Source organism: Drosophila takahashii, chromosome 2R, assembly GCF_030179915.1.
Source record: "Drosophila takahashii strain IR98-3 E-12201 chromosome 2R, DtakHiC1v2, whole genome shotgun sequence".
In the NCBI taxonomy this organism is placed as follows: Eukaryota; Metazoa; Arthropoda; class Insecta; order Diptera; family Drosophilidae; genus Drosophila; species Drosophila takahashii.
In genome coordinates, this window is record NC_091679.1 from 44,046,628 (window position 1) to 44,606,198 (window position 559,571).

Consider the following 559,571-nt stretch of genomic DNA (forward strand, 5'->3'; position numbering starts at 1 on the left):
TGCCTGCAAAAGTGCATTGTCACTGGGAATGGAGAGGAGATCCCGGCACAGGTCCACGTACTCCTCGAAGCGCTCCGAGTTGGGGAACAGGAAGACCTGCCGGTGCGAGAAGCGCGACTTGACCCGCTTCTCCAGCAGCTCGATCACGTCCAGGCGGCAGGTGACTCCGAGTACACAGATGGGCGCCTGGGCGGACTGGGAGACGTCGAAGAGGTTGTAGAGCAGCGTCTGGTTGTGGTGGGCGCAGAACAGGTCGAACTCCTCGAGGATGAAGACCACGCTCTTCGACTGCTTGCCGCCCGCCTTGAGGCACTGCAGCAGGAAGGCCAGGTTCTCGGCGAAGGAGCCGAACACGCGCCCATCGGCGGCGTTCTCCAGCCGCATCTGCACGGTGATGGACTTGAGGGCCAGGCGGTCGTCCGTGTGGAGATTTCCATCCAGATGCACGATCAGTGTGTTCTCCACAAACGCCTTGTTGGCCAGCAGATCCGCCAGCACGGCGTTGATGAGCTGGGGAATGGATAATGCTTGATTAGCCTGTGGATTTCACTTCGTCCTGACTACCTACCGTCGTCTTGCCGGATCCTCGTGGTCCAATGAGCAGCAAGGAGTTGGATTCACCCATTTCCGCCGTGCGCTTCAGCAGCTGTCGCACATTGGAGCGCTCCTCCGCGTAGCCCCGCAAGGTGATGTAGTCCCGCTGCAGGCGCTCCTTCAGGAAGCGCCTTATCTCGGCCAGCTCCGCATTTCCCTCCGGCATTTCTGGCTCTGCAACTCCCTGATTTCTGGAGTTTAAAAGAAGGACGCACAAAACAATGCGCGCCAAAAAAACGTAAACATTGGATTAGAGATGGTAGACGAATCGGTGCTTGTTCGATAGTATCGGAAAGCTAAAACAGGGAGGTTTAGAGCTCGGATAAAAAGTAGCCTTTGCTCAACCCGGTTTGAGACTTTGCTACGAAGGCATCCCTGCCACAAACCAATTAGATTGGTGCTACCAGACCATGATAAATTAATGGCGCCCTAATTCAAAAAATGACATTTTTAGCTATAATATAGCCAAATAATAATAAATATGGAATAAGATAGTTTTTGAATATTTTACAATTTTTAAATATTAAGAATCCTCAAAGTAATGTCGAAGTTTCTTTTTTTTCCAAAAAGCAGTAATAAATAAATAATGGGAAAACCAGAAGATTTGGTCAAACAGAATTTATAGAAAAGTTTATAATTACCGACAAATCTTACAGGTCTTCCATAGGAACTATCCTTAAGCTAACATAAAGAGAAGTGTATTTGGCAAATACAGTTACAATTTTCATTTCGAAAATTTATTAAACATTAAAAGCACCTCAGTGATTGATTGAAATCGACCGGCGGTTTTAAACTGGCAATGGACCGAGTAATTACAGTAATTATCTTTTAAAATATTTCATTTTTAGAAAACTTTTTATTAATGTTGTTGCGAAATAGTCGTTATACAGAATGAACGCTTTGCGGATTTTCCTGCTGGTTTTAATGGCACCGATCGCAGTAAGAACTAAACATTTATAGTTTATTCAACGAATCCCCATATAATTTCAATTCAATTTTTCTCGAAGCTCCGTGGACACATGGAATTCAACAACGTGATCTGTCTTGTACGGGACAAAAAGTTTATGGACTTTGAATATTGCTACCTAAAGTCTTTCAATCGCACCTACAAGTACCTTTCGCTAAAAACGAAATTGTACCATCTACCCATCGTGAGCTGCGTGGTAAGATGCTGAAGCTCCGGCAGAATTCCCACTATCTCGGTATTCCGACCATGTTTTTTAGACCAAGGTTCAGTTGAGGATGCGCGAGAACCGGAGAATCCTGTACAACATCGATTTCAAGGTGGATGCCTGCAAGTTCCTCCGGGACCCCGACAAGCACTTGCTCGCCAACTGGGTTTACCAGACCTTCGCGCCCTACTCGAACATGAACCACACCTGTCCCTACGAGGTGGGTGAGTCCTGTCACGTCCTGAAACTTCCACATTGACGCTCCTTTGCCCCGCAGCAAGACATCGTGGTGGACAAGTTGCCTGTGCATCACGTGAACACCATAGTCCAGACGATCATTCCCGATGGGAGATATTTCATGAACACCACCTGGATGACTTCGGGCATTGCGCGCGCCGAAGTCCTTATCTACTTAACCAAAAGTTGAACTTTATGGTAAACAACATTGAATTCGAATGATATCCATTTATTGTGTTACAATGTGTTCATACAAAATCCCAAAATATTATCATAATTATCCCTAGCACATAGTACCAACTTAAAACTTGATAACTATGAATCGGGGTCACCAAACCTACTTAACTTCGTTAATTGCAATTGTATCATCAAATATCATCCAAGCTTGTAATTAAATTAAAGTCTGAATCCAGATTAACAGAGAGGAATGGCTCTTCGAATTAAAAAGATCCGATTTAGGTCTCATAAACAGACTACGGGGTCACCAAAGCTTCAAAACTTCGTTAAATGGAATTGAATCCTAATGCCATTTTATGACCAAAGTTTGCAATTAAATTAAAATTAAAAGATTTAATCCAGATTAATAGAAATGAGGTCACATTATATTAAAAAGCTTAAAAATAGATTTATATAACATTTCGTATGTGTGACTTGCGTCAGTTTTCAGATAATTATTGTTTGATGTTTCAAAAGAATTCATTTTTTGCACAGCTGGTTCATCGAGTGACCTGGATGGCACCTGCACCTGTCGCCCGTCAAGTGGCTGCTAATGCGATTAGGAGGGATCAGGGCTACGAACTCAGCTGCCAATCAGGTGGGCCAGCCAGAAACTTCACACATTTCGAGACATGTCCACTCCATAACCACACCGATTAAAAACCATACATGCCATAACCTTTAGGAATACTCTTGGTAAAATAAACAAAGCCCCAAGATGCCGGCGGACATAGTGACCACGGAGCAGCTGCGCTACCAGCTGGCCTTCATCCACGCGATGGACCGGACTGGGCGGCACTGGGAGGAGACCTTCTCGTGGTATCCGCGGATGCAGTGCTGCCACTACCAGCGCATCGACCAGATCTACCTGGAGAGCCGCCAGCGGCACGGGGACGGTCACTTCCTGAAGTACGCCAACCGGAGGCGCCTGCTCAAGAAGTTCCTGGTGACCGCGCAGGATGTGCAGGAGGGCTTGGAGGAGCGCAGGACTCTGGAGGGCGATGGCATCCTGGGCATCAAGGTGGCGGCCACCGAGAACGGGGAGTACGGTCGCCTGAAGCCAGGCAGGTTGTACTTCTGCTAGGCTGGAGGCTATCCCCTCGATCCTCGCCAGAACCGCGCTCACAATTAAACTATCATCGTCCGCTGACAATGCAACTCTCAATGGCCGTCACTCATTACGCGATTTTTGCATGACCGTGCGCATAATTAACAAGGTGAAAATGTCAGTCAGGCCGGGAGTCCCCACTGTACGGGGCACCCTGCCTACTTTTGACGCGGCTGAAAAGTTCGCACAGGTAATTAAGTGATCGCGTCTGTCCACTCGATGAGATGACTCGCCTCGTTTGTTCGGAACTTGCAAACTGTGTTTTATGGCGCCCATAAAAATGGGAAATATTCCGCGAGTGCATGTTATGGCACACTGTTTACTATTTACACTTGCATTTCATTATCGATACGATGCGGATCTTGCTTTGATTTGATAAATTCCCAAGCACTTGAATAAAATTTGATACGATGCGTGGAAAACTTTGATATACTTTGTAAGGAATTTCGGATAGGCTCCTAAATTGATAATTCGATATTTGTTATTTCTGCTTTTTTATTCATACGTTGCACCTTAATAAAAAATAATAAGGCGTGGCATCTAAATTACATTGAATACAATTTAAGGAATTTCGGTCATCCCCTTAAATGGTATATAGGTATTTTTGATAACCTGATAAATGTGTCCATCGGCACAGCTGCTCCTCCCGCGACTGCAGACGTAAGCCCAGGTGTCGTGGGCGAACTTCGGGCGGTATGATTTAAAAGTTCCATATGCAAATTACCCACAAAGTTTGCTGGCTGGCCCATCCGTCCGTCGGAGTGCGTGGAAATGCGGAAAACGGGGAAATGGGAGAAGGAAAATAGGAAATGCAAAATGCCCATGCAAGTGTGCAAATTACACAAAGAGAACGCGAACTTCGGGCCAAGTTGCCAACTGGGCCAGCAGCGGCGACTCATTAGACACATGACAGCATTCACAGAGCACCCGAAAGGCGGAGGGGGTGGATTTCCGAGTGGGTGGTGGTGGAGAGGGCATTCCAGGTGGGCGGCGGCGAATGCGAATGCGTGTGAAAAATCAGCCAGCAGCGGCCCACAAAATCCGAGCCAAGCGCACAATTAAACGGTAGCAGATAATTGCTATCGAAAGCCATAATGATGGCCGGATCAGTACTTGTATATGCCGGGCTCCTATATAGCACCATATCTTGATTCGACTCTCGAGGGCTGAGTGCCGAGAGCTTTTTGTGCGCCTTTCTCGGTTCTCATTGTCTGCCCGATTTTCCCATCGATCGATCGATGCGAACTTTTCGAGACCATCATTTCGATTTTCTGTTGACTCATACTCATCCGATTGGATTTTGGTCAGCCGAAAAAGCAGGCCAGAACCGAAAAGTTGCTGCTTCAAAATAAATAAACACCGAGACACCTACTTTGCAGTGGGTGTACTTGTGCAGAGAGGTCAGGGGTCAACCCCTTTTCGGCCAGGGTAAACAACATTTGCGGATTTCACGCCAGGGCTCAGACAGCATTGCTGATCCTATTAGTGCTCGTCAGGGGCCTCGACTCGATTGACTGACTGGCGCCATGTCTCAGGCCAGGATTCACCTCCCTTCGTGGGCATTACAAGAAGGACCAAGAGCTGGTCCAGTGGATTAGGGCGTAAAAGGGACTTAATCCAGTTTTGCATCGATCTTCCCTTCTTAGTTGCCCAGGTAGACGAGAGGAACAGGTTGGCAACTGCATGTAGCACAGGAAAAGCCAAATAAAATAATAAAGAGCCAAATGCCAGAGCCGAAACATTAAATAAATAAAAGTCAACGGCAGTCGGCAGTCAGTCAGGCAGCTCATAAACGCTCGGCAGCTGACGCCGGCCTGGTCCCAACTTCAAATTAAAACGCCATTGGCGCTTTGGCACGCATAGATAGGACTGCGACTTGGACTTGGATTGGGACTCGAGACTGGAACTCCGACTCCGACTTGGGTCGTCCATCAACTCGCTTTGCTTTGCCGACGCGACTGCCCATAAGCCAATTTGCCAATTTCATAAACTCGGTTTGATTTGCCGCCAAAAGCACAGAAGACCAAATAAAACAAAGCACAACAAAACGAGCCGAACCGCAAAAGTCTGAAAAATAAAACCCCAAAAACGCCCCCAGGCCGGGCAGACAAATTCCGACTTCCATTTGGGATCCAATCCGTGGTTGTGCTTTTGTAGAAAAGCAGTAACAAATCGTAAGGTGGCCTAGACCTAGGAAGGTATCCATCAAAGCGTCTCTATCAAAAGCCAGCTTAGAGCCAAGGAGGTAGAAAAGAGGGATCTTCAGAAAAATTGAACTATTGTAATATCCTTAAGATAAGGTACTTAGTATTAATATTGAAATGAAATAAATAAATGTGGCAATATCTTAAATTAATTAATAATAATATCCGGAGATTATTTGTCATGTATGATTGTACCACATTTTATTTGCCATGGAATAACCCTAAGCAGATTTTGTTTTAATCAATAGTAGCTTTTAACCCTGGCTTCTTAACCCCTCTTAACTTTCCATTCCCTTCCTAAACGTCACAACTTCTTCTGGGCTACGCCACTGGGCAAATTACACTTATGGCCATAATTCAATCAGCGCATTATCAATCACGGCGGCTACTTGTCTTGGCCAGTGAGTCAAGTCAATCAGCCATCGCATCGGCCGTCTCCCTTGCTCTCTCCCGATCGCCCTCTGTGCGTCCCGCTCGCACTTGAGTGTGAAACACGTTTGAAAGTCATTAACTTAAATGATTCACTTTCTGAGCCATAAATTTCGCCACTAACTGGCGAGGAACTGGCCAGCCTGTATGCGCAAAAACGTCGACAGAAATGTCTTAAAAAATTGCTAAATAATCGCCTTAAATGAGTCTATAAAAATGAACACCCCGAGCGGCGACTCTCTAGCTCAATCGTCGATCGCGCGGACCCAGAAGCCACAAGATAAAAGACTCCGGACAGAAGTAGCTCAAAAGTGTTTTCGAAAACAACAAAGTGAATTTTCATTGCCAGCGGAAGTCGTAAATCAATTTTTTCCTCTACCAAAAAATGGGGGAAAATGCTCGAGAGGAGCGCTCTCCCAGCCAAAATATGTTTAGGCCTAGAAATCAGAGATCGCTGGTGGAGGATGGGATGGCGAGGGAAAAGAGGCGCCCATTCTGGAAGAGCATCCGCAGCGAGAAATCTTTGTTGCTGCCCCGACCAATTTCGGCTAAGACGACAGCCATAATGATAGGGGCCACTTTTGCCGCCGCCGCCGCCACGCACGCTATATGGCCAAGATCTCAGGGGCGGCGGATGGAAGGGGAGGGGGAGGGGCAGGGCCGACCGAACGGAAAGGGGCAACTTGTCAGACATTGTATTTGTGTTCCATCTACGTTTCCGTTTCAATGTTTTCAAGACGCCATCATGACATTGTCAGAGGCAGAAGCAGAAACAGCAAAATACGAAGACGACATCTCACGCAGCCTTAGAATTCCCAAAGTGCTGAGTTGGGTGTATGTCATCAGCCAGTTTGGCCGTTAGAAAAGGTTTTTATGGGTACAGTTTAGCTCAAAGTTTTCAATTTCCGTAAGAAAAACAGAATCTTATTTAATATCACTGGAAGATAATATAAAATATTATCTACTTTTGACATTAATTCCCCATACAAACACACAAACATTAAAATGCCAAAAACAAATCATAAATGTGATATATCTCCTTAGGACTTAAGGCTGTTGAAAAGGTCTTAAAATGCCTTTAAATGAACCCGTGGAGAGGGGAGCGCTTGAAGCTGGGAGCCAACGCCTCCATCTGTTGCAGACTAGACAAAGGATACCCGGAGTCCCGAGTCCCAAATCCCATTCCTATGCCAATGGGATTATCTATGAGCTGTGAAATCCTTTTAGGCGGAAACTATGGAACCCACACACAGCCGCACAAAGCGAGGACAATGCAACAAGTGTTGCGGCAGATTGAGCAACAAAAGGCTCGTAATTATGGAACCACACAATGCGACACATTCGAGAGTGAGGACAGAGAACTGTGGCTCTATGGAATATGGTTGGTAGTAAGGTACTATATACCAGGCTAATGAGTGGTGGCAAACAAACCATAAACTTGTCGAATTTCGTGCGGTCCAGCCTTGGCGGCAACTTCTTTCAATACCACTTGACACTTGGCCAGGACTCGGGATTTAGAATCCCCCTTCTTTTTCCCGAATTTATGTTCTACAATATTTGGGAAATTAAATCATTGCCGAAGACAGTTTTATAGTTTTGGGCGTGACGATGGGTCGGGGGATCTAGAGATCCAGAGTTTTACAGATCGAGGAAACGCGAGGGTTCGTGCTGTGGCAAACTAAACTATCTAACAATGACCCCCCTTCCACCCACCCACTGCAAATTGGAAAAATGTCAATTATGCGCAATTTTGCTTAAGCAATTGACATTTGTTGCTGCTTTGTTGTGATTGCACGCATACTTGGGCAAATAAATTGACAAATAGGATTTGCGTTTCTCTCTGATTTTTTGTTTCTCCACTGGCCATTTTGAATTAATAAATTGCCGCCAATTTGCCGCTAGCCTTGCCAGCGTGGAAAAGTCGACGAAAATCGAAAAGCTGAAAATCTGGAAAAAATCCGAAAGCCATTCTATTGCGTTGTTGATATATTCTTTTGGTTTCTGACTTATGGCTCATATCCCTGAATATTCTCGCCTCGAAGCGGAGTTTTTTTTTCCATGTTATCATTTGATTGTTTTGCCAGTAATTAGTTTAATTGCCTTTGTTTCGCAGAGAGAACTGCCGATTGCATAAACCCCATGCCAACTGATTGATTTCGCTTTGATCTTTGCTTTCCTGCTGAATGAAATCCACAACTGATGGATTGAGATCGGAACTTGTTCCCCTAGGAGTTGTTAGTTTCGAGATTCATATTAGTGGAAGTCTCCCAGTTGAGTCATGGAAAACAGGCGACCTAGGGCATTTATTTTTGTTAAGTTTAAATATTTATTTTAGGAAAAAGTAGGTAATATATTTACGATATTTAGAATGTTAATTAATATATATTACTAAAGTTTTAAATAGAATATTCTAGCCCCCAAATTTATTAAACCCATATTAATATTAAATTTCCTCTTATTTTTTACCCTTTTTTTGGCTACCACTCGACTGCAACAGATTAAAGATCAAACGGATCCACTTCACCACTCACTCCCCAGCCATCCGTGCAAGCCATTCATGAGTGACCTCGACGAGATCAGACCAAATCGGACCAAAAACAAAACCAAAGCCCAAAACCTTTATCGCAAACGCACAATCGCAACGGAAGTTACGTTCAATTTATGGGTGAAATTATCCGCTGGCCGGGAGAATCGGCCATCGACCATCGAGCATCGGCTCGTGAAGATTTGCTGAGCTGTGGAAATAAATGGAGATCGGAGATTGGGAGTTGGAAGTTGGAGATACCTGGCCCGATCGTCATTGGTTGGCATCAGTGCGCCGGGCGACTGGGACAATTGAATTAGAAGCAGGACTCATGAATGGAAACTCACCGGTGGAAACTGAAGAGAAGTCAAGACTTCGGGGGCATGAGATCAGCATGTTCGAGGGGCAACCACTGAACCCATTTTCTCACCTGTTAAGGTTGTAAAGACTCGAAAACAACAATTTATCGCTGTCGAGATCGTCGCCTGCCGCTCCTCGAGAGGTGAAGCCTCTTCGATTGACTTGGGCCTATGGGTGAGCAGGCAACAGGGCACAGGGAACTCCATCTCCAGACTTCGATTGCATTTGGGCTTGAGTTTGAGTGTGAGTTTGGGCAGCGTCATACGATTTAATTGCTTCGATTGTGTCAGCAGTTTTATGTGGCCAGGCCAACGGCGGACACATCTTGTAGTATCCATGTAGTACATGTCTTCATTTCGCTGCGGAAGGGGGCGTTTTGTGCCAGGCAGCTCTGCTCATGGGCGCTCAATAATTTGATGATCATAATCAATGCCCCTTGACTGACATTCGGTGCCGCTGCTTCGTTTTCAGCTTTGCTTTCTTTTCGGCACTTCCAAACCCTGCTAACAAAAGGCGCACAAACTTGTTGAAAGCCGTTTGATCATTTTGACGAAGAGGCTCCATTGATCCTCCGCGCAGATGATTTGGCCAAAAGTCGAGTGTTTGTGCAGCAGCTTGAAAGGAAGCCGCCAATTTTGTTATCCTGGCTTTCGATGATCAGGATAACAAGGCGGCGTGGGAGAATGGGAGAACCCACTACAGAACCTCACCTCAAATCACTCGATTTCGATGAGTAAGGAAGTCTGTTTTGCCTTGCTTTTACTTCCATTTCTATTTCGTTGAGGTTCTGTTTTTGTGGCTGCTGCTTCTCCAACTTTTAATGCTCGAATCGCATGCGTAGGTTTTCTATGACGATTAAAACCCTCATATGTCAACTCGGCCCATTCATCATCATCTGAGTCTGCCAGATCTGGGGACTTGGAAGGTAGCAAACAGTCGCCAGACACTCGGCTGATGAGCTCAAATCTCATCAAGAAGTGTCTGGCTGGCGGTTCGCAAGCATATATCTCTGTCTTTTTGGATTTTGTGTGTTTGGGATTTGGGGAACCTACAGCACCTACTTCAGCCTAGCGTGATGACTTAATTTTCATCTCAGTGGGCACTTGAAGAAACCGGGGAGACTGCGTAGCATGGCTTACACACTAGTAACCTTTGCGGGGAAGCACCTTTTCTCGCAGTGCACCCAGGGGCACCTTTAACCCAACCTGATCAGGTGCCTCTGCCTTTGGGACTCTGACTCTGGTTCGTTGGTTCGCTGGCTCGCTGGTTGAGGATGGAGCCGGAGTCGACTACTTGAGCGTCACCGCAGTGACACACGCAAGTGCTTGGCCTGTCCCCCGGATCCTCCACCTCCTCCACTCTCTCCTCCTCCTCCCTTTCGGAAACCCAGGAACCCTCGTCATGATGCAGCGCTTTTCGGTAGAGAGCTAGCCAGCAGCTAGTGAAGTTGTTGCCCAGTTAGGAGCTGCCTCCGTCGACTACGAGTATTTGCTGTAATCATTATGGTAGCGCCTGTGCATCGGATGATAAATCTATCTTTTATTAGCATTTCAAACACTCGAATGAGCTGCACGTGTTGCTGCCCTGAGTGAGTTGTTTTGGCCTGGCCTAATCCCAATTAAAACCACATTTTTCATCGATCCAAGGCAGATCCGAGATTCAAGTGAAATCGTTAATGAGCGCATAAAGTTTTGCTCTTAGGCCGGATTTGTAGAGCACGAGGTTCCGAGTTCGAGTTGGAGTTAGAGTTCGAGGAGGAGGGACTGGAGGACTGGCGGTGCCCGTTTCCTGGGTGTCGTATATAAATCGCGTGCTGCACTGGAGGTCTTCAAAACGCTTACGAGTTGGAGCCCCCGGGCTGAAGACCAACCCAAGACCCAGTCGAGGTCCAAGTCAGAGCCTCATCATCAGCATCGCATCCGACTGCGACGACTGGCCATTCATTTGGCCTGGGTGTTGACCAGTCTCGAACTGCGCCCGGGGTCATCTGGCAGCTCCTGTCCTTCCTTCCACATTTCCAGAATCCAGAGTCCGAAAGCCAGAGAGACCGAGAGAGAATGAGACCTGGGCTAATGATGGCCAGTGCCTTTTCAGCTGGCCAAGTTGCGAGTGCGAGTGCCGAGTATTTGGCCAAAACAAGATTGATTTCCTGAAATCGAAACCTTGAGACGAGCTGCGAAGCCACCAGAGACACGCAAGGGGCCCAGATCGCAGTGATAATGATGTCGAGAGCCAGTTTTTTTTGGTTTCTGTTTTTTTTTTATATTTTATATTGGGGTGGTAGCCGTATCATGGTTCCAAAGGGGTTCCAAGTCCGCGTCCCCTTCAGCGAAATGCAAAAACAAATTGTTTGTGGGTCAGCCAGGCAGGCGAGAGGGAAGGAGGGGCCTAACAAGAGCAGGAGGATCGAGGATTGGCGGCCAACGGGGCGTTCCGTTGTTTCAAGGAATTCAAGGGAAACAGAAACAGAAAAAGGATGAGAGGCTGAGGATGAGGAGCCTGCCCGGAGGCGGGGAACGACCTCGTCTGGGGCTCTGTCTCTTTCTCTCTGTCGGTGGACTCCAACTCCATCTCCATCTTCTTCCAGGAGACAAGACAGCACACGGAAGCCTAATGCTGGCCATGCCATGTGATTTGTGCGATTTGTGCTTTTGGGCCTTGATCTGTTTGGCTGCGGTTTCCTTGGAAAACGCCATGGTCATTCCTTTTCTAAGTTCTGGCAATGACAAAGCGCTGACCGCTGACTGGAGCAGCAAAAGCAGCAGCAGCAGCAGCAACTGCGATGCACAGCAGCAACATCAGCAGCAGCATGCTAATTTATGAAGTAGCAACTTGCAGCGACATGGATGCAGTAATTATAGCTTGCTAGCAACTTGTTGCCAGCCAGGCCCAACTGCATGAATGGAAAGAAAGCCAGGCCAGCTCGCTGTTTTCCATGCTAAACAGAAGCTGTTCTACTGCAGCAGCAGCGGCATCAGGTGAACGTGGATGTGGATGTGGATGTTGGACGTGAACGCGCCCACTCGCTTAGTCCACCGGGCAGCAATAAGAGCACCAAACAGCTAAGACAAAAAAACAGGAGGAACAATTTAGAGAGCCGGAGTTCTGAGCACTCTTTAAAAGATGGAAAAACACGAGTTTGGCTATAGTGAAAGTTCAGCACAAGATGTTTAGTTGCAAACTTTTTGAATACCACACTTGATACTCCTTGTTTTTGAAAGAAAATATAAGAATATTTCGAAACAAATTGTCAAGTCGCGTTGAGTTTTTTTACACCCTATTTCCATTTACTTATCTTGCGCAGAATAAAAATATAGTTAATATTTAAATTTTACATTTGTTAAATATTTTTCTTAAGGTCTAAATGGTATGTTTAAATATATTGATATATATAGATTTCTTTAATTTCTTTCAAAAGGTAAGCACTCCCTTTTAGGGTATCAAAATAACTGGCTCAAAAAAGCTAAGAAAAAGGTCCTACCCCGTGGCGTTTTGGCTGTTGATGGGTTGGCTCTGCTGACTGCTCGGCAGCGGCAACAGCAACATGCGGCATGCAGCAACAGCAACTGCGACAGCAGCAACAACATGGGGCAGCGGCAACATAGTTTACACACCTTCCGAACGTCGGGGGCTGGGCTCCGTCTGCCGAACCCTCTGGCCAGCAACATGCACTTAACTGGTAGCCACAATGCACTTTATAATACCCGGGAACATGGCTCTGGCTCTGGCTCGGAATCTGAATCTGGCTGGCATCTCTGGCCCGGAATGGGATGGGATGGGTATGGGTATATCTGCCCCTCCTCGCAGCTTGATAGATGCTGCTGCCTTGGACTTCCCGGAGCGATCTACCAGGGGGCGTTGCTGCTGTGCTGTTGCTGTTGCTGCAGTGCAACATTTGGTGGATAGAAGAAGTAAGAAGTAGCAGCAGCCACCGTTAGTTGGCTTGGGCCTCATTTGCATCGGGCCATAAACACAAACTCGGTGGCCCAGTTCTCGACGCGCTAACCTAAAACCGAGTGCGAATGCGAATGCGAATCCAATTGAGGCGAACTTTAAACCGGCGCTAAGCGACGACCTTGGATTAGCCAAATCCGTTCCGTTCTGACCCTTCCTTGCTTAATCCTTCCTTCCTGCAGGACAGCTCATTAGCCGCACCACCACCCACCCAGGTAAAAGTAAGGGTTCTTTCCGCTCGGGGAAAGGTGTTTTCGCCGTGTACCAAAATATAATTAGCGAACCCGGGCAAATCTCTTTTTAATGCCGGCCAGCCAGCGGGGGTGTTTCAATGCTCCGATTGAAATTGGAGCGTAGCCGAAGGAAGTGTGAAAAGTCGATGCAGAATTTCCGAAAACTGAGCAAGGGGAAGCGAAAGCAAAGCCGAGGGTTAGGCCAAGTTGGGAATTAAAAGCGCAGCCGCCTCTCATCATCATCAGCATCATCCTTAGCATCCTCCACGAAACACTCACGCACACAGGGAATTAAGTTGAGTTGAGTTCGGAGTTCTCAGTTTCTCAGTTCTGCGTTCTGAGTTCCCGGTTCCGAGACATTAAAGATGCCGACCGATGCTGAGGATTCTCGATGTGGCGCCGGCCAGGGAGACAATATAAATCATATCACTCACACACAAAAGGGGAAAAGGGGAAGGGGAAAGATGGCACATCCCCTCCCGCGATCGCAGCCTTTGTTAATTAATTGTGCAGCACCGGGATGGACACCTTTTCTTGCCTCGAATTTTCTTCCCTTCAACTCCGAAAGTCAAAGCAAACTTTGCATTTTTTGGAGGAGGTACAATAAATTCTATAACATTTTTTAGACATTTCAAAGATCATTCTGGATTACCAGGGATCGCTGTGGTTTTTGCTTATCCTTCTGAGCCTGCCAATGGGAAAAAATGAAGGCGGGCAGTGCTCAACAGGACTACTTTTGGGAATCCATCAGTGCTACCTCCACGAGGAGATCTTCCACCGACGTCCCTCCCATCATCCAATCCCCCTGCAAAGTGTCACCGCCAAGAGGCTGCAACTGCCCTGGTGGTGCGCCCTCTTGGAGAGCCTCTTCCTGCTGCTGCTGATGAAGCTGCTCCAGTTGTAGAGGAGCCAACACCTTTCGGTAATTGCCGCAAACGGTGATGTAAGCCAAGTGGAGGCGACAAATGTCACACATACTGCTCGTAAATCGTAAATCACATCGGAAACGGTTTTTTCCCCCCAGCTCTTGCCACACATGATAATTTGTCGAGCAGTGGCTTTTGTGGAGGTCTGGCTTAGGTGCTTCTAATTAAATTGTTCAAAATGTTTTCCAGCGCGCTTTTGGGCCTGGCGCTGGAAAATCGCTGACAAATGTTTCCGTCAAAACATGGAAAAAGTTTTCATTTTGTTTTGTCAAAGTCCAGGCCAAATACCAGAGCATCCACAGGTGGAAGGGCACAGTGGTATGGGGTGTAGGGAAAATGTAATGAGAAAAAATGCGTTTAAAGATTTAAAATATAATGTTTCGTTTTGAAGAATAAATTAATTCAGACAATAAACCGTATTTAAATATTTTCATAAATATTTGAAATGCAAATGTAATTTATTTCTTTGTTAAACTCTTTGAGTAAATATATTTTTTGTCTTATAAAAGCAGCATTGTCCAACTACTCGAACGGGTCATAGAATCAACACCCTCGCCATTCCATGGTAAATTAAACCTTGCCTTTGAGGAGCCAACTACCTTTTCCATTCGACTAAAACCGAAGCCAAACTACGGCTACGAGATAATTTAAAACGAATTAAAAGCGCAACCGTTTGAAACCTCCCGAACCCAAATAAAAAACCGAACCGAAGGCATCCAATTGAAAATAGCAACAAGTTAATTTGAGCGACGACCCCTCCCCCACTCGCTCCTTTTGGAAAGTCATTAGAAAAAATGTCGAGTCGAGCAATTTGAATATTTCGATGGCAATGTACGCGACTCCGACTCCGCCGGTTAATTTAAGGTGATAATTGCTTTTTAATGTGACACAACTAAATTTTTCCCATTTACATACTGCGCCTGCTGTTGTTGTTGTGCCGGAAGTTTTTCGGGCCTGCGCATGTGCAGCCAAGAGGTCAAAGGGGAAGGGGAGGGAGGGAGGAAAAGGAGGGGCGGTGTCGGGAGTAGACACTTGTTACGTCGCTGGGACAACAACAACTACCGCCGCCACCGCCACTACAATAATAAAGTGTCAACAATTATTTTCAAATTTCCAAACATTTCGTTTCATTTTTATTCGGTGTTAAGTTTTTGATGTTTTTTTGGGGTTTTGGTTGATGCTTTGTGACTGTTCCTTTCGAGTGACGCTGCTTAAAAGGTTCCCAAAGTGTGAAATTGCCGAGTTTCATCGGGGGGGTTGGGGGGATTTACACGAAGAAGCAACTTCAATCAAATGGTTTTGTAAGTTAAAGTTATCTAACATGGGTGTTGTGATAAGAAAAATTGTAATATTTACGTAGTCTTTAAGGATAATCTATTTTATTTTATTAAATTATTTAAACGATTTTTCTAAAAAAAAAAATATTGGTGTAGAGATAAGAAAAAATTCCGGGCTTTACTAATAACCGGCTTCAACAAATTGTAATATTTACCTAGTCTTTAAGGGTAATAAATTTAGCAATTCTAATTAATTAAATTAAAAAGTGCTAAAGTCATTAATAACGATCATTGCCAGAGTCATATGCAAATAAATAGCAATAGCATTATTCTTTATTAGCCAGTTAGGCGGTTAGTGTAAATAGGATAAAAGCTGCTAAGATAAATAATAGCGCATTTAATTAATTGAACCATTCGATCGGCTCAGGATCAAGTTTTTTGCTTAAGTCTTTTGTTTTGGGAGGGTCTATTTGCTTTATTTATTTTGGTTCGAATTTAATTTAATTCAATTTAAACGATGGAGAAAAACATTACATTGATTTAAATGTGTTAACAGAATTAAGTAATGTTATTAAAGAAATCTCAGAGCAATGAAGCCATAACCACTTCAATTGGAATTCTTCTGGCCAACCAGTTTCCACTGCAGCCACTTTCCGGCCATTGTGTTTCGGTGGCTAATTGGCGCAGTTGGAATTTGTGTCCCAGTCTCCAAGTCACGCGTGGTCCTCGGCTCCTCGATCCACAAATCCTAGGATTCAATGAATACATCAACACGGTTCGGGGCGAAGCCGTTGGCCTGGAAATTTATTGGCCCCGCCAGTGTCGGTCGGTCGCTCGGTGCTGCCAATTAACGCCAGGATGAGAGGATGAGGAGCTAAGAGCCAACTGTCGAGCGTGGAGCCGTAGCCACCAGCGTTGATCTTTGAAGGCAGCCGCCTGGAAGTGGAAGTGGCTAAGGCCCAAGGAGGGCGATGAAGTCGTTGGCTCGGCTGGAGTCGTAAACTCTGATTTATTTCGAATTGAATGTCAATACACAGAGCAGACTGGGCTCCATGTGGGTCCGAAAAGCGGAGCTCTGAGGCTCTGGCGAACCGCAGGCGGTCCTGACCCAATTTGGCGCCTGCTGGGGCGCTTTCATTAGCCTCCTCGTACATCATAAACAGATTCATAAACTGGCCCCCTCCCCCCTTCCACTCCGCGTTGCACTTCGCGGGGCTCCACTGTTTATGGCGTTGAAAGGCGCATCGAATGGTCTGCCTTCTGCGGTCTGAGCTCCTTCTATTTTGCCCCGTTTCCGAGGTGAGGTCAGCCTGCAGTTTGATTTTCGCTAGCCGAGCATACAAAACCCCCCTCTCCACGAACGGGGACTCATTAAAATGTAATTTGAGCGCCTTGCCTCGCATTTCATTTGGGCTATTTGGCCGGAGCGGCCGAGCGACCATCAGATGTGGCTCGAAGTCAGTTTCCATTTCATTGAGCTGGCCAACTGCTCGACAGCAACCCCCAGAAGCTAGCTAACTGCCATCTCTTTCTGGCCTGGACTCGAATTGATTTATGCTCTTTCCCTCGCACAAGGGTTCACATTCACATTCACGTTCACGTCCACTCGTCCCGTCATTTGTGGCACATTATTATTTAAATGATAAATTGTATTTGGCCGGCAACTTTGGTCGCAGCCGCAGAGTTTCGTGGGTGTTTCCTTGCGCTTTCCCCTTGGATTCCTTTCGACTAGTGGGCGTTCTGCCCGCTCGTTTCCAGTTTTCCGTTGATTTTCTTTGAACGGCTCTTCTTCTTGGGTTCTGCTAGGCCCCGAAAATTAATCGTCTCATTTGTCCAAATGCCCGCTCTTGGCTTTAATTTGGGAATTAATGTTGTTTGGTAATAAAATCGATTTGGCTTCCGTATTTGCTCGCTTCTGGTAGTGATTTCTTGGCCAAGTGAGATATCAGAATGGGAAAAGCTTAGAGGTTTTCGGTTCTTCCTGTTTGCTTACGTTTTTCCATTTAATAAAGTGCCCTTATGGTAATCTCTTAAATAATGAGAAAAGCTAATGGGTGAGGAAGGTCAAAGGGACTAGGTCAATAGAACTTTGGCGAGGTAATTGTTCATTAGCTAAATCTATTTGTACGACATTTACAAGAAATATTAATTTGGGGAAAAGATGTTTACTTATAAAAACTGAAATTCATTCAATAAATCAATAATTTGTAATGTAATCACGATTTTCTAAAGAAGCATTCCCAAATATTTTATTCCAAGTATAGAATTTCTCAGTAATACGTTTCCAAGTTAACTTATGCATAATCCATATTATCGATGCCCCGATGCCCTATATCTGCTGATTTATCGATGTCGCGGGTTCATCTGCGACAGTTGATAGATTAATTCGCCCGGCTGATTGACTTGCAAACGTGTTTGCTTGACATATTTGCACGTGTCTCGTGTGGCGGTAATTTGATTTTGATTTATGGCCAATTAATCGGGGCCCAAGAGGGGCAGCCATTACCCTGGACAAACATACACACACACTATCCAAGCGCCTTAGTGGGAAAAGGAACAGTAGCTGCAGTAGCTGAGCTCGGTCTAATCATAATTTGCATTTAATAAATATTTCATTAAGTAATTGCAACAATTACGTGCATTTGAACTGTTCCCTTTAAATTAGTGCAGTGCAGCCGACCAGGTCAGAACGAAACGAACGAACGGAACGAACGGAGAGTTAAAGCAGACCAATCCGATCGGATCCAGGGGATTAACATTTGCAGTCGGATCAGAATCAGAATTAGAATCAGATCAGCCGCACAATTATCGCTGGAAGCTCGATCTCGATTTATATTTATATTTATAAATAAACTTAATTCGGTTTTTTGTGGCACTCTGGTTCTGGTTAATTGCGCCGCTCCGACTCATGAATATGCATTTTTTCCACTTTTAGCGGAAATCCTTCTCAGGTGACAACTGCCTCGTTTGGGGCAGCAAAAAGAGAGGGGAAGTGGGGGCTAAAGGCCGCTTTGCCGCCGCTTCAACTCCCAGTTGGGCTCGATTCAAAAAGGTGGAAATTCCGCTGTTCTCTCCGGTCGGCGACTTTGTCTTGTGAATGAAAAACTCCGCTCGAATAAGCCGCTTGTCTGTCGCTTGGCCCAAAGCCACAAAGCGACATTGTGTTGCTGAAAGGACGCCATTTTGAATCGGACCTGCGCGCGCTCTCCGCTCTCTCTTGTCACGCTCAACGGGGGCGTGGCGAGAGAGAGTTTCCGCTCTCAGCAGGGGGCGTGATGTGAGTGTGTGCGAGGGTGTGTGTGTTTGCTTGACAGGTGAGCAGGTTGGCCCGTTAGACTGGTTTGCCGCTGCCACAGGCGGCCACCAGGTGGCGCCACTAGGGCTTCAAGGAGGCTTTAAGACCGAAGGATTGAAAAGTTAAAGACAATCCTTCGATGAAATGTTGGAAAACTTGCAGTACCCATGCACTTGGCTAAGTAATTCATGAACTTATCCTTCTTCCTCTTCTCAAGAAGCCCCCACTGTTTGTAAAACGTAAACAAATCATTAACTTAATTCGTCTGTTGTCCGCAACTGTTGATTACCCATCGCAATGCGTGTGCCACAGTTTCGATTGAGCCAAAAATAAAACCCGAAACGAGCAGCCGAGTTAAAGAAGAAGACAAATTACAGGTTCAACAATCAATTTAATAATTGAGACCTTTGCATTTAATCAACATTATTTAAAACGTCAAAATATTTGCACTTTCCATGGGCAGTTCCCCGTTTGGTATTTGCATATAAATGCTGTAAGTCCCCCGAAAATCCAAAGGGGGGTGGGGGCGAGCGACAGGCCACGCCTCAATCTCGATGCGGGCCCTAGACCTAGACAAAGTTGACGAGAGGTAACGAAAAAAAAAACAGACAGGGACCCAACACTTCCCCTCTTACCACCCGGCTGGGAAATTTATGGTATTGGTGCGGTTTCAGCACCACCACACAGAGACACCACCGAGAAAACCGGTTGCAAACCACCCGATTGGCGATGCCTTGCGAGAGTCGCTGCAAAAGGTTCGGTAAACAGCAGCCGTCCTGCTTTCGCTAATGGCGAGTAAGGGGCGGTCGCACTGCTCACACACCTCGGCTACAGAGCGGCAAACCAACAAAGGCCGCAAAGCGACAGCGCAGCGAGTCGTGCAAGTCTCGCGCAACCGCGAGCGAAAACCTCACCTAGTCGTATACGCACTTTGCTCGTGATCAGTCGCCACTCGTGCCGCTGAATTGCCGTCGCTGTTCCGTCGTTGCGTTCTTGCGTTTTGCGTTCTTGCGTCTCTGCGCTTCTGCGTTTCTGCGTCGAGCCGAATGATCCGTCGCGGGCTCGATAGTGATTCGATTTGATTTCAACTGAATTGATTTGATTCATCGCCGCTAAAAGGGTGTTCAAGAATCGTGTTCCGAAAAATATGCACAGCCAGAAATCCAAGTGATAAAAGTTAGCTGAGATAGCGGGCTGCGGAGAAAGCAATTCCGACAGAGTGCTAACAAGTTGAGTGCTAACCAGAAAAGTGCTGAGAAAAGTGCCTCCTCGCCAGCTGTAAAAGGATTTACGCGCTCTAACCGAACTGAACTAAAGTTGAGACTTTGTTTACGTGCAATCACCAATCATACCAGCCGACCATAGCTGATCATTGCCATCGGATCGCTGCGAACTTCCTTCCCGCGCGCATCCCCCCCAAAAAGCCGTCAACATTCTTGATAAAGTGGCCTCAATAGGCGCCAACACGCTTAATTTCACGGACCTAGGGAGCCCCTACGAGGGGCCTCCCAGCACCCCCCAGTCCGGCATGGACGCCCCCGACGCGCCCCACACGCCCAAGTACATGGACGGCGGGAATACGGCGGCCAGCGTCACGCCCGGCATCAATATTCCCGGAAAGTCGGCCTTCGTGGAGCTGCAGCAGCACGCCGCCGCCGGGTGAGTGTCGCCGAGATGTGGATGTGGAGCTACCAGGAGAATATCGAACAAACAGACTCTAGCCTTTCCTCACCAAATTTATCCGATCCCAATCTAATTTGCGGATTATTCGCCACACCCGAAAGGGAAACAAAGGAGTTGGTGGCCAGGGCGTTCCCCAAACTATAATTTGAATCTTTTTAATAAATCTAAAACGCGATATTCAAATCAGGATTTAAAAGCTATGAGGAAACCTTTAAACCTTTAAATTGGAATTCCACCGTATTAACAATTCAATGTTTAATATATTTATGTATTCAATATATTTAATATTTAGTTCCATTTATTTCTTTTCCAACAATACGGTATTTAATATCAAGCATTTAATAAAAAAGCCTGTAAAACGAAGTCATGTTGAGCTGAAGTTGCACTTGGTCTATAAATCTAACTTGTTTTTTCTCAATCATAAAAATATTTTGAAAGAGCCATAAAAATATTCACTCAGTTAGTCAAAGTTTGCAAACAAATGGCAACACTTAATAATATATTTATGTTCTTCCTAAAAAATATATCTAAAGTTCAAAGTAAAATCCCCATTTAATTCCAAGTTTCATAACATTATTAAGCTTGGCGATATTTTGTTCCGGTTCGATCCTATGTTGGGGTCTCGCGTTATTAGTTTTGATTAAGAAAATCACTTCAGCTGCATTTTCCGGCTTTCAGTTCATGCTGGTGCTGGTGGCCCGCGGTCACCGGCAAACGGAAGCCAAAAATAAATTCAATTAAGTATAGTTTACTCCCGGTCCGTGTGCTAAATAAAGCGTCTGATACGGAGGGTTCTGTTTCTGTTTTCTGTTTCTGGTTCCGCTGTACCGTCATAATTCATTTTATAGACGATATAGGGGTAGAAGTCGGTGGAAGCTCAGCAATCTTACTTATTTACTGTTACCGCTCACTCGGCGAACTGTTTGCTGCCGCAAATTGTTTTCCCAACGCACGATTCGATTTTTCATTATACATATTTTATTGCATTCTCGGCTTTTTGCCTTTGCCTTTGCGGTTTTCCCTCCGCGTTCAGCTGCCCTGTCATTTGTGCGTGTTGGGATTGGGTTTGGAATGCTTGGTTGCACCAGCCCAGCCCTTCAGGAGTTGTCCCTATCTTTTCTCCGTTCCTGGAGTAACTGCCATGTTTTCCGTTGTCCGCTGTCCGTTGTCCGCTGTCCGTTTGCGGTTACTGCTGCTCTCGGCTCGCTTCCGTTTCCGTGTTTCCATCAGGGGCCAGGCCAAGACCAGAGAGCATTGAATATTTCATGCAATTCACCAGGACCGAAGCCGAACATAATGCATGGGAACTTGCTCAACTGTTTCGCCCGCAAAGTGTTAACAAAATATTTACCGCAAGCGAGCGGGACTACAAACGGAACTAAAACTAAAACATAGCGACTCTGACATTTGTATTGATTTTTCTTTGATATATTAAGCCGCATCAAGTTCGGGCTCTGGTTTGGTTTTGGTTTTAGTTTTGGTTTTGGGTTCTGGTTTGTGTAAATGAAGTCATGGCAAAAGTTTCCGGCTGCCTCTCCGTCAGCCGTAATTTTTTGTTGTGAGAGAAAAAGTTTTCGTTTCGACGCTTTTTGCATTAAACATGAAACATTTTGGGCTCACTTTTGTGATATTCTCCTGGCGGCGACGTTTGAATTTAATAGTGAATAGTGAAAAGTGTAGACAAAACACGCAAGGAGGAAAAGTTGTTTCTGCTTCTGTTTCTGTCCCCCGGCACGATTCATTCACAGCCTGTGTACTATGTACTCCATTTCCACCCGTATTGATTTTTTTCCGTGCATTTGCCGCATTCCAATTCCAGGTACGGCGGCATTCGGAGCACCTATCAGCATTTCGGACCGCAGGGCGGCCAGGACTCCGGCTTCCCGAGTCCGCGCAGTGCCCTTGGCTACCCGTTCCCGCCCATGCACCAGAACTCCTACTCCGGCTACCACCTGGGCAGCTACGCCCCGCCCTGCGCCAGTCCACCCAAGGATGGTAAGTAGTCTATAATCCTATTCGTTTACCATTCTCCCAGAGATCCGGGTCTTTTGTTGGACCCTCGAAGAGATCGCCGGTCGGCCGCTTCCTTGTCTATTTTTTGGCGACACTTGAACTCGAGAGCTCAACGCCGTCGAGTGCCATTGTTGTCGTTCGTCTTTCGCGGGTTTTGTTTGCTCGTTGACTTCAAGTTTGACTTGTCTCAATTAGGTTGGCTTCAGTGTTTTTCACTTTTATCGCATTTCAATTTCAATCGGTTGCAGAATTACCCAACAATCAGTTATAGCATTTTATTGACTTCAGATTATTAAGTTGAGACCCACTATCCAGTGTTTATGTATCCATTTTAGTTTCATCTCCTGCAATCTGATTTTTTTTTAAACACCCTTTCATTACATTTTACTTAAAAAGTTATTTCTCTTTATTTCTCCTCTTATAAGTTATACTTTTTTTCTTTCTTAATGTACATTAAATTAATGTTATTTGAACTACCTTAGTTTTTTTTAGTTTTATGATTTCACTTAAAAATATTTATTTAAACGATTTTAAATTATTCCAAGTAATATTAAAAAAAAATTATATTTCATTTTTGTAAATAAACTAAAAAATGTTGCATCTTTTTCCACATTTATATTACTTTTTCTTCCCATAAAACGTATTCTATTGAAGCTGTGGGAGCTCTGAAAAGTCTCTTTGTTGCTCATCCACGTACGTGCAATTTTCCCATTTTATTTGTATTTTTATTTTACATCTCTCCTTTTTGTGTGTTCTTTATGTTTTTCGGTACATTTTTTCCCAGTCTCTGGCATAATTGCGCGCTTGACTGTGACAATTCGTTGTTGCTGCTAATGCGGCTGCCTCTCGTATTTTGTTGGACAATTTTGTTATTTTTGCTATTCCGATGCGTTTTGGTTGAGCAGTTTCGCTTTTCGGTGAGTGAAAAGCAATTCATTTTTGTCCATTGTCAGTGGAAATACCTGAAACAACGGTTACAGGCAACGCCAACGCTTCAGTCAGCCTCGATTTGCTGTCTTTGACTTTCGTCACTCATACGCAACGTGGGCCAATTAACCTTGGTGCACTTGCTCTTGAAACCCTCGGCCCAGAGATCTGCAAAGCAGCTGACCGTTAGAAGGAGTCCCCAGACAGGTGTTTGTAATTATAATAGCAGTAATTAGGCTTTCGTTTGGCGTAATTAATTGCACCATTCTTTGGTGGCCGAGTGAAATGGCCAAATGGCGACTGTCCAGGAGTTGGCCACTCACCCATACCACACACTACACCACATATGCGATGACTAATGGGCCGCTGGGTGGCCGAGGCGACAGCGAATGCCGCCATCTCTGTCGCACTGAGTCTTGCCATTTTGTCATTAAGAGTGTGCAGCACGTGCTGCCCGCTGTTGGGCGCCAAAAATATATAATACTCAGTATACGGCGACACCAACACTCGGATGGCGGATACAGATACAGATACGGATACGGCTATAGATACAGATATACAGATACACACCTGTGGCCATATTTGGCATTTAATAATAGTTGGCTTGGTTTGGTGGCTCCGTGTGTTATTTTCGAACAATTAGCAACGTCAACAGTTGCAGTCGCCGCTCATTGAACTTGAGTGGTGGCCGATCATCATCGTCGTCATCATCGTTGTAGTTTCAACTCCGCTGTGGAGTGCTTTGAACTTTCGTTTCAGCAATTAACGCTAATTCGTTGACATTTACAAGTTACTTAACGAATCGATATATTAGCCTGGCTGGCCGATTTCTAAGCGATGCGGCTGCAATTAATTCAGGTCCATAAATGTAACAGTTTCATGCATTCCAGCTGCCGCCGGAATTCGCTCATAAATATGCATTTGGTGCACAAAACACAGGCACAAAAAAGGGCCATTCTGGCCATAATTCCATAGTCTGATTATAAATTCATCATTGCCCAGTTTCCAGCCTGCCATTTACAGACAGCTCCTTTCATCGCATTGTTTTTTGTATTTCGTTCTCCCCCCGCAGACTTTTCCATCTCGGACAAATGCGAGGACTCCGGACTGCGCGTCAACGGCAAGGGCAAGAAGATGCGCAAGCCCCGCACCATCTACAGCTCGCTGCAGCTCCAGCAGCTCAACCGCCGCTTCCAGCGCACCCAATACCTGGCCCTGCCCGAGCGGGCGGAGCTGGCGGCGAGTCTGGGCCTCACGCAAACGCAGGTGAGTTCAAGCGAAGGGGTAGGGATAGGGATCCCACATTTGGTCTAAAAGTACTCGAAATAGTTCAGGTTTTAGTGCGTTATACGTAAGTGAAAAATAACTAAAATTAGAAATGTTTCGGTTAAGTTAAAGAGACATTGAGAAACCCGGGCTTTTGCGTAGATTCAACTTACGAAAGTCTAATACCTCTTTCTCTATTTTTAAAATTAAAGACTCTCAAAATAGGTGCCCAAAACCTTAAAAAACATTATTTTAATTTTTAAATAATTACTGTGTTTTTATTATATATACTATTGATTTCAACAACATTTTTCTAGCTACTGATTAATGTTTATAGTTCTACGAAATAATTAAACTAAATCGAACCAAATGAAATGCGAAAATTAAGTGAATTATATACATATTTTAAGTCTAAGGGTTCCCCTTCATATATACCCTACAATAAATATTGCAAAATGAAGATCTCTACTAAGAAATTTACGTTGAACAAGGGACACTCAACCCTTTTAGGTCCTGGCCAGGACCCTTTGGGCCATTTCATTGGCTGCTCCCGCGGTTATGTAGTTAGCATATTCCCAATTGAATTGCTGACATGTCTCTAATGTTGACTGACAAACGAGCCAAGACAACAGTAACAATGGCAACCTCCCACGCCTGTGACCCTCTTCCCCTCTCGGTTGACAACACGCCACTCGGGCGTATGTGCAATATTGTAATGTTCTTTTTTGTGCTCCTCCACGTGTGTCAATGTCAATTTTGTGAAAAGTTTTTTTGCTAGTTTTCCGGTTGCGGGGGAGGGGGAGGTGGCGAGGGCATGGCATTGTCACAGGCAACACCCACCCAAGTACTCGCATTTGTACTCACATTCGTACTCGATGCCCAGCGCGTCTCGTCTCGTCTAGTTGCCACTGCTCTATTTAATGGCTTTCCAGATGAGCCACAAACGGCAAAGCAGCAAAACAGAGCCGTGAATGAGTCTCGTGTTTTGAGAAATTTATTGATAGTGGGCGTGGGCTTCCTAATTGAATTAGTGTGCCACGAAAGTTCATGTGCTCATGACTATGAGACTGCGAAACGCGAGGGAGAGCCGCAATAATGTTGTAAGGAAAAACTTGTAAAACAAGTTGAAGACCCTGTGTGTTTGTGGCTGACTTTGTATTGGTGGCGTGGGTGTTGCTCCGCCGCAAGTTGTTTATCAAGATACATATTTGAATATTCGCAGGAGGGCAGGGGCGCCGCAGAAGGGGATCGGGTCTAGAACGGGCGTGCCACACGGCGGCTGTGTAATAAATTCTCCTTGGCCCGAACCGAGCAAGCCAGACCCATTGTTAGTCACCCCAGCCGAATCGGAGGATAGACCCTGATTTCCCAAAGTCGCCAAGACTGTGGCAGCTGTCAATCGAGGCAACTAAGCAAATAGCCACGCCCCTGCGCCCCCAGCGACACAATCAATTCGGTCTATCTCTGTGTTCTCCGTCGCCCAGGGCCTTTAAGGGGTTAAGCAGTTAGGCAGTTCGGGCCAAGAGCCCGAATTTATGGCTGCACTTTCGGGGTGCAAGTCTTGGCCGCTTTCGCTTTCGAGGGAGCAACTTCTGCGGCCGCCGCGTGTTAATTAAAACCGCCCTCGTCGTTTGAGCAACGGAAGTTTTTTATTGATTTGGCCACCAGGTTGAGGACCTGGACACAGGCTAGTCCCCCAGTACACGCCAATGTTTGGGACGTGCAAACAAACCATTGTGCTTGGCCCAAAGATTTATGCGTTGCACAAACACCCAGCCAGCTTAATGGTCTTCAGGAGGGTCAGTCTTATTTTTCCTATTTTTTGGGGCGTGTTATACAATTCGGTTCTTGTGTCTTAAAGTCCAAACTTGGCTCAGCTGACAGCAACTTGTCCGTTCTAACACCTGCTGACCGAAAACCAGCAGCCACTTGATTCCTCTCCCCTCGCGAAAAGCTAAAAGAATATTACCGCTAAAAAACTGTGGCATACTGCTGGTTGTTTTACAGCTTTTTTATAATTATGGTAATTTTATTATGATTTTTTAGCCGCTGCCACTGCTGCTGGGTCTTCAAAAACAAAAACAGCAGCAGCAAAAACTCGTTTGCCCGTTGCATCTTTCACTCGGCCACTTGCTGTTCGCTTGATTTGAAAGTGCATCCGGTGACTGTTAATGAGCTTCAGACTAGACACACACAGCAGATATATAAACGAAAACATTCGGAGAATAATTAAGTTTCAATTAGAGCAAAATCTCGGCTACTGTTTCTCCCGATCTCGCTCGCTTTTTGCACCCCGCCTAATTGAATAATTACATAGAACGCGAGAAGTGGTTTAGGCGAAAGTTTTCAATGCCCGAAAAGCCAAAAGAATCCAGCTGACAGCGCCAGACAAAAGTGTATGTACAGTCCGAACCCCTTTCAACACAGTCCTCTTCGCTGCTCTGATCTTTATTCCCGAAATCCCAAAAAACGAACGAATAAAAAGCCCAAACCCGCCAAGCCGAAAATGAAATAAAATAATAAAAAATACTTTTAAACTGCGTGTTTATGAGCTCATATCGGCGCATTTTGATCTGGTTTCTCCGACGAGGCCGAGGCTCTTAGGAAGGGCGCAACAAAAGCCACGAAATTTTTGTAGGAGGCCACGCTGGCTGAAAACAAAGGATTTGGCAGACGAACTGCCAAAACGGCGCTTGTGGGAGCAAAAGACCGAACAAAAAGGCGAATAAGGCCGGGGAGAAATATTGGTAGTACTGTGAGTTGCATAACCAACTCAAGTACCTGGATGAAAAATATTTATTATACTTTTTTCTTTAAAGGTACTCTTTAAATAATAGGATAGAAAGTTGGCTTACAACGTGCTTAGGGAAGAAGAACATTAATCAAATCAATCATATTCTAAACTTTCGATTCCAAACGAAAAATTGTTCTCAAAAATTAAAAAATTAGATTAAAGTATAAAAAATGTAGATTTTTGATTAATAATTTTTTTAAACTAAGCTTGTTTGAATTTAAAATCTAAAATGATCTAGAAATTTCATTTAAGTGAAGTTCTCCTTGTTCTTCCACTAATATTTTGCAGAGGGTCTTTGGTTCTGCCCGGGCCTGTCTTCAAAAATCAACAACGCCTGCTTTATGAGTCCGCCCGCGTGACTGTGTGTGTGTTGTAGAGTGTGTGGTGTGTAGTGTTCCTGAGTGTGTTTTGTTTTGGGCTGCTGCTGCTATAGCTGTTTCTCTTGCTGTTGCTGTTGTAGATCGGGGCAGACTTGCTCTGATGACGACGCAGGCGCAGACGCAGATGCAGACGCATCGCCCACGGTGCACACCTTCGCTCGGCTGGGGCTTCTCGGCGGGCTTCTCGGAGTGGAGAGCTCCGGGCTTCGAACTTGGAGCTCCGATAAGTCTGCTGCTCCACCCCTAACAACGTGAGACGTGGCCAATGCTCTGGTATTGCGCCAAAGGTCATGGACTCTCCTCTCCTCGCCGCCGAGGAGAAACCCAAAATGATACTTCGCTGGAATTCCAGGCCAAACAAAATACTTGTAACGAAATTAAATTAATTTCCACATCAAATAATACACACAGCAGACGGCTGTGCGCGCGCGTTTTTATTGTATTAAGAAAAAAACTAGCACAACTTGATTTAAATAATACAAGTGTCTAGTTAGTATCAACGGCTAAGCGAGAAAAAATGAAAAACTGGCTGACCGCATTTAAATGCTCAGCTCACGTTCGTTTATGCTGCGGTCAGCGTCGCAGCAGCAGCAACAGCAACACGGGCAGCAGCAGCAACACATCGTATATCAGTACAGTGATTGCCTGATTTACTGATTTACGCGAGCAATGTCAATTAAATTATGGCACATAATACGATGTAACTAAGCAGCCGCCGCGCTCGCGTCTTAATCGCACGCATATTGCTGCAACATCGGCAGCACCAACAACAGCAACACGTTGCTGCCCTGCCTCCCTATGTCGAAATTTTTGCACCGCAGCTCGCGTAACAGGAACTTTGAATTAAGTTTGATCAATGCTGATGCTGGTACTACTACACCACAGCATCAGCAACATCAGCAACAGCAACACCACGACATACGACATTCGACAACAAACAAGTTGCCATTAACAATGATGCATGGCCTGCCCGAGCGAGAGACAGAGACGGGCTCGTTTCTCAATTTCTCACCAGCGATTCTCCCTCTCTGCCCCTTTCTCCGTCTTTCTCCGCTGACCGCATTTGCATTTTGAAGAGAGCTCAATCTAACGCCAGTCAAGAGCTAAGCTGGATAGCTGGACAGACTCAGACTCAGATTCAGATACAGATTCAGATCCACATGGATATATAGCAGATGGCTGTGATGAGTGCTTACGTGCGGCTTGTGCAATCTCGATTGCAGTTGACATAATTCGCCATGGCAGGTAGAGATCCAAAACTCACAAATTGACCCACAAAGCGTGCCAAAAAGATGAGCCAAGCTTACGTTAGTTTCATGAAGAGTGAAAAATTGAACAGAATGGATTATACGATTTATTTTACATTTTTATATCCTTGACTAACGTTTACGGCATCCTCGTGTCGCTACAAGAAAAACCTAGAGGATAGTGGATAGGATAACGATAACCCCTAATAGTTACCCGGCCAACTTTTACAGCTTCCTCTTGCCATTAGCCTCGTGGCTCATCAGCATCAGCCCCATCTACATACATTCGCCTTTCCACCCAGCTTGAGGTCCCTGTGCTGAAAGCAAGTTTCGCGTTTCATTCACAATATTGGCAGCTTTCAAAATGCTCAAACTGGCTGGCCAACTGACTTTGGCTCTGGCTCCAGTTGCTGCCCCATCCGTCAGCGTTTCGATCAAAATCGTACGCAACGCTCAGGAAATTACAAAATGCCCCAACGGGGGCGCCAAAGACGGGAGGGGAGGGCAGTTATTGGCCTGGTCAAGTGAGAGTATTCAAATAAATAAAGTTTTACGACTATTGCGCATAGCTGGAGTGCCGGGCATTCAAGTAGTATGGGTATCTTGGCTATCGGGCTATTGGCCAACAGTACGAGTGAGGCAGGCAGGGTTAATTACGGTCTCATTTGTTGACACACGGCGGAAAGGTAAACAAGACTTGGATACTGAGCCAAGGATGCCCCTGGTTGGCAGATTTCTCCGATGCGATAATAATAATAATTATTATTTTATTGCCGAGACTCGGAGGCTGCGGCCCAACTGGTTTTTTGGGAGGAGAGTGAAGCCGAAGGAGAATGGAAATGAGAATGAGATGTGGCTGAGCAGATAGCCCGCTCCGGTGGGTGGTGGCTCTTATGCAGAAAGCTGGTTTCATATTTTAATTGGTTCTCAAATTTGCAGATATCGAACTAAGCCGAGCCAACCCTTCTGCACTTGTTTGGCCTTGTAAACGCGATGCCAATTAGCCCCACTCGAATGTCCTGACTCATGGCTCCTGACTATCAAATCCACCCAGCCTTGTACTCTGACACCAATTAAAGCGGGCTTTTCCTACAGATACACAGATTCCGAACGGGGTGGGCGAATGGTGGGAGATCGGAAATCAACTTGGCTTAAATTTTCCTTGGAGGTTTTCGCCCGAAACGACAACAATAGCGAATAGCGAGACAACAAACTTTTAACGCTTGGTTAACTCTCGGCTCTTTTTTCCACTCTTTTGTTGTTGCCCCGGCACTATCATGATCTCGCTGTGAAAATAAAAATGCATAGGAAAACTGTGTGTAAGCGACAAATAATAGTCAGTTGACCATGATTTCATTTTGCCCACTGCGACTGCGAGTCAACGAAAAAAGAGAGAAATAACGAATAATATTTAAATTACGAGCCCCGCAAACGAACAAAAACAAAAAGCCAGTGAAAAGAATGCGCTTATATAAATTGCACAATTAGCCGCCACACTTTTTTGTTAACGTTTTTCCCCCTAGTTTTGTTTGTCATTATCTGGCCGATGGATCTGACCACAAAAATGATTTCCAGCCCCCCTCGAGGAGGGGTCACCATGACTGTCTGACTATCTGGTCCCCGCATTTAATTTCGCTCCGAATCTGGTCAGCCGTGCGGAAAATGCCTTCCTTCGAATGCACTTTGATGGGATGGCCATGGCTGCTTGGACAATGCTTATAATTGGGCCATCTAATTGAGGTTGATGGTTGGGTTTAAGTGAGGAACTGAGGAAGTTTCCTTTCCCAAGCTCCAACGGGACTCCCCCACTTCTGGATATTCTACGTGTGTCTATTGTTAGGGTCCAGTTCGAAGTTTATTTCCATTTCAGAAGAATCGCATTAATATTAAACAAGTTTCGGGGTTTCCCCCACTTGCAGCTGCACGGAAATCAGAGGTCTCCACCAAAAAAGTTAGTCAGTTCTACTAGCGCCTAAGAACTCCCCTTCCATCTTGAAGAGCTAATGACTTTGGCTAAACATAGACCCAAATTATATCCACTGTCACTTGCTACAAGTAAAAAAAACACAAAAAACTAAATTAGACGTGACTAACATTTTGCAGTGACTGTAAAAACGCTTTAGACTGGCAGAAAGTCGACTGAGTAAGCGAGTCTTGCTCAAAAAAGCGCTATACTATATGGAAACTATATGGCTTGGTATGTTCGAGTATAAACTTATTTTCGAACACGCCCCTCTTTCCGCCCCCTTGGGCAGCAACAACTACTTGGAACTGCACTTGTTGTTGTGCTGTTGTTCGAGTATTGTTTTTGTATCTGCTTAGAATCTCACCTTGACAATTGCTGATCAAATGCTGCCGCCGATTTATTGTTGAACAATTTTTGTATTTTCGTACGTCAGCTGCGATTGAAACGCTGCTCACTTTTTTCTCTTTTCTGTTTCTGTTTTTTTTCATCATAATTTTGCGCTGCTGCCGCGGCTGATGGATTACAAAAGCCGAACTGAGTCAGTGTTTCAGGCGGCGAATTAGAATTACAAAATTTCAAGGCTTTGCAGGTGAATCAAAAAAGCAAAGTTCTCATTCGCATTGCATGCCAGTCGTCAGTCAGTCAGTCAGTTGGAATCGCTTTGAACGTAGCTTTGGGGCGTTTTTTAGTTTTTCAGTTTGTCAGCGATCAGCAGTTGTTTTTCTGTTCTTTTTTCGCTTTTTGCTTTCATGGGAACAGTTTCCGGATTTGACAACAGCACTTTGTTGCACAATGCGAGGCGGTCGCGTCAAGAAGTCTGATTCGCGAATCTATTCTATTGACAATCGCTTTGGGGCCGGATGAGCGTCATCCCATTCCACTTGATCCCACCCTATATGTAGTACAGCCCAGCTGATTCCCAGTCTCTCCGATCGGTAATCGATTCTCTGAATTCTGAATGCCGGGTCTCGAAATGGCAACCCAGGCATTGCACACTGCTCTCTTCGGCCAGCTAAGCACTAATTGAGTTAGTATAATGCTCGATTTGTCCTTGGCTTCTGCTAACTTTGGCGGTTGGCATGCGGCTGCACTTGTCGCTCGATTTAGCCATTTAGCCAGAAACTCAGCAGCTCCGTTACCAAAGAGGCTCAACAACATAATTAATATGATTTTGAGCGGAGTTCAGGTCGAAAGCTGGTGAAATGCTGCGTCCGGCGATTGAGCAATCATGGCTATATAGAAATTAGATCAATATCTTTATTTATATATATCTATATGTATGCGGCCGAGTCGAGCTGTCTATAAAAATTGTTCCACTCGTCGCTGCGGCGTTTCTCATTAGCGGCAGCCGCAGCGATCGCATCGCCGATGGCTTCGTTCCAGTGCAAGGCAGGTATCCAACCAGCCAAGTAGCCAAGTATCCAAGTCCGAGTTAATTGCTATTAGAGTGGCTATAGAACGGACGACGGGGACGTCTTATATAAACAGCTCTCCGGCTCTTGTCTGGCCTTGCTTAATTGCATATTTATTGTTTATTAAGCAGAGTCGTCTCTTGCACCGCCGGCGGAGCTCATAACTGGCCAGGAGCCCCTTCTGGTTTCGCACTCTCATCTCATTCACTTTTTACGCACCGCACTGTCTTCTATATATGCATAAATTAATGAATCTAGCCGGGATCGCCGAGAGCTTCATTCATGGCACTGGCGACGGCCATCAGCTCCTTCTCCGGCTCCATTGATAAAGATCAATGGCATAGCTGGGACAACAAGCGCTGCGCGGCCCCCGAGGGAGATGCTCGACTGGACGGCGGTGACCCAAAAATGGTCAGTCGACCGCATACTTTGCATCCCAATGTCCAGTGGGCTCCACTGGGGCTCAGTGAACTTTGAAATGCAGGGGGAACTAGCAACGATCGGAAAATTAATAGGAAATTAATTTGTCTGCAGTGTACAGTGGGGCCACAGTAGCTGCAACGGCGGGCAAAGAAGCTGCCACAAGTTCACAACTCTTGCCACGGGGTCAAAAGTAGCCGCGGCATCCACGTGTTTCAACTTTGAACGTGGCATCGATTTGCTTTCAATTTGCTCGGCCGCCTGGACCGGATCGGCCGGTGTTAACTTGCGTTCATTTGCTGGCGATCTGGCAGCCGGAGCTCCATGGTCCGATCTCCCGAGTCGCTGCTTGGATTCAAGGCGTTGTTGCGTTGTTGGCCTTGAAGCCTTGGAGCGCTTTTTGTTGAAACTCTGTAGCTGCCGCTTTCCTTTCTACTGTTTTCGTTTTTTTCTCGGTTTTTTCCCCGTTTTTTTCGGGAAGGCGTTGCCCAAAACAGCCCGCAACGATTTTATTTGGAAATCACTTTGGTTGCACGTCTTCGCAACGGCGAAGGTTTCTGTTTGCTCTGCCCCGGCCACCAGCCACATCGTGCCGTCTCCTTCGCACAGGGGTCGCTCTCCTTGCTAACAAGAACGAAAGACTTAGGCAGCGAACTTGAACTGACTTTAGCATGCGGCGTTGGCTTTAATGAGCTGAAAGCTGAGGCTGCTGCGATGCTCCGTCCATGGAGTTTGAAACTCGGAGCATGGAGCACTTGGAGTGTGCGTGACACTTGACTCTAGGGCAGGTCCGACACACGGGAAACACAACGAAAAAAAAACAGAAAACAGAAACCTATTCAAAAGAAAACTTTTTGTAGCGTTTTTATTTTTCCATTTTTTGCCACGACATGGCATTGTTGTATATGTTTCGAAGTCATTGCCTGCCTAGCGGCGGTTTCTGTTGTTGTTGCTACTGCTGCTGCTGCTGCTCGCTGCATTCAAAATTATAAACAAATTTTTTTGTTGCTGTTGCTGCTGCTGCCGCGGAGCGTATAACAACAAACAATCGCATGCAATGTACAAATTTTCCAGCGCACAATGAAAAACGCCACCGACAATGCGGAGAGTTTATAATAACAATAATAAAATGAAAATGCTACGGCCGGCAAGTTGCGTAATCCGTCAACCATGGCAGTCAAAAGAGCATGCCGATGAAGGGGGAGGGGGTTTGGGCCAAGAAGAAGCGGTGGAAGAAATATGCTGATGTCTGGGAGGATGGGGCAGTCAGTATCTTCTGCCGCTGCCTTCGGGGGTGGGCCCAACTTCCAGCAACCACAAAGTTTAGCACACGCAATAGTTGCTGTTGCTGTTGTCGCTGCAGCAGCAACAGCAGCAACAATCGCTCCCAATCGCGCATTTGCAATCGTTTCGGGCACTGAGAAATAATATATTAAATGCGTCTTTTTTGTTGGCTTTTACTTTTTCGCTTTTTAACTGTTCAGAGATAAAAATCAGGCCTGAACATGGGCTTACCAACGGCAACAAAATCAAAAGTGCCACGCGGCCGCTGCTTTTATGAATGACTGACTGACTGAATGACTGACCGACCGTCGCTGAGTGAGTTATACTGGCCGAAAGCACTTGTTGCGCCAACAAACTTGTACAGCAGCTTCAACCAACAACAACAACAGCTACTTGCCGTCGCCGGCTGTTGACGAACAACTTCAGCGACAAGATCATAAATCAAAATTTTATTTCGCGCAGCAGCTCAGATTTTTACCTGTCCCTCTCTCCCATCCTCTCTCTCTCTCCCGCCTCTCTCTATCGCCTATTTAAATTTATATGGTTTCTGTGCTTTTTTTACGATTTTTCTCTTGTGCATAAATTAAAAATTGCCGCGCGCGCGGCTTGCACGCGTTTTGCTGGCGATTGCAGCGCGATTAAAACCGTTTGGTCAGCTGGCGCGTGCTGCCAAAGCGGCCCAAAGGTAAGTTGTTGGCCATAAAAGTGGCCAGTCGAATAACGAAAGTGATTCGGCGGATCTCGACCACCGGGCGTATGCGTAATGGACCCTCGTTTAGGCCATCAAATTAGAAGCAAATCTCGAGGCGCCTGCAAACGCCGATCGGAAATCGATAATCGGCACCAGGCCTGCAGCCATTAATCAGCGGCTAAGACAATGGCCAGAAGTCCGGGGTAATTCAAAGCCACCGCGGAAAGAAAGAGAAGCCGCCGCCGCCGAAAAGTGTTTTTCATGTTAACCGCTTTGGCCAGCAAATTGAAATTTCTCGCACCAAAAATGTGCTGCAAAAATGCTAAAATCTTGTTGCATGGAATTTATGAATGAAAAGCAAAGCGGTAGCAGGAGCAGCAGCAACAGCAGCAACATCAGCGAACATAACAAGCAACAAGCTGAGAACAATGAGGGGAAAACTCTGACTCCGTTTGGTAGCCATAAATTTGTGGCAACAAAACTGAGACCATTTCATGCCTCGCCATTTGTTGTTGTTGTTGTTGCTGTTGCTCCCGCCGATTGTTGTTAATGTTGCTGTTGTTGCTGGTGGCAGGGAAAAGCCATAAAAATTTTTGTTGCTTTTTAGTCAGACATCGCAGGCGGGTCGAGGTGGAAATGCATTTGCCAAAGCCACGCCGACAAAGGAAGAAGCTCAGATACCCTATTCTAAATTGGAGTTTGACGATTCAAAACAGCTTACAATGTATTAAATACCCTTTGACCAGAATTTAAATAATAATAATTAAGCATCGGATTAAATGCGAAAACGTATTTTAGCAATCCTTGATTACAGATCAATTTTAAATATTTTTTTATAACTTTGCTTGAATTCAAAGGAATGAAACTGTAAGTACACAAGCTATCTGTCCAAGATGATTTAATTTCCAGGGTGCTACGTTCCACCTCCCACTAGAAACCCTCGTAGAGTCCGATACCATGGCCCGTTTTTGGGGCGGTGTCGGTGTCATTAGGCCGAGGCCTCCGTGTCCGAGAGCCGTCTCTCTATTTGCTTAGCACATCCCATCTCACAGCTCGGCTCGGCTAATAAAGCCGTAAGTTTTTTGGGTGTAGGGTCAGCAGGCGGCAGAGGAGGTTTATGACTTGGCAAGGGGCGGTCAGCTAGTTGCGCCATGATTTATCAGGGAAAATACGATGACAAGCGAAGTGTTTCCGCGGAAAGTGGAAAACCTTACGGCCCAGAGATCCCACACAAATCAATCGATGGCTATAGTATGCTATTCGGATTGGCTTATCTTTTCCCACGTTTTAAATGCTCAACTGTCAAATGAATTAGAGCCTGCTGTCTGGGGCCTGGGACACATTTGGCAATGCCCCACGGAACCAGTTACCAGTTGTTCAGTTGGTGGGGCACGCAGGTGTCTCTGTCTGCCTCTCTTTTTGTCTTTGGCTGGCTTTTATCGCTCGAACGGCAAGTGCTCGCAATTAGAAAGCCAGTTCCATCTGGGGATCTGCGAAGATCTAGCTGCGGCTGCAGGAGAAGCCCGTTGCCGACGTCATAAAACCCATCTGTAATCTGCCTTGGAAGCCAGTACAGACTCAAAACTCAAAACCCAGACTAAGACCCAGACTCTCTTGGCTAGCCATCAATTCTGCGTTTGACTGCATAAATTATATGCCAAGTGACATATTGCGGAAGTGATCAAGCAAGTGTTGCTGCCGCAGGCCAACTGACCATCTGACCAGCCGACGAAGTGGGTTAAAAGGATAATGCTGGGTAGACAGCTCCGCTTCGATCTGTTGTGGTTGAAGTTGCTTGCGGAGTTGACACAGTGACATGCTAATTTCTTGTCGTTTTTGCCATATTTGTTCATGCGAAAGTGGTACGAAAACAGCATAAGGCTGATTGACATTTGACAGTCTGTCCATCCGTCCATCCGTCGATTCGGAAACCGAAAGACACTTTTACTCTCATGCAAACTCAAACAAGGGGAACTTGTTGAGTTGATATTTCGCTTATCTTGTTGGGCCATTTATTTTCGGTTCGTAAATAAAATTATATAAATACATTTGCGAAGCTCTAAAGCTGACAATTGAGAGGCTGCTGACCATTAGTTTTGACACTTGCTTAGCTTTGTGATTTGCCAAATGACACAGAAAAAGTGTTTGATTAAATGTTTCTAAAATACTACGACTATTTATTTGAGACCTCGACTGTGTTTTAACATTGAGCGCAGATTTCTCGCTTGGCCTGCCTTGCGTAACACCTAAATGTTTATACAGATCTTTATATATATACGAGAAAAGTATGTATTTCCTAGGACAGTTCCTTTCTCAATCTCTTCGCTGGCTAAACTGAATTTTCAGTAGCCAAAAGTATCTCCAAGTGAGCTGACATAACGATTCGCGCTTGATTGAGCACTAAAATAAAATGGAAATGGAAATCAGCTCGTGGATTTCGGCTACCGTAGTTCGGGGCTGCCAATGTCAATGATCCGACAATGGATTGGGGATTGGGATTGGGGTGCGATTAGCAGACAGACAGTCAATTCTGGTAGCTATCGGCTAATTGAAATCGATGGGTGGAATGCACATAAAAGCCGAGTCTCCTCCAACTGTTTTTATGGGCAAAAAATGAGAAAAAACCGAAAACCGAAAACGCAAAGTCAGTGAAATTCGCCAAACACAAAAAGCGAGCTCGAGCGGCGCTACAAAAATCCAGCCAACCGCGAAGAACGACCTTGAGCAAGTCTGGCCGGGCAAGTTTATATAGCCACCGCTATATAGTATCTATAATGCCGAGTACATGTGCATAAAACACACAATGTTGGCTCAACGTGGACGCGATGGCAGAGTCAACGTGCAAGATTGCAGGCGCAGATACTCGCAGTCAGATACTCATAAGCAGCATTAGATACGCGCTGTTACTGCTTGTATCTATATTTATTTTCATACTGGCTCTGAGTCAGACTCAGATTCGGATTCGGATTCAGCGGAGCTTCAGCTGCGGGGCTTTCAAAAGTGAAGTGCTCCGCCAGCTCACAACTCACTACTCACAACTCACTACTCACAGCTCAGCGCACAATTAGTTCTACCAGCAGCTGGAGCTGAAAAATAAAAACCGAAAGTATCTTTCGGATACTTCAAGAGCCCCCAAAGATACGGGTTTCGCAACTGATGAAACACATCTCGAAGCGGCGAGCGATTAAGACACGAATATGTGTCGCACGCTGCCAAAATCCAAAGTTTATAGAGCCATTTTCCTGCCAGCCGCTTTTCACGAGCACTCACTCTTAATTTCAACTGAAAGGCCGTTTGAAAAGCGGCCAGCGTTAGTATCAGTATCTCTAGCTGTAGCTGTTAGCGGGGTTCTGCCCCGCTTAAGGATGCTGTCGAATCGAATTAGACGATTTTAAATATACCAATAAAAAACCAATACCATTCTCACGCTACAATCTTTGCTTGCAGGTGAAAATCTGGTTCCAGAACCGGCGGTCCAAGTACAAAAAGATGATGAAGGCGGCCCAGGGACCGGGCACCAACAGCGGGATGCCCTTGGGCGGCGGAGGACCCAATCCCGGCCAGCATAGTCCCAACCAGATGCACAGTGGTGAGTTGGAGAAAACACATAATATATTTTATCAGAAACTAATGGTTCACTTGCTATAAACAGGCGGTAATAACGGCGGTGGCTCGAACAGCGGCTCACCCTCACATTATCTACCTCCCGGACACAGTCCAACGCCATCGAGTACACCCGTGTCCGAGCTTTCACCTGGTGAGTTTCAACAGCACCGGCTGGCACTTGGCCAAGAAACCACTTCATCCGACGCCTTCTTTGTGCCCACAGAATTCCCACCAACGGGCCTCAGTCCGCCGACGCAAGCGCCGTGGGACCAGAAACCGCACTGGATCGACCACAAGCCGCCGCCCCAAATGACGCCGCAACCACCTCATCCAGCGGCAGCGCTACATCCGCAGACGCACCACCACAACCCGCCGCCCCAGATGGGTGGCTATGTGCCCCAGTATTGGTATCAGCCCGAGACGAATCCATCACTAGTGACGTGAGTATCCCGGATAGAGCTCTACTTATAAGTAGACTTCGGATTGAATGCAAATAATATCGACATTTAAATATTTTCTAAACATCTATATCGGAAACATATTTGTCGGAAAATTTTTAAACTTTTTATAAAAAACGTAATTATACATTTTTTTTAATTTTCCTATTTTTCTTCAAAAATATAAATTGTATCGAAAACATTTTGTGAACATATCGATATTTTTCTAGCTGTAATTAAAGACATTCGATTCCAGTTCAGTGGAATTCGAAGGCTAAGAATACTGTTTTGCATATAGTCCGAAGTCTAGTAACCCCTTATTTAACCCCTACTATAACTTTCCACCCCCTCCATCTTTTTTAATCCTCAGTGTTTGGCCGGCGGTCTAACAGCATCCGAACCAGCTGCCCTCGGCTGCCTGGACGCAGCACCAGCTGAACCTGGAGCAGCAGCACCAGTCCCTTCACCAGCAGCACTCCTGCCCCGCCCAGCTGGGCCACCAGGCCATCCACCAGATCCCGGAGACCCAGTCCCAGTACCTCCTCCAGCGGCAGGACCTCGGGGGCATGGGCGTGGGCGTGGGCGTGGGCGGGGGCGTGGCCGTGCAGCACACAATATCTTAGCCAATAAACCATGATAGCAACCTGTAAAATATCCATGAAAATGTTGAGAAAGAGAAAGAAAGCAAGAACACTGGCAAGTTAAGCGTAACGTCAAGTTTTGTACATTTTAAACGTAATATATAAATATATTTACCAACGTGAATAAAGTCGTTCTAAAATGTAGTCTAGCTAAGAACAAAAACACAAATACAAAAACGAAAACATAAAAACATAAAAATACTTAAACAAAAACATTCCTCAATCACAGAAGCAAGGAGAGAGCAAGAAACGTGTCCTTTAATTTTGTTTAATTTAGCAAATTAACTATGTATAAATCTATCTATATGAACGTAAACTAAATGTAGTGAGCAAACACAACAAACAACAAAGTATAAAAGCGTAAAAGAGTAATTCATAAATAAAAATGAAATCAAACAAAAATGAAAATCAGCTGTTGATCTTAAGAGTTTCTTTCGAGCGTTTTTGTTCTTGAAGTAGGAAAGTCGAAAAGCAAAAAGAACGAGCAACAGAAATCAGTAAAATCAGATCTCAAATGCTAAGGGAATAATCCTCTTAATTCTTTTAATATTTTCTTTTCCATTTTTTTTTTGTGTATTTTTCTTCTTTTTGCACCTAGAAGAGGAGCCCAGTTTCGTTCTTTTATTGTGCAATATAATCTTATTTACCAACTTGTTGGCCTCAATTGCAAGGGAGTTAATTAATTAATTGCTTGAAGAGTGTAAATTTTGTATAGACCGCATTTTAGCCTAGAGTCCCCAAGAAGGCAGAAGGTGCATCAAATGTCAGGGGAGGAAGACGAAGACCCATTTTAAAAATCGAAAACCAGGCGAATCAGACTCGAAATTCGATATTCGACTCGCTGCTGAGCTTGCTTTAGCTGTAATTACGGATTAACATAATCTAGTTTAAGCGGTAATTAGTGCGTGTGTTTCACTCTAGTTTAATTTAACCACAGCAAGAGCTAAAGGAAATAATTGATAGTTTAACGACTAAAGTGCGGGTGAGTGCGTGAATGAGTGAATGAATGAATGAAAGAGTGTCTGAGTGCGGGATTGTAAGCCAATACAATAAATTAAAAACACAAAATCAAATTTACGAAAAATGCATAAACAAAACATTATGTGCTAGCATTTAATTAATTAGTTTTAATCTAGAAAATGGCAACACAAAATCACAGAAGAAGCCTAGCGACTCCCCCCTCCCCCTCCTAATCCCCGTTCCGAATTCATTTAATTTTTAGTAATTAATGTAATTTTAAATCAAATCAAGCAAAAGAGAAAAAACGCGAGAAAATCCAATAAAAAATAAAGAAAATTTAAATATAAAAACGCACTTTATATTGTGAAGTAGTGGGGCCACTTTTCCAGGGACATTGGCTGTCCTTTTGAGAGGAGGATAAAGAGGGGGAAAGAAGGATGCCGGCGACACATTAATGCATTACACTTGAAAAAGTTAAGTGGCAACTGTGTGTCTCTGTATCTGTGCATCTGTGTGTGTGGAGGGCGGAAGGAAGCTGGAAAATCTGTTCCATTAATCATGAAAGAACGCAACAGGATATGCTTGAGTCGGGCGGGCTTTTACTGGCTCAATGAATGGTTCCATTATGTCCTCGACGCGACATCGTTTTCGAGGGATGGAGATGCGGCATGTGTGTGCGTTCGTCATTTGCCTGCAAAGTGTGGAAAACACTGATTTACACACGTCGTTTTCAACTGTTCAAGTGTTTCATTTGCTGCCAATTAATTAGCCGGAAAAATGGGACTCTTCAGCCGAGCATAAAAACTGTCGAAAGTATCCCAGAATATCCCAAGCCATGTCAATCACCGCTGGATTTTGGTTTTAAGACGGAAGACTGAAGATTCACTCAGCACTCGGCGCATTCGAAACATCGGACAGGTCTCAAGAACCTCAGGTTTCAGGGTTCTGTATTCTTGCTGGCCTTTGCCTGCCTGGTCCTCATTAAATCAACACCTTTCCGACTCTCAGTCCAAGCCAAAAGCAACCTGGCCAACAAAAGACAATGGCCAGCCAAAGGAATGCCAGCTCGCGGAGAATTTTGCATTTGTGAGCGCTTTTTGCGATTTCAATTTAAAATTTCAGCCGGAATTCGCGAGGTCCGCGTGCTCAATGGGTTCTAATTGAGGGGGGAAATGGAAAGGGGCAGTGGCAGTGAAGTGCAGCTAGGACTGTACTTAGCGTGTTTACATAAATTAGCAGCAGGACCGGACTCACTTCTCCGGACCAGATCCAGAGATCCAGCGATCCAGAGAGTCGGATTCAGAGTCAGAGTCAGAAAGTCAGAGGAATTTCCTTGTAAAAATGACGCATACCAAACTTAGACACAACGGGGACATCCAACATCCAACGTTGTTGCTGTCATTCGCTGGCCTGCGTTCCGAAACTCAACAAGGTTTTGTGTCAACGCTGCAGGCTGCAGCTCCAGGCTGAGCTCCAAAATGGGTACACTCGGAGAAAAATTACCCCTTTTGTAGTACAAGTATTTCTAAAAAGTAAAACTAAGTTACTAAGTAAAAAACAATTTTTATTTCTTGAAGGTAAGTTAGATTAATCACATTTTTGCGTTTCTGTATTTTTCAATAAAATTCAAGGTTTTCTGCAAACTAAAACTACTTCAAAATATAAAAGTTTTGAAAAACACTAGTGACTACACTTTCTAGAGATTTTTACCTTCATAGCCATTTTTTATTGCAGGGTGTCGAATGCACTCCTGGCGCGCTTCGTCTGTCGTCTACAATGATTTCACCTAGAGAAAAAACGATTTATTTATTAAAAAAAATATTTTATTTCCCAAAATATAACCCACATTTCTCCAGAGTGTAGCGGTGCGTCCGTGTCTCCAGGCCAAATACTCGTACAATAAATAACGCAGGCAGCAGCAGCTAAATAAAAAACAGAAGAGCTGCAGTGCAGCAGCAGTTGAAGTTATTTGTGAAATTCATCCGTCAAAGTCGCGGCCCTGGCCCTGGGATCCCATCCTCGTTCGCTCCCAGCTCCCTAGCTCCCATCCCAACCCATCCCATCCCATCCCATCCCATCCCAGCTTCATCTTCAGCTGCAGCTCAAGTCCAAAACCAAGTCGAAGTCGAAGCCCAAACCCCAGACATTGGGTCTTTGGCGTAAAACTTGAAAAGCGTTCCTTTCATGGCTTTGGCCCATTGTCTTGAACTCGGCTACTGGTCATGCATAGCTCCTCCTCCTCGTCCTCCACCAGCCCATGCCCCTTTCCATTCCCTTCCTTCGGAGCTGCCTGCTGCATTCCTGCGCACCGTCCGCTTGGAATGATGAACGATGTGTCGCTGATGACGTGATCAAAGTGGAGCATCTGCACGCATATCGATTGCAGAGCACAGTGGTCACTGGGATGGCCAGTCCAGTTCATCGGGGACCTCGTCGCAGGATGCTCGCTGGGCTTGGGCTTCGACTCGGGCTGTTCTGTTGCAATGTTTAGGGACATGACATTTTTTGTCGTACCGTTTGCTAAAATAACTTTGTTAAGATTTTTGCAACTCGCTTTGGGCCCGGCTCTTCTCACAAACAAACAAAACAGACTGAGCAATGGGCCGAAAAAAAGCAGAAGCGGAGTCCAGAGAAAAAGGGACAAATTTGATATGGCAGGCAGGCAAGGGCAGGCCCTTCTGGAATTGCATTTCCAATGAGCCACATAAATCTTGGCTGACCAATCGACCAGGTAAGCGAGTAGTAGTCTCGCTCCCGCTGTCGCTGACCGATTTTATGACAAATGTATTTTATGAACTGTCAAAATAGGTGTTGAAAATGAATTAATTTGCTCTCTCGCACTCTCGACTCGCCGACATTTGGCGGCGAACATCAGACATCCGACATTCGACATCCGTAATGCGTAAGGTCGGCTGACATTTGTAACGGAGTTGAGTTGGCTTGTGTAACGAGACACGGCGGTATCACGGCTAAAAAAGAGAGGAGGTGGTGGAGGGGTAAGTCGGCCTTTCAGCTGCGCCTGCGCGGAGCTCCGAAAACTGAAAACCGAAATACGAAACTGGCAATTACGCTCAGCTCAGCTCGCTTTTTACCTCTGCCGTGCCTAGATATGAATGTCTGTCGATTGTCGCCGAAGCACATAAATCCGCTAATTTAATCAGCCGGGGGGCGGAGGGGGCGTGGCACGTGAGGCACGTGACAAGCGGCGTTTGATCTGGCCCACTCAGCGGAAGGGAAAACGGAGTCGCAGCTGCCCAGCGGAATCGGAATCAGAAAGGAGGTGGCGGAAGCAACTCCCCCTAATGAAGATCTAATCGGTCGAATTTCTTTCATCCATCAAATTTTCAATTTGTCTTACCTAGAATGGTTTCCTTTTTCTTAGTTTCCAAATCACAAAAACACGAATAAAAATCCAGATTTTTAATTTCTAAAATAAATGTGGAACATTATAATAATTATAAATATCAATTTTTTACTGAGTTCTTAATTGCTTAAAGAAAGTATTTTTCCGTATCAATGCGAAAAATGCTTCAAAGGTGGATTGTTATACCTCGTTGAACTCGTAATAAAATTGCCAATCGATTTGCATTCAAGCCTAGAAAATTTTCTCTTTGACCATTTTATGTAAAAATTTGTGATGTAACCCCTTATAAAAATTCGAAAATTTACCAAAATATGAATTTACCAAAATGACCCAGAAAGTGATGCAGATCGTCAGTTGATGTTGTTAGCTGTACAAATCAGTCATTCCTTTAGCTTTACGACGATTTTCAACCAAGTTACGACGAAAACAACGAATCTTTGAGTAAAGTTTTTATGAAAAATTCAAAAATTTATCAAAATAAAATTTTTTCTAAAATTAGCCAGAAAGTGGTGTACAGCTTTACAAATCAGTTAGTATTTCAATTTTTTGACCCCTTTCAACCAAGTTACGACGAAAATACACATAGAAAATGGTTTGCAATAAGACCGGAATCTGATTCAAAGATACGGAATCTGATTCAAATACGAACAGAATGTTCCTAAGAAAAAACTGCACAGTTTACATAATCAAAGACCAATTTATCTAACCAAAGTTCTTCTATTCTTCCTGCTTCGACTTTCCATCGCCGCATCCGCCGATTCCCCCAATATCTGGTGCAATAATTCAGAATTTTATTGCGACACATTTTAAATCCGAGCAACTGGCAAAATGTTTATTCCACAAAAGCTAATCTTTTATTTATGGTGCTGACATTAGGGGGTGAATGTGAGGGGTGCGGCGAGGCTGGCCAGGCCAGCATATGATTACCGCTGTGATCCGAGTGATCGCATGACGTTTTCATAAATACATAAATAAATGTTAAGGAGCAGTAGCCCCAAGTGCAACCAGTCGCCGGCTTTCCCAAGCTTCTTGTCCAGGCGTGAAACGCGTTTTGTGTCCCCGGCCCAGAGCCTCATGTTTAATGCGAAAGTTGCGAGCTGCGCGGATCAAGAGCAGGCCAGATCGAATGTGTTGGCCGCGACACCTAACACAAGTCCACGGATCCAGCCACCGATTCAGCTCCATCTCCCGACCATCTCCCATCCCAGGTTTATGCAAGACTCTGGGGATCTGGGGACACTGTGGCATACGCAATAAACACATTAACGTGTTATTTAGTTGTCAACATGGTCAGGAAGCTGGCTTCGCTTGGCTTTGATTCGAACCGCTGGCCATCTAGCAGGGGCCACTCATCGCTCCTCCGGGTCTGGGGATCTGCTATGCTAAATTAACTAAATCCCTGAACCAACCCGCATGAAACATTTGAAATTCTCGCCAATTGTGGGTGACCACCGCCCCCGCAAACTGTCCACCAACTGGAGACAAAGAAGCTACACGCGAAACAATGCTGCTCAGTGCAAAATCGGAATGGAACCGCCAGTTCCCAGGTTCCCAGCTCGAAAAGTGCCGCATCATCCGCCCGGCTTGAGATCCGTCTGGAACGAGCTGAGCTGAGCTGGGGATATGTCATAAATTGATTGACCCAAGTGCTGGAGCTCTGGAACTGTCCCCTTTCTCCGCCGAGGCTCACAAAACTGATTTATGATTATTTCGCAGACAATTAAGACAAATAAAACGCAGCAACAAGCCAAATTCAATTAAATCCATTAACAGGGAAGAAGCTCAGTCGTCCATCTCTTTGTATAGTTGGGTGCTGCTGTGGATCCCACACTAAAGACTGGGGATCGGATAAAAGAAAGAAAGAAAGCAAGCATTTCATGGGGGTTCTTCGCTCTCTCACTCGCTCTCTTTCTCCCTGGCGAACAACAAAAGGGAACAGCTTGACCTCTGGAGGTCAATTAAATTGACTCGATTTGCGGACAACTGCCGAGCGGCGCTGAAACAATTCGATTACCACAAGGGGTAGGCAGCCACATACATACATATTTACATTCGTTCCGAGAGTGTTTGGGCTAATCAAGATGTGGCTCATGCAAACAACTTGAACCTAAGGTCACTCGCACACTCCGAGCCACTCGGTAATTCAGTGGCCCCAAAACAGTTGACAAATCAAAGTGTTGGGATATCGTCGCGCTTTAGGGGTTGACATCTCCGGCAATCAATGGACTTTAACCACTTTATTAGACGCTAAAGGTCCAAGAAAAAAAGGAATTTAATTGGAATTAGAGATGGTCTAATTAAAGGAAGTCTTTTGGGTGATCTATTCATCCTAACGCACCTATAACCTTAAAGTTGGAAACATTTTATGATATGATATATTTTTCTTACAGTAACCATTCGTTGGCACGTATTACACCTCTTTATCCGTATGCTAAGCTAACAGGGCTATAAATTCTAACTTGTTTTACACTTGTTAATCATGAATTGAACGGTTTCTCAACCATCAGGCTCGTAAAAGCTATTGCTAATCCGCATTAAAGTTGCCTCTGGTTAGCCATCAGCTTTGATATGCCCATTAAATTCCATTACCTAACCGCACTCTCGCTATCGATGGCACTTCCTATCCGCAAATGACCCCCGACCCCGAAAATGACAAATGGGTTGACCGCAAAAGTTTGTGCAAACAATAATGAGCAAATCCATTTAACGCACAGGAAGGAAGCAGCGTTTGCCATGTGATGTGTTTGAAATGAAAACTTTTTGCATTTCGCAGCCAGAAAAAAGGAAAAAGTGAGCAGTGAACGGTGAACAGCGAGCAGCGTAAATTAAACTACGTGATATCATTAAAAATGCAGTACAAACAAACAACAACGGCAAACGGCAGTAAATAAAGAGGTGTCGCCAACTGTCAATCAAACGAGAGAGGAAAGGGGATTACCGGGCTGTGTGTCGCCCCCTGCCGGGCGGACTCTAAACACACAGATCGGAGTGCATCTGGATTTGGAGTGCAGCGACCACGCCCACTTACTTGCGTCTTTTGTTCGCGCCATGTGCACTTTTGCAGCGGATTATCGATGTCGCACTTTGAGGCTCGTAATAGATCAATTTTCAATCAATATGCATTGGCGCAGCGGGCAGTCGGGGCGGCTCTCCAGCTCTCTCGAGGGTTAGGTTCCGAACCACAGATGAGATCCGCAAGCTGCAATCTCCCACAGAGAGACCATAGAGAACCCATCTAATTGCACTCGGTTGGGAAAGATTGAAAGAGACTGCGGCAAGGGGCCCAGAAATCGATTAAGAAACAGAGACTCAGCTGGATAAAGAGAGTGCTGGAGCAGAACCTGTCCAGGCTCACATCTAGATACCCGTGGTCAAGCCCATTCAGCCGTTGTTGCTGCCGTTGTTTTATTATTATTACTACTATCTATTGATGGCGATCGAGCGATCGGGTGATCGTCAACCTGTTGCTGCGATCGCATTTTGTAATTTAATGCTCGGCTTCTGGTTAATTGCCACTTTCATTGTTCAGCGGACGTTTCAGGCTTGGGTTGAGTTTGCGATTGAGTTTGCTTTTGCTTTTGAGCCGCACACACAGCAAGCATTTCATTGATTCGGCGCAGATTAACCCATGAGTGGCCCCCGGCAGATGTGTGAATGGATTCGAGCTTTGGCCCGGCTTAGTTTTGATTAATTTCACCTGAACTCGACCCGCTGTGAGGGCCGCACATCTCTCACCTTTTGTTGGCTTGGGGAAGCTTCTGATGGGGGTTTGTGGTCTCTTTTGCTTCTCTGATTTTGTGGAACGATCCCAAATCGAGAGTGCTTCTGTGACAGACGCTCTAATCGAATTCTCCATGCTCGCCTAACTTCCAGGAAATATTAATAGGTTTTTTCGATTTCACTCAAGCTTTTGAGGGGCGAAAAAGAAGAATAGTTCTATCATAGAAATAAAATGAAATGGTTATAGAATTATGTTTTTTTTTATGTTTCTCTTCAGCGAGGTCAGCTTTCAAATCAAAACATTATGAAAATACAATATGAGAAACTTTAAATATTCCATATTTTTATTACTTTAGATGATTAACTTATTATAAGAAACAAGTTACACCTTAACCGCCCTAGTACCATTCACCCCATTGATATAACCATTTGGGAAGTGCTCTTGAAATCTAACAGTCTGTATCCTGCAGCTGCTCAACTCCGTTAGGTCCTCGGCCAGATGCAGGAGTTCCGATTCCAACTGTAAACCAATTGTAATTGTAAGCGGCACGGGCACCCAGGGAGTGAGTTGACAATCCGAGCAGTTGATCGAGTTGGGGCGGGCAGGAACACAAGAACCGAGGGAGGACGAGGAGAATGCTGGCCCGGCAAGGGGTAACCAGTGAGCAGTAAGCACCCTTGAAAGGCCGCTCTCGAAAGGGCGCAACAAATGTGGCAGTGGCAAGTTCAAGGCTTTGTTTCCAGCGGCTTCCGGGAGTCGCAGTCCGTTTGAATCTGAATTGACAATTCAGATTGGATTCTCAAGACGGCGGCACAGGAATCGCGCACCACGGCGCTGGGCGGAACTCGCCACTCGGCTGCCTGCCTTCCAGTCTACTTCATCTCCATCTACAGGCTACTCCTCTGCAGAGCCGGGCACAAAAACAAGTAAAATCCGCTCACCTTTCGCTCGCTGCTGCCGCTGCCTGCATTGTGTAATCCAAAACGCGCCGGAAATCAGCTCGGCAGCGGCGCAAAAAACAAAAAATATATAAAACTCGAGAAGAAAGCAGCGGCCGTATTTTCGGTTCACGCCCATTCGAATGTTTTAAACAAAAAAGCCGGGCGGGAAAAAAGCAAGAGAGAGAGGAGCCGAGGAGCGAACAATTGCATAAAAGTAAAAAACTGGTGAGTGGTGGCGAAGGTGCAGCGGCTCATGAGAGCAAAATGTGTATCCGCGTATCTGCAAGATACAAACATGCGCAGCAGTTGCCCAACTGCGTAACTCTAGAAGGGACCCTTTGTCCCGGCCCTATCCTTGTCCCCCGCTTCCCGCAGGATTTCCATCTTCTGGCTCGGATTGTCGCCGTTCTAAGCTGGAATGGTGCACAGAGAAAAACAAAGCAAGTATATGATTTTTTATGGCATTAAAAATAAAAAGGAAATATATATGGAGGTGGATTATTTAGATGGTCTTCAGCACAAATAACTGCGTTCAAATTATGTTTTTATAACTTCTAAGTAATATGCAATTTATAATTATTTCTTTATTAAATACACTACGTGAATTTCTATCTGATTTAACAAAGTTTTTTGAAATAGAACAACATTTTTAAGAAGAATAAATTATATATTGTGAATAAATGAGTTAAGCTGAACTCAAAATGGGCTTAGATGGCTTTTAAAAACGAATATTCTCAGTATAAGTACAATATGCTTTAATATATCTCTCTGTATACGAATTAAATATAAATATACTATTAGTTTTATGTACCAATCAAATATAAATGCAAGATTAGGTTCCAAACGGACAATCATCAATCGCTTTGGTTTTTCTTTCTGTGTACCGGTGTATTTCCCTGTGTTTTTGCATCCAAATATGCAGTTGAGTGTCTGTCAATTGTTTGCTTTTTGTTCGCCGCTGTGTCGGATCAGTCAATTACGCAATTAGAGCGGGCACTCTGGTCGCCGAGTAACTAATTTCTGGGCATCAACTCCTGGCACCTTCCCCGATTGAAGACTCCTCCTGATTCCACTCCGATTCCCTCCCTATATTCCCCCTCCACGATATTCCCCGACTTTCAGCGATCTACCCCCTACTCTTCCACATAGACTGGAGCATTTCACTTTCAAGGTCACCAGACAGTCTATAATTTACTTTTTTTCGGCTCGCCTTTGCGTGTGTGTGTGTCCCGTTCACCCATTTGGCAAACATTAAATTATCGTGTTTCTGTGGCTGGCTTTGTTGTTTTTATTTTCGGGCCAATTTGCAATTATGTTGTTTTTGCACAGCATATATTATTATTATTACTTTCAGCAGACTGGCGATGGAGATGGAGAGTCTGGTCTTGTTGTCAGAGTCGCAAGCTGGGTCGCAATCGAGTCGAAGACCCAGAGATCGAACGTCCAACGACTGGGATCACCGAAGAGCCCGCCAAGTGATTGACTTCTGATTGACTTGTTGAAATGCGGAACAGGTTAACCGGGGCCACTTGTCCCTGGGACTCACACCCACATCCACATCCATATCCACGCACTCGTCGAGAACCGGAGACCTTAACCTCGTAATTAGCCCAACACTTGTCGGCCAATTTCTATTGCAATTAGTCCGCACATTGGGGCAACTTTACAACTGGTAAAGTGTATATAATTTGGTAGAGTTGCCAAGACATGTATAACCAAAATTAGGGTCAGTTGTTTGGGATAGAAGAGAAGAGTTTATCGGGTAATGGGTGGGATATTATGAACATAAATCTGTTATCAATCGGTTTATAAAGTCAAGGATTAAAAAGGATTAATTAAATACCTATTAAGATTTTATGATGGTGTAGAACTTCACTTTCAGTTGATTCGTAGTAATATAATACCAATAATCAGAATGAAAATAGCCTATTGGCTAATCTTTTAGAAAATATAGAACATTTTCAGGCAATAGTCTCAATCAACCAAGAATGTTTTGTCATTATTTTAGAAGAATGTGAACATCTTAGATAAATAAAATATTTAAAAACATTTCCTTACGAGATAAATCCTTTTAAAAGCCTTTTTAAAATTCAAGTTCTTGTTTAAGAGAAAAACTTAAGAAAACCAAGAATCAGTTCAATCCAAGGTACAGCGTGAGTTGAGTTGTTGGTATAATTTCAACTTTAGAAATATATTTTCCCGAGGATTCTTGTCGCCAAACCCTATTTGCTACGCACCGACATTGGCTGGCATCTGTCGGGAACTCTTAAATTCTTAAATGTGGAAAAGCTGTTTGCATCTCCGGCTGACTGGCTGAATGGCGAACTGGCGCCCAAATTGAAATCAAGTCACGTATTTGATTAAACATGGCGACCGGCCATGTTAGACGCTGCAAATTTGCCGGTCGGCTAACGAGGCGAGGCGACAGTTGCAGGAGCGTTGGGATCCGACACGACTCCACTTCACTCCAGGCTCGGAGGCACTCCATTCCACACTCATAAAAATAATTTTCTACATTTTAGAAAATCACCCTAAAAAATTTTTCGCCTTTAAACTGAGAAAAATTTTCTATTTTTACGACAAATTTGCCATAAATTTAAGGCAGGTGACCATAAAAAAATATTTTTAGGGTTAATTTTTCTATTTTTCTAATATTTAGGGCGATTTTTTTCGATTTGCTTCGTTTTGACCTTTTCTAAATCCAACGGCGAATTGCCCTAATTTTTTTTCTAAAATTTTTGTAAATACAAGGGCGATTCGCCTTAAAAATCACTCTAAAAGTGTGAAATTCGGTAGCCCAGCGGTCTAATCACTTGCGCTTTCAACTTTGCTATATGAGGACTAAGGTCGTGGGGTTGTGGGTTCGAACCCTGTGTGATTCAACTTGATTTTTATTTATTTTTTTTTTTTGTAAACATTATAATACTGAGGACATTTTTTCGTCCGAATTTTAAATTATAGTAGTCTTTAAACCTTAAAAACGTATGAGAGTTCTGAGTTAAAAGCATACTTTGTGTTTGCGGGCAAGAAAATAAGATGTGTGCAGAGTTTGTTCGTCGTCTTGCGCGAGGGGTCTGTGGTGCAGCGGTAGAACGTTAGACTCTAAACCGAGAGGTCGTGGGTTCGATTCTCGCAATGACCAAAAAAAGTAAGTTGTTTTTTCTCCTCATATTTATTTCCCTAATTCATTTACAGACATGATTTTTCAGTTCTAACGGCTGTGCTGTATAGATCGGGCCCCCCTCTTAACGCGGCTCCCATATAAGCTACACACCAATACAATAATATGAAACTGTGTCCTCCGCCGGTGTTGTTTAATTAAAGCAGTCCCAGTTCCCAGAATATAGACGATTAAAAAAACAAACATGCTTCCAAAATTCAGTTAAGCATGCTCAAACACGATTTTTTTTTAATTTGTCTAATTTTTTAGGGCATTCGCCTATAAAAACAGAAAATTCGCCCTTAATTTTAGAAAAATACACCTTAAAATTAGGGCAAATCACCCTAAAAACAGGAAAATATTTCTTATTTCAAGAAAAATCACCCTAAATTAAACCAAATTTGCATCGGGATTTTTTAGAAAATTTTTCTAAATACACGGGCGAATCGCCAGCGGATACGATTTATGGGCGATTTTCTAAATCCACGGGCGAAAAGTCAGTTTTTTAGGGCGATTTAGGGTAAAAATTTCTATGAGTGCAAGCTCCAATCTCCCAGCTCCAACTCACCTCCACATCCACATCCGCTCTGGAGCTGGAGAGTGGAGCTGTGGAGCTGACGAGACCATCAATGGCCTAATTGCACTTATTATGGACTCACGGGGGCTAAGAAGTCATTACGAAATTTCTCATCACACTTTCAGTGGCGGCCGTTACTCGCGGCTTCGCTCAGCAGCTCAACAGCTACAGCTCAACAGCTTAACAGCAGCAGTTGTTCAATTTATAAATTGAAATTTGAAAATTAATTGAAAATTTCATGCCAGCTAATTTGAAATAGTTCAAAAGCCTGAGAGCCTCGAAATTAGCTTTATTAATCACAATCTTTCTGGGGCTTTTGCCTTTGTTTTTGCGTAGGCCTCGGCAGCTCAGCTCAACTCAGCACCTCGGTGCAGCAGCTTAGCCAGTGTATAATTTGTGGGACTTTGTTGCACCCAGATCTCCGCCCCCCGAGGTGTTTCTTTCCAGCCAAAGACTTCTCTTCTCCGCTTTTCACAGCGGCTGCGGCTGCATTTTTACCGCAAAGGCAGCCGAGTAAGTTGTATGCGGTCGTGCCCCTCCCCCTCCTTCGCATTTCTGCACAGAGAGAAAAAGATATTTAATATATTCATAAGGTGATCGATTTCAGCATTTTCCAATTCATGTTTTGGCTGCTACCACCAGTTTAAAGTTTATTGCATAATACATTTATTGAGATTTAAGTTCTAAACTTAGTGGAATACTTTTCCTTAAATAAGTATTTAAATTGCACTTGAACCATTAAAGTGAGAAATGGAGAATGCCTCATAAAACTGTAGAGTTCATCTCCACTTAATATAACACCAAAGATATAAGAAGATCTCTTTCAACAGCTATTGATGAACTTTTCTCCGAGTGTCTGATTTCGGGCCTTTGCTTGGGTGGCAGGCACGCAAAGCAGCAGCGCAGCAACGTGAGCACCCGTGGAAATGGAAATGGAAATGGCAGTGGAAGTGGAAGGCAAAGCCAAAGCCAAGTTAAGAGCCACATGGCCACATATCTATGAAGCCAGAGCCATGTAGCCACAAGCGTTCGCGTCGGCCATAATGCGAAATCCGAATGCGTTACGTGCCTACATATGTAACTGGGTGCATGTGTACATACATACTATACATATGTACGTGCATGCGAACTTGTACATATGTTTTTCTGCACGCGTACTACACGCAACATGGCGTCGCCACTGCACACACACACGCACACACACTGGCCAAAAGAGAGAGAGCGAGCGGGAGAGCAGGACGGAAGATGCAGCAACGCTTTCATCGGAATTTCGTTGCTGCATTTTTTGGTTTTTTATTTCTGCTTTTCGTTGCGGCATCTTGCTCTTCTTCTTCCTCCTCCTCCTGCGGCTTAACGTTTTGTAAGCTTTCAGCATTGTTTTCTTTTTTTCCGATTTCTTTACCTTTTTTACGGGGCATTTAGCTGCCTGCATATTTGATGCAAATTTCGTCTAAAGAAGAAATCGTTAGAGGGTTCCTGAATATTAAGTATACGCAAAGCCCCCGAAAGCACATCAAGTATACGCCCCCAAAGTCAAGTGCAAATTTGGGGAATGCATAAAATGATTCTAACATTAGTTTGAATTAAATTCGAGCATTATTGACTTGCTATTTTTTATTGAGATATTTTAATAAACTTTATAGTCAGTTCTAAATCCCCTTTATCTTCAGTCAAAAATTGTTTTTCTGTGTTTTTTCATCGAAAAAGCAGCATTTCGGGTTTCAATGCAAGTACTTTTTATTTCGATGGTTTTTTTGTCGCAAACCCAAAAAAACGTATATTAATATTTATTTGTCTAGCTAAATACACCAACTAACTCTCAACTTCCATGGCTAATTTCAATCACTCAAAGCTGTAAGGAATTGAGTTATTTCTTTCCGCCCCAAACAATATTTCCATTACCCAATGAAGCATCCAAACCATCGATGTCATTTTCAGCTGACAGATTATAAGCATTTTTTGTATCTATTGATCTGCCCGTATAATCAAGCCGTTCTCTTATCTAACCTCCCCTGCTATTTTCAACGCCCGAGTCCACACTTGACTCCATACATGACCCAACTATTAAGCCAATCGCATGGTGGCCATCAACTCGTCCCTCCCACTCCCACTTCCACTTCGAATTCCACCTCCATTTCCATTGCCAAAGCAAAGCCCATCCCGGCTGTTCCCATTCGTAGTGCCAACTGTGGCAAGTTTGCGACGATGAGCGTATTGATGGTGCGGCTGTCTGCAGCGGATTCGGATTCGGATTCAGATTCAGATTCTGTTGCTGATTTTGATTCCGATGTGGATGTCGATGGCTCGTCCGTTTGCTGACGGAATGCCATGTTAGATGGCAGCAAACATGCCGCTCGATGGCAAGAGTCGGGCCAGGCCGACTTAATTGCATATTTGCATAGGCGCAGAGCAGAAAAACACACGAAATGCACACACACCAGTGCAGCTACGAGTAAGTAGAACACGAGTGAAAAAATCAAAAAAGAAACAGCGACGTTGGGGCGCCTGCCTCTTCGGAGAATGGGAGATTTCGAGGGTGTGGCCCCCAACGGAGGTGGATACTTGCGGGGGGACAGCAGGGGGATACGGATGCCGATGCCCATTTGCATGCAGCACTGGCGGGAGAAACTGCAGCGAAACTGCAGCTAGAAAAGAAAAATATGCCACCTATTCCTGCACTCGTTTTCCCCCTTTTTTACCCATTTTCCCATCTTTTTGCGGCCGGTCGTCTTGTTGGAAAACCAATACCAATCCAATTTATCCAACCAGCCACATATCCATCAATCCGGGGCAAGGCATTCACCAATCCATTCATTTCCATAGAAATGTGCGAAGATTATATGTTTCGTCAAACGCGAAATTGCGCACGAATATGCCAGAGACCCTCCGCCTCCATCTCTCTTTTGGCCAACTCCGAAACTCTGAATCCAACTGCAACTCCCCCGACTCCTTGGTGTCATGGTTGTTGGTCGGTGCCCGAGTTTGTACCTCTCTTTTTTCTCTTCTGTTTTTATTTTGGCCCGGCTCAGTGGAAGCGGTTTTGAGGCTGCACCATGCACACATGCCCGCTCGTTTGGCTGCCATTGTGGTTGCTGCAGCTAAAACGGGGCGTATGAGTGTTTTTCAGCCATCTTCCCCGCCAACAAAAAAAGCAAAACAAAACAAACCCACTGAGGTCCCAAAGGTTTTTTGGGCTTGGTTGGCTTTCATCTGGGGTTTAAGTACAAGTTGTTAAGGCTCCTGGTGATAAGATATGCATTTGCACTCCAAAAGTTGGGGATTTGAATAATATATCACGACATACCCATGTAGCTCTTATACCGTTTAATTTATTTTAATTTTTTTGTTTCACATTCACTTATCACAGAAATTTTCCAAAGCTTTACATAAAAATTACATTAATGTTGTAAGTAGAATTATAATTAGTTATAGAAAAATCCCAACTTAACAATGCGGTTGAAAGATATTTAGTATATTTAAACTGGAGTTTATTTTTAGGAGTTTGATTTTGATATGATTTGATAAATTTTATTTTTTTGGATTAAAATTATTTAACACAAACATTTAAAAAATTTAAATTAACAATGTATCTAACAGATATTTAGTATTTAAACGACCATTTATTTTCAGGATGCCTGCAATTACAGCTAAATATAAAATCGATTACGCCCAGAAAAAGTATGAATTTGTCTGCTCGAATCGAAGGAAAAGAATGGCCAAGGAGTAGTCGTGTCACAGGGGCTTTGTTAATATTTTATGCCAATTTACTTTTCAAATTGCAGACACACACTGTGCAAAATTCTCATGTTACTTTCCTCCTTCTCTGGGGAGTGTGGGTACTTTGCATGCCATTGTTGGGTTCCTCTTCCGACTCTTCCGAACTGCAATGTGCGATGATTGCTCCCTTTGGATGTTACGACCTCTCTCGTCACTTTGTTTTAAAGTGTTTCCCCGTCCAAGCAGTCGGATTTTCCTCCGGATTCCCTGGCCACCCATTGTGCCCCTTGGTTTCTCTAGTTTTTCTCTATTTCTACTACTTACTCCTCTCCGTTTTAGTTATGGGTTTCACTGCTGTTTTTTGTAGAGTAACAATTATTCCTTAACTGCACTTTAGCAGCACAAAATGTCAGGCCCACTGAATGTTCATTATAAAATTCCATCGGCAGTTTCTTCAGCATTCGCTTTTCCGATTTCGCAGGGGAAAAGGGGGGAAAATCGTTCAATACACAGAACGTATGCAAAGAATAGAAAAATGTATGACTGTGGCGAGGGCATTACGTGTCTGTCAAACATTTCCGCCAGCGGTTCCCTGCTCCATGATGTTCGCCATCACGGAATACGAGCCAAATACAACGTTACAAACGTTACAAACGAAAAAAAAGCACACCACAAAATGTACAAAAACGTTCTTATCTCGGGCGGTGTGCGCGCACAAGAAAAAGGAGTGCAAAACCAGGGCCAAAACCCAAAACGTGGCCAAAAGAGGTGAAAGGGGGGAGGGGGGGATGACGTTAACCCACCATGGCCGCCATCATAGCCCCGCACGAAGCATTCGCGACTCACGTCCAATGCGCACCGCGTTCTGATTCGTTTCGCTTTTTGCATGACTTGAGATCGTAAAAAATTCATATTTTTTCTCTCGTTTTTTTCGTTGTGTTTTTTACTTTACTTATTTTGTTTGCCTGCGTATGGTGCAGGAGGAAGCCAGCTTTTGCGGGCGTTTTCAGAGCCGGTCATAATATTTAACTCACCGCTCCCTCCCGGGGTTGCTTTTGCTTTTCATTAGGTTTTTGCGGCGAACGGACCGCCATATTGCCTGCGCCGCAAGGAGCAAGGAGCAGGATGGAGGGTGAAGGGTGGAGGGATAGGGACATCCACCATCTTGCCTCGCCTCATTTGGTTCGTTATTGCTCATTTCTTTTCCCGGCCTGCCAGATTAATGGGTGCGATAAGGTCGCCGGCCGCCAGTAGGTGTAGCCCAAGACCCCAGTATCCGATACCCATTTCCCCTACCCTTACCCACATCCAAACCCAAGTCCGGACGCCAGGAGGCTTTGGATTCGGCCATCCTCCAACCCAATATGGTAGCCTTCGCACATCCACGAGGCCCGCATGCCAAGTTTGGGTTTTCCCTTCCGCGCCTTGGAATGCGCTGTTTTTGGCCAAAACGAAGCCAAAGGGCACTGCCATTCCAGCCTGCCTGCTCTGTTTTCCTTCTTGCTCTTCTTCTTTCACTGACTTTGACTCTGACTCTGGGTAAAAAACAAATTCTTATCTACCAGCAGGGATCTCCAGCCAATCCCGCCCCGTTTTATGAGTCACAACAAGGAGAAGTTGGATCGAATTCGGATTATTTTGGCTGGCTTTGGAGGTGCTGATGGCAGATAAAAAGCTCTGAAAGGCTGGATTGAATTTAAGAAGAATGGCGATTTAAAATATGATTTTAGGTAACAACATTTTCCTCTGGAAGTCACCCAGAAACTTAGTTTTAGTTCTAGACTTTATTATAAGTATTTATTTTGAGGCAATTTCTTCTTGCTTACTTTTTGAATTTCACATTTTTTTTCCCGAAATAATCTTCAAAATCACTATTTTCTGGTTAATCTCCTAAATAGTGCCATGTACTTTTATCTAGTGTTTTTTATTGCCAGCTCTCAACTAATGTACACAAACTCACCCCGAATTGGATGTTTTTGTGAACCCCACAAGGTCATCATCCACATGTCTCCGCGAATTTGACCCAGTCCCAGTCTTGGTTTTCTTCCACAGCCTGCGTCATGTGTCTAGTGACCGTGAAAGCTGATTCTGAATCTGAATCCGCATAGTTTGTTTGCACAGCTGAAACTTCAGGTTCTGATAAAAGCAGCAGGAACAAACGCTGGCCAACTTAGTTGCCTCTACCATGTGGCGTCTGTTGCTGCTCCTCCAGCTACTGTGCATTGGCCTGGTTAATGCCCAAATCCAGCCGAGAATCGTGGGCGGCACCACCACCACCCTGTCGGCGGTGGGTGGCTTCATGGTGAACCTGCGCTACGATGGCAAATTCTACTGCGGTGGCTCCCTGGTGAGCAGCAGGCACGTGGTCACGGCGGCCCACTGCCTCAACGGCTACAAGGCGGGCAGGATAACCGTCCAGGGAGGCGTGAGCCAGCTGAGCCAGACGGGCGTCGTGAGGAGGGTGGCCAAGTACTTCATCCCCAACAGCTTCAGCAGCTCCAGTCTCAACTGGGACGTGGGCGTCGTCCGGCTGCAGTCATCCTTAACGGGCAGTGGGATCACCACGATACCCCTGTGCTCGGTTCAGTGGAATGTCGGCGACTACATGCGCGTCTCCGGCTGGGGAGTCACTCGCTACGGCAACTCCAGTCCCTCCAATCAGCTGCGCACCGCCCGCATCCAGCTGATCCGCAAGAAGACTTGCCAGGCGGCCTATGCGAACAAGGACTCCCTCACCGCCTCCACCTTCTGTGCCCGCTCCGGGGGCAAGGACAGCTGCTCCGGCGACTCGGGAGGAGGAGCGATCTTCAATAACCAACTCTGCGGCATCGTCTCCTGGGGACTGGGATGCGCCAATGCCCAGTATCCTGGCGTCTACACCAGCGTCAATCGGGTGCGCAGCTTCATCGTCGGCGCCATGAAGAAGTAGTGAGAGGTGCGGATGCCCGGATGCCGCAGCTATTAATAGTTAGTTAAAATATTAATTAAAAATCGTTACGACCAAGTGCTGGGCATCTCCTCCTGTCGTTAGTCGTCAGGAAGCCCTTGGTTCGGCCCAAACCGGATGGGCGATGGGTTGATAGAGACGATGGGCGATGAAGATATCTGCTATCGGCTTTGTGGCCTCGCCGCATGTAAATTGGCAGGTAATGCACAGTGCTTGGAAACTAGGGGAAAATGAGGGAGCTACTTGATAAGATTGTTTGTATTTTGGTATAAAAATAAAATACTAAATGAAAATTAGATTAAAAATGTTTGTGTGACATCAAAAAACAAAATTCTACATGAAAAAACCTTAAATTATGAATGAGAAAGTCGTTCGATGGATAGAAAAGCAAATGATCTTCCTAGTAAACTCAACCTTTAGCCACTGTGCTCTTCCAAGGAACGGCAAAGGGCCTGCTATCGATGAGTGGCCACTTCCGACTGTTGACTTTGTTGTCGCGCGCTAATTTCCAGCGATTGTTGCCTTGATTTGCATTGATTGGGATTGTGGAAGGAAGGTTCCTGTACCGCCTGTACCTCCAGTACCTCCAGTTCCTCCAGCGGAAGGAAGCTGGGCGCTAAGCACTGACCACCGCGGTGGCACGGGTCAGTTGCCCAGGTACAAGTAAGCTTTCATATCCCGTCCACCGCTGATTGCCTCTAATTTCAGATAAATTAAGTGCAGTTAAAGCGCCACTTAACACGTGCTGAGGTGCCCGCTGGTCAGTGATCTGGTGACAACCAACGGATCCAGCGGATCGAGCTCATTTGCGTAATTGATCGAGGTGACCCGTTCGCTGGAATGGATGCGTTTAAGATAAAACTGCAGTTAATATGCTCTACAATTGCGATTTCCCTAACGGTGGAGCACCGCAAGCGAGCCTAATCAATCGATGATTGTCGCAATTTCTAATGCATTTCTTGGGTTTAATGAGCTCCCGTTTGATTGAGCTCTTAATGGGTTCGAAATTAATACTGCCTTTCACAGGAAGCCGGAAAACTCGGGAAGGTGGGGAGGTCAAAAATTGTGTGTGTCATTCGATTCAATTTGTGCTAAGTAGTTTCCCTTACCCAATCAAGCTCCGAAAATAAAGTGCTAATTGCAGCCGAAAGGTTTCCCATCCAAGTCCACAATCCACATTCACATCCACATCCACATCCATCGACAGATTGACAGCCACAAATACACGAATTAGCCAAGGCCCGAATGGCTGTGAATGGGCCTGAATAGGTGGAAACGAGCCAAGTTCCACGGCTAATCAGCTAACCAAATTATTATTATTAAACTCGTTCGCTCATGCCGGCCAATTAGCATTCTGACGGTTTCTGTGCCGCCACTACTGCTGACTGCTGGCCAGAACCAATAAAAGATTGAACGAAAACTTTTGCCGTGGCATATCGACAATTGAATTGCAATTAAGTTGCAGCCAGGTGGGGCAACAAGGGGCAAAGCCACCGCGGCTGCTTATTAGTTTATTACATCAACAACAAATCTCAACAAACGCTAATTAAGACACAAATAATCGAACGTGCCAACACTGAAAGCCAATAATAAGCCATATTGTATGCCCAGGGGTGGTTCCCTCCCCCGCTTGAAGTTCGAGGGCTTCGATTTGGATATGGTGAAGTTGCCACCCGAAGGGTGGGTTATACATATGTCGGTAGCGGTTGCTAATGGCCGGTAGGGCGGCGTCGGCGGCCGAATAAAGTTGTCCCGGCCAAAAGGACACTCGTGCAACTCAACAAAGGACTATGCAAACGTCTGGAGTTTAATCGGAGCTGGCCACTTGGCTTTAAGCGAGCCTTTTCTTGCCACTATAAGTTAAGTTAAGGGCGAGTATTCAACCTACCAAAAAACCGTGTTAAAGAAAAAAAGCCAAAACTTGGGCAAATATCCGGATCATTATTTTCATAGCAAAATAATCAGTATTTTGCTGGAAGCAATGGAAATGTTGGTCCAAATATTATTATTAAAATCGTAATTAAATTCCCAATCGATTGACATTCAAACCAAAACACTTTGATTTTTGTCCATTTTTTGTAAAAAAATACGATGTAACCCCTTATAAAAATGTAAAAACTGGTTAAAATATTAAAATTATTAAATCGGTCGGAAAATAATAGAATTCAATATATTGGGGACTAGCTGAACAAAACACTGTGTATTTCAGATTTGGGATTCTTTTTGGACAAGTTACGGCAAAAAAACTTATTTTTAGCGAAAATTCAGTTTTTATAAAAATATACAAAACCATTTTTACCGAACCTAATGAAGGACATTCAAATATTTGAAGGAAAATATTCCCTCTTCACCACTATTTCCCATAGTCAAAAATAGTATAACTGTTTTTGGTTTCAGCCCCGTAATACACCTATCGACCCTGTTTCGGCCAGCACTGCTGTCGTCTCCCCTGAGTTTTGGGATCTCTTGCACACAAAAAAATTTGCTTGGTAACATTGACCAACAAAGATAGTTACGTAACTATTAAAATAGTTACGTGTATTTTGTTTTTGCTTTGGGTTTGTGTCTTTGCTAATTGTGTGTATTTTGTTGTTGTGAAATGACAATTTACTTAGTAGAATTGACAATTTTGCTGGTTGGGGCCTGTTTGACAATTATTACAGTTGATTTTACCAAGTTTTTTCTTTGTGTGTGGGCTTGCGTGAGTAGTCGGCAGTCGGGACTCGGAATGGAGTTGGCCACCCACGGGCTGCGGTATTTGAACGACACGCCCAAATTGTCCAACTTGCATTGGCAAAAGGCAAACTAAAACATGGAAAGCCGAAAGCGCGGTACGGGGGGTGTTCACTGTACAGGGTAACCCTTGGAGGGAAAGCGAACGAAAACCAACCACCGCGCAGCGAGCGACCGCAGCCGCAACCTGTAAAAAGTAAACAGTGACCGGGGTGGGGTGGTGGGCGGGGGTCAGGGGTCACGAGGGGTGTTGTAATGCCTGGTGCGCCGGTGTGCGTGTGTATCTGTGTGGCAATGGCGCGCAATGGCTTGAAAACGTAACCGCAAATGTGGCGGCGTTGGGAAGCAGGAGCGGTTTTCCGGGGCTTTCCGGGAGCGGGCCTGCGTCTGTGTAGGTGTCCTGACAAAAAGGACCTTTCGAGGGGGGTTCCACTGGGAGGGGGCCACAGAGTGCTGAATCTTTTGCCGTTCTTTGGGGACCTCCGCCGGAACGGAAGTGAATGGCACATTATGTTGCCGCAGCTTGACGTGGCCAACAGTTGTGTTGTTGGCCTGCTGTCGTCATCCGGACCGGGTTCAAACAGCCACGTTGCGGGGTGGTAATTGGATGGGCTGTGGGCTGTGGGCCGTGCTCTGTGTACTCGCTATTATGTACTTGTACGCATTAGAGCGACATAATGCGGCCCTCCTCCACTGTCGGCCGGCCATTCAAACTGTTTAAGAGCAAGTTGAGGCACTCCAGCTTCCAGTTCGAGTTTCATTTGCCATTTGCAGTGCGGTTAAAGTTTCTCCAAGGAGCCCGAATCCTTTTTCGATCCAACATTTCGACAGAAAACTGAAAATGGAGTTGGGCAGAGGCAGAGGGTAGTAGAGACAACATTGTCATCATCAAAATCCCATTAGCAACGTATTCAAATGCGTTCGAGTGTAAAACAAGCCGCATTCAATGCACGCACACAGCACTCACACATGGACTGGAGTTTCGACTCATTCATTTACAGTGGCGACATTACGCATCCGTTTGTCCGATTCCCCCTCCATCGCAGTCCACCCATCCAATTTGCATGGATTCGGGTGCAGCGAGAGATCCTTTAAAATCAATGGCAATGCTAGCCTACTTATAGGCCTGGTCCTATCCACACACCCACTCGCACTCCCAGCCACCCGATGCCAGGAACCCTTTTCGGGGTTCGGACTCCATCATCCAATCACCCGTCAGTTGATTCCAATTACAAATCCAAATTTGGGGATGCCCCCAACCTCACCCACCCTCCTCGGGAAATGTGGAGCACTCAAATTAGCATTTGGCTTTTGAAGGAGGTGGAACCCCGGTATCTTGTGTGCATGTGTGTGTGTCCCATACCATATGCCCAATATTTTTACCATTTCCATGTTTGATTTGTAGTGGCCTGCCCGCTGGACTCTCTAATTTGTAAATTTGCTTATTATGGTATGCCCGGACAAATGCGATGATTAGCGATCGAGTTTCCAGAGGAGCATGCAGTTGCACTCAAAAAAAAAATTTAGAAAATCGCCTATGGATTTGCTTTACTGGCGATTTTTTTCTATATTTCTGGAATATTTCTTGAATTTAATGAATTTTGATTAATTGGAAGAAAATTTTCTTTACCAGTAGAAAATTTTTTTATTTTAAAGAAAAAAATCGCCAGTGAAGCAAATCCATAGGCGATTTTCTAAAATTCAGGGCGATTCATTTTCTGAGTGTGGTTGGAACAGAAAGTTAGATAGCGGACTATTGGAAGTTGGAACCCTTTGAGGCACTACATTTAGATATCGACCATTTCGAAACGTAAGCCTTTGTCATAGGAATTTCATTAGTTATGTATTTCCATGACTATCTATAATTAAACTTTTTAAAATATGTGTGTTAGATTTGAAGAGCTATATTTAAGTCACATTTATACCTAGCCTTTAAATTATAGTTTCTTTCGTAAGATATTATTATCAACATTTGAAACACTTTGAAAATGGCTTTTTTTCTTTACTTAATTTTTACTGTAACATGTTTAAAATGAGTCCCAAATCTAAAAGTCAATGTGCTTTAAACAGCTAATAACCCAACCAATTGAATCATATTACTTTCCGACTGGATTTTTCCTAAAAATTGATTTTCTCTTTAGTGTGTAGGTATTCAATATTATTTTTGACCGAAACTAATTATTTTATGTCGAGCCGTAACTATGTTATATAAGCAGATATTAAAAGCTTCATGAAATACTGTTAAAGTTGTCAAAATCCAACAAAATCATTTAAAAAAACTATTGGCTTTTGATGAAATCTTCAAATGGATCGAAATAATAATAAGAAAACAGCCTACACTCAAAATAAATTTAACCCTAAATTTTAGAAAATCGCCATTAAAATTTCTTTTTTCTAAATACAAGAAAGTTATTTCTAAATCTAAGGAAATTTTTCTTAAGTCAAGAAAATTTTCCTTAAATCCAGGAAGTTTTTCTGAAATGTAGAAAATGGTTACCATGAACTAAAATCACCCTAAAATCTAGAAAAAATGCCCTTAAAATTAGAAATTATTTTCTGAAAAATAGAAAGGCAAACGAAAATAATGAAATATTTTGGCAACACCTTTTCTAAAAATTAGTGCCCTAACCCTAAAATTAAGCTAACCCTAAATAATAGAAACATTTTCTAAAAAGTAGAATGTTTTTCTAAAAAATAGAAATAGTTGTTTTCACATGGTGTGGCACACCAAAATGTTCAATGCCAGAACTTGTCAGCTGCCGGGCGGCTGTACTCGTAGCGCAGACGGTTAAAGCACTTGGTTAGAAATCGAATCGACCCTGGTTCGAGTCCCAGAGCAAACTATTTTTTACCTTATTTTTAGTTTTTTTTTTATTTTTTTATTGTTTTTTTTTTAAATTTTTTTTTTTAATCTTTTTTTTATTCCTTTTTTATTAGTGGCAAGCGGTAAACCGAAAATAATTTGGTTTATATTCAGCTATTTACTATATACTACACATAATATAAATTGCGATAGCATAAATATATACATATGTATATACGTATGTAAATAAGTAAAACGCGAATGGTCAAAATTATGCAACTAGTATTCAAATGTGTTGTCCGCTTCACCCTTTACATACAATGCTCGGTTTGCCACAGCAAGTTTAAGTGCTAAAATGGCCCAGTATGTAGGCCATTCGCTCCTCGCGCGGGAGACCCGGGTTCGATTCTCACCGACGGACAAGTAAAAATGTAAGTTTTTTTCATGAAGATAAAATATTAAATAATCATAATTTCTACATTCCCAATTTTCCGCAGTCCACACTTACAACCACATTTGAAGATAAAATATTAAATAATCATAATTTCTACATTCCCAATTTTCCGCAGTCCACACTTACAACCACATTTGGCTTTGGTTAGATAAGAAATCCAAGCGCAAATACATAATAATAAATACATAACCTTTAACATTCACAATATACAAGACACACAACGCCTGCCTATGTATATAGGGAGGAGTACATAATATAAACGTATATACAAAAAAAAATCATGATTGAACATGTTTTTTTGTTTTGTTTTTAATTTCTATTTTTTTAGGAAAATTTTCTACTTTTTAGAAATTTTTGCCCTTAAATTTAGTAAAATTACCCTAAAATTTAGAAATATGATGTCAAAAAAAATCAAAAATATAGAAAAATTTGACCCTAAAATTTTAGGGCGAGCTTGTCTTGAAGACAAAAGTAGGGCGATTTCCTTGACTTTAGGGTTAATTTTATTTTGAGTGTAAGCTCCATTTAATCCATCCTCTACCAAGTGATTTAACGATTATGACTCTAATAACAATGATATTACTTCTGAGCGGAGAAACATAATATGTGTATCTGAAATCCATCTGCCTTGAACAATATAATCATTATTGTGAAAACATAGCCGGGCATAAAGTGCGAGTGAGCGAATCAATTGAATGGATTACTTAACGATGTCATTGACGATGCTGTGTGTGTGTCGACAAAGACATCCAGCCAGCGACCCTGAAAAGCTTTAAAGCGAATTAGCAGACCACACGCGTCCGCCCACCTCCCCCAGCCGCCCACTCCCAACCCACCACCCACCTCGTTTCCACTGACGAGCAATTGTTGATTGCAGGGACACAAGAGCAGCGTCATCGAGCAGCATCATCGCCCCGCAAAAAGAGGAATCAGCAGGAGCATATGCCGAAGGTCCTTGCGACGACGCCTGCCATCCCGCTTGCTCCTGTGGCCTTCGTCCTGCTCCCGGGGTGGCCCGCCTATCGCCGCTCTCCTCGCTCCCGCGGCGAATGGCATATGCGTGCGATTTTGATTTTTATTTGATTTGATTGCGGCGTCAACTTAATTAAGCGACCAACTACCAACAATGGGCAACAAATTGAAACAGCAGTCGGGCATTTGAAGTCGAGTTTCAGTTCCTGGGCGTTCGAAGGACGAGGGAGGGGGGGATGAAAGGCAGGGGGCAAGACATTTGTAATTCCTTTTATTCCGCTGCCGCCAAAAGTCATTGAAACGTGTAATCTGCAGCACGTGCGCAGCGAGGAAGGATGAGTCCCAGTTGATTTTCAAGTTAGTCCGTTCCGCCGGTGCGACTTTAAAGGATGCCCGCATAACTCACGGTATCCTGTGGAGGCGATGGTGGAGGTGGAGGTGCAATTAGTTGGCGGCACAGGTTGCCTCCTACCGGATGAGCGGACAAGGATGCGAGGATGCCCGCCAGGATGAGCAGGAATTCGGCTGCCACCGACGTCGCCGCCGCCGCTGCCGCCTCCGTGTAATTAGTGTCAGTTGCGAAGTCACATTTGGCTGCCCCTTTGTAGTTGTAGTTGCTCAGATGTGGCGGGTGCTGCTCTCGGCCACGCCCCCGAAGGCCGGCTGGACGAGGGCCCGGGACCAAGATGGACGCAGGTCCTGCCCCCGCCCCTTCCTCTTCCCTGCTCATTCATGCATCCGTCCAGATAATTATTATAATTACCTGCGTGAGTGTAGGTTTCCATAGACCAAAAAATAAAAAGAAAAACAAAATGCACCAAAACAGAAGAACTCCCGCAGCAGCAGCAGGTCACAGTGACACCCGGTCGTGGGAAAGGAAGAACTTCTTTTAAAAGATAATATTCTTTAGCCAAAAATTAGCGATATAGGATTACACCTATATCTCACAAAAACACCTATTAAATCCATAAAAAAGGGGATATATCAGGGGAAGTAAGTCGCATTTTATTGTAGCTTAAAAAAAAAACAAATAAAAGTAAGATCCACAACTATTAAAAAAAAATCTTATATTAAATTATCATTATCTTTTAGGTTCACATCCATTAAAATGTATATGGTTTAAAGTAAAAGAAAATGTACTAAATTAATACCCTTTAATACATTCTTTTTAACATAATTTAATAAAGGTTTTCTCATTTAAATGGCCACAATATTTTGTATTTGTTTTAGTTTTACGACTTTTAAAATAAAGATTTCAAACACCTTCCATGTAAATGATAAAACAAAATGTGTGTTGCAGAATCCTCCTCCCTCTTGTTCAATCAAGCGATCGTTCACTCGAACAATTTGCTAAATGCAATCCGCTGCAATCTTAAGTAGGCATCTCCCCCGACCTCTCGAAACTCTTCCCGCTCTAAATAGATTTTATCTGATCTCTGACCACTGTGCCTGGGCGGCAAGTACACAAAGGTGCAGTCCCAAGGAGCGACCCATTTCTGTGTCATTGTCTCTGGTCCTGTGCCTCCTCCTCCCTCCACCTCTCTCATCCACTTCGTTTCGCATCGCCTGACCCACTGTGAGTGTGCACACTGTGTGTGTGCCTCAGAGTGCGTGTCTATAATTATCTGCCGCTAATAATATTCAAATAGCTCCTAAGTATATCCGCTGCGATAGGAAAGCGGGCTTACTGGCTAAGCGCAGCCATTGTGTCTAATTGCGGAGGCTCGAAAAAAGATAAATCGAATAAAATTCGGAACTCGGTCAGAACGCACGGCCCAAAACCCAGATGCAGTTGCCCGATAGGCAGTGGACCCTAGAGACTAGGCCCCGCAATCTGATGGCCCTATCGATACAGATACAGCAAGAGACACTGAGGCAGTGCTGGTCGCCAAAAAGGTTAATAAACCTGACCCACGAGGATCCAGAGGAAAACCTCTGGCAGCCTGGAAGCAGCAACCAGCAGTTCGTCAGGCCGAATAACTGGCCAGGAACTGAAAACTGGCCGACTGAGGAACCGCTAAGAAACCGCCAAGGCACGAGAAATTCTTATCGTGCCGCGGCACTGAGAAACGCCAGCGGGAATCGTCCGCGTTCGCATTCGCATTCGCATTTCGAGGCTTTGAAGTGCTGCCGCCAGTCGGTGAGTCGCAGAGTCGCAGAGATGAGATGTCAACGTGGCTAGTGGCCCGAAATTATTTTATTTCCTCCCCTTCCTCTCCCGCTTTCCCTCGCTGCAACTGAAAGTTTGCATTCCACTTGTTTGTTGTTAACAAAACGCCGTCCGCCAGGCCGCAAAGGAAATTCTCACCATTCCCCTCGGCAGCGACGTTTGATTGGGATTTGAAGTTGAGCCGAGAAGCAGAGAAGCCGAGAGGCAGCTGGAGCTGGAGAAGATGATGCGAACTGGTTACTGAATGACTTGGGCTCTGGAGGATCCAGCTGGAGGCCGGAGCTTTGAATGAATGCTGGCCAAATAGCTTTCGACAGGCGTGAGTACATGCGGCGGAGCCGCCAGAACACGAACGATCATCCCATGGACGCGGATTGGCTTTCAGCCATTCAGGCATTGTGACACCATTGACTACCGACGGCCCAGTGCCGAATTGCTGCGGATGGTAGTGGACATCACTCATAAAAAAGTAGGCACTTCAACTGGGAAGGGCATTATACTTTTATCTAGTTTATTCATCTAGTTTAAAGCACATTATTGCAATAACGAATTTTACAATGCTTTTAGAATGTTTTGATTTTGCTGGTCCTATTAAAATCGTATACCATATTTATAGACTTTAATAAGTAAACTTCATCACACATCTAAGAGCTCATTACAATTAACCAAAAACCCCAATATTTATTTTTTGAAAACTTTTAAATTTTTAATTTAATTTTTAAGTAGAAGACACATTTTAAATTAGTCATTTATTTACCTTTGCTAGATTTGGGTAAGTGAAATATTTTGTTCTTGATGACTCATACCTAGCTTTAAAGGAATGCTCATATGATGGGACATTTCTCAGTTTTTTTCGAGTGTAGTTGCAACTTTGATTGGCGGTGCAATTGACTCCAACGCTGACGCGTCGGCATTGCGGCACGTTTCTTGTGGGGAGAAATCGAAGGGTAAAGGGGGAAACGCACAAGGCCAGTTGTAACCGTACTCTCGCTTTGTTCCTCCGGCGGCAGCATTTGAAAAATGTCACATAGTTCGGCGGCTGAAAGAACTGGGATTGCATGCCGGCGGAGAAGGAGCCTGGGAAGGAGCGGGAGGAGCAGCCCCATCCCGGCTAATGACTCTGTTTTTGCGCCAACACCTGACTAAGCTCAAGTGACTTCTTCTCCTTCGCTCCTCCAGGTGGCCGACTTACTGGCCGGCTAATTTGTTCGCACGCCAAAACCCAGAGCAGCGCTTCTTCTTCCACAGCCGACGGACATCAATTAAGGCGCATAATTAATTTATTAGCCACTGAAAGTGTCGCAAGTTGGCAAACTGGCAGAGGCTCGAACTCGAATTAAAGTTTCAGGTACTGTCTGTCAATCAAGCTGATGGAAGCGTAGCCTTATTAATTAATTTTATATTTAGAACTAGTTTTTGGATAAAATTATTATAAAATAATTGTACAGCTATTATTAAATGAATAAAAAAAATTAAGTAACTTATATAAAATATAAAAAATTCAATCAGAATATTTTCCTAAATTATATTTTTACTAGATTTTTATTTATTTTTTAATTTCTTTTTATTTTCATTTTTATAATGGTTTTAACGTTCATTTTTAAAATTTGCCGCTATTTTCTTCCTGTTTAAAGCAGTTGAACCGAAAATTACCACTATTTTTCTCCTTTTCAAGCAGTTCAAACTGCTTGCAAGCAGTGAATACATTGGCGCCAAATTCAAATTTGAAGACAGCTACAAAACCAGTTTATCCCTTAGAATATATCGTTCAGAAAAAAATACTTAGACAATGATTTATAAATAGTAACAATTTTTTAAGCCTCTTTTAATTTTACATTAACTTTTAATGGAAAGTAATGACAACTTCTCTGTCATTTTCAAAGCCCAGACTTTCGTAATCAACTTATGGCTTCTTCTAATTTTTTCACCGATTTTGGCCATTACATTTTACGGCCAAAACCTTTCAAGCTAATAATATCAGCGGAAGCTCAAAACGGAATTGAATATCAAACGAAGGCACTTTCCTAGAAACAAAGCTGAAGGCAATACCTGGTATTTCCCAGAAACGGCGGGGAATCGATGCACGTTGCACATGACTTTTATTATGAAAATTATCCATAAGCAATGCGGGACTGGACAATGCAAATTGCCATAATTGGGCGTCAATATTTGAACAAGTTTATGACTTCCCCGTATTATGAAATCCTTCAAGGGTCTGCCTTGCTTTCCTAGGCTTTCCGGGGATGATGAGAAGTTGGCACACACACAATTGTTTTAATAATTTAAGCAAATTGAATTCGAATCCGAATGGACTACGCACTGTCGCCAGACGGGAAATGCGGCACCAGGTATTCGCAGATCCCTGTCACTGTTACATTTGTCCAGGGGTCTGAATTATTCAAAGTGCCAATACGGGGGACACCTGTCCATGTCCGAAACCGATTCCGATTCCGAATCCAAGTATGGCCAGAGTAATTATAGTCACTCGAACCCATATGCATATGCATAAAGCCGGCAATCCGAACCAAGTCAAGGCAATTTACTAAATCGTCGTCAGCGAAATTTTGTTGACATTCTAATGAGTCGAAAGAAGCGATTGGGAATGGATTCGATTCGCTGATGGCTTCGCTGTGACAGTTTCTACCGCAATAATTTCAGCAATTTCATGGCTCGACTTTGGTCTCTGGGTCTTGTGGATGCGTATGCCGAAGTATGGCAGAGTTAACCATGAAATGATTGCGCCAAATCGACACAGACCAGAAACCCGAAGACCGTAAAGCGATCTTCCAGATCAGCCACTCCGACGACCACGACCACAGCCCACTTTGCGGAGCGAGAAAAAACCAAAAAGCCAGAATCCAAATCACATTGGCCACTCCACTTAAGTGTAATCAGAGTCGCAGGTTCGAAGTCGAATCCCGAGGAGTGTGGCACACTCCAAAGCGCAGCAATTGCAGCTCATTACGATCGTCATCGTCCTCAGAGCATTATCATTATATCTTATTCGATCTTAAGCGGTTCGGAGGAGGAGGAGGAGCTCCAAACCGGACGCACGACAGGAACGAGTCCTCAATTTCGGCCAGAGCCGAAAATCTGTAACACCAATAGAGCGTGGCTGCCAAAGGGGGGAAAGACATTTAAATTGCTCTTGGCGAACCACTTGGCGCCAAATTTGATTCGGATTTCACTTTCCTCCCAATTGCCGTCAATTTTTTTAGGCTTTTTTTCAATTTCGGTGAATCAGGGGAATCTCCGAAGAAGAGAGTGGGTACTTTTGCGTGGGCTTGGATTGCATACTCTTTCTTTCATTCGAACAGACCTAATTGAGTCATTAGCTCGCGGTGACCTCTTCACATTCCATTTGCTACGCCCACACCATCCGCATCCAATCCCCGATCCCCTAGCCCAATTCCAATTCCAATCACCACCTGCAGCTCGCAAATCAACACCTCATGGAGATCAGGCGAGGCGCATCCAAATGATTCCGCACATCAATTTCTCACGCACTAAGTGAGCCACTTAGCGCACATCAAAAATCAATAATCGATTAAATAATTAGAAAATTGTGAAAATTACTGTAATTTTGAAATCAATTCGTTGCATGCGACCACAGCGATCGTCGGGGTGTCAAACATCAGTCTTGGATCTGGGATCGCCTCGCCTCGTATCGTCCTCGGCCGCATAATAACACATTATAATAAAATAATGCAATGCCCTCGAAGGAAGAGGCATACCATCGCCCGACTCTCCCGATTCTCCAGATTTCAATTTAAATGGAAAACACTTTCCTATACTCCACATACCGCTCCAATTAATATTCGCAGCGTGCCGCGATCACCGCGAGCTGATAAAGTGCGGCTCATATATTTTGTCATAAATTTCAAACGCGCTCGACAGCTGCTCGACTCATCAATCAGCCCCAGTCCAGATCCAAAGCCAATCCAGATGCAGGCGACGTCCAGGAGAAGCGTGCGGACTTTGGCAAACACTCGATTAAAATCAACTTCAATTTGTAATAAATCAAAAGTCCTATCAAAAGCGTATCCGAAAGGGCCGAAGAGGAGGTTCTCCTCCGCGGACTCCCAGACCAATGAAGAAATTTGCAGCGCTCGGCCATCCTGATCCCGGCCAGGCCCAAATGATGAATGGTTATTGATTCGAAGGAATCGCGGACCGCCCTCCCATCGGTCCGTGCGCCAATAAAACTCCCATCGGAGTAAGTAGATCGACAGTTTTTGTGCCGGCATGCAGGCGGTTGTAGGTGGGCCCCGTCCAAAAAGTCGTTCAACAAGACATGCTGCGCTTTTTAAATATTACATGGACTGGCCTGAAGTTGTGATCTTTCTGCTGAGTAAAAATAAAACGTGAACGCGACTTAATGCTAAAAGAAAAATAAGCGGTATTGTCAAGAAATAAAATAATATATATTTATTTATTTATATTTATCAACTTATCTTGTGTTAATGTTAATAATATTACAGGAAACCATATATTTTAAGTGCATTACTTAATTCTTACATTTTTATATTTTTTAACTTCTTAATGTAATGACATTTTTTTCGTTCATAAAGTATATTGTAACGCTTAGCACCTCAAGGTGTTATTTATTATCGTCTCCCTAAACAGTTGTTAATTAATATTTTCCCACTACATTTATATTATTAAGGTAGTGAGTAATTGCGCTATAAGTGCTACACTACCTAGTACAACATATTTAAAATAATAAAACAATTGAACAATAAGTGAATATCCCTGATTATGACATGTGTAATGAGCTAAAGACGCCCCGGGTTCGGGTTCTGTCATTCCATATAAACCGTATACTAAGTGCTGGCTTATGATTATGCCAACACGCTTTGCTGGGGGCTCTAGGAATTAAGTCTAGAATCGAAACTGAAAACTGCAAGCTGAAACCGAAACCTGTCGTGGCGAACAACTCATCAAACAGACACTCAATAAAAATGTCAGAAGCGGTTATTGTTATTGTTATTATTTGTTGCCTTTTGGAAGTGCACTATGGCTCTATGGATATATCCCACAGATACAGATACAGATACAGATATACACCAGGCATACGATGGCTTTTATCGCCCGAGTGTCGGCGTTGATTTGCGGACTGACTTGGTCGTGTTTCGTGGCGGGACTTTGCCTTCACATGACTCATGAGCTGCGGCTTGTCGAGATGTCGTGAGTTATTTTTTGCATTTTGCATTTTGCATTTTTCACATTGGCCAAAGGAGCTCCATGAGCCCCATGTGCGATGTGTGTTGTGTGCTATGTGGCAGTTGGTTATCTTGGCACGAAACGTGGCTGCGACTCTGGGCTGTCGAATGCCAATTGCAATGTGAAATGTTGCCTTACAAAATGCCGCGCGTCAATATGCAAAATACATGCCACGAGAATCAACGGCAAATGGCGACGGAGAAGGCGACGGCAACTTCCACAAAGGCAAATTGAATTGCAACCTCGGGCAGTAGTGGCTATGGATGTGGCTATGGATGTGGATGTGGCCAGTTCGGTGGATAGAAGGAAACGAGACCGCCAAACGGCCAAACGCCAACCGACCAACCGGGCCAAAGAATTCTGGCCTCAGTTAGCTAACCGAAAGTGAAAAATAAAGTAGGGGGAGTTCCTCGGAAAAGCGGGTGGACTGACTGGGGGGAGGGGGCGGCGGAAAACCTGGCACGATTCCGTGTGATTTCTTTCCTTGAGCGATTGCGGCAATCGAAGACGCCAACGTCATCTCTGCAGCTCTTAACCCTAGAAAACAGGCAAACCACTATCCTATAAGTTCGTAATAATCTTCCTGCTAGAGGTGGAGAAACATCGATGTTTTCGATGTTTTAATAGGCAAACATCGATGTAACATCGAAAAACATCGATGTTTTTCCACCTCTACTTCCTGCATTTACAGTACAATAAATAAAAAATCCCATTTCTTTGTTAGCATGTTACTAAATCTCTTCATCATATTATGCAGAAGACCTCGCGTTTTAATGTAGGACCCTTTCTTTATGTCTATAATTATTATTATAAGGTAAGGAAATTAAATTATAATATTATTTATAATACTTGTAACATCATATAATAAATGTCTGCCCCCGAGTTATTTTTTCAGCGGGTTAAGGTTTCTCTCTGGCGATTTTCATTGCATTTTCCAACACCCCGTGAGTCATGATTCGCCGCTTAACGCCAAATCGCCGAAAATATCGGCAACACAAATCAGACTCCGTAATTAGCCCATGCAAAGCGGCTTCGATTGCCTCGATTGGAAAATGCAAAATGGAAATGGAACTGCTGCAGATCGTACCGCATTGGATCCGATTGGATCGGTGGGGCTGGGGCTTTGTCGTGATGTGATTTACTTCGTGTCCGAACCCAAAACAAAAACCAAAACCAAATCCAGACCCTAGGACTGTGCACGCAGGATGGCGGATTGGATTGGAGTGGATTGGATTGGCCTGGGCCATGCCCAAATTAAAGTGTCTGCAGACCGCAAAACGTCCATCAAAGGCAGGAACGGCAACAGGGCCACAGAAATAAGCCAATAAAATTGTCATGCATTGACAAATAACATGGCCAGCTTAGAAAACTAGAGTCAGAGATGGAGGTTCTCTGGTTCTCGGCTCTCCGCTTTTCTGGCCAAGACCAAACGAAGTCAAGGGGAAAAATGGCGTTTGCCGCAGACAAAGGCAGAGACTTTAAAACGTTTTCCTCTTCGGGTTCGGTTTTGGGTTCCTCTTTTTTTCGCCCCCCTGGTTTTGTCTCGTCTCGCATCGCATCGTTTCGGGCCTGAAGAGTCTGGGTCTTGGCCCGAACCCCGGCTGCATTGCGGCTCCCACGCCTTCAAAATACTATATGTTAACAAACACGCTGCCAAGTGGCTGACAGCTAGCCGGAGGTGGGGGATACCAGATACCCCCGTACGATACGATACCATTGTCGAGGAGGGGAGTGGGGGAGTGGGTACGAGATTTCTCGTGAAACACACCAACTGCAGTGGAGACGAGCCAAGATGGAGGAGAAGCCCCACAGCTTTTTCGGTCTTCAAGGGCTGCCCCCCGCAACAAAAAGCCAGAGCCAAAGCCAAAGACAGCCAAACCAACCAAGGCGCGCATAATAACCCGGCCAAAACGTGCGCAGATTTCCAGCAGACGATAAAGCACAACGAGAGGCAGGCACTGCCGCAAAATGAGAAAATAAGATGAAAAATAAGCAGGACAGGACCAGGCCAGATCGCATTCGCATCCATGGCTGCCTGGAGTTGGTCCATGGCTTTGGCAGCCATTTTATCCGTTTTTTCCGTCTGTGGCCCTCAACCGAGTCTCTCGAGCCTCTGCATCTCTGGCTTTCTGCAGCTGCAGCGACTTTAGAGCCTTCAAACTCGCATGCAAAGCCACAGCAAAAGCAACAGCAGCCCGGCCAATTTGGAGTTTTTCAAGAACACACAGACAGATAGATAGACAGACAGAGTATCTGTAGTATCTGTCAGATGGATGTGCCGCATCTGCATTCCCCACTCTCCATTCTGCACTCTGCAATCCCCATCCGACTTCTTGCCTCGCATCGATCAATGTTTGTCTTGAATCTCCCTGGCCATCTCCACTCCACTCCCCATCCCCATGCTCATCCTCCTCCTCGTTTGACATTGAGAGACACCGACACCTTTCGACTTTTCTGCTTGAACTTTGACTGGCCGAATGTCAGTTGCGGGAAGGGGCCCACCGGATGGGTCTTTCCTAGTGGTACCTCACAATACAAGGCTTACAAAGATAAAAAAAAAGAATAAACTTGAATAAATAAGCAAATGTGTGTGAAAAATCCTAAGAAAATCAGCCGGGGTTAAAGCTTAGTGCTGTTCCTAAAACTATCAATCCGTCTTAATATTAAATTAAATTACATTTTATGAGAATCGGGAGATAGCCCCCAATGATCGTAAAACTTATAGAAAAGTAATTAAAATTATCGCCTTTTCTTGTGGTTATTTCATCATAACTTTGCCGAAAATGTTCGCAAAACCAAAAGACTGATTTATTTGTTATTCTGAAAACACAAACTAACAGTCTACATCACTTTTTGGCTATTTTTGGAAAATGCATATTTTGATCAATTTTTCCATTTTTTATAAGGGGTTACATCACAATTTTTTATAAAAAATGGTAAAAGTTAAACATTTTTAGGTTTAAATGCAAATCGATTGGCAATTTAATGACGAGCTCAATCAAATATAACAATCTATTTTTAAAGCATTTTTCGCATTGTTACGGAAAAAATACTTTTATTCTTAGGCGGAAAATCAGCATTACAGACTTCAGTACTCGATTTTTTTTCTAATTTCTGCATAGGTGTGATTCTATAAATTCTATCCAAAGAGACTTTAGTGTCACCCCCAAAAGTCATATAATAGGTCACCAAGTTAAAACAGTCTTAAAGGAGTAATCAGTTCCATGCATATTGCACAAAGCACACGTGCTACAATTCAATCTGTGATTCTCAATCACTGCAATCGACGGCACTCGCTGTTGGCCAAAGTATCTCGAAGATGTGAATGGAGAGCGGGCAAATGACAAGCCTCCTAATGGTAATGTCATCCGAGCAGTTTACAGTTGCTGCTTGGCAGCCTTTGAAGTTCGAGCTGCTGCCTTGGGGAACTGCAACTGCAACTGCAACTTCAGCTATTAGCAGGGGTCCGCAACTATTACTTAATGGGCGAGGAGCACGTATCCTGAACGCAGGGATGGGCCGTGGGCCGTGGCTTCTGGCCATGGGCCGCTCCTTTTGGCCACATGCGAAATGCGTGTAATTAGCCGAAGCCGAAGCATTTCAAATTGCAAACTGCAAACTGCAACGCGGGCAACTTCAGCAACTGCGGCGGCAACCAGATTGCATTCGCTCGTATAATTTCCGCTGCACACCAGACTAGTGGTGCACTTTAGCTCAAGTCTCGGCTTTTTGCATCTAATGATCGGTCTCTCGCATATACGATATCGTATCGGTGTCTCTAATGCACACAGTCTGGAAACTAGTTGGCCGATACATCAATTAAATTTGCATTTTAATTTGACGTTTCGTTTTGTTTGGCTCGGCGGGGCTTATGATTTATATGGGAGCGGGACTGGAGCAAAAAGCGGTTGATCTTGTCGCGGGGTTACGATCGTCGATCGCCGATCGCCGATCCCCAATATCTCTAGTATCTGACCGACCAGCCTGTCTAACGAGAAACTCTGTTTGATTTTGCTGTTTGATTCAATGGGGCAGCTGCAATGCCATGAGCTGTCAGCATTTCCGCTCGCCGTTGGAGTGCGAAATTCGAAATTCGGGGCGGAATGGCGCCCGCCATCTAACATTTGGGTTTGGGCTTTGGTTGCGCCTGGTTTGGGGTCACAGACGCATGCAATTTGAGCCACAGCGGCATAAATTGTTGCATGTTAAAAGGAAGTTAGCCCACAGCCCATAAACATTTGCTCGGGCACAACAAAAAAATACAAAAAATAAACCTCCAAGCCGAAACCACAAAATGAAGGCGCGCAAAGACGTTTACATAACGGGTTAGCTGGGCACCACCCCCCCCATCGAAAGCCAAAAACTTCCCAAAAACCCCCTTTGCAATAGCTGTCGGCCATCCAGCCAACGGGGCTCACAGTCAGTCAACCGCAGACAGGTCCCGAAAACACCAAACACCGCCTACAACCCACCAGAGATGAGCCTTATACTTGTGACTACAAATTGGTATTATTCATTATAAAATATTCGGAAAAACAGAACAAAAAAACAATAAAAACCCCTATAAATGAGTCAATACAAATAAATTTTGATTCGGTATTTTAGTGATCCAATAAAAACCTTTGCTCAAAAACAATCAAGCCCTTAAAACAAATAGTGGCTCCGAGAATTAAACCTTGGTGTAAACTGGATGGTCTGCTTTAGAAAGTAGTTATATCTAGATTTATAAAGACCTTTCCTTACTTTCTTCTAGCAACTTTCGTACAGTTTTACTTCCCTTACTTCCGCTGCTCATCTCTGGCGGGCCGCAACTTTAACCTCGACGCCTCGATCGCAAGGGGCATGCATCTCTGTCAAAATGCAAGGCGCGAATTGTAAATTTGCAAATGCCGGAAACGCAAATTTTCCAAACTTGTTACCCAGAGCTCAGAGCTCCGCCATGGCGGCAGTCGGCCCACAACAACAGGGCCATGTAACTTTTGGCCAAATATCAAGCCGCAGAAAAGAAGTTAAATTAGAAATTGGCCCAGGGCGAGAGCTGCGTTGGCGTTGCAAGTCGGCATGGAGAACTTTGCATTACAATTGGCTGGCAATTTCAGTGATGGGCTCCTGGCACGCAACGCCTGGTATTTGGATGTCCTGCCGAGGAGCCCACCCAATCCTGTCCTGCTATCTACTGTCTGCTGTTCGCTGGGAACGGATCCCCCAGACGGATGCATAAATTTCGACCCCCGAAATAAGCTTCTCGCGTCTCGGCAACAATTAAAATGCTAAATCTAAGCTGACGCTTTCCAGTGCCCAGCTGACCTATCATTATGGCTTCAGCCGGCTTACGGATGATGCACTACATCCGCCGCGGAGTTCAACCATAACTCTTAACCCCGCGATCGGCGGCAAACCGATCATTAGGCCTACGCACGAAGACGACCCCTGATCTCGGGATCCGCAATCCCGGCAGACGCATATATCACCTGTGACGGGCTGTGGGGAGAATTATGAGCGGGCAGCGAGAATTCCAGCACGTATCAATCTGGGAATGGTGAAAAATGTGCCCGCCGAACTGCAACCTTTGCATACTCGCGTCTGTATCTGTATCTCGCAGTGTTTCTGGATCTGCAAGATCAGGCCAAAGGATCCCGATCCCCATTCCGATCCCGAACTGAGGCCATAAATCAGTTATCCTAGGCCCGCGGGCTCTGGCTGCTCTTGATGTGCATATTCATGAGTTTGATTGAACTTATAAATCAGGGGCGAACCCAATGGAGCTTGGGAAGTACCCGCGACTTGTAGATAGAAGGCAGCAGATGCCCCCATCCAATCATCTGCTCCGTTGACCCCTCGGAACGGTTGTGCCAGAAAACTTAATTAATTTGACATATATCAAGAGTGGTAGACCCGCTGTGTCTGTTCTTTTTTGCCACCAAGGAAGAAATGCGCTAATGAAGCAAAAGCAAGCTGGGAAATATGTTTTGACTGCGTCTGTCGAGAGACCGCCAAAAAGTCGCCAAGGCATAATTAATCATGCAACAACATTCTTTGTGGCTCAGAGTTCCGCTGTGTGTTACCTCTTTTTCTACTTCTGCCCGGGTTAACTGAACTAAAACGCAGTTAGCCAGAGCGCAAAAACAAAAGCAGAATGGCCATAGCTGCGAGTGATATTAACATATCATTATGATAGCCATTAGCACTTTTAATTGATGAGTTTTTGCTGCCGTTCCATTCCGCACTCTGCCCCTCGCAGCTCTCGTTGCCAATCATTTGTCAATGGTCTTAGTTTTTTGGCTCAAAGACCAAAGGCCCGACGGAGAGGAGAGTCGAGAACGAAAAGAGTCGAAAATGGCCGCAGGTCGAATTGAGTCTGCGGACTTTGTGGTCTTCGAGTGCGTAAAGTCCGCTTGGCTGAAACAGTGAATGGGGTGAATGTGATGGAGTTATCCAAGAGCTATCTTCCAATACTATTAGTTTCGACGAAGCAAACAAATAGGTGTCAAATATCTTTTATAAGAAAAAGCGGATCTTATTTCAATTGAAAAACATTGTTATCAGAACTTAAAATAAAGGATCATGGAAGAACTATCAATTGTTTTAAGATACTTTTATTTATTTCTTACACACCCGTTCTCATTTGGGTTAACAAATTGAACTACTTTTAAAAAATGTTTTCTTTATTTAGGAACAATGTTCTTGGATTTTTTACTTTACATTTATTTACTATACATTTATGCATTCTATCATATGAATATGGATATATTACCTGTTCACTAATTATAAACACTTTATAGGGCCGCAAATCCATTATATTACATGCATTTATAAGAATAGTGTAAATACCCCTGTAAGCTTAATGGGAGTATAAAAGCAGCATTTTGAAATTCATTGATGAATTTTGACTCAATTTAAGTTAATGGATCTCAGTTTGAAGTCATTATGATGGTGGCCATCAATTAGTGAATGAGGGTGAAAATTGTTTTGGCAATTTAACAGATATTTACACCTTTCGCCTAATGGAGTGATAGAGTTGGTAGTTGGTTATTGTGTTTATTTGCTGCCACTATGATTCACATTTTGCGTGGCATGTTGCATGTTTTTTGGGATTTCCGAAATTCCCCTGAAGTTGCCATGAAACAGGCAATTAAACAAATGCCTAAGAAGGGATACCGTTAGTCGTAGTCTCCAAAAGGTTTCAAAAGGCCCCCGGGTGATATTCTTGGGCCCTCTTTATTTGCGGCTTTTTAAGGCAAACACGCCTTTGAGTTCTAAGCTCTCCTTTCTTTCTGGGGCCCAAATGTGCCTGGCACATGTTGGACACAAGCCCTTGGAGCCGCCGGTCCGCCTCCAGACGCCAATTATGCAGCCCGGTCAAAGGATGCGCCTCCTGGACACAAACTGGGCAGGATGTTAGAAGCCGTCGGCAGTCGAGGTCCAAGGAAAAGTGCAAAGGAGACTGCGCGCAAAAGCGAAAGTTGGGCCCCAAACTTTTTGGCCAGCGGCCTTAACGGAAATGGAAATGATCAGGGGGTTTTGGGGGGATCTGAAGCTGGGGATCTGGTGATCCTAAGATCTTAAGATCTCGCAACGGGCTGGGCAATTAGGCAGCGCCTCTCGGACGTGAGCATTAAATTTCCAACTGAAAGTGGCAGATCCATCAAAAGTGAACGCAATCCATCATCTGGCGAATCACGGCGTGATGAGAGCAGCGCCGACAAGGCCCCCAACTCGCGATCCCCATCCTTATGGCTTATGATGATGGCCAAGAGAATGGCGCGTTCGCAGCACGAGCTAAAAGGCTCCAGCTCCACCGTTAGATAATCGATGCTTGGATGGTTGGTTGGTTGAGAGCGCTGCTCCAAGGTCACATTTAATTGCAGCCAGTTCAAGACACAGCCACCGATTCCGATTCCGATTCTTTCTAATGCCGCCTGGTCTACTTTCGCAGCTCCGAAGCGACCTGCCAGCGGCAATTAAAACAATTACAGGGACTCTGGGTCTGAATCTGTATCTGTATCCGAGTTTGAGTCTGGGCTGCCCAGAAACCTCGGAGCCCGAAGAGGCTTTTCGCTGGAACAGCACGCCCATTAGCGACAATCAATCTCGGCCACGCTGCAGCGCAAACCAAACTTCGAGGCCCAAGACTTTTCGGTTTTATATTTTGCCGCGAATCGTAGTTTTTTCCCTCTTAGTTTTTATTATTTACGAATGCCACTTGCCAGATAACCCATAATTATGAAATTATTATTGGAGCGCCAAGCGGCGACGGCAGCGAAATGTATCTTTGTATCTCCGGAGCGACGGCGATTCTGTGTGTGCCGTCGGAAAAGCAGAAATCATTTCGAGCCGCGGCGGCACAGGAAGTTTACTCGGTGCCCCGGGCCGTGGAAGTTGTACAATATATAAAAAATATACTTTGTGTGCCGAAACAGCCAAAACGTTCAGTGTCCACCTTTCGACTTTTTAACTCGATGAAGAAATTGAGATACCAGCGAAAATAAATAAGACTACCTCGCCAAGGAGCCCAAATGAGGCAGCCGAAAACTTTTAATAAATTATATGCAAAACTGCCGCTGGGGAAATGGCGAACAAACAAAGTGTCCAAAATGCAGCGGGAAAAGTGAAGTTTCAGCAGGAGAAAACAAATGTTGGGCGTTCTAGGAACTGCAACTCCGTTTTTTGAATATTTATAACCAGACTGGGGGATCCTCAGAGCCGAAGACCAACAGGATCCTGAGTCCTGCACATGCCGTTATGAGGGACTGCGGTCCTTGACTCCTCGTTTACTAATGTCCTGGGGCAGCTAAGCTGCTCGACAAGTTGGTCAATTTGAAAAAACGAATTTGTTTATCAATTGAAAGACTTGGCTAAAATTAAATAGAAAACAAGAGAGAACGCTATAGTCGGGTGCCCCGACTATCAGATACCCGTTACTCAGCTAAAGGGAGTGCGAAGGACATGAAAATAAAAACTTTGATCCGCTGTAACTTTTTAACGAATGGTCCGATTTAAAAAATTTCTTCTACATTTCGATAGGTATTCATAAACACAATAAAACTGCATTTTTACTTTTCCGAAATATTGAAATTCTAAAAATCGTATATAAGCGATTGTGGGCGTTAGAGGGGGCGTGGCACCCTTTTGAAACAAACTTGCGCTGCGTAGGAACTCCTAGAATCTGCATGCAAAATGTTAATCTTCTAGCTTTTATAGTTTCCGAGATCTCAGCGTTCATACAGACAGACAGACGGACAGACAGACGGACAGACGGACAGACGGACATGGCTAGATCGACTCGGCTAGTGATCCTGATCAAGAATATATATAGTTTATAGGGTCGGAAACGCTTCCTTCTACCTGTTACATACTTTTGCACGAATCTAATATACCCTTTTACTCTACAAGTAACGGGTATAATGATTTTGAAGGGAAGTACATAAATGTTCAAAATGAATAGTCAAAATTTAATCGTCAAAGTTGTAGAACACTAAAATGCAGAATTCTATGTAATTTTTTTAAAAGCTTCAAAATATTAAATTAAGGACATTTGTAGATGGAAATGTATACCCTTGAGCTTAGCTTGTTTAATAAATGTGATGATAACCTATATAAAACTCGCTTAACAAAATTAAAGAAATCTAATGTATACATTTAATTAACCACTAATTTGTAGAAGTATTCATTAATTTTACTAGAAATGAAAGTGTTTTGCTTAGATCTGACGATCTCATCTGAGTTAAAGATGTTATTAAAAATATAAAAACACGTTTTTAGTTGGAAATGTATTCATTTATACTTTATCAAAAAGTTGTGGAAAAAACTCTAAATAACTTTTAACTTAATCTGACATTAAGAACATTAAACTCAAAATAAAAACATTTGTGCTTCAAGAACAAATTATCTCAATCGAAGAACAATGTGCTTGGACTCTCTTTCTGTGATAGAGATAGATATGATATTAATAATCCTGAGCCTGGGTCGTGTTTAGTTTCAATTCGTATCTCGTATTTGATTGCTAAGAACTTTTGCTTAGGTTTATATTGAAGTATTAAAAACCTACTAAAATCTGGAACCCATTTTGGACACTTCGAGCCACTTGATCCTAACCACAAAATACCGACGGACAATAAAAAAATGGCGATGGTGCAGTGCGATGATGGAAAGGAGATGGCGGTGGGGCAAGGAAAAAGGAGCTCAGGGGTGGGGATGATACTTTGAATGCGAGCAAGAGAGAGATGTTCATCGGAACGCATGTTCTTTGAAAATTGCCCATAATTATGCGAACGAACTTCAAACTGATTGTTTCTACCGGCAGCAGCGCAGTCCCAGAACCGAGAACCGAGAACCGAGAGTCGAGAACCCAGAATAAGAATCGGAGCCCAGACTCTGGGCCTGGCTGGAACCCAACTCCATGGACCACGCTGTCCGAAAAACGCGCGTCCGTTGCATGCAACGTGGCTGGGATGGGATGGGATCGAGATCGGGACCATGGACATTGGCGAGGGTATGGGTATGGGCATGGGCTATGTGGAATAGCCCGCTTGGCTGCAGTGAAAGAGAATGACTGTAATTACGCATCACTTTTTCTTAATTTTTATGCTGTGCATCTTGCGGCCCGGCCCTTCCTCCGCGGGATTGCGAATGGGAGTAGGAATGGAGGACGGACGGATGGAGGGGTCCTCCATCTTGTCGCTTGGGAACAATTTGGACACTGAACTTGACCCACAAGACGGGTTTGCGGCTTTTTGTGGGGCTGAGTTTTAGAAAATTGCTCGTTTCGTTGCGTGCATGTTTCCCAAAATGCGAGCGACTCGAAAACATTTTGCGTGTTGTCTGTTTTCTGTTTTCTGCTGTTTCCTTCAATGAGAAATCTAATTTAAAAGATACAAATTTTAAATTATGGGGTTTTCTTGGCTGCCAAAAATGTTTTCGATGTTTTTTTGTACGTCTTTTCTCCCTCTTCACATATGATTGCTTCTACGTGCTGCGAAAGACTCGCAAGCATATTGCGATTTCTTGGCGGAAGTGCTGAATGTCAGGAGTGGTTGTCTAGAGAGTGATTGCATAACAACAATGACGGCAAAAAAAGCGATAAGAACAAAGGGTGCTCACCCACCAAGGAGTATCACTCAGTCGAAACATTTATTCCAAATGAAATATTTGTTGATTTTTAATTTTCGCGGTCTTTCTGAACCCTGCAGTGGTATCGATAAGTTGGGTATCTCCTCGATCACATCACTATGCGCTCAACCAAAAAGAAAATATAAAACAAATACTTTTTAACAAATTTAATAATGCTATTAATATATAGTAAGAAGGTCTTGCGTTGAGAAGAAATTGATTGGGAATTTAATTAGTAGTTAATTTAGTAGTAGTTATTTTGCCCTGAAAATAAGGATCTGAATATTTCCTAAAAATTTAATTTTTCTAAGGTGCTTTAACTTGCTCAAAAAAGATACAAGCAAAACTTACAAATGTTTAAAATTACACAGGTGCTTTATGAACAGCTATATTTGAATTTTAGGGTATGGCAGTTAGTATGACTTTTTTTGGGCGATTAGGTAACTCTCTTAATAGAAAGCTGCCACCTAGTTGGAAAACAGTAGATTACACAGAAAGAAAAACGAGCTAAAATAAATTTAATAATTGTAATGTAATGTAATAAATACGTGAAAAACGATGAATCATACGACACGTACGCCACTTTGAATTTAGTCATCACAAATCGTTTTTTATTTGCAACCTTATTAAATTTGCTTGAATAATTGATTAAATAAGGGAGATCACAAATTTTTAAAAAACCTTCGCCACCTACAAATAATAAAGTTTTTTCAAAAGCCAACAGTACGTATGAGCGATAAACTATTTCAAGCGACATGTGTGTGAGGGCTATAATATCGGTATCGAAAACCATATGTTATTGTTTTCAATTGGTTGCCAGCAAGTGTTTTTGTTTTAAAAAGCAATGTTTTTGATGTAACCGCTGGCATGGACACCCCAGAAGCCATGGAGGAGCTCGCCAGCGTGTCCTTCGGCGACTTTGAACCAAAGTCCGCCGAGGGGGACGTGTCCTGCTACCAGAACTTCCGGTCGCAGGCCAAACATGACATCTCGCTGGACCTTTCGCTCGGCCAGAAGGCGGAGAACCTGTTCGCCGCCGACCAGACGCCCACGCCCACGCGCCTGATCAAGAACTGCGACGAGGTGGGCCTCTTCGACGACCTGCAGCACGTGAATCCCTTCGACATCGGCTTCCAGCGAGCGGCGGAGCAGAATGTCAGCGGCACTCCCAGTCGCCCAGAGGCGCCTCCCCTTGACGGGGAGTCCCTGCACACGCCACAGGTGTACCCGCTGGAGGCCCCGGCTCCACCTGGTAACCCGGTCACCCGGAGCGACAGCTGCAGCAATGTGGATGTGGAGCAGCTGCTGGCCAGCACAGGGGACACTCCACCCGAGGTGGACACCCCAGAGGGTCCACCGCCGCTGCAGTTGATCCAGCCGCAGCTCATCACCTGGGTGCTGCCTGCCCAGTCAGTTGCAGTTCCCCTCGCCGCAACGGAATCCCACAGGAGAATTCGCCCCTACATCCTGCCCAAGCCCACGGCGAACGAGGGGCCACCCAGGACCAGTAGGAGACCCGAGCCCATACTGGTCAGCCAGCCTGCCCACGAGCCCAGTAGCGCCAGCCTGACGCCCACTTCACAGCTGCCCATCAAGGAGCGACTAAAGGCCATCCTGCACAGCAGCAACAACAACAGACGCAACTTCGCCACTCCGTGCAAGGCGGCGAAGGCGAAGGATCGCAGTCGGGACGAGGACTGCATGGAGCGGCGGAGGGCAGCCGCCTCCCGCTACCGCAACAAGATGCGGAACGAGCACAAGGATCTGCGCAAGCAGAACGCCCAGCTGCAGCAGGAGAACCGGGAGCTGCACGAAAGGATCGCCAGGCTGGAAAAGGAGCTGCAGCAGCACAAGAGTCACAGCGGTAGGCCTAGCACATCCCCTCCTGAATCGAGCTAATCTATCCTATCTTTTCCAGTGGCCAACCAGCTGCAGATACCTCCATCCAGCATTCACCTGCTCATCAATGTGCCCAATATGTTGGTGCCCAGTGCGGATAAAAAGTAATCGACGTGCCTTGTTTATCTATCTATGTTCCAGTGCCATGTAAATAATCCTAGCTTAGACAATTATCTGTACAGAAAGGCCTCAATAAGCTAATAGTTAAGAAAGATTGCCCCTAGCCGTCGTCTCTGTGGTTATGATTTCCGTAAACTCGCGCTGGATTTCCAGAATGGAGTTCTCGATGTCCACCAGCTGGGGATTGAACTGCAGCGATGAAGTTGCGGCGGGAGTGCGCAGCTGTTCCATGGTCATCTAGAAAGGAGAAAGGCGAGCTTAGGGATAACAGAACCTAATCTATCATACATCACGCAAGTTCCTCTGCAGCTGATCGCGCTGACTGCAAAGCTTCTGGATGTTGTCGTAGTACTTCTGGGCCAGCGGAGCACCCTGCGCCTCCGAGTAGTAGCGCTGCGCCAGGAGCTCCATCTCCTGGTTGCGTATCTCGTCCTCGGCCAGCTGCATTTGCTGGTTGTGGCGCCGCCGCTCCCGCTCGATGCTGTGCATCAGCAGATCAATCTCCTTTTCCATCTCCAGGACCTTGCGCCGCTGCTCGGACTCCTGCAGCTTGGTGATGACCTCGCTCTTGCGCCGACGCACCTCCATCTGGTAGGTGAGCAGCATCTTGCGCTGGCAGGTGATGCGCTCCTCCTCGCGGTGGATGGTGTCCTGGTACAGCTTCTCCATCTCCTTGAGGCGGCGGGCGTGCTCCTCCTGCTTGAGTCCGTTCTCGAGGCGCTCCATGATCTGCACCTCCTCCAGCTCTAAATGCCGGATGCGGGCATCGATCTCCTGGTTGTGCTTCATCAGCGACACCGCCTGCTCCTCCTGCTGGTCGATCCACTCGCTGGGATACTTCAGGAACTTGGGATACACGCCCTTCGGAATGGCGCTAAAGCGCTGCATGAAGCGTTGTGGGTGCAGGGCGAGATCGCACTTGGCCATCAGCCTGCGCGCCTTGGAAAGAAGCTTGCCGATGTCCACTGGATTCTGGTCGTGGAAGAAGGAGAGGATAGAACGCTTGTCCGGCAGCCGAACTATGATTTCTCGATGAATCAAGTTGTAGGCCACCACCAGGAAGACGGGAAACCAAGGCTGTTCCGAGACGATGTTGTCCCACAGCGACAGCCACTGGTGCTCCTCGAGGACCTCGGCGAAGGCGGTGCTCAGGAGGGGCCAGGCGAAGTCCTTGGCCACGACCTCCTGGGACTTGTAGAACTTGCAGAGCTGCTCGTCGCAGTGCAGCAGGATATTCTCGCACATGGCCAGGTAATTGGACGGCGGCAGCGGATGGAACTCGAACCACAACTGGAAGTGATTCAGGACCAGGGTGGCGACCACCTCGAAGGAAACCAGACTGTTCTTGGGCAGCTGCTTTACAAACGGGTAGATGAGGTGCGGCATGAAGTCCGCGTGGGCCAGGACCTTGCACCACTGGGCCAGGCAGCTCCAGATCTTGATCACCCCGCGCCGCTGGGCATCGTTGCGAATCTTGAGCTTCTTGGCCTGATTTCTGACCACCAGCGGTGCGCCCAGTTTGATGAGCGCCTGAAACTGCGGCCCATTGCAGGGGAGATCCAGGAGGGAGGTCCAGATGAGGAACCTGTACTTCTCCGGATAGCAGCCGTACTCCTTGAGCATGGCCCTCAGCCGCTCTGGCTTGAGCAGGTGCCGCAGTTCCTGGCTCACGTTGACACTGCAAGGCGGCAGTGGCTTAGGCTGCTTGAACGTCGCCTTCACTTGGTTGAGGCAGCGCGTCTGAGCCTGCAGAGCATTGAACAGGCGGCAGGTGGACCACACACTCACCTCCCCGCAGCGGGAGGTGACACTCAGCAGCTTGCCATCCCGACTCAGGCTCAAACTCATCGCATTGGAGCGCTGCACAATCAGCTTGTGGTCCGTGTTGCTCAGATCCAGCATAACGGCTTGGTTTCTGGCCGTGATTCCGAACACTATCCGCTCCTTTGGCTGCGCGAGAAAGGCCATTTGGCGGAGAGTGAAGTCGGTCAGACGATAGAGCTTCTCCAGGTCAAAGGAGGCCACACTAAGCATTAAAAGATAGCCGTCCAAGGTGCTCAGGCACATTTTGTTGCCATCGGGGGTGAAGCAGTAGTTGAGCAGCGATCCATCGGCAAAGTCGTGGTCCTGGCAGTCGAACGTCAAGTCCTCCTCCAAGTCGCTGTCATCCGGCCCACGCAGGACTATTTCCGGAATGGATTCGCCCGCTGGCAGGAGTCTGAGCTTCCGATTCCTGGCCTTAATCGGTTGGGCCATGCGCAGCGTGCTCAGCGAGTGCGAGGACCACACGTGCAGCGAGTCGTTGGAGAAGCCTATGAAGAACTGGTCCGAGTTGGGCAGGAAGGCGGCGAACTTGAGCGTGTAGCGCGACTCATCGAAGTCCAGCTGGTGCGAGACCTCCAGGCTGTGCAGGTTCACCAGGACAGCCTCGCTGCCGAACCGCATGAGGGCGTTCGAGGAGCGTGGATTCTGCAGTCGGTTGCTCCAGCTAATCTCCTCCAGAGCGGCGTTGCCCACCTCTCCGCGGGCGCCGAGCATCGAGTTGTCCACGTCTATGATGAACACCTGGCCCGTTTTGTTGCCCACAATGTAGTCGCTGGTGTGCAGGGGAGATGGGCGGATCAGCTTGGCCCTGGGCATCAGGAAGCCCAGGCGCCAGTAGCGCTTGTGCACAAAGTCAAAGACGAAGACGTTGCCTCTGTGGATTGAGAGGATCGTTAGGTTGCTTTGCTATTATGCCAGTCTTCCCATCCTTACCGCTTGTCAATGACCACCAGTTTGTTGCTCAGTTCGTTGAAGCAGCAGGCGGCTATCTGGATGCGCAGTTGCTGGCCCGCTTCCTTGACCGTGTGGTGTACGGTCAGGATGTTTCTGGAAGTACAAAGGTCCTTAGCTACCACTCCCCGAATCCTTTAAGGCTTAAACTAACCCACACTCGTTCTGCTTCAGCTTGAAGGGATACTTGCGCATTGGAGCATGACTCAGGGGCAGACTGTGCGCAGTCTCAGCCTGTGTGAGCGTCACATCCGAGTCCTCGGTGTCCACATCCTGGTAGGACGAGATCTCCAGGTCCGCCTCCGTCCAGTCCTCGTCCTCCTCCAAGTCCGTTTCCCCATCATCGCCTGCTTCCTCCAGCTGCGCGTTTTCGATGCCATGGAGGCTAATAGAAGGAATTCCCGTGATCTCCTCCTTCTTTATTTCCGTTTTTACAATCCTATCCATTTTATGAGCGGTAACAAGGGCTCGGCATTGAAAAAAGTATTGCCATCGGCGTAAGGATACTTCAAAAAAAGAGTGTTTGAAAACTTCCTAAATCACTTAATTGAGTCCTTCTAGTTTTTAAAAAATTAATGACTGAAAACTGCCAGCTGATCCCTCCCGGCTACGCCCGTGAAATGAACCACTGCCTATCGAGGAGCGGCGCGATTATCGAACCAGCAAATGAACCGGAACCAGGACCACTAATATTTTACTACGTCTGTTTATTTCGTTTGCGTTTATGTTATCTGGATACACTTGATTATATGAGATTGGCTGATGACTGCGAAGAAGCGAACAGCATGCGTGCTTACGGATAAAAGTAACCTCGGGAGGTGATCCTCCTGCGCCGGCTACTGGGCGTAAAGTGCCTCTGTACCACGGATCCCCTCTAGAACATCGAGCCGTAGGGCTCGGCATCCCGCATGGCGTAGCCAAAGATGGTGCCGTAGTTGATAAGGTTGCTGATTATCGTCAGGATACTCGCCGTCCAGGTGATCTGTGCAGGAAGGCAGTGTGAGAAATCTTTAAGGATCACTTAGAATCGCGTAGAATCACTCACCACCGACGCGTGGGCGAGGACGATGGGCAGGGCGAAGGCGCTCAGCACCATGCCCGCGGTGAGGAAGAGGGCGAACTCCGACTTCGGATTGGTCTCGGTGCCCGGAGTCGTCCTCTTGGCGATGAACACGGGCAGCACGGACAGTGCGTAGAACAGCAGGACGAAGAAGGGATAGAATATCTTGGGGGTCGGCACGGCGCAGGCCAGGATCAGGAAGGTGAGACCCATGCATGTCGCAAAGGCGCAGATGATGAGGCTGCAAGGAAAAAGGGGAAATCGTTATCAGACGTTCACCTGCTGGGTGGGTGTAGACTTACGCTGCGGGGTGGTTTCCATTTCCGGAAGGGTGGAGCGGGTTCAAGGTGAAATGGGAAAGGGTTAGTCATTAGTTGCGCCTCGGTAGGACCTTGCATAATTACCCGTTAAGGTGGCCATTGTATTTGTTTATAATTTTTCCTTTGTCGCTAAAATGACTAAGATGTGTGGTTCCGGGCGAACTAGTTTATCAGTGGGGCCACAGCTTGACCGTTAAGAAATACCATCCGCCTTTGGTGAAAATACCGAAAGGTACTCAAAATACCGTTAAAAGAAAATTTAACTGAATTACTTTTTTTTACTTGGAGCTTAAAATTAAGTTTACTAATCTCTTAAATTAATATAATAATATATACATTTTAATTATAAGTTTGTTGTATATTTTATTTATAAGCTTATAAGCTATTTTGGTTCAGGATTCAGCTAAGCTTCAGCTTTCAGCTTTGCATATATTAAATATGTTTGAGCTTGGATTTGCATCCTTTCATGAATGGGTAATCAATGAAAAGAAGGGGAGGAATCGAGATAGGCCAATTCACTTTGACTATATTAATTTTTATATAAAGAACCCTCCATCGGCCTGATTTTATTTTTCTCTGCAAATCCCAACAATAAATGATAAGTTCTAAATATCACATTAGCCAATACCCACCTAGGATCGAGCTTAAGGATCCCTCATAAATCCCTCACCATTTCATTCGCTCGGGAGCAAAGCTCTTTGGCTGCCAATTCATTGATAAAAATAAAGCGCGCCCTATCCCAAGCGAAAAAGCTGCAGGAAAGGGAAGGCTCCTCGAAACTCAAAGTGGGGAGGGAGTGGGGCAAGTGGGGCTCGGAGATTTGTGAGTGGCAGCCACCTGCTAGCTGGCCAAGAGTCGAGTTCGGTTTTGGTTCGGGTTCTCGGCTCTTTATGAATGCCCCGTGTGTTTACTCAAAGAACGGACGTGCCGAGCTTTCCAGCACCACTCTGCGCAGGCGCCTCCCTTGTACTTGTAGCCCCTTTGTAGTTGTTGCTGCGGGGCCTGCCCTCAAAAGCTGCCCGCAACATTTAACAGCGCGGGGGCGAAACATAACATTTGCGTCACAGCTTCTGCTTCTTCTCGGGCTTTTTGCCGCCGCCAGGCTCATTCAGTTTCTTCAGTATAACGGTATACGTCCACGACGGAGCAACGCAGGCCAGGAGAAGTCGGAGGTCCCATCCGCATAAATACATCCATATGTCCATCTGAGGCTTTTCTCGCCTGCATTCTGTGAGAAAAGTGCAGCGTTTGACATTCCCGGCTTAACACTTAAGGGTTAAACTATTGAAAAGTGCCGTTAACTTACGCTATTAGCCCGAAATATTGCACGCCCACGCGAAAAGTTCACAAAAGTGCGGAGAGCAACCACCAGCAGCTGCCACTGGGATTTGCAGCAGTGTGTGTGTGCGCGAGTGTGGGAGTTGAAAATCAATAAGCCCGTCGACGTCGTCGTTTTGGCCAAAGCGCCCCATTAACCGGCCATATGGCAGTCGCGTTCGTGCTGCAGTGCTAGATAATTTCCATTTCCATTTCCACTCGCCTTTGCCAATTTCCACGCTCGGAACAAGTACAAGTACAAGAACAAGAACCAGAGGAAATTTCGCAAGTACAAGTGCAATTTGTGCCAAGTGCAAAAGATGGCGGCTCGCCTGGAAATCACCGTTAGCTTCGCACTCGCTGCAACGGTACTCTGCAGCATATTGGGTCATTGCGAAATGTCCGTTTACCCAGGTAAGCCTAAAAATAGCACACTACACCCATACAGGCTCAGTTCTTGGGTCTGAATGGATTGGAATGGCACTCAGGGGGGGAGGGGGGCCACCTCGTTTTGTGTATCCCCTGCACTAGATACATGCATAGTATATATGTGTCCTGCGAAGTGTTCCCGAATCAATTCAAAACACCCACGCTCTCCGCTTCGGCGAAAATTGAAAATCAAATGCAGAGTCGTTATAGATACTGCAGCTACTTTGGGGATAGTTGAAACTCTAGATATATAAAGTAATGAATTTGTATAGTAATAATATAACTTATTCCCGGAAATCCAAATAGGATATTTAATTTTTCATAGCATACATTTCGGGGATTTTTAGGGAAAACCTAGATCTCTAGATCTAGAAAAACCTCTAGAATCTACCTACGCAGCTACAATAAATAACTTCCTTGATTTGAGCGCAACAATAGCCCCATCCCCATCCCCATCTCCATCCCCAACCATCACGAAAACAACAAAGTGCGATAAAGTTTCCAAGCACGTCACAGGCCTCAGCTCCCATTTCCCGCTTCCCATTTCCCAGTCCTCCGTCTGTATGTTGGTCTCCCTCACTCCACCGCGATTGCTCGGCTTTGACCTGGCGCGTGTGTAATTGGTCTATTTTTAACCTCTGGCAATAAAACGGACTTTTGTTTGTCTATTTCGAATCCTTTCACGCTTTTCGGGGGGGCTGACCACCCTTCGACTGGTCTTTCTATTTCTGTTTCGACCTCACTTTGTATTTTCCGACCGCTGACACGCAGACCGCGGGCTCATTAACATTAGCGTAATCACCCTCGCCTGCGCCCACTAATCAATCCGAATCGGAATCCTTGCAGGACTGCGCCGCCGACCCATTCAGGCGCCAGTGATGGATCCGCAGAGCGAGTTCCTGTCCGCCTACCAGATGTACCAGCAGAACGCCCGTCGCCGCCTGCAACAGCAGTTCGACCAGCAGCTGCACGAGATCAACCTGAAGATGGACCGGCAGCGGCAACTCCTGGAGCGGGAGCGGTACCGCCAGCGGCAGCAGGAGCTCCAGGTGCAGCGCGAGGCGGAGGAGGAGGAGGGCGACTACGGGAACAATCTCAACCAGCAGTACGACCAGTACGACAACGCGGAGGCGGAGGCAAGCTACGGCAGTCCCATGGAGTCGGTGTCGGACGTCCAGAGTCCCCCGTTGTACCTCCCCCGCCTGCCCAATCTGCCGCCGCTGCCCAGCCTGGCCAACTCCCCGAACCGGAACAGCGTGCTCCGCGAGCGGATTCCCTTCGCCGTGGGTCCCAACGACGCGCGCTTCTTCGACAACCCCAACGATCCGTCGGGCGAGCTGGACTCCCGGGCCCTGGAGGACTACGAGGAGTACGCTCCCATTGAGCCCACCCCCAAGATTGACACCCCCGTGCCGGCTCCCGTGCCCGTGGAGCCGCCCAAGCTGCTGGACGCCGCCAATGCCAACTTCCACCGCATCAACCCGCAGTCCGTGGCCGCCGCAGCAGTGGCGGGAGTGAATCTTCCCCAGGCCAAGGACCAAACGCCCCACGAGCTCAACGCCCTGATCAACAAGCTGCAGAAGCAGAGCAAGGCGCCAGCCCACCTGACCCTGATCAATGGCGGCGATCCCGGCCAGGAGCAGATCGTCCTGCGCCAGCACATGGGCATGAACAGCGAGATGGGCGTGTACATAGTGGCCCTGATAGCAGGAGTCAGTGCAGCGGTGACCGTCGGTCTGCTGGCCCTCGGAGTGACTTGGTGAGTTAGCCAGAAAAGCTTTGAGTATTTCATTTAATAACCTAACCAATCCCCCACAGGTTCCACAATCGGCACAAGGCAGCCGCGGATGTGGAGTACCCCGCCTACGGGGTAACCGGACCCAACAAGGACGTCTCGCCCTCCGGCGACCGCAAGCTGGCCCAGAGCGCCCAGATGTACCACTACCAGCACCAGAAGCAGCAGATCATCGCCATGGAGAACCAGGCCACCGACGGCAGCTGCGGCATGTCGGACGTGGAGAGCGACGACGACAACGAGGAGGGCGACTACACGGTGTACGAGTGTCCCGGCCTGGCGCCCACCGGCGAGATGGAGGTCAAGAATCCGCTCTTCCTGGACGAGACGCCGGCCACGCCGGCCAACAATCTCTCGTCACAGCCCACTGGGGCGGCCCAGGCCTCCGCAGCCGCTGCGACCAACAACAACATCACCCAGGCCACTCCCCAGCAGCCGGCCACCCAGAAGAAGGGAACGGTCAAGCCGAACATGAATCTCCTGAACGCCGCCGCCACCGCCGCAGCCGCTGCAGCCGCCTCGGCAGCCGAGGAGCCCAAGCAGAAGCGCAAGAGCAGGAAGTAAGGTGATCGATTCCCTCTTGGGGCAATTGGTAAAGTTTGACTGATCCATTGTCAGCCAACAGACAACACATCCTCTCACACAGATTCAGCTGCAGATCAGACTAGGTGTAGAGCTATGTATGAATTCCTAACAGATACTCCGGGGAATTTAATTCCAGGAGCCGAGCAAATCACACACACGACACTCAGTCCACTGTCTCTATTCTTCCCTATATGCATAAGTCCTGTAATGTAATGTAATCGCATCGCTATGCCGTAAGAATAGCTCCCAGCACGCCTGAGCCACTGAACCGTAAGACCCCGTGAGTCCACCTACCCCCATTCCCATCCCCCATCCCCTTCCACCCTCTTTCCACCCGCTGTCAGTTGCACAACGCTGCTCTGATTCTATTACGATCCGGCATGTGTAATTCTGTTTTGCGTGGCAGCCGAGTTATTGTATATCAAACTTTTTGGTCTCTGCGATTTGTTTAAGGTCTGGAGAGGAGGGACAACCAACCGAGGCAAACTAACATATTATATTATTATAAATATATGTATACACACACATACATATTTATATATAGATATATATTCATGTAATTATTGTATTATATACACACGGAGGCGGACACCTTTTTACTTACCTGTCTGTGTGGTGTACTATGTACTATCTTTTCTTATTTTTACTACGCTTTGTGATCGATCCTAAATTATCTGTGTCAATTTAGAAATACAATTCTGGTAACCAACCTGTATGCATGCAAACATATTTAGAGGAGACGCGACTGGAGGAGAGGAGAAGAGGATTATTTACAAGTAAAACTTAACAATAATTTCCCTGCACATTCATGTAAAGTAAATGAAAAACGACTGATAACACACAAAGATAACACGCGTCTATTGTACAAAAAATGAAAAAACGAAAGAAACAATTTATTTACTGATTAGTGAGAGATTAGCAAGGAAACTATCAGCGGAAGCGATTCCCAGCCCCCAAAACAACTATAGGAAACTGTAGCGACATTTTACTATATTATATTCTCAATTGCTGTAAATAAACATGAAACATTGGGCAGAGGACGAGGAGTTAGGAACCATTGCGGCCGAAACAATACACTGAATACAACTGAATTGAAGAACTTGCGAGTTCAAAAACTAGCTAACAAAACAGAACACGAATATTATATTTCTATTGACTAGTCGAAAATGCAAAGCATCACGGAGCATTGAAAATTGAATTTGAAACCCAAATCGAAACTGACTTAGCCACAATAAAATGCGCGTAGCATATGAATGTACGTTGAGCGTAATGTTGAGTTTGAAATATATATTTTATGGTGTCTGGCCACAGGCACGTGAAAATAATCCGAACTCAAAACGAGGACTCGAAATGCGAAATTGCGATTTGCGATTTGCGAGCGGCGGAGCAGAGAACCCACATGTATTGTGTATAAATACATAATTTAATTTATTCATGTATGATAACCGTAACAACACAAATTATACAATATGCATACAGAATAAACTAAACTAACCGAAGAGGATGTTTTTCTTTCGGGAGGTGGGCTACAGGTTTAGACATCAATGGATCCACTATCCACTATCCCACTGTCGAAGGCACGAAGACTCTTTGGATGCAGGACACTGCTGGAATAAATAAATAAATTCTTTTTTCCTTCTCAATCTCCTAACTTGTAATTTTTAGACTCATTTAATTTCTCAGTTTTCAAATTTAAAATTTGACCGTTATTTTCCAGTTTGTAAATGTTATCTTAACATTTCTGTTAGAAAACAGCGGAATCTAACATTTTCGGAGGGATTTTTCGGTATTTATATACTGCCAAAAATACCACATCCAATTTTAGCACCATTTGTTTATATACTGCCAAAAATACCACAGCCCCACATTCAACTGTTTTTTTTTGTCCCGTTCGCAACTTGTTCTCTTGACGTAAGTCCGAAAATTGTTAATAAATCGAGATAATAAATCGCCGTGACTGCGTATTATGTAAAGTGGAGTGGGCCTGATACCGCTGCGCTAGAACCCTTCCATATGGAACATTGTAGAGCACATATCTCCTGCCCCCAGCCTGTGTGTGTGTGTGTTTGTGCGGTGGTCAGTGCCTGTGTGTATGTGAGAGTGGGGCTTCCGTGTCGCAAGCGGACAACAAATGGAATTGAGTTCTCTGTTTGAGTCATTCCAGTGACAAACAAAGCGCGTCATGCGTTGCCCATCGAGTTACTGTTTAATTTGATTACCGGGCAATCAATGGTACAGACTTCCAATCACCGATCGCATCTGTGTGGTGCCACAAATAGACATGGCGTAATGGAACGGAGATGCTGCTTCTCCGGGCTGTGTGTGCTAATTAATTAATTGCTCATACTTGACCTGGACACTAAACAGACGCTGTTGAAATCGACAATATGTGTGCTCGGCCAGATGAAATGGGCGAAAATAGTGCGTGTTTGGTTCAAGTTACGTGAGCCCCTCGCTGTGATTGTGTTGGTGGGGAGCATTCCCGTGCGAAAGTGTGTGTGTGAGGGCAGTGTTGTTGGGGAGTACCTAGATAGTTGTACCTAGGTGAAATAGTTGGGTACTTTCTTTCCCTCGAGCTGCATACCTAGTTTGGATAGTTAAATACTTTTATGTTGCAAGCTAAATTAATTGTTTTTTGAATGTATACTCATTCTGGTTCGTCAATAACAACTTATGATGCATTATTAGTAATACAAATTTAAATATTAGTCACTTATTTATAAAACAAGTACAGATTCTTAGGAATTTCCAAAATTTGATTTTCTTATCTCTGTATTTTCCAATTCCCGGCAGCATGACTCAAGTCTTTTTCCCAAAAACAAACTCTTCAAAACCGAGTACCTTAGGCACAGCGCTATTCAGGCAGTTTCTCTCGGTAGCGCAGTTCATTTGGCTTAATTTCTCTTTATTTACTCTCGGTTCACACAGATCAGGTTTTGTTCGCTGCTCGTTGCTGCAGCTGCATTCTTTCTCGCTCCCACCCCGGCCCCTGAAGGCCCCTGGACACCCTGCACACCCTGCACCTGTGCGTTCTTGAGGTGCAACAGAGAGAGAGGCACTTGCCACGCTTGACTTGCAGCAGGTCTGCAAGCGACGCGGAAATGCCACAAGGAGGCACCTCCATTGCCGCCGATAGCCACCAGTTCCAGTCCCGATAAGGCGACGATAGACCCGAATAAACAGCTATAGATAGCTGAAGCGACAGATAGCGACGACGACGGGACGGCGGAACTATTTATTATTCAAATTCTGAATGGAATGACGATGTGATGGGCTCGTGCTCGTGTACGCGGCGACACTTTTTGCTGTCAATATGCTTCCTGCAAATGGTGAGTACCCTACGATCCGATTGATCACTATATGTAATCCCCCATCGATCCGCAGATAACGATCATCGAGCGCCAGGTATTCGACTTCCTCGGGTACATGTGGGCGCCCATCCTGGTGAACTTCTTCCACATTCTGTTCATCATATTCGGGTTCTACGGCGCCTACCACTTTCGCGTTAAATACATCATCACCGTAAGTGGCCTGATTACCATATCTCTGCGATAACCCCAATTTATTTTGTGTGCCCGCCTGCAGTATCTAATATGGAACTTCCTGTGGATCGGCTGGAACGCCTTCCTCATCTGCTTCTACTTGAATGTGGGGCAGTTGGACAGGGTGAGTGGATAGCCTAGCCCTCTGAATATATACCTTACTAACCATGCGAATCGCTTCCCAACAGGACAGTCACCTGCTCAACCTGGGCACCGGCAGCGTCTCCTGGTTCGAGGCGAACGGATACGGCTGCAAGCCCACCTACAACATGACTGCCGACGATCCAATCCGGCCGGAGCGCGTCGATGGCTGCCTGCTGGACTACCCGCTGGTGGAGGTCACCCACTCGGGGGTGCAGTGCGCCCTGGCGGTGAGTAACCCACTCGGTTAAGTGCCCGGAATTGAGTTTAATCTTAATTTTCTCCCACAGCTGCTGGGCATACTCGGTGCGATTCTGATCAGTTGCATATTTCTCGACGAGGACGACAGATGTAAGTGGCGCTCTCTGAAAACGAACCATGCTCGATTGTTGTCATAAACCCCACTAACCGGGATCGGTCATTGCTAACCCCTTCTCATCCCCATCATTTTCACTTTCGGGTCTCACTGTGCACTGTGTCTATGGTAAATGTTCCCCTCCTCACTTAACCTGCATTATTTCCCCTCTATGTGTAACGAATGTTTATGAGAAGCCATGAGGCAAAAGACGATTGTTTGTTGTTAGTGTCGAATTTATCAGGTTGTCGATATATGTAAGCTCCCACCCAAAACCCGCACCCCGGAATGCGATTGTACCCACATAAAATGACTGTTTTCGATTTAAAAACATATAAGTACCCCAAATTAACCAGTGTGACGTGTCCATGTGAACTGTGAGCAACTCTACATATGCTTTAAAAAACCTTATACTTACATGCCATATACTCGTATTGTAATCCAGGTTATGTCTAAGTCATTCACTCATAATCAAGAAAATCACAACATTGTATTTGCCCATCGACAGCGACACTGTGCAGCTGCAAAACAAAGTAGAATGCTCAGAAAAACATTGAATTTGAATAATACTAGTAATGAGATTCGAAATGAGTAATGGGAAAGTTCGTGAAAGTCAAACAGGCCGATAGCCATGGAAACAATTTAAATATTTACAATTTGTGCAAACAAAGTTCAAAACTCGTGTTGCTGCACAGTGTCCTGCGATTTCCGATGTATTTCTCTGGTTATTGTTAAAGCATCTTAATCAATTTCTGGTTTGCAGTCGATTTCATGAACGGCGACGCGAAGAGTCCACAGCACACCGTGGTGCACCCAATGTACGTGAGCTATACAAGTATACCCACAACATCCGCAAGCGCCACCATGCAATCAAACAAGCATCTGCAGCTACAGCAGCAGCAGCAGCAGAACTCACTGAAACTCTATCATCATCAGCAACAGCAACAGCCAAACCAACCCAAACTGCACCACTTCAACAAGAACTACCAGTTGAGCGGCAGCAACAATAATACACTCGACAATAATCTCCACCAGCCGCGAGACACAACAAATAACCACAGCGCATCATTCCAACCGCCCCACAATCAGTTCAGCCACCTAACCCAGGGGAGCAACTGCAGCAGTCTGCGCCGCCAGCGGCACAACCATTCCCACAAGATTGGTCAGCCCCCCGTCAGCCCCAGCCCCATGTCCCCCCAGACCACTCCCTCGCTCTCGTACGCCTCGCTGCAGAACTCGAATCCCTACCTGGCCGGAGGCCACTCGCTGAGCAACAGCAACTACAGCATCTTCCAGAGCCCCGACTCGCTCCAGGGCAGCTCCCACTTCGCCCGCATCCACCACAAGCCCAAGCCGCCCAAGTCAGGTCTCCCTGTCTCTGCGGGAGGATTAGATCCGTCTCCAGGCATCTCCTCGCCCGTCCGTCCGCTCGAGCGCCTGTCGCGCAACCTCGAGGAGGACGAGGACAACTTCTCGCTGCAGCAGTTTGCTCCGGGCGAGCACGGCGTAACCTACGTCCCCTTCCAGAGTCCCACTCCAAACAGCCTTTTCCTAGGCGAGAACAATAACGTCTTCCAGTCCACCGCTCGCTCAAGTCCCAACAACAATAGCAGCAGCGCCTATCCCTACGACCAGAACGGTTTGCCCTCTCCCCTTCGCCTGGGTTCCAACTCCAAGGCTCGGCGACCCGCGCACATTCCACTGCCCACGGTGCCCATGCACAGCTGCCTGGAGATGCAGGATGACGAGGACGCCGATGGCGAGTCCGAGTTGGATCTCGATCAGATGCTGACGCCCCCGCCTCCGCCAGTCGTTCGGCCACCCCCCCACATCCACCAGCGCTTGGGCCAGGCGCCCTATCTCGATCTCTCGCCGGAAGTGGCTGAGCGCTATGCGATGCCCGGTCCACCCCTTCAGGGGCCCCTGCCCGTCCCTCATGGTTCGCCCATGGTGCGTCGCAGTAATCGCCGGCCTAGGCCACCGATTCCCGTGAACTTCTGCGACCAGATTCGCGCTCCTCCCCCGGGATACGCGGTGGTGCGCGCCCAGAGCGACGATCGCCTGGTGGAGCAGGCGGAGGCTGAGGCTGCTCCGCACGTTAACCGGCGGAGTGGTCGCAGTGCCAACGGCCAAAAGTCCCGTCCCCGCTCCTTCTGCAACTCGATAGTGGGCGTGCAGGCCTAGATTTAAGTACGTCCCGCTGCACTTGCTCTCTCTCTCTCTCTATTAACCAAGCTCTCTGCCTCGGCAGGAGGCTGTTACTAACCAGGATCACTCGATCCCCATACACAACCCTTCATACATACACACACATAGGTGTTGCTGTTTCTTTGTTGTGCCTAACCAGCCGGCTAACCTGGCTAAGAACAGGGCTAACCTTAGCTTCCCATGCGTGCGTTTAACGATTCGGATGATGCCTTGCAGAGCTGACTTCTATTGTGTAGAATAGAACTAAGTAATCAAACAGTAGAGACTTTCCCGAATTGTGATAGAGGGCGTGGAAAGTCGCCACAGAGTGCAAGCCTAACAATTTTATGTTGATCTGTGATAACTGAAAACAAACATGAACGACAAAAACGATTATTTAAAAGCGAAAATGTCACAAAATCATTATCAAGAGAAGGATATGACGATTTGTTGAGAATGCAAGCGATATAAATGAAATTTAGCGCCAATTGCAACCAGATGCCTTGGATGAATGACGGAATAGAGATTAGAGTATACAACATACATATATAATCGATGTTATGTGCGGGAGAGCGCAGCCTCCCCAAGAGTTGCCTTTTGTTGTTTAACTGAAATACGATATATAGTATACCATATTACCATAAACTGCGAAATGTTAGTACACTGCGATGCAAACGCTAGTTGTCGAACACAAACAAGAAGTTGCCTATTGATTTAAGCGCGAGATTCGTTATACAAAACGCAAACGTAACCATACAATTTATAGATCTGTTAAGTCTAGTTTTAAGCTTGAGGCCACACAAATGCATTAGCAGAGCAGATCCAAATCCACGTAGCATAGTCAATACTTACTGTTTAGATAGATCCCCGATCTTGATCTTTAGCCATGCGAATTGTGCTGACTGGTGCCAATTCGCGACGAGATTCGAAGCGTTTCCAATAAAATGTTCATTTACACACCAAACCACGGTTACTCTCTATCTGTCTTCGTAGCCGATCCATCTATCCTCCTAAGTTGTAGCTATTCTGGTAGCTGGTAGCTGGCTTTCCGTAGCATTTGTGGCTCTAACCAACCGCTAACTCTCGACTCTCTCCGAACGTAGCTAATCCAACTTGTTTAACAGCTCCTCCAATCACAAAAGCACACTCAAAGCTAACCCGAGGTAACTTTGAACATTCTATCCGCCGCGGTTTGTTGCTCTTGCCGACCTCCTACTGATCTAATCTTGTTCTTGTCCCCGGCGCAGTGAAGCATATTAACAAGCAGTCCAAGCACCGCCAGTCGCTGTACTCGATTGAGTTCGGCGGCAGCAGCGACACCATCCGGCACGGCGCCCACTCTCACATGGGCCTGGGACTGGGCGATTCCCGAGGCGACCAGGACGGCGGCGAGCTGAGTCCCAAGCCGATGACCCCGCGGCGCGTCAAGCGGCGCTCGGTGATGGCGCGCGGCACCCAAGGAAGGCAGTCCAGTGGAGGCGGCGGCGGCAGCAGGCGTTCGCATCACGGCTCCAGCGGCACACTGAGGTCCAAGCACGGACATGGCAATGGAGCGGACAGCAGTAGCGGCAGCTATGTGCGGAGCAGCACTCGCAGCTCCCGCCGAAAGTATCACCAGAACCCAGTGACCAAGATCATGGACCAGCAGCAGCAGCCCCATTTGGGCTCCTTCCATCGCCAGGACAAGCTCTCGCTGACCGCCTCCAATCTGCACTCCCTCAACAACGACATAGTGAACAACGCGAACGCATCGGGCAGCCAGTTGGGCAGTCTGGGCAAGAGCAACCGGCACTACTACCACAGCTACCGCAAGAACATTCCGCTGGACCCCATTTACTACAACACCAATGGCCAGGGAGTGCTGGAGGAGCCGAGTTCGCCGACTCTTCCGCCGCCGCCACCGCTGCCATCTGCTGCTGCAGCCTCATCCATGCTGCAGGCAAGCGGAGGAGGAGGAGGTCACTACAATCCCAGTTACCAGCACTCCACCACCCACCTGAACGACGTGGGCCATGCGCCCGATGCGGAGCTGTACAACAATCGCCCGCCCTCGGTGCGCTCCAGTTACTCGAATTTCCACGGCTCGCGGCCACTCTCCACCGCCTACGGAAACGCAGCGGGCGAGAATGTGTTCGCCGGACTGAACGGGGCCAGTGCCAGTCCGCCGCAGGCTCCATGCACGCCGCCCCTCTACCAGCAGCATCCCATGCACCTGCAGCAGCACCAACAGCAGCAGCACTACCTTCCGCCGCCGCCAATGGAACCGGCGCCCGCCTACGTCAGCGCCATGTCCTTCTCCAAACGGACTGCCTCGCGGGAAAGCATCCGCTCGATGGCCTTCCTCAACAACGGTCCGCCCGCCTACAATCTCAACTACCACACGCCGCCCGACTCGGAGACGACCATGTGAAGCGGCTCCATGTCGGGGTTTCGCCCAGTCCGTCCTCGCCCATCGATCTTCCTCCGCATGGATCTCGGAATCTTACAAAATCTCCATCACGGCCATCGCCACCATCGCCCAAACATATTTATTCTTGTGCAACAAGCCACGCCCATAGCCCTGCTTTAATCACTTGGATAGCTCGTACTTGATCCGTAATTTAACGATATGTGTAGTGCTTAATGTATGCTTAAGTTTCTGTCGTTTTACCAAAGTGCCTTTGTAAATAAACATTTAAAGTATTGGAAAAGTGTGTTTTTTAAGCCATCGAATTATTTATGTTCATATATGTTGGTTTATTTTGAGGTAAAATATATGCTTAGATAACTGGACTGGGATTTCAGTCCCTGCGACACACTGTAAAATAAAAACGGAAACTTGAGGTAATCTAAATCAGAGGTTTACCCTACTCACATTCATCTGCATCCCAGCCTGGCTCAATGTCCAGCTGCTTATTGCGCTCCTTCAGCCAGGTGAAGAGGGGGGCGAAGTACTCCAAGATGCCGCGACCGCTCAACTTGCGCTCCCCGGTGGCGATCTCCATGACATCGCGCCAATGGCGAGTGGCTCCCAGCTCCATCATGTCGTGGATCTTCTTGCCCGCCTCCTGGTTGCCGTAGAAGTCGCAGTTGTGCAGTGGGAACTCGGGATCTCCGGGCTTGTACTGGTTGCTCGTCAGGCAGAAGGAGCGGTAGAACTGGAAGCCCAGAATCTCGGCCAGGAATTTCCTATAAAATAGTCACGAAATAGGAAACAGTCCATTGGAAATATGGTTACTTACTTGGTGTTCGATGTTTCCGGGTTTAAGCCGCGATAGAACTTAAAGTCTGGATCAAAGTCCTTGTTCAGGCGTGAACTTGGTGGCTGAACTCCCGCGAATTTATCCTGGAGATCCCAGTAGGCGCAGTTGTAGTCCTTCACCCCAATCCGCCCGTCCATAACGTCCACCAGGAACTTGTCATTAATGAAGTACTGCGGCACGGCGATCAAGGTGTGCACGCCCATGCGGAAAAGTCGGTTAAGGGACTGCTCCTCGGTGAGGCTCTTGTTCAACAGGATGTGAAGGTGCTCCAGGTGACGTGCGGTTCCTGAGGCCAGGATAACCGTCTCCGCTATTGCAGCGCCAAATCCAGGACATGGCTCTGTGTCGAGACCAAACGGCAGCCGCATCTTGTACTGGTAGTACTGGATCTCGGCCATCGTTCCGTGGACCTGCATCAACTTCTTGTAGTCCAGTTTGGGGCAGTAGCGGAGGGCCACGTCCGGCGGAAAGTAATACACCTGCGACTTGCAGTCACCTCCGGCTTCCTCCTCACTCATCCGGCGGGAAAAGCGGTCGTAAAAGGTACTGGGGCGGGAAAGAATTTGATAATAACCCTTTTAATAACCCAATATAATCACATGTATAAGAATCGCACAATTCCTTTGTGATTAATACCGCGCAGTTAAAATGTTCGTTAAGTATTCTTAAAACTGTGGAGCATTTACTCACCTTGGCAGCTTGATAAGGCCCAGTGACTCGAAGAACTCGGCGGCCTTGTGGTTGATCTTGACGGGCGTCACCAGGACCTGCTCCAGGCGCCGATGGACCGAGGGCAACTGGTGCTGCTTGCCATGGTGCGGGGTGCGGAAGAACTGGTGCGGGTACCAGTCCTGCGACAGGATCTGGTCCATGATGGGTGCGGAGATGGCGCCATCGCTCTTGGTCTCCGCCTTGGGGTAGGCGGCCTGCACCTCGTGGCGCAGGTAGGCGTGCAGCTCCCGGTAGAGCGGCATAATCTCCCACACGACGGCCTCGAGCTCAGCCTGGAAGTTCTCCGTGTCGTAGTTGAGGTACCAGGTGCGCGAGGGCGTCACATGGCCGTTGTAGGTGGCCGCCATCCTGAGCAGGCGCACATAGTCGATAAACGTGCTCTTGGCCACGTCCTTTTCGTTTACGGCCCTGCGCCAGCTCTTCCAGTTCCTCAACAGCTCCTCGTATTGCTTGGTGTGCATGTTCTTGTTGAAGATTTGCGGATACATGGCCAGCGCCCCCGAGCCCGAGCACTCCTCGTGGGCACAGACCATTGATCCGCTGACAAAGTTATGTATCTGCCGCAGCAGGTCCTTGGCCTGCTCGTAGTCCTTCGGCCGGAGTCCCTGCAGCTGCAGCTTGGACATTCGCTGGACGAACCGCCGCTGCAGCGGATCATCCAATTCGGCCACCGGCACCACGCTCAAGTTGGCCGCCAGCTCGTAGTACAGGCGATAGGTCTCCGCCTCCACCTCCTGCTTGGAACTGACCACCGTTCCGCCCAGCGGCGACTTTCCCTTGGCCGTGAGCTGGACGAAGATCTTGCGATTGATGTCCCATACGCGGTGAATGCGATCGGTGGCCCATTTGAGGATCTGCTTGGTGTGATTGGCGGTGGCACTGCTGTCCGCAAAGGCGGTCAGGACCAGCAGGAGAACCACTCCCAGTAGTAGCAGCCGCATTTCGGCCTAGGCTGGCTTCCGTTTCGCCTCGATAAGGGTTATCTGCGTGCTTGGCAATCCGACTGGGGTCTGGCTTCCGACTCTGGCGGAATCTCGCGGAGAACTGAGCTGCCACTCGAGCTTCTAGATGCGAGCTAATCGGGCTTGGCGTCTTTCGCAACTGCAGATAAGCTCAATGCCCCGGCCCCAAGCGATCTCCCCATCGAGCCAACGCTGCGTATACGTTACGTGCTGGCTCTGACATTACGTATACGCGGCGTGTGCCAGCCAGAGGCGGATATTGCAGTGGGGAGGGGGGAATGGCAATCCTTACACCATTTTAGACTGATGAACAGCGTCCGCATGCTGCTGGCTTTGTTAGCCAGTGGCCCATATTCAAGCTTAATCATTTTGACATTTTCTTTTTAGGGGGGAAAGCGGCGGGAGGGGAGGTCCTTTGGCCCGCGGTGCAGCAGCGAAGGATTCGGACTGGCAATCGGAATTTGAATCGGAGAAATAGGGGGAAAATTCGCCGGAGCGTGTCGTCGCTCGTGTGGCAAAGTAGCAAAGTAGCAGTCGCAAGTGGCATGTGGCATGTGGCACGGCATTTGTTTATGCCGGCTGACCTGCAAGCAAACCGCGAGGTCGCAGGGAAAGTGCGCCAAACGAGCGAGAGAGAGAAATTCCCCGACGTCGTCCTTTTTCGGCAGAACACTGGGGAAATTACGACGGGCTGTGTGTTTTTTCATCGCTCTGCATCGCGGAGCCCTGCAGATTACGTCAAACGGAAAGGAAACCCGTTAGCCGAGCTCAGTCGCCGACGAACCTTAGAACCGAGCAGTCGCCATGCGAGCGCACGTACGTACAGCAGAGTGCCTCAGTGTCCCCTAGTGTTCCTTAGTGTGGAGTGAAAAAGCCCAAGGAATATGGTGAAAAGCAGTCGAAACGCAAGTGAAAAGCAGTGAAAGGCCTGAAAAGGCACGAAAATCGCACGCAGAAAGGACCCACCAACACACACACGCCACCAGCACAAGTGCATTCAGTGCGAGGAAAATTCTTCAGCGCCCAAAAATAGAGTGAAATGTGTGCTGCATGTTGTTGTTGCTGCTGCCGAGTGAAAGGGAGAGGGAGGGGCTGGGGCCACGGCGGAAACTAACCTACATTTTCGCGCTCTTTCGCACGCTTTCGCTGACACTCACATACACACTCGGGCAGGGAGGCCACCTCCTGTATCGCCGTATCGCTCGCACTCACTGGTGGGGCCGCGAAAGAAATCAACAGTAAATTGTAATAACACTTCTCGGTCCGCTGGTGTGTGTGCGCCAGTGTGTGTGTGTCAAACAATGTGCGTGCCTAAAGTTTTTTGCTTTGTGCTGTTTCTGTTTCTGTTTTTGTTGCTGGTTCCGTTCCAACATCCCCATCCACTCAAATTGTTGCACAGTTGCGACTAAATAAAAATGTAATTAATGTAAAATAAAATCAAATAAAACACAGCAGCAGCAGCAGGAGCAACAACAACTGCTGAATCGGGAGTAGTGAGTGGGCCAGTGTTGGGAAGTGGAAATGTAAATGTAAATGGAAATGAAATAAAAGTGGAAGTGTTAGTGTGGGGTAAGGAGTGCGGGGCAACTTCGGTGGGTTAAAGTGTGCGTGTGTTGCAGGCCCCAGAAAGTGTAATCCGAAAGTATAAATAGAAATAGCCGTAGTGCAAGCACACAAGCGATTACATAAAGTCCAACTATCATCCCGAACATCCAACAACTGCAGCTAACGGAGAATAAACAACTGATGGCCAATGTTCAAAGGTAAAATCGAACGTCCTGTGTGTGTGAGCTGGGGTGGGGGTGGGGGGTGTTTGTCCAACACAACCACAATGTCGTGGCCATAAATTAGCTCTTGATGTGCACTTAACTAGGCGGCCACACTTTCCCTTCGCTTCGTATCGCTTCGCTCTGTTCTTTTCTGTTCCCTTTTGCTCCTTTGGCACGACAGAGAGAGCAACAAAATGGCGGAAGGGGACCGAAGAGCAAATTTGTAGCACAACTTTAGGGGCCAACTGGCAAAGCTCTGCCGCACTTTTATGGGCCAACTTTAAAACCAACCGCTGGTCACGCCCAGAAAACCAGAAAAACGGAAAGCAGCACCTGAATCGGAGTTCCCCCGCCCCCCTCCCATGGGGAAGACCCCGCCGTAAAATTGTAAGCCAACAACACATTGTTTAATGCCTCCAGCGCCGCTCTTATTGTTGTAATAAAAGTGTTTTTGCCGATTTGTGTGTGCCCGGTCCAAATTCAAGCCTCCAGGAGGAGGATCTCCTATGGCAGCCCAGCCTCCAGGCCTCCTTCCTAATGGCACGGGCCACTGCCAGCGAATTTCCGCCAGCAAACATCAACTGCCATAACGGGGAGGTGGAAACTTGATATTGAATATTTTATGGGCGCCTTCATCTAACGCTTTTCCATTTTCGCTGCCAGTTGCTTGCAGACGTGTCAAGAAGTTTGCGAGAAGCAAGAAGCACAACAGGAAGCACAGGCCTACACAAACATGTAGCCACACATATAGCCATGCTACGCCATACACCTATACTATATGCACAACAATGCCGGGAGCAGCAGCAACAAAGCGCTGAGCAATGAGCAGCATCATCTCATTCCCCCGCCCCATCCCCTCCTCTACGCCACTGCCCACGCAACCTCATTGCTTTTGGTTGGGCGCCATTTATCAATTCTTGTATCTTACTTTGTGCTGTGTGTGTGTGTCTGTGAGCTTCTGAGCAGGGAGATGCTAGATTGTCTGTGTGTGTGTGTGTGCCCATAATGTTAATTAACTTTATCTCGCTCAAGCTTTAAGTCTTAAAGCGGCGCTCATTTCCCGGCTCTCGTCTCAATCCGCCTCCCTCTCGCAGGTGTTTATCTCTTCCGTTACGCACATTACACACACGTGAGACGAGTGAGTCGTTACGTTGCGTATACGTACTGCACTTGGGGAAATGTGATTCGAATCTTAGGAAAGTGGAAGCTGTAAAAAAGCACTAAATGATTTATTTAAAAAATAGTTTATTTTCGTAAATTGTAATCCTATTTAACTGAAATCATTAAATGATTTCATTATATGTAATGTTAAAGAATATTTATATGTTAAAGAAAAAGTAATTACTCCTTTTTTTAAGTTCAAAAATAAGAATTTTAAGTCATTTTTTTCTGTGTGTGTTGGTGTGGGCGTCTCGAGCAGCCGGGGATTAGCGCGCTGCCAATTACCGTTACACGACACGACGCAGAGCAATTGCGGGCAGAGGCGATTTAATTTACTCGCAATCCCCACCCCACTTACATAAGCTTAAGTCTCCCCACTAACATCACTTTCTTCTTCTCGTTTATTCCATTTTCAAAACAGACGCGCATCGCAAAATGTAAAGCAATAATCAACACAACAAAGCCAAAGCTCACAATAGAAGTAGACGAAGACGAGCTGAAGGCTAGAAGCTGTGAAGACGAGCAGAAGACGATGCCAAATGCCATTATTGGAAACCGTCGTAGTCATAAGATTTGCATAGCATAGCAATAGCAATAGGCATCATGAAAGCCCCCAGCGTGATAAGCACTACAGCAACAACGGCAATAGTAGATAATACCACGCACAAAATGGTTAACAAAGGGAACGGTGACAATATTAACGTTAACGGTAAACTGAGCGATCCGCTCGCCTGAAAAGTGAGACAGACATATGACCAGTGTTCGAAAATCGAGTGAGAAGCCAGATAAGAGAGAGAGCGAGACGAAGACATGCAGCTGCCCTAAGGACCTCGGCAAGGACGCAGGAAAGGAAAGAAGCCCAAGGAGCAACTAGAGGCAGCAGCAGCAGCAACCAACCAAACGACGACAATCAGTCAAGATGAGTGATGATCAAACGGCGTCCTACGATGAGAAAGGTGAGTCCCGAACCGCTAAGCCCTGCTGATACTGCTATTGATAGTTTTCCAAGCCACCCGGCCTCATAAATATTATTCCTGAGGTGTCCCCGGGGGTACGGAGGGGTGTCGGATAATGGGGAGGCCATCAAATCTGTATACGAGGGCATATGCATTGAAAGGCCAGCAGGGCAGGTGTCACGGGGCAGGACTCCTGCTTCTCCGACATCCTGACAGCGACACCTGCACGCCAACTAAGCAAAAGTCGTGCACAGTGGTCGTGGCCACACGGATGTCGCTGCTTGTCGGCTGACTGGAGTCACAAGAACTCTTTTGAAACTTTTATTTAGGTTGTAAGGGCATTGGGAAAATCTGTAATACTTTGAAATTATAGAACTTTGAAAAGTTATAATATAAAGCTCTACAGTTTTTACCAAAGACTCTCTACACAGTCTGATTTTTCATGAGAATTGGTATTTGACTTTTTATTATAATGCAATTAGCTATCTGATTTTTATTTTTCATGCAAATAACTTTTTTGGCATTTAAGTTTCTTGATAGGCAAATAACTCAAAGATATACATTCATCATCAGGATATTGCAGGCTATACATATGTAATAGTTAAAACTATGTCTTAAAATTATTAAATTATACTGCAAAAATATATAAATTATTTTATAGGGAACATTTAGATTGTATTCGATAAATCGTATTCCTTTACTCATTCAACATTTTAGTATCCCGAAATTTAAATTCCAAGAATTTGCATAATTTGAAGATTTATTAGTTGGCCAAGTTATGAGCTCAAAGATGAACATTCATCATCAGGTTATTGCACACTCTGGAAGTTCACTTTGTCCGGGAGCCGCCCACAGTGCGAGATAACGGAATGCCGGCGGAGGAGTGGCGTGTTTCGGGGGTGGAGCAGTGGGTGGGAGGACCAGAGACCGAAGGCATTTGCCTTTGCTTTTTGTGCGTGTTGTGCGTTTTCCTGCCACTTCCCGGACTCCTGTCCTCCTGTCCGGTCCTGCTCATCAACATAATTAAATAGCATTGCTCATTGTGTGCTGGGCCAAGCAATCGCCTGTGCTTTTGGATCTGGGTAGGGGTATGGGTTTGGGTTTGGGTCGTCCTTTTCTGGGGCTGTGGGTCTCGGTCTGGGTCTTGGCCAATAAAACGAGAATGGAATCGAAGCAGCTTAATGGAGGGCCAGGCCGACCCTAAGGCCGTTTAAATAAATGATAAACAAATCGAAAATGGGAAGCGCTTTTGCTTTTGCTGGACGCAAAACTTTCGGCTGATGACTGGCCATAAGTTACGCAATCGTTTTGCAGGCGCCGATAGAGAGCGCAATTTGTCCTTTTAGTGGGTGGAGAGAGGGGGAGGGGAGGTCGTGGGTGGGCGCCATTGTCAGTGGAGGATATTCATTGGGGAGGTGAACAATGCACAAAGGCCAGCAGGCGCTGCCAACTGCGGATTACGAATATGAACGGAAACGGAAACTAATTAAATATGTAGAGCAATTGCTGCAACTGCTGCATCTCGCATCTCTGGCTTTATCCTCCCGATTCACTTTTTCACTTTTGTTTGTCCCGCATCGCTGCAGCTTGTGTTTCAGTTGGGTTTGGGTTTGGGTTTTTCCTTCTGCCTATTTTTGGCCTGGGCTACCTTCCTTTTCGCCTCGCCAGCCTCGAATTGGATTTGGTTTTTGGCCAGGGCCAGGAAGCGCTGCATAGAAAGTGCCCCGTCTGCGAGGGGCGTAATTGGCTTGGCACACCCCTCGAATCCCCTCTTTTAGTCACAATCCCATTTCAATTTCCATTCCCATTCCCGTCACCATTGAACTTGTGCAAAGGTCTGCGCAGCTGCAACTGCAACCGAGGCAGCAGCAACGCCAATTGCAACTGCAACAATGCCTGCACTAAAAGAAAATTATGAAAATTAACCCATAAAACAAGCAACAATACGGCCAGAAGTTCATAAAGAGTTGCAACTTGCAAGTTGTAAGTGCACTTGAAAGTTTGGACACTCCAGTTTAACTTTGTTTTAAAAAACTGTTTTGGAATTTATATTGAAGGGCCCTTTTTTTTCAGAGTTGCAAGCTATTGTATATGGAAAAACCTAAGGAATAAAGTTTGGATCAGAATAATTGAGATTAAGCTAAATGGAAAAATAATTTGTGAAATCACAGCATAAACTTTCTTCTACTCTACTCTTTTTAAAGATTAAATGCAAGTTAGGACTTCTCATTGTCATGGTGAGCTGGTCAAAGTTTGCGATTACCTTGAATGGCTTTATAGGAAAAGTGCATGCATCATTCGAATTTCTCGCCGTGTGTGGATGCAACTGGTTTTTGGGAAAACCACGACATTGCACATTGCCCGTTGCTAGTTGCTTTTAAGTTTTCTGTTTCTGTGTGTCTGTGTGCAATTTCCTTTTTGTTTTTGGGCGCTTTGAGAATGACTTTGCTTCCGCGTGAAGATGCGGCGGCGAGTCTGGAGTTTCGAGTCGCAAGTCGCGAGAGCCAAAACCCGGGACGATTATGCAATACGGGGAAGATGTGCGTCTTTGTTGCATCTGATGTTAATGTGCGACCGCCAACCGGTTGCCCATCGTCATCGTCGTCATTGCAGAAGCAGCTTCATCATCGCGGAGCCCTCGCTAGCTTAAATATATGTGGTCCCCACACGGGAAAAAAATAATAACAGAAACTAAACTAATCGTACATTAAATTTAAGCTATTGAGTTTCGGAATATTATTTAGTACTAAATCAATGCAACACTTTTATACGGTACCTAGTATGTTTTTATTATTGTTACATAATATTCGGCTATAATATAAAGCTTACAGGCGAACTTAAATTTAGCTATAGCTACGGGGCCTTAAGCTACGCTATATTTTTAATACAACGAGTTATGAGAGTTCGACTATGTTTTCTTTGGGTGCATCGAGAGATGCTCCGATGGTATTGAAATGCAGCTTAAGTGCTCCAACTCCCGAGCTCCCAGTTCGAACTTCATTCGCCACAGCATCGTGATTATGATCGTCATTATGGTTTGATTGGCAACCAATGTTGCGTCGGCGTCCCGCTCTCTGCCAGCTAGTTCCTTATGTAACCCCCCTTTAGCTTTGTTTTGTTTACAATCCGAAACAGTTTAAATGTGTATTAATTATTCGGCAACGATGGAATCTGCCGAGCAGTCAGCTGCCGAGCTTCCCAGATGAGAAATGATAATCAGCGACGTAATCGAAATGGCCGGATGGCCCCGATTCGGATTCGGATTCGGATGAAAACTACGGCCCACTCCAGCAGTCACTCAATGCTAATGAAAACTGTAGCTAATCAACGGCGAATGCATAACGGAGGGGGAGGTGGGTGGTGGGTGGCTTAGCTGATGGTGTTGGGTGGCCAATGGCCATGACCTCTCTCCGCTGGCAGTCCATCAGTCCGTCAGCCAGTCGGACGTCTTGCTGATGTAAGAGCGAAACAAAACCCACGGCACGGTACTTTTTTCTTTCTTTATTTTGCCAATGCTGCAGCTTTGGAGCATGACAAGATATTTTTGATGCTGCTGCTGCAGGCGAGGCTTAACCCAATAACGCTCGAGAGCCACTCGACAGAGGAGACCTGACCTGGGCCAATCCGTTGCGAAGAACAGGTTCTACCGCCCCACTCTTCCTTTCGCTGGCTGGCAAACAACATTATCGGGCTAATTTCCGGCCAGCAGGGAAACGGCCATCAATGGGTTAATGACTAACGACCCACTCCAGCTGGCCAACCCTTGGCCAACCGTTATGCAAGTGGTCCAGACCAACAATAAGGAATTGCCAATAGGAAGTTCGTATCTGCATAAACATCCATAAACATGAACGTCAACAAAATACAAGATACAAGATACAAAATACCTAACGGTTAACTGCGATGTGATAAAGTGGCAATAACAACGAGCTCTGGGCCAAAACTGGAACTGGTCAAGTTGCATATTACCACAGTTTGAATTTCGATTTTAACCATTTTCGGCAGCCAGCCCAAAAAAGCTTAGGGCCACTCAGATTTTCTCTCAAACGAAAGTGGAGCACAGAAGCCACTGCTCCTCGGGAGAGAGTGAGCTGGTACACAGGGAGAAACGGGGGGAAATCGTTTTGGGGGCTTAAAAAAAAGTAACATAAACCAGACAAGATAATCTGAAATACATAAGTTCTTTGTTTGGGAGATGCAGAGCTAATTACGATTATTTAAATGTTCCCCTATCCATTCTTAATACGATATTGGGAATACCTAGAAAAAACCATTCATGGTGAATCATTTCAGTGATTCTAAATTGGTTTCACAAACCCGTTTCGATGGTCGTGTAAAATATTGCAAATGGAAAACCAAATATGCTAAATACATTTACATTGGAACACACCATTTTATATCAAAGATGTTGCACACAGAAAATATAAAAGTGATCAGCTCTTCTCGCAGTGTAAGAGTGAGTGAGAGAGGAGTTTGCAAAGGGCACATGCTGGGGATGATGTGAAAGGTCAACACTCTCGCGATCCGCAGAAAGGGAGAGTGCAGAAGAAAGGCGAAGCGAAGACGCGGCGGAGATGTGGCCTTCAATGGGTCGCGGTCGTGGAGCTCCGGCGGGTCTGGCCTGGTCTCCACTTCATTCAGCCGAAAGAGATTATCTCTGCACTTGCTCGACGGCGTCGTCGCGATCGCTTATGTAACCCCAAGCGGCTACATGGCTCCCGAGTGGAGAAGAGGGCTATAAAACGGCGTGCGGCCGCGATTGCCGAATCATTTCCAGTCAGTCGATCATCCGAGAGAGTCCTTGGCAACGAATCCAGAGAAATGGCGGCCCGTTTCATAGTGAGTTTACCTCGGCGACAGCGCGTCGGTTCAGCTGGATCCTAACCCTCCTCCTCCTCCCACTCCCAGATCAGTGCGCTCCTGCTGGCCAGTCCGGCCGTTTGGGGCAAGCCCACCTTCGGACGCGAGCACGTCCACATCCGCATCCACCTGCCGGAGAGCGGTGGCGACCACGGCGGTCACGGCGGAGGCGGCGACTTCGGAGGCCACGGAGGCGGTGACTTCGGAGGCCATGGAGGCGGCGGTGGCTACGAGATTCACTCCCACGACGGGGGCTACAGCGGCGGCGGTGGCGGTGGAGGCGGTGCCCATGTGAACACCTATGCCATCATCACTGAGAACCACTCTTCCGGTGGAGGCGGAGGCCACGGCGGATACAGCTCTGGTGGCTACAGCTCCGGTGGATACAGTTCCGGTGGCCACGATGATGCCAAGATTGCCGCCATCGCAGCTGCCGCTGGTTCGTCCTCCTCCGATCACGGACATGGTCACGGAGGCTACAGCGGCGGCGGCGGCGGACACGACGGTCATGCCATCGCCAACATTGCAGCCATCGCCGCCAGCTCGGACTCCTCTTCCCACGGAGGCAGCGGAGGCTACGGAGGATACAGCGGTGGCGGCGGACACGGAGGCTACAGCGGAGGTGGACACAGCGGCGGAGGCCATGACACCCAGGTGATTGTCGCTGCCGCCGCTGCTGGCGATTCCTCCTCCGGCGGATACAGCGGAGGCTCCTCGGGTGGCTATGACTACTCCGGTGGCTCCTCGTACAGCAGTGGCTCCTCCTCCTACAGCTCCGGTGGCTACAGCGGAGGACACGGTGGTGGCTACAGCAGCGGTGGTGGCTCCAGCTACGATACCCAGGTGGTGGCTGCTGCTGCTGCTTCCGCAGGCGGTGGCTCCTACGGCGGCTCCTCCGGAGGCGGTGGTGGTGGCGATGGCTACAGCTACTCGGCGCCGGCTTCCGGCGGCTGGGCAGGATCAGCCCCCAGCTCCAGCTGGAAGTAGGCGGCAATGTCCGGCCTTGGCCATCTGGTCGTCTAGTCCACTGTTCACGCCCTGCAGTTCACTCCATCCATCCACGGAACTCCTAACTTATATACGACTCGTTTCGCTCATCCATATTCCACACATCGTCACGCGATGCTGATGTACAAAATAAACCATGTTAGTGTAATAATTTAAACCAGACTCTGACTCCTCCTGACATTGGGTGGGATTGGTCCAGAACTTACAAAATGATATGAGTGCTATTATGGCTAGGTCTTCCCCAGCTTTTGCTTCGTTTTTTCGGCTTCCTTCATGGGACCAATGAGGTGGCGCTTGAACATGTCGTAAATGGAGAAGTAAACGGCGCTGGTCAGCCCGGCCTTGAACAGAGTGGGCGACATGCCCTTGTAGAAGCCTCCGATTCCCTCCACCCGGAACGTGGTCAGGATGCAGCCCATGACCGTGGGGCACTCCGGGTTGCGGCCGAAGGTCTTGCGCTCCTGCTTGAAGGCCATCAGCTGGATGCGCTTCTTGAGCAGGTCCGCGGGATACACGATCATCTTGGCCATCACCCCGGACAGCGCCCCGTTGAGGAAGAGGAAGCCGCCGTGGATCTCCTGGCGGTTGTCCGGCTCCTTGGCCATCAGCACCAGGGCGTTCAGGTACTTGTAGAAGAGGAAGTTGGCGCCCACCAGCGGGAAGACCTGCACCAGCTGGAAGGGCAATCCGCGCGAGAGCCCCGTCCAGCCCTCATTCCGGAAGACCCGGCGTAGTCCACTCAGCGTGCTCATCTGGCTGCGGCGCGAGGAGGGATCGGCGGCCACCATCTGGGTGCGCACCACGTCCAGGGGCTGGGCCGCCACGGCCCCCAGGCAGCCGGCCAGGCCGCCGCAGACGAAGAACATGAGGAAGGGCCGCTGGCTCCAGAACTCCGACTGGTGGGCCAGGGTGCGGAGCTGTTCGTAGGCCCAGAACTGCACCAGGGCGTACGTGATGCTCAGCACCTGGCCGGAGTTGTGGCCCCGGAACATGCCGCGCATCCCCTCCTCGGCGTAAATCGACTTGAAGGCGTGGATCACCCCGCGGTACTTGGACCCCGAGTGGTCCGTGACCGGCTCCACCTGCATCTGGAAGCGGATCTTCAGCACGTCCAGCGGCTGGGTGATGCTGCGGGTGACAGCGCCGGCGAGTCCGCCGCAGAGGGCCTGCAATACCTGGACTTGCACGGAGTTTTCGGGCATCGGACGTGGGATCGGGATGGGACAGTGGGTGGGATGGAGATGGATACGGATATGAGGTGGGGCTCCCCAGCACAGCAGGAGCTATTGAGGGTACACAGAAAGAAGCACGAGCGTGTTGTCATCCCGCAGGATAGATTTTTTGTCGTTTGTTTCAGTAAAAATAATTAGGCTCCGATTACGTTTGTGTCCATAACTCAGATTTTATAAATTTTAATAATGGGTCGAAATCTAAAAGTACAAAATAATTTGTCTGACAATAATATAAAAGTGTACCTTAAAGAGAGTAATTCTTTTGATTGTCTTCTGATACCTATGGTTTTGGGATACCTAAATGAATATGAATTTTACGATATGTAAATAATATAGTCTCTAGGATGAGTAACGCTCATACCATTACTTTATGTTGTTAACTAATTTAATTCTTTTTCCTCACAGATTATGGAGAAATACTAAATTTAATTTGGCAGCAACTTTATAAATTGTTTTAAATTAAAAATGGTATATATGTATATATAACACATTTAAGAGATTAAAGACTATTGTATTTTTTTTAAAAACAAAATTGATAAAAAACAAGATAGAACGCTATAGTCGGGTGCGTTTACCGACTATCTAATACCCACACTCGGCTAAAGGGATTACAAGGGAGATGGATATATAAAATATTGATTGATGTTCCGATTTGAAAAATGTCTTCTACATTTCGATAGGTATAAATAAACACAACAAAATTGCATTTATACTTCTCGGAAATCCTTAAAGGTGTGGGCGCCAGACACATTTTAAAATCGTTAGTGGACGAGGGGGCGTGGCGTTCGGCTGAAATAAACTTGCGCTGCGTAGGAAGCCCAAGAATATGTGTGGGAAATCTCAACCTTCTAGCTTTTCTAGTTTCCGAGATCTCAGCGTTAGGCTAGTGACCCTGATCAAGAATATATATACTTTATGGGGTCGGAAACGCTTCCTTCTAGCTGTTACAAACTTTTGCACGAATACAATATACTCTTTTACTCTACGAGTAACGGGTATAATTACAATCCAATGAATTTCCAGCACTAATCCCCCCGATCTCTTCCAGCTGTCGCCAAGCACCAGGTCGTCGCGTACACGCAGAGGTCGCAGGTCAAGCATGAGAACCGGCACATCCAGCTGGTGCGGGAGTACGGCTTCCACCCGCGCACCAAGGCGTCCGTGGAGGACGGCGACGTGCTGCCCCGCAAGTTCGAGCCCTTTCCGGAGCACATGTACGGCAAGCCGCTGGAGGAGATTGACACCTTCATCTACGAGGAGGTGAGTCCTCATTATCCTGTGAGCGAGCGACCTCACCCCAGTTGGCCGCCCATTGGCTCTAATTAAAAAGTCGCACGGATTGTGGCAGGAGGGGGGGAAGAGGGGAGGTAAAAGGGGAGGCAGTTGCACAGGCGGCGTAAATGGAACGCTGTTGCTGCTTTTGTTTTGATAGCTTCGTTTCGCTGCACTTGGGCTGCACCATTGTGGGCACAAGTGGAAGTGCACTTTGGCGGCAGGGAGGTGGCAGGTGGGAATGGGTCTGAGGGGTTAATGGAAACGCCTAGAACGGCCCTCGTGGGCCCTCGAGAGCCGAAAAGGAAATCAGCGTAAATGCCGCGCGCTCGTTAAATTTCAAAGGCGGGAATAAATTTTTGGAGCCGTGTACATCAAACAAAGGACACACACAATTGCGCACACGTTTGGCCTGGCCACCGAGTAACCGAGTAGCCGAGTATGTGTGCTGGAAATATGGGTCATGTCATGCACAGGGCTCCGGGCAGCAAAGTTGACAACCGTATTTACGTGACTCAAACAAACTGGCCGGAGTCGCTGCCGCAGCAGCCGCAGAGGACAAATTATAGGCGAACATGCAAGTGTACTCAAGATTCGGCGGCTTTCGGGCCACGTGTCGTGGCGGAATAATTCTGGATAGGCGGACTGGACTGGGCTGAGTAAACATGCAAGTGACCAGCCAGGGCCTGCAATATAATGGGAGTTTCAGCTACGTTGCGGGGAGAGATGAGATGAGCGTACCTGTGACGACGAGTGATGTGTTTATCGATCGACCGGCTATATCGCATATCCCACCAAGTCCAAGACAAACACAGCCGGGCAATCTATAATTAAATCTTATTGGCCAGGGGCTTGCAGTTTCTGGGTCGCAGTGACTCCTGCTCTGGGTGCTGAAACGCTGTCCCACATTCTATAATTAAATCTGGACAGTGGCTACGTAGATTGGGGGAAACTAAGTATCATCTCTGATGGTTTAAGCTGTTGACCACAGGGCTTGATTAAATCCAAGTCACAATATTCCTCTAAGTACTTCTTGAGTCATCAGCGATAAGCCAAGAATGAATTCCATTCCAGTTCTTTGATAAAACTTCAGCCAAAAGCTGTCCAAAGTTTAGTATTAAAATCTACAATAAAGGGGAAGGTAATAGTCTAGAAGAGCGGCCTGAGCACCAAAAACCGCGAAAAAATTACCCTCGATGGACCGCGATTTCTTAGGAATTTACGTGCAGAAGATTATTTGCGGAAATGCATGGTTCTCTTGTAATTGAATTTCAAAGTTGCGTGTTTTGCTATAAAAACAAAGTAGGATTTTGAGGTGTTTTGTGTCATTTTGCTATAAAAACAATGAGCATTTTCTATGAATTTATGGGTTTGCTATAAAAAACAAGTAGGCTTTTGTTGCTTAATCAGAAATTGCACTTTTGATTTTTGTTTACTATGGATTCCTGCAACGGGTGCACTATTTCTTATAAAGACGTTCTTGCCATGGACGAAGAAGAAGTGTTTTCATTTCTGCAGAGACATGGAGTTGTTCTAAAGAGCAAGGACTGTCCCAACTGCAGTAATCCCGCAACATTGTCTTTCAATGCGAAGAGACCGATTAGTACGCCATTTTGGAGGTGCCGCAGGATGATAAGTAATCATCAACAGAAACGGAAATTAAGAAAAGTTCAATGCTCCTTTAAGGTAACAATTGTTTAATTTGAACAAAATATTGCTTTAAATTATATTTGTAAGGAATCCGCCATCAAACGGACATTCTTCAGCAAGTCCCACGTTGGCATTGAACAGGCCTGTAATTTTGTGGCTTGGGAGATGAAGGGTTCAACAATCTCATTCCTTCGGGAAGAACTAGGCTGGTCCCAACAGACGGTGGTTGACTGGAGTAATTTTCTTCGGGAAATTTATCTTAGCTGGACGAAGAAGAACGCAAAACAAATAATAGGTGGAGACGGTTTAACCGTCGAAATTGACGAAACCAAAATTGGCCGGCGCAAGTATAATTGCGGTCGCGTGGTGGATGGCCAGTGGGTTTTCGGAGGAATTTGCAGAGAAACCGGTGACTTTTTTTTGGTGCCTGTGGAGGACCGTAGCCAGGAAACACTCCTTCCAATTATAGAGGCCAACATCGCCAATGGAACCAGAATTATATCCGACTGCTGGAAGTCATACAATGGTTTAAAGGATGCGAACTACTCTCACATGATCGTTCATCACTCAGTAAACTTCGTCGACCCTGAAACGGGAGCCAATACACAGCGAATAGAGAGACTATTGCGTGATCTAAAGGAGAACATTCCCCACTATGGCCGGAAAACGGAGCACTACCAAGGGTACATAGCGCGATTCACTTTTTTGAAAAGGCACCCAAACCACACCTCAAGATTCCATGCAATTTTCTCAGCAATGGGCGAATTGTTTAATCCTGAACGCGATGTTAGTATTTAAAAAGAGATGGGAAATGCTAAAAAAGCGCCGGAGGCAAAAAAATTAAAAAAAAAAATCGCGCGATTTTTTTTTTAATTTTTTTGCTTCCGGCGCTTTTTTAGCATTTCCCATTTTTTAAATCCACCGATACGGGCAATGAAAAGGAATAGGCTTAATCTGTACCACTAACCAGCATTTTTTATAAATAAATATTTACTGTCCAATCATTAACCATAGTTTAATATAGCATTTTATTTACTATTACAAATGAGTTACAAGTATAAGGAGGTACTGAACTAAAAACTCTCGTAATTGGCTTTGATAAAGACTAAGGTTGATCCTCCTCGGATTGCGATTTCTTAAGATTCATCTTAAAAATGTATATGTTGGTCATCCATGGTCGCCCAAGCTCTTAAGGAATCACGGTCCATCGAGGATATTAATGCGCGGTTGTGGGGTCTGGCCTGCTATAAAAACAATTTCACATTTTTGTCGAATTTTTTCGAACGCTTATTATTTTGACAACAAACGGAAAGCCCATATGTTTTTTATAGCAAAATGACATAAAACACCTCAAAATCCTAGAAAATCCTACTTTGTTTTTATAGCAAAACACGCAACTTTGAAATGCAATTACAAGAGAACCATGCATTTCCGCAAATAATCTTCTGCACGTAAATTCCTAAGAAATCGCGGTCCATCGAGGGTAATTTTTTCGCGGTTTTTGGTGCTCAGGCCGCTCTTCTAGACTATTACCAAGGGGAATATTAATTGGATCAAAAGTTGCCAAAATTAAATTTTAGTCAGTGACTTTGCTCATCTCTGAAACTGACCAAACATTCCTCTGGCTTTTGAGTAACTTTCCTAACCAAATAAGGCGGCAGCAGTTCTTCTGAATATTACATTTTAGCTGGGCAAACCTCCCCAATCACTTGCCGATGGAAACTGGGCTGCCAAGCTCTCAGGTGGAGAATCAAAGTGCTTAATTGCATTTAATGGCACTCTGCTGGCAAACACAGCCCGTCTGCTCCTCTCGGGCGTCCTGATAAGACACAGACGCCGCATGTTTGCCGGAATTTCGAATCCCGAACAAGGCCCTACACAACTTTTCATTTCGGGCACTTAAAAGTACACACGCTTATCCTTAAGCTCTCTCCGACCACATTTTCAGTTTCTACCCCGCATGCAAATTTACAGCCGCACGGCCCACAAAATGGTAAATGGCAAACTGCCACCCAATCGTAATTTCTGCTTGTTACATTAAAATTTCTGCTTACTCGGCTGAGCGACGTTTATGTGTGTATTACAGTGACAAACGACCTTCAGCTGCAGACAAGTGGGTTGGGTTGAAACATCATCCTCGGCAGCGGCAGCAGGCAGCAGGCACATCTGCATATATAATTGAAGAAATCAGGGCGCTAATGAACAACTCAGTTTGGCCCGGGCAGCGGCTTCAGGTTTAGTTTGCTGGCTGCTCCCCTCCGGCGGCACACAAATCGATATTCGGAATGTGGCCAAGGAGCGGGAGCAGCGGAACAGCATGACGAGCGCAGGACACGCGCTCCCTGGGGCCAGAGGAGCACCAGTAATCGTATTAGCCGATTTGGTGGGAATTTACTGCCCAGCCTCGGGCTGATCAATGTTTAATGGGGTCTGGCGAATCCCTGGCAAATCCGTAGTTCCAATCCGCCGGCTGGCTGATAGCGACGCCCAGTGGGCCTAGAATCTGGAATGGCTAAAACACTTTCAGCAAAACGTGCTCTCCGCTCACGCACATATAGACACATGATTCGCGAGTGTGGTTATGTCGAAAAAGCACGCTCGCTCTCCTCTCTCTCTTACTCTTTCACTCTCATTAACAACACATGCTTTTTCTCGTGGAACCTTGGCGAAAATCCAGTAATTTATTTGAATCAATTTTACGTGAAGGGAAACGTGAATTTTAAATGCACATTTGCTAAATTACATTCGGGCCCTTTTATGCAAGAGGGTGACCCAGTAGTCGGCGTTTTCGTTTCGGTGTGTTTAGCATCAATCAAGAGTTCCTGGAAAGGGCGAGAAAGAACGCGAATTAGAACCTTGCGTGCGGCGGTTGGAAGGGGGAAAGGGTGCTCCCGGGGGCAACTGAACTCACCATTTAGTGGGCGATGGCGCTGCGATTACTTGGACCTTGCACGCATCTTTCTGCGCTTACGCTTCAACCTACGCATACGCTTCTTACGCCACTGCAAAACGAGAGAAAACACGGTTAATTGATGTTCACTTATTGGGATGCACAAATATTGGCATATTTCACTATGTTTCAGATTATTTCACTGGAGAACCAATTTACCTTAGCTCTCATTTTCTGTCTGGTCGGGACGACTGCTTGAGAACGAAAGAAAGATTTCGGAACGGATATTTGCCTCCTAACCTCGCGTGGCTTTGCAGGGTTGCTTTGGCACGGGGGCCTATCGATAGGGGCGCTGCCACTTAAGGTGACCATTTGGGCAGTGTTGCCACTTACTTTGTGCTGCCACATCAGGTTTTAATCCAATCCAATCGACAGTTTTTTGGCCTATCGATAGGGCGATGCCACTTGGGTGACCATTTGGCCAGCGTTGCCATTTACTGTAGACCTCTGTGCTGCCACATCAGATTCTCGTAATTTATAAATTTTAATAAGAATTCCCGCTAAATTGGTATTAAGTGAGGCTACCAAGTCCGCAAAATAAGTACGAACCCCTTATAAAATTAGACTGACACCCACCACTCACCCAACTTAAAAGACACTTTCCAAACAACACCCTGTACTCTGCCCGCTCTTTTCAAATCCTACCTTCGCCCCACTTAAAACTCTTCTCAAACAGACCTTCTGCGTGGTGTCCAAGCGGTTCCGCAAGAACTACATCCACCGCTTCACGGGCACCAAGAGCCTGTTCCTCTTCTACCCATGGAGCCCGGCGCGGCGCGTGTGCGTCTACATCGCCACCAACCAGTTCTTCGACTACTGCGTCATGGCCACCATCCTGTTCAACTGCATCTTCCTGGCCATGACGGAGACCGTGGAGGAGGCCGAGTACATCTTCCTGGCCATCTACTCGATCGAGATGGTCATCAAGATCGTGGCCAAGGGCTTTCTGCTCAACAAGTACACGTACCTGCGCAACCCCTGGAACTGGCTGGACTTCGTGGTCATCACCAGCGGCTACGCCACCATCGGCATGGAGGTGGGCAACCTGGCCGGGCTGCGCACCTTCCGCGTGCTGCGCGCCCTCAAGACGGTGTCCATCATGCCCGGCCTGAAGACGATCATCAACGCGCTGCTGCACTCGTTCCGCCAGCTGGCGGAGGTCATGACCCTGACCATCTTCTGCCTGATGGTCTTCGCGCTCTTCGCCCTCCAGGTCTACATGGGCGAGCTGCGCAACAAGTGCGTGCGCCAGGTGCCCACCGACTGGACGAACGTCTCGCACGCGGACTGGCAGATGTAAGTATCCTTCTAAGGAGACTTCTTCGGGTCACCAATGTATTGCACTTTCAGCTGGGTCAACGACACCGACAACTGGCTGTACGACGAGGATGAGCTGCCCGTGCTGTGCGGCAACCTGACTGGCGCCCGCCACTGCCCCTTCGAGTACGTGTGCCTCTGCGTGGGCGAGAACCCCAACCACGGCTACACCAACTTTGACAACTTCATGTGGTCCATGCTGACGACCTTCCAGCTGATCACGCTGGACTACTGGGAGAACGTGTACAACATGGTGCTGGCCACCTGTGGGCCCATGAGCGTCTCCTTCTTCACGGTGGTGGTCTTCTTCGGCTCGTTCTACCTGATCAACCTGATGCTGGCCGTGGTGGCGCTGAGTTACGAGGAGGAGGCGGAGATCACAAACGAGGTGAGTACATGCTACCTACCCTGCATACCCTACATCCATTACCAACCCTTCGATGTCTCTGTAGGAGCGCAAGAAGGACCTACTCGACCACCGGGACGACTCCACGTTCAGCTTCGATCCCTCGGTGCTGAACGTCAAGAAGCTGAACAAGAACAACAAGAAGAAGATCGACTCGCGGAAGGGCGTGCTGCTGGCCTCGTACAGCAAGAAGAAGACGCGGCGAAAAAAGGCCAAGGGCGGCAAGGAGGGCGGCGGCACCAATGGCAATGGAAACGGCAGCAACGGCAACGAGCCCAAGTCCCACTCGGCGACGCCCAGTCCGGGTCCAAGTCCCCGGCACAGCGCCACGGAACGCCCCTCGGCGCTCACCCTGCAGGCCCAGAAGCAGTACCAGCAGATGGAGCAGCAGCACCAGCTGGCCAAGGCGACAGGCGGAGGCGACACTGCCACCGCTCCCGCGCCAAAGGGACGCATCAGCTTCCAGGACAGCGGCGTGGGCGTCAAGAACCCCAACATGCTGTACCCCTCGGACTTCAAGGGCCAGCTCATCGCGAGCAGCCGGCAGGCGAGCTCCAATTCCAGCGGCGTGAACCGCGAGTCCTCGCAGGACGATTCCGGAGTGGTGGACGATCACGAGGAGCAGGATACGACCAACGAGCTGGGCCACGTGTCCACCGTGGAGCTGGCCCTGTCGCCGCGCGAGGTGCGGCTGATCAAGTGCAATGGGAACATAGCTCGGATCAAGAACCACAATGTGTACGCGCTGCACCAGGAGTTCTCCTCGGAGGTGGTTGTAATCGGTGAGTTGGTCATCCAGTTGTATGTTCATTTTATGTGACTCCATAACCCATTCCAGATGACCTGCCCGACCGGAACTGCGACCGATGTGTTCACTGGTGCACCGACTACGAGAGCTGGCTGCAGTTCCAAAACTGCCTGTATAAAGTGGTGCGAGATCCCCTCTTTGAGCTGGCCATCACCCTTTGCATTGTGCTGAACACCGCCTTCTTGGCCATGGAGCACCACGGGATGAGTGAGAGCTTTCGCAATGCCCTGGATGTGGGAAACAAGGTGAATTCAATGCGGTTGCTTCCAAGCATTAGCTTACATACCCATCTGCCCCTCAGGTCTTCACGTCCATTTTCACGTTCGAGTGCATTGTGAAACTAATGGCGCTGTCCAAGGACTTTTTTCTGTGCGGCTGGAACATCTTCGACCTGCTCATCGTCACTGCCAGCTTGCTGGACATTATATTCGAGCTGGTCGACGGCTTGAGCGTCTTGCGTGGCTTGCGATTGGTTAGAATAACTTGTACAGCTTAAAGTTCCTATATTCTAAGATGTTTGATTCCAGCTGAGGGTATTGAAACTAGCCCAATCGTGGACTACAATGAAGGTACTGCTAAGCATTATAATCTCAACGATCGGCGCCCTCGGCAACCTGACGCTGATCCTGGTCATAGTCATCTACATATTTGCCGTCATCGGCATGCAATTGTTCTCCAAGGACTACACGCCAGAGAAGTTTGACCCAGATCCAGTCCCAAGGCAAGACGAGAGATTAAAGTGGGTTAAAATGCAGAAGTTAATTATTTGTTTTTACCAGATGGAACTTCAACGACTTCTTTCACTCGTTTATGATGATCTTTCGCATTCTGTGCGGCGAATGGATCGAACCGCTCTGGGATTGCATGCGTGCCGAGGAGGAAGTATGACTATTGGCCTCATTATTATTCTATAATAGTACTAAATACAGATTTATCCTGCAGCAAGGAGCCTCCACCTGCTTTGCCATATTTCTGCCGACTCTCGTGATGGGGAACTTCATGGTGCTCAACTTGTTCTTGGCCCTGTTGCTCAACAGCTTCAACTCCGAGGAGCTCAAGTCGAAAAAAGAGGCAAGTCAGATGCTCCGGTTGCCCGTTTTCCGATCCCAGTTTCTTAACGTTCGTGAATGTATATGTCTATATGTCTATGTGTGTCCCAGCAAGGGCACTTAAACAACCGAACAACTAAACCAAATAGCTCCAAAATCGACAGGGGAGAGATGCCTCTCTCCCCGCGTCATAAAACGATCCCCTAAAGTGGTTAAGACGATCGATTAGATCGATCGCTAAATGTTTGACTTGAATTTGTCTTGCACCTTGATGTGGTTTTCGGTATTTGTGTGTCTCTAAGTGTGAGATCTTAGCTTCATCATCCATCGCGCGATGGCACTCCCCTTAATTGAAGTACCAGTTGAATTATACACCATACGATCCGAGGCACTCTTCTGTTTCCACGAGCAAATTCGATTATCATTTTCATGTTTCTAACTCCCCACTAAATTCCATCGCTCTCTGCATTGTGTTACTAACTGTGCTAAATGTTTATATTCTACTATTTAACTAAATCTTAAATAACCCAACCCGGCACAGGAGTTAATCCCTCGCCTTTTGCTGGGTTTTTCAGTTCGGCTCTCCGAATCTGTCTCAATGGGGTTTGTTCTGAGGACTTTTACACATCTATTCCGAATTGCATCCGACTGAGAGCCAGAACAAACCCTATTAAGTTTCCCGTATAAGTCTTAATGTACGTCTACATGTAAAAACAATCTCTAAAATGCACTTAAGCGTAATCCAATTAACAAAATTTCTGTCGTCAACTCTGCACAATGCGTTTTAAACCTTAACTTACCACACGAAAAACACCCAAAACACTTGACACAATCTAAAAACCGATAACCAAACCAACCGAAACTAAAACAATTTAAATACACTGAAAACGTTAAACAGATTTTCAAGAAGAAGGTAATTTTTCCAACTAAACCGTTCTTACTTGCTTTAAACTTGCTTGCCTCGTTTGCGTTAACCAATCCATGTATCTAAATCCAGACATACTGTATAATATATTGTGTAGTCAAAAGTTAATCAGGCTATATATGTACGTTGTAATCTTTTGTGTTGCCTGCCCTTAGCGTAAACCGTTTTCAGTTCTGTATGCATTGGATCCCTAATCGTATAATGTCAATATCGATGTCAATTCAAAAAGAAACTTGTAGCGAACTCTTCAGTTGAGTTACCCCCTCGTCTCTGCTCGGTTCTAATGCCTCTGAATCTCTGTCCCAAAATAGGAAGTGGGCGAGGAGTCCAAGTTGGCGCGGAGTATTGAGCGCGTGCGCGACCTGATTCGCAAGAAGCGGCAGGAGCGCAAGGATCGCAAGGAGCGAAAGTTCGCGGAGAAGTTCCAGCAGATCGTCCTGGATGCCCAGCAGGCGCATGCCCAGGCTCACTCCCAGCAGGCTGCAGTCGGCGTGGAGAGGGGCGACAAGCCGGGTGTGCTGGCCGAGACCAAGTTCCATAGACTGAGCTATCAGGTAAGAGGTATTCACTAGATAATTCCACCCAATTTAACCCACCTATTTGTTCTTCAGGAGTCTATGAACAGGCCCGTCTCCGGCTCCGATTTTGGCTTCCAGATCCCCCTGCACGACGGCTTGCACACGATTGTCGATGGTCTCGAGTACGATGACACGGGAGACTTGCCAGAGCAGATCCAGCTGCAGGCCCATCCACTGCCACCCACGTCAGACTCGTTGCCACCGACCTACGAGAGCGCTATGATGGCCGCCGCTGCCGCTGCCTTTCCGTCCGTCAACGGGAATGGAAATGGAAGTGGGAACGGCAACGGCAATCAAAACCTGACGCCGTTCGCCCAAGCGGAGCGCCGGCTGCAGCACCAAATATCCTCGGGCGTGAGCACTCAGCAGAACGATTCGCGCGACGAGGCCACCTACACAGAGTCCATCGAGCTGCGCCTGCTGGGTCAGTACAACTCCACGGACACGGATCCCTACGCCGCAAATGATCAGCGCAGCGGCTGCGGCTCCTTCAACCGCGGCGACTCTCTGCAGGACAACTCCTCGCGGCGCTACGGCAGTGAGGAGCACGACGAGGCGTACCTCAAGTACCAGAAGTCCCTGCTGACGCGATCGCCCAGCTACCGCAAGTCGCTCGATCGCCTGTCGCAATCCAGCGGACAGTCGCAGCGATCACTGCTCAAGTCGGAGGAGGCCGAGATGCGGCGGCACTCGAGTGGCCAGTCCCTGAACTCCATATCGATCGAGCAGGACGAACTGCTGTCGCAGCAGGGCAATCTGCGCGAGGAGCTGCTCAACTGCGACCAAAAGGAACTCTTCCAGTTCCTGCAGGAGGCGGAGGACGAGAAGGGCACCAACCTGAGTCGCATCTCGAACGCCATGCGGTCCCGACGGCCCTCCAGTCAGTTGGGTCAGCCGGAGAGCGAGGCCCTCGTCGAGCACTCTGAGTTCGACAACATTATCCAGAGCTTCGAGAAGGAGCTGGAGGAGATCAAGCGTTCGACCACCTCGCTGGAGCGCAAGCTTTCCAACCTTTCTGAGCCCTCGCCGGCAGCTGACGAGGCCACCAAGGCCATTATGGAGCACATTGCCATTATAACGGGCGCTTCGGAGCGCTCGGCCGCCGACGAGGTGGTGCACCCGTTGAATCCCTACGACAGCTACGATTTGTCCAGCGTGCCGCGACGTTCGCAGTCCGTGAGCGCAGCCGCCCAGCGCCAGTCTGTGAAGCTGAAGCGACGCAGCCTGGAGAAGCAGCGAAAGATCGACGAGGACTTCAGCATCTCGAACGAGATACGCAAAATCTGTGATCAAATCCACGCCCCCTTCGTGGCCATGGAGGCCATGGCGGTGGCAGCCACCAGCGCCAGCCAGGCGACCAGCCAGCCCAGTCAATCTCCTTTTCTGCGTCGCAAGATCGACCCCTTTACGGTGCAGTTCGACCGCTTCAAGCGCCTCTCCCTCATCGAGCGCGTGGAGGAGCTGCCCGAGGAGGAGAAGCCCATCTCCACACTGCGCATCGAGTCGGAGAAGATGCCGCGCAAGTTTCTCCACGGCCACGAACAGCTGGGCCTGGACAGCCTCTCGCTGAAGAGCACCAACTCGTACGAAAACCTCCTCATCCAGAAGCAGAAGCTGGGCATGGCCACGCCCCCCGCCGTTCCCGCCACTCCGCCCACCTCCCTGAAATCGAGCATCGAGCCACCGACACTGGCGCAAATTTCATCGCTAAAGACCACCCCGCCGCTGGCTGCTCTCACCGAGCACCAGCAGCACTTTCATGCCACGAGCATCCAAGCAGCACCCACTCACGGCCACGCCCACGCCCATGCCCACGCCCATGGCCACTCGCAGGCACACGCTGGGCAACGGCGACGCCCGGAGCATCTACAATCGACGCTAGACAAAGCCGCATCCTTCCAGTCCGCGCGCACCGAGTCGCACAGCTCGGGAGCGGCCGACACGAGCTCGGCCTTGGCCCTGGCCATGGCCCACAAGACTGAGCAGTCCCAGTCGGCGGCGCCGCCAGAGGCCGCCCAGAAGCCGTCGGCATTCACGAGACTGACCGAAAAACCATGGCATTGTTTGGTTTCCTACGTAGACGATCTCACTGTCGGTGGGAGACGTAACTCGCAGGGAGCTTACAATGATCCCATGACTTTTCCGAGCTACGGGGCCGCGAAGCCGCCAAAGGTGCCCGACGACTGTTTCCCCCAGAAGTGCTACGATCAGTAAGTATGCCGCTGTCCTGTATAACTGTTTGATTCTAACTCGAACCCCTTTCAGCTTCTACTTCCGCTGCCCCTGGTTCATGAGCTGCATGGACACGCAGAGCGCCAAGCACTGGACGCGCGTGAGGACGGCTGTCTTGACGGTTGTCGATACTCCGGCCTTTGAGTGGTTTGTGCTGGTGCTGATCTTTGCGTCGAGTATCACGCTCTGCTTCGAGGACATCAACCTGGACAAGAACAAGACGCTGAAGCGCGTGCTGTACTGGATCAACTTCTCCTTCTGCCTGATATTCGTCGTGGAGATGATCCTCAAGTGGCTGGCCCTGGGCTTCTCCAAGTACTTTACCAGCTTCTGGACGATACTAGACTTTATCATTGTGTTTGTGAGTGCATTTTTGGATTGTATTTAAAGGAGTAGTTGTAACCTAGTTGTTATCCCCTCCAGGTGTCGGTTTTCTCGCTGCTCATTGAGGAGAACGAGAACTTGAAGGTCCTGCGCTCGCTGCGCACCTTACGAGCCTTGCGTCCGCTGAGAGCCATCTCTCGGTAAGTTGACCCAGCGACTGGGATCTCTCGATAGGCTGCACCACGACCTACTACTCATCCGTGCATCCGGTGAAGAAAGCTCTCTGCGTAGGAACTCAGCCTCTGCTTCTCGTTCTTCCTCTGTCTCTACTGATCTCTACTGATCTCTGTGTCTCTTTTTCCGGGGAGGAGTTGGTCAGACCGAGCGATGCGATCCAAGCCGTGTGCAGTGTTTAATACAATCTCGTCTTCTTTATGGATTTCGAATAGAAATACAAATACGTACTCGTAGAACACGCATTGCATCGTCCTCGCCTCCGTCCTTGTCCTCGTCCTCGAATCTGTGTAGTCTGTAGCTGAAGTCTAGACTTCTGCTTCTGTTTAACTTGTAAATTGTAGATAACTTCACATGTACATATATATACGTTGTAATCCTAAGATAGCTAAATAGTTGACTAAGCAGAGATCCACTCCGCCACCCATTCATCTGTATACGTATACCCATCATAGCACGGCTCCGGCACAGTTGAGACGACCTGCGTCCGTAATCCCGTAATTTCTAGCATTTCATCGTCCATTTCTATTCCAGGTGGCAAGGAATGCGGATTGTAGTAAACGCTCTCATGTATGCAATACCATCAATTTTCAATGTACTCTTGGTTTGTTTAGTTTTTTGGTTGATATTCTCAATAATGGGTGTTCAGTTCTTTGGTGGTAAATTTTTCAAGTGCGTTAATGAGATGGGCGAGTTGCTGCCGATTACTGTGAGTATTTTTCCTTGGGGGAGAATCAGATGTAGCTCCACCCCAGCAGGCCGAGCATTTAACTAATCTATGCGTGTTGCAGGAGGTGAACGACAAGTGGGACTGCATCGAACAGAACTACACGTGGATCAACTCCAAGATCACCTTCGACCACGTGGGCATGGGCTACCTGGCCCTCCTGCAAGTGGCCACCTTCGAGGGCTGGATGGAGGTGATGGCCGACGCCGTCGACGCTCGCGGAGTGGACCTGCAGCCGCAGCGGGAGGCCAACCTATATGCTTATATTTATTTTGTTATATTTATTGTGTGCGGATCGTTCTTCACACTCAATCTGTTCATTGGAGTTATCATTGATAACTTCAACATGCTCAAGAAGAAGGTAAGTCCATTGGCCTATGCTCCTGCTCCTGCTACTGCTCCGCAGCTCAGCTTCTCTGCATCCACACGTGAATCACCTGTACATACGCTACCCACCTCCATCTCGATCCATCTCTGATTTGTATTGCCGTATTCCGTATGCTGTATTCCGTTCAAAACGCCGTCATTATGTGTATCTCTAACCGTGTTATTGTGTTGCAATGTTTTGCCGAATTGTTCATAGAATACGTTTAGCATACCGCTTAGTGTGTTACATAACTGTGGATTGTATATATATAATTAAATGTTCATTCTATTCTCATCACTTTTATAGTATGAAGGCGGAGTGTTGGAAATGTTTCTCACCGAATCTCAAAAACACTATTACACGGCTATGAAAAAATTGGGACGAAAGAAACCACAGAAAGTTATTAAGCGACCTATAAATCATTTTTTAGCTATGTTTTATGATTTATCCAATTCGAGAAGGTAAACAAACCCGTCAATCAACCCCTGAATCAACCAATCTCAATCTAAGACCAGCAAATTACGTATTCTTACTTATAGTTTGTACTTACTATTACTATTAGTCCTACTCTGTCTCTCTGAAACTAAGTTTAACTCTTGTACTAACTCGTATGCTAACTAACCAACGCGTAGTTATCTCTCGGCTAGGACCATAACACTTCTATAGAATGTTTCTGATTTGGTGATAAAACTCATTTAAACACTTGTGATTCCCGGCATTTTTGGTCCAATCCGGTGCTTGTCCCCAAAGCAAACACCGTCAAAAATGCCTCTATCTTCTGTAATCTGTAATCTGTATTCTGTATTCTGTACTCTGTATCCTATTCAAATGCATACTTCTTGAAGTTCTGTAGAGCACCTTTTGCTATGATATGCTATGACCGACCTATACAATTTAGATATTATCCGGAATATCGAACTTTCCGCACTCTGGGCATGTTCTATCTATGGGATGAGTAGCTGTCCTTTGGCCTCTCGATTGGCCGTCCCCTAAGAACTCACTCCCTGTGTGTACAACCAGCATGTAAATACATAGTTAGCTTTAGATATAGTTTACTTAATAATTCTATGTACTATAAAACGGTGCTCCCCACAATGCCTGTACATAATTCCCTTCTTTCTGAATTTTTTCGGAGCACCGCGACTTCGGCCAGGCCGAAGTTTAGTAAAAATAACAAATACAAGACTTTAATCAAAATCCACTTTCGTGATGTGCAGGTTCGAGATCGCGATCTTTGTACTGATATTTCTTAATATGCTTACCATGGGCATCGAGCACTACGATCAGCCGCATGCGGTCTTCTTCATTCTGGAAGTGAGCAACGCCTTCTTCACCACCGTTTTTGGTCTGGGTAAGTGATTGGAAAGGGGTTTCCTTCCTGGTTATCACAGATTTTATTCCCACAGAGGCCATTGTGAAGATCGTCGGCCTGCGCTACCACTACTTTACGGTGCCGTGGAACGTGTTCGACTTCCTGCTGGTGCTGGCCTCCATCTTCGGCATCCTGATGGAGGACATCATGATAGACCTGCCCATCAGTCCGACGCTGCTGCGCGTGGTGCGAGTCTTCCGCATCGGACGCATCCTGCGGCTCATCAAGGCCGCCAAGGGCATCCGGAAGCTTCTGTTCGCCCTCGTGGTGTCGCTGCCCGCCCTCTTCAACATCGGCGCCCTGCTGGGACTGATCACCTTCATCTACGCCATCCTGGGCATGTCGCTCTTCGGACACGTCAAGCTCCAGGGCGCCCTCGACGACATGGTAAACTTCCAGACCTTCGGGCGCAGCATGCAGCTGCTGTTCCGGCTGATGACCTCCGCCGGGTGGAACGACGTGCTCGAGTCGCTGATGATCCAGCCCCCGGACTGCGATCCCTTCATCCACGGCCAGACGAACGGGAACTGCGGCCACCCGCTGCTGGCCATCACCTACTTCACGAGCTTCATCATCATCAGCTACATGATTGTGATCAACATGTACATTGCCATCATCCTGGAGAACTTCAATCAGGCGCACCAGGAGGAGGAGATCGGCATCGTCGAGGACGATCTGGAAATGTTCTACATTCGCTGGTCCAAGTAGGTGTACTCTCCCTGGCAGTAGGCCGCAGCCATAGGATCTCGATGGCGAACTATTTGAAGACACAATGCTGAACTGATTCGAAATGATTTACTTGCAGATATGATCCACATGCCACCCAATTTATACACTTCTCGCAACTGTCCGATTTTATTGCCTCTCTCGATCCACCATTGGGCATCTCGAAGCCCAATAATGTCGCTTTAGTGTCATTTAATCTGCCCATCTCTAAGGGCAATAAAATACACTGTCTCGACATTTTGCACGCGCTCGTGAAGCACGTGCTAGGTCATGTCGAGGAGACCGATAACTTCAAACAGTTGCAGGAACAAATGGATGTCAAGTTCAAGAAACAGTTTCCAACGCGCAAAGAATTGGAAATTGTTTCGTCGACGCGGATCTGGAAGCGCCAGGAAAAGGCGGCTAAGACCATTCAGACGGGCTGGAAGGAGTATTTGCGGTACTACAATTACCACACCAGCCAATAACCTCACCTCCCCTAGCATTCTAGCAACGAGCCTCTCTGTCCGACCCCTTTGAGTGTTTCTAATCTTTTGGTGGTGTCTCTTCACAGGCGAAAGCGGGAGAAGGAGCGCTCCAACTCCGGGGACAGTGCCACTCAAACCTCCAGCCCAGGCGGATGGCAATCGAAGCTCTCTGCCCTGAACTTCTTCCACCTCCAGGTAAGTGATAATGCTGCTATCTAGCCTTCACCTGCTAATTACATACGATTCATTCCAGGTGAGTCGACGTGGCACCGCCTGCTCTAGTCGGGCCTCGTCCCGCAAATCCTCGCGTGCCTCGGACGCCTCCGACCTCAGTGAACTGGCCGGACCCTGGCTGAACCTCCCACTCATGCTCGTCTCGGGGGCCGACGACGTAGTCAAGGACATCAAGCAACAGAGCGACGAGCTGGGCAAACGGTAGTTATCATCACCTCACCGCCAGACCACCCACCCACCCACTACCACACTGACACCTGACACACACACAACAAACATACACACACCCAAGAACACTGACACGTAGCCATTCCATGTATGTTTGTGTTTCATGGCTGCGATGAATTTGAAATGCAATTTTTAGACGAAAACGAAAGGCTTCCCATGTGCTCATGCCACCATATAACATGCATACCAACAAGAACATAACCGTCGATCTGCATCGATAAATTAACGTTTTGTGTGTCCACAGTGTATATGAACTTAAGCCCTATTTCTAGCAAATCCTCTTGTATCTCCTTAAACTATGAGTCCCTGCTCGCAGACATGGTCACTGCCGTTCTCAGAAGTGGCTCGCAGCCTAGTGGCTTGAATTACCTAGGTAAAGGCAACTCCCATCTCCATCAGCTGCTTAGCTTAGCTGGCCAGCAATAACCTACTACTTACTACGTACAATCTTAAATCTTACAACAGACAACAATCAGAAACCAAAATATCAGTATCAGTATATCAGTATCAAAACAAATGCAACAACAAGCTAACTTAACAACTTCGTTTTTAGTTCTCGACTATAACTCATCCATACTCGTTGTATATTCAACTAGACTAAGTATATGTATCTATTGAACTTAAACAACTATCCAGTACTCGTACCAGTCGACCTATTTACGTATTCTATCTAGTATATCCATCCAAACTCGACTCTCAACTCGCAACTCAGCTCATTTAAGCGAACGCAAGCAAAGTCTGTCAAAAACTCATTTGCCGTCAGAAGTTCTCTACAGCAACTCTCTATTCAACTACTATTCAACAACAATTATCAGAACAAGAACCACAGCTAATTGCAGTTTTGTAACATTCGAGTAAATGCCTATAATAAGATCATTTGTAAGTAGCGGCCTATTCCTTTGAAACCAATCCGTAGAATCCACCCACTCCGACTTCACCCGACTCGCCGAACGGCCGAATGATGGCCGATGGACACGTGAATGCGCAATTTGAGTTCATTTTGATTGGTTGCTTGCCCTTATCTAGATCGTTAACATAGTTTGGCTATCAATAAGTACTCTCATCTAGTTTAAACCCTAAACGTAGCTTACCGAACATGTCACCAGGTAATTGGATCTCCAAGTCGAAATCGAAATCTCATCCAAAATCAATTTTCATTGCCATTCATAACGATGTACAGCTTCTTTAGTGTCGAAAGCTTTACCTTCTTCCTTTGTTACTTCGTCAAAAAATTGCAGCTATCGTTGAAACGAAACAATCCTCGACTTTTATATGTGAACTACCGACCTACCTGAAACCTAAAACCCAAAACCCAAAACCCAACATTCTACATCCAGATAAATGAAATTTATGCTTATGATTGTTACTGTTATTCCAACTACTAAACTATTACTATTATTAGCGGTAGCATATTTGTGGAAGCGCCTAGAGCAAGTCGTCGCCGAAGCTTTTATAATTTCTTTTTGCGTCATCAGGATGCTGTCGATGACAGCTTAACCTCACCTTCAGTACATAGAAAAAGTAATTATTGACAAGTGCCTACTCACCCACCCACTTTCCACTCGACCTAATTACCCGCCAACCGCCCAAAACCACCCAACCTCACCCATTCACGACTCTTGCGCTATTTGTAAATACTCTCTGTACATAGCCAGCACCTTGAGCCACCTCTGCACCACACTCTGAATCTCAGTCAGTATCAACCTCACATGTTTGTGGCTTTATCTCTCCATCAAGATGCATTCCATCGAAACCAATATGCATTCCTAGTTATAAGCTTACGTTCTTGACTCATCAACCGTTACTCGCTGCGATCTCTCTATCTCTTATATCTCGATCTATATCTGTCTATCTGACCTACCTGTCTGTCCACACAACCTTCGTACTTGTGCGTTGTGCCACCACTACTGCCCGACACTAATGCGTGCCTTTCACCCACGACAGCCGCTATGAACAACAACACGACCAACACCACCTCAGCCTCCGCCTCCACCTCTGGCACGACCTCCTCCACCGCCTCCGCCCCACTGGGAGCCACTGGGTGTGGCCCAGCAGCCTCCGCCTCCGACAGCGACCGACATCAGGCGGTGGGGGGTGGGTCGGCGGCGATTCCCTCACGTAAGCGCGCCTCTAGTTTCATACGCAAGAAACCGCCCCTAGAAAGAGGTTTGTCAGCACAAAGCGCTTTAAGAGTAAACAAGAACGCTTTTGTCTGTATGTGTGAATTGTACTTGCTATCCCCCCCTTGAGCAGCCCACTAAAGTCCTCCTCTTTTGCCGCCTTCCAGCCGAGGCGCCGGCCCCCGAGGTGATCGTCACCAGGCCGTCGCCGGACCAGCAGACGCATCCGCACTCCCTGAGCCTGCGACCGGACAACGCCACCCTGGTCCACGTGCTGGTCCACCGCGAGAGCGAGGAGTACAAGGAGGAGGACGAGAGCAGCAGCCCGTCCTCCCCCGGAAATGGAAACGGCATTGGCTGTGGCCTGGACAGGCTGGCCAAGCAGGCGCCGCCTCAGATACGCATCAGCACGGGCTCCGTGGAGAGCAGCACCATGGACACGTGCGCGATGCCCACAGTCCAGATTATGGTGGACAGTCCCAAGGATCCGCCGCGCGGTGATTTCAGCACCGAGTTTGCGGCTGCCATTGAGGACGTGGATGCGCCCATCGATGTGAATGTCCAGGGCGACACATCGCAGGTGTTCTACGACTACAATCCCGACAGGGATGAAGCGGAGGAGGAGGAGGAGAAAGAAGCGCTGGACGAAGCACTTCCAGACAGACAGAGATGACCTCCGGTCAACATTCCACAGCGGGAAACGGAGCAACGGTCCACCAGTGGCAGCAAGAGCAGTGGCAGCAGCAGCAGCAGCACCAGCAGCGCCAGGAGCAGCTCGTCCTCCTCGTCGTCGGCGGCATCGGCAGCCGCTCCTTCGACGCGGCGTCCAAGCTGACAACCTCCAGTCTGAGTGCGTATTCGATGCCGATTCCTGTGCGCATTTGTGTCAGAACTCGTAGTTTCTTAGGCTTAGGCAGGGGGATCGCCTAAGATCGCCCTTTGTTATCATAGTCGATTACCTATATAATTATATACTAGTCGCTTTATACGATATACATACATATATACACATATACAGATACAGATACGGAGCTATCCAAATTTATACATACAATATCAATTTAAGGAGGAAATCAATATTAACTATGTTAACAAGAACGTGCATTAAACCGTTGTAGTACTCGAATCAAATCAAAAGTCCGAAGGAGTCGGTCGGAATTACCATCATCATGGTTATGGTCACAATCAGAATTGAGGAAGAGGAGGAGGAGATTCGTCGGTAGTTTACTGCCCGATTTAGTCGTAGTCGTCAGATCGGTTTGCCCACTCCAAGGGGGAGAACGAAGGCGAGGTGTTGCACACGGCCATTCCATATCCCCCTTTGCCGTGGGCCGACTTTCTTGAACATTTTCGAAGGTTGTTTTGAACTATACAATACCATAGAGATTGGCATTACTTGCATACATTACATGTGTAACTAACTATCGCGGTTAGACCTAGGCTCATAACTGTAGTGTTTGATTTCTCAATTATATCGACCGCATATACGAAGGTATATGTGAATAGTATCTAAATACATTGTGTACATATGCCAAAGGAAGTATTTTAAACTAAAGAGCTAGTTAAAGAGCTGTAGTTACAGACATATGACATTAGTTAGAGACAATTTATTGAAATATTTATAAAGGTTTTTCGTTACGATAGCGCATCAAATTGCCGATTACCAATACGAATACCATAGCGAATATTATCCATTACCGATTGTTCGAAGTACAAAAGCGAAGTATTAGTAGATTTGATTATTATTATATTGTATTGTACATATCTTATGGCTCCTCCCCGATCCCCTTCGCTCTTTCTCTGCTACATCTAATCCAATCGAATGGAATCGAATCCAATCCAACAGTAAGAACTAAGCCAAAAACAATGTCAAGTGATTTTGTACTCTGAACACACACTCACATATTTAAATCGAACCTAATCCCAGTCGGGATCTAGCCACTACACTGCACTATAATCGCAATCGTTATCAATCCAATCCAAGGAAACCCGAAATCAATCAGCAGTCCTACCTATGTACCACTGAGAAGAATTTTTATGATTGTGAACTTAATTTAGCTTATTTCCGATTAAGTATAGCCGAAACAAGCGAATCAAAAGCAAGCAACAAGCAAATGCAAGAAGTGTGCTCTCCTATACAAAGAACAACCCACAAGCTTCCACAAGAAATCTATTTTAGCAAGATAATTTACAATTTACACTCGACTTCTTTGTACGACTTTGATAATGGTTGGGTCGGGCCAAGTTTCCAAGAAACTCGCCTTGTTTTGTTACTTTTTAAGTGTTGTTCTCTCTCTTAAGTCTCCATTGTGATCGCATTAAGTTAAAACATCGAACAGTCTAAGGAGTTGAGTTCTCCAAGCGGGAGAATATGAACAAATACCGAGATACCGAAATACTTATGCACACCCGCCCCATTCAGGGCACTCCACTCGACACAAGTCGGGTCTACGCTACTCTTACTCTACTTTCATAACTTAACAACAGACAATCAGACAGCGATTGATAGTAAATTGAAATTCTATGGTACCAACTAAATCGTTTTCTCCAGGAACAAATAACCAAATGAACACACAACAACTTAATTGTGATTTTAACTGCAATTTTTACACAGAAAATAAAACAACTAAGGTCATAATTTTTAATTAGAATTGTTAACAATGGAAAAAAGAAAACCAACAACAGACAAAAACCAAACACTCGTCAATTAAGTGATATTTAATATTGGTACGTACTCGTATTCGATTGTACATAAACGAAAAACGATTATGATAATGGTAACGAAATAGCAATAGAACCTCATCCAACCACAAAACAAAAAATGCAACAAAAAAAGAGAAAAGCTTTAATTTTAGTTATGTATCTCCAACAAAAATCGATTAAAAAGATATTACGAGCGAGGCGAGACCAGTCGGAGCGATGCAATGATGTGGGATGTTTAATTTAGTCATAGAGTATAACGACAATAAAATGAATGAGGCAAATTCAATTAAATAGACGCATCGTTACCGAGACAAAAACTCAAATTAACAGCAGGCAGGCCACATTAACGACAACTTAGCTCTTAGATATTACCGAAACGTACTCGTTACCGCAGTAGAAGATGCTTTGCTCCCAGTCAAGTCAAGCCAATAGCAAAACGAACCAAGTGAAACCGAGGAAACAGAGGACAGAATCCTATGCATTTAAAGCTCACGGCCTTCGCAGGCAGGACATTTGGATGAGCTCCCGGGATGGATGCAAGGTGCAGGAACACATAAAGTACACAAATATATACCTATAGTTAGCAATACGGCTGGTTTAATTAGGCATGCCTTACAGAATACACGATTTTATTTATATATACGTATTTATTGTTGAGATTAAAGTATATATACGTACGAACGGTAGGGTAAACGTTTCATCATCGGCCACGCTACCAGCAGCAATAGAAGACGAATAATACAATTTAAACCAGGAGCTAAGCATAAACCGAATCAGAATCGTAGGATTGTTCAACGCGCGCTCCGAGAACTAAGTCAATTATTTTAATTTGCCGCTTTTAAGGTCCTAGTCCTAGTCCTAGTCCTGTAACAATAACAGCAGCTAGACCAGCTAACGCGTAAAACTAAAGTTTAATGATAATTCGTATTCTTGCTTAGCTTAATCATGGCCTGTGCTCCATACACGCTCCAACGGATCAAATCAGAGTTCTGGCCCGTAGCTTTTTATCCGCCGCTGTCGGAAGTCGTTCGAAACAATAATTAGGCTGAAAATTGTTAACAAATTACCGCATAGTTTGCATAAATTTCCACTCGGATTTCGATTACCATTGATTGCCTCGTTAGCCCTATGAAAGGTCCATGAAATTCGATTTGGTCCGCTAGCTCAGTTCAGCTCTGACTCAAAGATCTATGATAGCATAGAGGAGGATGCAGAACGTAAAGATTAAGAATCCATTAACCATAATATGTGACTAACACACATTTTGAACCGAATCATATCAAATCAAAACACAAACCAAGTAAAGGGAATAACTAAATGAAAACTCTAAGAAGCGTACATCTAACATTTGAAATTAAATATTTACTCGGGTACGAATGGTACAGTAAAGATATTCGTTTATACAATATTTACTGTCTATATAACCATTATATACTACTTACTTACTGACAATTATTAAGGGTTTTGTTCAATTTCATTACTCGTATGTTAATAAAAACAATTTCCGACTAACTCGTCTCTTTTCGAATTGAAGGGGTTAAATGCGAACCGATCTCAAAGGTGGATTAATACTATAGCTACCATACAATGCAATATATGGACTCAATCAGTTCCGATCCTGCAGCAGCTGCAACACCTGCTCCAGCTTGTGTTCGATCAGCTTTAGCCGACTGTCGTTGATCTGCTCCTGCCTCCGCCTCTGTTCAGCGCTGTTCTTCTGGTCGATCACCGCCAGGGCCAACTTCACCGTCCGTCCGTCCATTTGGGAGCACTTTCCGGTGAGCACGGAGCAGCAGCAGGGTAGGAGTTTTAGCGGCGGGTCCAGTAGCTTCTTTTGCGCCCCACTCGCACTCATGGGCAGCTGCTGGAAGCTGGCCTGCTTGTCGCCCTTGAGGGTCTTCAGCTCGAAGGGATCGCTCATGGGTATGAGCACCTTGTTTCCATCGTTGGGCAGCACAGTAATCTGCCGGAGGCTCAGGTAGTTGGGGTAGATGTTCATCAGGCGTTGGCAGATGCTTTGCAGAAGATGGTTGCTCATCAGGAATCCAGCTCGTCCGTGGCCAGTGAGAACCTGCTCGTAGCGACTCAGGACATTGGTCCTGCAAATGGCGCCATTGAGTTCCGCCTGCGCCTTGATAACCTGGGGAGGATAACGGAGGCGGGATGAGCCAAGGAAAGCGGAAGTGGATTGGATATAAACTCACCTGGGTATCGCTCACGGCCAGACCATTCAGCAGGTTGAACAGGACAATCGTCATGAAGAACACGAAGAGCAGGAAAATGAGATAGGTGTAAATACTAGTGAACTTGATGTCGCTGGCGTCGAACTCGCCCGTCAGCATCACAATGGTCTTGATCAGGGCCTCGATGGGCTTGGTGAAGGTGTTGAAGTCCCCATCACTCTCGCCTTCCTTCTCAGGACCCGGAGCTGGAGTCGTGGTGCTACCCAACTGATCTGGGACTTCTGGCTTGCCGAAGAGGATGTAGAAGCACAGACTGAAGGTCAGGACGAAGATCGAGTAGAGTGCGAAGCTCTTTACAAAGCTGCTGGAGACTTCGCGCAACATTAGCATGTGGGTGGAAATGGAGAGCACTGGCAAAGAGCCCACCAGCAGGCAGAACTCCATGGCGACCAGTAGGATGGTAAGGACTGCCAGGACTCGCTGCGTCTCCTTGTCAAAGTTTGACTCAACGCAGGTGCAGATGGATAGTATAATCAGAGCCACCTCCATGATGTTAGTTATGGACCAAAAGTAGCGAACCGGCGACATCAGCCACTGGATGCCCTCCCGCACGATGAGGTAGCCGATTCCCAGCCAGGAGAGGACTCCGAATAGTGCGGTGAGCGCCCTGTGCTCGCTCTCGTGGAACTTGAGGAGCGTGTGGGTGATAATGGATGCGGTAAAGAGGGAGTAGAGCAGGAAGTTTAGGTAGAAGATCACGGAAAGTCGGTGCCACTTGAGGAAGAGGAAGCTCGAGATCAGCGGGTGTTGCAGCAGGTGCCGAAACTCCTTGGATTCGGCGATGAAAGCGATGGGGGCCATCTCGTCGTGCAGCTTTTCGTTGGAGGGTTTGGAATCCCTCTCCTGCCGCCGCATCAAGTTCTTGTAATCGATGATGATCTCAAAGTTTCGTTCACCCGGCTTCTCTCCGTTGGTGGTGATGCAGGAGTCAAAGTGCTCCTCGAGCACCTCCGCTGGCATATCCTTGATCGGCAGTGCTCCAAAGACGTTCTTGGTGCCAATGTAGGCGCCGTTCTGCAGCAGTTTCTTCATTGCCATCGTATTGCGGTACTTCACCGCGTAGGAAAGGGGCACCAGGCGCCCCGAATCAGCCTCATTAACATCCACGCGATCGCTCTCGATGAGCAGATCGAAGCAGCGCTGGTGGTTGAAGCCATCATAAGGTGGCTCCTCAAGTCGTCCAATCACCGCATTCAGTAGCTTGGAGTCCTTGGTCAGTCGGAGGTTGGGCTCCTTCAGCAGTCGCTCCAGGGCCTGCCAGTTGCCGAAGATTACGGCCGTCTCGACGAGACTCGCCTCGTTGGGCCTGCCGGGTCTCGAGTTTATGTCGATGTTCGTCGCTAGAATGGCTTCGAAGGCTCGCTGCCTGCCCCTCTTGATGCTCTCCTGCAGCAGGCTGAAGTACTCCTCCTGGTGGCTGTTCAGCTGGTTGTCCTTATAGCCTGCGGCGTCCTTGTGGCTCTGCAGATACTCGGCGAACTGCTGCTCGAACAGTCCTTCGTCTCCATCCCGCAGAGTGCGGTGGAGGGTCTGGCTGTCGATCTCTGGCCCGGTCTGGCGCTCCTCCGGCAGTGGAAGCTCCGGGAATTGTGCCTGCAGCAGCCGACGCACCTCTCCGTTCCGATAGCTGTCGATGTCCAGCTCCGGTTGGGCCAGGAAGAGCTGCACCAGCTCCTGCTTCTCTGCCCGCACCTTGCTCTTCCTCAGCACATGATGCAGGGGAGTAAACTCGCCCTGATCCACGATGTTCGGCGAGGCGCCGTAGTCCAGCAGAAGCTGCATGCAGGATAGCACCGCCGAGGCATTCTCCTCCGTGAGATTCTTGGCCAGCGAGTTGAGTGGCGTGAGTTGGCCGTACTTTCTGTCCACCTGGACCTTCTTCCCAGGGCGGTATCTCAGGAGAGCCGCTAGGTTGCCGGGATCCCTCGAGTCGGCGGCATAGCTGACGGCGGCCTTGTTCAGCTTCTGGTTTATCTGTTAGACAAGATGATTAGCTGGGATTCTAGCCTCGCTCCTGGTTGCTCTACTCACGTAGTTCACCTGGCTGCCGTGGTCGATGCAGGCCTCTATGAAGTCCCGACATCCCGGTGTGGAAAGCGCCTTCTCGTAGATGCTCGTGTGGCGATCATCCTGCAGATCCGCCTGGGCACCGCTGTCCAGGGCGGCGACGAACTGACGGATGTCTCGCTTGGCCAGAGATTCGGCCAGCTGGGCCTGCGGGTCGATGAAGCCGCAGTTGTTAAAGTCCATTTGTGTGGTCTGCAAAGAGTGAGCGGCAACGGAGCGGATGAGCAATGTCTACAGTATGTGGGTTGGCTCTTAGGTAATTACCCCCACGCGTCGGATGAGTAACGGCTAGTCTGAAGTGATGCAAGATCCCGCATTGCTCACTCAACTTCTGACCCCACCAGACTTCTTGGCCAGTTCCCGGAACCTTGAGAGGCTAAAACAATGGGCCTGGGATTGGACATTTGACATCGCTTCATGCTACGATGGTTTTCATTTTCTTATGGAATAAACGCGAAGCTGGAAACGAAACCGAAGCCAAAAGCTGCCCTACAGGTTTCGCGGCAAATCTCCGTTTTGGGGGCAATTAAAGAAAGCGTCTTAAGTGGTTTCTGTGGTACCGACTTTGCTCTTAATTTGCTCCCCCGTGTAGTTATTAAATTATAACAATCCCAGCGAAGACAAGACAAGGTCGGTGGTGTTGAAGGGGGCAGCACTTGAGCCCGGGGAGTGTTTCGAAGTAGTTTCGGAATCCGAGTGATCCACAAATTTGAATCAGGTTTCGGCGCGGGTATCAACGTCTAACGATCATAAAGAATAATCATAAAATAATCGACACATCAGTATCAATTAGCAATCAATTTGTTGCGCTTTACGCTTTGATAACTCTTCTGGATGGGGGGCTTCGGTGGAGCCGAGGAGCCCTGGAGCGGATCAGTCGATGGGAGCGCTGAAATCGCGAGATTTATAGGCGGCTTCTTGCGTAAATTTCAAGGCGGCTTCTTCTGGGGGATTCTCGGTTCTCCTCTTCTGCGCCGATACTTGAAATGTGTGAGAAATCGGCTAATCACACAGTCGAAATCTGGCTAATTTGAATACGCCAATGCTGATTATTTATCAATGGCCAAAGAATTGGTAATCAGGAAACATCCACTCATCCGTTGAAGGCGGCTCTTCCATCAAAGTGGTTTGGCTTTGCAAACAAATTGGGTATTGTAAATGACCCCCCCAGGTGGCAAGTTCGGCCGCCTGATAAGATAAACAGAATCGCACAATCACCTTCCCTAATTGGCCCACTGTTTGGGGCCCTCTGTTTGTGCTACGTATTTGGCCACCAGGCTATTTGTAAAACCAATTGACAAACAACTTTATTGTTTACGCAGCTCAGGCCCAAAGTCTTAGGCGACAGTTGACAGAATGGCGTAATGGAAATTAGCAGAATCGTTTTTTAGAGTGAGCGAACCGAGGAGTGAGGAACCGAATTCTTCGCAGCATCCGGAGTTTGGAATGCACTAGGAGACGGCCAAAAGAAAACCCGTCGATCAGGTTTGCACAGGAAAAGCAAGAAAGCAAGTAAGTAATTGCACTTAACGGAAGTTTTGCACAACTCTCAGCTGCAAAAAACTCATGTTTTTCGACGGGTATAAAGGAAAGAAAATCAAATACGAGTGCATATGGTACAAATCTGGCAGACACAGATATAAATAATAACTAAACTCTAAGCAAGTTCAAGAGTGTTTTCAGTTTCCAGACTACAATTTGTGCATTCTATTAATGTTAGTTAGTTTGGAAAAACCAAAAAAAAATATTTTCCAAAAAATAATATATTTAGTCCGAATCAATTAAAAAAACGATTTACAAATGCCTTGTTCTCAGCTTTAGTTTTGAGCTTTTCAAATCAGTCAGACTTTTAGTTTTAAGCCGAGTGTTACGTCAAAAACTCACAGCAAAAAAATATTTTTGTATATATTGTATGGGGTTGAGGGTATATACACTTCGTCTTTCAGAAGATAACTTCCTTTCTCGCTTTCTCCGCTCCCTGTCGCTAAATCCAAATCGGTCCCGACGACGCCCCAATGAGCCACGCGTAAGCAAGGGGGAATGTTTGTGATAGTCTGCAAATATATCAGACGGAGGGGGTTTCAGCAACACCAAGAACTGGATAAGAAAAGGCAAAGGAGATTTATGTGCCGCCCTGGAATATCTCCAAAGTCATTCAATATACATTCTGGCATGTCGAATGGGGTTCCAGTCCTGTAGGTATCCCATAGATGTTTGACGAGTGGGCGATTTTGCAGAATAATAAACTAATTTACTTGTCCATAAAGTCTGTTTATTGGCAAACTGAAGATTTTGTTTACTTAATTTAGTGCGTTTTCTGCACTTAATGAAAAACAGACGTTCGTTCGGCAGTGTTTACTCTTCAAATGGCGGCTGGAAAAACAAGGGGAAGTAGCCAGATATTTGAATTCTAAAAAATGCTTAGGAGTGGCAGAAAAGCAGCGATCGTGATCGGGGTCGTCCGTCCACAACTGGAGTTTTTTGTGTGTACACGACTTTAACCCAAGCTCAGCCCGAAATTGTCATCATAAAAAAGTCATAATTAAGATGGATGCGTGCGGAGATGGGGCTGAAGATTTCTATATAGATGTGGACGGGGACTGACTTCATGGTGAAGTGGCTTTGCGAAGCATCCGCGAAAATAAAAAAAAAACAACAGCACCAGAATTTAGTTGTATATGGAAAAAAATGTTTAAACGAACAGCTCACAGACACATGGACAATAGCCAAACTAAAGTGGATACCCCCGGTCGTATAGAGATCTGTGCTCTATATACCCACTGTGCACTTCATAAACAATTGACTGGCCCACATCGTGTACACAACAAAAGATTTGGGAGGGGTGTTTGGGGTGGGGTGGAGAGCTGAGGCAAAAAGTCAGAGCTCCGCACGACTCAGTAATTTCAAATAATTTAATTAAACACACTCGGCCATACATAGTACATGTGTGAGATCAACATGGGGAAAATGAACGAAAATTAATTGGTATGAAATACGGGATGGAATGCCCAATAGAAGAGATCACCTTTTACCAATCGGTTCAGATATTATTCCATTTCGGGCCCCTCTGGTTCTACGCCTCTGTGCGCCGCGAAAAGTAGAAAACGAATAAACAAAAACTGGGGGGCGGAGTCTAATCGGCGAGCGAATGAATCCAGACGGACGGTATATGCATTCGTAAATAGGCTGGGGCTTGAGTTACAGAGAGGGGGCTCTTAACACGCCGCATATCGCCTAATCGATGGATTACTTAATTGTAATTGGCAATAAAAAATGCAAATATAGCAAGTATATATTCTGGAGGGGAGACGGAAATACTAGCCGCCTTAACTCCATGCAAATGGCAGTGCTTGGAGGGAACTGTCCCCAAACACAATTCCCAGTAGGGTAAACATCGGGCTCAATTTACTCGTCTTACACGACATTTTCAGAACACGCCTGGTCAGCAAGAACATTTTCCGTTTATTTTTTTTGCCTTTGGGAATAGCTCCGCAATCTAAACACTTCACTGAAAACTGGCCACCGCAGGCGTTGCCTTTTAGGGCACGGAACACCAGTTCGTGATCTGCCCACCAGGCATTCGAAAATCGTTTTTTAAAACTCCGATGATGTCACAGGTCGCGCATACGTTTCAAATTAATCATTTATCAAATGCAATTCAATCAATTTATTAGCTGTTCTGAACGTCATTAAAACAAAGCAGTTTTTTATTATATTTTTTGCGATTGCGCCGTGGGCGCCGTTTTCTGCAGTTTTTTAACCTTGGTTGTTAAATGTTTTAAAACTTGTTTTCACTGTGGATTTTTTGTTGTGTGGGCCGAGCCGAGCTGATCTTTGCAACTGCGGTTTTGTATCTGCATTACACATGATTCATTCACAGTAACTAATAAAACATTTTAATTTCACCGCGAGTCATCATCTTTAAGCCAAGCTTTGTCACAACACCTTATTGATTTGCATAATCAATGAGGTGATTCATTCGTATTGAAGATCTTTGCATCTTTGCTGGGGTTTTTCAAAAACACTTTTCAAAATACTTATCAGTCCCTTCACACAAAACACAATTTGCCGCGATCATTACCTTCTCCGTGAACATCCAGCGCGTGAATATCCAATCCGATCCGATCCAAAGATCTTTACAGTGGCGGGCAGTTTACAGAAATTTGAAACCAACGAAAGCTAACAAAGCCGCCTCTGTTAGCTTAACAGAGCTTTGTCTATCGATGTATCGTCAGTATTTTAAGTATTTTAATGTTAACTCAAAGATATACCGCCATATTTAAAAATACATCTTAAATGCAGGTAAGCATTTAACAATTACTAAAGATGTTTGTTGTAGGTTTCTATAAACTACCTATGCCAAATAAAAAATTCATTCTGGTGTTAAATTAGTGATTTACAGACGAAGCGCAGCAAATGAGTTTGAAAAGTAACAGTTTTGCCAGGTCCCACCAAAAATACTAGTATTTTGTTGGTGCCTGGCAACCCTACTTTACAGTTATCATTAATATCTATAATTTGAAGATGCGCAATTCCAAAAGTTTGCGATGGATTTCCAAAGTGATTTGCGATTTGTAAAGGATGTGGTGCACTCCTTGGTGGTTTCGTGTCCTGGCCAGATGACCATAAAGCAGCTTGTGGACGCCTACGCCTACCAAACGGGGTTCTGCATGCCATTTGCCCAGCTCCAGGACGTGGAATTTTTCCTTCGCTCCATTCCGGACACGGTTACGGTGGGCATGTAGACACATCTTTAATTGCGTCTTACTTTATTTTTTATCTATTAACAGGTTCTGGGCTACGGACATATGGCCCTTGTGACGGTGCCCAGTCAGACATCATATAGTTATTATCAGCACCAGTACAATAATAACTTCCAGGATCAGCGTTTTCGAACATATGGATATCCGTGTTGCTTCATCCAGACCAGACCAAATCCTGGGTTTCTGATCTTAAAACAGTATCCGACTTATCCGGACGCATCAAACTTCTGGCTTCGGGTTATTCGATACCCCCCTCCTATTAATTCATATACTTATCCGAGGAACTTCACCCAATATGAGCATCGGGGAATTCGGAATACTCAACATCTTCTTGCGGGTAGTCCAAATTCTTATCCGCAATGCTTCCAAGGATCGCACCCTAGCAACTTTCCGCATATCAGACCAAGCACAGCCCCTCTCAGCTTCAATGAAAATAAGTCAGATGACATTGAAAACCACACAAACCCGGGGATCAACGAGTGTGATTCGCAACATATACTAAATCATTCCTCGAGTAATTTATGTACTTCTCCGAGGAGCTTTTCTGAAACTACACAAAATCCTCTAAACAGTACCGAACATGAGCCACAGGCTGAAAATAAACAGGCCAATGTGGATCACTACTTGGAGAACGATGACAAGGGTTCGGGACACCTTAGCCCACAAAATGCAGAGAACGATGCCAAGGAAATGGATAAATCTTCGGAAAATATGGAGAAATTGGTAGACGATATTTTAGGCTCTGATAAAAAGCCATTATGTGCGGAGAAGAGTGAATCCCCGGTCCTAATATATACTCAAGAAAATAAAAGCCCATTGTACTTGGAAATGGATGAGCTGTCAAAACTGGTATATGAATTTGAAAACGTTGATCTTTGTGACGAAAATGAGGCTGTAGTGTACGACTTAAGCCGCGATGAAGATAGTCCAGCTAGTGATAGTGATGGGGTATGATTTACCTAATCCTTATTTTATTATAATTATTTAAGTTATTGATTTCAATTTAGGATGATCAAGGCATAGATGTCGATTATCCGGAGGACTGTGTTTCCTTACAATTCAAGCTGCCTGCTCGCGATTTGACCACTCTCAACCTTAAAGCACGCTATCAAGTGCAGGTGGTGAAGGTGAACAATCCCCACAGCTTCAAGATGTGGATTTATGACGAAATGATTCCTGACTATCGGATGATGTCCTGCAAAATGGAGTAAATTTAATTTCAATATACAATGTTCGACAATCTAATCTGATATCTTGATTTTTCTCTAGAAAATACTACCAGAGTCAAGATTTGAAAAAGTATACTATGCCATCGAGCTTGATCGCCCAGAACCACCTGTGTGCAGTCCGATCGAGCAAGTCGGGAGTCTGGGAGAGAGCCAAAGTGTTGCGACACCGACCGATTAAACCAAAGAAGACCACAGACGTTGAACTGATCGACACCGGGGTCGTCATGTGTGTCTCCCACAGAGATGTCATGTTTTTGAAAAAGGAGTTTGCTGTGTTGCCTCCGCTGTGCTTGCACTGTCGCCTGGCCTACATAGTTCCCTGGTACGGTGCCGAGTGGTCAACTGAGGCGTCAGCCTACTTCTTCAGTCGGGTTGCCCGCCGCAGGCTTCTCGCCAAAATCGAGCTTATTAAGGTGTGTGGACAAACACAATTCGTCTATAACTGGTGTAGAAAATTAATCGTTTTTAATTTTACAGGATAACACTGTCTACCTGGTGCTGGTGGATCCGCTAAGCGCGCCTGTGAGGAACATAAACAAGTCAGTAGTACACTATGGTTGGGCTCGTCTATGCTTCACACATTAGTGCTCTCTCTTATTATTATCTTACTTTAAAACTTTATACCTAATGCTTAAACTTATAACTACATATACTCATTTTTGTTTCCACCTTTGAACCATTCATTTAATTTCATTTTCTAATCTCTTTGTAAACTCTTTAATAGCTTTGAAAAGAACTCTTCAGTTTTTGAAACACAACCGTGAAACAACAAAATAAAACTCACATTAGGGCTCTCTCGTAATATTATCTTACTTTGAAACTTCATAGCTAATGCTTAAACTTAAAACTACATGTACTCATTTTTGTTTTCACCTTTGAACCATTCATTTAATTTCATTTTTCTAAGCTCTTTGTAAACTCTTGTATAGCTTTGAAAAGAACTCTTCAGTTTTTGAAACACAACCGTGAAACAACAAAATGAAAATAAACTTCATTTATATTGGCATTCAAAACTAAATACAAATTTAAAAGTAAAGTTTTATTTATTTCATTTTACAATCAACACGACTTGCAAAAACAAATCAACGTATACAAAACACCTGAATATATTTGACCTGATTTACAACAAATTCTTGCAAAGGCACGTGAACATATAAATATATATATAAAATATTTAAAAACTGAACTACAAAAAAGCAAAAAAGGCTCATTTGCTAGACAGAAAACCATTGCGAACCAAGTCGAGTAATCCTAGTTTTTTAGAAGTCCAATATAGAAGCCCAGAAATTATTAGGGTTTTGCAAATGCGGTCCAGCACATACATACTGAAATAAAGAGAAATGAAATCAAAACTTAGGTGGTGGTCTGGAAATACCTACAATCTCAACTGTATGCGGGATTTCGGCAACGAGGTCAAGGGTTCCTTCATCACATATTGACGTCCTCCCAAAATGCTCACTTTCATGTACTCATGGTCGTCCACATCGTCCGTATTGATCTTAAATCTATCCAGAGAGTAAATGGTTTTTAAAGAACTTTTATTCACATAACAATAGGCTACTGCTTACGTCCTTCGATCCGCTGCACCCAGTTCCTTGTAAATCTGCTCAAAGTGCGTAGACTTGAAGTCCCAATTACGCGTTGTGAAGAACTGCAAAACCTCCAGACCCACGGCCACTTTTGTTTGCACCCGAACCATGCTAAAAATAAGGGAAATAATTACATGGCTACCGCCAACTTGTCTTAAGGATCTTACAAGCGACGCTGTCCAAAGATCAGGAGGAGGAAGTCTATAAAGTAGGCTGGCAACCACATAAACAGTACTGTGCAGATGGTGTGATAGAATTTGCTGGAGGTCATGTTGCCGTCGGGATACCAGAGTCCCACTTCAAAGGGGTACTTAATGCCCAGGTCGCGACCCACATCCATTATCCACTTCCAAGTGCGTTTCTTAGCGTCGTCCACGGTCAGGTTGTAGACTGGTATCTGGAGGGGTCTGCGACGAAAGCAATACATCATGTGGATAAAGTGAGATCACCTCTGAGATTTACCTCTTCTCCGCGAGACTGTTGTGATACGGGAGCAAGATCAGGCCGTTGATTGCGATGTCTACGGGTATGACTTCAGACTTGAGTTCTCCATTGCAGATCATGGATCGGATGACTCCCTTGCCGGCGCCAATTAGCACGCCCGTGGGCCCGTTCATATTGTCCACCCAACCGGGCAGGGGCTCAGCAACGGCCGGTGTCACTGGGAGAACAAAGAACATGTGAGGTAAGCCCGCAAGGTTGACTTTGGGCAATGAAAAACAAAGGGAGAGAAACACGGGGACCGGGACTATGTGTGTATATTCAACAACCTAGAATCATATTTATTTGGAATCAAAACCTCGAATATGCGTAACTATAGCTAAGCTAAATAACTAATTAAATGCCTGTGACCACCACACCAATGCGGGAACTGGACTCAGAAAATGGCCAGCACCCCCGTCCACTTGAGGAGGTAGTAGAAGAACAGTCCCACGATCAGCGTCTTGCACACAATATCCACGACCCATTGGCTGGAAGAAAAAGAAGGAAGAGCCTCGTAAGTTGGCTATGACCAGAATTCGGTGGAATAACTCACATCTTCATATGCACACGCGCCCTGGGAATATCCTCATCCTTCTCCTTGAGAATGAACTTCCGGGCGCCCTTGGCACACTCAATCATGTACTCCTCCTCGGTGTCCTTGACGTTCATGTTCATGTTAAAGCTTTATGAAAAAAGGGTAAAATATTATAGAACACTAATGTATAATAAATTCAACTATATACTCACATTGCCTTGTCCTCCTCGTTGAGTTTGGTCCACAGCGAAGCGTAGTTGTCAGAGCGGAAGCACCAGGCGTTGAGAGTGAAGAACTGCAGGACGCCCAGACCCGTGGAGATCTTCTCCTGCACCCTCAGCATGCTTGAAAGATAGGATTCTGTAAGGGCCATTCTATCTCCTTCAACACGGCACTACTTACAATCTCTTCTGGCCCAGGATAAGCATCAGGAAGTCCACGAAGTAGGCGGGCAGCCAGTGGAACAGGGCCACGTTGAAGTTGTGGTAGTAGTGGTTGGTGGTGACGCAGGGATCCGGGTACCAGAGGCCAGCATTGAAGGGCACCTGCTTGTTGATGCGCTTGCTCATCTCCACCACAGTGCCCATGGGCATCTTCCGGTGGTCGGCATTGGTGATGTTGTAGACGGGCACGTTGGCCGGACGCTTGGCCTGCTTGTTGAACTCGTAGGGAATGACGATCAGTCCGTTGATGGCGTAGTCCACGGGAATCACCTCGGCCTTGTTCTTCTGGTTGACCAGGACGGAGCGAATCACGCCCTTGCCGCAGCCGATCATCAGGCCAGTCGGTCCGTTCAGGTTGTCCACCCATCCGGGCAGCGGCTCGTAGGCAGCCGGGGAGACTGTTGGGTAAAGGGAAGAGGGGTTTACTAGGAGATGTTCGATTGGTACTCCCAATGATACCAGTCTACATACCACGAGCCCAGGATGATGGTAACCGAAGCCGTTTTATGTGTGTTAATGTGTGTATGTTGGGTGTTGGGTGTAAGTGGTGTGGTTGGGATTAGGTCTTAGCCAAGGATGAGAGTGATTTTAGAATTTAGAGTAGTTTGGGTTCAACGTGTGGGGAAATATCATTGTTCAGTGTGGTTCTGTTTGTGTTGTTCGTGTTGTCTCGCGACTGGATCCTCTGCACTGGATCAACACTTGGACACTTGAAGCACAGACACATAAGCTCAGTACACAGACTTTTTATTTTCACACATGAAACATAGATAATCACTTAAAGTAGAAATGAAAACCAGATCGCAGGCCTCTCGTCGAGTGCCCCGAAGTTGTGCCCCAAAGCGAACCTAAGCGGAATTGATTGAGAAGAGCGCGCAAATGAATTGGGAACTGGGTCCGAGTCCGAGTCCGGGTCACCAGTCAGGGTCACCACCTCAGACGCCCAGGAGACGTGCCACCAAACCGTAGGTCCAGTAGCACAGCGAGCCCACGATGACCGTCTTGCACACGCGGTCCAAGATGTACATTCTATAAATGAAAGGAGGGAGGGAAGGGGAGTGCTCAGGGATCAGAGATCGAGGATCGAGGAGCTGAGCTCGCTTACAGCTTCAGCTGGAGCCGGGCGCGTGGCAGGCTGTCGGGCGACTCCTTCATCAGGTACTGCCTTCCGCCCTGGACACACGACTCAATGTACATGGGGACGGTCTCCTCGGGGTCCATGTCCATGTTGAAGCTTTTGGGTGGGTTCATAGTTAGTCTCAGTAACTCTGTAACCCCCTGAACTCTCTCGCCCTACGTACTTTTTCCTATCCGCCTCGTTCAGCATGTCCCACAGCGAGGAGTAGGCGTCCGACTTAAAGAACCAGGCGCGCATCGTGAAGAACTGCAGCACCTCGAGGCCCACCGAGATGCGGTTCTGGACGCGGATCATGCTAGGGAGAAAGGGTCTTAGGATCTGTGTCCTCGGTTCCTCCACAGCCCCCGCAACACTTACAATCGCTTCTGGCCCAGCAGCAGCAGGATGAAGTCGATGAAGTAGGCGGGCAGCCAGTGGAAGAGCAGCACGTTGATGTTGTGGTGCAGCTTGTTGGTGGTGATGCAGCCGTCTGGGTACCACAGACCCGCCTCCATCGGGTAGCGGTAGCCGATCTCCTTGCTCATCTCGATCACCTCGCCCCACTGCATCTTGCGGTGGTCGGCGCACGTGATGTTGTACACCGGCACCTCCTCCGGCCTCTCCGTCAGCTTGGCGAACTGGTAGGGGATCACGCACAGCCCGTTGATGGCATAGTCCACCGGGATCACCTCGGACAGGTGGCGCGTGTCGATCAGCATGGAGCGAATGACGCCCTTGCCGGCTCCGACCATGAGGCCAGTGGGTCCGTTCAGGTTGTCCACCCATCCCGGCACGGGCTCGTAGGCCGAGGGAGAAACTGGACGCGGGATGGGAGTTCAGATTCAGAGTGTCGGAGGGGACGGGACTCCTCCCTTCCTTGGACTCGGGCTGATGCGGATGCGAAGGCGAAGGCGAGGGCGGGGTAAGCGGGGGCTGGTTGGAGTTTCTGTCTTCTTCTGTTTTCATTGCATGCTCATTGAACTTTTTGGTCAATGACGACGGCGTTTGTGTGCAGTGGTTGATGTGGTTTGTTGTTTTAAGCAATGGTTTATAGGCAGACTTTTTCTTTTCAAGCACTGTGGTTGCTGTTTTGTTTCTGTTTCTGTTTTGGTTGGTGGTGGTTGCTGGCGGTTGGTAGCTTGCTCGGATCTGTTTGGCAGCTGCTGTGGCTCAAGTGCGGTGTTCGGATTAAAAGGCAAGCGGTTGAGCCCGCCCCAAAGGAGGAGGAGGACGCGCGATCGAACCGATGGCGAGGTCATAAAACACACGGAAAGCGTAAGACACTGAACGAATTAGCGGTAGGCGGCAAGAAGCGTCTTAAAACTAGCACCAAAGCAGCCCACTCCCCATAAAAGACATTCATTACCAAATGCTTATCTGCTAAAATCTCCGAAGATCTGCTAAAAACCGCGAACTCTGCGGAACTTTGCTCGCTAGTTAGCAAACGTCCATATTGACGACTGTGTTTATTGGATATTTGCCGAGCTAAGCGGGTCGGCTCTGCCTTGAACCCGCCCTGCAACAAACGAAACATCTATCTGCTCCTCCCGATTCCACTAGCTCTAGCCTATCATTAGATAAGTTTGGAGGGAACTGTCAGCGGAAATAGCTAATTACAAACCTACCCCTAACTAGGCAGTTTAATTGGAACTATAAGTTTCACTACCTATATTGTATAAGACCCCTGCACTAATAATAAATATTTAAATTTGGTTAATTTAAAAAAAAGAAAAAAATATTTACATCTAATTTGTATTAAATATGAATTCCTATATCCCTATATAATATAATACTATTTTTCATTTCTTTCGGATAGTTTACCACATTTTTTTCTAAGAGTGTACAACGAAATACCGCTAATCAATAAGATTCTCAGAACCTAAGATTGTTTTTCATTCAGTCAGAATACAACTGTTAGGTAATCTACATATTATCACCGAAAATACTATATTCCACTATTAAGTTACCCCACGGCTTTAATTAAAAAGTGTTTGGTTTTGCAGATTTGCATCAAGCCGCTCGAACAGGTTTCCGCCCGATAGTTTCTCTATTTCCTATAAATATAAATAACGACCTTTCAGGTTGGCCAAAAATTGCTAATAGAAAAGTTTAATTGACTGCCAGCGCAGACTCAAAAAAGACGCCAGGTGGCCGAAAAAGAGATAAATAATAAGCAAGCCAACGGCCCGGGGCAGCGTGGACTTAGACATAGACATAACATAGACACAGAGGCTTTAAGCGGAGGCGCATGATTAGTTAGCATGATTGCAGTCTCCATTTCGACTCCAGCGCAGCTGGCTACCAAGCAAGCAAGCAATCAAGCAGTCCCCCGAATCCCAGCCAGAGACATGGGGATTTTAACGACTCGAATAAATCGAAGCAGCAAAAGCAACCCGGAAAGGCAAGACACTGGGACGGGGATCCATGATCCGTGCTCAAAAGGTCACTTACCGATGCTGGGACGGGCGATGATGACGGGCATGGACTCGTAGTGGTCCCGCACCAACAGCTCCGCCAGGCGCTTCGAGTAGGTGTAGGTGTTCGGGTGCGGCTTCAGCAGGTCCGGTGTGATGGCGTCCAGGGTCTTCACGTCCATCCACTCGGCCAGGCGCATCAGATCCTCGGGCTTGTGGGCGAACTCGTAGACCTTCTCGTACATCACCTCCTGATCGCAGTTACAGAAGGCCGTGGACAGGTGGATGAAGGCCTCCAGCTGCTTCATCTCCTTGGCCACGTTGAGGGCCCGCCGGGTGCCCAGCAAGTTCATGTCGATGGCGTCCCGCAGGTTGCCCTCTAGCTTGAGTGTGGCCGCCATGTGGAACACGATGTTGGTGTTCTCGGTCACGTGCTTCAGGGTCTCCCCACTCAGACCGAGCTCTGGAAATGGGGGCTGTAGCTTCCAGATATCGGAGTAGATATCCATTGTACTTACGGTCAAAGGTCACGTCGCCCTGGTAAATGGTAACCTTCTTGAGCATCTCCGGACGCTCGTCCTTGATGCGCTGGAAGATGGGCAGCTTGAACATCTCCTCCAGACGCGTCTCGGGGGCCTTGCCGCGCTTCGGGCGGCAGATGATGATCACCTCCTTGAGGGAGTGGCAGGAGTAGAGCAGCTTCTCCAGCAGCACCTTGCCCATGAACCCGGACGCTCCAGTGATGAAGATCGTCTTGTCCTTGTAGTACTCCTGCACGGGCGATAGATCCACCGTCATCTTGGCTGCAAAAGGAGAGGGGCTGCAATTAGCACACCTTGCGGAGATTGGGAACGCAGCCACGGAGTGGCGCAAGAAGCATTCCGGGAAAGCGAAAACCAGTCAAAGGAAAAACTAGTGATTGGCCAAAGCGAGTGGCGCAAGTGGTGCTGGAAAAACTGGGGCTCATTCTGGCCACGCGTGCCCCTCTTGCCACATCTGGAGACCAAAACAACCAGCGAGCTGAACCTGCCGCAAACTGGTTTCCAGTGGACTTTCGGTTTCTATTTGGATTTTCGATTGCGCCTGTGGATTCGCATTTCTTTGCTGGTTTATGCAACGTCCACGGGGTAGCTGGCATCGAACCCGTCCAGCACGCCAGCCAGGTTGGCTTTAAATCCCCTGCCCCTCCCCCGCCAGTCGGGGATTGTTGCAAGTATTTGTTGCCCAATCTGCATGCGGCTGGCTCGGATTGCAGCCGCGTTACACTTGGCCACATCTGCGCGGCAATCTCGGTTTCTACGATTCCGATTGTGCCTTGCACTTTGGCCATGTCATGACATTTCACGCAAGACCGAGCGGACGTATTTGTTTACCTATTTATTCTGCGGCCCGAGTGTGTGTCGCCCCACCCCGCCCAGCCACATAACCATATCCATTACTGTATCTTCACCAGCGAGTGTTTACCTCCTCCAGCAGAGCAGCGCTGGCGAAGATGGAAATCGCCAGGAAGCATGACGCTGCACCTCCACTGCACCTTGAACTACAAGCTCTAATCTACGTGCACAGACGGATTGGGGCTCACTTGCGCGGTTCTCCTTCATCTCTCGCGGCGCCTGCCTTGTTACTTAGCCCCAGTTTTTTTTTTTGGCTTTATGGCCAATTAAAACGCGTCCGCCGAATGTGTGAAAACAGCCCGAGAAACAACCTCAGATCGCTTGCACTTATGCAAGCCTCGGAATACACACATTGAGCCAAATTTTGAGAGCCGGGTCGGCCAAGTTGTCAAACCCGAAGCCATGAGCATAGCACACACACACACCACTGTACTCCAACTGAACCTAAAACAACGATGCTTCATTTGGTTGACTGCAAACGAAAGACTTAGGCAACGAACTTGATCCATATACAGGCGGAAGAGGAGAAAACTGAAGGGGCAGTCAGCGAACTGTAACTAAACGATTTCAATTTGATGAATCTTTGTTTTCAAGACGAATATTCATTTAAGATCATAATTGCTTTAGAATAATTGAGATACTTTTTATGTTGATCTCATTGTTTTTAAGAAGAAATTTACCTAATATCCTTATTAAGTATTATTTTATTCTTTTAGATATGGCTAACAATTTGGACTGCTAATAAAAATCTGACTTATTAAATCCACATAAAAATCCCCTTTTCTAATCAAAAATGTTTTGACTTCCAATTTACCTTCCCCGCAATTGGAGAGTGTGTTTTTTCAAAGCTCTTAAGACATTGCGCAAGGCAAAAAATGACCCTATTCAAAACGACAAGACTTTTATTTTATGCTATTTGCTCGCCTCCTCCGTTTTGTCATATTTTTATTAGAGCCCAAACCGGATTGGCACTTGTAAGTAGAAACATTTTCGAATCTTTAATTAGCTTGTGTGTGGCTGTGAGTTTATCGATGGTGTGTTCCTCTTGTTTACATATTGCCGTTTTTAACCCAGGCCAGTAGTATTTCGTAGTTGCAACTCGATTGCGACCTCAGAACTACTGGCTAACGATGATGGGGGGCCATTAAAATTTTCCAATGCAAAGTGCAGCCCCCAATCTGTCTGCAGTTAATAAAGCCAATGCAATGTGATTGAGTGACTGACGACTCACTGACCCCTTTTCTGAGGCTACGAGTGCCGTAAGACGGAGATGGCTGCGTGGAGGATCATTAAGAAAGCCACTTGAGGCTGAGACATTAAACCATGAAATCGAACAAATTTTAAATGTTTGGCAATTCTTCCATTCCATCGGCCATTTGGCCTTTGGTCGCGCAGTCTCACGAAATATTTAAATAAATGGAAGAAAAAACCCCCTCAGTATGTAAATAGCCTTTGTATTCGATCAGCATTGATACAAATGAGATGTGGAGCCCGGACACATAAAATTAACAGTGAGCCGAGGTTCAAACGTATGCAAAGGGCCAGGCCAAATCACGGAACTCGAAGCGGAAAATTTGAAATATTGAAGTGGAGTATCAGACGCAGCTTTTTGCTTAAGTCCAGGTCATGACACGACCCTGACACAGACGCGGGTTCACGAGCGTATCTCAGTAGGGCAGGCACTTGATTACGGCACGATATGAATCTCGAGGGGGGTCTTATTTTATAATCCCCAATTAAACGCTTCGCTGGGCAGGTAAATGCCTCGAATTGCAGCCTAATTGCCCCGAAAAGTGCTCGGCCAAAGACAATGCGGCAATCAGCAAGAAGAACCGCTGGTCGAGATGATGTCGAAGAGCGTTTTGGTGCTGTTTCAATTACCTCGAGTGCTTGGGATTCTCCTCAATTAAAACACTTGCAATATTTGTAACAAACTCGTAGCTCGCGCACGCGAATTAATGCGGTTCGGATCGGATTGGCTCGAATCGAAGTGGTTTGATATCGAGATAGTTTCGGGGGATCCACTCGATGTGCACGCTGCGACGCTCGAAAGAAGACTGAACGCGACCAGCCCGGTGGTTGTCAATATGAATGGGTTGCGCCGCTCTGGGATGTGGCAAACCCAGCCGAAACGAAGCGAAAACCACTGGGTTAGGCCAACTAACCTGGCTGCAAGCCGCGGCGGGCAGGTGTTGGTACAGACATAAATATCTATTAGCTTGGCTAATCTAGGCGGAACTGCCTGTCCGTCTGGCCCAAGAGGCTGAGTACTGGGCCAAATAGTTGGTTAGTCTTTTCTGGGCATTTAGGTGGGGCTTGGGCCAAATCCCAGGAACACTTGAGCTTATTTGGGGACAATTAGCTCCGCAATTTTGCCAAGTTTTGGTGACTCTGCCGCTTTTGTTTCGGTTTAGATATATTGGCATCATTATGGATGCAAAATTAGCTGCGGATAGATTCGGTTTCCATTACACAATGGTCCAGCTTTGCATTCGCATTCGCCGCCGCGGTGGTTTCCACTTTGTTTGACTTAATTAGGTGGTTATCAATCTCCTATGCAAATAGTTCGTTGCCCAATGTCGCGAATATAGGTAATCAATGCAAACTCTTTTCCTGCGATTTTTGCACATGCTTAATTATGCATGTTGCCAATACGGTTGCAAAAAATTAATTTCTTTGAATCAGGTCCGTTATTAATGCGATTTTGAAAATGCCGCTCCATAAATCAATGATCTTTAGATGGGTCTGTTGTAGATCGGGCATTTGAAAAGCCCGCCAACAGAAGAAAAATCGATTTTACTCGATATCATATCGATAGTTAAATTACAGGGAAAATATCAACTCACCCCGTTCACTTGAACTTCGTGGCCTTATTAAATTTTAAATTAAAATTAGGAAAAACAATTATAGTAGTTATATTTTCTAGAGCAGTGCGGGGCTGCCAACTATTCTTCTAGACACTGTGGAGCTGCCACCTCGAGTAATTCGAGTCTGCAACCCTGTCTGCGAGAGTTAAACAGCCCTGGCACCAAAGGCGTGCAGAGTTGCCTCTAAATTTCCTGTCGCGAATCTTTATTCATTTATAATTAATTGCGAGCCATGGCCGAACTGGACGATTTCTTCGCGAAAAAGGACAAGAAGAAGGGCAAGAAGACGACCAAGTTCGTGACGGCCGACGAGCTGGTGAAGAACCTGGAGGACGGCAGCAAGCGCGAGGTGGTCAAGCCAAAAAAACCCGAACCAGCCGTCGTCGCTGGCGGCGTGGCAGTGGTAGGCGAAAACGAGACCAGCGGCCCCAAGGTGCCAGAGTCCGCCCCGGTGAGTAGCGCAGTCCGAACTGGGACTGCAGTCCAGGTGAAATCGCCGTCCGCTGGCCACTAATCACGCGATGTTGTCCCGCCCCGCAGCCCGCCGAGGAGGAGTGGAAGGAGTTCGAGGAGGAGCAGCGCAAGGACTACAGCGGCCTGAAGATCGGCCAGCTGAGCACCACGTGAGTTTTGCCCCCCTTTCGCCGATTGCCCGTTCGAAGAGCGCGAACAAAGGCCACTCACAGACACTATACATTCCACACTAAACCCCGCATGTTGCGCAAATCTCTCAGCTCTTCGGCCCATTCCAGAAATGCCCAGGAATCCGCGGAGGCGCGGGCAGCTCGTGTGCCCTCCTCCGCCCAGGATGGCGGCAGCTACGACGAGGAGGATGAGGACAGCAACGGTTACGACGGGAACGGAGACCCCGGCAAGGAGCGCGTCGGCCACGGACCCTGGAAGAAGGTGATCCCGGCCGAGGAGGTGATGCAAATCCCGGTGCCCGTGGAGGTGGAGAAGCCCTCGTCCAAGACCTACGTTTCACCCGCGCTACGCTACAGCGTAAGTCCATAGCTAATCGATCCTAGAATCAGTCTAATCCCCAATCATTCCCTGCAGCAGCAGGCCGGAAGCGGACTGGGAGGCGGCTCCATTGGCGGCGCCATGCGCCCACGCCGCGCCGCCCCCGACATTACGAACACCGAGTTCTTCCCCACGCTCAGTGCGGCGCGTCCGGAGGAACAGCGCAAGAAGAAAAACGAACCCGCCTTCGAGGAAGTCCGCCACGGTGGCCGCTTCCAGCGCGTCCAGGAGTCCACGACTGCCCCGGTGGCGGCCTCCAACCGATTCCAGTCGCTCGACGACGAAGCCAGCTAGGTCCAGCCGCTGCCAACAAACTAACCAACCAGGTGCTGCTGCTGGCCACGGGAACCGCCTTCTACCACAGTGTCCGCTGCCGAGCTCAAGTCATCCACGGGTTCTGCGCCAGCACAAGCAGTTTTTCTAGGCTTTTTGATTCTTCTATACCTCCACACTGCTACTCTTACCCCAAACCACAAACTACTATTGTTCATTTCGTTTTGCATTTTTAAAGTATGGAATCAATGTAATAGAATACGAATAATAGCCATGCGTTGAAATCCGTTTATAAACGTTACTTTTTTATAAGCGCTCCCGTGTCTCGTCTCACTCATCCATGGCCAGGTCCTCGGGGCAGCTCTCCAGGTAGCTGTAAAATCGGGAGGAGTTGTAGGTTCAGTAAGATAGATCTTCTCTGGCCGGAACAGTGCGCACTGACGTTTCGCAGTAGGGCTGCTCCGTCGTGTTGTGGTACGAGGTCAACATCTTCTTGGCCAGCATTTTGTCCGGGAAATTGCGGATCAGGTACAGCCAGCACTGGATGGTCCTGCGTAAAGTGGCGAAAGTGAGAGCTCCCTTACGGCGGTTTCCCCATATTCATTCCTGCATACTCATTCTGCTCTGTCAGTATGGCCTGCTCCTCGCGATCATAGTAGTCTGGGTACTCCTCCAGTTCATCCAGTTTGGCGAACATGGCCTGATCCACCTCGTAGACCTCGCCTTCTATGTGGTTCCCCTCGCCGGGGCGGGCGAGCAGAAAAGGAATGTTGTAGCGGGTGCCCACTACCAGGGGAAACTTCACCGCCGTCGTTCCCCTGCCCAGAAACTTGGCCTCGCCATTCTCCTTCTTTGTTAGCCAGTAGTGGTTGGGCTCCCCGCGCTTCAGCGTTCCATACACAAAGACGACCCTCCTCGCAGCCATTCTCAGCATGACTACTGCGCTTCCCGCCTCCGGGCTTATCAGTTCCTAGGCGTATCTCGCTATCAAATCCGTCCTAAAGATTCCACAGTCGACGTAACCCGCCCGCTCTTCTTCTTGCTGCCATTCGCACCGAAACTCGCCTCCGTACACCGCGAGAAATGAAAGGTGAAGGATGGAAAAGTACCAGACATGATATATGATATTTTGGTAGCTTGTTTATATAAGAGATCCGAGCCATTAGTTTCTGTGAATTGCTTCAGTTTATTTGCTTTGTATGTCGAAAACTATGAAATTACAAGCTACGCTAAAACCTAAATAATGCGTATGGTACATATCAGTGTATATCATTTGCCAATATATGCGCGTATATATCGATCAGTACATCTGCCTCTGCAGGTACGGTCTAGAAATGCAACTACGGTAACATAAGAGCTGTCCAGAGCACATCCAATGATGAAACCACAGCCTAGCTTATTAGTTCTGGGCCACGTAGGTGAGATCGTCCTGGGCCGGGTGCTTGTGAGTGCGGCGATGGCGCATGATATAGGGATGGGTGGTGGAGTTCTCGTAGCTGGAGAGGTAGCGCAGGCTGAGCAGGTTCTCCGGGTACTTCTGCAGCAGGTACACCCAGCAGGGAACGGTTCTAAAAACAGAAAGACGGAATCCGGTCAGATCAGATAGCCGAGGTGACGTCAGCCTTGACTTTTTCTCACCCCTCGCCCACGCCGATGTTCATGTCGTGCTTCTCGCGCGTGTAGATCTCCTCGCAGTCCTCCAGGTTGTCCAGGGAGTTCAGCATGCGGTCGTCCACCTCGTAGATCTCCCCCGTTACGTAATAGCCCACGCCGGGCTTGTTCAGCAGGAAGGGAATGTTGTAGCGGGTGGCGATCACCAGCGGCATCTTCTGGGTGGTGGTGGCCCGGCACCAGAACTTGGCGTGTCCGTTGCCGGTGCTGGCCAGGATCGAGTTGCTGGGCTGTCCGTACTTGAGGGCTCCGTACACGAAGAGCTTGCTCAAGGCGGAGGAGACTTTCTGTGGTGGTGGGTGTGGCGGTGGGGAGACAGAGAAGTAGGGTTAGGTTAGAGATCTGATAAACAGGTGATAAATACATATGGCTGCTCTATTAATATCAATCAATCGTCTGGCTTATCGGGGCTCTGAATATTTTCCACTGGCTTAGCCCCCCGCAACTTCTTGATAAGGCTACACACGCGTCGTCTGCTCTACCGCCGCGATTGTAGAGGTTCTCAGCGTTTATTTATAAGATCGGAACCGCTTTCGGGGCGAGGATGGGATGGCCCTAACCGGTTTCCTGCATTCACACTTATTTCTTAATGACCAAGTCCGTTATTGTTGCTAATAAAGCGTTTTTTGGGTTTGTCGTGCGTGCCTCACAAACTGCGCAGCAGCTACGCCTCCACCAGGTACATATGTATTTCTACATTCGTATATCGCGGAGTATGTGCGCGTGATTAGGTGCATAAATAATTGCTTAAATCGGTCTAATCATTGCAGTAAATGGAGATCACACGCAAAGCTGGCGAGGCGGCCTTTAATCAATGCCCTTACTAGACAAGTGGTTGCATCGAAGCATCTTGACGAATCCGCTTACATAACCCCCAGAACGGTCGGCAACACACATACATACGCGTACTACCATCAAAACTGAATAAAATATATCTCAATTTCCCGATTTGCATTGACTTCTCACTCCCTATTTCCGTAAATGTAGTGCTGAACTAGATTTTCCCACGCTTGCCAATTGGGGTTGCCCACTTGCCAAGGACCAAGGATACAGATACAAGGATGTGTATATGTATATACATATAGCGTATTTATATTCCCTTTTTTGCTGCACTCCCGATTCCGCTTACCTTTGCTTGGCCCATTTTTCCTGTTTCGTTTGATTTCTGGTCGAACCGCCTTGCAGATAATTAAAATTGCAAATTGCTGCAGTCTGCAAAAGAGAAAGAGCTCTCGAGGATGGGGATGTGCGCAGGAGCTCCAGAAAAGATACAACCGCGCCGATGGACAGCAAAACTCCAACTGAAACGCGATGGAGAACAATCGGACACGAGTGCTGCCGCCCGTCGCTGTTGCTTTTGTTGTTGCCTCTGTCAGTAAGCACAGTGGAACGCATCTTTCCTTGGGCTTAAAATTAAATTTCAAAAAAAATGTGTTTACATTAACGATGTCTGACAGTGTGAATCTTAAATTTAAGAGACTACAATATTAAATTCAAGATAGCTAAATGATAATAAATAACCAGAAAATAGTTTATCATTTTGTTTAATACTCCACTTGATAATAAATTTAAAGGACAATATTATATTTTCAAGTAAAATTGTTTTAGAAAACTTCGTGAACTAAAAGAGGACCTAAGCCCACTGTGCGACGTCGCCAACACCAAGAGGCCCGCCTCCCATGGAACAACAACAAGTAAAACAAAAACACGCCACACGCGCAAAGCTAAAAATGCCGCCTCTGCCACCGTCGACTGCGCTGCCTTTCTTTGCTCTAGCTATCTAAGAAATACCCTCTAGGCGTGGTGTGGGTCAGTTGAAATACCCCAGTTTGATAGGCCCCGCAAACATAAATACTTAAAAATTCAGGTCTTATCGGGGAGCAAGAAGCAGCTGATCAAGCAAGCACCCTTGTTTAAACCCCTTTTGAGCCCCCTCGAAACTTTTGATTTCGAAGGCGACGCCTCTGGAGAACACGTACGCATGGCTTTGACAAACTCTTGTTTCTCTACCGATCTGGTGGAGATCGGATATTGCATACATATCTACATATATAATTTATTCAATTTTAGAGCGACGGGCCTTCCATGTGTCCGATCTGCTATAAACTTATAAACAATAACAAAGTCGCTTTGTAATTCGGCGTGGTGGGAGCGGCAACAACACTACCAGTTGACAAACTCTCTTCGGCGCGCTCTCTTAATTTTTCCCTACACAGGTGAGGGTGGGCACTATAGTTCTCGGAAGCCATTGGTTTAGTAGTATTTAAAATATTGTACAAATATATATTTTACTTTTTGTATAGAAATGCTCATTTTGGTCAAAGCATTTATGTATAATCAGCTCATTGCCATCAATTTTAAAATCTAATGCGAACATGGTAATAGCACCTCATACAATTTTTATTTTAATTGCAACATGTATTATTGAAATAAATATTCTTATAACCTAAAAAATAATTTACAAACTCAGGAAGTTCAACCGGATGACGTCAGCGAGACCTAAAACAGCCCCATTGTCTTGCAGCTGACTTCCCAAGGTCAATAGTCCCTGGAGCAAATACCGTTGTGAGCATAATGGTGGTTCTTGTGCCGGCAGGCGCACAAGTTGGGAGCGAAGCAGTAGGCTTGGGGTCCACAATTGCTGGGGGAATATTCAGGGATTAGACTGGCGGAATGATAAAGGGACAATCCAACTCACTGATCGCAGATGGGCATGCATTGCTGCCCGTGGAGCAAGCTGGACCTTAGCTCATAGCCCTGGGCACAGATGCACTGTCCGTCGGAGGAACATGTGCCATGGGTGCAGCGCCTGTGGATGATCTAGGATACTCACTTCTTATCGTCCTTCAATAAGGATTAAACTTACCCGAGGCAGGGATCCAGCAGTCGAGCAGCCCTGTGGCGGCACTTTTGGGACAGGGGATCAAAGTAGTAGTGTCTGTCCTTGTGGCACACACAAAGATCGGGAGCGGCACAGTAGCCACCTGCCGCCGTGCATCCGGGCAGGCACTCGGCGGCGCAAACCAATCCGTCCGGGTTCCCCGAAAGATACTGATCTGCACACGGACAGGGTCCGTCCTCGAAGCACACACGATCCCGACACACGATGTTGCAGCGCCTCACGCACTGATGGGTGTTCACCACCAGCATTTCGTAGTCGGAACAAAGTGGAGGAGGCTCGTTGATCTCCCAATAGCCGTAGTCGTAGTAGTAGTGACCCTTCACCACTGTCCATGTCCACAGCAGCAGCTGGAGGAAGACCATCCGGATTGACATCTCGATCGAAGACAAGTGATATTCTGTTCCGGCAACGAGAGTGAGAGTGAAAGTGCCTTCCGCAGGCGAAGCAATTTGTGTGCGGATCCCATTACGGTCTCGGTCACGATCGCTGTGTACAAACAAAGTGCGGATGACGCAATGGCCCCCCAGCAATGGAAGCGGCCAACTGATAACCGCTCGACCGGAGATCATCTCGATCGGAATTACACATGATCAGAGCATTTGCATCGATCGAATGTGGGTCCGACGGAGCATTACTCACCCGATGGTGGGGTAGAGTTGTCTGATCGAATCCAACTCGAACGTGTGTGCAGAGAGCCAGGGAGAGCACTTTGGGGACTGATTCTGGAATGTCTGGATTTCCACGCTCTCAATGTTGCGGCGACGGCGCCCACATCTGCATGCCCACACTGCAAAAGTTTTGAGAGTTTAAAATATCTTTAGCAATTTATTTATTTTATAAGTCATCCCAACGCACAAAAAATGGTATTTCAAGTAATACAAACTTTTAAATTTAAAACGTTCCTATGTAGTTGATAAAGCCCTGCATGATTCAAAATTAAGTTAGTGCGTTCTCAGAAGATAATGCTAAATTTGATAACGATATATATTTGACTGTAAAAATGAATAATTATAATCCTAAGTTTAAAAAAATAGGATGATTGCTTACAGTAAAAAATATTTTTATTTGTAACTTATTATTTTATTTTATTTTGTTAATACAAAAAATTATCATCAAATATTTCTAATTTGTATTAAAAAATAAAACAATTTTAAACCTAAAATTGTTTTTAAATTTTTGAGATGTTAAGAATCCCCAATAGGATTACCAAAGATCCACTACACCTTTTCTCCCAGTGCTGCGATTGGGGCCTGGCTCCGTCTGGAGTGCAGCTGGCTTTAATAGGCCCCATTCATTCAGTCGGTCGGTGTCGACGAGAGTTGACGGAGTAGGGACACGGCGACGCCTGCGCGAACGGAAGTCCAGATTCAGATTTAGATTCATACTGAGATCCAGCGATCCAGAGTGTGGCACAAAGTTGCCAAATAGCCGCTTTGGGGATTAGCGAAAACGCCATCGAGGCAGAGTTCTTTCTGTGCGCGCCTCTCGTTCTTTGCTTCGACGTCAGCCACGAATTGAGTTCTTGACTGAACCGCAGACTGGGCGGTCTACCGCCTCGCCAGCCCCCATCCACCCCCTCTGTGTGCGCGTGTGAGTGGGGTGAATAACATAAAACAGACGGCAGAAGGCGAGCGCATAACAGCGAACGGCGAAAGCATAAAATAAACAATTCCATTTCGGGCTGGTCAGCTGGGAGGAAGTTCTGTGTGCTGGCCCCGCGCCGCTGGTGGTGGCCGAGTGGTGCGGCGGTGGTGGTGGGTGACGGCAGAGTGGGTGTGGGATGTGCGTGCCCAGACAAAGCCGAAGCGCTTAGAGTCTATTATCTATCAGGCAAGTGCTGACGCGTTGCGAGCGCCGGACGTCGATCGCTGAATCTGAATCTGTGAACTCTGGCGAATCTCTGGCATCGAAATGTGCTACGTTATCATCACCAGCGCCAGTCTGGTGTGGTTCCTCTGCTCCTTGGTGGCGGACATGCTCTTCGCCGTGGCCCTGGTCACGCCCAAGTGGCTGCTGGGTCCCGCCCAGGGCCTCAACTCCAGCTCCAGCCACCACCGCCAGTCCTCGGTGGGCATCTATACGCGCTGCAAGGTGATGCAAGACGGGGGCTTCCACTGCGGCCGCTTCGACCTGGACGGACTGGCCACGGACAGCAGCGTTTACCCCGGCGAATGGAAGGCCGCCATGTTCTTCGTCTCGCTGGGCTTCAGCCTGCTCTCGGTCACCGTGCTGCTGACCCTGCTCACCTGCTGCCGCCAGTCGGCCTTCGGCAAGAGCATCCACAACATGACCGCCTGCGCCCAGGTGGTGGCCGGTAAGAACGCATCATTTGTCGCAGGAGTGGACTAAGACTTGCTTTCCAGGAATAAGTGTGATGCTAGCCCTCTTCCTGCATCCACTGGGCTGGGGTGCTGACCGGGTTCAACGACTGTGCGGTCCGGATGCGGAACCCTTTTACCCCGCCGACTGCAGCATAGGTACACTTGATCACAACTCTTTGTTGAAGCAAACTAATCCCAACCCCCCACCATAGGAATTTCGTTTTACTGCGGCGGCATCGCGGTAGTCCTCACATTCGCCGCCGCAGGCATCAGCCTCAAGGCGGAGTCTTCCAATATGCGCTCCCACGTCCGCCAACGCGTCGAGACGGGCAGCAAGCTGGTCTGCATTCCGTAGCTGCCTCCGGACACAATAAGCACAGTCTCCGACTTAGAGCGAGCATACTTAACTTCATTCTCGAATTAACTTTAACATTAGCATAAATAAAGGTCTAACATTTCTACAGTATGGATACAAGGTTTGGCTGGATCTTGCTTTGGATCTACTTGTTGCGCTTGCCCTTGGCTTTGCCAGGAGGTTTGCCCTCGACCACTGGCTTGGCCTTGGGTATGTAGACGCCATGGTTGTTCTTCTTGAGGTGCGCAAACAGCTTGTTCTTGGAGTCAAAGACGAGCCTGCAGGTGACGCAAGTGTGTTGCGGTACGGTCGGGTCAGGATCATCATCTCCGCTTTTTGGAGCCGCCTTGGCCTCCTTGGTGATTGGTTCTGGAGCTGTTTGCTCTGCGGACCTCACCTTGCTTGCCGCCCCCTTTTTGCTCTTGCTCTTTTTGGCCGCCTTTTTGCCTTTGCTCCAGTCGTCGTCCTCCGATTCGCTCTTGCTGGCCTTGAGGTCAATGGGCTCGTCTGGTTCATCGCTGGCTTCCTCTTGCGCTTGCTTGGCAGCTGACTTCCTCGACTTTTTGTTCTTTTTGTTGCGCTTGGTGAGGGCAGATTCCTCTTCGCTCAGCGCCTCTTCTCCGGATAACTGATCGTCAGCGATTTGGAGTTCCTCCAGCCCCTCCTCCACTCCACTCAAAGTGTCTTCGTGGGACGCATCGTTGAAAGCCTCCTCCTCCTCCTCCATTTCCTGGCACAGTCGGTCGACATTTTCCTTGTGCTTTTTGCTCTCCTCGTGATTCGCACGCGCCTTGGCGTTCTTGAATGTCTTGTTGCACGCCACGCAATACAGATCGTCCACATACTCGACCTCGAATTTCTCGGCTGCCGGATCGTCCGAGTCCTCGCCCTCCTCATCGTCCTCCTCTTCATCCGTATACTCGTCCGACTCACTGCCGTACTGCTGCTCCAACTGCTTCAGCTGCTCCTCGTATCCCTCGTTGAAGACTTTGTTCTCCCTGACGGCCGCCAGTTCCTCCTGCCGCTTTCGCAGCTGCTCCCTGCGCTTCTCCTCCTGCTTCAGTCGATTGGCCTCGGCGCGCTCCTCGAGCACTCGCCTGTAGGCCTGGACTCTGCGATCGCGCTTCCTCACGAAGCTCACCAGGTTGCGGACCTAATTGGGGTTTTAAAGAGGGTTATTTAATAAGTTCCCAAAAGCAATAAACTACCCACCTCTTCGTTGCGCTCCTTGCGGGCTGCCTGGACGATCTTCTTCATCTCCTTCTCCACCTTGCGCAGGATGAAGCGCTCCTTGATCTCGCGCACGTCGTACGGACACAGCCATTCGTAGGTTTTCCTTGTGCTGTACGCCTGCCAGAAGGCGTAGAACGGACCCACCACCTCCTCGTAGCTGCTGTTGGCGTGCCCGAAGTCAGGCGCCATGCCCAGCCGGTCGTCCTCGTCCATAAACTCCAAATCCTCCGAGGCGATCTGGACGAAGACATCGGTGTACACGCGGTAGAAGCCCTGCTCGTCGTCGCCGTATCCTTTGTAGCAGGAGCTGGTGAAGAACGGGAACACATCCAGGCAGTTCTCCGCGTACTCGGAGTTCTTGCCGCGCAGGATCTGCTCCCGGTGGTTGTCGTACCAGGAGCGCTCCTGCGGATCGGACAGGACTTCGTAGGCCTGCTGGATCAGCTGGAAGCGGTCCTTGGCCTCCGCCAGTCGGTCGGGGTTCTTGTCCGGGTGCCAGCGCAGGGCCATCTTCCGGTACGCGCTCTTGATGTCCCCATCGTTGGCGTCCCTTTGGAGCTCGAGCTCCTCGTAGTAGCAACGCATGTTTTATTTTTAACAAAAAATTTGGAAGGGTTGCCAGACCGCAAGAGAAGGGGCGCCCAGCTGGTGCTCACAAGTGCGTTGCCTTAGCCAGGGTTGCATAGCGCCGAGAGAGAACTTTGAATTCCAATTGGATAGCTTACTTTTGGGCGAAAGAAAGTTGTTTTTGCGGGAAAATCCCTTTAAAATGTCTGCCAAGGATTATTCTACCAGGACTCGGAGTTGGCCATCCCAGTTTTTCAAACCCGCAACGTAGCGGCAATCCTGGCCATCCTACGTAACTGCGCATTCCGTCATTAGCTTTTTTCCCTTCGACGGCGACGGACGCTTTCCTTCGTGTCCGCGCATCCTTGCTTCACTGAATTCTGCCGCACGCTTTTCTCGCTACCACCGAAGTTTATACATCGCATACCCATACACAGGCGCGGAGAAGAAAAAGTTAAAACCGGACACATTCAAGTGAAAATAACAGTTTTCCACAACGGGACTTGCACCTGTGCTTTTTCCTTATAATTTGCAAGACATTTTCACATCATTTGCATGAAACACAAGTACCAGCGACTGGAATCGAATACTGCTCAACTCAAAAATTGCCAATCAGCCATAACAATACAGGAAAAGTGCCAAAATATCGTAAAGCATTTGAGTCTGCAGACGAAAAGGAAAATTGCTGGACATAAAATTTACAGTTACGTGGGATTTACAACCGAGAACAGTTGCACACAGACAGGCTCGCCCACACACACACGCTCAAAAAGTTACTTCGCCACGGGTGGGGAAGGGAAAAGGGGAGTGGAGTGGAGTCCTTGAAGCATCTCGGCTTACGAACAACCCCCAACAACATTGGGTGCGTCGGTACTCGGCCTGAACGTAACGGAAAACGGCAAAAAATAACCGTCAACAAAAAACAAACAAACACAAACACAGGAAGCCGACGTCCCATCCGTGTGTGTGTGTGTTCTGGTGTAGATTTACCGTTGCCCTTTCATCTTCTGCGAGAGTGTGTGTGTGTGTGGGCGCCACAATAAAAGGAGGCGCAAGGATATTATGAGGCCGACGCTGTCTGCCGCATTTGCGAATAAGGTAATTTCGCATAACATTCCAGCACATCCCCCGCACCCCTCCCCCTGCCGCATACAAACTATTGAAAATGTGACCCTGCTTTTGTGCCCCCATAAATGGATTTCCTTATCAGCGCAAAGTGGTCCCAGGAGTCCGCTTGGCTCCATCTCCATTGTTGCAGCTGAGTTGCAGCCATCCCACTAATGACCTCTTCCCCCTCATTCGCAGCAACTACCATCCGTCCACTTTGGTTAAGACTGTAGGGATACCACATACCACTATGTTTGGATCCAAGCTGCGCTCCTGGATGGAGACGCACATCGTGCGTCCCCGCAAGAAGGGCAGCAAGCACAAGCAGCAGGCGGCCTCGGAAGCGGGCAGTTCCTGCTCCGGCAAGAAGGCGGGCACCCTGCCCCCGCAGGGCAGCAACCTGACCAGTCCGGTCCTCACCAGCAGCGGCAGCCACAGCATCGCCAGTCCCGTGCGAAGGCGCGAGGTTTCGCCCATCCAGTGCCACGTAAGTTCATTTCCCACGGGGAGTTGGCCAACTGCTTACGTCTTTCCATTCTTCTTTTCGTAGCCACCCAGTCGGCGATACGGCTGGCAATCCCCAGACGACGACTCCTACGTCATCACCTCACCCAAGTCGGACAATCTGCTCTACGCCCCGCACTGCTATCAGCCCCACCAGCCGCTGCAGCAGCCCTCGCACCACCTCAGTGTGCCCCACAGCAAGGATAACTCGTGTGCCGAGAAGTCGCCCATCAGGGTCAACTGCTCCTCGTCCTCCATATCGTCGTTGTCCTGGTCAACGGGTTCCAAGGAGCCCTCTTCGGGCAAGCAGGCTGCTTTCAGGGAGCAGTCTTCAAATGGGGAATACCACATTCCACCCGAGGAAGAGGTGGAGTACGAGGAAGTGGGCGCCCTGCTGCTCCGGCCCCCGGCCCCCATTGCGGAGCAACAGCGTCCACAGTCCGAGAACCTGAGCGCCATGCGTCTCATCTACGAGGAGGAGCCCAGGCAGAGCAGCAACCATGTGCGATACGGACGCCTGCTTCCCTCCAAACTGGCGCCGGCCCAGCTTGGCGAGTCCCTGGACAACTTGACGGCCACGCCTCCAGTCCCACCTGCTCCTCCTGCCGGCTCGCGGATGCGAACTCCCCGGGGAATGCAGCGCAGCAACTTTATGCCGGGACCCCGGCCCCACAGCCTGCCCTCGCCGGAGAGCGCCTACTCCACGGGCTACTCCACGGATGGCACCTCGCCGTGCGCCGCCAGCAACTACAACCCGCCGGAGTACTACATCAACATGCGCTCGGGCACCCACTACTTTCCCAAGAGCGTCAATTCGCTGGCCATCGAGGCGCAGCGCTACAAGTTCGGCTTGAACCGCATCGAGGAGATGTCGCCCATGGATCCGCTGCCCAAGAGCAACTTCGCAAGTGCCAATCATGGCCTGGAGTCGTCGCCCAGTCCGCTGGCTCTGCGGCAGCAGCCGAAGCTTTTTGAGTGTGAGTGTCGGTGCTGTTAACCCGCCCGCTGGCGAACTGAGCAATTAACCCATTTAGAGTCTCGACTTGAGTGAAGTAGCAACCCATATCGCTTGTTTCTCCCCCTCTTTTGCAGCTCCCTCGCCGAGACAGCGCTGTCGCATAAGAACCAATCCCTGGTACAGCACAGGAGAGCACTTGCCAGCCTCCTCCGCGGGCCCCGCGCGCCTGGATGTGGATGCCACCAGCACCACCTCCACGACCTCGTCGGGCATTAAGTCGAGCAATGAGCTGGAAGTTCCGGCGGCCAAAACAACAGCAAACAAAGCAGGAAAGGCAGCCGCCCATACAGCAACACCCAACTGCCGAGGCACTCCCAGCAAGTCGGCCAGAGTGGCGGGTGTGGACGCTGTTGGGGGTGGGTCGGCTGGTGCACCTGGATCTGGGGTCGCGTACGAGTCCGAGGGCTCTTCGTCGTCGACAGAAGTGGAAAATCTGCATGCCCCACACACCATAAAGCGCCGGCACCTGGAGCAGGCGGAGACGACAGCAACAACTTCAGCGCCTGTGGCAGCTGGTGGTGGAGCCACCACTACCTCCTTCGTGCTTAGCGACGACGAGGCCACTCTCAACGAGATGATTGGGAAGTTTGACGAGAGTTACATCTACGAGAAGGAGACCGACATACTGAGGTGAGCTGCAGTCCTCCACTGCTCGGCAAGTCAACTCAAGTGGTTCCTCATTTTCCATTCGTCTTTTAGCAGCGACTCGGATCTCACTGACTGCTGTGCCTCGGAGCTGGACACTGGACAGGATGCGGGCGACGAGTGTGACACGGACGAGCTTCTCGACATTGACTTTATAGACACTTCTTCCATGCAAGAGGTCGTACTCGATCGACCGGATCTATCGCGCAATCTGGGCAGCTGCCAATACTACTCGAATCAGCCCGCTAGTCCAATGATGAAGCGGAAGGCATCAACCCGCTCCCGTCGCAAGAGCGGCCAGGAGACGGGAGAGAGCTCCCAGCAGCGTCGACGCAAGCGGTTCCTTAAGACGCGCAAGAAGAGCTGCGAAAACCGTGAAAAGCTCCCTTCGTCGCCCCTCCGTGAGCCCCGCGGAACAAGAAGTGTGGGAGGCACGCCCGTCTGCTTGCGCCGTAATCTACTGGCTGCAAGGGAGAGGTAGAAGACAGCCCTTCATATTTATATTTATATTATCAAAAATTCTATCTATAGGATCTACAAGACTTCGCCTCTCTCCAACCGCTCCAATTCGCTGATCTTTGGCAGCCTGAATGAGAAAAGCACCATCACCATCGCCGAAAGCGAGAAGGCTCTTCTTAAGGCCGACTTGGAGGCTGATATGAAGTACAAGCAGCTCATCATGGAGGCAGAGTCTTTGCTAGAGTCCATGAAGAACAGCTTACAGAGGTGGAAAACTTGAATTTTCTATTCCATATGATTAAACTAACAAATTGCATTCAGTATTCCCAGAGACACGCCCGTCGCCAGTCCGAGGCGTTTAAATCCGTTGGCCAACAAGCGCGTGGAGATGCTCAAGAACAGTGAGGTGGACTCCAAGAAACAGGCGCCACCTCCGAACTCTCCTCCGCAGGAGCACGAGTTAGCCGCAGCCATCAATAAGCGCATAGAGATGCTAAAGTTTGAGACTTCTGCTGCTTCTTCGCCTCCGAATAGTCCCAAACTTGGACGCTGCAGTCCTCGCAAGACGCACCTGACCAACTTTATGAATCAAAATGCTCCGCCAGAGCTGCCGCCGCGCAAGATGAACGGAAACACTCCCACTGCTCCGCTCTCGCCGCAACTGCAGCTAAACGGAAGGCGTCTCCAGGAAAGCCCGAAGGGCAAGAGACGCACTATGATGGTAACATCCACGACCACGACAACGGTGATCAGCTTCAACGGCAGTGACTCTGAGATGGAGAGCATTGCTGTGGAGGATATTGGCAATCACAACTACTTGCCACAGCAGCAGCAGTCGAACCCGAAAGTCAAGCTGGATGCGCAAACACAACATAAACTGCATGCGGAGTCCCACATTAACAACAACTTTTATTGCCCACATAGCGAGCCCTTGAAGCGAAAGGTCTACAAGGGAAGCTCCTCGTTCGAGCGCATTAAGAAGAACTTTGACTTGGAGTTGGGTAAGTAATTTAATATTGCCACATTAGCGATGACCCCTTTACTTAACGAATCAAAATACAGATGCAAACGGACGGAGCAAGTCGAACGAGCGTTCGCAAATTAAACTGTCGGCCTCCGTGTCGGCCAAGAGCTCTATGCAAGACGTGACCGTTGACGAGGCCAAGGGCCAGGCAATGGGCGGTAGTAGCCGCAAGCAACAGCTCATACTGAACACCATAGTCGACTTGAAGCGCAGTTTGGAGCATCAGAGCCATCAGTTGAGTGGCCTGAATGGGGAATAGAACTGAGTGACCCAACTAATAGGGATAATATCATCATCATCATCATACTTAATCATCCTGCATTATCTAGACAGTAACTAGTTCGCTAAGTTGTAAGCTAACAGTCCAACCGAATCCCTCAGACTAGACACTGAAACTGAGCGCAATAACTTTCTAACTGATAAGAGAAGACGATTATTTACACGAATGGCATAATACTCGAGGGCCGTAATAGGAACGATGGACTGTTATGGAAGGTTATTACGAAAAATGTGTAGCATGTAGAAAATTGTTTTTGATGGAGTTTTTATAACCGTAGTCATAACCCAAAGGTTTTATTTTGGTTTGAAATATTTAAAGATCAATTCTTAGTTTCAAAATGTTCTTTGATATATCATAGATTTTAGTTAAAGCATATCAAAATATTATTATACTGAGTGACATTATGTTAATACTGATCGTTTTAGTTTGTTATTTGACTATCACAATTCTTTGTTTTAGAAACACTATTACTTTTAAAAACATCCTAAAGTTGTCTTTAATATTGGTTTTAGATGAGCCAAGCTGAAAATGTGTTTAGAACACAAATTCATTAGCTTGATCTATTTAACTATCCTACCAACTCACACTATCCAACCTTAGCTTGAATACGTTGATATTAGTCACTATAATAACTACATAAGTCAATAATTGGTAATACTCCTTAGTTACTTATCGAGAGTGTGTGTGCTAATGCGTTAATGTGGAAAAAGATCCTTAATTATTGATGCATATCCCACATGATCCTCGCCTACATTTAGAGAGCTCATCTTATCGCTAGACTTGGTAGAACATTTCACTTAATCAGCATTATCACAAAAGTACTCAAAAGTAGTCCTTTAAGTAAATTATATTACGATCCATCCAAACGAAAATTGTTTAGCCAAATTGTTTGTAGATCAATGAAAAGAAAAGACATTGTTTTACCATATTGTTTCCTTAGTTAAATAGATGAAGACGATTGTGTTTTAGTGCTTACCAAAACCGAATTATATTTCAATTGGTCTCACCACGAATTTATAATATGTTGTATTGGCGAAAATTATAATGATTTCCAATTGGGGGTAAATTGGTTGTAATTTGAATTAATCGACTCATGTAATTATGAATTATGTATTTTGTTGTGTACCCACTTAATATGCATATAGACGCTGTAGAACCTACACGAAGAATACATAATCTAAGTCATACTGTAACGTGATAATAAACTTAATGAAAACCCCAAGACCAAATCGAAGACGATCGACCGAGTAGTAAGTATATAGTAATTACGTATACTTAAACAGTTATGTTTGTGGTTTTCCGTTTCACTCTTGTGTGTACTTTGTAGCTTTGCGTACACTTGTTTCTCATTGAAATTGAAATTGCAATTAGTTTTCATTTTCGCTTACGTACTAGTGCCTGCTTTTAGTGCCGCAGGGCAGGAGGGGTAGTGGTGCTCCGGTATGCTGTGTTAAATTTACTTAATTAGTTTCACCCGCGGTGCGACACTTGAACATCGGCCCTGCAGCGAAAGACGCACGCCGCGAAGCCAAGACATCGAACTCAATATTTTGAACTTTAAATGGACTGCTAATGCGTAGTTCCACCCAGCCCACTGTCATGGTAATTTATGCGCCCTACATTCCAAATATTCAATTGGATTTCCGATTAAAGCGACCTTAAGACAATCCGACGAGCTTTTGATAAGACGATTTACAAACCGCCACCTAAGAGAGAGACTGCAGAAGATTCACTCCCATCACGGGGATTTACATCCGTTTGGAATGGCCGAAAACCCGGTACTGCAGTACCACGTGTGGTATGAGTGATATTCGTTGTTGCTGAATACCCATTATCCTATCAGACGACGACGACTCATGTAATTACCGAACCCATGTACTTTAAACGTCAATAAAGGACCAATATTTTGAATTGCCCTCTATCTTAATTGCTCCGCAACGTTCGATGTTCGATCAAGATGCCAGTCATGCTGGAATTTCCAGAGACGCCGCTCCGATCCCCGATCCCCGTTTCTTGTCATCTCGTTCATTATTATGTCTGGCTGTAAAAATAAACTCGCACTGTTCTAAAAATCCCCAGAAGAGCATCGACAATGGAAAATTAGCAGACAGATCATGGACTGGCCGACTGGTCGTCCAAGCCTCCGTCGCTGCTAATTATGCAAATGGAGACTGAGAGACAGGCAGCGGCTGGGGAACGAGGAACGGCTGCTGCCTGCCCGCTGGAATACCAATTGACCAGGCCACGCTTGAAACATCAAATCAGCATTAAGTGGGCAAAAAACATGGCTCGAAAGAGCGGCCATAAAATGGTTGGTGGCCCAGTGAAGGAGGCGCGACCTGCTCGGGCTGCGTTGGAGATGTGCCCTAAATGGCCAAACTGGTTCGGCTTCCACAATCTGGCCAGGAGGCGGAATGCTTTCCGAAAGGCAGGGGCCGGTCCCCGAACTGCATACTTCAGCTTCGCTTTGTTTTACTTCTTGGGTATAAAAGGTACTTATCTAAAAATGCTAAGAATTATTAAATCATGATTTTTTGCGAAAAATGGCGTTTTTGTAAGTTTTTTTTTGCTGTAACTTGTATAAAAAGTATCCCTGATATAAAAGACGCAGTGTTTTGTACAGCTAATAACCCAATATATTGAATTCTACCACTTTGCGGATGGTTTAAGCAATTTTAAATTTTTACCTGTTTTTACGTTTTTGAAAAGGGGTAACATAATATTTTTTTTCAAAAAATGGGCAAAATTAAAAATGTTTAGGTTTGAATGCCGATCGATTGGGAATTAAATTACGAGCTCAGTGGTGTAGAACATTCTAAATTTGGACAATTTTTTTCATTGTTTGGAGCAAAATACTGATTATTTTACGCTGAAAATAACGATCCTTTAAATTACCTTTTTGACTATTTAATCTATGTATAAACATATTTTACAATATTTTAAATATACACAAAACTTGGGGGGGCAAGGTGGATTTCCGGTTAGGGTATTTCTATGTGCGACATGACCGTTTTTGCCGATCTGAGGCTGCAGTGCAGCTTTCGATCTCGAGCGATTAGCGCGCCGAAAGCTTTGAGCTCCGGGGAAGGGGGCTGAATTGTTGTCGTTTTTGTTAGCCGTCATGTTGACTGTTGTGTGTGTGTTGTTGCTGCTTTTTAACGTCTTTGTCGATTATTGTTATTATTATCGAGATTCTTGTTGTTGTTTGGTTGTTGACGCTTTGGGTTTTGGCCGTAAAATGTTACTTTAGTGTTGGTTCGTTGCGCCGGCGCAGTCGCCGCCTCTGCCGCAGTCGCAGTGGCGCAGTAGCAGCGCAGTTGCGTCGCCGCAACCGCTGTTTTTAGCCATGAAGGTCATACCCAGGTGTGTGGCATTCAGATTCACCTGAGCCCGGACCGAGCCCGACTCTGGCTCCGAGTCCGAAACAGAAACCGAAACCGAATCTGAGTCGTTCCAAGCCGAACTGCGGCTGCGCTTGCGCTCAGCTGAAAAAACAGGTGCAGGGGGTAAGGGGGGTAGGGGCGCGTTGTTGTTTTGGCAGTTATGAAACTAGTCCAATGACTCGCCACCCGTATGTGTGTGTGTGTGTGTGAGCCAAGTCCGAGCTTTTGCCCGTGCCTCCTCTTCTTGTAAGCATGTAATTACTCACACTGGTGCACAGGGCGTATGAGTGATCTGCTGCGCGTACGGGGTCTTTTGGCAGGTTCTCAATGTTGCGTCAGCCACTTCTTCAGAGTTTCGCAACCTGGGACAAATGTGCGCAATACCAAATCAATTGACGCCTCGATCGGAGGAGGGGTGTGTGCAGGGGGCAGATGAGAACGGGGATGAGGAGTCGCCAAAACCCAGTTGACAAAGGAAAATAGCAGCGTCATGCGGCAGTGTGCAAAAATTGGCTCAGTCTGCTGCGTAGCTGATTGTCCGGTTCTGACTTCCAGCTTCCATCGGGGACTCGGGGTTTCCAACTAGCTCTGACCTTATCCGATCTGATCTGATTGAAACCCTTCTGACTCCGTCCACCTAAACAGGTCACAGTTGCCTGTCAAAAATGGCACTCACTTTAACGGTAGCCCTATAATAGGTACACAGAACAAAAATAAATAAAACGTCATAACTGTCTCTGTTGCGAAATAATACATATAATATTTTTCTTTAAATATTAAACTTAAAGTAGGTGCAAATTGAAATGCGAAATGACTTGTAAAGTCATAAGTGGACGTCGGATTTTAAGTGAGATCGATTTTTTTAACGGAATTTCTGTATTCTGAATCTATATACAAAATTCGAAATTAGTTAAGATTTAAATCTTATTATGATATTATAACCAATCATATGTGGCTCTAATCCACATTTATAAAAATGACTTATTAAACAATCAGCATATCGTCTTTAATTTTTCTTATGTGTAGAACTTCCCCCCACCTCTTAATGAACCTGTTCCTGGTTGTAACTTTCTTGGCTTCAAGTGCCTCCGTTTCGAAAAGCCCCTGACGTCACGGCAGCTCTGCGAACTTGGCCCACCTTTCCGTTTCTGTTTCTGCGAGTGTGAGTTCCCCCCGTTCACTGTGTGGAGTGGGTCAAGCTAATTAATTTCGAGGGTGCTCAATTAGCGCTCGCTCCCATTCAGCCGGAGATCAAGTTGATCGATGGACTTTGAGAGGTGCATCCCACCGGGGATCGGATATCTCGTAAGTCGTATTAAACCGCATATCGCGGATTGGGAAGCAACCTCCGCAGAATGTTCGTGAATGAATATCTTTGGCGTGATTTAGCGCTCGCTGTAATGTCTACCGTGTGAGCTTGTCGAGCGCGGTCTGGCCATGTGTGAGTGTGGAATTTCGAGTTTTTGGACTTTGTACCAGTGGCTAGCCATGAACCGACTTTGCCGAGCTGGCCGCCAACGCGGTCCGGGCCCCCGCCAATCCCCGCGAGAGATCGTGAGCTCTGTTTGCGCTTGGCTATTCATCTACTACCGATCGCAGATGGGCCGTGGATGGGCGTGTGGACGGGGCTCTAATTATTCAGCAATGTGACGTACTACCTGCTGACAGCATAATGCGGAATTCTATTCTCGATTCAGCTCCTCATCCCCATCCATAGCGATCGATCGGCGGCCATAACGAGACCAGCATCATCCGCGAATGGAAGCAGGAAGTCGGCTACTGGGGAGGCGGCCCTAACGGAAATCAAGCGCTATTAGCCAGTCCAGTCGGAGTTCACTCGCTAAGGTTCCAGCCAAGATCTTTCAGCTTCCGCCTGCGTATCGATCTGGGGTCAAACGGAAGTGTTTCTCGACATTTTCGTTTGGAGCTGGAGCTGGTCGGAGTGCCGTTATTAATTAATTTCTCGTTTCGATTTGCATGCCGAGTTATTTTCGGATCGCAGCAGCGGCACGTGATAAAATTTGATTCCGACTTTGTTTCCACAGCGGCTGCGATTAGTGCAGCTCTCAATGCTGAATGCTGAAGAACAGCAGCAGCTCCAGCCTTGGGCACTTGGACTGGACCTTGGGCAGCACCGAATTGCTTGACCAGTTACAAACGCGGCCCAAACTGCTGACTCACGCCGACTCCGACTTTCTTTTGTAGCTGGGCCTTATGCTAATTCTGGGAGATGATTCTTCTGCTCAAGGTTCACAAGCTGGGGTCAATAAACGGAAACGAAACAACGCAGCACAGTATCGATCTTCGCTAAGTTATGATACTTCCGTCTATCTGCGCCGCTGTCCGGGGTTAAGGCGAGCAGATAGCCAAGCCAACAGCAACAGCGGAAGCCGAAAGCGAGCTAGAACCGTAAACAAGTTTTGGCTCACAGCAGCCGAAATCTCAGCCAATCCACCAGGCCAAAACAAATGTACGAAAAGTAAACTGAAACCGAGACTGGCGCAGTTTGCAAATGGCTTTGGTTTGGCCAACCCCCCTCCCTACTCGACTCCTTCTCTCACGATGCGGAAGCCTTAGCAGGGCGCTAATTGATTGCCCCGAGAGTGGAAGAAGAACCTCCCAGAAATATAAATCCCCCGAATAGGAGCCGGATTCGATTCAGTGGGCCAAGAGGAGGAAGACCCTGGAAACCGCTCAAGTGGAGTCTGCCGATAAGCACGAAACAAGTTCATGGCTTCCATTAGACTGGTCGCAATTCTCGTCACCACGATGATAAGGCCACATCCAAGAGCACAGCCAAAATAGAAACAGAAATAAACACTAACTAGCCGTCAAGTGGCCGCGGCGAAGAACACAATTAACTTGGCCCAGATACATACTTACCAGAATGGCCTGACATTCTAAAAGCAGATTACACATAGCAGTTCGGCGGAGCATAATCAGAGTTCTTTCTTGGGATTGAGACCGATAGAGAGCATACACGATTACGTCGCGTGTTGTTTGCAATTCAACAATTGAAGCGCCCTACGACAGAAGTGTTTTTATAGCTCTTGATTCCGGGCACGGGTCCAAGAACTCGCCAGTCCTCCCCCGCCCTGAACTTGAGCAAAAAAGTAGATATGGCCATGAGTCAGCCGCATGATCGGCAGTTCTTCATGGCCACATATTATGAATCGACCGGGCGGGGAATTATTTTGTAATTGGAATAGGAATAGGAATGCTTCGCCCTAAGCACTTTATCTATGCGCCGATAAGGTTGCCTCGTAGGCTTCACCTGAAAGTGGTTCGAGGGAAAGTTTTTCCCTCTCCCCGAGTTACGCCTAATCGAAATCACCAGAGGAATAAAACCAGTGACTCTCAAGATGCGGCACGCGTTTGCTTTCGTTAGTTCACCGGGAAGTGAGATTAGATAGGGAAGTTTCCGATTCGGATTGAAGAGCTCAGATTTCCAAAACGAGATAACCACTGAAAGGAAATTTGGATAACACAGTGGTCACATTGATCAGATATATACTGCTATAAATATATATTTATCGGTTGGTCAATTCTTTGTTTTCATGTAGGATTAGATAAAAAAAATTTTTGATACGTATGCATTTTAAAAACTTTTTGGGAAAACAAACAAGATAGCATACTTCGAAAAAATATATATACTTATATCCAAGTGCGTCAATTAATAAATAAATAAATAAGGGATAGTTTACGTTTGCAAAGGGCAGGAATAGCAGGTTTTATCTAAATGATGTGACCCAAGATTAGATTGAAGTACCTATATTTATATATTAAAAACAAGATAGGGTTGAATTTTCACAAAGGGGCCTGTTATGGCAGCCACCTAACATCCAAATTACCGGGTGTTCACTGTAATCTATATAGCCCATTTACAATGGCCATTGCCACCTTTCAACCGTTCCACACTTCGATCCAAACAAAACGGCCTTTGTACCCATCACACGAGCCACAACTCAAATTTTTGGCTCCGTTGGCACTTTCTTTATCGTTGCCAAGCCCCAAAAAGAGAGGGAAAGGGGGGTTGACCAGAACGAGACACATGAAACGAGCAGGTTGGATATATTTTCTAAGTAAAATTTATTTATTGTGTATAAATAATTCTCTTTTTAGCTCTCGCACAAGCGCTATTAACGTTAGTAATTTACAGTTTGCTCTGCGATCTTCGAAGCCGAACCAGTGACAAGCAGGTGAATCTCCGGGTGACATTCGGTGGGGTCTGGGAGGAACTCGCCATCCCCATCCCCATCCCACTCCGCTGGATCCACTGGATGTCGCTGGCTGGCTGCGAAGAGGATATCAAACGAAACATAACGGCACAAATAGTTGGCTTAAACAATTACAATAACAATTGTGGAATATATAAATTTGCATACAGGCTAAAAGTGAAGTGGGCCATCACCACTTGCTTCCGCCTCCGCTCCCACTTCACTTGTGTTCGTATTCGTAATTTAGTTAGAAATTATATTTCTTGTACTTGTTGAACAGTGTTTGCTTTAGTGTGTTTCTGCAGTCCCCATAGCTATCTATCCAATGTATATACGAAATCAAATTGCAAAGAATGAGGGATCTACATAGGGGTTGGGGCCACAGCTACGCCATGGAGAACCCTTTTGACTGAAGCGCAATGGGACCCCAACGAAAACAGAAGGAATGATCGGGACTGATGTGATTGGCTTCTGTGAGTTTTCTTTTTCATTTCGGTCGGTTCCCCTTAAAACCCATAAGAGAGATACAACGAAGAAGTTACGATTTTTACAATAGAACGTTTTGTTGATTTGTTGCTTTAGGCGCTGCTTTATCCACTACTATAACTACCAGTTATTTATCATCCTCAGTTATACATTTATACAATCCTCATGCACACATACGATCCTCATATGTCTTACTTAGCACCCCCTCAAGTTACATATACATTATCATATACATAGATATAGATACACAGATACAGTAATAGTTATAGTTTATAGTTAAAGTGAAAGAAAGACCTCACACTTGCTTCACTTGATACTAATGAGTGTAAAGACCCGCCCGCGACTATAATATGAAGTTAACCCCGCCCAGCTCGAAAGGAAGTGAAAGTGTAGGTGTAGGATTAGGATTAGGAGGCGTAGGAGAAGAGGGTCGAGAAGGCGTTGAGTGGGCCGTCCTAGACGGGCCCAATATCACTTTGGTATCTGGCGGTCAGGTAGTTGGCCGCCTCTGTCATTTGCTCCAGGCACTGGTACAGACCGTTCAGATGCCTCCGGCAGCGCTGCGCCAGCTCCGTGGCCTTGTCCCCGGAGCCCTGCTTCGACTTGGCCACATCCACGATGTCGCTACCGTCGCTGCTCTGCGCGTTGTCGCTCTTGTTGCCGTCGGACTCCAGTCCCGAGTCGTTCTCCTGCGAGATGTCCGAGTCCGAGTCGCTCATGTTGCTCACCGAGTTGGTGGACATCATCGAGGCGGTGGAGGTGCGGCGCACATGGCCCTTGACGGTTGTGCTCGGGCTGCCGCTGCTGCTGGACTCAGTCTTGCTCTCGCTGGAACTGCAATTCGCTGAGGAATTGGGACTGGCGTTGAGCTGTTGCTGCTGGGGGTGCTGCTCCTGGTCGTCCTCCTGGTTGGCGGTCCAGAGCAGATCCTTTTTGAGCGAGTTCAACATGTTGTACAGATTGAACAGCTCGGAGGCGCTGAGGAAGTCCTGCACATTCTTCGAGTGCGCCGCCCCCCGCTTGCCGTGGGCGCTGGAGCTCTGTGTCAGCTGGTTGGCGGTGGAGTCCTTGCCGGTGGCTGGGATGATGTCAGTGCTGTCGCCGATCTGTGGACGAATCAAGAACCGAGGGGGGAGCAATAAGAATGGTTGCAGTTAGAGGGGCCGGGGTTGCTCTACCAACCTGTCGATCCATGAGCCTGCATGGCACCAGTATGGTGTCGTCCATTATGTTGACAGTCTTCACAAACTTCTCCATCACATTGACGATGCTGTCTTTGGAGAACTGCTGCTCATCGTGACGGGCGATGCGGCGCAGGCAGTTCCTGAAAAAGCAGAACAATCGAAAGATGAGCTTGGGCCAGCGAACAGAGGACAGAAGACGGTAAACCAGTAGAGCGTGTGCAGGGGAACCAGTTTGGACTTGGATTTGGACTCGGACAATAGACGGCGTGATTGGGGGGGACGAAGACCATGCCACCGGACCAGACGCTGGCCGTTCTACAGCGTCGTTAAGTCTGCCGCGATCAGACTTCCGCCACTCGAAACCCTCTTTTCTTTGATGCTTTCGGCTTGGGATGGGTGCGCCTCGCCAACGTGGCGTATGATAGATATGAATTGGTTTTTATGCAAATCAGCGATTCGCTGGCGTTGTCGCAAATTCAATTTGTATAAAATAGAAAACCTGTTGGTGCCTTTGTACCTGACAGTGCTCGTGTGGCTCTTAAAACAAAAAGCCCAGACGGACGGACAGAAAGATTTCTATTTTCGGTTTCGGGTTCCAAAGCCAATTTAACCCGTCCACGTGCTGTCGAGGGGCAGACGAAACGGAGGGGCTGGGGAGGGCAAAGCCCCAACTCGGCACTCACCAGATCCCAAGTAATGGTTATACAATCCTAGCCGGTCTCATTAACTTTAATTTCACGAAAAGATCGCGTAACAGCGCGTCAGGTCAAGCCCCATAAACTTGGCTGAGCCATTAACCCTGCTGGGGCTTTGAGCTAGCTGCTGCTGATATCTGGAGCTGGGCGGCCAAAGTCTAGGGGCGACTGCTCGGCTTATCGCCGCCAGACGGTTCCCAGACGGAGCTGGAGTTGCGTATCTGCCGTATCTGCCATGCCACCCCAATTCATTCCGACTAGGGAGATTGCCCAGCCCAGCCAGTGCGGGGCCGCGTGATCGCAGCTAGTTGACAGAACGAGCGCCGAGCGCACTGATAAATTTAGTTTAGTGAATGCGCCATTTAAAGACCTCTACCCTACGGTGCTATAGTTGTATGGTTCTACAGTTCCCCGCCCGCCCCCGCTGCCCTGGCGAACAAACTTAGACAATCTAGATATCGATGGCTGAAGTGAACTGCGGGGCGGGGGTGGCCACGCGAGTGCTGCGTGCTCCGAGCTCCGCTGACCGACATCGTCCCACTGGGGGCCACAGAAGCAGAACCAGATCTACATTCTAGACGGGTGTCAAGGTTTTTTTCCTCTGTCGACGGAGGATTCCCAGCCAGCCACCACTCTCAGTGACTAATTAAGCTAATTGCGTTGGATTCCAATCATGGAAATCAGCGTAGGAATGCGAAAACAATTACCATCTTATCGACGCTTTTCGCTCGGGACACTCGGCCATCGGCCATAATAGATTGCTTGATTGCTGTCTCATGAATTCTGAATAATCACCTCAATTTAATTTCAATTATACGTAGTTTATACGCTAGCCCCTCTGACCACGACCCTGGCTTTCGGTGGATGCTAAGTTCTAATCAGGCGCCGCCGCTCGAGCGCTGGCCACGCGCCAGAACCACTCACTCATCAATGGATGACCCACCAGTACCAGTTCCTATCCCATTGATCCCCGCCCGAACCGCTCCCGAGAACCCACAAACGCCGGTACGTTGGGTTTTGGGAAACACGCCACACGCTGCCAGCCAATTGGAGGCCCCGAGTCATCAGCACAAGCACACCTGCTGACTGCTCCCCTGGCCCTCCTCCCGATGTGGGAATTGGGCTAAGCCCGGCCAGCGTCACGCGACATGCGCGAAAAGAAAAGGGCGGAGAAAGGGGCAGGGAAAGGGAGAGAAGGGTTGAAGTACCGCATACAACGTCGAAATCAGGCGACTTTTCCATTGAGCGGCCGCTGAGGGGGTGGTGGGTGGTGCTGCTGAGCTGGCTTCATGTGGCAAGCGAGTAGCCCCTCTCTTTGGCTCTCTCTTTGGCCCGTGCGATTTCTCTTCGCCGCCGTGTGGCGTGATGTGGACAGAAACTGTACGATGATGGACCAAACTAAGAGTCGCCTCCATCAGCTGAGCACGATGAATGAACCGCTGCTCCCGCCGCCTTGTTTTTGTGGTATTTCTCGTATTTGCAATGTTGGGCAATGGGCACTGGCATATACATACGCAGTCTTTGAACCGAATTGACCAATATTTGGTTTGCTTTGGCTGCGCTTCGACCTCCAGCATAATCGATATTTGATACGCCCGCAAATTAGATATTCTACCTACTCGGCGGCCGGGTTTGTTTGGCTTTGGCTCGGAGCTTTGGGCTTTGGGCTTTGGCCGTTGGCCATTGGCGGCCGTTGTCGCCGTAAGTTGCCGTTCAAGGCGACACCTGCCTCAAAAAGTGACACAGCGAGGTGAATCAGAGAGTTCTCTGTGATTTCCACGGCCCAAGGAGGCCGGATGGCACAGTTATAGTGGCCCCCGATGAGTAATGGGTGTTACCGATAACTGGCCGACTAGTGTCAGTGCGCTATAGATAGTGCCTTATCGCTGATCCGAAAGCTGGGCCTCTGTGATTTGCTCACTCGAAACATTTAGGCAAACAAACAGTGAAAAAACGCCAACATATTTCTGTATAGGTGTACAATATGTATAGCCGATTGTGTCATATTAGCGGACGGCTTGGTTTTTTTCTTTTCTTTCGTGTTTGAATTGGCCGTCCCTCCGTCCACCGTCCACCGAAAAATCGTACGATAAATTTCTTGTATCTCGTTTTTCGTTTCGTCGGTGTGTCGGTGCAGAGGCAAACGCAAATCGAAAGAGAAAACGCACGCGGGGTGCGGTTGGCTTGGATTCAGTTTGAGAGGAGAGTGAGTCGACGGAAGAGAGCCAGTGCGAGAGGAGGGCGGAGGGGTGGAGGGGGATTCAATTTAGCATCACTTTAGGCAAATTGAACTTAAACGCTTTAACTAGCTGACTCGGATTCGCATTCGGATTGGAACTCACCGACTGGTCTCCAGCTTGGTGAGGTCTGTGTATCCACTCATGATGGCTCTGTGCTTCTGTGTGCTCCCGAAGATGATGTACTGCTGACACAATTGACTTGGGGAATTCGCTTTTCTTTCGGCCGCACCAACACTCGCGCACTTTCACTCGCGTTCGGAATCGGAGTATTCCTGGCTGGGATTGGGGCTGGGATTATGAAATCTCCACAGGTGATTGGCTTGACTTGGCTTCGGTTTCTGTTTCGGTTGTGCTTGGAGTAGCTGCTGCCCCGGCGGAACTCTGACTAGTGCGCTGCCTTCCAAGAAGTCGCGGCTGTTTTATGCCAAAAATTTGCATGCACGCACCGAGCTTGATAAGACCACGACTTTGGCCGTCGATCTTGGGCGATCCAATTAAAATACGTAGGAATTCTAAGCAGTCTGCACGCGCCCCGCACCGATTCGATTTGCCTTAATTTCAATTTCAATTTTCAATTGATTGCGCGAGCACCGCAGCCAAAGAGACTTCCAAAAATTACAGAGAGGAGAGCGTGGCGAGCTGCTTTTATAGTGCGGGCCGCGCCAGGGCTGCGGCGCTCCGATAGGCCTATCGATAACACTGCGTGCCGTCTATCGATGTGCTAGCAGCTGCTATGTTAACTATGGAAAGCCGTTAAGAAATGTTAGTCATTTCAGATACTTTTGAGTTTTTCAAATTGTTGAATATACGATCACAAGTGGTACACCGATTTTGAAGACTTCTTAGAATTCACTTTCATTTTACGTTTCTAGGTTTGAACGACAATCGACAGGGAATTTTAGTACGAACTCAAAGAGGTATGGAATTCTATTTTCGGATAACATTTTGCTTTGTTTTGGACAAAATAATGTTTTTTTTTTATGAAAACTAGATTTAGGAATAAACGACGAAAACAGGGTTTTCACCTGCCTTTTTCCTTCAAAATAAAACAAGCATAATCTCAAAGTTAAAAAATACGAATCGTACTATGATTTTATTGAGGTCCCATATCTAGACAAAAAGGGATATAGAAAGTATTCAGAGGATGTTCTCATAGCGAACGTTTTTGTTTTCCATGTACCTTAACTTATAGTGCTTTCAGGAAATGCGTACATTATTGGGTTGATAAAAATGTATTATCTTAGTTTTTAATGATCAAATAAAGATGAGTAATTTTCTGATTTTCATTCGTTTTTTAATAAAACACGTCAAACGTAGAGTACAAACAAGATATGGTGTGTACTGATCAGTTTTATATATAACAGATTTCACAAATATTCCTCATTTTCGTATGGCCTTGTTTTCTAATAATGCGTCATGAAGTATAAACAAACTTACGGGCCAAGTGAATTTACACTTCATTCCTTTTGGATATGTTGCATTAATGTTCATACAAGGTTTCACAATAATTGTATACAAATTTTCATTTAAAATATGATGTTTGACTTTTAAAGGTCTCCAATATGAGACTCACATTCATTTTCAATTCGAAATACTTTACATTTCTTACTAAATTTTCTTGATTAACATCAATAAGGGACTATCCATATATTCCACATCAAAGTTTAGGTGCGTTCAACCTCTTTCCTTTAGGTAATCAGTTGTTGGGACAACAAGAGTAAATCAAATCCTGAAAAGTACCAATGTTTCAGAACTGATACTTGAATAATACATGGACGACCCCTTAGAAATGCAAGATTTCCAATATTTGTAGGTGATCCAATAATTTTCCGGAACTTGAATTTTAAACGCTCTAAGTAGCTTTCTCCAAGGAATCCTATCCTCAAGGTTAATACAACGGGGACTTCCTAACAGGCAGTTTAACTGGACTTCATTGCTTCCTATTTTAGGCGCTTGACACCATTTCGTTTTTGCTTGCTAATCCTCTTGGAGCACCATTGCAGATCTCTCTCCTCCTTGTGGCCTACGGAAAGAAAAGGTCTGGTCATTAAGGCCTTTCATTCAAGATAGAAGAACTCACAGAACACTCGATGAACGACATGTCGAGAGTAATGCTTCTTTTGGACTCCGGCTTCCCTCAGCGCACTTGGGATTCCTCGGACGCATTTGTACATTTCCTTCACTTGGTCTGGCGTCAACACATGGAACATGTTCAGTTCGGGGTCCCAGAAGAAGGGAAGAACTCCCAGCCTTAAACGCTCCGCCAGGTCCTCAAACATCTGGAGGATTTTTGGACAAGTTAATGACGCCCAGAGGTCAACAATGGGGAATGCTTACCTCGGTCAAAATGACTGTGAGCGGATTTTCCCAGTAGGACTCTGGCTCATTGCTAATCTTCCAAAGAAACAAAGTTTTAATATAGTAACTCTTGAGGTTGCCCAAGTTGGTCTTAACATCGCGAAATTTCTTCATAAGCTTGATTGCATCCCGGCAATTTTCGTGCGTACCCTCTAGCATAGCCCACTCGGCGGGGTAAAAGGAGGACCTAAACGATATACTGCTGGTCTGGGTTTGGACTTTCAGGAGCTTGGGGATCGCCTCCCAGTAAAATAGATTCGCGCGCCTAAAGTATTTCAACTGATCCGCGAGCAAGACGTTCTGTTCGGCCCCCAGGCGGATGGCAGGTACGAAATCGACCGAGTACTCCAGCTCCCCATACACGAATATGGTGTGGGCCGGCCCACAGGTCTTGTATTTAAGCGCGGACACGATGCCATCTACCTCCACGTGATTGTTGATCCGGTTGAGCGCTTGGCTAAAAAGGCTCTGGAGCCAGGAACGGAGTTTGTCCACGACGAGGAAGTTTTGCGCGTTCACGAGTTGAAGCTGAAGCAATTTCAAGATGCCCTGGTAATCCTCGCGGGGATCCTGCTTAAGTAGTTCTAAAACGCGCGTCATATCGAGAAAAACGTTGCCCGGAAAATTCGAATCTCGCGTCACGATGATGCTTTCATAATACGGAATTTGAAGCTTGAATACCAAATCGAATTCGTTGGGTTTCGCGACTTTAAGATTATCTCCCGTGCTCCCTGCGAAAATTAACGGAAACTACGCGGTAAGTAACGATCGAAAAACGCGGCGCGACGGATAAAAGCGGGACGAGGGTATCATGGTTACGAAGCACGGGTATAAAATTCGACCGAATATACGATAGAGCGCGAAGAATAGTAATCTTTACGAGCAATGCACTTCTTATCACGGTTATTATACTTAAGTACTCTGACTCATGGAGGAAAGTGGGTGGGGATAGGGAACGGGTGTAGGCTGCAGTTTCAGCTGAAGTGCAGCCAAGGTCCAGCGAATCCCGGCGAGGGAAGGATCCGCTGGGGCGACTACCTGGACATACCTTCCAAACTGTACTCCACGATGAGGCTGTTCAGCTGGGCATTCTTCGCAGTCAATATCCCGAAAATTATAGAGCGTAGCGCCTCGAAATGCTTACCGTATCTTTCTTTCTCCCCCTCCGGTATGGCTATGTACTTACTTTTACACAAGTCAATGGTTTTGCTCAAGAAGTCTTGGAAAGTCATCGTTGGCTTGGACATTTTGTTACCTTTCATCCTTTTTATACCTTCCTGTTTTTATTTTTAAGATGCTGTGGTCTAGACGTCTTTTCAGTTCTGCAGTTCAGGGCCTTATGATGGGCCGCCACATAGAATGGCGGGTTGGATCGTAAAAGCTTCACCGGTTCACTGGACGGAACCGATGGAACGGAACTCGAAGCTTTACTCGTATTTGGCATTAGCCAAGTAACAAAAAAATGCAACATTTTTTATTTAAAGCGAACGGAAGCTAGCTTTGACTAGCCGAAGTTTGAATACCCTTGCAGGTTTCACGAATTAAAATGTGAATAAAATAGTATAGCTACAAAATATATATATATGGGCACTTCCAAAAAAAAGTCCACCAAGCCAAAAACCTTGAAACTTGAATAAAACATATTTCCACATGATTTTGCACCGATATTAGTTTCTAATTAGTTGGATACTGCGCTTAACCACAAATTTGGAGTATAGTTTGATTATTTTTATGATAAACCCCACCAATATACGCAAAAATCAGTTTTTGGCTATATTTTTGTTATTTTTTGGACCTGTCTTCTGTTGTAAATTTATCCTATAGGAATGCTAATATGTGACATTTTTCTGTACTGAATGCTTCATTCACATGCTAAACTATTAAGTTAAAAGCAAAACATCCAGCAATTGAGAGATAGAGGTAAAGAAATCCGCTTTACAAAACAGTCGGAAAAAATGTCCCGAGCGACATGTCCCGAGCGAATGTGGTTGAAACTGCATACAAAAAAAACGGCAAAGAATTTTTGAGTAAAACCAAAAGTATTTCACAGCGACTTGTTTGAACAACATTCTAAAAAAAATCGCATTCAAATATTCCATCAAAATTTGCTAATTTCTGGTGTTGTATGAACTTCCTCGAAATCCACTTCTATTTTTGTCCCGAGCGAATACGGCAGTTTTTTACCGATATCTTAAAAACTAAAAGTGGTACAAAATTAAGATTTTTACCAAAAATAGAGCTTGGGAAGAGTGAAAAGAAAAGCCCATAATTAAAATTAAAATCCATTGTTTTAAAATTTTTTTTCAACTTTAAAGGTGTGCAAATGTCCCGAGCGACATTTTGGAAGTGCCCATATACAATGTACAATGTATATGTATATTATACATATATGCAAATTTTGCATTGCAAAACAAGCTATATTAACCTACGATCCAAGCGCTTTTACTCTGGTCAAAAGATTCATGTCACTAGCTTTCATTTACCAAGCATTTCAATTTTAAAAACAGCTTTTTTAACGCAAGCTATAATGCAAACAATAATCACAACATTCAGCTAATAAATTTAGCCATGTTTAGGAATGTCATTCCAGCCTTTAGTCAGTGCAATGATCAAATTGATTAAGAAGTTAAGAAAAAATCCAAAACGAAAAAGAGTTAAGGAGGTATCAATCCAGTGCACCGATCTCGACCACCTGAAGAAGGCAAATGAAAACTTTAAATGAACCCCAAAAATTCTAATTAATAAATGTTTGTAGTGCAAACGTAAAGTCTGCAGATCTGCCAAAAAAAACATTTATAATAACAATTTTACCGGTCTACCTTCTAAGGTAGAAGGCGAAAAATAGGCTTTTAAGGAAAGGGATTGTGGGAATGAAGTTCATGCAAGAATTTACATCCCGATACTTAAATAGAAATACTTTTTCCTAATTGTTTAACACCGGTTTGCAAAAACTGTTCATCGTTCAACACATTTCGCCAAGATATTCAATTGAGTTAACCAAACTGGATTTTAACGGCAGATTCAATAAAGCACCTATACTAGGTAGACCGTAATTAAGCACAGTCATCTTATCTTCCTGAATCGCCACAGATAAACGGCATTAAGAAGCGGGAGCGTTTCACGTTTGTACAAAATCATTTCGGCCAAACTAAAGGTGTTTTATTCAGATGACAAACAGTACTATCAATATGGGGCACCTCGACTAGCGAGGCCGGACTGCTTAGTGACCCGCGGTGGCGGCCTTGGCGGCGATCTCGTCCTCCTTGGCGTGCAGGGCAACCAGCTCCGCCTTCTTGGTGGCGATGCGCTCCTCGCGGCGCTTGCGGGCCTCGCGCACCTTCTGTCGGCGGGCCTCGGCCTGGTCAGCCAGCATCTTGCTGCGCTGCTTCTCGGCCTTCTTCTTGTGGATGTACTCCATGAGGACGCGCTTGTTCTTGAACACATTACCCTTGCACTTCATGTACAGGTCGTGGTACAGATGCCTGTCGATCTTCTTGCTGTCGCGGTACTTCTTCAGCAGGCGGCGCAGGACGCGCTGGCGCTGCATCCACACCAGCTTGGTGGGCATGCGGGCGTTCGCCGTACCCTTGCGCTTTCCGAATCCGCAGTGGCGGCCCTTGCGGCGCGCCTCGGTGTTCTTGCGCACACGGTAGCGGGAGTGGACCACGACGGGCTTCTTGATGATCAGACCATCCTTGATCAGCTTGCGGATGTTCTGGCCTGCAATTGGGGTAGGAGGGTTGTTAGTCGGACCTTGTTGCTCCACCTGGGCCGTGCTACTTACGCGAGTTTGTGTTGGCGATCTCGTTGATCTCATTGGGGTCCAACCAGACCTTCTTCTTGCCGCATCGCAGTACGGAGGCTGCGAGCCTCTTCTGGAGCTTTAGAGAACTGCAAAGGCAAAGGAGGGGTATTCGTTAGTCGACCATGCATCGAAAACAGCGTGCTGCGCTATGCATGTGTGTGTGCGCGTGTGGGTGAGCGGCGCACGTTTGGTTATTTCACAATTGCCGCAAAAACTGAATTGCACTCGGCCGCCCGGGCGTCCGCGGTGGCACGCCCCCACTCCATCACACTTTGCACACATTTTAACGCTGCGAGAGCGGCATTTCGCGCATATTAACAAACTCAAATCTACCTCATGCTGTCGACCCTTGCTCGACGTGCGAAAGAAAGAAAGAAAAATTTGACAGCAGGAAGTGAGCACCATTTTCTAGAGGTTAGTTATCGATACATCGATAGGCGGCGGAGGTCTGGCAGCGCCGCGCGGTAACTACACTTGTCGGCATAATTATTTTTACAGATTTTAAAATTAAATCAGCTCATATTTTGAACTTAAAATAGAAACATTTTGGGACCTATAGAAAGAGCACTTCAATTCCGTTTAAATGACACAACAATGCTCTTAACCCATTAAGCATCCTTTAAAATGTTCGAAAATTAGAAAATTTATTGTTAAGGACAAATTTTCAACTTTTTTCCTGGGGATTAAAACAAAAATGTTTTGATGCAAAGTTTTTCCCCAATCAAAATTTATAATAACTGCAAAAAAAAAATTTCAAAATATTTTTCCTTGTATTTTGATGATTTTTTGAAAATAGCTAAAAATGACTATTTTAGCCGCTTTTTGATCCTTTTCTGATAAATCTTAAATTTGGACTCTGTCAACCGAAAAAAGTTTAAAAATCCGAATTTTAAAAATCCACCATAAATCCAATTTCCCATGGATTCGGGCCATATCCAGCTTGTTTTATTCGGCAGGATGTAAACTTTAAGTTTGTACCCATTATGATTTTTCGACGGATTTTGATGATTTTTTGAAAATAGCTAAAAATTACTATTTTAGCCGCTTTTTGATCCTTTTCATACAAAATTTTACTGAAATCGCTCCATTCCTATGATAAATCTTAAATTTGGACTCTGTCAACCGAAAAAAGTTTAAAAATCCGAATTTTAAAAATCCACCATAAATCCAATTTCCCATGGATTCGGGCCATATCCAGCTTGTTTTATTCGGCAGGATGTAAACTTTAAGTTTGTACCCATTATGATTTTTCGACGGATTTATTTCGAGTTTTTACGATATATACAGCCGACCTACAGTCGACCAAAAAACACATTGTTCATCTTTGTCGAGCTGCTCCCCTGCCATCACTTATCTAATCATATTGATCAGTATGGCAAAGTTAAGCTCTGATCTCTTGGCTTAAAAATTAAACGAAAAATGGCTCAATTGGGTGGATATGAGCCGGGATATAAATTAAATTTCGAAAAAAATCAGAAATTTAACATTTTGAAGATTAAAAAATCTTTAAAAAAAAAAACTGTGCCATCGAATAAAAAATAAGTGGTATTTTCGTGATCTAGGTCTCTAACACTAACAGAATTTGCAATCAATTGCTGTGGAGCAAAATATTATTTTGTAAGCTAGTGTGGGCGGCGGAGGTCTGGCAGCACCGCGCGTTATCTAGTTTGAGCGGGGTGGCAAGGACCCATGATAGAGTTGAGCGCGGGCCGTGATTTTGGCCGTGGCACGAATAATCACGAATAAGGTTCTCGTGAACAGGTGCAAGTTCCCCTCATTTCACAAAAAGCCAGTGCTTTCTAACTCAGCAATTCTTTTATTATTTTATGGCGGGTGCGTGCCTTGTTTTTTGAAATTGTCGCCTTGTGTGTGTGCCTTCGTGCTCGTGTCGTGCCGTGCCGCACAAAACAGGCACGCGCCCATCTCTAGCCCTTATGTTACCTGTTCTGTGCAATAACAACAGTTTTTAAATCAAAGCCCAATTGCACCGCTAAAAGTGCAATTTTCGCCATGCAGCACACGCTAAGACGCTGCCTCGGCATGGCCCGGTCCTCCCTGACGCGTCTCCAGCCCAGATCCACGGTGGCGGTCTCTAGGATGCAGGATGCAGCCGCCTTACCAAACCCCACACAGCCGGCCAGGCGGTCTTTCGCCTCGCTGCCGCAGGAGCAGGACAAGAAGGAGCAGGAGGCCCGGGAGAGCCCCAACCGACTGCCCCGGCTCATGGACTTCCCCGAGATCGTGTGGCCCTCGGCGCTCAACAGCCTCAAGAACTGGATCACCATCCAGTTTATCATTCGTCCCTACTTCGACAGCGAGTTCCAGCTCAAGGACTTTATATACGGCGCCAAGCAGGCCCTGCAGGTGGGCTATAGTCCGGCTGTCATAGACCCTTCTAATCCTTCCGATCCCCGACAGGTGGTGTCCTCAAGACTGATGGGCGGCGACCTGGACTCGCTGGACAAGCTGGTCTCGGCAGAGGCGATTGCGGAGCTGCGGCCCGTGATCCAGAAGCTCTCGATGACGCAGCGGCGGCAGCTGGAGATCAAGGAGAGCGACATTTACCTCAGCTTCCCCTACCAGGTGGGCATTATGTTTGACGAGGCCAACGACAAGCTGCAGAAGCGCTTCGTGGAGATCACCATGGTGTTCCATGTGATGCGTGGTCTGTCCGAGATGCGGGAGCGCGGCGAGGAGATTCCCTGGAACATGGGGTGAGTTAAAGCCCTGCATAAAGTTATCCCCTGACCAACCCCAATGCATTGCAGGACCCTGCCCGAGTACCAGGACAAGGTGTTCATCTGCAACTACCGCTTCGTGAAGGAGTTCACCGCCGGGCAGCACTCGGACTGGACCATCAATGTGGCCAACCAGTTTAGGGCCATCGACCTGATCAACGAGACCAAATAACACCTACTCACAGGCTTCCTTCCGCCTGCCGCCTCTGTTCGCCGCCCCCTAGCCGATATTAGCCACCCCCTGCGTTGGAATTAAAGTTTCGTTGCCGCATTTAGGTATAAAAAACTAAAATCTTTACTGTGGATCTCTGATTTAAATTAGGTTCATGTGGAATGAGTGCATGTAGCTGTGCTGTGGATGTGCGGAGAGCCTAGTGGCCCTCGTGCTTTGCCCTGTAGATGCCCTTGGGGTCGTACTTGTCCAGGAGCAGCTTCCACTCGCCGGCCTTGTTGGCGCGCAGGAAGTTGATCACCTTCTGCGAGTTGCGGCGCTGGACTTCGGTGCACTTGGAGCAGTCGGACTGCAGGGCGTCGGGCAGCAGGCGCTTCAGCTCGCGGCCCTCGGGCGTGCACGGACCTTTCTCCATGAGGCACTTGAGGTAGTTGTTCAGCACCCGGTTGTTGGTCAGAACGTCGTCCACGTTGACGTTGTCGAACTTGCTGGTGTACTGCTTTTCGGGAGCGGCGGCCGCCAGACCGGCGATCACGCAAAACACGATGGCTAGCGAGGCTTTCATCTTGGAGGATGTGCTGCAAGGGAGACGAGAGTTTCAAGTTAGCAACGGTGAGCGAGCAAAAACAGCAGTTGCTTAGAAGTGGGACATCTGATTGCCGGCTGCGCATCTAATTAGAAGGCGCCGCCCAGTCTCAGATGAACTGTCTTGTTTTAAGCGCCTGCCGGGAGAATCATCCGAGGCGATCGCTGCGCAGCCCACCACTTTTTCATGCATTATTTATGGCCCTTGGCATATATATCGCATATGCATACTAATTGGCGATCGTTTGGCTTCAATATTTTATAAAGAAGATTTCACAATTTCACGACCACGTCGTCTTAGCCGCTGCCGCTTTCGACTTCTATGTGGCATGATATTTAAATCCGTGCAGTGGACAGTTGCTCTGGTTTACGCAATCGGTGCGGGCTTGCCTGCGCGTTTTCCTCAATTCCTTTGGGGCACTTGGCCTAAGCCGAAAACACGAATAAATGGCTTACTCACTTCTCTTCCGGAGGTCTTCGGTGGCCTGGCTGACGAAGTTGTGGTGCGTGCGAAGGCGCAGCTTGGATTGCGAGCAGTTAGCCTGTCGGCCTGGCTTTTATACCAGGGCTTTAACGGCTCCTACACTGAGCGCAATGGCCAGCTCTCTGGCCGCCGGAGCTTTAGCAGGCGGAGGGGCGGCCGAGGGTTTGGCCAAAGTCGCGGCACAGTGTAGACCCAAAGCTGACAAACCGAACCGGATTTTCGATGACTGACTTAAGGTTTTTCAGCTGAATTTCGGCAAGCTGTCCGAGTGTCGGGCCAAGCGGTTCAAAGGGTGGAATGGAATGGGAGTTTTATTACTATCACAGATTCATCTCTCGCTCAGCGATCGTTTGTTTACCCGTTCACGTTTGAAATTCGTAGGAAAAGCATTGACGTACGTGAAAATTAAAATTTACATGTTGATTTTGCCAGTCGGTTTTCGGTCTTAGTCGGTCTTAGGCCGAAGTGGAGTTTGGCTTCCGACTCTTTCCCGAGCTAACGAGCGCATTTGTAATCACTATGTTGTAATCACTTTTATGCATTTCCATTTCCCTTTTAATTATCTTTGGCGTCATGAATCGCACGCACCAGTCTAGACTTAACCAGATTTCGAAAGCTCTTCGGGCGTGTGTGACTTTGTTTTGTTTTGGCGCAGCCCCCCGATCGATCGCTTCCAACTGGTCTGGCCTGAGTAATTGGGATTTACCCCAGTGCAGGTGGACATTGTAGTTTTTCAGTTCGTCTTTGTCACCTGGTACAGAAACTGAAACCCAAACAGAGCCCGCTAATGGAGCCCAGCTCTGGCTCAAGATAATTCTAGTCTGGTGGGGCCAGCAGTAATTGCCCATAAAGCCAAAATACACTTTATACCCTCGTATAATTATGAGCGCTTTTACGACTCTGACGCGGGAGACGATGCGATTCTACGGATCCGCTGGCTAGCTAGCTTGAAAGATCAGCTCCGCTCGGTCTGCCGCTGGGTCTGGGCTAGGGAGGTCAATAAATCAACCGCGTTGACTCTCCACCTGTGACATAACTCTCGTGCCAATTATACAAACAACTTTCGGCTTGTCCGCTGTGATTAACATTTAAATTGGGGCATCCTTAGCCCCCAGCTCTGAGCAGGGGTATCGATTTATGCAAATCGAGAGTGTTCGGTGTTCGGAAAGGAAAAAAACTCCCTGGGACGGGGGATCAAAAGGGGATGGCGGGGGTCCAAGGGTGGCTTACCTTGAAGTCATACAGGGCATCAGCATCGCGGCTCGGGAAGATCATGAGACATGTGCAAAAGTTCAGGTTCAGGAAGGCGAAGGAAAAGGAGAAGCAAACAAGGCGAAACACAAGTAAACAAACCGCAAAATCCACAAAAACAACGGCGACGCAGAGGCTGAAGAAATACTAACAATAAAAAAGTAAATGCACAGATTGAATAAAACGCAAAATAAATCTTCGGCTCGGTACGTGCCCAAGTTTTCAGTGTCACGCCAAGAGGCGGGGCGAATCAAACAGAGAGCCGCGACCTCAAACCGCCGGATCGTCGAGGGGAGGGATCGCAGGGCGGGAGGAGGACCGCTTAGACCTGGCCGTCTGGCGGGCTGACAGATAAGGTGAAATGAGGCACATTCAATTTTCCTCTTAATCGTATATTACGCAACGGCCAACTACTGATAGCCGCTACACCTCTAGCCTAAAACTAAGTCTTGTATACATATATACACACGGGTCCAGTCTGGGAAGTAAATCACATCGGTAGACGGACTATTTGACAGTCACATGCAGGGAGGGTGCGGTTGCCTGGAACTTGGTCTCCAGCACGGTGGCCGGGCGCATGTCGCCGCCACAGCAGAGCTTGCGGAAGAGACCCACATAGCCGAGATCGCCGAGGGCCACTCGGATCGCCTTCAGGACGCTCCACAGGGCCACCAGCAGGAAGAGCGCCATGCAGTACGGCTGCATGTGGGGCACGACGTTCACGTTGATAAACATCAGGGCGGTCACGAAGCCCGGCAGCTGTCCCATTTCCTAAGGGGGTTCGGAGCCTTAGCATAATGAACTTATAAGGCAGCATGGTACTTACAAACTCGTACCAGAAGCTGGGAATCATCATGTTGCTGAACCTCTTCAACCGGTTGCTGAACCCTCTGAGATCCGGAATGGGAATGTTGGACTGGAAGCGATACTTTTCCGTTACCGGAATGCCGGTGACGGGCTCCAGCAGAATGTAGGGCTCGTGGTCTTCGGCATTGGGCGTGTATCCCTCGTAGTGCTCGCTCCAGTTGTAGCTGCTGCCGTAGAAGTGTGGCATCGAAAAGGCGGAGGGAGCGTCATCTTCGGGTTGAACAGATTATTGGATTATTTTATATTGTTGGATATTTAAGCACGTACTTATCACACACTGCGAGACGTCGAACATGCCGTCGTGCAGCTTGACCCCGTAGCTGGTGTCCAGGCACCCCGGAGGCGTCTGGTTGGCCTGGAGCAGCGTGTAGCGGAAGGTGTCGAGGCCGCTGTAGCGCTCCCTGCGCTGATAGGTGAGCGGCAGGACCCGGCAGGACTCGATAGCCACGATGTCCAGCGGAGTGTCCGGCTGGACGAAGGGAGGGAAGAGGGAGTTGTCCAGCGCACCGGTCACATTGAACGGGCACGAGTCGGAGTCATAACGGCGCATGTGCGGACGCTGTTCCCGGATGATTATCTCGTCATTGAGGCGCTCGATCCGGAAGAAGTTTTCAATGCCCTGCTCTGGGCCTATTTTCACCGTATAGACCTCCTCCTTCTCCTTAAGGGCCTGTTTGGGGGAGGGGTGAGCAAGGAGCACAGAGGGGAAAGATCACCAAAACACTTACGTTGAACAGCACGGCGACGTTGGGCTTAATATTGGAGACTCTGGAGATTGATTGCAGCAGCGGACGGGTGAACTCCCATAGGAAGTAGTAGACGCTTTCGGTGACAAAGATATCCTCCATCATGAGGGCCGCATCGAAGCCCAAGGCAGCAATCGGCAACGTTTTCTTGAGCTTGGCCGCTGTGCCCAGTATTACGTTGTTGGTGGACGTAATCGTCCAGTTGAGGACGTCGGGAGCCACGCTCTCCTCCGGCAGGAACTCCACTACGCGGTACCGGTGCTTGCGGTACTTGACGTTGGTCGCGTTCCGCTCCAAGATATCGTTGAAGCCCACGATCCTGTATACGATGGGGCCGATCTCCTGAACCTTCAGCTTGCTGTCGCGGCCGCTCCGGAACTCCTCGGCGTTGGTCACGTTGAAGACGTAGTTCTTCAGCTTGCCGAACGGCGAGTTTATCCAACTGTCCATGGTGGGCATCTCCTGGCGGAAGCGTACATGCTGCTGGGCCACCAGGATGGGATAGTCCGCGCCAAGAGACACCACAAAGAGGTAGATATTCGCGGCCGCAAGAACCAGGCAGAGCACTATTTTCACCCACTGAACGAACCTCATTTTTGGGCTAAGTTGGAAGGCAGAGACCGGAGTAAGTCGCGTCCGATTCCGGGAAAACACGCGATCCGTTTGAATTCAATTCTAAACGCTTTCGGCAATTGCTTTGCAATCACTTATCACTCTAGTCTCCGCCTTCCAGCCACCTCCCTCTTGTTTCATTTGATTCGAAATGAAATGAAAACAAAGTTTATAAAACCGAATAGCAGAAAGGCTATCAGCAAAGTCAGGGAGCTGATTTTGCTTATGCCAACTCTGGGAAATAACAGTGATAACAAGGGATCTCTGACCCGAGCATAGAAATGGTCCATTACGCAGATTGCTCTGGGAGAGTACAGGGTTTACAGGGAGGGCAGGGACTTCTGTACTGCCACCTCCCTTCGGACAGACCCCACCGGGATACCGCTGACCTTGATTGCAGGCAGCAGGTGTGGATGGCCTGCAGTTGAACAGGCGACTCTGTCCTGGGGTTCCGCCGGAGGTGGTGCCTTATCAGCCACAGACAGAGCACTCTGCTCTTATCAGTGCCGCGGGCAGCCAAACGTGCAACGAAACAAATGACTCGCCATTAAAGTCTGGCTTTAGCTGGTCTGTCTGATCTTGTCCCAGCTCGGAATCTCTTATTAATAGACATCTTTATGGCTATGCTGCAAAATCCGGTCTGGCCCATATGTCCGCCTCCGAAGTTCGAGGTGAGAAACGCTAGTAGGCTCATTGTAATTTTCAAGTAAATAAAACTTATAAATAGGTCAATGGGTGCCCTAATTAAATGACGCTCTATTTGATCACTTACACTTTTAATCGGAACCAAAACATTTATTTTTTATGACACTAGTTTCACTCATAAAAGTACTGAAAATATAAAATATTTAGAGCTTATAATAAAGGAATGCTCGAATTGAATGAAGCTATATGTCATCTTTTATTCGGAGCCAAATTACTTGTTTATTTATTGTTTATGACACTTGTTTAGCTTGTTTAAATTAGCATGGAGGTACTGACAAAAATATTCATTAGATTTGGTATAATCCTATCATTCGGGACTGCCTACTCATTACCTTAGTATTTTCAGGGCATTGCCTTCGTTGTCCTTATATTTATTGTGCGGCTTGATATTGCCGGTATCCTTTTATTGCAAACATAACAACATTCTCATAAAGCTTTACGTGCTTGAATGAATATTACATTTATACAAGAATGAGCCGATTTCAATTTCCAATGGCCTAATGCGCAAATGTTGCATACTTTCGGGACGCTATAGTCGGGTTGGTGTCCCGGCTATCTAATACCCGTCACTCGGCTAAAGGGAGTGCGAGGAAGATGGATATACATAATTTTTTAATTGCGTATAACTTTTTAATAAATTGTCCGATTTAAAAAATTGCTACATTTCGATAGGTATAAATATACACAACAAAATTGCATTTATACTTCCGAGAAGGTATTAAAGGTATGGGCGCCAGACACATTTTAAAATCGTTAGTGGGCGATTTTGGGCGATAGAGGGCGTGGCGCTCGGCTAAAATAAACTTGCGCTGCGTAAGAAGCCCAATAATATGTGTGGGAAATCTCAACCTTCTAGCTTTTGTAGTTTCCAAGATCTCAGCGTTCATACGGTGCGTATGAGTAATACCTTTTCTACAAAATTATATTAATCAAAAAACTTTTTACACATTATTATTTTCATTATTATCTAATAAATTTATCAAAATCCGAAACGAGATATACGCCCAATGGTAACCAGCTCGAGAGACTGCAAGGCTTGGATAACAATAATCTCCCAAGATGGGACAGCTCTTGAGGCATAAATGGATTGGTGGTGGATTATGGGAATGCCTAATTAAAATAATATCGTAGTTTATTGTACACATTAATGCATATAAATTGTACATTCAATCGATAGAATTATGTATTTATAGAATAGAAATATTCTATGCGGATCTCGTCCAGCATTTGGTCTAATGAAGCACATTTATATTCGAGGACGGAACTTTGTTTTATTTGAGAAACGTTTCGAGTTTTGTGACTTGATTATCTGGACATTAAATTTCAATTTCAACAGGGTAATGGACAGCAAGTACGGTATCGGTTTCCGTTTTGGTATAACAAATAAAAGTCTAAGTCGAAGCTTTGAGCCTTTAAGCGATCACGACTGATTCGGTAGACTACACATCAAAATTTTCATAACGCTTACTTACAAAGATAACCTACATACAATACAATAGATACAGATACACATACAAATACATACAAGTCTTCCCAGCTCCATTTCTTCTAAACTACAGAGACGCAATTGAGATTGGGATTGGGTGTTGGAATGGGAATGGGCTTGGGGATTTGGGATTTGGGTATGTGGAAACGGGATGGGCTAGTCCCAGTTCCTAGCTACTGCTTATACTAAACTAAGACACCCAGAGAACCCTCGGACTGCGACCAGTCTCCGACTAGAGCGCCTAGTATCTGGCGGGTTGGTTATCCTTGTTCTGCTTCTTGTTCATGTCCACCTGGGCGGTGGCCAGGTAGTTGGAGCCCTCCAGGTGCAGGGTGCTCTGCCGGTGCGAGTTGCGGATGAGGCAGAATGTCGAAAGCAGCAGCAGGATCACGCCCAGGGCGCACAGGCCCACGATGAGGGCCACGCGGATCTTGGGCGGCACCTGCTCGGCGAAGCGCATCAGGTCGGTGACCTCGTCGGGCAGGTTGTCGATGCCCTCCTCGAACCACAGGATGGGGAAGATGATGTCCGGGAAGTTGGCCACCTGCTTGATGTCGAACACCTGGCTCACGGCCAAATTGATCTGGATACGGGCGCGCACTCTCAGGGTGGTTCCCATTTTCTGCGAATACGTAATACAGTAAGTACACATAGGAGCTGGATGATTTAAGTAACTTACAGGCTGGACGTCGAAGAAGAACTGATGTTTTTCCTTCATTGGCGGGGAAATGCCCTCCACTTGCGTCCTCAGACTCTCGTCGGCCAGATAGAAATGCGGGAAACTCAGCATGATGGGGGAATCTGCGGATAACCTTACTTTAGCACTCGATCGCAAACAGTCTTCCACATTCATTCTCACCGTATTGGCACAGGGAGACGTTGAAGAGTCCGTTGGGGGAGCACGAGGGCTTTCCGGCCGGGCAGAAGCACATGTTGTCCGGGTGGCTGTCCACATCGGCGAAGACCCACTCTGGCGGGGTGAAGCGGTAGCCGGGCACCTCGTTCGAGGTCATCACCTCCTTCTCGAACACCAGCGGCAGCAGGCGGCACAGATCCTTGTCGTACACATGCAGGATGCGGTCGTGGGTGATGTGCGGCGGGAAGATGGAGCCATCGGTTCCGGCCAGAGTGTTGCACGCATCGGTGGTCCAGTGGGGCAGATGGGTGCGTCCGTTGAAGTTGTCAATGATGCCGTACTGCTTGATGTCGTCGACGCCCGTGTTCACAGTGACGCGGTCGGAGGAGGTGCCGTTCTTGCCGTACAGCAGGCCAAACTCCTCGTAGGGCAGCTTCTGCTCCTTGGGCACCACATCCTTGGCCAGTTTGAGCAGCGGATCCTCGTAGCCCCAGAGCAGCTGGCCCACGGACACCTGGACGAACGGCTTGATCTTCAGTATGTCCATGATGCTGGCCATGGCCAGACGCAGGAATCTGAACCAAGCGAAGATCAGGGTTAGTTAAGGGGCTGCATTGTCGGGCCGTGGAGTACTTACCTTGCCGCGTGCTTGCTCTGCGAGGTGGCACTCAGCATGGGAATGTTGGGCACAATAACCACGTCGTCTTCGGGTCCCACCGAGAGGTCTTCGCGGAACGAGTAGATCTTGCGCAGATTGTAGCTCAGCGTGCCATTGTCATTCTCCACGATGTTCACCTTTTCCCAGGTCTCGCTACAGATGTTTAAATTCAATACAAACTGATGTCATATTCGTTACAAATGAAGATCACTTACCTGTAAACGTAGGGCCCCACCTCATCGACAATGGCCTTGGAGCCGTTGCTGAGGAAGTCGTCCGCATTGGTTACGTTGTAGATGTACAGGCTGATTCTGGGCTCCACCGGGGGCTTGGCCCACCAGCCGAAGGTCTTGGCGCCGGGACGCAGGGCCACCATTCGGTCCACGACGGCATCGATCAGCACGGAGAATTCACAGGCCACCACAATGCCGCCAATTATCAGCGCCGACGCCACGACGATCGTAATCCCTGGAAAACCAAAGTGAATTGTTCAACAATTGTTCACCGAATGCATAAATTACTGGATAAATGGGATGAGTCAGTTGATATGGGGAGGTGGGGAACCGTGAAAAGTGTATTGGCTTTGATCACGGACCTCATATTTGAGTTGGCACTCGGCTGAATCCGCTCAATAGCAATGATTGGGATGTGACATAAATATTTATTCAGCGCTCATCGAGCATCTCGAATGAATCACTGACCCTTTGACCTTTATCTCCCAGTTGTACAATCACCCATTATCTATAAATACACCCAATTAGTTGTGATTGAATAATTGCAAACGAATTATAGACGCCGAGAGGCCAGAACTGGAAAGTCTACTTAAAACTATAACCGGATTGGGATTGGGACTCGGAGTATCCCTGGCAGAAGACCTCTGGAAAGTTACAACACGAAAAGTAATGTGGATTATGGGAAAGGGAAGTGTTGGGCAAATATCCAGTTTGTCCTATACGTACTTCGGAATTAATAAGAATATTTCCATTCGCATACCAGTCTAACCAGTCGGACAAATAGAAGCTGTGTGCTGTAGCTTCGGATCAAAACAAGAACGGGGCACGTGGAGTTATGACAGCTAAGAGAACTGAGTACTTGACTGGTGATTCCACCTCCCATTGCGTCGTTGCATAAAGTGTTGGATGGGTTTATTACGATAATCAAGGTGGAAATCCATATGGTAATTTCTTGTATGCGAAGAATGCCGTTATACAATGAGATGCTAATTGATAGTAACAGCCCCTGGACCAAAGCCCCTATATCTTATCTTCGCTAGGGAATACTTACACCATTTCCTGAGATATGTGCTGGAGAGTTTTGTGCAAAACTTGTGTTTCGGCCCGTTCATGATGACGAAGTCGGTGTTGGGGTTTCGCCTTGCAGTTGTTAACTAAAATGCAAAACAAAATTATATATAAAGCATATCGCGTTGTGTTCACGGGGACCTAGAGATACACGGACAGACTGGCCGTAATACCGGTTAAATTGTAGTCTCGGCTCGTTAATCTATAATTGCCAGTGGCAGCCCGATAAACAGGAAAGTAATCATTCAATATCATCTTGATCACTGGGTTCTAAGCGACATTGGGTCGCGGCCATCGTTTTGCGATCATGATCACCCTCATTCTTTTTTCTCCACATGCCAGATTTTAGAGAGATTCCCAAAGACCCCAGACCCAGACACGTTTTGGGGCGTGTTGGCCTTGTGCAGCTTTGACATCGCTTTGTCGAAAAGCCAAAAGCTGATTTATCACAGCGCACAAAAGCGAAAAACCAATCTGGGGGACTGACTCCAGAACCTTCGAGTCAGCGATCTTTTGTGCTGGCAAATAGCGAGAGCACAGCCCGTTCAGTGCGCCCTTCCTGGCAAGGACAGACCTTGGGCAATTAAGCGCTTTTTAATGGGCTGACAGGCTCTCCGACGCTACTGAGATCGACCTGCGAGTGGGGGACCTTGACCGAGGCCAGGGCTGCGCAAGCGCAAAATACCTCAGATTTATAAGATACATGCATGTATCTTTCGTGCGTAAACCGAAACGTTTTATTATTGACAATTCCAGGCAGAGCGCCGTCGTCTGCCATTATTCATATTCATAAACGAAGCCAAATAAAACGAAGCAAATGGTTTTCGGCTAATGGCCAGCGGCCCATTTGCAGGCGTCGCACGGCCATTAGACAATAGAAACATTTTAATTGCGGCTCGATGAAGCGGACCTATTTGAATCCAATTTTCAGCAAGTGCATACAAACTACCGCTTATCGGTGCGATGGGTTAACTCCAGATGGATCTGTTTCATCTGGCACGTCCGCCCCTCGAATCTCCAAGAACTCAACTCAACGCGGCGATAATCGGGTCTCCGATTCTTTGATGCTCGCGGAAATGGCCATTCGTTTAATGATTTCTCCACTGTGTTTCAGCTAAAAGCGTTAAACTTTGTACTTTGAGTTCGCTCTACCCTATCAACGCACACACAGCGACGAAGTTTTATTATTTGCCGAGTTTACTGCGCTTTCCGAGCCCCACAAGGTCGCACTTCTACTTCTCTGGCTCTGCCGTCGCTCGTCGAACTCGAGCTGGGCCTGAATATTTTGCTGGCTGGTGGATGGGTATCGGTTTTGTGCTGGGCATCGGATCCACCATTGTTGGCATGGCTGCTGCCGATGCCCATTGAATACTAATTAACCAATAATTATTTCACCTCAAATGAATTTTCGGCGACACTAGTTGGCCATTAATCAGTGATTTCAATTTCGAACTTGGCTACCCACATTTTCAGCTGTTCGCCTGCCTGCTAATTGGGTTCTGTGTTCACGGCCCACTGGGTTGATTTAGTCCGTCGACTGGAAAACGAAAAGCTGGAACCCTTGAGATTGCTCACTGCTCGGAATCAGAGCCAGAGTCGGCCCAAATGTTTACACAGACCTCGGAGTGACTCAATGTGGGCCAAGTGTTTACTTCCAGAACCTGAGCAACTGTTATCAGCCGGGCTCAGCCTCCCCCGAAGTATGCAAAATGGAAAACTCTAGACGCGGCACACTGGAGAGTGCAACAACACCTTGGCATAACAATAGCGTCCATACCGCAGACAGCGGCGCTTTTCGGCATTCCAACGAAATGCGATAGCTGATGTAATAGTTTTATTTTATTTTTGGTTTCACTTGTTGTGGCTGTTCAATTAGCAGCTGCCTGCTGCTGCGGTTAACGCGAATCGCCTGGCCAGAATCCAAACTTCAATAGAAACTTACTTTCTAAACACACGTTTTGTATGAATTGGAATTGAACTGAAAGCGGAATCACGGTGAAGACATCCGCTGCTTCAGCTTCTGCTGCTCTGATCGGCTTGGTGGCGCAGAGATCGGGCTGAGCCGTCTCATAATTTCACTGTGTTTAAGTGTTGCACAAATACAAAATACAAGCGGTAGAAGCTATTTAGTGTAAGCAATTACCCTGACCCAATTTGTGAGCCGCTACCCTACAAGTCGAGTGACTACCTGCCAAGATTTGTTGAAATAACGAATGCGAGAATTGTCGTTGTAGAATTGTTTACGAAGAGAGTGTTTTTGGGCTTGAAAAATAAACTAAAGTAATAGTTTCCAGAAAGGAAAACTCTTGCAAATACATCTCTTAAAGTATTGAAGCTTCGAACCGCCTCTATTAGATATGTATAATTCTTTGCGAAGAAAGTATAATATTTATGGGATTGATATAAGAGCGATCGAATTGAAAACCCTTGCTTATCCCACATCTTTAATGGGTATTTGAAAGTTCGAATCCCCGTATGTTTGCCAAATGCCGCTGATTATGGCCACTGTGACACTGAACGGCCAAAAAAGTGAGCCAGCGGCTGACAATTCACCTGCCGTTTTGTCGTGACCGGGCTGCATTTGATAATACGCAACGAAATGGGTTTTAAATTTGGGCCTTAAACAATGTTGATGTCGTCGTCAATGGCGTGACAGACATGTGCCTCAAACTAAAACTGAAACTGAAGTGGCTCATCTTGGACTTTCAGTAGGTCAGTGCAGAGTCTTGTTTGCGGTTGCTGGCAGCTAGCTGCTTTCGCAGTGAAATGTGTCAACAGCAGGCAAAGACAAAGCCAGGCAATTGTCACCTCAATTTTATGATCAACTGGGCACTGGGCAGCGGCGGAGAAGGAGATGGAGATGGAGATGAGGCAAAAACGACCTGATGATGGAGATGAACATGAAGAGGGCCCAAAGCTCTTTGGCTGCTGCAACCTTCACATAATCGTCATCGTTATGTGGTCAAAAGCTTGCAGGCCCCTCTATTTATTTATTTACGAGTATTTATATTTATCTTAGGGTTTCTTGCCTGCGCATGCTTAATTTCGGATCTCGGATCGCGCGTCTTGTAAATGTGTGTTTTGGTTAACTTTTTAGCTTTTTAACGTTTTATTTAATTTCGCTTTGAGCCGCTGCTTCGTGGCAGCTCGAGTGGAGTGCAGAGCGAAATTTCACTTTTTCCACACAAGTAATCATAAAACTATGCACGTACATCAAATGCGCTTTTGGCAGGGCCGCAGACAGCGTTTAGCCGCGGAGGCAGCACAGAAACAGCAACAGAAACCGAAACAGAAATAAAAACACAACAAAATCAAAGGCCCCCAAAGCATAATTCAATGATTTTCCGCTTTTGTAGCGCTGCTAAGCGAACTCGCTGTCGAAGTGGTTTCATTTTGGCTGACTGGGCAAGGTCTTGCTCAATCCGCAGCTCTCTGATTGGAGTCGAAGTTGGGGATTGGGGATTGGATACTGGGGACTGGGGACTGGGGACTGGGATGTGGATTCGCACTAGGACCGGGGAACGGAAGGGTCTGCCACCGATCGGGGCAGAAACAACAATCGAAGTCAGGCGATTCCTAGGAATGCGATTCCGATAGCTGCCCCAACACACTGCCACTGCAACTGCCACTGGTACTAAAATACTTGTATCTGGTGCGGCAGGTTTGAACGGGACGGGCTGGAAACCACAGGCATTTCCAAATAGCCAGGCCAGTAGCCAACACACTCACTCACACTGGGTTCGACGGTTACACGGACTTGCGGCGGTCCGATGTGCAAGCCAAGATTCTTGGGCTCGGACTGTGGAACGTGGAAGGTGCACGGAGATCGGTATACGGTATACGGGGATCGGTGAACGGTGAACGGTGAGCAGGGAACGTTGCCTAAACCGCCGGCAAAAATCGTCAACGACTCGAACGCTCGCAGTGCCGCCGAGTAACTGAAGTCGCCGTCTTTAAGTGGCCCCCCGACGTAAGATCGTAAGATGTTCAGGCGGCGAAAGCTCGGCCAGAAGCTCGGCTTTGCGTTGCGACAAAGCGAAACTCGAAAACCTGATAAACAGGTAGGCAAAACCCCACAGGTAGGTAGGTTTGCCACAGCAAAAGCGAGAGTAAGCGAGCGGGAGCTTTTGCTTGGGTTTCGCGAGTGCAACGCATGCGATCAAAGCTCGAGAGGATCGGCATCGGGCGGTCCATGTGTTTGGAGCAGGCTGATAAAACAAGTTTGTTGCCTTGCCTTGCATTGAAGTCTTTCGTTTCGTTGCGTTGCGTTGCGCGTTCCGTTTTATGCTGCACACTCCGAAAATCTCATTGATTGCCACACCAACACACGCGGCCACTCGCAGCGATTATGATAGCTGCTGTGGTTGTTGTGGCAAGTGACTCACGGGTCGGTTGCCAAACCCAGCACAAGAAAACACATCCACAAGCACGAGCGACGACAGGTTGCAGTCAAAGAATGTATGCAAAGTTGACAGCTCCAGCGATCGCAAATTATTGTTATGGCCGATGGAGCTTTGTTGCTGGCATTGCGAAAGGATTGTTTGCTGCCTGCCCAGAATCGTAATCTTGCCAAAGAGCCGGGCTAAGCATAAACGGGCTCTGGGGAATGCGCCAATCCAGCTGTGGAAATAACAAGCGGCTGAAACTGGCTGCATTTACATAACCAATCAGCTGGGGGAAATCAATGAAACTAATGCGATTTTTAATAATAATTTGCCCAGTTAGTTGTATTTTCACAGTTGGAGTTCTGAGTAGACGGGTGGAGAATTTCCGCCAGGTGATTCAGGGGCAGACTTGGTTTTTTATTCGAATATGGGATTTTATTTTTACGAACCAACTAGTAGAACTAAGCGTAATTTATACCGGACTTTGACCTTGGGTTGCAAAGAACATTTGAAAATCATACAAACACCAAAACGAAACCCATGCAGACTTTCTAAGTTTTACTTATAAGTTAAAACTAAAAAATATAAAAAAATGGTAAAATCAATTAAATTTGTAATAGCTAAAAAACTTTGACTGTGTTTGTTTTAAACCATTTTTTCGATATTACTTACTAGGCTAAAGCAGATGTAAACCTTCTTAATATTTTGCGTATTTTAGTTTAAGTAGGATTAAAGTATGATTCCTAACAAATTTTCAGCATTTGGTTTTAAAAAATGTGCCCCAACCTTACCCTACACCCTAATTCTAGATCGACAAGGGCAGTTGCTCAATAGCGGCAACTGCGTAGAAGGCGAGCCAAGACATTATCGCCCCAATGTTTGTGACATTCCCCGCCAAGACCAACCACACACACCACACACTCGCCTAACTGGCGACCCGTATCCGAAGCTTGACTCCGCGGCGACTTTGCATGCCAATAAGGCTAACCGGGTTGCATGCGAGCGACCTTTCTGTTTATGTAAACTGTCGTACAAAATGGCGCATTTGTTGCTGTAAATGATGCAATAAATAATAACAAAACAACAACAGCGGCGTACGCATATGTTAATTTAGCTCTGGTGGCGTGTCATCAATTGCCCCCACCTCAAACCTCCACCACAGCCCCCGAAAGTCGTGTCAAAGTCAGTCTTCTTCAATGTTTTCATTTTCAAACTTACTATGCAGAATGTTGGCCACCTGCATGGCCAACGATCAGAGTTCCATCAAGGGGCGCTGGCTGGAATATATTTGGATCACTTTCGGAACAGCTTGGCTCCAATCCACGGCTGATATGCTGATCTGCTAATATTCGTTGTGTGTGTTTCGGGAAGTGTTTGGCACTTGACTGCCTGGCAACCGGATTGATAAGCCAGTTCCCTTCGGTTGTTAAGAAAGTGGGCACTAACAGATAATGCCCGTCATCTGAAGCTCTGTTCGGGCTGTTTAGGCAAGGCCCTAAACAAACGTAAGTAACTCAGGTTCGCCACTTAAGCTGTCAACTCGAGCACCGGTCAAATAAACTGCACTATGGAGTTCAGATCCTAACAGGGGCCCACAGGTAACTATTTCAGGCAACTCTGTGTTATTGAGAGGCTATTAGCTAGCACGACAGATTGAGCTATTGAAGACCCAATCCATCCACGTCATTCGTTCCGAGCAAAACAAAAAGTTCAGAGGGGCTATCAGCCGCGCTGATGCGAAACCCGATGAGCTGGGCATCTGGGCAGGGATTCCGGGCGGTGGACGTTTCGAAACGGCGGATTAATTGTAAACTCTTGACTGAACTGATAAATGCTGAGCACACACGCTGGGGGTTCAATAACACGGCTCCAGCGGGGGTATTTGCTATCTTCCGGTCTCTCTGCTAGCTCAAGAATTCAAATAAAGAGGCTCGATAAGCCAGTCTAAATACGTCCTCATACAAGAATTGCGAAACGAAATGAAGGAAACAATGTAAGGGAGCGGTAGCACCTTCAGCATCCATCCACTCATCGACTACCCGTGCCTTTCTCCGCCGTTAATTGCTTGGGCAAACGAAATGCAGGCCCATGGGCGAGCGGAACCTAAAGTACTTAAGTGATAATTAAATTGTTTTGGCGACGGCGCACACTTATAAATAGCCGGTAGGTGGGGGACTTTGCATGTGCATCTGCCTACACTCAGACAACTTTAGACCGTAAGCAAATGGTATGAGTCGAGGCAATTTTATTCTCAGCAAGTTGGCTACATTCCTTTAAAAATAAAAGGAAGACGATAAGGGCATTTTTTTCTGATTTCCATCCTAATAATACATAAATGTATAAAATAAATATTATTAACAATATATGGGCACTTCCAAAATGTTGCTCGGGACATTTGCACACCTTTAAAGTTGAAAAAAAATTGTAAAACAATGGATTTTAATTTTAATGATTGGCTTTTCTTTTCACCCTTCCTAAGCTCTATTTTTGGTAAAAATCTTTATTTTGCACCACTTTTAGTTTTTAAGATATCGGTAAAAAACTGCCGTATTCGCTCGGGACAAAAATAGAAGTGGATTTCGGGGAAGTTCATACAACACCAGAAATTAGCAAATTCTGATGGAATATTTAAATGCGATTTTTTTTAGAATGTTGTTCAAACATGTCGTTGTGAAATGCTTTTGGTTTTACTCAAAAATTCTTTGCCGTTTTTTTTATGCAGTTTCAACCACATTCGCTCGGGACATGTCGCTCGGGACATTTTTTCCGACTGTTTTGTAAAGCGGATTTCTTTACCTCTATCTCTCAATTGCTGGATGTTTTGCTTTTAACTTAATAGTTTAGCATGTGAATGAAGCATTCAGTACAGAAAAATGTCACATATTAGCATTCCTATAGGATAAATTTACAACAGAAGACAGGTCCAAAAAATAACAAAAAAATAGCCAAAAACTGATTTTTGTGTATATTGGTGGGGTTTGTCATAAAAATAATCAAACTATACTCCAAATTTGTAGTTAAGCTCAGTATCCAACTAATTAGAAACATGTGGAAATATGTTTTATTCAAGTTTCAAGGTTTTTGGCTTGGTGGACTTTTTTTTGGAAGTGCCCATATGGGTTTTTCTTTGTCTGTTATCCCTTCACAGATACGATTCAATAAGATCTATCCGTGCTCCAAAAGTATAACACATTTACATTTAATACAATTATTACTGAGTAATTTTCTCTCTGTGTACTAGCCCCCTACGTTCCGATTCCATCGGTTCTGGCCAGGCTACTCTCTCACAGCGATCAAAACAACAAAGCCTGTTTCTGGACCCCCGCCCCCAGGCCGTTCTAACTCGATAGTAATGATACGCAGACGAAGCTGGAGCGGAACGATCAGCTGGAGGGCTGATGCATCTTCTATCTCTGCCGAGGGGCCGAGTGGCTTCTTTGTCTCGACGATTAAGTTTGCACTTTGTCTCGCGGGCACGCACAAAGCTGCTACGTAGTAAACAAGAGATCCCGATTCCTCGGCAGCGCAGTCGGCGCCAGCTCCCCATCCCCATTGCGATCCGCGACCAGCGGTAATCAGCAATCATAGCTGACCGCTCCGCCCGCTTATCAGTGGCGATGGTAGCGGCAGAGGCCGTGGCAGAGCGTCGGCTGAAGAATGAGGAAAGAGGAGCGACTGCGCTGCTGGCATTGCTCAGTTGCTCCGTTGCTCAGCTCGAACTGATTCCGTCCGATTCCGACGTCGTAGTAATAACTTGTTTGGTGGGCAGTACGCACAGTCCAGTCCAGCGGAGAACCAGTGCCAGTTCCAGGCCCGCTCTCTACTCCCCAACTCTAATCCACGCGAAGATCGCATCGAAATCTAATCGGCTCAGTAGGGTTACCTATTCCCTGCCAGATAATGCGTGGGCAGGAATGCCCGAGTATGTAGCTCTAATCGCGGCAAACAACTGGCAAGTGGATCAACCGGTGGCAGTGGGCCATACTTATACTCGGTGCCCAGATAAACAAATTCCGCTAAAAGGCAGTCCGCTTTTAATTGCTACCGTTCGCTGGAAGTGGCCGCGGAAACTAAGCCACCCCAGATACGGACAGCCCATACGGACAGATACGGACAGCCCATACAGCTGGGCAGGAAAACTCTAGTTCAGTTCGGGTGGAGGAAAACCAGCTCTATCACAGCTACAACAACGACTCCAGCTGCAGTTAATACAACAACAATAACAACAACAGCCAGTGCGCGATCGAGCCCACAAAAGAGACGGCGACAAAACAAAGAAGCAGGCGAACAAAGAACGCAAGGCAACAAAAAGAACTGAACAGAGGGAGACAGAGGAACCAGCGCCAGATACAAGATACAAAACACAAAATACCAGATACGAAACGAGTCTGTCGCAGCATAGATACATAGGTAGTGCATCCAGCAGGAGCGTCTGGGGGAACGGAGACCCGAAAAAATATCCAATAAATCCAAAAAACGGCCACTCAACACGACGACTGTGTTCAGCCAGCGTAAACACGACGAAATTGTTAATTAAGACGCCAAATGTTTGGCAGACTTCGAAAGTGCAGAGCAGCGGAGTAAACAGCGAGAGAGAGAGTGCGCGGTAGATAAGCGAATCCGAATCGCTCAGCGTGTGGGTGCAGTTCGTCTCTGGGAGAGTGGTTCCGTTTCCAACGTAGCGCGCACGTTTGCGTTGCCCACCGAAAAAACAGCTGGTGCCCCAAAGCTCATTTCAACTGCATGCCGATCGAGTCGGCGCTCTCTGCTGCTGCCGCTCTCCCGCTCAGTCCCACCCACCCACTCGCCCCCGGCTAACGCTAGGCGCCCCCGCATCACGTTATCAGTCAATGCCACTTTTCTGCAACCAATTCGGGAGAGCGCAGTGGAAAGTCTGAGCCATTGGACTCCAAAAGTAAGTAAAAAGTTGAAAATAATTTACGATACCTTTAGGACTTACAATGCATATATACCTAGTAAGACAGATAGACATGGTTTCTTATTCCCAGAAAAGAATTCATAGTTTCACACAGGATACTTATGCGTAGGGGAGAGTGGGGGAATTTCGTCACAGGGGCAATTTCGTCACCTGCAATATCTCGGAATCCATAAGTCGTAAAAATATATAATTTTTTTGTTTTAGTCCTTCAAGACGGCCAGACACAACCAATGCATTTGTTTTGCACAGAAGGCCAAGATAATTAAGCTATAATATTAAATGTGTTTTAACAGTTCAAAAGCTACATTTAGTTCTCGACGAAATTTTTTCTGTATGCCACAATTCAAAAGGAATAAGATACACGATTTTTTATATAATACACAGTGCTATAATGTTCATTTCTGCGTTAGTGATTTTTAACTTCGCGCCTAATTTCGGAAGAAAAATAATTATTTCTAAAAAAGTACGGTCTGGGGAAATTTCGCCACCCGACGCTAAGGGTAAGTTCGCACCTATTTTAAATACATATTTTTATATTTGACGAGCTGGCTAACGAACAGACTACCAGCAGCAGCAACAAATATAGGACGTCAACAAAAATGGTACGCTTGATCAGTGTAGCATACTTTTAGGCGTAAAGTTCCCTACATTTTTCAGGTGACGAAATTTCCCCAGTTGTGTGGTGATTTTACCCCCCTATGTGGTGAGATTGCCCCAGTATATTGGTTTTACTTTTTAATTTTTTATAAATCACCAAGTTAATTAAAAAAATAGGGGAATGTCACATTTTAAAGCTTAGTGCTAACCGCATTCAACAATAAAAATAGAAATATAATAACGTGTCTCAAGATGGACAATAAATAGCTTTGAAAAAATGCTGACGAAATTCCCCCACTCTCCCCTACTTTAAAATAAAGTTCAGTTCCCCTTGCTTCTAGCTCATTAGAAATCAACTGAATCAACTATCAATTTAATCTTTCCACGTCCGTCCGATCTTATTTCAATCCCCTTCAGATTTCAGTTCATTATCGAGCGTGTTATTGGAAAATTTCAACGCTCAGGTTGCGCCTTATCGTATGCCGTTGACCCGATTTCAAAGTTGGCAAATCCAACTAGAGCTCAACTCTATACATATAGTGGACTAATATGTGTTGTTTCCATTTAATAATGAATTAATGCCTAGTAAGTATGTACCACATATAATGGCAAGAGCTGCTGATAAGGCTAGAGTACATACGGTTGAACTTTGATTTCAGCACTGGCAGAACCACCAAGCTCCGGAGCAACGAAGGCTCTCGCAATTGAAACCCCGATTAGTTCGTGGAAACATCTGTATACGCATGGTTAAAAATCGTTCCGTCGCGAAGGAGCTAACTAAATTAAAGGTGTTATTAAAGCCTAAATAATTAGTCCATAAAGTTTGAGTTATAATTGAGCTATAAAAGGTATTAATTAATTTGTGTTAATCGGATCAATTAAAATTATGGTGCTCTGGAGTCTTGACTTTTTATGTGTTCAATGAACCTCAGATTCCTATATATAGAGCCCAGCCTGATAAGCTAATAATCATGCCAAACCGATCCCTTTGTTGGGCCACGTGTTTAGCATTTATAAAGATAACATTATATATAAGTGGAATATGAATGAACAAGATTTGGACTTGCAACTAAGTCAGTTCCCACAAGTCGTTAGGCATCTTACATAAGCGAGAGGACGTCGAAACCATAATCTGGCTTGGAAAACCCTGCGCCACAACATAATAATAAAATGATAAGAAAGTTATTACATTTTCAGCTTGCTGCATTCAAATATCAAGCCCGCTCAGTCACAGTACAATGCCACACGCCAAAGACCCTGAGGTGGCCCAGCCTCCTAGGCAAGAGGCCGATCGAACTGTCCCCCCACCTCCACCCATGATCAAATCCCTCACTCTTAACTCGACACGAAGCAGGGCGGGCACAGGAAACTTTGGAGGCTACAACATGACGAACGGAGCCGAGAAGCCCACTGTGCTGCAGATGATACTGGAGGCCTTGGGCCTGCGCAATCAGGCACAAAACCGCGAACCAACGTCCAAGGATATCGGAACCCTGATAAGTGAGTAGAGCACTCTTGCCAAGCCATGCAAGCTCGATTAATCCGCTTCGACTTTTCCAGTGCTGGGCGTAATGTTTCTGCTCTTTGTAATCAGCGTGACCGGATTCTTTGTAATGTGGTTCACCGAGTATTACAACAACACCATGCTGGAGGTAAGTTTTAAGTGCATGTAACCGCCATTCATATAACTATTCTTGGTGTTTTACAATTACTGTTTTGACCAGCTTTTGGTTAAAATTTAGTCTAAAAATCGCACGAGTCCTGGATACGCCCCCTGAATTTCATTTCAAAATATATCTATTCCCAACTGATCCACAGAATCTGATTCTCGCCGAGAACTCGGACACAGCCAAAAGTTGGTTAAACCCCGATCCAAAGTATGATACTTTGCTGAAGGCACACATATTTCACTACCCCAACATCGACGACTACTTGGCAGGGCGTGCAGATAAAATTAAGGTCGTGGATATGGGTCCTCTAACTTACCAAGAACACACTGTCAAAGATGAAGTTTCCTTTAATAAAAACTTTACAGTTAGCTTCAGGGTAAGTCACCAAATTTTTGCATTATCATTACGAAAAATAGTGACATTGTTGATCAATATTTTTCAGGACCGAAAGTCCTATAAGTTCCTGCCGGATAAATCTACCATTGCGGAGGACCAAGTGGTAAGGGTGCCGAATGTACCACTTATTTCTGCCGCCGGACCTGTTAAGCGTATGAAGGTGATTGAACGCCTACCTGTCACCGCTCTGATCAAACAATATAAGGAGCCGCTCTTCAAGAATCTCACAGTTTTCGATTATCTTTGGGGTTATGAGGACAACATCATTAAGCTAAAGTCTCTGGGCAGAGGCAGGCGAAGATTTGGTCTTCTAATGAGCGTAGGTAATCTGACCCATTTGTTTATCAGCGTACTAAGAAGGCTTCTCCATTAGCGCAACGGGACCAGCGTGGATTCAGTTCAGCTCAACACGGGCGAGGACGACATCACCAAGTTCAGCATCATCACCCAGTTTAATGGGATGCCCCAATTGGACTATTGGGAGGGGGAAGAGTGCAATCGCATCGACGGATCCGAACCCTCGATGTTCTCACCGCACTTGCTGCAGGACCGCAGCACTGTAAATGTATTCCTCCAGGTCCTGTGCCGCAAGGTTCCTCTGCACTTCGAAAAGGAGGTCACCATCTACAACGACATTGATGTCCTGCGCTACCGCACACCAATGGATGTATTTGACCATCCCGACAATAATTCTGCAAACGCGTGCTATTGCCAGAACACAGAGCTCTGCCTGCCCAGCGGAGTGATCAACGCCACCAAGTGCTACGGCGATGCGCCCATTTTTCCCTCGTTCCCACACTTCTTTACCGGGGATCCGAAGCTATACGAAGACTTTGAAGGTATCAAACCCGACGCAGACTTGCATCAGACCTATGCCGACATTCATCCAAGATTCGGCTTTCCCATTAGCGGAGCCTCACGCGTCCAGATCAACATAATGCTGGACAAGACGCCAATACTGAGAAGTAAGAAAAGAGGTTAATCTTTTCATTTCATCCATAATAATATGACCGTCTTGTTTTAGATCAGGGAGGGCGACTGAGGAACACAACCATCCTTCCCCTGATGTGGATCGAGATCACCTCGGGTGATTTCTCCGAGGAGGTGCTCCATACGTTGTACATAAGCACCTTTGGCCTGAATGCCATTCAGCAGACCCTCAAATACGGCACCCTGCTCATATCGGTGACATCGTTCAGCCTGATCGTGGCCGGAGTCTACTACCTGAACAGCAGGCGGGAGGAGCAGCTCCAGGAGAGCAAGTCCTCTGCTGAGCTGGAAGCACTCAATGGCGAGATCGTCGTCGTGCATCACATCGACATGCCCGTTCCGCTGCCCGTGCAAGAGGGTAGCAACCACCGAGCGAAATAGTGCCATTAGTTAGTTGGGGGCGGGTAGGGGGAAAGTTTTTCAAACTGAGATTTTCGAATTTGTCAACGCTTATCATAGAATAGTCCTTAAACAAAGAGTCGCCAGTTACCTTTAGTCTGTAGTGATTTGATGTATAGATTTGTAGAAATGTTCAATAAACTGTTTATTACCTATAGCTATTGTACTTGACCGCTTTTACATTTTTCATAACGAAATCTAAAAGACGCAGGGTTTTGTACAGCTAATAAGTCAAAATAATGAATCCTATCACTTTCCGGATGGTTTAAAAAATTTAAACTTTTTACCTGTTTTCACATTATAATTTTTAGTGAAAAATGGTAAAAAATAAAAATGTTGAGGTTTGAAAGCCAAACGATTGTGAATTTATATACGAGCTCAGCGAGGTACAGCATTCCATATTTCTCCCATTTTTGCCATTGGCTCAGGCAAAATACTTCACTACAATATTTTGTAGGACTGCCCAAGGAAAGATCCGTTTCATGTAGCAAATATTTTATTGTTTAGTTCTAAACAAAAACGAAATTCGTATATTAGTTGCGTGTTCAACATTTGATTTCCTGTTCGGTTCTGTTTCTGTTTGAAAACCATTTTAGTTGTTAAATGCATGAATTATATATTGCATCGAGTACTTCTATGGATTCTATATTATGTTATTACAAAATGTGGAAATGAATGTCCTGCTGATTTTGTCTCTCCATTATGGGGTTTAGTGGGATTGTGTAGCTCAGAGTTAATACGTTTCTTGGTTGGTTTTTGTGTGGTATAATTTTAATTTTATTTCGTTGGCTGCTTCATCCGCAGCCATTCGAGGGATGGGAAAATTCTTATGTGTTTATGGTTTGTATAGAGTGGGAGTGTTTTACAACATTGTTTTTGTTTTTTTTCTTTCATTATTTTTTGTCGTTATAAAAATGTTGGTTTTGTTTGTTTACGTTTTAATTTAAGTATGTATAATAGTTTATATAAAAAATAACAGAGAAATTATATAAAAGAAACATTAAATATAATCGTTTATTTTGCTCTTCATCTTATCTTTCTTCCTCCGCTTCAACTTTCTCTTCTTCTAATAATTAACGCGTCAATTGCCAGAATCCTCTCCATCTAATGATTCATCCTGCACCGATGAGTCGTCCCCGCCGCCGCCGCCTCCTCCTGCGCGCTTTGATGAAGGTGTGCCCGTGAGCCGGCTGGAGCTGAGACCCATGCCGCCGGTGCGTCTAGGAAGGGAAAGAGCACGATAAATAATAAGTAACTCAGTTCGCAATGGACTCTTTGTTTATGGGTGAACGTGCAGTGCAGGGGCAACAGATAAGTCAAAACAGGGGGAACTTATGGGGGATCATGTCTAAGAACTATTTTCAAGGTATTTTGGGGTACAGCACAAGTTCGCACGTTTGGACTTGGTGGGGTGTTCTGTTCCTAACATGCAGAGAAAAGACGATGTTGTGGTTGCTGGGTTCGGTTGACATTCACTGGTTCTAAGGATCATGGCGAACAGCAGCACTTACAGCCTACGAGAAGGAAACGAAGCAATTCGAAGCGAAACGAAACCTAATGCAGACCCTCACAATTCATAATGAGTGCGGCATCCTTTTTGGGCGAATACGCCTTGGCCTTTTCAGTCTCGGCCACTTGTATGGAGCTTGAACCAAAGATAAATTTCAAACAATAATCAAAAATGCCACCCCAGAGACACCTAAGGAGACTCCCATCCTGACAATGAAGAAATTCACCCGGCACAGGCCTCGACTTACCGTAGTTTTGTTTTGAGTGAGTTAATCTCACGATTCATGGCTTCCTGCGATTCAATCATGTCCTCGCACTCACGCTGGTACTTGCGCTTCTGCGTCTTCTCCTTCTGCAGCTCCTCCTCGGTCTCGTCCAGGTTGCGCTTGAGCAGTTTAATGCGGCTATTCAGCTGTGAAAGCAAAATAATAACACTTTAGCAACGATTCCCTACAACTTACTCTTCTTCCACTTACCTTATCCATTTGCTCCTTGTGCTGGTCGACATGTCTTCGTTCGTCCTCGATGTTCATCGTAAGCTCCTTAATCTTCTTGTCCATCTTGCGGTTGGCCTTCTGCTGCAACAGTCGCTCCTTGCCCTCATTCTCTAGCTGCTCCTCGAGGTTGGCGATCTTGGCCTCGAGCGTGGCAATCGTGGCCTTCACCTTGGTGCGCTGCGCCGTCTCGATTTCGGCAAGCTTGGCCTTTAGCTCCTTGTTCTGGCGTTCGAGCAGAGCGCGGCCGTTCTCGTTCTTCTGGGAGTTGGACTTCTCATTGGCCAACTCAGTAGTCAACTGCTCAATCTGCAGCTGCGCCTTGCGGCTGCGATCCAACAGCACCTCTGAGTTGGACTGTTCCTCCTCCAGCTCCTCCTCAAGAGTGGCGATGCGGGCCTCCAATCGGCGCTTCTCGTCGATCATTAGGGAGCCCTTGTTGGCATTATTGGCAATTTCCTCGGCCAGCTCGTCGCGCTCCGTTTCGGCAGCACGGCGCGCCCTCTCTGAGCTAGCCAGATCCTCGGTCAGCTGTAATACTTCTGCCTCCAGGGCCTTCACCTTACGCTCGGCCTCTTTGCTCAGCGCCTGCAGTTCCTCCTTGGCGGCCTTAGCCTCCTCGGCGTCGCGCAGCGCGTCCTTGACTTGTGCTTGCAGCTTCTTCGCGTGCTTCAACGCATCCTCCTTCACCTTATTATGCATCTCCATTGTGGTCTCGATCTCCTTAAGGTCGCCCTCCAGCTTCTTCTTTGACGCCACGGCGGCCGTGCGCTGTTTACGTTCTTCGTCCAACTCGGTCTCTAGATCCCGCAGCTGCTTGACGAGTCCGCGTCTTTTCTCCTCGGCGCCCTCCTCCTTAGCCAACAGGTCGCGTTCGAACTGAGAGCGCAGGGCCTGCATATTGACCTCCAGGCGCAGCTTGGCGTCTTCAGTCAGTTGCAGATCGTCCTCGAGTTCCTCGTTTTGTGCTTTCAGTTCGGCCAGCTGAGACTCAAGCGCCCTCTTCGCCTTCTCCAGTTCGTGGACGTTCTTGTCAGCGGTTCCCTGTGAGTTGGCCAGGTCGTCGAGTTCGTTTTGGAGGGTCTTGCGCTTGTTCTCGAGATCTTCAATCTTGTCGAAGGCTTCGTCTAGCTCGCGGGAAACCGACAGCACCTTGGTCTCCTTCTCGCGCGCCTCCCGCTCTGCAGTATCGCGTTCCTGGGCGATCTGCTCTGATATGGCTTTTTCCTCGGCGAGGATCTTGTCGAAGTTCTTCTGTTTCTTCTCCAATTCGAGCACCTGACAGAGGACACAGTTTTATTTAGCATTAGAAAGTGATTTCTATGCGACAAATTGAGACTTACCTTCGTGCGTTGCGCCTCCAGCTCAATGGTGGCATCTTCAAGCTCCGACTGAATCTTCTTTTTGCTCTTATCGAGGCGGTCATTCTGAGCAATTAGTTCCTTGACCTGACGCTCCAAGGCTTCGATATCCTTGTTGAGCCGCTTCTTGCCCTCCTCCAGTTCCTTGGCCAGATCCGCGTCTTCCTCGGCCTTTTTCTTAATCTCCTGCATCTGGGCGGTGACCTCTGCCAGCTTTCGTTCGAAGTTGCGCTTGGCTTCATCATCCTCCTCCAGCTGCTCTTGTAGAGCTTCCTTTTCTGACTCGATCTGACGCAACTTGGAGCTAAGACCCAGCTTCTGGCGCGTTTCCTCTTCCAATAGCTGCTGGGCCTCCGTGAGCTGCGATTCCATGTTGCTCGCAGACTTGACGGCAGCCGAGGCCTTCAGTTCGGCTTCCTCCAGCTGATTCGTTATATTCTCTGCTTCCTGCTGCAGTTTTGTGCACTTCTCCTGCAGTTCCGAGCGAGCGCGTTCAATCTCAGCTAGTTTTACCTGTGAAAAAATTGGTCAAGTGATTGTTTTCAGAAATGTCTTGATTTATTTACCTGCAATTCAGCAATCTGCGACTCTGCCTGCTTGCGCCGGCGATCGTTCTCTTGCCGGGAGCTGTTGACGCTTCGCAGTTCAGTGGCCAAGTCGGCGTTCTCCGCCTCCAAGGTTCCCTTGGCCTTTTCGAGGACTGTCTTGGCCTTGCGAAGGTTCTCAAGCTGGTCGTTGATGCCGTTAAGCTCTTGCGAGTGCTTGTGCCGCATATCGGCCAAAACGCCCTCGTGGTTGACAGTCTCTTCTTCCAGCGACTTCTTCAGCGTAGCCAACTCCTGCTCGCGCTTAGAGCGCAGTTCCTGCTGGGCTGTTTTTAAAAATAGTTATATCGAGTTTAGGGGCTTTCCTGATTAACGGGGAGATATGTTGTCTTACCGGCTGTAGTGTCCAGGGAGTCGAGCAACTCATTTTTGAGAGCCTCCAGTTCCTCGCTAAGGTCGCGTCTCACCTTCTCGGCCTTTGCACGAGCCGCCTTCTCGGCCTCCAGATCCTCTTGAATCTCGGCCAGCTGTGACTCCAGCTCGCGCTGAGCCTTCTGGGCGGTGGCCTTCGTGGCGGATTCCTCATCGATGCGCAAGAGAGTCTGGGTAAGTTCCTCCTCGCGCTTAGCCAGCTGAGCCTGCATCTCCTCCACCTGGACGCGGCGCTCGTTGAGCTGCTCCTTGAGGTCGGCCACTTCGGTCTCGATTTTTCGCTTGGATCGATCAGACTCCTGACGCACCTGCTGATCCTTGTGCATGCGTTCCTCGAGTTCAGCGATCGTGGCTTCGTGTTTGGCCTTTAGCTTGGCCAGATGCTTAGCCTTCTCCTCTTCCTCAGCCAAAGTTTGGGAAAGATCGTTAGCGCGCTCCTCCAGCAGCTTCTTCTCCTTGAGAAGCTTTTGGTTCTGGTCGTCGGTAAGGGCGAGATCTTCTTCGTGCTTTTTAATCTTGGCATCGAGCTGCACCTTCTCCAACTGCAATTTCTGACGGGCGGCCTCCTCTTCTTCCAGCTGCTCTTCCAAATCCTGGATATTCAGCTCCAACTTCTTTTTCTCGCCGCCAAGGGCCAGGACACGTTCTTCCTCCTCCTCGATGCGCGTCTCCAGCTCCTGCATCATGTCCTCCAGTTCCTGCTTGCGAGCCATCAGACGGGAACGCGACTCCTCGGCCTCGGCGCAAAGTTCAATCTCGGCCTGCAGCTGCTCGGCTAGAGTGGTCTTCTCCACCAAAGCCTGCTGGTACTTGCGCTCGTACTCCTGTGTGTTCTTTGCCAGGGTGTCGAGCTTCTCGCGCACCTGCTTCAGCTCATCCTCCTTTTGGACGAGCTTCTCCTCCTGCTTGGTCACCTCCAACAGGGGCTTGACCTTCGTGTATAGACGCCACCACTGCCAGTTGCGGAGCTTGAGGTAGGCGGCGCAGTTCCGCTGGATGATTCGAATGGCGTTGAGCTGCTGCAACCGCTTCTGGTAGTTGCGACGCGCGAGGAAGCCACGGCAAAAGGCCTGGAAGTTGACGATCAGGTCGGAGATCTTGAAATCGCGCTCCTCCTCTAGGTGAGCGAGGACGCCAGCGCGGAAGAAGATCTTCGACTGGCCCACTCGATACAGGTTCGAGTCGAGCTCCAGCGCCTGAATCATCTTCTCGCAGGCCTTCTTGCCGTCCATGAAACCCTTGGGGATCACGTTGGGCGTGAGCAGCTCGTAGCGTTGGCGGAACTCCTGGAAGGGTATGCGATTGGGGAAGCCCTGTCGGCAGATACGAATGCCCTCGAGCACGCCGTTGCAACGCAACTGGTCGAGCACCAAGGGAGCATCGATCTTGCCGGCGCGCTTCTCGTGGTTAGGTATGATACAGCGCACAAAGTTCGGGTTCGTGTTGCGCAGCGTGTCCATCAACTTGGCCAGCTGCTCCTTGTACAGATGCGACACGGTGCGGAACATACCCTTGCGGGTGCGGGCCCCGAACTGGGTATCGGTCAGGGCCTGCTGTGCCATGCCAACGATCTCCGCATCCTTCCAGATGTTCACCACGAACGGATCCTGCGAGCCCTGCAGCAGCGACACGATGTTCTCGTTCAGCGGGTCCATGTTCTTCATCAGCCACTTGGCCGCCGAGTAGTCAACGCGGCCGGCGTAGTGCACGATGGCAAAGTCGGCGACGCCGCGGAAGTCCGTCTTCATGAACTTCGGGTGCATGGAGTGGGCGGAAACGAGCTTGTCGACAAACGTCCTGTCGGTGGCCTTGGGGAACCAGCACTCTTCGTCCAGCAAGGCCATGATGCCGCCGGGCTTGTCGATCAGGTCGATGGTGGGCTGCAAATCGAGCCCGAAGTCAATAAACTTCCACTCAATGCCCTCTCGCTGATACTCCTCCTGTTCCAGGATGAACATGGTGTGGTTAAAGAGCTGCTGAAGCTTCTCGTTGGTGTAGTTGATGCACAGCTGCTCAAAGGAGTTGAGCTCGAAGATTTCGAAGCCTGCCATATCGAGAATGCCAATGAAGGAGGCGCCCTGTCGCTTTGTGCGATCCAGGGAACGGTTGATGCGGTTCACCAGCCACTTGAACATGCGCTCGTAGCACGCCTTGGCAATGGCCTCCACGGCGAACTCCACCTGCTCCTTTGTCTGGGCCTTCGTGACGAAATCTCGTCCCACCTTGATGCGTGGCGTGAGGAAGGCCCGAGTCATGTCGGTCACACTGAGGCCGAGCAGGTGCGCGATCTTCTGGGCCACCGTGTTGTCCGGCAGCGTGGCCTGGTCGTTGTTGCGCTCCTGACGGAATTTCATGCTGCCGAACAACAGGACGGCGCTCACGATGCGGAAAATCGAGTTGAAATCCTCGGATGTCATGCCCATAATGTTCATCGACTTGACCGTGGCCTGGAACTCGGCGTAGTCGTCCACGCCGGGCACGGGCAGGCTGCCGTTGGACAGGAATGCATACGACTTGACGTCATCGAGTATGAACTTCTCGCGCTGCTCCGGCGTGGCCCCCGCCAGCAATTGGTAGAAAATATGGAATGTTCGTTCGTCCTTCGCTTGACGAATGGCACGCGACTTCTCCAGCAGATAGGTTTCGATGTTGGCCCCCGAGATGAAGCCCGAGGCATCGAAATTGATCCGGATGAATTTGCCCTGCAAAAGTAGTGAAATAAAAAACACATTCTTTCGGAGGATGGTTAAGACGTGAGTCCACTTACGAAACGCGAAGAGTTATCGTTCTTAACGGTCTTGGCGTTGCCAAAGGCTTCCAGTATGGGATTCGCCTGAAGCAGCTGTTGCTCCAGCTCGCCCTGTTCGGAGATAAAGAAGATTATTTTAAGTCCATGTGTTTTACGGTCACAAAGGTTAGGGGTTAGCCACAAAAACATACACGAAAGCAGTCTAAACACGAAAAACTCTTTGGACAAGTACAGTGACATCACAAGCGACACAAAGTATACGCACAACTAGATAAGATTAGTCTACGGAACATGCAGAAGAAGCCAAAGCCATGCTAAACAAAGGACAATGAACACTGGACGATCTCCTACAGCTTCTCCCGATCAATGCCGGCGCATTGACTCAATCCGGAGTTTACCTCTGGACAATTGGAATTAACTTCCACCATCTTCAATCCATTGGATACCTCGATAGACTGATTCTGACTGTGGGTCATAATCTTGACCCTTATGTACTTGTTTGTGTTGACCGAGAAGTTCTGCAATTAGGTGGGAATGGGATTATGGGATGCGGGACGGATATTCACTACTTTCTCGATCACTCGCACCGTTCACGCGTTCGGTCTATCCAGTCTTGAAATCATATGTATGTACAATGTACATTGTACATTGTACAAATCAAACTATAAAGCTACAAAATAAAAAGGTATTTACATCGTACATATACTACAAAAAGATTATTTATGGTTTGGGATTGATGGACGTTTAGCATACTTTACCGCAAATGTCTCTTGATGACTACTCTAAAATTGCGTTGGCATATGTAGTACAAAGAGGGAGCAGAGCAGATCGGATCAGAGCAGAGCAGAGAGATGAGATTGAGTAGATGATTGTTGGCTTGGGTGGGACGACAACAAGGGAGACAAAACGAAGAGTAGGGAGAGTTCATTTGGAGAGGGTTAATACTAAGATTCAGGTACAGTTGAAGGAATGCGAAAGCAAAAAAGTAAAAAGTTTGGGACAACATAAATATTTTTGTGAACAGAAGAAGACAGAGGGGATAGGGGGAAATTGACTTAAATCAAACATCGAATGGGGTTAACAAATCTCGTGTTAATTTCGAAACACAAAGTAGGATAACATTTTTGGATTGTCAGTCCTCAAATACTTACAATGAGCACGGCGGGATGCGGCACCTGTTGGAGTTGTTGTCAATTGGTTGGAGGTGTTGAGGTTCGTTTTGGTTTTGGTTTGGTTGTTGGATATTTGGATTGATTGTGAGTGATTGATTCGGCAGCGTTTTATACAGATTATATACACAAATTATATAAACATATATATAGCATATTGAGCAGAGTTCAGAGTGAAGACAACAACCAAAGTCCAATGTACAGGGTGTGTGTGCGTATATTTATAGGTGTGTGGTGTGGCATAGTGGTGTGTTTGTGTGAAGGACATGAAAATAAAGAAGATCAATAAATAAATACAAAAATATAACTATAATAACTTTGTAAGGAAAGAAGAAGATACCGTTTTTTAAACAAATGCAAAGTTATATCAATGTTTATTACTCCGTCTTTCTTATCGCGTCCCTTATCTAAGGCTGATAAAAAGTTCCACTAAAACACACTATTTTCTAATCAAACCAACCAAAATGCCCTTCGATTAAATTCAATTCCACCGTAACAACAACTTTGGATGATTCAGTGCAGTCGTCGTTGTTTGCCTTCGCACATATCATCTATCATCAGCGTCTATTTATGGGAGTTAGAATCAGAGGTAATACTAGGTACAAAAATGTTTATCAAACGAAGGAACTAACGGAATGCTAAGGAAAATATTTCTGTCTGCCTTGTGTCATTCGGTTATCATGGCAAAATAAACGATTCGTTGGCTTGTATATTTCATGCATTTAGAGGCTCCTTAAGTATATTTGCAGCTTATCACGTTCACAGCAGCAAAGTCAACTCAACTTCGGTCGCAGCCTCAGCACCAGGCTCATATAAGGCAGTAAACGCATAAAACATAACGAAAAGTGTGTTTGGAGCTCAAGAGCAGCTTGTTTGTGCTGAAAAGGATTGACTGAGCAAGTCCAAAAAAAAAAGCACACAAACAAAAAACTGTTTGCTTTTCCCCCCAATTATGGTTATGGCAAACCCAACAGTAGCAAAATTCGTACGGAGCAGCTATGGCTGCCCCAAAAAATTAATCGAATGTCGCAATTTTTGCGATTTAATTTCCATTTTTTTTATCAATTGCCTTTCCTCTGCAATTCAATTTCAATTCTCTCTTCTTTTTTATGGTGTTTATTTTATTGCTGTAAATGACAAAATTTGTCAGCAACTTATGGCTCTTGATTAATGAAGTGTGCATCGGCTCCCCTATAAAAATACATAAACCAGCTGCCAAGTGATCAACCATCCAAATATTAAAGCGTAACCCTCGACCATCCACCATATGGGGAGCACTGAATTTGACTGCAGTTTTTTCTAGGCTCTATGAGGTCTGTGTCACTGGGGATGACATCGTGATCGTTTGCTCTTTTTGAAAACTGTACATAAAAAGTGTTACGCTAGCGAAGCTGGTAACTGAAATAGTAAACTTATATTGGTAACTTGAGGCAAAATAGAATGAATGAGTACTCCCACGAAGAAGTCAAGAAGCCAAAGGCGTATGAAAGACACTTTGCCGACGATAAACATATACGTGTTTATGTAAGCGTCGTGCATCTCCCGCAAACGTTGTTTGTCTAATTAATTACAATACCAAACAATAACAATTGTCGGGCTTGCGTGTCATTAATGTGAGTTTAATAAGCATTTTGCAGTCACAAAAGCCATATGGAACTGTTTCTCTACGGCGGGTCTCTCCAACGCACCCTCCCACACTGGTGGATACAGCTTTGCATTTGCTTCGATTCGATTCCATTCTCAGATGGACGCATTTCGGTTTCCGTTACTTCTGCTTCTGTACTTACCGCACCGGAGCCCTTGGGCTTGGAGGCTGCCACATAGGCCAGAAATTGGATGACCTTCTTGGTGTTCTCCGTCTTGCCAGCACCCGATTCGCCAGTACACAAAATCGATTGGTCTTCGCGATCTGCAGGGAAGAGAAGAGGGGAAAGGTGTGAGCAAGTGACACACTTTAATAACGGAACAATGCGGCTGACCTGCCAAAAATGAAATTAAAATGTAAAAAGCCAAGCTCAGCTTTAAGTTTCTGTTGACCCAAATTCAAGCGGGCAAAAACAAAGCCATAAACGAAAAAAAAAACTAAAAAACGCAGAGTCGTTGGGAGCGGGCGAAAAATGAGATATACATCAATTGAAAATGAAAACAAAAACTGTTGATTTCAGTCTGCGTATCTGAAAGATACGGACGGCAGCCGGCAGCAGGCAGCAGCAACGGCAGTAAATTGCTGTTGTTCATAGCTATTGATATGGCGCCAATGATCCCATCTAGAATAGAGCGAACTAGATTTGCACTGCACCCCGGGATCACCCCGCCACATGGCAGCCTCGTCATACGATCCAGTATTGAGCTAACCACAAACTCAGGCAGAAAAACAGCCAGTCGATATATCCACTCTGATTGCCATAGATTTTGAGGCACGGAGCTCCACACAGCAGCTTCCACATCACGACCCCGTACTTATTTATTATTATGGATAAAGCCGGTCGCATATTTATACATACTACATTCAATATCCGACCATAAATGGCCCGAAATTTATATCTCAACACGTAATTTAATGGGAATTTTTCGTTGTTTTTTGTGTCTTTTTGCTTTAAATCAATTTAATAGATAGACTCACTGCATAATCATTTTGATCATTGAAACAGTAATAAAAAGGTTTACGCAATCCTTTTGCTTATAACCTAGGCATTTGATGTTGTGGCTTCTGCAAATTAAAATTATTTTTGTAAGAAATTACTAAAGTCTCTGAACGTTTAAGACTGCTGAGAAACATAGGCTACATATAATGACCATTTTAATGGTTTTGAAAGTCTCATAAATGAATCAGTTATACAAATTGAATTCTCTCCCAAATGCGCCAAAACAAATAAACAAAGAAAGCCCTCTCAATAATAAATCGTAACTATCTATTGAAAAAAAGTTTATAAAGATAAAAATGAAATTACTTATGGGTGTCAGCCTTAACTTATTTTGACCAAAAACTTGGGTAAATTTTGTACACACTGATCATGTGTGCTCCCAAAATAAATTCCCGATAAAAACAACTGAAATAATAAAGACAGGCGAAACATCTGTCCAATGGCGGACCTTAAGCTGGTAAATATGTGCATATAAGCATGCAGTTATATACCACATTAATACAGGCAAAGTCAAGGCGTGTCATTTTATCATGAACAAGACTCGTATGACATTGGCACATTATGAGCAGCTCGAAATATAGCATGGAATGGAATGCCATAAAAATTGCAGTTTGTCGGAGAGTCGGAGTCGGGAGATTTGCGATTGCCACGAGTCGGGGGAGCAGCCAAAGAAGCCCGCAAAGATAAAGGTGTGCGGCGATTGTCCAGCTCCACAACAGTCCCCAGATCGGCTTGGAGCTGATTGTGTGGTGCGTGTTCCAGGGCAATGGAGTCAGATTCAGGGGCGATGGGGTTGGGCTAAGATTATTTAAAGCCAGCGAAATAAATCAAAGAAACGGCCACTCCCCGAGGGCTGTAAAAGCGAACTTCTCAAAAATATACAGAGTATACCGAGGAAATACAATCAGGCAAATGTGCATAAACAGAAATTTATTATGCGTCAAATATGGTGAGCCAGAGTGAGGTGACGATTTGTTTAAACATTTCCACGGCAGCAACAAAATCGAAGATGAAGTTGCCTGCTGTCCGAGCGGAGCCGGGTTCAGTTTTAGATCCAAATATGGTAATGACACGTATACGCAATATTAGTTAACCAAACCCAAGCAGGGGGAGCACAAACACACACACAAACACATATCTATACAGAGGAACCTATAGATTTAGCCGCAGTAAGATATGCCTGGCCTCGAGCTGGAGTCTCTGCTGTGCCAGCACCGCGTGAGTCATCTCACCCGGCGCGGCGTTACGCTTGGATCGGACATGCAAACCATCGAAACTCACTGAAGCCCAAACTAAAAAGCAACAGCAGTGAAAAGGAAATCTGAAAAAATCCCATTTGAAAATGCAAGCCGAAAAAGGAAACCAGTTTGTGATTAGAAGAGAGCCAGGCCAGTCATTATGGAGGCAACAGGAACCCATTTGCAGATGAATCACCGGCTGTTTTTTCAGATGGGAATGCTAATGCACCTCCGTGGAAATATTTCTGCAAAGTTTGTCATCTACAGACCCCCTCACCATTGCGATTCGTGGAAAAGCCCTCCCCGCCCAAAGTAAACTTTGCCAGGTTTTATCTTATCAGCTCGGTTTTGGGTAACATTTGTGCTTGTTTATGCGGAGAATGGAATTCTCGATAGGGACCAGAAATCGCGCACCAGAGAAAAAAGAAGTGGAGCCGATAATGTTCGCATTTCCCCTCCAGTATCAGTGAGCAGCTGAAGCAAAAGAGGGAAAAAAGGGAAAGTGCATGCAGAGACGAGATACTTACCACCCAACATGTTTCTATAGGCACTATCCGTTATTGCAAACACATGCGGAGGCACTTCGTGTCGCTTTATGCCCTTATACCGTTCCATTATCTTTTCGGTGTAGATCGGTAGTTTCTTGTACGGATTGACCACAACGCAGAAAAGACCGGAATATGTCTGAAAGAAGGGAATGGTTTAGATATTAGTATCGGTTTATTTCCAGTGTTGGGAAAGGTACTGTGTTTTTTTACCTAGGTAAGGTAAAAGGTATTAGGCAAAAATAAATACCTAGGTAAGGTAAAGGTACTTAAATTTCCCAGTACCTAGGTAAAGGTAAAAGGTATTTATAAGGTATTTTTTATTTTTTATAATTTTTTTGTTTTGTTCAATGTAATCATTTAAACTTAAAATAAAACTAGTTTTCAGTTTTTAGTCGTCTTAATCAAACAATATCTTTTCATTTCATTTAAATTTAAATGTTTTAATTTTGTGCATATATTTTTAAAACACGCGGCATGAATAATTGTATGCACGTATCACTTCATTAATGTATTTATGAAACCCTCATGTACATATTTGGCGCGCAAAAATTCCGTATGTAGAAACATTGACTATATATTGTGCATATGCATGTATATGCCGTTTGTTTACGTACATACGGCATTTTTGCGCGCCAAATACACTTTGGTTTCATAAATAAATAGATGTAGTGATGGGAACATACATACGTGCACAAAATTATATAAAAAAAAACTGCGATTAGTTTTAACTTCACAAAACAAACAATAGAACGGCTGAATTACACTATGCAGCATCAAAAATTAACCTCGATGAATGCTATATTTTTGGATTCGTTACGAATTCCCAAGTTAAACTGCGTTTTCCAAAGAGTTCCCCGACGCAAGGATTCTTAGCAAAAGGACCTCAAAGTTCGAAAAATGCTGAAATTGACCAAATTTGCGGAGCTCTCAGAGGCAAATGGATGCATGGCTTGGTTCGAAGTTAAAGTTTTTTAAAAGATACACCCTTTATCTTTCAAACCCCATACATAAAATAATTTTAGGATTTTTTTTAAGGCAGAAATAAATTCCAAAAAACATAGTCAAAAAACTGAAAAACATACAGCTGCGGTCAAAATAGTAGTAGTGTTGCCGCCTTGTGCTTTTAAAAGTTTGATGTTGTAATTTTTTCTTATCCAATTAGTCTAATAGTAAAATTATAATCAATACAATATTACCAGGAAAATATCAGTTACAACAACAAACTTTTAAATACACAGGGCGGCAACACTACTACCATCTTGACCGCAGCTGTATACTTTTATGTTTTTTGACTATGTTTTCTAGAATTTGTTTCTGCCTTAAAAAAAATCTTAAAAATTTTTTAAGTATGGGGTTTAAAAGATAAAGGGTGTATCTTTTAAAAACTTTAACATCGAATCAAACCATGCATCCATTTGCCTCTGAGAGCTCCGCAAAGTTGGCCAATTTCAGCATTTTTCGAACTTTGAGGTCCTTTTGCTAAGAATCCTTGCGTCGGGGAACTTTTTGGAAAACGCAGTTTAACTTGGGAATTCGTAACGAATCCAAAAATATAGCATCCATCGTGGTAAATTTAAAAAGCACTAAAAATGCTGCACAGTGTTATTAATGCTGCGTTCCGACTATTACAATTCTGAAACGAAACGATACAATGAAACGATACTACAGTGTCGCAGTCAGATTTGGCTATTTTAAATCAGAGCAATGTTTAATACCTATGTAAGTACCTTAATAATTCCAAAGGTATATAAAAATAAATACCTAGGTAAGGTAAAAGGTACTCAATTATTTTTATACCTAGGTAAGGTAAAAGGTACCACTAAATTGTACCTAGGTACGTACCTAGGTAAAAGTATCTAGGTATGTCCCAACACTGTTTATTTCATACAATCAGGAGTCTAACTTATAATTATCATTTATGAAGTGGTATTTTTAAGCACAGTTCAGATTCCCTATAAAATCTTACTTGGATGATTTTCCAGGCCTAAGGAGGATCATTTTCGAGCTGGATGTGTTGCCCATGGCTGTAGGTTGAGGTAATCAAAGTGAGGCTTGGGCTAACGACTGCCTCAGAAACCGGCAACTGATGTTCAGTGGCCTAGTTAATGTTGCCCAAACTCAAACTCACACACACGCTCGCCGCCTGGCTATCTAACAAGACATGTGCTTTAAAGTTGGCCAGCACCATAAACAGCGAACGCATGTATCTGTATCTGTATCCGCCGCTCTATCTGTATCCGAATCCGAATCCGTTGGTGGTATCTATCGAGCGGCAGCCTACATAACTGCGATTGGGACCGAGACTGCGGCGTGGGCACTAAGTATGCGGCTTTTGCTATTTGTTGTACCATTTAAATATCTGGCCAAACATTAGATGCGAGTGCTGTGCTGCGAACTTCACGGCGGCACAGCGCAAAACTGTATCGCAGGAGGTGGAGAAGTGTGGGGCCAGCCCACACACAGCTCGAAATGGAAAGTACCGCTGGTAAAAATCGCAGTAGAGAAAATATCTTCAACTCTTTGCCACCCAGGTGAGGGTGATGGGTGGCGAGGAGGAGAGTGACTCACAGAGCCCGAAATCTACAACAAAATCACGTCTTGCCAATCAGCCACCTTGTACATGTGAGTGTGCGTGTGTCAGGCATCCAAAAATGGCATAAGAAATTGTTTTTTCAGTTTCTGTTGTTTCTTCGCTGCTTTTGGCAACCGTTTAGAAGTGGCCGTGACTCGTGACGACGTTTGCTCCGTTCGCCTTTGAATCACTTCGGCTATGCTCGTTTGAGTCATTATCCTGATGCATATAGTGTGTATCTGAACGTCATAAATCACTGAAACCTGCCCTCATATGAAGCCATATATGGTCAACGGATAAGTCAAATCATGAAATGTATGCAAATTCAACGAGCGGTGGCAGGGCAATTAAATTACAGCGAGATTTATTTGAATTTAGGGGTGGAAAGAGGAGGGACAAAGGCCAGTCACGGCAGACGTGAACTGCCTGTCGATGAGCCTTACAAAGAATGAGAGCCTGATGAACCCCCGAAAGAAGTACGTCGTCAATAGGCATTGAGACCCACTCAAATTAGTCACCAAAAAATCTTGGACGTTTAGTGAATCCGCTTTTGGTCGCGGCTTTCAGGCCTTATGTGGTCAATAGACGTGTTGCAAGCGAAGCAAAGCAAACAGGGCCAAAAGCGACGAAAAGCAAAACCAACGGCGGCGCCTTTTATGTTAATTACGTACTCGAAGACACCTCTGTCTGCCCCCTCCGCCCTCCGCCCACATTTCCACCCCTTCCCGTTGGCCTGCTGCTATTAGTGCCAATATGTGTGCACAAATTGCTCAGCTGATATGCGAGGAACATAATTTATTTGCCACAAAGAGCACGCTTCATGTGGTGGCTCATTTGCAGTCGCTATTTGAATCTGGCCAAGGGAGCCAAGTGCCACAGCAATCCCACATTAATACGTCGTTCTGTTAAATTCAGCTTGCCATTTCAATTAGCGCATCTCAAAGATAGTTAGAAGCGAACGGGAATTGAGATAGCAGCAGCTGCCAGGGCGCCAACGTCATCATCCCCGTCGCCGCAGCGTTGTCAAGTGCGATTCTTTTGGCTGCCAACGCAGCTGAGCAGAATGCAAACAGAATATGCCTTTGAGCAATTGCACCCAGTCACCCGGTGGACATAAATCAATTAATTGCAGCAACAACAGAAGCAGAAGCAAATGTTTTGTGGAATATTTCAAACCCAATTTCACTTGTAATCAGGCGCAGCAGGAAGAGGCGGATCTGGGTCCAAGGAAAATGTTTAACATCGTTGCAAGACTAGGCATGTTTTGAAAAAAAAACACAACATTTCAATTTCAAACGCAATTACATTAATTACATCGCTGTGCTGCTCAACAAATTTATATCTTGTTAAACTGCTAAATTCTTGTTCAATTATATTATTTATTATTCAAGTATTTTATAACCTTTATAAATCATATATCAAACAAGAGAGAACGCTATAGTCGGGTGCCCCGACTATCAGATACCCGTTACTCAGCTAAAGGGAGTGCGAAGGAGATGGAGAAAAACTTTGATCCGTCGTAACTTTTTAACGAATGGTCCGATTTAAAAAATTTCTTCTACATTTCGATAGGTATTGATAAACACAATAAAACTGCATTTTTACTTTTCCAAAATATTGAAATTTTTAAAATCGTACATTAGCGATTGTGGGCGTAAGAGGGGGCGTGGCACCCTTTTGAAACAAACTTGCGCTGCGTAGGAACTCCTAGAATCTGCATGCAAAATGTCAATCTTCTAGCTTTTATAGTTTCCGAGATCTCAGCGTTCATACAGACAGACAGACAGACAGACAGACAGACAGACAGACAGACAGACAGACGGACAGACAGACGGACAGACGGACATGGCTAGATCGACTCGGCTAGTGATCCCGATCAAGAATATATATAGTTTATAGGGTCGGAAACGCTTCCTTCTACCTGTTACATACTTTTGCACGAATCTAATATACCCTTTTACTCTACGAGTAACGGGTATAAAAATACAAATTAATTTTCATGACTTTATATTCTGGCCAAATCAGTGCGCTGAACATTTCCATGTCAAACAAATTGGCCATATTTGCGGCGGTTCTTGTTGCTGATTCTGAGGTGTTGACAATTTGATTAGCATACATATATCCATGAGCAAGTCGCCATGGGTGTGCGTTCTGGCCGTGTAAGAGTCATTCTTCTTGCCGACGCATATTAATTAGGCTACATGCTACCGGCAGTCGGCAGCTGCCAGGCGAATTAATTTAAATGAAATTTAAAAATCGAATTAAATGTCAACAAATTATAATAATTATGCCGTTAAGTGCAGCCCCCACAGCAGAGTGGCGCTATACCTATCTCCTTCTCTGTCTCCCTCTCGCTCTTACGTGCAACAAGTTAGCGGCCAGAGCGCGTCAGCAACAATTGGCAGCGAATTAAATGGGACAAGTCGTGGTAAGAGCGCGAAAGGGACGCAAGATGTGTGCGTGGCGCGGTTGTGTAAACGGTGAAGCGGCGCACGAATTGGCCAACAACAACGACAATGCTAAGTGCGCTGAAGCATGGCCGGCCAACAACAATATAAACAAATTTAAAGCAGTTTGCGCCCACATCAAAAAGCACCAAAGGCAGCAACAACAACCGCTTGGGCATTAAATTAAAACTCCCAAAGCGAGAGAGGGAAAGACTGCGATAAGTAGCAGCCGCAGTACATAAAATATGTAAAAAGCGGCACATAATTTGTTATAAAACAATAAAAAGAAAAGGAAGCCACAACGAATCTGCCACATGGCGGCGAATAAAAACCTACAGCTGAAGCCAAGTACTTTGGCTAAATTCTTCAGCAACACGTTGTTAAAGTTTGATTGGTAACAAAAGAAGAGAGCACAGTTTAAAGAATTTGTGACGAAATACAACACTTCAATAAAGAAAGAAACCAGGATGTTATGTTAAATTTAAGCTGATAACCAGTCGAAGTAATTAAGGGCTAGTACTCAACCCAACAAAAAGTCGTCCAAAACAAAAAACTTCATATGAAAAAAAAGTGAAAAAAATTTGTTTCATATGAAGTTTTTTGTTTTGGACGACTTTTTGTTGGGCTGAGTACTAGCCCTTATCAATTGCTGCTAGCATTGTTACCGCAATAACATTTGAGAAAATCTATTTAAATTTATTTGGTTTCAGAACTAGAAATGGGTTTCAAGCTGATAAATGTTTCATTTCGAAGCAATTTCTTTGATTAAGAATTAGGGCTGCGACGTATGTTCAAGCCAGAGAACATGTATCCCCATTTTCGGGGGAATAAGTTATGTGATCAGATAAATCGATATAAATTGAAGCCTGCAATTGCAGACGCTAATTCAATGATTTATATAAGAAGCCAGAAAGACAGAAAGAGGGAGAGGCGCTGCCGCAAAGCAGCTGGAATTTATGGAGCCGAATTCAAATGCGCCACTTGAAATTCGTTTCTCATCGAATCGAAAATTAACTTTTTGCTGGCTTTCTATCTACTCAGACCAAAACGCTTTTGGCATGCCAATTAACAGCGGATATGCTTTGCGGGGAGAGTGGGAGGCGAAAGATTGAGTTAATGTTTGTAAATCATTCTCGTTCGGCTTGTGACGAATGCACCGAAGGATTGACTGATTGAGCTTTGGAGTGTCAAATATTTGTGATGCTTTTAAATAAATAGAAATGCGATGAGGCACGACGGCTCGACAAAGTTTAGCCTTTCAAAATTTCCAGCAAAGCGAAAACGCTCGGTTAAAGGGGAGGGCTGTTTACTTAGACTCGTCATCATCTTCGTCGTCACATTGCCGGCAGCTGGCGCGGCGGAAACTTTGGGGCAGCCAACACAAACATATAAGATATGGAATATGGAATACGGACTATAATTCTCTATAATACTCACATAGATCAGGCCAGAGTAGTATCTGTCCTTGATGTTGTGCAAAACGGAGGCCTCGTTCAGGCACGTCAGCTCGGCCATGTCCTCGACTTTGTCGAACTTTGGCGGATTCATCTTCTGTATGTCGTCGCGTAGGATCATCACCCGCTTGCCGGTCTCGGCCAGCTCCACTTCGACCTCGTCGCCATGCTCCCGCTTAATACTGGCGGCCACGAAGCCCTGGAAAAGGAAGACAGAATGTTAGAATGGGTTATTCACGGTGGCAACAATCTCTGTTTCCCAGCGGTGGCTGGGGAATGGGGGACCTTATGCAAAATACAGAATGTGTGTGTGCGAGTGCACGTTTTGTTTTTCATCTCAGCGGGTAGGCGATAAACACAACAAGTGCAACGACGCTGCATGAGTCAAGCGCCAGAAGAAGAGCCACTCGGCCTCCGCTCTCTCTCGCTGGCAAGTGAAACGCATAGGGAAGAACTGCACCCATTCAAGTGGCCCAGGCAGACGGAAAAAAAAGCACCGAGCCAACAGAACAACGGGAGGCAGATGCAACTGTCTGTCTGTCCGACGTCTCCCCACCGACCATCTCGGTTCGTAACAAGTTCAAGGCGCAGATTTCAGTACGTGGACATCACAAAATTTCGGTATTTAACTGCTGGGTCCGTAATTATCCATGGCTAAAACGGGGTGATAATTCTGATTTACTTTCGAGTGTTCTGCGGAATTTGCCTCTGCGAAAGAACCCTGAAATTCAATCGAACACAAACATCTTGGGAAAGCTGCACCAACAGCCAAGCTGCTTCAATTAGAAGTCAAGTGAAACAACAACAACAATGGGGAGCACGAGCATGCTGCACGCGGCGCATTGACATTAATCAAATCAGGGGCAACCCGTAATTCAGTCATTAAAGGGTAGAGTGAAGTGCCGCCGCTGCAAGCTGCAGGCTGCATTTGCTGCAACCAGAAATGCATTAAAACCAACAGCGGGCAGAGAGCAGGAGAGCATCTGCAACGCATCCCAGACCGGGTCCATTAAGTTAAACACGCACACGCCCCAGCGATCGGTTTCGGAAAAACCCGCGTCGCGCTGCTCCTCACTCATGCTTTATGTGTTATCTTTGCGCTTTTCCGGTACCAGGGCATAAACAGCCATAAGAAAGTCGTTATTCTGGGGCGGATACGACGGATATGAAACCATTTGGAGCATATAACGAGCTCGTTTAAATGCCCAACAGTCGAGCGTGCAATCAACACAATTAACTTCGCCCTATGGCGAATTATTTTCGCCAGTGTTATCACAGATGATCGACGCGAGATAAAGTCCCCTGCAAAAGGGCCTGCGATTTACACAATTTGGAGTACTTTCGCTGTGCCTAAACTCATTTTACGACGAACCGCCTCCTCCTCTCCGTCGACTGTCTGTTTTGTGGGCAGCCGCTGTCAGCTTGGCAAAACATTTGCGCATAAAAACGTTTGACAGTTTGGACACACCACATACAAGAAGAAGCAAAAAATGGGAAAATGCTGTAACTGCTCCGCCAGTTGGTCTATGAATCACGATCTTGGAATGCCCTGCAAGAGATGAATTGGAGTTATCGAGCCAAGGAAATTAGCCAAAGTTAGTCAGGCAGGCAGCGAGAGGCTGCGGCAAAGAGCTGGGGCATATGAGGTCATCAGTCTCGGATTCTCGCTCAACGGCATCTCGAGCATTCCGGGCAATCGGTGGAGCAAAACCAAAGAGAATAAAAAACAACACCTACAAACAAAGCGAGCGCCGATGATGATGATGATAATCAGGCAGGCGGGAATCGAAGGAAGGAGGTTTGGGGAAAGGGGGAAGCCCCCCGACCAGGGTTTGACTATTTTTTGTGGCCCAATTGCAACCTTGAACTTGCCAAGGGATCCGGATCCGCCGAATAGCAAGCTAACTAGAGAATTCTGAGACTATTGCAAGATAAATCTGTGCCCATTATTTACTCTCTGGGAGCGTGTGGTTTTCGCCAACTTCTTTTGTTTACACTATTCCGAAAATGTAAATATGAAAACGAATAATAAATAGTGAATAGGAGGTTCCCGGACTCCCCATCCCCTCTCATCTCCAGCTCGATCCGAAATGCGAACAAGCAGAACGACGGATGGATGGGCCCATTATAATTTGTTACTCTTTTATTTTATTCCTTCGTTTAATCGATCAACGCATATGCATGTGTGGACGGATTTCCAAGATGGAGGGGTAAGAAACGTATATTACACATACGTGATACGAGGCGCAGGTTCGTTGACCGTAAACCGGACGGACGAGAGTCGAAAGCTGGCTACGTTTGTCGTTGCCGTAACCGAAAAGAAAACACTCACACTCACTCGCTCGCGCGGCAAGGCATCTCCGCCAGAACCCCAGAGGGCGAGGGCGAGGGCGGGGAGCGGAGTGGGAGTGGCCACAAACAAAGTCCAAAGTGGTTTCTGTTGGTTATAAATACAAGTAACACACAGACACGCTCGAAAATATCAACAAACGATACCGGGCGCATGTGTGGGTGTGCAGAGACCCCTTAATGATCGCCGTTCGTTACAATCGATTCGATTCTCTGGGCATGACGAAGGTTAAGCCGACTTCAATTTGGCTAACAATATGAAAAATTTCGGGATTGGTCAGGGGGATCAGAAGAGCAGGAATGCCTGGGCAACATCAGGGGATAAGAACGGAATTAAAACTGAAGTAGGGAGAAATATGAGAGAAATAAAAATGTATCTCGGTTGGAACTTGAGCATTTTTCTTAGTTTTGATTTTATTTAATAAAACTCATATTTTTCGTCAATGAAACTCCTTTCAGTGCAAATACTACGGTGAATCATACATAGGACCGAAAAACAGGCCACATATCGCTGATCAGCAAACAAAATTGAACGAAGTCTAACCGCGAACAAAAGGGTTCCTTGTGTATCCACGAGTAAATGAAATGGATTTGGATATCACGTACGTGGACTGTCGGCTGCCATTATTCAGCGAATTCCCTTACATTGCGCAAAGTTGGAACAGTTGAGCTGTTGCTGGAAACGAAACGAAGAGAAGTGTTGACACAATTGGCGAATACCCTTTTGGCCGGGTCCGTTCCCGTTAAACCGCAGCTGTATCTGTATCTGTTGGACATTCCAGCGGAGCAACAGTTTCTGCTATATGCAAATTTCTTTACGTTTCTCGCCTGTCTCATGTGTCGGCCGTCAGTCCCTAAGACTCTCCGACTTTAAGACGGTCTGTTCTGTCCGTCTGTCTGTCTGTCCGTCCGTCCCGCCGTTCGACGGACAAACTCATGACAATCGAGCGTTTGCGTTCGTTTCGTTATTTTCGTGTTTATTTCTTGGCTTTATCTCTGCCGCGCTGCCTTTTTGTGAGATTCCATTGTAAAGTAAATGTCTGTTTAAGTGATCGCGTAATTACACAAAAATGTGAAGTTGTTGGCTTTTGTTTTCGTTGCTGCTTTTATTATATGAAGTCACCCAAAAGTGCTACCATTCTATTCCCCGGAATTATCTCGGGCAAATAAAGCAATTACCGGACGGGCCGGCGGCTGCTAATTTTATCTGTTTAGGTTTAGGGTCTTGAAATTAAGTCTTAGGAATGCAGTTGAATGACACCTGAAAGAATGAAATCGTCTCAAACAGAAGACGAGAAGAAGAAGGGAACAATCGGAATTAGCAAAACAATACAATTCAGCTTGTTATCATATGACTGTAGCCCAGCCGACCAATGATTCGCGATCGAGTCTCTGGGCCAAGAGTGGGCGAAGAAACCTCCGAGGGCAGTGGTTCTTTGGCCCAATCTCAGCTCGTTTCTTCGCTGGCTTGGTCGGTTCACCCGACACAAGCCAATCGAACACACAAATACCCGGCCAGGTCGAAAACTTGTTTTGGCCCGCTCTCACTGGGAACTGGGTAGTGGGTACTGGGTACTGGGACCATTCCTGCTGCCACTCTCCCTCGAAGGTGAGTCAGTGAGTCAGAGAGCGTCTGCATGCAAATTGGTAGCATTGGGCAAAGCCTCTTGGCGGCAAATGGTCGCGGATTTGACCAAGTAAACCGTTAAATCGGACACACTAATGTGGTGATTTCAGCATCACCGCAGGAGAAACGACGAGTGATTCAGCATCGACGGATGTTTACTCAATTTTATCACCGCGGTGCGAAAGTAATGAAAAATTCAAAGAAGTTGGCCCGGTTAAAAATTAAAAATAAATCGAACAACGGGGCGTGATTCATGATCGATCGATGAGTGAGCCGGAAAGGTGTCGGTTGATAAGGAGCCCAAAGCCGGGCACGAACACTGCGCAAATTGATTAGGGCACATACAACTGCGGTTAAGGTAAAATGGCTACGTGTTGTGTCGACTATATTTTAGTTTCTCAATGGGATCATAATTATAATTTCTTACAAGTAATTGTTTTTAATTTTTTAATAATGATTAGTACTTATTAAGTAAATAAATTTACGTCACAATAATAAACTTTTTAGATACAAATTTGAATAATATTCAAAAATCACAAAAATTAAGATTTCAATAATCAGTGCTATTTCGTTGACCGCAGCTGTATCTGTCCTGTTGCTTTCACGCTATCAATAGGGTTTATGTCAGGTAATTCGGTGTTTCGGGCGTGGTTCCCATGCTGAATCAGCCGGGGAGGAAAACCCCAGGTAGATCTCGGGCTCTACAGGTAAGACCTAGCTCAACTCACCTGGTTCTCGTGCGGCACCCACACCAGACGCTTCTGTGTCCACTCGGCCTGCGTGGCCGGATCGTTGTACTGGTTGCGCTCCACCGAGAGGTACTTGAGCTCCGGATCGTTGCGATCTACTTCCTCCGACATGTTGGCGGCGTTTCTCGCTGGCTCCTCTGTGGGTCCCTGCGGCGCTAATTAGTAATCCTGTCTGGCTGCGGCTAAGTAGTCGGCTAATCGGCTAGGGGTATTCGTATTCGGCTGCAACGCACTTTTCTGTCGGACAAAACAAATCGATGAGACAATGAGTATGTTGTTTCGCTCGTCGACGAGATACAATATTTCGCATTTATCTCGCGTTCGCGTTCTTTATCTTCGAAGTGCGGCACAAAACGGAGGCGGCGAGAACAGCGCGCGGCGAGAGTTTCAAAAGGGAGAGCGCGAAAGCAAGACGCAGACGGAGAAGAAAAAATATGGCCACACGAAATTTCTTAAGCCAACGTTGCCGGCCGTGGGCGCGGGGGAGGGGAGGCGCAGGGGAGAGGTGATTTAGCGGAAAAATAGCGTTACGTAGCAATTAACCAGTTTGCATTTCCGAATCCCCGAATGCTGCAGCCAAACACTTTCGGAGTGGTGGCACTCCAATTTCGGTGCTTCAGTTTCGGAGCAGGTATAAGCGGCTCTTCTTCTTCGCCGTCTCCTCTCGCTCTGCCTCTCCCACTCTCTTCGTTCTGCAGCCCGACACACTGGCACGGCTCACACACACACACGGCGCGCTGGGAGTTTTCGCATATTTCGCACAAATTGTTTGGTTTTTCGGTTTCTTGTGCTCCCATTTCACCGCGTCAGCACCGCGTTTGTGCAAATTCAGCCGCATTCGGTCCGCATTGGCTGCACTGCGGCGTCGGCCTCGGCGTCTCGTCGCCGGCGACTCTTGGGCGTTGCGCCGGAGCATCCTGCTGCATTTCGCTGTTTTTCGGCCCTTTCGCCGCCGCAGGACCCGAAATTGCCGCGCCACAAGCGCTTTTCTTTGCTCGACGACAGCTGCACTTCCAGCTCACACCACACTCACACACAGCCACTCACAGAGACTTCGACCGCAGTTGCTGGCGCACGTCTTCTCGGTTCCACTTTTTTTTAACGTTTAATCCGAAATTGTTTCGGTTTCGCTGTTTCCGAATTGCAGCGCTGCCAGATGGCATTTTGCTTTCGCCCTAAAATATACCAGGGCAATATCGATAAATTAGCATGGTCACACTACCCAGGTTTAGTCGAGACACTAACCATACATTGGGTGACCATATTCCCATGGCTTCTGCCCCGGCTAATGCAGTTATTCCACTACATTGGCTGCGTTCAGCAGAACAACATGATCACTGATCACTGATGGATTTCTTACGATAGTTCTGCTGAACGCACATGATCACTGATCATGATGCAAGAATTTTGCATCAGTGATCAGGTAGCGAAAAAAAAGTACGCTACCTTTTCTTGATACATGATACATGACTTCTGGCATGTATCGATAGTCGAAATATCGAAACTTATTAACAAAATAATTTTAAAAAACCATAAATTCGGTGGAATTCTTTATAATTGTTCAGCCATTTTTGATTTTTATGTATCCACGATAGCTGTGAGCAGTGCTGCAGTTGCGGGGGCGGGAAAAATATATATTTTCAAATTGCGCGCGCAATATTTGTTATATATTTTACTTTTACGTCGTCGAAATGTATCATGAGCGTTCAGCAGAACAAACTTGATTACTGATTACTGATCCATCAGTGATCAGTGATCATGTTGTTCTGCTGAACGCAGCCTTTGTTCGGCTCATTTATTAGAGCACTTTTTTCTCAGCCTATACGATTTTACGTAGGTGTGAGCAAGACAGATATATGTCGGCTGCAATGAGCAATCAATGATCAAAATTTTAAAAACGGATGGACCTATCGAGTTAGCTAGTAACCCAAAAAGTGTTTCCACTGGGTTAACTCCAAATATCGCGTAATGACATCTAGTGTTTGTTATTATTTATTTTACTAGGGATGCCCCTTCAACGATAGGAAATACATACAAAATATACCAAAAAATTAAAAAAAAAAACTCCGAAATACCAAAGACCCTACATACCTCACTTTTGCCCACATCTAGTTGTCTAAACACACCTATGTAATAAAATCAGGGTTATGTCAATAACCCCATAACTCCATAACTTCACCCTAGTGTAAATAGGCTATAAAAAGTACAATTTTGCATGAGCAAAATGAATGATAATTAGAGCTACTGTAAAATGGGATCAATAATAAAAATGGATTTCATGCTTTTTATTTAAATTGTCAAAACTTTTGCGACTAATTAGGTGCTATAAACAAATAAGAACAATACAATTATTATTTCAGCGGCATAATTACTCCGTTGCGTACTAAAAATAACGGTCACACTTCAAAATTAAGACATTAATGCATTTATAAATTTATATAAAATGGCCTTTCTAAAAATGACTGCCGGATATCATAAAATTGAAAACAATTACATATGTTCTTTGTTCAGCCCAAAACATTTTAAAAACGTGTTAAAAATGTCTGATTGTATGGCAATACACACTATTAATTTTACAGTTTTAAGGCTTAATGATTTGACCAGTTAAAGTTATTTAAATTAAACATTTTAAATTTAACGTTTAAATTCTAAGTGACCATGTATCTTATCCAAACAAATCCAAACACTGTTCACTGATTTTTAGGGGAAAGCTAAATTTACATTTCGCAACACTGCCAACGTAACAAAACAACGTAAAGTGCAATAAAAACGTAACAAAACAACGTGAAGAAAATGAGTCTGGATTTTTTAGGGCAAACTGTTTGAGATTTTTTAGGGGAAAGAAACATTTTAATTTGGCAACACTGCCAGCGAAATTTTTTAAACGTTTTTTTTTGTTCGTGGAATCAAGACCGCGCGGATTCGATTGCGGATACTTTTCGAACGTTTAGAACAGGCTCCGCGGCTGAGATAGTAAGTCCATCCGAGATATAAACAAGCCGAGTGCTTGGCGCCAGCCGCAGTTTATTGCTATTCAAAATTCAAACCGCTTAATTAACTTGGATGGCTGGTGGCCTTCTGGGAATCGTGATTCGGTGTTCTGGGGAAATGAATGGAGTACAGTGAATGCAAAAACAGAGAACCGGAGTATTTAAAAAGAAAGTGCGACTTTTGGCGTTCTAGGGATGCGCGCAGCATCCTTGGCAATGACGTCATTTGCTTGCTGACCAGTTTGCCTGCGTTCGTGTGTGTGTGAGTGAGCGTATCTGTGTGAATGTGTGGAAATTAGAGCGCAATAACGAATTCAATTTGCATTCGCTGGAAAATGAACTGCAAGAGAACAGAATTGTCGCGGGTGCTTTAATTGGACAACAGGATAGTTCCGACAGGATAATCTCACGTTTATGGTTTCTCGTTTCCAGGATCCCGAGTGAATGCCTGCGAATTGGAAGTTTTGGATGGCGAACTAACGTGCAGCAAGGAATTATCGATTCAGGTAAGCCGTTCCGTTGTTCCGCTGCAGATATCGTTTTTCCTTCAGCAACTGGGTCATGATAATTACCTTCTGGCATTACACTTTTCAATTGAATTGCTGGACTCTCGTATTTTGAGTAAGGTGAGCCAGCTTCATCTGCTTTAAGTTCTGCTCGAAGCTCGAGACTTTCCAGCTTTGTGCTGATGATGAATTTTTAATGGGCGCTAAGAACCGCCGCCAGAAGCGCCTCTCTTGTTTTACTGGCGCCAGTAAAAAGTCAAAAACAACCTCACATAAATTAAACTGGCCGAATCTTCAAAGCTGGGATAGTGTGCCTTCCATTTCGCTCTTTTGGGGAGGCTGTAAATAATGAAAGACCAGACGGGCAGCAGACAACAAGGTACCTTCCCCAAAAAACCGGGGAGAAGGTCTCGCTCGCTCCCAAAGGAACCCGGGACAACATAATCAAAGGCTTTTATTGCGCCATCGAATAACCAGGGAACTGCCGGCTCAGGAGGCGGGTGGGTAGGCTGGTATTGGGCCCGACCAGGCCGGAAACCCTGCCACAGACAGTTTTCCTGGCCCGGAGTCTCGTGACCGGGCACGTTCGACCTAATAAGCATACGTACGGGGGTTCGTTGGGCAAATGGGGTCCGTGGAACATCGCTGTAAGTGCTTCCGTGCTTCCCCCCAGAGGGGAGAATCGATTTTCGATTTTAATCGAGTTGAATACCCTGCAAATTCGGTTAGGTTTCTTGGGGGGAGTTCCATCCAACCCAGACTTAAAGTGCCTTAAAGTTGCCAACTTCTTTTGGCCAAGATGGAGAAGTTGATCTCTGATAATTCGTTTTCGATTTGCTCCCTCGCCACGTTCTTCTCCTCAACTCGCCATAAAAACTTGTTTTATTTACACATTTTGATTTCGATTTGCCTAGTGATTGCTCTCGCTTCCCTCTTCAGCTTTTATTTATTTTGCCGAATTTACATTTTTCCGAACCGAGTTTTGATGGCATTTGCAGTCGTTTGTTGTCGTTCTTGGCTAAATGCTGCGTGATATCATCTTCCAATCAACACCTCTGTGCTAATATTTGCTTCTCTTGTGTATTTACTTCTTGTTTCACTATTAATCACACCTCGTTATTGCGAACCAGTGACTGCATTATAATTTTCACTTGGGAACATGTGGAACTCATTCAGGCACACTTTCAACAGCTGAAAATATTTGCTTTGCCTGGTAATAAGATTGGATATTAAAAACTTATGCCGCTCCGTGGCCGTAAAAGCAAATACACACTGGAATTTCATATGTCCTCCGAACATCTGACAGTCGGCACACTCACAGGCACTCTCTTTTTGTACCCAAGTGTGGCTCCGGCTCCCTGTTGAAGCTTGACGGCATTGAAATGGCGCCAAGTTGGCGTTTGCTCGGTCGACGCCTCCTGTGGCCCCTGCCACCCCGACCTCGCAGAACGGGTGGGAAACTTAGTTGACGCCGCACGCAAACAGCTGGGCCAGAGGGCAAAGGACACCCGCACGAAAACAAACAAATGCTCAAGGAGCCGAGCAATTGTCTGCGAAGGCTGCGAAGGGGATAATGAAAGCTGAGCTAGATAGCAGGATATGAACAAAAGTTGGCAGTTAATTCGTTGTCGATGTCGTTGGATCCTTGTGATGAAGGTCGCAGGACTCGTAGGAGGCACGATGAGTCATCCTGTTTTTCAGTTTATGGCCCAAAAAGGAGACCAGCAACCCGGGGGAACGTCGTAAACTTCCCATTGCCAGCAGTTGTTGATTATGAAATTTTGTTCGCCGCCCAATTAACTCGCGTCGAGCACGCGATGCCCCACATAGCCCATCAAGTTCGCAAAGATATATGCATAAAGACCGATGTTGCTCGGCTGGGCTTTTAGATTGCGGTAGGTTGGCTGCGACGTTTCTCCATCGGTTACTAATGGGTCGCTGATTCGCTTTGTTTATTTGACGGAATGGTGCATTCCGTCCTGGTGGGGGTGGGTGGTGGGAAGACCTTCAAGCACTCCCGAAAATGAGAATCGATTTTGTTTGATGGACACCAGGCATGAGAGGTCGTGCACTCCGCCGTCAGAGGTCAATTCCATTGGTGTTGATGAGTTTCTAGTTTGTTAGGGGTTGCCTTGGCAAAGGGTTGCAAACGGATTGGGGAGATTCGCCTATTGGATATTTACTCCAACTCACTTATTTAGCACATTAATTTGACTTTTATTTGAAAAGCCCGAAACGAGAGATATTCAATTTATTTGGAACATCTTCGGAGTATTTTACGTTCTACCCTTGAATCGCCGAGCTCGGCATAAATTTAACTTAATTGAAATATTTGCACACAAATTCTCGACTCTGTGGCAGCGTGTGATGTCATCATATCGAAGATTTGTATTGGAACCTCGAAACGAATCTCCACCTCCATCGCCTCCCCGCGATCATGACTCAGTTTCCCATTGATTATTTTGCTATGCTCATATGTATGTAAAACGGCTGAGTCGCCTCCTTTTATGGCGTTTATTCTTCAACTTGCTCTTGAAACGTGCCTTCTTGATTGGATTAAATTGATGGATATTGAATGATGATTGGATTTGGCTGAAGGTAGCGAATTATCGCGAAACAACATCCGAATCGTGTGTCGTCATATGCGTCCTCTTTTCCAAGCTTAAACTGAGCGGAAGTGCGGCGAACTTTGAAATCCCTTAATCACTAGGAAACAAGTAATGAAGTTTAATTTCTAGGTTCAATCATCGGGATAATTTGGCTGGGTGACTCACCTGGATGTCATTCGGGGATAGCAGACAAACTAGAGCGGGTCGCAGACTCCTGCACTTGATTTCTGAAACACCATGGGAGAATTCCGTGAATGAATCACGTTCCCTGGGATTTTGTATTCCGACTCTGGCCTTCCTTACAGCCTGTGTCGAGTGCACTGGAATGAGATGAGCGTGAGCGCGGCCCCGTGAAGGAGATTCCTAGGATTCAGTCCAAGGATGGGGACGAGCACGAGGACGGCGATGACGATGACGCGCCGAGACAAGTACGCAAAAGGGAAAAATGGAATAGAAAAGGGAGAGAGAGATGCCTGTGAGCCAACTAACAGCAGCTGCTTCTTCTTGTGGCATTGTCCTCTGCCTCGGAAACATCCTAACCATCCTTGCCGGTGCCACGGAGGGGTGGTTTGGCTCAGTTCGGCGTCTGGCCCTCCTTACAGCATTACATACACGTTCCCAGCTCTTGTTGCCACTCGCAAATCGTGGCTTCTATTTTTCGGGCAGCTCAGCAGCTCAGCAGCAAACTGGCAGACTGGCAGCCGGGGGGTTGGAAGTGGCATTCGCATTCGCTTATTTTGTTATTTTATTATTTTGCTATTTCTTTCTCTATTACGCCTTTGTTGTGTCGCCGTCCTTCGTTATTCTGTTTGGTGTGCGTGAGTCGAAAATTTGAGTGAGAATGTGCCTCGGATTGAGCAGAGTCCTTTGGCGCACAGTAATGGGTGGAATATTAAGTACGGTTTTATCTTAAAGCAGAACGTATTCTTTTTTAACTTTTTTAACAACTTCGAACCAATGATATTATAGACACTTGTGCTGCTCTATAGGAATTTCATCTGCATTTCCTGCATTTCGAAGTCTAAGCGTTTCTTTCCGGCCGAAATGGAAAACAAGTGCCAAGATTGACTTCCGAATTCTGTACATTTTCTACTGTTTGACTTTCGCATCCCATGCCTCGATAAATAAAACCACAATTTAGTGCCACAGGCGCCATTCGCTGTGAAAGTCGTGAACCGCACGTGTCCCGTTCCAGATCCTGGATATGGTGATCCTGAAACGCCCGTCGAGCGGCGCCCGCCGCCAATTATTTCACATTTCTGTAAACAAACAAAGCAAACAAAGCGAGGCACATAAAATAAAAATTAATTTCCACACAGAAATTGTTATTTGGGCCGGCATTTCTCAACACCGACCCGGGGCATTCTCCACGCTTATCCATAAAAATTATCCTGCGTGCATCCTGCGGCGTTGGTAATGCGGAAACCACCCCGTAAATGTCCCGTCCGCAATGCATCCCCTTTTGGCTCTCTGTTGTGATAAATTTTGAAATTGCCCACATTGTCGTTGGACTTATTGGCCGCGTTTCGGGGGCGGCTTGGTTACTGCCCCGCTCCATATACCAGTCCACCCTTCAGAGCCGCTTTGGGTCGGGGAAAAGTCACATGGCTTGCATTCTGGCCATTAACATACTCGACACTCTCACACTTTCTCGACCCACGTCCTTCTCTGAAGTGGATTGCGTGCCTTTGAAACCGTTGCCTGTTGTTACTCTGAAGGGCCAAAGGGTTTGTTTAAAGCGCAAACAATTTTGCTTTCGAATAACCCAAGTGAATGGGAAGAATGAGGGGCGAGGCATTGTGACCGATCATTGTGACCGAATCCTTAAACATCGAATCAACTTTTGACGAATGTGCGTCTAAAATTCAAGACCACCTTCCTTTGCCCCAGAACTAAAAACCCTTGTGCACACCACTTTATGGCCCATTCAACTCGTCTCCCAACGCCGCTATTACTTCCAGCATCGAAGTTGAAAACCGCTTTGTGTGGCGGCGCAGTGAAAAGACGTAATTCGGATGCGGGACTTTTCACTTTTCTTCGAGGGTAAATCCTGCTAGGAAGGCAGAAAGTAGAAAGGAGCCCGCAAGCCTGCAAGTTAACGCTAAATTTAAGATATACAAAAGCTCAGGACGGGCCCAGGTCTCCCCCCGTCGCAGAAGAAGTGTGTGTACACAGCTGTTACCAGTCAGAATCAGAGCCGGATTCAGAAAACATACCCAACCTGGAGCAGACCGAAGCTCTTCCACGTCTTAACTCACCCACAATCCAGCAACATGCGCCTGAGGCAGCAAATTCGATATGCCCATCCTACTCATCGCCATATCCCAATGCTCCCCTCGGTCCATGCTGAATTGCATTTTCGCCCCCAAGACCGCAGACGATTGCTGACGGAATTTATGAAACCTCGACCAAGGTGAGCCACACAATTCGATCCGAGCTGCGGCAGCTGCTGATAAGGGAATCAACGAAAAGCTTCGCCAGAATAAACCGAATACACTCCTTACGGATCCCACACGAGCAGCAGGGCATATCGAAAAACTCGTACCCTGGGCATTAGCGATAAGTGCTTGACAACAAATGCCAGAGTGACAGCACAACATGGACGAAAATGTCCCTGTAACAGTGGAAAATCAATAGACGGGTCCGATGCCTGGCACTACGCAGTTTGGATAGAGTGGAGTCACCCTGTCCCCCGCTAAATACCCCGCTGGCTTGTGTTGGCGCCATGTCATGTCAGCAAAGGTCTCATGTTTGGGCTCCTGTCCTGTCCCCTGCCACTTGACATGGTGTACTACTGGCTACTGGCTGTTGCTGCAAATTAAAGGCGCAGGTTACATAATTCCTACTGTAAAAGGCCCCTGCATAGCGCACTCTCTCCCCTGGAATACCATACCAATTTTCCATGTGGCTGGCCACCAATTGTTGCTCTCCGAAAACTAGCCAGCTCCGGGAGAGTCCTGCCAAGTATTTCCTGGTAATTGGCCGGGCTGCCAGCCAGAACTCTTGTCGTGGGCGCTCGATCCTGGCTAATGGACTGGGTCACTGCAATTGTGTGTTATTGATTTATGGAAAGCACTCTATGCGAGCTGATTGAATTCGTGGTTGGGTTGCGGTGAGAGTCGCATATTTGGGGTCCCACTGTACGGATGTTCGGGCCCTCAACTTGAGTGTACACTGCCCACAAATCTTATCTTGCCCCCTGTCATTCTGCACAGCTCAGCTGGATTTGTCAGCCACTCAGAGAGAAGGGGATATCGTATCACATGTGGTGTGCCACATTTCTAAGCGTCTGCTGCGGACATTTGCATGGGATTGTTTGGAATTTCAGCAGAAGCTGGATACTAGCACAAACACGAATGTCAGCTCCAATTAAAATGCCGTTTGTTTGTTTGTCCATTCTGGACGTCGAGTGCACCGTAATAATGGACTTCCTATGGCCGCCGCCCCCGAACAGTGCAAGCAAAAAGTATGGCGCCAAACAATCAAGCTCACAGACACATCTGATAAACATCTGCATTTCGGCGCGGGCGTATCTGTAATCTGTAATTACAGGCACAGCGAGAGGTCGAAAACAAATTAGCGGCACTCGAGGTTGGGTCTCATAATTCGAAAACATTTCTTCGAAGAGCTTTACTGACAGGTCTCTGTGGACTTTAAGGTGCGTCCGCCGGTTCCTACAGTGAGATTGACCGCGAGTCGGGCGCTGTCAATCAGCGAGAAGTGGGAACGGGCTGACCTCAAAAATTATGAACTCTTCACACCTTAAATGGCCAGTTCTGCGGCGCACAGTTAACGGTCAACGGATTCCCTTACCTGCAACATTATGGAATTTTATGGCCTGGCCATTAAAAATACCCGCGGTTCCATAATTAATTAGCAAATATATTTTATGATCCTGCTATTTGATGGTCATAGTCATTCATTAGTGTATGGGACGCGACACAAATTAGCTGATGTAAAAACCGACCGTACATATTACGATCGGAAGGGATAATCCTAATTAAATGTGGTCTAGTTCTGTCTAAGGTTGGGGCTTCTTTTCCACAGATACATCCTCCCATCTGGCATGCATCGCTGATGGTTCAAGCACACAATTGCATTTCCCCCTCATAAGCCTCAATTTCCTTTTGGCGGCCTCTTTGTTCTAGCGGCTTTTCGGAATTTGGCCTCCTCAGTGGCCGGGCTTGGCCTGCCCCACGTGCAGTGAAGATTACGCTTGTTGACTTTAAGCAGAGAGCTGGAAGCGGCAAACTGGTTTCGTTTTACCACACATATGCCACACAGAGGGGCACAGGCACAGGCACAGACGTTGCAATTAGTCTGGCTCAAGTCGTGGCTAACGGTACCCCATTTTCCACCGTCCCGCCTAGGCACTTGGAGTTCATAACTATCAGTTTGTTGTGCCCAGATCTTTAATCGCATCAGGCTCGTGAGATTTAGCGTCGATAGTGTCGGCTCAAGTGATAGATTACCATGTGCAAGCCGCTTTGGCCCCCTCAGTGGCTTTTACTAGCTTTTTCCAAACGCTTTTTCGCCGAACAAGGCAGTCGAAGATGTGGGTCTTCGGCAGGGAATCGCACTTTTAATGGCTTTTCAATGTTTGCCTTTAACGATAATTATCTTTTTTTTATAGCATTCCGAAATGTTTAATAATGTATTTTGTTGTCTATTTGCAGATTAATTGGCTTTTGGAGTGCACACAAACGACTGGTGAGTTGATACCTTTGACTTGTAAAAATGGTTTCTGGGTATTTGGGTAAAATTTGTAAAATTAATCAAATAATAACAATATCTGCTAATGCTCTGGAAACACACAAGCGTTTAAAGGCAACACAGATGCTTTTCCAAAAACAAAAATCATGCATCCACTTATAAATTATTTTACAAGGGCGATTATGATTTCTCAATAAATGGTTCCAGATTTATTGATAGGAATTGCCAAATGGGAAAAGTCATAAATAAGAGATCCATTAGGGCTTGATAAGGAAATATTGTTTTGTAGTTTTCAAAACGATTTTCATTTTATCCAAACTTGCATGACTATTCAATTTCTTAATAATTCATGAAGCAATTCCGGTCCGACCTATTCTGCCAGTATTTTCCTATAATAAGTTGCCTAACAAACTCCTTGCGAAGACCATCCATTTACGGATCAACTGGAAACTCACCTGCTGAGGGGTTCGAGCCAAGTTAGTTATTTGCACCGTTTGTGAGTAAACACCATTTTGGGATCCATTACTGCGGCTCCTTATAGGGCTCCTGATGAGCGGGCGATCCGAGTGATATGTGCGTTGCCGGACTGCCGCTTACATAACTTGAGTGGTCAATTAGACACGACGGCGACAGGCTTAAAACGACTTCATTACCATCAATCTTAATTGAAAAATCATTGGAGCTGCTTACGAATTCAGTGAGAAGAAGCCCTACCACCGTTCCGAGTCCCCTTTGCTATTCCCCCCATAATTGGCGATCCTCCACTGGCACAACTTAAGTGGCCAGAGTTATGAGACAGCCTCCCGGCAAACAAGTCGCAGATAGAGACATGCCTATAAAGTAGCTGCGAATCCAACACTTGCATCTCTATCCGCATATCTGTATCTGCTCGCATCGGGCTCTGCATTTGCATCTCCGTTCGCCTGACTTGGCTTTCCCAGCCTCTTGCTCGTTTCTGTCGCGTTTTGTGCTGAGCAAATTGTGGGCAATCATTGTCAATTTACAGTGCACATGCAGAATGACTTTGTGCCCGTACTTGGCGGATGGTAGAAAGTGGCCAGCAGTGTGCCCCCGAGAGGATAAACTCCGTTTCTCGCCGCCCAGCGTCGTTCTTGCCAGCCAGTCTCCATTGCACCCGCATGTCTGACGGCCTCTCTACAGTTCACCAGCGCACCTTGAACTACAAGCAGTGGCGACGTCTCCGTCGTCGGTTACTACTGGCATAACATGCACAGAGAAAAATTGGGAATTGGTCAGTTTCTTGTAATAAGTTTAGGACTTTTTCACTGGAGTGGAGGGGTATAAAGTTTTATGGGTTAGGTTTTAAAATACATTTTGATATCTTCGAATCACATAATTTCTCTCGGTGCAGGCTGGCTACTTCGGGTTTACAACGGAGGCAAATGTTTTCCTCTTTTTGTGGGACACTTATCCGAGCTGTGAGATCAGCCTGGGCTTTCGTTGCGCCGGGGGTCGTTCGCTTTATTTACCTTGTCTGAGAATTGGCGAGCCGTGCCCCTCACGCCTTTCTCCCCACCACTAAGTTGGAGCTTTTTTATTTATTTTATTATTTTTTGTTGGGCAAAAATTTGTACTTTTTGTGCGTCTGCCTTTGGGCGCTTATTTATTCGTGCATTTGTTTTGAGCGTTTGCCTCGTCGCTACAACTTTTATTGCTTTCATTTATTGCTATTTGTATTCCTTTTTTTCGTGCGAAAATAATTCAAATTGGTCAAATAAATTGTATAAGCAGAACCTCCGAAATTGCCGACATTTGGTGACTTGATTAATTTCCACGATGTGTTGCCTTGCATTTGATTATTTAAATAAACGGGCACATCAAGTGTGGCTCTACATCTCAATAAAGACAATGGGTTAAGTGTTTAGCTGTAAGACCACGTCAATATTGAGTAAGCTTCTTGGCCCCCATTTTTTCCGGCCAAGAAATGATGTGTGTTCCACTGAAAGGCAACCAGAGTGCGTGGTGTTCTTCACTCCGTAGAGTAGGTTGTCATGGCAGCGGGGAACGAACGCCGCTTATCGCGTTTAACGCCCCGTATCACCCCACAGTGCACCTCCCACCCACGACCTCTATGGCAAGAACAACGACCCACTTCACCCACGCAGGGCTGAAGCACCGCACTCCAATGGAGGAGCAGTTACAGGTCATTAGGTGCTCGCTCGCTTCTATGGGATGTTGTCAAACGATGTCATCTGCTCATCAGCAATAGATGCCAAACACGGAGCGTCGGCAATTTCATTTCATTTAATGTTTAATGTCAAGTGTCTGACACACATTTCTTACTCTCGGCAGCTCGCTAGCCTGGCAGTCGTATCTCACAGATCATCGGCGGTGATGGCGGGCTGGCAAACCTTAATTAGAAATGCAGTGACTTCACCCATACTCAATTATATAATTACCCTGGCTGACATTCCGCCGCTGCAGGCAGGAATTGGGAGTGGAATGCTAATTGGAATTCGCCAATTAGACGAGGCGAGGCCTGAAGGAGTCCAGAGCAGTGAACAGGAGCTCCACCTGCAGTCCATTAATGGCCTAAGTCCGCATGACGCTGCCACTTCAATTGTTTCCATATTTGCGCTAATCGTGCTCTACATTGGCGTGCATTTTCATTGTTAAACAAAATGCTTTTGCAAATTGCTCTTTACTTTGTCTGGGTCACAGCACTTTTCATTTGCAGTCGTTTGCAGATGTGGACTTTGTAAAAGGTTTATTTATCTCCAGCGCTCACTACGAAACAGATAGTAACATTCCCCATTTATCAAATTTTTGAGTAACTCGTTTTATAGTTATTAAAATCAGTACTCCGTACTCTGGGAGGTGGGGTTTTTAAATAACTTTTCTAACTTTTTACATAACAGGATTTTATAGTGTCTGACCTCATTGACGGATACGCTCCATAAACCATTTAAACGAGAGAACAGAAAACAGAGGCACACATTAAACTAACTGCAAACGCGAATTAAATTGCTAGAAATTGAAAGTGACACTGAGCAACGCACGAGCTAAAATTCGCTGCATACCATATATTCTTCTGTCATAACAAATTGCGTCGAATTTGGGGCAGATACACCCCCTTTCGAATAAGTCGACCAGAGAAGCGTACAAATTGAGTGCCTAATGGGGTTGAGTAAGAAATGGCGAAACAAAAAGCTGAAACAAAGGGAAACTGAAACTGAAGACATTGGTGACAAGACGAGAAAAGTCATATTTACCAAAGTAAACAAAGGGGTTAAGCTTACGATGGTCGTTTAGAGCCTTGACAAAATGCAAATTGCCAGTTAATTACTGACAGGAGGTGGGGAAGACTGTTGGGGCAAAAGGATCAAATAACAAATGTACGCTTGGGGCAAATTGTGTTTGCGACGACACTTGAAAGAGACAAATGTGAAAAAGGGTCTGCTATGCTAAACACTTTAAAGATATTTTACAAATATGGAATGGAACAAACCTTGATCGTAAGGTAAAAAACCAAGGGAACATTCTTGTGACTTTATTTTCTTGTTTGAAAACAGCACTTGTGCTCATCAAGTTGAAGGCATCATGTCATCACTGGGCGTATGAGCGATGTTCGACTGTTATTGATGGCCTGTCAAAAGTCACTGCCGAGAGCTCAACAAACACTTGTAGGAGATGATGGTGCTCACATGCCACGAAGGCCGGCTGAAGATGCATGGCCAAGTTCTATCCGAGAGATATGTAATGAGTGCAGCACGCGATGCGGCAGTTAGGCCGCTCTGCCATTGCATCTCAGTGCAATCCCGTTTCCCTCCTCCTAGTCTCCTGGGATGTCTGGTATGTGCGTAACCCGATGCCTCTTCGCCTGTCAATGAGGTGCTAATGGAGCCCTGGCATTGAATCTCGGCGTGCCGTCGCGGCATGCTGCGTTTCTCTGCTCCACTGCTCCGGCTACCGATGTACAGTTAGTTGTGTGTTTGCCACAACCGCAGTTATGACTTACCATGTCTCTTAAAAGTGGTTGGGGCATGCCTCACCCTTCTGCATCTGCAGCTTCTTCAACCACTTCCTTCGGCCACCATGGAGTGCTCTTGTTTTGGCGTAATCCGAGAAAGCGTAGATCTTTAAGAGAGCTTGAAAACGTAATGTGGTTGCTTTTGAGCAAACATTTTCAAAGATCTGAACACCGATCTCAGTTTAACCAGCGCGTCTGACCAGATACAAACGTGAGGAAACGCTTACCTGCCGTATTTCAAAGGGTCGCTGTGCACTTAAACAAGTTTGTTTGAATCTACATCACGTACCTTATTTATTCCATATCTAGCCCCATTTCAATAATTAATTATCTAAATTGCAAAATAAACGGCAGCTGTTATAGCGGCTCGTTAATAGATGAACACAACAAAAGTGCCGGCGGTCCACAAGGTCGGCTCTAAAGCTGGCGTGACGTGTTTGCTTCGAAATATTAAACAATAGATAAACCCCGCTCACGCAACTCATATGGTGGAATTTAAGCCCAAAAGAACAATACTGTATGAATGTATATACCATTAGAAGATACATTGTGTGCGGTAATTACATTCTTTTGGCTCAGTTTCTAAGCCCCAACATTATTTTCGATATATGTGCTATGAACAAATGCTGACGGATGATATTTTGATATATCAGCTTTCGGGTTAGAAGCGCTCAGAATGAGAATATGAAAATATTGCGCAATAGCTGGATCAGATTTATTGAAAAGGGTCATGTGTGACCTTGGTTTTGTATCCAATTATTTATGTATACTTTGGGAGGAAAATATTTAAATTCCTAGATTTACATAGAACATTGAGACGCACTGTACAACATTTATACGGATAGCATTAGATTGATTCATCTCACGATGTATACAAATAATTGGCTTCGGATATTCCGAGTGTAGCAGAGTTGAAAAACCAGTTCAAGTTTATTTTTTGTTTCTCTTATATTTTTGGCGGTAACAATTTGGGATCAGCACGTGGCTCGCTGGCTCCAAGAACACTCCACAGTACCGGTTTCGGATTGTTTTCTGTGCTCTAACGATGACGTAGTGCTCTGAGCGCTCTGAGCACATGTGGTCTGCTCTCAAACGGCCCATGACCAATTTGGGAAACTACGCAATCTGCAAGAGGGGTCAATGGTTCTTTTACCGAGGGGAAAATACATTATAAAAAATCAACTAAAGTATCAAAAATACAACAGCACCGTGGCGAAATATTTTTTGTCGGGAGCCTGCAGGGGAGTTGTGTATTACATTATTGAATTCAATTAGTTTGCCTTCAAGAGCTTCGAGTGCTTTTTGTCTAGTACCCATACTTGGTTCGTCTCTTCGTGCATAATTAAAAAGCAATTATAACGAATTACTGTCAGATGTTGCAGGGTTCAATAGCTTTTGGACCACTCTCCGTTGGCTTTTGCTGAATGGTTTCCCGCGACTGCTTCGGAGATATTCTTCGACCCTCCCGATGACGTCGCACAGTGGCGCCTTGGGCCAAAAAACGTGCAATAAATCACTTTTTCGACTTTGTCCTAGAAAGTTGTGACCCATACCAATCGACAGGTAATTGATCCACTATTACAAATATGTAACCCTTTTTCAAATCAAAAATTTTTTGTAAAAGATATGAATTTTCAAAGTTGAACAATTTTTCACTTAAAAAAAACACACCGTTTTTAGGTAATTTTTCGCACTTCCGGGGGGTTTTTCTTAAAAACTAGGTATCGAATCGCTTTGCTTCTTTTTTCCACGGATTGGTGTGTTAGTTAAGAGTAAAAAAAGTAAAACATATTGCAGTTTGCCATGCGCATCTCTTAGTTATGAGTTATTTGCGAAACGTCCATTTTTTCCATATTTTTCAACTTTGATGGAAAATAAAAAAAAACTATTTAATACTATTTTTTTTATACTTCCGTAAAACGTTATTTGGACTTTCTTCTTGATATTACGAAAGTTGTAGCTGCGTCCGCCTGCGTCCGCGGTTTTAAGAGCCAAAAAAGGTAAAAAAGTCATGGTCCCAGAAATTGCATATGGCGCAACCTTGTGAAAGATTTGTCCAAAACATTGTGTTAAAGTCCTGAAAATTTGATATGATGTGCAACAGCAGAAACTTTAGCTCTACCACTTTTGGAAAAACCCGCTAGTTTAGCGGAAAAACAGCTATAAATAGCTAAAATACGGAAGGCCGTAACTTCTAAACTACTGAAGCTATAGACTTGTGCTGTATCTCGTTTGAAAGGTATTTTAAAATGCTTTAAGCGCCTCCTGTATGTAATTTGTGTAAATGTAATATTTAAAAAGATATGCACAAAACAAATTTTTTGTAAACTTTTTTTTTAGCCTTTTTTAGTTTTCTCAAAAACGGTTTCAACGATTTCCTTTAAAACTTCAAACTGTATAGCCCTTGAGAGTCCTTAAATTTATACATACATCATGTTACTGTAAAAAATCACGTTTAAAAGTTATTCAGAAACGAAAATAGCCACTTTTGCCAGCTCAAAACAACTTACGCTGCCTAAGCATTGAATTTAGTATGTGCGAGTCCAAACTGTATTTTAAGGTCATGGAATCACAACCTTGTCACAGAGTTAGAATCTAGTAATTATAGTCCAGAAATGTTAGGTCTATTGGATTTACCAAGTTTACTAAATTGTGACCATTATTTCAAAAAACATGAAATATAAAAAAAAAAGTTTTTAAAAAAACTTTTATTTATTTTTTTTTTCTTTTTTTAGTTTTTAAAAATTAAAACATAAAAAAATAAACTAAACAAAACGTAATTTAAAAAAAAAAAAAAATTTTTTTTAAAAATTCCAATTTTTTATTTATTTTTTTTTAATAAGTTTTAAAAATTACAACATGAAAAAAGAAACTAAAAAAAACAAAAACTTTTTAAAAAAAGTTTTTTTTTGTCGGAAAAAAATGGATTTGTTTTTAAATTCTGACTTTGCCGATTTGTCAGTACGCCTCTGCCACGCCCACTCCCTGTCTCAAGCAATAATTTGAAAGGTGGATCAATTATCTATCATTTGCCGTTTACAAAATTCAATTATCTTCACTGGTTCAAAAGTTATGATTTATTACCAAAAAAAAGTCAAAAGGCGCCACTGTGCGTCGTTCATCTTAACTGTCAATCAACCAAATTTAATTTCAGCATGAAGCAAACTTTCGTTGGCGACGGAAAAAACTGCTTGAAATACGTTGCTTATGTTGCATTTCTATTAAATACTTATAAATTTTGTTGATATGATTATTTCTATAAAATCATCAGAACTTCAACATTTATATATTGGACGGGGAATAAAAAAACACGTTTTCTGTAAAAATACGTGTGTAAATTGCATTTTTTACGATACCTTACAAACGACATCTGGCCTGACCAGCTTTTAGAGTCGCTGGAATATCTTATTAAATGCTTTTCGTGTTTGGCAAGTCCATAAAGTCCATAAATCGATTTCAGATTTTTACAGTGTTTTAACAAGCGTAGAAGTGTAGGTCTGCAAAGCGTAATAAAAGTAGGTAGAAAATCCAGAAGGCCGATTTTAGAAACTTTAAAAATAATCTCAGACAACATCCTTTTTTCACACAGAAGCCGTTTTTAATAATGCAATTTTTAATGCTTAAATTATTCCTAAATATGATGCAGAAATTAAGTTTTTACGCCTAATTGCCTTGAGTTGCACAAAAAGCCGAATGAAAATTAATGACACTTTTATTAGGCATTACGAATTAATTAATTAGCAGCTCGTTTGATTGCCTAATATGGGTTTAATTAAAAGTTTTCCATTTTCCCATGCTTCTCAAAATGGGCATTTAATTAAACCTATTTATCAAGCGCTGCTTCTTCATTGATTTGTATTAATTTTTTTTAAACTGGTTTAATTTTAAATTAAAATTTATGAGCTCGAAATTAGCATGGAATACCGGGCAATTTGATAATTTCTGAAAACCAATTGAAAACGTAGCAAACATAAACTAGTTTAATATTGAATAACCAACCAGTTTTGTATTTCAGTTCAAGTCAAGTTTTCCAGCATTTTAAAGGTAGCATGCGCACCTTAGTCAGCCTCCCTCAACGACGGCTACGCAGGTGGTAATTAGTGGACTGCCCCGACAACAGAACACCTTCCCAACCTGTTAAGCTAACGACTTTGGCTCTCCAATCAAACACGGCGATCGATTGATGCATTAAATTAATTGAGTGTAGTGAAAACGCTTTGCAAACAATGTAAATTCGAGCCGACGCAGGGGAATTGGGGATGAGTTGGGGCACGGTTGTCCATTGTCACGTGCCCCTCGTGCAGGCTGCATTCGATTTAATGGGCTCGCCAACAGCCGCGCCGGTAGCCGGTAGCCCAACCTGAGCGGCACTGCTCCAGACGCCCTAATTGATGCAACATGCAAATGGGCCCACCAGTTTGTGGAAGGGCGAGATCGGGGTGTGAAAACTTTGGGCCAGACTTGCGCCATACATTGTGAGTTGTGTCGCAGCTGGGCAAACACCGCAGATGCCCAAAAGGGGGATGGGGTCAGTGGAATGATTCTGTGAACTCAGAGCATGAAAAATACACATATGTGCGTAAATACCTAATGGCGTTGAGTGATGGGTTGGAGTTCAAAAAGTCGCAAACATTCAAAATAAATACGTAATCGATTTAAAACCAGAGTTTATTTCATCGTTTTCTGTCTCAATTGGTAATCAGCTAAAGCAATCTTCAGGTAATCCTGGCCTGGAGTTCAGACGTACAGAACACGTGTTCTGCTGTTTACCTCTTATTACCTTTGTGCTGGGCACTTTAATTAAGTTAACAACTGTTTTTGTAATGCAGCGCTGGCAGCAAAAAAGCAGCAGCAGCATAGTAATTTCCCTCTGCTTTTCTCGTTGGTTTCTTTTCGGACATAAAAGAGACCGACCGGCAAAAAGCAGCGCTCGGATCTGTTACCGCGTTTTAGGCCGTGCTTCGCTGGTTAACTGCTTTGCTTGGCTGCGTTGAGTTGGCTTTTAAGCCACGAAAAGCTGGAGGGGAAGGCGGTGCAGGCACGACGAATCGATAGCGTGGGAGGCAAACAGATGTAGCGTCACCTGTTGCCAGATAGCCAATGAATTAAAAATCTAATAAGCAATTATATAAGCGAGATAGTATTTGCATTGGAATCCATACTCTGCTGGGTCTGTCGGCAATTGAGGAAATGCCACAAAAGCGGCACGCAAGCTGAACCATCAATTAAGTCACATGGACAATTGAAAAACAGTTATTGAGAAATAACTTAGTCCAAGATTGCGGATATTTCATGTAATCTGCAAATACTTTCGAACTGGAGTAACACAATTATTCAATCGGCTTCTCATTGAAAAGAAAAGTCAGGGCATTGGACAGTTGTATAAGCTGCAAGTTGGAAATGCATTGCTGACTATCACTGACTTGTAAATAATTGCTTAATCGATGTGAATGAAATGGTTGTAATTGATTTTAAGGGCAATTATCGCAATAAAGAGAATAAATTCCACTCTACATAGGAAATGTGTGCGAGATTCGTTTGTCCGCAGGTCAGGTCATTTTAATTCTTACTTCTAGCTGACCCATGAACTCTAAGCAATTGCTCGCTAATTCTGTTAAGAGTAGGTACGGCATGTAAAACTCTGATTTATGGCGTACGCTACTTTTACGTCTTTTTCCTTCTGAGTAATTGAATTTTCCAGCCCGAAAACCCCCAGCTTCCAACATCAATTATTCGAAAATCTGAGAATCCGTTTGGCTTTTAGACCCCTTATTTTTAGCTTCATTCCCATGCTCATTTGGAGGCAGCATCACGTACGGACGAAGGCGGGAAAAGTTTGCCGGCCGTTACCAGTTTTTAATGGGTTTCTAATTAATTTCTGTTTACAAGTATTTCAAGGCGATGCCAAGTGCACTGAACCCTGCCACTGCAGGCGATAATCGACTGCGAAGTGAGAAATCAAGTGTTGAAACGTCCGGACGCCGGATCATTGTAATGTCAAAGTCATAAAGCACGATGCCCAATTGAGTAGATTGAAGCGCGGGTCGGGTCCTCATAATGGTAATGGGAATCAGAATGGGAATGAGGACGGGAGTGGTTGGTTTGGGAGCAAGAACAACGACTATAATTCAAAACGACTAGCAGCTATGGCTGAATCAATTGTGTGCAACCTCGTGTTGCACATGCATGAGCAACAACTTGTTGCAACTTTCGTGACCATGAGGGTCAGAGTCAAAGTTCAATAAAATCCAATTAAACCGCCGCAGTCTGCCCCTTGCCCCTTCGCCCTGCCGCTGCGGCAGAACCCGCAGACCTTTCACCAGGCCCTGTTGCTCGTAAATCTAAATAAACCAACCTGCAGAGGAAACTGAAAACTGGAAAGGCGAAGACAAAGTTGCAAGCCATGTGATTTAATAAAAGGCCACGTGAACTTTCACCGGCTTTGCCTTTTTCTTTGGTCCGGACTCCCAACTCCCAGCTCCTCCTCCTCCACGGGCGGATCAGATTCCACAGCCCGATTTCCGCGCTGCCAGAGCGCTCAATTGAATTAACGCAGGGTGCAGGGTACAGGGTGCAGGGAACGAAGGCGAAGCTTCTCCGTTGCACAACTATGCTGGGCCTTAAATAAATTATTTTCTCCGTTGCCTTCGCCAATTTGCCGGGTCTTCGCTTCGGCTATTTTTAGCATATTTATTGCATGCGCAAAAACAGGCCAACAATGCGGTCGGTCGGTGACCAGAGGTCAATTTATGCCTCGAAATGTGGATCTCCATAAGTTGCTGCCTCCGGCCGCACCCGGCGAGGTTTTTATGACAGCTGCTTCCGGCGATGGTAGGTGGAATGTCACTGTTCCGCAAGTGCCTCAAGTGGCAAGTGGTGCGTCACAGCCGAATGAACTAACTGCCTTAACTGGTTACTCACTGAGAGTTCGAGGAAGTGCAGCCGGAAGGAAAGAAGCTTAACTCGTTGCAAATAGAACCTCAGCTTACCTCAGCTTTCAGTTTACAAGCGTATTTTGCAAACATGCTCTAATCGGGATAATGCTTCACGTTCAATGTGAAGCACTGCGTTCATCACTCACAAGTTGCCCGGGCCAAGAAACCACTCTGCCGAACACAAAGCCAAGACCGAGCTATTCCTCTCTCTAGCTGCTCATGCATTATTTAAATTTTGACCCAGGCCACTTAAACTCCCGACACTTGTAGGAGCGCTTGTCGCTGTCTAAAATGAATTTTCAAAGCAAACAAAAATAATCAACAAGCCTAAAAGCATGCAATAGTTTTCCTGGATATGCACTTGTCAGTGGCTGTAAAACTGTGCACAAAGGCTGATTAAACCATGCACAAGATAATTAGGGTCCGGCTGCTGCATAACTTTGGTTATAAAATTAGCTAAGTGTATAATAAATAAAATTATTTTTAGGTGTTTAAGAAATAAAAATTCATGGGTAACTTAAGAAGAAAATTTTGAATATTTAAAACTAGAAATGAAAATTTACATTTTTTTTAGTTTAGAAATACTTAAAATTAATACTGGAGAGGAAAAATTACTAGATAATAGCAGAGTTTAGATCCGCAGGGATGAAATCCTTTTTCCAGGGTCGAATGTCACAGTGACACTGGAGACCTTCGCGGCCTACGGAAATAGGCCTACAAGCGTGATCCAAACCCTAAGCTCGGTCTATTTGCCGATTGACTCCTGAGGTGACCAGTTCACCCTTATCCACAAGCCAAGTTTTTCTAACCCTCACGTGGACAAGCCGACACAAGGCTGGTCAACTGCATTTAAAACCACAAACAACAGTGATTTCCTGCTCAGTTCAGGGTAAATATTAATCTGCAATCCATGGCAGACTCGAATTTTGGGTAATTTGGCAATATTTCTTGCAGGCCAACTCCGAAGTCCCAACTTCCGAATTCCGCTGCCTCTGTCGCCGTAAGATTTCTATTTGCGAGAGCCAAAAGCTTGCGAGTGCAGAGCTGCGGAGAGGTGTGGGGCGTAAGCCCAAAAAAACCTGCATATTTTTCTTCGGTTCCCCAAAATCCACTTGAGATAAGAATTTGCGATCCAGTTGGGAGTAGACAGCGGGTAACATCAGCAGCGCTCTCATCATTTAAATCCGGCACGGGAACCCTATCGAGCTTCCTATGACGATCCCGTAGGCGGAAAAGTGCGGAAAAGCCGGAAAAGTCGGAAATAACCCCTTCGAACTCGTGCCTAACCTCTCTTTTGTTAACCCCATCGAGCTCGTGCATAACCTCGTAATGGTGTAAATCGGCAAGAAGCAGTAAGAAATAACCAAGTGCCACGGTCTGCCTTAGAAAAGGTTATACTCGATGGAAAATCCGATCGAGTTCCATTTTTTTTTGTTTTTTTCTTAATTTTTATTAGTTAAAAGATCAAGTCCAAAATCATGAAGTTATAATTTAAAAGCAAAGCAAGTGAGAAAATCAAAAATCTGTGAGAGAATGGTGATGTGAACAATAATATGAAAAGAAAAGATCTATGAAGAGAATAATGAAGTAAAAAGTATATAATAACCAAATGGGCAAGCTAAGAAAAATTACAATTATTTTGGCGAAAATAAAAGTGGTGTGTTGCTTGCGTAGCCAAAGAAAAAATATAAAACCTAATTAACGTACGCAAGACAACCAACGAAAATAATGCAAAACAAAACAAATTAAAATGAAAAGAAGGTGTAATATGCAAACAAATTAAAAGTGATCTACAAGCTTATACGTAGGTTTATATGACCCTCCCCGCAGCATCGCCGAAAGCGCTTTCGACCGGCTGGAACTGGAGCGGTAAGTTTACCCAAACCTGTATTGTTTTTTTTGGATCTACGAATGCAAAAAGTAAAGTCAAAGCCAAGTAAAAGAAATTTTGTGCATAGACGGCGATGATTAAAAAACTAACAGAAAACACAATAAAAAAAAAAGAAGAGTTAGTATTGATAACGTAAACCACTTCTGTTCGCGCCTGAACAAAAATAATGCCCGAATTTAAATATACCCTATTTTATTATACTACCTATATTACATATTAAATATATTATTACTATTATACCTTAAATGAACCTATCATATTATCTTCCCACAGCGCCATTCTCACGATTATTCTCACTAGACTAGAATTTTTCTTTGAAATTAACTTAAATTAAAACTTTACATGCCTAAATTGAAATATTATTTACTAAAGCTATTAGAAATTAAATACATCCAGACTCACATGGAGTGTAGTTATTATTATTATTTTTAAATAAAAATTGTGAATTTAAAATGAATACTTGCTAGGCGTTTACATAAGGGGGTCATGCGGAACGGAAGTATGGTAGGGTATTAACAAAAGCGAACTTGATTTTAGGGACCATTTGGTAAAAAGGTGTATTTAATAACTCTGGAATAAATGGTCTAGGTTGGGTGGGCTACTGCAAGTTGCTGCAACAACATCATCAGCAACAACAATCAAGCCGCAAGTTTTTTTGTGAAAAAGTCTTTCTTCTATTGTCGACCATCTGAATACTCTTCTCTTTCTTTGTTTTCTGAGTGATTAGAGCGAGCAAATTCCCTATACTCCCTTAGCACGCGAAATCAAATAATACTATAGCATACATCGCCAGCATTTCGAGCAGTACACCTAGAAAAAAACCCCCCCCACTTTCCCGACTCTGAGCAGTGCCGGTAGCAACGCGTGCGGTACTACCTCGTGCGTCCATCAGCTGGTCATAACCGAGTACCCTGGTATTTATGTTAACCCGTTATATGCTACACACTCGAAAGTTACTTGGCCCCGACCAGCCGTCCTCAACCCCTCGCCGAGTTTGGCTTTTGAAACACTATCACAATAACACATCATTTGTCAGGGCAACAAATGATGTTGCATGTAACCTTATCATCTCATATCCGTTGCAGACGGCTATGTTACGGTGCGGCGGGGGGAGGACGTGGTGGCGAGGAGCTGAATGCCGGACACCTAGGGTCAAACGCTCTGGGTTAGACTTGACGAGGCAGGACAGCACAATAGAATGGCGCACTAGACGAAGACAAACTGTAGTCATGCTGCAGTAGATGTGTCCTTTGCACTCGTACCCTCAAGTCCAGCATGTCCGTGTCCTGAACACAATGCTTGCTAATGAATAAACATGGCGACCAGTCACTTCCGGAGCAGCAAACCTCCGCTGCACCACCCCGCCCCCATTTCCGCCCTCCAATGAAGTTATAAAGTTACGTATACGCCGTGTGCCCGCACGAAAGTTGAGCAAACAAGCGACAAATTTATTGGGAATCCTCTCCATGGGGACAACATGCAGCCATACAGCATGTTTCTCCTTCTCCTGGCCCAAATGAACAGCTCTGTGATGGTGTCGGCGACATTGATGCCGCTAATGGTAAGCAGCGGGGTGAGGGGACAGACACGCCCACTTGGCCGAAGAACAACAGATTGCTTATACCCCTTTAAGCTTTTAATGGGATGCCCGCAGCAAATGTTTGTTTTGTGGAGCGAACGGAGTGAGGAAGTCTCGAAAGGCGACCATGCGAACTTCCGCCATGTCTGGTTGGCAGCAACCTTTCAGTCACGTTGACAAAGGACATTTAAAAAAGACACATATATGTAGTTTGTATTCTGGATGGTGTATTGTAAAGTCACTTAGATAAGTTAGTGTGGTTGGAATGGAAGTTTAATTTCCGTAGTTGGGGTAAACTATATAAACTAACTAATTCTTTTCTCTTCATTCTATTTCCAGATCTTTTCCCACCTCTTCTGGGCACAAACTGGAATGACAAAAGTCAGAGTCCAAACACAACGAAGTACAATCAGCAGGATGGCCTCAAGCAGTAGTTTAATCAGTCTTGGTCTTGGCCTCCTGGTCCTAATCCAATCTCTAGCTCCAGCCAAGGCTGCCGAGCACTCAGTGTTCACCCACAAGAACGCATCCTCAGTTTTGGGCCAACTGGTCACCTCGAGCACCCTGGTGTGGGAGAGCTATGAGCCCAAGGATGCCGCCCAGCTGCAGTTTGCCGTGGAGGGCGGAAAGTACGTAACTGAGGATGAGCACTATCCAATCTACGTGTGCCGTGTGCCCATCGACGGCATCCAGGTGTCGGGCCACACCGAAAAGATCCTTCAGAGACACGTCTGCCTGGCGGCCCACTACAAGCACGGCAAGTACGACAACTTCGATGTCCTGATGAACAAGGGTCACCTGGGCAAGGTTGGCTGGCGTCACTGGCGCAAGTTCGATGCCGGTGTTCCGGTGGGAGCTATTCGCATCGGAGACGATTCCTACATTGGACGCCATCGGACCCCTAGTCAACCGAACGCGGAGGGCATTGTCACCCACTGGGGAGCGGACTTCAACGTGGGCCACCTGGAACCAGTGGGGCTTGGAAAAATCCGGGTCATTGAGGCCGAACGTGAGAAGTACTATGACGATGGCGAGGTTCTGGTCGAGACAGAGCCCTTCCGCTATGAGCTCAGGGACATCAAATTGGATCGCTTACGCACCGATATTCATGAGAACCTGACTGAGCTGGGTAAGTGTCTATACTTAATATATGTATAGTATGAGCCTGTCTTATTGATTAATGTTTTCTGTAGTCACTAGGAAGCTGGAAAATCTGGAAGACAAATACAGCACTGTGGAGACCATTCTCAGCTACAGCTTCGACTATAATCAGTATTGGGGATCCCATGAGGGTGTGGCCCGAGGTCTGCCCACCAAAATATTCGAGAAGAATGTGTCTGTCCCGGCTGAGATCAACTGGGCCCTGAAGCACACCGAGAGGAAGACGGAAAACAAGGCGGTTCACACAAAACTCTGGCCCGGAACGGCCATTAATGTTACGCTACGTGGCGTCTATGTGACCCTGGAGGCGCCGTACAGTGGCAAGCTGTTCGCCTTCTATTACGGCAGTGATGAGAGTGTTTCCCGGAAGATCAGCGCAGAGGCAAGTGCTATAGCCCCTCCGTGAAGACCAATACTTAATTATTTGATTGTCTTACAGGTGCGCAAGAGCTACTTGAAGGAGGTGAAGCTGGAGTTTAGCCCGGTCTACTTTATTGGGAACGGAACTCTCGTGCCCACAACGACAACTACAACGACAACTTCCACATCGACCACGACACATGCCACCACAACCAGTACGAATGAACCGACGCCCATCAACGAGCCCCCGCTGGTCCATATGAAGGACAAGGGCGTTCAGCACTCGGGTCCCGATACGCTGGAGAAGACCTTGCACGACTCGCCGTCCAGCAACGAAGTGAACTCGCACGAGGCCCCCGAGAACATGTCCTCCAATCCGGGCAAGGAGGTGGCGCTGGCCGGGTTCGGAGTCAACGCAGCGGGGTCAATATATACCGCAGGGTCGACCTTCTTGACGCTACTTCTGACGGTTTTCATCAGTCGTCTGTAGATGGAATTGAGCTCCGGTCTTAGTATAGCGTTTAATTGTTGTTGTTGTACCTGTTGTACCCGTCTTTGAGCGTTTCAGAGAGAGAAGAAATACGCAGATAGACATTATAGGCTCCGCAAGGAGTTAGGCATATAGGAAACCCCAGAGTTGGGAGGAAATTTGGTGTGAAAACGGAAAGCAAAAGTCGATATTTTTTATACATGTCCCAAGGCTTCTTCTATAACACGCATGCAAGTAGCGAAATGAATTGAAATGATCAAGAAAATAAACGTAATACATTCCTAAACTGAATCCCTCACAAACGGAAATAAATCAAAAGTATAAATTAAAAGTAAATATATATATTCATGTATACTACGTTTATGTAGAACTATTTTAAAAGTTTTTTTTATTTGCAATGCAATATAATGTCTCATGATTTAAATGGCTTCTCATTTCTGTAGTTAGTAAGCCACATTAATAGCAGTAGAAAAAGTACTAAAAATGAATTGACAATTTATTTAGGGATGATAGAAATCGCGCTCTCTAAACGATGTATGTATATGTCTAAAATGTAAACCTATGTAAAACATAAGTATGATGTGTATGCTATTATTTAAGTCAAACGCTCCAAATATGTAAATTAGAAACCTTTTTATTTAAAACCCCTGAATTTAAATATGATTTGCGTTTCCTTAAGGTCAATCTTTATCCAAATTGGTTGGTTTCTAAATTGAATTACGTCGAAGGAACAATGAATCTCTAATTTCGTATAAAATAACAATAAAGCTTGTAAATGAAAAAATTGGTTTTCCTTTTACCCCAGATTATAATTTATAATTGAAATTCTTATTATTTTCTCTATTTTGTGTTTTCTCAAAACAAAATATTTCGAATAAGCTTATGGGTTTCTCAACTCGGATTTTTATATTTTCATTCGGTTAAATTTATTGAATTCTTCGCGAGTGTTACAACCGACTGTCACCTTAATAACAACAGCTCTAAAATCTTTTAAACAAAATAAAACTTAACTAGACTGATTGACTGCAGTCAATCTAATACAATTAAGATTTAGCTTGTTCATTTTAGTCCTAAACTTTCTAACGACCAATTTATAAATATTTACAATCAAACGAATAGCTCAAACGGGTTTCGAGACAACACTTAAGTCTCATTAATCTGATGATATATTCAACGCACAATTCTTCATTGGCCTCACCTTTACATCCGAATTCGCACTTCGAGCAACACCTGCGTCTACCATTCATTGTAATTTTACTGCCACTGACAAAAAGAGTTGACGGTGGAAACATGAGCGATTGCTAGGCGGGTGAAAATAAATTAAAAGCATAAAAAGACAGTTTTGGCTATTCAATCGTACTTGGACTGATTCCAACAGCTGCTGATTAGCCGGTTAGCAATGATTTTGTATTTTTTCTTGTCAATTTAAATATCCGATTAGCATATTGAAATGCCATGCAGTCTGCTGGGCTCTCGCTTACAATGCAAAGCACGTTGTGTTGATAATGAAATATATGCCCAGCTTTGATACACATCACTTCATTCGCTCGTTCTGCCCTGTTGAACACTAGTCCCCAAAAGCGGTTTGATGAAAACCGAAGCAAAAAGTGGTTTCGAATTAGAATGCCATGTATTGTTGTGCGAGCAATATTTTTAAAGCGTGACCACATGACGGCTAGCGAACGGGTTTTGATCTGGATGGCAAGACAATTGAACTTGAATCATTGTTGTTTTGGGGGCGTCAGACCAATTGAAAGGGGGCGATCAACCAATTCTAACAATCGACAATATAGCGAAAGCCGTAGTGCGAATATTCATTGATTTAGCACCTAAAATGGGGAGCATAGATCCGCATGAATTTATAAGCAGGGATGCAAGTGGTGCGAGCTCGCCAACTCATCCTCGACTGTTGCTCTGGTCTGCTGACCAAATTTGCTATGCATGGATTGCTTGAAACAAAAGCCGCCAGTACCGCAGGCTCCAACCCCTTCCGTTGCAGCAGGCTGACAGGTATTTTTTGCCAACCGTCTGTATCGGCGTGCAATCTGCTATCTCCACTCCTCTCAGCCATCCACCATCCGCCGTATATCCTGCATTCAGGCGTGACGCGAGTCAACCCCCACAGCGCTTGACTCTACTGACGTAGGCATATGAATGTGACCGCCTCTGCACTTTGTGCATTGCTCCTGCTGCATTAAGGGATCTGGGCATAACCGCGGCTCTGGCTGTGCCGCGTGCGTGGTGGTTACGTTTCAGCCTTTTACGCTTCATAATTTTCGTATTCAGAAATTGCATAAATTTAGCCTACAATCGGCGGGTGGGGGGTGCAGTCTGTCAGACGGCATTACTTTTCCAGCTATTTGGTTATTTATTATTTTCGGGACTCATGCAGACAGGTCACAGCCGCACGGGGGGTTCTTTCTTAATTTATTGAATTTTTTTCTGTTACCCCCAGGTCCTTAAATAACGAAATGTATTAGCAAGTATAATTGATATTTACTATTCGAAATAATCGACAATTTAATGTGATTGATAATGTATTGCCAGCCCATGACATGCGATAATCAGATTGAAAATATATCAAATTTCATACTAAAACAATTAGGAAAATATTTCAAGCAAGCCTAAATGTATTTAATTATTGCCATTGACTCCAATTGTGGTTTTAATCATTCAAATAAAAGATATTTAAAGAATATACTGGTTTTTGATGCATTTTTAATTAGTGCTTAGTTCGAAGATCAGAAAAAGAAAGGACATTTATTTGAAGAACGCTTCCTGCTTTCCGTTGCAATTCAACCCACAACGAAAACGAACTGTCACATATTTCAGAAACTTAGAAAGTTATGATGCGTCCAACCGGCGGCCACAGTGCGTATGGGTAACTCGGGTTTCCATCTCGGGTTCGCTGCTAGTTTGGCGACTGGCGTTGCGCAAGTGCTCTTGCCGGGCCTACCGCCTGGCCAGCTTTGGGATGGCCCCGCTGGGAGCAGCGACATATGGCCGGGAGCTCGAGTTCAAAGAGAGCTGAAACCGAACTCTCTTTGATTGGCCCCTAAGAGAGTTAAGCGACACCGCGCACAGTGACCGCAAGATGGTGTAGTAAAATAAATCACTTGTGTATGATGTGATGATTATCTTAGGGATTCTAAAACCCATTGTACACTTACAATATTGAGACTAAAAGAAGAAGAAGAAGAAAAAAAGAATTGCGTTTATGCCCACATATCGTAACACGAAATATAATAAAGTAATACAAATCACTAAAGGTTTAAAACCCCATTTAAAGTTGTCTGTTGTCGTCTTTAAAAATAGATCCATCTTTAAAATTTAAAAAAAATATAGCATACTTTTCACAGAATTTTTGTGAGTTTTGTGGGAACCCTTAAATATGAATCACTCATTTAAACTGGGCTTTCTGATTTATGGGTTTGTACTATCGCATCGTTGCAGCCACTGTGATGCCGCTTGGCCTGAATACACAGGGCTTGCCAACAAGTTACAGAGTTCGTGTCCTGCAGCCGCCATGACGTCATTACCTACATAAGCGGCCCACAAAACAGGACACTGCTCGCGCAACAGAGAGCCCGACGTGCACAGCGATACGATACGACGGTACGGTACAGGGCAGCAACAGTTGACAGCCGTTATCCGAGCTCGGCGCTCCGGTTTCGCTCCCACGAGAGAGAGCTTATCCGGGGGGCCGCTCGGGTATAAAAAGTCGAGTGTCCTGGCCACAGGCAAGCAGTCGAGCAGACGACTTCGTGGCGAACGTTTCTGGTACAGCGGCTGGTAAAGAGCAAGGCGTCGCGATTGTTACAGTTCCGTTACAGTTTGAATCGGTCCAAAAGTGAGTGCTGCAGGAGCGTACTTTGGGTGCGAGGCAATTCAATTTGTGAGCCAGTGCGAGTGCGGTCGATCCTTTGGTCGCGTCGATAGCGAAGCAAACTCAATTAACAGGGACTTTCGCAGTGGAACCGCTCTCAGGAGGACACCATCCACCATCCACGATGCAGGCGGTGCACAAATCTGCACACAACAGCAGGCGGCTGATGCTGTTGCTCTCCATGCTGCTCAATGCCGTAAGTCCTGGGGATTATATTTTCAATTTTGAAATTTGTAGCGCTATCAGCAGGATTCGGTCGGTCGGTGTGTTTCATGGACCGTGCTGCCTGCCTGCTCCTAAATTTATCTTTTTATGTGTTGACGTGTGCGGTGGGGCATGAATTTTGGGCTTCGCTTCTCCACGACGAGCGGAAATTGAAAATGCGATATAATCCCTGAAAGATGTTCGTATTTATAAAAGCTAATTATAAGTATTTGCCAGGATGTCCAGCTTGGGAATTTTCTTAACATCGCTTTAACATCCCAATGTGTAATCTCCTTGCCCCCAGTCCCCTTTGCAGGATGAAGTGTCCGCTTCCCATAAATTTGCTTGTCAGAATATACAAAATTGTCTCCAGCTGCTCAGCTCCGAACTAACAAAAGGACTAAATTATTCTCCATTTTTCAAGGCCCCCGTCCAATTTGCAGTAATTTACGTTGGCCAAGCCAAGGCAGGCCACGCCCCATTTAATCATTACTCTTCTGCGGCTGGTTTTACTGCTGCAACAGTTGCCGCTGCGGTTGCGACATCATCATTCTGGCCAGGTCCACGGCGACACGTTCGGGCCAAAAGTGCAGTTTTTCATTTGGCGTTTTCACTCCTCTTTCCTGTGAATTGAACCATTTTTTGCGGCATGGCTGACATTTCTATTGTCCCTCGCTGACATATGGTGACATTTCTCCATATTCGCGGAACTTGGTATTCCCCTGACAGCTGTTCATCATAACTGGCTGCCGGAAAACGAACTAAAACTACTTTGTCAAAGTGTTTTTGTAATACCTACAAGAAAGAAAGTCTTTTCATGTTGGGTAACTAAACCCCTCTTAGCTTGCACCAAACATTAATTAAAAGTTTCTTCATTGCTAGCAGCAGATTTAAGACGCTTAGAATATCTCAAGTTTCTAAATTTTAATCTATTTCCAGCCGACTGAGAGTAAAGCATAAAAGAACTTGATGGTGAATACACAAAGTACTTAAATTCCTGTAAATAAAAATGATACGAAATGGATATTTTGTGACGACCATAATTAAAACGGTTTTCAAGTAGGATGCGTAAAAAAAATTAAATTATTTAAGAGGAAATGTTTATTATGGTTCTGCTTCCAAGCAGATAATTTCACATTTCCTGTATTAACTTATTGTGCTGCCTTCAATCAGCAACTTATCTTTCTTTGACATTTGCGTGGCTGGGAGGATAAATCTGCAAACTCAGCGAGAACAGCAACGTCAGAGGCGACTGCAACGTCAATGACAACTATTGTACAACTTGGTTCAATATAGACTTGCTAATACGTTTTATTTTTCATATCGAAACTGCAATGTACCGCTGCACTAGGAACAATGAGTCAGCACAACACGCGTGACGATGCAAACAATTGAAGTGAAATGGATACCGATAGCGGGATGACAGAAACGCGTGAGTTTGCCATTTTCCTGCATCAGGCTAGATATGAACAGTTTATGATGAGGCTCGTCACTGTCGATTGCGGCGCTTATTGAATAAACACAGAAATCAATAGCCACCAACAGCAAATCAATAACAGTAAATATTCATTTTTTCCGTGACTTTCGGCTAATAAGGATATTGCGTATACGCACTGAACGAGTAGGGGGTATCAGGAGTAAGCAAATATTAATACTCTAAAGCAGATACTCATTCAAGTAGCGAGACTTTTCAGTTTCTACCGAAAAAAGGTTTTTTTTTTAATATTTAGCAAATGTTGACTTGGGGTCTTTAAGGAATTAGCAAAAAGGATTGTTTTTTATAATGTCTGAAAAGTTTTGTAAGCGCATTGATTAAATAAGTACGCCTATCCCAGACCTTTCGTAAACTTTATCGTCCTGTTGTCTTTCAATTAGGTTTCCAATTCGAGCTGCCAAGAATATATTATTGTAAAGACTGCTGCACAAGCGAATTGGCAAACAAGAAAGTTTAAATAGGAAAATGGGAAACATGCCTTTTATATATCAATATCATGCCTTGTTTCCATTGATACGCCAGTTGTGAGTTTACATTTTTATTAAAATGCCAGCAAGTCAAATTGATTTCATTGGGAGCACAATGGTAATCAATTTCTGCTCCACACAAAGCGCGCTATGCGGAGGGATGGTTATGGATCTCCCTTGTATGCCATTACCAGTGTTTGCTTTGCATACACTTTACAACTTCTCGCATAAAATGCAAAGGGAGAGCGGTTCCGGGGTGCTAGGCTTGGAATACTTTTGCAATCAAAACATACATACGAGTATATCAACAAGCTTTATGACGAGATGCCAAATTCTTAACACTACATATTGAATTTGCATAAAAATATTACGAACATGCTAACAAAGATTTATGTAGAAAAATTTACGCATGTCGACTAACTCATCAAAAGTAAGGCAAAGTGTAGTTTTATTCATTGCTTTCATGATGAAATTTCTGTTCTTCGTCCGGGTTATCTGTTCAATTAATCAGCAAAAAAGTCTTAGTCCATCGAATATATACTAACATTGTCTATTTTGGTTCAGGTCAGTAATTACCATATGCCTTCAGTGATTCGTACATACAATCTTCCATATGGGAATCGTTAGGTTTTTTATTTCGTCTCCTGTTGAGCGCGCCCACAAAGTGATGTAGAAAATGAAGTTACATTTGGTTCATTGCCAGAACCATTGCTGTTAATTGAGGCATTTCAACGCAATGGTAACATTTACATGGCCCTAAACCTTAAGTGTTATGGATACGAAAATGAAAACACAGAATGTAATCTAGAATGGAATATTTCGATTAACAAATTAATGCAATTTCTTAATTTTTTCCTTTTGATAAAAGGAAATTCCGAAACAGAGCCTATTCTGCTACTCGAAGCCCTTAAAGATTCTTTCGGCATATCACACTTGGAATGCTGTACCTTTTTCCATTTCACCTTTCCTCAGAAATTCCACAAGCGCAATGCCGCTGACGGACTCAGGACCCTGGACTCCACGTCCCCGGCTCTCAGACACTCGGAATTCTCGGGAAGGTCAGAGCACTTAAGTTTTAATATTGCGCACAGTATTTATTTAAGTAAAAGTAAAAGCAACAGAGTACACCATTAAATTGCCCATGGAGAGCCATGGCAAAGCAGGGCAGGACGTCTGCGATAATAAAATTTGCCTGCGGCTGGGCTCAGGCGACATAAGCGGCTCAACAGGCATCACAGTGAAAAACAAGAAAATCACTGAGTGTCGTGGGGAAAAAAGACCTTTGCTGTCTGGAGGATAGCAAAATGTCCCCAGGACTGCTGATGCGCAATCCTCATGGCGCCCTCGGCCATTGCAGATGGTGCATAATCTCACGCCTAATTAGGCAAGCGATCTGAATCCAATCATTCCCGTTTATTGGACATGTCCTGGCGTCTGTCCACTTGAGTGGACTCACGGATGGTTTAATTAGGTTCGCCTTTATTGCTTATCGATTTCTTCCGCTTTGTCGAGCTTAAACTTTAATTGGACTCCTTTTAATTGCGGCTGCACAAGTATTACGGCAATATTTCAGCAGAAGGAATGTTTTGCTGTCAGATGCAGATGAGACGGCGCTGCTGAGAGCTCGCAGGACCTGGCTAAAAGGTAATTTAATTATGCAAACAATGGCAAAGGAATCCTAATTATCCGCTCAACAGCCACCTGCTTAAAAGGGCGAATAATTAATCGGATTAAACTGCGCGAGATTCATAATTTTAATAGCTCATAAACCCGAAATATTTTACGTTCTTCCCAGCAGTTTTAAAAGTGGCAAAAATTAGCGCAGCCAGTAACCAACCACACAAATTGTTACGCAACACACAAGGCTGCCATGAATGGATTCCTCGACTATGCAAACCCACGCAGCAAAACGCCCCTACACTTGGCATTTTTCACTTGTTTGTTTAGGAAATGCTGGCGACAAGACCGCTTTTCCATGGACAGATATTCTTAAAGCCCCTGTGGCGTAATTTAATGTTACTTAGTTTTTTGCTATATATATTTCTAGAATTTAAAACCCTGATGGCACCGTTTGCATTGTATTTGATGAGCTTTTGTTTACTGGAATTTTCGCACCAGCGCGGTATAATAAGTCTTGAAAAGCGTTGGGTTTACGAAAACAAATAGCATTTTTGACCATTTTCAGCTTTGTTATTAATGGATGTTCTATTAAAGATTTATGGTGCAAACAATTTGAGGATAAATTATGTTTTCCCTGCACAAAGATTTCGTAGAACTAAGCACTACGATTTGTGAGTTGCAAACAAAATCCAAATGAAAACAGTTGACTTAGCAAACACCTTTGGGTTATTATTCCAAGTGCTAATAAGACAGAAAGCCTATAGCAGGAATACACATGGATTCTCCGAGAGGCTGTCAATTTTTGCACGAGATTTACGGGCACACACGCCGCCAGCCAGCACGTCCTGCAACACATCCTGTGCGCCCTTCCTTCCGCTACCCATCCTCCCTTCGCAGGCCAGTTATTAAAAGCGGAAGCTATGTGTCCTGGCCCCACCTCGCCACTCGGTTGGAGCGGAAGGCTCCACACACTCGAGCCTCCGAGATATCCTCCACCCATCTTGGAATTATCCTTTCGGTTGAGCGACCATTTGGCAAACAAACTGCTTCGACCTGTCTTCCCTTGTCGTCGTGTGCGATGAGGAAAAATATTATGACTTTGGCTCAGACACTCCTGTTGCTCGGATACACATGTGTAAACCCAATTCTTGTTTCTCGTTTTGCTGTTTTTCTCGTTTAACTTGAAAGGCAGATAAGTCAATGCGATGGCCCTTCAGCAAGTCGCTTAGAATTAGCTCGGACTACACAGTCTAAGCATTTACCCACTCCGGCGAGCTCCTGGCCCAGTCATCGATGCCTTTGCCACGCTAATGGACTCTTCAAAGTAGGCAACAATAAAGTAAATAAGTCGAAAGTGGTACTTCTAAAAAGCCATGCATCGTTCATGAGAAGCTTTGTGAAAATTTATGACCCCAAAAGCCCAAGAAAGTGAGTTGGTATCTTTCGATTCAGGGCAAGGAAACTTTGAACAGGCGAAAAAGCGCCAAGTGTCAACACATTTCAAAGTCAATTTAGTGTAAATAATAGCGACAATTAAGTGGGAGACAATGTGCGTCCTTGGTAATCGGCAAACGTGGGAGCAAATTCAACATTCTAGACCCAAATCCTGATTGAAATGTAAACGATCACATCCCTCATTCATTCTTTCAGGCCATCCAGCCACGCTCCTTTGTAGTGAGTGCCACTGATGACGTTGCCAATGTGTCGCCCTGCGAAATGGAGTCCCTTATAAATCAACTGATGAACCCCAGTGCCGAGTATCAGCTACACGTAAGTCACCTGCTGCAGTCGTATTTATTCTTGACGTTAAGAGATTTAAGGCAACATCTGCCCAAGCTTTGAATTTAAATTGTTTTCTTTCTTTCCATTCCATTCCGCGGATTCCCGTAATCCCTAGGCCTCCGCCTTGCGCAACCAACTGAAGAACCTACTCCGTGAACGACAGCTGGCCGTGGGCGAGGAGCAGCCTTTGGGTGAGTACTCGGACTACATGGAGGAGGACAAGCGCTCGGTGGCTGCCCTGGCCGCCCAAGGCCTCTTGAATGCCCCGAAGCGGAGCCTGGCCACCCTGGCCAAGAACGGACAGCTGCCCACGGCGGAGCCTGGCGAGGATTACGCCGACGCAGACTCCGGCGAGCCGAGTGAGCAGAAGCGCTACATTGGCTCCCTGGCCAGAGCCGGTGGATTGATGACCTATGGCAAGCGCAACGTGGGCACCCTGGCCCGCGACTTCCAGCTCCCCATTCCGAACGGCAAGCGAAACCTGGCCACCATGGCCCGTCTGCAGAGTGCCCCCTCCACCCACCGGGAGCAGCCGAAGCGAAATGTGGCCGCCGTGGCCCGTTATAATTCGCAGCAGAGCCACAACCAACGCGGAGCTGGAGCCGAGAAACGCAACCTGGGAGCCCTGAAGTCCTCGCCCGTCCACGGAGTCCAGCAAAAGCGCGAGGACGAGGAGATGCTCCTGCCGGCCGCCGCTCCCGACTACGCCGATCCCATGCAGAGCTACTGGTGGTACCCCAGCTATGCCGGCTATGCTGATCTCGACTGGAACGACTATCGCCGGGCAGAGAAGCGATTCCTAGGTGAGAACTCGATGGGTTTCTGAGAGGGTATCCACTTTCTGCACAGCTAACATTTATCAGCACCCTGCACCTTAGCTAGCTGCCATGCGGCACCTTTTTCCAGCACACAGTTCTGTACATATGTTTATATTATTATCCCAAAAAGACACCTCCAAGGATCCCGAGTTGTTCGGCATCGAGCATGGCAACGATGCCAACGATGCTGCTGCTGCCGAGGATGAGGAGCCGGATACGGAGCAGTTGCCATCGCCGCAGAAGCGTCACATTGGCGCCGTTTACCGCTCCGGATTCCTGCCCAGCTACCGCTACCTGCGGAGCCCAGTGGGCGGGGTCGGGGGGCGTTTCAGTCGCTCGGGACGTGACGCCAGGCAATTTGTATGAGTAAATGGCGATGGTTCGATGTGTGCTGCTTACTTTCACTTTATTCGTTTTCCTTCTTTCTTTTATTCTCTGTTGTGGAAATAATGATTGTTTTTGGTTTGGTTCGAGTTCTAGTAATTGGCCCAGAGACCTTTCATCTCTGGCCTTCTGTAATGTGCCTGTCGCCCTGTCAAGTGGTAGTGATTTGGCTGACACGTTTCACAAGTAGCATGCTAGACGTCGTCGTTGATCATAAATTGGCTCGTGGGATGTGTGTTGAATGCTTTGAGTTATTTCAGCCGAAAAACTCCTACTTCCTACTTTATTATCCAGTTCCCCGAAAGCTCCAGCCACAATCAAGCGTATTTCTCAGACATTTCCGCCGGCACACTCAATGTATTTTTTTCCACTTAAATGGTGTTCGGAAATTTGATTTGCGCAGGCATTTCCTCTTGTTGGGGACAATCGGCTAATTTCCGGCACTTTGTCTGCCCTCGGTTCTGTTACAAAGCAGACTTTCTTAAGTTAAATTGAAGAAAATAAATTGGTCTAATAGAATAAATCGGACAAGGAGTACTATTCGGTTTAAGTCACGTATACGACAGGAGCGCAATATTTTTTAGTATTTTTTTTTGAGAAGTGCCCAAAAGTATGCAATGATGTACGTGCATCTACATTCGACATTTCATATCTGATGTTGATGTAGATAAATATTACATGAATGGAGCATAATGAACCTGCACTTAAAGAAAAGTTTAGGCAAAAAGTTTAGAGTCTATCTTTAAGTCTTGGAAAAAGCTGTTTACAGACATTTGTATATAAATTCATTTAGAATAAATTTTTAAACTCCGTTTGATTTAGTGGTGTTAAAACAATGAGTTTGTATTGGCATGTTTAAGCTCTGATTGGCATGATCTGGTCTTCCTGTGGACTTTCTGTAAACTTTTTGCATCTTTGGTTTCTTCTGCTAAGTTTTTATAATTTGCGATTTGTTCAGTAGCATAGCTGCGGCGGGTCTTTAGCGAATCGACTGCATCCTGGACGTAGTGCATTGACTGCGAAACTGTTCTATACTCTGTACTCCTGTAGACCTACTTGAGAAAGTCGTTCCGAGGAGCCTTAATAATTCGAGCGGTTTCTTCGCCCCCAACAGGTCGGGTACTACCCCCAACACGAGCGACTGCGTCAACCCACCGCAGCCGTTTGTAAACAGTGTTTCATACCCAACCAACCGATGATCAATTGGAGTGGTGCTGGCATACGCGGCCGTCTGTCCAAGCACTACGTGGACCCGGAGGCCTCCGTCCTTCAAGCGCGCATGCCCAGCCTCACCAGTAACTCGCTGCCATCGGGACGCCCACCGCGTCCGCTCCTGCGCTCCGGGGCTCCGGTCTATCCGCCCTTCCACACCTGGGGCACTCCGCCGCGTATCACAGCACTGCATCGACGAGAATTCCGACGCAACTTGGACAATTACGAATACTAAATATCGACAATATACTCTTTATGCGAATTACGCGATACAGATTACCTTAATACCGTAGCCGGAATATAGAACTATTCAGTGAATGTACTAAATGTAGAACCCCCAAGTTTTTGGTCAAGTCACACAAAACACCTGCGGCCCTCACAACTACCAGGGCTCTCAAATCGAAAGCTGTAGTTGGAGGCGCTCCACTTTGTAGGATCTGTATTGCCATAACTCTCAATGTATAAATTATATTTACAAAACTGAAGTAACTGATATCAGTGCAAAGCGAAATAACGATAAATATCAAAGCAAGTCATATCGTCTCTATCATTTAAACTCTTGAAGGAAATATCCGATTAGTGCCAATGTTGTACCTTGCAAGATCTGGAGCTCGCTCAGAGAACTTTATCCTTCATTGCTAATATACTGATGCCAGTTTGGATTCCTTTTCCCTAACGTCTTTTATGTGTATATGACAATAAATATTTCCCCTAGTCCAAAGCTAAGTATTGCCACCAACGATCATTGATATATATGAGAGTGTTAACAAACTGCGTCAAAGACAATAAAACTTGGTGAGAAATAAAGAAAGTATCGATTTATATATACATAAATATATTATACATATATGTACTTCAGACAATAAATAAAGTATTGACAATAAATATAACAGGAGTATCGTATACTCCACCTCAAGTCATTCGGATTGATTTTAACTTTTTCAAATTACTGGTAAAACACCTGACAATACGAAGGAATATAAAAATATCCAAATAACTGCGTGTAATAATAAGTCTGATGTCGTCAATAATTAATTTAATCGATTATGAATTTTCAAATCAAAGTATTTCAAATGCGAAAGGTTAATCAAATAATTTATTAACAAGTATTTACCTCTATTATATGTATGTGAAACCTATCTAAGCGCTTGCATGAGGTTGAGCTCTATTGATAGGGACAGGGCTAGGATCTCGCAGCGGAAGTAACCACTAACTATCAACGTTATGTATCTGTATACACATTATGTATATCATATAAAATTAATGCAAATATATACAAATATTACTGGTTTGTTCCTATAATACAAAATATACCTGTGTTTTAATATACCCTCTATTTCTAGAGCCAATCCTACAAAGTAGGAGTTATGTCCTTGAAGTCAAAATCTAAATCTGGTTAGATCGTGGAAAGACTTACCTTATTGCTTGCAAATTGGAAATGAAAATTAAAAGAAAGACAGTTATCAATTCAAATAATATATTTTTATTATTTCTTCTATCGCTACAATTTACATATGTCGTCTTTTGTTTTTGCTCACAAGTAGCTTCTACATCGTTGGATTCCGGCGTACTCTACTCAACAATATCTCATTACTTAGTTTAATAAATATACATTGTTACCTAGCTATGTGTTTATAATGATTGTATGGAAACGTTGCCAGCCTTAATGCGCCTATAAAAGCCATATAATGCACATGCAGTAAGCGAAGTAATCCTAAATTATAGCCAAGCCGATATTTTCCATATTCACGTTTTGGGGTGTATAAATAGTTGCCTAACATCTACATGTGCCTCTGCTGATAATTGAATTACATAAAACTAATGCGAAAACTGAATGGCTCTCCACTAGCCAGTTCATGACCAGTACTTGGCCTGACCCTGCGCCGGCAGAGGGTGGTTGTAGGCAGCAGCGGCAGCCGCATTGCCGTGAGCCGCTGCAGCGGCGTAGTCATTCAGATGCTGGTGCTGGGCTACGTGGGCGTTGTAGTTGGCGGCCGCCACCGCCGACTGGTTGAGATGGTAGGCCGCCTGCCAGTTCGAGGGGGTCTCCAGCTTCGAGTAGTTGTCGCTCAGGTGCAGCGAGGGCGAGATCTTTGAGACGCTATCTGCGGTTAGCTTGGAGAAGTCGTCAATGGTCAGCTTCGAGTAGTCTGCAAGGGGAGAAGGGAGGCAGAAGGACTTGAGCATGGAACATGGAAACATTGCACAGAAATATGTGTATTGAATATGTTATCTTTGAGTTTACTACGTTTTATTTATTAGTGTTGAAAGTGCACCCACCTTGATGGTAGTAGTTCTGGCTACCAAAGTGTCCGGGCTGAGCAAAGCTGCCGGGAAATCCGTGTTGCGCCGCACTCTGGACCAAGTCGTAGCCACCCATCTGCGTGTGATGGTGGGCCGCTGCTGCAGCCGCCGCGGCACTGTGGTGGGAACTGGGGGCGTGGGCGGCATGGTGAACGCCATCGTTCATGCCGGCTCCATTTGCGGTCGTGCCCGGCGCAGGACTGTAGCCAGCCATCGAGCCAACTCCGAGGGGGCCGAAGCCCAGAGGCGCCGTCCCTCCACTGGGTCCGACTCCCACGCCCACGCTGGAGCCACTGCCACTGTTCATGGGCGAGAGGCCGGAGCTCGAGCCGCCCGAGTGCTTGCGGAGACGCGCACGGCGGTTGGAGAACCACACCTGGATGCGGGCCTCGGTCAGGGCCGTGGTCTGGGCCAGCTCCTCACGCGTGTACACATCGGGGTATTGGGTGCGAGCAAAGGCCCGCTCCAGGGCCTCCAGTTGCTCGGCGGTGAAGGTGGTGCGGGAGCGACGCTGCTTGCGTTTCAGCGGAATCCCAGGCTCCGACTCCGTGTCACTTATGTCGGAGTCGCGGCCTGAAACGATGGGAATGGGAATTGGGTCTTTATTAAAACGCAACTAAAATTATTAACGCCTCGTAGGAAGCCATAAAATTTACCACGCCCCTTTGGTTCTGCCGAAACTGAATCATATTCGGCGGTTCGATCTCCGGATTCATTGAATAGGGGCCACCGACGTGGATCGCCGGCGATCGTGTAACCCCCAGATCTCCCATTTGAATGGGAGTCGACGTTCACTGCGCGCCATTGCATATTAATTGAGACGTCGGGGAGCGCAACAAATCTGTCAAAGCCACCGACGATCCCACAGAAGCGGACGGACGGGCTCTTCAGATCCAGCGGAGGCGTTGCCGCAGGCAGCTCGTAAAAGTCACAGCATTGACAAGTGACACAATATATCACATTACACAAGAAGATGATCGGCAAGTTGTCAGCGGCCATGGAGGAGTGCGCCAATTAACTTCGGCATCTGTTTACGAAAGGGAAATGGGGAAAGCCGCCGTCATTGGCAATCGGGCTTGAAGCGCGGCGTGTGGCGGAGCAGTCACACAGTCACAGGGCCGTGCCAAATTATTTGGAGAGCTCATTACACAATAAACTGCGTCTTCGAGGCGGGGCAGATCACAGCCTAGGATCAAGGCGGAGGAGCGGCACCCTTTGCGGGAATTATTCAACAAGATCGCAAGATCGTTTTTCAAAAAAGGATGATTCCGCTGTGTCCGTTCTGTTTGTATGTCTGCCAGTGGAGCGGAAATTCTTTGGTTTCGATTAAATTTATCGTCCATTGTCCCGAATTCAAGGGTTCGTGTGTGGCTGAGACTGCTGCGGTCACTGAGGGGGCGCTAATCTTTTCCGGTCTGTCAAGTGAAATTATTAATTGATCTTACGAATTAGATGACTTCCTGTTTCCTTTTCGACTGTGGTTTTCACAGTATATGAGTTTGATTCTCTGAGCTGCGCACTCCGATCAATCTTGTCTTAGTTTCCCAAAGTCGGTGAAACGATTTGTGTTATCATATTTTTTTCACTAACGCTCTACCCATCTGCCCTGTATGCACATTTTGAAAATCGGATTGGCGAAAACCCAGTTTTGAAACCTGAAGCAGTAAAGTAATCTTTCGGCACGCTTATGAGCTTCGGCAACCAACAGGCCACACCCAAAATCCCCTTAGGCAAAACCTCCGCAACGAAAAGCCTCGACGCGCGGAACGCCCACTGTTTAGTTCGGCCTGTGGTCCAATAAAGAAATCGAAAAGTTCACATGCGTATTAAATGAAAACGAATGGATATGAATGATAAAATACAGAAGTCGGACTATTAATCTTTCAACACACGAAACAATAAAACTTAATTATACGAAATAAGGGGTCGGGTTTCTGGGTTCCTGGAGCTGCAGAAGCCGTGCATGTGGATGGGATCGATGTGGATAGCAGGGCAAGAAGACAAAGCAAAGCGACAAAGAGACGATACCAAGAAAGGTGGAAGGCAGAAAAATCAATTAGTTTTTAAATGTTAAACATTTTATTAATTTGTTGCTACTTGCCCATCAATAGCGCCCGTATGCGAAAGGGCGCAGTGGGGAGAAAACAATCCAGCAGCGTCGAAGACAAAAGCCTTTTTATTTTGCCACCAACACCGACAGCAACGGCAGGGCACCACTTTGGCTACTGTGGAGCTCTTTGAATTTCGGGCTTTCTTTTCGGTGACTGGTCGCCGTGGAAAACCGTTTGGGGCCCTGAGCTTTGATAAATTGCTGCGGTTTCGTAATCCGGCCAGGTATTCCATCATTTTTGACGACGTTTAGGCTGTGTTTCCGAACAGCAGGTAGTACTCGCACTTCGGGAACCAGCCCCTGTGTGGCAAAGTGCAAAAGGCAAGCGGTCATTTTCCCCAGCCTTTTTTGTGAGTATCTATTTTTGGGGCCCAATCACCTTTGATGGACAATTGCTGCTAGAGCCCTCTATCGCAGTTGTGGCAAAGATCAATCTGCTGTGTTCGAATGGATATTTATGGGGAGGTGAAGTGAGCCCCGGCCCTGTCATCAATCAACAACCCTGACACCGACCCCCTGATTTAAATTGGTGCATCTAATGCAAAGCAAGGCGTTATGTGTGTATGTACATATGCAAGGGAATGCGACCTGCAATTGAAAAGCCCTGCGGGGGGTGGAGGGTTGGGGTATCGGGATAGGGGATCCCCGACACTCGACTGTCAGATGTCAGTTGGAGACACGCGCGTTCTCTGTTGCCGAGCCACAGACTCGGGGTTTGAAAGACCTCGGAACATGTGACATTGACTTGGGCCCGGCCAAAGGGGTAACCCAGCCCAGCTCAACTCAGCTCATTTCGGCTCGGCTCAATTCCGGCGAATGTTATTTCTTAAGTCTTAAGATTCGTGTCTTAAGATTCATGTCAGCAAAAGGATTACAGGAGCTTTAAAAGTAATGCCGCTTATATGCGCTAAGTTTAACAAGCGCTGAGTCGCGCTCGAAGGATGGAATGTGGCGGGCGTTTTATAATTGTGTTCGAAAGATATAGATTCTGCACAGACAGGGATTAGGGAAAATTAATATATGTACATCAGTTATTATTAAAAAACATCCATATTTATAACTCAAAAAAAAATGCTGAACGTATGGTACAATACCATATATACCAGGGAACGTAACTGTTATAAGTTTTATTTTAAAAATCACACTTTAACAGTTATTTTCTGATTTGTAAAGTAAAACTCAAAGAATAACTGTTATTTTTTGAGTTTTATAATAAAAGTTGACAAATAACAGTTATTCGTCGTGATCAAAAATAAAACTCAAACTTGATTTATGGCGATTTTGTGGGTAAACAAAATTTTAAAAAAATATAGGTATAAAATATGCGCGGTTGCCTTTTTTATCAAATTTTTAGTAAGTTATAAAAAGCACGGGTATCATGTTTTTTTTAATTATTTCATTTTTTCAAAAATGTTATATTACACAGGCCGACAAAATGTGACATGGGTCGATGTCCAGGCCTGCCACCATTTTATTTCGATAAATTAGGCTTTTCTAAGCATAAGTTGCCACTACGCCTATAGTCCATCAGCTCTGGTATTTGCGGTATCTTTAATTTAAGAAAATCATAAATTTTCTTCGTCTTTTGGGATATATCTTCAAGAGTGGTCAACCAATTTTGGTAATTTTTTCGGAATTAAATAGTTACATGTCTCTTTTATAGGTCGTTTTGGAAAATTCAATCTAACTCAACCACAAGAGGAGGTGGGTGCATTCAAAATTTTAAAGTCACAGCAAAGTTTAAAAATTAAATAAAAATATTTTCTTCTACGATGCATTTTTGATCCAAAGACACCTTATGTCCTTAATTTTTAGGACACTCATCAGGTTTTTGTGAATTGTTTTGGAATTTTTAAAATTGTTTTTCTTCCTTCCTTCGCAGTGACGATTCACAAACAGTGCCCAAACCTGTCACTATTTTACGTATCGCATAACTATTTTTGAGCACAAGTGACCCTTGCTTTAAAAATATTTATACATGGGCGTAAGTTAAAAGCTGGAGGGGAATTACACTTCAGGCATTTCAGCCCCCAAAGATTAGTAGGCTACGCTCATGTGCTTATATTCAAAGCAAAACAAGAGAGAACGCTATAGTCGGGTTGGTGTCCCGACTATCTAATACCCGTCACTCCGCTAAAGGGAGTGCGAACGCTGTGTCGGGTTGGTGTCCCGACTAATAATCGTAACTCAGCTAAAGGGAGTGCGAGGGAGATAGATATATGTTGACAATTTATAAATCGTATAACTTTTTAATGAATGGTCCGATTTGAAAAATGTCTTCTACATTTCGATAGGTATAAATATACACAACAAAATTGCATTTATACTTCTCGGAAATCTTTAAAGATGTGGGCGCAGGACCCATTTTAAAATCGTTAGTGGGCGATTGTGGGCGTTAGAGGGGGCGTGGCGCTCGGCTAAAATAAACTTGCGCTGCGTAGGAAGCCAAAGAATATGTGTGGGAAATCTCAACCTTCTAGCTTTTGTAGTTTCTGAGATCTCAGCGTTCATACAGACGGACAGACGGACAGACGGACAGACGGACAGACGGACAGACGGACAGACGGACATGGCTAGATCGACTCGGCTAGTGACCCTGATCAAGAATATATATACTTTATGGGGTCGGAAACGCTTCCTTCTAGCTGTTACATACTTTTGCACGAATCTAGTATACCCTTTTACTCTACGAGTAACGGGTATAACTACTTAGAAAGCTTCTGGCTTACTGATGATCTGGTTATAAAAGAATTTGTTCCTAATAAACCAAGAACAAATAATAGGCCTTCCACGGTGCCAAAAAACTGAAAAGTTTATTATTGGCTTACCAAAATGTTAGAGGACTTAGCATGAAGCTACCCAAGCTTTATGCTGACTCCTCGGCATTTACGGACGATATCTTAGCTTTTACAGAAACTTGGCTGAAACCAGAGATAACAGACTCTGAAGTTCTTGCAAATAATTTTAATACCTACAGAACTGATCGCCTTTCCCGTAGGGGGGGCGGCGTTCTAATTGCTGTCACTTCTACCCTAAATTCTGAGAGAATTCACTCTCATGTCCCTAGTGACATTGAATTTGTTGGTGTGAAAGTTACCCTCCAATCCTTGTCTATCTTTATTACATGTTCCTATATTCCACCTGGCTCTGACCTTATAATTTATGAGCAACATCTAGCAGCTATTAAATCTATTCTATCCTTTCTTTCCAATAGAGACCTTTTGATTGTTTTGGGTGATTTTAATCTCCCGGATATTTCTTGGTCCCCTCCTTCTGACTCACTTGTCGCTCTACCCTTATCCGCCCATGACTTTGTGGATGGCCTTTTAGAATTATCGTTACAGCAAGTTAGCTTTATACGTAATTCATTAAATAGACAATTAGATCTTGTGTTTGTTTCAGATCCGTCTGAAGTCACAGTATCTAGAATTGACGCTCTTGTGGTACCAGAAGACCGATACCATCCAACTATGGAATTGACAATTTGCCTCCCCTACCTTGATACCCTCTCTCCTTTAGTCTCTCCAACTAAAATGAGAAGCTTTCGTAAATGTGACTTTAGTAAACTTAACTTAATGATTTCTCAATATAATTGGACAGAATTTTATAACTGTATGGACATCGAAAGTGCCACTGAACTGTTTTATAGCGTTCTAAACACTTTTTTTAATGAATGCGTTCCTGATAGGCTTCCTCCAAAGCCAAACAGGCCCCCTTGGTTTACAAATGCGCTTCAACGACTTAAAAATCTTAAATCAAACACTTATAAAAAGTATAAAAAATCGGGTAGGCCATCCGATTTTTCGAAATATGTGGTGGCTCGATCTGATTTTAACGTTCTTAACAGTCATTGCTATTCTATGTATTTAGATCGCTGTAAATTTGAATTTTCAAATGACCCGAAGCAGTTTTATAACTTTGTCAACGCAAAGCGAAAGTCATCAGCTTTGCCTTCATCGGTTCGATTTAACTCAATGGAGGCATCGACTGACTCTGAAATTGCTGATTTATTCTCTGACTTTTTCCAAACTACTTATAGCTCTTCTTCATGGACAGAATCAAATTACCGTAATCCCTTAAATAGGGCAAATTGTATTTTTTCCCCTATAATTACCGAAAGTTCTCTCTTAAGAAATTTAACATCAACAACGCCAACTTATTCACCCGGTCCTGATGGACTTCCTGGGTGTGTGCTTAAGTTTTGTGCATCAACCATCTGCAAACCTATTCTTAAACTTTTTCAATTGTCTATTTCATCATCAGTTTTTCCAACTATCTGGAAGGATTCTTTTATTATTCCACTTCACAAAAAGGGTGCGAAGGCGGATGCCCAGAATTATAGAGGTATTTCTAAATTGTCGGCTATTCCAACAGCCTTTGAACGTATTATCACTTCTCATTTGCAACATTTATGTTCCTCGCTAATATCACCGTGTCAGCACGGTTTTGTTAAGCGAAGATCGACTACCACCAACCTACTTGAATTGTCATCAATTGTAATAAATGGATTTAACAATAAAATGCAGACTGACGTTGTATATACAGATTTCAGTAAAGCCTTTGACTCTGTTAACCACTCTCTTCTTTTATTCAAATTAGATTTGCTTGGCTTTCCATGTAATCTATTAACTTGGATTTCAAGCTATTTGAATGGGAGGACTCAGAGGGTTATATTTAAGAACGCTGTTTCAAAAACGATCCATGTGACATCTGGAGTACCTCAGGGTAGTCATTTGGGCCCTTTGCTGTTTACTTTGTTTATTAACGATCTTCCCTCTATTGTAACACATTCTCGTGTACTAATGTATGCTGATGATGTTAAGCTTTGTTTGACTTATAATAATATAGAGTCTGGTTTTGGCTTACAATCAGACATTGATCATTTTCAAGTATGGTGTGAGTATAACCTCTTAAATTTGAACTGCCTAAAATGCAACGTAATGACCTTTTATAGGGTTACCCCAAGCTTTATAAGTTATTCGCTTCAGAATTTGCCACTTGACCGTATATATTCAGTAAATGACTTAGGCGTTCTTCTGGACCCGAAGCTTAAATTTGACTGCCACATAATGTCGACAGTCAATAAAGCTATGAGTGTTCTTGGGTTTATAAAGCGTTGGTCAAAAGAATTTGATGACCCTTATATAACCAAATTATTATTTACCTCCCTTGTCCGTCCTATATTGGAATATTGTTCTCTGGTTTGGAGCCCACAATACCAAGTCCACATTGACCGTATAGAGTCGGTACAAAAAAAATTTCTCCTTTTTGCCCTTCGTAGTTTGAACTGGGATCAAAACGTAAGGCTACCTTCCTACCAGAGTAGATTATTATTGCTTAATCTGCCCACACTTGCAAATCGTAGAAAAATGCTGGGTACCATTTTTATGCATAATCTTATAAGAGGTGATATTGATTCTGTAGAACTTGTTAGCCGCCTAACTTTTAATGTTCCCGTTAGACTAACACGTAATTATCAACCTCTTAATTTACCTCGATGTACATCAAATTTTGGTCTGCACGAGCCCTTTCGCGTTCTATGTAATAACTATAACGTTCTTTATCATTTAATTTGCTCATCAACTTCTATCCCGGTATTAAAAACTAACATTTTAACTCATTTGCTTCACTCCTAACTGCATGTTTTTTTTTTTTTTTTATTATTTGTCCCGTCTTTATTGGTTTTATGTATTCTTCCTCGCGAACTCGCATTTTTGCCCAAATTTACAAAAGGGCCCCGCGCGTAACAAGCACGTGCTTGGTGTCGTTGGGCCACTTGTTTGTACTTCTCGTAGTGCATCAACGTCCATCATATATAGATCGTTTAGAAATATGTTATTTAAAATTGTGACAGGTTTGGGCACTGTTTGTGTATCGTCACTGTGAAGGAAGTAAGAAAAACCATTTTAAAAATTCCAAAACAATTCACAAAAAGCTGATGAGTGTCCTAAAAATTAAGGTCATAAGGTGTCTTTGGATCAAAAATGCATTGTAGAAGAAAATATTTTTATTTAATTTTTAAACGCTGTTCACAAATGAAGATTTTTAAACTTTGCTGTGACTTTAAAATTTTGAATACCTCCTCTTGTGGTTGAGTTAGATTGTATTTTCCAAAACGATCGTATAAAAGAGACATGTAACTATTTAATTCCGAAAAGATTACCAAAATTGGTTGACCACTCTTGAAGATATATCCCAAAAGACGAAGAAAATTTGTGATTTTCTTAAATTAAAGATACCGCAAATACCAGAGCTGATGGACTATAGGCGTAGTGGCAACTTATGCTTAGAAAAGCCTAATTTATCGAAATAAAATGGTGGCAGACCTGGACATCGACCCATGTCACATTTTGTCGGCCTGTGTTATTTTATAATTTATATATTAACTGTTACCTTAAAAATATTCAAATCTTCAGTAATTTTCTTATTCTTAAAGTTATTACAAAATTAATAAGTCTGACATTAAACCTATGAATATATATTTGCCATAATTTTAAAAGCGCTTGAAATTGTTGTCCGAGTGATAATAAATGTAATTTAATCAATCGTTAATTTCGGTAACTAAAAAACTTAAGAAGCATATGATGTAATAATATAGTGGTAAGTGGCCTGCTACTTTAAATTGACCCAAAATATTTTACAATCTTGCCTACGAAGGCATTTTTAATATAATCGTGCCGATTAAGTATATATTAAACAGTGTATTTTTCTTTAGTAGACTGCATAATAAGTTTTCCTCAAAACATTTGATATCACTTTTTGCATGTGGGATCATCACTACATTTTTACCTTAAAGAGGTGGCTTTGTTTGATATCGAAAGCTTTTGTTTTAAAATGTTGTTTTAAGAATTCCCAGAACAATTTTAAAACACGAATTTTAACATGCGGCTGTTACCTAATATTAAATTTAATGTGGCTAATTAAAATATAAATGTTAGCTAGGAACGCCCACGCAGGGGAAAGGTGAACCCATTTCAAATCCACTAAATACTGTGTTTAATTTCAAATGATTTCCCACTGGGCCTCATTTAAACTAATTTACAAAAGTCGTAGGAGCTGCCATGGTAGGGGACAACGGGTTGGAGAAAAAGAGACCAAAATTAGTTATAATCATAATCCGGCGGCAAAAGAAACGAAATCATCGAAATCGAAGGAGTTCAGCATCGGGCCAGAATGAAATGAAACTAATTTAAATAACAATGCAGACAAACACTTGATCAAAACAAATCCCAGATGAACAGCAGCGGCGGCGAGAACGAATGAAAAAAGAGAAAGAAAGAGCGAAGGAGGCAGAGAACTCCGGAGGGAGCGGGACAGAGAAGTCGGTTAAAGTGTGATAATACGTTAATAAAATATTTTGTAACTCATCAACACGAACGACGGACTCGGTCGGGGGCGCTGCAGTGCATGGAGGCGGCGGAAAACATACGAAAGTCGGACCGAGACGATCCGGGCCACAATGAGATCAAACAGAACGCTCCAGGACACCCTGGTGGGCATTAAAGAAGCCGCTCAAGATCGGTGCATTTGAAGTCAAAGCGATGCTTTTGTTACGTTGACACTTTTTTCGGGCATGAACGATTTTAATGGGTTTTCGAGTCGAACAAATGAGCCAGCCACTGGATCATCGGGCCATATGTGTGAGATAGGGTCAGCTCCGAGGTCGGTGCTGCGGGTTAGAGACCGCACATGCAAGGATAGGATATTTTTGCGCAATCACCGGCAAGAAGCCGACTTGCCGAGCTGCCTCCCTCGCCTCGCAGTCATTTGTCATGTGACATTGCAGGAATGCCCCTCTCCCGTCTTTCGACTCCCTCTGACATCCCGTTGCGAATCATTAGAGGAGGTGTGAACTCCCATAACAGGATTGCTCGGGCGGCGTCCGTTTGTCTTCGTCCTTCGGCCATTGCCATTTTCCATTTCCCAGCTTTTTGTTTTTTTTTTTGCAAATAATTGAACCTGTTGTGTTTGGACTCGTCCAGGATCTGCCCTTGCATTGCTGCCGCATTGTCTGGACCTGGATCCTTGGGTGGGGGGAGAATATTTTGTAAATATCGCTCTCCATTCCCACGGCGGTCCCTCTTGATGCCTTTGTCCTGGCCACTAATTGCCACAAGTGCTCTGCTCGGCTTTTCTTCTTTCGCCGTTGACTTCTTGTCGGTGTTTTGCCATTTGATTTCTTTGTTTTGCGCCACTTTCTTTCTTTGAGTGTTCGATCGCACTAAATAAAACAAATCGCACGCGTATTTATCAGTCAAGGCTTTGGGCTCAGAATCAGACAGCTTGGCTATTGTAAGGCCGTTAAGCGGAGGCGTTGCAAGCGTTTAGCGGTGTGTTTGTTGTGTTTTCGACGGGGCGTGGGGATCAATGTTTATCAAGCTGGAGATTACTGGGAAACGGAGAGGTACGGATTCCAAGTAATTGTCATTTGTGATTTAGCCGCTTCGAGCGGGAAGTCGCTCAAACATGGCCGCATTTGAATTATAATTTAGTTCGTCTAATGTCTCACCTTTTCTCACACCTTTTATTTTCCGAAATAATACAATTTAAATTGGTCTTTAGCGAGGATTTCCATCGACTGCTATCAATGCTCTTAATAACGACATTGGTCGACTCATTTGGTCCGCCATACACTGGTTTTTGATCAAAAATTATAACAGCATTATTGTCACCCAACTTATTTCAGTAGCCCCCACACAATTTCTCTTTCTTTTTTGGGTAAATTCAGCTATTATTGGGTATTTCAAATATTTCCATCGATTTTTCGGTATTTGCGAGATCAAAGCGAGCCGCCGGTAAACACAGTCGACGACACTAGGGCTTTGTGGCCGGGGAAGCTTCGGATGGGTCTGGGAAAGGGACTGCAAGTGGAAAAAAGACGACGGACGTGGATGTGAACGTGAACGTGGGGCCAGAATCAGTTGTGTAAATTGTACAAAATCCAAATCAAACGAAATTATACGCGAAACAAAAGATGAAGAAACATATTTAATAATGCATAATTTTATTTTCGGCGTCTGCAGGTGAGGGCCAGGAATCATTCGGTCGCCGGCAAAGAAGGCGTTGATTACAGGCAACGGCACCGACTTTGTTATCCCAGGTCCCAGATCCAAGATCCCAAAGATTCCAACACAGCTGGGTACTGGCCTGCCAGTTCCACTTGGGATGTGTCTCTGCGCAGCCTTTCCGACTGGGGTTGTGATTGTGAGTTGGCTGCTGATTCTGCCTGGCCAGCTATAATAATGGTGCGGGGCACCGGGATGGGGCCGAGGAATCAATGATGATGGGAGGGCGTGTGCTTATTATACGCTTCGACAACATAATGATTACCCTTGGGTCGGGGCTGTGTAGATTATGCTTAGTGAGTTTTTATGTTTGTGTGATTCCAGCACCAGTTAAATAGCTTTGACACACAGGTGCTTCACGGCAGCTTAAAAAAGTGGGAATCAAGGAGTAGGGAAATGTTTTATGCATTATATCATATTTTGCTAATGTAACTTAACTCCGCTTAACATTTCACCTGTGAGTGCCATTTTCATATACCGCCCAAGAAAACAATGATAAAGAAGAAACAACGGGGAACATAACTTTCCTTCAAGGCCTCGGCCCATGAACATTTTACAATATTCATTGATGGAATGCAATCCAGAGTCATTGTCGGTTTGTACGCATTCAGAGAGACAAGGACAAGGTGACATCTAAGGGAATCCCCTGCAGGCTATTGTAAGGCGGGATTTCTGTTGTGACAGTTAGAGGTCGGCAAATATCAGAGGATGTCGGCAAACTTAACAATTGAAAAAGAGCAAATATATGAAAGTAGTTCGGCTTTCGGTGCTATAATAATTGAAAAACCAAGTTTAGCGAAGAAAGCCACAAAGATGCTCCGAAAGATCATTAAAAATAATTTTCTTCCCAATTTCTCAAACGCATAAGTAAGCAGAGTATCATGCTCTTTTGGCTGATCGACACCGCTTTGACCCCGCCGGTCGTTTATCGAATGACTATGCATATTTAGCCTGATTATTGGCTCCGATCAGGGGACAGGGGCTAGGGGCATACCGAGATCTCACGCAAGGCAGTGAAACGCTGGGTTATTAGCTGGTTCTGGGCTGGCTGGCAAAAGAATCTCGGGACTTGTGTACTTTTGATTCTCAGGTGTCATCATCTACACCTATTTCGGTGGTGTATGGCCAACAAGCGATCGAGATCGTTATCGTATGGCCAGCCAGATCCATTGTAGTCTTTTCTTTCCCATTCCGAGCGGCTTTTATTTAAGTTTAAGTCGCTAGTTCTAAGACGATCAAAGCCATGGTGCCGACACCAGTTTGTTGATTTGAGCTACAAATGATTTGATGATGATTTTCCGAAATTATCAAATAAATGATCGGTGATTTTCACAGCAAGATTCCCCGTGCCCGTTCCCATTCCTATTCCCAAATAGGTTTCTCTATCGTAGCAAACTGGGTTTTCTTACCTCCAAGAATTCCATGTATAGTATAGTCCTTTCGACCATCTTCGCTGCCTCGATCGTTTCCCCGCAACAAGCGACTGATAGATGACGTTGACGGTGGATCCGCAAAGCCCTCCTGTATTTTATGAACAAATGGAAAGTTATTCAATTAGAAATCGTGTTATGCTTTGGGTTATCTCAGTTAATTCTAATGAGTGTTGGATAGCGTATTCGGAGAAAATAAATTACCTAATTTGAGTTAAGATAAGGCCTGATAAATAATTCTGGGCGCTACTGTTGGTCGCCTAAAGGCTTTTCATCTCCGATGCTCGATCTCTTTGGAGAGCAGCAACTGGAAAGCTCTGACACTAATGCTACAGTCGCCGGGCAGCTTTTGTGTTTGGACAATTTTCATGTAGCTGTCTTTGGGCCGGCTTCCCTCTCTCACGAACTTCGGCTGGTAATCCAATTAGGGAAATGTCAAGCCGAGAGTTAGGCCAGGCATGAGAATTTATCTCTATCTGTGCGTTTGCCCTGCGATTGTGTCGCGTGTTGTGTCAAGAGGCGAGACAAGTGCTGAGATTGTACAGAATCCGGGGGGAATTGAAAACAAATTGCGAGGAATTGGAAGCGTGAAGTTAATCTCTCACATGCAAAATTAAGCTTTTCCTTGGCTCTGGCCGCTTTAGTTTTTCGGAATGAAATTCTAATGGCGCTTACAGGTCAGCATCACCTTTTCGAAACACATCCCATAAGAAACCGAAAACTGTCAGTTTTCATTAGAGCGACATGTCGACTTCAACATTAAGTCCAGATTCAAGCAAATCGCTGCACAACGAAGCGCAACTCTGCGACGTATGTAGCGTCATGTCTGGGAGTGAGATCCCAGCTCTGGAGGCTGTTTGGAGGTACCCGGAGGACGGAGAGTGACCCCCGAGTACTCGTCTGTCCGGTGGCCGGGTGTCAGTCGTTGCTCAAATGGAGTGGCATGTGCCGCAAACATTTTCATGATTAATAATATTATTTTTCCACTAACGAAATTATCGCTGTGCGGAGACCCCGGCCACCCGTTCTTCTGAGCTGTGGTTAATTCCCCGGCTAACAAAGGTGGCATAACTGGCACCTCATAGACAAGACAGGACCAGACAAGACAAGACGCCGGCCACGGAAACCAAAACTGACATTTTGTCCAGCTTGGAGTGTCGGGAGTGTCTGGCTAACTGGTGTTGGTCTTCTGTCTACTGACTACTGGCTCCCATTTCTATTGAATGTGTCACGGAGACAACAACAGAAATATGTTTTGATTTTCAACTGGACTTTGTTGCGTTATTTATGACTTGTGCTGTGTCTGGCACTTCGGCTGGGGCCCACCGTACCGGTTGTTCGACTGGAATGTGTGACAGCTTATCTTGGGGCAACTGACAACTGGATCCCAATCCCAATTTCAATTCCAATCCCGATCTCGATCGCGGTCGAGCCCCCGACTGCGCGATACATTTTTCACCTCCGACTGGGTTCTGGCTTAACAATTTCAATTGAAATTTAATTAATTAGTTGACAGTTGGATTGACACTTGACTGCACTTTATACTTGACCAAATCGTGCAGCGCTCTTTTTCTATAAGTTACCTACCATATATTTGGGGTCTCTGCTAGTTTTTTAATTGAGTGACAGGTGCGCTCTGTGTTTTTAAATAATTAAATTTCTTGGAATCAAGTAGTTTTTCATCGGGTCATATGAATAAACATGGAGAGTGAAGGTGAGGCTGAACCCCAAGGATCAATAGAAAAACACGATCTGCCATTCCCAAACCAAGTCCAATGTGCAATAACAACCGATGAAATCAATCACGACCGTTGGTGGATAAACCGCCACTGAGCAAGTTTGTATCTGTAAGATAGAAAGGGGTATGAAATCGAAGCAGGAAAGAAGCCCAAAGCGTATTCTAATTAAGCGTGAAGCTCACCTGGAGGCTGTTTTTACGCCTACTGCCCAGCCAAGCCAGCGCAAGCGGAGCAATGCGAACTGCACAGCAAGAAACATGTTTAATATGAGTGATTCTTTGTGAAACGTATCGAGATTTTCTTCAAGGAATCAAACCGATATCTCATTTTTATCACAATAAAAAATCTATTTGACAGAGCAAACATATGGCGATGCTTTATTTTTGTAAAATTAATTTATATCTTTAAATTACGTGGGGTAAAAAAAATAATTATACTCAAAAATTATTATTTTGGCCAAGCTTTCAGATAAAAAGGGTTCCAATGCAAAGTATAGTTCAAACTTAAAAAAATCATTTCAATAAAAAAAATAGTATGAGGTTGTATACACAATCCTTGATTCCCCCTGAAAATTTCCACATGGGACCTCCATTACTTTCTGCATAATTTTATAAAACAATAAAAAACAAAAAATCAATACCCTCTTGAATTTCTGCCTGTGCACATACTGTGTGGATATGGAATGAAGTGATGCCAACTCTGCTCCATTGTCCGATCATATCGATGGTCGCCCGAGTCCTATCGCCACATAAAGTGTGCCTAATTGCGGCTTCAAATAAAGAGCGAGACGAGAGCCGCCAAAAGAGGCTGGCGCATGAAAACACGAATGCTGGCATGAGTCTTTCGTCTTCCACTGCCCCCGTGCAATCTCGCCAAGAGGCGAAAACAACAACGCCAGGACAGGGCCATCCATCCATATCCAAATCCAGCCGGGCGTGGATCAGAGGAACTGTCCCGGCCAGTAGGAAGTATGCCGAAATCGAACTTTTAGCCAGACAGCTGGTCTTAGGGAATGAGCCATATTGGCGTAGGTTCAGTCATAAGCCAAAGCATAATTTCCCCTTTTGACTTGCTTTTGCTTCCCAGATCAAGGTGTGGGCATGTGTGCTTATCTCCTAAGTTTAAGGCTAATGTGAGGTAAAGTAATATGCTATTAATGGCAAAGGTGACAAGGTTTGTGAAGCGACACATTAAAAAGGATGGATGGCGAGAGGGATGTCGTACAACTTGTTTTTGTCAGATTTAGAAATCGTACATTAAAACGTGACATGAATTCAGTTGAGAGCTGGTGGGTTGAGATACTTGGCCATTGGCAAAACAAACTTAGGCCCGACTTTTTCCACGCCTCACAATGGCATATCGAACAGGAAGTTTGAAGCGATGTCCCGTAAGCAAGGGACAGATAAAAATATCCTCTTTTTGCACCTTGTCGCCTCAAGGATAAAACACAATCGATGCCGACAAGAAAAACGACAACAGCAGTGTCAGGCGACTCTTTATGGTTTAATCGATTTCTTAACGGTTTGGGTGGCAAGCGAAAATTTGTCGTCGCCGTTGTACAACAAAATTGTCAATGAGCGGCCAAGTTCAAACTAGGTCCTTTGGCCATACGGGCTATCGTTTTGGGCCATCTGTGCAACTGGCCAGCCGGCATCGGCATATGCAAAAGGGCCGGCATAGGTGTCGTCGGCAACGTGCCATAACAAAGCCAGCGGGCGGCCCGAGTCTGCCACGTGACTTTTCGGAAAACGGAAGTAAACTGATTCGCATTCGGGCCGTATTTGGGCCCTATTTGTCTACACATAATGGCATGCGGTTATGGCTACTGGTGGGTCTAGGGTCTGGGTCTAGTCAAATCCTTGCATTCTTTGTTTTTGCATTTTATTGCTTCCTGCAGTCCTGCAGGTGTAGCTCGGCACACTCACCTTGATCAGCTTCTCGCGTATCTCCCAACTGAATATCCCGGGGTTCTCCTTGCGCAGCTCATCGATCCGCGTCTCAATCTCCGGCGAGGTCACCTTGGGCTTGGATCCCCCAATCACACCGGGTCTGATGGATCCCGTCTCCTGGTATCGGTTCAGGATCTTCGAAACGCAGCCGTGGGAGACGCGAAGCTGGCGCGAAATCACACAGGGCCGAACTCCACTGGCCGCCATTTCCACGATCTTTAGGCGAATGTGATTGGGCAGCGGGCGACCATTGATAAAGACGCCCCCGAGCTGGTTGACGCGACCTTGTCCTGCGGGGCGAGTAAGATCAGTTAGAAGCGAATACGGGAAATCCAGATCATCATGGGAAATTCATTTGATAAGTTATTAAACCCTTGGAAGAACCTATATATTTTGCATTTGTCTATACTCCAGAGGTTTTTAGATACTCAAAACATGATTACTGATTGTTTAGCTTACCCTGAAAGGGATACCCCGCGAATAGGGGACGCAGTGAGTTGGCGCTGGACATATCCATTGTCCGAATCCACGTAATCCACTTATTGATAACTTATAATCTAAAATGACGTTGCACCGTATAACAAACTGGCTTTGGCTTAGGATTAGTGCATCAGAGTCGATACAATTGCACACTTATATTTACAACGGCCTAGAGGCTGTAGTTATTCTCTGTTAATCTTAATCACTTGGAAGTTGGCCCAAAGGCTGCACTTCATCACTGCGAAACCAGCGACGACACGAGCGGCTTCCGATTCCGATTCCGACGGAACTTTGCAACTCTCAACCTCAACCCGGTGGTTAGGCAGTGGGATTTTTTCTTGGAATTACGCGCGCTTCGGCGATCAAACAGCACGAGACTTGCAAGGCAACTAAAGAGAAGCGCGAGCATAAATTAACGAGGGCCGGCCGACGACGACTACTCCACAGACGGACGAACAATGAGATCGCTCCATAAACTGGTTCCCGCGTCCGAGCCACCACCGCCGAGATGGAGACGGAGATGCTGATGCTGGCAGGAGGGAGAGCGAGAGCAGCTTTCGCGCCCGCCCTTCTGGTGGTTGATGCCTGCTCGGGCGCCAGCGCCGGCACAATATGGCAACGATCAAAACTTCGCCGGCCAGACAGAGAGAGAGAGAGTCGCTGGTGAGCGGACCGCGCTTTAATCGAGTTAATGCCACGCCTCGCCAGACCTCTGATTGGCTGAGCACGTTCAGGGCGGTTCGGCCCAGCTAGCCCGACGTTTGATATTGCAACGCATCCATAATCCATCCGCATATCAACCCCCTCCCGCTGACACTCGCCTGATCGCTATGTGAATGCAGCTGTCCCCGAGCATTCTGTATGAATTGTATGACTTTTATTTTGTCGCTGGCAGCCAATTAAACCGTGAAGGCTGCCGGCGGCACAGGACACAAACCGAGGACCAAGACCAAGCCCTAACCCAAACCCAGCACCATTACCCAGTCCAGGACGCATTATCAATCGTTCCGGTTTTGGCATTTTTAGCACCCACAGTTGCGTGTCGTGTGTTCCCAATGTATGTTTATCCCATTGCATTCTCCTCCCTTCGCCAGCTTCTGGCTAGTTAGGCTAGTTCTTTGTCAACCAAGTTTATGGCCTCCGGGTTTCCCTTAGCTTCTTGGCTTATCCCCTCCTGGCGACACACACACCATGTTCAGTTCATGCTTGTTTGCGAAAGATGAAATCGTGTCAGGATTTGTTCCTTATTCCTCCTTAGTTGGCAGGAGTATTTGGTCTTGATTAATGGAATTCAAGCTCATTAGCTTTTTTGGTATCCATATTTTAAGAAAAATAAGTTTTTCTTAATTTTTACCTGTAACTTGTCCAAATAGGATTCCACATCTTAAAGACGTAAAGCCAAAACCCCATATTTTAAATCTTATATTTTCTGGATGGTTTCAAGAATTTAATATTTTGACCCTATTCCCACTTTTAAAAGAGGTTACATTGTGATTTTTTTTCCATGACATTCTACAGTTTGGTAATTATTTTGTGCTGAAAATAACGATCTGGATTTTTGCTAAAAATAGTTCTTTTGTGTTTTTTTCTGTAACTTTTCGAAAAAGGATCCCAAATCTGTAAGACGCAGAGTCACATACAGGATCGATCTAAAAGCTACTCGGTAATCCCATCCTGATTATTCTACCCTGAACTGGGAAAGTCAATTACCGATATACAAACATAAAAATCTATCAACAGCCATTAACGGCCAGGGGAGGCACACCTGGTACAGTTGGGACGGTCTGCAGTTTTGAAAAATTGAAAAACCAACGAACAAAAGCGAAAACAGCGAAAGGACATCATCATAATATAAAGAATTAAGCGTGAAGTTTACGCATATTAAGGATACGCACATGCCGCCTGCATCTGGCTTCTACAGGGCGAGAAAGGGACAGGGGATGGACTCGAACTCGAACTCGAACCAAAAATGGCTGCCCCTCGCTCTTTGTGTATGGGGAATGTGAGAGTATGTTTGTGGCAGCAGGCCGCATGCAAATTTCTGATCTATAAAAATATTACGGCTTCCTTCAGCCCAGAACCGAATTGAGCGGAATGAGCTGGCAGGCTGATAAAATAGGCCAGAGCACTCTAAAGTAGGATCGAACTGCTAAGCCGACCTGCAGTCCCTGCGATAATCAGCATAAAAATCGATGCTAATGAAGCGTTATAAAAGAACCCCGTACTGCCTGGCCCTTGAATGCACTGGTATGCCACAGGACATTCCCGGCGAGGCATTAATTGATTGCGTCTCCGCCCATTTCCGTGCTCAGAGTGAGACCACAAAACCACTTGGTCACGATAAACATGACAAATTTTCTAATTTGCGTATTGACAGTTTTCAATTACCGGAGCTCCTCATGCGTGGCAACGGCCGCTTCAAAACTTTTGATAAGGAGCCAAGGGCCAGGAAATTTCTAAGGACTTTGTAAAACGGAAACCGCCTATAAATATGGTCCTTTGAGTTCTCAGTCCCCAAACTCTTATTTCAAGGACGAAAAAATTTTACAATTTAATTCACCCAAATCATACGCAGCTCAAAAGGCATACCAAAAGAAATGCAGCAAAAATAATTCATAAGAAATTCCTTAAGAGACTGCTTTATAAATCTGACCATTCTTAAATCAAAGGCCAAGAAATAAAACGTGTTAAATTTGCAGTTCACACTCTTTGGGACACTTTCAAGCTAATATTTCGTCAACAAAGCCTTCAATTAGCGTTCCATAAACGGGACTCAAAAATCAATGACGTCGGCTGTAGCATGTATGTACTTCTTGAATATTGACAGGATTTTATGAGCCCCGTAAACTGTGTGCCAAATTCTAAGGAGCCCATTCTTCTTCTGAATCAGAGCACATGTTGGCCACACTGCACAACACAATCTTGATTTACTGGGGGCTGTAAATTTTGTCGCCAAGCAGCGCAAGCATAAAACTTCCTCTATAGATCATTACAAGGGCAGTAAAAGGCAAGTGTGAGTACAGTCAAATTCATTCAAACTCACGAGATCGTAAACCTCTTATAAAACTCGTAAGGGAACGGGGACTTAAGAGTTCTTCAAAATTATTTTCGACTCATATGATTAGGTTTGGGCTTCCCAGAATGGACCTGGGCCCCAGCACTACCGAATCCCGAACGAGTAGCTAAATAACCCAGCCTACGGCCCGCCACTTGCTGTGCTACCGTCCTATGCGGCACCCCGCCGTTGTGACACCTCCGTCGTCCTTGAACTGCCCATGGGTCTGGTGAGTCGGAGTCTTAGTCAAATTCCGGCGGGACCGACGACGGCGTTTGTTTGCCTTGCAAATTTAGCATGAAGGAGTGAAAACTGTTTGACAACTGTCTTCGCAGTGTGTGAGTGCGAACGCGTGTGTGTGCCTAATTTTCACTTGTCCTCCTCGACCTCCTCGTCCTGGTCCAGATGGACGAGCGATCTGTCATATGCGATTGTTCAATATTTGCCCGCTTGCCAGTTTGTTTGTTTTGCCTTCCGTTTGACCATCCACAGCTACTGACGATTTTTTAACTGTGTGGCAGAGAGTTCCTGTGCATCTGTTGACAGTTGCCTAACGGAGTTTTGATGGATCAGCTAGCGGAACCTCATTATATGGTAGGGCAAGGTCCAAGTCGATTGCTGTTCCAGGAAGGAAGAGGGGTGAAATATCACTGAAAGTCCTGAAAAGACACTTTCGTCAGGTTGAATAGGAAACCATTTTAATTTCATGCAAACAATTCGTTTCGAGAGTTCTGTCTTATGAAACCTCGTAAAAGCCAGCTTTGGGCAGCAGCCAGCAAAAAAGACATCCCCGGCCGACTTTGATGGATCCGCCGCCGGTGCAGGAAGGTTTAGCGTGTTTCGCTTAAATGAAGTACCAAAAACTCAATTTATTTGCAATTAAATTGTGAAACCAAACTGCACGGGACCCGGCCTCGGCCTCGGCATTTGCATTGTCCAGCCGAAGAGGAAAGAGATCGCACGATAGCCAATAGCTGCGTCCTTTTCCCAGTTGCAAGTGCGTGGCTGCGGCACAAGCTTTGATCTTGCCCCGTTCACACGCATGGCCTTTCCACTCTCCACTCCCATTCCCCACCCATCAGCATCTCATTTGAGCGCTAAGGCGCTCCGACGTGGGCCAACGGGCCAACCCGGGACTGCGACTGCGACTGCGACTGGGCTATATGTCATTGTAACATAAAAGTTCAATTTTAATTGCCGCGCTTGACGTGCTCAAGGTATTTGGCTTGGCATTTTTACGATCACTTTGGCAAATGTGCGCTTCAAAGCCATTTCAGTCAGCAGCCCGCCGATCTCGAGGCTTGAAGCGCACGGATCTCCGACCGACTTTTGTCGGCCACTTTGTCCAGTCACTGCAGACTCGGCAGAGACTTCGGAGTATTGGGAGACCTGGCAGACCCATCCCCATCCTCGTCTGTCCTCGGAAACTCTGTGTCAAGTCGTAAAAAACATCAGCATCAGCGTCAGCCCAAGTTGTCGTGGCCGCTGTCGAGCATGGATTTTACATATGTTCATTTGTTTATATGACTGGGCTTTGGAGCCGGCTCAGATTGGCACTCAACTTAAGCGATTGCAAATCCGTAACTCATTTCGCCTCTTTTTCTCTGTTTTGTGCATGTTCGTTAACTGCTCACGCAAAATTTAAAGTGCAACCTTAACCGAAATATCCATCTTTGAATTTTTCCCACGGATCAGCATTCGAATTTAGTTTGAACAAGAAAGCATTAAAAAAGCCTCACCTGCAATGCCTACTTTATTTTGGATAATCTCTGCCCGATTTCTCTCAGTGCACTCGGTATATCTTTCGCATCAATAACATAAATTAAAAACTCACCCAAAAAGAAAACTCCCAGCGGCATTTGCTTTGAGCAAGCTGCTGACACATGCATCCTCCTCTCCAGTCCTGACTTGCCCCTTCTGGTCCCCAACCCTCAATCCCCAATTCCTGGTCCACAGTCCGCGAAAACTGCAGACTGCGTGTCGTCTCCCACATGGCGGGGCGAGCTCTTCTTGGCAGGGAGCAATTTGTTTGCGGCAATGTCCATTCCGCTTAGCGTCCAAAGGCGGGGGGCGTTCTTCAGCGCGCAAGTTCGTTATAATTTATTTAATGGCTAGCTGGCCCTGCGCGGATCCCTGGATCCCAGCTGTTGAGTAATTTGCTAAACATGCAACCGCCCGCCAATCGATGGACCGATGGACTGGGCAGATTTTCGCAGATTTATGGGCCGAGAGTATAGTATTGTCTGGGTGTTTATCGCTGGGCATTGGCAGTAAAGCTGGCTTATAGGCTGCCGAATGTGTTTTTAAACAGTGCATGCTAAATCAAAGATCTGTGGCTTTCGACCGCCGACTGTCAATTTCCGGCGAAAATCGCATGCAGTCCTGGAAGATAACTAAATTACCGCAAACACAACGACCACAGGCGTCATAATTGCGGTGAGTCTGACGGGGGGCTGGGTGGGCGGACCTACGAGCGTCAAGGACGAGAGAAAGGGACAGATAGAGAGAGAGAGCAAGGACACCGCCGTGTACTAACAAACCATTAACACCCGAACCGCAAACTGCCAACTTCTGCAACAGCTAACGCGACTACCTGTTGGCGGCGGTAGGTCCTCCTGAACTGCGATCTTCCTCTTTTTGTCGCATGATTAGAGGCCATTACAAATCGTAAGTGTTACGCTTCGTCCCTGTCCATTCCCTATCCACCGGGCGACTCAGCGTCTGGACTTGGCCAGACCGAAACTGCCGGTGGTCGTCGCTTCCACTGGCTTTGTGTGTCCGCTCTGGGTTTTGTTTCCTGCTTCACGGACCTGTCCAGCCAAATAGACTTGTCAAACTGTGCCAATGATCGATTTGACACGCCAACTTAGTCAACTTCTGGCCGTCTATATCCTGCGCTGGCGTTGCCAATCGCTTTAGCAGCGCTTTTTGGCCTAAACGCGCAAACAGAAAGACGAGTTTCCACCGGCAATCCGGAAGATACGCATCTGCTCGTAGGCCAGTAGGCGTCGACACAACACCCGAAAAAGGTGTTGCCAAATTATGCTAATTAAATTAGTCTCTTTAAGGTTGAAAACAGAGACACGGCGTTTTTGTGGGTTTTATCTGAGCGGGAAAATTAGCATAAAGCGATGATAATGATAATGGCGTTGATGATACCTAATGTGTTAATCGAGATAATGACGCCTAGACGCTTATTGCAAATTGATTTGGACGCCCACTAAAGGCAGTAAATTTTATTCAGATTTACGCATTAAATATGCATGTATGCGGGGAGTTACGAAAATAGTATTTTAGTGGGAATAAAATCAAATTTTTCTCCGAGTTTATCATCAGCAAAATTGAGATCACACAAATAAATAGAAAACTTATCACGATTTCTGAAAGTTATATCGAATAATTTAACAGTTGTCTGCTATCTGGTCGGCGGCATCTTCAAAACCTGCTCAATAATAATCTTTAATTCCAAGAACTTAACATCAATTAAATGCGAAAATGGCGCAACCAATCGAAATCTAATTAAATCAACGGAAGATAACATGCAGCTCAATTTTCCACACTCGCCGAAAAGAAACCTTCCGCACAAAGCGGAAAGCCGCTGCAATTGGAGTTGGAAAGCTTGGCACGAGACATTACACTCGGCTTAACGGGAACTGGATGGACTTGATGCCACAATTATGGTCGCGGAGATTTGGGCGCAACAGTTCCCCACTTTGACATGTGCCGACTGACGAATCGATTCGACTGAGAATAATTGAAAATCACGCAGGCCAATTGTCACTTTGGGAAAAATCAACAAAAATTGAAATTGTATCAAATCGATTTCGAGATGCAACTGGAACTCAAACTGAAGACCCGAATTGAACGACCAGAAATGCGTTTTTAATTAAAAGTAGAACCATAATCACGAATCCCTGTTTTCAGTTGCTCTGTAAGCCACTGGATAATTATTTATATTCCATTTTCACATGGCCTGAAGATGATAATTTTGAAGATTGGTGGCGGCCTCAACGCATAACTAAAATGCATTTCGAATGCATTTATATTTACTATGGTAAATAAATCAAAGCGGGAAAGCAGTGTGTAGGGAAAAGGAAAATTCCTGCCTTTATGGATTATTTATGTTTGGTGGCCGGAGCTCGAAAGTATGGAACGGCTCGTCATCTGCATCATCGTTAAAGGATTGATTGCGTTTCGTGATTATTTCGTCTTCGATTCTTCTGGGATTCCTCTAGTTAGGGGCTGCACATGCTAATATTTCAATGTCAAATTAGTTATAATCATATTGTGATAAAAAAAATGAATTATTTTCCACGCGGACATGGTTACGGATGAAAAGAGCTGGATTTGAAGTGGATCGAAAATGCATTTTTTTTTTGAAAAGCTTAGAGGGTCGCAGTTTAATGTCACTCGGGAGTCTCTGTGTTTCAGGTAATTTCTTTCCCTCTCTACAAGAACGGGGTATCTATTGTTTTGTGATATATATAGTGATATTTTTGCGCTGAAAATAACGATGTAGAATTTTACCTGAAATATATATTTTTAAAGTGTTTTTTTCTGTAACATGTCCAAAAAAGATCCCACATCCCAAAGATGCAGTGTTTGTACCCAAAATATTGAATTGTATCTCTCTCAGGTTGAATTAGATCATGACGCCCGATTTTTCCGCGTCGGTCAGAGTCGTCAAAACCCTTTTACGTGTCAGTACGGCTAGGCGTTATAATTATAATCATTGACATCACACCTCTCACGGCCACGCAGGTGCTAAACGAATTTTATGGCTTGACGCCATACATCACGAAGGGGCGAGCCGTCCAGGCGATCGGATCGAGTTGGTCCTAATATCCCTATTAGAAGGCGAGCGGGGTGCTAATCAAGGATCAGCCCGAAATTAACAGGAATGCGATAACCGAGGGCGCTACGCCGGGGGAAATTAAGGGGGATCTCAATCTCAATCTTCATTTCGATCATCATCCTCGACGTTTCGTCTGCACTCGCCGTTCGGTTTCAAAGAATCCGTACATTTCAGCGACTGTGACCGAATCCCGAACGCATTATTTACGACGAAACGCCGACGCGGGCTGTTAGAATTCACACATCGATGGTGGCGGTCTGGGCCAGCGGCTTGGGTGTCCTCCCCTAACTCAGCTCACTCCACTCCCCTATTCTGTTCACACTCTTGCCGACAAAGCACCACAAACGGAGCTGCGCGGAGCGAAAGGAAAACCACAGATCATGCACATAATGGCATTCTTTGTGCAGCCATCCAAAGTCAAGCGGTCCTTTGCCGTGTCATGCAGGAGGTGCGCGTGGCCGCCCGCACAACACTCCTGATTGGCTGCCACATCCTTTTGGCCTCCGCAATTAGTTGATGCTCTCCTGGAATCCGCCAACTGGCATTCCACGTCTTTTGGGGGCGGCCTCCGATCACACATTATTAATTCGTTTTTAACCGTTCCGAAGGAGTGATATATTTGTACATATTACTCTTCTCACCTCGCCGGCCAACTGGCCGAGCTGTTGGCCCGATCCTCCTCTGCCAAGTAGCCGCCTTAATTAATCATCTCCCGGCTCAGGCCGCTCTGGGATTTCAGCTTGGAGTCAGTTGGAGTCAGAGGCTCTGGTGCGCCAAGCCGCCCCTTTGTGGTAACATTTGCTGTGTAAACAGTTGCGGTTGAGTTTTAATTTAGTTTTCTTGTTTCACCGCTTCGCCCCAGCAGCTGTTGTTGTTGGTGCCTACGGCGACTTTCGGCTAAGCTGACATATGGGCGTTAGTGGTTATTTTTCAGCCGTATTTATTGGAAGCGCTTTGGAAATCATTAGCCCAGTATTTCGGAGGGCTCTTCATTACACTCTAATATACGACTTTTATGAAAAATTATTCCCGACCCGAAAGTCTGTCGGGAAGGGAGAGTAACTTGTATCAATATGGGGAAGCTCCATTCAAATTGCCCGTCACGGACAGCCTAGCTCTTTGAAGGAAGAAAATTGAATTCCACAGCATTTTAAAGCCATCACTCAAGTCAATTCCTTTGGCCGCAGTCAGTAGTTTCGCAAATTAATTTTCCAACTTGAGCTGATACCCGCAATGTACAGCTCGACAGCTAGGCAAATACATTGCCTTCGGTTCTTCGTCTGCGTCTGGCTTACAAAAAATATTAAAAATTCCCACAAAAATGCCAAAGTCAACGAGTGAAAAGTATTTCGCCATCTGAGTCGTCGGGACTATTTATTTGCAGCAGATAATGTACATATATCGACGGAAAGTTGGTCCAGGTCAATGCGAAGCGACTAAAGGAGAGCTGTGGGGAGAACGAGGACAGTCGGTGGAGATAAAACAGAGGCTGAACACTTGCCTTTTGAATGTTCAATAGATACAGATTCATCATTGCCGCTGACACACAAACCATATCGATATCTGCATCTGAGGCGGCTTTGCCGTGCCAATCGCACAGTAGCAGTTTCAGTTGTCAAACGATTTGAGCGATTGCCTCGCGGTGAAGCCACACACAGAGCGTGGCGGCCAACCAGACAATAGAGCCACAATTATTGCCAAATGGCACACATTCAGCGTCGCACCCACGCCAAAAAAAAATATATCTCACAGATACACACTCGCTCGCTTGGGGAGTATCTCGACAATTGCCCGATCCAACAACAGTGGCAACAACTTTGTCTATATTGTTCACGTCCGCAGCCTTGCCTTGGATATGATGCCGCATAATTTCAATGCTCGCACACGCGGCGTATACGCAACATGGCCAAAACCTCTTTGATTTCGACCGCCAGTTCCTAGCTTAGCGCTCTCAGAAAACAGAAAATTAACCAAAAGTCATGCACTCGGAAATGGAGTTTACTTTTTCCTCTTCTTTTTGCCCGTGCGAAAATGTTTCTGTCAGCTTCCCACTCGGCCACACATATTAGTGGTCGTCCCAGTCTCTTTTTCTCATGAATATTAATTTGGGAAGTTGTTTCGGGGGATGGGGTTCTTTCTAATTAGTGTAGGCAAACAGCGTCTGTTGGGTTGCTGCAGTAATTGAATCACAGCTGCGAAATGAACTTTTAACGAAGCGTGTCTCTGAGTTGAACCATTGTACCCGAACAGTCGAGGGCTCTTCAAGTCGCAATAATTGTCTTTAAGGCACTTGCCCTTCCGGTTGAAAGCAGCGTCATCAGAATCAATTGATCGAACTTGTTTGAAAAGGAAAATCCTGCCACAGGCTGAGCGAGACACGTGTACCTGAGCCCCCAGTCATTCCCCATTTAGCCCAAGGCCATTGATTTGGCGAGGGCGTCTTTTAGCCAGATAGGAATGCAAGTTAAGTGCGCTCCATTGCCTGTCTGTGCCGAAGGTTGGAGGTGGAACGAGAAGGCGAGGTCTGAACGTCACGCATCCGGAGGGTTTAGTAACTTTTTGCATTCTGCTTTCCTCTCCCATTCATTGGACGCAAGAAAGGTATTTGCTTTTCTACGGGTTTTTATAATGGAAATCTATTTTTGCGTCGCACAGAGAAATATGGTTTCAGGAAAACAGTTTATTTGAGACGCTGCGGCGTTGGCAATCGTGTTTACAATATGATTACGATATGCGCAATCAGGCCGCGCTTGGACTTAGGGCATACCACCCACCCACCTCAAACCTTAGATCCATAACTCCAAATCAAGCGCATATAAAATAAACAATCATAATGGAGTGCCAGCCAGCCTAAGCCCACTCGGAGTTTTCCAAAAGTCAGCTCCGCCAAGGGAGGAATACGAAACCGAATTCAATTCGGTTTTCCATGGGCGGAGCTAAGTGAAATTGCAGCCATGCTATGAAAACTCACTGGGTTCTCTCTCTCGTTTCTGGTTTGACGGCACTGCTCTAGCACACATGGCCTAAGTGAGCAGCTGCTCCGCTCTAACCACCACCAGCGCTCTCCAGCGATCGCCGCCTCTCGCTCTGCCGCCGGCCTGCACTTCCACCCTCGCCCGCACTGCCTGGCCGCCGACGAAAACTCGTTTTCTTGGCTCTGAGAATCTCACGGATTCGTTTTAGTCTTGTGGCTGACCGTTTCAAAATCAGTTTCGAGCTGTCAAGCAAACGAGCAGCATCACCATTCACTGCGCTACGAGCACTAGGTCTAAATACCTCCGAGAATATTCTATAAAATTAGTAAACTGCCGGGCCTTGTGGCGATCGAAAAGTAAAAAGTGTTGACAATACTCCCGAAAATCTCACCAACGGATTACTGCAAAAGACATGGCTGTTTCGGCTCTCAACATGACACCCTACTTTGCTGGATATCCCTTCCAAGGTAAGCACCGATCGCATATCGTAGATAGTAGATCAAAGACCACAGACCACAACGAGCATTACCAATTACTACAATTACGAGTACAAAACGCCAGACTCGGACATAGAAAAGTGCTGGCTCATCATTTGGGGCAGCGCTTTCGCCCGCTGTTTTCAAACGAGCGATTATTACCCGTTCGGCAGCATGATCAGCTTTTTGACTTATTGATTGTGATCGGCAACTTGGCCGGGCAAGACCCAGTGCCAACCCAGAGCCAAAGCCAGCCGCATCCATCCATCCCAGCTTCCAGTGCGGACTTTGCAGACTTTTTGGCGCGTCTTCGACCGTCTTGCCAGCTCATGTCTCGTCTCTTTCCCTGGCGGCTTTGTGGCGCTGGGCTTTGATCTTGAATCGGCTCAGTGTCTGCGCGCTCGGAGCTCGGGGTCTTGTGTATCACGTAGCTGAGCAACGTCAGCGCCCCAAACAACAGAGACCCTGCACATGGACCGGGATTTTATTTCTCTTTTCGGCTGTTTTGGGGCCGCCTTTTCATACTCACATACTCACTTGTATTAGCCTGCACAGCTGGGCGTCTGTAGCGCTTATGGATTATTAGTTTGATTTGATTGCATGGGCCAGCCCGGGATGCAGCTGCGTTCGCAGATCGGAATTTTTCCACCGCCACCGATGTGTCGGCGAGAGGCTTTCCATTCTCTCGAAAATGCCTACGCAAATTGGCAATTTGCGTTTTGTTATGTCTACAAATGGCCATCGAATCGTTTGTGCCGCTCTGCAACAAAAGATCGTGCGAATTGATCCTCTGGCTTATCCTGCTTAGGCCATTTCGAGTGCAATTCAGTGAAGTGGTCGACGCTGGCTAACTAGATTACTTGCATCCGCTCAATCGAGCACAGGAAAAAAGTTAATTGAAAGGGCACAAACAAACCTACCTTACCTGTAATAGGATCAGACCTCCATGGACGGACTTAAAGAACAAAGATTGGCCTGCAAATTTACTCATCAGTCCCTATTCTTTTTGCTTGTAGGACAAGGTCGCGTCAACCAACTTGGCGGCGTCTTCATCAACGGGCGTCCGCTGCCCAACCACATCCGTCGCCAAATCGTTGAGATGGCGGCCGCTGGGGTTCGTCCCTGCGTCATCTCCCGCCAGCTGCGCGTCTCCCACGGTTGCGTCTCGAAAATCCTGAACCGCTTTCAGGAGACTGGCTCCATCCGGCCAGGAGTGATCGGCGGCAGCAAGCCCCGCGTGGCCACGCCCGACATCGAGTCCAGGATCGAGGAACTGAAGCAGTCGCAGCCCGGTATCTTTAGCTGGGAGATCCGCGCCAAACTGATCGAGGCCGGAGTCTGCGACAAACAGAGTGCCCCCTCGGTGAGCTCCATTTCGCGCCTTCTTCGCGGATCCTCTGGATCGGGAACCTCGCACAGCATCGATGGCATCCTCGGTGGAGGCGCTGGCTCAGCGGGAAGCGAGGATGAGAGCGAGGACGACGCCGAGCCCAGTGTGCAGCTGAAGAGGAAGCAGAGGCGCTCCCGCACCACCTTCTCCAACGACCAGATCGACGCCCTAGAGCGCATCTTTGCCCGTACCCAGTACCCTGATGTCTACACCCGCGAGGAGCTGGCCCAGAGCACCGGATTGACCGAGGCCCGCGTCCAAGTGTGGTTCTCCAACCGTCGTGCCCGTCTGCGCAAGCAACTGAACACCCAGCAGGTGCCCAGTTTCGCACCCACAGCCGCTTCTTACGGAGCCACTGGCACCTCTAGCTCCGCACCTGCTCCCAACATGGGCATGAGTCTGTACGGCAACCAGACCTGGCCATCTTCGGGAGCTGCCTATGAGAATCACGGCGCCTACAGTGGATCGGTGGCATCCATGTCGCCGTCTAGCAGCACCTCCGGCAGCAGCTCTGCCGCCCACAGCCCCGTGCAGACGCAAGCTCAGCAGCCAGGAGCCGGCAACGAGTTCATTAGCTCCACCTACGTGGCATCGGGCAGTGCTGCATACCCGTCCACTGCATCGACCGCCTATGCCATGCCCCCGACCGCCGCCTCATCTGCGGAACAGCTCCGATCGCAGTTTGCATCCGCGGCTGCCTCCGGCTCTCACCACCCTTCCTCTTGGGACAGCTACAACTTTGCTGGATCCTTCTTCCCTCCCACTGCTGCCGCTGGCAACCACATGGCCGGCTACCACCATCAGGTCGACCAGAAGAGTTCCATGATGTCCAGTGCTCCCGCATATCCCTACTTCGGATTCTAAGACTTCCCTCAACTTTAATTGTAATAAAACTAGCAATAAGTCGTCATCTAAACCCCCTAAGACTGTTTAAAATTATTTTAAATCGTATTTTAAGACTCATGTTCTTGGTAAATATAAGATAGAAGAGCGATAATCAAAACAATAAAAGCTGAAATTTAAAATGAAAAAGAATCAAATGGTTTTACTTGAAACAATGGAAATAATGGTCCGAATATGTTATACCTCGTTGAGCTCATAATTAAATACCCAATCAAAACGAGCCGGATCGGACCACTATATATTATGGCTCCCATTGGAATAATCAAAAAAATTATAGAAAAAACATTGTAACTTTGCAGAAAGTAGGCGTTTTGTTTTATTTACCCTGCAAGGATATATAAACTTCGGCTGGCCGAATTTGTCCATACAGTGCAAGCAAATAAATATAATGATGAGCTAGAAATGATGTGAGCTTTGGTACCTAGAAAACATGGTTTCATTTCAGATTTTTAAAAGAGTATTTATTGTTTTTTTCTTCTTTAATTTAAAAAATGTATTTATGTCATTGAGAATTATCACAAATTCAATATCCCATTGACATTTAATGTATATCCCATTACAAAAATCCACACAATAAACACAAAACGTTCACACTCCATTTAACTAATGACATTGTCTCCAAAATCCCCGAGACCACACACATGACCTGCTTTGGTCATGTTCCTGCAGCAACCTAACAGGTTAACAAGGACAAGAAACTAATCCTTCAAAGTAGTACAGGAACTGTCCCCTTAAATGACAAGCTGACAATGTACTAACATGTCGATCGCCCAAATATCCCTTGTAGCTTAGATGGAGATCGGGCCAAACAACAAGCCGACTCATGATCTGACAATTAAACAATTAGAGACAAAAACGACAAACACGTACTGCGGATTCGATAATACGAAAATAATTTGGGATCTGTGCATTGTTCGGGGGAGCCACACACATAGCAGCAAAATAGAGCAATTGACAAAGGAGATGCGCAAAATATGAGCAGTGGAATCCGGCGACCACCAACGTCACTGAGGCAGGACTTTCAAGATGCCGCCGAAATGTGGGCCTGGCCAAAGATGAGAAGACCCGAAAGGGCAGCCAAGTGCACACGGGAATGAACAAAGCCATTGACAAAATGACAGCTAGGGAGGGCAGGACTCATACTTGTCTCGGTCTCAGTCCCAGTCCTCTCCCCATGCACTAGTTACAGCCGATCGAGATCTTGGGTGGTGCTGCTGGTACTGCCGTAGGTAGGGGATCGGTGACTTTCTTCAGGACCTTCCCGCTGCTCTCAATTATGTGTGCTCAGCGGGCGTCGCACTTACCACCTAGAATGAAAACGTTCTCCGGCCGTCCGAGTGCCCAAATGAAAACATCAATTAGCTCATATCGCCGGACCTTTGGCAGTCCGACGAACTGGAGAGTCCTACGACGGCGACGACAGGTTCCGAGCCTCTGCGAGGGCGATAATGTGTGTCAACTGTGACAATCATAATTGATCGCACATCTCCTGGTCCTGGGGACTTCTTTCCTGCCCAAGGCGGTTGCCTGTTTCCACTTTGTCATTCCCATGCCATACAGTAGCCTGCGGCTTCGTTTGTCCTGTTCGTCTCTTATCCTTGCCTGGGTCCTAGTCCTGGGCCACCAACTTTGATATTTTTATACAAATTTAATTTGTGTGGGCAGCCGAGAGCTGGGATACAAGCCCGAGTGCGAGTTCCGCAGCGGCACATTTGACAAGGCTGTTGAAAGGCCCTCCCGACACAAGAAAGAAACTTGTGATTTATGCGTTTTCGATAGTCGAGCCCAGAGACTTCCACTTGGAGTCGGTTGTCGGGAGTATGCGAATTTAGCTGCCTTCTATCAACGCAGACTTCCTGTGTGGTCAATTTGAGTGAAGGTGTAGCTCCGGTAGCTGGATCCGCTTGACGGTCCCTTCCAGACGAAATCCTCTCATTTGATTGATGATCATGGTGCCGACTGAGTTTGGGTTGAGCATAATGCGACTTGGTCTGGTATAATTATTGATTTCAATTTTCATACAATTTTTTAATCACATTTTACCGCTTCCAGACCCCCCGAAATTCAAATTAGTTGCATCCAATCAAAAATGCAACCGTTAATTGCCTCCGATCCGCAGCACTTAACCATCGACTGACGAATTAATATACAATTTTCAAGTGCTGACGTTTTGGAAATTTTCCGCTAATTTTTCACACACTCATTCGCTTGTTCCGAACCGCACGCCAAAAAATATTTATCTCATATTCATTAAAAATTATTTACGTATTAAATGGCGCAGCCGAGGTGCAACAACAACGGTTCATGCTCATGTTCATGGGAGCGTTGATAAAACATAAAAACCAATCTGATAAGGAACGCTTTAAATTCCGTTACGTAACGCAAATTTAGAGCGTATCTCTGTGTGTTGTTTTTGGAGCGCGGTTCGGTAATAAGAGGTCTGATCCTGGCTTTCTGGCTGCGAACAATATTTTGATGCGGTTCGTCTTCCTCTGAGAGGGTTCTCGTGTGCCCTTTTTTCGTCCAAAATCGCTCCGGGGAAATTACGCATGAATTTTTGATCGATTCGCGTTGAAAATTTGATAAGTCGGGTGTTTGAGTTACGCATGTGAGCTTTTAATTCTTGACACAGCACGAGGTATCTATATTAAGAAGGATCTCTTTTGACAGGTGGCTTAGAAACATGATCAGTTTCGGGGGCCTCGTTAGGTACTCCAGGCAGGCAGCTTAAAAAAGCATCTATAATATGCCTCCTACAATGTCTTCATGTGCCACTAAAAGCAGCCCCACCGATCGCATTGGAGCAGGGGCCTCAGGCGACAACCGCTTCCACAAAGTCTGCCGTCTGCAATCCAGCATCGATGACGTCGCTGGAGAAGCCGCAGCGGCAGCCGCAACTAAATAACATTATAATTCAATAAGGAACCCCCCAGACCGGGAGGAGCCCCGAAGATCGGCTGAGTAATGGCAATGCAGCTGCGAGTTGATTTCGAAGCCGATGCCGATGCCCCGAACTCGGGCCAATTGGACCAGCGATGAAGCAGCAGCAGCCAGGCTGTCTGCACCGGCCATCCGAACAAATTGTTGTTATTGCCGCTGACGTTGGCCAGCAATTGCAGAAATCATCAGAGGGGCCAGAAACATGTAATTTCCAACTCCATCTCCGATGGTGGCAGTTTCAGCCGTCGGCGATCTTCTTTGAGCTCGCCACTCAGCACTCGGCACTCGGCCGTTTTAAGCAAGCGTAAAAATATGCACAAACGTCAGTCGAGCCGAGGGATTTGGAAATGTGGATCGCAGAAATGTGATTACAACGGAGTACATTGATTATTTATTAAGGCAGGCTTTTCGATGATCGTCGAAGGGCGGTCGGTGATCGGTGATCTGGACCCGCTGCAATGGCTTGATCAGGTTGCACAAATTGAATGTTATTTTACAAAATGCGCGCACGTACTTAGTATACGTGCGCTGTGCGATTGCAGAAGATGACCAAATCCTGGGACACCGGGTGATCGGTAGAGGTAGAGAAGACTTTGGGCAGACTTGGCATAGCGCGCGAAGATTCTTTGATCATTTTACGCTCATTTGCCGGCACACACAGTTACTGACACCCGATGATCTTTAGCATATTTTACGCTCAACTTGTGATCAAACCGTAACTTTGGTGTCGTACCTGCTCGGAGCTGGCCACCAGGGCGGATGACTCATGGAACATTTGGCTGTACCATCCATCAGGTAACTAGCCAGCCGACTGTGATATATTTGCATACTCGCATTGCTTGGGAAAGTTGGCGATGTGCTCGGTTTTAGTTTTGGTTTGGGAGCTGGCGATGCAGATGCAGATGGAAATGGAGATGGAAATGGAAATGGTATGCAATGGCAATGCTTCTTTTTGCCAGTGTGTCTGTGCCATTTTCTGTACACTATTTTTCCTGGCTTATATTTTATTATTTTTATCTTTATTGCCATTGTTATTGTGCACGCTGGCAACGTTATTTTCTGTTATTCCCTAGCCTGCACAGCTTTGTGCTTCGCTTTGATCTTTTGCCGACCCGCCAACTGGCATTTGTAATTGTAATTGTAGCCGTATTGTGCTCTCACCGAGAGTCCGGCTCGAATACTTTCGAGTAGATTCGTTTACTGTTTTCTTCGCCTGCTTTTCTATCGGAAAAAAGCGAGACAAGCGATCGTTAATATGTCAATTGTTGGTAGTTTCGACTCTTTACAAAGATACCTGTAGGTGCAAAGCTCTGACTGTCTCACAGCAGCTTTCTCGCCTTAAACCGTCAATTTATAAGTCAATGTATTCACAAAATTCCCTAAAAACAATGTCTTATTTAGTGTTTTGCTCCGGCAAAAGTAATTCCCAACGTGATTTCCTTGTTTGTGAACAACGCCATTTCGTTTATCCAATTTGAACACCCCCAAGCAAACCACCAACTGCGGAACATGCATGACTCTGTGAATGAGTGGAAAAACTAATTTCCACGGCTAGCAGAGCACAGCTACCTCCGCTCCCCGGGCCCCCCCCGCATATGCAGTCTATACAAACAACCCAATCATTTAAATGAATTATATTTCGCGCCATTGAAAATGATTCTCATTCCCATGGCAGGAGGGGAACAATATGCGAAAGGATGCAGCAGTCGCTATCGGAAAACTGGAAAAGCATCCAGACCCGTGAGCAGACCAAGGGAACAGTACCACCACCGCTGCTCCTGGCTGATGGGCGCGCAAATTGGCGTGAAGCGTGCAGAAATCACGGGAAAAGGACAAAGACGGGAACATTATTTTTCAACAGATCTAAAATGAAACATTTTTTGACACTTTTTTTGCTGCCATTCTCTCCCCGGCAGCTGCCCTGCCCGGATCCTGGCGATACCGAGGGGAGTGCTAGGCAGGCCGTGCGTCGAAGTGCCAGAAAGGGACGAGGTGACGGGAGCGGAATGCAGCTTGCTTAGCGGAAAGATGGATTATTTTCACGGTTATTTCGAAATGCTCGGTGGATGTTTGCTTTTGGCGGTTATAAACGCTTGGTGTGGCCAAGCCCAGGCCAAAGTTGCTCTGAGCTCTGCGTCCCTTCCGTTGGAGGGTTGAACATTCCTACTTATTTTCCCCAAGCGGCAGCCATTATGAATTGCAACCATCCTTGCCAAAAGTCGTGGAAATGTCGGCCATTTCTACCCCGATGAACTATAATGTATTTCTTCTTTATTTGGGAACCATTAATCTATGTTGAAATAGTCACTGGTAGGTACATTAAAGTGCTTTTGGTGGCTGTAAAAACTTTAGGTGTTTAAGATCATTTATATCAAGAAGTCTAGAAAACGGATCTTAAAAAGTTTAATTTTTTGATAGTTGTGTTTTTATTTTGTTAATATATATTTAGGTCTTCAGACTGTTCGATCATCCTCACTAATAAGGAAACCAGTAATTACGATTTGACACACATTTCACTGCTAACTGCAGACCCACACTATGAATATCCCTTCCGGATTGGGTGGCTTATCGTTGATAATTTGACAAAAAGCAAAAAATGCGACTACAAGATGATCTGCTCTGGTAATAATAAGGCACAAAGTAATACCCCATGACCAAGCTGAATTTGTTTCGCCCAAGGAGGTGACATGGAACAGTCGTTGGGGGTGGACCGTCCATTTTGCTGCTCTTTCGTTAGCTGATTCGCATCCAAGATTGCGCATTGCCCTAAGCCTAAGCTGAAAATCCAATATAAACTAATAAATATTGCCAAACCGTGCCCAGTGCTTTGTGAGTGTAAGGATCAAAGGAAGATCTTGATCTGCGCAGGTTGCCTTACCCCGCCGAAGAAAGAAGTGTGGGCTGACGAAGGTGCAAGAAATTGTGTCAGTGGCAGGGCAAATCCTTTCTGGCCCAACATGACATGACTTTTGGTGGTGTAGGCGTTTACCCGTCTTAGCACCCTCTCCGAAAACTAATCCGCTTTTATTCGGGCTCACGGGTCCACGGCAGGCGAACGGGATCAGTGTACGTCGGCTTTTTGGACGCCTGAATCTGGCTGATGAGTTCATCTCCTCACACTTCTGCGGCTCTTGAACTTGGTCGTTTTTAAATTTTGTTCCTTTTGTCGCCGTCCCAACAGAGACTCGGCGGTCTCCTGCGAGGATGTGTAACAAGTGCACAAGGATAATCCGCTGCACACGCGCAACTCACGAACACGTCCTTTCTTAAGATCTTCGTTTTTACTTCTTACTTTACCTTACCCCCTACTTTTCCCAAACGCTTGGCCAAATAAATAAATTGTAATCTGCTTTTGTGTTTGATTTCAATCAAAATGCAGCACGTTGCCTTTGGCCCTGTCTTGATTCCTTGACTCGTCGCTCCGCATTCCTTTTGGCCTCATCTCTGCTGCCCCGTCGGATTCGGGTGCGTAGTCCCAACTTAATCTTGGCCTGCGGCTGAGCCAACTCAACGTTTGACAACATGCCGTTTTCTTGTCTTTTTTCGACCGCTTGTTTTTGTCCGCTGATCGCGCTGATCTATATAAGCGGATATTCGGATATACTTGTTCTGACTTCGGCAGAATTCCAGAGTACCCGGCGGGAAGGGGCTTAGGCAGGTCTAGAAAATATTTTGGTGGATTTCGATTTTGCGACAATTTGTGGATTAACTTTGTCAGCTTGAGCTACTTTGCTACTTGTGAATGAACTAGTCAAGAAGTGCAAATTCTCAGAAAATACGCAGACCTCGGTTAGCTTTTAAATTAAATTTGCTGTGATCAATGAGTTCAGCGTAATGTAAAAATATAATAAAGTGCATAAAATTGATCGCTTAGCGGTCTGATTTACAAGATCAAGATCGCAAAGATCGTCTACGATGCTGTGGAGAATCGGAAAGGCTTAGCTGAATTGCCGTTAGTCTTCGCTTTGTAGTTGAGCCGACAAATCAGCGCAATACTCGCCCATTTATATTTATATCAGCGAGCAATCGACATGATCGCTATCGCAACATCAACAGGCCCAACGCAGCAAAAACGGCACCGAGAAAAGGTTGCCCCAAGAGATCCCCGGCCTATGAATCACTCGCCCCAATAAGTCGGACCAAATAACATATTCATGAGGCAAGGACTGGCATGAAGCCACCCTAAGGCTAACACAGCCAGCCTTCCAAGCTGGACTTTCCGTGGTCTACGATGATTCCCACAAAAGGAAGCGGTGATGATAAGACGGTCAAAGATCTTCAAAAGACTGAAGCAAAAATGATTGAAAAAAGAGCAAGAGGCACTCAATTCAGTTATATTAAATTAGGGCTTTGAAAGTAGGCAGGCAGTCATAATGAAGTCAAAGATTAGTCTTTTAGTACGAGAAAAATTATTACAAATCTAGAACTATCTTGAAAAAGTTTACTATTGGTTTAAGATCTCATGGTTTCTGGATGCTGTCATCACATGAAGCTCTTTACGAGGGCAGCACATCACTAGGTAGAGATTGACAATGGTGACACACACTGACGTTTTCACTTCGGCTCCCGTGCCGAAGGCTGTCGGGGATGATCGGCAGACATGACAGCCAGCGCATCGAATCGCCATTTTTTCATCAGATCCTAGTAGCGATCTCCTTGTCACGTGATCCGTAATCAATGCTGAAACAAATTATAAAAACTAACATTTTGGCAATAAGATGGCATCATATATTCCACTTTTTCCGCCGCACGTCAACTTCCTTAATCCTTGGGCGTCGCTTGTTCTGTGATTGGATTTAACTTCACACATCGTAGGAGGGTAGAAGAGAACGATTTTATTGTTTCCCCAATTAGTTCCGATTGGGAGAGTCAAATCTGGCAGGATATATGGAGAAGCATATGGAGGAGCGTCAATAGCTATAGCTGCAATGATTTCCATTGCTTGGTGTTACTCATTTACAGCAGATTAGCGACGGCCCTGGTGATCGCATTGTGGACTGACCCGGGTTTGAGCCATCAACGATCTAAAGAAGGGAGCGGAGCTACATCTGCTGCCTGGGCAATTGGTTTCGCCTCAATGGCATCGCCTCCTACTTGCCACATTAGCACGGTGCATTGTTTTTGTCGTGCGCCCATTTATTTATGGCCTACAGCTCGACCAGACAAAATTATAGAGGGTGGGAGCAATAAGTAACTTTGGTCATCTATGGTCTTGACTAATGTTTAGATTTCGTTGACATTTAAAAAACCTAGTTTTTACTTATTTATATTAACGATTGGCAAATGCGGTATACATTTTTTCTTACACAACCTTATCCTTGGCGTCCAAAGAAATGCAAAACTCACGACCCCTAATTTTACACGAATGTATATTACCTACATACTTTTACTTCTTCTTTACACCGTTTTTGGCGACACCTAGGGTTCAACTCAATGGGTAAGGACCAAAGGGTATGGACCAAAGGATAGGAATTACTCTTTAATAAGAATTCGAGGATATATTTTTCTATTGAATAATGTAAACATGATAATTGATTTTCTTGTTTTTATCCTTTTGGAAAATATTTCGAATTTTAAAAAGATATGAAACATGGCTCCTTTTCGTTTTTTAAAAAGAAGCAAAAAGAAAGATGGCTCCTTTTATTCGAAATTGCTTTTCGATATTCTCGTTAACCGTTCTTGGGCATTTATTATTTTTCTCTTTTTTATTTTTAGCTGTTAATAATTTTTGAGATATCTTTTAAGTGAAAAGTGGGGATAATATTGATTTTGTTAACATTGTGACAAACAGTTACGGGGTATGTAAATGTAAAGAATTTTCATTTTTAGTTTTTTTTCCTTTTACCATGGCTTCCCCAAAACGGCGGCCCTCCAACAATATAATAATTTTATCATGAATGCTCAGTGCAACGCCCACCTCGGATACGCCCCTTGTGCCCGGAGCTCTCAAAAAACACAACGCGGCTGAGCCTCCAATCTCCGAAACTGGGACCCAGGTTCGTACGTGCTGTCATCGATCGCGATCGTGGCACCAGAGGAGTATGACGAAGAGGAGGAACGTAGTCCGAGAAGCGAAGCCCCCGTCAGGTGATAAAGCCGCAACAGTTGGGCAACAGTTGGGTCCGCCGAGCCACTGACTACATGCCCTAATGTGATTACAGACTTTAAGTTTATAAACATCGAGTTGCTTCGAAGCCGGAGCGCTCTGGACTGCTCCTGGTCCAGGCATCCGCGGCCCTCCTGTTGCGTTGCAATTACGGCGCGTGCATGCCCTCCCTTCCCCCTGGGAGAGTTCTGCCTCTGCTGCTCGCTTCTGCGGCTCATGATGAATTCTTATTAGCTGTCTTTGGCCGCGGCAACTTCAACCGCTCGGCTTCCTCATAACTTGTGCTCTATTTCTCTTGCTCCTCGCCTTCGGTGGGATCAAAATGTGGATCTCCCCTGAGCTGTCGAATTGGGTCTGTTGTCAGTTGCCTGTGCTCTGCTCTTCTGCTGCTGCCTGGCTGTCTGCCCTGATCACCTCGTATCCCAACAACATATCAGTTGGCTGGGATCAGCCCGATTTTTGCGTTCCTACACTATCCCTTAGGCACGCGCAAATCCTTAATGGAATTCGCCCCAAAAACAAAAAAACTTCGTGAAAGAGAGGGCTTTATTTTACTTGGGGAAAATGGTCCAAATATTTCCCTTTTTGTTGAATATTATTAAACATAACAATTTATAGGCCTCAATACTTTGCGAACTTTATTAGGAGTTTAACGAGATATGACTCTCCATATTTGGATCATTCATAAAAGTCCATTAACATTATTACTTTACAGTTTCTAAAATAGATACATTATATTTTATACAATTACTTCATTAAATAAGCGTATGCAGTTTCAATCACTCGTTGAGGTCGACACCTTCCCCGTTCACCTGAATAGTAATTTGGTCACTGTGACCGCTTGCATCGGCCTCCCTCTCCCGATGCAACTGCCGGGGAGGAGCAGGGGCTGCTCCTCGTCTGGGCAGTGAGCGCAAGGATATCTCGTCGCTTTCGCGCCTCATGAATCGGCGCCGAGTCCTGGCAAAGTCAAAGGTTTCTCGCTGTCGCTGCCTTGACTGGGCGTAGGCGGCGTCCGTCAACTCCTGCAAGGCCCGGGATGAGCTGGAGCGGCGCAGCTGGGTGGCATCGATGTGCAGCTGCGCCTGAGTTGGCCCAGAAGTCTGCACAGAGGACTGGCGTTGGCGACCACCAAAGCATCCGGTTGAGTAGCGTCCATCCGCAGAACGCGATCGACGGTGGCGAGCCGACTCACGCGCACTTAGAAGTTGCTAAGTAAAAGGAAGTAGTTAAGAATCAATATGTTGTTCTTCTCAGTTTAACCGTTTAGTACCTGCTGCATTTCATCCTTGCGCAGGCGGCGCAGACCCTGCTGCTCCTCCAGCTTGTTGCTCATTAGGCTCATCCAATCGCGGGCTTGTCTCAGCGACAGGGAGCTCTGCGAGCGCTCGGGTAGGCGAGTCGGGAAAAGCATTTCGCGTGCCCCCACAACACTACCGCTGTCGAGGACAAATACTCGCGGAAAATCGATTACAAAGTCGCGACTTCGAATGAGATCCGCCAAGGCGCTAGGCCTAGGCTGAGTTGCTCCGGCTGTAGGGTCCGCAGAGCTTCCACCACCAGCTTCCACAATGGTCATTCCCTGCGGGGGATCCGGCTGGTATTCCAGGATACTTTCCTCGCTGCCTAGAAACTGTAATTAAAGAGTCCTTCTAGTTCTGATTCGGCTCCAACAAATGGATCTCGCAAGCGGTTCTAAATGCACAAAGCGGCCACTTTCAAATAAATTTTCAAAATTCAATATATTTATTTGGTTGGTTCTTAAAAATGTTTGAGTCCACAATTTGTTAAAGGGGTTTAGCAAAGATAATCTATAATTTCTTAACGGTTTTTTCAACCGATCAGCATGGTCTTGTTTTCAGGTGAATGAACAAAGTTAAAAAAACAAAAATTTGTTGAAAAAAATAGGAGAACAAAACTTCTCTCGTCAGAAAGTCAACTAATATTTTATAAAGTTCAAAAACTATTAGAAAATAAATGCAAATAGACCCCAGTTTCTTAATCGGAGGTTTAATGGAAAAGATCAAAAATGCAAATAAACATCGTAAGCAGTACGAATTATTGTAAATAAAATATGTTGTTGATTTATTCAATTTGAACAACTAAAAGCAAATACTTTGGCACCTTCAATATTACAGTAAACATTAATACATAATGTGCGCTTAGTGCGATTGTGTATCTGTTTATGTATTTAATCGGCAGACCTCTCGACTTCGCATGCCTTTGACTAGCAAAACAGTCGCTGATTTTGCTACAATTATTGCATTTAACATTACATTCTACAGCTATAAGATGTAGTCATTATAATTGTATTGGTATAGTTTTTAGGTAGGCATAGTTATTGTAGTACTCGCAAGTAATTTCTTTCGTCTACCTGTATCGACAATTCTTACTCTTAAATATAACTTAAACGTTTACCTTAAACCCTAGGCGATTTAAGTATTTTTATAATCCCGTCTTCAAGTTAAACTTCTAGCGGTATTTCATATGGTTGCTAAGATACTTAAAAATGTGCGTGGGATTTTGTAAAAACTAAAATGGAAGTCTTCTTATCAGCTTTTTTAAGTACACTGCTCTCAAATGAGTCTATTTACAAATGAGTGAATATATCATAGTCCAGTAAGCTTTCACGTTACTCTTAATCGGCGTCAGCACTTGTAATTCAGTAAAGCCAAAGTAAAAGTTATTCTTTATAAACATGTTCTTGTTTCACAGATCCTGCGCAGATATAATCGCAGAAATCAAACCAGTCAATCGCATTAAGAATAAATTGCACATTTGTTAAATCTACCAATATAAGCAAAAAATAAAATCACACAGAACGTACCAGATCTCACGTCTTAAGCCTTAAATACATAGCTTGGAGAAAATAATGTTATGTTTGAGGCTGACAAGGATGCACTCTGATCGTTGCCGTGACATTCCCTTAGTGTTGTTATTTTAATATACAAATTTCGATGCGTAGGCCGTGCCAAATCAGTGTAAACATTGGTCTGGTTGAAAGGTTTTCAGATCTAACCGAGAACTGTAACTCACTACAGTTTACTATTGAATACCTGCGCTGTTCGCGGGGCAGTTGATATCCGCGTATATACACAGTAGGTTAAACGTTGCAGACTTAGAATTATTCGTGGGTGGCTTGGCGATATCTTAAACGTCGGTCACCTGATGACTGGCAGTACAAATGATAGCGTTCGGCATTGTGGCGGGAGCGGAGTTGCGTCTGCCGCGCTCTGCTGCCGCCTGCTGCAGATGGGGGTGGTACAGAAGGGGCGGTAGCTGTTGCTGGACACTACTGCTGGGACTACGACTACGCGGGAGATACAGATTGGGGGCGAAACTACTCATGTTGCTAGCCTGCAGCTGCTGGAGGGGCTGCGGCCCATGCCCGTGCGGCAAGGGCACCACAATGACGGGCAGCTCCTCGAACGAGGGGTGGTCCACAGCCACGGCGGCAATGTGCGCTGTGTGCTGCGGACTGGGGGTTTGGTATATTTGGTCACCCACCACATAGCCGTAGAACTTGAGAACGTCGAGCTTGCACATGGGACAGGTTCGGTGCTCAATGAGCCAAGGATCGATGCAGTTTTTATGGAACTCGTGCCTGAAATTACGCAGTTAAGTAATCGTCCTTTTCGTAAGCCTGGGTTCTTGGTCACTTACTTGCATGGCAATATCCGTATGGTGTCCGTGGGCTTGTAGGCCTCGATGCATATGGCACAGCAGTCGCTGTCCAAATCCTTCTCATCGCTAATTTTACCCGTTTTCGTTGGAATCTTCATAATGGCCTTCTTGGTAACAGAGCAAAGATTGCGCTACAAGGGGATAAAAACACGAATTGGTCATTGAACTTATTTAGAAATCTATTGCTTACCGATTGCTGATCCTTCGCCTGCATGTATCGGAATCTCTGAACATAGTAGAAGATGAGCCAAACCAGCGAAATAATCATCAACACGATAAATGATATGGATACGAACAGCACTGATGTTCTAAAAAGAAATGTATGTTATTAAAAATTAATTGTTCATAAATAGGATTTCGTCCAAACGGCCAGTCTGCAGAAATACCATTATATTTCTATCAAGGGGGTGGCCGGGTATATATGGAACGTCCCATATACAAATTGAATTATTAATAAATCAAATAAAAACACCTCTTAACGAGGTAAAAAACTAGTGACGACCGCACCTTCAACATACAAAAGTTCTGATATCAACATTTGTGACGAAAAATTATTACACTCGTCATTAAATAGACTTTCTAATCTTTTCTCATTCGGCCCGCCCTAGCAAACTATTCCAGCCTTTTCCCTTTACAGGCATTTACTATTGCAGCGTGCCGAATGAGAAAATATTAGAAAGTCTATTTAATGACGAGTGTAATAATTTTTCGTCACAAATGTTGATATCAGAACTTTTGTATGTTGAAGGTGCGGTCGTCACTAGTTTTTTACCTCGTTAAGAGGTGTTTTTATTTGATATCAGAAGTTTTTGTTTGTTTACTTTTGCTCTCATAGGTGCTAATATAAACATTTAAATTTAAATTGGTCATAAATCATAATTTTTAAACTATTGTATTTTAACGAATTCAGTTAAAAAGGCGTTGAAGTATTTCAAAATACCTTTTAAACGAGGTATAGCACATGTCTGTACCTTTAGTAGTGTAGAACTTACAAACTAACGAAATGTAGCTATTTTTAGCTTTTTCCCGCTAAAGTAGCGGCTTTTTTTCAAAAGTCGTAGAACAAAAGATTCCTATATGGAACTCTTAAGTGCAAATTTACTGATTCCATGACCCTAAAATACAGTTCGTATACCCTCACACAAAATTCAATACTCAGGGAGCGTTAGTAGTTCGAGCTTGCAAAAGTGGCTATTTTCGTATAAAAATAACTTTTAAACGTGACTTTTTACAGTAATGTGTTATATACCAAAATTTAAGGAATCTCAAGGGCTATACAGTTTAAAGTTTTAAAGAAAATCGTTAGAGCCGTTTTTGAGAAAATTAAAAAAAAGCTAAAAAAAAAGTTTTAACAAATTTTCTTTTGTTCATATCTTTTTAACTATTACATTTACACAAATTGCATATAGAAGGCGTTTATAGCATTTAAAAATACCTTTTAAACGAGATGCAGCACAAGTCTTAGCTTTAGCTTTAGTAGTATAGAAGTTACGGCTTTCCGAATTTTAGCTATTTATAGCTGTTTTCCCGCTAAACTAGCGGGTTTTTCCAAAAGTGGTAGAACAAAAGTTTTTAATATCGATGTGATGAACGTCATATCAAATTTTCAGAACTTAAAAAACATATTTTGGACAAGTGGACAAGTGGACAAGTGGACAAACTGACAAACAGAATTAAATTTTCATTTTGGGAAGAAGAAGAAAATCTTATTTTGGCTATAACTTTTGAACGGAGAGTCGGATTTTGACAAATGACCCCTCATTCGACGGGTATTTTCAAAAGGAATACAACTAAAATATTGAGAGGGGGCCTTTATCCCCACCGGCCCCAACAGCTCCAAATTTCGAAATTTTCACTTTTTCACTTTCACCGCTCTCTCTCCCAAGCCAATTAATTTTCTTAAAGTCTTGGTATGCAATCCTTTAAGTTTTTGCAATACCATTCGATAGGTGTATCATTCATTATGATCGGACCATCACAGCAGATTTTCATTTCTTCGTGTATATATAGTAGTCGCCTTCGCACACTCTCCTGGTGCGCTTCGTCACTACATGGACTGCCGTCCATAGTGATAACCAAATTTGAATTTATTGAAGAACAATAATTTGAAGCAGTTGTAACTGCTTACGAGCAGTGTCGGTAAAGCAGAACATTCTTGGCCGTGCTTGTACTTGGAATTCGACGCGCGGAATTTGCAAGGGGACGTAGCTCAGTGGTAGAGCGCTCGCTTCGCATGTGAGAAGTCCCGGGTTCAAACCCCGGCGTCTCCATCTGGATGTAAATTTCTTTTTTTTTATGAAAAAATGTATTTCAGGTTGTTCAAAAGCGCTTAAAAAATTGCTTAATCAGAAGTTTTTGATTTGTGAGAGACACTTTTTTTTTATTGATTGGGAAAATGTCTCAGTTCTGAGCGTAAAAGAGCATTGTTTTCGCAGGTGTGAGGTTAAAACCATTTTTACAAAAATAACAATTGGAAAATGCAAATTGCATTTAATATATTTAAGTGGCACAAACATTTTTTCCCAAATTAAAAGAGTATGTCAAATTCGGTAAAACAAAAATATATACTCTGCTTTACCGACGTCATGATGGTAAAGCAGTGTGCAGTCACTGGGCGAAAGTGGCCCTGGCTCTAGTTGACAATTGGTCACTGAGCTTGCACACGGGGACGTAGCTCAGTGGTAGAGCGCTCGCTTCGCATGTGAGAAGTCCCGGGTTCAAACCCCGGCGTCTCCAGAAGATTACATAAAATACTTTTTTTTTTTTTATTGTATAATTATCATATTATCTTGTTTTAATTGATTTTAAGACTCTGAAAAACAAGATCAACAACTAGTATTTAAATACTTTGCCTATACAACTTGCAACCTAAGAAATGTATGACAATATGGGCTTTCAAAAGTTTTTTGACTAGGTTGATTTTAAAGTAATTAAATAAAATTGCAATATTTTCTCGCCTAATTATTTGCCTGTACAATTATACAGAAGTTTCAAGGATTCAATGGGGACGTAGCTCAGTGGTAGAGCGCTCGCTTCGCATGTGAGAAGTCCCGGGTTCAAACCCCGGCGTCTCCATGATATTGTAGGTAATTCTTTTTTTTTTTACTTTCACTTGTGTAAATAACAATAATAAGCTTATTACTACGCCGGAGGTGGTTTGATAAAACTTACCGGTTCAAGCTGCTGACGGTGCGTACACCCCGTCGACCCTCGATGATCGAGATGGTCACATTGTAGCCCCTATCAAGAGTAATGGCCAGATCCTGTCCAATATTCTGATAAGTTATCACTGCCGCTATGTTTCCTAAGAAAATACAAGTTTAACAGGTTGCCAATTTAAGAGTCAGACGATGAAACTCACTTGTCTTGCCCTTGATCTGCATCTTCTCCAATTGCATCACTTGCTTGTCGTTGTAGATAATGACGCCGGCTGCGTTCTGCTGGTAGACATGTTTGACTTTCTCCTCGAAGGTGCAGCGTCCGCGCCGGACCAAGGCTATCCAGGTCACGCCTTTGTCTGGTATGGGGGCTCCCTGGGTTCCCTTGATGTACGGTGTACAGGCAAAGTCGTCACTGACGTTGTCCGAGGCGCTGATGTGTACAAGACGACCCGTTACGTTCAACACCTTGCCCTCACCGTAGCGAGCCTGTTCCTGGGCAAAGTCCATGTTACACAGAGTGTTGCCGTGCTCCACATACGACCAGTTGAGGAAGGCGTAGTTGTAGACGTCCACAGCGATGCGGTCCTCCATGCTGGAGAAGGTGTGCGTGCCATTTCCTGGCCTAAAGTAACGTTCCAGGTCCTGATTGGCAATGGACATGGCCGCCACTAAGGTTGTGGTTGTTGTGGGCGAAGTGAGATGCGGTAGTCCTCCGAACAGCAGCACAAGGCAGGCCAGTAGGAGCGTTTCCGGTAAATACATGACGCGGGAGTATTTCAACTGTTTTCGGTTCTAATCAGAGTGGCACATTTGCCTCGGGCAATTGTGGTTTGGCAGCTGAAACGAAAAAGCCAAATGCAGTTTAGCCAAATAGTTTAAAATTCTCTATACAAAAACTGGCACTTTTTTATGAGCGTTTATTTTAATACCGACAGCGTTACCCCGTCTGATAAGCGCTCTATCACCAATGCGCAGTTATTTGCCAGGCAAGAAAATATGCAAGAGAAAGAAATGATTATCAACTTGATTTGTTATCAAGTTGACATAAGTACACACAAAGAAAAAAGGAAGTTAACTTCGGCCAGCCGAAGTTTATATACCCTTGCAGGTATGCCTTCTTAAAATGTTGTTTTTAGAATGTCAAAAATCAAAACGCCTAGTTTCTACAAAGTTACAATTGTTTTTCTATTATTTTTTCTGATTATTCCTATGGGAGCCATAAGATATAGTGGTCCGATCCGGCTCGTTCCGACATATGTACTATCTGCAATAGAAAGAAGACTTTTGGGAAAGTTTCATCGCGATAGCTTTGAAACTGAGAGACTAGTTCGCATAGAAACGGACATGGCTAGATGGACTCGGCTATTGATGCTGATCAAGAATATATATTCTTTATGTGGTCGGAAACGTCTCCTTCACAGCGTTTCAAACATCTGGCTGAAATTATAATACCCTCTGCAAGGGTTTAAAAAAATTGTCAAAAAGACCTCAACCACAAAAAATTGACAATTTTGTCCATTTTGTGTCTTTGCTAATTGTGTGTATTTGTTGTTGTGAAAGTAACTATTTACTTAGTAGATTTGACTATTTTTTGTGGTTGGGGACTGATTGACAATTATAAGTGTTGATTTTACCAAGTTTTTTTTTTTGTGTATGATGGAAAGTGAAAATCATTTTCTGTGCTCTAGGACGAGCTTAAAATAAAAAGGCTTTTACTTGAAGTTGAATTCAAGTTGCTCTTTAACTGGAATGATTTTGAAATGCCATATTCAGAGCCTGCACAGTAATGCATTTATGTGCTCCTTGGGATTCGCAGTTGGATGGAGCGTGGGCGTGTGTAGCTGACATTGAAAAGTGGTTCCGTGGGACATGAAACGCAAATCTGGTTTGGACGGCAAACAACTCTCTCTGCCTCTGCGTTCAACGTACAATACAAACCGACGCTTTGCATATGCCCCCAGTCCTTTGCTGAAACTGAGACCTGGCCAAAGGTAACGACTCCGATACATTTTCGGTTGCTCGTTGGACTACAATAAATTACATTACCACTCATTTCAACAGAGTAACTGAGAGTAACCTTGCCCTTACACAAAAGCCTTAGTATATCTGTAGTACAATGGAGGCAACTTAGCTAAAGCTAAAGCTGAAGCTAATATTGCTTGATTTTAGCTGTTCATTTAAAATATTTGTGTTTAATTGAATGGAATTTCCTAGCAACAATATCAAAAGTTTTGCTTACTTAGGGTAATGACCCTGACAGTTGGTGCCAAAAGTATGGATAAAGCTTAGCCGTCCAAACGCACGAACTTTATCTTTAAGTATACAAGTGTGCGACTCGTAAATGCAGCCAGCATTGAAAAATGCCACGAATGACTTCGGCACTCAGCTTTTGGGTTCTCTCTTTTCCTTAATACTACGCATCAGCAACGTCTGCCTTATGCTTTTTATGTGGGTGTGACAATGGGAATTGTTTTTAAACCGCTTTGCGCTCTTTTAAGATATATACCAGGTAAAATATTGTTTTAATAAGTCTATTGGAGACACGCGCTGAAAATATCACTGTGAACGGCAGTCCACATAGGGATCATATCGCTTTGGGGGCAAGAAACCTATTTATGCATATACCCATATATTATATATTTCTGGTCACCTCTGTTTAAATGAACTAGGACAAAAAAATAATATAAAATATACAAAAATAACAAAAAATGTTTTTTTTATTTCAATTAACGTTCTATCTAACAGCAGGATTATTTGTTTTAATTTTTCGCCCTTCGAAATTATTGATACTGACCCCAGTAAATATAGGAACAATTTTTAATACAATACATTATTTGTGATCTGAGAATATTCATTCAGTAGATTGTTCGTTCTTACGTGTTTTTGTTTACTTTAGAATCAACAATTTGTTTGGCGGCGCATGTGGCGGCTATTGCACTTCTCTCTGTTTATTTTTATAAATCCGCATTTATTCATTTTGGCAAATTGCCAGAGGGCGATAAAACGGTATTGCATCAATAAACCAAATGTTTCTGTATATATGAACTGGTATTTATATTTGTTTTAGACAACTTAAAACCATTTCTGTGTCCATTGCTTTCAATCAGGAAGATTTACAAGTTGTTGTTAGCTTAGAAAAGCTATTCCTTATTCGGTCAGGCTAATTATTAATTACACTGTGCAGCATTTTTAGTGCTTTTTAAATTTACCTCGATGGATGCTATATTTTTGGATGCGTTTCGAATTCCCAAGTTAAACTGCGTTTTCTAAAAAGTTCCCCGACGCAAGGATTCTTAGCAAAAGGACCTCAAAGTTCGAAGACTGCTAAAATTGGACAACTTTCCAGAGCTCTCAGAGACAAACGGATGCATTGTTTGATTCGATGTTAAAGTTTTTTAAAGGATACACCCTTTATCTTTCAAACCCCATACTTAGAATAATTTTAGGATTTTTATTAAAGGAGAAACAAATTTTAGAAAACATAGTCAAAAAACATAAAAGCATACAGATGCGGTCAAAATAGTAGTAGTGTTGCCGCCCTGTGTTTGTAAAGGTTTGTTGTTGTAATTTATCTTCTCCTGGTAATATTGTATTGATTATAATTGTACTAATAGACTAATTGGATAAGAAAAGTGACAACAAAAAAACTTTTAAAAACACAGGGCGGCAACACTACTACTATTTTTACCGCAGCTGTAAGTTTTTTAGTTTTTTGAATATGTTTTTTGGAATTTATTTCTGCCTTAAAAAAAATCCTAAAATTATTCTAAGTATGGGGTTTGAAAGATAAAGAGTGTATCTTTTAAAAAACTTTAACATCGAATCAAACAATGCATCCGTTTGTCTCTGAGAGCTCTGGAAAGTTGTCCAATTTTAGCAGTCTTCGAACTTTGAGGTCCTTTTGCTAAGAATCCTTGCGTCGGGGAACTTTTTGGAAAACGCAGTTTAACTTGGGAATTCGTAACGAATCCAAAAATATAGCATCCATCGAGGTAAATTTTTGATGCTGCATAGTGTTATTTGTGTGTCTATCTTTTAAGTCTAAAGCAAAATATTTTAAATATTATATTGCCAATCCTTACTTTTAGATGAAAAAAGAACTGGTATTTTACATACAAAGTAGAAAAAATAGTAGATAGCGCCAAGATAGAATACAAGAAACGGTCAATAAATTCAAATAAAAGCTAAAAATAATATGTAGCCACAATATGAATATTTGTATTTTTTGTTTGTTTCCATTGCGAAACGTGATTTGCAAAAACGTGCCTCGAATGATAATCATTTAGCAATATTTTATTGTTGGTTATTTGTACGCAAATACACACAGCGGCGTCTGCCTGGTGGGTATATGGATGTGTGTTCGTTAAGTGGCTCTGCGTATGCAAAAAGAAGAAGAAACCTTCGGTGTACCCACGGCTCTAAAATGGAACTAGGAAATGTTTGTTTAAACATATATTAATTTGTTTATTCTTACCTAACACATTTTAGTTTTGTCGTGAAGCGAATTTGGTATATTAATGTGGGAAAAAAGCGGAAGGAAGTAAGACAGAGCTTTGGCAATAAAACCAGTCTACGTTTTGTTAACAAAAAAATAAATCTTATCTTCACGACTAAAAACTGAACTGCAAGGGTATTTAACATTCGGTCTCTGAACAATCAACCCTTTGTTCTTATTTCCAGCTACCAGCAACGGAAGTTTTACCACAATAACGCATCTACCTGGGTGTAAACAACTTTTGATTTAACATTTCACTGATTTTGATGCGTTTCAATGCGCTCTGTTGGACCCAAAGCATTCGTTCAACTTGCGCAGACTCTACAGTCAAAGGGGTAACTTATGGCAAGTGCACATCATTGTTTGAACGAATGTTATTGCACACGGATATCGTACCGCCGAGCTGTGGCAGTGATTATGAACTTAATTTATTCAGCCCGATATTGTTACTTTATTTATTGTTGCATATACATTCATTATTACAAAACAGCAATAATTGCAACTAGACAAGAGAGGGATGAACAATGCCTAAGAAGAATTGCGTCCAACAATTGGCATGTTAAAAGCGAGCCGAAATATCAAGAGCTTTAATTAAACTTGCGTCACTAGACGATGCAACTGTAAAGATTTTTTGATCTTTCAACTTTCGAATACGATTTTGTTTATATTTATATTAATGTATATATGACTGAATAATTGCGTTCAAACGCATTCTCCTACATTAATATTTACTATGTGAGTTCATTATATTTACGAATCAAGAAATTTCCTTATCACAGTGGCTTCCTTGTTTTACTACTGATAGCGAAATGTCTAATGTGCATGGAAATAATTCAGGTTGTCACAGTGCAATAGAAGAAGGCAACCCATCTCCTCCTCTTCGATTCCAAGTGCCACCTTGTATTCGATGTCGTAGCTGGTGGTGGCTGCTGTTCCGCTTGTTTGCATATTGCAACATCTGTGCAAGCGAGAGCAATTTAAAACATACGCCAGCACATGTTCACAGGCGTTGGGATATATAAAAACCAGAGAGAATGCTGTGGCCGAGTGCCTCGACTATCAAATACCCTTTACTCAGCTAATGGGAGAGCCGGGGAGATCGAGATATGAAAGCAGGAAAGCGACTGCCTGAAAACGCAGAGAGGCGGATTCATTATTTGTTTATAACTTATTTCATAAATGCTCTGATTTTCTATCGATAAACAAAACAAAATCAGTCGGCTTTCCAAAGATTTTCATATACCCTTAAACTCTACGAGTGACGGGTACAATAAGTAGGTATTCGTGTGCGTGCTGTCCCACCCACGCACCCTACGAAGAAGCTCCCAATCCAGTGCGTACGCTTCTAAAAATATTACCGCAACACATCTTTCAACTTCGCGTTTCGACTTCGCTGCACGATGCTTGAACTTCAATTTGTCGTTCCTCGAGTTCCCGCACATAAATTATTCACCTCGCATGGGTAATTTCGGAACATTTATCCTTTCGCTTTATGATTTTTAATATTATATTTTAAATAATTTAACTAAAGTTTTAGACAACTTTAGACATTGTTTTTCTTCTTTTGTACCAGTTGTTTTTTGTTTTTTCATCATTTAAAAATACAATTTTAAGGGGCTGCGCTTTAGGGCCCTAAAACCTCTTAAATTGTTTGTTTTATTTTGACACGAGTTGGAGTGCCCAAACGCTGAGGAATAAATAAAGCAAAAGTTCAAATGGAGCTGGTAATGCTTTCTCTTCAGTTACCCAAAATGTGGATGCTGAAACTTCTTAGCGTGCTCATCGAGCCTTTACTTTGTGCAAATGATGAGCACAATTCATTTTCAGAAAAGTTCAAAGCAAACTCCATCGATGGGATTTCCTCATCGACTCCGCCCCCATCCCCCGAAAAGTTTCTAATTACTTGCCAGCTGCTGAGAAATTGTAGCCATTAATGTCTCTGAGTTTCCCCACTTTTGCTTTCAATTGTTTCAGCCCCTTGGGGAAGGGCGCTCTGGGGGCTCTTGGCCGACTGCCCAATTTACAATGCTCGTTTTTATTTGGCAAGTGCATTTTAATGTCACTCTAGCTGCAAATTATCATGCAGGCATTCATCAGAGCACCACTATCTTTTTTGTGTCATTTTTATGTCATCATTACTGTCGTGTTGGTGCTGTTGGTTGAGTAGAAGTCGTAAATAGTGCAAAACGGTTGCTTTTCGAGGGCAAGCGATTGGGGATTGGGGGGAATTCAAACTGCAGAATCATCTCAGGGCCTGGTATTCGGAGCAAGGACACTCAAAAAATAGCTCGGGTTAATGAGAACCGAACACTGGGAATGAGACTGAGCCCAGGCCTAATTTATTCGGCTCATAACGTTTGCAACATTTCACTTTTATTGGCGTTCTTTAGCCTTGGGCTGTGGCCAAAAAGGACTCGTCGCAACTGTCGCCATAATGCGGTGCAGACTTGTAAATATTTATTATGCACTTTACTTTACGACTCGGCGACAAAACCAATAAAAGCACTTCACCATTGGATTGAGAACCGCCAGACCTGGAGAAGTCTCTCGGAGACACACTTCTAGTAAAATGCAACTGGCTGAAAGTGCTGGGAGTGTCAGAGTGTAGGTAGCCGGCAGACACGGCCATAAAAGTATTAGCACCCGCTACTTGGGAGTTGCGTTCCCCACAGTCACGTTTTAAAAGCAGGGTCGGGGGTAGAAAAAGTGTAAAAAGCTACAAATACCGCTGCGGCGCACTATCGAGTTGTTATTCTTCTAGTGTTTGTCGCTTTCCTGAGTGCGCCAGTGGGTGGTGGGGGGAGGAGGCCAGAACATGTGTAAGCCAGCGCCGGGAACGACGTCATAAATCTTTACACACCTTCCGCGTGCTGTCCACCCACAACCGGCCCGCCTTCGCCCTTTCCTTCATCTCATGCACCCCTTTCGCTGTTGGTCGGAAGCAGACTTGGATCGGCTTTTCCAAACCCCACTCGGGAGGGTCATTCGACCATTCATTAGCCTCTCGAACGTCAGCAGTGTAAAAACGTGATTTCCGCTATTTGCCTGCTGGCACTGTTCGAGTGTAATTGTTTAGCCGCCTTTGATTGTTTATTGTTTAGTTTGATTTTGGACTTGTACGGACCCTCAAAGAGAAAAACTGAACTGAGATGCCACTGAGATGAGTCTGAGTTTCCCGGATGGCAAGAACGAGGACTCAAAAATGGAGTCCCCGCCCGAAACATTTGCGGAATGGGCAGATATGCAATAGCTTTACTAGTACTTGTCAGGAGAACCTCTTTCCCCAGGCACAGGTATTGATTTTCAGCATTGTCAACAGCTACAACTGTAACAAAAGCGATGGTGACAAGAACAAAGTTAAATTGTCATTCTGGTTGTTGTGGTTGCCAGGGTCGCGGTGTCTTCATCGGAATCCTTGTCATCGCTTTACTCTCCCCTTGGCGCTTCACAAAAGAGGAAATCAACAGCGATATAGCAATAACAATGGCTGTGTAGAGGATTTTCTCTGCGAACGTGCCTTAAAGGCTATCCTATTTTTTAAAGGACCTCTCTGTGTTTGGTTTCTATTGGTAAAACATTTTATAATATTTTTTATCAAGTTGTTACTTTTTTTCTAGGTACCCCGAATTTTTCCGAGCCACCAATTCCCCTTAAGACAACGATATCACACGTGGCCTGCCACGCGCTCGATTCGAGCAACCTAAGTTCGTCAAATGGAAGCCATGATTGTTGTTGTGTCTACGGAATTCTACTTATAAGTGGGTGGCGTACGTTATGCCAATGTTAAGTAATTATGTAGCCTTATCTGCAACTAAGGGAATGCTATATGAGTTCAGATTGGATGTCCCCAACCTCGGAGTGATTGATTGTCAGAAGCGTGAGTGAGTCAGGAGTAGGTATGGTCCTGCCAGCCAATTGAAACAGAAACAGAAAGGCTGTCAATTGATTGTAGCTATTGAATAGTTGCCTTTCAAAAGTTTGACCCTATATATTTGCTCGTCTACTAAACCAAAGCAGGGTCAGTAAAAGTTGGCTCACCGCAATTTTCAATTTCTCTCAGCTGTGCAATTTCCTTTCGCAGATCTGAAAATAAGAGCAAACGAAAATATAGAACAATTAGAGTAAACGTCACGCAAAATTGACAAAGACAATTAGTATATCGATATGAAAAGTTTATGAGATGAGACGAAAGAGTATGTTATTACTCAGGATAAAGAATTATCCTAGAATTGTTGTCCAATCTCAACGTAGGATCTCAATTAGTCAAAACATTTGGTGTTTGGCTTTTCGTGCGTTTGCACTTGCTGCAGACACGTGATTGCCACCAACAACCCCGTGGATATACGGCCACGTTATCACCGACATTAGACGCAAGGGACGCGCGTCAGAATGTTTAGCACTTGGTAATTAGTGAGCAGTCCCCCTATACACCGCACCGCCCTCCCTTCTATTGGCCATGGCAACGTGCTGGCGATTTGCGAATTGCGTGCCGAGATTGCTAAACAATATTGATTTTTATAGTACGTCGGGGTATTTAATCATCGTCAGAAGGAAGCCTCATGCGGTCTCAGCCCTGTCCTGTTCCATCTCGCCAAGTCGCATTTGTATCCAATTAGTGGGGTAGATTTCTTTTTATTGGGTGACAATTCAAACGATATTAAATTCAACGCACATGTCTTGTCGGTGTCTCCTCCTCGCTTTGTCTTTCCATTCCCCTGTGAGTTCTTACCTTATTGTGTTTAGCTCGCTATTTTGCACAAAACATTTTAATTAATTCAGATTTTATTTTTTTCGCCAATCACTAATGCGGAAAAATATTTTATTTCAGTTGTGCTTCTAAAAATTCCCATTCTCGGATGCAAATCGGATCGGAGACTTGTCCACAGTTAATAAGCAAGGTGAGTAAGTTAACCTGTGTTGTTATTTGATCACTTCTTAGAGGGAGTCTGGTTGATTCGTCTACTAAGCTTCCTGTTTCTGCCACTGTCATCGACTGGTACTCTAATATTTCCCATTAAGGGTGGTGAGAAAACTTGTAAGCTCTTTATGTAAAGACACTTTCGGGTCTGGCCCTTACAATGTGTCATATCTTGGATAGGAATTGCGCTCACAATCAACACTAATTAACTCTGTAAATTGGGGTGCATCGCAGTAGGAAAAAGAACATACGAGAAAATAGAATAAATATTTTTTTAGGCGGGGCCAGACCCTAAGAGTGATATGGTGCATCATTTATGGATGGAAGTTGGTTTCCCACTTCGATCGTTTTCCACTTCAAGACACAGCTGCCTTGGAAAAACAATAGTACAAATGCAAGAGCCAAAGGCAATGAGTTCTCGCAAAGGGGCGCCAACGCACAGTTCCCCGTCTCCGCCCAAGCATTTGTCGCCTTAATTAACGTCGCCCTGGGAAGTCGGGTTTCAGGCACAAGCAGAGGCAATGATATTACTGTTTGCCCTCCCATGCAAATGCATCTCCTGCAGCGCCTTTGCCTGGGATGGGGCACTCAAAGTGACGCACTCCTGGAGTCTGCTTGGTGTCTATTCGTGACTGGAGGCTTGTACTGGATATTATGAGTCATGGTCCAAAGCGCCAGCGGAAAAATCTTTATCAACCATGTCCTGTTTACAATTAAGCCAATTAAATGAATAGTACTATTATTTGAAATCACATCTGCCTAAACGAATTGTTTAAAATGTTACCGTTTATTGGAAATATATGGCACGAAGGAAAGTAATAACATCCATATTGGAACTTTTTATTGCAATTTCGATTGCCTGCTATTGATTCTTATTAGACTCTCTTATCACAAGCTCCTGTACGGGTTGTTGGACACACCGAAAACAACCGCCAATATTACGAATTTATGAACTTGGTCATATGTTGCAGGAAAGTTTTTTCCTAATATTAATTTGTATACGATTGGATAGACAATGCTTGTTTTAAGCTTCAGCGTTTGACGCTTTGTTGGAAAAAACTAATCATTTATTATTATTGGACACTTGAATATGTTATTGTTTTCTGATAGCTCCGAATACGTTGAAAGTAATTAAGAACTCAAGGGGACAATTAAAGGCTATACACACGTTAGATTTCAAGATATTGAAACGAGAATAAACTGGCCCCAGCTGTGCAAAGGCGGGGATAACTGACTTCACCCGAGTCACTGGCCCCATTGACAGACTTCGTTAGACAAAGGTCTTTGGACGCACTTGCTAACACTCTCACCAGCTGTCGGCGCTAGATATTTATTTCATTTTACGCTGACAAAAGTGCACAGAACGCGTTTTTAGATTTGTCTGGTGCCTAAAATATTGGGCACGTTCATTGTCCATTTTAAAACAAGAGCTAACCGACTGGGCACATCTGGTACACCAGGATGGATGCAGCCACTAAGCCACCTGGCTTTTTTGGAAAGTTATTATAGAAATTCGTTAAGCAGAATACGTATTTCATACGCTTCTATTTATGGACAGTATGTGCTGCTAACTTGTCGCTCGGGGCATTTGAACTTTTAACGCTTTCCACGTTTTGTTCGCATTCGCGTTCCCATTTTCATTTCGTTGTTCTCTGTCTAAAGTTCATTGTTGAATTGCTTTCCCTCTTAGCTTTGTTCTTTCTCGACTATGAGTTGGTGGGATGCTATATGGGTGTGAAAAGGGTTTATAGTGCAAACTTTATACAAAGCCACATTAAAATCGGCTTACGATGTGTAATGAGAGTAACAATATCTAGAAAAATGTCTAGGCTGATGAGGAATTCAACTATATTTTATCCACTTAAAGGTCTTGTTTATATTACCTAACATGCTACTTGAAGCTAGCATCCTATTCCTCAGGTGTCCAGGGCCACAACGATTTCGCTTCGAATACTTTACTTTCTCTCCGTATTGGGTGATTATCTGTGGTTTGGATCTTACGATTCTTTTTGATTTTGCTGATTTTCACTTTCATTTCATACCATACGGTTATTTAATGAGTGACAGCAATCGCTTGGCAATTATGCCATAAATGTTTGTCAATTAACATAATTTACACTTTGGCAGATATGTGGGTGTCTCTCTTTTTCGCTGTGACTCACTTTTTGCCCTTGCCCGTTTTTATTTCAACCCAAAGGCACTGTTTTGAAAGCCATAGTTTGGATAACGACTTTAATGTGGCTCTCCTTTGCAGCCATTACCTGTGGAGTAAGTAGTTATATACTTGGAACCTATTTCTGCATTAACGGAGAGACTTAATGAGCCATTAGCATAATCTGTAATTTTTGTATTTTGTATTTCTCTTTCGTGACATGCAGCACCAAGAGAGCCGTTAGAAAAGTCGACGATTAATGCTGAGCAAAGCCATTAGATTTTACTTGATAAGTGCGTTGATAGCAAAGCACTTGATATTTTTAATACTCAGGCAAACTTCTGTGGAAGGTAGTTGAGGTCAAGGAACTGTTCGCACAAATTAGTATTCTATACTGCTGCTACAATTTTGTAATCTTTAAATCGGTTTAGAACTTGGTATACGCATAATAATTAGTAACCAGCCGTCACCTATTTTTGAAAAGGTTTCGACACGATTAGATCCAATTTTCTATGACCGAAAGAACAAAAAGTTAAAACGAAGGAAACCGCTTACATCAAAACCGTACCAGTTATGTAATGCACTCGAATGAGAGTGATCTCGACTTTATGGCAATCGCTAAGGCTTTACCATCGACCAAAATGAATCTTCAGCAATATTTAAGGACGGATTACTCAGTTTTTACTCACACTTCCTCAATGGCAACTTATTATTTGTATGATTTCAGACTTTTAAATGATTCGATTTTAAAGTGTCGCACAAACTAATGAGGTAAAAGCCCGTCGCAAGACACAATCGATGCTAAATCCGGAAAAACAATTAGCTGAAGTCTCAGGCGCATTCCCTTCGCTCGACGATCCCATTCAATTCCGTTCAGTTATTGAACTAATGTAATAAACAATTTGTGTTCGTTAGCATTTTATTAGAATGAACCGGTCACAGCTTGATTTTTGTGTCGCTTTGAGAAATTTCACGCTCGACCAACTGGTATTATTTAATCATTAATAAGCCAGAACGTGACTGTGACGTTGTCCCCCCAGCAGCAGCAGAAATTCGCCGGCTATTTCAGGTTCCTATGAGGAAGCGGCTTCCTTACCCGTTTTTAGCCGGTCTGATCTCTAGTAGCAGCCCATAACCATTTAATTCGCACTGGTTGCTTGACGCGTGCCTTTTTGCCTTTCGCCGGCATTGAAAATCTGACGTCACGACAAAGGTAGCTAAAGTGAAATGTTCCTGTATCAATTAAGCTTGCTGAAATCGGAAGTTTGCGATCTTTTCAAATGAGTAATGAGCGTGAAACCTTGTCCTCCTGTTTCTAGAATCCCTATACCAAACTGACCGTACTTTTAGACTTGCGTCATGTGGAGACATTGGATTTTTTATGGCTATGTGAGAGTGCAATTAACGTAGTGAGAGCATGGTATAGTGGTGGAAGGGTTCGGTTAAAACTGCGTTTGTCACAGTAATTACCTAAAGAGGCTGTAAATTCACAATAAAAGGGGAAAGTGCTGCTTGCTTTGGAAAGCAAAACTGCATATTGCTGTCCCCACAGGCACAATTTTCATGAACACTTTGATTCCCACTCTTTTAAACCTCTACTCTACTCTGACTTTGCCTGCAAATGACTGCAAATTGCACTCGCAACTCGAGAACGATTAAATACTTTTCACTTAATTCCCCCTATGATTGCCATGAGGGTTCATCGCTCTTGGAACCAAAGACTGGCGAAGTGGGGGCGGGAAAAAACTTTTTTTTGCAGCGATATCAACGACAAAGAAATGGATCCAACATATTGGCGTTGGCTAATTGGGAGTACGACGTGTAAAATTACAAAGTAATTATTTTTATTTTTGGTCCATGTCGCCGCTGTTGCGACAAACACTGATAATGCGGTATCTGAAATGTGAGGCGGAAACACTGTTACTTCACTTTCCCTGGCTTTGTCTGATATTTTCCCCTCAAACTACGTCTTCATCCCTTGCCTCTCAGATAGGTTCTTTTAATGTTGTTTCTGTTTTTGCTCTATGATGAAAGCATCCGCTCCAGATGTTGGTCAAGAACATTATTTCTAAGTGACCCACTTAAACGGGCGATTGGAAGGGAAGGCAATATTGTCAGGTATACATATCTGCTCTCTTCGAGTACTCAGAACTTTTAGCCCAATATTTGAATTGGCATTTAAATCGAAAGTGTTTATGCCCCAACCAGTTCGACAATCTTGATGGTGCCATTGCAATTGCAGTTCTTTGAAATGAGAAACACGTTTTCAAGTCGCTTTTCATTTGGCTCTCGGCTGTAGTTCAAGGAAAACGCATCGGCAGGGAAGCTGGTTGCTGGTTATGTGCAGCCAAATTCACTGATATACATACAAGCGACACAGTTCGTTGCCAAAAATGCATTAACAATAGACCAGTGACAACAATAACAATGAGAGCGACAACAACAAACATCGGCCAAATGGGAGCTTGAATTTCGGTCGAATTAAGCTGCGAACTGAAAGAGAGGAGGAGATCCCTGCGCCTGCGCTGGTCCTTTTTCTCTTTAACTATCGCGTTGTTTGGTTTTCGTCGACAGCTAGAGGTTGAAAACCTGCCCCCAGAATTTGTTGCTGATTTCCCTTTTCGCTAGATGGCAATGACTCTCGCAGGACAGCAACAAAAGGAGTAAGGAGGGGAAGTGAACCACCATCAGCAGTTAGCCCCAAACTTTGACTGCACTTCGTCAGCAACACTTGGGTGGCAGACAATCCTTCGCTTGGCCCAGCATTGTTCTTTTCTGTTTTTCAGTTAGAGCCAAGCAGGAATCGCTTAAGGAGTTGTCCGGTTTTCCGTCGGGCTCTCAGCGAAGTGCGGTGCATTAGGGGGCGAACAAACTTTGGGGCCGCTGCTCGTGCGTACCTATTGATTTTTCCCAGGGCTTTCCTTGTTGCTGCTTAGCGCTGCTGCATTCATTTTCTATCACTGATGGATTATGTCTAGTTCCTGTGTGAGGCGTTACGTTTCTTTGATAACTAAGCTTTGAAATCTCTTTTAACCCCAATTTAAATTAAGCACAGGAGATTTATATACCTTTTAGATCTATCGAATTATTACCTGTTGCTTAAAATTTAATTTAAGCCTTAAATTATTTGCCCATCAAATTTTTTCAAAATAAATACTGCCTTTTTATTCAAAAAACCACTATCTGTGTTGCTTGCAAACATTGAACTTTTGCGGGAATCTGGAAAGTGCGTTGCCCAACGCTGTGTTATCAGTCTGCGTTTACAAATAAGAGTTTGCTAAAGGAAAAATGCCTCTGTTGCTAAAATCACTAAATAAACAGCTTTTTTTCTATAAACAAAATTGACTCACCTGGAGAAAAATGGCGGGGAATTAAAAATTGTCGATTTTTTAGAAGCTTGGAAATGAAAGAATTTTCACTATTGTTGGCGTTTTGCGTCTGCTGTCGAAATGTATTCAACGCTCGGACTATTCGATGCTTTTGTTGCCCCAACAGCTGTTTGTACCCCCCACTCACACACGTTCAACATAAATAAACAGCAGATACTTTCTTCGCTTCAGTACGATCGAAATATATCTGCACTTTTTAATTTTCTTGGCGCATTTTCGTAATAATTTCTGTTATTGTTGTTGCTTTATCTATTCATTTTTTTTGTTACGCGAACGCGATTGGAATATATTCAGGTATGTGTATTCTTTTTATAGACTGCCCCTGTATCTTTAAGACACTTGCTTAAGCGCTTTCGCGACCCAACGGTTTTCTCTAGATGTTTAGATGCTACACTTTGTCAAGCTGCAGTTGAGTTAGTTCCGATACAATTAGTTGCTCACAAAACCACTGACTAACCGAGACAGAGAGCAATTAGTACAGATCCGCAGATACGCGCCACTCGAAGGGCCAATCTAGCAGCAGACGAATGCCAGCCGACGGATATATCCAATTCGGTGCAGGTGCGAGAAAAGACTATGAGCAATTTTTGTAGGACGTCCCCAGTAGAGTCATCGCCATCGACAACTTCGAGAGAGAGAGAAAGAACCAAAACTGAGAGAAAAACCATGGGAGCACGGTTTTAGTCGTGTCTTTCGACCTTTATATACCCGTTACCATTTTTTTTTGTTAACTAATGGTCGGATTTAAACCAATTATAACATTCCGATAGATATTGCCAAATAATATAAATCTTGGGCGCGATTTCTGTGGCACCCCCGCTTATATACTTTATAGGGTCGGGAACGATTCCTTATGTCTGGTACAACCTTTCCAACAAAAACAATATACTCTACAAGTAATAGGTATATCCATGAGAGAAATATCAACCAGCCGGAGAACTCAAGTTGAGAGGAATTTAAACAAAAACTCAAATTCAAACAACGCACGCGCCTCAAGAGCGAGCTGTTCGAAGAGAGCTAGAAAGAGCGCAGAGCTAGCAGTGAAACAAGAAGGTTTGTTTACTTTAGCTAGTCGAAGTGATTATACCCAGCAGCAGCCGAATCTGTATCCGATTTGAAAGCACGATGAAGCGTTATGGTTCGTAAGTGGTTAGAATTTTCCAGCTCATAATAAATAACTCAAAGCATAAAGCAAAATACTACACGGAAAATAATAAAGTATTGAAAAAGTGTCTTCTTCAAAGTCTGGTTAAAGGTAACCTTCGCAAGTTCCAATGCAGATATGGACAAATATTGAAGGGTAAACACATTGCCACATATACCCCTGCTCCTCGCAAATACCGGGTTTTAAAATGTCTTTTCGCTTTGGAACACTTCCACTAAAGGCTTAGCACGTTATTTTTAGATCTCAACGGCCTAGTGTTGTGCCGATGCACATGTCACATGCCTACGCCGATGCAATGACTTGGAATTGGCCGTCTGATTCGGCAATGTGACCACCTCGATGGCGTGGGCCTTTTGGCTAACTAATTACTGTCCTGGTCGCTGGTTATAAGCTCTCACTGTTGCCGGTGAACTCAAAACATCTCACCACTCTCACTTTCAAGATGAAAATAACAATTTGGATTTTTGATAAAACTGACATGGTTTCGATTTGCAAGGGTATATAAACATCGGATTGCCAAATCTAGATACCTTTCTTGTTATCTTTCTTCTTAGGTAAATTCAAGTTGAAATCAAAACAATGCCAGCACGTGTAGATAATCTTAGTCATCCGCGACAAGGTTGTTGCACACACAAAAATTTGCTTGGTAAAATTGACCAACAAAGATAGTTACGTAACTATTAAAATAGTAACGTGTGTTTTGTTTTTGCTTTGGGCGTGTGTCTTTGCTAATTGTGTGTATTTTGTTGTTGTGGAATAACTATTTACTTAGTAGAATTGACAATTTTGCTGGTTGGGGCCTGTTTGACAATTATTACAGTTGATTTTACCAAGTTTTTTTTTATGTTTGGTATTGTCAAAATATGCACTTCATTTTGCGTCACGCAAGATAAAATATTTGTATACCCTTGCAGAGGGTATAATGATTTCAGTCAGAAGTTTGCAACGCAGTCAAGGAGACGTATGTATACTCTTGATCAGCATCCATAGGAAAGCAGCCATAGGAAAGATCTGAAAAAGTCGTTAAAAAAAGTGCTAGCTTCGGTGTTTTTTGAAATATTACCTTCTACTCTTGGAAACGTTATTTTTTAAATATTTCTAAATTCCGAATTAAATTTTAAAAAAATCGGATAACTATATTAAATAGCTGCCATAGGAACGGTCGGGAAATTAAATGGAAATTAATAGGAAAATTATAAAAAGTATATCTTTGTTGATTCGTATTACATTCTCTCCTTTAGTGGGATATAGCTTTTCGAAAATGCAAAATTTGTAATTAAATTTAACACAATTTGGATGTCTATATTATATAGGTCCCATAGGAAGGATCAAAAAATAATTCCAAAATAATACGAAAGCAGCTAAAATTTCGGTTGTTTTAACATATAAGCAAGTAAGTCTAAATTTAATGTTTTTGTAAGTTAATAGGAACGATCTGCAAGGGTATATAAGTTTCGGCTGGCCGAAGCTAGCTTCCCTTCTTGTTGTTAATGATTTCCTTACAAGTATTCAAGGGTTTGCAAAACCTTAAAGAATTAACGATTTTCGTCTAGTCCGACTGAAATAAATCGAATATTGAAAGGTTATAAACAGCTGTCGAGAATTGCTCGAGAATTAAAGATCTTTTGTCTGCCTCACAGGTTCAATGGCCGAAAGCATAGAGAAGCTGACGTCAAGATTGGGGGATGCATTAGCAAAAGAGAAAAGCGATAAAGTTTGCACCGAGCAGTCTCTGGCCCATACGGATTAGACTGCTCGGCTGCGGCTGACAAATTGCTTCGGAAGTACATCATAAAAAAACAGGAGAGAACGCTATAGTCGGGTTCGTGTCCCGACTATCTAATACCCGTCACTCGGCTAAAGGGAGTGCGAGGGAGATGGATATATACTATTTTTTTGATTGCGTATAACTTTTTAATGAATGGTCGGATTTGAAAAATGTCTTCTACATTTCGATAGGTATAAATATGCACAACAAAATTACATTTATACTTCTCGGAAATCTTTAAAGGTGTGGCGCCAGACACTTTTTAAAATTGTTAGTGGGCGATTGTGGGCGTTAGAGGCGGCGTGGCACGCGGCTGAAATAAACTTGCGCTGCGTAGGAAGCCCAAGAATATGTGTGGGTAATTCCAATTTTCTTGCTTTTGTAGTTTCCGAGATCTCAGCGTTCATACGGACGTCGTTATTTAATGTGGTGTGACCAGATTTCGATCCGGAGAAGAGGAAAAACAAGTCGTTTCGTGCGGTTAAGAATTAAGCTCACATGGGCGGTGGAAAAAACACGCCATCTACTGGTGGATATTTTCAAACTGCTTTAATTGGGAGTTTTTCGGAAGCGCCACCTGGTGGTGGATGTTTTAAAACTGCTTTAATTGGTTATTGTCTTGGCTTAAAGCAGTAGAGATTGAAGTTGCAGATGGCGTGTTAGTATACACCGAAAAAAAAGAGCACAAATTGAACCATTCTTTAATTAATAGGTAGGGGAGTGTAGGGTAAGGTGACGAACGATTCGTTTTTTGAATGTAACTTTTCTAAAAATCAATATTTTTTAAAAGTGTAAACGCAGAAAGTTGCTTACATCTACTGAGCATATCCCTGTAAAATTCGGATTCGAAATTCCAATGCAGCCAAATCCCACAGCGTTTGGCGTGAACCCTTCTTTTTTTGCACTTTCAAAAGTTGTAGGGTAATGTGACGAACGATTTGTTCTTTAATGTAACTTCTCCAAAAATCAATATTTTTTAAAAATGTAAAAACAGAAAGTTACTTACATTTACTGAGCATATTTCTCAAAAATTTGTATTCGAAATTTCAACGTTGCCAAATCCCACAGCGTTTGGTGTAAATCATCCTTTTCACAAACAAAAAAAAATTTTTTTATATATAATTTATGGAAAACTTATTTTCGATACGGAAAAGAAAGAAGTAATAAGATAATACCGAAACTTAAAAAAAAAAATGGTCAAAGTGCAATTTTTTAAATTAAAAAAATTTTTTTTTTGTTTAATTAAATTAAACTGACTTCACTATTAAAAACAACAATAAAACTGCAGCAGTAAATGTTATCTGGTATTATTATATTTTTTTTAAAAATAATCAACGATAACAATTAAAATTCTTGAATAAAAAAAGTTCGTCACAATACCCTACAAAAAGTTCGTCACGATACCCTACAAGGTAGACTTGGAGCAAAAACGGTGTCACTCTCAAACAGCACAAAAGAAAAAAACGCGAGGTACCAAAAACTGTTGATAAAGATCTCATGTATACGTGCATATATTTGCCCGATTTTATTTTCCACTCATCTTTGCTCTGGCACTGCTGAAACACAAGTAAATTGAATAGGTTTGCTAGTTTGCGCACCACATTTTTAGCGAAAATTTCCTCACGAACAAATTTCGGGACTTCTTATTAATATTACTGTAAATACATTGTCGACACGATAAGGGGAGACGACTACATTTATTTGGAATTTTTGTCGTGACGTCATATATGAGATTCGACGAGTTCGTCACATTACCCTACTCGTCAAATTACCCTACACTCCCCTTTCCGTTGAATCCTTGTGCAAACCCAATAATAGCCTGCAGCATTAATCGAGGTGAATAAAATAGGGTTGAACTTTTTACCACGGTGTGGTAAGTCACCCTTAAGTCGAACATTTTTACTGAAAGACTCAAAATCTCCCACTCAACAAGGCACATGAAGGTTCAATCTATGGAATTTTGATGGTGGGTAAAAACAAAATAGTCGTCATTCTCTCTGCAAAACCAGATTTTTAAAGATAAACATTTAACGTTTTATTTAATAACTTTTACTATTTATTGTAATGCATATACTTTAGTTTTATTTTACTTACATACTTTTCTGTTGTAATATTTAATATTAAAATATTTTATTTGAGCTTATAAATTATTAACACTATGCGCGGGAATGTGTCACTTTGTGGGCCGTCTTTTCGGTTTGTTGTTGCTCTCCTTACAAATAAGAATACAAAACGGATAGATCTGCAGGATTCAGGATTCCATGAGGTTGGCTTAGATTTACAAAGCGGCGACTACGAGTAACTAGGAATGTGCATGTTGGGGCAAGGGGAATGTGCACAACTATGAGTGAGGAATATTGGTGCAGATGTTTTCTATACAAATATGAATTGCCTACGAGAACACTTATTGCTACAACTAATATTCGTTTTCTTCTTTTTTTATAAAATAACATTAAAAATTTTGGTACAGTCATCGGCTATGAATCCGTTGATACTACTAATTGCAGTGTGGTTGCTTTACATCTATCTCCCAACCGAGCAGAACTCACCAGGGATAATGCTGTTTGTTGGTTTGGATTTACGCATATATACACTTTCGTCTCCTCCTGAACCTCTTTCATTTTGATTATATTCCTTTCCATACTTAAATTATATAATAATACAGGGCGTAATATATATTGTTTCATGTATTGCCTCAAATGCTTTGTAAGCTTTGCCATATTCAATTACTTAACTAAAATTAATTGTAAAATATCAAAACGTAATTGGGAATAGGAACTAAAAGCACCAGCAAAATATACACAAAGGTAAACGTAATCCTCGTAAATTAAGTATTGTCATTTGGGGCCACTTAACAGAAAAAAATGGAATCAACTAATAGTAGAAGTATTGCATTCGAGTTTTCGAGTTCACATTCAAGTCCTCAGCGGGGGCAGCGCGTGGCTGACGGGACAAGGAGCCGGAACGGCTGCTGTCGTCGCTTCCATCTGCGCTTGGAGCTGGCGCTTGGCCCGGAAGCGTTTCAGCTTGCGCCTGGCCATGAAGAGGTCCGGCTTGAAGCTGAGCTCCCGGCAGGCCATCTGGTGCAGGGCGGGTCGCGTAGGCAGGGACTGCGGAGTCGGGTTCTGCTCCTGGTCTAGCTCGAAAGCAGGGAAGTACATTGGATTGGCGTTGGCAGCCCCGGTTGCCCAATCCCGCCACAAGTTTCAATCCTGCCCAGCTCCGCCGTTCGACTGAGTCAGTGGTGGGCCTGTCGCACTCATCTCCCGACGCTGCTCCAGCGACAGGGGCATCCCTGGGCCCGCAAAGTCATCGTCCATGGACGAGGACTGCTTCGATCCCACAGACTTGCAGTCCTCGTCCATGGTCACGCCCAGGTGATGCATGGCAGCCGCTGCATGATGGCGCTCCGCCGGTGGCAGCAGGTTCAGCATGCTCAGGGGGAGGCCGGGAAAGCCTCCGGAAAAGTCCGGGTAGAAGCCCTGCGGGTTGAAGGGATTGAAGAGGGCGTTGGGGCCGCTTAGCAGATCCGGCTCGGAGCTGCCGCTGCGTGGGCCGCCAGGTGGTCCTAGGGGAAGACCCAGCTCCAGATCCAGCGGACCCAAGGGGCCCATTCCATCACCGGGATGTGGCATTGAAGATCCGTTGCCAGACGAAGGGCCTTGGCTATTGTTCGACCCACCCGAGCCGTTGTTGCCGCCGGAGTTTTTGTCCTTCTCCTTCTCCTTGCGCTCCTTGCTCTTCTCGCTCTTATTGGAGCCGCCTCCGCCCCCGCTATTTCCGCCGATCCCCATCTGCAACATCTCGATCGGTGGTCCACTGATGCAGTCCTTGCGCAGCTGTTCCAGCTTCAAGCTCTTGCCATACTTGCCCCGCACGTACATGAGTAGGGAGTTGTAGGGGATGCCGAAGATGCGCGAGGCCTGCGACGTGGTCATCTTCTTGTTCCACACGTGCTGCAGGGCCTCCGTCAGTTCTGTGTTGGTCCAGGAGCGCGGAGGACCGCCGCGGGGAGCCGAGTGTTGTCCCTTTGGTCGTGGCACTGTTTTGGGAAGAGAGAAGAACGTGGATTAGAAGGGGGCTTTTCACTGAGATGACGTTGGGCTGAGATAAGGGGAGGAGGCGCCACAAGCACGAGTTTATCGCTCGGCTTATATCTGCTAATGTTTCAATCTCTTGGCTCATATGCTGCCTAGACAAATTTGCTGAAAAGTCACCCATTGTCTGGGATTTGGGATCTGCTTCGGCTGGCTTTCAGCTCGTACACACCCTACTGCGATTCTTTTTGTGTGGCACCTATTCATTCGGCACTGCCAAAGAAATACGAACGCTGTGGAGGTTCCCATCCTGACCTGCCCGGCTCCGCCTGGCTCTCCTCTGTATGCAAATTAAGAGTGTGCAGCGACTGCGGCGTCACATGCGCCGCTAAAACTCAATTTAGATCCGCAGATATCGCCTGGCACCGGCAGAAACGCCAGCAAAGCCACAGGTTCCTTTCTTTAAAACCCTTTGGCTAGCTGCTTGACAATGAAGGAGGAGGAATTTAAAGGCAGTCGGTGAAGCTGGGTGCCGGTAAACATGTGGATCCAGCTTACACTAATTCACTGGTTGCTTCGGCCTGATCATATGAATTTTCCTTTATTTGGAAGGCATTTAGAAAACTGCGCCTGCATCGGTCTGCTGCAGCTGGGTCACAAGCAAGGTCTGACCCTTCGATTCCAGTGAAATCGAAAATACAGAAAATATCTAGTCCCAAAGGAAAACTGCAATTGGCAAGCTTCGAATATGTAGTTTGTCTAATGAAGTTCCACCAGACAAAACTTTTAGCTAAGTCGGGCTTTCACATAAACGAAATTTGAATTTGGTACAAATCGCAAATCACGTTTCACAGACGGTCTGGGCCCAAAACAATCGGCGAATGAACAAATGAATGTGAACAAATCAGTTAATCACACCCACACGATTGCGGCCGCAGAGCACGAGGGGATCGCATCGAAGTTGTGAGTGTAGAGCTTCCCCAGCTCCCGATTGGTATCAGTATCAGTTGCGGAACGGGTTTTGCAGATTTGCAATAAAGAATATCGTGCTATACGCCAGATTTGCGTCTTATTTGCCGGCTTACATTGTTGTAATTGTGTTTGTAATTTCGGCATCGGCATCTTTCAGCACGCCTGAAGATTCAGATTAGATAACACTTAACAAATCTTCTCTGGATATTCCTCAACCTGACATCCCCAACATATGATCACGACTCTGGCTTTCTTATTCCTTCGACTGATGGGTTCAATAAATGGGTTCTTGAGCACCGAAAAATTAAGCAATTAGCTTTGGCGTGAGATTGTAGGAAGACCATTTCATTATACCCTTGCAGAGGGTATTATGATTTCAGTCAGAAGTTTGCAACGCAGTGAAGGAGACGTTTCCGACCCCATAAAGTATATATATTCTTGATCAGCATCACTAGACGAGTCGATCTAGCCATGTCCGTCTGTCCGTCCGTCTGTCCGTCTGTCCGTCTGTCCGTCCGTTTCTACGCAAACTAGTCTCTCAGTTTTGAAGCTATCGCGATGAAACTTTCCCAAAAGTCTTCTTTCTATTGCAGGTAGTATATAAGTCGGAACCAACCGGATCGGATAACTATATGTTATAGCTCCCATAGGAAGGAAACGTTAAAAAAATTCTAGCTTCGGTGTTTTTTGAAATAAAACCTTCTACTCTTGGAAATATTATTTTTTAAATATTTCAGAATTTCGAATAAAATATTTTAAAAATCGGACGACTATATCATATAGCTGCCATAGGAACGATCGGAAAATTAATGGGAAAGTTACACAGAAATAGATTTTAGCTTTTCTGGTTTTTATTGTATTCTCTTCTACTTTAGAACATGACTCTTTTTAAATATTTCCGAATTTCAATTTTCATTTTATCAAAATCGGACGACTATATCATATAGCTGCCATAGGAACGATCGAAAAATTAATGGGAAATTAATTGGAAACAAATTATAGGTCCGTTGGTTTTTATATTATTCTCTTATACTCTAGAATATGATTTTTTTTAATATTTCAGAGTTTTGAATTAAATCTAACAAAAATCGGACGACTATAATATATAGCTGCAATAGGGAAGGATAGAAAAAATAATATTAAAATAATACGAAATTTAAAATTTTTGCGATTTGTAAGTTAATAGGAACGTTCTGCAAGGGTATATAAGCTTCGGCTGGCCGAAGCTAGCTTTCTTTCTTGTTTTCTTTCACTACTCTCAAGTTCTTTGATATGGCGCCTAGAGAGGTTTGAACTTCGAAAGCATCGGCCTACATGCGGACGATTTAAAAACTGAAAATAGTAATAGCCAAGCACTTAACCCATCAACGCCGGTCGACTGTCAAATTAACTGTCAATGTCGATAGCTCACATGCAGCTTATAGAATCTATCTTCGAATCTACCCTCCATTCATTCCTTCACTTCTCATTTGTCAATCAGTCGGCTAGCTGGCCGTAATTGATTTGTGAACTACATTTACAAAAATGTGGAAATTTTATGATTTCCTGGCTCAATGGCGTACATACATATGTATTGTGGCAAAAAAAAAACTTCATTAACTCTCTGAGGTTTCACTTGCTACACATCATTCGCAGGTGAGCTAAGTAAAAAGCAATAGAAGGCATGGGACTGTTGCGAGTATCTCGACTTTATTTCCTCGCCTTGCCCATCTGTCAATCTGGAAAAGCGACGTTTACGATTACGCTTGCGCCTGCGATATGCATAGGTGCACATGTTGCCCCATTCAAGAAACCAATAAAGAAACAAACAAACCATTTCTCGAACGATTCAACGATTACAGCGGCGCACAGGAAAACCGCAGAAACAAATTTGCCGCCTCACATAATCGCACGAGTGATCATTGATCGGTGATCGCATCTGGAACGGTTCGGTTCGGGGCGGCGGGAAAGGAGAATGTGAGGGAGAGGCATAGAATGTGACTTAAACGAAATGAGTGCAGTCCAAGGGGCTTTTTTGTGCAGACCGTAATTTTCGAAAGGGGGAAAAAAAATAAGCTATCCCCTCTTAGTTGATTTCGTAACAGAATTAGGATAATATAATCAGTTATAGTTTAGCTCGGCTCTGCCACTTACAAAACTGGTTATGACCCTTTCTATTTGCTCTTCAATTACCCGCAATCGATCCCTAACCAAAGTGTTTTCTTAGTGCCCCCAGCTCAAATACGTGATCAAAAGTGCAGCAGATCAAATGCAAGAGGTACAAAGGTAGAAGACTCGGCTTGAACTCTGCAGCCAGAGCGCGAGATCAATCAGTCAGGTGTGAAGTATTGCAGCCAGGCACGGAACCGATCGGCCTACAAGCTCCACTGCCTCAACGTGATCGACGCCAATCATGTCGTAATGATTTCCAACCTTTCGAGCGGCAGGGAGGTGTTGGCTGTTCCTTTTCTGGGGTTCGCCATTGTCTTTTGGGTTAATTAGTTGTTTGCTCGGCTTGGCGAAAGTTGGTTCTGTATGGGCTTCTAGTACTTACTTTTCTTCTTAAGAAACGGTGGCGGGCCGCCAGGCATGTCCCTTGGATCGCTCATTTCCATTAGTGGGTTGTAGAGCTTGCCAGGATCCATTCCGGGTGGAAAGAGTCCGAGTGGGGAGTCCAGGCCAAACACTGCAGGAGAAAATATTGTCAGTTAATATTGATTTCTCTTCCGCTTGCACTTAAAGAATAACTTATATTTACAAAAAACTGCACTCGTCTTATATAAGAGTCAGTGCATTGGGTAATTTCACCATAAGCGACTCATTTTCCAGCCCACTGAAGCTGATTAGCCGTCAAGACAATAGACGCAAACACACTCCAAGAAATGGTCCCGACCGGATAGTAAACAATGGCACATCGTTATTCTATTAATATTTTACGCTTGGAGTGCACTTCTCCACATGAGTGAAACAATTGGAGCGCTGATGAGCGATGAGCCAAGCCGAAGGCTGAAGGATAACCAAGGCAGGATCCGCAAAGAGCCTTCAGTCAGATGGGAGGTAACGCATAATATTGACATTGTGCTGAATGATTTCATAAGTCGCGCCGCGGATTCCAAGATGCAAACAAACCCCACAAAACAGTCGGGCGGGCTCACATACAGACTTCAAGAGGAGGCGAAGACAATGCTCAAGCATATGAATAAGGGGACGTATCCGTTTCTGTGTCTCTGCCTTCGTCTCCCACTTGGGGATGTGTTGTATTTGCAGCATAATGACACAAATAACGAGCGCACATTGTTTGACTCTGTATTCTGAAGTAGACATTACAACACGCGGCGTATACGTAATGTGCGTTCTTTTATCCCAACTTCTTTTGACGGCGCCCAAAATTAGTGGATTTCTTTTTTGAAATCCTGAAGGATCTCATGCAGATAGACCCCACGGCCCACACCACATGTCACAAGCTATTAGTTCAATGATTTTCACGCCGAAAATGTTTAAGCAGAAAAAATAAATCACATTCTTCATACGAACGGCAAACGGTGGTAAATCTCTTTCAGGACTGTCTGCATGGTCCCGTGCAGGGATGAGAAATATTTTAAATCGCACGGGGTAGCATGAACTTCGTAAAAGTGTAACTTGTAAAAAAAAGCCTGCCTTACACGGAATGCTAAATTAAAAAACTATACGTTTTCGAATAGTAATTTTTCAAATAAATTTAAAGACTGAAAATCAGTGCATTTTAAATTTTGGAGCGTAAGAAAAAATTATGTACCTTTTAAAAGGCCAGGGTAATATGTAGTCAACTACTAGGCGGGCCCGAATACTCGAGAGTTCCTTGCTTTGGCGTATCCTTGGCTGGTTTCTTCATTGCCTGCAGCCTGTTTATGCAGTAGTTAGCGATTTGCTCGAATACGACGCGACTTTGGTGCGCTTTACTCGCCCCAACCTCGGCTTCCGCGGCTTCGCTGCTCTGATATGTTGGCTGAAATTTTTGTCGCATTAAAAGGTATTGCGCTTCCTGCCTGACTTCCACTTGGCATTTTCGTACAATTTTTCATATTTTTGTGCCTTAATTTATTTTATATCCTGTGTGCTAGCGTCTCGCCTGCACCCCCGTCTCGCCAGGTGAAGGTCCTGGTCCTTGGGCTCTGACTGTGCTCGGCGTGGGCCTCCCCAAACGGATATTATTAATATGAATATCGCGCGACTTATATGCAAAAGTTGTGTGGAAGGACCAGACCAAGGTAAGGGCAGCCCAACCACGAGACGTCGCCACGTATTTTTATTTATGCCGCCGACGCTGCCAAAGTTGTTTGCCAAAAGGTTTAAGTTGTGCGCGCTTTGGCATACTTTAAACACAACACATGGCCAGGAAGGGCGGAAGGGAGCAAGACGGGTAATATTCCGGGGCGGCAGCCAAGCAACTTAAAAGTCATTTGACTAAACGTCTGCTGACAGTTTAAACTCAACCCGCTCCGAAACTCACATGTTGCAAAGACACAACATAAATTTCTTGCGCTTTCTGCACGCAACGGCGGAAGCGCACCCAAACCGCCCTATTTCCAACCTTTGCACCTCAATTTGTGTTTGCGTTTGTTTCGCCTGACTCCGAGTGACATGAATATAAAAATCATATAAAACGCAATTGAATTTACTGCAGTTCCACCCGGGACTCAACCGCAAAGGCATTCCCTTCCCCCCAATTCCCCTACTAAAGTCGCCCAGACGGTGTTGTCAGCAGAGACAAACTGCCAAACTGTCAAATTATTAGGAGGCCATTGCTTATACGATTGCATTTCCATATTTCTTATGAGCTGTCAACAGCGGAAACTTTTTACGACTTAATTAGTCTAAAAAAATATGATGGTGAACTGATTGGTAGGCTACATTCGGAAACATTTAAAGCCTGCACCCCTGACTCCAATGGAGTCCTGCTTGTTATGGAGTTCTTAACTGGCCATATAAGCGGTAAAAGGAGCCTGAGGAGCCATAATGTGCTTAGGGGGCATTTGCAACAGCTTTGCGTGGCAATGCAAGAGCACTTCAAGGATACTCGTCACTTGACGACACTTTGAATTCGCGCGGAGACCACATGTTGCACTTCCATGCAAAAAGGACAGGCAAACATGTTGAAAGGACTTTCTGTGGGTGTTTGTTGGGGAGGGAAGCCTCTTGTACGTGAGCAGATAGCAGTTGGGTTTGCGTTATTAAAGGCTTCCGCTGGGCGGAGACCCGGTTGTAAAACGCGGCACATAACCCAGTGACCTCTGGGGGCTCAATTGGCTAAAGTCAAACGAAATTAGATTCAAACAGACTACTCACTGTGCGGCGGCGTCAGAGTCATCGCAGAGGACATGCCGGGAAAGGGCAGTGGTGACGGCGGATGCGGAGGTCCATCCGGTGCATTGAAGTGTCCCGGCAAACTCATCGGCGATGCCGGGGCAAACTCCTTCCCGAACTCCTTGCCAAAGTCCTTGCCGAACTCCTTGCCAAGCTCCTTGCTCAGTCGATTCATGCTCTCCTCGAGCCGTTCGTGCGCAGCCTGTCCCGAACATCCGTTTCCTGGACCACCGCTGCCCGGATGACCGCCGTTATGTCCTCCGAAGGGGGGCATCCCCATGGGTCCCAGCAGATTGCTGGCGAATGCGTTGTGGTCGCGCGGATCACGGGGATCTCGGGGCTCCCGCTGATGCATTGCAGCCGCAGCCGCTGCTGCCGCCAAGGACATCTCCATCTGGTGCTCCATGTGGTGGAAGGGATGTTCCCCGGCTCCGGCTGCAGCGACGGCCGCAGCCGCGGCAGCGTGCATCTGCGCTTCAAGGGCTTCCATGTGGCAGGGCGGGCTGTCTGGGAGTCCTGGTGGTCGAAGTCCTGGCGGCGGAAAGCTAAGCAGTCCGTTGTTGCCGCCGGAGCAGCTGGTGGGCGTGTGGATGGCTGTGGGGTTCGGATTGGCGTTTAGTTGGCGTATGTCCTTTAGGGACAGCATTATGCGTTGGTTGTTGTCCTGCAGCTTGCTGCTGTTGTTGTTGTTGTTGGACTCACAGTCGGAGGAGTGGGTGACACTGGTGTTGCCGTCCTTGGCCTTCTTTGTGGTGCAGAGGTCCTCGGGCCCGTCGCTGGGACAGGGCGAGGGGACGGGCGACATGGCGGCCGCATTGGCAGCAGCTGCGGCAGCCTGACGCCTCAGCTCGTTGGTCGTGTGAATAAGCTCTTCAATGTCCTGCTCCTCCTCCTCCTCCTCGTGATCCCGATCCTGATCGTCGTCGTCGTCCTCATCGTCCAGCTCGAGCCGATGGTGGCTATCGTTGGGGTTGAGGGGTTGATCGGGTACTTCTGGCTTCAGCGACTGCTTCTCCTTGGCCTGGTCCATCGACGTTTCCGCTGGCGAGGAACCGTTTTTCTCTGCTTCTCGATCATGATCCTCGTCGTCGTGATCCCTATCCGCTCGTTCGAGCAGCTCGTGCTTGATCACAGTTTGCAAGGATTCGGTATCGGTCTTGTTCAGGGCAAAGTCGTGGGGAACATCGCCGGATCGACGGCGTGGTCGGGCTTGCTTGCGTCGGGGCATGGGCGAACTCCCACCCAGCTCCTGGTCGCTCTCCATCTCGCGGTCGCAATCCGGCTCCCGCTTTCGTCGGAGACTTAGCGCTGCCATGGCGTTCGACGCGTTGCCGAACAGTCGGGCGGAGGCGGAGGGCATCATTAGCTTCCCGGCCGTCGATGGTCGGACCATTGACGGCGACTCGTCCTCGAAGCTGGAGGACAGCATCGATGCTTCCATCATGTCAAAGTCATCGGGCGAGGCGGCTGGCGTGGGCGTGTGCTCCGGCACTGAGCTCTCCACCAAACCCCGCACTTGAAGCGACTCTCCCGCCTGAATTAGGGTCTGGAGACGCCGCTGCGGGACGCTGATCTCGCCGCGGTACATGAAGTCCACGATGGCCTGCACCACCCAGCCCCGGAAGTCCTTGAGCACGATAACCGGATGCTTGCAGGGCGTCTCCGCGAAGACGCGCTGGAAGAAGGGCGAGCAGGCGGAAAGCACCATTTTGTGGGCCCGGATCGAGGTCTCTGCGCAGACCAGGGTCACGTCCACCAGCGTCTTGGTCTGCAGCAGTGCATCGAAGGCTCGCAGGATGTGATTCTGATGGTTGTTCCAGCGCAGGCTGTAGTGATCCTGTGGGGCCGCGATTGCACCTGGTGCCCCTGCTCCCCCTGAGGGGGGCGTGGCAGGTGGACTGTGCTCTGAGGGAGTCGCCGCTTCTGTGGCTGCCGCCGTTGCCGCTTGACTCATGTTTAGGGGCAGAGGTGGCGGTGTGGGCGGCGTCGTGGGGGGCGTGGAGTGCATGGGGGCGTGATCGGTAGTCGGTGTTTTGGCCAAAAGCGGTAGCGGCATAGACAGAGGCAGAGGCAGCTGAACGGGCGCCACCTGACGAGCGAAGTCGGTCATGGGGAGCGTCGTCTGTTGGCGACGTTTAATCAACTCCTGGTCGGCGTCCTTTAACATGCCCCGTTCCAGTCACGTGCAAGGTGCTCCGCTTCTCTGCGAAAAGAATAATCAAGAGGAGAGAAAAGGTTTTAGGCGAGAGACGAATAAGCAAAGCTTAAGGATAATGCCAGGCATAATGTATTCGTATTCATGACATATGCTGTGAGGCATTTCTGAAGTGGGTACCGTGTGATAATATGATAATGAGTCGCGGCATATATCATTTTTCCAGCTGCGGCGCCAAAGAATGGCAAAGCTGGAGTTAGGGAAAGGAAAACAATGCCGGGAAACAGACGCATGAAGGTGTAGCAATCACAGTTGCTACGTGTCGTGTCGCATATCCTCGAGGATATCACATGCAGATGTGTGATGTGTGATAATGGCTCATTGCCCCCTCCCGACTGTCTCAGCATGCGTCTGCCTCGGATTTTGTTTTGCTTTGTTTAACCGTGCCCCAAACAAGCCACAGTGGAATGAATAAGGTAATGTTGAAGCATAATCAGGGGTACTTCCTTTGTACAAGATCCCCATGAATGGTAGTAGACAGCTCATTTGATTAAGTCTTTGAACTTTCGAAAAGTGATCAATAGAGATTTTTCAAAAAGAGTTATTACTGATTCTATGTCCTGGATATATCACAGTTTATTGTATGTGCGATTGCCACATCCAGCGCGAGGCATCTAATTAATTCAGCGACTGTCTGGCATGGCTTCGCACCCCAAGCCCCTTCCACTCGAAAGCTGCGCACGCTGCGTGTGTGAATTTTTAAAAGAGTCACCAGCTGCCTGACTGAGTCCGCCTAGGAAACTTCCGAGTCCACCTCACACTGACTTCTTGGGCAAAATTAAAAAACTTTGGTAAGAGCGCAGCTAGCAAAATAAACATTTTTATTTGCCGTAGTTGCTGCATCCTTGGCTCGCCCGTCTACCTTTCGGGAGCGGTTGCTGGTAACTGACGGGGCTTGAAACCGCATATTAACACATGCTTCTCCACGCCAGGACCTTCTGCTGGGACCGAAACCAGAGCCAAAGGATAACCACGCTCGAATGCAACAATGTGCAATTAGCAGCGAGCTGCTAGGCGCTTACCTCGTTTCGTTCTCGGGTTTGGTTTGCCATTTTTTTTAGCTCGTAACTCATTTGCGGTTTGCGGCAGCTGAGACAACATTTTTATTTATTTATTTTGCTTTAGAGTGGCGTCAGGTAAAAGCAAGTTAGTGGAACGCCGAGAAGAGAAACTGTCAAGTTTTTTAATTAATGGCAAAGTAAGTCAGTAAAAGGATGTGGCTAAGGATCTCACATTGAGGCGACACTTTGACGCATTTAAATGTTTAATTTCTATCGACAACATTTGTCTTAATTCTATTTTTATTTATTTTTTAATTAAGCTTGTAGTTTTTTTCATTTAAGAAACCGTGGTAAAAATTTTATTACGTTTATTGGGATTCACTCAAACTCAACTTAAATGTAGAATTGTGTCACATTTACATTTTTTTATAAAAAATTACTTAGTGACAAAAGAAAGATTTAACGAAACCAGAAATTTGTAGCGGCGAAATATTTGTAATAATTTTAGAAATGACAAATCGTGAACTGACAAAAATATTTTCTATACCATGCTGTTGATGCGGCCTTACTTTTATTGGTTTAAGTCATTTTCACAAAATATAGTGTTTGTAAGCCTACGTACCATTTAGGTATAATTAGAAAAACTGAAATATCCTTACGATAATTCTTGTTCGATTTGCACTTGCACTACCTTTTTAAGACTGTTCACTTTAATCCTTTCTACTGCTTAATTCCAATGAACTGGGCGCAAGACATATATTCACTATTCATTAAATTGCAAACGAGGCCGGGCTCACGCGTCCCGATCGTAACACGTTCCTGTTGAGGGTTTGCAACAAACTGAGCTATATCTATGCAAATAGATGCACAGCAAGTTGCTAACGGTGTTCACCTATGAGCGAGCGGCCCTCACCACACACCCCGCACACATGCAACCCCCGAACACCACGCACCACACACCATGCCTGCGTATGAGCCGGGGTGGGCAGGATCGGCTGAGCGAATTTCTCTCGCATTCCTCTCACTCTGACGGACGAAGGATTCTCCTCTGGTCGGCCGTGCAGGTGATAATCAGGTGCGTGATCGTGTATGTTGACACACATACAGCAAATAAATAAACAGGACAAAGTGCAGACCAGCCGAACAGGTAGATCGCGACGGGATATATATTTTTCCCTAAATGGCTGCTGACAGGTCAATTTGCGGCCCATTTGTATGTTTATATGGCCATATCGATCCTTTAATTTGCTGGCAATTTTCGAAGAACTGATATTGGGATTCATTTGAAATGTTTTGCACATGTTTATGTTTATGATGGGCGCGATGTCCGTAACACTTTAAACATTACTGTGGTTTCCACACGAAACGCACTTGGTTTAAATAATATTTTAGGAATGCAAATTTCTAAATAAATAACTATGAATCCGGGATATAACGTTTAAGGATGCGAGTAGAAAGATATTTAAAAATATCTTGAATTTAACATCTATTTCGGAAATATATATCAAGAAATTAGTATTGGGATTTAACAATCAAAAGTATAACCGTTAATTACTTTTCAAATCTATATAAAGCTTACAGTTATTATTATTTTTTGTTGTAAAAGTCAATCACTTGTGAATAGATTTCTGTTTTTAAATTGTCATTCACGTTCGAGTAGTTTCTTAACATACTTTTCGATCGAATAAATATTGCAATTTATTGGCGGCGGCGTTGTAGACGGCCGATGAACATCGTAACAGTTAAATCGGGTAACGGGTAATTTTCGGCGTATGTGGGCGTCGCGTGTATGTTTCGAACTGTTCAAACGTCACGAAGCGACTAATTCAAATGATGTCGGCCGGGCCTGAAAAAACACAGCTACAGCGTCGCAGCCAACAGAAGCGCCAGCAGCGGCGGTGGCAGCGACGGCACACTCTCCCCACTGCCACCCCCAGTTGCCACGCCCCCAGTCCGCGTGGGCCACAGCCGCCCACGTACGCGCACACGTATGAGCAGCGGGCCACAAACAGTCGGAGCCTGCGAAACAGGAATCACATGAGGATGCGGCGTTCCGTTCGGCAGGACGAAGCTCTTTGGAAGCTGGCAGCGACGCCGACGTCGACGTCCTTACTCCTTCATCATATAAAATATATATTTTGCCTTATCACAACAGCAGCTGGGTGGGCAGGGGAGGGGGAGAATGTCCTCGCACGTCACGTACACCGAAAAAAATTTATTATGTATATGTGTATACGAAATACATTTGCATACACATGCGTAGCCGAAAGCGAGCCCGAGCCGAGCGACACGAGGCAAGCCGAAAGGACACGAAAGGAGCAAAAAAGAGCACACGCAAACCGACAACACCCTTCGTGCACACCCACACATACACACGTATTCATGTGGAGGCTCTGAATGCCCGTAAAGAGTAATAGCCACCACCAGACAACAGGGAAATTGCAACAACAAGAGCTGGAAGGATACCCACCCCAGCGGTGTTGTTGGCCCACATGGAGTTTACTCACTCACGGCCCACAGTTGTCACACATTCACATTGGAGACGCCGACTGCGCGGGAGTGTAACATTTTTTAACGGGCCCCTCCAAATAACGCCGACTTCGCTGCCGGCGTTGGCGTCGACGGCTACATATCCCTTTTTTGCCAGCTTATGGAAATTCAAAAGCTGCGAGTTGAGTTTTTCCCGCAGCCGCTGTCGAACGAATGGGGGAAAGTGGCCCAGTGAGCGAGAGGGAGCGAGCTGCGAGCGACAGGGACAGGGACAGTTCGGAAAGAGAGCGCACGAGACCTAAACAACCCACTGACGTGGGAGTGTGTTTGTGTGTGTGCGCCCCACACATGTACAACTCTTCTGCTCATCTGCCCGGGAAAGCGGCAGCGCAGCTTTTCAAGTTTTTCCAGCGGCGACGTGGCGTCGCTGCTCTGCCGGCGCTCTGCCCGGATTGCTGGTGCTGTCCTTGTCGCATGTGCTCAGTTTTTAATATGTTATCTATTCCGTGCCATGCATGCAGGAAGGCTGCCTTTACATAAGAGCTCGGCGGCGCAGGGGGAGAGTAAGGAGCTCAGCGTTGGCGCAGAGCCACAACAAAAAAATCATGTACACAACATATTACACACAGAGCGCACGCAGTACATACATATGTATGTATGTCTGTGCATATGTCTCTCGGGCATGTGTGCGAAAGAGAAATGAAAAACAAAAAATATTTGTATGTACATCGCGAAGTTCGGAAAAACCAACCCCCAGATGAACGCGATTTTTGTGGAAATCGGAAAAGCGGTTGCGGGAAATTCCGAACGGAAGGTGGAGGGTGTATCTATATATGTGTATGTCAGTATGTCAGCATGTGTGCGTGGTGCCATTGTGTGTGGGCCATATGAGCACGTTTTTGCAACATTTCGATTTGTTGGCGCAAATCTCTCGCTCACCAATACAAGAGTACATGGGCGAGGATACTGCTCACAGGACACGCGTATATACACACGCCCACATATGTGTTAGGATGGATTAGGAGAGGTCAGCCATGTGTTGGCAGTCGAAGTCAGACATTGGTCGATGCCGGGATCCTATGAGCGCCGATTCTGTCGAATGGGGAACATAGAGGGAGTGGAATGTAAAGCTACACAAAGTAACTCTTTATATCGAATTCATGGCTCCCCTCAAAAGGATTGCCATTTTTCGGCCGCTTTTCCCTAATACAATGTTCGCATCGGTTCCATTTTTCCAGCCTACTCTTACCGTTTTGTTTGTCTTCCTTTGGAATTAATTCTGTTTTCTCTTTGGTAGTTCATTTACATTTTATGATTTGTTTGCCTGCGCTTTGTTTCCAGCGCTCCGTGTTCGCCATAAATTTTAATTGTCTTTCTTCGATTTTTACTTTGCGCCATTCTCTCTCTGCCAGCTCGTTGGCGGATCTTGAGGAGCAGGGGGCACCATTGTCGTGTCTCGGCTGCTCTGCATTTTTCCTGCTTTTGATTATGGCGCCGAACTTGCTCTTTAAGCTAACTTTTGTTATTATTTTGATATGGCTGAAAAATGTATTCTGTATCTGCATACTGAAAGTGGAAGTATCGTTATCGATCAGGCCTATGCAAATCAAAAATTTTCCGTGGGTATTATTACCCGTGAAAATGGATTGAAAATATGTCACTATCCCTCGCTGGTCCCACTCAGATCTGATCAATCCGAGGGGTAGGAAATCATATCGTATTGCGAACCCAAAATCCAAAACTGCACGCATGCGCGCATCGATTATGCAAATGCGAGGGATTCAGTGCACGAAAGTGCCACGTTTCATATGCAAATGTAGTTCAGACAAAGGACAAATAAAGGATACGTTTACACATTTTTTACACCTTACAACAAAAAGAGAGAAAGGGGACGATTCAAGGGGTGGCAGTAGTCCCTGCCCGGACGCACCTCTCGGCTGCGTTTGTTTGAAGGGATTTATTTGGAAATTATGCAAATTACGTTTCCAACTATTTCGATTTTCGATTCGAGTGAGCAGAGTTCTCCGGAGCTTGAATCGCCATATGCAGCGCGTGCCTGCCGCGGTCTGTTCGCGACAACGGCTGCTGCGCCTCTGCCTCTGCCTCCGTCTCTGCCATCGTGGGGCTGGCTGCAGGAGCCGAGTGGAAGTGTACATTTTCATTGCCCGTTCGGGCTTTTCTCGCTCCCACCCCTTCCGCGCGCGATTTCCGCGGCACACGTGCGCATGTCTCCGGCCCAGGACGCAGCTATATTTTCCTTTTTTCCGTATTTTCCTTGGTTGCTCAATTTTTCACGCTCGCGAAAATGAGCGCGCTTGGGAGCAGGGGGCGTGGATGCGCCCTTTCTCTCTCTGTCTTGTTCTCCCTCTTCTTCGTTATCCTTTGGCTTCCCAAGCCAAGCACATAGAGGGGCGCAGTGGGTGGAAGGGCGCTTGTAGGTGCGCCTGCTTGTGATAAAGGGGTTCTTGACTCGCCTGATAATTATGAAATGTATGAAATTCCCTTTGTATGGGTTATATACGAGTCCCTCCAAGCGTGCGAGTGCGGAGGGGCAGACGCTTTCTGGTCTGTTTGCTACTCGAGATGTTCTGTAGTGGCGAGCGGTTGGGAGCGGGGGCAGGATCCGCCATAATGGCCAGCATTTACTAATTAAGAGCTCACAAGTTGGCCGACGTCCGCCGTCCGTTGCCAGTGGCCCGGCGGAGCGTGTTTCAAGAGCTTCTATCTGCGAGTAACTTCTCTATCGCGAAGGGGCCAGGGGAGCGGAACAAGGATGCTCTTGGGATTGGGTCATTATTGATGCATGTTAACGAGATATCAGGTGGCCACGGGATCTCTGCAGCACGGTTCTCTTTATGTCTCAGTTGCTGCTCACAACCCTTTTCTATTCATGTACTTTTCTAGCAGCATTTCCTTAATGAGCCCCCTTCTTCCCGACCCATCTCTATGCAAACAATCCATCAATGGCTTCAAATATACATTAATTATTATAGGACCCTGAATGAAGTTTCTATACTTAAATACAGTAAAACCATTAGCACAATTTCAAAAGTAAAAATTTAACGGGTCCTTTTAATGAAAAAGGGAATATACGTTTTCCACACCTACATTCTTTTATGACAGCACCTGCCGGCCAACTCAAAAGTCTGGCCAAAAGTCGACAAGCCGAAGACAACGGAAAGGCAAATGCAAAAATGTCTACAGGAAAAAAACGTACAAAAACAAAGCTCTTAAAAAACAAAGGCATATCGCAGCGGCCAGTGGTGGAAAAACGTGAAAACGAGAAAATGAAAAAATCAATGCGCTACAAGTGTAAATACAACTTGACCACTAGACGAGGCGCCACAACGTGGCCAAGAACAGAGAGCAGAGGCGAGAGACAGGCAGCTGGATGGCCGGCCAAGTCCAGTGGTAGAACAGGCGCCCAGAAATCAGCAGCAGGTTGCTCGGCAGCGGCGAGAAAAGGCGCCAGAAAAGCAGGCAAAGAAGAGAAAAACTGAAGGAAAAAGGAAAAACTCGGGCCCGAGAATGAAAAAGCTAAAAAAATTAAATATGATTAAAAGAAAATAAAAAGGAAGCCGGTGGAGGAGGGCTTACGGAACAGAGATAGAGGCAGGGCGGCAAGAGAAAGGGATGGCGACTGCCAGAAAAGTTTTCCCAAGAAATTCGCCGGGGAGTCAAGAGCAACAAGCGGGCGAATCGCCGGAGAAGCGAGAGATGGCCTCGTGACGATGGAGGGGTGGAGAGGTGGGGTGGTGAAGAGGGAGGGAGGCTGCACCATGGCACTATGGCACCGATGCAACGCAGGCACGTAGACCCAGACCCACAGGGGGAAGCCGCTCTCCTCCAGCACACGACGTAGAAAAGTTGGCGCGACTCTTTGCCGGCGTTCGCCAAGTGGACGCACCACTACCACCTCTGGGGCCCACACAAAAGGCAGGCAATAAGGACATGCATAACAAACATCAACAACATCATCAGGAGCAGCGGCAGAAACAATAACAAAAAGTATTAAATTAAAAAGGCGCTTACTGCGCCAGCCGTCAACGCCATTTTCATTTAGCAACTGTTGACAATGTCAGCCTCTACGGCCAGCCTGGTCGGGATACCGGGATACTTTTGACGTGACCGAAGCTGGCTGAAGGATGAAATTGAAACTGACAAAAACAGAAAATTACGTCTATGTAACTACAAGGGTTGTAGGACACTCCATGGTACAATTAGTTTTAGTCTAGCTCTCATCTAACTAGGGAATAATTTATTATTACAGTTTTTAAAATCGCTATTTTTGTTATTTCATTATTAAATATATTTCCCTGCATTGCCTTTTCCGTCGTGTCAACTGAAAAATGTTGCCAGACAGTTGGCATAGCTGGAGTTATTTCCTGTGCTTTTCTTGCCCTTGCTGGCTGTCCTCCGTTCTCTCCGTTTATTCATTAATATTGTTTACCAAAGCATTTTTCGTCCCGAGAGCAGCTGTCTTGCTTTTAGCTTTATCCCTGGACGGAATCTGCTTGAGAAACGGAAACCGTTGCCATGACCATGCCCATCGGGTTGCCCATTTTCAATCCCAATCCCCCACCACGGCCTGTCATGTCCGTCTTTCTTGTTTGCCTTAAGTTGAAATTTGAGCTCAAAGACAATAGCAGAGTTTTTTAAATAACTTCCTGGGCATAGGAACAAATAACCATTTCGGGGGAGTTGGGCCAAAGGATATGTGGACATTCTGGCCTTCGTGGTGGCCTAGTCCGCCCCTTCTCCACGATTTTTTCATTAATTTCTTCTGCTAAGATATTCTAGCTTCAGCTACTTCTATTAGCCGACTCAAGGCTTCTTTGTGTCCGTCTCAAAAAAAAAGGGATGGAAAAACTCAGAGGCATTGCGTTGTAATTTTGAACTGTCGCTTTGTTTGTTGCTCTTCTGTACTTTTCTCCTCTGCATGTCTATCCATTTTCATTAATGAGTTCGTCTTGCTTCTTTTCTCCTCCTGCTCTGTATATATTTTTACAATTCCGAATTTATCAGCAGTCATATCAAATGTTGGAAAAAAGATTTTAGAGGTCCGTTAGTTCTTCGCTTAATATTTGTGCCCCAATATTATCGGTGTAATAAACTGTTCCTTGGAGTTCTTTACGCTACCCAATTCCCCTGTCGGGTTCTGAGCCCCAACCCACTGAGTTCATTATAAAAGGATGGAAAAGTGAAAGTCGGTTCCCGACAACAGAACACGAAAATGAACCCCGTTGTGGAGGGAAAACTTAAGACTCCTCTCCCTACCATACTGATATATTTGCAGGGCACCGTAAGTGTTTTTGAACTCATCAGTGGGTCCTGGGAGGAATGTGCGTTGGTAGGCACCTTCGACTCGTTTTCCATCCATTATTTGGCGACTGGTGCTGCGCACACGCACATACACATTCTTATAGCTTTTCGCCTTTCTCGTCTCTGAGTATTTCCTCACCGTCGTCGTCGTCATCGTTATCGCCATCTATCTCGTTCCCGCGTATGTGCCAAAGTTTTTCCACTGACGCTGTTTTCCTTTTTTCCTCGCTCACCGCCCACGCGAAAAGTTCGTCGTTGTCGCTGATGATTTTCCACAATCGGTACATGCGGAGACATACTTATTCACCAGAATAAACGTAAGAGGTCGAATGTTTGCGTATATATGAATGTACTTCATATTATGTACCCGCTCGGTGCCTGCTCCCCCAATGGGGTCTCAGTCTCTACCTCTAAGCCCTTCCCCCAGTGAGGGCTTCGTTCCAGTTTCCTTAAGACGAGTTCGATAGGTAATGCCGCTTGTACTTAGAGTACTTACTTAGACTAACATCAGAAATCACTTAAATTAAAGAGATTTAATTTTACCGGTGCGAAGTTTTTTCTTTTTATAGCATAAAAATAAGTTGCCGTTCGAAAATATGGGCATATTTTTTTTTGCAAAATAATATATAATTAGAAATATTAGTTCAGTATTTTTCTAGATTTGTAGTAATTTAGTAATTTGTTTTTTTTTTTATATTTTGAACAACCCCCTTTAAAAAATTTATAAGCAGTTCAAAATATTAAATGGTTTAAATCACCTGGAAGGTAAAAGGATTCAATATATTTGGTTAATAGATGTCGGAACACTGCGTTTTTTAGATGTTAGATTGTTTTTGGACAAATTTCACCAAAAATGCACCATAAGCAGTTCAATATATTAAATGGTTCAAATCATCCGGAAGGTAAAGGGATTCAATATATTTGGTTATTAGTTGCCAAATCACTGCGTTTTTTATATGTTAAACCCTTTTTGGACAAGTTTCAGCTAAAATACACCTTAGAAAAAACCTTTTATTTAGCTAAACTCCAGAGCGATATTTTTAACGCAAAGTAATCGGTATAGCAAAACCAAATAGAGAACAATAGTACTGGTAGTAGATTAAAACGTGGATCAATTTCTTCAGAGTTTCTTAAAAATGTGAAATTTCACACATTCTTTAAAATTTTGTTTGAAGATTTGGTCATTCACACACATTAAGTCAAACGCTCCTGCTCATTCAAACTCGATCGTTACTTATACAGTAACTACACATTCCCATAGTCCCACACTATTCTCTGATTACTAGTCCAGTTTTACCCTCCCTCGCTGCGAACTCAAATGTGAACACATTTAAGAACTACAAAAGGAAATCTTTAAGTTTTTCACACAATTCAATGAGTTTTTCTCACGCTTAAATTATAATTCCAGTTAGTTTCTTATTTCGGCCAGCTCGCCCAATGCTACCCTCCCATATGCTGACACATGAGCATATATTACGTGGTGGGAGTGGGCCGAACGAAATCAACAAAAGTGTTGTCTGGGCTAATTTAAATTTTCGTCTTCCCTTTAAGAAAGTTGACCAGGCCGTGACTTGTGCGCTGCCTCATTAAGTTGGGCACATAGTTCCGTGTTCAGGGTCTTCCCTCGGCACCCCCGTCGCTGTCTTATCGCCGAGATAAAAATCGATTCGCGCGGTCGTCGCCACCACCAACAACTGACCAGCAAGTCGGCGGACAACTTTCCTAAGTTAACCTTTATTGTCCGAAAGTTGTTCTTCTTATTACTCTGGTATTTTCTTTTTCTTTCCCTCCATTTTCTTGCATTTTTTTCGGCTTTCTTTCGGTGGACGAAAAATTGTTCGGAGGTAAATTTACATTCTGCGAGTACTGCGAGCGGCCTTTAAAGTTGGTCATTCGTTGCCGGCGTCGCCATCGCCCGCTTTAAGCGATGTTTATCTCTGTCATAATATGCGCTGGGAATCACCTTAAAGTGATATTATCAGTGCCCAGTTTCCCGGGAGAGCCCCTGTCCGGTCGAATTTCGATTCACATTGTTTGAAGGTGGAGTTCTTAGGCCTCATATTTCGGCCATGGTTCCTCTTTATATGAGCTACTGTTCTGTGATTATATTATCTTTTTTTTATTCTATCTATGCTACTGGTAGGTGTCCGCTACTGGAGTTCATATTTTACAGCTTACCAGCTAAACATTATTTTTTTACCTATTGTCCAAAAGGGTCACTCATTGTTTTTAATTGCAACTCCAGTTTTTTAAAGTCTCCTTTTGTTTACATTATCGCTCTTGTTATTAAGATTCTACTTTTAGGAGGTTCCAATGAAAAAATTATTGATATCTTGTAAAGCGGATTTTAGGAAATAATTATTTAACCTTTTTAAATTTAGCTGGACACGATAGTCTCATCTTACTTGAATTGCCATTTTCAAATGGCATATGCTCCTCAAATTAACTTGAGACAAACTTTGAGATTGCACACAACTAATTGGAAATATGACTGAAAAACTTTTAATTGAGTCATATTTGTAATTAGAAAACGCAATTAAAGTTTGGTCTACAACTAAAGAAACTTTCAAAGTGATGCCGAAGAAGCGAAAATCCCAAACGGAAAAATAAATGTTCCAACTTAACGATTTGAAGGAAACCTCTGTAGGCTAATTACTGTATTTATGTGTAACATTTTATTTTGACTGTTGAGATCTGTCCGGTCCGATCTGCTCCGGGCAATGGTTGTTATTTCAGGGTTTTTCCTCACAACCTTCAAACCGAGGCGCCGCCATAATTCTCCTTTTTGTGCCAAGGCTATTGGAGTCGTACTATCAATACCAAGAGCTGCCACACCCCGGCACATATGAGCCGGAGTTTGTATGTTGCCACACGTGCGGCGAGCCTCGAACAATGGGCTGCGACCAGACAGATCATAACTGAATAAAGTCGGACAATTGATGGCTCTGTTAGCAAACAAAGGCGACCTATGAAAATGCCAGGCTCGGGTTAGTCGTACGAGTATGAAGAATGAATTAAAATAAGTAAAATAATACTTATTTATAGCTCCGCAAATGGCTTTATTGTTTGCATTATGAAATTATTGAAATCGTTGTGTGCAGCCAGCTGCATGGCATAGACATGAAAATTAACTTCAATATTTAAAGATGCCCAAGGCGTTGTATTCTATGGGATAGTGGAATGGGAGAGATCATCACGTTGGATGTGGCTTTTTTCGCTCATTTGGTGGATACTATCAGCGATGGCGAGTGTCAAAGACTTGCTTTTAGCATTACGATCAAATCACGAGTCCATCTCTAGGCCACTCCAAAAGCAGGGATGTACACATTGGGCAACAGGCAAGTCTTTCTTTGCCGCGGTGTGGTCCATTGTTCGACCATCGAGTGCCGCAGGCGGGGGTAGGCTTTTGCTGACCTAGAATGTAATGGCCAAAAGGAATCTGTACTGGCCACATGTGAAGCGCTTTTTGTCAAGCACCTTACATCATCATCATTTTGCCCACTCGGTTGATTGCAATTGGAAACAAATTACGCTTATCGAGATTCCTGGCGCTGACCATTGTCTAGACTTGTGACTGAGACACGTCTAAATAGAGGATTATCCTAGCGCCAGGATTAGCCAGCCTACGCCGTGACCTGTCCGTTCGTTGTCCTAATTCTCAGTGCAGGCCAGACAAAGGCGAAATCAAATAAACATTAGCAACATCGGGAAATGCAAAAATCCTTTGGCAGCAAAAGTTAAGATTACCATCGTCTAGCCACAGGACAGGCCGAGTCGTCTCGCAGGATTTTTTCCCAGGTTCTTCCGGCTGAGGACCGACAGACCACTATTAGTGACCACAAGACAGGGGCAGCTAATCCCCCTGCACACCAAAAATTAGGTCAGTCTGAGCGGTGGTGCTTCTGTTTCGGAAGCGCCGGATAATCATCAAAATTAGGCAGGATCAGCGAAAAGGTATTTGGTCGACTCATTAAGGGACTATGTCCACAGTTAGTAGTGAGTAGCCATAACGATAGGCATCGACCAACATAATTTAATGAGAGTTCAAACATCACGAATATTTTGAAGAATTAAAGAACAGCAGAGAGAAAAATCTTCCCACAATTGTCAACACTTTAACGTGCCCCATCTATCCCCATTCGAGTGTTCGAGCACTTTCACTGTGCAATAAATTTATGTACGCCCCTGCGGACGGGCCCATCAACACGTATCTGGAGTGAATCTGCCGCTCGAAGGTTGGCTACTGTTTTTGCCGGCTGGCATCTGCCCGACTGCAAAAAGAGCTCGCAAGTGGACAAAAAGCTGGGAAACCGAAACCGAACCAAACCCACTATCAACATGTCGTATCCTTGGCATATCCCTGGGCTACAGAAGCGGCGACCGAAGCAGAAACCGAACCGAATGCCTGCGCTTTGGCTTTTATTGCTTCATTTTGCGGTACGATTTGTTTTGATTTCAGCAGTTTGATAACCTTTTTGCAAGTTGCTGTTGCTTTTTATTGTTTTTGTTATTAGTAATTGTTGCCAATTCCCTGCGGATATGGCGATTTATGCTATCCATGTCTGGCTCACTCATTTCGCATTGTTCGACTTGGATGTCTTTCCACCTCAGCCCCATGGACTCCTTCTCCAGCTCCACCTCGGTTGTTTTCTAGTTCAACCTTACTTCTGTACTTCGACATTTGCTGTCATGGCAGCCAAAAATCATTTTTTCCCGCACCACCCGTGAGCCGGTTGCGGATTTTGGCAATTATCTGGGTTTTTGTTTGATTCCAAATATAATTTCTTATGTATTTTTAAAAGCATTTTTTAAAAATTGAAATGCAAGGATGATACTCACTGCATTCAATCAGTATCCAACTACATTACACTACAATTATCGCAGGCATGGCTTGCGTGTTGTGCATATTTTAAGACAGACAGGGACAAACCGCAGAGAAGACCGAACTTTTAACCTCTTAGGTAAAACTAATTGAACTTACCTTCAAGTTAAAGCCGCATAGAATATTCAAGAACTGGCCAAGTTGAAGGTGCTCATTGAAACATCGGCACGGGGGTCTGCCTGTGCCCATTTAAATTCAATTAAGAAGTATTTAAAAGTTAACTTTGAGTATGGAAAAATACTCGCGATTCTTTATTATCTATTTGCGATGTGAACTTATGCAAATATTGGAAATATTTTAGTTAAAGGCCCTCACAAAGACACACGGAATTTCTGACAGCAACTTTTTGTTGCTCACTTTTAATCAAATTGCAACTTATTAAATGAGAAATGCTAATTACAATGTTAGACATTTGCATTTCATGTATCCAAATACATTTTCCATTCAAATTATTTTTTTGCCAGGCAAGCTTAAAATTTTTCAATTTGCATTCGGGTGAGTTTGAAGTTAATTAATTTCTGGGCTTCCCGGTTTACGAGCTGCTAAATGTGTTCTCGACTTGAGTTCAACTCGTTTGACCTTTAATTCCCCTAAATTATTTAAACCGTTTTCCGATTAGTTTTTCGACGGAACTTCCGACGGCGCGTGGACCATCGATGCTGTTACGATATTTGCTCACATTACGATATGGTCTTGCGATTCCAATTGGACTGTGCTGTGCGCCTGCGCGTCAGGTTCGCTTCGCGTTTGGCCCGCAACTGGCTTGGCTTGAATCGGCCAAGATCGGCGACAGCCACTCGACAAGTTCGGCTTAGGCCTGAACCGGGGCTTTGACGTGGTGTGTGTGCTTTGAGCGCTTTTTGAGTTCCCTGGTTGGTTGGTCAATTCTCAGAGGTTTCGAACTGGTTTCGGCCACAGGGCTGCTCATTCTCTTCAGCTGCTTCTATTGACGTCGTGGTTAATGTTTTGTTGGCCTGACTAATTGGTCAGCGGTCTTCCCCGTTGGCTCTTGAGCAATTAGTTTTCGTTCTAATTGGTCAGAAATATATTATGACCGACATTTGCCTGGACTGATCGCACAGCAAACAAAACAGCACGGAGCCATCCGAACTGGTTTTTGCGGGTGCTGTCAATGCCCAGATTGGATCTTGGCCGAATTGGCATTGCTATTTGTCGGTTTTTAGAAGTTTTTATTTATCTGCTGATTCAAATTGAAGCTGCGAAATATTCTGTACGGAGGCTGAACGTTAATTGAGTTTATATCTGGCTTGGATGAGCAATGATGCGAAAAGGTTGTGCAAAATTTGATTTTCATTACCGAGGCTAAAGTTTTGTGGGCAAAAATTGCATTTAAATATGCAGCAAATTAGCAAGCCTGAAATCGGATGCATTGTTCTAATGTGTGACCGTTATTGGATGTTTGAATTTTATCTGGATTCGGTTGGAGTAGAGTGGTTGTGAATCAAACAGTTACTCCGATTAAAATCAAGTTGAGAGCTTGTGTTCCATATAGAAAAATACGCGATCACCAAAGCTTTCATGAAATAATGAAAACGGGAACGGTTTTGGAGCAACAACTTCTGGAGCAGCGGCAGCAGCAGCAACGGGAGCGGTAACGGCAACCGCAACAGTTGCAGTGGCTGCTTCAACAGCAGCAGCAACACGCGGGGTATTTAGGCCCGAACAAACAGCAACTGCAACAGCAACAAAAACAAAAACAAGAGCCACAACAATGCAAGGCGAGCAAATAAATCGTGATCACGTGGTCAAGAGGGCCAGCCCAGAGCGAGGGTCTCTGGTGTAGGTGGAGTTGCTGGCTAAGTCCGCAAGGAACTGGAACTGAAACTGCATCGAACTGAACTCCTTCGCAACTCCTGCAGCAATAAACGTTGCGCTTGTCTCGACTGATAAAGCCACACAAAGAGCGAAGTGATCTACTAACAGAAACAGCCAGCACAACAACAACTGCCGCAACAAGATCATGTTTGTCGTGTCATACGAAAAGGAAAATTGTACAATAAGAAGGAGAGAAGGAAGCTAGCCAGAGAAGAACTCGGAGCCAACCGATCGCATACACAACACGCTCTGCCGCCCCCGCAACTCCTGCAGCACCCAATCATCCCCATCATCTTCATCGTCGTGGTGGGGCATTCAAATTTGGCGCTTGAATTTGTTGCAAGTTCAGAGTTGAAGCTGCAGCTGCCGCACCGGGGAGTCGTCGCCGGCGCGCTGCAGAAACACAAAAGCAACACAGAACCCACCAACAATACATGTCGCTGAAATCGAAATCAAGATCAGAACATAGAAACTAGAAGATCCAAATCAGCAGCATCATCGGCCACGCCGTACGGATCAAAACGAAGGGAATAAGGAAAGGGTTGCATGTGTGAGTGTGAGTAAGCCGACTCCGCAGTCGAGTCCAAGATCTCGATCGGAGGCCGCATCGTGACGCACAATGTGGTCATGGCCAACCTTCCTAGTTAGATGCAGATTCAGATTTATCCAGGCGGAAAAGAGCGCATCACCAAATTTGATTCTAATTGTCGGCGCTGGTGTTCCTTGGCCACGTTCGTCAGCTGGTGCCTCTCCCGCACAGTGGGACTAAAAGGCCGAATTCGCAATATAATTCAGTGGAGCCCTTTTTGCCTAAACAATTCAATAATAAAGAAATGTAAAGGCGTTATTTTACCCCTTTTCGTTTGTTTTCTTAGGGTGGCAGAAAAACTTAAAGAACTCTCTGTCAAAAGCCCAGTGTGCGTCGATCCAAACCATCATTATGGCACAACCGATTTGTGCTCCCAGATCAGGTCGTGCTTTCTGCACCTTTTGTTGAGCATTTGGCGCTTTACTCGCTTATCGGACTCGCTTTATGGGCGCATCAACTTGAAATGCGTTTGATGTGGGGACTTTTAAGAGTAACTCGCTAGAGAGAAAAGCACAATGCTATAGAGAAACATAAGTAGAAAACGACTTGATTTTTGGTCCAGATCAACTGAATCTCTTTTTTCGCCACTTTTTCCCCTCCTCCGCTTTTTTGAAGGAAAGTAGCTGACACACATTTCTCGCAATTTGAATTTCCAGCAAACAAAGGCCAAGCAGACCATCGGTGATTCCCTTGTGTCTTTGGCTTTGCGGCATGTTGCACGCGTGATTAGCAGCTCAAGCCCACAACAGCACCAGTAAAGACAAAGACAAAGACCAGACGTTTCTCGTCAGACATATGCGCTGATCAAAGCTCAGCAGAAACTAATCGAGATTAACAGCAGATCAGCGGATCAGGCACCGGGTCCCAGTGCAAAGTCAAATAACCGCTGTAAAAGATCCGAGCCCCCTGAAATAGTTTATTCGGAACGCTTGGCCGAGAAGACAACAGCCGAGCTGCCTAGGGCACAGCATGTGAGCGCTTTCAAATTGTTTCAAGTGTGAAGATCAATTTCATGGCACGTTACCGGACTCTGGTGGTCAGATGGGATGGGGTCTTGGGGGATGACTTCTTCGAGATCTTTCTCTGCTCAGCCCTTCCTCTGCTCTAGAGGCGCTGCCCATTTACATGAATTTGAATACAATTGACGAATTGTAGTTTGGGCATTTGTCTGTTTTGTCTGGCTTATAATGTGTCTATTATATTTTCACCCATTGTAGTTGCTTGGTAGCCAGTGTGAGAAATTTTTCAGAACTGTGTGTACTCGAAGCGTGGAAGGGAACTGCCGGCAGTGATTCGTATCTGTACCTACGTATCTGTGGCGTGCCTACTATGGATCCATCATCGGACTCGGCTTGAACTTTAGTCGGTAATTAGACAAATTCAAATGTCAACAGAAAGTTCAGCAAACCACAGAGGAAAGGAGCTCTCATAATCGACGCCGATAATTTATTGTTACGCGAATAAATTTCGACACTAAAAGCTGGTTGCTGGCAAGCTGGACTCTTCGAGCTAATCAGATTGACCCAGTAAACCAGTTGACTGAGCCGACTTGAATTTCGGTTATTGGGATTGGGTCCATGCAACCCGTCAACATTATTATTTGCCTTGTTAACTTGTCTGCACGAAATGACATTTTACAGCTAAATTTGCCGTCTGGACAAGATTTCCCAAGACAACAGCCATCGAGCTGGGCTAACGAAGCGATGCCGGAGCGTCGAAGATGTCCAACCGCTCGCTGGTGCCAAATTCGATTTTGCAAGCCCTGATCTCCAAGCACGCGGCTCTCGACTCTTGGCTCTCAACCCGCATCCCTACTTTATTTGCAGCTCCGTTTTCATCTGCAGCTTCCGTCTTAGCTCATTTATACTCTCTTCAATGGCTATAACGAGGTCTCAATGCTGCAAGACATTCGGCTCTGGTCTAAATATATCATAGCCCTCTCTTCACTCGCTCATCTCGGCTTGACAGTCAATCGATGGCGCTCTGGTGAACCTTGAGCTATGGGGGCCCCATCGCTGGACCCAAATGGTAAACAAATCAGGGCATCATTAGCAAATGAGTTCAGACAATGAGTGACTGGCTTGGACTTCAAGTGAACACTACGAAATAAGAAATCCTCCAAAGCTGAAGCGAAAGAGCTCCTTTTGCTCTGCACAAATTTGATCCATCTCACAAGAAGCATAATATCGCCAAAGTCATAAATTAAACATTTGACTTGAAACTAAAAATGAGAAAAGCAATAACACAAAAATGATTTGGGCTTTCATGCTCGACGAAGTAAAGTATACCCTCACATGTTCGTCCGCTATTACTGGTGGTGCTAATGAATGGATATTTCTGGAGCCCCCAGTGTACTTGAAGGTTTTTTGCACAAGCACACTTTACGTGTGAATATTATTAGAATGACCCCTGTACATTATACAATGTAGCAGTCCCAGTTCGTATAAAATGGTTTTACTCCTTGCAAGGGTATAGCAGAGGTGATGGCAACAAATTGCTCGTCGGTGTATAAGAGAACACCTCGCCATGCCTGGAAGCAACAGAAAATGTGGAAAAGTGCAGCACCAGCCAAAGTAGGTGGTAACCCTTGCTAAATGATCAATCGTCGCGATCAGAGGCACGTTTATGGCTCTTATTGGTGTGGGCGGTCAGTATTACTCACCGTTGAGGTGATATGGATTATTACGTAAGTGAGCCCGTTCTTCGGCTATTTATTGCATTTGGTGTAACTGGAAACCCGTCTAAAATAATTCATCTCGTTGAATGTAATAGATTTTGATGCTTAATAATTAGTCATTTAAAGCGTCAAACCAAATGCCAAAGATCTTAAAGGATCGTTAAACATTTAATTAATTCTGGCCAAGACATCGCCGAATACTTTGGACGTTTAACCTGTGTGGGCCTCTTCCAAGAAGCAAACATTTTCACATTTAAGTTTCGAGAGAAGAAAAATGACAGGAAATTAATTTTAGCCAAATGCGAAGCTGATTGATTTACATAGCGCAGGAGTTGTCCTCTGTTGGGAATGACGATGATTGTGTTTTAAAGCGAAATTATCAATTAGTCTTTTTCAGTTTGAAGGCGTAGTAAAAGGGCGCAGGACCATTGATTTGTGTGAAAAATCACTGAGAATCATTCAAAGCCTAAAATGGTATAATAGATAATCATCATTTGACTGGAGACTGGGATGACTTCAAGTCGCAGGTGTAATCACTCTCAGTTAATTGCAGAAAATAAGGGTGAAGAGGTTGCTAGAATACTTTGCCGAACTGCTAATTGTTAAAGGTGCTTGTGCCCTTTTAAAGGTGCCACCAGGGTTAGTGCAGCCAGCCAATGTGAAATGTCCAGAATAATTCTAGCCAACACATCAAATTAAATGGCCGAGAAGATTAATCAATAATTCAGACAAGAAAGTTCAACTCTTAACTATGGCTAAAGAAAAAAGGGGGAAAGTTATTGGGGGTGTCTAAAGAGATCACAGGTTTTTAACCCTTTCACTATATGTCCCGGTACATAAGAAGTCAACAGATAAATAAGCGAAACCTAGTCACATCGGACAGTAGTGGGACCGACAGTGGAAAAAGCGCTCAAAAAGTCACTCATACTGGGTTTTCCTCTCTCATGAGAGTTCTCTTTCTCTCTCTTCCTGGTCCCACCTATACAGACAGCTTGAGCGCTTTTTCCTCACAGACAGAGCGTCGTCAGTTGGCTTCGACTTCCATTCCACGTTTACTGGAATGTACTCAGAGTGCTCCGAGGTCCTACTTCAGATAATTCTCCCGTCCGATGGAATATTTTGTTTGGGGATATTTTGTTTCCTCTTACAAATGCACAGATTTTCGCCATTCTTTTTTTTGCGCATTAAGTCGGATTTTTAATTTATTTCCTCTCCTCCTCTTGTCTTGGTGAAAAGGGCTTGTTTCGGCTTCGCCTCCCCGCCTCGTTTGTTGATGGAAACATTTCCGTTTTGTATTTGCGCAATTTGCTTAGAGCCGCGTTCTGTTGCCAAAATCTACATGGGATGAAAACAAAATACGAGAAGCTTAACAGCTTGGGCTTCCTTCTGCATATGATTATTATTTATTAACGTGATCCAGAGAGTATGGATTGTGATCAGAAACAAAATGTTTTACTGAATCGGAATAAAGCATTTTTTTTTCTTCATATCGTCTAGGTCCTCTATCATTTTATTGTAACAACCCCTTCGCATTCTCCAGATTGGGAACTTTTCAAAATAATAATGATAAAATATTATTAAAAAAAGGACTAAAATGGTATGGAAACGGTATTAATTAATTGGTATATATTGGAATATAAGAAAGTTGTAGTAAAAAGGCTATTGATAGGTTTTTGATTTGAATATGGAAACCCTTCTTTTGATGGTGACCGCTAAGAGTTACCTAAATCGAATCTTCCTATACCTTTACCCTTCAAGACACTTTGCGGAAGGCTCTGGTCATATCCCCTACCGTTTCCGTCATTCATCGGAGCTTGCCCTGCCTCCAGTGCTGCTCCTCTATCTCCACCAATCCCTCCCGGCAGAAATAAATTGAAAAACACATGCACCTCCCTGAGATATATGATTGTATATATGGATGTCCACACACACACGGTCACATAGGTACAATTCGTATGTATTTACCCATGTACGAATCAGGCATCGTCTCCGTCCCCTCTCCGGATCCGAGCCATCCTTTCTGCTCCTGCCCCCGTTTCCACTCTTTTCCAGCTTTCACGTATGAGAGTGTGCAATGCGAGTTGTATTCGTCATACATGCTGCGTCGACGTCGACTGCAGCTGAGGCGCCAACAGCGCGGCCGCTGCTCAGCTCGGCTTTTACTCGGTATTCGCTTAATTTTTTTGCTCCACGCTTTTTTCGTTCCAAGCTCCAAACGAGAGAAAGAGCGAGCGCCAGGCTAGGACAGAAAGAGAGAGAGAGCAGCTCACACATAGATACGCACACATACAGAGACGCCAGTTGTTGTTGTTGTTATTTTGCTGCACACGAGTTGGCGCTTTAATACATATAGCGGTATATGAGTGTGTATGTGTGGGTGTGTGTCTGAGTCTTACATGATTTTTATTTCCTTTTTCAGTTGACGTTGTTGTTGTTGCTGTTGTTGTTTTGCTCCCCAGTTTTTAGACTCCGCCTTTTTTGTCGTCTGCATGTCTCTGGTTGTGTGTCTTCGCCCTCCACCCCACATTTTCAGCCCCGCACTTTCTACTGTTGTGGGATTTTTAAGCGACGTCGTCGTCGCTGCTGTTAGAAAGCTGGTATGGGGTGAATTGGATGGTGGGTGGTGGAGCAGAGGCTGCCTGGTAAAAGAGTGAATGTATGTAAGAGGTTGTTTGGTACTGTGCTTCGGTTTCGTTTCGTTCCATTCGCATTTCGTGTGATTTATTCTCTGTACTCGTTGCGTACTTATGCTCACTTGCCCTGTGTATGTGTGTGTGTGTATGTGGCTCATTTTAACTCTCATCCATTCGTTTTGAACTTAATGTGTTGCTGGGTCTCCCAGCAAAGCGACGAATGGGAAACGAATGAGTTCTGCCTGGTAGCATGTTTAGGTTTATTTAGCACACAAAATCGTACATACGACTACGACTGCAGCTTTATGTACTCGCATTATACGTTTCCCTCCTCCTACTTTCCCTATATAATACATGCTAGTGCATTGCACATAAATTCGTGCATGCGATTGACTGAAATGGTCGGAATGTTCTTGTGTGTTTCTACACTTGCTGGAACAGAACTGAAAGAGTGAGCAGGATAGATACACAGACGTATGAGTAATGTTGTGGATAAATTACGCATACGACATGGTAGTTTTAATTAAGGCTTTGTAACTAGCTCACATTTTTAAGCATAATACAGTCAAACATATGTATGCGTTATGTGCTCTATACACAGGGTATAAGATCCAAATAAATAAAATGAAAAAAAGCATTTAAATGCAAATTATTACTGTAGGGAAACTCTTTAATTGCTCGCTTCAGCTGTCCAGTACTCGAGATTGTGAAACTACTCGTGTATTCGTAAGAAGGTACAAAGGACGGGAAACCCTCTTCAGCTAGCGCCAAAGGCCTCACAAAGGTTTCACATTATTTCAAAAGTACTTGCAAGAGGAGTAGAGTAGCCCACTTACAGAAATATGACAGTCAAAGGCAAAGGGTTTGACAAAGGCAATGCAATACCGTAAAGCACTTGCAAATGAAAACGGCAACGACTAAAAATTCAAGTAATTGCAAGAAAGAATTTTAGAAATAGACCGAAAGAAAGTTTAATTTAATTCAAGTCAAGGCCAAGTCCTGCAAGGCAGTGGCGGAGGGTGGAGTACAATGCGGAAGTTAAAGCGCAGAAGAGCAGCCGACGCTGCCACAATGCGGAGCTGGAAAACGGGTCACTTTAAGGTCATTCACACTTCGGACCAGGTCCGGCACTGACCTCGCGATGGCGGCTACTTTATTACTTTAAGATTTTGCCTTGACTTTGAACAACAGTTCGCCTGGATGGCTTTTTTTCTTTTTGCTCTGCGCCTCGCCGTCTTGCCCAAGCACAATGGACTCCCGGAAAAAGAAAAAGCGCAAGTTTTCTCAAGGTTTTTTATTTTCGTTCTCTGTGCTCTGCCATAATGACCAAAAGCCACGTAAAGTTTACTGGAGACGCTGCACATAATGACCAATTTCCGGGCAAAAGTTGACAGCATCAGAGCGCTTTAAGCCAGAATCAATGAAAGGACATTTTGTTTTGTTTTACTGTTTTATTTACTAATGGATTTTAATTACTATTCATAGGTTTTTTTAAGATTGGCAGTCTTGCGAATGAAAATTACTCAAGTGTCAGATAATAACGGATTGATTTAAACAATTACAAAATATTTATTATATAATCCAAAAGAGTGGCATTTACCTGCTTTATGATGAGTAAATAGACTCACATTGTTAAAAGAAATGTAGACATTAAGGCTAACATATTTCTTTCCGATTGCCAAGGATAGGTCTAACCACAATAAATTTTGAATTCCACTCCTAAGCTCACCGTAACGCCCAAGCCAGCTAAGCAGCAGTTGGCTGCCATTAAATATTCAATTGAAATTCTCTGCGTACTTCCTTTGCCGGCCCGCTCATCCACCATCGCCTTCTGATTTCGATTTGTATCCAAATGTCATTTTTTATTTGGCATCTTTTGCATTTTATTTGCTATACCGACCGAGATAGACAGCGATATATATTCGCTCGTGTATATATGTATGAATGTAGCTGGGGCTGCCCATTTGGATACGCAACTCAATTGACAATCCATGCTCCATGTGTTGCTCAACGGCCAATGAGAATCCTCCGAGCTGTCGAAGGACTTGCCGCACCGCTGGATTTAGTTCTCAATTTTTTCCATTTCTTTGTCACTCATGCGACGCACGAGTATGGACCCATTGGTGCTTGGAGTGCTTGGACTTGGTCTGCTTGGAGGCTTAGTGATTCGGGGGATGGTGGTCGTGGGCGTGAGACTTCTCTTCGCTGGCATCGGAAAAAATAAAAAGTTTTTTCAATTGATTTTTTGCTATTTTTTGTCTCTTATTTCCGCTTGGCACGTATTCTTTTTCATTCCCCATTTCTCTTTCTCCTTTTGCGGAGGAGTTTGAGAAATTGGTTGAAATCAATTGGATTTGGTGGCAGAAACTTTTTGAGCGACAGCAGGCCGATTCAGGCCGCTAGGTGGCACGGCCATTAGCATTTTCAATCGTCCCAGTGACGAGGGTTGGGGCCAAGGATGGATGCTGCACATGGGCCTTTCCGTTTTTTTCCTGTCTAGTGGCACATGAATTGGAATTAGCATAATACCGAGTATTCAGAGAAGGACTATCTCACGAGAAACGAAATATGGAGCGATTAAAACTTATTTGGAGGAGCTCATTTCGGTTCAAGTATCGAGGGATTGAAATCGTTAAATAGTTGCTGGTAAATTAGTAGGCAACTTTCTTGCACAGGATCCTAATAACCAGCTACAACTTTTTAAAGAGCTCGTCATTAAATCAGGAAATGATTACAGCTAAATTAGCTGCACTTACCTTTCCCTTGGGCCAATTGGCTGCCATGACAGTAAAGCAGGCCTCCAGGCCGCTAATTTGATCGAAATTCGCACAAAATGAACATCCCTTTCACATTTTCTACTCTCCTTTCGCCGCCGATAGAATTTTTCGTTACTTATTCTAATGCAAATGCGATTGAACCGTTTATCAAATATTTCCTGGTTACCTTGAACACCAAGAACGACAATAACAACAAAAGGCCCGAATACAACAATGGCAGAGCGACGAAATCACAACACCACTAAATCAACAACCACAACAAGCCACCCTCTCCCGCACAAGGAGGCAGATAGGAAAATTGGCGAACTCGGGAAAATGCGCCACGCAGGAGGAAAAATTTGCAAGCCGAAAATCAGATTGTGTAAAGTCGAGTTAAGTATCCTTTATGGGGTTCGCTGAGCAGGGCACAGGATTAGGATATGGGTAACATGTTTGCCCAATACTTGTTGGGTCACACCCCTCGTCCTCGAGCTACCCTCCCCCGTCTCCACCCCCGCCATTGTTGCTGATTACGTAATGGTTTGGCACTTGATGATTGTTCTGCGGCGGCATGAAATTGATGTTTTTGCCAATTTTGCAATTGAATTGCAATCAAAGCGATGACGTGAAATAGAAAACCCCCGAGTCGCAGGGGTAGATGTTCACTTTGTCTTGCTCGGGGAAGGGATGTAAGAGAAAGTCCTGTCCTCCAGTCGTTCGCCGTTTGCCGTTTGCCAAAACCCAGAATATGAAAGTGAAAGCCAAACTAAATTAGGGTAAGCCTGATTCTTTCCTTCCCTGCTTTTTTTTTTGCAAACATGGAAAGGCCGCCGAGAGGGGGAGTTCAAGAGGAGGATGGCTCGTCGTTTAGTTTATTGGCTGCCTTTTTATGAGGGTGAGGGTGTATGTTTGTTTACGTGCAGCGGGTGTGCGAAGTTGCGTGTCATAAATTTTTGTTCCCAGAATAAATTTGCACGCCGACAAAGTAGAGAGCTCTTTTCCTAAACGCCATCCACCCCGCCCCCTTGGGGGCAGCATGCGGCGCCTGTCAACGGCTCATGGTTATAAAGGGAATTGCCCCGTATCTCAGAGGTATTATTATCTGATTGTCATACAATCCGGCCCTGCAAGAGGGCCTGAGTCGAGTCAAGATTCATCTTGTGGAAAATCGTACAAGAATTAAAATCCATTAAACCTGATAGATAATTCGTCAAGTAACAAGTTACTGTTTTATATTCATTTAGATTACCATATTTTAAAACGTTTTCTACTGAAAAATAAAAGCAGAGCAAGCTTAGCAAGTAAAGGGACAATGAAAGTGCCGAATCGCCGCTTCCCACACCAAAGAGAGCAACGCGATCGAGCCCTCAAACCGTGAACTGGGGGCAAGTGGCGCTTCACAGGCATTGCCAAAATGCCCAGTCGAAGGTCCCGGGTCCCACTGCAATATATAAGCGATTATCATCCATTATGAGTAGTTTCCATGGTGAGTCCTCGCCTCCTCTTCGGACCTGAATGCGCCAAAGCTTACGTATGGCATTCTTATGAAAATGTTTGTTTTACTACGTGACCGATAATTCCATACCTGGGCTGCTGCCGCTGCTGATCCTCCAGCGGCGATACACACGCGAGCCCGCAAGAGTGTAAGGGCCAGCTTTTATGCTTGTTCGCTGCCCAGATGATCTACATGAAGGCAAAGACCCTGCACAGTCCTCGTCTGCAGAAGCAACACGTTGGGCTGCAAAGTTCAATTAAGTTGACTGCCCCCTTCCCTCCTTCTCCTCGAATCATATGCATTTGCATTGGTCACGTTCTGGAGCGTGTAATATTTTAACCTTTCTTTATTTCGCTCGAACTTATCTTTTATTATTTTACAAATAAGTACAAATACGATTTTTAGTGGGATCCCGCCCGAATGCAAGTGCTATTTTGTGGACTATGAAAGAAGACAGCCAAGGACTGGAACCCCTAAAGTATTGAAGAAAAACCAATAAAATGTTGTATTTAATTTCAAATTATTAATACTCACAACAATTTTATTGCTCGCCAACCCCAGTTGATTTTAGGATATTCCTTGTTTGGGGTTTAAAAGCATTTCGCTTGTTTCCGGATGCTTAATTTAATGGCTGGGCTGATTTCGCCAACTTCTTTTTAGCGCTCCATCCCTCCCTCTGTTGCTCCTTAAAAGGGCTGTGTGCTTCGGTCGACCTAGGTCAACCTGCTAAATATGAAAAGCCGAACTGAACCTCTGAAAAAAACCGGTCTGGCGCGTTCCGTTATGATTTGCCACCTTAATTGATTTGCGGCCCCTGCCAGGAGCAGCCGAAACAACAACAGCAGCGACAACAGCCACAATAACTTTGAGTAGCCTTTGGCCTACCGCCATCCGCGGGCAGCACTCACCCTTACGTATAATCGACACCCCTTTACGAATTCTTTTTATTATGATTGCCCACCTTTTGTTGCTGCTACTGAAACTGAAACTGACCTCTACCGCCGACCCGTGTCCATTTATTTGTTCGTGCGGTCAGTCTGTTGTCGCTCGTCGGCAGCCCGAAATCCGTCGTCGTCATGGACATTGGATGACCTTTGCTTGTCACCATTTCCCCCCTTTTGTTTGCCTGCCACTGCTGCCCTCCAATTATTTTTGAATCGCACTCGGGTTGTGGGTCAATTCCTGATTAAGTTGTAATTTGTAGACGAAATAAAAGAGTTGAAGAAGGGCTCGAACTGGCTCGACTGACCCTTTCAGACCGGTTTTACAAGGAAACTGCTGTCGGATGTGCGCTAAGTGGTGTTAAATGCCCGCTCGTGATACATTGGATATAATTGTGAATGAAGAGGGCCCATTAACGATATATGCAACATATGGCTAGTTCGTTTTTTTGAAGGCAAAATAAAAATCTACAACACGTCCTGTAAATTAAACAAATTGTGCCATATATCTCAAATATTTTATGCATATTTTCTGGATTATCTGGGCCGAATATCGCGAATCGAGAAGACAAATGCGGAGTATGCAAACAAATTTACAAAAATGCTTAATTTGATAGCGGTGAGTTTGATGTGACTGCCAGCAAGGAGAGCCGAAAGGGAATATTCCCGGCCCATCAACAGTATGGCTCTGTTCCAATTTGCACGAAACGTGCAAAAAGCGTCTGTGGAACGATTACACGTATAATGTGGCTTGATCCAAATATGCATCGTAAATTGTGCGGCTACAAAGGCTGGAGCTCAGACCAGTCGCAGAACTGGCCAACTGGCTAGTCAAAGTGAATTACTTTGCTTTTGTTTGCCGCTCGTAGATATGTGTGGCATATGTCGGTAATTGCATGTTGTAAAAATGCCCGTATCTGTATCTGGCCCTGATTTTGTGACTGTGCCACTCGCCACGTCTTCGTTGCAATTGCATCAAAGTACGCATCGAATTCGCTTGAATCTTTAATAGATCGTGGAAGCAGACTGTACGTGGAAGCATTGAAACTTATGAAGCTAATAGCGAGCATCGCTATGCCAAAAACACCCAGCCATATATTATTTGCATTCCAAAGGAATTTATCAGAGTATCCTTCCACACTTTCCACGCCCCTTGTTTGACGAAAGCCACCAAGTGGCATGTTGACATTTGACAGTTTAGCAGAATCGCTTGGCAGAAACCGCTAACAAGGGTAAAGGCAAACACCAGCAGAGCATCAGCACAGAGAAAACAGTTTTTCCAGTGGTTTTTCCACGACATTGCGAAAATTTGCAAAATCCCAAGCACACGTCAACGGTGGTGGGTGGGTGGTGGTGGCTTGTATATGTGCAGATTTTGGTTGGCTGCACACACTTTCTTCCCTTCGATGGTGTGTCAACAGAACCCATGGCCAGGAACAGGGGCCAAGGGCGCAGAACTCTCCCCCGGTAACCCGGTTGCCCTCTGCCAAAATGTTTTTATTGGAATTTTATTTTATTTCATTGGATTTTGATGGTTTCATTGTCTGTCCCGTGGTCCACAGTAATGGAGTCACTGCGGGCAGCTTACTCCGACTGCCGACTGCCTTCACGCAGCGATGCAAGCGAAATGCGTATGCAAATTTTCTCCTGACTTTTCCGGGAGTTTTGGCAAGTGCCGCAGGGCGTGGGGGGTTGGGAATTGCCGCTCTTCTGGGGGGTGGATCGGGCCGAGTGGGTGGGAGGAGGATGCTGGCGTTTTGTTTGTTGTTATAAAAAATTACACACGCACTCTACGCCATGCATTGCTTGACATTTACTGCTAATGAAGTCAATTGCTGTCATTTATCTTTGTGCTGGCGGCAAAGTCTTGGGTTGCAGGATTAGGAGGTGGTTGCTCTTACATTCACTGCACGATTCGCATGCAAGCTTAGATATCAAGCATTGTGTAAATCAGCAGAGATTTGCAAGTGCTGGGCAAACGAGGCTATTTGGATATGAATTGGATTATAAGAGAAACGCTAATATGATTTATAATTTTAGGTAAGGGTCTTCCTAACTTAAAATTTAAGAACCAAATAGTCTACCGCCATCCGTTTTTCAGTACGATACTATTGGAATTTCCTGGATCTTTCAACAGAGCTGAACTCTATGTGGGCGTAATATTACCAATCATTCGGATTAATTGCCCACTGATAACAGAGGCTTTAAAACTACCAATGGGCTTCAGGGGCTCACTTTGTGGGTTCAAGTGCGCGTGCTCAAATAAATCATTTCCATGACTCGAGTGTCTGATCCATTGGCGATCTCATTTCAAGTGCAAAAGTGCCGCAAACTAAAAAGTGGACTGAGAAAACACCATTGTGGGTGTTACGAAAACTCCAGCCATCTGAGTAGCACAAAGGCTGGAGGAACAAGCCAAACTCTTGTAAAAGAGCAAGAGGGGATCCCAATACCTGGGAATCGTATGTGGCTAAGAGGGCAGCCGGGCAGAGATTCGACCAAAGTGAAAGCCCCTGTTCCAATGAAAGAAGGCTGGACTCAGAAGCGAATAACTCTGGTGCAAAGGATAACAATTTAAGCACCGGAAAACAATAAAATTGACTGTGGTTAGGCTTCGGGCGATCATCTGCCCAGCCAATGCAATATACATTCAGTTTTTTTTATATTCTTCTTCTTTGGCAGTGTTTAACCAAAAAAAGTCGCCTGTTGTTGTCGACTGTTGAATAAATGATTAATTCTGGAAATTTACGTTCATGCACTGAGTTGTTAAAAGCTGTATAGTACTTGAATGTAATTCTATTGATGTATTCTATCTATAGCTCATTAAGAATGCCAACGAATGACGCTTCGACAACCCTGTTAGCAAATACTTTCAGGAACCAGCTCAAACCAGCTTAAAGAGCAGGAATCACTTGCAAAGTGTTGCCGAAAAATACCGCACGAACACGTCGAATTACATTTAAGAAGCTAAATGACCCCAGGGTTCCCCTGCCCAGCCACAATAACAGGATGGACCCAGAGTAACTAGCATTCACAACTCAATGCCTGCTTAGGCCACGATGATGATGACGGTGGTGGCCTCAGCCGCGGTCAGGGCAGCTCCAGACTAACAAGCCTTTCTGCAACTGCTTCCTACGACTCGGGCCAGTACCTTCCCCCACATCTCTTAGTATCCGCATGTGCCCATAACGCATACAAATATTATATTTAAGGCTGCGAGTCTATGCTTCGTGCCAGGCGAGTATCGAAGCCTCCACTCTGATATCATCGCCGCAGAACGCTAACTGCGCATGCGCAACTTCCAGAGCCCGTCGAGTTGCGAGAAGGTGGGAGAAATAATCGCCTGGGCGCTTCAGCGTTCTGCGTAGCCATGGTTGTCTAAGATTTGTGCTACGGTTTCTAGTGTCTTAGAAAATTCGTTAAATTGCACGTGAGATCCTTCGATAAAATGTCGTTTTATGTCGAATTTGCCCGAATGTTGACGGCTGACCAGGGCCCTAGGTCTTAAAAATGCTCTGTTTAAAATAATTTCATTCATTTTACTTAATCACAGTAAATTCCCCCTATAACAACGTAAGATTTTCTAAAAATATACCACCCAGTCCTTACAAGGGGCAGACTTGTTACATGCAATAAAAATTAAGGTGAATGAAGAAGGATCGAAGTGCGTAGATGATAATAAATTGACATTTGCAACAGAAGGTAATGTCGCTGGCTCGGCGCAATTCATTCCACTGTGGGGCGGCCGAAAACAAAGAAACTGTACAGTGTACACGTAAAGTGGGGGCAGGAATGGGAATTGAAAAATCCTTCACCTTCGCTTTATACAAATGACGCCCCGAGAGACCAAGAAACGAACTTGTCCTGAACACGCTCCAAACAGGAGCTTTGGGATAAGTTTTAAAAAGTGTATATATGTATATTCGTCGGCACAAGAAGGGGCTTCTAGAGTGTGTTTGAACAGAGCCCGAGAAAGTAGCAAAGTGTGGAGCAGCATCAGAGCAGGGAGGCGAGGGGAAAAATCATTTACATGTGGCTACGACATTACTGGAACGTGGAGGGATGATTATTAAATGGGTGGCATGTTTAACTATAAAACGCACGCGACCAGGATGAGGCCGAGGGTGGGTTGGGTGAGAATGAAGGACAGCGAGGCTTTGCATCGGGCACCCAGCAAGATGCTGCCAGAGAATGGGTACAGACAGAGGGCTCTTCGCCAGTTCGACTGGATGGACACAAACAAGGACTGCGGGGGACAATGCGTAAGGGTGGTATGAGCCGAGCCGTTGGTGTGACAGGCAGCGCTGGGCTAAAAGGTGGAAGTGAACCCCTCAAGTGGGTCTGGAGAGGCACAAGAAAAAGCAGGCACTGAATTATGCAAAAGATTTACGCGCTGCCTTCCGACGGCTCAGAAACTTTTGGGGCGTTGGCAGATTTCTGAATGCTGGCCGACATTGTATACAATTTTTTAGCCGGACGCCACACTGGAAATAGCGTATGACAGCTATATACTCACAGAAAGAGTGGTTTGTGCCAGATGACAGTGGCATAACATCGGGCTGGAACTCGGGAGCTTTGGAATGATGAGGTGCAGTCTGTGAGAGCAAGCCCCAAATTTGTAGGCTACAAGGCCCAGGATTACCGCACCAAGTGCTCAGCAGGCCTCTGGGTAAGTGATAAGATGCTTTGCAGACATTGGCTTGCAGCTTATGAAGCAGTTAATCATTTCAAGTGTTTTAAAATATTAAGGAAATAAAAATATCACATTTAATTTACGATTTGTATACACATTTATGTCCTGTCTTACATATACTCGACAATGATTGATCATCTTCTGATATCTATTAACAACAAAGCTGCCCACTTTTCAGCAAAGCTAATCAGACGCTGTTCACGATTCTTCTCCGACTTTTAATAAATCGAATTCCAATATTTAACTTTTATATTTTCCCATATCAATACTGGCTGGCTTTTCCACGACCAATAATCACTCAATTTAAAAGCAATATGGCGCCTAGCGGTCAAATGGTAATAAAAATCAATATTGAACTCCGCACACAACCGATGGCGAGGGGCAGAGACTCGTGAACCGAAAATGGTAGGAAATAAATCGCATGCGATAGAAATAAGCGTTGAATTCTATTAAAAGGCAGCCAGAGAAGTAATCCGAGAGGAATATGCAAAAGGCTCTTTGATCGCAGCCGCATGCAGAGAGGAATCCCCTTTGATCCCGAAGACGGACACACGACGGCAGGTAGAAGAAACCACAGGGCGAAAATCGTTGAAATATTTCAATTAACTTAAAGTGCGCCGCCGCAGTGGAGCGGAGAGTACAGAGCTCAGCGGCAGGGCGATGTGGAGTCTGGAGACTGCAGTATTGGAGAATCGGGACTTGGCGTCGACAATAAACAATGTTTTGACAAATCGCTGAAAATTGAGTGCGCAAAATTATTATTTTCAATTTAAAAATCAAAAGCAGGCAGGAGGTGCCCTCCGATCGGATCCCAGATCTCTGTGGCCAGGCCGTGTGTGCTGTGTAGCAGCCCGGTAACGATATATGGGTATTAAATTTTGCCGCCTTGATTTTGCTCTTGGCGAGGAACAGTGGAAACTCGTGTTCAGCCAAGCTCATTGCCAATATCGCCAGACTGGGTTGTGGTTGTGTATTTCTCAACGCTTCACACTCGCTACCTTATCCGCCTTGCCTGCTAATGATTCCAAATTAAGAATTTTATAACGAGAGATCGGCTTGCCATGTGAGTGTGTGGGTTGATCAGGTGGTTATAAATTTTCAGGGAAACTATTGGTGTGGGCCATTTCAGTAAATCAGCTATAACAATTCCCAGAGCTGGCTTACCATTAGCAAGTGTAAGAAAGTCTTTTAGCCGCCTGACCTTTGAAATAGTTTCACGCCCGGCAGGCAGCAGAAGTTACTGTGGCAGTTTTGTTTCGGCGACGCCCACTTCAATCAAATTTTTTGATTGGATTGTTTCGGAAGCAAGTCGTCATTAAATCAAATATCATAATTATATAAACAGCTAACGTGGGGGAGAAAGGTCTTTTGGCTGGTCAACGGAACAACGGAGGCTTAACTGGAAAGCCTCACCATTTTGATTAAAATCGAGTATCTAAAATCTTCTGTACTAGTACCTGCGGGGCATTCTACAACTTAAAACGGCTCCTCAGAAACTAGGCTCTGAATGTTCACACATTCACCAAGCAGAAACCGTGGCCATAGAAGGAATAGGAGTGACTGCCAAGTGGCAGCAAATCAGTAGGTAAACTGAACGTTAACGTTAACCTGATTACGGTTATTAGAGCCTATAAGAAAGATGGCAGAGAATCGTTGGCCTGGACTGGATGCTGCGTCTTTCCACTCTCACTACGCGTCGATGCCTCAGGAGTGGGAGGGGTCCGGTCAGGACGAGCCAAGCCGAGCTCCACTGATCCGTGGCGTGAACTATTGAAGTGTAAGAGAGTACACATTATGCTGATTATAATCAGCGATGCCAGTAAAGTTGAATGATTACGCCCGGGCCAAGAAGATCCCGAGCGAGTCGGAACACAAGAGCAGCTCATTAGCTAGTAACGGTAAAGAGCAGTGTGAGCCATCCAAGAAAATCGATAAAATTAAAGGAAGAAGGCAGACAAGAAAAACTGACTCTCCTCCCTTGCCGTTTTTTCCTTACGCCAAGCACATGCTAATGAGTGGAATGAACTCACAATCCGGATTGTCCCGAGTCCGACGACTCCATCCTTGAATTGAGAGAAAACCCAGCCAAATGGGAGAAGAGCGCGTCTTGAAATTAGTTTAAAAATCGGTATATGTACCCCAAAAAAACAAAAAAAAGAAAATCATTTTGAGGGTTGCATTTGTATATACCCACCAAAGTTGAGAGCGGAAAAACTGGTATTGCCAAAGTTAATGAGATTTTTGTGCGACTGTGGTTTGTTAATACCAATTTAAATGATTATTTTTATACTACATTTAAAACAAAAAGTATCCAAAAAGTATGCCAAATCTAAAAGACGGGAGGTTTTGTATAGCCAATATTATTTTCCACTTTAATGGTGAATACGGGAATACGAATGTCAAGGATTTTGTCATGCTCTCCCTATTTTCTGTATTTCCTACATGAACGCATAAAGGTACATTGTTCATCGGAAATCAAAAATTTTACAAGGCAATGTGTGTGAGTGCGTGTGTATGGTTGCGTAATAAACAAATATCAAGTAAAAAATGCCATACACAAAAAAGGAAATTGCGTCCCTTTGCTGAAGGGCGCACACAAGCAATTCGTGTGTATACTTTTGTCTGCGTAAAAAAGGAAAAAAATTACGGGCTGTAATTATGCAAATTAGTCCTGAGTCTGTAGCTCGTTGTGAAGCGAATGCGCGATAGCTCAGGCCGGGCTAGGTCCCGGGGCAGGAAACAACTACAGAATCTCCGAAAATATTCCTTGGTATATTTACGGAGCACAACACGCACACTCATTAATTTTCATCAATGAGCAAGCGAACCTAAGCCGCAGCTTATAGTAGCGAATGTGAATTTTGTTTCTAGTTTTTTTTTTTGCATACTTACATATATTTTGAATATCCAACCCAGCCAATGACAGCAGGGAACTCTCGAATGTGCTGCGCATCATTAATTTTTAGAGCTTAGCCAGATGACAAGCCCGAACAACAAACACAACCAACGCTCCCAGTCGAAAGAAATAACGAATCGATTCAGAGCTGATTCTCAAAGCCACAGCTCTAGCTATGTGTGAAACAAAGGCTGGCAGAGCTTGAGCGCATCTCAGGCAGTTCAAAGAAAAAAAAACAGAATACAAATTTTAAAAATCATTTATTCAGTGGGCAGGACCAGGCGGCGACGTAAGCCGATCCACAAAAAAACTCAGCCATCAACAATCGGACGCGGCAAACGGGAGATAGGATGGAAACTGTTAGAATATTTATGAACTTTAAGGATTTGTAGTTGACGTTTGCAAAATCATACGTACCATAAACAAAAGGCAACATAATGATTTAACCAATCTGCTTTCAAAATATATTTTGCGTAATATAGCCATTTGTTTTCATTTAATTTAATTGTGTTAGGGACCTGAAATGCGTTTTTTCTTGATGATATCTCTAAATATTCGTTTTAGCCCTAGCGTTTTTAGCTAATTTTAATTTTCTCAAATAGAGAACATTAGAGTAAGCTTTCACATATCGACCTGATTATGAGCTACTACTTCTATAGCAAAAATCACGCATTTCCGGCACGTATGGCAGTTCCGGCCAAGCTCATGTCGAACAGCATGTGCTTCCGTCCCGTTTCTCGTTGCTCCTAGCTCCTAGTCGGTGTTTTTTCTTGGGTAAAACCAACAAAAGGAAAAATGTTAACTCATTTGCTTGGAAAATGACTTTTTAATATGCGACACACTTTGGCGACCGTGCTCGGTCCGTGCAATTTGAATATTTATTAGTAACCAGGATCAGAAAATACGCATGAGAGTCCTTGAGTTCCAAAGGGCCTAGGCGGAAGTGCGTAGTGGTCATTAGACTTGGCATTATATTCGCGCCAGCAGGACGCGTGCCATGTACGGGTACGCTAAATGGTCAAGTGGTGGTCATTCACATTTGCCACATGAGTTCAGGGTAATGGACGAAATGAAGTTAAGGCGAGGACCTTTTTGACGTTGTTAATTATCCGAAAGTGTGCCTTGGTTTTTGGTAATACTCGTAATGTCGTCAATTTGCATAAGTGTAACAGTATGCGAGGTGGTTGGTGATTAAGTTTAGGCATATTTGGAAATTAATGACAACTAACTCATTTTTGGTCAAATAATATGGAAAAGGTTGAAACCTTTTGTTTGCATAGGCATATGTTTTTAGGCATAAATGGGTTTCTGATGGAAAACGGAAAATGCTTTACAAATGTACACCTCATACCAAAAGTTGCTTATTAAAAATCATTCTAAAATAAAATTTCGATCACATTAGCCTGGATCCTGTTTCTGTCCGCTGTCAAATTTGTGTACCCGTTCTACGGTATACATATATTCAGTCTTACACCGGCCTTCAACACGATAACATCAAAATTTATTGTTACTTGTTTAAGTATTTAAAACTTCGTTGTATAAGTAAGAAAAATCAAAACTATTTGTCTATTCATTTTAAAGTATTGTGGATTTTAGAACTCTCAGAGCAACGTCATGTGTTGCGGACCTTGCTGTGGAACCTGCTACTACCCCTGCTGTAGTCCTTGCTTCAGTGGCCGATGTTTCGGGCCGCGATGCGGATTTTATAGTGGACCGTGCGGACCTTGCTGCGGGGGCGGATGCTGCAGCAGCTGTGGACCGTCTTGTTAGCGTGCTACATATCAAAATTCTGGACAAGGAGAAATATTTATTTACATGGCCCATTCTACTTAAAAAACAAGATCAAGTCGTAATAAAAGGTGTATGACTTTCATAGGCCTGTTTTTCGGTTTCCCCTTTGTGCTGCAAATCAGATCGCTGCCCAGCAACGCAATTAACCCATCAATTACGTTGGTAATTGCCCAATGACCGCTATAAAATCCCCTTATGTAGTTACCTCCATGGATAATGCTAATTTATGCACTGCCCAAAGCGAAAAGGCAAATAGAATTAAACTATAAAGCAGGACAAACACTTCAGAAGTCAGCGGGTCAGCCATAAACCAGTTGACCGAGCTGACCGCTTCACATTGGGTTTGCCAGGCATGGTCACTTCCTGTTTTACTCCTCGTCCCCTAGGTTGATTACCGTGTGGTCAGTGTGAACACGAATTAACGAGCGTGTTATTAGGGGTTGGGTGATAGGGCAAACATGACATGAGTCTCATTATCAATTCAAGTAGCGGTAATTAGCTTTAGATTGATGGAGGGGTCAAGGGTTATTTTGCTTGACCACTGGCCAGCTAACATTTCAAGACTTTCCAGAGGGGAATTAAGGACAGTTTAAAGAGTTCGGTCGAATTTAAAAGTGTTTAGTATCCAAAGCACACATTTCCTTGGGCACTATCGCTTGCGAAAAGACTCATACAGCGAGCTGTGATACTTATGTTCCACCCGTAAAATCCACAACATCCACATCATAGCCGAGCCCGAGAGTCGCGTCTGGCGGCGACAGGGGACACATTATTTTAATTTTCCAACAAAATTCTTTGCTTTTACCAAGGAAAAACCCCAAACTAAATGAACACGAGAGAGAAAAAAAAAGCATTTGAAGGGTGGAAAAAAACGGAAAATAAAAATTGAAAATCGTAAAAAGCGATGCTTCAGCAGCGGTACATTAAATGAGTCTAAATAATTTATGTCAATTGCAAAGTGTGAGTGCGCGTAAGAACACGAGATGTTCAGCAGTAGGATTTATGGTGGGGTGGTAAACGATGGAAGGCAACACCTAAAGCGACATGTGCTTGCAGTAACACTGCCCGATGCTAATTTTTTAACGTTTTGCTCTGGAGAATTTGGGTCCTTTTTACCAAAAAAATAAAAGGCAAAAACAAAAGGAAGACTGGGGTGGCATTTGGGGTCGAACCTAAAATACTCCTGGAAAGCAATTTTAATGAAAGAGCTATTTTATATATTTAAGCTTTAAATTTAATGCAATTAAAATAGTAATTATACTAATTAGGTTTAGTATTCAAGCATTTAAAATAACTCCCAAAGATCTATCTTAAAATATCAAAGTTAGTTATAGAAACGTTTTTTTTTTTAGCTTGAATATAGTCAAGAGACAACCGTTTCTAAAATTGCAGGGTATTATTTGAATCAACCCCTGAATCTTAACAAACATTTTGTAATGTACATATGTACTTGCTTTTTTTTGAGAAAGTATGTCCATGTGCTTGTGGGCCGCTTATGCCAAGAAATTAATATTTGTTCTACTTGGGTCTTGGCAACGCGCCCTTAACGCATTTTTTAATGCGTCTCTGATGTAACGTGGATGTATGTGTGTTTGCTCATTAAGCAAAAACCGAGTTACAAATTTCTTTTTTAACATCTTCAGATATTATTTTATTTTGCTTTTTGTTTGATAAGTATCAGTATTACTTTACTCTCTTTGTTTGGTTTTAAATTATTTAGATGTTTTTTAGATACAGAGAACTTAATTTTGTTTTTAAATTGATTCGATAAGGTTTCTCTGACACCTCTGATAATTATTTTAACATAATTTTTACAATTACAATACAATTAATATGATGAATTAAATGATACCTCAAAAAAACTTATTATTATTAAAACCTCTTTTAATTTTAAAATATTTATATGACCGTATAACATACGTCAATATCGCTCATTTTTGTATACCATATCATAAACTATGCTTTTAAAGCCGACGTATAGAACCTACTGTTTTTCTTCCCCTATCCCCAATGAGCTCTTTTATCAACGCTGATAATGAGCGGCTCAGCTGACCACATCATAAGTCAGCCTGTACTTCAGCTCGTTTTAATAATCTTAACAGTTATGCTTCTATCGTCCGCCATTATGGAAATCAACGCTAACGGATACAGTGGCAACAGCGAAGCTTACCGCAGCAGGGGAGGCAGCTTCGCATCACCAGCGGCAATGGTGACCAACAAAAGTCAGCAAAGAACCCGAAGAAAATTCACAGCATTTTCATTTGAAAGACGAGTAATTACGCATTCAAGTAGAAAAAGTTTATCTCTTGTCGAAAAATTGAAAAATTTTCATTTCATAAAATGAGATTAAAACGCAAGTTCCCTGGTCGTTGTTAAGGGGCGAAGGAGGAAGTGGGTGGGGCTGTGAAAGAGTTCACTGGGAGCCGACGTAAAGCCGTGCAAACCACAAAACCTCGGGAATGGTTTGCCGGGAGGCTGAGAGGGGTACAGAGCTGCCGGGAAGGGCTTAAATCTAGAAAGTTTACTGCCAAAATATTTTTAAGAAAATTACGAAACCGTCGAGGAAAACGACGGAGAAGCCAGGATGAGTGAGGGGGTCCGAAATAAGTAAAAGAGCTGCAAAGTAAAATAATAATGGCCGCCAACACGGAATGAAGTCCGTCAGGGAAAGGGGTTTCAGGACGAGGCGATGATGATGCTAGCAGCGATGAAGGAGAGATGCCTGTGATGACAATCTGGCAACGCCGCAGAGCGTGTGCTTGTTGTTGGGGTGTTTGTCCTTCCATGTCCATACGCACTTTCAACCCTTTTCGCGCTGGCGGGGAAAAATTGCGTAAAGTGCGAAATACACTGTGTCTGTATACGACTACTTACACACGCACACACAGCTTCCTACATTATGTACTCCGAAAATGTTTCATTTTACGATATATACACCACGCTGCCACAAGTAGATAGTGACTAAAAGGGTTGTCCTGGCTAGAAAATGTTTCCTTTTGGCAGTTATTGGATTTCAAAATGAAATCCATTTGGTGGCAAACGAAGCTTTGATATGTGGGGTAAGAGCGGTCTTAGAAGCTCGGTAGTTAAATAAATTAAGGGCCAGCGGGCAAAAATGGGATAGAGGATAAGTAATATAGCTGTTACACGAGGTTTCTGTTTTCTTTGACCGAGTTGAAAATTAAATTTGCCAGCATAAGAAAAGTCTTAGAGGGAGAAAGTTGATCCACAATGGGTATTAATGTTAGGTATGGCCTAGGAAATGCTGGAAATATTGAAAAAATTATACTACAGCTTGCGGACTGTAAATTATACTTGTTTTATAAATTACAAATACAAATTTTGACATCTCTTTACTTTTCAGGGTATAAAATAAAATAGGCAGCTGGGACTAAAATAGTAATCCGATGGTCCGAGTTATTATTAGTACATTGGAAAGCGTTTTGCATCACCATTTCGAAAGCCATCGGAATGATGAACAGCTACCGTGTTACAGCTAAATAGTATCTCATAGTCTGAGAACTCTAGTTATACCCGTTACTCGTAGAGTAAAAGGATATATATTGTATTCGTGCAAAAGTATGTAGCAGGGAGAAGGTGATTAGGGTCACTAGCCGAGTCGATATAGCCATGTCCGTCTGTCCGTCCGTATGAACGCTGAGATTTTGAAACTACAAAAGCTAGAAGGTTGAGATTTCCCACACATATGCTTGGGCTTCCTACACAGCGCAAGTTTATTTCAGCCGAGCGCCACGCCCCCTCTAACGCCCACAATCGCCCACTAATTATTTTAAAATGTGTCTGTCTCCCTCGCTCTCCCTTTAGCAGAGTGACGGGTATTAGATAGTCGGGACACCAACCCGACTATAGCGTTCTCTCTTGTTTTCTATTTTTTCGTGAATAATAAATTTAATGGCTAAAAGTTCGTTTTGTATATTCGTTTTATTATATAAGCTCAATAAGAATCTTATAAAACTAATGATTATACAAAAATAGCATCTCGTTGGAAGGCAGCTGCATCAAACAAAAAAGTATCATCGGCGTGGATAGGATTGAATAGCGGTGAAAAATTTGCATTTATAAATCCAATTGATGAGGCGGGGAAATTGAAAAGCTAAGGACGGATGCTGCTAGAGGGAAACGGGGTTCACATGACAGACAATCTGAAAGGGAAAACGTAGAATTGAATCATTTACCAAACAAAAAAGGAAAGGTGCCAAATATTAGGCAGGACAAAGAAAAAAATGAATCGCTTTCATATGCAAATTAAAGTGCAATTCGAGCAAGTTGAAGGGAAAATAATGGGAATCTGATTTTGATTTGGCACGTAGCCTACAGCCATATAGATGACGGTGCCTCAGTCCGTACTTCAGGAAAAGTAGCGCTCTCGAGAGCTCTTCGCCTCCCGCACTTTTGTTATTTTCCCCTCGCAGTACCCCTGAAGTCCCTGCTAATCCCTTCCAAATGAAAAAACAGCGTGCGGCCTGCAAAATGTGTAGTTAAGTTCTTTTCCCTTCGTCCTGCTTTATATGTGTGCTTTTAAATTTCAGCGTGGAAGACAAAATGGCGTCGCTTCTCGAACTAATCCAATTTATTACAGCTCCATAACTTTTCCCTATTTACTTTTTCCTTAGATGCCCTCCGTTCCACACTCGAGACTGACAGACGCTAAATGCGTCTTATTAGATGAGCTGTGTGTGGGTGTTTTTATGTGTGCCATGTTTACCCTCGCCATTCCATTCCCCCTCTTTTCCCAAGGAACTTTGACTCTTACTCCACCCATTTCCTCGAAGGGGTCGTCTGCTTCAATTTCAAGCTTCTATCTTTTTTGCTTTTTATGATAAATTGCATTTAGCAACCACCGACGCCAAAGATACCACCACCACACCACCACCAACCCACGCTGCCACCCTCTCCTAGACAAATGCAATATTAGGGATGGGGTGAGCATGCGTTTGCATTGTTGTTCTTTGGATATGGACACACTCGTGTAAAGGATTTAGCTTTCGATTAAATCTAAGTCTCTTCACCCCCGAATTCTTGAAAAATGGCTGTTGGCGCTGGGAGAGATCACTTTTATATATACCCTTAGTTAATAAATTAAATGACAATGCAGAGTAATTTGTTTTACGTTATTGTGGTACCAAAATCAACGTTTCTGAACATTATTTTCATTACAATTTATTCAACTTTACCTGGTAATTTAAGCCTTAAGGTGTCTTTAAAAGCAAACTGATAACGTCTGACCGTCAAGTGACAACAAATTGCGTGGAAATCTGTTTACATTCGCCCGCAGTAACGTCGAGGGATACTAAAAAAAATTATGGATTTGCTACATTAAAGCGAAAAATATTTACCTTTGCTTCTCGGAAGGATGAATGTCTATATACTATACTGTCTATACTGTGTCTACTGAGAGCCCAACTTATTTTAGCTCGATTTGCAAGCTGATTTCCCGCTGACAAATATCGCGTGTTTGTCCTTGATCCCACGGAGCGTTAAGTGCATCCTAGCGGCAGCTCCTTTCGTGTCTGGGAAAACAATGAAAAATTCATGCAAATGAAAAATAAATGCACACAAGCCAAAAAGGATAATGCAGCAAGGAGTACCACGGAGCAGCGGGAAAATAGAAACACATTTCATGCAATTTCGGACTGGGGTGCTTGGCTCATGGTCTTCGGTCTTCGTACCGTTCCGACTCCTTTGTCTGTGGCACGAAATTTCAATAAATTATGCAAAAATTTTCGTGGTTTTCGCGCTTTTCTCTCGGTTGTTTCTCTTCCTTTATGCAACACTTTACTGGCCGTTTTATTCAAATTTGTGTGCATTTTTTATTTTCTAGGAAAACAAAATTTTACGCGCAACGATTTTTGGTTTTGAAGAGATGCAGAGAATATCAACCCTTTTCAGAGCCAACACAGCATCCAGCTGCTTGAATTAATCCCCTTTTGAACGATCCTCGGCTATCTTTGTCTACCGATATTGTATGCTCAGGTAAGCGATATATGTATACACACATGAGGCTCATGCGTATGCAAATAAGTTTGATTAAAAATTTAAATGAGGTCCCTTTCAGAAGATACCTTTTTTGTTAGAAAGGGAGGAAGGATTGACAGCTGCGTTTTGAGTTCTCGAATTTGTATATCTTAGGTTTCAGCTTAATTTAATGCACCTTTTGAACTCGAAGGGACCAAGCGCAAAACAGCTCATAGGACAAATTGATGAAATTCATGAAACACGTTTTTATTCAGCGTAGAAAACATTAAAAACTTTTCTAGCAACTTATAGTTAAAAATTGCAATATCAAACGAAAAGTTCTACATAGTTGACTTGAAGTACAGATCTGTTCCTCGCACATGCACCAATTTCAATTTTTCACTGTTACTCAGATAACTGTGATTCTACTGATCACAGCTTCGTAACTAGAATGAAATTACTACCAGAACGTAGGCACAATATCGCCCTCTCCACAATGTGAGCATCTACAGCTTGCGCTTGAATGGTGCCATGTACTTGGTTAGCTCGCTGAGCAGCAGCCGCAGTACAAATGATTATGTTTATAGTATTAAAGTAATTTACTAAAAAATGACGCCCGACCAAAACAAGATAATCCGCAGTTAACTCTCCCTCTCCCGCCCAGCAAGAGTTGATCGTCAAAGTCAACCGCTTTAGCTTGGGGTTAAGTAGCTTGCTGTCTACTTAACCATAATCGAAGTATGGCACAGCGAATAGGCGATCAAACGACGATTTCGATCTTTTCTGCCTGCCGATCTGCCGATCGCTGGCTTTATCACAACATTTTGCAAGAAGATGGATAAGTGTGGTCAAGTGCAGCCTGACCGGTGCAGGGGCTCCATGATCGGTTTCCACTCCCTGGCTGCGCTGGTAGCCAAGGTGCGAGATCTGCAAATAATGTGGCCAACTCCACCGCAGCTGCATCTGGTCCTGATCCGTTGGCTGGAGGCGGCGAGGCCAAAGTAGAGGCCATGTGTGCTGCCTCGTTGGCTTGGAGCTTTGCGATCGTTAACTGGATTCGCCTCCGCCGCACCCGGTTAGATACAGCTTTATTAACCCCTGTCGCTGATTTGGTGATAACGATCGTAATCGTACCGGTACTCTAAGTACAACACATGTTGCACTTTCCACGACTCTCGTTCAGCGCGCTGTCTGCTATATTATTTTTCCCAATTTAGAAAATTGTTTTCCCTACTCAAATCAGTATGATTCAATATTCGCCTTTATCGAACGAAATTGTTAAATTTTCGAGTCTTCAGTCAAAGTTCGAACAGAAATTGCAACTGACGCAGCTCAGTGTGGTGTTTTTCGCGAGAGATCGATTGACTAAGCTCTGGTCTATGGAACCACTTAAAGGCCCCGCTGCCAAAACAAAGTCTGCTTCTGAGGGTACAAGCACTGGGTTTTTCGGACATATGGGTTATTTATTTAAATCCAGATCGCTATTTTCAGCGTAAAATAATCAGTATTATGCTCAAAATAATGAAAATAGTGGTCCAAATACCATACCATATATGGTATACGTATACGTTCAGCTCGTAATCAAATTCATAAGCGATTGGCATTTAACCAGAACATTTTTATTTAGCCATTTTTCGCTAAAAATTGAGAAATCTGGTCAAAATATTATATTTGTTAACTCATCCGGAAAGTGACAGGAATTAGTATATTGAGCTCTAAGCTGTACCAAACACTGCGTCTTTTAAGTGTGGCAATCTTTCGAAAAATTACAGCAAACATATCGCTATATTCAGCGCAAAGTAATTACAACTTTTGAACAAAATTTGATAAAAATTTTCCGTTTTGCATCACGTTTTAAAAAAAAAAAATAGTCATAAATTAAAGTTTTCAGGTTTGAATGCCCATGAATTAGCAATTTAATTACAGGCGGGTCCTATATGGATATGACTAGAAGTGTATCTCCAAGAAGATACTTTGATAAGTTTTTCATATGACATAAATAATTAAAATAAAGGAAAATGTTTTATACTGTTTGCTGCTGGGTTATTGGCTGTGCTTAATTGATGCTTCTGTAGCAACACAACTACTTTGTTTTATATATGTAAACCACACAGAGGCTATCAAAACAATAAATACAAATGTTTATTAAATCCATACTCATAAATATGCATGGGGTATAAGGGTATTCTGACAATTCGAACATAAAACTGGGGTCTTCTAATTACGCCAAAGAAAGGGGTTCAGTCATCAAGCATTGGGCTATACATAGACATTTGCCGAAATAAATTCTCTTCGATTTCATTCATTCTTCTAACGAAAAAAAATTAAGTGGCATAAATATGCATGAGAAACCTTTTGAAGTAAACGGACGTATATATATGAAGTGAAATGTTCCCTTATTTGGCATTTACCCCAATGGAGAAAGTTGCACCTGAAAGCTGTCTGCACAGTTGCCGGGTCTAACCAAATACGAACTTTATTTAATGAGTAGCACAGTATTAACGGAAAAAGGATTACAACTAAGAGACAACTGCCAGGCTTCATTGGATAGCATTTCCATGTATATAACTTTGTGGTTCATTGATTAAAATCAAACTGTTTATTAAGGGTAGAAAGGTGCCCCTGCCTAAAAATATATATATGCGACTTATTGATCAGGAAGTCTTCCTGTATTTGGTAATTATGTTTTTCTGTGCTCTGGTGGTGTGTCACTCTCATTAAAGTATAAACATGAGTTCCCATTTGTTTCTACCTTTAAATGGTAGCGTATGTTCCATAGCTTGACTTTTCCGAACCTTTATCAATCGCCATGTATCATTTGTTCGTTCCTCTTTCGTTATGCCGCAGCTCCTGTGGGCTGAGTAGAAAAATGATTTTAATTTTAGATTAGTTAAATAAAAATAACAAGAAGTCCTTGCCTTTTTCCCATCAAACACATCATTGTTGTATTGACAGGCATGTCAATATGGCTTAATATTTGGCTTGCATGGCTCTGGTTACTTAATTTAAAAGACACCCAACGATTATTGGTTTGAAATTGCTTAGAACACGCGAATACGTTTTTGCAGTTTTTTCTGCGAATGTTTTGTGTATTTACACGGCTGAGTAAATAGGTAGGCGTTGATCCAGAAAATACCGTTTTTATCGTTTAATGTCAGGGGCATAGGAGGAGTTGTTCCTATAACATAATATGACGGCATATGACTAATATCTACATTCACAAAGTCAAGCAAGCAACCACTTAGCAACACTTTGGTGTCATATGTCTGTTTTTCACAAGACCTCCAGTAGAATTCAATGTAGCCCGAAGCACAGGTCCATTAATCTCTTACCCACCAGTACTCGCCACCATTGCTCAGTCACATGCAATTTTGAGCTACTTGTTGCTGCTTTCGGAGATGCTAATGCAGCGACTGATGCTGCTAAATAGTCGGTGAGAGGGATAAACCCGCAACCTTACCTTCTGTGATGCGATTTGCATAGCCTTTAGGTTGCCAAGATGGCATTGCATATTAATATATTTTAGCCGCAAATACGCGCTTTTCTCTTATGCCTTGTTCGGTTTCACATCTCTTATCCAAGTCATTTGTGCCGCGGTAGTCCTCAGTAGCTTGTCGGTCCTAAGGAATCCATTCTCACGTGTACACGAAAATCTTTTTTGTGCGCAACAAGTTTCTGAACAAAATTCTCGTCTGATAAATGATATTGCAAACAGTTCTTGACTCGATATGCATAGAGTAGATGCGGTTAGTCATTAATAACTTCTGCGCGACGCCAGCTACGTTACTGGCCAGCAATGACCACCAATGGGTGCCTCACATTTCATTGTTATTCCCTCTTTTGTTTGTGGGTGCAGAGAACCTAAGATTATATTCTTTAAACATGCATCTCAAGAGTTTCGTTTATGGCATATCATAACTTGTGTTGTTATCAAAACCCATACATAGTATCAAGGCACAGGGCACAAGCAGATAACCGATCAGAAGCAATCCGCAAGCTTCCACAAGTTGCCACTTGAAAAGGGCTGATGATGGATTATTGGTACGTGTTGTGAGGCGGCTTTCAAGGATGTAGAATAGGACAGGCAGCAGCCAAGGCACACGAGACTCATTAATCCTGGCGGCAAACGAGTTGCCGGGACCTTCGACTGCCTTGCCACGACTCATTTGTGATAAAAACTTTCCGGCTTGATAAATTGCCCGGCATACAAGCATACATTCTCGCCTCTCTTACCACTTTGTTTTGGGCCAAATCCCAAACCGTGTAGAGGAAAGCCAGTGGCTATAAAAGGGCTTCCCACTTTTCGCCTTCAACTTTTTCGATAGATAAACACTTAACACGTTTTTGTCAGTAATTTAAATACTCTCCCTTCGGTAGACTATATATTTGCCAGCCATTCAATCATATTTATGTGGCATGGACCTGAAGCGTACTTCAGGTAAGGATTTTACACAGCCCTTTAGCGTTTTGATATGCAAATACTTTACACAGGATTTCTCCTCATTTGATGCATTGGTTACGTTGCCTTGTCTGTTTGACAGACTGCTACAGTCACGTCATGTTAAACTTATTGTTGGTTTGTTTTGTGCGAATGTCACGTTTTTGTTTTGATTACTTAATGCGATAAATGGGAACTTAAAGAGATGTCAGGAAGCTTTAAGCTTTAATGTTCCAAATGTATTTCTACAGAAAATATAAATTCGAATGCTTAATGCTGTGGTAACTATGTTGAAGGTCAGTCGGTGTCGCTATTACTGATGGGAGTGTCCTCAATGCTTCTGTTATCACAAGACCTTTTCTCATCCGAGTCCGTGTCACAAGATACTGAGTCTGATAGCGACAGTGATGTCCTAGCGGAACTTTCACCCGTACTTTGTGCCGACAGCGCTTCGTAATTTTCATCGTCATCCGAACCCTGATCTTCATTGCTGTCGCAATCGTTTTCGCACTCTTCACCTTGGTCCGATTCACAAGTATTGTCCTCTTCATATTCCGTATTAGAGGACACAGAGTTTGCAAGCGGATTAGAAGGACATCCCTGCTTGTGAGAATTATACACCCACTTCTATTTTCCTCAAGGAGTTTGCTTACTCACCAACAGAAAACTTCGGCTTCGGCTTAAGCTCCGAGCGTCATGCAGCTCCCTCATCAGTGCATTCCTCTCCATTGAGTGATACTCGCGTTGAAGATGACACTCGGACTGTAGTTCCCGATTCTCCTTGCGCAAGTAAAACATTTCGCTTAAGATTTGATGTTGCTTTTCAACTATAGTTGTCACCAGCTGCTCCAGATTCTCAATGGTAACCTCGTACTCCAGTAACTTCTTCTTAAGAAGCCAGTTTTCTGCCCTACAATCAGACAGATCGGAGGCGGACACTCCATTGTCGTATGAGAGTGGCACTAACGATTCCTTATCAACCCTAGAAAAATAGAGTGGTAGCCCCCGAGATGGTAATAAAAAAAACGCTCACTCGTTTGTGGGGCCTGGGAGTTGAGGAATGTCATCACCTGTAGCCAAAGGAACCGTCACAAGATCTTTGGGGATTTGCTCATCGGGCGTATGGAACTGGCAAATACACGACATTTTTTTTAAGTGACACAGTCGATTCCAATTGATTGGGTACACAGAGCTTACTAGTTTTAGTTCGAATTTAAGGAAGTCCCATATTACTCTACTTTCCCACTTGGTCGCATTGAAGTATACTAAACTAATCTAGACAGACTTTCCTCCCATCTTAAATGCTGATGCCCTCCTAAAGTAGACTATTAAATTAAAACTGCCTGGTCGGGGAGGGTGCCAAGGCAAGCCACATCCACGCAAGTATTTCACTTTACAGACTGAACCCCTCTCGCGCGCCCCTTAGCTCCTGTGCCAGGGCAGACTTTACGACTTGACATTTTCACACTTTGTTGGCAACGTTTTGGATGCTTCCTACACACTCCTTTCTGAGGGCCAGGGCAGCTGACTTTTTGGTCGCCCTTGCCGAGTCAAGTCGGTGTCGATGCAAGCTGCATGGACTGTCATTCGCCTGGGATCCGGAATGTGCAAATGTGTGGCTTCAGCTAAAGAGCAACTGGAGAAGTGTGGGAATCTCCTTTTTTGTGTGCGTCGGAGGATTGAAGTGCAAAATTGGTTTAAGTGTTTGCTAAATTGGCAGCAAAATGGCTTTTTCAATTTATACTCAACGTTTATGGGCGGGTCGGCAGATGGAGGAAGCTGTCCAAAAAGTTAAACCAGAAAAACTAAACATTTTCTTCTCCATATTTTTTGGCAACGGCTTCGTACCGCCGCCTAGCTGGATAATTGATATTTCGAACTGTTGTCCGTTTGTTGACTTTGGGAGTGCTTTGCGAAGTCAGAAGCCTCTGGCTGGTCACTGTTACACACCTATAAATTAACACGGCTCAAGACCCCAGCACACACCACTCCCAACGGTGGTTTCACACGCTTACTCTCGACGCTAAATGGTCTCTCATAGAACTGTATTCCCCCACACATATCATTTATAGTCCAGATAATTATGGTTTACACCCAAGCAACTTTTTTAAAACACATGTACTGGTGCTCGTATTTTACAGTCTATTTGCACCGACTTGGGGTCGGCAGAAAACCCAGTTGAAGTCGAATCGTAATCGTGATACCTAAACAACGCCAAATTACATACCAGAGGGCGCTACGCAAGACATGTTAACATAAATTTCTTGCGTCTCCTCAGTTTAAGGCTACCTCGCCTCTAAACCCGCCTCTAAACGATCAACCTTAAACTAGGCAACACATGCAAGCGCACATTTAAAAAGGCATAAGTCATACGTGGCTAATAAATTGATTTGCTAAAGTGGATTAGAGTTCATTGCTATGACATATACAGGATGTTCGGGCTGCGGTGCTGAAAAGTGATATTCGCTGTTGCTGGCCTCTTGTAGAAAAGCCAGCTTGGCCTTGATGGAGCCCCCTGTAAGTTCAACCTAAAGCCAACTATTTTTAACTCTAACTATGTGAGCATTTGGGGGAAAAGTCTTCTGCCCACGGAGAGAGGAATGAAATTATCGTATTCCCAAAACGCTCGGTGGACTCCTTCCAGGCTCAGTCGCACTTCGTACTGAGATGTTGGCTATGAAAAAGAAACGCTTAAAATGCCAGTTTGAAGTCTATTATTTGCTGGACACGAGCATATATTGATTGCATCGCAGCCGCCTTGGTCAGCCACAAGATTCAGGAAAGCAAATTGCTTCAACAAATACTCGTACTCCCGAAACGAAGAGCGCGAAGGAAAGGGGCTGGAGATGTGGATGATGATGCTGGTATGGTTGGCGGGAGGGGAATTTGCGGAATCACATGGTAATCGGTGCACTACGAAACAGAAACCAGAAATGTTAAAGCAATCGAAGCCAAGTTTTAGGAAGAGGTGTTCCAAACCCGTTTGCAGGCGCAAAGTGCAGATCCGTTGTGAGAGTTTGCAGAGAGCCTTCGGTTTCTTGGCGGCTTCGTGTAGTGCAGCATTTAGCGTCTTGATCGGTTTATCACGGATTAATTAGAGTTTGATAAATACGCGCACGCCGTGAGTATATAAATCATAGCAGCAGTGCAGGGCCAATGCGGCGCAGTTAGTCAGCAGAGAAGCATAGGAGCTGGCCCAATAATACAAGCCAAGGGAAATTTGCATATCCATCCATCCGCATGGAAAAAGTAGCAGTCAAATTGTAGAGGTAAACATGTTTTATTTTTGCACGCTTTGCTTTTTGATTTTTCGCCGCATTTAGCATTTTGCTTTGTTTTGGCTGTCGCTGCTTTTGACGTTGCCACACAAGCAGAATATTTTGAAAGGCAAGTGCACGGTAGGAAGTGGCAAGATGTAGGTAGGTAGGTAGCTAGGGTGGCTGTGCAAAAGTGCAAAAATATCTTTGAACATTTTTCTGTGTGAGAATTAATTATGAAAGAACGTCCTTTGAGATGCGCTTGACGGCCACGATGAGATGGCGACAGCCATCTGATGAACAGGAGCATTATGAATGCTAATTTCAGGTTATTTTTTGGGTTCGAATTTAAAATAGGGTTGATCGGGAGGGAGAAGGCCTTTTTGATCCCAAGGTGCTTTTGATTCTGATTGTGCGCCTGCTGCATGCGAGTGGGAATGCAATGGTTTTGGAGTATGAGAATGTCTGTCGGCCTTAAAAAAAATTAGATAAAATAGTGAACAGCTTTAACTCCTAAGATCCTTTATGAGGGCTATTTGGAAATGCATTCGTGTTTGATATTTTAGTTATTTCTTTTATTTTACCCATCCAGAGACCCTTAAATTCGGAAAAAAGTAGAACTCAACTTAACTGCTGATATTTCTGAGCTGAGTGCTCATTTTAATTTGCCTTTCACTGCCACATTAACGAGAATATGCCACGGGGAATGTCTTATGGTTTATTACCGCAAGACCCTGCCACTGCTAAGCAGCACACAACAGAAACTAGGATGGAGGTTATTATTATTCGACGACTACTCGGCACCATGATTGCTACCTTTTTGCTGCATTCGGATTGCATTCGCATTCGCCGGGCGACGTCTTTTATTCTTGCCCATGGCAGTGGCAAAAATGTTGACCACTTTCTGCATGGTAGAGTTTTTCACTCCACTTCAGCCTTTGCCGTCCACTGCCCTCCCTGTTTTTAGTTTCTGTCGCAGTGAAATTGCTCTCGAGATATCTTCGTTACGGAATGAATGACTACTTGGGACTGGTACTTTGCTCTGTGCCCAAAGTATTTGCGGTTTTTTCTTCACATCCTTTTGCACAATTATCCTGATTTCAATATTACTGCGTCATAAACAAAGGCGTAGTCTGACCTCTCCGGGAAAATGTGCGGGTAGAAGGAGGTCGAGTCTAAGGGTTGTACACAAAATTATTATTATTTGCTAGCTCAGGAATTTTCAGTTGTTCTTGAAGTTTCTTATCCCGGGCCAGGCATGTCTTTATTGTGACCATCTAAGTTTGTCTTTTGCATTTAGTTTGTTTTGGTGGCTCAGAAGGGATTGCAAATAAATAACAGGAAATTGTATTTCGAATTTATTTGTAAAGTATGGAATAGTTTGAATTTCCACCTTTTTATGATTCCTCTCAAAGTTCCCTCTTCTACTGCCCCTTCTACCACACCGTTTGAATGCTTCAAACCATCATTACAAAAATTGGCTTCATTTGTTGAAAGTAGCGCCCTTAAGAAACAAGAAATAGCCCAAAGCAATGAGGACGCAGCCTTCACTTGCATGCCATTTTCCAAGCAATAAAATCGGTACAACAAACCCCCCTCCATTTCAGAAACAGCGTGCTTTTCTACTTACAATGCACACGCGTCGACATTTATCAAAAATTCAACTGTCATTTTGGCAATCGTAAAGCGTTTTTAAATGCTTCGCTTTTTGTACAAGGCAACTGAACATTCATAAGCTTCAATGCTAGAGAAGGATCTACTAATGCCCAGATCTCCATTACCCCCGAAACCCGCAAAAGTACACAGCCCAATAACCCAATATTTGGGAAATTGGCTGACGGGACTTGCAGAAAAAGGAGGGAAGCATGTTGAGGGTGCAATCCGCTCACACCACTTACTTGCGAATTTTCCGACCTGCGAAATTTTCCACAAAGCACTCAATGGGGCACGTGACAGTTGTCGTGTGTGTGAGCCTGCAAAACGGGGTTTGGTTTCGCATTTGCCAGTTTTCCGCGAACGTGTGTAGCTGTCGTAGTCAAGTGTGTAATTTGCGGTAGTGATTTAACAGGGTTTGAATAGATTACTTCATTTAGATTTGGTGGAATACGGTGTGGGGTAAATGGAAAGTGTGGGTACAATGGCGCTAAATTAGATGTTAACTTCTGTAATAAGTTTTTTTTTTGCCAGGAAATTAACTTTGAGATTAATTCTTGATGCCTGTTTTTAATTTCGCTGGTTGTAAACTGAAAAAATGTTTTCGATGCCGCCACATAGTTGTATCAGTAAAGTCTCAGTTCTTTATTTTCATTTATTTTGCAATTAAAATCAAATTCCTTGCATCCTTTGACTTAGCCGCTTCTACATTTTTCCTCTGCGATATTCTCAGAGGAAATTGCCTACCGAAAACTCAGAGGGGAAACCCTTGGACTAGAACAAAAAATACAAGTCTTGGATAAAAATAAAAGACAGCCCATGAAGCAAATTGCGGATTTTGAATCCTGGCTTGTCCTGTGGACTCAGCCGTATTCGTATTTGCATGGCACAGTTGGCATCAAATTATGAAGTAAGTAAGAGAGTACTCCATGCATTAAAAACCTTTTAATTTGCTAAATCGCCTTGCCAGACATCGTCTGCAGAGCCGAGGTCGGGGCTGCCCTAGCCGTCGTTGTTGAATCCCATCGTGGATAAGCGGGCGGAAGCGGATGACGCTGGGTCTGTGCACATTTTTGAGATTTCTAGACGCCTAAGAGGGCCGCCCAGCCTACAACCAGTCCGAATCTCACATAGACACTTGTGCCAGCGATTCTTTTCGTTCTTTTTGGAGCTGGGTAAAGTTGAATAAGCCATGCAAACACTAGAAAGCACCGAGACTGCTTGAGTGTACTTTCATCTGCCATCGCCTCCTGGTCCAGGCGATAATTTTCAATGTTGTGTTCGGAGCTAACTTCGAGTTCCAACGGCCACGAGCATGAGGCTTCTGGCTTCCATCGAGTTTGTACTCCATATTTATCTTTTTTATTCAAAGCTATGATGCACGTAGGGCCCAAATAAAAGGTAAGAAGAACTCAAGTCAGCTTTAAATATAAAGTGTCCGGTGGTTTATAATTGTATTTGTATGGCATGGTTGATAACTTTAAACGCGCCTAAAAGCAACCACCAAATTAACTCAAATGCTATACAAAAAGTTGCGCACAAATGCTCGCTGCATGTGAGAATGTAATTAAACTTCGCCAGAGGAATCAATTTATTGCAAACCGTTTTCCATTGCCGGAATCGACTGGCGTGTCTCTCGTAATCAAGTATTGTCATCGCATGACTCTGCTGAAAACAGAGACCACGCACCAGAAAAAAGATGCTTAAGAGAAATTAAGCAAAGCCTCGAACCCGAACGAAGCGCAGCATTTAATTTAATTGACAGGTCGCGGACAGTGCTTTTGTCTACTTCCCCAAGGACTTGCTCGCATAAGGCCCAAACCCAATACTGTATTTCTCATTAAAAGCGTATTATATGGGTAGGTGGATAAGAGTCTGCCGGCTTCTCCTATCCCAGTAGAATTTTGTCAATTCATTACAAATTATTTGCAATGCAAGACGAGGACCAGAGAAAAGCACGAATATTCGAAAATAAATTGCAAAATCATGCGCTTCGTGAAAATCAAAACTTTTTCTTGCGTCGAAGAGAACTTTATTTAAATTCGATACAAACGCAAAATTACCAAATCAGTCAGGCAAAAGCATTGAGGGCCTTCTCCCAAATGCAGCCAAAGTTTTATTTAATGATTTTCGTAGACGATTTTGCGTGTGTTTTCCCTCTTGAACCTAGACGGGCCTGACAGTATCCTGTTGGTTAGCTGTTAGCCCCGCGTTTTATCTAAAGTAAAATTTTATCAGCACTTAATTTAAAAGTGTCCATGGAGACCTGAAAGTAATTTCGATGGGGCTGCTGACGAAGCTTTTCGTTTTCGATGAGAATGTCATACAAATAAATTTATATTGGAGGTATTTTAAAGTTTATTGATTTTTGAATGAGTTGTAAACTTAAAAAATTGACTAAAGACCTATAATCACTTTTCTCGTCCGCCTGTTAAATTTAAAGTAGGAATAAAACTCTGATTTCCCATACGATTTTAACAAACGGACGAGAAAACGGCCCTAAAACTTTGTAGTTTAATAACATCTATAGACGAGCAGTGCAGACATTGACTCAGTTTGAATTCATTTAAGTGGCTTACATTGCTTTAAGTTCTAGTCTTTTTGCTTACAAATAAGCCAATTTTCCTTCTTCATTTTTACAGTCCGCCGAATTATAAACGCATTCAAATAGAAAACTGAAAGCCATGCCTTACACTCAAGTCAGAGTACCCAAAATAAAGCTAATTACAAAAAAATAAAAGGCACAAACGCAATTCACTTACCCAAAACAAAGCAGAGCGACACGCGACCACAGATTTGGAAGTAAGCAGCAAAATAAATACCGTAAAGACTGATAAATTGCACTCGAAGTCTATATCACCCTTTGAAAAATATATGAACATTCGTTATAAATTGTTTATAAGTTTCCCAAAATGTTTATATAGACTCATATGAAGGTAATTTTTGGCAGTTACTTTTGTATACCACTTCAAAATATTTACTTTATGCATTAAAGAGTGAATTCATTTCTAGAAAGCATTTGCTGGGTTTATAATAAAATGTTTATAGCCAGTGAGTAGACATGTGCATTAAATGTTCAACATGATTTTTCACTCATTAAAACTGAAACGCAAAGAAAAACGGCGAAGCCCACCACATGGGCAGGGTTGGCTTGTGTTTTTGGCATAATTTATGCGCATTTATAAATTCGGAAAGAGTGAGTGCAAGCAGAGTGTGGCGAAGTGTTAATTTTGAGAAATGTGCAAAATACAAAACGTGGGCGACGGAAAAAAGCAGACAGATAAAGCAGCGTGCGGTTCGTTGACTGCATTCAACCGTTTCGCACGCGCTTTAACGCGCCGCAATTACTCTGGCGCAGAGGACACTACTTCCCATGGTCCACTAACCGACAATGGGAACGTCGAGTTCAGCGCAGAATACAGCCGAGTCACAGAGCCAAAGTGCAGACCAGAGGAATGTGACTCGACTACCGATTCGAAAACCGAACTGAACCCATAATTCATATGCGCCACAAAGTCTGCAGCAATCAAATTGGCAATAAATAGGCAGCGAGATGAAACATCGTATACCCTCTCCGACCGAATCCAGCCAAAGTATTCGATATCCTCCCTACTTTTTATTCATTCCGAGTTTCAAAGCCCTAGGACTCTCTTTTTGTGAGGGTAGGGCCATAGTGGCTTTGGATGATTGTTTTCCTCCCGAAATCAACTGAAGCTGCGCTCGTCCCCCTATTCAGAAAGCTCCAGTCACAGTGCTGTTTGCCATCAAACCCCAAACGACATAATTGCAGCCTGTCTGCGGTGGCTAATGCAAACAAACATGGGATTATGAGACTGAGAGGCCTGAACGAAATTGATGATGAAGCTCGCTCCCCGCCTGACCCGTAACAAGTAGCTGGCGAAATGCTAAAAAATTGGGTCTCTACGTGTTGCCACAACAACGCACCGAGGGCAGCGATCGGATCGTGCAGATAGCATTTCATTTGCTCCGCCGCAAATTGTGCTGAACTTAAGGTTGAACTTCCACTGCCTAATGCATTCGGATAGGTCGAAATGCATTAAAACTAGTGCACTTCAATCATGTGCATTGCGTTTGGCGAATCGATTGGCCACGCTCCAAACCCGAAGCATGTAACTCACGAGCTGCGCAACTGCGTCTTCGGTTGCTCGAAATTATTATTCCACCTTCAACAATTTGGCTCCCGTTTTCGGTATTTGCCGTCCACAGCATCTTCATCATCATCAATAAGCCGTTGAACAAATTTTTCATGGGAATTACATACGTGATAGATTGGTTTGTACTGCACTTCAGCCATCTAATCCCTCTACAGTCGCTGTGTTGATTGGTTTTCTTGCATCTCTGATTGCCATGCTCTGACTTCATCGTATGGGACGTGACTGCGTTAAGGTAGTCGTTGGCCTGAACAGGAATATAGTGCATTCTGAGTACGCATGGAAATGAGTTGGTTCCAGTTTTTAAAGGATGAGTGTAATCAACCTATTGCTTGCCATATTTGACATGAGCAATCTTCAATGCGTGGATGAAACTCCGGCTGAGCTGACTTCAGGTTAGAGGACTGACTAAATATTAATGTGATCCGATTAAGCAGGCGAGGAGCATCAGGCTAACAAGATGCAGTGATAACTTCACAAGGCGCCCCAGTGTGGACATGACCCCTACTAGAGGATCAACAGGTGGTAAAAAATATCCTGTGCTCGCTCCTACTCAAGCAGACAAACCTACATGTAACCCCATCTTGCAAATTGTAGAACAAGTAAACTGAGAATGCTGAAATAATTCCCTCAAAGAGTCTGTGATATTAGGAAAATGGTATAAAAAAGAAAGCAAGGGAAACTTTTCTTCTTCAGGCAACAGAGTCGTGAGAAAGGGCCACGAAGCCAGCAGCACATGCGCAATATATGGCAAAGACCATCTCCGGGTGCAGGCTGGAGACTGACCACCTACAAATATCAGCTTTCGGGACCCCTCTTCCAGCTTGTTGTAGTTCAATTAAAGTTTACGCCAATAAATTGTGCGCAGTAAGTCGTTTAATCTAAATTAAGCACCAGTTTCTGTCCCTCAGAGGACTGTCGATAGCTGCTCGAGCGGCAATCTCCGTCAGCTGCATCATGTGTCATAGGCAAGTTGTAACGCGCCGACAAAAGTTCAGGTTCAGCTAGTGATGGGAGCGTGACTCAAATGTTGTGCTTGAAGTAAGGAGAAAAAACATTATTTTTTTAAGTTCGCAATCAGAACTACCAGATACTAAGCCAAGTATTTCACGAGCTTATCGCGAGCCCATCGATTAGTTGAAGGCATCCCGGCATTATAGACGCTCAGATGCAGATGCAGATGAAGACTCTGTTCCTGTTCTCCGATTTCCATGAACGACACCACTGAGCCGAGACATCGGCAGGCGTCCGCCTCCAGTGCCTTAGATTTTGTCTACAAAGCGTAAGCAATTTTTATGCTCATGTTGCTCGTAATCACCGCAAGCCGCAGGTGGTAAAAGGCGTCGTGGATAACCTCAACCCGTCCACGGCTGTGGCCAGACCATGGCAGACACCCGAACGCATCTTCCCCAAAGCGGCGCTACCCTGATTGAATTGCACTAATTGCGAATTAAAGCTCAGCATTTTAAAGGAAACAAATTGCATGGCTTTCAAATTGAATTGCAGAATCTGTGCAATCCTTACACCATCCCGGGGCCCACCCACTCCTACTGCCTACCACTCCTACTGCCACCCTCTGCAGCTACTAATGAACTCTTCCTACTCCCACTGCAGCTTGTTTGGCTTTTATTTCGCTTAATTAATTGGCACCGCCAAATGTCTAGAGCTTACAAAAAGTCTATGACTCCGGCAGGGCAAAGCAAGGGAGCTGTCAACAGCCACTGTGGCGCTCCCTCTTTTTGGCCGTAGCTCCAAAAGGCACAAGAAGCCGAAAGTCAAGTGTCCTTAGAGAATATATGGTTGCATATTGCAATTCTTTCATTTTTCGGCAGTTTCATCCAAAAAAGAACAAACTAATTTTTGTTCTTCCGACTTTTTGTTCTCATATTTTTCATTTTCAGATATACGCGATGAAGTGGTTGCCATGGTGAAGGGGAGATGGCAAAATAACCTTTTACATGTTGCTCATGCAAGAGGGTTAATTATAACCCCCAAATTATTGCTAACGAAGGATGGTTCAAGCGGAATTCAAGAGGATATTTTTTTTTGTTAAATCCAAAAAAACGTTAAAGTAGCTTACAAATTTCCGAGCCGCAAGAAAAATGTTTTCATACAAATATGTTGATACTTTAACATAGTAGCCTAAACTACGACATTTTTGTTTCCTTTGGGTAAACGCAAAACAATGTTAAAAAGTTATAATTAGACATCGGATTTTAGGTGAAATCGTTTTTTTTAAACATGATTTAAAGCCACATTTGATTGGTTAAAAATTTTTTACAAAAACCTCAATTAAGTTTAACCTAAATCTAATTATAACTTAATAAATAAAATTTGTAACTAATCAAATGTGGCTTTAAATCGTATTTACAAAAAACGATTTCACCTAAAATCCGATGTCTAGTTATAATTAAAAAAGTTTGAGCATACAGAAATTTGAATAAAATATTCATTAAGATGAACATAGAAATAAAAAGCCAAAAAAATTAAAATAAATAAATACTTAAGATTTCCTTCCACTGTACTCTTTAGGAGATATTCAATATCTCAACCTAGGATCGTGGCAGACGATTCCTGAATCGGTTATGCCAGAAGCCCCTCTCGGGTGAAAAATTGAAGGAATTTTGGTATTCAAAAAGTATGCAACAAAAAAATCATTCCCCACAACAAAATCCTAGATCCGCCACTGATTTTGTACTATAACACATTTTTGTTGAGGTAATTATTGTTTAACGGTCGGAATGGCGCCACGTAAACTCCAGCAAATTTGATACGTCTGCTTTCATTTTTGAATCATGCATGCATCGTTTATTGGGAATCGGCCCCAGACTCTAACAGCAACGATTTTCAAATTTTCACATGCGAATTATGAAGTAGACTCTCGGTCCTCTCGTCTGCTACGCCCTACACTCTCCTTCGTCCAACTTACATTCAAAAACTATCCGTTACCACAGTGTGCAGATAGGAGTTTTGAGTGATTGATAGCATGTTAAGAGTGAACATGGTATTATTAGACCACAAGATGCTACCAAACAATAGCAGCAACGGATAAACATGGTCTGATGCAGCCAAATGTTTGCTCACGACTTTTAGTGGAGGCCTCTGAGGGCTTTTTTGACATATTTGCCAGAAGTGGAAAATTGTGCAAGAGAAATTGAGTTCACATGATTTACGTGCAGATTTTTTCATCTAAAAATAATGTTGATTGTCATGCTCTAGCTGCTGTTCGGGGGGGGGGCGTTTCAGCTTCACAAATCAATTTTTGATTGAACCGCTGAAGATAATCATACATCAGAGGTCCAGGCTCGTTAGCTGGATTAAGCTGGCGCCACTCTGCCTTCTTCATTTGCCTCTAACGCAACAACAAATCTTATCGTTTACCTTAAAGAATTGTAATAATCAAAAAATTACGAACTTGCATCTAAGCCAATAGTAAGAAATCCAAACCATTTATGGATTGTCAATAAAAAGCAAAAACAGTATATTTGTACCGCTACTAATTAAAACTCTTTGATATAGTTCCATTTACCAGTTCATGTTGACATACAAAAATCTGCTCAGTCATTCGGCAAACCAGTTTGCAAGAACAAAATCAGTCAAAGTAAACCTGATATATATTGGGTGGGTAAACAAGTCGTCAACTACTGAGAAATATCTTCAGGCAATGAAAGTGTGCTATTTCCATTGATTCATTTTATAAAAATCAAATTAAATGAGAAAGGTGCGATAAATATGTATGTTGTTACTGTGGTAAAGGCTTGAAGTGGCAGAAAGAGCCTTTCATATTATTTATACCAATTGAGTAGATAGCGGGTATCGATTCAATGACACGGGCGCAGAATACGGGTTTAAAACAAGAGAGAACGCTATAGTCGGGTTGTTGTCCCGACTATCTAATACCCGTCACTCAGCTAAAGGGAGTGCGAACGCTGTGTCGGGTTGGTGTCCCGACTAATAATCGTAACTCAGCTAAAGGGAGTGCGAGGGAGATAGATATATAATTTTTGATTGCGTATAACTTTTTAATGAATGGTCCGATTTGAAAAATGTCTTCTACATTTCGATAGGTATAAATATACACAACAAAATTGCATTTATACTTCTCGGAAATCGTTAAAGATGTGGGCGCAGGACCCATTTTAAAATCGTTAGTGGGCGATTGTGGGCGTTAGAGGGGGCGTGGCGCTCGGCTAAAATAAACTTGCGCTGCGTAGGAAGCCAAAGAATATGTGTGGGAAATCTCAACCTTCTAGCTTTTGTAGTTTCTGAGATCTCAGCGTTCATACAGACGGACAGACGGACAGACAGACAGACGGACAGACGGACAGACGGACAGACGGACATGGCTAGATCGACTCGGCTAGTGACCCTGATCAAGAATATATATACTTTATGGGGTCGGAAACGCTTCCTTCTGGCTGTTACATACTTTTGCACGAATCTAGTATACCCTTTTACTCTACGAGTAACGGGTATAAAGAGCAAAACCCGAAAAGATCAAGAAACGTTTAAGGCAAATAATTAATTAAATAATCGTATAAATTTCAATGCTCAGACGCGCCCCGACAGCGAAAAGTGAGAGTCCCGAGTGATCTGAGAGAAAGAAACAAAGAAACGCCAAGTTTATTAAGATAGCTATGCATAAAATACTGGTTTCTCTCTCGGTTTAAGTAGTAATATGAAATACTTCCACCGATCAACTTATACCCTGAACAAAAAAATATGTACTAGTACTTATAAAAATTTACCATCAAGTATATTCATCCCAGTTGTGCTATTTAACTACATACTAATTTTTAAATACATTTTATGGAAAAGTCAACACCTATTATAAATATTATTTACATTCGATCGCCAGTTTTACCTCTTAGTCAACGTGAACCGTCAAAGGGTACAAATGTCTTTTCAAAGAGTCGCAAAGGCAGCCGACTTTGACGCACTTCGTACTTGTCATCGTCGTCTGGGGCCCGTCTTTGGCTCCGACGATGTGTTTTGGAGTCGGGCTGTTGGAGCTGTCGATGGCCGATACTTGATCGCTTGGCGTCTGCTGGCCGTTCGCTTAGCATGCGCATGCGCTACCGTTTTCTTGGCCAGTTGTATTTTGGCCATTAGCACGTACGGAGTTGCGCCCGCGCCTTGAGTCTGCGCCAAGTGTGAAAATCATATAAATGCGAGTAAACGCAACTCAACTGTATATAAACTAAAATTGAAGTTGCTGTTTAACACACTTTCGTCGGTTTTTGCTCGAAAGCGAAAGTTGCCTTAGTCGACTTTATTACTTGGTGCTTACAAATCACAATACTAATAAACAGAGAAAAGGCAGAAGATAAAGCCGATCACTGTAAAAAAATACCTTTCAAACCGAAAGACAAAAGCGTGTGAAATCACCGACCGCAAAGCGGGACAAAAGCAACCTTCGTTTCAATTAGGTTTCCTGATCCGATCGTCGTTCCAAGATGCCAGCAGCCAGTTCACATCCACGTCTGTTCTTCTATTTACTATGTGCTGCCTCACTATTGGCCGTTTCCAAATCGGACACCGGTAGTACAAAGAACTCTTACTTTATGTCTTACTTTTACTATTTAGTAATTAACTTTATTAATCCTTTTGCAATGCCGATATTTTATCGTTTTGTTAAGGTTTGTCTTACGTAAAACCATGTACAAAATATAGAATAGTTTTACAATTACTCTACTTTCGAATTTTGACCCGAAAATGACCCGGTGTATAGTTTCTAAGCTTGTAAATATTTAAAGCTTAAAAGATAGGATATAGAATGAGAGACGGTTTCCAGGTATATTTGCACTAAAGAAATTTGTGATAATAATTATAAGTCACTGTGCTACTTTTTAAGTGTACAATAAAAAGCATTACTTTAAATATGTATTTGTGATGGTATTTTACTTATGTTTATACTGTATTTATTAACAATTCGGCATGGTATTTATATTAAAATCATTTCCGGGTATGAACAAATATTCTAAGAAAATTGTGCTGGATATGTAACTTACATAACATGAAAAATTGACTTAAAATGAAAAATGATTTGCCTTGAGTACATAATAACACCTAGGTCAGTAAACAGCTTGAGTTAATTAAGCATTGTGAAACTGATGTTTGTTGCTAAATGGGACGTGCTTCTAATTCAATGCCATCCTGATGTAAATCGAATTGACTTAATTGCAGGGCCCTTTAAACGCCATACAGATAATTTTCATGTATGCTATATTATTTGATAAGACAATAGTTTAAATTGCTCGCTTGAGAACTTGTAAGCTCGAGAAATGGTTGTTGTAACACCATAATAATAATTGCAACTCATCTGCAGAGGGACTTTTTAACTGATACCACTTATTTCGGTTTCTCTATGCCGACGATCTGCTGTCCATGATCTTGACCACCTAATGCTCAATATGCCCAACTCGTTTGAGGTGCTCCGTTGGTTTCATTGACATCAAAATTTGCTCGCATCTCGGCTCAGGCAACTCGTTTGTGCACTCAAGGTTAATAGTTGAAACTGTTAGGCGATCGCTGTGACTCTTGGCTTGCCGGCTACGTCAGTTGGTTCGATGCGGAACTAATTAACATACTACGCGGAAGTTCGTTGTGGATGATTGGGCAAAATTTGTTTGTTTATATTTCTGTTACTTTTCCGTTCGTTTTTAAATGCATCGAAAGACTTGAGCTACTAATCTCGATTCAAGAAGGAAGTATTTGGTGAAAGAACGTAACTTTTTGTTTAAGCACCTAAGAATTAACAAAATTGTGTCAATGGAAGGTTGAAAGCGTAGTGCCTTCCCCACCGTAAGTTTTTTATTCTGCTGATCAATCCTATGATTCTCCCAGTGCCAATGCAACCACCATCCGAAGACTTGGCTTACGACGCAGCTTTACAGCTTGGCTTGCTAAACTATCGACTTAATCTACTAAGCCACGAGGAAGAGTCCAGGCAACTTAGTTTGCCAAACGTAACGTTAGGTAACCTCGTGAACCGCATTCCCTGTAGTTGTGATACCGGACTTTGCAAATGCTGTGCTGGTAAGCTTGAATCATCTGTGCTAAATGCATTTTAAAACGATATTCCCTTGACCGGTTTAGGTTTCCTTTCGGTAATTGGCATGAACAGTTGCACAGAAGTCGCGTATCGTCCTGATGAATTTTCCTTTGAGTTGCGCATGCGCGTTAACAACAATATTTGGTTCCGCCAAAAGGTATCCGGCCAGAATCCACCTCCCTTCTGCTTCCGGCCGCCACGATTTAACTTTGCTAAGGCCTGTATTCAGTTTCACGATATTTGGTTTGTCGGTCGCAACATGCATGTCTGCATGTACATGTCAGGAGAATTCCAGGGCTTTGAGTTGTTTGAAAGGTAAGATCTACGGCCGTGGGAATCAAAACAGCATTAATGAAACATCTTGTGTTCGATTTCAGAAACTTTGATTGCCTCTTGTTTGGTGATCACGGAGTTAAGATCGTTCCCCCCGAGCAGGGCTATCCAGTGAGGCCGAACGATGTGGACATTGATGATGGAGATGATGAGATCGAGGACTACGATGAGAATGTAGTCCGCAGCTTAGCAGAAAAGATGGTCGGTTAATCATCCTGTTGCTTAGACTTACTAATTTATTTGCAAATAGAATACTTAAATACTTTATAATGTAACTTTAACAAAACTTCGTTTAAACCGAGTTCATTGTCTGCCAAGGGATTCCACATGCGTCGAAGCTGCCTTCCAAAGCTCAAGTGCGAAAACTGCAAAATGACGTGCTTCCCTTCTGTCGTGATCTCTCCCCTCCAGTGGCACTTGCAGCCGCCCATTGAAACACAAAGTAAAAGGGGAAACCAACACAACCGACAATTTGTAAAGGATAATGCAACCTTAGGCTGCATCTGCACCGCATGTGCAACACCTCGAAGAACTGGAACGGGGCAGAACTCTCCAAGCATTGAAATGCATATGCACAAGCACGTTGACTGTTGCACTTCGTTTGACTCGCAGTTGACTGTAATAAATAGGCTGCAAGGATGCAATCCGCAATGGAAGCTGCAGCAACAGGACAGCCAACAGCCCGTGCCAAAAGGAGGGGTAGAGTATTATTTCGCACTTGACTGCTCTGAATGCCAGTCGAGCTTCAGTCAAGTGGTGTGCAATAAAAGCGTATTTTCACGGCACATGGAAACATGGGCTGGCCTGCTGCTGATGCATTCAAATGTTATGCAAATAAAAAGCGCTGCAGGATTAACAGACTCGGTAACATTCCACCTTAAGGTACTTAAGTTCAATATTGGGACTTATCATTATTGGCGATTCAATTAGCTTCAACCAGATATTTGGATAAAGATCGTTTAAATATGACTTTACTGAACAAAGAAAGTCCATTTAAATAACAATAAAATCACCCCTGGTCAGTGCATTAAAGGTGTGAACCATAAGCTGACCATCAAACCCCTCCAAGAGAGTGAGCCTAATTTAAAATGCAAATGTGAGTGAGGGCTCATAAAATTCATTTAGCGCTTGTAATTGATTTGTTTACACATCGGACACGCGACACTCACACATGAAACGTTAAAACTGACCATCCTACTGACCAGCCCCTGTTCACCTATTCAGCATAAACAGATACGGACACTGAGCCACAGGAAAAACAACACAAGGGGGTGGGAAGGGGGCTGGCTGGACAGGACGACCCTCTTTGTTCTCTGTTGATTGTCCGTTACCCAGCGCAACAGGTACGGACTCAAATCGCTTAGGGCATTGGTCAGTTGATGCGATTTTCCACGATACTTCCCCGGTGTTTGTCCATTCCCTGAGGTCAATTATGTTATTTCCGGTTTCATGTGGTCAACGGGGGATAAATATTTATATCACGGTCAAGTTGTTAAATCCGTGGCAAAATGACCCCAGGCAGTAAACCGGATTGAATGTTATTTCTTCGGCTTCCCTCGATCAGATTATGCAATAAAAATAGATACAGGATGGTAATTGAATAGAACACGATTCCAGGCGGGTTTTAATCAGTGCGGATGAAATATACCAAGGGTGTGGAAACATGTCAAATAATCGCTGTATGCATACACATTATTCAGACACGTATGCCTGCCTGGGCAGGAAAATGTATTTTCTTAAAGAAAATCCCAGACTGTTCTTCGTTCCACGACAAAATAAAAAAATTGAAAGCTGAAAAACTACCCCCAAAAGTAATTAAAACTCTCGGTCGTTTGGCCCAGACGAAAACGGTGGCTACCTCCACCTATAGACGAATGTTAATCAAAGCAAAATATAGAAAAATGCAAAAAGTCTGCATGGACAAAAAAGCTGTCCTTGGGGTTTAATTTCTTTTACATTTTTATACCCTTGTAGAGGGTATTATAATTTCTGTCAGATGTTTGCAACGCAGTGAAGGAGACGTTTCCGACCACATAAAGTATATATATTCTTGATCAGCATCAATAGCCGAGTCCATTTAGCCATGTCCGTCTGTCCGTCTGTCCGTCTGTCTGTCTGTCCGTCTGTCCGTCTGTCCGTTTCTATTCGAACTAGTCTCTCAGTTTTAAAGCTATCGCGATGAAACTTTCCCGAAAGTCTTCTTTCTATTGCAGGTAGTACATATGTCGGAGCGAGCCGGATCGGACCACTATATCTTAAGGCTCCCATAGGAATATTCAAACAAATATAAAAAAATTCATTGTAACTTTGTAGGAAGTAGGCGTTTGATTTTTGACAACTTAAAAACAAAATTTAAATAGGCACGCTAAGTCTGGAATCCCTGGAACTGCACCGAGTGAGCATTCTTTTATCTGCAAGGGTATATAAGCTTCGACTGGCCGAAGGTAGCTTCGTTTCTTGTTATATTTCTTTTAGAGCAAATGTGGGAGTGAAATTAGAGGACTTGGGTTCTTGAAGGGTGATGTAAAACACCATCACCAACAGTATTTCTTTTTAATATTTTTATTATTAAAATTGGTATTTTGGACTATGAAATCTTCCTGTATTATTGCCAATAAAGTGTTTCACAAAGATGTATCATATGGTCAGCAGTAGATTTTAATACGGACCTTAGAAATATTTTTATTACATTTAAAATGTCCTTTTAAAATTTACTAGTTTTGGTGATTTAGAGTGGCGAACATAATTTTAGTCAGTTTGTTTAGTTAGAAAAATCTTAAAATTTGTGTCTGTTTAAGTAACAGTAAGAATAATGTTACGCGAAACACAAGAGCGTTTGTGTTCAAGGAGATACGCATAATAAAATCGAAAGGATACGCACACAACCACCACACAAAAACCAACACAAATGCAAAGTTGATACATAGACACGAAGTATTGTACATAAGCGCGATTTTCATGCGTGATGAGCGGGAAATTTCCCCTTTTCTGGATGTACATAAGCTACTATATAAGTAAGGAAGCGGAGGCTTCCAATTTTCGGGGTGGTAATGCTTCCAAAGGGTTAAAATCTGTGCCTTTGAAAAGCGAAAACATGCGTGAGCCGCTGGTGTATATGTGTTTGTAATAACGGTGTTGCCAGCCTGTCGGAGGAATTACTTAGGAAGCCAAGGGAGAAGACTAAACAAAGTCATTTACATAACTAACGAAGTGGGTGAGCATAGCGTCAAAAGACTGGGGGAAAACGAATAACTCAAGGATGGGAGCCTTAGAAAAACGAAATAAAGAGGACGTGTTTGGCTGGTTTGCGTGGCCAAAAATTAAAATGGCCACAAACGCGAATCTTTCATCTTAAGAGTCAAATTTAACTCTCGCCCTGCGTTAAAAGGTACGCAATTAAATTTGATACTTAAATTCGCCTTAATTAGCTGCCACTATTTATTTTTCACCGGTTCTCAGCCTGCTGAAATACAATTACAATTACAAACAGCCTGATCACAACGCATAAGAAAGTGCAGAAGGCTTGACTCACAAGCCGGAGAATTCACCGACCAAATACATTGTCATATCCAATAGAAAATTCGCTATTTGGTGTTCTTATACCAAATCCAGATCTGGGGACATTAGTATCTATGCCCACGTTAGAAGGTTGAAATGCACTGGCAATGCTTCGCATTAGCTGTTCAATATTACCAAAAGCACTCTCAGTCAGCAGAGACAGCATAAGAGCTAAAATCTGCAAGACAAGAAATTTAGTTTAAATTTACTGGCACTAATTGAAAAAAATCCTTACCAAAAAGCGAGACATTCTGTATATTATTTCCGGCTAATTTGTCTTTGTTGGTATTAGGAACGCGAATGATACCACATATTTTCTAAAATTCGCTTATATAGAAAAAAATCTAAAAACTTTGAAGATTGTAAATATGCAAATCTGCATCGTAAAATAAAAGGTTAATTTGAAAGATTCGTAGTTCATTATTATTTCCATAGAAATAATCTCGCTAATTTAACATCTAATTTCTTAGTAAGGAAATAAATTAGTTGTAAGCTTGAACAAAATAAACTTTGTTAAAAAAATATTTTATACATATATTTGATTTGAGTGATACATTTCCTATGATATAAGTATAAAAAAAAAATTGTTGATATATGAGGGCTGCTCTGTATTATATAATAAGCTATCGCGATGAAACTTTCCCAAAAGTCTTCTTTCTATTGCAGGTAGTACATATGTCGGAACGAGTTGGATCGGACCACTATATCTTATGGCTCCCATAGAAATAATCAAAAAAATAATAGAAAAACCATTTTAACTTTGTAGAAAGTAGGCGTTTTGATTTTTGATAAGGTAAAAACAACATTTTAAGTAGACATACCTGCAAGGGTATATAAACTTCGGCTGGCCGAAGCTAACTTCCTTTCTTGTTAAGTTTCGTGTTAGGAAACGAAAGGACGAAAATCCTTAAGCTGGTACGCCTTACTTCCTATCTGTCCTTATGTGATGATCCGAACTTTACGAGTTATACACCAACTACTATCGCAAGTACTAAATGTCCTGCTCTGATGATTCGATCCTAACGAGTTATACACCAACTCCCATCGCAAACACTAAATGGACTGCATACCAAGACTTTAATTCAATTGGTTTAGAAGAAAGAGCGGTATAAGGAAAAAGTTAAGAAAATTGGAGATATTGGCGACCGGGGGGATAAATGCCCCAGTTGAGCATTATTTTGTTTTTGCCCATTTTTTGCTAAAACATTTCATGAAACCCATTGTAAACGCTATAGACAAGTACATCGACTATTAGATACCCGTTACTCCGCTAAACAAAACAAAACGGATTAAAATATTAAAATTTTTTAAATTGTCAATAAAAATAAAGGATTCAATATATTGAGTTATAAGCTGAACAAAACGATGCGTCTTTTAAATTTGGGATAATTTTTAGAGAAGGTATTGTAAAAAATAGCCAAAGGTTAAAGGAAATTATTTATTAAAAGCGTAGGCGACGACAAATTTTATATAGCATTATCCTTTTTTCAAAAGTCATACCCCAAAGATTTACAAAATCGTGAGCCTGTTAAAAGCGTATAATATTGGAATGCTGCTTACTTTATTAATGGGTATTACAATTACAATGCTTGGCCAAGACAAATGTTAATTTTACCCCGACTCTTGTCGTATCTTAACACTAAATAATAAAACTAAGCGTCAAGCCGCCAGATCCGTTTCTCATTGCACAAGTCGACTCTCGGTATTAGCCAAACACACCTAGGACAGGAGACAGCAGTCCTCCTAGCATACCTTTTGGCGATGGCAACGTGCCGCCGAGATCCACCTTGATGGAACCTTCCAAGCCGCGAGGAGGTTCTTGCCTAGTTGATGACGAGAACCCGAATAAATTCCCAAGTCCTCCGAACAAGTTTCCGAATGGGGTGAAAATTCCAAATGGGTCAAATGAACGTCCGCTAAGGAATCCAGTTCCGAAAAGTCCATTTTGACCAAATATTCCCGTACCAAACAGTCCACCGTTTCCGAAGATTCCACCGCCCCCACTTACCGAACCGCCCCCACTTAGCGAACCACCTCCACCTACCGAACCGCCTCCACCTACCGAACCACCTTGTTGGCCGACAGACCCAACTCTTCCAGAAAATGATCCTCCGGGTAATAATCCTCCTGGTAAAAGTCCTCCAGGTAATAATCCTCCACGCAATAATCCTCCAGGTAATAATGATAGTAGGCCGCCCGAGAATGGTTTACTAAGTGAAATTCCATCTGTGAATGATCCACCCGGCTGGTTCGGACCAGGACTAGGACTTGGTCCACCAGGTCCCAATAATGGCCGATTTAAGGGAAAACGACGAGACAATCCCAGTGGATAATTATATCCTGGAATGCCTGGCGGAATGAGATATGGATCGTAGGGGCGTGCGTTTTTGATTATAGTAATCAAATCGCTTCCCTGCCCGACTCCAGCTGTAACTTTACTATATCCGGGACTGAAGATATCCCCTCCAGCCAATATATTAGCAGCTTTGGCTGCTTGTAAGGCAGCAGCAGCAGCTGATAAAGCACCTCCAGTTCCATAAATACCACCGTCAAGTCCTCGAAGTCCCCCCGGATTAGCTCCAAAGAGAACATCTAAGTAGCGTAGAGGCGCCATCTTGAAGTCTGCCAAACCCTGGATTGCGGACTCGCCCTGTCGGGCCAACTCACTGATAACAGCATGTGAGTTGCGACAAAACAGTATAAGAGAAAGGACGAGAATCTGCAAGCAGGGCATTTAAACACAGTACTCTTCAACTAAAATTATTAGGAGTCTTTTTACCAAATGTCGCACCATAGCAAAAGCGCTTTAAAACTGATGCCTTCGACTTTCGACAGCCTGGTTTTTATAGTGGTTGTACATGGTAATTATAATATAAATGAGAAATTTAATGCAAAAGTGGAGTTCTGAGTTCAGGCAGCAGACAAGGTATAAGCTTATACTACCGTAGGAAATTGTCGAATAATTCAAGACACACTTTTGTTCGTTATTATTATCAAACTGATTGAATATATCATAACAACTAAGAGATCACTAGTTAATTAAACTTTAAATAAAATAATTATACACAGAATTAAATTAATGTTTCGATTGATAATGCATTTTGCATTAATAAATATTGAGACAAGAGAGAAAGCTATAGTCGAGTACCTCGACTATCAGAAACCCGTTACTCAGCCAAAAAAAATGCGATTGTGATGATGATATGCAGCAAGAAGACGGCTTGCACTGCTTCCATTCCATGATTCCATTATTATAGCCGTTACTCGTAGAGTAAAAGGGTATAATGTATTCGTGCAAAAGTATGTAACAACTAGAAGGAAGCGTTTCCGACCCCATAAAGTATATATATTCTTGATCAGAATCACTAGCCGATTCGATCTAGCCATGTCCGTTTGTCCGTCTGTCTGTCTGTCTGTCCGTCCGTATGAACGCTGAGATCTCGGAAACAGGGATCGTAAATAAGAGTTAACCTATTCAAAAAAATTGACATATAACTCTTATTCTCCAATTTTTATTATAAAAATTGACAAATAACTCTTATTTGTTGATTTTTATAATAAAAATTGAAAATAAAGATTGAATTGAAATTACTCTTGAACTGTAAGGTGCATTGGTTTACAATTTTTGCATATACAATCTACGCTTTAATACCTTTCTGTTGATATGCCATATGTCCCCAAACTATTTTTTATAATGTACCAAATGAGTAAAATAAAATAGTAGAAGCGTGCATTATAACTTTTGCAACAAATCGTCAATACTACCTGTGTAAAGCCTGTCATATGTGTAACGTATCACGATGGGGCGTAAACGAGATTTTTTTGTGCGCGACTTTTTTACATTTAATGCGAAAAGTAACAAGTCATTGTGTAAGATTTGCAATCATTCTTTAAAAGGATCTTATTTTACCAACTTAAGAAGGCATCTTAAAGAGACTCATAAAAAGATATATGAGGAAAAGGAGGATCAAATCGAAAATGGTCCCCAGGAGAAAAAAACAAAATTTGCAGTATCTCTCTCTTCGCTTGAGGTAACAGAAGCATGTGTGCAACTCGTAACAGATGAAAAAGTGCCTTTTAAGCTGTTGGACTCGGCTCCGTTTAAAAAGTTAACGGAACAAATTTTTTCTGGCTTAAATATGACACCAATTACATCCCGGACGATAATGAAATTAGTATCAGATAAGTATGACTATGAAAAGAAAAATCTTCAGAAGAGCCTTAAAAATAAAATTATATCGGTAAAGGTCGACATGGCATCGCGACACTCCAGAGGAGTGCTAGGACTTAATATTCAATATTATTCTAATAATTCTATTGAAATTAAGACATTAGGCATAATTGAGCTGCACCAGAAACAGACCGGACTTAACCTTAGCTTCGAGATCGAACAAATTTTGGAAGAATTTTCTGTGTCCAAACAGCAAGTATATACTCTGACATCGGATAACGGAAAGAACATTATCAAGGCCATAGAATATTTAAATGACGATTCTGCACTGTTGGATGATTTTGAAAATGACGATCTTGTGGAAGATTTTCACGTCTTCTCTATATCATCAATACGCTGCGCAGCCCACTCGATTCAACTGGCAGTTAACGACTTCTTAAAAAATGAACGTCGACAGGACATTATAAAAATAGCTAGGAAGATGATAAAGACCTTGAGAACACCGAATTTCAGGTAATCTAGTGAATTAACATTCAAAAAAAAAACTTAAAATTTCTGAAATTTGTAGGCTAGCAATTTCGAACACGTCCCTTCCCCAGCCGGTAGTCGACATTCCGACTAGGTGGAATTCTACATATTCGATGCTAAAAAGTGCATGCATTTATAAAAAGTTTACCGAGGACCACCTCAAAGAGAATATGAAGTTATCGATCTCCCAATGGACGGACATAGAACTGCTTCTAACTGTACTAGAGCCAATTTTCAAAGCAACTCAAAAATTACAAAGCGAACAGCTATATTTTGGTGACTTTTACAAGCTTTGGCTTGAAACGAAATTAGCCGTAAAATCTATGAATAACGTTCATAGTAAGGATCTAACGCTCTGCTTGGAAAGTCGTGAGAATATTCTCACAACAAATGACGTGATGCTCTCTGCCATTTATTTGGATCCACGAATTTGTCGGATTTTAATTAAAGATCCAAATCAGCAAGAGTTAGCCAGAGCACATTTAATAAAACTAATGCGACAAATACTTACTTTAAATAAACCGGTAAGTTTAATTATTAGAATTCATATATTTACTATAACCTGTTTATTTAACAGGAGTGTAAAAAACTGATCGAAGATGATGATTCAAAACCGACTTCATCTCATAATACATCTTCAAGCGGGCTTTTAAGCGAATTTTTAAATTCAATCGAAGTAGAAAGCAATGAGGAATCCGACAACGATGATGATCAGCTTAAATTGGCGTCTAGGGAAATACAAAATTACCTCCCAAAGCCAATTGATTTAAAAACGGACTTAATGGAGTATTGGGAAGAAAAAAAATTCATCTATCCAAACTTATACCGACTGGCGAAAGTTGTACATTGCGTTCCTGCTACTCAGGTCTCCGTAGAACGCTCTTTTTCGGCCCTGAAATTAATGCTGTCGGATTTAAGGTGCAATCTATCGTCAGAATCAATCAAAAAATTAATGTTTCTAAAATTAAACAAATAAATCTCGTATTATATGTGTATTGGAATGCAATTTACTTAACCCGGTTTTGTAATTATATGTCGCCTGTTATTTTGCTTTACCCATTTGGTACATTATAAAAAATATTCTGGTGACATATGGCATATCAACAGAAAGGTATTAAAGCGTAGATTATATATATACAAATTTTAAACCAATGCACCTTACAGTTCAAGAGTTATTTCAATTCAATCTTTATTTTCAATTTTTATTATAAAAATCAACAAATAAGAGTTATTTGTCAATTTTTATAATAAAAATTGGAGAATAAGAGTTATATGTCAATTTTTTTGAATAGGTTAACTCTTATTTACGATCCCTGCTCGGAAACTACAAAAGCTAGAATATTGAGATTTCCCACACATTTTCTTGGGCTTCCTACGCAGCGCAAGTTTATTTCAGCCGAGCGGATAAGCAGAGCAATTCCCTATGCTTACTTAATAGGACGCTACCGACCGCTGATTTATACCTATCAAAATGTAGAAGACATTTTTCAAATCTCTATCTCCCTCGCACACCCTTAAGCTGAGTGACGGGTATTAGATAGTCGGGACACCAACCCGACTTTAGCGTTCTCTCTTGTTTACAGGTTGCTTTATTTATTTATTAAGTTTATGCTTTGGTTCCCACGCTAAAAACTGTACCCGAGCTCCACCAAAGTGTCAAGTTTGTTTAAAGAAAATATTTACAAGCACCTCGGCACTTTAAAGGATGCCTCACCGCATACAACAACAGAACGAAAAGAAAAACTTTAAACCAAATCGAAGTAAACGAAGGTAAATATTCGGTTTACTATTTGACTGGGTGGTGAGTTTTTGGTTTGCTTTTCTAAGGATTTCCATTTTCTAAAAGAATAGGAGGGTGGATAGACCTTCAGGATGCAAAATACAAACTCAAAGAAGTGACACACAAAGTTTAGAGTTGAAGTATTTGACTACTTCGTCTTACAAAATGTTCTTCCCCTCTTTTGATAAGCGCGAACACCTTTCAATAAGGCCACAGCAGCTAAATATTTAAAACTGCATCATTCGAATGTGTTTTTATTGCCGCACCTTCGAGGGTGCCCGGATGTGTTGTCCTTTGGGTTTTTCATTCTAATATCCGCCGGTGATAAGTTGAATTATTGACAAGAGTCCACGGAAGCGACAAGAAGAGCCTTGGTCGATGTCCAGCCCACGGTGTTTTTAATGTCCTTCTTCAATGTCTGAACTCCCCATCTCTGGCTCTCTGTCGGCCGTTGATTCGATTTTGGTCTTTGGGGTTGCCATGCCGCCCGCATTAAAGGAAGCCGTGATATATTTTATCTGATAATATTCTTTACTCACCGTGGATCTTTATTGGCTTTGATTCATGCTCATTGACATAGATGTATATGTATGTTTTTTATACCCGTTACTCGTATAGTAAAGGTGTATATTGTATTCGTGCAAAAGTATGTAACAGGGAGAAGGAAGCGTTTCCGACCCCATAAAGTATATATGTATTCTTGATCAGGGTCATTAGCCGAGTCGATCTAGCCATGTCCGTCTGTCCTTCTGTCTGTCTGTATGAACGCTGAGATCTCGGAAACTACAAAAGCTAGAAGGTTGAGATTTCCCACACATACTCTTGGGCTTCCTCCGCAGCGCAAATTTATTTCAGACGAGCGCCACGCCCCCTTAAACGCCCACAATCACACGCTTGGGATTTTAAAATGCGTCTTGCGCCCACACCTTTTAAGATTTCCGAGAAGTATAAATGCAATTTTGTTGTGTATATTTATATCTATCGAAATGTAGATCGGACCATTATATGTATATTTACCTATACTTATAGATTTTCAAATCGGACCATTCATTAAAAAGTTACGCGCAATCAAAAAAATGTTATATATCCAGCTCCCTTGCACTCCCTTTAGCTGAGTGACGGGTATTAGATAGTCGGGACACCAACCCGACTATAGCGTTCTTTCTTGTTTTTAAATATGATTGGCGTTTTAGCAATGAAGCCAAATATTGTTTTAAGATTTTCGGAAAATGTGTGCTCTTTAAATGGATTCAATAACCCGTGGTATTCCCGTTTTAAGAAGTTCGTAAACCTCTTTTGGCCAACTAATTGAAAACGACCCAGCAACAACCGTCTACACAAATATATCATAAATGTCAACCCATTAGACCTTCTCCTGCTAGGATGATGGCGAGAATGCGTGTCGTATGTAAATTAATACAAATGGAGAAATGGGATAATTTTGGCAAAAGAAGCAAACATGCTAAGGACATCAAAAGGGCACACGCAATAGTTCGAGTTCAAGTCTTCAAGTGCTAATAAACTACAAACACATTCCGAATGCGCGTAATAATTTATGTGGGCTAATAGACGAAAAGATACACATCATATGCAGGGATCCATATCCTGTCGGTTTACCTATCTGAATATTTATCTAACGTTGCTTCAGTTTGAAGGGCCGCAAGGGTGTCACTACCCGCTGGGGCTGTATCATCGTCAACCCTTTGTTCCTCATATCCGGCGAAAATGTATGGGACATATTTTATGGTTCTTACGACCCCCGAGTATCCTACACCCAGAGGAAGCACCTTCAAAATATCAATTCTTGAATATGTATACAAGCGACCTTGATTATCAGAAATACTATTCATTTAATCAAGGTAAACATTTTTTTTCGTTTCCCAAGCCAATTTATTTCCTTGTTTGCATATCAACATGCACACACACAAAGTGTCCTTTCATTGTCTCTGAAATTTAATTAACAAAAGGGTCAATTGTCGCGTGTTACACAACTTCGTCTAACCTCCCTTTGTAGGAAAATAATAATTTTGATTAATGTATGAATTTTCGTGTGAACCTATTTGTTCTCTGTATTTATTTGTGCCCTCATGGATCAGCATTGCGTGTGTCTCATAAAAGTTTAAGTTTAATGATTGAACATTAAGTAATTACTTTCATTATTCCTAATCGTTTGTAAATGCATCGTAAAGATATATTTGTGAGTTGTTAAATTGTTAGAAAATTTAGTATGACTTCACATATTGGCGACAGCTATTTTTGTTTTTAGTTAAGCTGTCTACATTTACTTTAGGAACGGATTACAGTATACCATTCATATGAATTACACGAACTATTTTTAAAATCAAATTAAAACAAAAAGCCAATACTCTAGCGTTCACACTTGTCATCCTCCTTTGCATACAGTTTTTCTCTTCGGTTGTAAAAACGCCCCTTCCAGAGCTAAGTGGACAAAAGTTTTCTAGACGCATAACAAAATCAATAAATGACTTGTGAACTTTTCCATCCATTGTTTTGCTTTGGGATAGTTTAAAGTTCTGGGTTCCACATTCGACTTTGTTATTTAACCGTATGGCGCCCAAGATAGATTTGACTGTAGGTACATTGCCAGTCTGACATTTCAAAAAATGTATATGCAACTTAATGCACTGATGTTTCTTCACACCTAAGCATCACAATGCGGTCCCAGCCATGAATTTTTTATGGGCGTTTTTAAGCAAAACAACTTTGGACTAGTGCGGGTGCCCAAAGATAACTAGCAAGTGTAGCAAAAACCAGTCAGCAAACACTGCTGTAAAATCAACCCAAGATAGAGGCAAGACTCGAAGTACACTCAACGGCGCTGTCAGTGCCAAATGTTTACCCTGTCGCATGGGCAGGCATGTATAATAAATGCTCCAGCAGAGTGCAGCTTGAATATGTGCTAAACTGTCAGTAATTGGAGACAAGCCGAGCACTTAGACATACACATCCCACCACACCCACCACTTACGATTTTTACACACAACCGGAGAGAACCCTCTCCCTTAATATGAGCTTTCGCCACGGTAATTAACTTTACAAATCGCATGCAAGTGTGTGATTAATTATTCCAAAACCGGACACTCAAGCTAGCAAACCGGACAGTTAACCCATTTCGGCATCGATAAGGGTTGAACTCACAGCTGTGGAAAAGGCGTTGCGGGGGTGTGCAGCAGGGTTTTTGACATTTAAAATTTCTGAAATACATTTGATGAATGTTTGCTCATAAGGCGTAAATTGAAACTATTCTTGACCATGGACCCAAAACTTGTGGCCGTGTGACCACATGCCACTTAGCACATGGTTTGGCCAACGGACCCCAATCACCCAGCCCCAACTACTCACATCCCGGTACAATTTGGACGGTCGCACATATGTTTCCCAGAAAAAGGGGTTTTTGTGGGTCAGTTTTCTTATCAGCGTCAAAGTTTTGCTTTAATTTTGACTTGGTCAACACTTCGTTAATCACACCCGGCCAGACACACGTACTTCTGCTGCCTTGTGGTCAAGGACATGTGCGTGTGTGTAAAAGATTTATTAGATGCTTATCGCTAAATTGAAAATTGGGTGTACGATGCCGTGTCACTTTAGGGCACGCACACAGCATCCTTTTCGACATTTCTAACCCTCATAATCGAGCAAGTTCCTTACTGCTTTGGTATGCCTTATTTTGTATTCAAATTCACATCTCCACTGATCCTTATATTTACAACACAAACCCTTGGCATTTATCCTGAACAGCTGTTTATTTCAGCTACCAATTTCCAAAGGTGGGTAATACACAAAACGGGAAGGGTTAACTTGGGGTTGTTGACCGTGACAGCGTTGCCTATTTTCACATCAATTCAAATTATTATATATAGCTCAATTGAAAATATATTTGATCACAAAGAATGACATAGATCTAGATACCAAATGTGCTATTACTCTGCTCCAAATTCGGCACTAGGTATTTTCCTTTAATTTTTGTTTTTCCCTTTAAATGAAACGGAAGAGAATAAAGAGATGGAAAAACCAAAAAAAACAAAAATTTCTTTAAAAAACTCAAACAGTTGAAAACTTGCTTTGCCTCAAGTGGAAACAGCAAGAAAAAACTTATTATAAGCACATAATAATACACGCGTATGTCTGCCGGTAGCCGCGCAGTCCTTTATCCTTCATAATTTGCGGGTCTGTTTGTTGCTGCTGCTGATGATGGAGAGCCCACTATAACTGCAATGTGAACCTAAAGCAGAAAAAAGTGTAAAAAGTTATCCTTCCTTTCTGCATGCGAAGCAACTGCCTTGGGTGCCCGTTTCCTTTAGTTTTCCCAGTTGAGTGGCAAAAAGTTAATGGATTGTTAGCTTGCGGTTTCCTTGGTATCTGCAATTAAAACGCGAGGATGTGGGGACTTTTCGTTAAGGATCCTTACGGCCTCTCGTGCTTCGTTTAAAGTTAACAAAATTGTATTCCAAGTGTGTGTTACTCGGAATCTACTAAATACCCTGGAAATAAATAAACACACGCATTATACCGAAAAAAAGGTTTCTCGCGCCTCCCTGACAACATCATTATTACTTCTTGCCAAACTAGGTTCTCAAGCTACTGCCTTAATTTGCCACTAGTTTTCATTTCGCTAAAAAAAGATGGGTTTTATCCTTTTTGGTGCATTCTTGAGGAAATATTTTATGCAAAATTGTCCACGTTTCCGAGTTGGAAGAAAAAATCGATAACCTACATCTGAAGCATCAAAAAAAAACACAGGGAACAATAGCTGATGTAGAAAGCAGAAACAACAATAATTAAAGTCCTAAAATGAATAACAACCCTCCATTCGACAGTCGAAATTTTCATGCGCGGCATGCGTGTTTTTATACTATAGCTTTATTTTAAAAGTATACAAATGTTATTTATTGCTTTCCCTTACTGGGAGTATTTTAATATTTTAAGACAATAGCTCAGTCAAGCATGCCGCTGGATGCTAGGGGTATTAAATAATGAAAAGCTTCGCCGTTGGGGTTTTTATTTGCTCGAATTTAAAGCAAAAAACACACGTGCAAGAAAACAAGAGAGAATGCTATAGTCGGGTGGGTGTCCCGACTATCTAATACCCGTCACTCAGCTAAAGGGAGTTCGAGGAAGATGGATATATAAAATTTCGATTGCTCATAACTTTGTGTGGGACTTAAGTTATTCAAGTTTTCCCTCTGATTCCAGGTTTTCCTTGACGGTCGATAATTGAAAATAATTTGATATTTCAATTTAGTCATCTAATGACGCATGGACACGTGTCTTGTTAGGCAAACATATGATGTGGCTTCACCTCAGTCAGACAAAAATTTTCTTAAGGCGAGTTTTCTGTTGAAAGTGTCCTCTTCTGTCCACTCCCAACCAACTTCGGCACAAGGAGGAATTTTCGGGTTCTTCGGCCACGCCAGACGCATATGCTAATTAAGCAATTAATATTTGTGGGCGAGACAACTTAATTTATTTACAAAGAAAGCATATTTTCCCTCATGAAATGTGATATTAGTTCTTGGTCCTTTTTCGCTCCTGTTTTAGTTTGAGTCACCCGGCAAGACAATAAACTTATCACATGTTACCCATTGCCCCGGGCCTGAAACTTTAGCAGCCAGTTTGATTTGCGGTCGTCCTGGATTTGTCCTTTACATGTACGGAGCTCGCCTGTCAGGACACTGATATGCCACTCATTCCCCTTTTCTAAATCTTATGAAATTTAAGTATTTCATCAACTTGCAATGCATAGTCAGCAATAATATTGTCTTAGACACATTCTGAACTGCAAAGGCACTGTTTTGCGGCTTTGTTGAGCATGTGCGGGTCCTTTAAGACACAAGCCAAGTGCATATATATAGATACTCGAGCTGCTGTGTCTTGGGGCAGCATTTGTCAGACGCCAAAATAAAATGAGTTGAGTTGGGATGCGGTTTTTCTGACATATTTGATTAAGTTGGTCTGCCGAAATGGGATAGTCAAGAGAGCAAGAAGCAATAAAATTAAATTAAATTAAAGTTTTAACTTTAGTACTAATGCATATTTAATATTTTTTAAGACCTGAAATGATTTTTGTTTATTTATAAAATTATCTAGACTGTGAACCTTATGTCTTGAAAAACATTTTATATGAGATACATTTGTTTATGTGGATTATTTTCGAATGCTATAAATGCATCGCATGACATTTTATATGATCCTTAACTCTTTAATGAAAAAACAAGAAAGGAAGCTAACTTTGGCCAGCCGAAGCTTATATACCCTTGCAGATAAAGTAATGCTCACTCGATGCAGTTCCAGGGATTCCAGATTCAGCGTATCTATTTTAATTTTGTTTATACATAAGTAGTCAAGAATCAAAACGCCTACTTCCTACGAAGTTACGATGAATTTTCTTATATTTGTTTGAATATTCCTAAGGAAGCCTTAAGATATAGTGGTCCGATCCGGCTCGCTCCGACATATGTACTACCTGCAATAGAAAGAAGACTTTCGGGAAAGTTTCATCGCGATAGCTTTAAAACTGAGAGACTAGTTCGCATAGAAACGGACAGACGGACATGGCTAGATAGACTCGGCTATTGGTCCTGATCAAGAATATATATACTTTATGTGGTCGGATGTGGTTCACTGCGTTGCAAACATCTGACTGAAATTATAATACCCTCTACAAGGGTATAAAAAGTTACTTTTTTGTGTGTCAAATTTGAAATATGATTTATGATTCAAGCCCCGCATTTAATTTTGTTTCGGATTTTTCCTACAGCTTTGGAACCCCATCCTCCGCTGTCTGTTCATCCTTTTGCTTGATTAAGATTAGAAAGCGCCAAAAATCGCCTCCTATTCTCTTCGAGTAAACAAAAGGAGCGCCCTTTTATACCTAAAATTTGGTTTGCTTCTTGTTGTCTTCTTTGGTGGTTGTCAGAGCGTTCTGAAAAACAAGTATTTAATCAGAAAGAAAAATTAAAATTGATGCTTTTCTTGTTTTGCAATAGGCTTTTCGGAAATTCGAACGTTTGAAGGTAGTGTGGACCTCAAACCATTTTAGATTATTAAAATGTAACAATGGGAGGATGTCTGCAGAAAACTGGAATGCTTTGACACTTTCTAAATTAAAGTGACTTGCTCCTGCGCAACATATAAAGAATAAGTATATCCTGTAAAGGATATAACAGATAGAAGGAAGCGATTGTACGCACATCAACTTTATACATTTATTCTTAATCACTACTTGACTGTCTGCTTGCCTGTTGGCTTAAAGGATGTCCAGGATGTCCAAGCTGGTGAGACGGGGCGCTGCAGGAATGTTTTCAGTACACATTTGTAAGACAAGGATAACGCCATTGATGCCAAATATATACAACTTTAGATTGCTGCAGAGTGAATTTAATTTGTATAAGATTATATATTTGTGTTTTATTTGTACTTATTTGAAAAGATTTTGATACCCTTGCAGAGGGAGACGTTTCCGACCCCAAAAAGGATATATATTCTTGATCAGCATCACTAAACGAGTCGATCTAGCCATGTCCTTCTGTCCGTCTGTCTGTCCGTTTCTACGCAAACTAGTCTCTCAGTTTTAAAGCTATCGGCTTGAAACTTTCCCAACAGTCTTCTTTCTATTGCAGGTAGTATATAAATCGGAACCGACCGGATCGGAAAACTATATCTTATAGCTCCCATAGGAAGGAAACGTTAAAAAAATTCTAGCTTCGGTGTTTTTATATTCTTGCAGAGGGTATTATGATTTCAGTCAAAAGTTTGCAACGCAGTGAAGGAAACGTTTCCGACCCCATAAAGTATATATATTCTTGATCAGCATCACAAGACGAGTCGATCTAGCCATGTCCGTCTGTCCGTCTGTCCGTCCGTCTGTCCGCCCGTTTCTACGCAAACTAGTCTCTCAGTTTTAAAGCTATCGGCTTGAAACTTTCCCAACAGTCTTCTTTCTATTGCAGGTAGTATATAAGTCGGAACCGACCGGATCGGAAAACTATATCTTATAGCTCCCATAGAGAAGAAACGTTAAAAAATTCTAGCTTAGGTGTTTTTATACCCTTGCAGAGGGTATTATGATTTCAGTCAGTAGTTTGCAACGCAGTGAAGGAGACGTTTCCGACCCCATAAAGTATATATATTCTTGGTCAGGATCAATAGGGAAGTCGATATAGCCATGTCCGTCTGACCGTTTGTCCGTCTGTATGTCTGCTTCAATACCGTTTGCGAGCGACTTAAAACTTTCAGTCATCCTAAAACATGTGTACGCAGTTGAAGTTTGAAAACGTCTATATCGTATATACCCCCATAGGAACAAAAACATGGATGCGTTTTTCGGCAGGTTAATCATATTCGAGTGCCACTCCATCAACAACAGTGCCCAGGACGTCGCCTCGCTGATCAGGCAATGCCAGACTCCACCCTCGCTCCCGCCTAAAAGGGAGCAGCTGAAGAGCAGCTGGACGCCATCATCGGAGACTCGGGATCCGACAAGGAGAGCCAACTTTCGTCCGCCCTGGCCCTGGTACACACGCATCAGCGACTTGCAGGAGCACACCTGTGGGTTTAACACTGTGGAGCAAGTCTCGAAGTACGAATGGAAGTGCCCCTTCTGTCCGTACACGTCCGTACGGACAAGCGTCGACGTGCACCTGTCGGTCCACCTTGGCAAGGAGCGTTTCCACTGCAAGGTGTGAAACATATGGATCGCCGGCTTAAACAGCATGAAGAGGCACCAGGAAACGCTCCTGCACAAGAGGCGGCTTCAGGGCAACGTCGAACGAAAGGAGTCCCAGTGCATCTTGCGCAAGTACTCCACAACGAGCAAGCAGGCCTTCGAAAGGCACCTCCAGAGTTCGCGCCACATCAGCCTGGCCACGGCGAAGAAGGAGCAGCTGCTGCTCGTCAGCCAGACCGGGAACCGCAGGTACCTGGGCAATAGCCAGAGGGACAAACAGGCGGCCGCCGACCTCCTGGAAGCCATTGACGATGTGACTCCAAAAGGACCGACCTTTTCCGGTTTAAAATGCCGGTATTTATCGATTCCGGCTTATTTTCGATCATTTCCGGTCATTTCCGATTTCCGGCTTCTGGGGGTGAAAAAAAAGGGCGACTCGTGCTGCTAAGCAATTTTAAAACACAGGCCGATTTGTGCAGCTAAAATTTGAAAACACAGGGTGGCGCAATTTTACACTATTTTCTACATACGGCAGGTGGCGTTTTGTTTTAACATATGTAGAATACGTGTGTAAAATAAGACCGTCTGGCGGCCAACCTGAGAACTGCTGTAGTTGTTTTACCAATCTGCTAGATGGCGCATATTAAAAACTTGAGGGCACGGTTCGAGTCTTAGCTAAATCCTACACTTTTCCAATAAGCAGTTGAAGCGGTATAGCCAAGACACGAACCCTCTTATGCACTGCTTACATGTCAAAAACTTCATTCAAGCTGTTCATAGTTTTGAATGCATTGCGCAATAAGTGGCTTCCAGTGCTTGCAAAACTTACTTCAATTATTCTGGTTTCCCTGATCATTCACGTTTTTATACCCTTGCAGAGGGTATTATGATTTCAGTCAGAAGTTTGCAACGCAGTGAAGGAGACGTTTCCGACGTTTCTTGATAAGCATCACTAGACGAGTCAATCTAGCCATGTCCCTCTGTCCGTCTGTCCGTCCGTCTGTCCGTCTGTCCGCCCGTTTCTACGCAAACTAGTCTCTCAGTTTTAAAGCTATCGGGATGAAACTTTCGTAAAAGTCGTATTTCTATTGCAGGTAGTATATATGTCGGAACCAACCGGATCGGACAACTATAGCTTATAGCTCCCATAAAAAAAAAAACGTAAAAAAATTCTAGCTCCGGTGTTTTTTGAAATTTTACCTTCTACTCTTGGGAATATTTTTTTTTTATATATTTCTGAATTTCGGTTTTTTTGTTTTTTAAATCGGATTTTTAAAAGATCGAACTACTATATCATATAGCTGTGATAGGAACGATCGAAAAATTAATGTGAAATAATAAGAAATTTAACATTTTTTCTCAACTGCGCATATGAAATTTTAGATTTTCTTCAAAATCTAACTCCGCCAGTGCACATTTAAAAACGTGTTAAGTTGCACGTTGTTCTTCTAAGCCGTTCTCAAGATATACTAATTTGAAGTTTGAGAACATTTTTTAAGTTCTTAACTTCAAAAATGCCTAGCGCCCACAAATGGACACCAAAAAATTTTTAAAAAATCACAGATGATAACCAAGGCAAACCTCTAAGACTTTAGGTACGTAAGTGCATCCTGCGTTTTTATCGAAACCACGTTTTGAAAGTCCGTGGTCATTGGCATTTCTAAACGGCTCAATCGATCGTTTTCAAATTTGTCGCATACTTTTCTGCATAAAAACCCGCCCCCAGAAGGCGGGTTTTTTCTTTTCTTAAGCTAAATGTAAAAGCAGAATGGAAATCCGAAAATTTTTGGAAGAGATACAGTGGTCACCGCAAAACTCTTTTTTTAATAGTGTTCCAGAATTCGCTTTGCCACCGATATATTAGCCGATAGTATCGGCTTTAAAAATTAGTGGATTTTATTTAAATGACACTTTATAATATACAATTGGTTTGAATTAAATCCATCCAACCCGTTTTTATAGAAAAAATCGCAAAGTTACTAGATTTTTGATGCCATAGTCATATTGAGTAAAATTAGTTACAAACAAGAAAGGAAGCTAGCTTCGGCCAGCCGAAGCTTATATACCCTTGCAGATCATTCCTATTAATTAACAATTCGCAAAAATGTTCAATTTTCTAATATTTCTCATTAATTTTCCGATCGTTCCTATGGCCGCTATATGATATAGTCGTCCGATTTTGATCAAATTAAAATTGAAATTCGGAAATATTTAAAAAGAGTCATATCCCAGAGTAGAAGATAATACAATAAAAACCAAAGAAGCTAGAATTTATTTCCTATTACTTTTCCATTAATTTTCCGATCGTTCCTATGGCAGCTATATGATATAGTAGTCCGATTTTTTAAATAATTAATTCGAAATTCAGAAATATTTAAAAAATAACATCCCCAAAAGTAGAAGGTAATATTTCAAAAAACACCGAAGCTAGAATTTTTTTAACGTTTTCTTTTCCGATCCTTCCTATGGGAGCTATAAGATATAGTTGTCCGATCCGGTCGGTTCCGACATATATACTACCTGCAATAGAAAGAAGACTTTTGGGAAAGTTTCATCCCGATAGCTCAAAAACTGAGAGACTAGTTTGCGTAGAAACGGACGGACAGACGGACGGACAGACGGACGGACAGACGGACGGACAGACGGACGGACAGACGGACAGACGGACATGGCTAGATCGACTCGTCTAGTGATGCTGATCAAGAATATATATACTTTATGGGGTCGGAAACGTCTCCTTCACTGCGTTGCAAACTTCTGACTGAAATCATAATACCCTCTGCAAGGGTATAATAAACCTTTTAATGCTTCATTATGCATTATGCATTATGACTTCCCAACCTTTTTCTTGTGGTCATTCCAGAAATAATATTTTTGTTTAAACTAGTTAAATAAAATATTTACTTGCTTTATTTGCTAAATGATGAAAGAGACGAACAGAAAGACATGACTACATCAACTCATCTGTTGCGATATATAATGAATATACTTCCTAAAAGACTTTACTACGATGAAAACTTGTGACCAAAATAATAATACCCCTCTGCTAGGGTATAAATAATATACAGAAGTAGGAACTTATAAATAAATAGAAGATAGGGATATAAGAAGAAATGGAGCAGCTAAACCCATATTAACGATTATGACGGTGGCATCGTTACAGCCCAGATTATTTAAACTCACACTGTACTGCGCCTCATCTGGTGTTTGACAAGCCTCAATTGTACACGAAACTTCACCAAAACCTTGTGCCTGCACTGAAAAAAATAATGGAGGACAAGGCTCAAATTCATATCCAACGCAAGCGTCAGTAAGATCATAACTATATGAGCCCAATGCTGTAGACTCGCAGGTCTCCTCCGCCCTTAATGGCGCACTCATGTTTCTAAATGGTCGTTCGATACTCCGAGACATGCAAACAGTAAATGTAATTTGACTTATGGGGGAGATCTTAAGGTATCGCATGCTTTGTCTAGCTGGTAGATAAAGGGAATCCAATCTATAGAAATTTATACTGCCCAGACGACCAAATTGTTGAAGAGAGTTGGATCCAAACTCACTAATGACACCGTTTGCATAACAGCGTGGATTTGAAATTCGACGCGGCACTGTAATACAAGTTTTTGTAAATTTGAATTATTTTATAAATGCATTAGAAATTTTACCTTGCCGAATCCGTGTAATAACGGGGTCACCACAGCTTTCGGGTGGCTTTTCGGTGTTTAAAAGAAACAAATCTTTGCTCGGGTCTCGAACGAAATCATGAAACCTTACCAAAGCCCCACCACCGTAGTAAATGAAGTGTAAATTGGGCAGACGCCAACGCAATCGCTCCATATATCGCTGACAATAGTCGTAGTCTTTCTCGTCTACATAGGATAGTGGGCTTGGTATGAGAAGCGCAATTAGTGATCGACCCCCAAGATTGTCGGTAGCCCGATCTGCTTCGAGCAAGTCTTCAACTCTAACGCTTAAAGTGTTTAGGATCAGCGGCAGATTAAAACCAGTTGGATCTGTAATATATACTTAAGTCAGATGTCAATCATTTAATTACGTTCTTACGCCAAGAGTGTGATGTGGAATTCCATTCCTGGTAGACGTTGATAATGTAGTCGGTGGTATTAACGATAGCTGTCCCATCAGAAGCTGCGAAAAGGGTTACTTTACTGGCGCACGGATGAATGTTAAGATCCTGAAGGACATAACTGTAAAAAGTAGCATTATTTTTTATCAATTTCTTTACTAACGTTCCCGTACTTACGCAACGTAATCAACTACCCAGCTATATGGCCAGTAAGTGTCGACAAATACATATATATCAGCCATTACTGTAGTTAGATTGGATATATCAGACCATTGTTGAGACGGAAAGTAATCAATAATTTCTAGAAGGTAAAATGAATGTCAATTTTAGTGTTTTTTGTCTTTTATTCACATGAAGAGTCTATCGGGAACCACTCTTTGAACTAAATAAAAGGAGCCAGTGTAGTTATAGTGGGGAAATTTATTCACGACTGTTTCACTGGGACATACAACTTATTTACGAAAAAATATAAGATTATAGTAAAGGACAAATAATTGTTTGTATTGGGGGACGGGAAGGTAAGGTAAGGTAACCACTAATACTACCATACACTAGCCACCGATCACTGAACCAGCCTGTGAACCAACAAGGCGAGAAGAATTGTAAGGAGGCTGGCTGCTAGGCCCGAGACTCCGCTGTAGCATCCCATGTTTACCATTGACATAATATAACGCCATTGGTCAGGGGTCTGACAGGCATCCTGTGTGCAGGATGTGGTATTTGAGGTAGCCTGGACCGACAAATACAAGTCTGGACACTGGGTGATAGTGTAGTAGCCATTACAGGCGCTTGACAGATCGTAGCTATAACTACTTCCGCTTATTTGCGAGCAACTCTGATCTATTGACGTAGCTGTAGAGCTAGTGGTCGAGTTCTGTTGCGGCCAGGAGTATGTGCGGGAAGTACATATCGTGTAACTTCCTCCGTTTTGGGACTGAATGGTCAAATACCGGTTCGCGCCAGTTCCAAAGAAATAGTTTGCCGAGACCCTGTAAAAGTTGACCTTGCCGGGCCCCACATATTGGGCTGTTTGGTCAGTGCCCCAGCTACTTGTGTACCAATTTGATCCGCAACGTGGGTTAATAACGCGTCGAGGAACTGCAACAAAAATAATTAGTTACTAAAATGATTAAAAAGAAAATTCGTATCTTCTTTTACTTTGGATAATGCGCTTTGCTACTGGTCCAGCCGATGTCGCCGCTGTACTGCCCAAAGTAAGGGAGAATAGATCTTGGGAGGGATCGCGGACAAAGCTCGAAAACCTTTGAATGCTTCCACCGCCATAGTATATAAAGCGCAGGTCTGGAATCTGCTCTTGGATGTACTGTATTTCTGTAGTGGCGTAGCTGGAGTCGCCATCATTAACGGTTGACTGGTTTGGAATGATTAGAGCCACCAAGGAGTGCCCACTTAAACTGGAATTAGTTTTTTCCTCGTTCATTAGGTTCTGGGTAAGGTTCTGAATCGTTCGCAGCACATTAGGAAGATTGAATCCCTGAGTATCTATAGAAACGAAATGTTAGCTAAAGCCAATAACTTGTAAAAACTTCCGTACATAAAGCCTGCGTAGTGACATTCCATTGCTGATAAACATCGGTGATATAGTTCGTGGTGTTCACGATGATCGACCCATCATGTGCCGAAAGCATGGTGACTGTGCTGGCATAGGGATGCACATTTAACTGCTGGATAACATAACTGAAAAATATTTGAATTATATGAGGATCTGCAACTCGCATAAAAAACTTACGTCACATAGTCAACAATGGTGCTATACTGCCAAGAAGTATCCAAGAAAATATATAGGTTAGTCATGGGAGTAATGACATCCGTCAAGTCAAGATTGGTTGTCGCCGTACAGGAGACATCGTTTAACGATTGTGCTGGAGAAGGAGGAGTCAAAGGAAAGGCAAATCGTAATGCAACGAGCACCAACAAATGGAATTTAAAATGCTTTTAGAAAATATGCAAGTACTTTTTAATACTTTTAATTAATGCAAGGTGGTTCCGCGATAATAATGAAATAAAGTTTACTTACGCACATAAGTTACCAGCGCTGCGGTGGCGTTACCGGCAAACTGAGAAATAACGACCGGCTGGAGGGTAACACGCAATTGCATCTCCCGATCCAATAGTGCTGCAAAGGCGCTAGTCTGGTCCTCCATTTCCTGTGATGGTGCCACATTTGTGAATTGGCTTTGCCTACTGCAGGCATTGATTCCCGAACTGAGGACCCCGTTTGTGGAGTAGTACATGCGTAATAGTTGAGAAAGTTTAAGGCTGGATGCCTGAGTTCTCCAACTGGCCACATTTTTTGCAAGAATCAACCCATCAAGGCCGCCCCGGATCTCCGCATCAGTCGCCTCAAGGTTGGTGCGCTGCGACAAAAAGTACCAATGTGGCAGAACCGTATCATTCCACCCGCCGGTAGCTCCAACAGAAGCTGGAGTGGTCGACGCCGGAAGCTGGACCAACGTTACTTCCGCCAAGTCCCCAGACAAAGTAGCCGCCCACCTATTGTCGATGGTACTGGTTGTTTGAGACTGACTGCGACCACGTGCACGTCTCTGAGAGGAAAGGGCCAACAGGGTAGTCAATTGGATTGTCTGTTGCTGGACGCCAGCTGCGATGCCGGCAATTAGTGTACCTGAAATTACAATTCATTACCAGGTTAAACTAGACAATAATGTTTACTTTATAACAATGATTTAAACTTTAAATAAGTCAGTGTAAAAGTAAATGTAAAGTACCTGCTGAAACCGTTCCCCAGCGCGTCCGAACAAGGCCATCCTCCACAGGGCACTGGCTAGTTCCTTCAGAACCGGCATAGGCCCAGTCGGATTCATAGTCCAATTCTCCCAACTGTTCGTACTTTGAGGCAGAGATGGAAGATCGTCCTCGTTTCTGCCGTGTCTCTAGCCATTCAACATCGCTAATGAAGTTGTTGTCATAGTCCTTCCTTAGGGACCGCGGCAGTCGCTGGGCTCGATACTGAGAGAGCTGGTTGCACACGTTGTTCTCATCACCCCGCGATCTCGTGTCAAAAGTGCTTGATAGCATAAAATGGAGGGAACACCGTTCCACACTTGTCAACGAACTGTTGGGAAAGCTGTTGGCGTTTCCCGGAATTAAACGTGATAGCAAAATTTTGAACTTGGGAAACTGGAAACCCGTTGGACTGTACGGTATTACGCCATCAGCGGCATTAATTCCAGCGGCCTTTTTAATGCCATCCTGTCGGAAACGATGCAGCAAGGACACCGCCACAGTTCGAATATCGGCTTGCACCCCCGAAGTTCCAGCGTAGCTGTTTTCCACCTTCTCGATAAGCGAGATGAGCGTGTCCATATTGGCTGGCAGACGATTATCCCGGTTCATGAAGAATGACGTGTTGTAGCACTCGACCAGTGAAGGGGGAATTTGCAACATTGCATTCTCCTGTGCCTGTGTCCCCAAAATTAGGGCAGCAGCTAGGCAGACAGCTGCTGCTAGAAGTTGTTTCGATTTCATGGTCAGGTATTTCAATTTCGTTGTGAAGCTAGAGAATACAGTGATCGGGTAACAAGAAATTAGTTTTTACTCATACATTTTACTCATAAATTCTGAGTTGACCCTGACCCGATAAGTGTGATAGCGCCATTGTTTCAAATATACCTCTAATATAAGCGGGAAGCAATCGCACCCACTTCACTGCAACTTCCTATCGCAGGTGTCTTATCAATGGATTTGTCAATGTTTATTTAGTGTAAAAGCAATCTATCGTGTTAGTCATTGGGTGGTTCTTAAACTTATGTGTTCTGTAATTCAGGTCAATCAAAAAATAAATATTAACTTATATATCTATTTTTAATACAACCAGATATTTTAAGCTTGGTAAGCACATTTACTAAACGCTGCTCTTATATATAAAGAACAACTTAGGTTGAAATTTTGAATGATATGGCATCCCAGTTTCAGGGTATTAAAATAAATTCGACTTATCTAATAAATCTCACTTCCCTACTACCTTTTCAACGGGGCGTAAGGGTGACGTCACTCGCAAATATTCTGTTATCATTTTTTTTAAATAAAGTACTGTAAACGCTCATGAGTCAAGTCCACTTTATATATATACTTTATACATTCGATATCGTTTATCAGTTTATATGAGATCCGCAGAGTACTGCTGTAGTTTGTCCTATATAGATTGGTAATACCATACAACTGATAATTGTGATACCTTGCGATTGGTGATACATAGGAAAATGAGTCAGGTGTAAAATACACAAAAGAACATTGTGGACCCGCGCCCCAATTTTTAAACTTGGTAAAGCTAACATAGTTTAAGGCACTGTGATTAGATAAAAAGTTGGCCGTAACTCGAAGCACAAATACCCCGTCATTCCTGAAATTCTTTAACTTTAGGTATTAATTTTTGTTTCCAAAACCAAAGTTCCGCGATAATTATATTGTTTTTTGTTAGCTTGCACTCGTTTTAGTAGAAAGTTTTTACGATTGGGCGTTGTAAATTAGGGATTAATTGAAGATAGTTTTGATGACAACCGCACTCTGCAGCGTTACCTTCTTTCACCCGCTGGCTTTTTCGTACTGAATGGAACCTTTTCTGACCAGTTAGAGCTGTGCCTCGCCCATGTGCCGACTGAGGCAATTGTTGTAATCTTTGAAACAATGCTTATCAGTAAGGAGTGATAAGATATGGCTGGTCGGGTAATAGTGAGCCTGTTGTGCAAAAAAAATTGTTTAATGTTACATAGTGTTAATCATATTTTTAGAAATATTATACGCCAATATGCCTACATCCAACATCATAAATAGTGCACAGTTAGTTTTAAAAATGAAAATAAAATTGTATAAGAAACTTTAAAATTAAATGCTTAACATAAAACCACTTTAAAAAATCGTTAAAATGCTGCACAAAGGCGGCATTAGTTATCCAAATTTTTCAAATTTTGTGGTGGGTGAGTATCTAAATTAACGACTGTAACTCTGTTCAGTATAGAAAAGTTTAAGGGTATTCTGAAAAATAGTCTAACAGTAAACTAGTCTTAAATGACCGAAATTAGTTTTTCAGAACTCGGCATTAATAATAAAATATCCATAAAACAGGCCCCACTCGTTTTTTACACCTACACAGTGCAAAAAAATTACTCCAAGTTAAACCCAAGTTAATTTAACTTATTTGATCATTGTGTAGCGTTCTTATGATTTTTGTTGTTATCCGGTAATCTTTCGGTAGGCGTTGGCGCTAGGACACGATATCTCTAAAAATATTTAGAGCGTCTCAAAAACTTTAACCGAGGATTTTGAAATATTTTAACTTACATTCAAAATTTCATTTTGAAATATTTTGAAATATTCTAACTTACATTTAAAATTTCATTTAATTAAAACCGAGGATTTTGAAATATTTTAACTTGCATTTAAAATTTCATTTAATTAAAAAAACCCAAAAACCCTATGTTAGCCCAACAAAACAATAAAATTATGGCAGATCCCTAACTAATATAACAAAAAAAATTACGGACAACACAATTTAAAATTTTGCTATACGGAAATACATTAAAATAAAGAGAGATGCAAGCAGCAAAGCAAAAGGCTTACATTCCATATTTGGACAATTTGTTGCTTTGTTTTGAAGAAATTACTGATTTGCAACACATCAGCTTGTGACTGTCAACTATCGTAGGGGAATCACACTTCCGTGAGCCTGCACTCGTCTTTAGCCTATCGATTGCTTTCGGCGTATTACTGCCTATCGAAATCCAACTATCGATCGTGCTAAAGCTTGCGATTATTAGCTATCGATTATAAGTGAGTGTAATCGATAGTTGCTTTGCTCTGTTTGGCTAGCAACACTGGCTTTGGACCTATTTTTAATCCGCGGAAAATGGCAGAATCCGATTCAAAAGAGGTCGTGATCGAGGAAATCGACAGCAACGATGTGCCGGAGAACGAGCTGGAGCAGTTCCAGGACACGGACCCGCTGCGCGCGGTGGACATCATCGATTGTGACGCGGATGGCGGAGAGAGCCGGAGCTTCGTGGCGGACAAGAAGGAAGGAGCCCTAATCAAGCGCTATGTTCAGGGCGTCCAGTGCCTGGAGTTTCCGGACTTTTGCACCAAGCTGGAGGCCAGCGATGAGGACGAGGAGAAGCCACTGGAGGCGCCAACTGCCTCCGGGAACGTGGAAATGCCCAGCACTTCGGCACAGGCAAAACCCGCGCAGAAGCAATCCTCTGGAAGTGGTCGTTCCGGAGGAGGCGGTGGCTTCCGGAAGAGTCAGCTGCGCACCGCCCTGCAGGGACTGATGGGCGAGGCCGACCAGGATGAGGTCCCGGCCCCAGTGAATGAGCCAGGAAATGGAGGATTGTCTGGTAATATAATGGCTGAAGTGGTCAACTTATACCAAGCCGATCGCCAGAATAGCTTGAGAGTGGGACGCAATCAAGATCACAGCCGGAGTGTGTTTGACAACAGTGACTTTGTCCCATTGGAGTACCTCATTTTAGCCCAAAGCAGTCCTACGCACGAAGAGGTGGTCGAGAACATCCGGCATGATTTCTGCTCATCTCCCACGTATGTGGAAGACGAGGATGAGCACCCCTGCGAGTCGCCGCCGTGGTTTCGATTTCGCAAGAAAACAATAAAAACTTACAGCAGGAAGAGGTTCCCCGATAAAGAGGATCTCCGTTTGATCGTGGGAAACGAAGTGCAAGATCGTCCGAGCTGCTCATCGGGCCTCTCGGTGCAGGAGGATCTTAATACCACTTCAACATCCGCCAGCACAGCCTCTGGTCCCAACATAGATCTTCCATCGAAGGCAAGGCAGGATTCGGAGAGACCCTCTTGTTCCCGCGAATCCCCAAACGGTCTTTTAGACACCAATTCTTCTTCTGAATGCACCTATACCGAAATAGAGAAACTAAACGATGAACTCCAGAATGTCTTCCAAATCTGTAGTTTTAAACCTCAAGGTAAGGAATATACTAAAACTTGAGGAAACGCATTCATATCTCTACACTTATTTTTTAGGAACCTTCGGTGACAATCTATTTGGCGATACTATGCAAACAACCATCATTTCTCACTCTCGATTGGGTAAAAAACAATTGATAACACTATAAGCAGTCCCAAAAAAATCTTTTTATAATTACAGACATTAAATACGAAGATTGGTTTGAAACGGACTCGTACGTGGAAGATTACAGCACCGAAAAAATTACATTAAATGTTAAATCTAAACCAAAGACAATCTCGGTGGAATTAGATAACATCCCAATCAACGAATGGCTAATTGAAATGGATGTCCCCGAGAATTCGGTTGAGGAATACAAGGAATCTCCTCTAAGGAAAACACCTGAGGAAGAAGAATTCGTTGGCTTCCGAACAGCCTCCGACAAACCAATTCAGGTTTCAGAGGATATGCAAAAACGAGCTGAAAAATGTTTAGCTGAATGCAAAGCAGCGGAAACGCATCAACCAAAAATTGAAGATGATCACAAAGATTCAGCCGATGACATTTTTTTTTCAGCGGATGAAGACTCCAACGACACTATATTCCTATCGCAAATAAACCCAAATAAATTGGAATACAGAGATGACAGTGTGATTACCGAGTGCAAAAGGAAAATGAACTCACCACAGCAGAATCCTCCGCAGCGTAGTAGGATCCATGCCAATGACATCTTTTTTTCAGATGAAGACTCCAACGACTCTCTATTTCTCTTCCCATTGCAGATAAATCCAAATCGGTTAGAATATAAGGATGACTCCAGTGTAGTTACACCCAACCGAAAGGGAGCTAAGGGAGGATTTTAGTGTAAGATTAAAAAAGTTAAGAAACATAAGGGTAAAAAGTAGTACCCTAGTTTATATGTTTTTCGTTTTTGATGAATGTCATATTTTTCGTTTGTTGTTTGTGAAGATTTTTACACTGTTTTCGACAAGAACGCTATATGAATAAAGCGAATCCTTTTACAATCGTCTGTACTGTTGCATCAGGATCAGCTCCAGCCGATTGTTACACAGGAACACAAAATTAAACTTTGTGAAATTTCCACGAACCATTTCAAGTTTTCCATGATATTTGGATGCTCCTGAGTAAAAGTCCCATACAAAATTATTTTCCATCACCTACAGGTTCCGCGGTATGGCTAAGAATACAAAAAACCGGTGTTGGTCGACATTTTGAATTACGTGGCCTATATAATTGGACTAACCTTTATTATTTTCGGTAGGACCTACTCTCAATACATCACGGCATTCCTAAAAAATAATCCCCATTGTGAACCATTGCCCATGTCTTTGGAATTCGACGCCAAAGTTGAAAATCCCAAAATTGTAGAGATTTTTCTGATGTAAAAACAATTCTGAGGATTAAATCTTGAATGGAAGTAATTTTAACTATTCATTGTATCTATTGTTCATTGTATGCTTTAATTTCGGTTTAAAGCGTTTTCATGAGGACATTTTATTGGATTTCTTATACTAATAAAACCGATTTTTTTATTTCATTATCTACTCCTAAATGTTGTCAAATTTTGAATAAGTCATGGCAACCTCTAGAACTAAGAAACTAAAATATGTACGTTCACTGAACATACATAGAGAAATGTAAATGTTTACTCCCATTCTGTAGGATGCCTTGACTTTTTTAAAATTTGACAACATTTAGGAGTAGATAATGAAATAAAAAAATCGGTTTTATTAGTATAATAAATCCAATAAAAAATATTCTCATGAAAACGCTTTAAACCGAAATTAAAGCATACAATGAAAAATAGATACAATGAAAAGTTAAAATTACTTCCATTCACGATTTAATCCTCAGAATTATTTTTACATCAGAAAAATCTCTACAATTTTGGGATTTTCAACTTTGGCGTCGAATTCCAAAGACATGGGCAATGGTTCACAATGGGGATTATTTTTTAGGAATGCCGTGATGTATTGAGAGTAGGTCCTACCGAAATAATAATAATGGTTAGTCCAATTATATAGGCCACGTAATTCAAAATGTCGACCAACACCGGTTTTTTGTATTCTTAGCCATACCGCGGAACCTGTAGGTGATGGAAAATAATTTTGTATGGGACTTTTACTCAGGAGCATCCAAATATCATGGAAAACTTGAAATGGTTCGTGGAAATTTTTGGCTGTGTACCTGTGTTATTTGATTTTGTTTGAATTAGCGCCCAATGCAGGGCGCCTCTAGCGCCTTTTCCTGAAAGTACTATCTACCGAAAACGCCCTCCCTCCTTCACGTTTAGGAACTTGAATCAACAAATTAAGTTATATTCGCCATCTTTAGTGTGAATATTTGAATAACGTTATTACATGTAAAATGTAATTCTACACGTCAATGTAAGCTGTTATCTTAACAGAGACGCCCTCTCTCGGAATTTCTGAACTATATTTTCTTGTAACTACACTCAAAAGAAAAACAGCCCGAAATCGCCATTAAATCAAGAAATTCGCCATGAATTTCAGTCGATGGCGATTTACCGTATTTTTTATGGCGACTTTCTAGATTCTAGGAAGGGCTGAAGTACATTTTTTCTTAATTTAATGGCGAAATCGCCATTAATTTAAGAAAATTTTTGGAGAGCAAACTAGAAAAAAACACCATTGATTTAAGAAAAAAAATCATTTTTCTAAATTTTAGAAAGGTTTTTCATAAAATTCTGTTTTTATGGTCTTTTTTCCTAGATTCAAGAAAACAATTTCTAAAATTCAGAAAATTTTATAAAATTAAGAAAAAATTTCATTTTATGGCGATTTTCTAAAATTTAGGAAAAAAAATTTTTGAGTGTACCTAAAACTATCTTGCAGATCCCTCTATCGTAGATTCATTATTGAATTAAAAATCGAGGGCGTAGCCAGATTGAATTTAAGGTCGAGGGCATGCCACATCCTAAAAACGCTGACTCGTCGTAGACGAATAGAGAGAGAATGAGAAAGGAGACTTAATATTTAATTGAATGATTAATTTAACGAATGCAAAGATTTCTATTAAATAGTTTAATTATGTAAGAAAACTTGATTAATATCACTATGCAGCATCAAAAATTTACCTCGATGGATACTATATTTTTGGATTTGTTACGAATTCCCAAGATAAACTGCGTTTTCCAAAAAGTTCCCCGACGCAAGGGTTCTTAGCAAAAGGACCTCAAAGTTCGAAAAATGCAGAAATTGGCCAACTTTCCAAAGCTCTCAGAGGCAAACGGATTCATGGTTTGGTTAGATGCTAAAGTTTTATAAAAGATACACTCTTTATCTTTCAAACCCCATACTTAGAATAATTTTAGGATTTTTATTAAGGGAGAAACAAGTTTTAGAAAACATAGTCAAAAAACATAAAAGTATACAGCTGCGGTCAAAATAGTAGTAGTGTTGCCGTCATGTGTTTTTAAAAGTTTTTTGTTGTCACTTTTCTTATCCAATTAGTCTATAGTACAATTATAATCAATACAATATGAAGATGAATTACAACAACAAACTTTTAAAAACACAGGGCAGCAACACTACTACTATTTTGACCGCAGCTGTATGTTTATAAGTTTTTTGACTATGTTTTCTGGAATCTATTTCTGCCTTAAAAAAAATCCTAAAATTATTCTAAGTATGGAGTTTGAAAGATAAAGAAGGTATCTTTTAAAAAACTTTAGCATCGAATCAAACCATGAATCCGTTTGCCTCTGAGAGCTCCGGAAAGTTGGCCAATTTCTGCATTTTTCGAACTTTGAGGTCCTTTTGCTAAGAATCCTTGCGTCGGGAAACTTTTTTGAAAACGCAGTTTATCTTGGGAATTCGTAACGAATCCAAAAATATAGCATCCATCGAGGTAAATTTAAAAAGCACTAAAAATGCTGCACAGTGTATTGATTAGAACATATAAACTGAAGTGTCTGAAATACCGGAAATGGTACCAAATAAGTGGTTTTGTTGAATGTCTTTCAAATACTTACGGTTTTAATGTTGTATAATTTTGTCACCAATTACGACAAAGTCGAGAAATGTCTTGCAAAAACGATTTTCCAAATTAAATTAAACAACTTACGTGAGGCTGGTCTTATCAAGATTTCGGTACGCTAATAATTAAAATAAAATTAAATTTTCTTGATTGTAAATTAATTAAGGAATAACTTTATACATATTTTATATTAATATTTAATTGTTTCTTTAAAACTTGATTTTTATCTTAATAAAAATAATTGTTTTAACGTCCGACTGGCTCTCTATCTAATCTTAGCCCCGAACAAAAAATATACTCTGTACCTTCTTAAAGCTAATAAACTCATTTTAACTTAAAAGAAAATACCAAGCGCTGGATTTATCGACAACCCACGAATAAACACAAAAAAATAGTATACAACAGGTTTACAAAAATCTTAAACGAAGAATGAAATTTGGAAAGCGAAGGCGTTCTTCTTTTTCATTAATAAGAAGACGAGCATTGCCAACGGGCGCCTCATCCTGGAAGGCCAGACCATTCATTGAAAAACAATCTAAAACAAGTGAAATTCTTGCCCTTCACTACATCCATTGCAGGTATCGCAGATGAAAGTTAACAAGGCATCAAATGACGGGAGGCCTCCAAAGAAGCATAAAGGGTATCCTAGCGACGATTCTGCTGGAGGATACAATGAAGGATGTCAATGGCTAAGAATGTCCGGCAAAAACACTACTGCGGAGCTTAAAATGGTATCGCAAAATAAAAGTGAGTGGGCCTAAACCCAAGCAACAGTGGGGATTCAGCGCGTACAGAACACATGTTATGCCTAAGGCCAGAGTGTATTGTTAGCAACCGAATTCCTCAAAAAAAAAGGACACCGTACACGCACATGAAATTGCCTAAATGGAAAGTTTCCTTCTTCATCTGTCCCACACTCACTTTGCGCTTCATTTTCAAAAAATGCTCCCCTTTTCCATTGCGTCTGGCCTAAAAAGTCATTACGAATTTTCAACAACTATAAAAATATAAATTGAGTGTGTGAGCAATATACCGCGACTTAAACTCAACCTCGATCTAATTTGTCATTGTACTTCCTGTCAGCTGCCAGCATTCTTGGAGTTGTCATAGAAGATTTTGAATGTAGGCGCATTCCACATCATTCGTAGACTTGAACGAAGAAAGTATCGCATTATAATGTTATAATAATTTAAATGCATCTTTAAACAGCTACAAAAGAGCAACCACCAAAAAGAGCGTTTTTATTATTTTACTGTTACGCAAAAAAAGTTGGCTTATTTTACTTAAAATTGCTTTTCAAATGCACGCTGACCACGTGCAGCTAAGGGCATGCAGACATGCTGTGAGTTCGAATGCAGCTGTTTAATGATGGTCAGCCAGATCCTTCACTGCCCGTAAATTACACAACGGCCAGCAGAATGTACAATCCTTTGCCAACACTTTTGAACCCTCACTTCGAATTTGCGCAGTTTCTGTGTAACTCTAACGTTATTCTTCACAATCTATAATTGTTTTCCATTGTCCCGTCTGCTGCCCATTGTGACCACACATAATTTATTGTTATTTCGTTCTTAGCAAACCAGTTTGCCTTTCCCACGCAAGACAAAAGTCTAGTACTGTATCCTTTTCTATTTTCTTTATCCTTCTTTCGATCTTAACACTTCTGCACTGGTTGTTGACTTTGTAGTTTTTTCTACGAAGTCTCTTTCTGAGATCGAGAGACATTTCCAACTCAACTAAGTTTCTAGCATTTTAAAAAGGGGATCTAGCTACTGCATTTTTAGGAAGAAAACGTATAACCTGATAAATAGAAATTAAAATTATTCTCGACTTATATAACCTTGCAGATCGTTCCTATTAACTTACAAAAACATTAAATTTAGATTTAGTTGCTTATATGTTAAAGCAATCGAAATTTGTTTGATCCTTCTTATGGGAGCTATATAATAAAGACGTCCGAATTTTGTTAAATTTAATTCGAAATTTGGAATTGTTAAAGAAAAGCTATATCCCACAGAAGAAGGAAATGTAATAAAAATCAACAAAGATATATATAATCCTATTCATTTCCATTTAATTTTCCGACTTTCCGATTTTTTTTTAATTTTATTCTAAATTCAGAAATTTGGAAATTATATACTACCTGCAATAGAAAGAAGACTTTAGTGAAAGTTTCATCCCGATGGACAGACGGACATGGCTAGATCGACTCGTCTAGTGATGCTGATCAAGAATATATAAACTTTATGGGGTCGGAAACGCTTCCTTTTTTCCTTCTCCCTGTTACATACTTTTGCACGAATACAATATACCCTTTCACTCTACGAGTAACGGGTGTAAAAATGGAACTGGAAACTGAAGTCCTTTGGCCGGGTTATTAGGGTTTAATTGTTATGTCTATATTCGGAGATGGGTTTTATTAACAAATTCCATAAAAGTGTGTTTTATAAAATCAGTCTTAAGCACATATTAATAACATTTATTTTTCTTAAGTTTTGATTTTGAGTTTTCGTAACCAAAAACCGAAATGTATATATGTAAAGTTTATACACTATAATACTGTCAAACTATGACGCCCGTTTTCGATTCGAGCGCGACTTCCTCACACTCTTCAAGGCGTGCTAATGTCGCAGCTCCATCTCATAAAAAACAATAACTAGCTGTGTGTGTGGGTTTGAATAAAAAATTTATGCGTTAGCTCTGTTGGCTGACAGGAGACAGGACATGGACATGTGTCCTTTATAACAACTGACAGAAGCATACCGTTTGGGGATAAAAAATCCCTGCATTTTATGCCTAGCTTAAGTTGCCTAACAAATTTTCATGAGCCCACCACAAAGTTCCTCTGCAAGTGGTCTTCGGACATTCAAAATTATTGGCAGGGTTTTCAGGTTGGGGTTTAACACGTCTTGTGTTGTTTATATTGAATGTGCAAGCTTTAGAGAATTGTCGCATAATTGTCAATTTACTGGATACACTTTTATGGTCCGCAATGTCCAATGTTTGCTTACAAACAGGATGTATATATTTTGGCAGAGCTCAGAGTAAGAAATAAATTCCATTCGGTGTTGACGCTTTATACAATCCGCTTAACCCTAGGCATTGCATTCTTCTTGGAAAAAAAATAGTCCAGATTTGAAAGGCTCGTTTAGGAGACTTCAGTTTCAAAAGAAGATGCCGCAACATTTGCATATCCATTGTCTCTGCTCAAAGTACCTTCGGTGCTTATAAATTAGGTAAGCTATTTGCAAAAATTGTGGTGTCTGTGTGGTTTTCAGCAAATGTAAGGTGATCTGGAGGGATTATCGTTGTTGCCTGAATATTCCCCGATCTGCGAGGCGTGTGTTATTTCTGAGATTACAAAACAAAACAACTTTGTTTTTATTTTAGTTTTTTTCAGAAAATAAATTGGTGATTAAAACGTGATATGGTATATATTATTACGTACCCAAAAATCATTTTATTAATTAACCAAATCCACCATTTCTTGTATGTATAAGCTACCTGCTTCAAAGAGCCGGCAAGAACAATCGTAAACAACCCCTTGTGTAAAATAACTACGAACAATGTCTAAAAAACGCCAATAAATCAACGCACCTACAAGAAAGGATGAAAGGTTAAGCATTTAAAAGATAAGTCGCAGGATCCTTGAAAGGCATGGCAAACTTAACAAATAGTCACAGCATTAAAGGGCCAATGAATTGCTAACAGAATAATTTTAAACTGAATAAAGGATATCACAAATGCATTACAATCAGGGAACATTAGCTCAAATGGAGCCCACAATACATGGAACAACAGGCTATTATTGAATCTGTTCAAAAGCAATTTTTAATTTTTGCATTGCGTAATTTATATTGGGACTCTGGTAGATTATTGCCACCTTACCGAAGTAGGCTACAATTAATTGACATGCCTACTTTATATCATCGACGAATTTGTAATGGCGTAATGTTTGTTCATAAGCTTCTTCTCGGTTTAGTTGATTCACAAACTCTGCTTTCCTATATTGATCTCTCGGTTCCTTCAAGATTTACACGCACATTTCGACCTTTGCGCTTGCCAATATGCAGGTCTAACTACGCTCAACACGAACCTTTTCGTGTTCTTTGCCACAATTACAATACTTTATCTGATATCCTTTCCCCTGAGGTAACTTTAAGTTCTTTACCGTGTAAAATTTACAATTATCTTCGTTTTAACATGTAAATTTATTATTGTATGCCGCCTTTAATGCCAAATTGTTAGTTTTATTGTTCAAGTCTAAGTTAGCAGTTAATCCCTAAATAAATAAATAAATCAAAACATATTAAAGAGTAAAACTAATCGGTAAATTAACAACATTTAATCCTAGGTTTTTAATATTTTTATTTAAAAAACTTTAAATAAAATTCTAATTACACACTAACATTAATCCTGTGGTTCAATAACAAATTCTGTATCCTACTCTGCATACGTCACCTAAGCCGCACAGATGTCTTGGGTTCGGTTTCAAATTCTTAAGCAGTTGCGATACCATCAATTTGTGTACTCCTAGCAACCCTGCATCCTTAATCAAATGTTTTGCTTTGTCTCGAGATGGAGGTATGCATAAGGGATTATGCATATTGGCGTACTTCTCCTTTCGACTACTGTACATCTGTCTCCTTTATACCCAGTATAAATACTCAATAGTATTTCTGCAATTTCCCCTAAACATAATCTTTACATACAAAATATGGAAAACATGGAAAACTTACGTTTCAACGAATTTCCTTTTGATTTTATAAAATAAATCGGAATCGCTTTGCTAAAGCAAAGCTTTAAGTTTATCTCAAAAACTAAATGCCTATAAATAATGCGAGAATCCAACGACGAATTTATTAAAAATTGATTCGGACCGATCCAGATAATTTTATTGCCTTCTTGGGCCCTTCAGAAGATGATTATTATAAGCTTATAAAAATTGAATATATTGTATCAAAGTCTTGAAAAAAGTTATAGAGTAGGAATACTTGTGAGAAAGAAACTTGGGGGTTTAATTTTTTCTTACCTTCTCTCTGTTTTTTCAAATGTTAGAGTCAATCGATAACATCAAATCGAGTTTAATTTTATGTCCTGATCCACAGCGGATGGATAAAGAGGCTACAAACCCTCCCCCATCGCGCGAAAAAGCAAGGTATTTAAAAACTAAAGCAACAAAAAATATCTTACTTTCAGTCTTATTTTCCAGTAATTATAATTCTAATTATTTGTTCAATTTTAAAGGATAAGATTTGTAATTTAATTAGTTCGTTCGTCTACTTAGCTGGGACAGTTAAACAGTGTTAAAAGTGGCAATGGGGCCATGACAAATTTATATTAATAAAACGCCGAGCACAATAGCGTTAAAATGCCTTCGCGTGACTAACACAAACTGTCAGCGCCAGGTAAGTTTTGATGTGTCTCCCCTATCGTGCTGTAAATTTGAACGGAACCAATACATTTTGGTAGCCCTTAATCGTGGAACGTGCCATAAATCAAACGTAAATGTTAGCTTGATGATTTTGCGTTATAAACAGTGAACTTTTTGTGTAGGTAAAAAGTTCTCTTTTGTTTATGTTGCGGCGAAAGTTAATAGAGTCCAGCCCACATATGTGTTAACAGTTTCCTGACCACATTAAAACTACTAACACAACAAAGCAAAAAAAAATGTATTCCATGCCATTAATCAAACAATCTCACGGGAGCATCGCACTCAATGGGAGCCTGTAAAATGGCAGCCACAACAGTATCATTCAGTGACAGATATATATACTTACTATGCGCCTTGTAACTTTGGCAAAAAACTGACATTTTGTTTTTTACATAGTAAAATGAGAAAATTGGGAAATTCCTTAGACAGATTCGAATGGTCGGGGAAACGTTTTTTTGCTATTTTTTCAGTGGCGTGATAGGTATTGAGTAATAATAGGGTTCATAAGGAAAAATATCTATAGGCCATATATCTTCCTTAAGATCAAAGACGATAGTTATTTTTATAACTGCATTAATCCGAAAAAATATTTTTTTTTTTTTATTATTGAAAGCTCTAAAATTCCATTTAGTGAAATAAAATCTGATGATAATACGTATAATTTTCGTTATTTTGCTTTAACCGAGATTTCGAAAAGTGTAAGAAAAAGATTGACTCACCGCCCCTAGGTCCTGCACTCATCGATAATATCTCTTGATAACGCAATCCTCATGGTAAAAAACCAAGTCAGGGAGACTATCAAAATAAAAACTTACATTAGAAACACACGGCGCCGTCAACATCCAAGGACAGATACGAAGGCCTCTTTAGCCATGTAATAAATGATCTATGTAATTGACTTATATGCCAAGTACAATGAACCAAAGTTTTGCTCTAATGCGTTTATCTGAAAAGGACCCAAAACCAACTACCCCATACTTTGGACATTTACCGCACAACACTCTTGTTATATATATACAAACAGCGCATGAGAGCTAAAGCTGAATTTTGCATGCCCTTCCAATGAGTAAAACACTTTTTTGAAACTACAAATGTATAATATTTTAAAAATTGTTAACCTAAAAAAATTAGACTTTCTTTTAAAAGAATTATCTTCTTCACTATTATTATAATAAGCTCTTCAAGGGTATCGATGTTTTCTTGTATTTGTTTCTCCCTTAAAAAAAATCCGAAATGAATCCGTTTGCCTCTTAGACCTCCGGAAAGTTGGCCAATTTCAGCATTTTTCGAACTTTGAGGTCCTTGTGCTAAGAATCCTTGCGTCGGGGAACTTTTTGGAAAACGCAGTTTAACATAAAATTCGTAAGGAATTCAAAAGTACAGCATCCATCGAGGTAAATTTAAAAAGCATTCAATTTGTTGCACAGTGTTTCTGGAAGAGCTTCGGAATAAACTTGCAAATTATTGACATTAAAAATCTGTGCAAATTAAACTTTCCTTCAAATGTTATGCTCCTCACAGATAGTGTTATACCCTCTGCAAGGGTATCGAAACCCATAAGGAAAGTGTCCATTTTTTGTAGGCAAATTTATTTTGCGGCTGTAAGAACTTTATTGTGGGGAGCTAAGGAGGGAATCGAGTGTGTGCTCACATCATGAGGGTGCAAATAAAAATATTAAGAACAAACTTTCACACATGTGAACAAACCCCTACGGATGACCTTCTTATTCTGCCTCTGATCCAGAGTTTTAGACACTTTGCCTTATGTGTCATTTGGCAGCATGAGCATTAGCATGTTGTTGAATTACCTTCGATTTTCTAGGGTTTCTAAGTCTTCTTTTTATGGTGTGTTGTTATTTGAATTGAGTTATCACATGCGGCAAAAGGTTGATTTATTTGATGATTTGATTTAGATGCCACTGTGTGTATAACCATATTTTAATTTGCCAAACTGCATTTAAACTAGGGATGTCGAAATATTTAAAAATATCGTATCGATGATATTTTTTATTTAAACAAAAAATCAAAATGATATTTGATATATCAGAAAAAAAATATATCTATATATCAGATATTTTTGATATTTTTGTTTAATTATTATTTTTTTTTAATTTTAAGCTGCATAAGCATTAACCACTAAACATTAACCCACATACGATCTTAAATTATATTTTTATAATTTTTAGTTTATATTTATTAATAAATGAAAGAAAACAATATGTATTTTGGCTTTCTTTTGCTTTTATTTATAATATTAAAATCTAGTATTTCCCGCGATTTTTTTTCTTGAATTCTGAATGCTATGCTATGCATTTTCACTTGCCGAAAAATAAATTTTAGCGGCGCTCATTTTTTACATATGTATTTTTTCTTGTCCCGATGAAAAGTGAGACCACTTAAAATTATCAAAAAAATGTGAAAAAAAAATCGATGATATATGATAATTATTCAAAAAAAATATCACGATAAAAATATTTATTTTTTCGTAAAATATATCGATATATTGATATTTTGATATATTTTCGACATCCCTAATTTAAACCTCGATAATAGTTATTTGGTTTGGCTACAAAATATTGAGTGGTTATTTTTTTATTGGCATTGAAGTGACTGTCACACTCTACATGTCGCACGCGACAGATTTTTCCGTCACTTTCTAGGTCGTTTTTCTGTAACCTTAACGTCAAAAAAACCGTTTAAGAGCCACTTTAAAAAATACCACAAAAATTACTTTTTTGTCCATAAAACAAGTATTGTCCTGGGAAATTATCCAAGGATACTCAAATTACTAAGCTTAGTTGAATCCATCTAAATAGAATCAAATATCAGTGCAAAATCATATAGAAATATGTTTCTATTAAGTTTCAAGCTTTTTGGCTTGGTTGACATCCCCAGAAAATTGCCCATGTCCATTAAATTATACACAACTTTTTATACCCTTGCAGAGGGTATTATGATTTCAGTCAGAAGTTTGCAACGCAGAGAAGGAGACGTTTCCGACGTTTCTTGATAAGCATCACTAGACGAGTCGATCTAGCCATGTCCCTCTGTCCGTCTGTCCGTCCGTCTGTCCGCCCGTTTCTACGCAAACTAGTCTCTCAGTTTTCAAGCTATCGGAATAAAACTTTCCCAAAAGTCTTCTTTCTATTATATCATATAGCTCTCATAGGAACAATCGGGAAAAAAATGTAAAAAAATTATATCTTGGGTGTTTTTGAACCTTTAACATCCTACTTTTGTAAATGTCATTTTTTATCTAATTCTGAATTTCTAATAAAATTTTTTCAAAATCGGACTGCCATAGGAACGATCGGAAAATTAATGGGAATATAATAGGAAATAAATTATTGCTTCGTTGGTTTTTATTGTATTCTCTTCTACTCTAGGATATAACTCTTTTCAAATATTTTCGAATTTCGATTTTAATTTTATCAAAATCGAACTACTATATCATATAGCTGCCATTAAAACGAACGCAAAATTAATGAGAAATAATAGGAAAATTAACATTTTTGCGATTTGTAAATTAATAGGAATTATCTGCAAGGGTATATAAGCTTCGGCTGGCCGAAGCTAGCTTCCTTTCTTGTTTTTATATAACTTTGTCCAACTCGCTAAATAGTATATTACCAATGGTAACATAGTAAATATTTACTTAGTAAAATAGTATAAATGAATGTTAATACTCGATACCAATCAATAAATATTGAACTATCGTTTTGGAATAAGGTTCTGGAAGCAAGAAAACTCGATCGAGACTTGCCCACAGGGTGTGCCATAACTTGTCTTGTAATTCAAATCCATTAAATTTTTGCGCCAAAAAAATCGATCAAAACGGGCCCACAGGGTGATTCCTGCCTCAGCCAGTGTTGGTAACGATCGTAAACTTTGGCTTCGCGTCCCTCTTCCTCTTCCTTTTTCTCGCTAATAAAACTGTGATAGATTTGCACTTGCGTGGCGTAAAATATTAATTAACAATGAATGTGGCGGACATTTCGGTTGTGACTAAGCTGTGCGATGACATTGTAAACAAGCTTCAAGATAATCTCCGCTCCTACCACGCGACCGGTAAGTGATAATTGAAGACTCATGACCAATTGGTGCACAGCCTCAGCAAAGTTGGAGCTTAAATCATCAAGATAAACCTGCGCATGGAGCTTAATGGATCATGCTGTCGATCCAAGAAGATTCCCCAATGGTGGCACCCAGCCGATCTTTCAAGGCGCCTGGAGATACCTTGGCCACGTGTTGTTGCTACACACAATGGCGTCTTTTTGCGCATCGCGAGTCGCACTAAGCATCCTACCGTCTTGTGACGATCAAATCGCGGGACGCCCCCACCGAAACGCCTGGTCAGGATACAGTGCGTCTTTATCTGCGCAGTGTGCTTGCCGAGGCTTCTGCAATTGCGTACATATATTACGGGGAAACCGCAGCATCGTGGGCAGACGGATGATCCTCGTCTGCGCCTATTCTCTACATCCAAAACAATCTGCTCGACGCGCGTCCATTCCCCGCAAACAAAGGACCGAGCCAAGATGACCGGGGAGCCCAGCAAATCGGATGTCTCATGGAGCACATGTGCTCTCAGAGAATCGCAAGATTGAAAAAGCCCCGCTTTCAAGGCGGCCGAACTGATCCTGATTCTGCTCTGCAGAGGTCTCACTCGCAGTGGGAGTACTGGTGCGTAGGGGAGAGTGGGGGAATTTCGTCAGCATTTTTTCAAAGGTATTTTTTGTCCATCTTGAGACACGTTATCATATTTCTATTTTTATTGTTGAATGCGGTTAGCACCAAGCTTTAAAATGTGACATTCCCCTATTTTTTTAATTAGCTTGGTGATTTATAAAAAAATAAAATGTAAAACCAATATACTGGGGCAATCTCACCACACAGGGGGGTAAAATCACCACACAACTGGGGAAATTTCGTCACCTGAAAAATGTAGGGAGTTTAACTCCTGTAAATATGCTACACTGATCAAGCGTACCATTTTTGTTGATGTCCTATATTTGTTGCTGCTGCTGGTAGTCTGTTGGTTAGCCAGCTCGTCAAATATAAATATATGTACTTAAAATAGGTGCGAATTTACCCTTAGCGTAGGGTGGCGAAATTTCCCCAGACCGTACTTTTTTAGAAATAATTATTTTTCTTGCGAAACTAGGCGCGAAGTTAAAAATCACTGACGCAGAAATGCACATTATAGCACTGTGTATAATATAAAAAATCGTGTATCTTATTCCTTTTGAATTGTGGCATACAGAAAAAATTTCGTCGAGAACTAAATGTAGCTTTTGAACTGTTAAAACACATTTAATATTATAGCTTAATTATCTTGGCCTTCTGTGCAAAACAAATGCATTGGTTGTGTCTGGCCGTCTTGAAGGACTAAAACAAAAAAATTATATATTTTTACGACTTATGGATTCCGAGATATTGCAGGTGACGAAATTGCCCCTGTGACGAAATTCCCCCACTCTCCCCTACTGGTTTAATTTTTACAGATTTTTAGATTTTTAAAGGTTTTTTTGATTTGTAGTTAATTAAATAATTAATTTGTCTATTCTTGCACCCACAGAGATCTTTCGGCCTTGCGACACTTGATGCTCTTTAAGTTTGACAGCTATCTTATAACATCCCGCAATATTTTGAAGAAGCATTCTTTAATCTAAAAGTGTCCGACTCTGTTATGTCCCCTTTCTGCCTATTGCTGTGAGCCTTTCTGACAGGGCGCTTGCAATCGTAATAGGGGACCCTTTTCATTTCTAATTTTATATACATTTTGCATCCAAATACAAAGACAGAAAATAAAATTGGAAACATGCAAATGGCGCGCTGAAAATACAAGCAGAAAACGTTGGCCTGAAAAATCTTTGTTTTGTCGAAGCGCCGAATTCAATCTCACACATAGCTAAATACATGCAAGAATATGCCGCCGTTAATGGCCAATTTCAGCATTTTTCGAACTTTGAGGTCCTTGTGCTAAAAATCCTTGCGTCGGTGAACTTTTTGGAAAACGCAGTTTAACTAAAAATTCGTAAGGAATTCAAAAATACAGCATCTATCGAGGTAAATTTAAAAAGCATTCAATTTGTTGCACAGTGTTTCTGGAAGAGCTTTGGAATAAACTTGCAAATTTTCGACATTAAAAATCTGTGCAAATTAAACTTTCCTTCAAATGTTATGGTCCTCACAGTTAGTGTTATACCCTCTGCAAGGGTATCGAAACCCATAAAGAAAGTGTCCATTTTTTGTAGGCAAATTTATTTTGCGGCTGTAAGAACTTTATTGTGGGGAGCTAAGGAGGGAATCGAGTGTGTGCTCACATCATGAGGGTGCAAATAAAAATATTAAGAACAAACTCTCACACATGTGAACAAACCCCTACGGATGACCTTCTTATTCTGCTTCTGATCCAGAGTTTTAGACACTTTGCCTTATGTGTCATTTGGCAGCATGAGCATTAGCATGTTGTTGAATTACCTTCGATTTTCTAGGGTTTCTAAGTCTTCTTTTTATGGTGTGTTGTTATTTGAATTGAGTTATCACATGCGGCAAAAGGTTGATTTATTTGATGATTTGATTTAGATGCCACTGTGTGTATAACCATATTTTAATTTGCCAAACTGCATTTAAACCTCGATAATAGTTATTTGGTTTGGCTACAAAATATTGAGTGGTTATTTTTTTATTGGCATTGAAGTGACTGTCACACTCTACATGTCGCACGCGACAGATTTTTCCGTCACTTTCTAGGTCGTTTTTCTGTAACCTTAACGTCAAAAAAACCGTTTAAGAGCCACTTTAAAAAATACCACAAAAATTACTTTTTTGTCCATAAAACAAGTATTGTCCTGGGAAATTATCCAAGGATACTCAAATTACTAAGCTTAGTTGAATCCATCTAAATAGAATCAAATATCAGTGCAAAATCATATAGAAATATGTTTCTATTAAGTTTCAAGCTTTTTGGCTTGGTTGACATCCCCAGAAAATTGCCCATGTCCATTAAATTATACACAACTTTTTATACCCTTGCAGAGGGTATTATGATTTCAGTCAGAAGTTTGCAACGCAGAGAAGGAGACGTTTCCGACGTTTCTTGATAAGCATCACTAGACGAGTCGATCTAGCCATGTCCCTCTGTCCGTCTGTCCGTCCGTCTGTCCGCCCGTTTCTACGCAAACTAGTCTCTCAGTTTTCAAGCTATCGGAATAAAACTTTCCCAAAAGTCTTCTTTCTATTATATCATATAGCTCTCATAGGAACAATCGGGAAAAAAATGTAAAAAAATTATATCTTGGGTGTTTTTGAACCTTTAACATCCTACTTTTGTAAATGTCATTTTTTATCTAATTCTGAATTTCTAATAAAATTTTTTCAAAATCGGACTGCCATAGGAACGATCGGAAAATTAATGGGAATATAATAGGAAATAAATTATTGCTTCGTTGGTTTTTATTGTATTCTCTTCTACTCTAGGATATAACTCTTTTCAAATATTTTCGAATTTCGATTTTAATTTTATCAAAATCGAACTACTATATCATATAGCTGCCATTAAAACGAACGCAAAATTAATGAGAAATAATAGGAAAATTAACATTTTTGCGATTTGTAAATTAATAGGAATTATCTGCAAGGGTATATAAGCTTCGGCTGGCCGAAGCTAGCTTCCTTTCTTGTTTTTATATAACTTTGTCCAACTCGCTAAATAGTATATTACCAATGGTAACATAGTAAATATTTACTTAGTAAAATAGTATAAATGAATGTTAATACTCGATACCAATCAATAAATATTGAACTATCGTTTTGGAATAAGGTTCTGGAAGCAAGAAAACTCGATCGAGACTTGCCCACAGGGTGTGCCATAACTTGTCTTGTAATTCAAATCCATTAAATTTTTGCGCCAAAAAAATCGATCAAAACGGGCCCACAGGGTGATTCCTGCCTCAGCCAGTGTTGGTAACGATCGTAAACTTTGGCTTCGCGTCCCTCTTCCTCTTCCTTTTTCTCGCTAATAAAACTGTGATAGATTTGCACTTGCGTGGCGTAAAATATTAATTAACAATGAATGTGGCGGACATTTCGGTTGTGACTAAGCTGTGCGATGACATTGTAAACAAGCTTCAAGATAATCTCCGCTCCTACCACGCGACCGGTAAGTGATAATTGAAGACTCATGACCAATTGGTGCACAGCCTCAGCAAAGTTGGAGCTTAAATCATCAAGATAAACCTGCGCATGGAGCTTAATGGATCATGCTGTCGATCCAAGAAGATTCCCCAATGGTGGCACCCAGCCGATCTTTCAAGGCGCCTGGAGATACCTTGGCCACGTGTTGTTGCTACACACAATGGCGTCTTTTTGCGCATCGCGAGTCGCACTAAGCATCCTACCGTCTTGTGACGATCAAATCGCGGGACGCCCCCACCGAAACGCCTGGTCAGGATACAGTGCGTCTTTATCTGCGCAGTGTGCTTGCCGAGGCTTCTGCAATTGCGTACATATATTACGGGGAAACCGCAGCATCGTGGGCAGACGGATGATCCTCGTCTGCGCCTATTCTCTACATCCAAAACAATCTGCTCGACGCGCGTCCATTCCCCGCAAACAAAGGACCGAGCCAAGATGACCGGGGAGCCCAGCAAATCGGATGTCTCATGGAGCACATGTGCTCTCAGAGAATCGCAAGATTGAAAAAGCCCCGCTTTCAAGGCGGCCGAACTGATCCTGATTCTGCTCTGCAGAGGTCTCACTCGCAGTGGGAGTACTGGTGCGTAGGGGAGAGTGGGGGAATTTCGTCAGCATTTTTTCAAAGGTATTTTTTGTCCATCTTGAGACACGTTATCATATTTCTATTTTTATTGTTGAATGCGGTTAGCACCAAGCTTTAAAATGTGACATTCCCCTATTTTTTTAATTAGCTTGGTGATTTATAAAAAAATAAAATGTAAAACCAATATACTGGGGCAATCTCACCACACAGGGGGGTAAAATCACCACACAACTGGGGAAATTTCGTCACCTGAAAAATGTAGGGAGTTTAACTCCTGTAAATATGCTACACTGATCAAGCGTACCATTTTTGTTGATGTCCTATATTTGTTGCTGCTGCTGGTAGTCTGTTGGTTAGCCAGCTCGTCAAATATAAATATATGTACTTAAAATAGGTGCGAATTTACCCTTAGCGTAGGGTGGCGAAATTTCCCCAGACCGTACTTTTTTAGAAATAATTATTTTTCTTGCGAAACTAGGCGCGAAGTTAAAAATCACTGACGCAGAAATGCACATTATAGCACTGTGTATAATATAAAAAATCGTGTATCTTATTCCTTTTGAATTGTGGCATACAGAAAAAATTTCGTCGAGAACTAAATGTAGCTTTTGAACTGTTAAAACACATTTAATATTATAGCTTAATTATCTTGGCCTTCTGTGCAAAACAAATGCATTGGTTGTGTCTGGCCGTCTTGAAGGACTAAAACAAAAAAATTATATATTTTTACGACTTATGGATTCCGAGATATTGCAGGTGACGAAATTGCCCCTGTGACGAAATTCCCCCACTCTCCCCTACTGGTTTAATTTTTACAGATTTTTAGATTTTTAAAGGTTTTTTTGATTTGTAGTTAATTAAATAATTAATTTGTCTATTCTTGCACCCACAGAGATCTTTCGGCCTTGCGACACTTGATGCTCTTTAAGTTTGACAGCTATCTTATAACATCCCGCAATATTTTGAAGAAGCATTCTTTAATCTAAAAGTGTCCGACTCTGTTATGTCCCCTTTCTGCCTATTGCTGTGAGCCTTTCTGACAGGGCGCTTGCAATCGTAATAGGGGACCCTTTTCATTTCTAATTTTATATACATTTTGCATCCAAATACAAAGACAGAAAATAAAATTGGAAACATGCAAATGGCGCGCTGAAAATACAAGCAGAAAACGTTGGCCTGAAAAATCTTTGTTTTGTCGAAGCGCCGAATTCAATCTCACACATAGCTAAATACATGCAAGAATATGCTGCCGTTACACGTAATCAGTCACAGAAATGCCGGCCTTTTGTTTGCAGATTGAATGAAGCCGAAGGGAACACAAAATCATCAAGAATGGAAAGAGGACCTCCGCTTGGGGTCATCGTAAGGTCAGCAACGGGATTTTCCTGCCATTGTTGACAAGGGATGCAACTCACTCGCATATACACATTTTGCCTGCTTTTTGGGCATTTTCACATTCTTTTTTAATTTTTTGTTTTGAATGCTGAACATTTTTGCAATGCTTTTTAAACCTATTTTTTTATCTGTGGCCATGCTAAAGAGAAATCAAGGAGGATGCTGCTGACACGCGACGAGTTGAGTCTAGGGAGCAGGGTTTGAAGTGTGCCAAGAATTAAGCGTGGCATCAGCCTCTACGCCTTACTTTTTTGTTCCAGTCGCCCCGATATTTTTTCTTGTTTTCTCGTCCTCTAATGGTATCTGCATATGTTACGTAAATTGATATGCTGCATCCCAAATCCTGGATTCTTGACTGCGTGACTGAATACAATTCTTTAGCTAGAAACATTCGCCATTTTCATTTAACCCCACTGAATGAGGGCTGTACTATTAACGGGGTGGATGACTGCTCATTGCCAAAAGGGGTGGAATTATGCATATATGGTGGGTGCTTATTTTTTCAAGGGAGGGCATTATGCATAACGCTTTTCATAAGGGTTGATTATTCGGTCGGCAACTTATATTTTACTCATGCATTTCTGCATTTTTCATAAAATGAATATATGTAAATTAATTATTTATTTTGTTAAGACTGCAAAGCACAATGGATCAGTGAAAAATACGATTATATTGTGATTTTAATTTTGTACAGTTGAAAACAAACTAACTATCCACTTTTATGCACTTTTTTGATTGTGGAAATAAATTGTGAAATGGAAATCTCTATAAGAAAAACTTACGAAAATAAATAAATTGAATTCATTTTTTTTTTCAAATTGTAAACATTTTCCATGCAGGTAAAATAAATACTTATAGTTTAACGCTTGCTCGATAGGTGAAGTTCTAGGGATTCCAAATATAATACTGCATATTTAACATTTTGCTTTTAATTGTCAAAAATCAAAGCGCCGACTTCCTTCAAAGTTACAATGTTTTTTCTTTTATGTAAGAGTATTAAAAATGTAGCATTGGTTTTTGTTGTTTCCCTTATTTTTGATCTGTTTTATTTCAAAAAAATAATTTTATTTTAAAGGATTTGGTATATTGGCTAAAAAATTACTTCGGTGAATGCCTTGGGTTTTTGGCTGGAAACATAAAGAAGTTCAGAGGTTAAGTAAGAAACAATGAACCTGTTTTCCTGTAATTTCGGTTCAACTATAGCCAATAACAGAATTTTCCAACTTCTTCAAAGTTATTTTCCTCAGAAACCTTGTGTGCGGATTTTTTGTCGCGAACCCATTTTATGGCGACTCAAAGCGAATGAGAAAATTTAGCAATAAATAACTAAAGGATTAATTTTATAATCCCATAAGCAAAACAATGACATGATTCACATTGCTTTGGTTAGATTAGATTCCAATGAGCCGTTTATTGATGATGAGTTATGTCTTTCAATAATTTTTTAGCCAGGAGTTAAAAAAAGGGATCTTTAAGAAAACTTGTCCTGGGCTAAGCTTCATTACATTACGTTGTTCGTCGCTACAAAAATCAAAAGGAAAAGCAGACGTGTATCGATCTCACCAGGTTTCGATCATCATCATCGACCAAAGGAAAGGCCGAAAAGGAGGCCTTAATAAAAATATTCTGTTTGGCTAAAGGTTGAGGTCTATTCAAAATCCTATTAAAAAGACAGAGAAAAATATACAAAACGAACAAGAAACAACGGTGTGGCACAAGCGTATTAAAGAAGATTTACCTATAAAAAAATGAGGGTGCTGCAGATAAAGTAAGGAAAAAATTCGAAATGATAGGGAGAACAAAATTGACGAGAGGAGAAACGTCCGCCAGGCACGAGATCAAGGAGCATATAAGAAGGAAGCTGCAACTTTTTAGGATCATAAAAAGTGTGCTCAGATCATTTGAGGGTGGCACGTGGCGTCGATCTTGATCCTTACTTCGCTCGCTAGACATACCTGGGTTTCGCTTCCTTCGTCGGTTACTGCACTTTGTCTTCCCCGATTTGGTTTTTGTTTGTGTCCCTGATGGTTTTTTAGAAACAGCTGCCATGCGACTGGCGCATTCCACATTGTGGGGCGGCGACATTTTTAAAGTGTTCATTAGTCGCACGTTTACATATCCAAATTGTCAACATGCCAAGGAGATGGAAGAAAAAATTCAAGGGGAAACGTGTTCCTTGTGGCTTTTAATTGCTGTTGCTTGAGGGTGGCGGAGGGAGAGTTTGGATACTACTTCCTCCATTGAGGATTAATGTGCTGCACACTTCGTTTGACAGTCGGACGGTTTTGTCTGCAAGCGGATCCCCAACACACTTCTGGTGTCAACTCCCCCTGCTGTATATCCCGACGTTGTCTCCATTTTCATTGTCAATTTTTTGTTTGATTTGTCATTTGATCGCTGCCACAGTTGGTACGATTAAAAAATTAAGATATCACTTTGGAAAAAGAAAGGGAATACATTCTTAGTGATCTGTTTTTTTTTTTATTAATGGCTTGTGATGAGTGCATCCACGTGTCTGATAAATTATTAACGGGCATGGCCGTAATAAAAAAAAACTTTGAGAAAAAAACAGTTTGCATTGAAATTATTTTGTGTAATGTTTTGTAAGATATTTAGAAGTATTTTTATGTTTTCTTTAATAGTTAAAATAGCTAAGAAATCTCCCCGATTTTCAAAAGGTTGATATTTTGTAATTTTTTTTGTATGTTTAAAAGTATTTGGAAGTAGGTTTTCTGTCATGACGTGACCTATTCCATGGTTTTTCTATAGTTTCGACACAAAATGTAGTCGGGCGTCCGAGTACAGTACAAAAACATTTTTAAAAATTGTTGCCATTGTTACGTCAGCTTGGTCCTTTGTGTATTATCCTTTGTCCCGAATATAACAACAGTCACCCAGTTGGTTTCCCCCGGCTTGTGTATCTGTATACATATATGTATGAGTGAGCCTTAGGCCAAAGGTCATCTATACGACACAGCGGCTCAGCTGTCGTTCTAAATTTTAGGTTAAGGCGTTTATGGAAATCTCAAAATTAAAGAGAAGATCTAGCCCTAAAATATTTTCCTATCGAGTTGCAACTGATTTAATCATCAGTTTGTTTTTAATTAATCCTTTTCTTAGTTTAAATCATAAAAATTACAGCAAAAAATATATATTTATCCACGATGTACCTCATTCAATTCTTACTTTCAAAATATCTAAAAATTAATAAAGTTAAGGCCTTATTTTTAGGCGGGAATTTCAGAAAACTAGATGACCTAGGACTGACCAGCTGTTCTTGTGCTCGAGTTGCCATTTTAGGGGTTGGTAAGGGAAATGCTGGTCATGCGAAAAGGTATAGACAAGACTGACCAACGGAACCGCCAAAAGGCCTTGCGTCAGTGTGTTTAAACGGAGCATTCGGGGTTAAAATGCACAATCCTCGAAAGATGAGGATGTGATGCAATATACTATAGAACTTCAGAACTTTACAAAAATTTCAAACATTATATCGGGTATGGTGGTCAAGGGTTGTTCCTATCTGGAGGTACTTACATAACAGTTTCAGCCTGGTTCTGCCATAGTTAAAAGGTGCCCCTTTGCTTCCACCCTCATTGCCCTTCCATATTATGTCGGAACAAAAACACCGAAAAACTGAAATTTTTGTTAAAGAACGTTAGTGCGCTTTTAAATCCTTTCCTCGTACACGTGCCTAATACTCGAGGCAACCCTGTAATCATCGGTGGGCCATCTCTCCCCTTACCACCCATCAAAATCCCTGTTTCTTTTGTACTTCTGTCATTGCAATTTTTTTTGTATCAATTTTCCATTTTTTCACCCATTTTCAAGTTGTTTTTCACCAACTCGTCGTTTTGGTGGTTGTGCAGAACGTTGATTATGTCCGACGATTTAATGAATGGGTAGGGTTGTGATTTTTTGCACCACTTTAGCATGCGTGACATGAAAAACGATTTTTTATTTTTTTTTTTAATTTTGCTTACTATTGTACTTAGAACGGGGTAAAGGAAAAATGAAGTATAAATGAAAAGGGAAACAGATGTGGGAGCGAGGGACAGACGTGTCCTTTATGTGTCACACTTGATTATTGGCACACCCTAACAATCAGAGGTTGAAATGTGAAAGGTGCCTAAAAAGGGTGCAACTGAATTAAATTTAAAGTGTAAGGGGGATGTTTTCGGTATATTGAGTTAGATCCACTAAAAAAAATCTAAACTTGACTTAAAAAAATATTCCGAATTAAAGATCCTGTATTCCTTTCTTGAGACTCCGTCCAAGGAGTAGAGACGAATGAAAATTAATTCACAAGTGTAAGTAGGAAAAAATTAACAAAAATAAGCACCAGAAAGCAAAACACTTTTTCATTCGCCCCAACCACTCAACAGCTCACAGATTTTCATTTCCAACGCTCTGCGTTTTTTTTTTCGCTCACTGCCCACTTGCTGTTAACCATACTGTGAAGGCACTTTTCTTGGACGTTCGGATACTAGAGCCTTGCGCTTCTCTTTGCTCATCCTTCGTCATTCGTAAAAAATTAGATTCATTTGTGCGCGTTTGCTTTATTATTTAAATTCCAGCGTTATTTCTAAATTTTCGTACAGCTCCTCGTTGTCCCGCTGCAGCTACAAAAAAGTGACGGAATTTTAATGGAAAATGCTGCTAACGTCGAAAAAATGGTTAGGCAAACAAAGATTTCAAATATAGAGGTTGTGTAAGCTGCTTTCAACTCGAAGGACACGCGGAAAGGATGTGATGGGCGCAGTTGAGTAAATTGAAAACCAAGCTCTGACGTTCGTACGGCGTTAAACCGACACCGTTTTCTCTAGTCCTGAAACATGCTTTGAATGCCTGGCGGCTCATTTTAAGTGAAAAATGAGCAAAAACTGAAATAAAACAATGGACATAGAACCAAGACACGTAAAAAAATAGTGGCCAATTTGGATTTTTGCTCTCGCCTACGCTTTTTATGGCCCTTTTCGGTGGGTTAATGTGCTGTTGGGGTAAAGTAAAAAAGAAATGACCACTAGGATAGGCAAAAGTTGTGAAATATCTGAAAAATTATGTTTAAAGAATGTTGGGGCCTCAATTTTCCTGTTCCTAAGCTTTCCTGTATTCAGTGAATTTAAACTGAAAACAAGGATATAAATTAATTCATACCTAAACAATTTTAGCAAGTCTCTTCTTTTATTATGTATTATTGTTACGTCCCGCAAATTAGTTTAGACTTTATTGTTCAATAATTAGAAATATTATAGTTGTCTTAAACTTCAGTCGAAGTTTGCTTTTAATTCTTGTTTGCCATTTCAGCGTTTCGTTTCTTGTTTACTCAATGGCATTCACTTGACGATGGTTTTAATTAGCCGCAGACCATTATGAGTTATAAGAACGAAGACGGGAAGCAAGTGTTCATTGTCCTGTCATTTGCATAGCAAACTTTGACTCGCTGTGCCATTATCGCTGGTCTTTGTTTTTTAATTATAATGCTGGACAATAAAAAAGAAATTTACACATGAGTTCACGCGAATGAATCCTATTTAAAAAGCAGACGCCTTGACTTACCAATGTTTAATTGTACTTCGGAGTTTCTATATCAGCCTACAATACAAATAAGCATTAAATATAATATGGACAACGCCTGTATAAACACGTAGGACTCCCCTACAGGATGAAACAAACATTTTTGTCAAACCCTTTACAGACAAATTTACCAAATTAGCCGCAATTAGCGGTGTCATCAGCGTCAAACACAAAACAATCAAATAAAACAACCCTTTTTTCCTTTACTGTTCTATTAAAGGGTGCTATTTAATAACCCATTAAACCTTACTTGAGGGCCAGTAGGAAACATAAGGGTGGTTGGCCCCCTTATACAAAATGCTTTCATCACGAAGTTTTAACGCATACATCTAAGGTACGCTTTCTCGCTCATGGCAAACTAAAAAACATATGGACCTTGAACCTATGCTTAGCTCACCGTGAGGATGACCAGTCGGACCTAAGAAAAGAAAATAATGTCCAAATTTTGCGGATATTGTCGTCAGATTTTAAAAGATTTTTACAAATGCGTTATTGAATGGCAATACTAATAATCAACTTAAATGTTGTTGATTTAAAAATAATACAGCAATTTTTAAAAAATCTGAATACCATTTAATTAGCGATGAAAGAGTTTCAAAGTTATTAAATTAACGATTGGGACTGTTGTGCGGAATGGAGTGTCTTGGTATCGGGCCAATATACTGAATAAACAAACCCAGTCAAAAGTTGACAAGCAACTCATCTAAGGAAGCCAAGCCAAATTTCCTTCATGCCGCTGTTATTGTTGTCTGCATTTGACAAACAAATCCTAAGGCGGCGAAGCTATCGCTGTGCGTGGTTACGCTCGCCAGGATAACGGACCTCAATTCCTAGTTGAATTGTAGCTTGCCCACTGGCCTAGAAAATTGAAATCTTTTGCTGTGAAGGCTGACCAAAAATTCAAATGCGAAGTAAAAATGGTCCAACGCTAGAGGGCGGTATGTGAACGCGTGTCTATCTCTGCTGACAAACGCATAGGAAAACACAGGCCCACGTGCGTCCTGTAGGTGTTACCCTGCAAGACAGCTGCCAAGCCGATTTCCTTTGGTGTAAACCAATTTTCGTATCAATAAAATCGAAACTCCATTAAGGGTCTTCGGTTTTCAAATCGAAATCGAAATTCGAATGTTTTTCCTTTTTTAAAGGCACGATAACCTTGGTGGGGCATGACAAAGGCCACTAATTGTGCCGCTGAATGACGAAAGGAAAGCGAAAACTGTCCGAGTCGCCCGCCCTCGCTTATTTCCAAAGCCGGAAGAATGTAATTAGAGAATACATGGAAATCTAAGGAGGTGAACCTAGGAGTTTAAGTTGGAGCGCGGTATGTGACTAAAGGAATTAAGGACTGAATAGGTTTTATAATTTGGCCTGACTTAAGGAATAAGGCCCTCGACAAATAATTAGGTAAAGCACTTCCTTTATTATTCTAATTTTTTTTATGCCATTCTATAAAAAGAGTTAGTTAGTTTAATAACTGGAAAAACTAAGACGTTAGTTTCTTATGGATACATCTATAAGGAAAAACTTCTAGTTTAAGGTTTCTTAGTAACTTATAGATACATCTATAAGGAAAGACTTTTATTTTAAATCTGAGCTAGAAAGTCATCAATCAATTTGAATTTATACAGAAATGCCTTTTAAAAATTCGTTTTCATAGCATACATTGAGACTAGCACTATGGGAAGTACACTCAGACGCTGGATAGGAAAAACTCTTTAACAGAAAATCAATCAACTTATCTTTAAAGGGCCAGTTGCAAGGTATAATAAATGTAACAAAGTGTTCTGCTCTTATCGACCTGAATAGCCTTCGTCTTCCCATTTGACTTCTCACAGCGGGTGAGTCGGCAAGGGTCTTGCTTTTAGCCGTTGAAGATCGGTATCACTCATGGCATGTGCAGCAATTCTGCCATTTATCTTATCAGCGACTTGGCAAAAGTCGTACTCGAATATCCCAAGGAACACTTTCAACTTTTGCGTGTAAGCCGCATAAATGTTTTAGGTAATTGTAACAAATGGAATAGTTACACCTGCTGACCTGGGCGGTGTGTTCAGGGTTATAGACAAGGACTGACGAGCATTATTATGATAAGATTAGATTCGGTGCCCATCTGCAGTAGGCAAGAAATGGTAGCAAGGTGCGTTGAGTTATATTTGACAGTCATTTATGTAAACACGACTTAGAACAAGAAAGGAAGCTAGCTTCGGCCAGCCGAAGCTTATATACCCTTGCAGATAAAGTAAATACCTATAGTTTAATGCTCACTCGGTGCAGTTCCAGGGATTCCAGACTCAGCGTGCCTATTTAAATTTTGTTTTTAAGTTGTCAAAAATCAAAACGCCTACTTCCTACAAAGTTACAATTAATTTTCTTATCCGATCCGGCTCGTTCCGTCATATGTACTACCTGCAATAGAAAGAAGACTTTCGGGAAAGTTTCATCGCGATAGCTTTAAAACTGAAAGACTAGTTCGCATAGAAACGGACAGACGGACAGATGGACAGACGGTCATGGTCGGAAACGTCTCCTTCACTGCGTTGCAAACATCTGACTGAAATTATAATAACCTCTGCAAGGGTATAAAAAAAGTATTAATAACGTATTAGTATTAGTAGGCATTAATAACGGGTTCCGTTTTTAAAATGACGAAAACATTTTTGCAATCTCTAAATCTAAATTTTTTTACTGGGATGCTTAATAAGAAGGATTCAAGATTATACCAAAATGTTATCACTTTATCTCCATCAATAAACAAGGGTAAACCGAAAAGGGTTCAACGAGGAAAATGTCAACAATGGCGCCTAAAACCTTCTAGGGCTAAAATTGACGTTGTAATCGGTTTCGTTTTGGATGGCCTTCTAGCTTGAGCAATTTTACGTTTCAGTGAAATTTCGATTATGGACAACAGCCAGTTTACAGAAGCCACGATTGAGACATTTCTGACAGAATAACGAACGAGACGGTTATTGGTTACACCGCCCGTTTGTATCCTTTACGTCGAGATGACACGTCAGCGATAAGCAAGGAAAGAAAAAATTAAAGGGACGGATAACAAGGCTCTGGAAAGAACGAACATAAGGAGTTAAGCCAACCACAAAATAGGGTCAAACGGTGGGATACAAAAATCATTGTTAAGAAAGCGATTTGGTGGTAATAAAAACGGCTCCGATGACCCCAAGGTATTCACATTCTTTGTATTGTCGCGACCACTTTCACCTGTCCTCACAAACCTATGAGCATGTGCAGAGGGTCTCCCGACACTCTATATTGGAATGCGCTCGATTTTTATCTTTGAACCTGCTGCTACCGATTATGGCACATAAATTTGATAGGAAATTGTTCCAATTATTTCGAGGTTAGGATCTTTTTCTTTGTCGTTGTTTTTTTATGGACTTTGTGTGGTCGTGCCTCGCATGTCATTTTAAATGTGATTAAAGAAAAAGGTCAAACTTGTTCTGACGGGACCAAACCATGTTATTAAAAGAAATTTACTGGTCTCTTAAGTTTTGAATCTATCTCTTTCCATTTTTCTTTAAATGTAACCTGTAGCAGGTGAAACCAGCATTTATTTTATTCTTAAGATCGAAATGCAACACGAAACATTTATACCAATTGTAAAAAACCATTTAAAGTTGTGTATTTTAAAAGTTTTGAATACCAGTATTCGTACTGATAAAATATTTACATTTCAATGATCAAGTATCATGTATCGTGTGCCGAATTTTTGTGTATCACTTTTACTTTCATCACATGTGGCGCACAAAATGTATTGAAGGCAAATTAAAATGTTTACAGCTTTTGTTATTTGTTGAAGTCGCGAGGTATTACGTGAAAATTGCTATGGGTCTAGCATGGGGATGCAGACAAAAGTATTATTTTTTGATAGTCCTCGCAGCCGTTGGCAAATAGCAACAGCAACCATACACCGAAAGGCGGTCGCATAAAGTGCCCATAAATCGAGAGGTTGGTAAGGGGTTGGGCACTTTAGCACACAAATAGTCTTCCCTTTTGGGTAAAGGGCAAGAAAATAACTATAAAGTCATTTATTAAATTTGTTCTGTCGACCGTCTTGTACCACGCAAAATCAAGCCCACCCTCTGACTATGTATACATGCACTGACAAAAATGAGTAAATCCCTTAAAAAAAAAATTAAATATTGATAAATTTACTTTTAAACAAGAGAGAACGCTATAGTCGGAAGCCCCGACTATCAGATACCCGTTACTCAGCTAAAGGGAGTGCGAAGGAGATGGAGAAAAAACGTTGATCCGCCGTAACTTTTTAACGAATGGTCCGATTTAAAAAATTTCTTTTACATTTCTTTAGGTATTGATAAACACAATAAAACTGCATTTTTACTTTTCCGAAATATTGAAATTTTTAAAATTGTATATAAGCGATTAGCGTTAGAGGAGGCGTGGCACCCTTTTGAAACAAACTTGCGCTGCGAAGAAACTCCTAGAATCTGCATGCGAAATGTCAATCTTCTAGCTTTTATAGTTTCCGCGATCTCAGCGTTCATACGGACATACGGACATACGGACAGACAGACAGACAGACAGACAGACAGACAGACAGACAGACAGACAGACAGACAGACATGGCTAAAATTTACTCGTTCGGCCCGCTTTAGCAAATATTTAATATCTGCACGAAAGTTTTCTGTTGAAGACTGCCGAATGAATAAAATAGGTACGTCATATGATGAACGTCATATCAAATTTTCAAAACTTAAAAATCATGTTTTCGATATAACCCCTCATTCGACGGGTATTTTTAATAGGAACACAACTAAAACGTTGCGAGGTGGCATTTATCCCCACCGGCCCCAACAGCTCCAAATTTCAAAATGTTCACTTTTTCACTTTCACCGCTCTCTCTCCCAAGCCAATTGATTTTCTTAAAGTTCTGGTATGCAATCCTTTAAGTTTTTGCAATACCTTTCGATTACTCATTACGATCGGACTATCACAGCAGATTTTCAATTTTGCGGCTATATAATAGTAGTCGCCTTCGCACACTCTCCTGGTGCGCTTCGTCACTACATGGACTGCCGTCCATAGTGATAAACATGTAATAAGGCAAACTAATGTATTTAAATATTTAACAGCCCAAATGGGATATTATTTTAAAAGTATTGCTCCATATGTGGTAATTTAAGCCTTTTTTTCTTTCTGTGCTGAATTCTAGCTGGTCAACGCAACCAAGCCAAAACTTTTCCTTGGTCCCTTGTAAAAACTCAATTTACCCCTTATGTGGGCCTGTCAAACGCATACGTCAAGCACTTCTTTTCTTCCCGTTCCTAATCTCGCAGCTGAAGTTCGAAAGCCCAAACTCCCCCATTGACTAAAAGAACCATCACACATCAAGAAAAAAACATATACGGCCGCCATTTATAAAAGCCTTGATGTCTCATATTTCCGGTTATTCAACGCACGCTCTATATACACGTACATCTGTATATAAACGTAACACAGACAAATCACCAATACATAGGGTAGATAAAATAACTTCAAGACGCAATAAAAAGGGTGAAAGGCAATCCGGAGTGTTTCCCAAGTTTAGTGTGCGTTTCAACATTGTATATACATAAAACGCCAGTTAGGGTCATGAAAGGCAGCACACATTGAGACACATGTGACAAAAGTCCCACAACCGTACCCTTCAAGTGTATATAGGCTGGCTGGATGAGTGAGACCGCTTTACCCTCGCAAGACGTATAAAAACTTTTTATTTTTATGTTTTGCTTGGTGCAAAACCCACCCCATATCGTTTAGAGCGCTCTTGGTGTATTTGCTTGAACTTCGACGAGACTAACCGGTCTGGCCAGGTCCAGTGCCAGTTTTGGCTCTTGGCCACATGTCGTCTTCGGTTACTGCTGCTTTTGCTGTCAAAAATAAGGGAAAAGCAACGAAAAAGCAAATGGGTTGACAGCGTAGGGTTGTTGTTGTTCGCACCATCACAAGGGTTACTCGTGGGTGAAGAGGGTTGCGGGCTGTGCCTGAATTTGCTAAAAATGAAACTGACTATTGATTTCTCGCAACAACGGAAATTCTGGCTGCCAATAATTTTCGATCAATAAATTAACTATTATTTATAGAATTTTATTTTGTATAACTTCGTGACTAGCAATTAGGGTAATCAGTGAATCATTTTTGGATGTGTTATGTATTGTAAAAAGTTCAGAAAGGCAATAAATACTAAAAACCCAAATTTTTTTTTTTAATTTAATATCTAACATTAGTATTTCTTGGTGGAACAACTGAGCCATGCTTTCGTCCCAACCCAAATTCACCGTTCAAATGAAACACCCGCAATATATATTAACGCGCGACTGTACACCAAAGAAAAGGTGGAGACGAGAATCGTCTTGGGGGCATTTTATGAAACGGATATGAGAAGCAACCAATCGCATGAAACATCATGACCAAGCTAAAGCGAAAGCACAAGGAGTGGGTGGTATTCATGACTCAGAATTCGCTTTTGAAAATTAAAAAATTCTTCAAAAAAGAAACAAAAAGCTGGACGTGGTCTGCTGGGTGCTAACGATGTCAGGCCGTATTGTCGTTGTCGCTTTAGCTGTTGTTGGGGTAAACAAAGGATCAAAAGCATACTAATTGTTTTCTACTTAGGCGAAGGTCGCTTGCCTTTTAAGGACATCCAGGCGCAGGGACCTCTTGAGAAATACCTAAGCTAGGCCAGGCTAATCTTTGACGGCCTTTGAAGCATAATTTTTCAAAATGTAATTTGCAATTAAAGACAAAATAGCCGCGGTGTAGAACGCGGAATTGGTAACGCTTTTTACTTACCCACGCCTAAGGCTTGGGCGCCTAACATTTCATTCCGTTAACGACTTCTCTTTCTCCACCAGTATGTTTGTTTGTAAAGGATGTTTGCCTCAACGTACTTATACAAGCACAATGTTAATTAATTGCGTTCTGTAGATGGAAAGAGAAAATGGAAAATAAGATTTTATAAAAAAGAAAATCATATAAGCAATCCTCAAAAAATTTGTACACTCGGTTGCTAACAAATATTTTCACATTGTTGGCAATTCAAAGAATTCAGAACTTTTGGTAATTATATACTTACAAGGCCACCAAAAATATTGAGTGTAATTACAATTTCAATTAGTTTCTGCATCCTCATATATGGTGGTTTAAGTGATTTTTTATTGCAAAGGCTAACAGCAGGAAGCTAATTTTTTATGATGCAAGATTTCTTAGAACATGGTTATAACTGGGGATTGGGGGAGGAATGGAGCAATTAGGAAAGCATGCTGTGCTATGAGTTAGCACACTTCTTGATTAAAAACTATAGAGTTTTAGGTTCATAAGCTTTTTACTGACCATTATTAGAACACATTAATTAACTTAATGGTCATTTTATTTAGTGGTCTTTTAGTTATGCTTTCTGTAGTACCTATAAAAACAATATTTGTGCCAAAAATACTGAGTTGTTGTAACATAATAAAATAACATAACGATTAAGGTCATTTCCGAGTAACAAATGGACACTAACAGTGTCTGTAATGGAAAAAAAGAACACTGACCGAATTTGAATTGTATAATGAAAGTCTTATTACAATATCCTTCTCATTATATACTTGTTGCGATTTCATTGGTCCTTTTAATATCTTTATATAAAAATTCTCTCCTATATGTCAACCCTTTAGTGAAGTTTTTTACATAAGCGATATCCAACCCTTTAATGTTATTGGGGTGGTTTGGCTGCCGATTTCCAAACAAAATGGAAAACATTGTTTTTCTTTGTTTAAGGCAACCGTATGCCTATATGTACGTTTTACGTAGCTATAGAACCATGACAGTAAGCCGAGCAAATCGTTTAACCTGTATTGACCAAAACTTAACTTTTAATTAACCTACTCTGAACTGGTTGATATACACACAAATGTTTGTCCAAATTAAAACTCCATTGTGTACTTCAAACTTTTTGTGTCCGGTCGTAAGTCATTAAAGTCATCCCTAAGTATTTAACAAACTTTGCTAGGATAGGAGTAAAAAAAGGCTTTGTTTATAACTGTCTCGTGCTGTCTTTCCCCTAAAAAGAAATTCTTATAATTATTTTAAATGAGAAAATAACTTAGATCAAATTAATCCGCTCGCTTGCACAGAGAAAAAAACGGAACAATATGGAACTGATATTGTTTCATATCAATTTTTCCATAACAAAATGGTATGATTTCATCACTATGGACGGCAGTCCATGTAGTGACGAAGCGCACCAGGAGAGTGTGCGAAGGCGACTACTATTATATAGCCGCAAAATTGAAAATCGGCAGTGATAGTCCGATCGTAATGAGTAATACACCAATCGAAAGGTATTGCAAAAACTTAAAGGATTGCATACCAAGACTTTAAGAAAATCAATTGGCTTGGGAGAGAGAGCGGTGAAAGTGAAAAATTGAAAATTTCGAAATTTGGAGCTGTTGGGGCCGGTGGGGATAAATGCCCCCTCGCAATGTTTTAGTTGTATTCCTCTTGAAAATACCCGTCGAATGAGGGATCATTTGTCAAAATCCGACTCTCCTTTCAAAAGTTATAGCCAAAATAAGATTTTCTTCTTCTTCCCAAAATGAAAATTAATTTCTGTTTGTCCACTTGTCCACTTGTCCACTTGTCCAAAACATGTTTTTTAAGTTTTGAAAATTTTATATGACGTTCATCACATCGATATAAAAAACTTTTGTTCTACCACTTTTGGAAAAACTCGCTAGTTTAGCGGGAAAACAGCTATAAATAGCTAAAAATCGGAAAGCCGTAACTTCTATACTACTAAAGCTACAGACTTGTGCTGCATCTCGTTTGAAAGGTATTTTTAAATGCTATAAACGCCTTCTATATGCAATTTGTGTAAATGTAATAATTAAAAAAATATGAACAAAAGACAATTTTTTAAAACTTTTTTTTTAGCTTTTTTTTATTTTTCTCAAAAACGGCTCTAACGATTTTCTTTAAAACCTTAAACTGTATAGCCCTTGAGATTCCTTAAATTTTGGTATATAACACATTACTGTAAAAAGTCACGTTTAAAAGTTATTTTTATACGAAAATAGCCACTTTTGCCAGCTCGAACAATTAACGCTCCCTGAGTATTGAATTTTGTGGGAGGGTATCCGAACTGTATTTTAGGGTCATGGAATCAGTAAATTTGCACTTAAGAGTTCCATATAGGAATCTTTTGTTCTACGACTTTTGGAAAAAGCCGCTACTTTAGCGGGAAAATAGCTAAAAATGGCTAAATTTCGTTAGTTTTTAAGTTCTACACTACCAAAGGTACAGACATGTGCTATACCTCGTTTAAAAGGTATTTTAAAATACTTCAACGCCTTTTTAACTTAATTCGTTAAAATACAATAGTTTAAGAATTATGATTTATGACCAATTTAAATTTAAATGTTTATATTAGCACCTATGAGAGCAAAAGTAAACAAACAAAAACTTCTGATATCAAATAAAAACACCTCTTAACGAGGTAAAAAACTAGTGACGATCGCACCTTCAACGTACAAAAGTTCTGATATCAACTTTTGTGACGAAAAATAATTTTAGATGCGACTAAATAAGTACGCTACCTAAAATTTATTCATTCGGCACGCTAAAACAGAAAAACATTCGTGTAGATATTAAATATTTGCTAAAGCGGGCCGAACGAGTAAATTTTAGGTAGCGTACTTATTTAGTCGCATCTAAAATCATTTTTCGTCACAAAAGTTGATATCAGAACTTTTGTACGTTGAAGGTGCGATCGTCACTAGTTTTTTACCTCGTTAAGAGGTGTTTTTATTTGATATCAATATGGTACAAAACCATATGTTCGGAAATATCATTTTGATATGAAAACAGATGGGCCGAAATTGATATGAAACAAGAGAGAACGCTATAGTCGGGTGTCCGGCTATCAGATACCCGTTACTCAGCTTAAGGGAGTGCGAAGGAGATAAAAACTTTGATCCGCCGTAACTTTTTAACGAATGGTCCGATTTAAAAAATTTCTTCTACATTTCGATAGGTATTCATAAACATAATAAAACTGCATTTTTACTTTTCCGAAATGTTGAAATTTTTAAAATCGTATACAAGCGATTGTTGGCGTTAGAGGGGGCGTGGCACACTTGCGCTGCGTAGGAACTCCTAGAATCTGCATGCAAAATGTCAATCTTCTAGCTTTTATAGTTTCCGAGATCTCTGCGTTCATACAGACAGACAGACGGACATGGCTAGATCGACTCGGCTAGTGATCCTGATCAAGAATATATATAGTTTATAGGGTCGGAAACGCTTCCTTCTACCTGTTACATACTTTTGCACGAATCTAATATACCCTTTTACTCTACGAGTAACGGGTATAAAAATACCCGATGGATGATTATTTTTGGTATTTTTTTTCTCTGTGTGATAAACATTTATTCTGGCGAAAGTATGATAAATTTCAAATGAAATATAGATGTCATAAGTAGGAATATACCTATATATAAATTTATATGTATCGACCTTCAAAAGTTTCAGATCTTTTGCCAGCCGAAGTCACCTGCCTTTTTTGCTTTATTTAAATTTTACATTATACAACGCTTTCTCTTATTATAATGAAAAGCCACCGGGCAGCTGCAAACCATTTAAGTACCAGACGATGGAAGCCATTCAATTTTCCTTTTTAGGCTAAGGTTGAGCTGTTTGAAGTGAAGATTGTATATTCTTTCATTGCAAACTATGTTATTGAAAAAGGTCTGGGTCGCAATGTAAAGTGGTAGAGAAGCCGGCCAGTTCGAGGCACCCACATATGCACATTTATAGGTCTTTACTAAGCCAAAGGTTGGCTATTCTGCGTAACATAAAGTAAAAAAGCAAAAAGTACCACACAAAAACATTTTTCTTCGACTTATGTTTGACCAAGGAAATCCTTTAGGCAGTCCTTTTTCAAAGGGAGATTTGGCAAGAACAGGGTCCACATCAGCTCACATTCTTGCATAAAATAACAATTTGCATTAAAATTTTAATACCTATAATATTTTGTTTGCCTCTTTACATATTTTCCGTTTTCTTTATATTTTGGTTTTTTTTCGGCATGTTTAAACATGAAAAGAATCTTAAATAACACATTTAAAAGCTAACGGGATGTATTGTAGAGAAATTGCTTAAAAATTAAGAGTGCGTGAAAAAAATAACAATTTTTTTTGGTTCACCTATGTAAATTTTTTACAATCAGTGATAGATACAACAACAACAAATTAACTACAATATACGGGGTTTGATGTCATATTATTTAACCAATATCCTTTCGTCTTAATCCAAGCCATAAACATCAACGCTACTGTTGCGTCAAAATAAAATAGACAGACAAGCAGTCTTTTGTGATTGGAGCTTTGCGTGAAATGTCTAAAGGCCATAGGAACTTCACGTCAAACAAGAAAACCGATAATCATGAAAAGGATATTGTTACGGCCGTTCGATATTGTCTTGAGGATTATTAACAAAATTGCGTACACTGTGATTTAAGGGTTGGACAATGAATACCAACAATGACTACGGGATGGAACTCATGGTACACCAAATAACGTCCTCTCAATTTGCCAACACACCGATTTCCTTTCTTTGCTACAACTTTTTACTACTTTTACTTGCTGCGTGAGTCTTTGGAGCCTGATTTGATGACGCTGCGATTGGAATTGAGTTGAGTGGGAATTACGATTGGAGACGAGCTGCTGATGACGTGTGGTCGAAATATCTTAAGCCCAAAAGAAAATCCTTTTAAACGTATGGCGCATCTTTATAGTTATGGTTGCAGTTGCTTAAGCGGTATTGATGACTTTTCTTGCCTAAAAACAACTGACGTTTGTGCCTTATCCCAATAATATGATGCATTTAACGAAACAACCCCTTAAGATCTAGGAAATATAAAGAGGTCCACATGCCATCAATTAGATGCGCCACACTAATCATGAAGGAAAGTGGTTAGTTTGCAAGCAGGAAAATGAAAGTAAGCGACAGGACTCATTTTGAAGAGGTCTAGCCAACCTCACTTAGACCCCTTCCCTCAATGCTTCAATTCCAACATCATGCTACTCACCTTCACTTTTAGCGTAGGTAAGCACTCAAGCATATGTTCATTAATTTTCCCTTCTTGCGGTTTACTCATCACCGTGTGCCGCAGGTTAAAAATCGACTTGCTGTGCAATCTATGATCGTAACACTTGCTAGCGGTCTATTCTCTCCTTTTCGAACTGCAACTTTCTCTATCTAAAAAAAAACAACAGATGTCAGGTCGATCATTTCAAGACGATTTTTTGTTGAACTATTGAAAATACAGGTTTACAAAAACAGAAAAACAAGAGAGAATGCTATAGTCGGGTTGGTGTCCCGACTATCTAATACCTGTCACTCAGCTAAAGGGAGTGCAAGGGAGATGGAAATATAAATTTTTTTTAGATTTGTCGAGAAAATATTGCGGTAAAAGTACAAAAACGTAGAAAATTGCTAATTGTTCCTTTTTTTTTTTTACCGAAATGCCAGTTAAAATGCGCCTTAAAGCGTACTGCAATACAAGTTATTTGGGAGAGTTTTTTGTGCAACTCCACAATACAGTTATTTTGTCTGAAAGTTTGGGTGTGTGGGCTAAAAAAGAGTCAACACCTATTAATCGGGGGTGTCACAGTAAGTATGTAAGTAAGTTTATGATGTGATCTATAAACCTGGTAACAAAAACCGGCTGCGGCTTTTGTTCGGTTAAAGACATAGGGTAGAAGACCGAATAATAAATAATAATTAGAATTGGTCAATATTTGCCGCGTATCATGATATACAAACGAAAACGTTCGGTGATCGCTAACACGCAAATCGCTGCCCAGAAACTAGATGAAAACAAAGCGATAGCGGCGGACTTACAAATGACGATTTCGCCGCAACGAAAGGATTTCCAATGAGCACTTGAGCACGCGTAGACATCAATATTTACAGAAGGATAACGTCTACAACGCTCACCAAAAAAGGATGTTTGTCCTAGTTGCAAGAAAACGAAACGCTGCGGTTGATAAAAATTAAAACCCAAGTGCGATTTGTTTAGGACGCTCTTTGCTCGTCCTCTATTTGTATGAGTATTAATTTTGTGTGATTTTTGATAAGACCTGCGGTTCAATTAAAGATAAGTTTTGGTCACGGGACCGTACGATCTATTGTCTTGCTGGCTATTACAGGATGCTAGTGTGTGTCTTATACAGGTGAAGCCAATTGATAAGCCTTGGGGCTTACGTAAATTGAGTTTTTAGGCGTTTCCCGGGAAATGGTGTCAAGTTAATGTTTGCGCGCTATTGTTTCTGGGAAAGACTGAAAATAAGGCACAATGTCACTATTCCAAAGGAAATAAAACGGTATAGCATATTTTTTCCTTGGCCAAACATTTTTTTAAGGGTGGAGAATTTAATTTTTACTTATTTTTTTTTTCAAGACGTGAAACAAAAAAATTAAACTAAAGTCGAACAAAAAAGAAGTTTAACAAGAGAAAACGCTATAACCCGGTGTCCCGGGAGAAGAATATATAAATTTTTTTTCATTGCGCCTAACTTAATAATGAATCGTCCGATTTGAAAAATGTCTTCTGCATTTCGATAGGTATAAACATACACAAACAAAATTGCAAATTGGAAATCTTTAAAGGTGTGAGCGCCAGACACATTTTAAAATCGTTAGTCGGCGATTGTCGCCTCGGCTAGTGACCCTCATGTTTATGTACCCCTTTTTAATGATTTTTACATGCCATGTACTTATGTATTCAAGACAGTTTGATCGCCTACTATTATCAATTTCGTGATCTTTAAAATGCCAGAGGACAAGATAGTAATCTAATAAGCAGAGTCAAATACCTGTCACAGCAGACTTTCAGCATTAACAGAAAACGTCCTCCGAATGATTAATTTGATATTTGAGCGACTTGAATAAACGAAGAAGCCACTTGAGGATAAACTCATAACTTAACATTGGGCGGTCCTTAATGTGAACTCTTTCTACAGCAGTAAAGGGCGACATATTAGGCACATTAAAATGCCACAAGGCATCCTCAACCGATAATTCAATTTTGAACACCAAAGTAGGGAAACAAGAATATTCTGAGATAAAAAAGAGGGAAAAAGAAATGTGAACTCATTATCAAGTATTTAGAGATCGCGGTCCCTTCCCGTCGATCCCTATCCGTGGCACCCCTTTTTTGACTCTCTCGCCTTCTTTTTATTCTTTGCCTTGATCTTTTAACCCCTAATTTAGTGATCATCGCCAGTTTGTATTCCTCACTTCAATATAGTTTGCCTATGTTTCCCATGCAATAATAAAAGGGTCACTGGCGCACGCGTCTCTCAACCAGAAATCTCGGCATGTGCGCTGTATCGTATCCGAATTTTTTTTGCTTGTTATACGTTTATATATTTAAGAAACCGGGGCTAAAACTGTGCCATATGGCGTTTATCGTCTTGACGCTCTGACGTGTGTCAGTCTTGCGGCGAACAGAAGAACTTTCGTGTTGATTTCTTGGGGTTAATTTGTTTTGCGACTCTATTAATTGGCTTCGTCTGGTTTTCTTGTAGGCGTTCTCGCACTAAATGGGCAAACAATTTAATCGAAAAACTAAAACTAATTGGTGACCCAAGGGCTACCTCTTAGCATAAATTAAGACATTGATCGAACTTCCTGTTTCTGGAAGAGCCAATCAACTGAGCATACGTTATGTTTGATCGCACATTAATATCAATATATTTTTCAATGGTCAGACAGTTATTCATTTATTTCTAACAAGTTGCATGAGACGATCGTTAGTTTCAGTGGACCATATCATGCTGGATAGTGGTATGGTGTACACCCCGATTATGTGAATGATCAACGCTGTAGAACCGTATTACATTTAGAACGAAGTCCAATGATGATTACAGCTGCAGCAGCATTATATCATTGTGAGAAAATACAAGGTTAGGAAATACGAGTCTTATTTAAGATCCCTTAGAATGTATCTATGTTCATTTTTGAAATAGATAAACTTACATATAATTCTCGTTCACACCCATATAGGGGACTTAACATCACACACTGAGCTATCCACTTAAACTTAGTACAAAAGTTTCACCATCTCAATCCGTTGTATAGATGGATGCCAAAAATATATACATTTTTTTTTTTATAAATGAGTCTTTTGTAGACGAATTAAACAAGATTTGCTTTGAATATACCACGATAAAATGTATGAATGAGTCCGATTAAAGAAGAACTGAGAGCGCAACGGATTGTTGATTTCGGATGATTCGTTGTCGCTTCCTGTAGTCGAATTGGATTGTATTGCAGGCACTTATGGTCATATAACGTTGGGAATTGTGTTTGTTATTAATCACTTATCATGCAAAGGCCATTTTAAAGAGCAACCGCTTTCTTGGCACGCAAATGGGCTCATCACATTTAATTGAAGTAGCCGATTAGAGAGGGTTGTCAGACAACTTTAATCTATTTACATAATTTACCGATTTCTTTTAAAATTAATTAACTAAATTAAATCGAGTCTGAAATGAAGACCTCTGTGGGAAAGTTGAAAAGTAAGGCACTACCAAAAATTTAATGCGAATAAGAAATATGAGAAAGGTGGAAAGGAGAAAAGCTAAAATCATTTTCTTGTAAGCTGCCACAAGGCTATTTCAAGCAGTTTGACCGATTGAGTATCGGAAAACTTTAATGCACTGTAGAAAATCACTATCTCAGCACAATAAATATAATATATTTCGCAGTCTTAAATTTCCAAAGGCTGTTTCTGTCCTTTTCCTGGCGGTGTATTTCTTGATAAAGTTTCTTATTTATTTCTCAAGGGTCTTTGGTACTCATTAATTACGCAGGGCAGGACTAAGCAAATTTGGTGTTAATTTCAAACTTTCATCGATATATATGTACTTGCACTGAGACGAGCATACACACTTGTCATTTAAGTTTTAGCAGCCTCTTCCTCGTGTAATTGAAAACCAAAAGAAAAACAACAATGCGTCGTAGACTCACATAGCTAATGTTGTTTGGGGCTTCAGGATATTAGTTATTAATGAACACGTTACAAGTAAACCAAGGGTAAGAATGCATAAGGTGGATGAAAAATAAGTGGGTAAATCACATGTAACTATGCATAGCAAAAAATATTTTTCTTCCTAAATAACTAATTAAGGCTAGAATTTCTATTTGCAACATATGTGTAAATAAGCAGTTTACGTTACTTTTCTTTGTATATAACACCGGGTAAAAATGATTTATCTGTTTAAGGCAAATGCTGTTTGGGTAATATCACAATATACATATATATGTACAATAGTTTCACCATGTCAATCCACTGTATAAATGTATGCCAAAAGTATATATGTCCATCTTACATACGCGGATCAACAGAGGGAATTTGGAGTATAATTGCACCCCTTAGGGTGAATAATTAAAGAAAAGTTGGTATTCAAAAGGTATGCATCAACAAATTTGTTTTAAAGATCCCACACAACCAAATAATGGATACGCCACTGACATATGTATGTACAATGTACATCAGCTAGGACTTGAATACAAAGCTATCTAACAAACTAAGCTATTATTAATAATAAATATACAATCGGTTTTATAAGTTTATGTGTTTGATTTGTATTGGCATAAAAAACATAAAACATGAGAGAACGCTATAGTCTAGTATTTTGACTATCAGATTCCCGTTTCTCAGCTAAAGGAAGTGCGAGGGAGATATGCAGTTGTCAAAGCTACTGGCTCCATCTAGCTGTCATTTCATTATACCCGTTAATCGTAGAGTAAAAGGGTATACTAGATTCGTGCAAAAGTATGTAACAGCTAGAAGGAAGCGTTTCCGACCCCATAAAGTATATATATTCTTCATCAGGGTCACTAGCCGAGTCGATCTAGCCATGTCCGTCTGTCCGTCTGTATGAACGCTGAGATCTCAGAAACTACAAAAGCTAGAAGGTTTAAAAATGCACATGTATGAAAGTACTACAAACGGATAGTAAATTAAGTCAGAAAAGCCAGAATGTTTTCCTTTTGGAATTAAAAATTTTAATACTTTTTTTTGCCAGTTGAACTATAAATGAAATGAATCTCAAAAAGTACGCCATTTCGTAAGTAATATCGATCAAACTCCGCCTTCTTGACTGAGTCAACACAATACACACAAATGCAATATCAGGGAGAGCGACGTTGTCAAAATAAAAATAATACCCGAATGATAAATAAAGAGTTAAACGGGAAACAGCGAATGGCAATGAAAGACCCGTTCACGTGTGTGTGTACATGTATTCGCCGCCCTAATGTACTGGCGCATGAACTCAAAAATCGATAAAAATAAGCAGCTACCCCAAACGTTCTCTTTCACCCTTTTAATGTATAAAATCCTTTCGCTTTCACTTGAAAATATATAAGCGCGGTGAGGAGAAAATGGAAAGAAAAACTCACTCAAGTCGTCTACATACACATGCAAGTAGTATGAAGGGGTAGGAGAAAAGCATTGATATTGTTTCTTCCCCTTTTTACTGAGCGAAGAGGTGTTGCGGCGAAGAGCGTGGCCTTGCGATAACGAGTAAAGAGAGAATCGATATATTCCGTTGGATAGCAATGGGGAAAGACGGAAAGAGTTGGGTGGAGCAGAGCCCCACCGTTCCAAAGAGCGCAAGTCAATGGCCGACAGACGCTGAGCAGACGGAGACGGCATTAAAAGGGTTAAATTGGGCGACACGTGCGGGCGAAAGAGAGCGAAAGTGTTAAATTGGAGCACATGCGTGTTGTTTTCCGTCTCTGTTTTGGCGGCCATTTTTGTTTGTTATGGATTGGCGCACAGCAATAAAGCACGTGAAGGTCTTCTCCTTTCGGCCCACAAACGGTATGTTATCGCTCGTGAACTCTTACACTGGTCTTCTGTGCTGTTTAAAAGTCGGAGGGCGCACAGATCTGTCTGTCCCTTATTAAAAAGTTCAAATAAATTAAAATTAAATTATTTCAAACTTCTGAATAATTAAAAAAAAGTACTATTCACAAAGGTAGATTATAATTTCTCCAAAAACACAGAAGCCTAATTTTTTGTATGAGTGCTATATTATATAGATTATAATTACTCAAAAAACACAGAAACTATAATTCTTTTTATGAGAGCTATGTATTTTATAAAGTTGCCTGATCTGTCTAGTTTCTTTGAAAGTGTTTTAAGTTGTGACAGTTGTGTACTATTTTTAAAGTATTAAAATAGATAAAACATTTTCTTTTTAATAGAAAGAACGGTTTTGGACAAATTGTTTACAAATTAGCAATACAATAACAAACTCGAACTGCAAAATCCTTTTCTCACAGTGGCAAAACTTCATATGCACTCTCACCTGTAATACCTTATGTTCTAATTAAAAAAAAAAACTTGCGCAAATGTTTTCTTTCACATAATTCCTTGTCTTTGGGCCTCGTAGTCATAATAAACCCAAAACTCAAGGGATTTAAAAGGATTCAAAAATTCAATAAGGAAATGGTCCCTTTTATTTTCTGTTTTTGAAAGTGTTACCTTCAAGGTTGACTGCGATTGACACAATGGTTAATTGAAAAGGGGAAAGAACAAAAGAAACTAAACACTTGCCGCAAAAATAAAGAAAAAGGGTATAAATTCCCAAGGGTAAAAGAGATTCCAAAAAAACATCCATCGGATGAAAAATGAGGAAATATTATATATATTTTATTTAAGTTTTGTTAGTTTTCATGTCTTATACCAAAGTGTATTTTGAAACACCACTGATTTCTAAGATTTTTAAAATCTTTGAAAAAATCTGCTTTGGCAATTTGATAGCAGTGTCCGGGTTATTGTTTTGTTAAAATGTAGGACACTAGGTCGAGGACATAATGATCGCATATCCTGTGCGTACATATATCTATACGTGTTTTTTTTGTGGTTTTGGTTTTCATTGTGAAAGTGAAAAAGCAAACGGATGCACTTCATAGAGTTGTTCAGCTCAGTTTCATAAATTCGGCAGCATCCTTGTGGTTTTCTATTTGAGTTAAGTGGTCTCAAATTCTCTATCTTGGTATTTGCTTTATGTGCCTCAGGACTCATGCAATTTTTGCGCATCCTCTGCGCTTTGTTGAATATTCTCACAGGTGTTCTGTGGTTCAGGTGTTTGGGGTTTGCTTGTTGTCCGGCTTCCAAAAGATTATCTTTCATAATGCAAAGTCCATTTGTGGGTAAAATGTAGGCTGCGTTTCGAATAATAACCTCAAGAGTACGTTACACTAGTTTGCTATTTTCAGATTTAAACTTTAAGAAATCACTGTGGACGGCAGACCACGTAGTGACGAAGTCGTGTATAAGAGAAGAAAGTATGATTTAAGGCTTTGCTTTACAATTAATAAGGTGCAAAGATATTTGATTTTTACCACCATTTCTTTATATTCCCCTTATGAATATAAGTTCAGCCTGTCCCTTATTTCAGGCACGCACTCAAGGTCGCACAAAGGTGAAAATATGCCGAGCTAAGCAAATGCATATGGGCACTTCCAAAATGTCGCTCGGGACATTTGCACACCTTTAAAGTTGAAAAAAAATTGTAAAACAATGGATTTTAATTTTAATTATGGGCTTTTCTTTTCACTCTTCCCAAGCTCTATTTTTGGTAAAAATCTGTATTTTTTACAACTTTTAGTTTTTAAGATATCGGTAAAAAACTGCCGTATTCGCTCGGGACAAAAATAGAAGTGGATTTCGGGGAAGTTCATACAACACCAGAAATTAGCGAATTCTGATGGAATATTTGAATGCGATTTTTTTAGAATGTTGTTCAAACATGTCGCTGTGAAATGCTTTTGGTTTCACTCAAAAATTCTTTGCCGTTTTTTTTTTATGCAGTTTCAACCACATTCGCTCGGGACATGTCGCTCGGGACATTTTTTCCGACTGTTTTGTAAAGCGGATTTCTTTACCTCTATCTCTCAATTGCTGGATGTTTTGCTTTTAACTTAATAGTTTAGTATGTGAATAAAGCATTCAGTACAGAAAAATGTCACATATTAGCATTCCTATAGGATAAATTAACAATAGAAGACAGGTCCAAAAAATAACAAAAAAATAGCCAAAAACTGATTTTTGCGTATATTGGTGGGGTTTGTCATAAAAATGATCAAACTATACTCCAAATTTGTAGTTAAGCTCAGTATCCAACTAATTAGAAACTAATATCGGGGCAAAATCATGTGGAAATATGTTTTATTCAAGTTTCAAGGTTTTTGGCTTGGTGGACTTTTTTTTGGAAGTGCCCATATGCCGTATCCAAGAAGAGTTATTTTTTTTTTCGTTTTTTTGGCTCCTCCTCTTTGTTAAACGAACAACAAATATTATCCGTTTCCCCAAGTGGCGAGCACATGGAGACAATTGTTGCAGGAAATGAGACATTTGCTTGGGGTTTCTTTAAGAAATATTTGAACTTTTTAACATTTGAAATGCAGCAGGCGCTGAGCACGCTTGTCGGATACGAATTTGGATTTAACAGGGAGGGGACACCCCACGAGAAAAACTGAATTGCCGACAAAAATAGCACTTCTCCATTGAAATACAGGAACACGACTAATTCTATAGGGGGAGACACTATCCAACCTAAAAAGGAGATGAAATTGACATCAAGAAAGCAATAAATTTTGGTCACAAAAAACTCACTTAAATTATATTATCCCTTTCTAAACATCTCACAAAACAGAGAGCCAGATACGAAAAACTCCGACTTACACGCTTAATCCATAGGCGAACTAAACTTTTATTTCAAAGAAATCTTATATGCCTACGTAGTGGTGCGTTTAATGTCGGACGCGGTGCGTAAAACATTCAACGTCACAAAAAATAGTAGATGAAGCCGACCTGACCGGCACTTACAGCAGGGTGGCAGCTAATTTGTGCAAAAGTAGACCAATGTGTCAATGCGCAGCAATAAAAACACTAGAACCCCAGAAACAGGAGGTTGCGTGAAACGAACGCAACTTATTGCGCGTGTAAGCAAAATCTAAGGGACCGTGGTAATGCTTTGAGATCTGCAAATGATTGCATTCGAGCTTCTATCATTTCATTTAGGGCATACCTATTTGGGATTGTAGTAGCTGAACAAATATTTGAAAAAATATAATTTCAGTAAGTTTTATACTAAATATATTATATTTTATTTTTTTTTATTAAAAAAAAAGAACCTATTTAAAAATATACAGTTTTTTGTTGTTTAATTTAAAGAGTATATAAATGGCGTTCACTAAGGATAGATGGAATCCTGTATTGCTTTGTTGGCTTAAGCGCCCATTTTTACGATTTGAGGACACTCAGAACCTAATATCCTTTTAGCACTCAAATTGGTTTTATTCCTTGGTTTTTATTTCCGCAACTATTTCCAGTTTGTGCATAATATTGTGCTGTCTTTCTTTTATTTATCCCATTTTTGAGAGAAGCATCCTTTATTTTCTACGATGACACTTGTCAGCTGAAAGTCATTGTCAATCCTTTGCACATTGCCACAGGATGTAAAGTGTGTAACGTGAGACGAGTTAGGAGTTGCTAGCTAGAGAAAGTGTTTGTTTCCCACACATGTAAAAAGGATACAATGTTGCAAGGATACGGGCTGCAGCTCTCACATGTCATGGGAAAGTGAATGCATTACATTTTTAAGAGATCTTTTTTTTAGGCACCTATAGATTTACGTTGCATTACGATGCATATTAAATAATAACATTTTAGACAGAGTAAAGCACATATACAATCACATTGCACCTTAATTAATCATCGGTTCACGCTTGACCAACTGAACTAATTTGTAAGAATTATAACAGCGTAGGTCAAGCGTTCATTATACCAGGCCATGTGGGAGCTAAACGATATCCTGTAGCGAAACAGCCAGGTTCTACAAATCCCTCATGAGTTGGTCATTATGAGTTTGATGCTGTAATGCAACAGAATATAAAGGATCCCTTTCCGGCTCATCATTAATGTGAAACAGTTGCAAAAATTTCAGAGTGCACACTCAAACCTTTTTACTGGACAACGTAGTCAGCAAACAAAAGCATTAGAAAACTGACAAGGCGGACATGAAGACTAGCCGAAGTCCAGACAAAGGAATTATTCTTTGTATATATCTACAGAAGTGAAGGCTTTTAAAACACGGAATAAAATATATTCGTATAACTCTTATAACTTAGGAAGGAAGAAATTTAAAGAGTTTAAGGAACTCCTGTAAAAAAACTGGTAGTGCACAGATATAAAAAGCAAAAACATTAAAAATGCGTGTTAATTAATAGCACGAAATCTTTTTGGTCACAATTCCGAAATTCCCGGCTTTTCACAAATTGTTATAAAATGAAAGAGGGACTTTTGGAATGACTCACAACCGCTAGATAACATCGGTAGCAGGTTCTTCGATACTTTGCAATTTGCTGAATGGTTAAGGGTTATTCGATATTTTTTTGTTTCACTCCGCAAAACAGGATTAAAAACTACGAAAAATATTTTTAAATGAAAGGTCGATTGAATGGGAAACGGTTATTGTATTGATCAAATTACTTAAATCTTGATTGAATGCATCTATCGTATTTTCCCACATAGTTTCCATGAACTAAAAGGTGCTCTCTAGCGTTCATTGTATGCTGGATCTGATTTTGTTGAAGTGGGTAACTGGGTAAAACGTAAGAATAATTCAAAATATTTCAAGTACGACTTAGAGGGACAAACAAATTAATTGTTTTCTAAAAAGAGAACACCATTTAATTGCATAGTCCGATATAACTGAACATGATGATTTAACCAACAGAATAACAAAAGAAGAAAGAATAATTTCTATATTAATAAACTAACTGGGTAAAACGTAAGAATAATTCAAAATATTTCAAGTACGACTTAGAGGGACAAACAAATTAATTGTTTTCTAAAAAGAGAACACCATTTAATTGCATAGTCCGATATAACTGAACATGATGATTTAACCAACAGAATAACAAAAGAAGAAAGAATAATTTCTATATTAAAAAACTTCAGCGCTAGTCGATTTTTGTGGCCATCCCGAGCATAATTTTTGTGTGTATGCCTTTCACAGCAAATTAGCATCTACGAAAACCCTGAAAACAAAAACCTATTGATCGAATTTTGCAGAGGGGAATTTGTACCCAACAAAGTTCGTTTACGATGAACGGAAATATTTAGTTAGATTCAATTTAAATGTCCAGTTATTTGGGGATGAATGTCGATAAAAGTGCTTTCAAGAACTGTCACTGCGGATATGCTAGTTAAATTTCTACAAGAATTTATATTATGCGGGCCATCGTACAGAATGGTTACAACAAAATTTCAGAATAAAGAGCAGTAACACCGCAAATTACTTTCTAATAAAACCTACTTTCACCTTTTTTGCAATATGATAAGTGATTATTATAAGGCCGCACAATGCATTGCCGGAAATTTCGATTTCATTTTTCAAACCACAAATTTGATCGTTTAATCGTTACCCAGGGACCTGCCTACGCGGAAATGAAATTTGAATGTTTTAGGGGCGTGCCTCGACATTCTATTGTGCTCGATTTGACGTGGAAATTATAGAAAATCTCCCTGCTCCCAATATACAATCGAAATCGAAAGTTGCCTGGACTACACGCTGATACCGGAAATGGTTTCTACTTTTATCGAGCGCCTCTCTGATTTATTTGTGTTCTATGTCCTAGTTACCCAAGTGTCGGGTTTCTGTTCGAGGGATAAGGACGAGAACCTTCGGTTAACAAACAAGAAGTAGAAAAGTAAAATTCAACGAGGCATATGTGTTTTCTACCGCATGAACTTGTTTTCCTTGTTAAGAAAGACAGTCCTCACATTTTGCATGCTTGCCTCAGTGCGCACATTCTTCGTCATCGTTTCTCACCAAAGGCACCCTGGTCAGAAGGCCGGCAAAAGATATCCTGCCGTCCCATGTGCTTAAAATTTGTTATCCCTTTGCGCAAGATTGAACATAGTTTGCGTGGGTTCCTGGGGCATCTCTGATTAGGGTCAATTTTGTATTTTATTTTCATCTGCAGGTAACAGGAATTTTCTTTCGGTGAAATTGCGAAGGATTTGCGTTGGTTAAAACCTAATGAGCCAAGGAAGAGATATAAAATTTTCTTTCGGATACCGAAGCCTTCAATAAAAAGTAGACATTTAAAACTCCGTTACCGTGCTATGTTAAGTTCATTAGTCTCCCTTTGACTGGCGCCACATAGTAAATACACGTTTAACCTACCCGAAAGTAAAGTCCCAGTCAGTTTTAAAACGATAAGACACGCATTGACATTACCTACACAAAGAGGCCAAGTTCAGCAACATTTTAATTTGCCTATTCAATACCAATATTTTAAAAATACACCTCCACCCCGGGTTCCCCTCCAGCCATGGAAATTACTCATTGCTTATCAGTCGCTTAGTCGGTGACTGTCGATTGAAATTGCAATTGAGTAAACATAGCCGGAAATGCACTTGCTTTCACTGACAATCACTGACCAGACTGACTTTGGGTTATCGTGTGGCTCCAGTCGAATCGCATCGAAACCCCGTCAGCTTATTTACCATTAATTTTTGTAAAAATACTTTACTGCTTATCGTAGCATGTAGCTAATTTTTCCTTAACTTGACTCTCAAGATGTATGTATGTTAAGATCGGAATTGTAGGATAATAAGACATTTTGCAAATGTTATAAGAAACACCTAATGGGTATAGATGGTCTTTTTAAGAAGACACTTTACCGTGAATACGTGTATACTCAGCAAATAAAAGGATTGCGGTACAGATCTAAAAACATTTTAATGCCAAATTTTAGCTACTTGTCACCAATGGGAACATGGCATGCCCAAATATATCCTGCGCGGTAGATCAAACCAAACTATGAAAGGATAATCTGGTTGAGATATATGTCTGTTAATTTTCTGTAATGTCACGTAAGAATGAACCGGTGAATGGAAAATTTATGTAACTGATGCAAGGTGACATGCCAATTAGTGGCCTGGACCACAAAAAAACGTGTTCACACAAAGTGGTAATGGTCTTAACAGAATAACAAAGAAAATGGGGAGAGTCCTCTGTCCTCTTAACACCCGGACCAAAATTGGTATGAGAATTTTTAATAGCTAATAGCTAGGAGAAAGTTGCTGACAGTATCGACAATAGCAATTAACAAATATATGAGTTTGGAAATATAAATAATAACTAATAACTAACCATTTGAGTAATAAATAAAAATTACAACGTAATTATTATTGTGTTATGATAAAATCGCTTAAAAAATAATAATTTTTGACCAAAAAAATTATTTTTATTGTTTGTGGAAAATTTTTTATGCAATGGCTATGTAATAATGGCAAAATAATGAACATCTGCTTTTAACTGTGAATAGTGATAAGACAATACGAAAGGGAGATCTGTATTGCTTATCTCATTGATAGGAATAAACTAACTAAAAAGAAACCTCATGACAAGAATTTTTAACAGAATGCCGCAATAGCAAAAACCAAAAACTTTTCTTAGCTATTGAAAATTTTTGTGCAGTAACGTCAAATACCCTGAAGTAAACAGCCTATAGAAGTGGGCCAGCCCAAAATTATGATTAATGAATCTGCCAGAAGGAAAGTTGGACCATTGGCTGAGGGTCCTTGAAAATTTTTAATGGTCTGGCCCGATTCCAGATCTATACAAAGCTACAGGCCAGTCACAAGAGCAAAAATGCACATCGGAGCCTTTTGAAATATACAATTCTTCAGGAGCAGAAAAGAAAAGGAGCTACTTCCTCTCACATCCATAAATCACGTAGTTTGATTTAATGACACCCAGGCAGTTACTCTATTGGTTGTATGTAGGTGGCAATCTATTTGATTAATTGATTTTGACCAGAGCCTAAAAAGGATTGGCCGTTAAAAATCGCCATTTGGCGCGCTTGTTGACAACCTATGCTTACAAATAACGGTTTCAGCTCTGTTCTGGTTAGGTGTGTGTGGCCCTAATTCCCACCCCTCGTCATATCAGTTGTCGACCAGCTGTCAACAAGAAATCAATGCAATTTACAGCTTCATTTTTGCAAATTTACTCGAAAAATTGACAAGAGTTAGATCGGCCATGCTGACAGGCTAACAAACAAAGGACTTATCCAACCCTCAAGTTTTGACTGAAAAGCTGCTCCATGTGCAATGCGATACTTTTCTATTTTTTTGTAGTTCTAATGCCTGTCTTGAGTCTTTTTTAGCTGACTTTTCTACGACTTCGCTACTGTCTAATTGCCAAACAATCGCCGCCTGATTATCCTGTCACGCCTCAACTTTTTTGCGGTTTCCACTACGTGGTTTTGTTTAATTGGATTGACTTGCGGACATATGAGTGACATCATGTCAACATCTTCCTCGCACCTTTCCATTTCTGGCGCTGTTTTGAAACAGCGCTTTGTCATGAACGGCCATGACAGGAATTAGCCCTTATCTTCACCAGATTGAATTTGCTTTGATTGTATGAACACCAACGCGTTTCTGCCAGCATAGGTATTAATTATGTATATTATAACATATGGGGTGGGTATGTACATACTATAGTTTTTATTTCTTATTTGCTTCTCTATCATACAAATTCATTCTACGTTTTAAGAAAAAGAATAACTATTTTTATTAATTACTCAGATTGTCCAACACATCTATTACTCGTAGAATAAAGGAATATTCGTATTTTTTGCGGGTTTACTAATCGACTACTTAATCGACCAGTGCCTACACTCAAAAAAAAATTTTAGAAAATCGCCTATGGATTTGCTTTACTGGCGATTTTTTTCTATATTTCTGGAATATTTCTTGAATTTAATGAATTTTGATTAATTGGAAGAAAATTTTCTTTACCAGTAGAAAATTTTTTTATTTTAAAGAAAAAAATCGCCAGTGAAGCAAATCCATAGGCGATTTTCTAAAATTCAGGGCGATTCATTTTCTGAGTGTACGTGACAATCTCTGGCAATTTCGGTTGTCAAGTGTATATGGTTTTATACCGTTCCCCCATTCTTTCGAAACGAAAGGAGGTTCTGAGCAGAATTCTTTACGAAATAAATAGCTTTGGCACTGATAACAAACTGGTTGACTAAAATGCGCTCCGGGTGCATTGTACGACCTACTGATAAGCATACCAAAATCCTTGATCTTGACGCTGCGTTTCAACTCGCCAAATTTATGCTGCCAGCAGCAGCTCAAATGTTATTGTATGTATGTGTTCTAATATAATTAAGCTTAGCATCATAGTGCAAGAACAGAGATTGATAAGAAGCCAAGTGCTCATAAGCAAAAAGTTGCGTGTCAGCCCCAGCGGGCAACGCTACTAAATGATAAGAAAACCGCGCCAGAGACAAAAAACACGAACATTATTTGTCAATTATACATCTGGGAGCTATATTTTTGCAGATAAAAAGTAAAAGGACACGAATAGAGGGTGCGCACCAAAATACATTTTTTGAGAATTTAACCCGAGAGTTTTAAAATGTATCTTAGAACAGCTAAAGTGGAAAATATAGCAAAATGTACACTCAAAAAAAAATTTTAGAAAATCGCCTATGGATTTGCTTTACTGGCGATTTTTTTCTATATTTCTGGAATATTTCTTGAATTTAATGAATTTTGATTAATTGGAAGAAAATTTTCTTTACCAGTAGAAAATTTTTTTATTTTAAAGAAAAAAATCGCCAGTGAAGCAAATCCATAGGCGATTTTCTAAAATTCAGGGCGATTCATTTTCTGAGTGTATCTTAGAACAGCTAAGGGGAAAAATATATGTAGAATTTTGGTAATAAACCAGAAAGGAAGCTAACTTTGGCAACCGAAGTTTAAATACGTCTTAAATATATATATTTTAGCGAAAAATAATCAGTATTTTGCTCAAGGGTGTGTAAGTACACTCAGAAAATGAATCGCCCTGAATTTTAGAATATCGCCTATGGATTTGCTTCACTGGCGATATTTTTCTTTAAAATAAAAAAATTTTCTACTGGTAAAGAAAATTTTCTTCCAATTAATCAAAATTCATTAAATTCAAGAAATATTCCAGAAATATAGAAAAAAATCGCCAGTAAAGCAAATCCATAGGCGATTTTCTAAAATTTTTTTTTGAGTGTAGTGGCCCACAAAATTAATGTCATAACTAGTTGAGCTTGTAATTAAATTCCAGTTATGTTTTATTTTTGGAAATGTATTTTTTTTTTAATTAATATCTACACGAATTTTACATTTAGATATATTAACGTATAAACAATTACTATGTCCCATAGTAGAACAAAATACGATAAAAATCATCGAAGCAAGGGTATAAAAACATTCAGTAGAATAATCCTAACGCCGCTAGCTTCGGCAAGCCGTGGCTTATATACCCTTGCAGATCATTCCTATTAACTTACAAATCGTAAAAATTTTAAATTTCGTATTATTTTGACATTGTTTTTTCTATCCTTCCTAATGGCAGCTATATAATATAGTCGTCCAATTTTTTTTAAATTTAATTGAAAATTCGGAAATATTAAACAAAAATTATATCCTAGAGTAGAAGAGAATACAATAAAAACCAAGGAAGCTAAAATGTATTTCCTATTACTTTCCTATTAATTTTCCGATCGTTCCTATGGCAGCTATATATATAGTCGCCAGATTTTTTAAATATTTAATTCGAAATTCAGAAATATTGAAAATATTATCCCCAAGAGTAGAAGGTAATATTTTAAAAAACGCAGAAGCTAGAATTTTTTTAACGTTTCTTTTCCGATCTTTAATATGGGAGCTATATGATATAGTTGTCCGATCCGGTCCGTTACGACTTATATACTACCTACAATAGAAAGAAGACTTTTGGGAAAGTTTCTAGCCAAAAGCTTAAAAACTGAGAGACTACTTTGGGTAGAAACGGACAGACAGACTGAGACGGATATGGCTAGATCGACTCGTCTAGTGATGCTGATCAAGAATATATATACTTTATAGTCGGAAACGTCTCCTTCACTGCGTTGCAAACTACTGACTAAAATCATAATACCCACTGCAAGGGTATAAAAATGATAGTTAAATAGGCGTACACCCAGAAAAAAATCCGTTCGAAACGTTCAAAAATCAAGCCCAAATGGGGTCAAAAAGTGCGTAAGCCCGTTTGTTGTCAGTTTTTGAACGCTTGTTCATAAAATTTGACCGAAATATTGGCATGTTTTGAACGAATGGGGTCACTTTTAGAACATATTGGTGTTGAATTAGGAAGATTTGAGAACAAACGTTCAAAATGTGAGAACAAAAAAAGGAGAACGGAACGGAAAAATGTTCTTGATTTTTTTCGTTCCTTTTTTTTCTGGGTGTATATTAACAGTTAAACGGAACTTACACAACAATTGCAGACTAATTTTTTCTCTATCTTAAACAAAATCAAATCCATTAGCAAACCAAGAATACCGTAACTGGCTTTACTCTCAATTATATTAAACAAATTATAATTTTACAGTATTAACTATTAAATAGTTATTATTTAGTAGAATATAAAACCTACTATTTTAATCCCTTCCTCCCTTGCTGCACAATCTTTGAGGAAACGGAACCGCTTTAATTTCCAAATGCGGCCAGAGTTTTAATCCACAGATTAATCGTGATCTGCGGAACTGCGGTTTTCTTATTGCGCCACAAAACCGAAGTCTTCTGGCGCTTATCGTGGATCAAGCCTAATCGGGCTCCTTAAGTTAACTATAATCCCAGCTTAATCACTGGATCAGTAGCTAAGCAACATTTTCCGGGATGGAAATGAGCGAGTTACCTGCTCAGGTCAACTGATCTGGCCAACTGGTTTAACTTAATCCAGGGACTCAACTTTTTCGCCATGCGTGATCATAAAAAGCAATTTGCTACAATTTATTTTTTTCTTTTCCAGACTTTTACCTCTTTAAAGCAGCTGGACCCTGGATTAGGAAAGAAAAAAATGTTACGTCTACCTTCAGAAACGGATTAAATTTTTTCAGACAAATAATCCTGTCTTAAGCAAGGTGATTAAGCTTGATCCCCTGCAAAGGGGCGTAATATTGACGGATTTTCCTTAAATCCCTCGGTTAATCTCCGGCTTAGAGCGCGGCGCGATTTTTTTCGCGCTCGGCCTGCTTTGTTTTTTTCATTTTCTTCAATTCGCAAGAAGGCAGGCCTATGGGCCGAATGAGGATCATAATTATGGAATTCCTAAATACACTAAGCAGGGCAGACGGCAGAGCATGGAATTGATCTACCTGTAAGCGTGGGTTGCTTCCTTGCCTCTTAAACCCGAGACTGCTGCAGTCCCAGGTAGTCAGTATAGCAGCCTTGGGTTTGTCGGCAATTAAGAAGTCAAATTTCACTTAAAACAACAAAAAATAGGCAAAGGAAAAACAATGCAAAAAATATGCCAAAGTGAACTAAATCCGGCTTAGGAATGTCGTATGACGATGTATCCTTGCATCATAAACACGGTCAGGCCAACTATTTTGATCATTTGCATGCCATTCTGCATCGTAAACGAATTCGCCGCAATGCGCTTTCTCCCTCTTTCCCACACCTTTTTATAATATTGACTTGACTTTTTTACGAATGTCAACGGTTGCGTTTTTTTACAAGGAAGTACTTGTGAACTTCCGTTTTTTAATGATTGTTTCCATTGTTAGTCATTCTACCTGCGATTTTATGGGCATTTAGAGTTTTTTAACTGGCCAAATCGTAGTCATCGGATTGTTTATTGAACCTGGTCCTGAATGAAACTACCGTTTGTGTAAATAATTCTTTAAAAAATTCCATTTATGAAAATTCGTTGAGAATGCATAAAAAAAGGCACACACTGTGCATATAGAAGGACTTTTACAAGTTTTTCCGCCCGCAGCTAAGTATTTTCCCGTTCATTCGCACCGCAATGGATTAACTTAATCCTTTCCTAACAGGAACTCTACCGCAAGCAGATATGTAATCGTAGGTTCATGATTATATTATTAGGACTAACCAAATACGCTTGTGGACGGCTAATGCACTCAAGAGTGTTTCTCCTTTAACCCTTGCCCTTCAGATGATCCTGCGTCTGGCATGCGCTTCGCATGCGATGACGATAAAGTCTTGGGTTTATTCTCGTTAAGTTGATTTAAAATTGTATCCGATCCTTTTTGAGAACGTGTGCCGCGGGTATGCCAAGTCCGTAAAAAACTTAACATTTTTCTTTAGGGATGCTGCCAACAACGTTTCGAAAACGGAGATAAGGGTGGAAAAGGCCTGCATTTTTTTCTTTTGTTAAGGCCGATCTACGTTATTCAGAATATGCTAGATTATTTGGGACAGCTTTAACATTTCTTTAATCCAAGTTGTTGCACTCGTAATCGCTGCTCTAAGAGTGAGTATTTCCCTCAAGATCATCTTAAAGGGGTTTTCCATTGCATTGAATATTAGATTTAAATAGATTTTAGCCCTAACCATGCCAGTTTAAGATTGCGCAGTTTTCATCCGCGGATTAGGATAGACGATTAGCGGGTGGTTAAAGAAAAGTACATGATGATCTTCGATCCTGGTCCCTATATTAGGTCGAAGGATTACTAATAAATCACGGGCTCATAATGATTTTCACATACGGTGTTTATTTTTCGCTTAGTGTGTGCATGTGGCAACAACCTTCAGCGATATTATCGAGACTACCCGATTGACTATAAATCAAGAAACCAAACCCTCAAAAAAATTTAACAAAAACCGATCGAGTGTTACAAATTGCTAAAAAAAAATTGTGGGCACACTTATGGGCTGCCAAACAATTAAACCCCTATCCCGCACCCCTAGGGATGCTTCAAAGTGCATGCGTTGCATTCGATGTTTTAAATCTTCACTTTTAGTTTTTTTCGAGTTTCCCCCTTTTTTATTTAACAATTGCGTCTTTGTTGACAGCCCTCGTTTTCGATTCACATATTTGCTCAAATTGTGTCTCTTTTTTCGGAAAAAATGAAGTTTTAGCTTTTGTTTGCCTTTAGCGCATGGTTTTTTTTAGGGGCTGCGAGGGTTAATATGTTTTTATTAAATGAAACTATACGCCTTTAGGATAACTGTGGACTGACGTAGTCAAATACCAGATGTTAATTTACCATTTCAAAAAGAACACTTTCTAACTATTAAAAAAATATATTTATTTAAACCAATAAAGTAAAGAATTTGTTACCCGAGGTTAGTTCCCCCAGTTTGGACCTTATCAGCATACGCACTTTTCTACGCACTACTGCCCCATTTACACATAAACTGTTTAGCACGTGTGAAACTCGTTGTCGAACAATTTTGGTCAGCTTTGCGAATCTTAATCTAGACTACTTTTCTTTTACTAGTGATATGATTCTAGTTTACTGATTGCCGAGAAATTCATAAGAGATAAGGCCCGGATCCTATTTAAATCAGTTGAGCTTAAGTTGCTTTCTCAATATCAAGCCGTACACCGCTTATCAAGCAAACAAGCCAACATTTTTTCTGACTAATCCCCGAAAGATGTGCTGGAACCGGTCAATCCAGCCCGAAACCCCAGAAACGCTTATCAATAGGGTCAGTTTTGGGTGCTGCGAATATTGTTTAATGCCTTCTGCGAATTGTATTTTTGTGTAAATCTTTCGCTGAAGCCGACTGTGCTCGTTCGATGACAAAAACCATTCGAATTTTACGTAACATTATGCAGAGCAAGGATATATGTGGCCCGTCCTCCTATTGTTTGGTTTCACTTTCGAAAAATCCACGGTAGTTCGCATTAACCGCCTGTCGGGCTCTGTGCGTCCTTGGCCTACCTACAAAACCCAAAATACCGATCTAGACCCATTTTCAACATAAGTTCAGCACAGCATGTCCTTGCCATAAAAATCTACATAAAACCATTTAAAAGTCAATCCGCAAAACTCACTGAGAACATCCATGCATATAGAAAAATTGCGATGGTTCAGCTTCTCTGACTTTTTTTATGATGGGGGATTGACTTGAGTACGCTTCTACCTGAAGACTTTTTTTTTTACTAGTTCCTTATTTACAATTTGTTTTTTAGACGTGTGCCAATAATTAGTTACCCATCAAAGAGAACTTCCACTTCGTTGTCGCTTTGCTCAACAGGCTGCACAGAACCCCAAAAGACTCACTCGGACTATTTTGTAAAAACATCTCAGTTCCCTTTTTCCTGCTTTGGGGACTCGTTGAGCTGATGTTTTGTTTACTTCCTGTTCACTCTTACAGCGCACGCTTGAATTTCAACCCCGTCCATAACATCTCTTTTCCTGACTTTTGGCTCTTTCGCTCACGCTGTTTCCCTTTCGCCCAGTTCTCATTTGGCGTTCATCCCCCTTCGCCAGTTTAGTTATTTTCTATGCCACTCGCAAGTAGAAAGGGGAAATGGCCAAGACACATCTGAGTGAGTAATTTTTGGAGTCCTCTTTTTACTCGTGTTAAAATAGCTCGCATCTGATCCTTGTTCCACTTAAAATTTTATCCTGGTGCAGTTTTTATGAAGGCTCTAAAAAACAAGAGCGGAAGTGGTAATAAGTTTTAATGCCCTTTCATGGGCATCTCATAGTTTTGATTTTTTATGTTTTATGACTGACAAAAAAAGAACCGGTCATAAATGCGTGTATTGAGCTAACTAAAGATACTTCTCACCGGCATCTAATGTTAAAAAACCGCACCGAATGTTTGACTTAAGTCAACTTTGGCTTCGGCATTGAAGTGTATGTCTGGCTGTCTCTGTCGCACCAATTTGCATATGAAAAATCAGCACTTTTAGGTAAAAAAAGGAAACGACGAAAATAACTCAACTCAACGGAGTGCCCAGTTTTTACTTTACCTGCTTCGGGTCTGGGGATCGTTTTTCGGTTTCGCCGTGAAGATTTCCCTTCCTCTCTTCTCTGCAGGCGTATTTGCGTGCGTGTGAGCGGGAGGGCGAATTGAGTGCCAGTGTGCGTACGTTTGAGGGTGAGTGAGATTCTTTCGCCGGGGCAGAGCGTACTTATAGTTAGCTCACGCAGCGAATTTGTATCAGTCGTGATTTGGCTCTGTCAGTGAGAGGAACAACCATTTGTTGTGCCACACACAAACGCGAAAAATAAACCTAATCAAATTACAACTACCTCATTTTGCAAAATCGGTGAACTTTTATAAAAAGGAAAAATCAGTGAAAACTCTCTACCTCAAAGTACAAAAGTGCGTGAAAGAAATATTTCATATCCTTAAAAGTGCATAAGTTGCTCAAATTAAAATTTGTTGTCTACAAAATTAAAACTTAACAACTTATTCATCGAATATTCAAAGTGTATTTGCTTTGGTGAAGAAGAAAATTAAAGGAACACACACAGGAAAAACACATTGATGGCCATATCAATGCTTCAAGACGCACAGACACGAAGTAAGTATAAGTGAAGATTGATATAAACCTTTCTTAACTTTAACCCCCTGATTTTTGACAATCTTAAATCGTTTGATTTTGTTCACTCGTTGTTAAACGAAATGTGTGCCTTAACGGCGGCGACGAAGAAAGAGAGCTCGCTCTATGACTTGGTAGTAGACGTTTTCCCGTCTATCAGTTCAGTCCAACGCCCCTTTTACCAACAAACACATAACACATATATGTATAAGTACATATACGACAATTAGGCTTTGTTTACAAGTTTTGCCAGAAACCGGCACTTAACTCGTTACCCACCAAAACAAAAGCTAGCGAGCCCCAAACAGAGAGGAGCCAAACAAAAAAGAGTACCGAGAGCGTGAAACTGTCTCTCACACATGTACCATATGTGAATTTTTGTTGGCTCTTGTAAACGTTTGCTCTTAGCAAGAGACCACTTCTGAAGCTCAACCCTCCGTACTGAAGTGCCCCCAACTTGATTAATATATGTTTTACGCGTTGTAAGCAGTAAACTAATTTTTATTTTATTTTTTTTTAGATTTAGCTGCTGCACTAGCTGGCATAAAGCGAGAGGACGTCGCTGTCGACCGTTCCATGTCGCTATCGCCTCCTATGTCGGCCAACACATCAGCTTCCAGCGCCCCAGCAATGTACCCGGGTATGGGTCTCCAACAGGCGGCCGCCTCAGCTTTCGGAATGCTTTCGCCCACTCAACTCCTGGCCGCCAATCGTCAGGCCGCCGCTTTCATGGCCCAGCTTCCCATGAGTACATTGGCCAACACTCTATTCCCACACAATCCGGCGGCTTTATTTGGAGCTTGGGCAGCCCAGCAATCCCTGCCGCCCCAGGGCACTCATTTGCATTCGCCTCCAGCTAGTCCACACTCGCCGTTGTCCACGCCATTGGGAAGTGGCAAACATCCATTGACTTCCCCCAATAGCACCCCCCAGCACCATGAGCCAGCGAAGAAGTCTCGGAAGTTGTCGGTGAAGAAGGAGTTCCAAACCGAGATCAGCATGAGTGTAAACGATCTATACCACACACCGGGAGGTCCCATTTCTCCACCATCCAGCGGCAGCTCTCCCAATTCTACCCACGAGGGAGCGGGCGGAAATGCCGGCGGTGCTGTCTCGAAGGATCCATCTCGGGATAAGAGCTTCACCTGCAAAATCTGCTCCCGCAGCTTCGGCTACAAGCACGTGCTGCAGAACCATGAACGCACCCACACTGGTGAGAAGCCTTTCGAATGCCCGGAGTGCCACAAACGTTTTACCCGGGATCACCATCTAAAAACCCACATGCGTCTGCATACTGGAGAGAAGCCATATCATTGCTCGCACTGCGATCGTCAATTCGTTCAGGTTGCCAATCTTAGGCGGCATTTGCGAGTCCACACCGGAGAGCGTCCCTATACTTGCGAGATCTGCGACGGGAAATTCAGTGACTCCAATCAGCTAAAGTCACACATGCTCGTCCACAACGGCGAAAAGCCGTTCGAGTGCGAGCGCTGCCACATGAAGTTCCGACGCCGCCACCATCTGATGAATCACAAATGTGGCATCCAGTCGCCGCCTACTCCCGCACTGTCGCCAGCCATGAGTGGAGATTACCCCATGACAGTCACCGCAATGGCTCTCGAGTCGTCCACCAATAAATTCGCGGCAATGTGTGCTAGCTATGGAGGTTCGGAAGAGTCGGTCGACATGGAAAAGGGCGCAATAGAGGACGAAGCTCCATTGGATTTGTCTGAGGATGGAGCCAGCTCTGTAGATGGCCATTGCAGCAGTAGCATCGCTCGGCGCAAGGCCCAGGATATCCGCCGAGTTTTTCGCTTACCGCCACCTCAAATCCCTCATGTTCCAAGTGATATGCCCGAGCAAACCGAACCAGAGGATTTGAGCATGCATTCGCCACGCTCTGTTGGATCTCACGAACAAACCGAAGATATTGATTTGGATGATTTGGATGACGCAGCTGCTCTCTATCTGCGCCACCATCAACACTAGACCAGTCCAACACCGAATTGTACATAGCCATGATCAGTTTTCATTAGATGAAAGTGACTGGCAATGATCCACACAAAATTGAAAATTTTGCCATTTCAAAGTGGAAAGTTAAAATTGTTGCAACAGGAATTTAATGATAAGTACAAGTAATAAAATAACGAAATAAAAGAAATTAGTAAACTAATAGCACATAAATCAAAAACAAAAAAATACACAAAAACTGTACAAAATTAGCTAAACTTGCCATAAGCTTATCGCCGCCAAACCCCACCAAATCGAACCGAAAATGTCGTGCCATTCTTAACCGCTAATTTAATTAAATTCTTAAGTTTTTAAGGTATCTTAAATTGTATATATCCAGCTTATGCAGCTGCCAATTGTAAATTATACGGCGCTCCAAAAATTGTATTGTACTACCAATAGAAATGAAAGGAACAAAAATATGAAATCTGTCAAAGGATTTAATTTAATATGTTAGCTTATTTTAATATTATTTAATCGAATTCTTAAAGAAAACAATGCCAATAATCATGAAATCAAAATTAACTTTAAGTTATAATAAAAGAAATATTTTTTACGCTAATTGTTTTGTTTGACATTACTATTTAAAACTATTATTTAATTGATTAGCTCATAACTGAATTAACCTCGTTTTATTTGGCTCAAACATATATATTTAATTTTATATTTATATTTAAATGTATATTTAGTTGAAATGTTGCTGTATGCAATAGAAAAAATAAATTTATTAAAACTCGTAAAATATACAATTTTTATTTCTTTGATTTAATATTTTGGAATGCCAAAAATATTGAATAAATTGAGCTGCTGTCGCTGTTACATTTCATCTTCTTCCATTTTTAAAACATAGTTTTCTTTAATGTTGCAAACTATTAGGAACTTTCCAAAATATTCCTAAAGAATAATCTTAATAATAATATAGCTCAATGCTTAATCAAACTGTATGTATAGTAATCTAACTTATCTACTATTCGTATATATTTATTCTATTTGTAAGACTTGAACCAAGTAAACAGGAAGAAAATGCTATAACCAAATACCTCCAATACCTCTTTGTATCGAAATTGTTGTGAGCTGAACAGTATATACATACAACAATTTGGCAATCGTACAATTCAACTGAATTTATATACAACATTTAGAGAAATAAATTGAGAAGCAAAACCAATTTATATGCATTGCAATTTTGATGCATATTTTAAAGGGAATTATAACTAGAAAGGATTTTTGAATACTAGGCGAATTAGGATTAAGTGTAAATATAATCATGTACTTAAACTTACACTACATAATAATTTTAGTGCAATCTTTGGTTCTATTCATCGGTAAGCAAACAAACTTACCGATGCACTCTTAGTTTGTACGTTCTAAAGTCATAAAAATGCAACAAAATATTATGTAATTTTCTTTGTTCATTCAAATGTATGGTATACAAGTTCCTCAAGATTAAAATATTACAAAAATAATAAAATCAGATAGCGAGCGCATTTCGAATCTTTTGAAAGTCCAGCGCATTGCACGAAAAGCCTCACATATGTTTCATATTAATTGTGTACATTAATACTCGACACTAAAATGTAGTTCGTTTAACCCGTTAGATGTAATTAAATACTAGAAATACAAGAGTCAATTTTTATGTAAATAAACTACACTTATACATCTAACTGCAGCTCAAGTTGTGCGAAATAACCGAACAAATTCAAAGTTAAGCCATAATTTGGATTAATTTTGTGGTTCTCATATTTAACCATTTAAAGACGTACATACACCTTGTGCAATACATCAGTAAATATAAGCTAGACAATTTATAAAAACGTAAATCATTGCATACAGACGTATCTGTATGTATGTAATAAGTAAACGGAGCTGTCAGTTTTTTGTCATAAATACCTACTCCTTTTCTAGTTTAATGTTGTACTTGCATTTGGCATTTAAACACCAATGCTATGTATATGTTTAACAAATACGTATATATACTTTAAAATAATTTATTAATTAAAAGCTAAAATATATTATGTTATAATAAACAAATTGTATCTGCGAACCAAAAAATATATATATTACAATATTGTGTTAAACAAAAGAAGCAATTTTTTTTCTATCCATTCATAAGGCACCCAGCTTCAGGAAAATTAGCCAGAGCTTTCTGCTTTTTTTCTGAAGGGCGAAAACGGGCAGCATTACATAAATTTTTAATTTATGCAAACGAAGCCCTTTCGCATTATTTTACATTTGCCACAAGACGCCCCACTAATGCTGTCGCCACCACCCTCACCATGCCTAACACAGCCCCCTTCATTCATCCCTTCACCGGAATTTGAATTTGCGTCTGAAGGCAGCAGCAGCTGAAAAAATGAAAATAAAAAACGCGCCGCGCAGCCAGAAAATGTCACAGTGTTTTTCCCCATTTAATCTCCACTGAGAGAGCAAACAACTACAGCGCAATGAAGGAAAGGCGACACCACCCACTCATTCCCTAACCTCCCCACCGCCTCCCACTCAAGCTTCCAGTGAAACTGACGCCTCCACTTCTTTGTGCCCCTTTCAACAGCCAAAAAAGGCTTCATCCTGGCAGCCCCCTATATATAAAATGGCATGTACGAGTATTACATAAAGGGCGTCTTATATACTTATATAGAACGGTCTAGAAGAGTGAGACGGAGGACAAATGGCTCGCGTTCTGCGCTGCTTATTAGCATTTTAGCCCTTCGTTTAGAGCTCAGCGAACGTAGTCAGCATACACATAAATAGAAACATCTTAAAATGCGAATATCCCAATATTCTCACGATATTATACAAATTAGTTCCAAATTTTTTTTACTATTTGTTTTTTATTTAACATTCTATTTTTAAGAGCTATATTTTTGAAAAAAAGGTTTTCCTCATTAAATTTGTTTTAAGTGTAGGCATTCATGCCTTTTCCAGACTCTCACCCTCTACCACTTCATCTTCTTTTTTAGCTTTCGAGTAAATAATTTGGATTTGGGGGCAGAACATTTTTTCTCAAATGAGTTTACGAGTGTTGGGCTGTTGGGTTATTTTTTTTCTTTTGGGCAAGAAAGAAAACCTAAGAAAATAAAAGGCATTCAAAATAAATTTAAAGGCTTCGCTGGCAACGAACCACCGACGCAGCCAACTGTCGTTCATTATTCAAATTGAAAAATTATGATTTTCACCCGCGATTCGCGTCGTCCGAAAATGAAAACGAGAACGTAGACTCGGACTCACAAAGTCTAAGATTGGCGCCCAACCAAGCAAGGCATTATAATAAGCTCCCTAAAGGGAGATGGGGATGAAATATAGAAAGGGTGTTGGAGATTTTTTTATTGGTTGTCCCTGGGTCATTTGCCCTATTTTAGTTTGAACAGAAAGCCTGCATATTAATTCTGACTCGATAGTGCAGTTCCAGAGATTCCAGATATATTACGGCCTATTAAAAATTTTGTTTTTAAGTTGTCAAAAATCAAAACGCCTACTTCCTACGAAGTTACAATGAACTTTCTTATATGGGCAATTCTCTGCTGTTGCACGCGACGTTCGTACGCTTTGCAGGTGAAAAATACTATCTTCCAGTACTTCTTTTCCTTTGGCACTAGGCTCAAATTAATGGTCTTGATTAGCACTAAAATATGTGCTAGGGGTGACATTGGGACATTTTTCATTTTTAAGATATATAAAAAAAACCAAGACTTGCACGCGACACGAATAGAAGTTACTTTTTTGACTTCCTGCCTAACTTTCGATTGTAACGAAACGTGAAGGAATATTTTAATGCAGTTAATTTCATAGTGTTCCTTGGTCTTTCTTCTTTAAAATGTATTTGGTTTGAATTCAAAATATTGAGTGGTTAATTTTTTATTAGTATCGAAGTGACTGTCACACGCTACATGTCGCACGCGACAGTTTTTTCCGTCAGTTTTTTTCCGTAGTTTTTCTGCAACCTTAACGTCAAAAAAACTGTTTAAGAGCCACTTTAAAAAATACTAAAAAAATACCAAAAAATGACTTTTTTGTCCATATAACCGGTATTACCCTGTAAAATTATCCAAGGATACTCATATTACTTAGCTTAGTTGAGGATCCATCTAACTAGAATCAAATATCAGTGCAAAATCATGTAGAAATATGTTTTTTTCAAGTTTTACGCTATTTGGCTTGGTTGACATCCCCAGAGAATTGCCCATATACAAAATCAAAGGTTTGCGTCACTTGCACATTGCGCATTTTACAGATTGGTGTGTCCATTAAAAAAAATGTAGTTAGTCGTAGCCAGAAAATTCTTGTTAGTTAAATGGTCTCTTCTAGCAGAGTAGAAAATAAATCCCAACAATAGTTTCATGGAAACGAACAAAAAGGTTTTAAGGGAATCAAAGAACAAATGCAAGCGGTAGGACTGCTTCTAACCCCGCCGTGCCTGGCAGGTCATGCCAAAAAGGGGAATGCAAATTTTAACAAACACAATTAGCAAGGATCGGGATCAAGATCGGTGCTCGGAGACAATGTTTAAAACTGAGCTCTTGCAGCATGCCAGGCGTGGTGAAAGTATAAAGGTTAGCAGAAATATTCACAGCATGTTGCAAATGGTATGTGTATACCAAAAGAGAACTAGAAATGAGCGTAAACAACTCTCATTATAATTTTACAATTCGACTTTTACTAATTTCGCATGGAATTTACGAGATTGGCTCCCTCTCTTATCGAGCAGTACCGAAGCAGAAGCGAAGAAAGGGAAAAAAGAATTACTGTAGGAAAAAAAATGAAAAACAACCCTCTCGAACAGAACAGCAGCGACAGCGACGCGGCAGCGGCGTCACCAACAAGGATATCGAAAAACTCATTTGCATACGAAGTGCTTTCGCTTTCTCTCCTAACCCCTCGCGCCACCTTCGTTATTTTGAAGCATGGCGGCAATAGGCCACCTGCGTCTGCCAGAAAGAGAGGGTGGCCAACGCTTGCGTCCCTGTTGCACCTTTGCCTTCATATCAAAGAGTTTAATGCTGGAACAACGCAGTCACAACCAGGGAAAGCGTCGAGCTGGAATGGGGCAAAGCTCCTTGGTCCTCGGCTGACTCGCTTCCTTTGCTGCTCATTATCAAGCAGCGAGCGTTAAACTCATTGAGACGTTTTGCATCTCTTCCCCCTTCACCCTGCACCCCTTGGAGCAAAGCTTTTCCAAGCATCAGCAGCTCTCAGCGGTTTCTCTGACTCATTTTACATTTATATTTTTCATTTTGGTCTCTCTGAAGTTCACGGAAAGCTACGTAAAAGCAAAAAGACATTTTTGTTTAAAGAAAATTACAAACAACCCCTTTGGAATTAGAAGCAGAGAAAGGACAAAAACTGATGAAGCCAAGGAAGTGGGTAAAAAAAACGACAGCGTGAAAGCTAAAGAAATGAGCGTATATTATTCATGGAATTAATGTCGTTAGTAGAAATTGAGGGAAGCAAAAACGCGTATCTTTCAAAACATTCATTTAAACGAACTCGAGTGAGGAAAAGGCTTTAAAATCCATTCTACTGTATTCAATTTAACTACATATATTTGTGGTATTAATTGAAAATGCAGTGTAATAAAGCCCTTTGGAGAGTAGCAGATACCCATTGCGTCTTGTGTACGATTTTTACATATGGACGTCTTAAGTAAGCGAACCAATTTCACATTGCACATTGTTTTTAACATTGCCAGTCTCATTCCTCTGCCCACAAAGTAACAACACGGCCAAATAACCTGAATGCCAGTTCTATGATAAAGGTACTGATGATTACATAAACATTATACAAGTGCTATTATTTCCACCCTCTCACATATGTTTTTTATTTACCACAAATTTTCGACAATTTTGGACAAATTTACATGCATAAACCGCAACGACTTTGACGGCGGAAATGGCAATTTTCCGACAACAATAACGGCAAACGCCACTACACACGCGATTTCCATGAGTTTTGCTAAGGATTTTGCTTCTCCCTTGGGAAGGTCGTGGACCCTTTCTTCCCCTTTTTTTCGCAAAATTGTTTAGAGAAAATCAAGAAAAAAAGGTTTGAAAATTATATGCATGGTGTGGTTGGTTGTCGGGTTGGGCAAGTGCCTGTCGGGGAGGAGTTGCTTGTTGACATTCTGTGTCCCATGGAAAGTGAGCTATCAACAAGCTATCATTCACTACACACACTCGAATCTGTTTATGCATATGTGGGCGAGGGCGTGTTGGCAAACTGTTGATTCGACTTAAGCGATTTGTTGTGGGTTTTTTTTGCACACTTACTCGGCTGGTGCTTTGTGCAAAATATGAAAATTGTAGCATACATATCGGCGCGCAAGTCAGAAAGGGGATGAAGGCGAGCAATAGAGGTCAGTTTTATATTGATATATTGCCACACGATACTTAACTCTAGTGGCTCAATCTAATTATAACCCATATATGTATGGGCCAAAAAGGATTTTCTAACGACCACTTATTTGATATTCTTGCATTAACCTTTGTTTCGTATACCCAGCTTTCATGTCCTAATGTATTTGTAATTCGCTTATAGAATAAAGGACCAATGTCCGAGGCTGTGGAAGTTGCGAATTTTTTTGTTAGATAGCCTTTTAACCAATTTACGCCTGTAGCCAAAAAATAACAGCATAAAAGCTTCACATGTCAACCACTCTAATATGAAGCAAAATCACTCTAAAGCCAGTTCTCTCGTCCGCATGTTAAATATTAGATGGGGTTTAAACCTTGAAAAATGTATAGGTTAAAGCCTACTTCACATATAACATGCTGACGGGAAAACAGACCTGAGAATATCTATCCACAAAAGTATCCCACGTTATACCCATCTAAAGCTTTTACCGCTAAATATGCAAAGCGCAATTAAACAACGCAATAAAAAAATGTTTAATTACCTTTTATATCCGGCAAAGTGGCCGGGTATTAAGCAGGACTCGTCGTTATATCCTTTTAATAAAAAGACTCTTTTGCATAACAACAAGGAAAACATTAATTAAGATGCAGACAAATCCAGAATCAGGATGTCGGCAGCGAATAAGCGAATTAACAACAGCTAGGACTTCGCATAAATGAAAGGATAATCAGCCTATCAACCAAGGCAAGGACCAAAGGCACAAAATGGCGCGCAATTAACATGGAAATGACTTTGTTTGACACTCAAATGAAAGCCGGCAGCCCACTGGAAAGACAAAAGGCTTTTTTGCTCGGAATCCTGGCGTCCGGAGGGTTAAATTAGCAAAGGACCCAAAATGAAGCCAACAAAAGCACAGTGCAGCGCGGGCATAATTTAATATTTCCCATTAAGCGCGACCATTAATGAACGAAGCAAAGGCGAGTCTCGCAACTGCGCAGGCTCTCTCAAGGAGATGGAATAGCTCTTCCTAGCCTGTCGTTCTGGACATCCCTCTACACCCGTCTCATCCAGCCGGCCAAGGCGAGTAATTAAGTTTATGCGAAGTACAAAATTTAATTTCGTTTGCCACCCCTTTAAACCACCCCCCTTTGCGGCAGTGGGGTATCTTGGCTTTCATTTTGTGTCGGTTTCTTTTTTGTTTTAAATGCCTTTTGAAGTATTTGCGTCCCTTCTTGCCGCCCTTCATTTGCTATAAGCATCTTAACGGCATCATTTGGCGTCGAGTTGCGCAGGTGGCCACGCAGTTTTTCTTAATGTAGAAATTTTTATCAAGGCAGTATTATAGGTACGTCGTGTACTTTAAGGGAGAGCCTTTGACTTAAGGACCCCTGCTTATAATTTTGAATTGGAGTTTGAAGTGCGCCTAATGGGAGCGAGAAAAAAGGAGAACGACTTTACAACATTCCTTTCTTTCGTATTGCTATTAGCCAGGGGAAAATGCGTATATTCATTTCCTTACTTGAGCTGTAGTTGCAAAGAGTTAGCCAATAAATCACATCGTGGAAGGATAAATCAATAATTTCCAATATAGCTGAAGCTCACCACATTAGCGTGGTAGCCGTGCAAATTCGTTGCATAAGCTGAGGCATATTTTCCAAATTAAAAAATCGAGGAAAGAAGGAAAACATTTCGTGATGCTTGCGTACTGCATAATCAGCTTCGGCATGGCATCTACTGCCGCAATCGACGGCGCTGACACGCTTCCAACTCAGCGATGCGCATAAATTAAGTTAACCCCTCTCAGGAGAAAAAAACGACCCTGCGTCTGCCTCATTTTTTTGTTCATCTATTTTTTATTTCCTCCGTAATGTATTTTGTGATTAACTTTCGCTTTGCATGCAACGAAACGCGTTTTTTTAACCCCTTTGTATGAATTTGTTATCGTTTTCCCATGCCATACTTTTTCACTTTTTTTAAATCTAACTGGTTCTAAAATATTACTTTTTCCCGTCACTTTTTGAATTTACAATAACGTTTAGGATTTTTTTTTGCTAAATATCAGTAATTTTTTTTTTATAATCAAAATTTTACTGCTTTCTTGTTCTGTTTATGGAATTCTCGTATATTAACCTAAAATAAGGAAATGTAAAACTAATCAATAGCTTTAAAAAATACTTCCGTTTATTTCATTTTTAACGTTATACTTTCTGAAGCACCCTTTTTTCGGAATATACTTTTTCTTTTCCCTTACCACATCGACCCATGTTATTCAGCTTGAGCACATGCTAAAGTACCCACGTTTTTTATACCTATACCCTAGCTCTTTTGAGTTTTTAACCCTTGCACAGCTTACTTGAATATTCACTTGTCAAATTTAGAAAAAAAAAAAACTGTACCAAAAAAATGAGGCATTTGTGTTTTATGGAGAGATCCTGATGCCCACAATTTCAGGGGTAAGTAAAAAACTTGATTTTCAAATCCTAACAGCAACAAAATGCAAATTAAAAGTTCTGGAAACCCCTTTTAAAAAGTGCAAAAAAGGGTTGTCGCTATCCCAGCCGCAGGACTTTCATTGTTGTCTGGGTAACGAACAGAAAAAATCACTATGAGGGGTGAGATTGTCGTGTGTCCTGCCAAGCGCAGTCTCACTTTTTTGAATATTTAATTTTTTTGGGTATGCAAATGCCGGCTGCTAGAAAAAAAACCCTATAGACAGAGATCTGCATGTTACGAAGGATAGGGATTTATGGAATTTGAAAAGGGTTTCGGTTTCAGACTTGCCTGCAGTTCATAGTTTTTCTGTCTCTCTTTTTTTGTGTTTAGCATACGACGAATAATCCCGAATTAGGGGCCGCACACGCAGATGAAGATCAACCAGGAATTTTGCGCAAAGAATGCGTCTGGCACACGTCATTTTCTTTTCTGTATTTGTAAGTAGCGGAAATTACTTTTTCCTTATGGATTTCTTTTGGAGTCCATTGGGCGTCTCATTTACGCCTATTAGCAATTTAGACAGCTGCTCGCCAAGGTGAGCGAAAAACTCAAAGGCTTGCGGGCTTAAGTCCTGGCACTGACAGCTGCCCCTTCCATTTATGTTGGCATGTCCTGCGGTGCTGTTAGGCCTGCTGACCCTTGCCACTTTCAAGCATATCCTGATCCAAATACCTTTTTCAAATAGAACGGTCATTCCGTAAAGAAAGGACACATGTTCAAACAAGCCGCATATAGTACTTACTTACACACCCCCACCACCCCATTTATTTTCCCCAATAGTTGGTATAAGAAATCAGCTTGCTTCCGTGACATCATTTCAGGTAAATATTGAAAACTGGCAAACACACGTGCACAGCAGGATGAGAAAATGTCTTATCCAAAATCCGGCAAAAAATTCATGCTGTCCCGAAATATCAGATAGATTATAGAAATATACTGACCTACAAAATCTATCTGCGTATAGTACAATACACATGCTCAATCGGAATCATGGCTTATCACTAAGTGAAAGAAAAATCAGAATCTGTTTTTTTATACCTACGAAGGTGTAGATCTAAAAACTATTGTGATTTGAGTTCCACTTGCTGGACCATGTTTCCAAATACCTAATTGTAAACTTAAATTCATAGTCACGCACCTCTATTTTTCCGTTTTGAAGCATGGCTTTATGTATCTCTCAATTCGCTTTGGTTATATTTTCTCCCTTCTATAACTCATTTGCCTGCTAAATTTGCTTACACAAGATATTAATCAATCTTCAAGCTAGCCGACTTATGATGAAGTTTTTGCATTTTTTTTTCGAGCTCATACTTTTTTCATACTTTAATTTTTTGACGCGTGGCGTTCTTGTAATTGGCGGTGGCTTTTTATAGGTAATCTAGGTACTGAAAGGATGTGCAGTAGCTGATGAAAAAATCGTTGAGAGCAACCCTTAAAAAAAGATTAAAAAAGCTGACTATGCCAAAGGTTTTTTTCTAGTGTCTGTCGGTTCTAGCAGTAGCATGGTGTTGGAAGTAGACGTCAGACAAATTTTTTACCCAACTCTGTTGCCAGCGGCCTCTTCAAAACAAGTTGAGGAATGGCACAACATAAAAAATCCATGTGGTAATTTTTTATCAAGCCAGTGGAAGAAGGGATAATGAAAGAGACATTTCTTACCTTAGGGTAACCCAGGTTAATTGCCATTGCTTGTAAACACAAACATTTAATTAAAATTCTACATTTTATAATAATTATAATTTTAAAACAAGAAAGGAAGCTACCTTCGGCCAGCCGAAGTATATACCCTTGCAGATAAAAGAATGCTGACTCGGTGCAGTTCCAGGGATTGCAGATTCAGCGTTTCTATTTATTTAAATTTTGTTTTTAGGTAGTCAAGAATCAAAAAGCCTACTTCCTACAAAGTTACAATGAATTTTCTTATATTTGTTTGAATATTCCTATGGGAGCTCCGACATATGTACTACCTGCAATAGAAAGAAGACTTTCGGGAAAGTTTCATCGCGATAGCTTTAAAACTGAGAGACTAGTTCGCATAGAAACGGACAGACGGACATGGCTAGATAGACTCGGCTATTGGTGCTGATCAAGAATATATATACTTTATGTGGTCGGAAACGTCTCCTCCACTGCGTTGCAAACATCTGACTGAAATTATAATACCCTCTACAAGGGTATAATAATCTTGGATAAAATAAAAAAATCCGAGTTTTGTAAGGGGTTACACTTTTATAAACTCCTACAGATGCTGTGACACCTGTTTAATTCCAAATTCCAAAGCAACCATCCCAACCGTCCGATTTGAAAAATGTCTTTTACATTTCGATAGGTATAAATATACACAACAAAATTGCATTTATACTTCTCGGAAATCTTTAAAGATGTGGGCGCAGGACACATTTTAAAATCGTTAGTGGGCGATTGTGGGCGTTAGAGGGGGCGTGGCGCTCGTCTGAAATAAATTTAAGCTGCGTATGAAGCCCAAGAATATGTGTGGGAAATCTCAACCTTCTAGCTTTTGTAGTTTCCGAGATCTCAGCGTTCATACAGACGGACAGACAGACAGACAGACAGACAGATGGACAGACGGACATGGTTAGATCGACTCGGCTATTGACCCTGATCAAGAATATATATACTTTATTGGGTCGGAAGGTGGGAAGGAAGCGTTCTTCTAGCTGTTACATACTTTTGCACGAATACAATATACCCTTTTATAATCATACATTTTTAATTGTGTTACTATATAAATACCCTTGGATAAAATAAAATAATTTTAACTTTCTTTAAGGGTAACACTTTTATTTTATTAAAATTGAGATAAAGCTGTTCGTAAATAAGGAAACCAAATTGAATTTCTTACACACAAAAAAAAACAATATAATTGCCAAACAGTTGGTAGAATTTACAATTTTTGTGGTTGGGGACTGTTTGACTATTATATTGGTAGTTTTTTTTTTGTGTAGATATTAGATTACTAATAAATTCAATACTTAGATATAGATTTCAAACAAAAAACATCTATACCAGCTGTGCGCCACTTAAAAAAGGCTTTCCATTAAAAACTCAAACACAACCCTTAAGTTTTTTAAGTATTTTCCTTTAAATATAAAATTACACTATCAACATTAAGTTTGATACCCACAAGTGCGGATAGTGGCAACGAAAATTAAAGCGAGGGATAGGGCATAGATGTGGAATAAGACGGAGTCAGCGACAAATTCAGAAAGTTTCTGGTAACCGTTTTAAGTGCCAAACCCCCACAGCCGAAAGTGGCTGGCAGGGTTGTCATTTACGGGGGGAATTGAAAAAATGTGCCACCCTCGGCAGAGCCTTTCGGAAAAAAGTCTATACCTATTAAAAATGAAAAAGCGAAAACAACGAAAATCGCGCGTGTAAAGCAAGAGTAAAGAATTTGAATAGAGTCCTCGCCAACGCTACCGTCAACTGCGCAGCCTTCGGGGAAAATTGTGTTTTTTTCCTTGTGAGCGCACCTTCCCTTCTATGGTACTTATTTCACCCAAGCAGCTAGCTCATTTGCAAAGGGTGAATACACTTAACAGAAATGACACGCGGGAAAAGCGAAATGTATTCAGAAATAAAAAATAAAATTCCAAAAATAAATTAAAATTAAAAAATATCACCAGATTATTTTATGTTATTTCCCAGACCCAATGTTAGTTGCCAATAATCATTATTTAATTGTATTAAATACGGCACAGTCAATCTTTTAATTTTAAAACCACGAATAAGGACATATCGAAATCTGTTCCACATTCTTGTCCTCCCACTTTATGTTAAAACTGCAAAGAACCCCTTACCACTGCTGTCTCATTTGGTAATTTTACTCAAAGAAAAGGGGTTGGAGTTCGTTACCACCGCAGTTGATCGATATTTTAATTTTATTTTTTCTCAATTTTCCAGTTCTTCTTTTTTACTCAATGAGTTTCCTTAGCTTTGGCTTTTGGCTTGGTCTTCTCTTTTTATCTCATTTGTTGCTTTCATTTTTTTTGCCGAGGTTGTTGATGATGAAACTCAGTTCGTTAAAGTATGTCTGTGTGTGAGCCAAATATATGTATGTATCCTTTTGTTCATTTGCATTTGACTCGTTTTCATTATGAGCCCTTTGGATTTGGATTTTCTCGGTATCTACATCTATCGCTTCCTCTCAGTCTGTGTACAATTTTCCCTTTGGCACTTCTGCTTGGGGCGTTCTCACTAAGTTTTCATTTCAACATATTTATAGGAGTGCTTACATCTTTAAATGCTTCTTGGAATCTTAATAGTTTTAATATTTTCTTAATTTTTTTTAGATAGATTAAATAGAGAAAAAAAAATTACTCCGAAAAAAAAGAGCTATTAAAAAAAATTAGCAGTGAAGATTACGAGCCAAAGTACGTGTTTTTAGACATTACATCGGCCTACATCCTCCGTGTAAGAACACCGAAAAGCTTTTAGACACAGGCTTCAGTAAAACTAACAAAACAATTACGCCAATTATTACGGTTATAAAAACTTAAAAGGTACTGCATATAAACACAAGCACAAAAAAATTTGAAAATAAATATAACTGCGAAAATCAGGTTCAAAGAGGGCAGGAAAAGAAATAGCGACTGAAAGTACATACATAGGTATGTTAACATCATTCGTGGGCTTCAGTACAGCAGCGAATAAAAATGTCATAAAATTTGAAGAACAGTCGGCCGACAACCTTAGAGGGGGAAGATAAGCCAACATATGCCTAGAAAGCAGGGAATTGCAATTTCCCCGGCCCAAACTTGGGGTGCCCTTCGGACATTTCCTGTTACTTTCGTTTCCTTTAATGCAATTAGATGAGTGCCATGAAAGCTCAGCGAAGACTTCAGATTCGACGACACTTCACTCCAAGCAACCAAATTTCGTTAATGTGTTTCTTTAGTACAGGGGAATCGCATATGAATATTTTATAGTTCATAATATGAAACATTCTTTTGCGATACACAACGCTAAAAAGAGATTGTTGTGTCAACGTCAACACCAATATTAAAAAATTATTTTTCAATTTAGATAACGTAAATGAGAAATACACTTGGTATTGCGTTCAAATTAGGTACCTTAAAAAGTAGTTTTCGGTAGGTAATTCCCTCTAAAACAGCGCACTATGGGGAATTTGACCACTTTTTTTGGCCAAAACCCATTTTCTAAAAGTCGGAAAATTCAAAAAAGTTTATTTGTAATGCGTTCACAATAGACCAATCTTTAGTGTTGCATACCAGAAATTGTTATAGAGGGCGCCACAACAAAGGAATCAGCTGATAAACACAGCTGTTGCATTTGCTAAGCACAGGCACCTGCAATATTACGTTTTCTTTGCAATCTTTAAGAGGCCTAAAGTGAAAAACTAAACAATATAACTACAATTTTTGAAATGAATTCCAATCTGTGTGGTTTGTATTATGTGTTTGTGTACGTCATTCGTAGAAAAAGATCGTGTTGTCCCCTTTGTAGAGCAAAAATGTAAGTAGCCTTGCAAATGCATATTTTGGATGAAGTCTCATGTTCCATTAAGGTTTTAAAGTGAGTCCAGAAGAGTCCATCCACGAAATGTATTGCATTTTGGAGATTATTAAATTCTTGTTCAAGTAAATGTACTTTAAAATATCACTTTTTTCGATTTTGCGAGAAATTTCAATTTTTAGGACATAACCTCAATTTGGCAAATGAAGATTTGTTTGGAAAGTGGTACGAAGCAAAGGGAAAAGTCGCAAAGGAGAATGCTGTGTTTAGTTTTATGAAAGATTCCATATCAGGAGTGGATTTTGAAAAGTTCAGCGATATTGTAGACCAAGCAAGTAAAAAATTTTGCTACCGCTTGACCCAAATGTGGAACAGTTCCTTTGGTAATTTAAGTCAGCTGCGCCGGAGGCATGCAGTTTGGCTCGCTTCCAAAACTGTAATCAATTTTCCGGAAACCACGAAGCCAGTAGGTCGGCCAACACTGCCTTATAACAAGAAGGGCTTCAGATCTCGCAGAAGGCGCGCAGCAGATCTGGCAAAATCGGAAAAGGAAAATGTAAGTCTGCTTATTCTTGCAGCAAGCGTGGCTGCACGTGACCTTGCCAGCATTCTAAAGCTTCTTTCGATTTGCCCCGAAAAAGCTAAATATATACGGAAAGCAATAAAGACGCCGACGCCAAAGGCTTTGTCCACTATTGAGGCATTAGCTCTTCTTCTGGACCAAAATTTTACGAAAGAGCAATACTTAGCTGTACGGGACCAATCAAAAAAAAACCATTGCGATATATATCCATTATATAAAACGGTTGCTGACCTAAAAATAATGTGTCGACCTGATGACTTTTCAGTAACCGAAAGTAAAGCTGAAGTAACGCTGCAGAGTCTTGTAGTCCACACAGCAAGACGACTCGTTAATTTGCAGGTTGACGTCGTCGAGAGCATTATGCAGGATCAAGGTACAGAGTTTTTATCGGCGGAACTGATTTTGAGTTACGGCTTTGATGGAAGCTCTGGGCAATCCAATTACAATCAAAAGCACTCGGGAGGACTATACTTTGGCTCGAATGTATTTGCTACAACAGTCACACCCTTACGGCTTATAGATGCTTCGAAAAATGTTATTTGGAATAACCGAACCCCTCAATCAATTCGATTTTGCAGGCCGTTGAAGCTAGAATTTGTAAAAGAAAGCAAGGAGTGCATCTTAAAGGAAAACGAGTACGTTTTAAATCAAATATCCAACTTAATGCCTTGCAAAATTATCTTGGAAAGCGGGAAGTCCGTATATATCAGGTTTAAATTATTTTTAACAGTTATAGATGGAAAAGTTTTGAATGCGCTGACGAACACCAAATGTACTCAAGCTTGCCCAATTTGTGGAGCCACACCATCCGATTTTCTGAATAACAGACATTTCAAGTGTGCCAAATTCCTTCCCATCGTCAGCCATTTGAAATTCGGATTGAGCCCTCTTCATGCCTGGATTCGAGTGTTCGAATTCATTTTGCACGCAGGATATAAAAGTTGTGTGAAGAAATGGAGAATATATGAGGCAAAAGACAAGGAAGAGGTTCTTAAGAGAAAGAAGGAAATCCAAGGCAAATTTTGGGAACACCTTTCCTTGAAAGTCGATCAACCGAAAGTGGGGGGGTTTGGAAGTACAAACGATGGGAACACTGCTCGGCGAGCATTCTCCGATCCTCAAGTTTTTTCAAACATTACTGGCATCGACGAGCAGCTCATTTCTAATTTTCACACAATTTTGATATGCCTTTCATGCCAGCTGCCAATTGCGGTGCAAAAATTCCAAGCTTTTTGTTTTAAAACTGCCGAAATAATAATAGATAAATACCCCTGGTTGCCAATGACCGCAAGTGTTCACAAAATACTTGTTCACGGAAGTGATATAATCGAAAACACCGTGCTCCCTATTGGATACTTCGGTGAAGAAGGAGCGGAGTCTCGCAATAAGTTTTATAAATCAGATCGTTTACATCACGCTAGGAAATGTGGTAGGGTGGAAAATCTAACAGACGTGTTTCACCGAGCCACAGATACTTCTGATCCGATCATTTCATCAGTAAATTTGAATAGAAGAATTCAGCGACAGAAAAGAATGTGTCTTCCATTAGAGGTTTTGGACCTATTGGAATGCCCGTCAAATTCCGATAACAGCACGGCGGGTGGGGATGAGGAGATTAATGCCTTGGACTTAGAATTTGAATACAATCTTGAATTGGCAAACGAAGAGGAGGACTTTTTCTAAGAGGTTTGTAGGAAAAATATATGCCTAACTATACATTATTAACTTCCTTTCGTTATAGGGCCACCAAATGCTTTAGATGGGTTTATATCACTTTCCGCCTTAATACCTTGTTAAAGGCGTGCCACGCCCACTATTTTCCAATAAATATAACCTGATACTGTAACAGAACTTGTTTTTAATTGTTAATTAGTACTCTAAGAAATTTCAAAATTTGCATAACCTACAAAAAATAAATGGGCGGTGCCACGCCCTCTATTTTTCTATGGATAATAGATATTGGTCAACTTAACCCAATTCCGAAAACAGAAGTCGAATATCATGATCCGTTCTTGAGTTATTAATTTTGGCCAAAAAAAGTGGTCAAATTCCCCATAGTGCAGCGGTCGGCACACTCATACAATTACATTTTGTTTTATATTTGTGTGAGTAAATTGTACGGGGCGGCTTAACAGTGTGTGTGCGCAGACCGCTGCACTATGGGGAATTTGACCACTTTTTTTGGCCAATATTAATATCTCCATCAATTTTAAAGATATCAAAGTAAAACTTTAACAAATGTTATTTTTTATCACAACGCATATTCTGCATGAATATCTTTCGGATCAGACAACTATATCATATAGCTGCCATAGGAATGATCAGATCAACTTTGCTATTTTTAGAGATAAATGCATAAAACTTGATAAGTACTGTTTTAATACAGTATTAAAACCACACAGAAAATTGTGTTAAAATCGGAAGAATATTTCTTTTAGTTTCATAGAACCGAAAATTCTCAGAGTTTACATGCCATTTCTTTCATTTTTTGATACAGTTATAGCTTTATTTTTCTTTTTACAACCTCCTAAGTCCGCTTTTATTGTCAAATGGTAGCGATAAGGGTTTTTGCCTTACTTTAGAAGACATTTCAAATGTATGTCTATTGATATCTTTCTTCCACAGTGCAAACAAAGGGGCAATTGCAAAATTTGAGGTTGTGATCTAAAAAACTAAATTTCTCCAAGAATCGAAAAAAGTGAATTTTCTGACTACATTAATTTTAAAGAGAATTCCTTACTCTTTAATTCCCTAAGGTTTGATGGATGGACTCCGCTGGACTCGCTTTGTATCTCTATTTAAAAATTGGTTTTCTTTAAAAATATTCATGTTAGACCGGTCACAAAAATAATCGATTACAAGAAAACCACGATTAATTTAGATTGTTTAATCACACAAATACTTAGTGCACACTACCCTCCCTTGAATTAATTCAAAAAACTCCACTTAAATTGCTTTAAGACTCTTATTTTTAGCAATTAAATAGTCTCAGCATTGCGTCAAATTTCTGAGGCGTGAAAATGCAACATACAGCAGCTGATCTAACAGCTGTAAGTTAGCAGAGGCGGCCTCTATCGAAATTCCTGAAACGTAACATTGAAGATTGGTCTTCCGTTAAAGTATTCTAGAAAACACAATTTTAGTTTAACGACTTTAAAAAAATGGGTTTTGGCCAAAAAAAGTGGTCAAATTCCCCATAGTGCGCTGTTCTACAGTATACGTGGAGGCAGCGCTCGAGCAGAACAATTTCCTATGCTCACTTAATAGGACGCTGCCGACCGCTGCTCTAAAAGGATATATTTTAACTATTGAAATTATTGACAAGATATTTTATAACGGGGCAGTAAGTAACGTATCTTTTAGACGGGGCACTGGAATATACTGCTCGTTCTTTAATCTTATGAATCCCAAACTGGGATCAAGACCCAATTTTTCGCTATTTTATTTCTCTCTACTACATGCTCATAAATAAAGGCCATGGGAGAAGTTGAACACACACGGGAGAGTGGAAACATGGGTGATACAAATGTGCAAAGGTTTGACCAATGGAAATTTGTTGATTTTTGTGGCGTTGAGGTTCCTTTGCAGACTGAAGATAAATGGCATTGGAATTAATTAAGTTGTTAATTTCCCATTAAGCACTATAGACTGTACACGTAAGGACCAGATACAGAACAAACATTTGGTAGCTTAGGTTGGGGTGTGAGACCCCTTGACAAAATTATGTGCCTAGTGGCAACATTTAACCTTTCAGCGTGGTGGAACAGAAACGGGAAAACACAAACAACAGCTCGAGGCCACAACACAGCCCCCGCCCAGCATTACCTTCTTCTCCAATTCTAGCATAACTTTAGCTCCCTTTTTCCCGTCAACAGTCACATATGTGTTTGTGTTGGCCGCAGAATCGGCACGCGTAAACATTTAGTGCTGGTTACCCGTCTTACTCCTGTGGCAATACACATGTGTGTTATATTTGCATAAAAAATCTCACACTAAAAGCATTACAAATCGTTGCCCTTCACCTACTGTCGCCACACATACGCTTCACCCTCAAAAACGCAAACGGATTCGCATGACCTCACACCAACGCATACGAGTTTTGCTTTCCCCTTCGCTTTGGATTCCCTGTGACTCGCCTCTCATCGCTAATAGAGCGTAATAAATGTCATGTTTTTCACGGATCAGGCTGAGCTACTCCTTTCAGTGCCTTGAACTGCGATTGTTGTTTGTGGTGAGATGGGTCATACTCATATGAAGAACCATCGGTATTATCAATTTGCTTGAAGAAATAAGCTGTTTATCTGACGATAAAGGATGGTAAATAACTGAAGTCTTACGTTTTATCAAAGAACCACCACACCTCTTTAAGGAGAAAAGCACTCATAATACCCTAATTTGAGCAAAAACAAAGGTACTTAACATACATTTTAAATAAAAGCAGTACATGAAAACCGACCTCATGCTCGAATAGTTTATGCAGAATGATTTAACGGGCTAGATTGCATCGGAATTATTATAAATAATAATAATAATAATAATCTGGGTATTATACCAATTTTCAGACTATGAGTAGAGCGTTGGAAATATTTTCGATCTTTTGTGCGGAATTCCTTTTTTCTTTTGTCCAAAGCCGCCATTAAAAGCTTTCAAATTGTAACTTATATCTAACGTACGAAAAAAAAAAGGAGCTGGGGTAAAGTTGGTCCTTATGGGGGTGAGTGACTCTAAGGACGGCGAAAAACCTTTTGTTTTTATCATTTTTCAATGCCCTTACTGCCCTTGCAAAGCTCAAATTCGTTCCCTTTCTTTATTTCCCTCAGCCAGTCACCTCCTTCATTATAGCTGCCGCTTCTTGGCGTTGTTGTTGGTGGTACCGCTTCTTTTGGCCTACGTGCTCTTTGCTTAATTTTAAACACCCCCTCATTTGCATAAATGAATTATTTTCAACCCCAAAGAAGCACCAACAAAAAATTAAGATTGGAATACGGGGAAAGCAAGGAAATGAAAATGAGAAACAAAGTGAAAGGCGAGACAAGAAATTGCTGTGCATGCGCAAAATTTTCAAGTGCAAAGCGCTCTGATAGAGAAAGGCGAGGAGAGGACGAGGTAGAATGGGGCTGAATGGCACTTAAAAGTAAGCTTAATGGGCAACTGGCCACGTCAAGAGTTCAGGCCATAAAAAGCCCCAAGAAAAACAAAAACTCCGATAAATTTGGTTTCTTCTGTATTCGTTGGTATCCGGCTGATAACCGTTAAACACAAACAATTAAAAATGACAGTTAGGAGGAAGCAGCCTTCACAAAGGACATACAACCTCTTGGAGACCAGGTGTATATGTGTCCCTGGCCTTGCTCCCTTCCCCGTGATCGCTTCAGGCCTTGGCATGAAATGACACAATTTCAATTTCAGTTTTAATTTTTTTACCAAGGAAGGGGATTCATATTCCATTTCTTGAAAAGAAAGGAAAGGCAACACCGGAGTGCAACTGCGCACGTACTTACATACGTTGATTGACCTGCAAGCCACCCCCTCTCTAAATCGGTTCTTGCCAGGTTGTCCGTTTTTGTCCGTTCTTTTTTCGGCAGCTATCCGTTTTTTGCAGTATTTGTTTGTTTAGCAGCCAAATGTCAAGCGGGCGTTGGTTTTTATTTTCCCATCCGCTTCATTGTGATCCTTTGATCCACAGTTGCAATTCCTTTTGGGCTCGCTCAAGAGTTAAGACCATTGTTAAGAGGAGGGTGCGTTGCAGACAATCCGATGGCAGTTTCAGTAATGCCCTAAATGAGCGTAAAATATTAGGCAAGATTGGGTTTAGGACCCTATTGAGGTCTTTGATCGCTACCTGACTAGCCAACTTAGCCTCTAATCAATCATTTTGGGTTTATTTCTTCTCAGACAATTGAAATCTATCCATTACTTGTATTGTCCATCTGCAAAAATGAAGGGCTGATCTAATGGCTTCAAGAATGAAGCATAAGAAGGCACTGTATACATTAAACATCACTACCTACTTTTGAGCTTTTGAAAAATACAGTTATTACTTACTTCTTAAAACACGATCCAGAATGCACCATATCTGTTATCTGTTGTGCGCAAGAATGTCATTTTGCATAACCAGCTCATGGTGTGCTGTCCTTGCTTGGCGTCCAGCTAGTGCCTATGAATTTTCGTCGGCACTCGGGCCAAGCAATTATAGATTATAAGAGCAGGTGCTGCTCCTATTCTGTTTGGCTTGCAGCCGTTGCAATTCGAGACCCATTTCAGATTACAGTTGTATACAGAAGCAACGTAAAACGCAAAAAACAGAGATGCAATTACAATCCGAAATGGTTCGAGTTTAGTGATTAATGCCAGAGCCATGAATAACGCCTGAGCTGGGCATCATGATGATTTTTACTATTTAAACCAGCCGAGTTCAACGTATAATAACTTTTTTTTTCTTACCGAAATTCCTTTGAAAAACAAACTCCAATCAAAGAGGCTCACGAAACAACTCAAAAGCCGAGACAAGTGGGCAAAGCGGAATGCAAACTTGTAAGTCCTTTTTCGACAGCTGCTTTGGCTACCAGAGAGTATTTATTTGCTTCGAGGCCGGGACTCCAGAAGAAAGTTCATTAAAATTATGCCCTTTTCTAATTTTTGAGTTGGTTGCACGAAAGGACGAGTGGGGGGTACGAAGACCGCACGATAGGCACTTGTTTTGGCTTCCTCGTCTTTTGCTTTTGACAATAATCACTGGACTGTTAATTTATTTCCAGCTTAAATTTTGGTTGGCGCTCGTTTTCTGTTTTTTTTTCCGGTTGAAGAAACTTTGGCGCATGCAAATCAAAGAAATCAAAGTTTTGACTACAAAGCAAAACAAAAAATCAAAAAGTAAACTTTCCCAAAAAATTCAGAATGAGCCTGAGCTGGTGGTACCCTGGGTGGGTGAAGCAGTAAAGTTTCTCACCCTTACTAACGGAAAAAGGGTTAATCAAGTGCTGTAACCTCATTGGTTGCTTGCCCACTGTCCACTGGGCAAGGGTTGGACTAAAAGGGTTATATTAAAACAAAGCACGAACGAGTTGGGAAAGCATCCCTGCATAAATGTTAATTTTTTCAAAGTCCTCCCCCCTTTTTTTACGCCATTTATCTTTTGGGTGGTTATGAGCTTCGCTTATGCTTTAAATATTGTTAAGCAAAAATCATCCCCATACGAAGAACAGGCATCGCTCCACGGTGAAATATGCAAATTTTTTCAGTACGAAATGAGTTCACTTACCAAAGGTATACACGAATTCTAATCTAATGAAATTGTCTCGAAAATCACAGCCATGTTTACAGAAACCTTTGACTATGCTAAATCGCAACTTTAAAAGTAAATGTTGTAAAATTGTAAAATAGTTAAACATTTTAGATATCTACAGGAAATTTTTGATAAAACAAAAAAACTTTTTAACGAGGTAAAAAAAGAATAGCACTTACACACAGAGTTCTGGATATTCACTTTTGTGACGAAAAATGATTATAATACTTAATACACATTCCAAAATATTCTTATTCGCTAAAAGCTAATTCTTAAGCTAATTTTTTGTAAGGGTGCACCAAGCCGGTTTGAATTATACTTTTTTTTTTATCCTTTTCAGTTCAATCAAATAAAAACACCTCTTAACGAGGTAAAAAACTAGTGACGAACGCACCTTCAACATACAAAAGTTCTGATATCAGCATTGGTGACGAAAAATTATTACACTCGTCATTAAATAGACTTTCTAATATTTTCTCATTCACAAGCACAAGTCTGTAGCTTTAGTAGTATAGAAGTTACGGAATTCCGAATTTTAGCTATTTATAGCTGTTTTCCCGCTAAACTAGCGAGTTTTTCCAAAAGTGGTAGAAGAAAATTTTTTTATATCGATGTGATGAACGTCATATCAAATTTTCAAAACTTAAAAAACATGTTTTGGACAAACTGACAAACTGACAAACAGAATTAAATTTTCATTTTGGGAAGACGAAGAAAATCTTATTTTTGCTATAACTTTTGAACGGAGCGTCGGATTTTGACAAATGACCCCTCATTCGACGGGTATTTTCAAAAGGAATACAACTAAAATATTGCGAGGGGGCAATTATCCCCACCGGCCCCAACAGCTCCAAATTTCGAAATTTTCACTTTTTCACTTTCACCGCTCTCTCTCCCAAGCCAATTGATTTTCTTAGAGTCTTGGTATGCAATCCTGTTAGATTTCGCAATACCTTTCGATAGGTGTATCATTCATTATGATCGGACCATCACAGTAGATTTTCATTTCTTCGTGTATATATAGTAGTCGCCTTCGCACACTCTCCTGGTGCGCTTCGTCACTACATGGACTGCCGTCCATAGTGATATTATTACTCCAGTTTTGTTTATCATCAGTGGCAACACAGCTTTATGTTGCAATAAGAAGCACACAACCCAACCGACTCATTTCACATCTTGGGTGTAGAGTACCCCCATTATTTAGTTTTTACGCCATCGTTGCTATGTCTTGGTTTCTAAAAAAAAGTTTACGCTGCTTTTCAAGGGTTGCCTTGGGCAAATAATTTATGGCACCCGCGTATACTGCCTCCTGCTTTAACCAAGCTCCAAGTATTTTTCCCCTTTGCCTTTTTACTCTCACCCCTCTGTTCTGTTCTGGTTCTCGGGCTAATCTGACATGAGCTTAATGAGAAAAATCTGCAATTTGCGTCTTTCGTGTGCGTGTCGCATTCTGTACCCATTTTCGCTTGTGTGCCCTTTACAAAAATTTAAAATTTTTAAGAGTTGGGGCTACTCCGTATTTGAATGTAAAATTCGCGGGTCCTGATCATTTTAAAAATATTCTGCTGAACTATAAAATGATTTACAATTTTAAGACGCATGATTTGAGATGTTTTACACTTATTTGGAATCTGAAATTGAAAGAAATATATATTTTATTTGAAGTTACTTCAATATTCAATTGCTCTGAAAAATGTGCCCATTATTATCAAAAAGAGAACGGTCATGGATACACATCTCGCAGAGCAATTAAAATGTTCCATTTCAATCAACCGAAAACCAAGAAAGTTGAACATTTTAAAATGTTATATTTTTCTTTGCTTTTTCTGGTTTGTTTATTTGAAGTTTATCAAAACAAGGGGATGGATAAGGGAAAAAGAAAAATTTGGGCGTTTGTCTTGACTGGTTTTCTCTTAGAAAGAATAAGCACCACCCCAGTGAAAAAAGTTAATCATAAGCATGGCAACCCAATCCAAGTCAAAATATAAGCTGTCGAAAAGGAGAAAAAATTAAACCGCCTGTCACTTGCAATTATTTGTCCCAGAGGTAGATATCCGATTCTGTTACACCCGGAAGTGGAGAAAAACCCGAATTGATCATTCTTTGGTTGAGCTGCAAGCAAATAAATCGAATTCGTTGTTTGATTATTAATAGTCTACTACGAGTGTTGTTACGAGTAATTAATTAAGACAGCTTTGTACGTACGACTACAATCAATGCGTATACATAGAAAAGGGAGTTAAACCAACTTGGGTGAAATATTAAACTAAACCGAAACTAAAATCAAAATCTCAACAGTTCGATTTCTATAACACTTTGCTTTTTTATGCACAAAAATCAAATAAAATAATTTTTAACACAATTCGATTTTCCACTCATCAGAAACTTTGAGTATCACAAAAAAAGGTAACCCAATGGATACATAATTCATATTCAACCTTTTTGCTTGGCAAATTCACACTCAATCCCAAACACCACAAAACTTTTAAATGTCTTCCCCAATTCGCATTTGATTTCCTGCCATTTTTAAGTAGAGTGGATAGGGTAAACCTGCAAATTGTATTCATGTATTTTGGTTATATCTGGTCATGTCTTTTCAACATTTAAAGTTGATCGAAAGAGGACCTGATTGTTAACCAATATAATGAAGATTTTTGCGCAGCTTCACATTTATTTGTGTATACAAATATAAATCAAATTTCAATTGTCAGACACATCCCAACTAACACATTAGCATATCTGAAAACGTCCAGTCAAATTTTTGTCAAGAGCACGAGTACCTCTTTAGAACGGTTTTTCCCCCAATAAACCTGTTTGCAGGTCTGGCAGAAGGGCCACTTTCTATTATCCTGGAGGTGAGTCTTACTCCTGCTTCTGGTTATGCAACAAACAGCAGGGTTGGGGCGTCAAGAATACTCCAAATCGAACTTCCCAGTCTTTTTTGGGTAAGAAGCATCCTGAAGGCAGTCTACGAGGGTCACTCGGTAATGAACAAACAGTAGGGGGTCTTGTTCTAAGGTTGTAAGAGATACTAATTTACCTGATACTTCCCTCATATTAATAAGAAATCACGAAAGGAAGCTAGTTTCGGCCAGCCGAAGCTTATATACCCTTGCAGATCATTCCTATTGACTTATAAAAACATTAAATTTATATGTTTAAACAACCAAAACTTAAGCTGCTTTGGTATTATTTTGACAGTATTTTTTTGATCCTTCATATGTGAGCTACGTCCAAATTTTGTTAAATTGTATTCAAAATTTGAAAATGTTCAAGAAAAGCTAAATCTCAGAGAAGAAGAAAATGTAATAAAAATCAACAAAGATATAATTTTGTTCCTATTAATTTCCATTTAATTTTCCGATTGTTTCTATGGCACCTATATGATAGGGGAGAGGTCTGTAGGTTGGTACACCTTTTGTTTTTAATCTGTCATTTCGATATTCACTTATGAAACTTTACGCATTTGGTACTGATCGAAAGGTTAGTCTATTAGCTTAATAAAAAACGATAAAAAATATTTTTTTTCCTTAGGGAAAACTAAAAAATTATTTTTTTTGAAAAGTCCCAAAAAACGACATTTTTAAAAAGAGGTCTGTAAGTTGAGACACTTAAAAGTAAATAATACTCACACAAAAGTACTCCAAACTATAAGGAACTATTTATTTATGTTAATTTAATCAATTCTTGTTCGTCCTAAATTATTTCCCATCCATTTTTTAAGAACTTAGACCAAATAACAATTAAAATCAAAAGGCTCTTTGAACATTCACTTTTACCCTAATATCAAAGAAATGTACTAGGCAGAAAGCGACCTCTGTTGGCCTAAGGCCGTTTTGTATGAAAAACGGGTGTCTCAACTTACACCCTCAAAGTGTCCCAACTTACACAAAATAGGATGTTTCGGGAAAAAAATTAATAACTTTTGTTTTGACTGTCACATTAAGCTGATTCTTTTTTTAATTAGTTAACAGTTAATATACTAATGTTTTAGATCTTTTACCAAGTAAATTTAAGGACGTTATTAATTTTAAATGGAATATTGAAAAAAGTAGACAAAAACTTTTTTGGTGAAAAATGATACACGACTCTCACAGCTTTAATCTGGCTAGAGCCTGGCCTATAATGTTTTCCCCAAAAGTTTTGTCACTTAAAAGGACTACAAAAAAAAAAATAAAAACAATTTTTTTAGTGGATAAGTTTTGAGAAAATTGAGTGTCTCAACTTACAGACCGTCTCAACCTACAGACCTCTTCCCTATAGTGATCCGATTTTTTAAAAATGTAGTTCGAAAATCAGAAATAATTAAAAAAATAATGTTCCCAAGAGTAGAAGGTAATATTTAAAACAAGAGAGAACGCTATAGTCGGGTGCCCCGACTATCAGATACCCGTTACTCAGCTAAAGGGTGAGCGAAGGAGATGAAGATAAAAACTTTGATCCGCCGTAACTTTTTAACGAATGGTTCGATTTAAAAAATTTCTTCTACATTTCGATAGGTATTCAGAAACACAATTAAACTGCATTTTTACTTTTCCGAAATATTGAAATTTTTAAAATCGTATATTAGCGATTGTTGGCGTTAGAGTGGTGGCGTGGCACCCTTTTGAAACAAACTTGCGCTGCGTAGGAACTCCTAGAATCTGCATGCAAAATGTCAATCTTCTAGCTTTTATAGTTTCCGAGATCTCAGTGTTCATACAGACAGACAGACGGACATGGCTAGATCGACTCGGCTAGTGATCCTGATCAAGAATATATATAGTTTATAGGGTCGGAAACGCTTCCTTCTACCTGTTACATACTTTTGCACGAATCTAATATACCCTTTTACTCTACGAGTAACGGGTATAAAAACACCGAAGCTAGAATTTTTTTAAGTTTTTTTTTTCCTATGGGAGCATTAAAATATAGTTGTTCGATCCGACCGGTTCCGACTTTTATACTACCTGCAATAGAAAGATTATTTTTTGGGAGAGTTTCATCCAGATAGCAAGCTAGACTACTTTGCGTAGAAACGGACGGACAGACAGATGGCTAGATCGTCGGGTGATGCTGATCAAGAATATATATACTTTATGAGGTCGAAAACGTCTCCTTCACTGCGTTTCAATCTTCTGACTAAAATCATTTTTCCCTCTGCAAGGGTATAAAAAACAGCTAATGGCTATCGTAACGAAGGACACTTTTCTCGAGGATATAAAACTTTTTCCACCTTTTTCCTCTTTTGAAGAGCTTATCGCCTCGCCGACAAATGTGGGTCTATGTCAGCGGTCGGCACACACATACGATGACATTTAGTTTTATATATGTGTGAGTAATTTGCACTGGGCAGCTCATTGATGTGTGTGTGCAGACTGCTGTTTTACAGTGTCCGTGAGGGGCAGCGGATGAGCAGAGCAATTCCCTATGCTCACAATAGGTCGCCGCCGACCGCTGGTCTATGTATACCCCAGTGCGAGTTTGGTTGTAATTAAAAGTGCAAACAGATTGCCAGAAAAGTAACCAATGTTAGACAGATCCAGTTTTGTAATCGTTTGTTTCGCACAGTTTAAATATTAAATAATATTTATATTTAAGCACTGAAATTGTGCCTCTTGTTACATTTTAGGTGCAATGATGTATAACAACCCTAGCCAACCAGTAAGCGCTTTATATAAATTGCTTATTAATTATTAAAAGTATATTTACTTGTCATATACATTAACTGTGTTGTCCTTTCCAAGCTTACGAAATTCGCTACTTTAGAACTTTAAGCCGACAGAGTGAGGCTTTTCTCTAATGGCAGCTGAAATACCTGCGTATCCCCATCACCCCCATTACGTCCAACAAAACGGACTTGCCACGCCCAAGACGAACCACCCACCCGCCATCCCCAAAAAAGACACCCACGTTTTCTACCTAATGATAAAAGAAAGGACATTAGCGGGCCTCGGCACATCTCCACATTTTGAGCGTCTTTCAAGTGAAAAGCAAAGAATTAAAAAAAATTAACAAAAAAGGTCGGAGAAGAAAAGCGTTGGGAAAAAAGCAAGCAACAAAAAATGGGGACGCGCACAATGAAAGAAAAGAAAAAGATTTCAAACCACCTCCCAGTGCACGCTCTACGTAATGCTCCTCCTGCTAGCTCTCCATTTATAAACTTCCTTTTATTTTGGTGCGCGGGCGTAGTTAAAAATTAATAAATGAAATTAATGCCGGCGACACTTTGCAAGGCATTGGCCAGTACGGAAGTTGAAGATGTTGCCAAGGTTTTCCTTTGACTTGCCTCTGTTTACATCAAAAACATTTTCATTTGAAATATTAAGCGCCTAAAAGTCGATAATGCTTTTTTCTTGCCAGTGACAGCTGCGTCGCATGAATTTAATTAGAGCCAGCTGAATATCACCAAGGAGGCAACACTTTTTTTGAAGACCCAAGTCCATCCAACGCAATTAACTGCCCATTCCCCCGCAACGAAAGTAAAAACTTTTAAGGGAAAAAATCTCTGTGAATTCATCTTTGTCGCTGCCGGTGATTAATCACAAGCAAGAGGAGGCAAACAAGAAATAGCACTGCGCGCCCTGACCCATTGAACAGGTGTAATGCTGGGAAAAAGTGTATGTATATATGTACATGCGCCCTTTAAACTGTCCCTCCGGTGCCGTTAGGCGGTGACTACACGTTTTAAAAAGTTTAGGCCTAATATGCAAAACCAGGAACAGGCTTGGTAGCGGATTAAAAGTTTTGCCAGCTCCTCCACAACCACGAGAGGGGAAATGGAGTTGTTCCACTAAGCGCTCCCAGGAAAAGTGGCATGTGGTAAAATTCAATATACCACAGTAATTTAACGAATGAAACATATTAGTATATTTTATTCCCAATAAAGTAATAAGAATCTGGCTTCGGCAAGCTGAAGATTATTTACCCATGAAAATTGTTTCTATTGCAGATGTTCGAATATTAAAAAATTTAAAGTTTATTTCCAAAATAAAAAAAGTTATATATTTCGATTTACTGGCGTGTTTTTCAAACAAAAAACAAATACGGAATACACAAAAAAATACAACCAACTTTCTTCTAGAAGCAAGTATCGGTGTCACGGAAATGGTTTTAAAATATGGAAGACGATTTTCAACCAACAAAAAAAAGGTATACCAGAAACAGATTCAAAATAGGGGAGACGGTTTTAAACCAACCAAATAGTAGAATTTAAGAAGAAGTATACCTTAAAACAGCAAACAAATTTGCTCCTACATAAATCTAAAAGTTTTGTTTGCTTGGTTTCCAAACTAAGCGTTCCCAAAACAGTCGACAGTGTCTGTGTCACCCCTAATAATAAAAAGGAAATAAAAATATAAATAAAATTTTTTTTATATTTTTAAACGATTTTTTTGTTTGAAAACAATTTGCACTAATAATACCGTAAACATTAGTCATGCTTTAATTCATGGAACTTTTTTGGGGATAAACTTTCTAAAATTCCTCGGTCTGGGTTTCGCGACACAAAGGGAGGCTCAAAGATAGCGGGGCCAAGACCCAATGATGGTAGTCGTGACGGATATGTAATCGGATTAATGACAGTCCTTCCAGGAGGAAACATTTCATCGAAGGTTGCAGTGGCTAGTATTTCGTTCGCCACATCTAAAAACTTTTTTGATAGTCCTTGTTCAAGGCCTGGCACAATTTCGTTTAAGTACAACTCCTGATTATTGTTGATGAGGCTATTCCCAACGTCTCCCAAAATCCGATCTCCATTGAACAAGTTTTCTAAGTTCAATTTAAAGTCCTTAAAATCAATTCGCATGGTCATTTTGGTGAACTTTACATAGTCTTTACCATTACGCAGATATCGGGAACCACGCATTTTAACAGATGCTTTGGCGTTTTCTGGTTTTGAAAAAAATATTGTGGGTTTTCGTTTTAATGTTTAAAATTACAACCTACCACAATATCCCTGCATGTTTCCCTTGCCTTTTATATCTAGGAGTAGCAAATTAAGATGCAGAGAATACTTTCCTCTGAAGTCGATCCGCGGCAGTGTAATCCAAAGATCATACGAAATATCCAACGGCTTGGCGCTTCATGCAAAAGAAGAATAGCTTAGAAGAAAAATTGCATATAAACAATACATAAATACAGTACATAAGACGGTCAATGATAAAGTTACTCCCTCCGTTGGCCTCGAGATCCGTAAACACTGCTTGAAACTGACTACTCCGACCTAGTTCGATATTATCTAAAGCCAATGGCTCCAATGGAGGTGTTTTATAGCCATCCCCGAGATTTCCGTGAACAAGTAGTGGCCTTATTTGATAGACAGCGTTAATAATACAGCGCTCCAATTGGGGATCATCGCGGGCACATGGTCTTATTGTGGACGCTAACAGAAATTTTATGAAATGGCGTTAATTTATCGCAACACATATAAATTTGAACATACGAATCGCACAATAAAGCAAAGGCTTAGCTATCTTAGAAGGTGAACACTTACGCAACTTTGCACAAATAAAGGGACACAAAGCTAATAGGCAAGCCAGAAAAATGGCAACACAGTTGCAACTCCAATTGAGAATCATTTGTAAAGCGATTTTTTACGATTTGCTAGATGACGTTCTGAAATTCGAATGAACCGTAGTTGTTGCGCTCTAGCGATCGACTAACGATTCATCGGGCAGCATATAGTGCTTTTGATTGAATTAAGTAAGCTTAACTAAAGTATCTCTCTCTCGCGACATTTTCGTAGCTTTTTACGAGCAGCTCGCACATACTGGCACACAAGGCGAAGACTTAGTTATATTTATTGGAAATTAAGAAACGTACGTCCGTTCAGGGGCACGTGAGTTGTCGCTTTGCATGTAAAATTAAATTTATGTAGTTTTAGGTGAATTAAAACAATGCTGAATATGCGTCTGTAATGTAAACAAATGCAAGTAAGTCAGCGGCGGAAATTTGAATAATAAATTTTTGTACCCTCCTCAAGGGGCCAAACTTGTCGCTTAACTTGTTAGATATGCGCAAAGATGACACTAAACTAGGTAAAAAAAAAAAAATAACATCAACACCAATCAGGAAAAACAAAATGTTTATATTTCTTGATGCAAATTCTCTATTTGCTAACGAAGCAAGCAAGCCAACCACCGAAATAACCTTAGGCTATGGATTTTATCCACTTACCAACTGTGAAACGAAAAAGAAAATTCTTCACAAAATAATTGCAGGGAAAATAAAAACGAGAAGTTTAACACAAAAATCAGTTTGTTTGTTTCGTTATCGTTGTAGAAGTCATCCCTTATTATTTATCATGAAAATTAAAGACATTTGACGCTACCGAACATTTTAACAATTACATTCAATTACAACTAATCGCAAGCAATCGTTTTACGCGTTGCACTAAAACCCACTGACCTTTGACTCTTGTTCTACATCAATTGATTTTAATAACGACGCAAGAGGGAAAATAAAATAATAGGAACGATTTGTTTTGTTAGTTTTCTTTAACTACTTTCGACTTAAAATTACTGAATTTTATTTAATAAATTTTTTTTAACATACGCCAAAGTATTTTTAAAAATAAAGAACAAAATGCTTTTAAGTACATAAGGAAATATTTGAAGAAAACTAAATAAATAAAATCGTTTCTTTTTTTCTTTCATTACTGGACGGACGCAATAGGGCGTCCTATAACTGAAGTTAAGGGGATGAAGAAATTCCTCAGGTTTCTAATCTAAAAGAATGTGTTATAGTTATAAAACCACCATTCAGAATAAATCAAAAGTTGACCGATCATAAAACCTGCAGCGCATTTAAATGATGGTGATGAAGCTCCACCAACCCCCACAGCTAACCAACAACTTTTTCATTTATGCCGTTTTTAAGAAGATAGAAACACACTCACCATCAAATTTGTAACAAATTACATTTGATGCGTGTAATAAAAATCCCGCACAGCTTGCGAAACAAAAATACTCGCTTCCATCAATAGGCGTTCGCACCGCATTTTGGCCTAATTAAGTTTTCAAGTGCAATAAAATGATGGCTGGACTCTGCGATTCAGAATTTCGAAGGTAAGAAAAGGAAAGGCAAGGGAGCAAACGCCCTATTGCGTGCGGACATCAAATTTTTGCGAAAGTACATAAAACACGAGTTAAAAACTTAAATGGATATACCACAACATGACGAGAAACGTTGATGAAGATGAACGCACACATACACGACTACGTGCACGGAAGTAAAGTAAAGTGGCGGAGAGTTACTGGACTGCGTAGGTTCTTCTAGGAAAGCCGAGAAAATCTTGGGCTGGGTGTAAGGGTTTCCACGGTTGCGTTTGGAGCGCACGAAGAGACTCCGTCGAGGTGCGACTATTATGATCCTCAGAACCTTTTCACTATGTGACATTACAAATCTTTTAATGGAAAAAAGCCTTTTTTAACATTTGTAAGTCTAGCGGATCTTACTTTAAAAATCTTTTGGCATTTGTAGGGTATTCAATTCTTGTTATAATGTATAGCTTGTAATTTAATTTTTTATACCATAACCTTAAATTTAGTCCTATTGTTTGCAGTGGTGGGTAAAAGAGTAATGAGCGTTTTTTATTAAAATTATTATCAAATTATGTGCATTTATCTCCAAAAACATCAAAGATATTTAGACCGATCCTATGGCAGCTATATAATATAGTTGTCCGATCCGTATAATTCTCATATATAGTATGCGCAAGACGAATTTAAGTTTACCAGCATGAAAACTAATTGTTAAGAGGTTATATACCTTTTTTGAGCGAAAAAATTGAGGAAACTTTGGATTTTTTTCAGGTGTATAGCAATTATTTTATGACAGTGAAGTTATTATTTATTGATAGTACATGTTTTTATCGAAACAACAATTCTTTGTTCTTGAAAAAATATGAATAATTTATTTATATTTATTTATATCGCCAACGGATAAATCCTTATCTGGCTACAACTTAACTTAAATCTATTATTGAACATTAATTAAAAAATATTCCCTAAGGGTTTGCCTTAATAGTTCTTTCTTGGCCCCCCAGCAGAATCTGTTTGTAGGCAAGGAATTGAACATTCTAAGAGACCTTAGTAATGGCTCATTGCGAGCATAATTTGTCCTGACAGCACGTTCCAGAAATGGTACCAAGGTAGGAAGATTCCTAGCAGGAGCATTAAAATTAATGCATCCCAACAGACAAGGACAATCAATATTACCTACCAGTAGATCATTAAGGAGAAAAAGTCCTGCAATTGCACGGCGATCCTTCAAGGAACAAGTGTGCAGCAGGGAACACTGGTTAGCATAGGGCGGAGCCGGTTCAGTAAAATGCAAGGATTGCAATGCAAACTTTAAAAACTTTTTCTGCAACCTCTCAAGCCTATTGATCTGGACACTTCCTGAGGGATTCCAAATAAAGGAAGCATACTCAACCCTGGAACGGACAAACGCAGGGTAAAAGGGGTTATGACAATTCTTTCGAAACCCTTTTTTTTATAGCGGCTTGCGGTGACCACGATGGAAGTCCAGCAGGTCAACTGATATCAAAAAACCAAAAAAATTTTATTAGTATAGTATTATTTCCAGTTCGTGAACGATTATTTTCAAGAATATTTGTTTTTTTCTGCATACAGAAACAATTTTTCCAAAAAGTTAATTTTTCGAGTTCTAAAAATGTTATTAAAAAATTCTGATCTGCAAAATCAAAATTGTCGCATAAAAACTGAATCGTTCACGAACTCGGCACAATCATTACGAATAATTTAAAAAAAAATTGAAGAAGATCGATCAAATAGTTCTTGTGCAATCGTGGTCACAGCGAAGGCACTTTTGGAAAAACACGACTTTGAGATAATCGAATTCAAAGTTTTACGTTGAGTATATGCAACTATTGAAGTCGAGCGCGTCAAAACGCTGTTTTCCTATCGAACTATTATTTGCATCTCTATGAAAATTTGGGAAGATGTTCTCTAGGGGATATACATTAGGATTCAGCAAAAAAAAAATTTCGTTTTTTTTTTTTAATTAAATTAAATTTAAATTACGTGACCCCCCCAACCCTTTTTCTTCAGTATTTTGTAGCGCTAAACGTACAAATTTGACTGTCCTGCCATAAAACAGCTGTCTAAAATACACAATTATATTGCAATTATTTTTAAGACTAGCGTTGGCTTGTTTCTTTGAGTTTATCTATTAAATGTATACATTGCTAATAGGCATTGATACAAATTAATAGCGCGCCGATTATTTATTCGCCCTTTGGCTGAAAATTTTACCCAATATTTTGGGCTCTCCCCAAGATATTGCCCTTGCAGTCGCCTGTTTAGTTTTACACCAAAAGGAAAATTATATTATGCTAAAAGAAATCAGACCATTTTAACGAATTCACTTTCGAGTCAAATCTAAAAAAGGCCTGTACGTCATTTGTGGTCAATGTAGACAAATGCACCATAGTGCTACCTGACAGTCAGCCCAATAGGGGGAGCTGCAGCGCGTCTGACAGAAGGTGCTTGCTGTGTGTTTTACGTCTACCAATACCCCTAATCCTTGGAAGGAGGTACCAGAAATTATACAAAAATAAAGTCCCGGTCCACACAGAGAAGCAAACCAATTCACAAAAGTGAAGGATCGGGATATCAGTCAACCCCTCCACCAAGGCGGTGGGCGACCGAGATGGAGGTATTACTCCCAATAAACAAATAGTTGTCCTAGTATTGGTCTTTGTATTGTCCTGCAAAACAATACTCGAAGAAAACTGATCCTTCGGTGTATTTGGCGCTGTCACAATACTAGCAAAAATGGTACATAGGGCGATTTGCCAACTTGCCGAACGCTGTCTTTTTTTTTCTTCTTCCCGACGGAATTACAGATGGCGTGTTCGTAGTCGACATTTTACAGAACTGGTCTATATGGCGTTTTAATAATTTCTGACACTTTACAAGGATGTTATAAATGGCGTTTTAGTAAAAAATAAACTTTTTTGCGGTTTTTCAGTCGTAAATAAATACTATATTAAGGGCCATACCTGGGGGACGATGTCGATGCACGGAATCTTGGAGTCCAGTTCCATCCGATGACATCTCAATATATGAATCTCTTAAAATCACTTTACAACCGTTAATTTCCGGTCAACTGATTTATTGGCTACCGTATCACCTATAGGTCATAAATTTGAATCTAGAACTCTTTGTAAATTATAAGTTTCCACCGAGAAAATGTATTTTATTTTACTTTATCAATGACGTGGCCCAGTGTAAATTTTATTAAATTTACAACTGACAGTTGTATTTTTAACAAATCAAGGTCGACAGTTAAACGTATGACTTTTTTAAGCAGATAGCAAGCTTAACATACGATACCCATTAATATTTGATAAATGTATTTTTTGATAACTTTTCGAATTTTCTATAAAGGGTAACATCATAACTTTTTGCAAAAATTATTCAAATTAAAAAGGGAATTAAATTACAGGCTTAGCAAGTTATGACACTCTGTTTTTGTATTAATATTTTCACCGTTTCGGCCAGAATACTGATGTTTCAGGGCGGGAAATTTGAAAAAGAATCTTATACAAAAATAAAGGTTTTTCAGTATCACTACACACAAAAAAAAAACTTGGTAAAATCAACTGTAATAATTGTCAAACAGGCTCCAACCAGCTAAATTGTCATATTCCTGGGCATAATACGAGGCGCAAGATTGTTTCAGCTGCATGCTCATCTTCATCTCTCTGGGACCTTCTCTAACTGAGTAATGGGTATTTGATAGTCTGGGTGCTTGACTACAGCGTTTTCGAAATACAAATATTACGAAAAAAGTTAATAGGTATTAAATATTTGTTTAAATATTTAAATATTTGGGAGAAACAATAGGTGACCCCCAGAGAATGCAGCAAATTTGGCAAGAAAAGTAACAGGGTAACGACGAGAACCAGCAGTTGGCAGAGGAGCAGAAAATAAAGGTTCGGGTTCTACTCCTCCACCTCATTCTTTTCAATGTGAGAATTAAAAATAAAAGTGGGGATCAGGAGGAGGAAGAAGAGAAGTTTTAGGTGCAGTAGGGTAAACAAGGTATTGACAAATAGGACAAAAAAATTAATAGTAGAGGGAGTAGCAAAGAAAAAGGATTGCGGCAGATGCTGTAAACGGGCTTCTCCGGTTTCTGTTTGTTTTACATGGGGAAAAAAGGAATAAAGAAGCAAGTTTTTATACCCGTTACTCGTAGAGTAAAAGGGTATACTAGATTCGTGCAAAAGTATGTAACAGCTAGAAGGAAGCGTTTCCGACCCCATAAAGTATATATATTCTTGATCAGGGTCACTAGCCGAGTCGATCTAGCCATGTCCGTCTGTCCGTCTGTCTGTCTGTCTGTCTGTCCGTCTGTATGAACGCTGAGATCTCAGAAACTACAAAAGCTAGAAGGTTGAGATTTCCCACACATGTTCTTTGGCTTCCTACGCAGCGCAGGTTTATTTTAGCCGAGCGCCACGCCCCCTGTAACGATTTTAAAATGGGTCCTGCGCCCACATCTTTAAAGATTTCCGAGAAGTATAAATGCAATTTTGTTGTGTATATTTATACCTATCGAAATGTAGAAGACATTTTTCAAATCAGACCATTCATTAAAAAGTTATACGCAATCAAAAATTATATATCTATCTCCCTCGCACTCCCTTTAGCTGAGTTACGACTATTCGTCGGGACACCAACCCGACACAGCGTTCGCACTCCCTTTAGCTGAGTGACGGGTATTAGATAGTCGGGACAACAACCCGACTATAGCGTTCTCTCTTGTTTTTGTAATAGATTGCAAAGCAGTCCTGGTACCATGCATTTTATATTTTAAATTCATTTTGGCGTTTTAAAACAGAAAATTGGTAAAATTGGTTTTAAATATAAAATAAGAACAAGGACAAGGTAGAAAAAAAGGCGGAGGAAGAGGAGAAAAATTAATTTGCACTGCATCTATTACATATAAGAATTCCGCTGAAGCGTAAAAGTTCGCTACCTTGCCGATTTCCGCACATGCTATAGTTGTTTTTTACAAATGATCCAGTTATAGGCAATACCATAAAATCGTATAAAATATTGTTAAAAATATTTGTTTAATTTTTAAGTGAGAATATAGGAATACAGAGGGTGAGGAAGAGTAGGAGAAAAAAGAGGGCAGGAGGAGGAAAAGCAGGATGAAGTGAAAATACAGGAGCAAGAGCAGAACGATGAGGAGGACGGGCAGCAGGAGTGGAAGGAAGAGCAACTGGGGAATAAGGAGGAGCAGCATGGGGATCAGAAAGAGCAACTGGTGGAGGGGACTAACGCAGAAGCTGGCTTGGTGATCCGTCAGGTGCTCCTCTTCCTGCTGCTGCTCCTCCTGCTGATTAATCCGCTGCTCCTATTGCTGCTTTTTCTGTGGCTGCTCCTGCTTTATCTGTGCACGATTTCACTTGGCCACACTTATAGCCGCCAGTAGTCAGAGGGCAACTCCTAACATGTTGGTGAGTGTACTCTGTAATTAAACTAACACGCCAACCAAATGCGCTGGTAATGTTCTTGGTATTCAGCTAATACGTCTTTCTAAATTTTTTTTTAGTGTATTTGCTTTGGGCATTCGCTAATCTAGCGAGTGCACACTCCATGTAGGGTTTGTGTACCATCTACTTAGCGAGCACACGCACCTGTGCTTGGTTCGGATACCCACTACTTAGCGGATACGTATCGTATCGGTATCATTTTGCTATTGTCTGATATTCTTTCAAAGACTGTTAAATCCAAAACCAACAGCCGAGGATTATACATTAATTCTTTTTATATTTTACATTATTTTCAGATAAAATATATATGGATTCTAGATAAATTTGTGATGAATTACGGGTAAGTTGTATATTATGTGTACACTATTTATTCATTGGAATAGCTGAGTATAGGCCTAAGTATTCCTAAATTTAGGGTTTATTGTACATGAATATCAAATAAAAACACCTCTTAACGAGGTAAAAAACTAGTGACGATCGCACCTTCAACATACAAAAGTTCTGATAGCAACATTTGTGACGAAAAATTATTACACTCGTCATTAAATAGACTTTCTAATATTTTCTCATTCGGCCCGCTCTAGCAAACTATTCCAGCCTTTTTCCCTTCACAGGCATTTTCTATTGCAGCGTTTCCCTGATAGCTATCTGTTCGAAAAACATAAATACCAGATAAACTGTTCGTAAAAGCAAATCGGCTTTCTCGACTGCTTTAATTTATCTGAACGAGAAACAATTACAGAGTGCTGTTAACGCACAGAATTGTGCTGTGAAGGGTAAAAAATGGCGTGCTTCGATTATTTCATCAGCTGTTTGGGTATAATTTAAAGGAAAAGTCAGCTGAAATTTCGTTTCATCTTCATAGTTGGCTTTGGGAAATCAGCTGTCATCCTATCGAGTCGAAAACGCTTAACAGGGACTCCGAGTCCCTGTCAAAGTTAGCTCTCACATTGTTGCTCGAGAAAGCCAAAATGCCTTAGCAGGGACTTTATCTGTTCGAGAAATGTTAGCCGGCACTCGAGAAACCGGCCCTTAGAGTCTTGGTATGCAATCCTGTTAGTTTTCGTAATACCTTTCGATAGGTGTATCATTCATTATGATCGGACCATCACAGTAGATTTTCATTTCTTCGTGTATATATAGTAGTCGCCTTCGCACACTCCTGGTGCGCTTCGTCACTACATGGACTGCCGTCCATAGTGATAGGATTAATGGTACGTATTGCTTAGATAGTCTGGGTGCTTGACTACAGCGTTTTCCAAATACAAATATTACGAAAAAAGTTAATAGTTTTAACTTTGCTTGCTGGAAGACTGACTAGGACTGGATGAAAAAAATAAAACACATAAAAGCGATAACAACATTTATTTTAGATTGTAAATTTTAACAGCCAGTGATTTTTTTTAAAAAAGTAGTGTTTAATAATAAATTTTTTTTTTTTAATATTTTTATTTTTAAAACTTGTTTTACGCGTCCCACTGTACGAGTTTAGAGGAGAAGTAGAGAGAGATGGAGAATTGCTCGCGAGCAGTGTGAGAGAGGGGGTTTTTGGGCGCGTGTACACATGCATAATCGCGTTAAAATATACATATACTTAAATATACATGGCGGGAAAACGGGAGTGAATGAGAAAGCTAGTGCATACCTAGTGGAATGTCTCTAAGCATCATCCACTATCTCGCTCTATTGCCGCTCTCCATGCACTCGATCAGAAGTTGCTGCGCATTAAGAAGTTAACGGCGCTTTTTTGTCATTCGGTAGTTGACAGAATTAGCGATCTCAGTTGTTCTTCTGCCAAGTGCGCGACCGGTTCATTTTTCTTAGCGGGTAGGAAATCGGTTAAAACAGTATAATAAATTGTGAAATAAGTTAATTTGAGGTCAACTCAAGTGTTTTTTGCTTTTCTAACATTTTTCGTTGCGCGTTTTGTGGTCTTTTTCCGTTTCCCATGAAATTAAAGATGCACATACAAATATGTATATGCTGGAAAATATGCAGTTCTGGCGCCGTTCCGGTCTATCGCGTCGCGCCGGCTATTTGTATGTGTATATGTATCTACATATGCAAAAAATGATGTAAGCCTTTTAATAACTGGGTAAGTCTTCTTCACATTGTTAGAATATGTATTTTATTTATAGATGTGTAGAAAAGCAGTTAAAATTCAAAACGTTTTCGGGTTAGTTTTTTCACGAAAAAATATTTCAAATAAAAAAACGAAAAATTTCCTAGAAAATATCCACACACATTCGCATGTACATAATGACCTTATTTACTTATTTCTGCGCTTTATTTGCCCTTATATTTGTGTGCTCTCAGAGCGTGATGCGGAAATAAGTAAATAAGGCCGTTATGTACTTGCGAATGTGTGTGAATATTTTCTAGGTACACTTGCCAGAAAAAGTATGCGTACAAATATTTTCCGCAACTTTAGAGCTTAAAAAAACGTCTTAAAAAAATTCGTAAAAATGTCGTTTTAATTTTAACATTTAGTACACATATTAAGCTTTAATTTGACGTAACTTATTAATTTCTAGCACCTTTACTTTTCCTAATATAAACAAAAATGTAAAAATTGGCCGGATTTTGCATCAGAAAAAGTATGCTTACAAATGCATATAGTATTAGAAAAAGCCATATTTTGGGCAAAGTACGTCAAGTTTAGTACGGAGTTTGATACCCTTTATGTTTTATAACTTCAGTCTACATATTCGGCATCGATTGGACCAATGTCCTTGCATCCTTCGCCGTTATTTGATTCCATTCCTCGACATTGAGTTTTTTCAGCATATCCTTGGATGCAAGGTTGTGAAGGTGAGTCCTGCCCTCCAGGACATCACAAAAATGCTTTTCGGGATTGAGATATACTATTGTAATAGAGAATGTAGCTGTTTTACACATAAAAGCTTTGTTTTGTGGGTGCAATGTTTAGGTTCGTTGTCCTCTTGGTACCAAAAGTCCTTTTCGAGTCCCACTTTCAGGGCGCTTTAATTTGTTGTCTTAAAGTGCATAAAACAACCAACAAAACGAGGTATCGTTTTTTAAAATCGGTCAACAACTTAACGAGAAATGGCTAGCCATATAACCAAACAAACAACTGCTTTGGCGTAATGCACGAATTTCATACGAATTTCAAAAAAAACTAACCTTTATCTAAATAAGAAAGTTTTTGCAAGAAATCATGATGTAACCCCTTATAAAAAATGCGATAACACTATGCAGCATCAAAAATGTACCTCGATGGATGCTATATTTTTGGATTCGTTACGAATTCCCAAGTTAAACTGCGTTTTCCAAAAAGTTCCCCGACGCAAGGATTCTTAGCAAAAGGACCTCAAAGTTCGAAAAATGCTGAAATTGGTCCACTTTCTGGAGCTCTCAGAGGCAAACGGATTCATGGTTTGATTCGATGTTAAAGTTTTTGAAAAGATACACTCTTTATCTTTCGAACCCCATACTTAGAATAATTTTAGGATTTTTATCAAGGTAGAAACAAATTTTAGAAAACATAGTCCAAAAAACATAGAAGCATACAGCTGCGGTCAAAATAGTAGTAGTATTGCCGCCCTGTGTTTTTAAAGGTTTGTTGTTGTCACTTTTCTTATCCAATTAGTCTAATAGTACAATTATAATCAATACAATATTACCAGGAGAAGAAAAATTACAACAACAAACCTTTAAAAACACAGGGCGGCAATACTACTACTATTTTGACCGCAGCTGTATGCTTTTATGTTTTTTGGACTATGTTTTCTAAAATTTTTTTCTACCTTAATAAAAATCCTAAAATTATTCTAAGTATGGGGTTCGAAAGATAAAGAGTGTATCTTTTCAAAAACTTTAACATCGAAACAAACCATGAATCCGTTTGCCTCTGAGAGCTCCAGAAAGTGGACCAATTTCAGCATTTTTCGAACTTTGAGGTCCTTTTGCTAAGAATCCTTGCGTCGGGGAACTTTTTGGAAAACGCAGTTTAACTTCGGAATTCATAACGAATCCAAAATGATAGCACCCATCGAGGTAAATTTAAAAAGCATTAAAAATGCTGCACAGTGTAATTAGTGAAAAATCTAATTTTCCAAAAAGTGATGGGGATCGTTAGTTTAGGTTTGTTAGCTAGTCAAAACAGTCGGTCGCTAAGCTGTCGGCCTTGATTTGTAAAAATTACTACTGAAAAAGTGTATTTTTTGCCTAAAATTTGAGTCCTTATTTTCCACACTAAAACATCCGTTTTTTTGCCCAAATATGGAATGTTATACCTTGTTGATCTCGTAGCTTAATTCTCAATCGATTTGCGTTCAATTCTGGACATTTTAATTTTTGGTAATTTTTTGCAAGAAATCATGATGTAACCCCTTATAAAAAATGCGATAATTAGTAAAAAATCTAATTTTCCAAAAAGTGATGGGGATCGTTAGTTTAGGTTTGTTAGCTAGTCAAAACAGTCGGTCGCTAAGCTGTCGGCCTTGATTTGTAAAAATTACTACTGAAAAAGTGTATTTTTTGCCTAAAATTTGAGTCCTTATTTTCCACCCTAAAACATCCGTTTTTTTGCCGAAGCAAAGGGAATAATAGCCCAAATATGGAATGTTATACCTTGTTGAGCTCGTAGCTTAATTCTCAATCGATTTGCGTTCAATTCTGGACATTTTAATTTTTGGTAATTTTTTGCAAGAAATCATGATGTAACCCCTTATAAAAAATGCGATAATTAGTGAAAAATCTAATTTTCCAAAAAGTGATGGGGATCGTTAGTTTAGGTTTGTTAGCTAGTCAAAACAGTCGGTCGCTAAGCTGTCGGCCTTGATTTGTAAAAATTACTACTGAAAAAGTGTATTTTTTGCCTAAAATTTGAGTCCTTATTTTCCACCCTAAAACATCCGTTTTTTTGCCGAAGCAAAGGGAATAATAGCCCAAATATGGAATGTTATACCTTGTTGAGCTCGTAGCTTAATTCTCAATCGATTTGCGTTCAATTCTGGACATTTTAATTTTTGGTAATTTTTTTTTTTTTTTTTATTGAAGCATCAAGGATAACCCAGGAATTTCTTGACTCCTACGGCAAGTGGACAAACAGGTGGAACATTGCAATTAATGGCAGAAAGTCTCAACACTGCAACTTCACCCTGAGAGGACAGATCCTTCCAACAGTTGAGCTCCTTAACACCACCATCCCACAATCTCCTCAGGCGCAGTACCTGGGTCTGATCCTGGACAAACGGCTCACCTGGAAGCAGCACACCACAAAAATTGCAGCTACATGTCGCGCTAAGCTAAGGAAGCTCAACTGGATGCTCAAATCAACGAGCAAGCTCAGCCTTGCCAACAAAGTGTTGCTGTTTAGAGCAATAGTGGTGCCCTCAATGACGTACTGCATCCAACTTTGGGGCATGGCTTCCGACTCTAACGTCATGAAGGTCCAAAGAGTCCAAAATAGGGCGCTGCGAACAATCACGAATGCGCCGTGGTACGTCAGAAACATAGACCTAGCCAACGATCTC

At 43.3% G+C, this 559,571-nt stretch overlaps 49 protein-coding genes, 3 long non-coding RNA genes and 3 other non-coding genes across 94 annotated transcripts in view; 28 read left to right on the forward strand and 27 right to left on the reverse strand.

Annotated features, from left to right (window-relative positions):
* Orc4 (origin recognition complex subunit 4) overlaps nt 1-837 on the reverse strand; it is a 1,618-nt gene extending 781 nt beyond the window's left edge. Inside the window, exons 1-2 of the mRNA XM_017154859.3 lie at nt 569-837; nt 1-510 (exon numbers count right to left, since the gene is read on the reverse strand). The exon at nt 1-510 is cut by the window's left edge and continues 781 nt beyond it. Of these exons, the coding sequence (XP_017010348.2) occupies nt 1-510; nt 569-760 (702 nt within the window). The 5' untranslated portion in view covers nt 761-837. The remainder of the gene's footprint in view (nt 511-568) is intronic.
* A 648-nt stretch (nt 838-1,485) lies between these two features.
* On the forward strand, nt 1,486-2,193 carry LOC108066386 (uncharacterized). Its single transcript, XM_017154879.2, has 4 exons — nt 1,486-1,533; nt 1,602-1,757; nt 1,819-1,986; nt 2,044-2,193. Exons 1-4 carry the CDS (start codon nt 1,486-1,488, stop codon nt 2,191-2,193), a joined length of 522 nt encoding a protein of 173 aa, XP_017010368.1.
* A 635-nt stretch (nt 2,194-2,828) lies between these two features.
* On the forward strand, nt 2,829-3,750 carry LOC108066377 (uncharacterized). The gene has a single exon (XM_017154870.2). The coding sequence runs from the start codon at nt 2,938-2,940 to the stop codon at nt 3,301-3,303; it is 366 nt and encodes a 121-aa protein (XP_017010359.1). The 5' UTR covers nt 2,829-2,937; the 3' UTR covers nt 3,304-3,750.
* Nucleotides 3,751-13,615: 9,865 nt separating this feature from the next.
* On the forward strand, nt 13,616-14,359 carry LOC108066381 (uncharacterized). The gene is made up of 2 exons (XM_017154873.3): nt 13,616-13,953; nt 14,056-14,359. The coding sequence occupies exon 1, from the start codon at nt 13,726-13,728 to the stop codon at nt 13,933-13,935; it is 210 nt and encodes a 69-aa protein (XP_017010362.1). The 5' UTR covers nt 13,616-13,725; the 3' UTR covers nt 13,936-13,953; nt 14,056-14,359.
* A 5,101-nt stretch (nt 14,360-19,460) lies between these two features.
* Dll (homeotic protein distal-less) lies at nt 19,461-40,566 on the forward strand. Of its 2 annotated transcripts, XM_017154977.3 has the most exons (7): nt 19,461-20,188; nt 22,032-22,207; nt 24,225-24,418; nt 38,060-38,201; nt 38,265-38,369; nt 38,442-38,658; nt 39,026-40,566. In XM_017154977.3, the coding sequence occupies exons 1-7, from the start codon at nt 20,058-20,060 to the stop codon at nt 39,042-39,044; spliced, it is 984 nt and encodes a 327-aa protein (XP_017010466.1). In that variant the 5' UTR covers nt 19,461-20,057; the 3' UTR covers nt 39,045-40,566. The 2 variants fall into 2 exon arrangements, with proteins under 2 accessions (XP_017010466.1, XP_070069997.1); XM_070213896.1 differs by lacking the exons at nt 19,461-20,188; nt 22,032-22,207; nt 24,225-24,418 and adding an exon at nt 37,775-37,836.
* Nucleotides 40,567-43,055: 2,489 nt separating this feature from the next.
* Nucleotides 43,056-43,693, forward strand: LOC138912553 (uncharacterized). 2 transcript variants are annotated; one of them, XR_011418097.1, is made up of 2 exons: nt 43,056-43,252; nt 43,337-43,693. It is a non-coding gene; the product is annotated as an uncharacterized lncRNA (long non-coding RNA). The 2 variants fall into 2 exon arrangements; XR_011418098.1 differs by having other exon boundaries at nt 43,364-43,693.
* A 6,579-nt stretch (nt 43,694-50,272) lies between these two features.
* On the forward strand, nt 50,273-51,627 carry LOC138912439 (uncharacterized). The gene is made up of 3 exons (XR_011417988.1): nt 50,273-50,428; nt 50,487-51,430; nt 51,492-51,627. It is a non-coding gene; the product is annotated as an uncharacterized lncRNA (long non-coding RNA).
* Nucleotides 51,628-57,590: 5,963 nt separating this feature from the next.
* Nucleotides 57,591-58,916, forward strand: LOC108066385 (seminase). The gene has a single exon (XM_017154878.3). The coding sequence runs from the start codon at nt 57,922-57,924 to the stop codon at nt 58,663-58,665; it is 744 nt and encodes a 247-aa protein (XP_017010367.2). The 5' UTR covers nt 57,591-57,921; the 3' UTR covers nt 58,666-58,916.
* A 26,021-nt stretch (nt 58,917-84,937) lies between these two features.
* Nucleotides 84,938-86,271, forward strand: Atf-2 (Activating transcription factor-2). The gene is made up of 2 exons (XM_017154926.3): nt 84,938-86,011; nt 86,066-86,271. The coding sequence occupies exons 1-2, from the start codon at nt 85,015-85,017 to the stop codon at nt 86,152-86,154; spliced, it is 1,086 nt and encodes a 361-aa protein (XP_017010415.2). The 5' UTR covers nt 84,938-85,014; the 3' UTR covers nt 86,155-86,271.
* LOC108066413 (TBC1 domain family member 31) lies at nt 86,251-89,534 on the reverse strand. Its single transcript, XM_017154924.3, has 4 exons — nt 89,096-89,534; nt 88,924-89,037; nt 86,455-88,864; nt 86,251-86,403 (listed from the first exon to the last, which is right to left on the reverse strand). The coding sequence occupies exons 1-4, from the start codon at nt 89,386-89,388 to the stop codon at nt 86,251-86,253; spliced, it is 2,970 nt and encodes a 989-aa protein (XP_017010413.2). The 5' UTR covers nt 89,389-89,534.
* Nucleotides 89,535-89,628: 94 nt separating this feature from the next.
* Nucleotides 89,629-91,526, reverse strand: LOC108066416 (vacuolar protein sorting-associated protein 55 homolog). The gene is made up of 4 exons (XM_017154927.3): nt 91,387-91,526; nt 90,406-90,483; nt 89,987-90,242; nt 89,629-89,923 (listed from the first exon to the last, which is right to left on the reverse strand). Exons 1-4 carry the CDS (start codon nt 91,524-91,526, stop codon nt 89,816-89,818), a joined length of 582 nt encoding a protein of 193 aa, XP_017010416.3. The 3' UTR covers nt 89,629-89,815.
* LOC108066414 (uncharacterized) lies at nt 91,454-95,946 on the forward strand. Its single transcript, XM_017154925.3, has 3 exons — nt 91,454-92,052; nt 92,914-93,826; nt 93,886-95,946. Exons 1-3 carry the CDS (start codon nt 91,959-91,961, stop codon nt 94,424-94,426), a joined length of 1,548 nt encoding a protein of 515 aa, XP_017010414.2. The 5' UTR covers nt 91,454-91,958; the 3' UTR covers nt 94,427-95,946.
* Nucleotides 95,947-96,291: 345 nt separating this feature from the next.
* NKAIN (Sodium/potassium-transporting ATPase subunit beta-1-interacting protein) lies at nt 96,292-103,362 on the forward strand. 8 transcript variants are annotated; one of them, XM_017154917.3, is made up of 8 exons: nt 96,292-96,358; nt 97,376-97,776; nt 97,832-97,969; nt 98,033-98,113; nt 98,178-98,360; nt 98,421-98,481; nt 99,249-99,303; nt 101,920-102,067. In XM_017154917.3, exons 2-8 carry the CDS (start codon nt 97,717-97,719, stop codon nt 101,930-101,932), a joined length of 591 nt encoding a protein of 196 aa, XP_017010406.2. In that variant the 5' UTR covers nt 96,292-96,358; nt 97,376-97,716; the 3' UTR covers nt 101,933-102,067. The 8 variants fall into 8 exon arrangements, with proteins under 8 accessions (XP_017010406.2, XP_017010404.2, XP_017010402.2 ...); XM_017154915.2 differs by lacking the exon at nt 99,249-99,303 and having other exon boundaries at nt 101,920-103,362; XM_017154913.3 differs by lacking the exon at nt 101,920-102,067 and having other exon boundaries at nt 99,249-101,636.
* Nucleotides 103,363-103,384: 22 nt separating this feature from the next.
* Nucleotides 103,385-105,678, reverse strand: Ance-5. Its single transcript, XM_017154918.3, has 4 exons — nt 104,605-105,678; nt 103,894-104,460; nt 103,527-103,840; nt 103,385-103,469 (listed from the first exon to the last, which is right to left on the reverse strand). The coding sequence occupies exons 1-4, from the start codon at nt 105,585-105,587 to the stop codon at nt 103,453-103,455; spliced, it is 1,881 nt and encodes a 626-aa protein (XP_017010407.2). The 5' UTR covers nt 105,588-105,678; the 3' UTR covers nt 103,385-103,452.
* Nucleotides 105,679-109,442: 3,764 nt separating this feature from the next.
* NaCP60E (Na channel protein 60E) lies at nt 109,443-140,795 on the forward strand. Its single transcript, XM_070212722.1, has 25 exons — nt 109,443-109,494; nt 117,643-117,854; nt 123,143-123,762; nt 123,817-124,171; nt 124,236-124,971; nt 125,028-125,242; nt 125,299-125,469; nt 125,525-125,718; nt 125,777-125,879; nt 125,940-126,072; nt 127,287-127,525; nt 127,583-129,759; nt 129,815-130,142; nt 130,205-130,305; nt 130,874-131,048; nt 131,131-131,427; nt 131,740-131,894; nt 132,651-132,784; nt 132,840-133,509; nt 133,611-133,970; nt 134,085-134,193; nt 134,252-134,433; nt 134,733-134,833; nt 136,405-136,674; nt 136,748-140,795. The coding sequence occupies exons 1-25, from the start codon at nt 109,458-109,460 to the stop codon at nt 137,251-137,253; spliced, it is 8,580 nt and encodes a 2,859-aa protein (XP_070068823.1). The 5' UTR covers nt 109,443-109,457; the 3' UTR covers nt 137,254-140,795.
* On the forward strand, nt 113,916-115,519 carry LOC108066391 (uncharacterized). Its single transcript, XM_017154887.3, has 2 exons — nt 113,916-114,333; nt 114,403-115,519. The coding sequence occupies exons 1-2, from the start codon at nt 114,316-114,318 to the stop codon at nt 115,339-115,341; spliced, it is 957 nt and encodes a 318-aa protein (XP_017010376.2). The 5' UTR covers nt 113,916-114,315; the 3' UTR covers nt 115,342-115,519.
* Nucleotides 115,341-116,871, reverse strand: Tpc2 (Thiamine pyrophosphate carrier protein 2). The gene is made up of 2 exons (XM_017154885.3): nt 115,569-116,871; nt 115,341-115,479 (listed from the first exon to the last, which is right to left on the reverse strand). The coding sequence occupies exon 1, from the start codon at nt 116,562-116,564 to the stop codon at nt 115,593-115,595; it is 972 nt and encodes a 323-aa protein (XP_017010374.2). The 5' UTR covers nt 116,565-116,871; the 3' UTR covers nt 115,341-115,479; nt 115,569-115,592.
* Nucleotides 122,163-122,778, reverse strand: LOC108066392 (uncharacterized). Its single transcript, XR_001770345.3, has 3 exons — nt 122,626-122,778; nt 122,428-122,518; nt 122,163-122,338 (listed from the first exon to the last, which is right to left on the reverse strand). It is a non-coding gene; the product is annotated as an uncharacterized lncRNA (long non-coding RNA).
* pain (transient receptor potential cation channel family member painless) lies at nt 140,620-147,717 on the reverse strand. 2 transcript variants are annotated; one of them, XM_070212723.1, is made up of 4 exons: nt 147,675-147,717; nt 143,558-143,785; nt 141,488-143,500; nt 140,620-141,423 (listed from the first exon to the last, which is right to left on the reverse strand). In XM_070212723.1, the coding sequence occupies exons 1-4, from the start codon at nt 147,687-147,689 to the stop codon at nt 140,890-140,892; spliced, it is 2,790 nt and encodes a 929-aa protein (XP_070068824.1). In that variant the 5' UTR covers nt 147,690-147,717; the 3' UTR covers nt 140,620-140,889. The 2 variants fall into 2 exon arrangements, with proteins under 2 accessions (XP_070068824.1, XP_017010373.2); XM_017154884.3 differs by lacking the exon at nt 147,675-147,717 and adding an exon at nt 143,858-144,342.
* Nucleotides 147,718-147,732: 15 nt separating this feature from the next.
* LOC123002732 (uncharacterized) lies at nt 147,733-150,619 on the forward strand. Its single transcript, XM_070212724.1, has 5 exons — nt 147,733-148,326; nt 148,384-149,304; nt 149,364-149,563; nt 149,626-149,998; nt 150,063-150,619. Exons 1-5 carry the CDS (start codon nt 148,141-148,143, stop codon nt 150,168-150,170), a joined length of 1,788 nt encoding a protein of 595 aa, XP_070068825.1. The 5' UTR covers nt 147,733-148,140; the 3' UTR covers nt 150,171-150,619.
* On the reverse strand, nt 150,610-159,570 carry LOC108066418 (putative fatty acyl-CoA reductase CG5065). Of its 3 annotated transcripts, XM_017154929.3 has the most exons (8): nt 159,442-159,570; nt 156,685-156,969; nt 156,204-156,629; nt 151,637-151,835; nt 151,342-151,581; nt 151,154-151,285; nt 150,965-151,090; nt 150,610-150,910 (listed from the first exon to the last, which is right to left on the reverse strand). In XM_017154929.3, exons 2-8 carry the CDS (start codon nt 156,962-156,964, stop codon nt 150,793-150,795), a joined length of 1,521 nt encoding a protein of 506 aa, XP_017010418.1. In that variant the 5' UTR covers nt 156,965-156,969; nt 159,442-159,570; the 3' UTR covers nt 150,610-150,792. The 3 variants fall into 3 exon arrangements, with proteins under 3 accessions (XP_017010418.1, XP_017010419.2, XP_017010420.2); XM_017154930.2 differs by lacking the exons at nt 150,610-150,910; nt 150,965-151,090; nt 151,154-151,285; nt 151,342-151,581; nt 151,637-151,835 and adding exons at nt 151,924-152,145; nt 152,211-152,339; nt 152,405-152,536; nt 152,595-153,033; XM_017154931.2 differs by lacking the exons at nt 150,610-150,910; nt 150,965-151,090; nt 151,154-151,285; nt 151,342-151,581; nt 151,637-151,835 and adding exons at nt 153,362-153,664; nt 153,741-153,869; nt 153,937-154,068; nt 154,131-154,569.
* A 997-nt stretch (nt 159,571-160,567) lies between these two features.
* Nucleotides 160,568-162,035, forward strand: LOC108066431 (protein CDV3 homolog). Of its 2 annotated transcripts, none has more exons than XM_017154949.3 (4): nt 160,568-160,878; nt 160,968-161,050; nt 161,162-161,429; nt 161,487-162,035. In XM_017154949.3, the coding sequence occupies exons 1-4, from the start codon at nt 160,660-160,662 to the stop codon at nt 161,742-161,744; spliced, it is 828 nt and encodes a 275-aa protein (XP_017010438.2). In that variant the 5' UTR covers nt 160,568-160,659; the 3' UTR covers nt 161,745-162,035. The 2 variants fall into 2 exon arrangements, with proteins under 2 accessions (XP_017010438.2, XP_017010439.2); XM_017154950.3 differs by having other exon boundaries at nt 160,569-160,878; nt 161,180-161,429.
* On the reverse strand, nt 161,932-162,779 carry LOC108066433 (putative gamma-glutamylcyclotransferase CG2811). Its single transcript, XM_070212802.1, has 3 exons — nt 162,338-162,779; nt 162,166-162,273; nt 161,932-162,096 (listed from the first exon to the last, which is right to left on the reverse strand). Exons 1-3 carry the CDS (start codon nt 162,655-162,657, stop codon nt 162,054-162,056), a joined length of 471 nt encoding a protein of 156 aa, XP_070068903.1. The 5' UTR covers nt 162,658-162,779; the 3' UTR covers nt 161,932-162,053.
* Nucleotides 162,780-162,885: 106 nt separating this feature from the next.
* Nucleotides 162,886-164,704, reverse strand: Tina-1 (Troponin C-akin-1). The gene is made up of 3 exons (XM_017154951.3): nt 164,524-164,704; nt 163,362-163,681; nt 162,886-163,291 (listed from the first exon to the last, which is right to left on the reverse strand). Exons 1-3 carry the CDS (start codon nt 164,536-164,538, stop codon nt 163,123-163,125), a joined length of 504 nt encoding a protein of 167 aa, XP_017010440.3. The 5' UTR covers nt 164,539-164,704; the 3' UTR covers nt 162,886-163,122.
* A 1,147-nt stretch (nt 164,705-165,851) lies between these two features.
* Nucleotides 165,852-167,679, reverse strand: LOC108066405 (uncharacterized). The gene is made up of 5 exons (XM_070211904.1): nt 167,520-167,679; nt 166,936-167,083; nt 166,261-166,782; nt 166,093-166,203; nt 165,852-166,035 (listed from the first exon to the last, which is right to left on the reverse strand). Exons 1-5 carry the CDS (start codon nt 167,677-167,679, stop codon nt 165,933-165,935), a joined length of 1,044 nt encoding a protein of 347 aa, XP_070068005.1. The 3' UTR covers nt 165,852-165,932.
* Nucleotides 167,590-169,083, forward strand: LOC108066404 (LHFPL tetraspan subfamily member 2 protein). Its single transcript, XM_017154903.3, has 3 exons — nt 167,590-168,610; nt 168,660-168,773; nt 168,830-169,083. Exons 1-3 carry the CDS (start codon nt 168,208-168,210, stop codon nt 168,970-168,972), a joined length of 660 nt encoding a protein of 219 aa, XP_017010392.2. The 5' UTR covers nt 167,590-168,207; the 3' UTR covers nt 168,973-169,083.
* On the reverse strand, nt 169,006-170,850 carry LOC108066403 (dnaJ homolog subfamily C member 21). The gene is made up of 2 exons (XM_017154902.3): nt 170,185-170,850; nt 169,006-170,125 (listed from the first exon to the last, which is right to left on the reverse strand). The coding sequence occupies exons 1-2, from the start codon at nt 170,788-170,790 to the stop codon at nt 169,118-169,120; spliced, it is 1,614 nt and encodes a 537-aa protein (XP_017010391.2). The 5' UTR covers nt 170,791-170,850; the 3' UTR covers nt 169,006-169,117.
* Nucleotides 170,851-170,894: 44 nt separating this feature from the next.
* LOC108066402 (streptococcal hemagglutinin) lies at nt 170,895-177,720 on the forward strand. 2 transcript variants are annotated; one of them, XM_070211903.1, is made up of 8 exons: nt 170,895-171,870; nt 172,078-172,366; nt 172,430-173,360; nt 173,476-174,031; nt 174,104-174,523; nt 174,578-174,772; nt 174,827-175,506; nt 175,568-177,720. In XM_070211903.1, the coding sequence occupies exons 2-8, from the start codon at nt 172,130-172,132 to the stop codon at nt 175,786-175,788; spliced, it is 3,240 nt and encodes a 1,079-aa protein (XP_070068004.1). In that variant the 5' UTR covers nt 170,895-171,870; nt 172,078-172,129; the 3' UTR covers nt 175,789-177,720. The 2 variants fall into 2 exon arrangements, with proteins under 2 accessions (XP_070068004.1, XP_017010389.2); XM_017154900.3 differs by having other exon boundaries at nt 170,896-171,870; nt 174,101-174,523.
* Nucleotides 177,721-183,262: 5,542 nt separating this feature from the next.
* LOC108066428 (uncharacterized) lies at nt 183,263-188,645 on the reverse strand. Its single transcript, XM_017154942.3, has 3 exons — nt 188,117-188,645; nt 185,078-185,219; nt 183,263-185,001 (listed from the first exon to the last, which is right to left on the reverse strand). Exons 1-3 carry the CDS (start codon nt 188,155-188,157, stop codon nt 184,351-184,353), a joined length of 834 nt encoding a protein of 277 aa, XP_017010431.2. The 5' UTR covers nt 188,158-188,645; the 3' UTR covers nt 183,263-184,350.
* Nucleotides 188,646-189,592: 947 nt separating this feature from the next.
* Nucleotides 189,593-191,716, reverse strand: cGlr2 (cGAS-like receptor 2). 2 transcript variants are annotated; one of them, XM_070213372.1, is made up of 4 exons: nt 191,421-191,716; nt 190,352-191,103; nt 190,095-190,293; nt 189,593-190,037 (listed from the first exon to the last, which is right to left on the reverse strand). In XM_070213372.1, exons 1-4 carry the CDS (start codon nt 191,632-191,634, stop codon nt 189,955-189,957), a joined length of 1,248 nt encoding a protein of 415 aa, XP_070069473.1. In that variant the 5' UTR covers nt 191,635-191,716; the 3' UTR covers nt 189,593-189,954. The 2 variants fall into 2 exon arrangements, with proteins under 2 accessions (XP_070069473.1, XP_070069472.1); XM_070213371.1 differs by having other exon boundaries at nt 190,352-190,403; nt 191,421-191,438.
* A 1,772-nt stretch (nt 191,717-193,488) lies between these two features.
* Nucleotides 193,489-194,626, reverse strand: RpL19 (ribosomal protein L19). The gene is made up of 3 exons (XM_017154891.3): nt 194,511-194,626; nt 194,157-194,263; nt 193,489-194,092 (listed from the first exon to the last, which is right to left on the reverse strand). The coding sequence occupies exons 1-3, from the start codon at nt 194,513-194,515 to the stop codon at nt 193,593-193,595; spliced, it is 612 nt and encodes a 203-aa protein (XP_017010380.1). The 5' UTR covers nt 194,516-194,626; the 3' UTR covers nt 193,489-193,592.
* Nucleotides 194,627-196,082: 1,456 nt separating this feature from the next.
* Nucleotides 196,083-197,207, forward strand: LOC108066395 (m-AAA protease-interacting protein 1, mitochondrial). Its single transcript, XM_017154890.3, has 3 exons — nt 196,083-196,541; nt 196,596-196,891; nt 196,946-197,207. The coding sequence occupies exons 1-3, from the start codon at nt 196,188-196,190 to the stop codon at nt 197,085-197,087; spliced, it is 792 nt and encodes a 263-aa protein (XP_017010379.2). The 5' UTR covers nt 196,083-196,187; the 3' UTR covers nt 197,088-197,207.
* Nucleotides 197,187-198,398, reverse strand: Phk-3 (Pherokine 3). The gene is made up of 2 exons (XM_017154892.3): nt 198,133-198,398; nt 197,187-197,665 (listed from the first exon to the last, which is right to left on the reverse strand). Exon 2 carries the CDS (start codon nt 197,650-197,652, stop codon nt 197,287-197,289), a length of 366 nt encoding a protein of 121 aa, XP_017010381.1. The 5' UTR covers nt 197,653-197,665; nt 198,133-198,398; the 3' UTR covers nt 197,187-197,286.
* Nucleotides 198,399-199,778: 1,380 nt separating this feature from the next.
* Nucleotides 199,779-201,836, reverse strand: LOC108066393 (scavenger receptor class B member 1). Its single transcript, XM_017154888.3, has 4 exons — nt 201,003-201,836; nt 200,542-200,944; nt 200,234-200,484; nt 199,779-200,178 (listed from the first exon to the last, which is right to left on the reverse strand). Exons 1-4 carry the CDS (start codon nt 201,612-201,614, stop codon nt 199,915-199,917), a joined length of 1,530 nt encoding a protein of 509 aa, XP_017010377.2. The 5' UTR covers nt 201,615-201,836; the 3' UTR covers nt 199,779-199,914.
* Nucleotides 201,837-203,451: 1,615 nt separating this feature from the next.
* emp (epithelial membrane protein) lies at nt 203,452-212,407 on the reverse strand. Of its 4 annotated transcripts, none has more exons than XM_070214034.1 (7): nt 212,242-212,394; nt 206,622-206,724; nt 205,553-205,805; nt 205,317-205,490; nt 204,683-205,254; nt 204,503-204,624; nt 203,452-204,445 (listed from the first exon to the last, which is right to left on the reverse strand). In XM_070214034.1, exons 2-7 carry the CDS (start codon nt 206,680-206,682, stop codon nt 204,065-204,067), a joined length of 1,563 nt encoding a protein of 520 aa, XP_070070135.1. In that variant the 5' UTR covers nt 206,683-206,724; nt 212,242-212,394; the 3' UTR covers nt 203,452-204,064. The 4 variants fall into 4 exon arrangements, with proteins under 4 accessions (XP_070070135.1, XP_017010426.2, XP_017010425.2 ...); XM_017154937.3 differs by lacking the exon at nt 212,242-212,394 and adding an exon at nt 210,372-210,506; XM_017154936.3 differs by lacking the exon at nt 212,242-212,394 and adding an exon at nt 210,368-210,474.
* A 2,286-nt stretch (nt 212,408-214,693) lies between these two features.
* LOC108066434 (lysosome membrane protein 2) lies at nt 214,694-220,914 on the forward strand. 3 transcript variants are annotated; one of them, XM_017154953.3, is made up of 7 exons: nt 214,694-215,938; nt 217,757-218,059; nt 218,120-218,211; nt 218,378-218,605; nt 218,672-218,944; nt 218,999-219,590; nt 219,650-220,914. In XM_017154953.3, exons 2-7 carry the CDS (start codon nt 217,798-217,800, stop codon nt 219,994-219,996), a joined length of 1,794 nt encoding a protein of 597 aa, XP_017010442.2. In that variant the 5' UTR covers nt 214,694-215,938; nt 217,757-217,797; the 3' UTR covers nt 219,997-220,914. The 3 variants fall into 3 exon arrangements, with proteins under 3 accessions (XP_017010442.2, XP_017010444.2, XP_017010443.2); XM_017154955.3 differs by lacking the exon at nt 214,694-215,938 and adding an exon at nt 217,265-217,347; XM_017154954.3 differs by lacking the exon at nt 214,694-215,938 and adding an exon at nt 217,280-217,407.
* Nucleotides 220,915-220,998: 84 nt separating this feature from the next.
* Nucleotides 220,999-245,083, reverse strand: zip (myosin heavy chain 10). 4 transcript variants are annotated; one of them, XM_070214032.1, is made up of 14 exons: nt 244,950-245,083; nt 243,882-244,139; nt 239,161-239,376; nt 232,684-232,840; nt 230,061-230,182; nt 228,256-228,279; nt 227,503-227,622; nt 227,123-227,215; nt 224,318-227,057; nt 223,945-224,249; nt 223,361-223,891; nt 222,000-223,295; nt 221,772-221,935; nt 220,999-221,234 (listed from the first exon to the last, which is right to left on the reverse strand). In XM_070214032.1, exons 2-14 carry the CDS (start codon nt 244,011-244,013, stop codon nt 221,096-221,098), a joined length of 6,039 nt encoding a protein of 2,012 aa, XP_070070133.1. In that variant the 5' UTR covers nt 244,014-244,139; nt 244,950-245,083; the 3' UTR covers nt 220,999-221,095. The 4 variants fall into 4 exon arrangements, with proteins under 4 accessions (XP_070070133.1, XP_017010382.1, XP_070070134.1 ...); XM_017154893.3 differs by lacking the exon at nt 227,503-227,622 and adding an exon at nt 227,863-227,886; XM_070214033.1 differs by lacking the exon at nt 228,256-228,279.
* Nucleotides 245,084-246,765: 1,682 nt separating this feature from the next.
* Nucleotides 246,766-272,464, forward strand: uzip (beta-pore-forming protein unzipped). 2 transcript variants are annotated; one of them, XM_044392993.2, is made up of 6 exons: nt 246,766-246,875; nt 247,325-247,398; nt 254,684-254,717; nt 269,456-270,245; nt 270,310-270,659; nt 270,717-272,464. In XM_044392993.2, exons 4-6 carry the CDS (start codon nt 269,489-269,491, stop codon nt 271,125-271,127), a joined length of 1,518 nt encoding a protein of 505 aa, XP_044248928.1. In that variant the 5' UTR covers nt 246,766-246,875; nt 247,325-247,398; nt 254,684-254,717; nt 269,456-269,488; the 3' UTR covers nt 271,128-272,464. The 2 variants fall into 2 exon arrangements, with proteins under 2 accessions (XP_044248928.1, XP_044248927.2); XM_044392992.2 differs by lacking the exon at nt 247,325-247,398 and having other exon boundaries at nt 246,796-246,875.
* Nucleotides 272,465-274,886: 2,422 nt separating this feature from the next.
* Nucleotides 274,887-283,531, forward strand: Nplp1 (Neuropeptide-like precursor 1). 3 transcript variants are annotated; one of them, XM_017154973.2, is made up of 5 exons: nt 274,887-275,209; nt 280,450-280,569; nt 280,697-281,384; nt 281,530-281,759; nt 282,898-283,531. In XM_017154973.2, the coding sequence occupies exons 1-5, from the start codon at nt 275,138-275,140 to the stop codon at nt 283,228-283,230; spliced, it is 1,443 nt and encodes a 480-aa protein (XP_017010462.2). In that variant the 5' UTR covers nt 274,887-275,137; the 3' UTR covers nt 283,231-283,531. The 3 variants fall into 3 exon arrangements, with proteins under 3 accessions (XP_017010462.2, XP_017010465.1, XP_070069945.1); XM_070213844.1 differs by lacking the exon at nt 274,887-275,209 and adding an exon at nt 280,269-280,348; XM_017154976.3 differs by lacking the exon at nt 281,530-281,759 and having other exon boundaries at nt 282,898-283,099.
* A 967-nt stretch (nt 283,532-284,498) lies between these two features.
* On the reverse strand, nt 284,499-307,952 carry gsb-n (paired box protein gooseberry-neuro). 2 transcript variants are annotated; one of them, XM_070214036.1, is made up of 6 exons: nt 307,668-307,952; nt 306,962-307,594; nt 301,569-301,882; nt 297,884-297,995; nt 285,276-285,872; nt 284,499-285,145 (listed from the first exon to the last, which is right to left on the reverse strand). In XM_070214036.1, exons 2-6 carry the CDS (start codon nt 307,014-307,016, stop codon nt 284,850-284,852), a joined length of 1,374 nt encoding a protein of 457 aa, XP_070070137.1. In that variant the 5' UTR covers nt 307,017-307,594; nt 307,668-307,952; the 3' UTR covers nt 284,499-284,849. The 2 variants fall into 2 exon arrangements, with proteins under 2 accessions (XP_070070137.1, XP_017010347.2); XM_017154858.3 differs by lacking the exons at nt 306,962-307,594; nt 307,668-307,952 and adding an exon at nt 302,052-302,510.
* A 5,258-nt stretch (nt 307,953-313,210) lies between these two features.
* Nucleotides 313,211-315,806, forward strand: gsb (paired box protein gooseberry). Its single transcript, XM_017154860.2, has 2 exons — nt 313,211-313,424; nt 314,450-315,806. Exons 1-2 carry the CDS (start codon nt 313,370-313,372, stop codon nt 315,685-315,687), a joined length of 1,293 nt encoding a protein of 430 aa, XP_017010349.2. The 5' UTR covers nt 313,211-313,369; the 3' UTR covers nt 315,688-315,806.
* A 9,577-nt stretch (nt 315,807-325,383) lies between these two features.
* gol (ring finger protein goliath) lies at nt 325,384-347,127 on the reverse strand. 7 transcript variants are annotated; one of them, XM_070212927.1, is made up of 10 exons: nt 343,872-344,049; nt 342,914-343,291; nt 340,151-340,195; nt 331,818-332,454; nt 331,628-331,760; nt 328,647-328,764; nt 328,436-328,587; nt 328,280-328,376; nt 326,046-326,405; nt 325,384-325,983 (listed from the first exon to the last, which is right to left on the reverse strand). In XM_070212927.1, the coding sequence occupies exons 4-10, from the start codon at nt 332,377-332,379 to the stop codon at nt 325,552-325,554; spliced, it is 1,854 nt and encodes a 617-aa protein (XP_070069028.1). In that variant the 5' UTR covers nt 332,380-332,454; nt 340,151-340,195; nt 342,914-343,291; nt 343,872-344,049; the 3' UTR covers nt 325,384-325,551. The 7 variants fall into 7 exon arrangements, with proteins under 7 accessions (XP_070069028.1, XP_070069027.1, XP_017010434.2 ...); XM_070212926.1 differs by lacking the exons at nt 342,914-343,291; nt 343,872-344,049 and adding an exon at nt 346,533-347,127; XM_017154945.2 differs by lacking the exons at nt 340,151-340,195; nt 342,914-343,291; nt 343,872-344,049 and adding an exon at nt 346,533-347,127.
* TRNAA-CGC (transfer RNA alanine (anticodon CGC)) lies at nt 330,655-330,726 on the forward strand. The gene has a single exon. It is a non-coding gene; the product is annotated as a tRNA-Ala (tRNA).
* Nucleotides 331,121-331,192, forward strand: TRNAA-CGC (transfer RNA alanine (anticodon CGC)). The gene has a single exon. It is a non-coding gene; the product is annotated as a tRNA-Ala (tRNA).
* Nucleotides 331,460-331,531, forward strand: TRNAA-CGC (transfer RNA alanine (anticodon CGC)). Its single transcript has one exon. It is a non-coding gene; the product is annotated as a tRNA-Ala (tRNA).
* A 4,410-nt stretch (nt 347,128-351,537) lies between the features above and the next one.
* Nucleotides 351,538-364,854, reverse strand: lov (jim lovell). The gene is made up of 4 exons (XM_017154981.3): nt 364,631-364,854; nt 359,818-362,038; nt 357,047-357,178; nt 351,538-353,546 (listed from the first exon to the last, which is right to left on the reverse strand). Exons 2-4 carry the CDS (start codon nt 362,000-362,002, stop codon nt 352,711-352,713), a joined length of 3,153 nt encoding a protein of 1,050 aa, XP_017010470.2. The 5' UTR covers nt 362,003-362,038; nt 364,631-364,854; the 3' UTR covers nt 351,538-352,710.
* A 32,792-nt stretch (nt 364,855-397,646) lies between these two features.
* LOC108066383 (male-specific sperm protein Mst84Dd) lies at nt 397,647-398,134 on the forward strand. Its single transcript, XM_017154876.2, has 2 exons — nt 397,647-397,803; nt 397,858-398,134. The coding sequence occupies exon 2, from the start codon at nt 397,876-397,878 to the stop codon at nt 398,029-398,031; it is 156 nt and encodes a 51-aa protein (XP_017010365.1). The 5' UTR covers nt 397,647-397,803; nt 397,858-397,875; the 3' UTR covers nt 398,032-398,134.
* Nucleotides 398,135-403,911: 5,777 nt separating this feature from the next.
* Nucleotides 403,912-425,191, forward strand: LOC108066371 (uncharacterized). Of its 4 annotated transcripts, none has more exons than XM_070213989.1 (4): nt 403,912-404,046; nt 424,395-424,586; nt 424,647-424,917; nt 424,980-425,191. In XM_070213989.1, the coding sequence occupies exons 2-4, from the start codon at nt 424,400-424,402 to the stop codon at nt 425,143-425,145; spliced, it is 624 nt and encodes a 207-aa protein (XP_070070090.1). In that variant the 5' UTR covers nt 403,912-404,046; nt 424,395-424,399; the 3' UTR covers nt 425,146-425,191. The 4 variants fall into 4 exon arrangements, with proteins under 4 accessions (XP_070070090.1, XP_070070089.1, XP_017010353.1 ...); XM_070213988.1 differs by lacking the exon at nt 403,912-404,046 and adding an exon at nt 418,192-418,415 and having other exon boundaries at nt 424,980-425,190; XM_017154864.3 differs by lacking the exon at nt 403,912-404,046 and adding an exon at nt 422,566-423,089 and having other exon boundaries at nt 424,980-425,187.
* On the reverse strand, nt 407,912-409,659 carry LOC108066382 (uncharacterized). The gene is made up of 3 exons (XM_017154875.3): nt 409,500-409,659; nt 409,124-409,448; nt 407,912-409,066 (listed from the first exon to the last, which is right to left on the reverse strand). Exons 1-3 carry the CDS (start codon nt 409,610-409,612, stop codon nt 408,764-408,766), a joined length of 741 nt encoding a protein of 246 aa, XP_017010364.2. The 5' UTR covers nt 409,613-409,659; the 3' UTR covers nt 407,912-408,763.
* A 3,145-nt stretch (nt 425,192-428,336) lies between the features above and the next one.
* On the reverse strand, nt 428,337-428,798 carry Sfp60F (Seminal fluid protein 60F). The gene is made up of 2 exons (XM_017154871.3): nt 428,729-428,798; nt 428,337-428,671 (listed from the first exon to the last, which is right to left on the reverse strand). Exons 1-2 carry the CDS (start codon nt 428,741-428,743, stop codon nt 428,480-428,482), a joined length of 207 nt encoding a protein of 68 aa, XP_017010360.1. The 5' UTR covers nt 428,744-428,798; the 3' UTR covers nt 428,337-428,479.
* A 1,234-nt stretch (nt 428,799-430,032) lies between these two features.
* Ebp (Ejaculatory bulb protein) lies at nt 430,033-431,425 on the reverse strand. Its single transcript, XM_017154861.3, has 2 exons — nt 431,273-431,425; nt 430,033-431,212 (listed from the first exon to the last, which is right to left on the reverse strand). Exons 1-2 carry the CDS (start codon nt 431,285-431,287, stop codon nt 430,199-430,201), a joined length of 1,029 nt encoding a protein of 342 aa, XP_017010350.2. The 5' UTR covers nt 431,288-431,425; the 3' UTR covers nt 430,033-430,198.
* A 15,191-nt stretch (nt 431,426-446,616) lies between these two features.
* On the reverse strand, nt 446,617-452,365 carry LOC108066430 (uncharacterized). 2 transcript variants are annotated; one of them, XM_017154947.3, is made up of 7 exons: nt 452,303-452,365; nt 450,493-451,280; nt 449,781-450,389; nt 449,493-449,625; nt 449,298-449,440; nt 448,901-449,245; nt 448,143-448,840 (listed from the first exon to the last, which is right to left on the reverse strand). In XM_017154947.3, the coding sequence occupies exons 2-7, from the start codon at nt 451,250-451,252 to the stop codon at nt 448,305-448,307; spliced, it is 2,526 nt and encodes an 841-aa protein (XP_017010436.2). In that variant the 5' UTR covers nt 451,253-451,280; nt 452,303-452,365; the 3' UTR covers nt 448,143-448,304. The 2 variants fall into 2 exon arrangements, with proteins under 2 accessions (XP_017010437.2, XP_017010436.2); XM_017154948.3 differs by lacking the exons at nt 448,143-448,840; nt 448,901-449,245; nt 449,298-449,440; nt 449,493-449,625; nt 452,303-452,365 and adding exons at nt 446,617-447,266; nt 447,324-447,671; nt 447,721-447,863; nt 447,920-448,043.
* Nucleotides 452,366-453,573: 1,208 nt separating this feature from the next.
* LOC138912453 (breast cancer type 2 susceptibility protein homolog) lies at nt 453,574-455,882 on the forward strand. 2 transcript variants are annotated; one of them, XM_070213345.1, is made up of 4 exons: nt 453,574-454,716; nt 454,775-454,840; nt 454,899-455,405; nt 455,480-455,549. In XM_070213345.1, exons 1-4 carry the CDS (start codon nt 453,630-453,632, stop codon nt 455,503-455,505), a joined length of 1,686 nt encoding a protein of 561 aa, XP_070069446.1. In that variant the 5' UTR covers nt 453,574-453,629; the 3' UTR covers nt 455,506-455,549. The 2 variants fall into 2 exon arrangements, with proteins under 2 accessions (XP_070069446.1, XP_070069445.1); XM_070213344.1 differs by having other exon boundaries at nt 454,899-455,882.
* A 54,830-nt stretch (nt 455,883-510,712) lies between these two features.
* Nucleotides 510,713-516,919, forward strand: Kr (Kruppel). The gene is made up of 4 exons (XM_017154982.3): nt 510,713-510,820; nt 510,875-510,902; nt 514,090-514,329; nt 514,868-516,919. Exons 3-4 carry the CDS (start codon nt 514,293-514,295, stop codon nt 516,334-516,336), a joined length of 1,506 nt encoding a protein of 501 aa, XP_017010471.1. The 5' UTR covers nt 510,713-510,820; nt 510,875-510,902; nt 514,090-514,292; the 3' UTR covers nt 516,337-516,919.
* A 29,018-nt stretch (nt 516,920-545,937) lies between these two features.
* On the reverse strand, nt 545,938-551,638 carry Jhbp10 (Juvenile hormone binding protein 10). 2 transcript variants are annotated; one of them, XM_070213851.1, is made up of 4 exons: nt 551,569-551,638; nt 546,687-546,924; nt 546,489-546,622; nt 545,938-546,431 (listed from the first exon to the last, which is right to left on the reverse strand). In XM_070213851.1, the coding sequence occupies exons 1-4, from the start codon at nt 551,621-551,623 to the stop codon at nt 545,974-545,976; spliced, it is 885 nt and encodes a 294-aa protein (XP_070069952.1). In that variant the 5' UTR covers nt 551,624-551,638; the 3' UTR covers nt 545,938-545,973. The 2 variants fall into 2 exon arrangements, with proteins under 2 accessions (XP_070069952.1, XP_017010356.2); XM_017154867.3 differs by lacking the exon at nt 551,569-551,638 and adding an exon at nt 547,036-547,195.
* Nucleotides 551,639-559,571: the final 7,933 nt, after the last annotated feature.

What these genes read in the sequence shown, in the direction of transcription:
- LOC108066386 (XM_017154879.2), top strand. Translation starts at nt 1,486, where the DNA reads ATGAACGCTTTGCGGATTTTCCTGCTGGTTTTAATGGCACCGATCGCA. An exon ending in TTTTAATGGCACCGATCGCA is followed by an intron (nt 1,534 to 1,601) that starts GTAAGAACTAAA and finishes TTTTTCTCGAAG; the next exon opens with CTCCGTGGACACATGGAATT. An exon ending in ACCACACCTGTCCCTACGAG is followed by an intron (nt 1,987 to 2,043) that starts GTGGGTGAGTCC and finishes TTTGCCCCGCAG; the next exon opens with CAAGACATCGTGGTGGACAA.
- LOC108066377 (XM_017154870.2), top strand. Translation starts at nt 2,938, where the DNA reads ATGCCGGCGGACATAGTGACCACGGAGCAGCTGCGCTACCAGCTGGCC.
- LOC108066381 (XM_017154873.3), top strand. Translation starts at nt 13,726, where the DNA reads ATGGGAAAAAATGAAGGCGGGCAGTGCTCAACAGGACTACTTTTGGGA.
- Dll (XM_017154977.3), top strand. Translation starts at nt 20,058, where the DNA reads ATGGACGCCCCCGACGCGCCCCACACGCCCAAGTACATGGACGGCGGG. An exon ending in TGGGCCTCACGCAAACGCAG is followed by an intron (nt 24,419 to 38,059) that starts GTGAGTTCAAGC and finishes CTTTGCTTGCAG; the next exon opens with GTGAAAATCTGGTTCCAGAA. An exon ending in TCCCAACCAGATGCACAGTG is followed by an intron (nt 38,202 to 38,264) that starts GTGAGTTGGAGA and finishes TGCTATAAACAG; the next exon opens with GCGGTAATAACGGCGGTGGC.
- LOC108066385 (XM_017154878.3), top strand. Translation starts at nt 57,922, where the DNA reads ATGTGGCGTCTGTTGCTGCTCCTCCAGCTACTGTGCATTGGCCTGGTT.
- Atf-2 (XM_017154926.3), top strand. Translation starts at nt 85,015, where the DNA reads ATGGACACCCCAGAAGCCATGGAGGAGCTCGCCAGCGTGTCCTTCGGC. An exon ending in GCAGCACAAGAGTCACAGCG is followed by an intron (nt 86,012 to 86,065) that starts GTAGGCCTAGCA and finishes TATCTTTTCCAG; the next exon opens with TGGCCAACCAGCTGCAGATA.
- LOC108066413 (XM_017154924.3), bottom strand. Translation starts at nt 89,388, where the DNA reads ATGGATAGGATTGTAAAAACGGAAATAAAGAAGGAGGAGATCACGGGA. An exon ending in CTGGTGGTCATTGACAAGCG is followed by an intron (nt 88,865 to 88,923) that starts GTAAGGATGGGA and finishes CTCAATCCACAG; the next exon opens with AGGCAACGTCTTCGTCTTTG. An exon ending in TGCAGAGGAACTTGCGTGAT is followed by an intron (nt 86,404 to 86,454) that starts GTATGATAGATT and finishes TCTCCTTTCTAG; the next exon opens with ATGACCATGGAACAGCTGCG.
- LOC108066416 (XM_017154927.3), bottom strand. Translation starts at nt 91,526, where the DNA reads ATGGACATATGGATGTATTTATGCGGATGGGACCTCCGACTTCTCCTG. An exon ending in CCCGAGAAGAAGCAGAAGCT is followed by an intron (nt 90,484 to 91,386) that starts GTGACGCAAATG and finishes CTGATAAACTAG; the next exon opens with TTCGCCCGGAACCACACATC. An exon ending in TACAATGGCCACCTTAACGG is followed by an intron (nt 90,243 to 90,405) that starts GTAATTATGCAA and finishes TTTTCCTTGCAG; the next exon opens with CCTCATCATCTGCGCCTTTG.
- LOC108066414 (XM_017154925.3), top strand. Translation starts at nt 91,959, where the DNA reads ATGGCGGCTCGCCTGGAAATCACCGTTAGCTTCGCACTCGCTGCAACG. An exon ending in CGAAATGTCCGTTTACCCAG is followed by an intron (nt 92,053 to 92,913) that starts GTAAGCCTAAAA and finishes GAATCCTTGCAG; the next exon opens with GACTGCGCCGCCGACCCATT. An exon ending in CTGGCCCTCGGAGTGACTTG is followed by an intron (nt 93,827 to 93,885) that starts GTGAGTTAGCCA and finishes AATCCCCCACAG; the next exon opens with GTTCCACAATCGGCACAAGG.
- NKAIN (XM_017154913.3), top strand. Translation starts at nt 97,717, where the DNA reads ATGGGCTCGTGCTCGTGTACGCGGCGACACTTTTTGCTGTCAATATGC. An exon ending in GCGTTAAATACATCATCACC is followed by an intron (nt 97,970 to 98,032) that starts GTAAGTGGCCTG and finishes GCCCGCCTGCAG; the next exon opens with TATCTAATATGGAACTTCCT. An exon ending in GGGTGCAGTGCGCCCTGGCG is followed by an intron (nt 98,361 to 98,420) that starts GTGAGTAACCCA and finishes TTTCTCCCACAG; the next exon opens with CTGCTGGGCATACTCGGTGC.
- Ance-5 (XM_017154918.3), bottom strand. Translation starts at nt 105,587, where the DNA reads ATGCGGCTGCTACTACTGGGAGTGGTTCTCCTGCTGGTCCTGACCGCC. An exon ending in GGCCTTATCAAGCTGCCAAG is followed by an intron (nt 104,461 to 104,604) that starts GTGAGTAAATGC and finishes TTCCCGCCCCAG; the next exon opens with TACCTTTTACGACCGCTTTT. An exon ending in CCGGAAACATCGAACACCAA is followed by an intron (nt 103,841 to 103,893) that starts GTAAGTAACCAT and finishes ACTATTTTATAG; the next exon opens with GAAATTCCTGGCCGAGATTC.
- NaCP60E (XM_070212722.1), top strand. Translation starts at nt 109,458, where the DNA reads ATGAGTGATGATCAAACGGCGTCCTACGATGAGAAAG. An exon ending in CCCCAGAAGTGCTACGATCA is followed by an intron (nt 129,760 to 129,814) that starts GTAAGTATGCCG and finishes AACCCCTTTCAG; the next exon opens with CTTCTACTTCCGCTGCCCCT. An exon ending in GATTTATCCAATTCGAGAAG is followed by an intron (nt 131,895 to 132,650) that starts GTAAACAAACCC and finishes CGTGATGTGCAG; the next exon opens with GTTCGAGATCGCGATCTTTG.
- Tpc2 (XM_017154885.3), bottom strand. Translation starts at nt 116,564, where the DNA reads ATGCCCGAAAACTCCGTGCAAGTCCAGGTATTGCAGGCCCTCTGCGGC.
- pain (XM_070212723.1), bottom strand. An exon ending in ACGGCAGCCAGGTGAACTAC is followed by an intron (nt 143,501 to 143,557) that starts GTGAGTAGAGCA and finishes CTTGTCTAACAG; the next exon opens with ATAAACCAGAAGCTGAACAA. An exon ending in TGGCCGTGAGCGATACCCAG is followed by an intron (nt 141,424 to 141,487) that starts GTGAGTTTATAT and finishes TATCCTCCCCAG; the next exon opens with GTTATCAAGGCGCAGGCGGA.
- LOC123002732 (XM_070212724.1), top strand. Translation starts at nt 148,141, where the DNA reads ATGGATTTCCAAAGTGATTTGCGATTTGTAAAGGATGTGGTGCACTCC. An exon ending in CCATTCCGGACACGGTTACG is followed by an intron (nt 148,327 to 148,383) that starts GTGGGCATGTAG and finishes ATCTATTAACAG; the next exon opens with GTTCTGGGCTACGGACATAT. An exon ending in CCAAAATCGAGCTTATTAAG is followed by an intron (nt 149,999 to 150,062) that starts GTGTGTGGACAA and finishes TTAATTTTACAG; the next exon opens with GATAACACTGTCTACCTGGT.
- LOC108066418 (XM_017154929.3), bottom strand. Translation starts at nt 156,964, where the DNA reads ATGACGGTGGATCTATCGCCCGTGCAGGAGTACTACAAGGACAAGACG. An exon ending in GGTGCAGCGGATCGAAGGAC is followed by an intron (nt 151,091 to 151,153) that starts GTAAGCAGTAGC and finishes CTCTCTGGATAG; the next exon opens with ATTTAAGATCAATACGGACG. An exon ending in TCCCGCATACAGTTGAGATT is followed by an intron (nt 150,911 to 150,964) that starts GTAGGTATTTCC and finishes TCTTTATTTCAG; the next exon opens with TATGTATGTGCTGGACCGCA.
- LOC108066431 (XM_017154949.3), top strand. Translation starts at nt 160,660, where the DNA reads ATGGCCGAACTGGACGATTTCTTCGCGAAAAAGGACAAGAAGAAGGGC. An exon ending in AGGTGCCAGAGTCCGCCCCG is followed by an intron (nt 160,879 to 160,967) that starts GTGAGTAGCGCA and finishes CCCGCCCCGCAG; the next exon opens with CCCGCCGAGGAGGAGTGGAA. An exon ending in ATCGGCCAGCTGAGCACCAC is followed by an intron (nt 161,051 to 161,161) that starts GTGAGTTTTGCC and finishes CAAATCTCTCAG; the next exon opens with CTCTTCGGCCCATTCCAGAA.
- LOC108066433 (XM_070212802.1), bottom strand. Translation starts at nt 162,657, where the DNA reads ATGCTGAGAATGGCTGCGAGGAGGGTCGTCTTTGTGTATGGAACGCTG. An exon ending in ATACTGACAGAGCAGAATGA is followed by an intron (nt 162,274 to 162,337) that starts GTATGCAGGAAT and finishes CACTTTACGCAG; the next exon opens with GACCATCCAGTGCTGGCTGT. An exon ending in GAGCAGCCCTACTGCGAAAC is followed by an intron (nt 162,097 to 162,165) that starts GTCAGTGCGCAC and finishes CCGATTTTACAG; the next exon opens with CTACCTGGAGAGCTGCCCCG.
- Tina-1 (XM_017154951.3), bottom strand. An exon ending in AACATCGGCGTGGGCGAGGG is followed by an intron (nt 163,292 to 163,361) that starts GTGAGAAAAAGT and finishes TTCTGTTTTTAG; the next exon opens with AACCGTTCCCTGCTGGGTGT.
- LOC108066405 (XM_070211904.1), bottom strand. Translation starts at nt 167,679, where the DNA reads ATGAATCTAAATCTGAATCTGGACTTCCGTTCGCGCAGGCGTCGCCGT. An exon ending in CAACTCTACCCCACCATCGG is followed by an intron (nt 166,783 to 166,935) that starts GTGAGTAATGCT and finishes GTTTGTACACAG; the next exon opens with CGATCGTGACCGAGACCGTA. An exon ending in TGCATGCCCATCTGCGATCA is followed by an intron (nt 166,036 to 166,092) that starts GTGAGTTGGATT and finishes ATATTCCCCCAG; the next exon opens with CAATTGTGGACCCCAAGCCT.
- LOC108066404 (XM_017154903.3), top strand. Translation starts at nt 168,208, where the DNA reads ATGTGCTACGTTATCATCACCAGCGCCAGTCTGGTGTGGTTCCTCTGC. An exon ending in CTGCGCCCAGGTGGTGGCCG is followed by an intron (nt 168,611 to 168,659) that starts GTAAGAACGCAT and finishes CTTGCTTTCCAG; the next exon opens with GAATAAGTGTGATGCTAGCC. An exon ending in CCCCGCCGACTGCAGCATAG is followed by an intron (nt 168,774 to 168,829) that starts GTACACTTGATC and finishes CCCCCACCATAG; the next exon opens with GAATTTCGTTTTACTGCGGC.
- LOC108066403 (XM_017154902.3), bottom strand. Translation starts at nt 170,790, where the DNA reads ATGCGTTGCTACTACGAGGAGCTCGAGCTCCAAAGGGACGCCAACGAT. An exon ending in GCAAGGAGCGCAACGAAGAG is followed by an intron (nt 170,126 to 170,184) that starts GTGGGTAGTTTA and finishes AACCCCAATTAG; the next exon opens with GTCCGCAACCTGGTGAGCTT.
- LOC108066402 (XM_017154900.3), top strand. Translation starts at nt 172,130, where the DNA reads ATGTTTGGATCCAAGCTGCGCTCCTGGATGGAGACGCACATCGTGCGT. An exon ending in TTTCGCCCATCCAGTGCCAC is followed by an intron (nt 172,367 to 172,429) that starts GTAAGTTCATTT and finishes TTCTTTTCGTAG; the next exon opens with CCACCCAGTCGGCGATACGG. An exon ending in AAGGAGACCGACATACTGAG is followed by an intron (nt 174,032 to 174,100) that starts GTGAGCTGCAGT and finishes TTCGTCTTTTAG; the next exon opens with CAGCGACTCGGATCTCACTG.
- LOC108066428 (XM_017154942.3), bottom strand. Translation starts at nt 188,157, where the DNA reads ATGAGTGGATACACAGACCTCACCAAGCTGGAGACCAGTCG. An exon ending in ACCAAGCTGGAGACCAGTCG is followed by an intron (nt 185,220 to 188,116) that starts GTGAGTTCCAAT and finishes CTGCTTTTTCAG; the next exon opens with GAACTGCCTGCGCCGCATCG. An exon ending in GCAGGCTCATGGATCGACAG is followed by an intron (nt 185,002 to 185,077) that starts GTTGGTAGAGCA and finishes ATTCGTCCACAG; the next exon opens with ATCGGCGACAGCACTGACAT.
- cGlr2 (XM_070213372.1), bottom strand. Translation starts at nt 191,634, where the DNA reads ATGAAAGGTAACAAAATGTCCAAGCCAACGATGACTTTCCAAGACTTC. An exon ending in CGTGGAGTACAGTTTGGAAG is followed by an intron (nt 191,104 to 191,420) that starts GTATGTCCAGGT and finishes TAATTTTCGCAG; the next exon opens with GGAGCACGGGAGATAATCTT. An exon ending in TCACAGTCATTTTGACCGAG is followed by an intron (nt 190,294 to 190,351) that starts GTAAGCATTCCC and finishes AAAATCCTCCAG; the next exon opens with ATGTTTGAGGACCTGGCGGA.
- RpL19 (XM_017154891.3), bottom strand. An exon ending in GATCGCCAACACAAACTCGC is followed by an intron (nt 194,093 to 194,156) that starts GTAAGTAGCACG and finishes CCCCAATTGCAG; the next exon opens with GCCAGAACATCCGCAAGCTG.
- LOC108066395 (XM_017154890.3), top strand. Translation starts at nt 196,188, where the DNA reads ATGCAGCACACGCTAAGACGCTGCCTCGGCATGGCCCGGTCCTCCCTG. An exon ending in GCGCCAAGCAGGCCCTGCAG is followed by an intron (nt 196,542 to 196,595) that starts GTGGGCTATAGT and finishes GATCCCCGACAG; the next exon opens with GTGGTGTCCTCAAGACTGAT. An exon ending in GAGATTCCCTGGAACATGGG is followed by an intron (nt 196,892 to 196,945) that starts GTGAGTTAAAGC and finishes AATGCATTGCAG; the next exon opens with GACCCTGCCCGAGTACCAGG.
- Phk-3 (XM_017154892.3), bottom strand. Translation starts at nt 197,652, where the DNA reads ATGAAAGCCTCGCTAGCCATCGTGTTTTGCGTGATCGCCGGTCTGGCG.
- LOC108066393 (XM_017154888.3), bottom strand. Translation starts at nt 201,614, where the DNA reads ATGAGGTTCGTTCAGTGGGTGAAAATAGTGCTCTGCCTGGTTCTTGCG. An exon ending in CGTCTCGCAGTGTGTGATAA is followed by an intron (nt 200,485 to 200,541) that starts GTACGTGCTTAA and finishes TTCAACCCGAAG; the next exon opens with ATGACGCTCCCTCCGCCTTT. An exon ending in CCAGCTTCTGGTACGAGTTT is followed by an intron (nt 200,179 to 200,233) that starts GTAAGTACCATG and finishes GAACCCCCTTAG; the next exon opens with GAAATGGGACAGCTGCCGGG.
- emp (XM_070214034.1), bottom strand. Translation starts at nt 206,682, where the DNA reads ATGAACGGGCCGAAACACAAGTTTTGCACAAAACTCTCCAGCACATAT. An exon ending in GTGGGGCCCTACGTTTACAG is followed by an intron (nt 205,491 to 205,552) that starts GTAAGTGATCTT and finishes AAACATCTGTAG; the next exon opens with CGAGACCTGGGAAAAGGTGA. An exon ending in CAGAGCAAGCACGCGGCAAG is followed by an intron (nt 205,255 to 205,316) that starts GTAAGTACTCCA and finishes CGCTTGGTTCAG; the next exon opens with ATTCCTGCGTCTGGCCATGG.
- LOC108066434 (XM_017154953.3), top strand. Translation starts at nt 217,798, where the DNA reads ATGCCACACGCCAAAGACCCTGAGGTGGCCCAGCCTCCTAGGCAAGAG. An exon ending in GGATATCGGAACCCTGATAA is followed by an intron (nt 218,060 to 218,119) that starts GTGAGTAGAGCA and finishes CGACTTTTCCAG; the next exon opens with TGCTGGGCGTAATGTTTCTG. An exon ending in ACTTTACAGTTAGCTTCAGG is followed by an intron (nt 218,606 to 218,671) that starts GTAAGTCACCAA and finishes AATATTTTTCAG; the next exon opens with GACCGAAAGTCCTATAAGTT.
- zip (XM_070214032.1), bottom strand. Translation starts at nt 244,013, where the DNA reads ATGTCGGAGGAAGTAGATCGCAACGATCCGGAGCTCAAGTACCTCTCG. An exon ending in CGCATCCCGCCGTGCTCATT is followed by an intron (nt 227,623 to 228,255) that starts GTAAGTATTTGA and finishes ACCTAATTGCAG; the next exon opens with AACTTCTCGGTCAACACAAA. An exon ending in TCACTCAAAACAAAACTACG is followed by an intron (nt 221,235 to 221,771) that starts GTAAGTCGAGGC and finishes TTCCCTTCCTAG; the next exon opens with ACGCACCGGCGGCATGGGTC.
- uzip (XM_044392993.2), top strand. Translation starts at nt 269,489, where the DNA reads ATGACAAAAGTCAGAGTCCAAACACAACGAAGTACAATCAGCAGGATG. An exon ending in TGAGAACCTGACTGAGCTGG is followed by an intron (nt 270,246 to 270,309) that starts GTAAGTGTCTAT and finishes TGTTTTCTGTAG; the next exon opens with TCACTAGGAAGCTGGAAAAT. An exon ending in CCCGGAAGATCAGCGCAGAG is followed by an intron (nt 270,660 to 270,716) that starts GCAAGTGCTATA and finishes ATTGTCTTACAG; the next exon opens with GTGCGCAAGAGCTACTTGAA.
- Nplp1 (XM_017154973.2), top strand. Translation starts at nt 275,138, where the DNA reads ATGCAGGCGGTGCACAAATCTGCACACAACAGCAGGCGGCTGATGCTG. An exon ending in TCTCCATGCTGCTCAATGCC is followed by an intron (nt 275,210 to 280,449) that starts GTAAGTCCTGGG and finishes TCATTCTTTCAG; the next exon opens with GCCATCCAGCCACGCTCCTT. An exon ending in GTGCCGAGTATCAGCTACAC is followed by an intron (nt 280,570 to 280,696) that starts GTAAGTCACCTG and finishes CGTAATCCCTAG; the next exon opens with GCCTCCGCCTTGCGCAACCA.
- gsb-n (XM_017154858.3), bottom strand. Translation starts at nt 302,109, where the DNA reads ATGGATATGTCCAGCGCCAACTCACTGCGTCCCCTATTCGCGGGGTAT. An exon ending in CGCGGGGTATCCCTTTCAGG is followed by an intron (nt 301,883 to 302,051) that starts GTAAGCTAAACA and finishes CTCGCCCCGCAG; the next exon opens with GACAAGGTCGCGTCAACCAG. An exon ending in TACGCGAGAAGCTGATCAAG is followed by an intron (nt 297,996 to 301,568) that starts GTGAGTGTGCCG and finishes CATAAAATACAG; the next exon opens with GAGGGCTTTGCGGATCCACC.
- gsb (XM_017154860.2), top strand. Translation starts at nt 313,370, where the DNA reads ATGGCTGTTTCGGCTCTCAACATGACACCCTACTTTGCTGGATATCCC. An exon ending in TGCTGGATATCCCTTCCAAG is followed by an intron (nt 313,425 to 314,449) that starts GTAAGCACCGAT and finishes TTTTGCTTGTAG; the next exon opens with GACAAGGTCGCGTCAACCAA.
- gol (XM_017154945.2), bottom strand. Translation starts at nt 332,379, where the DNA reads ATGTATTTACCGGAAACGCTCCTACTGGCCTGCCTTGTGCTGCTGTTC. An exon ending in ACCGTCAGCAGCTTGAACCG is followed by an intron (nt 328,765 to 331,627) that starts GTAAGTTTTATC and finishes ATTTCTTTTTAG; the next exon opens with AACATCAGTGCTGTTCGTAT. An exon ending in TCAAGTTCTACGGCTATGTG is followed by an intron (nt 326,406 to 328,279) that starts GTGGGTGACCAA and finishes CTTTAATTACAG; the next exon opens with TTTCTAGGCAGCGAGGAAAG.
- lov (XM_017154981.3), bottom strand. Translation starts at nt 362,002, where the DNA reads ATGTTAAAGGACGCCGACCAGGAGTTGATTAAACGTCGCCAACAGACG. An exon ending in GACTCTGACGCCGCCGCACA is followed by an intron (nt 357,179 to 359,817) that starts GTGAGTAGTCTG and finishes TTTCTCCTGCAG; the next exon opens with TGTTTGGCCTGGACTCCCCA. An exon ending in ACCGTTTCTTAAGAAGAAAA is followed by an intron (nt 353,547 to 357,046) that starts GTAAGTACTAGA and finishes TTCCCAAAACAG; the next exon opens with TGCCACGACCAAAGGGACAA.
- LOC108066383 (XM_017154876.2), top strand. Translation starts at nt 397,876, where the DNA reads ATGTGTTGCGGACCTTGCTGTGGAACCTGCTACTACCCCTGCTGTAGT.
- LOC108066382 (XM_017154875.3), bottom strand. Translation starts at nt 409,612, where the DNA reads ATGTCGTGTATTTGCCAGTTCCATACGCCCGATGAGCAAATCCCCAAA. An exon ending in CTCCCAGGCCCCACAAACGA is followed by an intron (nt 409,449 to 409,499) that starts GTGAGCGTTTTT and finishes CTATTTTTCTAG; the next exon opens with GGTTGATAAGGAATCGTTAG. An exon ending in GAAGCCGAAGTTTTCTGTTG is followed by an intron (nt 409,067 to 409,123) that starts GTGAGTAAGCAA and finishes TCTCACAAGCAG; the next exon opens with GGATGTCCTTCTAATCCGCT.
- LOC108066371 (XM_070213990.1), top strand. Translation starts at nt 423,005, where the DNA reads ATGCCAGCAGCCAGTTCACATCCACGTCTGTTCTTCTATTTACTATGT. An exon ending in TTATCGTTTTGTTAAGGTTT is followed by an intron (nt 423,192 to 424,394) that starts GTCTTACGTAAA and finishes TGATTCTCCCAG; the next exon opens with TGCCAATGCAACCACCATCC. An exon ending in GGCTTTGAGTTGTTTGAAAG is followed by an intron (nt 424,918 to 424,979) that starts GTAAGATCTACG and finishes GTTCGATTTCAG; the next exon opens with AAACTTTGATTGCCTCTTGT.
- LOC108066430 (XM_017154947.3), bottom strand. Translation starts at nt 451,252, where the DNA reads ATGAAATCGAAACAACTTCTAGCAGCAGCTGTCTGCCTAGCTGCTGCC. An exon ending in AGCGCTGGTAACTTATGTGC is followed by an intron (nt 449,626 to 449,780) that starts GTAAGTAAACTT and finishes CTCCTTCTCCAG; the next exon opens with CACAATCGTTAAACGATGTC. An exon ending in TGTCACTACGCAGGCTTTAT is followed by an intron (nt 449,246 to 449,297) that starts GTACGGAAGTTT and finishes TCGTTTCTATAG; the next exon opens with ATACTCAGGGATTCAATCTT.
- LOC138912453 (XM_070213344.1), top strand. Translation starts at nt 453,630, where the DNA reads ATGGCAGAATCCGATTCAAAAGAGGTCGTGATCGAGGAAATCGACAGC. An exon ending in CTGTAGTTTTAAACCTCAAG is followed by an intron (nt 454,717 to 454,774) that starts GTAAGGAATATA and finishes CTTATTTTTTAG; the next exon opens with GAACCTTCGGTGACAATCTA. An exon ending in CATTTCTCACTCTCGATTGG is followed by an intron (nt 454,841 to 454,898) that starts GTAAAAAACAAT and finishes TTATAATTACAG; the next exon opens with ACATTAAATACGAAGATTGG.
- Kr (XM_017154982.3), top strand. Translation starts at nt 514,293, where the DNA reads ATGGCCATATCAATGCTTCAAGACGCACAGACACGAA. An exon ending in TCAAGACGCACAGACACGAA is followed by an intron (nt 514,330 to 514,867) that starts GTAAGTATAAGT and finishes ATTTTTTTTTAG; the next exon opens with ATTTAGCTGCTGCACTAGCT.
- Jhbp10 (XM_017154867.3), bottom strand. Translation starts at nt 547,120, where the DNA reads ATGATTCTCAATTGGAGTTGCAACTGTGTTGCCATTTTTCTGGCTTGC. An exon ending in CTTTATTTGTGCAAAGTTGC is followed by an intron (nt 546,925 to 547,035) that starts GTAAGTGTTCAC and finishes AATTTCTGTTAG; the next exon opens with CGTCCACAATAAGACCATGT. An exon ending in TTTATCATTGACCGTCTTAT is followed by an intron (nt 546,623 to 546,686) that starts GTACTGTATTTA and finishes TTTTGCATGAAG; the next exon opens with CGCCAAGCCGTTGGATATTT.